General features: G+C 42.2%; 2 protein-coding genes and 2 long non-coding RNA genes across 7 annotated transcripts; 2 read left to right on the forward strand and 2 right to left on the reverse strand.

The window, feature by feature from the left end:
* Window positions 1-6169: 6169 nt before the first annotated feature.
* Window positions 6170-99480, reverse strand: LOC137452518 (uncharacterized). 2 transcript variants are annotated; one of them, XR_010990105.1, is made up of 4 exons: window positions 99365-99480; window positions 95083-95198; window positions 94370-94562; window positions 6170-6783 (listed from the first exon to the last, which is right to left on the reverse strand). It is a non-coding gene; the product is annotated as an uncharacterized lncRNA (long non-coding RNA). The 2 variants fall into 2 exon arrangements; XR_010990104.1 differs by lacking the exon at window positions 6170-6783 and adding an exon at window positions 62064-62701.
* MC4R (melanocortin 4 receptor) lies at window positions 54651-56095 on the forward strand. Its single transcript, XM_068160977.1, has one exon. It carries the CDS (start codon window positions 54842-54844, stop codon window positions 55835-55837), a length of 996 nt encoding a protein of 331 aa, XP_068017078.1. The 5' UTR covers window positions 54651-54841; the 3' UTR covers window positions 55838-56095.
* A 125291-nt stretch (window positions 99481-224771) lies between the features above and the next one.
* CDH20 (cadherin 20) lies at window positions 224772-424122 on the forward strand. Of its 2 annotated transcripts, XM_068160991.1 has the most exons (14): window positions 224772-224844; window positions 244406-244497; window positions 292854-292985; window positions 387372-387737; window positions 394165-394459; window positions 396087-396206; window positions 399641-399808; window positions 401664-401851; window positions 404653-404906; window positions 410094-410230; window positions 412655-412776; window positions 414488-414605; window positions 420581-420832; window positions 422568-424122. In XM_068160991.1, the coding sequence occupies exons 3-14, from the start codon at window positions 292974-292976 to the stop codon at window positions 423065-423067; spliced, it is 2532 nt and encodes an 843-aa protein (XP_068017092.1). In that variant the 5' UTR covers window positions 224772-224844; window positions 244406-244497; window positions 292854-292973; the 3' UTR covers window positions 423068-424122. The 2 variants fall into 2 exon arrangements, with proteins under 2 accessions (XP_068017092.1, XP_068017093.1); XM_068160992.1 differs by lacking the exons at window positions 224772-224844; window positions 244406-244497; window positions 292854-292985 and adding an exon at window positions 346053-346745.
* LOC137452520 (uncharacterized) lies at window positions 324001-487368 on the reverse strand. 2 transcript variants are annotated; one of them, XR_010990107.1, is made up of 5 exons: window positions 487315-487368; window positions 351150-351246; window positions 327942-328689; window positions 326443-327417; window positions 324001-325182 (listed from the first exon to the last, which is right to left on the reverse strand). It is a non-coding gene; the product is annotated as an uncharacterized lncRNA (long non-coding RNA). The 2 variants fall into 2 exon arrangements; XR_010990106.1 differs by lacking the exon at window positions 487315-487368 and adding an exon at window positions 485960-486182.
* Window positions 487369-487587: the final 219 nt, after the last annotated feature.

Consider the following 487587-nt stretch of genomic DNA (forward strand, 5'->3'; position numbering starts at 1 on the left):
AATGTCCCAGCTGAAACCATGACACTTGATGAGGAACGTATTGCTTCTGTGAGCTGATAAGAATTCACTGCGTGGGAAGAAGCCTGTGATAATGCAGTAGCTAACGTGTTCTTAAATGGGAGATCAGGAGTCTGCCTAGTGGAACAGGCAATCAGCAAAAATCAGCTATTAATCTTTGAAACTCATATCACTTGAACAATTTTCCATATGCAAAAATGCTCCTTTACCTACCCTGCCAAGGCAGAAGTTAAACCCTTCACTCCTCACAGTGAACACTGGTAAGTTTCTCACCTTGCTTCCTAACCAAGAGCCCAAGCTGGGGGAGAATTTACTGGAGAGGAGCACAGCCAGGCAAAGGAAATCCATTCTGTAATGGATTTTGCTGCACAATAGAGGGTTGGGGTTTTTTTTGCCTTCTGCTTATCCATCAGAGTGCTCTAACAAGAAAGATGTCTCCCTCTAGCTGTATCTGCTTGGGAAGAAAGGTCAGCTTAGTTCAAGACTTGTGATTTGACCACAGCCATTTCTTGTTGCACCTATGCCAGCAGAAAGAGCTGATCTCTTTGCTGCCTTTACTGCAGGTAAGTCTGCACCCTGCCTTTGCACTGCCAACCCAGACTTTGTCTTGCCAACCTCATTTCCTAGTCTGCCTTGAGAACTCTCTTATGGCTGCAGCTTCACCTGTGACCAACCCTGAGTGTCAGCCTGGTTCCATCCCCTCTTAAGCTTGCCTTCCTGGGATGTGGTAGGGCTGTGCCTCACAAGAGAAGAAAGAGGAGGCTACAGTCCTGCTGGCTTTTGGGCACCTGCCGTCTCACCTGGCCTTTGCCCCTGACATCTACCTGTTAGAGTTGTTTGTGTGAGCCTGTCCTAACCCATCAAAGCAAAACCAAGGAGAACTTGTTCAGATGGGAGGTCTCTGGTGATTTTGTTCTTCCTGACTGGGCTACTTTAAGGGAACAATGAGCTCAACCTGTGGAGACCTGTGGTCTCTCAGGTGGGGAAACTGGTGAATTGCTGCTGACACGCTGGATTCAAAGCTATGTTCACTGTCACATCTTGCTTAGAAGATGATGTATCTACAGCATCATCCCTGAACTGGTAGAAAGTGTCTTCTTAACTGCTGTCTAACCCAGGGAACACAAAGTCAGATGGGTAGGGGTGTTTCCCAGGTATCAAAGCTCTTGTAAGCACAACCAAAGCCGCTTCACTGAGAGGCACTTGATGCTCTCAAGATTTAGACTTCAGCTCTAGACATTTCATTGCATCTCCCCTCAGGTTTCCTGATTGGGCATTATTTTTATTGTGTCTAAGATTCCAGCTAGAATACAGAACTCATAAAATGCAGCTGTGGCTAGTTTGTTTTAAAACTGCAGGCACTGATAGCTTTGCTAAGCAAAATACAGACACTGGCACATCAAGCCATGGGGTTCAAACTTCCCTATATCCCAAGGAAGAATTTCCATTCCTGACTCCAAAAATAATTATGTGCAAAGGGTTGATAACTTTGGTCATTGTATTGCCTACCTTTGAGCATTAAAATGAAGTTACCTTTTTGCTGACACCTTACTACACCAATTAAGACTTCATAGTTTCATAGTTTCATAGTTTCATTCAGGGTTGGAAGGTTCCACAAGGATCATCTAGTTCCAACCCCCCTGCCATGGGCAGGGACACCCCACACTACATCAGGCTGGACAGAGCCTCATCCAGCCTGCTCTTAAACACCCCCAGGGACGGGGCCTCGACCCCCTCCCTGGACAACCCATTCCAGGGTTTCACCACTCTCATGGTGAAGAACTTCCTCCTCACATCTAGCCTGAATCTCCCCACCTCCAGCTTCATTCCATTCCCCCTAGTCCTATCACTACCTGAGATCCTGAGAAGTCCTTCCCCAGCCTTCCTGTAGGCCCCTTTCAGATACTGGAAGGCCACAATTAGGTCTCCTCGGAGCCTTCTCTTCTGCAGACTGAATAGCCCCAACTCCTTCAGTCTGCCCTCATAGGAGAGGTGCTCCAGCCCTCTGATCATCCTTGTGGCCCTTCTCTGGACACGTTCCAGCACCTCCACATCCCTCTTGTAATAGGGGCTCCAGAACTGGACACAGTACTCCAGGTGGGGTCTCACCAGGGCTGAGTAGAGGGGGAGGATCACCTCCCTCGACCTGCTAGCCACACTTCTCCTGATGCAGCCCAGGATCTGATTGGCTTTGCGGGCTGCAAGTGCACATTGAGAGCTCCTGTTGAGCTTTTTGTCCACCAGCACCCCCAAGTCTCTCTCTTCAGGGCTACTTTCCAGCCAGTCACTGCCCAGCCTGTATTTGTGCCTGGGATTGCCTCGACCCAGATGCAGGACCCTGCACTTGCTCTTATTGAACTTCATGAGGTTGGCTTGTGCCCACCTCTCCAGCCTGTCAAGGTCCCTCTGGATGGCCTCCCTTCCCTCCAGCGTGTCTGCTGCACCACACAGCTTGGTGTCATCAGCAAACTTGCTGAGTGTGCACTCAATGCCACTCTCCATGTCCCCCACAAAGATGTTGAATAAGACAGGTCCCAGGACTGATCCCTGAGGGACTCCGCTTGTCACTGGCCTCCACTGGGACATGGAGCCATTGACAGCCACTCTTTGGGTGCGGCCATCAAGCCAGTTCCTTATCCATCTAGTGGTCCACCCATCAAACCCATGTGTCACCAGTTTGGAGACCAGGATGTGGTGCGGGACAGTGTCGAAGGCTTTGCTCAGGTCCAGGTAAATGACATCAGTTGCTCGCCCCTCATCTATTAATTTTGTCACCTGCTCATAGAAGGCCACCAGGTTGGTCAGGCAGGATTTGCCCTTGGCAAAGCCATGCTGACTGTTCCCAATCACCTCTTCACTATTCTTTTGAGCGAGTAGTGACTCCAGGAGGATCTGCTCCATGATCTTTCCAGGCACAGAGGTGAGACTGACTGGCCTGTAGTTCCCTGGTTCCTCCTTCTTGCCCTTTTTGAAGATGGGGGCAATGTTTCCCCTTTTCCAGTCTGTGGGGACTTCACCAGATTGCCATGACTTTTGAAATATAATAGAGAGGGGTTTAGCAACCTCCTCTGCCAGTTCTCTCAGCACCCGTGGGTGTATCCCGTCGGGTCCCATGGACTTGAACACTTTCAGGTTCTTCAGATGATCACGAACCTGATCTGCACTTACAATGGGCAGTTCTTCCTCCCCGTCCCTGGCATTGTCTTCCATAACATCAGGAGTGTGGCTAGAGGCCCTTGCAGTGAAGACTGAGGTAAAGAAGTTATTAAGTACCTCAGCCTTTTCCTCATCACTTGTGACCATGTCACCATTTTCCTTTCTGAGGGGGCCCACACCTTCCCTAGTCTTCTTCTTCCCATTAATATACCTGTAAAAGTTTGTGATCTGCAGATCTGAACATAGGCATCCTTTCCTGATACTGTGCATGTCTCAGAGGCTCTCAAATGGACAGAGTGCTTATTCACACTGATGAAAACAAGAGATGAGAATTGTGTCTATATCTTCAAAAAAGTGCATGTGAAGGGATCTGTACAAACATTCTGCATGCTGCAGCAGTTTGTGATGTGTCATTTACTGGTGCAGAACAAACCCAACTTTTTTCATTTGTTCTTCTTTTCACAATAGAGATGTAACAGTGCTCCAGCATCAACTCTAAGAAAAGTGTCAAGAATATTTTTTCAAAGGTGAGACTCATACCACAATGTTCTATTTTCTATTTAATTTTGAGTATCTAGCACTTTATTGTGTTTTACAGTCTCAAGTAATTTGCATTATTTCTTATTCTACCACTGACTTTCCATCCAAGTTTCATAGTAAAATTCAAGCAAGAATGAAGTATTTATCCAGATAAAAAGCAGGCATTGAAAATAAGTCTGTTCAGTTATCCCAAATCACAGAATCACAGAATCCATCTGATTGGACCTCAAAGATTGTCTAGTTCCATCCTCGACCTAGCACTGAAGGGTCGATACTAAACTGTGTTGCTAAGCACCAGGTTCACATGGCACTTGAACACCCCCAGGCACAGTAACTCCAGTGCCACCATACGCAGACTATTCCAATTTTTGAGAACCATTACTGTGAAGAACTATTTCCTAATATCCAGTCTAAACCTCCCTTGCTGCAGCTTTAAGCATGTGCTCTAGTCTGGTCACTTGTCATCAAAGAGAAGAGGCTGGCCTTCTCCTTGCTCTGGCCTTCCTTCAGGTAGCTGTAGAGAGTGATAAGGTCTCCTCTCAGCCTCCTCTTCTCTAGACTGAACAACCCCAGCTCCCTCAGACACTCCTTGTAAGTCATGTGCTCCAGGCCCTTCACCAGCCTCTTTGCCTTTCTCTGGACATGATCCAGTACCTCTATATCTTTCCTATAGTGAGGGACCAAAACTGAATGCAATACCTGTGGTGTGGCCTCACCCGTGCTGAGTACAGGGGGATGATCACCTCCCTGTTCCTGCTGGCCACAGTGTTTCTAATACAACCCAGGATGCCAATGGCTCTCTTGGCCACCTGGGCACACTGCTGACTCATATTCAACCATCAATTAATACCCCAGGTCCCTCCCCAAGTTGCAGCAATACTGCACTCTGTCATAGGTGTAACTACTTTGTATAGATATTCTTCAGTAAAGATCAGAAGGGAGTAAAGTCAAATAATTTTCAACTGTCTGCAGACCTGCATGCAGTTTCATAGTGGTCACATCTGCAACACATAAGCTATCAATAGAGCTACCTCAGGTGAGATAAAATATAACCAAGCTGTACTGAAGAAATGTCAGCCAGATTTTTGGTAACTCTGTTCACACAGAGTTGGAAGCTTCTGTATTTCATTTTTTTTGACATACAACTTATGTAACTAAAGTAAAAACAAATTAGTTTTTCTTAATATTCATCATGTGTTGTTTTCAGCTGCTGTACACAAAGAACACTTACAAACATACTAGCCTTCTTAGCTTTTTCTAAAGTGTCCTTAACTCTTCAGGAAGTAAACAAGATTATTTTCTTTAGACTTCAGTGGATGAGGTATTTCTGGTCTATCTACAAGGGGATAAACAATGCGACAGAGCTCACCTTCAGCACATTGGTGTAAATGTTGAGTGCATTGCTGTAGCAACAACCCAAAATGAAGAATCCATTAGTTTCTCTCACTGGCATCTCTTAAATTACTCACTGTTTTGGAAGAGAAGGAGATGAATTTTGTTGTTCTTGTTTAGCAGCAGGTTCAAAACAATTGACCCTCCTTTGTATGATCCAAAATAGGCTCAGGCATGCTAGTGCTACCAGACTTCAAACTCAGACACATGCGAAAGCAATTGAGAACCCTGTGAGTCTGCTGAGTCACCACCTAATCCCAGAGAAACCTAAGGCCTCTTAAAGGCTGTATTTTTTAAAGACCTGAACAGATGAAGATTTACAGCCTCGCAGAAAAGGTTATAGTTTCCCCATTGGCAGTGCCCAGGAGGATGTGGGAGCTCTGGGTCGCAGGAATTATTTATGCTCTGCTGTGGGGAGTTGATGACTGCTCTCCAGGGAGCTCATCACCTCAAATTAAATACTTAAGGTGATTTGACTAGTAGAATCAACAGTTTTCTAGTCTAGCATATTCCCTTGGTGTGACATTTGGGGATCTCCACCAAAATGAAACTGAAAACTATGAGAGCTGCTGATTAATCTTTCACATATTTTTCTTCTGTTTAAAATGTCTATAAGCAAGAAGGCATCTAATGTGGAAAGGGAAAAGACGTGGGTCAGAACTGTTACTCTAGAAAGAAATGAGACCTCTTCAGCTCAGAATGAGCATTAAAAGTCAATACATCTCATTGACTTGTGTCCTACCTCTGCTCTTGTATCAGGAACTCAGATGCCAGATTCTTGAACAAATCTTGACTTTGCAGCTAGATGCCTTTGCTAGGTGAAGGTGTTGCCTGCCTTAACCATCCCCAACTTCAAGGTGAAATCTAAATCAGTAGAGGTAATAGCTAGACCAAAATTTTCCTGTTTCCATCCTCGTTAAACTGTCTTTTAAAACTCCATGCCAAAACTTTTTTAGTAGTACCTGATTGGGTTCGAAACAGGACATCAGCTTTTGACAGAAATATTATTCCAGTTTCAATTTAATGTAGAAACACTGACTCCAAAATTATGACAGCAGCAGAAAAGCACAAATCCATGTTTGACTAAGCCTTGGATAGTTGCAGGCCGCTAAGTGCAAGACTGCCAAGAGTTATGTGAACTGTTGCAAGCATATGTGGTGTCTGCAGTTAATTTGTAAGGAGGATATAGCAGGGAACAAGGTTTTCTATTTCAAAATATGAGGCTTCATACTTCAGAGGGCACCATATTCTAGAAGCATTTTCTTTACTACTTCTCAGCATCTTCCCCAGATATGTGCTGGTTTTAATAATAGCTACTTTATCCCTCACTGAAGCCACCATCAATACCAGTTTAAAGTAAAAAAGGAAACAGTGTTTTAGGATTCATTGAATTAGAGGTCTATCTGCTTCAAAGTGCTGACATTAGTAAGGGTTGTTAATACAAGAGCGAAGGATGCTTCCCACTGTCCTCAGCCAGCTCACCATACTTACAGGAGCTGCCTTGCTTGCTCAGCCATTAATCCATGATAGAAGCAGTCCTGAAATGAATGTGTAGGCCCAACAGCTCATGTCTTTGCCTCATGTTATCTGCTCCTCCTTGCTCCTCCTCCTCCTCCTTGCTCTGCGGTGCAGAATACTGCAGTTTCTTTCTAGATTCAGAAGAACTACTATGATACCCTGGATGAGGAGAAAAAAGTTGTTCAGCTGTCCATTTGTTTCAACATCACTCTGTAACACAAATGCTATACATTTTTATACTACCCTAGGTAATCACCTCATACTGGGAGTGGGGGGACAAATTGTGTTTTCATTTGGCAGCTTCCACAGATAGGTCCAGATAATACATTTACTCAGTGTGACTGTTTTATCTGTAGTAATGCAAGAGGAAGAATCTTGGTATGCTGATGTTTTATAGAGACCATACCCTGCATTTGTAAGGGCTTTAGAATAAGGACACGCTGATTTTTCAGAAGTGTAACTGCAGTGTGGCTAGACATTTTCAAGCTGGCTTTTGTCTTGCTAAAATGAGTTAACAGTAAATCTTTCAGCATCTGGTACTCAAATCTGCCAGCAGCCCCTCTCTGCTGGTTGCCTTATTCAGAACTCTGTGTCACCGTGGTTTAATACATGAACTTGCTGCATAAAGTAACCACCCAGACTTGCTTCTGGGAATGTCTATTTTTGCTCTCAACAGCACCTTTTAGCTAAGGTAAAGATACTCTCTGGGTCGTGGTGGACACAGAGTGTGCAATAAAGTGCCCTGGTATCTTCAATCAGAATTATTTCTAACAGCTGAATTCCATGCAGATGTCTCATTTACTGTTTTACAGCTTTTCTAGGTTCGTGACTGGTGAAGGAGTCCCAATGGATTATAGAAATCAGAGAACAGGATGACCTATCTTGTTTCAAGTATATTCAAACTATAATTACCCAGCTGAACCTCTTTGGAGAGAGGAGATTTATTTTGTTTCAGATTTGTTTGCTTTTTAAAGACTGACATGGATGCATAAATTACAAATTGGTTTGACAGTACTGGTTCACTTCAGGGCTGAGATGACTGTGAGCATTACAAAAAATCACTGATTTATAAGGCTGCTGATAGCTTTTATTATTGTTGTTGTGTGGCTAATATTGGTCATCTTGTTTGCAGTGGGTTGGGATTGCATTGCAGCCACTGCTGCAAACCTGAACTGGAATTTACAGTATCACAGTATCAGTATCACAGTATCACTAAGGTTGGAAGAGACCTCAAAGACCATCGAGTCCAACCTGTCACCACAGACCTCATGACTAGACCATGGCATCAAGTGCCACGTCCAATCCCCTCTTGAACGCCTCCAGGGATGGTGACTCCACCACCTCCCTGGGCAGCACATTCCAATGATAAATGACTCTCTCGGTGAAGAACTTTCTCCTCACCTTGAGCCTAAACTTCCCCTGGCGCAGCTTGAGACTGTGTCCCCTTGTTCTGGTGCTGGTTACTAGAGAGAAGAGACCAACCCCTTCCTGGCTACAACCACCTTTCAGGTAGTTGTAGAGAGCAATGAGGTCAGCCCTGAGCCTCCTCTTCTCCAGGCTAAACAATCCCAGCTCCCTTAGCCTCTCCTCATAGGGCTTGTGTTCAAGACCTCTCAGCAGCCTCATTGTCCGTCTCTGGACACGTTCAAGTGTCTTGGGAGGCCTTGCAATATGTCTTGAAGAACTTCTCTCAAATGTCCTCTCTTCAGATAGTTCAGTATCATTCTCCTAAGCAGCCAGCTCTCTTGCAGATAGGGCATCACATTGCTGTCCTGTATTTAGGAAAGATGAGCCCTCCATAGGTTACATACAAATATACCAATGTGTCGTATCATCACTCTGTGCATCATACACAGAGGGCCATCCATGACCTGCCTTCCTATTTTTCTGCACTGTTGTAAACAAACTACTTTAGCAGCTTTTGTTGTTCTTCCTTTATTCCTTCTAGTCTGCAAGTAAATCCCTGAGTACAAGCAGCCAATAAAGTAATCCGGAGGCATAGGCTCTTATTGACCATCTTGACCTACACATCTGCCTTACAGGAATGCAGTTAATTTGCACTAAGTGCTTCTCAGTGTTATAATGCCCACTAGCATTTTGTCTGTCACGGGTAGAATCCCAGCTTCTCCAAGTTTAGAGAAGTTCTATTTCTCTATCATCCTGTTAATTAGCTCTGCAGGTCATTAATAAAAATGTCAAAGCTGGCTATCTACCATAGCAGACAACTCCTGCACTTCACACTATTGGAGTCATCTGCCCTCAGTTTCTCATGCTTTTAAATAGATTTTTGTCCACATATAGCATATTTTTTCATAGTAAAATAACAATTTTGTCCAAACTTAACTGAATTCTTTCAAGATACTCTTTTAAACCTAGGTGTTTGAACTTTTGAGATGTCTGATATTGCCATTGTTGTTCCTTTAACTTACTAATTTTGATATCAAGGAGCCAATGGATTGTTTTGTGAAAGCTACCTTTAAAACTAATGAGTTCTATCAAGTTCCATCTCAGCATGTTTTACTCAGCCATAGTGGTTCAAAGATTGGAGTTTGCCTGTAAAATAAGTTTTCCTTGTATATATTTTACTTATTTTCTTTTTGTAGCACATCCCTCAGTGTGCCATGAAAATTCGCTGTTCAAAGTAAATTGAGGGACCTAGAAGTGTATGAGGAAATAAAAAACTTATGAAGGAGCTGGTATGGTTTACCCTGGAGAAGAGAAGACTCTGGGGAGACCTAATAATGACCTTCCAGTACCTGAAGGGGACCTACAAGAAGGCTGGAGAGGGACTGTTTACAAACACCTGGTATGATAGGACAATGGTTTTAAATTAGAGAAGTGTAGATTTAGGTTGGATGTTAGGAGGAAGTTCTTTACCATGAGGGTTGCCCAGGGAGGTAGTTGTGCCACTGTCCTTGGAGCTATTCAAGGTCAGGCTCAATGGGACTCTGGTAACCTGATCTAATGGAGGATGTTCCTTCTCACTGCAGGGGGGTTAGACTAGATGACCTTTAGAGGTCCCTTCTGACCCAAACCATTCTATATATAGATAAATAATTACTCTACTTATGGTTGGTTCTTGGCAATTTTCCTTCCAGCATGACATTCTGCAAATGTTGAGTGCCTATCAATATTAACAAAAGATAATGCTTAAGTTAGCTGTAGAAGAAAAAGGTGATATTTCACAGATACTGAAGGATGTGGTGTTAGTTGAAAGGCAAAACTAATTTGTTGGGATCTTGTCCCAGTGTAACACTCTTACAGAAGAATCAAGTCTCCCAAACAGGGTAGTCAATCACTGTCCAGTAATGATAGGAACTCTAGCAATTTTCCTCGTAGCATCTTTCTCAGCTAGGTCGAAGGGTCTCCCTGAAGTACTGTTCTGCTAAGTTTTAATCCAGCTGGCAGTTGCCCCATATAACCAACTCAGCGCATGCATAATTAATCACTGTTGCTCTACCTTAACCTTTAAATTAAAAACAACTAAAATAGCATATCTATAAACTGTCCTTTGTGATAATTTCTGCAGGAACAGTTTCCACTGACTGTTTACAAATGTCAAATCTATGTACAATTTCATCAACATTTCAGTAGAAACCATGTAGGGGAGACATTGAGACACTCTACCTGGGTTGTTAATCAACACATTTAAACATAGAACCTGGACTAAGTGCAATAGGAGCAGCTAAGGGGAGTATCTGGTAATGTCTGAAATTTCCAAGTGGGATGCCCTATAACAGTTGGTCAGATATGCGATTGTGAAGGTTCAGTCTATGACCTATTCTGGAGTTAGTCCATTGCCTTGAGTCAATTTAGTATTTCAAGTATGTAGAGAAGCGGTTGAGGAGTCACTGAACCATCCAGGAAAACAAAAAGGGATGAAGTGTATTGGGCCTGCATACAGTCACAGCTGTGATATTCATACTCAGCTACATTCCAAGTACAACTAAGGAACAAAACTGATTTTCATACTCAGTATATCTTTTAAGTCATTTAGTCTGAGAAATATCCTGAGGAGAGGGAAAGGCATAAAATTGCCTACTGTATTTGAACAGCAGCATTCTTAACAAACAGATTTGCTACTCTAGAAAATCCTAAAATGTTAGTGTAGGAAGAGAACTAAACAACTGAAGGATGGCAAAAAAAGGAATTCAAGAAGCTGTAAATGAGTCACTAGGCCTTTTAACTTCAGGTCAATGACTGTAATCCAGGCTAGCTCTGTAATGATAAGCAAGTAATTATTCTTTGGCACCTTTGGGGAGCCTGGGGTGATATGAATTAAAGATCTGTGCTAAAACCTAATGAAAATGACTACATGTTTCAAAACCCAAATGCAATCAATTTAAACAAAAAACTGAGAATACCTATTGTGCAAAATTGATTTTATGGAGAGAAAACAACAAAGCTGGTACATCCTGGTCCTGTCAGAAACCCAGGAGTTTCTATCACTGTCTGATATAATGCATTCTGTAGATCCCTACCCCCTCTTAATTCTTGTGACATAGACCTTTACCCAGAATGACTTGGTTCAAAACCTTTAAAAATGTAGCAGGCATGACAAACGACTTCACAAGCACTGAGTGTACCTACTTGCCAGATCAGACCTGGCTTTAGCACTTTTAATCATTAACAGAACCACAGAAGCACAACTGCTGAATGTGCCTTTTATACATCCCACTTTTTTTTTTGTTTTCTTCCCCTTAGTCTTCAGAGATTTTCTTCCAACAGAGGCTATCCCACCAGATTCTGATCAATAGCACTGAGTCTGGAGGGGATCCCTAAGATGAGGCTGGATGAGGCTTTGAGTAACTTGGTCCAGAAGGAGATGTCCCTGCCCATGGCAGGGGGTTGGGACTAGACAATCTTTAAGGCCCTTTCCAAACCAAGCCATTCTATCATTCTATGTTTTACATACCCTTTGTGCTTTAATTAAAGATGTCACTTTCCTCTCCTGTTTTCATAGAAAAATTGAGAAAAACCTGATAGTAATAAAATCCTGTTACAGAAATCAATGAACTGTGAAGACTCGATGATCTTTGAGGTCTCTTCCAACCTTAGTGGTACTGTGCTACTGTGATAATTTGCTGCATTTTAAAATCAGTGATTTAGACAAGAAATATTTAATGATATTTTAAAAGTCAAAGTGATGTGGGGTAGGGGAAGAATGGAAAATGGATGCTTTTGATATTTCTCATGTACTGTGTCTTTATAGCTTTACAGCAAATGGAAATAAAGTTTTGAAGAAAATATGTTCCTTTATCATTTGTCAGGGTAGTAATAACACTTTGAAATATTGTGCAGGGGTAGAAGAATAATTTTAGGCCTGAACGTACTCATTATTCTTGAAGCATGAGAGAGATTTCCTCCTCTCTGACAAGAAAGTAAGTCATAACTACCTGCCTAAAACATGAAGGCAAATTGCCACTCTGATTCTGCAAGTTAAATTTATTATCGTGCAAGAGAAAAGCAGACCTAAGGTAATCCACCTATGACAACCTGCTCCTTAGTGTATATCCTCTTTACTAGTTTTACTAACCGCTATCCCATCTACTACAGTTAAAATCTGGTTTTATATGTTAGCAGAGCATGTAGCTAAGAATTTTCTGTATATCATTTGCAGCTCCCATCAACTAAGCAAGGTTGCATCATGAGCCCCTGAAATCACTGCACTGGAAAGTTTCTAAGTGGATTGAGTGAAATCACTGAGCTAGAAAACCCAACATCTTGTCCCTTGTAATCTTGTTGGAGAGATGTGGTTTTGGGTTGGTTTTGTTGGTTTGGATTTTTTCATAAATTCTTTTAAAAGGTCTTTTCATGTAAATCATTTAGTTTGAACTCCTGCAGTTCAGTCCAATTTGAGGGGAACCATTTCAGTCTTCTAAGGTGCAGATCCCAGTAGACAATACAAAACTCAAAGATGTGGAGTTAAATCTATTGCAGTGGACAAATATTGTTAGATGAATGGCTAATGAAGAGGAAAATGGAGCTACATTAATTGTAACTTGTCAGGAAGCCATCTAGTGCCTTAATAGTTACATTATTGGGATGTCTTAGCTGAAATGAAAGAAAGCAGTCATTTTCTTAAGGCTGCATAGTGTTGTAGTTTTGCATCCAGAGATCTAAATTGATAGGATGTGCCTGATTTCAGTTACTTGTCCTAAAGGATACCTTCTAGCCAAAAGGAAAAAAAAAAGGCATTTAAATATATCCCAGTTGGCAGAGGAGAAATAAGGAGGAAAGAGAGAGAAAGGGAAGAGAAAATGTATTCTCTAAGCACAGCTCCTCAGGAAGACTAGAAAAGGCTGAAAATTTTGTTAGACATAGTGAGTAGGACGGGATTAGAAGCTCTGAAGAGCTTTCCACCAACTCCCTTGTCCTATGGGCATGTTTGGGCAGTAACTCATTATAAGCTGTCTCTTTCCAAAAAAATAAATAAATTGCTTTCTCCTCACTCACAGGGCTATTGCCTTTGCAAAAGATGATGAAACTTACGAATGCAGCAATATTTTGCAGTGGAAATTGGTACCTTAAGCTTCAGTCTCTTTGATTACATTGCCCAGAGCCCATATTTAAGTCATGGGAGGACAGGAATCTAATTGAAAATGCTTAAACATATACACTCACCTGTTGAAGTGTCTTAGGTTGTGTATGAATTCCTCAGTAGATAGTTCTGCAGAAACTTTGCATTTTGCTCTCCAGGCAGATGCCCTCCCTTCCCTTTGTGAACATATTCAGCACCTAGCATAACCTAGCATAACTTTAGATACCTAGCATAACTTTAGATACTTGTGGGCCACAAAAAAAACTGAAAAACTCCAACACTTTGCAGGGACTGCAAAAATCTAAGGAATTCTGAATAGAAAGTAAGAAGAGGAGCAGCAGAATAATACCTGACTCTCCTCCAACATCCTGCCTAGAAAGCAGCAAAGAAACCTGCAGATCAACATCCTTCAGCTCATCTCATCACAGAGTCCTTCTGAATTGGTGGCTTAAATCTTTTAAGGAGCTGTAGTTGTGGTCTGGGCCACTGGGTCTTCCTCAAGCTGAAGATGATGGCAAAACTTTCTGTGACAGAAAGTTACCTCTCCCTAGTCAGTTCTGTGTTCACCAGAGTTGGCATACCATTTAATGCTTGAGTACAAGAGAAAATAGTTCCAGACAGAGATAGAAAACAAACACATGGATATGTGTATTTAAATCAAATTAGACTTTAAATTAAAGGCTTTGCTCAGTTGATATGAGTTCAGCAAGAATCTTCTTTTCCTCCTAAAATTACTTCAAGTTACCATGGAAAGGATGTCCCTTTAGTGGAGAATTATGGCAGTAGCATCATTTGCCTCTGAGTAGCTACTTATTGTATTGAGAAAAATAAATGCAAGAACATATCCTGGGCCTTCAGTAAACCAGCTGGGGCAATCTAGCTTGATCAGAACTAATAAAACACTAGCTATTTCTTGTCTTCCTCTCCCCAGTTCACTTTCTATTTTATAATTAATCAATTTCTTGCTTACCTGTATCTGTAAATTAGAAGCAGTGCACTAAACAGAGGAGGTAAAGAAAAGAATAATCACTCCTAATCTAGTCACAGCTGCACCCAAATTATAGAACAATCATGCAGATGAGTTCCACAACAGATAGACAGAGATTAATGGTTAGGCTTGTAGCAGTCCACAACCATGTATGCACAATGAAAGCTCATCAGCATCTTAAAAAAGGTGCAAGTTTCAATTTATGTAATTGACATTTTTTAAACTCTAGGCTTTTCCCAGTACTATTTTCCCCCTTTTCCCCTTGATTATCTTAAACATAAAAAGACTTTAAAAAGACTTTATATATCATGTTCTGAAAGTGTTTTTAAATGATCGTTGCATCTATTTTTTACTCCCAGAGGCCAGGGAGCACAGAATCAGTGACTTGAGTCTCCTAGGTAGTCTAGGTAGTATTAAGGAGGAGAACTGGTTTTACTACATTTGCCTTTTAAGTGCACAGATGCCTACATAATGACTAAGAATTGTCTCTCATCATTCTGAATAGAAATTAGCATGAAAGGTTGCTTTGTGCAGTTTTAAAAGACAAAAAGTTAACCTGAAGGATCAGATTCTAATTGATCATTTTCTAGCTGACGTTGTAATTTTCATTGTTGATCAGTTCTACTAGCAAGCAAAATAGGGATGTGATAATTTTTATTCTCATGTATTGATATAGGGACTCTCTGAATTGCTTCTATTCTGTATAAATGAAATGTATTCTCTGTGAAGTCTGACAGACTGTCAGTTGTGGTAGTTTTAGGCTATGCTTTTAAAATATTTCACAGATCTTGAGCAGAAAAGTAGTAAAATGTAAATAAATCACTATTGGGTGTAAAAAGTAAAATAAAGATAATTCTAAACAATACCATTGGAGAGATAAGGAACTTAAACCAGTTGTACCAAAACAATTCTTCTCTTCTCTTCTTGCTTCTTAGCTCTGGAGAGATACTAACTTGCTTCTGCTTGACCTTGGCTGTATTGTTTGGGTTAAGTCTAACAGCAACTTTCTCTGCTCTTTTCCCTTTTGTACAGAGGAGTCTGGGTACGCAGGGAAGAAGCAGCTAGTAGCTTCCCCTGGTCCTTGACCAGGAGGGTTCTTGGACTGTTTATTAATTGTAAATATCTGTAAATATTGTAAATACTGTGCATTTTGTACATATTCATGGCTTTCTGTAGTAGATTGTAATTTTTCCTATAAATACAGCTTTCATTTGCTTCCAACTGGGCTAGTCTGGCAAAGTTAATGTTAGGGGGCAAATTTCCACCCACAAGACCATGATGTAAGGTTTTACATTTATATTTTTATTTATATTTAGTCAATTTTGACTCACTGTAATGATCCTTCCCTAGTAACCTCTATCAGTCTTTATCATATTCTCTTTCATTTTTCCTGTCACATTTCAAACTTCATGATATGTGCTCTGATCTTGGTATTTGACCTCCCAAAAGCATTAATGCTAATAGGAGTTGCATTGACATCTCAGCACTGCAAAAGCAGAGAGGAACAATTTCTATTAGGCTATTAATACAATGTCATAAGTACCATCAATGTTCTGTTAAGTGCAGTCACTAATAACCTTTTTAAACATTTATTCTTTCTCCTTGTGCTGGTGCTTTATATGTTCATAGCATTAAGATTTAACTCTGATCTTCTACTAGGCATTTTCTGTACTGCTGTTGTAGAGGTGCATGCAAGAATCAGTCCTCAAGAGAATTATGCCTGTCCCTTACTCACAACTTTATTCTTAACTACTAAGTCTTTTCCCAGTGCATTGCAAAAAGTCTGCCTTTGAATTTCATTGATAGAGGAATACTCTCACCTAGCTGTTCTCTCACTGCACATAAATCATCCCCATCAAACCTCAATCACTGTAACTTCCATCTTTTTCTTCCATTTTTGGTATTTCCCTCACAGTTCACAGATCTTTATGAGAACTTGTTTCACCCTCACTTTGCTTCTGAAATGTCATCAACGAAACCTCCATGGAACTCCAGAGCTGAGTTGAAAGTTTTAAGAGACAGGAATGTGAATATTGACTTAAGATGTTGTCTCAGTCTGGAGAGGGAAAGAGACTCGGTTCTTTTTGGACATTCCCATGCTATGAAATTAGAAGCACAAGCAAGGCCAAAATATTGATAGCGAGGCTATTTGTTAACAGAATAAAGTGGATGGAACAGAAGAAGGGAGAGAGAGGGAAAAAATGGAGAGAGAGAGAGCAGGAAAGGCATTATATTACCACCCTCCCACCCCCCCCACCCTCCCCGCCCCCAACAGTTTGGGTCCCAGGAAGGGTGCTGCTACTTTGGCTTGGAGGAGATGTCATCCTTATTGGCTTGTGCTGTCTTCCCTGGAGGATCCCAAAGTCCGAGTCCAAGTCCTTCTCTGAGCAGCCTCCAACATGTGGTGTCTTTTCGCCATGAGTTGCAGCAGGCAGAACTCAGGACATGGAGATAGAGTTCCTCCTGGTCTGCTGCCTCCAGGCTACATGGTGATGTATTTTCTCCTGTGTCTGTCCCTTTCTCTCCTTGTATTTTCTTCTGAGCGGGTATTGCTCAGGTCTTTTATACAGTTTTTCAGTCACAGGTTTTTTTAGGTATGTGTCCACATATTGTCCCCAGGGCACGCTAGGTGGTGAATCCGTTGTTCTTTTCATCTTCCTCCCTTTCCAGGGCAGCTGATGGGTAGAGATGATCTTGTCTGTACACATTCCAGTGAGTCCTTATCCAGTGGTGTCTGCCTATTACATATTGCTGTTGTCTGGGAGCAAAGGTGATTTTATCTTTGTCAATTCACATCAAGGTAGACAAGATTTATCTCTTACAGATGTCAGTGAGGATTTCCTTCAGAGTTCCCATTGAATTTTGAATAGCATGGCAGATGTAGCTGGTGCTTGTGCCTTGAATTTGGGAATTTAACTGTATGAAACAAAACTGATGGAGCAAATCATGTTTAATGCCATCATTTGACACATACAGGACAACTGGGAAGTCAGGTTCAGTCAGCCTGGGTTCAAGAAAGACAGGTCCTTCTTGACTAACATTATCTCCTTCTATAACAAGGTGACTCATCTAGTGGATGAAGGTAAAGCTGTGGATGTTTTCAAGCTAAACTTTAGTAAAGACCTTGTCACTGTCTTCAGTAGTATTCTCCTGGAGAAACTGCTATGGCTTGGATAGGTGGACACTTTGCAGGATAAAATCCTGAGTGGCTGGCTGGGCCCAAAAACTTGTTGCAAATGGAGTTAAATTCAGTTGGTGGCCAGTCTCAAGTGGTGTTCCCCATGGCTCAGTATTTGGTCCAGTTCTCTTTAATATCTTTATCAATAATCTGGATGAGGGGATTGAAAGCACCTTCAGTAAGGTTGCAAACCATACCAAGTTAAGTGGATGTGCCAATTTGCTTGAAGGCAGGACCTAGGGATATTGCTCAACAGCTGGCTGAGTATGAGTGAGCATTGTGTCCAAGTGGCAAAGCAAGCAAAGAGCATCCTGGCTTGTATCAGAAATAGTGCAGCCAGCAGCTCCAGGGAAGTGATTGTTCCTCTGTACTTGGCACTGATGAGTCCACACCTCAAATACTCTGTTCAGTTTTGGGCCCCTCACTACAAGAAGGACACTGAGATGCTGGAACATGTGCAAACAAGGGCAGTGAAGCTGGTGAAATGGTCTTGAGTACAAGTCTTATGAGGAGCAGCCAAGGGAAGTGGCATTGTTTAATCTAGAAAAAAAGAGCTCGGGAAAGACCTCCTCTCTCACTACAGCCTCAAAGCGGGTTTTAGTGAGGTGGGGTTCAGTCCCTTCTCCTATGTAACAAGTAGTAAGACAGGAGGAAACAGCCTGAAGTTGTGCTGGAGGAGGTTTAGATTGAGTATTGGGCGGCGGGGAGGGGGGGGGGGGGTGCGGAATCACTGAAAGGGTTGTGAGCCTGGAGCAGGCTGCCTAGGGAAGGGGTGAGTCACCATCCCTGGAAGTATTTAAAAGATGTGTAGATGTGGTACTGAGGGACATGGTTTAGTGGTGCCTTGGTAGTGTTAGGTTAACAGCTGGACTTAATCTGAAAGATCTCTTCCAACCAAAATCATTCTATGATTCTAAGACAAGTAAGAAAGAGATTCTCATACCAAACCATTGTGGGACTGAAATTCATTGTTCCTATTATTCTAAGCAGAACCTATTACCTTGCTGGAATGGCTAAATGGCATTTAGGCTTTGAACACCTTCTCAGAATTTTTTTAAAAAAAAAGTTTTTAAAATGTCAGTGAAAAATAGATGTGTTTGTTTCCTCTCCACCTCTTTGTGCTCAGTAGTTAGATTGCTTTCAGTACTTGAGGCTTTGTTGCACAGGCCAAATGAGAAAACAACAACTATTTATTATAGCTGTGGCGTGGTGTTTTCCTGTTCTAGAAAAGTGCAGACTGTTTTGAATGGATAGAATGAGGCAAAGGCTCTCAGCATGGTAATTAGGCTGAATTCAAGTTGTTTTTTAAAAACCTTACTCCAAATCTGCATTGAAAGTTCATGAATTAAGAAATATGGAGGGTTATAATATTAATGATATTTTAACAAGCAAAATTAAGGTAACTTTATTGCAATGCTTTGACCCTGCAGTGTAGCTCTGCCCATCTTTATGTAATCCTGTCAAAATTGAAAGGTTCATCTTAAGGCTTGTCTAATGCTTGTTTCCCGTTACAACTTCCTTCACAAGTCATAACTTTGTCTGTGAGCTGAACCCTCTTTAAATAGGGGTATGGGATCAAGTATTGATTTCTGAGAAAACAGACTTTGAGAGAATGTAGAATAAATTGAAACCAATTTAGGTGCAATAATGATTGAAAGATTCACAGTGATAATTAAAATGTCTTTCTTTCTTGAGGCTACAGTCCAAGAAGCCTTCTAGCAAAACAAAAGGACAACAAAAATCAATGTGATTAAGAAGGGAGATAATGAGTAAGCTGAAAAATCTTTCACACCCATTCCCCCTCTCCCCCTCCCCCCCGGCCAAGTTTTTCAGTGATATAGATGAATATGTCTTCAAAGCTAATTATAAGGACTGGTGCACAACAGGAAACATTACTTCAAATTTTCACAAAATAAGTATGTGGTGATATAGACATCAACATATGAAATGCCTGAGACATGAGTTTGCAGGTCAAGACCAGAGAGTCAGGTCTTCTAAAACCACATACCTCCTTGTGGTGGGTTAACACCTTTTTCTGAAAACAAAAGAAGAAAGCAGGGTGGAGGGCTTGCAGGTACTTTACACTCCCTGAAGGGTGTCTCCCGCCTGGGAAAGCTGAGTCTGTTCCACTCCCCCCTCCCTGCCCAGCAAGGGTATAAAAAGCAGGACCTCATAGCTGTTGGATCTCCTTTTTGGCTCCTGCCTCTGCTGGATGAGAGCTACCGCAGCTGCTCTCCTGATCCTCAGCCACATGGCCGGACCTGATCCTTCTCCCTGCTGCCTCTGCGCCTCCTCAGAGACAGACTGGTTTTGTATTATTCTTTTTCTATCCCCCTCCCATCCATTCTTGTTCCTTGCCCTTGTGAACCTTTTTCCCTGTTATTGCTATATATATATATATATAAGAAAAAAAATTATTTGCCTCTCTACTTCCAAGCTGACTCCAGATTGTTGCTTAGTGGATTTGCTCCTTACCTTTTTTTTCCCCTCCTCTCCCTGTTTGGAGGGAGGAGGTGGGGGGGAAGTGGGGAAGAGATTCTCAGCCTTTTCCCCATTTGAGCTTTTAACTCTCAGTTAAGGCTCAAACCACTACACTCCTAAACTCCAAACACATTTCCCTCTCCATTAACAAACCCTGTACTCCTGAGAAGAGAGTTATTTCTGAACTTAGCTTCAAAACTGAGATGTTTAGCTTGAGCTCAGCATAGCATTATTGTATTTGTTCATGGAGTTTCTAACACAGCAGCTTACACTGTTTGGAACAGAAATAGAGTGAGCTGTGTCTTAACTTGTCTAGGAAGAGTGTGGCAGGGCAGATTACTGACCTTTAATGAGTCAACAGCTTGTGTCTTCACAAGAATATCCCACCAAACCTTTCTTTTGTAGGATGTTATCTGCTTTCTGTTCAGAAATACTTAAGGTGTTATCATGATGATGTTGCTTTTAAGTAACGTATTTTGCAGCCTGACACTTGAAATTCTGCTGTGACTGCACATCATGTGCTTTGCTTGATGTCTTCCCATTGGATTATTTTTTTACTGAGTTCCCAGTATGGCAGGTCATGAAAAGTCTGTTTTAAACTTATTCTCTACAAGAGAAGCAACATATTTCTCTAATAGTTACAAAGAGGACAAGTGGGAGTAAGCAGTACTGAAGCTAACTGGTTCAAACAAATGAGACAAATATTTCACCAGTTTTAGGTCATGCTGTCTGGAGGGCAGAGGAGGAAGTATATTTGAGAAGAGCTATCACAGTGCCAGGTAAAAGAACACCACAAGGAGGAAAACCAATAAAAGTTAAAGCCTGGCCATAGCTGCCTGGGGAGGAGGTGGAGTCATTGTCCCTGGCAGTGTTCAGACGGGGCTTGGATGTGGCACTTGGAGCCATGGTTTGGTTGTCAAGAAGTGTTAGGTGTTGGGTGATAGGTTGGACTTAATGATCTCTGAGGTCTTTTCCAACCTGGTTAATTCTATCATTCATTCTAAATAACATCAGACCTTTGGCAGAGAACTTCAACAGTGTAGTTGAGCCTTGTTGTGTTGGCTGTCTATGCTTAGCGAAACCTGGGTAGATGGTATTTCCACAGTCGTTCCTGGTTCCTTACATGCCTGAGGCTGCTGTTCTCTGGTGGTGTCTGGAATCAGCATGTCAGCAAGACTGGCACAACCCTTTTGCTTAATCGTACATTTTCCTGAAGATATGACAGCATGAGCTGGTCTGTTCTCACCAATGCAGGGTGGTGGCTCCCTCTTGTGTGTTTCTAGCTTTTGTGGTTTCAACCTACTTCCATTTTTTTCTAAAGCAAAATGATAAAACATGGGACTTGTCTTTACAAACAGTTTGAAGAGCAATCTGGAAACAGCAATGTGTCTAGTGCTTCCAGCAATCTTGGCACATGTATGGTAAGAGGATCCTGAGTTCAGCAGGGTCTCTGTCATGCTATATTGCTGCAAAACTGGTAGGACTCACCCACTCACAGTGCTCTTTGGCTTAGAGAGGTTACACTTTCTGGATCTGTTCCTGACACTGAACTTGATGGAAAGGTTTCTGGCTCCAATTCTGAACTTAAAAGTCCAGGTCATTAAGGATTCAAAGGGATTCTTCTGTGCTATGTATAGCCATATTATCAACTTGTTATATGGTTCTATTTGTCTGTGTATGACAGATGTACTAAAATATGTGGGCTGCATAAGAAAATTCCCAAAGTGTATGTTCCAAATCTATGGCTGATCAAAATGATTAATGATTCATTCTGTGCAACACAGCAGCAACCTTTATCCTGCAACTGCTGAAAAAGATGAATCCATTACTTTAATTTGTATATAGCACTGTTCAAAGGTATACTTAATTCACTGACAAATGCACACAATGATATTTTAAAAACACCTTTGCCTAATTAAATGTGATTAAGAGAACAATAGTTACATTTTATTGTAAAAGATAGAAATCTTTAATATATTACAGTACAAAATGGTGCTTCACAGCATTTTGTAGTCAGGACAACTTATCTCAGTATTTGTAGGTAGTTACTTGCAGTAACAGAATCTCACACTGTGAGGTGCTAGCAGCTATATTCACCTACATTTCCCTTCCCATCCTCTTTTATGAAGCTGAACTGAGCAGAAAGAACCACTGGTCCCCAAAACAGTCCAGTTTAATGTTGTGCCTGACTTCATAATTCTTTCTGGTTAGTGGCACCACAGCCAGTACTGAGTTCAGATGTGTGAAGAACAGAGCCTTCACTTCTGGTCCATAGGCTACTCCTCTCATATTTACTTCTTTTTGATTGAGATTCAAATGCAGTAAACATAATGTTTCAAATTGTACACTTTGCATTGGTTAACAGACTTATTCAATGTGTCTCTGATGACATTCACAGTTAATTGCTTCTCTGTCTACTTTCTGCTTAGAATGAGTATTAGAAATACACCCCAGCTCCCTTCTGGTAGCAGTGATGCTGTAAGTGGATTCACACTTCCTGCCCTAGGTCTAAGGACGTTTGATGAACTAAAAGCATTGCTCAGCAGTGACAACCCTGACCTTCTGTCAAGCCTCTGCACTACAGCACACTATGAAGCTGTCTGAGTAGTGCATTCTTATGGTGGGCACGATTTGGTTCTCTTTTTTTTGTGTGCAGGGTTGGGATTTATTTCTTAATACAGAGACAAACTTTCATCTCCTTTGCTTTCAGGTGCTTGTTTTCAAATTATTTTCTTGCTTTGTGAAAAAGAGAAAAAAGGAAATAATGAGCCATTAAGCAGTTATGATTTTTGTCTCTGTTGTAAGTGAAGGCAGAAGAACGGACTAAACCAGATAGTTACCTGTTGTCTGCCTTTTGCCTGAATGCTTTTGTCTCATACTGGTGGTGGAGTCAGAGCAGGGAGGAGACGGGAGTATTTTAAAATTACTGTTGACAACATGAACCAGACATGATCCAGCTGAGAGAATGACTCAGAAAGCATCATCCTCATTTCCTGGTGCTCCTGCTACATTTGCCATAGGACAAATTCCCACAAAGTATTTATTATATAAGGTTCAGCCCTTTGATGGAATAGATCAGTTCAAAGAGGCAAGTTGAACCTATTTCCTTTTTCTGAGAGAAGAGATTCCAGACCCCACATTTGCTTTCTCAGAGATGCCTGTATACAAGCAAGCCTCTCTTCTTTCTCTGTAGGATAGTGCTGGAGGCAGGAACTGACATATCCTTTGATTTCTGTGCAATATTTTATGGGTCTGGACTTAAATGGCTGTGGAGAACAGAGTGGTCTTATGCATGAGTGGTAGTAAGTCTTGTTTTATGATATAACAATGTCTGAACATCCCACAACAAATATAAACACTGATACGGTTCTTTCTTATGACCCCCAAACTGTCTACTATGGCAGAGACTGTAGCCTTATTATGTCAGAAGTTCAGGGGGAACTGCAAACTACAAAGGCACCTCTCACTTATTTCTGTAGTAGGCATGAAGAAATGTTGCAGGCTGTTTTTGTACCCTTGATTTCCCCACTGAAGTGGATGTAGAAGAGAGTAGAACAGACAGAATGACAGCTCTGCTAGCTCAGTGTACAGTATAAGAAAAGTCTCTTTTATTTCAAGTACTCATCTCACTCAAGAAACAATTGTTCTAGGCCTTGTGCAAAAAATGAATCAATGATGAGCTTCACTTCATAAAGTCCATATAGTCAAAATAGGGAGCACTAGAAAAACACCAGAGGGAAGTAAAAATCAGATTCTTTGCATGATAGATTTGTCTAGGCAGGAGCTTTAAGTAGAGTCTATGTCTCAAAAGCCCTAGTCCTGCTCTTGTGCAAGAAAATGAAGGCTCTGCTCTTGCTGTTTAATGCAGTACTTGGGCTTAGACTCAATTTGAATGTGAACTCTAGACAACTCTAGCAGTCCTTTAAAATGTTGATATCCACTTTTAAAAGGTTTACTACTTTATTTTTGTAATTATTTATTCTGAAATGTAAATCCTCAAGATCAATGGGAACATAAATTAGCAAAAATTTTAAATAATGAGAAACCCTAATCTCCAGAGGAAGAAAAAGGCATTTCAAGAGGAAGGACAAAGAAGCAAAGCCACTCAGGAGTCATTTGGTATTGCTTTTTATGGCATCCTCAGTGAAAACAGAAAATATTAAAGCATTGTATTACTGTGCATCAAATTATTTCCTTTTGTTTCATCTGTCACAATGTGAATTTTATAAAAAGCACAGGCAATCTCTACAATTCATATTTATTGGAACATAATTAATCTCTGACATTTAGGCAAGGGGGAATTAGTTTAGTTGCCTTTTGATAATGCCTGATTTTCTGACAGAAATGAAATTTAATGCAGGGTCCTGCAGAAAATAGATAACAGAATGATGCACAAACTGAACATCAGCTTGTAGCATTTCAGTTGTGTTTTGATTTGCGTTAGAAATGTCATAATCTTCTGTGGCAGTTTCAGGCTATGCCTTTAAAAGTTAGCTGCAGATTTTCGAGTGGAAGAGTGGAGAAATATGAACAATTCACAGTTGGGTGTAAAAAGGGAAACAAAAGATTATTCTAAACGAATTTCATTGGGCAGATGTGTGAGATGTACCCCTAGCATCATACATCCCACATCATTCCTTTCTCTTTTCTCTGGCTGCCTGGCTGCTTCGCTGGAGAGAATCTTACCTACTGACCTCGCAGATAAGAACACTAATGGTTAACAATGCTTTGAACTAACAGTATTCTCTAATGTCTGTCTCTTTTCTTTTAATTATAGAGGAAAGGGGGAGGGGGAAGGAGAGCAGAGCAGTTCCCCCTGCTCCTTTTTGGGATCCCAGAAGGGGGTTCAGGGGCATTTCCATGCTGTTTTCTGATGGTAAATCTCTGTATAATATTGTAAATACTGTATATTTGTACATATTCATTGCATTCCATTGTAGAGTGTAATTATTGCTTGTAAATATAGCTTCCATTTGCTTTCCCAACTGAGTGAGCCATGCTTTTGTCTATGTGGTGGTAAATTTCAAACCACCACCGAGGAGGTGGTGGAGTCACCATCACTGGAGGTGTTCAGGAGGAGACTTGATAGGGTGCTAGGTTGCATGGTTTAGTTGATTAGGTGGTGTTGAATGATAGGTTGGACACGATGATCTTGAAGGTCTCTTCCAACCTGGTCTGGTCTATTCTATTCTGTTCTATTCTATTCTATTCTATTCTATTCTATTCTATTCTATTCTATTCCATTCCGTTCCGTTCCGTTCCGTTCCGTTCCATTCCATTCCATTCATTACTTTTCTGATTTAAACCAGGAAGCTAAATAATGGAAGGAAACTGGAAACCATCTTAGAAAATGTGTGTTTCAAGGCCTCATAGAATTGGATAACTTAAGAGTTCTCTAGGGTAATCAATAACAGATTATTACCATTTGTCTTTTTCTTCCATAAACCATAATAATCTTAACACAGTAAGAATGGGGCAAAAGTGACAATAGAAGCTCAGTCTTATGAACTATCACCCAGTTTGTTATCTAAATTCTAGAAGAGATCTATAAAAAAATGTTAGCTTTTGTTATTTAAACCACTGCCAGGGCTTTTTTTCCAGACTTTTCCCTCATTCTTTGTATTTTTGTTAATTAAAAAAATAGTTTGTCATTTTGGGGTATATATTTCATTTTCTCAGCAGCTGTACCAGAATAAGCTGTATATATTTCTCTTTGGACCCTTCAGCAACAATTATTCTGCAAATAAATAAGCCTTCACAATATTCCCCTGTAACATCTGAAAGTGAGCTAAAGCACTTTGTATCATGACATTTGAATTCCTTTTTCTTTCTAACAGAACAAAAGCTGAACTCATGAAATCTTCCTCTTCTCATTTTTTGTTCACCTTTTAACACTGCAAAAATAGAAGTTTTTAAAATATGCCAGTCTGTACCAGCTAATGAGAGCTGAAAATGAGCATGACCCAATGGAATTATGGCTGTATATCAATCAAAAAGTGCTCCTTCTTACTGATTACCCTGGAAGCTTTTTAACATATTCCAAGCAATTCAGGTACACTGCACTGTCTTTGTGGAAAAAAAAATGGTGGAGTGTCTCTGAAACGGCTTAGTACAGACATGAAATGGAATTGCCTTGTGCCTGGCATGAGTATCGTTAGAGTACAGTCCTGTTCTATGGTTTTGGGTTGTCTTGCCTGCTGAAGGGTCACAAGATCCCATTACAGGCATGCAGAATTCTTCCATGTTCTGTAGTCTGTCTAACTGACCTGTAACTCCAGAATGGCTTTTCATGCTAACTTCTAGTGAACAACATTCATTCTCTGTTTCAGAATATGAGATTACTCCATCAAGTTCTGAAATGGATTAAAAAAATATGTTCAGAAATACTTCTAGGCAAGACTGTGACACAGTCTAGTCTAAGGCACAGAAAACTTGCTAAGCAGTACTCCTTACAACTTTTTGAAAATCTAGTTACTGATGCAGTTGAGAATTTGAGGCTATTTACTTTACTTGCATCATCCAACCTGTTTTGGGGGGACCATGTGGCTCAGTTGGTAGCGCGTTAAGCCTTTCAATGGGAAGGTCGTGAGTTCCAGCCTGCAGGCAGCAGGAGTGTTCACTGGGCGCACAGTCCTCCCTTTTGCCCTCTACAACTACCTGAAAGGTGGTTGTAGCCGGGAAGGGGTTGGTCTCTTCTCCCAGGCAACCAGCACCAGAACAAGGTGACACAGTCTCAAGCTGTGCCAGGGGAGGTTTAGACTCGAGGTGAGGAGGAAGTTCTTCACCGAGCGAGTCATTCGTCATTGGAACAGGCTGCCCAGGGAGGTGGTGGAGTCACCGTCCCTGGAGGCGTTCAAGAGGGGATTGGACGTGGCACTTGGTGCCATGGTCTAGTCATGGGGTCTGTGTTGATGGGTTGGACTCGATGATCCTCGAGGTCTCTTCCAACCTAATTTATACTGTGATACTGTGATACTGTGAACACAACCTTTGTGTAAGGCAGACAATCGGTGGACCATCTGGGTAAATTGAGTCAAATGGAGAACAAACAACACTATCCTTACTTAGGGATAGAGAAATGAGACATTTTCTCACATGCCACAGCTGGCTTATTTCTACAGCAGTAATGACTAAACTCATCACAGAGAGATCAGAACTGAAAACCCATACAAATCCCATAAGTGTGATGATCATAAGCAGCAACAGCAGCATGAAGACAGGCAAGATGAAAATACAACTTCCATTAATGTCACACCCATCTTGTGATTAGGAAGATTTTGTATTAAACTGCAAATAGATTTTGATGGAAAATATTACCAAAATAAATCTAATTATATTATTTTTTTCTTGTTCTAATATGTCAAGTCTGTTTTGAGCTCTCCCAGGCAAACAGCACCAGAACAAGAGGACACAGTCTCAAACTGCGCCAGGGGAAGTTTGGGCTGGAGGTGAGGAGAAAATTCTTCACAGAGTTGTTAGCCGTTGGAATGTGCTGCCCAGAGAGGTGGTGGAGTCACCATTCCTGGAAGTGTTCAAAAAGGGATTGGATGTGGCACTTGAAGCCATGGTTTAGTAGTCATGAGGTCTTGGGTGACGGGTTGGACTTGATGATCTTTGAGGTCTTTTCCAACCTTATTGATTCTATGATTCTTTGGAGGGGAAGAATGAAACAGAGATTTATGACTGATGACTAAGTGAAATAAGTGGACATTGTTTTAAGGCACAGAATAGTAATGAAGGAAACACAGTAAGCTCAATGCTTAGTAAAAACATATCCTGTACAAATTAGCACTAGAACTCTTCTAGGAGAAATAGTGTATTTCAATTCACTGGCTATTTTAGGAAGGGATATTTTATAATACAATTTTAAAACTGAGCACTCCTGAAACTTCTATTTCACAGGAGACAAGTGTTGTATCTTAGAAAAAAAAAAATTAAATCCTATAGGTTCTCATTCTACATGTCACTTCTTTTAGAAACTCCTAGGAAATCAATTGAGAAATAATCGATGTGTCACTGAACTTCTAACATGCTTTTAGTAGAGACTCTTCCACTTATGTGTTAAGACAGCTAACCTCACAGTAGCCCACCCACCTTACCCTCTGGGGCAATGGGAAGGAAAATCCTGAGGAAGATCCTGTGCAATAGTAAGCATTGGCCCTGCCCCAGCACACTGCAGTGATTTGTGTATCTCAGGAATTGCCAGGCTGACAATATAGTTTTTTCAAATACTTGACTAAATGATTAGGATTTTACAATTGTTCAGGAGTGAAATTCCAAAACATTGGTGATAACCTGTCTTAGGCCCTTGTCCATGCACTCACACACCCTGCCACTCAGAACCATCCAGCCTCAGGGCAGATCTCTGGGTGATATTCTTGGGAAAGAATCATGTAACCTTAATCTCCAGCAACAGTAGGGAAGTGATTGTTCCCTTGTAGTCAGCATTAGTGAGGGCACACCTCGAGTATTGTGTTCAGTTTTGGGCACCTCAATACAAGAGAGACATCCAGGTGCTGGAGCAAGTGCAGGGGAGGTCAACAAAGCTGGTGAAGGGCCTGGAGAATACATCTTATGAAGAGCAACTGAAGGAGCCAGGGCTGGTTAGTTTGAAGAAGGGGAAGCTGAGGAGTGACCTCATTGCTCTCTATGACTACCTGAAAGGACATTGTGGAGAGGTCTCTTCTCACAGGTAATTAGGAGGGAGGGAACAACCTCAAGATGCAACAGGGTAGGTATAAACTGGACATTAAGAAAAAAAAACTCACAGAAAAAGTGGTCAGGCATTGGAATCCACAACTTCCCTGGGCAACGTGTCCCAGTGTCTCACCACCCTCACTGTAAAGAATTTCTTCCTAATATCTAATTTGAATCTACCCTTCTTGAGCTTAAATCCATTTGATGTTGTTATATCTGCAAACTAGATAGAATTTGCTCTGTGTTTATCTGCTGTAGTGAAGTGCTCATGGACTCATGCCAGTGCCTGAAGATACCAAAGAAGCTGGAGTACCTCATGAGTTAGAATAGTGCTTCTGATTCAAAGCTCCAGTTACTTCAAAAGTGTCTATACATCTTTGTGGATCTTTTTCTTATTCACCTTGTGTTAAAAATTGGTTTGGGGAATAACTCTTGAACCCTTTGGGGATATTATGGTGCCATGCAATTGTTTGGCTAAGCTCTGTCCACATGCATTCATATGAAGAAAAGTGAAGCATTTAAGTGGATGTGGTGGTATGCTGATGTATTATTTGGAATGTTGCTGAGCTGGTAAATACTTGTTACCTGCAATGGGAATTCCAGCATGCTGTCCAAATTTTGCATGCATAAATAAGTTAGTGTTTTCAAAGCCATTCAGTGTGTGTTGTTGTTGAAAAATCCCCATAAAATGTAATAGTATGGGTACCCCAAAGTTAATTCTTAGACTCTCAGTTACTGTTCTTGAGGCTGAGAAAATCTTGACATTCATATTCTAGTCTGGTCTCTTTGATATCTCTGTGACAGATACTCCACTCAAAAATTCCTTTTGTGAGATAAATATTTTAATTCCTGAAAAAGTTCTCCCTTTTCAAAAGACACTCAGAAGTGATGCTATGACTCAGTACAAGTCCATTTCCCATAGCACTCTGTCAGGACATGCTATTATCAATAACATTTTACAGTTAAAATTTTGAGCTTTCTTAGCTTCAGCATTTGAATGGCAGGTCCCAGACGCTTGTTATACCTCCTAGTCTGGCTCTGTGACTTACAGCCTCTCTGCACAGTTATGTAAGTGTCTTCTCATATGCCAGTAGTTATGTTCAGTGATCTGTAACCTCTTGCCCCTCCTTGCTTATAAACATGATGTGAGCTCCTTCTGTGTTTCAGTGAAAGAAAAGCTGGGGGTTTTGTTTCCAGAGTGGGAGCAATTCCTGCAGTGAATTCTTGCTTACCGATTCCTCTCTATTTTTCAGGGTTGCCAAACGCCATCTGGTGTGACTGGATGCAGTTTGAAGGTAGCTGGCTCATTCCTGTCAAGTGTGGAGGCAGCACACTGGCCCAAGAGACTCACAGGGAGGATATGATCTCTGAAGTAGTGAGGGAGGAATCATGAGAAGACAACTCACACAAATGCTGGTGGGATATCTCTGGCAAGTACAGAGAAGTTTTCTGAAATCAGTGTTTCTGGAAAGTCATTGCAGCAAGCTCAAATTTAGGCTGACAAGAGTTATGGCATGTTAGAAAGTACTGACAAGATGCTGCTTCAATTTCCTTTTTGCCCTAGAGTGCAGGACTGACAGATGCTGAGGATCCACATACAGAATTTCTTCTCAGCATACTTAAATTAGGCAAAGATTAGAAAACAACAAAAAGATTGCTTAAAAGCAGCACCAGAGCTTAATAAAATAAGCATAAATGTATTTTACAAATAATATATTAACTTACTATTATTGGGCAAGCAGATGAGAATTACAAGCTAGTCCCACTCACAGCAAGGTATGAGTGCAGCCTACAAAATTACTGTCTACAAAATCCTAGTTTAACTGCCACCCAGGCCTGAAGGTGCCTTAGTTCTTAGCTTAAAAACACCACATGCAGCTCAGGACTGTGAATGCCATCGTTGAGAATGACACATTTAATTCTGAAGCTTTAAAAGGTTAGCATTGCAAAGCTCAATACTATTTCTTGATTCTTGTGGTGGGTTGAAATTTTCCCCCAACATTAACTTTGCCAGACCAGCTCAGTTGGAAGCAAATGGAAGCTGTATTTAAAGGCAAAACTACACTCTACAATGGAATGCAATGAATATGTACAGAATATACAGTATTTATAATATTATACAGATATTTACAATTAACAAACAACACGAAAATGCCCCTGGTCAGAGACTAAGGAAGCTGTCCCTCTGCTTTGGTTTTTCTTTTTACACCCAATAGTGATTTATTTATATTTTTTCTACTTTTCTTCTCAAAATCTGTAACAAATTTTAAAGGCACAGCCTAAACCCACCACACTTCTCTATTCCTTTTTGTTGGGACCTTAATGCCAAGCATATAACATTTGTACCAGAGTAATTCTAGTGATGTTGGTGGAACTTGGCTGCTTTACAGAAGCTGAAGGTCTGTTGCAGCATGTCAAACAGGCAACCACAGTGGAGTGATCAAAGCTGCAAATAGAGAGCATCTTGGGAGAGCATCAGTTGGCTGATATGCAGTGAGAGTAGAAAATATGCAAGCACAAAGCCTCAGATTTTGCACCATGAAGAGATGAGGTACTCCAGAGAAGGCACTCAGATAAACAGTAGCTAAGACATTTGTCCCAGTATTCAAAATTCATTATAGTTGGTTTTGTTGGGTTTTAAAATGAATTATGGAACTGTGTTTTATTATATAAAGAATTGATATTCTTTCACACCTTGAACTCACATCTTAATAACTCTACCTGCAGCTGCTCCCTGAAATCAAAATATACTTTATCTTTAGGACTTTGAATATTGCATAGTTCCAAGATTATGTTCTTGTTTAGCTCCCTGAATTCTGACTCTAGAAGGAAGAATTTGCCCCACTGGGAGGAGATACATGAGGTTTGTAGCAAGGGTGCATGTTCTTCTATCTGTATGTGTTAATACCTGTATGAACTCCTCTGTTAGCAGAACTGTGATACATAATATTATCCTTTCCTCTGCAAGGTTCTTATAAGTTAATGTCATTTTTACTGAAGGGACATTGTCCCCTTTGGCTGTTGCTCTGAACTTTAATTAAATGCAGAAACAGTCCAAAAGACAAGAGTTGTTAGAGAGAACAGAAATAGCTGCTAAAGTCTGTAAAACCTACATTTCTCAAAGCTATTTTGGTCCTTTCTGGTGATCCTCTGTTGTATTACTAGGCTCAGGTTCTGAAATGGAACATACAGCAGCAAGATCCAGCTTTTTTATTGAAATCACTTGTATATGCTCATCTCTTAGCTGACATGTATGCTATCTTTCCTGGACCTGCATAACTGTGGTTATAGTCAGGTGGCCCAAATTCCCCATGCGTCTCCACATCTAGTGTTTTTTCTTGGTTTGAAAGCTCTGCCTTTCTTTTTAGAAAGCAGAATTTAGGCTCTCTTCATGATAGCTTTTCAGTACCTAGAGTTTTAAGGTATGCCATTCTGCAAGTTTGGACAAATGCATGTAGGGTTTGAATAGGTTCTAATCTGTCATGGTATAAAAAGCAAAATGCATTATCTGTTTTACACTTGCACCTAGTCATTTGGTCTGGTACATTATAAAGCCTTCAGATATTGCAAATATGCAACAGCAAGAAGCCAGCTCTTAGATCTCCATGGAAAACTTCCCTGTTGTCATTTTCTTACTTGGACTGAAAGCTCTGTAGCACTAAGTTAATATCCCTGCCTTTTCACTCCCAAATAGAAAATTCCCTTCTCTGTTTTTGCTTGATTTTGTCCTGCTGATATTATGTATTACTGAAGAAGATGTTAAGATCTGTGCCTCTTGAAGATCATGAAGCTCTTAAGATAGTGGTGCTCCTAGCTGCACTGTAAATTTTTTTGCTAAAGGCTTGCATAGATGGTAGGTCTGCACAGGAGCAATAATCATAAATCCTGGACAGCTGTTGATTAGTCAGGTTTAAAATGTGCATTAATAATACAAACCATGAAATAACTGTGAAGCATTTCTAGAATTTATTTTGGCTCTGTTTCAGATTCCTGAAAAATTACATTGTGTGTTTCCTTGCTTGCACGTGGGCAAACCTGACTGGGAAACATATTTTTGTGCTGCAGCTGCTGCTGTGGGCTACAGCTTATATCTCTAGGTGCCAAGATGCAGCTAGAATGAAAATAAGCTTTCATTAGTGCTCCAGCTCTATCTAGAGAATAGTTTTTATATTGCAGGTATAGCTTTGATTACTGCCAGTATGTAGGAGCATAACTAATGGAAGTTTGTGATTCAATGACTCTTGTGATGCCAAACCAGCGTGTTTTTGATGGATACTGGAACAGGAGTTATTTGATGCTGAATATGGTGAATGTAAAATATTTATTATTTCCTCCTGCTGATTTTCTCTTGTTCACTGCTTTTGTCAAAAAAAAAAAAAAAAAGTTTGAAAGATCTATCTTATTCACTCTTTTAGTATATTTTTGCCTTTGCCAGAGGCAGTATGAGAAGCTGGCAGGTTCTCCTTCAGTGCACATATGTCTATTGTCTTCACGTTACTTCAAGTTTGCATGATGTCTATAGATTACAGTTATGAGTATCTTTATCTCTGTATCAAAATTGCAATGGAGTTGCTTCTACAACAGTATGGTATTCCATATGAAATACTGAATCTGCTTACCAATCTGTGTGCATGTGTGTTTCTGCATGTGTGTACAGGAGGTATTGGAAAAGCTTACCTTGCATTCTTAGAGCTTACCCCAGAATTTATTTTGAAGAGATCTTAGAAATCATAAAACTTGGACAAATCTTTAACCACAGTGACAGTAAGAAGGAACTGATTCTGTAATAGTATACTTGACAGAGCAGAGAGAGAGTAAACTGCTTCTCTTATGGGAGTGACTGCAATAATTCTGAAATTGTGCCCAAAAGCATCTAGTTCACATCTGCTAAACACTCTGAAACTGCTCAGTGGGAACTAAAGCAAAACACTAGCCTGGCATCACTTTATGCAAATGCTAAAAAGCTATTTGGATCTTTTTTTTTTTCTTAAAAAAAAAGAAAGCTTTTTTCTCATAAAGGGAGTAAAGATACCTCTCAGTCTCAAACTCTTAATAGCTGTTTCAGATGGTAAGATGTTCTCATTAATAAGCATATTTCCTTTAGAAAGGAAATATAAACCATAACATAATATAAACCATAATATAAACCATAATATAATCCATAATATAATATAATATAATATAATATAATATAATATAATATAATATAATGTAATATAATATAACCCTTTATAAAGGAAATATGGAAAGGAAATACAAAGGAAATATTTCCTTTATAAAGGAAATAAGCTTTCTGCTTTTTCCTTAGGCAAGCATTAAACCCACATTATATAATAAGAACTGCAGGTACATAAAAGTTAAATAGCAAACATCAAAAAGTCAAAGTGCTTTTGTGTTAAAACTGAGAGTGGAAATTTTTCTCTTCCTGAGTTTAGTGGAAAAATTACTGTCTACTTAGTGAGGAAGAGAATTAGGCCTCCTGTTATTTTGCTGATGAATAATCAAGCTGTGCGGCCCTACATAACTGACTCTGCCATAAATATGGATTGGAAAGAGGGTGGTGATGTCCATCTAACTCTGTAGTATGTCAACCAATGGGAGTACAAGGGTAGTAACTTAATCTGATTTAGTTCAGTGTTCAAAACAAACTGAAAAATTAGTGCATCTGAGAGCTTCTTATTCACCCTTGCGAGGGTAGTTGGAGAGAGGAAGTGAACAACTCATCTGTGCTGATTAGCACAGAAAATCTGTTGCAGAGGAGCTATGCAGAAAAATCTTTTCAACAAAATAAATATGGTGGCCAGAACTTAACAGTCCCCTTGCTTACTTTAGCAGAGCCCTTATCTGGGAAATGCAGACATCTGCAGCATGATGGTACCTAAAACATTTTTTTGTTGTCCAGAGTATGTTGGGAAGGTTGAATGTCGTACACATGTTGACAGGAGAACCAGCAGAGCAGTGAGAGAAGCTGTTGTTGTGAGGAGGAGCATGCTACAAGGAAGTGGACTTTTCCCCTCTTTCTAATGTAACACAGTATGATTTCTTCCCCATTGTTTTTACTGCAGCATCCTCTGGCAAAATACAGATTTAAAGACTGATGCTAGGGAGTAGTCAGCTGGCATTTGACTTCAAAGCAATGTTTATTGACATCAGGAACAGAGGAATAGGAAGAAAAGCATTGTCACAGGGTTTGTCATTCAGTGAAGACCCAGCTGTATCCTCTTCACACTTGGCAACATTATTTGTGCAGCACTATTCTTTGAACACTGAACACTTATCAGCAGTACCCATGATCAATTAACAAATTTGTTTGGAAAGACGCTTTCCAGAGCAAAGATGATCCTTACTTCACTCATTCCAAGTGACAACACAGACCAATCTCTTCTGTAACTAGTAACATTTACATGGAAGCAAGTCTCTGCAATTATTCTTGGTTGTGCTTAATCCTCTTATGGGTTTCCTATGTTAAGTAGGTAGACTTCAGGTATCTGCAAATTATGAAGAATATAGGTGTGAACAAGAACACACTAGTTGAAAGCTGGGACAGAGGAGTTTTGAGAAAGCCTGGATGAAAAAATTAATCTGACTTCTTTAGATGGCATGGTATAACTCCCAGAAAAGGGTTGTATACCTGCTGCAATGAATCAACAAGTTATACAAGAACTTATAACTCTAACTTCAGATCAGAAAAAAAAAAATCCACATTTTTTTTCTTGCAGTTAGAGCAAAACTCTCTGCTACAGAAAGTCCCTGGAACACAGCAGTATTTGCAAAGAAAACAACTGGCTATCCATTTTAAGTATGACTCATCCAGATCTAGCATATGTAAATCCTATAGTACAGGGTAAAGTTGCCACTGTAAAAAGTGTCTTTTCTTCTGATATGAGAGCTCCTGACATGCTAAAGGTGCAGAAATCAATGTTATGCAAGTTACTGCTGCCAGCGACTGTGCCAACAGCTACAGTTTTGCAGAAAAATATTTTCAATTGCTGCCTCTGTGGGACTTGGAAAGAGACACTTGGGAACATACTTTGAGAATGTGTTTGTGTTTCTGTTGGCATGTAGGAATATATTATACATGAATGAAAAGTACAAAAGTCAGAAGCACGTCTCTGTTTTCTTGTCTCTCTGAAAGTGCATAGGAAGTGAGTAATTAAAAAGCTTTGAAAACTACTGAATCCTGCAGCTGCAAAAAGAGCTGTCCAAATGTCTCCTGATTAATTTTTAATGAATGGCCACCCTTTATGGTGGCATTATGCAGAGAATTCACCATACAAACAAATAAGAAACATAAGCTTCTTAGGTGAACATTTCATATTGCTTTGGATAGTGTAATATACTGTAACAGCATTAGCAAAATGAGCTCCGAGAGCTAAGCATCAGCTATGCAGCAGCATAATCCAAATTCCATTAACCTTACTGACTCATAGTTGAAAAGAGATGCAGACCAAGTGGAGAAAGTCCAGAAAACAGCTATGAGACTGACCAGAAGTTCAGAAGACAGACCCATGAAGAAAATTGAATGAATTAACTAAAGAAGAAAAGCTAATGAGGGGTATAAATCCAGTAGGTAAACAAAATACATATTAGGCATTAGCACAGGGATAAAACCAGGTGTTTCTCAAGTCCAAGGTGAAGGAAAAACAACAATGGCCATAAATTACAGCAGTAAAGATTCAGGAAATCCATCCTGAGAATAGTATTAATGCATAAGAATAATCAGTCACTGCAGGTCAGAGAGTTGTCTGCCGGGGATGATATAGATGCATGGGGAGGGAGAGTTGAAGATGCCTGAGGGTCCCTTCCTATACCATGGCTCCTCAGAGGAGTAAATTCTGGGTTTATGTGTATAACCTAGAATAAACCAGTGAAGAGTATCAACACCTCCTACATTAAGATATCAAAACATAGAGGAGGTATTCCATGATTCTATCATCTAAGTTTGTTCAGTGCAATAACTCTCCATCAAGAACAATCAGTATTTGATACCGAGAGAAAAGTCCAAAGATATCTTGAATCTTCCGGGCAAGGGCTAGTTTCTCCTCAAGCAGTTAAATCTATGGACTGTTTTGGTTTTTATCCCAATCACTTGCTTCAGCCTATGAACAACTGGGACAATTTGCATAACTGCACCTTCACAGTGATGAGTGAGTACCACCAGGCAACATTTTCTGTGAGAGAACTGCATTTGAACTCGATAGCCGAGCCATCATAAAGGTATTGTCAGTCATCATTAATTGATCAGCTTCCAATAGAACAGAGTACCTTGCAGTAGGATATAATCATGAAGTCTGCTTCTTGAAGTCATTCAATCTATAGTAAACAGAAAGAACACCTGAAGTCTAAATCTTTGCCTCTGGCAAAAAGACAGCAGACAAAAGTTTTTCCAACTACTAAAAGGTCATAGGAGGTGCCTGCAGAGAGGGAAACCCTAGGCTCCAGATAGAGAGGTAAATTGTCTGTGAGGGTAAGGTGACAGCCAATACTTCTGCAACTCTTTATTGCTAGGTTAATGGGTTCTGTGCTGCAGAGGCAACACTGCAGATCTGAGGCAGTCGCTTCCTTATTGAGAAAGTCGACTATGCTAAGCAATAACAATAGTGGCCATGCTCAAATATTTCTAATTCTTTTGGGGCTAAGGCATTTGACTTTCCCCCTCACCACCGCACTCTACCTCCATTCCTGAGCTGGGCATATTTATTTGTCTGGGGTGGAATTCAGCAAACAGCTTAATCCTGAAAAAAACCCCACTGATTCTTTTCCTTTCAAGAATGCATTTTTAGACTGAACAGCTCACTATCTAACTCTCCTTCCTGAGCCATAAAGAGCTATAGTCAACAAAAAAACCTGGGATCTTTCTGTTGCTGCATGCACAGCTTGTTGCTTTACCTGGGGGTACAGATGCCGTACCCAGGTCAGTGGATCTACTGCTACTGTCTAATGAAACACAACCACAGCAAATGAGTTTTCTTTCTTCCAGAGATCCTATCCAAGTTAACCAGTTTGGCCCATTTCAGAAATTTCTGCTGAATGCCCCCAGATGTATATTTGACACAAAAACTTTGTATATTCAAACATGCCAGTTGAAGAAATACTGACATGAAGGTACATGATAGTACTTCTCACCCTTTTTCCTGATCAGCTCGAAGCAATGCAATGAATGATTTTGTTGATTGTTTTGCCTGACTCAAAACACTGCAAGTGAAGAAGAAACCTTTTTAGTTTTTAATTTATTTCCCTCTTGTAGAATAAAATCTGCTAAATTTTCATGTGAAAATTTTGAAATGGAAATATATTTAAATGTTTGGGTTTTTTGGCTACAAAATATTGTTGAATGGAAGTATTTGTGGTACTTAATCAGTATTATAGATAATTTTGGCCAGTTTGAGATAGAATTTTTAAGTGACTAAAATATTTTATCAGACAATATTCATTGTTCCTGAATAATTTCATATACTTTTCCATATTCTCTAAATTTGGAGCAGAATGGTAGAAAGGTAGGGATTTGAAGGGACCTCTGGAGTTCATCCAATCCAACCCCAAGAGCTTATAAAAAATGTTATTAGATCAGTACATGAATAAGTTAAGAAAAGTCTTACCTTGAGAGGCAGAAGCTAAACTTATCACAAAGCTTCTACATTGTGATTAATATTAAAAATTACAACTCAAAAATGTCCAACAGCCTGGTCTGAATTAAGATGTTCTGTTATTCTTCTGCTGCCTGAGACAGATTTCAGGAATTTCTGGTGTAAATACAATAGCAGGTAATTTTTTAAATTAGAGTTTGTGGAGAGGGAGGATTTTCTCATTGTTGCAGCCATGGTTGAGATTGTGCTTATTCTCTGAGGCCCAAGAGAATCAGTGGTCTCCTACAGTGCATTAAGAAGAATATGACCAGCTATTTGAGGGACATTCTACTGTCCCTGTTCCCTAGTGAGGCCTCATCTGGAATACTGAGTCTAGTTCTAGGCTCTCCAGTTCAAGAGAGACAAGGAATTACTGGAGAGAGTCCAATGGAATGCTACGATGATGATTAAGGGAATAGAGCATGTCTCCTATGAGGAAAGTCTGAGAGACCTGGGGATGTTTAGCTTGGAGAAGAGAAGGCTGAGAAGTAAACTGATCAGTGCTTACAAGTACCTTAGGGGCAGGTGTCAACAAGATGGGGCTAGTGTCTTTTCATTGGTGGCCAATGGTAGGATAAGGGGCAGTGGATACAAACTGCAGCACAGGAAGGTGTACCTTGACATGAGGAGAAACTTTACTGTGAGAGTCACAGAGCACTGGAGCAGCCTGCCCAGAGAGGTTGTGGATTCTCCTCTGGAGACTTTCAAAACCTGCCTGACTGTGTTCCTGTGCAGTTTGACCTAGGTGAACCTGCTTTGGCAGGGTGGTTGGGCCCAATCTTCAGAGGTCCTTTCCAGCCCCTACTATTTTGTGATTCTGTGTGTGCCTCTCCAACTTTATGCCACGAGATTACATATCACAGGGTGTGTTTCTGAAATTCTAGTTCATAGGGAATCTTTGCATAGTAGCTAAATTTTGGGTGTTCAGCTCAAATGATTAATCATACAATATTTATAGCAAGTTAGGCTTGCTCATTCTTGAAAAATTTCTTGGGACACAATTTCAGTCCACTTATTTTGGATTGCTTTAAAGAGTGCAATGCTACATCGGACAAAAGTTTATCATGTGCACTGCAAATGATTGCTTTTGTAAAGAAAAGGAAGAATAATAGTATTTTTTAACTAAGGGTGAATTAGTGGTTTCTCAGATATTTGGAAAACTGATCAGGAACATACACTTCAAAGTTTCCTTTCTCTCTCCTTTTCATTTTGTACATCCTAGCTTAAATGAAAGATGGCAGTCAAAAGGAGACTTTGAATAACTAATTTGTAACCAAGAGTTCTAAAGACAGGATTTTAATGAATTAGTAAAAAATTTGCCATCAGTTTCAAGAGAGCTTCAACAGCTGAGGAATGACTGATTGTTCATACATTTACAATGCAATTGCTATTTGCCAGATGGGCTGTAGCAATATAGTCAACAAAAGACACTGTGTTTCTAAAAATGGTATCATTGAAGAGTTTCAGAGTGTAAATATTTTCTACTCTTTTCTTCTTCTATTTTTTTTTTTTGCTTTGCATTACCTACAGTAAGTTTGCCAAGAGCTTGAGAAGAACTTAGGGAACTGAATTGGTATTTCAGAAAATGAGCTGATTCAAATGAAAGTTTAAAAGTAAAACTTCTAAGAGTTTCTGCCAGAGCAGGACTAGGTAGTCTGTATGAAATAACCTAAGAGAGAATGTACGGCTCTTACATGGAAAAGAAATTCTCATGTCTCTATCTGTTATCTGGAAGATAATAAACCTGACCACCACTTTAATTTCCAAACAGCAAATGGATGAAATTCAGACATGAAAAAGTAAGGTATACTTACTGCCTGAATCCAAAGAAACAGTCTGCAAGATAACCCCCAGTGATGATAAGACACTTACTATACAAACATAGAAAAGGGGATAACTCTTTAGGCTAGGAAAAATGAAAATAAGTTGGTAAAAAAGCCCTGAGTTTGACAGAAAGATTCATGAGAGCTTGGAGCTCTCTAAAAGCATGTGCAGCTTTTCCCATGTTCCAAAATGTAGCTTATTGATTACATCTGCCATTTATTTCAGTAGTGTTGGCTAGGAAGCCCTGTTTTGAATAGAAAATGCCATTTGATGGAGCTAACAAAAGACAATACAGAGTTAAGCCTCCTGTGAAGTTTGACCTTTGTTTTAAAAGGCTTTTTTAAAATTTATTTTTTATTTTTGGTTTATGTGCTGGGAAGTGCTCTGAATTAATGGAAATAATGGTAACTGCACCATACTGAGTATTTTATGAGACTGGATGCACTAGAAGTTTGTAGTTTAAATGGAGATTGAGGAGGAAAGGCAAAGATGACTTTCCTGTGTTTAACCCAGACTCTGAGATACCAATTGTTCTCTGAAGAAGAGAGAAATTGTATTTTGCACAGTGTCTGGGACAATGAGGTGTCATGCTCATTTGATTCCTTCATGTAAATATATCAAATGCTTGGTATCAAATCCAGTGATTAAAAATAGTTATTCTATAAATATCAGAGGGCTGGATGTCAAGATGAAGGTTCTAGTCTCTTTTTGGTAGTGTCCAGTGATAGGACAAGGAACAATGGGTACAAGCTAGAACATGGGAGGTTCCACCTCAAGATGGGTAGACACTTCTTTACAGTGAGGGTGGTAGAGCACTGGAACACACTGCCCAGAGAGGTTGTAGAGTTTCCTTCTCTGGACACTCACAAAATGTGCCTGGATGTGTTCCTGTGTGGCCTGCCCTATGTGATACTGCTTTGGCATGGGGCTTGGACTCGATCTCTGGAGGTTTCTTCCAACCCGTAACATTCTGTGATTCTGCAATAGAAAGCAGTGGGAGCACATCCTCATTTCCAACAGACCTATAATGCTTCATCCTGCTTTCTCTTTCCTGCTTTTTGGTTGTAATGTAATTACATGTCTTCCATGATCCTAGCACAGAAAAGTGCTCTTCTCTGGCCCAGAGTGCTTTGAATCACTTTAATGAAGAAAATCCTTTGCCTGACTTTTAATGATCTTGCTATTTGTGTGTACTAGGTGAGGTGGAAAAGGAGCTGATGGTCTTCACAAGGATCTTACTATACTTCAGTGTAGAAAAACCTTTTCATACTACTATTTACCCAGAGAGATAAGACCTATTTTAAAATAAAAGTACTCTAGGACTAGGCAGTGCTTCCTTTTCCTGTTAGATGAGAGCCACACAAAAACTTTTAGCCTTCCCATCAGTAGCATCTCAGCTGAAGCTAGGACTGGTTTCCTTCCCTCTCTGATTTTCCTTGCTTCTGAGAAGTTGCAAAGGTCCCAGTACATCCGTTCATGATAGAGAATTATGCTTATAACTGAGTTAATCTGTCACTGAGCATGTGATAATGCATGTAGATTTAGTAACACAAATAAGTAGTTCACTCCTGTAAACTGTATTTTATTATTCTCCTGTTTTGACAATAATTTTCTAGACTTAAAAAGAAAGAAAACCTCCTCATAAGCAGAGAAATTGTTTTCTTGTTTGACTTCTTTTAAAGGAGTTCTGAGTTTCATTTAAGAGAGAAAGATGAAAGAGTACTTTTTAGGAAAACATGAAGTATGTGATCTGAGTTTGAAGGCAGCTAGAAAAAGCACTCAGAGTTCTTAAGATGCCAAGGACATTCTGTTTAAATCCAGCCATTATAGGAAATCTTCAGGTTTCTTAATAACAAAAAAAGACCTCTAGGTCAGATAGTTCTACCTGGGATGAAGTTATCTCAAATGTTAATGTTGAGCTTTTAAAAGCTTCCCAGAGTAATGAAAAATCACTTTGATGGTTTTTTTTACAAGTTTGATTTTTTGGTTCCTTTAGTTTGGTTTGTTTTTTTCCCCATTTTTCTCTGATGTTCTTTTCCTGACCAATATCTGAAGAATCTTTATTATTTTCTCCCTATGGGTATTTTTTCATTATTTGCAGCACAATATCTTAAGGTGTAGCACTCTGGATAATCAATATATATTTCTTCAGACTAACAGTTCCTCGAAGGGTCTTAGCTTGATTTCTGCCTTCCTTTACTGCAGAGGAAATACAGCATGCAATTAAATTGTCTTTGTTTTCCTTGCATCTCATGTTTACAATTCTCTACCTCATTTCTGCACATTATTATACAAGGAAGAATTCTCGTCTCTGTTGCTCGCAGTGGCACAGTAAAATTTGCTCTGGAGTAGAGGGCTAACTGAATGAGGCTGTGCACCAGCTATTTGACATCCTAGTTCCACACCTGCAGAGTCTTCCTTTCTCATTGACTCTTCTTATTCAAGACTCATCCATATGGCACATCAGGATTCTTTGGTACTTTATTTTCTCTGTTCTCCCAGAAAATTTTGGCTATAGCAATGGATGATTTCCACACCTCCTTACTGCTACTTTTCTCACCACTTCTTCCCAGCTTGTCTATGAAAAGTCCAAGCAAACTGGATCTCATGGACCAGAGAAGATATCCCTGGGCTATCTTTCTGTCTTGTAGATGGACACCATATTTGGCAGCTTCAGGTCAACTGAAACGTCCCTGGTTAGCTAGGACTGCTGGTAAATGATTGAAAGTGGCTTGATGAGCACTTCTGCCAACTCCCTCAGTATCCCATTTGGCCCCATAGAATTTTGTGTCTAAGTTGTGCAGCAGGTCACTAATAATTTTGCCTTGCATTGTAGGGGCTATATTCTGCTACCTAACCCTGTCCCACAGCTCAGGAGGCTGAGTACCTGGAGCAGTCAACGTGGTTTTACCAAGGGGAAGTCATGTCTGACCAATTTGATAGCCTTTTATGAGGATATAACATGTGGATAGATGATGGTAGAGCAGTGAATGTGGTTTATCTTGATTTCAGTAAAGCATTTGACACTGTCTCCCACAGCATCCTTGCAGCTAAACTGAGGCAGTGTGGTCTGGATGATCAGGTAGTGAGGCGGATTGAGAACCAGTTGAAGGAAAGAAGTCAGAGAGATGTGGTCAGTGGGATGGAGTCTAGATGGAGGCCTCTATCTAGTGGAGTCACTTAGGGGTCAGTACTGGGACCACTACTATTTAATATATTCATCAATGACCTGGATGAGGGAACAGAGGGCACTGTCAGCGAGTTTGCTGAGGACACAAAAGCGGGTGGAGTGACTGACACACCAGAGGGTTGTGCTGCCATTCAGTGTGACTTAAGCTGGAGAGTTGGGTAGGGAGAAATTGAATGCAATTCAACAAGGGCAAGGGTAGAGTCTTGCATCTGAGAAAGAACAACCCCGGGTATCAGTATAGATTGGGGACTGATCTGTTGGAGGGCAGTGAAGGGCAACAGGTAGAAGCTGAGGCATGGGAAGTTCCATGGAAACATGAGGAAAAGTTCAGGCTGTTCAGGGGAGTTGTGGAGTCTCCCTCTCTGGAGATACTAAAAACCCACCTGGATGTGTTCCTGCATGATCTACTCTAGGTGCTCCTGCTCTGGCAGGGGGGTTGGACTAGATGATCTTTTGAGGTCCCTTCCAGCCCCTAACATTCTGTGATTCAGTGAAAAACTGATCACACTATAAAAGACTGAGGCAAAGCAGGCATTAAGTGCCTCAGTTTTTTCCTTAGCCTTTCTCAGTGTTTTGCCCCCACATCCAGAAAAGGATGGAGATTTTCCTTAACCCTCCTTTCACTAATGTATTTATAGAAACATTTTTTATTGTTTAAATTATATTACTAATTCATATATTACTAATAAACTTTAAAGGATTTCAGGTCTAACTTGGGCCCTCTGGGAATTTTCTTGATCAATTCTCAAAGATGATGTACTTTCACCCACAGTTCTCTAGACAAAGGGCCTCTGAGCCCTTATCAACCTTTAATTAGTTTCCAGTGTTTACACTTCTGTTGAAGAAAACTGAGGTTGATTTCTCAGCCATCCTGCTCTGCATCAAATCAGGACAACGTGAATCACATGTTGTTTTTCTATCATGACTTCCTTGTCTCTCTACAGTTCATTTTTTGAATAACCTTAGAATATGGAGTTTTGAGCACTGTAAATGCAAGAATTACTCAATTTAATTTATTACACTGCTTTTATATAGCCATTCACCCTTTCCTTTTCATGAAAGCCTTCCTTGACAGAAAATTATCAACCTCTGACACAGGCAGACATAAAATCTGTACCCCAGCAGCACAGAGGAAAAAGATTTATAGTGCATACTTCCTCATCTTGAAAAGAAATGGAAAGGGACTTTTCCTGAGTTTAATAAAAATAACTCTTTGGTGAGAACTAGAAGTTCCAAATAATGCCCTGGCACAGATCATCTCTGATATTCAGAAAAGGAATGGGATTTTCTGTAGTTATTTCCTGTGGGTCAGCTTTATTATTAATACAGTCTTCTAATTCAGACTTGTCAAGGTATCAGAGATTTTTGAAAGGGTACCAGCAGTTGTCATAAGATGAAATAGGGTATTCTGGTTGGTTGTCAAGAAACCAAATCACTGCATACACATACAGCTCTTCAGAAGTCTAGACATGTTTTATTTTCCCCTTTCTTAGAGAAATCTGTAATGATTTTGAATTTCACTCTCAGATTTGATCTTTAATCTACAACCTTATATTCGCATCACTTCTGGCATAGTCACTTATTTGTCATAAACTTGGTAAATCTATTTTGTCTTGTACCAGATTATGACTCCAGTATTTCTAGTTCATAGATTCATAGAATGATTTGGGTGGCAAGGGACCTTGAAAACCATCTGATTAAAACATCCCTGGCATTGCCAGGGACACCCTCCACTAGACCAGACTGCTCAAGGCCTCAACCAGCCTGGCCTTGTACAGCTCCAGGAAGGAGGCATCAGCAACCTCCCTGGGCAACCTGTTCCAGTGTCCCACCACCCATATTATAAAGAATTTCTTTCTAATATCCAGTCTAAATCTACCCTCCTCAAGCTTCAATCCATTCACTCTCCTCCCATCACTACAAGCCCTTATAAATAGTAATTTAATTCCTATGGTGGAAAACAGTTCAAAAGGAAGTTAAGCACTCCCTGCTGAACTGGCAGGCTCTGTCCAGGATTTATCCCCTATCTCTACTGAAAACAAGAGTGCTTTGAGGGGCAATGAAAATAAAGAGAAGGCATTCAAGTCCACTGTGCAGCTACACAATTGGAGACTACCTCTGTTAACTGTGCTTATACTGCTTTTGAGCTTTCTTGAGGAACAGCTCTTACCTGTTGTACATAGAATTACACGGGCACAGGGCAACACAGAGTACAACTACAACATATGAAACTGAGATAGAAGTAAGTATTTTTATGTATGTCTCTGTGTGTGCAGAACATTCAGGAAGGGTTAAAGTACTCTGGCTTTCAGTAACTGTGTATATGTAAACCCCTCCAGATATAAATTAACACATCTTGAGCAGTGGCTACTAAGCACACAAATCTCTCTGTAAAGATACTAAAGACATTATGTCATGGTAGCAGCAGTAGACTAATAATCTGTGAACTTCTTATATGCACAAAATGCATAATCCAAGAATCAAGGTATTAGTGAAACAATACAAGGAATTTTTATATATAACCAGAGACATTTATCACAAACCAGCTGGATCACAGAATCACAGAGTGTTAGGGGTTGGAGGGGACCTTGAAAGATCATGCAGTCCAACCCCCCTGACAGGGCAGGATCACCTAGAGTAGGTCACACAGGAATGTGTCCAGGTAGGTTATGAATGTCTCCAGAAGGAACACTCTGCAACATAGCCTGTTCCAGTGCTCCATCACCCTCACAGTGAAAAGGTTTTTCCTTATGTCCCTATGCAAACATAGGTCTTGTAACTATAAACCAGAGGGGGTGTAAATTCCCAATACCAAATTACTAAATAGCAGATTGTTTGGAGTTTATTTTGGTGCACATAGTCTGTACTTCCTTAGTATATTTTTTTCCTGCATCACTTTGCTATCTCTATGCTTTCTGTAGGATTAATATTCCCTCCTATTTTATCAGACATGTTCAGATCTAATTTCACGTCAATGTCCCCAACACCTGCATCATGAAAGGAGTTTTGCCTCGAGAACTCTGCAAGCATAAGCTTTTTAGGGCATGTTCCATTCTCTGCTATAGAATGGCACACACACTGGAGCCAAATCTCTGACCACAGCTGCTGCTATCTTCCTTAATTCAGATAATAAATAATTCTGATAGACAGAGGTGCCTATTCAAGGGGAGGTTCAGGCTGGAGGTCAGGAGGAAGTTTTACACAGAGAGAGTGATTGCCCATTGGAATGGGCTGCCTGGGGAGGTGGTGGAGTCGCCATCGCTGGAGGTGTTCAGGAGGAGACTTGACAGGGTGCTTGGTAGCATGTTTTAGTTGGTTGGGTGGTGTTGGATGATAGGTTGGACACGATGATCTTGAAGGTCTCTTCCAACCTGGTCTGGTCTATTCTATTCTATTCTATTCTATTCTATTCTATTCTATTCTATTCTATTCTATTCTATTCTATTCTATTCTATTCTATTCTATTTCAAACCTGCTTAGCTTTTTGTACATGTAGCACCAGTTCACCTTAAAGTATGAGTTGAAGAAGTGACCAGATGATTTTTCCATTTGATTAACAACAATCACATTCAGAAGTGAGTGCACTGGAAGAGAAAATTTAAGCCAGTTAGTAACTTCCTGTCTCATTAACTGTATGGTATATCCTACCTTGATGACTCTTCTGAAAAACTCAGTTGAAGTGATTTGGTATCATCCAAAACTGCTCTTTATGCTGCAGTGGAACTTTGTCCATTTTTCCGCCTTGGTTCTCTATTTCTCATTCAACTACAATGAGACATACCATTTTTCAGGCTTTCACAGTTAGACAGCTGGACTGACTAGATCATTTTTCTGCTAGAATGAAATGCTACTGCAAGTCTCACACAGCAAAGCGCTGAATATCATTATAGTAAAAAACTGCGTACGATAAACTGGGAAAGTGAAGAGTACTCTAAACATGATATAAAAGGATCTCATTATCTGCAGTGAGGGTAGCACTGAAGACTGCTCTATTCAGTACCATATATGCAGTGAAGAAGAGCATGTAATTATTAGAAGACTTTCCTCTGCTCTATTTGTATGCAAAGATCACAAATGAAGGAAAAGGAGAGGTTAACATCTTTTTTTTTTTTTTTTTGCATATATCAAACCAAGGAAGTCACAAATTCAAGATTATTGCATGGTACTGTATGTCTTTTGGAGAGGAATATCAACATTATGGGGACTGTGGAGTAATTTGAACAAAGTGCTTAAGATGAGTCTAAACAGAGAAGACCCTATATCTACAAGTAACTAGAAGAAAATAGATTACTTGGGAGGTATGGAATGGGGGAGGAAAAACTAGGACAAGGATAGAGATTTCTGCATTGACTGCAAATTAATAATCTCCCTGATCACAACAAAGATTGCTTAAAATAGAAATGAGATCAAATTTAAATGGCTGCACGCTTCAAGCCTCTGTGCTTCTCATGCCATTGTAATGGAAAACATTCTGCTTCTGCATATTTACAGCATCTTCAAGTAAGTGCATTGGTTACGAGCAGAATACAGAGACATGAGGAAAAGAGGGCTGCAGCGATCCCTGCTCTCAACACTGAAGTTATTTGACTTAAAAAGTGCTTTCACCTCAAGTGAGAAAAATTCAAAATAAATTTCAAAGATTACAAGGCAATTAATATCCCAGAATAAAAGGCTAGATGAAAATGTGTTAGACCAGTTTTCCACTGATCAGTGTTTTCATTTGTCCATCACAGGTAAGCTGAAAACTGTCTGGACTGATCATGTTAAAAAGTAGTGATCAGTGTACCGAACAGTCCAGCTGATAGCTGGGAACAAATAGAATATTCTGGGGTCTTTACTGGGAATCATTGTTTCATATTTCCATCACTAACAGGGGTGTTAACACAGAATGCATCATCCACAGCTTTGCAGATGAATAATAGGCTGAGGGGGTGAATGGTGGACATACTGAACAGCACAGATTTGATGATCCAGCGAGATGATGGGAGACATGAGTAGTGGGCCAGCAGAAAGTTTATGAAGGTGAACAAGAAATACAAAGCTTTTTGCCTGGAGGGGAATAGCATTGACAGACTGAGTAGCAGCTTTGCTGAAGAGGACAGATAAAGATTTATGCTGAATGTCAACCTGAATGTGAGCCAAAAGTGCACTTATCATTGCAAATGGGGCAGAGCAGGCACTCAGCTGTGTTAGGAGAAGCACAGCTGATGGGCATGGATGTGGCTGCACCCAGAGCAGTGTTCAAATTTGGGCCCCTGCAGTTCAAGAGGGATTTGAAGAAACTGAAGCTGATTTCATCAAAGGGCTGTCATGACTGGCAGGAATTTAGGTTACATACCCAAGCCACAATCTGTGACTGCTGCTTCTTGTTATATTTGCTGGCACTACCAAGAGGAGCTTGGCCTATAACCTTTGTTCCACCCCTTTCATTAGCCATCAGATTAGATCCATATGCTATTAGATCACCCCCTAACCTCCTCTTCAACAACCTTTACCAGTCAGCTCCCTCTGTCTTTCCTGTAGTACATGTAGTTGGGGAAGGTTCAGACTAAGAAAAACATTTTAACTAGAAGAGCAATGCAGAACAGACAATGTTCTCCAGATAGGCTGTGGTAGCTCCATTCTTGGAAGTTTTTAACACTTGCTAGACAAAGCTACAGTTAAGCTAATCTTACATTGATGGGAATCCAATTCAAAGCAGAAGATGGATGAGATGGCTTCTAGAAATCAAAACCAACTCTTTATAGAAGCATGACTACAAATTTATTTGTGACTATCTAAGACCCTTTGTTATGGTTTGAAGGTGGAACTTTGGTCTAGTTCCTAACTGCAAAAACAAGAATAGGAACTTTCTGGACATCTTTGAGTAAAAAGGTAAATAAATTACCATTGGATGCTAAATAATAACATCTGATTAGCCTACATCACTCCATTGGCTTCGCTAATAAGGATGAAAGCTGCATAAACATTTCTGTCTCTTTTCACTTCTTTGCTCTATCTTCTACTGGCTGGTGCTTTGGCCTTGGCTTTACTGACTTTGGCTGCATTCCTTGTTTTGGTTGAGCAACAGCGTGCTATTCTAACTGCTTTCTCTCTCTTTTCCTTCTACAGGGGAGAGGGAGGGGGAGCTATTTGGTTTTCCCTGTCCAGAGGGGTCTGGGAACAACTCAAGGGGATCATTGTGTTGTTTCTAAATTGTAAATATATGTATGTATATACATATATATATATACACACATATTCATAGCATTGTATATTTTGTAAGTATTGCTTGCTTTGTAAATGCAGCTTCATTCTGCTTTCAACCAACTGAGATAGTCTGGGGATTTATTCTGGGGGTAGTTCTCCAAAATTGGTTGGGACACAGTCTCAACCCATCACACCCTCTAAGTATTCATTACTTCTATGAAGACGTTTGCACAAAACCAGAGAGTAATAATTTATTTGGTCTACAGTTGGGTTTGGGGTTTTCTTCTGTGAAGCAGCATTACACATAGACATCTCAAGTTCCATATAGCACTACTAATGACCTACCTGGTGGATTTTCTTTGCTGTCTACAACAGATATCGCCTTTACTTCATCCAAAACCAATGCCAGTTCTCTGCATTCTTATATATCTTAGCAGAGCATCTGAAGTGTTGCATTCAGTGGTGGATAAGTCTGGTGAAAGATTAATGAATTTGATAAAATATGAATCCCCTTGTGTTCTAGCTGTCTCAGAGATTAGAGGAGCTAGGGCTGGACTTATCTCTTCATAGGTTACTTATCTTTTACTAGATACACTAATTATTGCTGTGACTATAGGCCTGACACCAGACACAAACAGCCTGCCTGCTATAGGTCTGGCTGCATTCTAAAGCAGCAGTCAGGTGCTTGAATTGTAGCATTTATTCATATGCAATGTGGACAGATTCTTTAAGATTTCCAATGAGAAACAAAACTGCAGAATAGTTCTATAGCTATAAAGTATGCTTGCAATCACAAACTTGTTCTCCAAGAGAAGCAATTGGTGTAGTGGAGGTTGCAAATCTTACCAAAAGTCATCCCTTCAGGGGGGCAGGACACCCACTCACCTGCCCCTGCTGTTTGGTGTCGAATTCTCATTCCTCAGGTACAAAGCAGGGTAATATTTGTACCTCATTATCTACTATCATGCAGAGTGTGGGGGTGGGACTGTAGACAAGTCATTGTTCTGTTCTACTACAGGGCCTCCCTGCTGCCCCACCTTGCCCCGTGTTCCTTGTTCCTCCCCAGAGCCATGGCAACATAGACCACTGAACCACCATCCAGCCTGTGTCTGCTCTGGTCCTTGTGTTTATCAACTATATTGGTTTGTGTTTTTCCACTGTGGGGTTTGGGGTTTTTTTGCTTTCAATAGGTAGTCAGGTCTGCATTGATATCTCTCCCAGTCTAAATACAGGACCAAACAAGTATCTCTATATTGCTCATTGCTAATTTACTGTAGATGAAACTATCAAATAAATGCTTCTTCCAATGATATTTGTGACTAGGATGGAAAACTATGTTGCATTATTTGAACCATTTTTTGTGAGTATTTTGAGTGTTAAATGGAATTTGCCTTTGCCACGTATAAAGATATGATGCAGGTTGTCATGCTTTGGGCCCAGCTGGAAGATGAGCCCCATGAAGCTGCTCACATAACTGCTCTCCCTAGCCTCTCCCTCTGGTAGGATGGGAAGAAGAAATTAGGAGCAAAATGTAAAACATGGACTGAGATAAGGAGAGTTTGCTGCAAACATCAAAGGAACAACAGGAGGAATAATAATAACAGTGAGAGAAGGAAGAGAATTGGGGAAGAGGAGGGGAAAGTAAAATTTTTGGCTTAAGATCAAGACAGTTAATAGGACAGAAAAAGAAGGAAAAATAATCATAAAGGTAAAAGAATTAGAATATTCAAAACAAGGGATGCACAATGCAATTGCTCACCAACCAATGACCATCCAGTTCTTGAACCAAGTTTATATGACGTCATACAGTATGGAATATCCCTTTGGCCAGGTTGGGTCAGTGTCCTGTCTGTGTCTGCTCCCAGCTTCTTGTACCCCTCAGCCTACTTGCTGATGGGATGGTGTGTGAAGCTGAAAATTCCTTGACTTAGTGTAAACATTGCTTAGTAATAACCAGAACATCAATGTGTTATCATCTTAAACTGCACACACAGCTCTATACCACCTACTAGGATGAAAATTAACTCTATCCCAGTCAAAAAAAAAAAGAACAGGTTTTGAATTAATTGAAACACTGGATCTATGTACATGTATCAAAACCTTAATTCAATTATGCTTGTTCATGTAAATATAGCAGTGCCCTTTGCACTTACCTGGAACATTTGCACAAATTTGAGGGACTGATTAAGTGTTAATAATCTGCTTCTTTGTCTCCTCTTTCTACCCAACTTCTCACAACACGTTCTCTGTTTCCACTGAGAGCTGTTGAAGTGGTAAATATCTCTGTGCTTGACCAACATGGATGTGGGATTCAAAGAAATTGCAGACCCTGCCTTTGAGCAGAGAATTGCCTCTGCTAACTCCCTCTACTTTTCTTTTTCTCCCACAGTGGACCTATACAGCCTGTTCATGACTGTGCTCTTGTATCTCCATTGGGATTTTATCTGCTTATTATTGATTCCAGTGAATGCTTTCTTCTGACTTTCAAAAGTACCTGTCAGAGGATAATTCAGCTCTTCAAAATGCTGAGAGGTGGAGATGACTGCAGCCCTACCTGGAAGGTGGCTATCAGAGAGTAGGTGGAAAGAGAGCACAGGACATGGGGGAATTGTGTAGCAGGATGTGATTCCTCATCATGTTAAATGGAGAGGCTGGTATAAAAATTTCATTGGTGTTTTATTTCTCTTAAGAGCCTCAGCTCATATTAGTATATCACCATTACCAGTTTATAGCTCTCTGCAGCCGTGGCTGGTTTTCCATGGTGCTTTTGAAAGAAATATTAGCTCAGCTTTGATTTTCAAAATTTAAGCAACAGTCCAGACAATTTATATTAGGCAGTGCTCCTGTTATCTATGACTTCAAACAAATGAAATACTGACATCTTTTCAGGTATTATGGTTTTGGTTTTGTTAAGTGGGAGCCAGAGGAACGTATCCATCTTCTACTGTAGAAGTATTTAGATGTGCATACATCTTCTGTCACCTAAAAAGATACTCATATAACTTGCTTTATCTTCTAATTAGAGCAGGCAGATAGTAGATCACCTCTTCAGTGCTTCATCTGAGTTATTAAGCTACCATAAGTCTTTTCTTTGTTCTTGTCAGCCTCTCCAACTGTAGCTCCACCTAAGTAGGTGAAGGGAAGAGATCCTTGTGCCATGAGTACTTCCAGCATGGAGTGGGGTGATAAAGGAAGGGATGCTGACTAGCTTCTTCCCTGGGGTAACTTGATCCTGTATTTCTGGCTGTAGGTGTAGAAAAATCCCTTGTCTGAAGAGATGCTGCCCTCCCACACCAGTCTTGATATCAGTTTTCTCACTGCTCTCTCACTGTAGCTGTGTCCTTGAGGGTTAGGTATGCAAGTCCTGTCTGTGGCAGGAGTTAGTGTACACTGGCCCAGGGATCAGTAACTAGGTAATAAATTCTTTTGAATCCTGGCTTTCACTGTATCTTGATAAGAAAATAAATCTCACCCTCTCAGCAGCAAACTATTCTTTCATTGTAAGGATACTGCTGGTGAGTGATGTTTTCCAGACTGGTAAATGTGTGTTTCCTGTGCTGCAGGTTATTTGGTTTGTCTTGGGTGTTTATGTTTCAGCTTTATGAAGCAATCTGTCTAGGGAGAGGCCCAGAAATAGTTGGCAGAGGCTTTTATTCTGATATAGGTCTTTATAACCATAGATCTATAGCAAATCCAAATGTGAAAGTAAAATTGTGCTTCACCCTGTGGCAGGGATATTGAACACAGACAGCTGTGCTTCCACTCTCCTACTGTATCCCTGTATCTCTTTACAGCTGTGTGTTTTAAAACTAGCTAATGCATAAAAGATGAAAAAGTTTGAGATGCTGGAGAAAGAGACTCTTGTGTCAGATACAAACAATTCCATAGCCTTTCCAGTAGTTGACTGGAAATGTTAATTCAGCCACCTTCCTTTCAAACATTAATCTCAGGTATAGTGAATTACTTCCCTGTAGCTTCAAGAGCTTTAAAATCCACTTGTATTTTAGGCTTTGCTTAGCATATTTGTTATGAATATTGAAATTACAATATTGGCTTGAAGAGGAAACAGAAAAATTACTTCTGTCCCTGTCTCTTCATATTCATTTGGCATTCCTTTCCTCTTTCTTCCCAAGCGCTTTCCCTGGCAGACTGCACACAAGCTGACATACAGCTTATGCCAGGTAAGCCCAGGAACATCCTTCCAGATGGGTGTTTAGAAGATTTATTGATGCTTTTGTGTCATTACTATTGCATGAGCCAATACAGTACTATTATATTGTATTTTCCTTCATCTTTTCTAAATACTGCCTTTTTCTGCCCAACATTCTAGTTCCTGATGGTACCAGGGCTCCTGCAATCAATGCTATCATCTTTTCCTTCATGAAAATAAGATAAAGAAGGCTATTACCTGGGGGGAAAAAACCCCCACACTATTTTCTTTAGGAAAATTTATTAAGCCCTTTGTGATTTTGGCTCCTTGTTCTGGGTGGTTGTTTTTATTTTTTTGTCCTTAGATAGTCTCAATTATTTGCAAACTATAAGAAGCTTAGAGAGTATGATGCAACCTTGCAAGAACACATCTTGCAAATGGACAAATAAAGCATAGAAAAGTTAGCAATGCAAGGGAGATCAGGGAGAAAGAATTGAGATGTAATCTCTTACTTCCTTTTCTTTTTCCTATTTTGCCACATATACAAGTCAGAGCAACTTTATGCCACAGAAGGGGCAAAAGTAAATCACAGTAAATCAATCTGGAAAAAAGAAAAGCCATCAGTTCAGCTGCAGGAATTCTGTGAGCCTGCTAGTACAGTTCTGAAAGGTTGCTGGTTAAAAATCAATATTAAAATACTATTCTGAGAAGTTAAAGAAAGGAAACAAATCTGTGGTAGCCCATCTGCTTTCCCGTAGCTACTGGTAGCTTCTGCTGCATCTGCAATGTTTCAGAGAGGCTCAGAAACAGCAGTCCCCCGACTTTCTGCAGCTCCTGAGCCCCATTGGCTGGAAGGCAAAGCAGAGGCGGAGAGTGCCCTGAATATTTTTCTCCTCCACACACCATAAAGCAGGCAGCCAGCATGCATTGTCTGACAGCCAGACCAGTGCTTGCAGTTTGAAATTAGTTTCTGCTCTGCATCGGTCCCTTGGGCATTTAATGTTTGCCTCTCTTAATGGAACAAAAACGCCTTGCAGCATATGTGAACTAAACAGGAGCTGACCATAGGGGAGAATCTGATGCAAATTTACAGATTGTTTGGACTCTGTGACCTAGACCACCAAGGTAAATGTGATGATGATCAGAAACTGCATCTGTGAAAGAGTAAACCAGTATTTCTGAGTTTGAAACCTTATTTTGTAACAGCAGTGTAAGTGTTCTGAACTGCTGCCTGCCTCGGTGCTGGTGTATTTTTCTTTTCTTCCCAAGCCGAAAAGCAAAAGAAGGTTTTCAAAGGAATGCAAAAAGGAAAGGCGTTTTAAAAGCAGGAAGCTGAAAGGGCATCTCCATAAGATGAATTTCACCCAGCACCGTGGGACACTCCAGCCTCTCCATTTCTGGAACCACAGCTATGGACTGCACAGAGGTGCCAGCGAGCCCAGTGCAAAGGGCCACTCCTCAGGAGGCTGCTATGAGCAACTCTTTGTATCCCCCGAAGTGTTTGTGACTTTGGGCATCATCAGCTTGCTGGAGAACATCTTGGTCATTGTGGCAATAGCCAAGAACAAGAACCTCCATTCACCCATGTACTTCTTCATCTGTAGCTTGGCAGTGGCTGATATGCTAGTGAGTGTATCTAATGGATCAGAAACAATTGTCATCACGCTGCTAAATAATACAGACACAGATGCACAGAGCTTTACCATAAACATTGACAATGTCATTGACTCAGTGATTTGCAGTTCCTTGCTTGCATCAATTTGCAGTCTGCTTTCAATAGCAGTGGACAGGTATTTTACTATCTTTTATGCCCTCCAGTACCATAATATCATGACGGTGAAGCGTGTAGGGGTCATCATCACATGCATTTGGGCTGCTTGCACAGTCTCAGGCATTTTATTTATCATTTACTCTGACAGTAGTGTTGTCATCATCTGTCTCATTAGCATGTTCTTCACTATGCTCATTCTCATGGCATCCCTCTATGTCCATATGTTTATGATGGCACGGATGCACATCAAAAAGATTGCTGTTCTTCCTGGGACTGGCCCTATTCGCCAAGGGGCCAACATGAAAGGGGCCATCACTCTCACCATTTTGATTGGAGTTTTTGTTGTGTGCTGGGCTCCTTTTTTCCTGCATCTGATTTTCTACATCTCCTGCCCCTACAACCCTTACTGCGTGTGTTTCATGTCCCACTTTAATTTCTACCTCATCCTCATCATGTGCAATTCCATCATCGATCCGCTTATCTATGCATTCCGGAGTCAGGAGCTCAGGAAAACGTTCAAGGAGATTATCTGCTGCTGCAGCCTGCGAGGGCTTTGTGATCTGCCTGGCAAATATTAAACAGCGTGGATGTGTTGCTGTATACACAACGTGCAGTACAAACTTCCGAGTCTTCAGATCCTCTTTCTCTTGGCTTAAATCTTTAAAACTGAGCAATTTTTTTCTGAGTCCCCTGCCTCTCATCCTTGTTTCCCATTCCTGTACAATTCATATTTCTGTCTAATGTTTGTGTTATCTACTTTGTAATTTATTTGGCTGGAAAGAGAAGGAGCACTTCATTTGTAAGTAAGCAAATAAATGTAATGATGAATGTGAACTACCAACAAACATGAGCAGCTCTGTGTTCCAACTGCTGACAAAATAAATTAAATTGCCAGACTTACAGTACATGTTGTCTGATACTGTTCCTTGTTCTGTTCAAATAATTATAGCTATCAATTAAATTATATACTGCTTAAAACAGAGCATATGCTTTTCTCTTGCTGGATTAGAGGTTCTCTGGAATTAGCAGATTTTCCATAAAGGTTACTGCAACCAATGATTTGTATTCATAATTTTGAACTCTTCCCCTTCCACTCCACAAGCAGCAGCAATTCTGTTCCTTGTTACAGTTTTAGCTTACAACAAGAAGATTTTTCAAATGCCTGCTATGCAGACAATCAGTGCATGGGTTTCTGGTTTGTGGTGGTTTGGTTTTTTTCAAGAGGATAACTAATGTATGTCTGAAATTATCTTTTTGTAAAGTTGAAATTGCTCCCTGGAGCATCACTTAGTCCTGGATGTGCTAGGCTGGCATCTAGGTAGACTAGCACCCTTCATTCAGCCATGAAGCATGTACAGTATTAACATTGAGAGTGCCAGCACCAAGGTGCTGAGGAATTTACATGTAAAGATGAAAAGGGAATTTCAGTGTAAGCATTCAGTCCTTCCTTTTCTAAAGTGCTCAGGGTAACAAGTACTCTGTGCTTCAGAAGAAAACCTTGTTAGAAACAAGGTGCCCTCTGTTCTCAAGTGTGTTTTCAGAAGATGGAATTCACTTCCAGGATCCTTGCAGAAATGTCAAGGCATGTGTTGATTTGGCCTGAATAGCTCAGATGATACTGTGGAGTATATGATTTTTGCTGGGACAATCCTATCCCATGGAATGGGTGCTGGCTGACAAGGCTGTAAATCCATGTTCTGTATCTGGCAGTCCTGTGTGTTACTGCTGCTTGAAATCAGTTCACCTTTTCAGGCATCTATTTGATGTGTTCTTAGTTTCATGCTAAAGCACCACTCCTTCTCCACAGAATATAATAGGGACTTCAGTTGTCTCATTTTAGCTCCTTTTCTACATATTTACACTGGAGGCATTTCCAGTGTAAATATGAGTACACAGGATTCCATGAAGATGTCCCTTAACACCTCAACAATATCAGCTTTTATGTAAAGGCACAGAAAATCTAATTTACTTATTCCCAGAAAATATTAAAAGCATAGTGGAAACTGGTAGAAGACCTAGACAATTCTGCTTCTAAAAGCTAAAATTAAATGTAAAGAACAATTTAGGTTTTAATCCTGGATGCCTGCCAAGGTGATTAGTGAATTACCTGGATGAGCAGTTCTATTAATTTTCTTGCAAATGTCTTGTTACCTCCAGCTGCTTGTTCCTTCATTAAAGACAGGCATACAATGAAAAGCTATTCATGACAGCCTAATGTTTGCTACCTGGCTCTCCAGACAGGAACTTATCTTTCAGCTGTAGGTACCTTTTCAGGATACTATAAAACTGTGACAATATTTGGATCTTTGTCAAAGAGCATGAAGGACTTAAAGTGGTTCTCAGTATTTTTAAATTCAGTTTATCTACAAGGAGAGTAAGAAAGTCATTCAACTTTGTGCATCAAAGTCCCTTCATAGACCCGCAGCAGAGAAATCTGCTCTCTCACAGCCCTGCTCTTTCACTTGTGCCACTCCATCCACCTCACTGCTTGCAACAGATCCTTGTTACCTTCTGTCAGCTTTAGTAAATAATATTGCCACATCATAATGGTTACAAGTGTGGAAGAAGTTGAAATGTATCTACTACATCAATTCTACTTATTTTCTTCAGGAGGAAACAATAAAAATTTCAATAATACATCCCTACCTGGTTCCACTAGGTAGAGAATAAAAAATGCCAAAGCAGGAAGATTAAAGCTTAAGGAAGAAATAAATTAATGCATACATACATACATACATACATAAAGTATTTAAACTAACAGACTAACCCCAAAACTGATGGACTTTATGAAAGACCTTTCCCTCTCCCACAAGACATGATGCTAGCTATGCAAAAATATTCTGGCAATAATGCAAGAAATTGCTGATGCCACTTTGAACAAGACACAAGTCTCACTTGATCTCTGCTTTGCCTCACTTTCTTCAGCTGTTTTAGGGCTGTAAATTATCACAGGATCACAGAATTGTTTTGGTTGGAAAAGACCTCTAAGATCATTAAGTCCAACCATCAGTTCCAGACCACCATGGCCATTTTAGGCTAGATGTTAGGAAGAAGTTCTTCACAGAAAGAGTGATTTGCCATTGGAATGGGCTGTTCAGGGAGGTGGTGGAGTCACCATCACTGGAGGTGTTTAGGAAGAGACTGGATGGGGTGCTTAGTGCCATGGTTTGGTTGATTAGATGGTGTTGGATGATAGGTTGGACTTGACGATCTCAAAGGTCTTTTCCAACCTGGTTAATTCTATTCTATTCTATTCTATTAAACCATGACCCAAAGTGCCATGTCCACATGTCTCAAGTCTGTACTTGACACCTGCCAGAAAGCAAAAGCAGCAAGAACCACTGAAGCTACATCGATACTTCCATTTTTACTCAGTAATTCTGAGAATCCTGTTGGAAAAGTTGAGTAAGCACAAGGGCAAGTCCTTTGCCATGACCACCAGGAGCCCACCTAGCCAATTCATTCAAGCACAACCTCAACTACAGGCAACAACTCAGATTATAGTATTGGACTCCAGAATTTCCCTTTGCAGTTCACAGATACAGAGATGGTCCAGTGGAAAGTGGCAAAAGAACAAGATAGTACCTCAGGTTCTCTGAACATTACTTTGAAAGTCTTTCTTCCCTTAGGCTATAAAAATACCAGACAACTAATTTAAACATATCTGCATTCTGAAGAGGCTGTGTTTCTGTAAACGACTTCCTGAACTCCCAGTTGATTCTTCAAATTAACAGTCTCACTTCTTTTTGCAACCCAAGGCTAAGAGAAATAGTCATTGATTTCCATCAATGGTCTTCTTGTAGTTTCCAAAAATGGTGTGCATCTCTTTTGCAGTTATTTGGATTAAGACTATTTAAGACAGCTGTGACCCCATTAAGCTCTAAATTTAATTTAGAAATCTAATTTTAAAAAATAGCTCAATCCAGAATTTTAGCCACTCTGAGCCTGCTTAGCAGTTCTACTGTGTTTATTTAATAAAGCTAAATGTATATGCATGCTTTTAAGAATGGAGGTTTTAATTAAAGATGACTTTTTCATTTCATGGTATTATCTTTTAAAGTGTAATTTATTAAAATTGCTGGCAAACCTCCTACATAGATAATTTTCCTATTTCCAGAAAGTCTGCTCCATCTGAGTAGCTAAATCAGTTCCTGTTTGCCTATAGCTCTAGCAGCTTTTCAACAGACAGCCATAGAAATTAGCTTTTAAAAGACAAATATGTTCATCTAGCTTGCTGGAGAGTGGAGACTGCAGGGTTATTAGAGCTTTGTTCTTCTAGTTGAAAATCATCTGAGGAAACAAGACTTGTCTCTTTAAATATCTGGAACATTAATCACTTCAGCACTCAGCATTTTAGTTGCATTATTTAATCGTGGCACTATCCCCTATGAAAAGGAAGTAGTTTGGTCTCTGCTTTACAGGTGTAAGGATTTACATTTTCAATTCTGCTGGAGAAAAGGGACTCATGGATTTGCCTAGCCTAGAAGGCAGTCTTTGCTTAAGCTGGGATTGGGTGCTAGTGTTCTCCACCTGTTCCCTATAACCAGCCGTAACCTAACATACAAAACTTTTGAAGCAAAAGCCTCTCCTGAGCCCTCAGGGAAGTCTCAGCTGGGGAGCCTGGAGCACCTCATCTCCTCCTCCTCCTGCTTCTTTTCCCTTGTGGCTGTCAGGTCTGGGTCTCATCCTGTTTCCCTCAGCCCTGGCTGCAGGGCAATGTTTTGTCCTTTCTTACCCAGGCATTCCCAGACATGACTGCCTGTGGCTGAGTGGCTCAGCTGTGCCCTGCGGTGAGGCTGTGAGAGCTGGCTGGACCTGCACCAGGTACAACATGGTAGGCAACAACATTGTAAGGAGCATTTCAGGCGCAGTCTCATTGCTCTGTACATTTTAATTAAGTTCTATAGAAAACTTCTTACCTAATTATGTGCCTCTTTCATATTCACAGCTTCAGAGTGTCTCTTGGGGTTTTTTTCCCTGCAATGAACTGATCAGCCAAAAATGTTTTTCTCTTGGGCTCTTTCCCGCTGGAGAGATCTCACTGTAGAGCTTCAACACCTGTTATTAGCTTCTGAATTAATTACTTTGAACATTGTTGAATCTCATCTTCTTTATATTATTTTAATACTCAGAGTGATTCCCTTTCCCTAACTGATTTTCAGATAGTCCTTTTGTGGAACTATCAGCCAGCCTTTTATCATTGTGATCTGACCCTGGGACATTCTTCTTGATCCAGACCTGCAGGACCCACAGATCAGGCTGCAGCATTTGCTGGGCAAGAAAGCAGGAATGCATTGTAAATCTTGCATGTGCCATGCCTCAATAAAAAGTAATGTATATAGGTTTCCAGGTAGCAAAAAGAAAACTGAAAATCATGTAGATGTTCAATTTGCCAGACCTTAGTATTTGTTAAAAGAGCATATAGCTTACTAGAGCTTCGTTCTTTGTGAATCACAATGAGTAAACTGAGTGAGGGTGAGTAAACAGCAGTCCAAATATGTTTGGAGCCAGTATCAGCAGAGCATAAACAAACCACTTTACTTATGCAATAATCTACAGCAACCACCTTGAAGTACAGAGAAATTAAAGCAGATTATACATAAAATATGTACTATAAAAATCCCTGGAGATAACATCTCTGAGCAGTTCTGAGATTTCTCATGCTAACACAGGTCATGCAGTGTTCAGCCTTCACCCAATCATTAAACTTGATTTTCCCCTTGAAAAAGCAGATAAAACAAAGTATCTGAATAATAATAATTAAAAAAATAAAAAGCAAAATAGGATTTCTACTGTAGAGGTAATTGCTTTCCACAGCTGCCCCCTCTCTGTAGGTGTTCAAGGCGCCAGGGGAGGTTTAGGTTGGATGTTAGGAAGAAGTTCTATACAGAAAGAGTGATTGCCTATTGGAATGGGCTGCCCAAGGAGGTGGTGGAGTCGCCGTCATTGGAGGTGTTCAGAAGGAGACTTGATGGGGTGCTTGGTGCCATGGGTTAGCTGTTTAGGTGGTGTGGGATTGGTTGATGGGCTGGACGGAATGATCTTGTCTAGTTAAAGGTGTCCTTGCCCTGGCAAGGGATTTGGAACTAGATGATCTTTAAGGTCCTTCCAACCCAAATCATTCTATGATTCTATGATAGCTGACAAACCTGTAGATACAGTTTCATATGCCACAGACAAAGCAGTAATTTATTGAGTTTGCAGTTTAGGGCAGCAGTTAATTCCTCTTTTAGTTCTACCTCTAAAACTCAAATCAAATAATAACTACAAGATTTTAAAACAAAAAACCTGACTTGGGAATGAAAACATGTAAGGATCCTTTCCTGCCCACCCCCCAGTCACCTTTCTCTTCTATTTTGATTTTTTCCCCTCCCTCTCTTCCTCTCCCCTCCCCCCCTCCCCCCCCCAATTCCCCAATATCCAAAGGAGCAGGCTGGTTTTTTTAATGTGATCCTTCCAGAAGAAAGACTGTGTGGTTCCTTCTGAAAATGTGCTCCTTTTGGCAATTTTAGCAGGCATCTCTAAGTGACTGAGAGGAACTGCAGAACTGCAGTTGGGTGATTTAGGCAAGGAATGATTTTTACAGCTTCCTATCCCATGAAGTATAATACAGAGAGTATTTGTCTCTGAAATTGGGTAGGTTTAGCAGCTGCTAAACCAGTCCAAATAACTTAATATGAGCTTCTGAGGTTTCATTTATTGTTGCTATAAGAAACACAGAGAAAAAATTAGCTCCAAAGTGAATACTAAGATTCACTTCAGCCTGAAGCTAGTAAGAATTTCAAATTCTGAAAGGGTGAGTGCATAAATACCTTAAACAATTAAGGCAGTATGAGCAGGAAGTATTTAATTTCTTGTATTAGAAACAGAGATTCAGTTTAGAGGAATTTACTTAAGAGTTTATTTGCTTAAAATGTTGTGATATTTGACAGGCACTAACTTTGACAGGTAAAGAACAATAGAACCTCTCACTTCAGGAAAGATATTGAGGTGCTAGAGTGGGACCGGAGGAGAGCAATGAGACTGGTGAAGGGAATGGAGGGAAAGTCTGATGAGGAGAGGCTGAGGGAGCTGGAATTGTTTAGCTTGGAGAAGAGGAGACTCAGGGGGACCTTATCCCACTCTACAACTACCTGAAGGGAAGCTTTAGTAAGGTAGGGGCTGGGCTCTTCTCCCAGGCAACTTGTGACAAGAGGGCATGGCCTGAAGCTGTGCCAGGGGAGGCTTAGGTAGGATGTTAGGAAGCAGTTCCTCATGGAAAGGGCAATTAGACACTGGAATGGACTGCCCAGGGAGGTGGTAGAGTTGTGGTCCCTGGAGGTGTTCAAGGAAAGATTGGATGAGGCACTTAGTGATGTAGTCTGGTCAGTGTGGTGGTGTTAGGTCATAGGCTGGACTTGATGATATCAGAAGTCTCTTCCAGCCTCAATAATTCTGTGATTCTGTAAAACAAGCAGAAAATCAGATTTTCTAGCTATAGATACTGCAATTATTGCTTCTAAGGAGAACCTGGCCTCTAACTATACTAAAAATGTACTTTACTAAAATCTGCCCTCAAAATGATTTTTAAGAGAAAGACTGTAATGCCACTTGATTCAGGAAGCAGTAGCTTTGTATTTTTTCTTTTTTAAGATGTCATTTGCACTACTTTTGCTGCTTAATTCTCTTAACTGTCATTAGCATCCATGTTTTCTTCACCTGACATGCATTTTACTCTAAAACTTTCACAATGTACTCCCAGTTCCTAGCCACAAGAAGTGCAAAAGTAGGAAATAATTTAAGCTCTCAGTGTGTCCTTTATTTCTCAGATTTTGGCCAGAAAATCAATGCAGCTTAGAACTTTTGCTACAACATCCTTACAGAACTGCGCTGTTAACTAGAACAAGTCTGTAATAGATAACTTTAAGTATATTGCATAAATCTTGGCTTGTCCCAAAAGCATCACCAATTTAACCCTGCTCTCATCCATCTGGGGGTATTGAAGTCTTTGGCAATTTTCAAGCATTTCTGTGTTTTTTTTGGTTTCCCCAGTCCCAGAAATGGGAGAGCTCTGCAAAATTATCCTAACAAGACAGCAAATCCCTGAAGTGATTCCACAGAATCATAATGACCTCTTTTCAAGTTGTTTAGTGCTCCTTGAATCCCATTTTCTTTGCTGTAAAACAAAACTTAAAACAGTTTAACTGCTCTTCATGTCTATTGAGAATGCTGCTATTTGGTTTGATTTAAAGAGGAAGTCCTTGTTACAATAACTCCTAAATCCTAGAGCCATACTGGATCCTGCTGCAATAAGTGGTTTATAAAAGCATAGTAGACATCATCTACTACATTTAGTCCAGAGTTTCTAGACTAAATAATACCTAGATCATTTGGTGAAAGATTCTATATAAATGCAAAGTATCTAGTATTACAGTTGCTGAAACAGTAGAAGCTGAATTTCCTTAGTATGTGATATAATTTTGCTTCTGAATAACAGCAGCAGGTTCAACTCAATCCATGACAGCTGTATATTGTTACTGCCTCAAAAATTCTTCCTCTATGTTTTTCTGCCATTTTCCTGTGTATCCCCTCAGAGGTTTCCTTGTCTGGGAGGAGCTGAACATGCTGGAAAGCATGGTGGGATAGGCAGGAGTGAAACATTGCAGCTAGGAAAACATAAGGTTTGGGACTGTCACAGGAAGAGAAATGATTTGATATAACTCAGATGTGATGGAAAGAGGGGTGGGTTGATTTTTATTTATTTGAATCTATTTCCCTAAAGGTGCAAACTGTTGCAGCTCAGGAAGGTACAGAAAGTTGCTGGAAACAAGAGCAAGTCTGGGGAAAAGCAGGAGGTACTTCACAATTTCTTTAATGTACCTTGTGTAGAAGAGCTGTATCTTCTCTATGCCAAAAGTTCATTGTCTGAGAGTGTGATAAAGGGAACACTATCTCCAGAGGCTGAAAGCTTCTTTAGTGTTTCCATGAGCTTCCACAAAGAAAGTGCAGATAGCATCACTTCAAAGCTGTGACTAGCTTTTCACAGAAGGCTGCCCACCTTGGTCTACTTGCACTGCAAGTGTCTAAGGGTGGGGAGAAATTTTCAGTTCCTTTTTTATCACAGTATCACTGTATAACTTAGGTTGGAAAGGACCTCGAGGATCATCGAGTCCAACCTATCAACACAGACCTCATGACTAGACCATGGCACCAAGTGCCACGTCCAATCCCCTCTTGAACGCCTCCAGGGACGGTGACTCCACCACCTCCCTGGGCAGCACATTCCAATGGTGAACGACTCGCTCGGTGAAGAACTTTCTCCTCACCTCGAGTCTAAACCTCCCCTGGCGCAGCTTGAGACTGTGTCCCCTTGTTCTGGTGCTGGTTGCCTGGGAGAAGAGACCAACCCCTTCCTGACTACAACCACCCTTCAGGTAGTTGTAGAGGGCAATGAGGTCAGCCCTGAGCCTCCTCTTCTCCAGGCTAAACAATCCCAGCTCCCTCAGCCTCTCCTCATAGGGCTTGTGTTCAAGGCCTCTCCCCAGCCTTGTTGCCCTTCTCTGGACACGTTCAAGTGTTTCGATGTCCTTCTTAAACTGAGGGGCTCAGAACTGGACACAGTACTCAAGGTGCAGCATCACCAAAGCAGAGTACAGGGGCACTATGACCTCCCTGCTCCTGCTGGCCACACTATTCCTAATGCAGGCCAGGATGCCATTGGCCCTCTTGGCCACCTGGGCACACTGTTGGCTCATATTCAGGCAGCTGTTGATCAGCACCCCCAGGTCCCTCTCTGTTTGGGAGCTCTCCAGCCACTCTGACCCCAACCTGTAGCTCTGCATGGGATTGCCGTAGCCAAAGTGCAGCACTCGGCACTTGGACTTGTTGAATGCCATCCCATTATGAACTCTTGGGCTTTAGTAAATATAATCAGTATTTTTCTCTGTCAAATTCCATCAATGCATTTTTGTTGCTCTACTTTTACTGCCTCTTGTGATCTGTGGTTTATCTGTCTGCAGAGGGACCTTGCCAGGCTGGACAGATGGGCAGAGTCTAAGGGCATGAGATTGAACACATCTTAAGTGCTGGGTTCTACACATTGGCCACAATATCCCCATGCAGTGCTACAGGCTGGGGTCCGAGTGGCTGGAGAGCAGCCAGGCAGAAAGGGACCTGGTGGTACTGGTCAATAGTGGGCTGAATGTGAGCCAGCAGTGTGCCCAATGGCATCCTGGCCTGCATCAGAAGTAGTGTGGCCAGCAGGAGCAGGGAAGCCATTCTGCCCCTGTACTCAGCACTGATTAGGCCACACCTTGAGTCCTGTGTCCAGTACCGGGCCCCTCAGTTTAGGAAAGACGTTGACTTGCTGGAAGGTGTCCAGAGAAGTGCAACAAAGCTGGGGAGGGGTTTGGAGCACAAGCCCTGTGAGGGGAGGCTGAGGGAGCTGGGGTTGCTTAGCCTGGAGGAGACTCAGAGGAGACCTCATTGCCCTCTACAACATCCTGAAGGGAGGTTGTAGCCAGGTGGGGGTTGGTCTCTTCTCCCAGGCACCCAGCACCAGAACAAGAGGACACAGTCTCAAGCTGTGCCAGGGGAGGTTTAGGCTGGATGTTAGGAAGAAGTTCTTCATAGAAAGAGAGATTGGCCATTGGAATGGGCTGCCTGGGGAAGTGGTGGTGTCACTATCACTGGAGGTGTTTAAGAAGAGACTGGATGGGGCACTTGGTGCCATGGTTGAGTTGATTAGATGGTGTTGGGTGTCGGATGATAGGTTGGACTTGATGATCTCAAATGTCTTTTCCAACCTGGTCTATTCTAGTCTAGTCTAAAGTTTATTCTTGCCAAAAAAAAGAAAGCATATTTTTCAAAGGAGAGTTTCCTATCAGGTTAGAAAAAAAAAACATTAACCAGAATTTCACAATTCAAAACTGAATCTTCAGACAGCACCAATGAATATGAGGTGTCACAAATACAGATCCTTTTTGGCCAAGGGGGAGATTCTTTCAAATAGTTTTGATAGTATTCAGATTTTAAACACATAAATTGTCACATCTTGAACATATTTTCTATTAGGAAATCCTGTGTTACATGAATGTTGGGATGTAAGTTAGAGCCACTTCTAGAAATGTCTAGATTTCTCATGGATGGACTAAATTCCTGCTTGATTTGAATATGCTGGCTTTACAAGGGTTAATTTATCTCAGTATTTCTATATTGGAAAAAAGTGCTTTCTTTTTTAACTGGTAATAATTCTGAGATAACAGAAAATCCATACTGAGGGAAAATGAATTGTTTATAACTATGACAAGATATAAATAAAGGAAATATGACAAAATTTCCTAGAGTGGGCAAAAGCTTTGCAGTGCAAATGTAACAGTAATTTGAGGTATTGTTCAGCATGCTTTTAATGTGTAAGTATCATGGAAGCAAGCTTGGTAGAAACAGGTAATTTGTGAGTATGTACAAGAAGGAATATTGTGTGCAAGGTGTTGGTGAAGAGTACTGCAAGGGAAAGGGCTCTTTTGTTTTTCTTATTTTTCCATCAACTCTGAAGTCTCTTGGCTTTGCTAGGTAATTAGACATTATTGCAAGTATAGCTGCTTAGACTTGTTTCTGAAGGAGGTGGAAACAACTGCCTATGCAGAGAAGGCATGGCCTGGCTTAACTGTGGTAAAATAGGCTCTAAGATCTACTGCTTTTAAATGAGGTGTCTACAGCACCAATAAAATTAAGACAAATATGTCCAGAATGACCTTTTGGTGACATACTAGGGAATGACAAGCAACTCCTGTTCTAGACAAGTGTCTCCTGTATGTAAATTTGTACTTACTACAAACTGAGTATTCTGACATGTTTAAATGAAATAGAAATAAGGATTCAAAAGCTTCAAATTATACCCTGAAAGTGGATATAACCCTAGGCAAATGAAATTCTGTCTCAAATATTCTTTTATGTCAGTCTCAAGTAGGAAAGCTTATGTGTGTTATTAGACCTTAGAACCTGATAGCAAAGTCTGTCTCCATGTAACTGAGATGCTTGAGTGCTAATTAATTTTCTAGCTTGCTACAGGTTCACTAATTTACTGAAGAGGTTTGGCAACATCTTTATACTTAGGACAAAATCAGAAACATAGGAATTGGGTATTGGCCATAAGGCTTGCACAAAAAAGGAATCAAGGTGGAGTAATGGCATTTGAAGTGATCTTAAGCATGTTCCAGAAGTTCATTTTAGTCTTCCTAATCCAATCTCAGAATTTCATCAAAGCCTTCTTGTGTTTTTTTCCCTTTTCTCTTTTTTCCTGATTATGTTGCAATCTCATCAGATCCTTCTACCTAGAGCTAATCCTATTATTTTCCCTACCCTCCTCTTTGATTAATGCTTTCCTGCCTGCCACTTCCAAATATCTTTATATTCTACCACTCAGTTATTGCTACTGTTTCTCAAATCTACAGACTGTGTGACAGAACAGGTGCTCTAAGTTTCATCCATACTCTATGAAGCTTCCTTGCATATGAAAATGTACTGCTTTGTACACTAAGGAGACATTCATTTCTGAAAAGAGAACAGCATGCAGCAAAGTGACTGGCAATATGATGACTTGGATGTCAAGCAAAGATCTGGCTGGAAAGCCTGGGAAAGGAAAAGAAGTTTGAAGAAGAAACTGAATTATCTGCTGAATACATTGGAAAGCATTTTAAAGATCAAAAGATCAAGATGCAGGCCAGGAGGCTGTCAGCCTTCTTAGCCATCTGAGCATACTGCTGGCTCATGTTCAGCCAGCTATCAAACAGCACCCCCAGGTCCTTTTCTGTCAGGCAGCTTTCCAGCCACTCTTCTCCAAGCCTGTAGCATTGCCTGGGGTTGTTGTGACCTAACTGCAGGACCTGGCACTTGGCCCAGTTAAATCTTGTACAATTGACCTTGACCCATTGATTCCACCTGTCCAGATCCTTTTGCAGTGCCCTTCTACCCCCAGGCAGATCAACACTCCCACCCAACTTAGTATTATCTGCAAACTTACTGAGGGTGCACTTGATTCCCTCATCCAGATCATTTACAAAGATACAAAAAGAGAACTGGCCCCAATACTGAGCCCTGGGGAACACCACTTGTGACCAGCTGCCAACTGGATTTAACTCCATTCACCACCACTCTTTGGGCCCAACCACCCAGCCAGTTTTTAACCCATCCAAGCCAGGTGCAGCCAGTTTCTCCAGGAGGATGCTATGGAAGACAGTGTCAAAGGCTTTACTGAAATCCAAGTAGACAACATCCACAGCCTTTCCCTCATCCACTAAGTGGGTATTGTTGTAGAAAGAGACATCAAGCAGGACCTGCCCTTCATGAACCCACACTGACTGGGCCCGATCACCTGGTTGCTGCATAATGGCACTCAAGATGATCTACTCCATGACCTTCCCTTGTATTGAGGTCAGACTGACAGATATGTAGTTCCCTCAGTCCTTCCAGCTGTTTCTGTGTAAATGGGAGTCATATTTGCCAACCTCCAGTCAGCTGGGACCTCCCCAGCTAGCCAGGACTGCTGGTAAATGATGGAAAGTGGCTTAGTGAGCACTTCTGTCAGCTCTGTTGGTACCCCTGGGTATGTGCCACCTGGCCCCATAGACTTGTGTCAGGGGGCTGGGTATCCAGCCAAAAACTGGTCTTACTACCAAAGACTAAGGCAAAGAAAGTATTGAGTACCTCAGCCTTTTCCTCATCCTTGACCGCTCCTCCCCACATCCAACAAAAGACAGATTCCCCTTAGTCATCTTTTTGACACTAAAGTATCTGTAGAAGGATTTCCTGTGGTCTTCAACAGCTGAAGCCAAATTAATTTCCAGATAGGCTTTAGCCCTTCTATTATCCTCCCTGCATAGCCTTACAACAACCTTGTAGTCCTCCCAAGTGTCCTGCCCCTTCTTCAGTGGCCTTTTTCCCTGTTTTTCCATGCCAATTCATCTTTTAGCACATGGGGCCGGCCTGTTCATGCACCTTTCAGACTTCCCTCTTGAACAATGTCCAGCCTTCTGGGACTTCTTGGCCTTTCAGGCATGTCTCCCAAGGGATTCTGTCAACTGGTCTCCAAAAGGGGCCAACATCTGCCCAACAGAAGTCCAAGGTGGCATTTCTGTTGAACCCCCCTTTTCACTTCTGCAGCAATAAAGAACTCTGTTGTTTCATGATTGCTATACCAAAGATGGCCTCCAACCCTTACACCACTTACAAGTCCTTCTCTGTTCACAAACAGAAGGTCCAGCAGGGTGCCTTCCCTAACTGAGTCCCTTACCAGCTGTGTCAGAAAGCTATCCTCTACACACTGTAGGAACCTTCGGGACTGGTCTCTGCTGTGTTCTTCTTCCATCGGACATCAGGGAAGCTGAAGTCCCCCCCAGAAAAAATGGTCAGTGATCATGAGACTTCTCCCAGATACCTAAAGAATATTTTACCTGTCTCTTGATCCTGGGTAGGTGGTCCACACAAGACTCCCCCCAGGACATCTGCCTTTTTGGATTTCCTCTTGGTTTTTGCCCATAAACATTCAACCCTATCATCACCATCATTAACCATAATACAGTCAAAATATTCCCTGACATAAAGGGACACCACACCACCTCTCTTTCCTTGCCTATCCCTTTGGAAGAGTTTGTAGCCATTGACTGTGGCACTCCAGTTGTGTGAGACATCCCATCATGTTCCTGTGGTGGTCACTAGATCATAGTTTTCCTGATACACAATGACTTCCAGCTCCTATCTGCTTTCCATGCTGTGTGCTTTAGTGTAGATACACTACAGCTGGTCTAAAGGTCTTGCCAATTTTTGAAGGGAAAAGTCCTAATTCCTGCCTGGCTGTTCTCAGGTGCTCCCATGGTTGCTAATTTATCAGTGACCCCAGCATCATTGCTGCTGGGTGTGTCTCTATTCCCTCCCTCCTCTGATAGGGTAGACTGACAGGCCTCAGTAGCACACCATCCTTCAAACATTGGTGGGGTGCCCTCAGGCCTATTTCTAACAAGCTGGAGTTTGTGCCCTACTCCCTTCCAGTTTAGTTTAAAACTTTTTCCATGAGCCCTGATAGCCCTGGGCTAGGATTCAGATCTGTTTACCCAGAGCTGAGGCCTCTGGCCTCTGAAACAAAAGTCATAAATTCTGTCAGAGAGTTATGTGAAGGAGCAAGAATTGAGATATACTTACTGCAGGATATTTGGGATGTTTTTTTACACGGCCTGTGCCTCCCAGTGAGCTGTGTATGGTGCTGAGAAATGTGACTTTTGGGTCTGGGATTTTGCACAGCAGTCCAGGTACACTAAAGTAGGGTGATGCAGTCCCTGAGGGCTGAAAGCCAAGGAATTTAATTAGCTGCAGAGGACAGCCTGAGCATCAGCTTTCAAATGAGCCAAATTGAATTGAGGATATTACATATGCAGTGAAGGAGCAGAAGAATCAGACTAGAAACTGTACAGAGCAAAGAGTGGGAGTGAAACAATTCTGCAATTATTGTATTCTTACTTTTTTTTGGTCCTTGGCTTTGGAGTTCAGACATATAACAGGTGAATCAGAAGGTCAGTCTCTTGTACTTGTATCAGAAATAGTGTGGCAAGCAGGACTAGAGAAGTGATTCTCCCTCTTTAATAGCAGAAGTACCTTTTGAGGCTGCACCTTGAATACTGGGTTCAGTTTTGGGCCCCTTACTACAAGAATAACATGGAGATGTTGAAGCACATCCAAAGAAATGCAGGAAACTATGTGAAAGGTCGAGAGAACAAGTCTTATGAGAAACAGCTGATACAACTGGGGATGTTTAGTCTGGCAAAAAGGAGGCCCAGGGATGACTTTATTGCTTTCTACAACTACCTCAAAAGAGGCTGTAGTGAGGTGAGTGTCACTCTCTTTTTCCAAGTATCAGCTAACAGGGTGAAGGTAAATGGCCTCAAGTTGTGCTGGGAGAGGCTTAGGTTGGAAAATTACTTCACCAAAAGGGTTGTGAGGCACTAGAATGGGCTGCCAAGTAGCATGGTTAAGTCATCATCCATGGAGATATTTAAAAGAGGTATTTATAAGGTGTGGTTCTTAGGGACATGGTTCAGTGGTGGACTCAACAATCTTAAATGTCTTTTCCAATATAAACAATTCTGTTTAACTTTTATTCTGCAACATCTTTCTGAACATCATTGCCACTTGATAAACAAGAGTCTGTGTCACTGAAAACTTGTAGTGGTGCGATGCTTTAGGCCACACGCACCAACAATAAAGCACAACTAACCCAGTCGGAGAAGCGAATGAATGCTGTACTTTACAAGCAAAACTGCACTCCACAATGGAATGCAATGAATATGTACAAAATATACAGTATTTACAATATTATACAAGAATTTACAGGAAAGAACACAAACACAGATCCTCCCAAGGAGAATTCCCCCTCAGGTTCCCCCCAGACCTCTCTCCCCCTCCTCCCCTTTCCCCTAGTAGTTAATTAGGTGAAAAAGGAGAAAGAGAGAGAAAAGGCTATTAAGGGAAATTCGTTAGCTCAAAGCAGTTGTTAAGAAAGTTAGTTTTCTTATCTTATCAGTTTCATTCCAAGGTGAGTTGCATGCTCTCTGGCTAAGAAGCGAAAAGTCAAACAGCCTGAAGCTGGAGTGAGAGAAAGAATGCTAGAGATATTTGCTATGGTACATCTCACATCTGACCAATTAAATTAATTTAGAATCAATCTTTGTTTTCCTTTTTACACCCAAACGTTCAGCTAGAGAATTCTGCAGCTATCCTTTTCTTAAAGGCACAGCCTAAACTGCCACAAAACTGTAGTCTCTGTCCCACTGAATGTGTTTGTGTCCCCAACAGCATGTTGGTAAACAGGGAAACCAGAATTTTTGTGCCTTTTCTCACCATTGACTTAGCTTCATGTAGATTTCGGCTAAATACGAAATGGGAAGGTGGGATTAATTATTTCCTGGTAAAAAAGGGAAAGCTCTGTTTTCCAGACAGGTATCATGTAGTTCACACCAATGCATTAGACCTGAGGGGAAAACAGAATAAAGAGAGAAGCAGCAAAGCATGATAGTCAAATAGTAGAGTATCTCTGTATCCTGGGAATGGGACAGTGCTGTTTGAAAATGTCAACCATAATGCACAGGCACAGAAATACATGTAAGGCTATGTTGTATGGGGTTGAAACAATACCTTGGCAAAGCTCCATTTGGCACAAAATACAGCAGCTGGTTGGTAGCTATAATCAGGTCCCAGTGGAAAGTTTTGTGCTGGCACCTCTCTGGACACAAAGGTATCACAAGGTATTTGCTGTGACATGCCCTGTGACTATTAAGAACTTACTCTGAAGGTTGTAACTAGGACTTTTGGGAGCATTGAGTCTTACTGCAATAACCTGAGGTAAGGATACAAGTGTATCACAGAGCAGTGTAGGAGACATTAATTTCAGAGGAATTTTATCTTGACTCCAGAACATCTTCCAGTAGAAGATTAAGAGTAATAATTGAACTAAGTACTTACAGAACTAAATGTAAAAGGAGGCTAATTTAATTTTCTTGTTTGCTTCTACAGTCATGAAAAGAGATCTCTAAATTAATCAAGCTATGTTTCCTGGTGACTAGAAAGCAAGAAAAACACTCAGAAGCTATTGCAAGTACAGGAGGTTTTATGAACGTAAAGAGGGCTGAAAATGCTTATGATACAGACCACAGGAGAGTAACATGAGGACAGGCAAATGGCTGTGGAGAGGCTCTGCCAACAAAGGTTGAAAGTACTTCATGGATACAAGTAGGAATCATGAGCACCCTTAAGAGATTTTTGTTACTGTGTGGATTTTTGGTGGTGGGTTTTTTATCTCTCCTTTACTTGAAATCATTATATTGAACTATTCATGTAGTCCCTGGACTTCCAAAATCAAAGAATCATAGAATGTTTTTGGTTGGAAGAACCTTTAAGGGCCATACAGTCCAACCTCCAAGTTCTGCTGTAAATCATGGCTGAAAAGAGGTGCATTGAGGCTTTGCCTTCAATTTCTATATGATACTTCATGTACACTCGTGCTTCCTGCTTTTCTGGAATGCTGCAGATTAGGCTCATTGATAGTATTTCTGGTCCTATGGTGCATGTCTCTCTTCAACTTGGGGCAGAAGTGACTATTAGATTAAAACCTTTGATAGCTCCACTCATACTGCTTGCTAATGCATTCACTGTCTCTTCTGCATCATCTTTCTCAGACATACACTTACCTTCTGGGAAGTGGGATATTCTAGTATGTGGGGTGAGAGGATGGGTTTTCTTTTACCTCAGATGTTTCACAGGACCATTCCTGTGCCCAGTGCTAGTAATGCTCCACAGTTTTGCTCATCCACTGGCATGCCTCTTCTTTAACAGGGCAGGAAGTTTGGTGTTCTTCTCTTTCTATCAGTAGGTAAGTCTTAGTTTCTGCAGAAGCTGTTGCTATGTAAATGGACTTTATGGTAATGGAATACTAATGGTTTCTTTAAGTATTTTTTCCCTAGAAACCTTGCCCATTTGCATGGATGTGGGGAAGAATGTGTAAAGGATCAAGAATCAAAAAACCCAAAAGATGTACAGCATGGTGGTTCCCAGGAGTATTTTGTATGCTCAATTATTGAATGTGCCAGCTCTTACCTCTGCACTGAGATGCAAAATTAACATGGGAAAATGAAACCTCTTGGCAGAGTTCTTGAGCTGCTTTCTCATCTAGAAGGGGAACAGGTAGGAAATCGGCTCTGATATGTAAAGTCATTATGATTCATGAGCTTTACATTACAGTAAACCAATTTTGTAGCTGTAGACTGAGAAATTGCTTTGGATATCATTTTGGTCTCTAATTTATCAATAGATCAAGTCTGTGATTCTGTTCTGTGGTCTTTTTATTTTCTGCTGGTAAAAGGGTGGATAATAATAAACCCAGACTGCTTCCCTGAGTATTTTCAAAACATAGTAGTGTCCTTGAGGACCCAATAAAGAGGCTTTATAGCCCAGTTTCCTACACATCTCCCAGCATTGCACAGGAGTGGAAAGGAGATGTGACCAAGATGATCAAGGTTTGTTTGGACCATTGAGATTTATTGCTAGGCAGAGCTTCTGCAAATTAGAGCCACCAGGAAGCCTGACTAGACAGAATTATGAGTGAGATGGATTTTCTTTGGACCATCTCCCTTTCTGATGGATATCTAAAGAATCTTTTCAATCTAGGCCAAAATGGTCATAATTGTCCCTTCCTGTTTCAGCCCAGTCCAGCACTAGGAATAGGTCTCAAATAGAAGCTGTGAAAACTGAACCCAAAAATAATCAAGGTGAGGTGATGATATTTCACAGACAAAGCAAATATGAAAATGATGCACAATGGATTAAACATCTAAGGGTGAATACAGCATTAGTATTTCTTGTCACTGTCTCTCCCTAAACATCTGTTGCTTCTGAGGTGGTAAAAGGAACCTTGTGGTATAGAAGAAATATCCTGATAGAATCCACTTGTTATGGAAGAACCACTGGTCCTGGGCAAAAGCATATGTGATGCTGGCATTCACCTGGATTGCTTTGTATAATGAGAGGTGGGTGTATTTCAAAGTGATGAACATCCTGAGATAGCTCATAATGGAAGAGCAGAGAGATTATGATTAAGCTGTTTGCTGTTGCCTTTCTCTGAATGAGGCAAGTTGTTTGGCTGGTCCTGGTTGCAATAAAAAAGAACAAACCTCTACATCCCTCTAGAGCTTCCACTTCTCCTGTATTATAGTTCCAAGTACCATGTGTCATTCTGACTCATTTTTTCTTGTATAGGAAATTGCAGTTGCTGCTTTCAAAATCTCCCTTTCCAGTCTGTCTGTCTGTCTCTTTCATTTGATCATCTGTGCTGTCCCAGAGCACTGCTGCTCTGACCCTACATCCTGACCCCATGGGCATCTGTGTGCCTGCTGACTGCAAATCTCTGCTCTGAACTCTGCCTACAACTGCAGGGCCCTGCTTATCTCAGCCTTGCCTACCTACAGTGCTCCTCTCACTGTGAGAAATATTGGGTTTGTTTCCTTTTATTGGGCCCTATGGCAGGGGTGATAACAGGTACAGGAGTTCAGAACTGACAAAATGGTTCAAAGTACAAAGGACAGCAGTGTCTTCCAGTGACTGTGAATTCTGTCTGTCCTTGAATGTGTTCAACTGACTCTTATGAGTTGTGCGCTGTAACCTTATGGCACTTGGACCTCTGTAGCATGCATCTATGTATATATCCTAGCTGCTTGAGCTTTATGATCGTGTATAGCCCATCTCCCTTTCTAGCAGCTAATCATCTTGGTGAAGTAGGAGTATTTGAAGTGGTGTATTTGTTGATATACATGGCTTACCTTCATTGGGCAGGTATACTGCAACCTTTCTTTGGTTTAGATTGGATCTTAGGAAGAAGTTCTTCAGTACAAGGGTGGTGAGACTCTGGAACAGATTGCCCAGGGAGGTTCTGAAGGTGTTCAAGGCCAGGTTTGATGAGGCCTTCAGTGACCAAATCTAGTTGACAGGCATCCTTGCCTGTGGCAGGGAGGCTGGAGCAGATGACTTCTGAGGTTCCTTACAACCTAAGCTATTCTATGAAGTCTGCTGTTGGGAAGTGCATTCAGGAAGGATCACTAAAGTTGATTAGGTGTATGGAACCCAGCCAGAGACAACAAAACACTCCAACCTACAATAAATTCTGTAAGTATTTTAGTGTAAAAGAATGCCAGATTTGGATAAATAAATAATTTAAAACAGCAATAATATTACCATTTTATTTAAAAAAAAAAATGTTTAAATGTGAAAATGAGACATTCATATTTCATGAGAAATGGATCAGTTCCAAGTGTGCTTAAACTAAAGCATTCTTTGTACAAGCATGGAACAACCTGTGGGTTTAGCATAGGCTTCAGCATTTTGAATTTATGTCTCTGTATTTTGTTCAATTTGCATTTTCTCAAGGTAAGTTCTATATTTATAAGCTCAGCTTGGCCTCCCAAATGGAAAACTGGTACAGAAATCTTCTTCTCTAGGTTTGTTCTGGTTTTGCTGGGACAGAATCCTAGTTAAGCCATGATATGCAGGCCATTAGCAATTTGGAGTCAGACAGGGCAGCTGACCTGAGTTGGCTCATAGATGTATCCCATACCATAGCCATCATACTCCTTATAAAGGGGGTCTCCTGTTTGGGCTCCTGATCCTGCCTGGGCTCCTTCTCTTGCTTCTTTTCATCCCTGGAGGGGCTCACTCCCCAGTCTGCTCCCGAGGATTGCCTTCCCACTTATTGTGACCACCATACATTTGCTAGACTGAGTATATCTTTGTGTATTTGCTTGGTATTGGTATTCATTTGGTATTTTCATTTTAGCTCACAGGTCTCATCTTCTTTTCCTGATCCTCCTTCTTGGCTGGGGAGGGGCCATTAGGTGGTAGAACAACTGCTGTAGTTTAGCCCCAGATATGGGCTAAACATAGACAAAGTTTTACATAAAAAAAGGACTTCTTTATTGTAATGAGAATTCAAAGCAAAGGAAATTTACAAAATATTTCTTTTTAGAGGTGTTCTTTTTTTAATTTAAGGAGAAAATAAATTTTGAAAGAGTTTAGAAATCAGTATGGTCCCCCCAAATCACCTGCTTCCTACAGAACAGCACAGACAAGTGATTAAGGTTTTGGGGTTCGTCTCACACAGTGCAAGCAGGGCAGGCTGGCTGCCTGCTCATGTGCACCATCAGGTACTTTCTGCATGCAGCCTAACCCTGCTTTTGAAAAGCCTGACCTTTCTGTGTTGCTTCATCTGATTGTTGTATGGTCCCTTGAGCAAAGAATCACACAATGCCTTGTCCTAGTGGAAGGTCAGGATCTAATAGCAGTTTCTGGGAAATGTTTGTGCCTGTGACTCTAAGAGCACCATTTATGTTTCTGTCTGTTTACTCTGGTGAAAAAGAGCTTAATGCCATGTCATCTGTGGGCTTTCTATGCACTTGCTTCCACAGGCCTTTGTTTTCTGTGATACAAACCTGTTTACTTAGTGATGGGCTTTGATGTTGAGGAAAAATTAGTCGGTGTGTGTCGTATTATAGTTTCCTATAGTTTACTTTGAAATAAACACAGGGCAATATTTGTTTTCTCCCTCTGCATTAGCAAGCCTACTTAGATTATTTGATCCATATAAGAACCTTTTAAGAGTCTCTTTTATTCTCCATCATGCTCATTTATCAGGTCCATGAAATTTCACCCTGTCATCAGTAAATATGATGAATCCAGCTGCTTAGTATCCAAAGAAATGGAACAATTCTTTCCACTGTGCAACACAGAAGGAAAACAAATGCTTTAGACTGTAGGTGGTCTTTTTAAATTTCCTCCCAGCAGACATTGTGAAGTGGGATTTCACACAAAGACAAAGGAGAAGGAAGCAGCACAGCACCTAGATAGCAAGGTGTCTATTCAGCTTGCTGCTGTGAAAATTTCTCCCAAACCTCTTATTGCTCCAGTGATCCTTAGCCCATATGAGGCATCTTACTAAGAGCAGGGAGAGGTCCTGTTTGGACAAATAGAGCAAACTGGGAGAATCACAGAGTCCCAGTTTGGAAGGAACCCCAAGGATCATCTAGACCAACCCTTCTAGGTGCTACTATAGTTTAAATGAGATGGCCCAGCACCCTGTCAAGCTGAGTCTTTAAACTGACCAGTGTAGGGGAATCCACTACTTCCCTTGGGAGAGGATTCCAATGTCTAGCTGTTCTCATGGTGAAAAATTTTCTTCTGAAGTCTAATTGGAGTATCTCTAGCAGTAACTTTACCATTACCCCTTGACTTTTCCATGTGACTCCTTGTAATAAGGGAATATCCAACCTCTTGGAAGCTGCCCTTTATGTACTGGAATACAGTACTAAGGTCTCTCCAAAGCCTTCTCTTCTCAAGGCTGAACAAGCTGAGTTCTCTCAGCCTTATATGACAGGGCTTCCAGTCCTCTGATTGTTCTTGTGGCCCTTCTCTGGACACTTTCCAGCCTGTTTACATCTTTTTTGTACAGCAGAGACCAAAACTGCACACAGTACTCAAGGGGTGGTCTGACAAGGGTTAAGTAGAGTAGGAGAAATAATGGGGAGGCTATAAGGAGGAAATGTAAATCTTGGGGATTGTTTGTTAAGCCACAGGCTTATTTAATTTGGGACAGGCAAGGAGGAATTAATCTGTATGTCAGATTGCAAGGTTTTTGGAGAAGTTAATCATTTCGAAGTCCAGTCCTCATAGGCCTAAGTGGGAGATGCAATTATGGTATCATGGAATTGAAGGAAAGAAGAATAAGAAGTTTGCCAGCTACTACCCAAATCTGTGTTTTAAAGTAAGAAAGATCAGACTAGCAGTAAATTAATGTTACAAACCAAACAGCACCTCTGAAAATGTTCTTCGTGTCTGCTATTATTGCTAAGTCAGAGACCAGCTCTAGTGGGAGTTGTGCTGAACTAATGAGCTGCTTTGCAGTCACTCACTGCTGACTGCCCCCTGCCTCTGCTCTGTGTGACCCCAATGATGAACTCCGAGCCTCTGCACAATGCAGAACAGAATAGTAATCAGATGGTCATCTCATGCCCTGGGGCTTTCCTTTCCCAGTACATTCTTGGTTGCGTTGTTAGTCTCCAGCCTTGATAGGCAAAATGCTTGACTCACTTCTTAATGCCTTCACCCTTTCTTGAACTTTGAAAAGATGTCTTATTCTTCTGTAATATTGGTCTGCTTGGCTTAAAAAATACATCCTGTGGCACACAGGTAGCACTCAGCACTGGTTAGGCCATACCTTGAGTACTGTGTCCAGTTCTGGGCCCCTCAATTTAAGAAGGACATTGAGACACTTGAATGTGTCCAGAGAAGGGCAATAGGGCTGGTGAGATATCTCGAGCACAGGCCCTATGAGGAGAGGCTAAGGGAGCTGGGGTTGTTTAGCCTGAAGAAGAGGAGGCTCAGGGGAGACCTTATTGCTGTCTACAACTACCCGAAGAGAGGTTGTAGACAGGTGGAGGTTGGTCTCTTCTCCTAGGCAACCAGCGACAGAACAAGAGGACACAGTCTCAAGCTGCACCAGGGGAAGTTTAGGCTCAAGGTGAGGAGAAAGTTCTTCACAGAAAGAGTGGTTGGCCATTGGAATGTGCTGCTCAGGGAGGTGGTGGAGTCACCATCCCTGGAAGTGTTCAAGAGGGGATTGGATGTGGCACTTTGAAGCTATGATTTAGTTAGTCATGAGGTATTGGGTGATAGGTTGGACTTGATGATCTCTGAGGTCTTTTCCAACCTTACTGATTCTATGATTTGATACATATTTTGACCCATTTGAGTCTGGAGTATTTTATTATTTATCTACTTAGATTTTCCAACCCTACACAGTTGCAACAGTGTTAGAACGTACTCAAATCACATTCTGTTCTCATTGCTTCCTGGTTTCAGATTTCAGCATTTCAAATGTTAAATTTCTTACTTTATGTGAATGTTCATAAAATGTTTCTGTTGCCATGCACAATTTCATGACTAATGGCTTGTCTGAACTAAATCCTAGTTTCCAAGACTACTTGTCATATTGGAGCTCTGTAATAAAACAGCAAATGTGAGCCCTCATCTATGCTGTTTGAACTGCCACAAGAATTTCTGTCACTTGATAAAGCTTGGCATAAGAATTTTATGTCACTTTCAGTACTTCAGTGGCTGTTTCTCTCAGAGATGAGGTTTCTGTAAAATCAAAAGTGGTGCCATTAGGTTCAGTCCCCTCATTTCCTTCAGCCATGCACATATCTTACTCTGCAGGCTTACCATATAACAAGATTTTTTGATTCCCTTGGTGAACTTGTGACTCTGTTCATGTCTTATAATCATCATAGTTTGAGTAGTATTTTTACTTCTGACTGAACAAATTCTACTTTGGTTCATATTACTTGAAACTCCACACAGTTTTTCTCTTCTAACAGCATTTCCACCTTCATCATTGTAGTGCCTGTTCAAGCATTAATTGTTCATCATTTAGCTGAGTCTGGTAAGCAAAAGAAAGGATCATATACTCTACATGAATGTCATAAACACCAGCTGTGTTCAGCTATTTGTATTGAGGAATTTTGATGTCATTTAACCAATAACCTCTCAGAGAATCCTTCACTCTGCATCTCAGATAAGATTTTGGTCAGGTCTTAGCAGATGTCTGTATTCTGGGAACTGCAACAGCATGTCATAAATGGAAGGGTATTTTTTCAGGACAGTCTAACTGCAGCCTGTTTGTTTGCTTGTTTCAAAATGGAGTCTAATAGCTAGCAATAATGCCTGGCTTCTCAGCTTGAATAGGCATTGAAGTTTCAGATCTTCTATGTTTCTCTGGTGAACCTTTAAGTGCCACCTGCAGCACATGAAAATAAAGCTTGTTTCCCTTTGCTATCAGTCTCTGTGAGAGGATATACAAATCCAGCCTTATCCACTCTAGAAATGATTCTGGGTTTGGAACCGCTACAATCCTGTATTTCTTCTCCAAACAGTACATCCCTGTTTTGATTCATTCTGAATTTGTTTTCCTGATCTCAGATACTAATTTTATTGGAGAATGTATTTCCAACAAAATCAGTCACATTTGTTCTCTGTTACTTGAATGATTTGTGGAATGCTGGCTGATGTTACAGTACCTTCCCATGGGTTTTCAATGCTCTGCTTCATTTTAAATCTTTGCAGGAGCCTCGCAGTCAGCTTACAGAGCAACAGACTGTACCTCCACACCAGTACTGTTGCTTTGCTATGCAACATATCACAACTAAAGTGCTCACAGCTTCTATTGGTTTACTTGGGTAAGAGTTCCCTGAGATTATGAGCATATTTTGATTGATGGCATGGTTGTTTCCACTACTATCTCTGTGTGAAGATTCAAGTCATTCTGGAGGAGTGTCTTCCTGGAAAGGCCTGTTATCATGATACCCTGGTCTGATTGAATCATCTTTACAGAAGAAAAAGGAGGTTTTCATCCCTGTCAGATATGAGAAACTTCTTTTCAGACTTTGTTTTCTACCCAAGAGTTTGTCTCCTTACTGTAATAAACTGCAGTAGAAATATCCTTTTATAAATAAACCAAACAGTTGCATTTCAAGCTAAGGATATAAAAGGTATGTGGTTAGATCAAAAGTGATGAAATACAGAATACATTTCACTGGAAGAGACCTCAAAGATAATCCTTGACTGAGCACTGAAAGGTCAACATTAAACCACATCCTTAAGTGACAGGTCCACATGCTTCTTGAACATGCCCATGGATGGCAACTCCACCACTGCCCTGGGCAGACCATTCCAATGTCTGAGAACCCTTTCAGTGAAGAAACATTTTCTAACATCCAGCTTAAACCTCCCCTGGTGCAACTTGAAACCATTTCCTCTAGTCCTGTCACTTGTCATCAAGGAGAAGAGGCTGCCCCCCTCCTTGTTCCAACCTCCCTTTCGGTAGTTGTTAGAGTGATGAGGTCTCTCCCTGCAACTTCCTACTCTCCAGGCTGAACAACCCCAGCTCCCTTAGCCACTCCTTGTAGGTCATTTACTCCAGGCCCCTTGCGAGCCTTGTTGCCCTTTTCTAGACAAACTCCAGCCTCTCAATGTCCTTCCAGAAGTGAACACAATACTGAAAGTGTGGCCTCACCAGTGCTGAGTACAGAGGGATAATCACCTGCCTGTTCCTGCTGACCACAGTGTTTGTTTCTAAGTCAGGACGCCACTGGCTTTCCTGCCCACCTTGGCACACTGCTGACTCATATTCAGCCAGCTATCAACCAACACCCCCAGGTCCCTCTCCAAGTTTCAGCTTTCCAACTGCATATCCCCAAGTCCACAGCTTGCCACGCGGCATGTGCTGATACCAAAGAATTGCGATTAATATGTAAGAGTGTTGAGGTACTGAGTAGGAAGCAATAGACTGGGATGATGATTGCCTCATGAGGGAAGAACTCAAATCAGCAGTGGAAAAAAAAACAACCACAAACCCAGAAAATTCTGTATTTGTGAACTAAACTTCTTTATAAGCTATGAGAAGTGCATCTAAAAGCATTTAAGGTGGAACATATCTCACAACACATTGGTCAACTAGAACAGACTTGAAAAATGCCAGGATAGTCCCAAAATGTGTGGAAGGAAGTATTTCTAATAGAAGAAAGGTTACTGACATCATCACAAACAGTTCTGCTGCCGCGTCATTTGTATATAACTGTCTTGTCAGTTATGAGAATGGCACCTGGAAATGTCAGTGGAGTGATGAGCCCCATTTTTTAGGGGAAGCTAGGATTCTTCGGCTTAGCTAGCTTTGGCTGAGAGGGAATTCAATTGTGGTCTATAAATAGGATTAAACATCAGGTCTTAATTGAAGGACAATGTCACCACAGGAACCAATTACTGTAAATAGGGCATCAATAGATTAAGACTGTAAAACAGAAACATCATGGTTTAAACTGTCTGAGGCAGAAGAAGAAAACAAAAAGGCCACAACACAAAACCCCCACAGTTAACCTCACAATGCAACTCATTTAGTTGATGACAAGGTGCACATAAAGCAGTGCAAAGATGTTACAGAATATCACTCAGTGACTCAGGGCTCCTTCAGTTCCTGTGCTCCTAAACATAATGAAAGATATTTTTACCTGACGATAACACACACTAGACCTAACTCATACTGCTGACAGCTATCAAATTATGAAGATATGAGATGTTGCTCTCAGCAGCCAGAACAAAACATAGAATGGCTAAAAGCTGACTGTGCAGGATGAGGTCATAATTTACCCTGCAGTTGTAGGAAGCTCTTACAGCTGGTGGGATCTCTGCGACTGATAGCAAGTCTTAGCAAATGGAACCCTGCCACATCCTTGGAGGTCGAGGCAGAGGCACAGCTGCTGCACTGCATGTTCCTGTGCTTTCAGCACTGCGTGCAGCCTCCCATCCCTCACTTCCCATGCTGCTTCCCTCCAGCTGGAAGAGCTGTGCCCATGGTCATAAGCAAAAGTAGTTAAAACACCTGAGACTGACTAAATAGTTAAGAAGAACAAAGAACTATCACAGAGCATTTCACTTAAGTTATTTCAAAACCATCACACAGTTTATAAAACACCCACTAAAATTTGTCTGGAGACTGTGAATTCCACCTCTCTTTTGCATGCTGTCTTTAATTTCAGAGTGTTAATGTCTGCTTAATTTTACTTTTTCCATATGATCAGAAATGTTAATGGAACTACACTCTTGTGGTATGCAGTCAACTCTATGCAGTGAAGAAGACTGGTAAAGAAATAAAAGCTACATCAAAGTTTGGAGAAAATAAAATCTCAGGTTCCTATCAACATAAGAATGCACCTGAGAAAAAATAACAAATATTTTAGACTAATAGTGCTTCAGACTTACGTAGGCATTAGTGGGTCCTGCTAATCAATGTTTTTAACCATTTGGTATAGTAATTAAAAGAGACACTGGGAGAATTTTACCTTGAGAATATAAGGTTAACTTTAGGATGGTTAGATTATTTTCCACTTAATTCAAAGATAAACTATGAAGATCAAGTTCCTAAAGCAAAGTTGGTGGGATGGTAATGGCAACAGATTATGAAGCAATGAGAATGTACAAGAAACAATTTGTTGCTCATATCCTGGTTTTGGTTTTGAATCTGGGATTCTATTTTAACATGTAGCATTTTTAAAATCTCAAGCTTTTTTTATGCATGCTGAAATCTCCATGGCAGAAATCGTATCTCTATTTTTGGGCCACTTGAAGAATCCTACAGCTGTGGCTGCAATCTCCAACATCAGCTGTCACTCAGAAAGGTTCAAATTGTGTCAAACTGATCCAGTGTGGCTTAGTTGAATACCTATTTATTTCCTAATTTATTTCTTTAAAATATTCTTTTATGTCTTTAGCTTCATTAACATGATCACTCTCGCAAGAGTTTAAGTCTTGCTTTTATTACAAGTGTTAACACTGATGGCCTAGTCACTTACTGAAGTGCTATCTTTAGTGCACCTCTTCTCTATTTGTGGAGGTCTGTAAGTCACTGTTATGGAAGATGTGTCAAGTTCTTGAGTGCTGTCATTTCTTACTTCAGTATTTTTAATTGTGCATCTCCCCATTCTCTAGAACCTCTCATTACAAGGAAAGTCTCACTAGAGCAGCCTCTCTTTTCTGCCTCTGTCTATTTACACACCAAAGTGCTATCAGTTCTGAGTTGTTCTATAACCTTTTTTCTTCTATGGATTTTTTTCCCCCCAGGTGTTGAGTTTCATTCCTTCACAACTTCAAAATGTCTATTTCTCCGCCTTTGTGACTGCTCCCCAGCCTTGAAAAAAAAACCCAACAAAACATAAAACACCAAAACACACAAGCAACACAACAATTTTCTTTTGATCTTGCAAATTTGTTTTTGTGGCCTCTAGTACCTCTGTTGGAATGAATCTACCAAAATGCTAATTTGAATAAATCATAGTATCCATAGGAACTACTGGTTTGCTAACTTCTGCAAGACACTTAGAATATTTTGAAATATTTTGTAAGCTAGAAACAGGGTTGGGTTGGTTTTTTTGGGGGGGAGGGGGAAGAGGGGGAAGTGTTTGGCTTTATTTTTTCTTAAAATGGATTTTCAATGTTTACCTAAATGTTCATATTACTTTTTCAATATTGGAAGTTCAGATATATTTCAGATACTTCTTCAAAGTATCATAAATCACTTTGTGTTGCTTTAGCTTAAAGCAAACCATAATTGTGAAAACTTCCTTCACAAGCCTGAAGCTAGGTTGATATTTCATCAGGGAATTATCTGAGTATCATGCCATACCAATATGTTCAGTAAATAAGGATAGTCATGCTTTATTTATGTTTTCTCTCTCATCCCTGTTGCTGTAGGAAAACAACTTACTTATATAAGTGGGTTTAGATGGATTTATTTGTTTGGTCTGTCATGGGTATTTGGTTTTGGTGTTGGGTTGTTTTTTTCTCATTTCGGGGAAGACATTTTTTTGTGACTCATCTTGATTCTACCATTCTGTAGTTGAACATAGATGACATTCTTACCCTCCATTTTGTATGTGAGTGGTGGTGAGGATGCTGATTTAATTATTCCTCATCCACCTTTGGAAGTCTGGCTCAGCCTTAAATATCTTCAATTATCATGAGCCTGCAATTCTACTTGGCAGCTCCATTTCTTTACAGTGAGTAAAGTTCCTTTTCTAATCTTTAACTTCAGTATTCCCTGCAGGAGGGCAGGCTTTGTCCTGCCTGCAGTGACTAATTACAAAGGTCTGTAGCTAACCAGCTTTTTATATACTTGTGCATTAATATGTCTGCCTTGTCTGCAGACTGAATGTTCCCAGTTTTAGCAAATTTTGATCACATTTGATTCTATTTTCTGCTTTCTCTTTTATTTAGATGCAAGTGGTACTCAGAATAAACATCCTTTCAAATATGGCATTTGACCATGCAGCACAGAGGAAAATAATTCCAGTTGCAAAAGCTAGTTGAATATCTGTAATTTCCACCTCAAAAGTATTTTCAGTGTTCTCAAAGATTGTTATTTTTCCTCAAACTGATGGAAGAAATTAAAATACTGAATGCATAGGTGGAATGGAAACTTCTAGAGAACATATGATTTCAGAGAGTGAAAAGCTGGCCCCAGAATGTCTCAAGTGGATTTAGTGAAGTAAAAGGAAACTCTTCTTTGTGCCTGGGTTTGGCAGAATGTTCCCTAGCTATGCAAAAACTGTCCAATGGGCCTGTGTTGTAAAAGCCACAACTCAAGTGCTTTAAGTCACTCTCCCATTTCTGAATTGTATCTGCCAGCCAGACTATATCACTTTCACTAACTAAAATTTCTTGGTGAGTTTTAATAACAGATTAATATCTAAAAGATATTGATATTGCCAGCAAAGAATGTCAAGCCATAAGTGTCCCTGCCTTTGCTTCACCACAGGCAAGACCAGCAATAACAAACATGTCCTGCTGGGAAGTCAAGAAGTCAACATGCAAAGACTAGAAGTTATGCTTATCACCTTCTCTTGGCTACAAGGAACTACTGATACATGTACACACGCACATATATATGTGTATGTATGTGTGTGTGCATATATACATGTGTAGGCACTTACATGTACGCAATTATTTGTTCTTCGATGTTAGGGGAAGTCTGACTCAAAGAAAATTTCAAATACATCTTGAGTTGTCCCACATCTTTAAGGAAAATGATTCGCACAGCAGATGTAGGGGGGCAATCAGTGTTGAAGGGCCTGAGATTAGGATGGCATGGTGAGGATGTCCCCCCTGGCTGAGCTTTTGCTACAGTGGAAAGTGCAGCCATCCTCTGTTTTCCTCTTCTTCATGTACCATGTAACTGAGCACCTGTAAATGTCTGTGTGTGATACATCAAATTTATTCAGGAGAAAAATTCAGATGTTTGCCTAAAGAAGGCTGTTTCTAACATCTAGGATATTCTGGATATTCTCTTTTTCACCATCTCTTTTCATCATCAGAAAGGTCATTGTAAGGAGGAGCTTCCTCAGCACGAGTTACTTTCTCCTCTGGAGGTTTGGCACAGTTGATGCCTTCAGGCCAACTTGAGATCACCTCCACTAGACCAGGTCTTTCAAGATTTCCTATTCAAGCTCTCTGTGTTATCAGAGCCATCCACTTAGACCAGGTTGAGTCTGTGGCATGATGTGGTGTGGAGCCTTTGCCTTTGAACATCCAATTCAAAACTGGTAACCTGGGAGCTAAGAGAAGTTGTGATTCAGTTCCAATCACTTCAGAAGATGCTTTTACTCCTTCGTAGGCAGCTAAGATTTCTTTCTCTGTTGGAGTATAATTAGTCTCTGAACCTCTGTAACCTCGACTCCAGAAACCAAGAGGTCGTCCACGTGTCTCACCTGGAGCTTTTTGCCACAAGCACCAGGTTGGACCATTGTCACTTGCAGCCGTGTACAAAATGTTCTTAATGTCTGGACCATCTCGGACAGGTCCCAGACCCATTGCTTGAATCACCTCTTGCTTTATCTGGTCAAAGGCTGCTTGCTGCTCAGGTCCCCAGTGGAAATGGTTTCTCTTTCGAGTCACATCATACAGAGGTTTCACAATCTGACTGTATCCAGGAATGTGTAGTCTCCAAAATCCCACTATCCCCAAGAAACGTAGGGTCTCTTGCTTGTTTGTGGGACTTGCCATGGTAGAGACTCTATTTACCACATCCACTGGAATGTGTCGGCGTCCATCCTGCCACTTCACTCCCAGAAATTGAATCTCTGTGGTAGGTCCTTTCACCTTGTCTCGCTTGATGGCAAAACCTGCATTCAGAAGAATGTCAATGATTTTGTTACCTTTCTTGAAGACTTCTTCAGCAGTTTTACCCCAGACGATGATATCATCGATGAACTGGATGTGTTCTGGAGCACCGCCTTTCTCCAGAGCATCGTGGATCACTGCATGACAGATGCTTGAGCTGTGGATCCAGCCCATTGGCAGTCTGTTGAAAGTGTACTGGATTCCTCTCCAGGTGAAAGCAAACTGAGGCCTGCATTCCTCTGCTATGGGAATAGAGAAAAATGCATTAGCAATGTCTATGGTAGCATACCATTTGGCCTCTTTGGATTCCAGCTCATACTGTAGTTCCATCATGTCTGGTACTGCTGCACTCATAGGTGGTGTCACTTCATTTAGGGCTCGGTAGTCTACTGTCAGACGCCAGTCTCCATTCTGCTTCCGCACAGGCCACACTGGACTGTTGAAAGGTGAATGAGTTTTGCTGACGACTTTCTGACTCTCCAACTGACGAATCAGATTCTGAATGGGCAACAAAGAGTCACGGTTGGTTCTGTATTGCCTGTGATGCACAGTCTGAGAAGCAACCGGCAATTTAATGTCCTGTATCTTATGTTGTCCCACAACTGCAGATTCATCAGAAAGTTCAGGTCTGGCAGATAGCTTCATTTTTTGTCCATCAATTTCTATTGAAGCTACTCCAAAAGCCCATTTGTAACCTCTAGGGTCTTTGAAACGCCCTTCTCTCAGAAAATCAATTCCCAAAATACAAGGTGCATCAGGTCCGGTCACAACTGTATGCTTCCTCCATTGTTTACCAGTTAAACTTATATTAACCTCAACCTTACTTAACTCTTGAGATCCACCAGTGACTCCCAGAATAGTTATAGACTCTGATCCCTGATAATTTGATGGTATTATGGTGCACTGAGCTCCTGTGTCAACCAAGGCCCTGTACTTCCGAAATTGTGAAGTGCCAGGCCACTGGATGTACACATCCCAATAGATTCTATTATCTCTGTTATCCCTCTCCTCCCCCTGGCGGGAGGCAGGGCACCCCTAGTTATGGGGAACATGCGCACATGTGCATTGCACATAGTTTGCAGGGTTATAACTTTGCATATTATAACTGGAGCCACTGTTGGAGCTACTATGGTTGTTCTGGGGAACTGTGGAAGTAACAGCTACCCTTCTGGTATTGCTACCTCGGGTTCTGCCACTTTGCAATTCCCTCAGTCTCCTGAAAAGATTAGAAGTTGGTTGGCCATCCCAGCGGTTCATGTTCTCACCAAACTGATCACGCAGAGTTATCCAAATAGTTCTACGTGATTGCCTTGGTGGTCTGTTTTGGAATGACCTGTTTTGGAATGTCCTGTTTTGGAATGACCTCCTTGGAGGACGTGTATTCCTCACAGATGAGACTTGTACCCATCTGGAGGGAGAATTGAAATTATCCCTTTGTGCCAATTGGGATATGGAATTTCTAAATTCATCTTTTAACTCTCTTATGCAATTCTGTATATCACCAGACATAGTTTTAATGGCTGAAACCAAAGAACCACGTGTCATGCTATCCTCCAATTGTCTCATTTGATCACTGAATTGGCCAACCGTAGGAGAAGCTCCACCATAACTTCTTGACACAATTCTGCTTGCCAGAATGTTTGCATAATTAGAAGGAGCAAGTTTGATGATCTTTTTAGCAAGACCAATACCCACAGGAATGTCATCAGGATTCAGAGTTTCATGTTCACCATAGAGTAGCTCTCTAACAGCAAATTCTCTCAAGCGCTTAATTCCCTCATCTATGGTAGTCCAGGGTTTAGGATTCCAGGGAAGATCATCTCGGGAAGGGTATCTCAGGGCAACCGCTATTAAAAGGCGTATCCACAGATTAACCTTACCGAGAGCTTCGCCTAGATGGCTATCTATTCCATTGTCCCTTGAGAGAGTTCCTAACTGAGCTGCTGACTTGTCTCCAACTGTTAGAGCTGAAGCACCTGTATCATAACACCTACTAAGCCAAGCTAGAACTGGCTCCTTATCTGCCCTGGTGAAATCTTTATGGACATTTCGCAATTCCTCCCGTGGTGACGAACAGTCTGTAATATCATCTTCATCTTCATCTCCCTGAATTCTTTGCCCATAAAATCCTGCTGTCATTCTCCTAAGGATCTCTTTAAGCTGAGAACCACCTTTGCCAGCTGCCTTCCTAACTTCATCTCTATCCTGCTTTGATCTCACTAGGTTAGCTAGATCTTTAAAACAAACCTTCTCTTCCCCCTGAGCAGGATCTTTTAGAGTAGAGGGCCCCTCACCAGGATCAGTCTCCTCCTCTTCTTCTCCATCTTTGCCCTTTCCAGCTCTAGTCTTTAAAGGAGCCACCTTAACTGGAGCTGTGTTTGAATTTACAGCCACCTTAATAGAAGCTGACAGGTCCTGAGATAAATCAGCTGCTGGGGCAGTGACTTCCGGTCCCACTGAGGGAGTGGGTGGAAGTGATGTTGCTCCGTTAATGGCCGACGGAGAAGAAGAAGAAGGAGAAAGAGTAGGTGCCATGTTGATACCAGCCGATGCCCTTGGCTGCTTGCCAGAATCAGCAAAGTCATTTAGAGCTGCCTTACCAATTAACTTTTTAGCCTTCTTTTTAACTGACACGGGTTCTCCACAGTCCTCGTCACTAGATGACTCTGGGACTGATCGAGAGCCACGGCGTTTTCTTTTTGATCTAGTTTTAATAACAAAACACGCCCTGGACACCTTTTTCTCTCGCCGTAAAGAGAACAGTAAATATGCAATTACCATCACTAACAACAGATTTATACACATCAAATAAATCACTTTTGGATCCCAAGCATCACCTAAAGTTACTGTCTCCTCAGGCGGAATCTTAAAACCCTTTATCTCAATTGGGAGAGTGGTGGATGTAACATTCCTGTATCTCACTGGCCATAATAAATTAATACATTTTCCATACCATAATTTAACTCTATACATAACCCACATATAAATTGTCCGCACCAAATATTTACCCAGGTAATCCAAAATCAAACCCAAACAATATCTGTAAACCAGAGCCCCAAAAATTGAAAAGAATAATCGCTCCACAAACCACAATACCTTCATGTTTGCTAATTCAGCTGGAAAACACTAAATCAATCAAATAATAAATTAAACTAATTATCTGCCGCACGTTGGGTACGCCAATAAAAAAAATGTCGTGGGATGGAAGGGGTAAGGCCAAGAAGCCTCCTCCCTTCCCCCTTGTAAAGTAAAAGGAAAAAAAAATTGAAGGGAAAGGGAAAAAAAAAACTCGCAAGCTGAATTAGCAAAGCAGTGGAGCTATATTTACAAAGCAATGTAGGATTTGCAGGGGGAATATTTACAAATTTACAATATCTACAATATATACAAAGATATACAACAGAGTAACACAGAAATGAGAGTAAACCCCTCGGCAGAGAGGGGGTTCCCCACCTCCTCTTTCCCCCCTTTCCCCAGATTAGGTTAGAAGAGAGAGAGAGCGAAAGAAAGAAGTTAAAAGCAGTTTTGTGTTAATTGGAAAAGAGTTAATATACAGGCCTGGTATCTTGTTCTCAAGGCCGAGGCCTTGGCAGAAAGCCCAGCACAGAGTTAGCTGCAGAGCTGCTGCACCATGGAAAGGTGGAAGCAAGACTGATAGAAAAGTCCTGAAAATGCTCAGTTCACTCCCAGTTCTGAAGGTGCTTCCTCCCACTCGTCCAATGAAATTAGTTTAGACTATTCCTTCCGTTTACCAACTTCCGTCCACCATATTCTCTTTCTTAAGGGGGCAACGTCAACCGGCCACAGCCACCATCCCAGCAGAAAAAACACCCAAGATCCCAGAACTCAGAAGCAGCATCCTGAACTAGAAGCCTCCTGTGTTACAATCTGAACTTCAAGCCCCATAATACTTTGCTCCAGCCAGTGCATTCATTTTTTGAAGCTGGCATGACTGCAGCATGGTATGAATAACAGCAGCAGGTTCAACTTGATCCATGACAGCAGGGCATTGGAACCTGCTCTTAGTTCAGCGTGTAGCAACATAAGTGGGCCGTACAAACAGAAAGAAAATTAGTGAAGTCTGAGCTGTATGGAGCATTTCTAACCCCCACAAAAAGAAACAACAGGTTTCTTGACATCCTGAGGCCCCTTGCATTCCAAACTGACATTTGATTACTCTTGGGTTCAACACAACTTGCTTAACTAATTGGCTTTCAAAAGAAGGCATCTCATCTAATGTGAAAATACTTAGAGATGCCAGTTTGAACAGTCATTTAAGCAAATTAGTCAGCCAGTTTCACTGAAACTTCACTTTAAAGTGAAGTTTCGCTTGAAATCCATTTATTCTTTGTGTTCCTTTTCCATTTAAAAAAGTTAGTATTCTAAATTCTTTTGCATTTTCTTATTGCAGAATTAGATTCTAAATACTTAAAATAACTATTTGATTTTTCTTTGTTAAACTTTAGGAGTGCAATCTATTAATCTTTATCTGTAAGAACTCTTTACCACCACTCAGAGCACTTTATCTATAATGTCTGCATCTTTCTCAGTTGCCTACATAGTTAAAATGGCAGTAAGAAAATACTTAATAAGGAAATTGCATTTACACCAATTTTAAAAGGCTTTTGAAGAGAAAGGTAGTTAAAACACTAAAAGCATGTTTGTATTCCAATATGTTGTGACACAAATGGGACAATACAAGACAAGTAAATCTCAGGCTTCATGACATTTTTTTATTGATGCTTTTCTGCAATTTCAGTCTTTCTTCTTATTATGTGGATGTAAATGGAAAGAATGCACTATTGTGTCCCATTTCCTTATCTCAATCAAAACTAGCTGTTCAAATACTTTGGAGAAAATTGTTTGCCGGTGCCTTTTTTTCTAACACAGAATCCAGTGAAAGTGGTTTTCAAGTCTGTACTAGTCTATCCATGATATGAAAGTAATAGAAGCTTTTGTAATGTTTCTGAAGAAAAGAAACTGGCATCGTGTTCCATTCACAGGAAGTCTGTAGTGTCTGCTTCGTGTCCTGAATTGTATCATTTGTCAGACAAATGCTCTAATGAAACATACTGGATAGCACAGCTTTATAGATCTAGAGACCGAGAGCCAGAAAATAGAGGTTGACAGCATTGTATGCTCTTCATTCAGTTCCAGTTGAAAGAAGACAAGCTTGCAAGAAGGGAGACCTGAGGTGGAGCTAAAGCCCCTTGCTGATGAACAAGCACCCTTTCAGAAAGAAGCTGGTGGTACAGCTGGCTTCCCAATGGTTTGCATCTCCAGCAACAAGCTGAAGAATGAGTAAGCCAGACCAGGAGTTGCAGTGCGCCCTCACAAAGGAGCATGCACCCTTGCAGTGACCTGGAGGGGCATCCCAGTGGTGAAATAAGGCCTGAAGCAATTTTGATGTTTTAAGGAAATTTCCCGCCCCCTGAATCCCTGACCTTATCAGGGTCTTTGACATTGCAGAGAATGTGGCAGTGCTTTCTGGCAGATTTCACTTCATAAACCACAGGAGTTAATTATGTTGTAAATAATTCTCCCTAACACTGGAAATATATTGTGAACATTCACATGTGAAAAGAACATCTATCTCCTGCTCTACTTGATCCTGCACTTCAAACCTTCCTAGGTACTGACAACTACAATCAGATGCTTTCTCTTTGAAGAGTATGGAAGTTTGAGAGCTAACTGGCCTGTGCTACTGAAAATCTAAGTATGCTTTATCTTGACAGAGCTGACAGCAGATTGAAGCCTTTGGCAGAGTGTTTAATTTCTGCTGCTGTTTCCTACTGAGTAGAGTACCTGCCTGCCTGATGGCTGTAAAGAGAGTGGCCAGCCAAAGTGTTTTCACTGTCTTCTGTGACTGCTCCTTGTAAACCAAATAGCCTCATACATGGCAAGTTCGATTCCTCCTTATTTGTGCATATGAGTCTAGTAGGGTTTTTACTGTAGCCAGGAAGTAAAATTTGTAGGGTAAGAAGATGATTTCTCTAGTGATATGGCAGGGGAAAAAAAAGGAAATTCTTTTGGGTGCTGTTCTGATTTAGACCCTGCTGGCAGCTGAGCCCTATGGAGCTGCTCACTGCACTGCACTCTTTCTGAGTACATCAAATTACATACTACTGCAGCCTGTGCTTGAATTGGCTCTCCCAGAGCTGCTTCCCTGGCCAATGGGATAGAAGACCACTGTCCTTAGAGAAATCTGGGGAGAGACATTTTCAGGAAAGCATCCAGATAGAGGATCCTGAAGCTAGCTACAGACTGAGACAAAAAGCTGGTCCCAGGATGGCATTGTGACCACTGCTGCAGAAGCTTCCAACAACTTGCTTCCTCCTTCAGGTAGGGACCTGCTTGGGTTACTGCCATCTGTTGTTTGGAAACCTAGGCTCACAAGGAGCATGCTGTTGAAGAAGTTTGAATCAGCATACTACCAGCACACTAACCTCTGCTATCCCTCTCCCTACCAAACCATCTCCACACAGAATTGCTAGGAAGAAGATAAGTTTTGAGTGACCAAGCCATCCTTAAGTGAACTAACTGGTGTCTGTAGCTAGTGATATTAAGCTGTTGCTATCACTTTTGAAGTCTGGACCATCTATTTTCTATGCATGAGTTGTCTGCTCTTCCCTCCTCTTACCTTGGCGTTCCTGCACTGTTTTTTTCCCTTTGATAGCTCTCCTCTTTCTTTTATCCAAACCACCTTCTGCACCCAGAATAAAAATCACTGGAGGGTTTAGTCCAGGGAATTATATTTACTTTGCTTGCCAATTCAGATAAGGCATATACAGTTAAGAGTGTGAGAGCGACTGGAAAGTGCTTACCAGAGGATCATTTCCAAATGACTTCTGAGCTGCCCTCAAGTGAAGGGAAACAGAAGTATCTCATTTTACAGCTGTAGAAATTCCTGTGCCATCCTTGGGCTTGGAACACTCCTGGGGTTACTGGCATATGAAATCTGTGTACTTTGGCAAGTGAACTGCAGATATTGGGAGAAACAGCAGCAGATGCAGCTACCTGTAGTGAGAAGCAAAAAGTTCAGATGGGATCTTATTTGCTCTTTGCCCCACATACTCTTTCTCTTCTGCAGGAAGTTGTGGGCTTTGGGTCTGGGGGGTTGTGGTGGGTTTTTTTGGTGGCTTTTCTTTGTTTATTTGCCTTCCCCCCTGCCGCCCCCCCCCCCCCCCCCCTTTTTTTTTTTTATTTTTTTTTTGTTCTCTTCCATTTAGATAGGACACTGATTGCATACTCTTTCTTCTATTGCTGAGGTGGCCAAGGGCTGAGCAAACTGTACTACTGTACTTTTCTGTTATAGTTTGTAAAATACTAAATGTTTCAGACAGCTAATAATAAACTTTAAAAATCTCCTATCTCAATAGAGTCAGTAGAAAATGTCGCTAAGTTTTGGGCTGACTGCCTTGCCTATGTGCTACAGCCTATGTCTTACAAAGGCTGTTTGAATAGAAAGATTCCAAGCAATGGTAAAGCTCTTACCACAATCTGTTCTCAAATTATCCACCCTCAGAGTTGGACTTACCTTTTACAGTAGCAAATGTTCTAGCTTCAGCATTGTGGCAATTGATTTGTCTGCTATATGGGCACCCTCTGAAGTGCAGTGTTTCTCCTCCTCCTTCTACTTGTGTTTTCAGGGAGCTGGAAACACAAGTAGAAAATGGGAAAGCTTCCTCAGAACAAAGAAATGTGCTTCAAATTAAGTCTATGAGTGGTTTTGTTACCATAGCAATATAATGCCACAGCAAAACTTTCTAAAGGCATTGTTCCAGGCAACTTACCTTCTTGGTTTCTCATTGGCATTGAATGACACATCCACAATACTTTTCTTTGTCAAATTCCAGAGTGCAGAAGTTAGGAAGAAGGGAAATTTCACCTGTGTGGTATCTTTTGGTGTTTCTATTAGTAGCTTAAAAGATTTTGTACCAATCATAGCTGTATGTATGCTTTGATTTCATTCTGTAAGTATAGCTGGCAAAAAATAAGTAAAAATGTACTGAAATAAAGTAGAAGGGGATAAAACTATCAGAGGAAACTGTTCATATCACAGAATAATAGAATGTTAGGGGTTGGAAAGGACTGCTGGAGATCTAGTCCAAACTCCATGCCAAAACAGGATCACCTAGGGCAGGCCATGCAGGAACACATCCAGGCAGGCTTTGAAAGTCTTCTGAGAAGGAGACTCCACAACTTCTCTAAGCAGCCTGTTCCAGTGCTCCATCATCCTCACTGTAAAGAAGTTTCTCCTTATGTTGGGGTGGAATCTCCTGTTCCAGCTTGTACCCATTGTTCCTTGTCCTATCACTGGGCACCACTGAAAAGAGATCATCACCTTCAACCTAGCACCCACCCCTCAGATATTTAAAGATATTAATAAGATGCCCTCTTAGCCTTCTCTTCTCAAGACTAAACAGCCCTAGTTCTCTCAGTTCATTAGCCTCCCTCCAGTAGACCCCTGTCTTTCTTGAACTGGGGAGCCCCACAGTGGACAAAGTATTCAGGTGTGGCCTCACCAAGGCAGAGCAGAGGTGGGGGAGAACCTGCTTGATGCATCCCAGGATGCCATGGCTCTCTTGGCCTCAAGGGCCCATTGCTGTCCCATGGATAACTTGCTGTCCACTAGGACTCCAAGGTCTTTCTCCATGGGGATGCTTTCCAGCAGGACGACCCCTGTTTGCACTGGTGCCTGGTATTATTCATCCCCGGATGCAGGACTCTACACTTGTCTTTATTGGACTTCATGAGGTTTGCCTTCTCGTAGCTCTTCGGCCTGTCCAAATCTCATTGGATGGCAGCACAGCCTGACAGGTTGTCAGCCACTCCTCCCAGTTTCATATCATCAGTGAACTTGCTGAGAGTACACTCTATCCTCTCATCCAGGTCACTGATCACAGAATCACAATGATCAATATCACAGATACAAGTGCTAGGGAACTGGGATATAATTGCAGACTATATGAAATGCAATTAGATCAATCAGAAGGTGCTAATGAAATTCAATGGAAAGTTAAAGTGGTGGCAAGGTCCATCACTTCAAGCAAAATAGGACTTTAGGAACATCACTGCAAGCCTGGTTATTCACCAAAACCAAGGTCAAAAGACAATGATAAGCTAGAAGGTCAGGGAGAGATTGACAGTCTGGGAGGACTTGTTGAAAAGGGGAGAGAATGTCAAGCAAGGCTGGCTGTTATCCCAGATCAGATAGATAAAGCAGACCTATTTCACTGTAGAGGCAAAGACAAGCTGGTGACATGGTTCAGGTCACTGTCTCTCCAGCACAGGTCAGGCTGAGCTCTAGAAGAGTATACTGGTTGATTTGCTGTTGGAGATATGTCTGTGTTATTAATCGATGAAAAAAGGCAGTCTTCTAAATGACTCAATTTATATCAAAGAAAGAACAGCAGGATAACAGCTCTTAAAGCCTTTGGCTGAACTTCAGAGCACCTTATGCTACTCTGACCCTTGTTTGCTGGTTCGATGAGAGTGCCTAGGTGTTAGTGAGTCAGCTTAATGCAATTAAAGTTATCTGTAAACCTCAGTCTGTTGAACTACGGTTCCTCAGTAACAAACAATTACTGAATTGTGATCTGTACAGACATTTGTGTTCTTCCAGTACACTGAAAACTTATCCTTTGCCTTGATAGACAAACCTCAATTTCCTGATGTTACCTCTTATCATTTCAGCTGTCCCCTATAAACTAATAATCAACTAGTTCTCTGGAACTGACTCATGTTTAACCTTCCCTTTTTTTCTAGCAAACAGACATCAAAAGTGCCTTCAGCAATGACCTTTACATAGTTTCATAGCTTCATAGTTTTTCAGGGCTGGAAGGGACCACAAGGATCATCTAGTTCCAACCCCCCTGCCATGGGCAGGGACACCCCACACTACATCAGGCTGGACAGAGCCTCATCCAGCCTGCTCTTAAACACCCCCAGGGACGGGGCCTCGACCACCTCCCTGGACAACCCATTCCAGGGTCTCACCACTCTCATGGTGAAGAACCTCCTCCTCACATCTAGCCTGAATCTCCCCACCTCCAGCTTCAGTCCATTCCCCCTAGTCCTATCACTACCTGAGATCCTGAGAAGTCCTTCCCCAGCCTTCCTGTAGGCCCCCTTCAGATACTGAAAGGCCACAATTAGGTCACCTCGGAGCCTTCTCTTCTGCAGACTGAACAGCCCCAACTCCTTCAGTCTGTCCTCATAGGAGAGGTGCTCCAGCCCTCCGATCATCCTCGTGGCCCTTCACTGGACACGTTCCAGCACCTCCACATCCCTCTTGTAATAGGGGCTCCAGAACTGGACACAGTACTCCAGGTGGGGTCTCACCAGGGCTGAGTAGAGGGGGGAGGATCACCTCCCTCGACCTGCTAGCCACACTTCTCCTGATGCAGCCCAGGATCTGATTGGTTTTGTGGGCTGCAAGTGCACATTGAGAGCTCATGTTGAGCTTTTTGTCCACCAGCACCCCCAAGTCTCTCTCCTCAGGGCTACTTTCCAGCCAGTCACTGCCCAGCCTGTATTTGTGCCTGGGATTGCCTCGACCCAGATGCAGGACCCTGCACTTGCTCTTATTGAACTTCATGAGGTTGGCTTGTGCCCACCTCTCCAGCCTGTCAAGGTCCCTCTGGATGGCCTCCCTTCCCTCCAGCGTGTCTGCTGCACCACACAGCTTGGTGTCATCAGCAAACTTGCTGAGGGTGCACTCAATGCCACTGTCCATGTCACTGACAAAGATGTTGAATAAGACAGGTCCCAGGACTGATCCCTGAGGGACTCCGCTTGTCACTGGCCTCCACTGGGACATGGAGCCATGGACAGCCACTCTTTGGGTGCGGCCATCAAGCCAGTTCCTTATCCATCTAGTGGTCCACCCATCAAACCCATGTGTCACCAGTTTGGAGACCAGGATGTGGTGTGGGACAGTGTCAAAGGCTTTGCTCAGGTCCAGGTAAATGACATCAGTTGCTCGCCCCTCATCTATTAATTTTGTCACCTGCTCATAGAAGGCAACCAGGTTGGTCAGGCAGGATTTGCCCTTGGCAAAGCCATGCTGACTGTTCCCAATCACCTCTTCACTATTCTTTTGAGCGAGTAGTGACTCCAGGAGGATCTGCTCCATGATCTTTCCAGGCACAGAGGTGAGACTGACTGGCCTGTAGTTCCCTGGTTCCTCCTTCTTACCCTTTTTGAAGATGGGGCAATGTTTCCCCTTTTCCAGTCTGTGGGGACTTCACCAGATTGCCATGAATTTTGAAATACAATAGAGAGGGGTTTAGCAACCTCATCTGCCAGTTCTCTCAGCACCCGTGGGTGTATCCCGTCGAGTCCCATGGACTTGAACACTTTCAGGTTCTTCAGATGATCATGAACCTGATCTGCACTTACAATGGGCAGTTCTTCCTCCCCGTCCCTGGCATTGTCTTCCATAACATCAGGAATGTGGCTAGAGGCCCTTGCAGTGAAGACTGAGGTAAAGAAGTTATTAAGTACCTCAGCCTTTTCCTCATCACTTGTGACCATGTCACCATTTTCCTTTCTGAGGGGGCCCACACCTTCCCTAGTCTTCTTCTTCCCATTCACATACCTGTAGAAGTTCTTAGTGTTCCCTTTAATCTCCCTGGCTAGATTCAATTCAAACTCTGCTTTGGCTTTCCTAACCAGGACTCTTTCTGCTTGGGCAGCTTCCTTATATTCCCCCTATTCTACCTGTCCTTCTCTCCACTTCCTGTAGAGTTTCCTTTTAAGTAATAGTGTATCCAGTAGCTCCTTGCCCATCCAGGCAGGCCTCCTAGCATTCTCACCTGCTTTTCTCTTTGTTGGTATACAGAGCTCCTGGACACAGAGGAGGTGGTCCTTGAATACTGACCAGCTGTCCTGGGTCCCTCTTCCCTCCAGGGCTTTGTCCCACGACACTTTGGCTAGCAGATCCCTGAAGCGATCAAAATCTGCACGCCTAAAGTCTAGGGTCGTGAGCTTGGAATACTTCCTCCTGATTGCCCTGAGGATGTTAAATTCAACTGCTTCATGGTCACTGCAGCCAAGGCCGTCTATGAGCCTCACATTGCTTACCAGCCCTTCCCTGTTGGTGAGAACAAGGTCCAGCATAGGGAACAAGGTCCAGCATAGAGAACAAGGTCCAGCATAGCACAGAAATTTGCTTTGCTTTTTCTTTCACAGAGCAGAGCATGCTGTCGGAATCAATCAAAGAATCATTTTTTTAACACCTTAAAATAATTATTTTAGGTTTAGAGATTACATTTGCACTAACTTAGGCACTGTATTTGTATTATGACTGTGCTGGGCTTCAATCAACTAAACTGAATCTCTTTGGATTCTATTGCCTTTTTTTTTTCTCTCACAGTGTGGTTTGCAAAAGATTGCTATCATTGAGGCATGTGGGATGCAGGGAGCTGGACAAAGAGGCAAAGTTCATGTCCCACAGAGCTTTTCATCTAAATTACCACATTCAGTGTGGCGTACAAATAAATGAGTATAAAATGCTCTGTGCTTGAAGTATGGGCCTGCTGGCCAGTGCAAAACAGAGTAACTCCTCTGTTCTTAGATTAAATTAGGCAGGAGGTAGGCAACCTCTCTTCCCGTTTCTTTTCAGAAAAGTGTGAAGTCAATGGTTGTGGAAGTCCCTCAATCCCTCAGTGGATTTCTGTAGCTCATTTTCCTTACCATCAGCCAGGGCTCTTTGTTCTTCTTTATATTGACAACAGTACAGATGAGAAACTGCCACTTAAAAAAGGTTTTTGCTGTGTTTTTCATCTAACATTCATCTACAAATTCTTTAAAAACAAACCAAACAAAAGTAACCTATAAATGCTGGCATGTCTTCCTGGCAAAAATCTCTACCAAGGGAGCAGCTCAACAAATAGCACACTTGCATGATAATTTATTCAGCCAGAATGTCCTGAGATCTCTCATCACTGTGCTATAGGCTCCTATGAAATGAGCTGTGGACACTATAGTGCAGTCTTTACCTTTCTCTTTTGAGAAATTTTCAATAGGATAAGATAAAATTTGTAAAACATTATATAGAATAGAATAGAATAGAATAGAATAGAATAGAATAGAATAGAATAGAATAGAATAGAATTAATCAGGTTGGAAGAGACCTTTGAGATCATCAAGGTCCAACCTGTCATCCAACACCACCTAATCAACTAAACCATGGCACCAAGCACCCCATCAAGTCTCTTCTTAAACACCTCCAGTGATGGTGACTCCACCATCTCCCTGGGCAGCCCATTCCAATGGCAAATAACTCTTTCTATGAAGAACTTCTTCCTAGCATCCAGCCTAAACCTCCCCTGGCACAGCTTGAGACTGTGTCCTCTTGTTCTGGTGCTGGTTGCCTGGGAGAAGAGACCAAAAGGCAGCATAAGATGAAATTCAGGGTATGTGAACACTGTTTTTTAAAAAAAAAATCAAAACTGGCAAACAACTTATGCACAAGACCAAATCTTTTGTTCTTAAACAAAAATCAACAAAAATGAATATTTTAACAGTGTAAGTGTTGGATTTTCAGTCTTGTCAGTCTAAGCACGGTTCCTACCTGACTGTCATAAAGCCAACCCAAAGATAATTGGGAAGAGAGGGAAGGGTACATTTTCAAATGAGTTTTTAACTTGCTACCTAGTTTTTAGCATTTAAAGTATGCCAGCTATACATTTCAAATGCTTCTTCACAGCAATGTTATTTGGGCAAGGAGGTGAAGAAGAAAAGGCAACCTATTCCTGCTCCCTCTCCTTCCCCTCCAGGAAAAAAAGCTTCCAAGAACTAGATACTGGGAGAGTGTATGAAGAATACTGTCACCTGACACAGGTGACCCTAGAGCAAGGGATGTATTTAGGTGTGCTTAAAGTCATAGGACATAGAGGGTGCTATTGCACTGAATACCTAACTGATCTTTGTACAGTTCTGAAATCATTGTCCATATATTTTTATGGAAAAAAAGCTTCTAACAACTGCACACGTGCCTGGACTTACACAGTATTTATTTCTTCTGTATTGTAAACTACTACAAGTAGAAACAAAGGAAAGGCTTTTGCTAGCACAAGCCAGTTGGCTCCCTTTGTATGACTTGACTGGGATACTGATATAGAAAAAATAAGTTCTAAATCTGAGGAAGACAGTATAAAAGTAGTAACTTCTTTATCAAAAGGCTCAAACTAAATTTAAACTCCTGATAACTCAGGACAAAATATGTATTAGAGAATATTTTTAAAATATTTCATCCCTATTAGTTATCCATCCATGACTACCTTCCCTTGCCACCTTTTCCTGCTTTGAGGGTGGCAGTAATATTGACTCCTGCCAGAGTGATGGAAAATACCAAACTCTGCTTCATGGTTAAAAAAATGAGACCAACAAAATGTCTCTGTACTACACTGTTACAACAAGAGCTGATTTTACCATTACCATGATGCTTAAAACTTGTATCTGGGTTTGGGCAGTGAAGTGAATGTTTTACTTGTGAACTTATAAAATAGAAACTGAACTGCTATGAAGATCTTGAAGCTGCCAACATTTCATCTTTGCTTTTATAAAACTGAAAGTGAGTTATGATTTTTTTTAAATAGTATTTAGTTTTTAGCAAATGACAGCAAATATCCCAAGTTTCATCTGTAGGACTCAGTAAAAATATATGGACAATGATTTTGGAGCTGTACAAAGGTGTGGGAGTTCAGAGCTGTACAAATATCAGTTAGATATTCAGTGCAATAGCACCCTCTATGTCCTATGACTTTAAGCACAGCTAAATACATCCCTTGCTCTAAGGTCACCTGTGTCAGGCTACAGTATTATTCATACACTTTCCCAGTATCTAGTGGCCTTTGAGACTGACCTCCAATGGCACACATGGGTTAAAAGCAAATTCTAAACATAAAAGTAACTACAGGCACGGAGAACAGAGTAAAAAGGAACATGAGTTCACTACTGGCAACCTGTTATATTATCTTTCTTTGTTTTAAAAAAGCAATTATTCAGGCAAAGGAATCAAGACAAGGTAATTTATGCTAGAGTTGGGTCCAGAGGAGGTCCACAAAGATGATCAGAGGGCTGGAGCACCACTCCTATGAAGACAGGGTGAAAGAATTTTGGCCATTCAGCATGGAGAAGAGAATGCTCTGGGGTGACCTTATAGTTACATTTCACTATCTCAAGGGGACCTACATGAAAGCTGGGGAAGGACTGTTTAGAAGGGCTTGTAGTGATAAGATGAGGGGCAATGGTTTGACACTGGAGCAGGGTAGATTTATATTGGACTATGGAGGAATTCTTAACAATGAGAGTGGTAAAATATTGGAACAGGTTACTCAGGGATGTCATTGAGGCCCTGTCCTGGGAGACATTCAAGATCAGCGTCGATGTGGCCCTTCGCAGTCTGATGTAGTTGGTGGTGTTCCTGCTGACTGCAGCGGGGTTGGACAAGACAGTCTTTGAAGGTCTCTTTCAACCCAATGCAATCTGTGAATCTATGCTGACTTCAGTAAAAGATCTAGGATGAGGTTTTGTGAAGTTAATAATTCAGAGGAGAAGGTACTAATTTAGAAGAGATGTGAAGCAGTACAGGCACTTGGAAAAAAGGTTAAAGGAGACACAACAGTTGCTTTTGCTGAAATGAAAATAGGATGTTAGAGGACAGTTAATTGAAGAATTAACTGTGTCTAGTAGTCATTTGCAAGATAAGGACACAGCACATGGAGGGTAAGGCAGATGTAGCTCTAGTCTACATGAGACTTTCTTCTGCTGAAAGGAGTATTAAAGTACTTTGCCCTCGTACAAACCAGCACTAAAATCTACTCTGGCACACAATGTATAATTATTGTCACTTACCTTTTAAAATAACAGTGCAAAATCAGACTTGAACAATGAAAGAAAATTTATCATAGGAAAAGAGGAAAAATAGCAAACTTGTTTTCTCAGAGGGGAACAAAGGCATCCTCAGGGCTTGGTTAGAATATAAAATTTAAATCTTCTTATTTAAATAAATTATCCTACTTGTCACAAGCTCTTGGGGGTTTAAATTATTTTTTTTTTTTTAACCAGAGAACACTTTCTTTTGACTTTACTCTGAACTGCTCTGAATAAGAATCTTCACAATTTACCACAAAGTGATTAGGGGGAAACCAATTTCATTGTTATTGCTCCTTACCAAAGTTAGCGTTTCATTTACTCTGTAGTTTGTTTGGGGTTTTTTAGTAAGGAGAGTAAAAAGCAGAAAAAATGGCAGAAAAGGAATGGAACCAGAGGTATTCTGAAGTGATCCAGTTTTACAAAAAATACTTGCCTGTATTTTCATTCTGGAAGGCACAACTAAATAAGATACTAGGTTTAAAGTTCTACTATTCTAGCCTTGATATTATTTCACAGATATATGGGTTTACATTGGTATAAGTGTATTGACAGGAAAATGTGCAAGTGTAGTGTTTTACACTTGTTGATTTGCAGTCACATCAGGACTTGTCCCAACTTAATTATTTCAACATACAAAATTTCTCTGTTTATACTGCATTTTGATGATGGTGCTCTCTCTGTGTGTATGAAAAATGCAGTGGCTGTACATTTAAAACGTTTTTCCCCAGTTTTCAAAAAGGGATGCATTTGCTCTTGAAGTAGAAGACTTCAGAAAGATTTTATCATTTCACTCAGAGCTGGATAGCGATGCTGACACTATCTCCACTGCTGCAGGGTTGCTCCCTTCCCAGTGAGGTCAGAAATACAGCAGCTTTGAAGATATCCTTATTATTCAGAAGAACTGTTGGCAAACCCTATGGTGAAGGACTTTGGTAATACAGTATTTGCTTGCCTATTTGATATAGATAGAGATGATTTTCCTGGTCTTCATTATCATAGTAGTATCATAGTATTAGTCAGGGTTGGAAGGGACCACAAGGATCATCTAGTTCCAACCCCCCTGCCATGGGCAGGGACACCCCACACTAGATCAGGCTGGACAGAGCCTCATCCAGCCTGGGCTTAAACACCTCCAGGGATGGCGCCCCAACCACCTCCCTGGACAACCCATTCCAGGGCTTCACCACTCTCATGGTGAAGAATTTCCTCCTCACACCTAGCCTGAATTTCCCCTACCTCCAGCTTCATTCCATTTCCCCTAGTCCTATCACTACCTGAGAGCCTGAGAAGTCCCTCCCCAGCCATCTTGTAGGCCCCCTTCAGATACTGGAAGGCCACAATTAGGTCACCTGGGAGCCTTCTCTTCTCCAGACTGAACAGCCCCATTAATTCCTGTATTATTTCTGAATGCTATCTGCTTTTTTAAAACTGTTTTTTAAAGCTGATTTTATACACATTATGTGTTTTGAATCCAAGCTTCACAGTTTGCTCATTTTGCTAGTCATGCTGTAAGTCTGAGGAGTGTACTTTCAACTGGATCTTTATAGTCTTTTTAGGAGTATTTGTAGGGCAAGTTCACAAGGTGGCGCTGTATGGTTTTCTCTGCCAGAGGTGGATATGAGACTCCCATGAGATTTTAAACTTCATTAGACCAGCTTCTGCCTCTGAGGCTGTTCTCTGCCTTCCTGTATTTTCCTGATGTTACCAGGATTTGTTTTGATTTGTCTTTTTCTTGGAGCAGAAGCCTCTGGGAATTGTTTGTTGGTACACATCTATGGAGAAAAGGGTCAACTCCAATACCCTCCAAAGTGATGTATATGAAAAACTGGACTGGGCTTGTTATGGTATACATCCAGAAAGCTACTTTGACTTCTCCTCTTTAGGCATTCTCCAAAATATGTGCTTAGTAATTGCTTATTAGTGAAAAGGGGAAGCATTATATTGAAAAATGTCCTGTGTGGTTGAATGGCTTTAGGGTTGAATTTTTACATGGAAGGGAAAAAAAAAAAAGTGGACAATTTTTTAGGCTAAAACCCTGTAAGCTAAATACATTCAGTTAAGGAAGCAAAGAATTTGGAAGCTCTAACCCCTCATGTCACAGGGAAAAAAAGAGCAAACAATTTAATACCCTGCAACACAATTTTGAGAAAATTTTCCTTTTTCTCTCCTCTTGGTTAATTTTTAACTGTTTCATTCTATGGGGTTCTTTCCCAGTTAATTTCAGCCCACTTAAACATTTTATAATTTTGTCACCACTGCCCCTATGTCTTCCAGCTCAGCTGATTTGTGGTGGGTTCAGCTAGGATAGGGTTAAGGTTTTGGGCTGTGGTTTGTTGTGGTTGGGTTTTTTTTTAACCTTCATAAGAAACTGGAAGGGGCCACAGCTGGGACAGCTAGCTGGGACAGCCAATGGGTATTTGACACCATACTGCAGCCATGACCACTATATATGGGAAGGGCTGCGCAGGGCAAAGGGCAAAGGAGCAGGCTATTGTGGCATGGTGGAGTCAGCAGGGTAGGATCAGGTGCAGCATTGTTTTCACTTGCTTTATATACTCTTTGATTAGTGTTGTCAGAAAATGTTTACAAATTTCAACTAGCTTGAGCAGCTAGTGCCATCTCAGACATCAAACCACATCCTTATTGCCTGTAACTAACAGAGTATTTATGTCCTTATCACTGAAACTTCTCCATCTTTCCTTAACTAACAAAACATCCCTCTAAACCAGTGAAAACCAATTAATATGGTCCAGGACTGACAATCTAACTTGTGACCATATCAGGGAAAGGAATTTAAAAGTTCAAAGTTCGAGCTTGAAAGACCATCAGAGATCCTGGGGACCACACCTTCTAGCCCCAAGTAAGCCGCTCACCCTCTGAGCATGCATACTGAGTGCAAGAGAAGCTGAACCAAAGGTTAGTAGGTGTTGATATGTGTAACTTCTACATTCACTGTATAAGTGCCCTCCACAAATCTCAGGCAGTATGCTAGATTTGTGGGAATGCCCCTAGCAACCAAACTTGCATAACTTTGTGATACAGAAATGCCCATTTGCTAATGCAAAACTCACAGAGTTTGATTCCAAATTTTGGTGACAGTACTGCTATTCTTCCTGATACTTTCTATCTCTTTGTCCTGTTCTGTTAAGCTATCCTTACCTCAGCTCACAGCATCTTCCCTTTTTCTCCTGACTTTTGTTCCCATCCCACCAAGGGGTCAGGAAGGGGCAGCTGTGTGAGCTGAGTTGTGTGGGGCTCAGCTCACAGCTGATCCTGAGCTGTGGCAGTCCTTTAGATGCTGAACTGGATCTCTGAGCTGGATTGATGAAAAGTTTTCTTCCTCACAGTGCGCAGATTGGGTTGCCAGAGGTTGGGAGCTAATGCAAGTGGAGCTGCTGAAGGCCAGGCTGGGTGAGGCCCTGCACAACTAAGTCTAGTTGAGAGGCATCCCTGCCTCATCCCTGCCCACGGAAGGGAGGTTGGTGCAGATACTGCTAGGCACCTTCCAGTCTAAGCCATTCTGTGATTCCATGATACACCGTGCCACAGGTCCTGCTCTGCAATAGAGTGGGGAGGAGGTTTAGGGATGTTAACCACCTTCTCCTCAGGAACTCGCTGGCCACTGGTCTACCCATGGGAGGTGGAGAGTGAGAGCCTGGGCATCACTTCTCCTTTCGTCACCCTTTTTTCACTTATTGGAGCTATTTTGTATCCCGACGTACTTGCTTTTCCTTTCCCGTTCTCCTGCGCCACAAGGTGCAGGGGAAAAGCCACCCGGTGCTGGTGTGCTGCTCAGCCACCCGATGGGGTCACTCCACACACTTTGCGCAGCAGCCCCTGGCCGCTTGCCTATGCACTGGGCTGCGGCCCGGCTCCCCCCTCCCACTACAGACAGCTGGAGCCCGCCGCGCGCCTTCGCCTCGCGGAGGCACCTGCCCCGCCAACACGTGTGGGCTGCGCTCGCGTCGCTGCTAACGGTCCCCCCGCGCGCCTAACGGTCCCCCCGCGCGCCTAACGGCCCCGCCGATCGTACGGCGGCAGACCTCCCGGCGGGCGGCGCCGGGAGGATCGACTGCGCTGCTGCTGTCACGGTCATCTCTCGGGACTCGCGGGCCGCCCCTGAAGCTGCGCGGGGGGCAAACGGACTTCATGGAGAAGTAGGGAGGGAAGGGGTCGCACCCCTCCTCTCCTCCCCTCCCGGCGAAGCAGAAGCCCGTAACGCCTTCAGCGACCCGCGCTCAGCTCGGATTCTCCACAAGCGAGAAGCTGTGAGAGGACACTGCCAAGGCAGGCATCTGAATCACCCAATGGAGGGTTCGCTTCCGTAGTGACGTCATGCCAGCTCTGCGGGAAGGACTGGCCGGGACAAGCGCGGCTGCTTTGAGCAGCGCACGGTGCCGTGGTGCTGGTGGCGACGGGACCCGATCAGGAGGATGAGCCAGGGCCAGGCCGTCTGGGTCAGTGCTGCATTTTCTCTCACTCGCTTTATATGCCATTTAATTATTGGTGTTATTGTTCTTCCTGGTAGAGTTCATCTCATTGTGCTGTTCCATGAAACTCTTCCTATCTCAGCCCACAGGGATTTGCCTTTTTGTGCTGATTTTCCATCCTGTCCCAGCTGAGGGGGTGGGCATAGGGGCAGATGTGTGTGAGTGGCTCTGTGGTTCTCAGTTGCCAGATGGGCCCAAACCATGACATGTCATTGAGTCCATCATCAGTGAATTTACGGATGACACCAAGCTGGGGGCAGGAGTTCATCTGCTGGAGGGTAGAGAGGCTCTGCAGAGGGACCTCGACAGGCTGGACAGATGGGCAGAGTCCAATGGCATGAGATTGAACACATCCAAGTGCCAGGTTCTGCACATTGGCCACAACAACCCCATGCAGAGCTACAGGCTGGGGTCAGAGTGGCTGGAGAGCAGCCAGGCAGAGAGGGACCTGGGGGTGCTGGTTGATGGTAGGATGAACATGAGCCTGCAGTGTGCCCAGGCGGTCAGGAGGGCCAATGGCATCCTGGCCTGCATCAGGAACAGTGTGGCCAGCAGGAGCAGGAAGGTCATTCTGCCCCTGTACTCTGCACTGGTTAGGCCACACCTTGAGTACTGATTCCAGTTCTGGGCCCCTCAGTTTAGGAAGGATGTTGACTTGCTGGAGCGTGTCCAGAGAAGGGCAACAAAGTTGGTGAGGGGCTTGGAACACAAGCCCTATGAGGAGAGACTGAGGGAGCTGGGGCTGCTTAGCCTGGAGAAGAGGAGACTCAGGGGTGACCTTCTTGCTGTCTACAACTACCTGAAGGGGGGTTGTAAACAGGCAGAGGTTGGTTTCTTCTCCCAGGCAGCCAGTACCAGAACAAGAGGACACAGTCTCAGGCTGCACCAGAGGAGGTTTAGGCTGGAGGTCAGGAGGAAGTTCTACACAGAGAGAGTGATTGCCCATTGGAATGGGCTGCCTGGGGAGGTGGTGGAGTCACCATCGCTGGAGGTGTTCAGGAGGAGACTTGACAGGGTGCTTGGTTGCATGGTTTAGTTGGTTGGGTGGTGTTGGATGATAGGTTGGACACGATGATCTTGAAGGTCTCTTCCAACCCGGTCTGTTCTATTCTATTCTGTTCTGTTCTGTTCTATTCGCTGAGAACTGCTTTTGAAGCAAGCCATTCTAGTGTTGCCAGATCCATGAACATACTCTGTTCGTTAAGAAAAGGGAGAACTCGTATATGTTTTCAGATAGAGAACATTAAAACAGAACATTTAAATAGAATTAATATAGTATTAATATGCATTTAGTACATCATGTCCTATTTTACACTTTTGTTTTATGAGGTTACAACTGCAGTAGCCAAACAGCATGGTAGGGAAATTGCACTTCTTAAACATTAAGAAAAAAAGAAGGCATTTCAAAATACAAAAGTAAAGGGAAGCAGACAAAGATACACAGAGCACTGTTTACTAAAGCAGTAGTGATTGACAAATACCTCCCCAGTCTAGAGATGCTGTATGGCTCACTTTTAGAATCATGTGGGAAGAACTTTTGCATTGACAGCTCTGCTTGCCAGCAGAATGAAAAAAGTTCTTTGATCTAAATTGAGTCTTCTTTTTGGAAATCTTCCATGTATAAAATTTGTTTGGTTGTTGTTGCTTTTGTTTTTTGTCCTGATTTCAGTTTTCCTCAAGGATACCTAAAGGAAGAAGAGCTCCTGATTTTATCTATTTCTCAAAACAACAAAACCTCTTCCAGCAATGTATACATTTCTATGTTGATACCAACAGAGTATCAGTCCAGGCTGGATCCTTATTTGGGATGGATTGGTTAGAATAAATTGTGGATGTGTTTGAAGTTGATCATATAAGTGCATGCTCCCATGGATATGGATTTTTTTCAAGGTGAGGGTTGTGTTGCTTTGTGAGACGTGATCTGTAATAACTGTGTAGTACCTAGGCTTAGGTGCATCTTTTACATTCCTGAACACTCTGGCTTATGAAGATGGAGGGATATGTGTGGGAGAGAGGATGATGCCACTTCATATGCAGTCATTCAGAAACTTGTTCTCATTGTTTTGTGCTGGATGGCATCTGTGTTCTCCAACAGGTACGCCTATTCAGCAGCACTGGACACAAATGTGCCTGCAGAATACCTCTTTTTCTGACAGGTTCCCCAGCATGATTACAGTCATGTGGAGTGCCTTCATCTGTTGGCTGCTGTGGTTCTGTCTCTTGTCTTTAGGAGAAAATGCAAGCTTAACTCTGAGAAACCTTCCCAATGAGTTTCAGTTTCCCCTCCATTTTTAGAGAATGCCACTTCTTGAAATTGCGTGAGACACTTGTTCATTCAGTCTACCCTAGAGGGATAGCTCTGCAAGGAAAAAGAAGTGATGGAAGAGTTCATTTTTGAGGTCATCTCTAAGCACAAGGAGGAAAAAAAGATTACCAGCAACAGTCAGCATGGATTCACGAAGGGGAAATCGTGCCTGACCAATCTGATAGCCTTCTCTCATTGTGGTGGATAGGTGAGGGGAGAGCAGTGGATGTTTTTACCTTGACTTTCACGAGGCTTTTGACACTGTCTCCCATAACATTCTCATAGGTAAGCTTAGGAAGTGTGGGTTAGGTGAGTGGACATTGAGACGGATTGAAAACTGGCTGAATGGCAGAGCACAGAAGGTTGTGCTCAGTAGTGCAGGGTCTAGGTGGAGGCCTGTGGCTAGTGGTGTTCCTCAGGGGTTAGTAGGGTCCAGTCTTGGTCAGCTAATTCATCAATGATATGGATGAAGGAACAGAGTGTAGTCTCAGCAAGTTTGCTGGTGATACAAAACTGGAAGGAGTGATTGATGCACCAGAACGCTGTGCTGCCATTCAGCAAGACCTGGACAGGCTGGAGAGATGGGCAGAGGTGAACCTCATGAAGTTCAACAAGGGCGAGTGTAGAGTCCTTCATCTGCAGAGGAATAACACTGTGAGTCAGTACAGGTTAGGGATTTACCTTCTGTGAAGCAGCTCTATAGAGGATGACTTAGGAGTGCTGGTGAACAAGAAGTTCACCATTAGCCAGCAATGTGCCCAAGAAGGCCAGTGGTATTCTGGAATGTGGCCAGCAGGCTAAGGGAGGTTCTCCCCTACTTCTACTTTACCCCAGTGAGGCTACACCTGGATTGTTGTGTGCAGTTCTGGGCTGAACAGTTCAAGAGGGAATTACTGGAGAGAGTCCAGTGGAGGATCATGAAGTTGGTAAGGGGACTGGAGTATCTCTTACAAGGAGAAGCTGAGAAACCTAAGGCTCTTTAGCCTGGAAAAGAAAAGAGTAAGAGGGGATCTTATAAATGCGTATAAATATCTAAAGGGTGGAGGTCATGAGGATGGGGCTGGACTCTTTTCAGTGATTACAGGACAAGGGGCAGAAGGTATGAAGTAAAACACAGGAGGTTTCACTTGAATTTAAGGAAAAACTTTATTACCTTGAGGGTTATGGAACACTGAACAGGCTGCCCTGAGACGTTGTGGAGTCTCCTTCTCTGGGGATTTTCAGGGCCTGCCTGGATGTGTTCCTGTGCAACCTGACCTAGTTGTACCTGTTAGGAGAAGATTTGGACTAGATGATGTCCAGAGGTCTCTTCCAACTCGTACCATTGTGTGATCCTGTAATAAGGTAAGACCATGGTGAATCAGCTTGTACTCTCTTCTGGAGGCATTGCAGTTCTGTGCTGATCCTTCTTTGGGCCACTAGTCAGATACGTGAGTTTGTCGTGAATTATTAGAATAATTAAGTAAAGAAGTCATCTTCGCTTTGGGCTACAGTAAATAACTGTTGATTTAATGTTATCACTCAATGAAGATAAGAGTTCCTAAAGTACTCTTCCGGGCTTAAAAGTTCAGAGGCAGTATCCTTGTAAAAATGAATACTCTTCAAGCAAACTACAGGTTACACTTACAAAATGAAATCTGAAATGTTAATTTATTGTAGTTATAAGAACTTGGGGGCATAAAAGACTTATTTTAAATGTTGAATAATTTTTCCTAAATGTGAATGATACAAGTACCACAGAAAAATACACAGTTTTTCCTTGCAGGAATGCTTGATTTATTAGTTGTTTTGTGTCTTTCTGGATGGTGTTGTTGCGGGGGTTTTATTATTATAAAACTGATTAGTGCCTTTGATTTGTTGTTTCCAGCTGCTTGTAGGTATGTGCTGATTGAATTGGCCTCATTCATCCACCAAAGAGAAAAATGCTGTGTATTGATCTGATGTGCATGTCATTTATAAGCAGTACTAGTTTTTGGGATTGCTGTATTAGCAGTGTTGCTCTCCAATGGACCTTGAGAAGATGCACTCTATGTCACACTTAGTTTAATTACACGCCAATTATTGATTTGCAGAATTGTGTGAAAGAATAGTTCAGTGCAAGCAGCTCTGTAGTGTTTTCACTTCTCTGTATGATCTTTAGGATCCTTAGGATCTGGGACAAGTTAGGCTGTACCCCAGGGACACCCTGGGAATAAAGAGGTTATGCCCCTGGGTGGAGTGTCTGCAGTGCCTCATCCTCTGCCACCACCAGCAAGGAGTCAGGACAGCTGCTTTCCCTTTGGAGAAGTGGGCAATTAATGAATAGGGAGTCTTAAACCAAGACTGCTTTTGCTTCTAGAACATGCTTGCTTGGTCATTTTCAAGTAACACAAGGCAGGATCTGAATAAGCAGCCTTGCCTGTGTCCTCTTTGTCCCGCAAAGGAGCTCTTTCATGTTATAACTTTCCTGTTGGCAATAAGGAGTAGAGGGAGGAGTGGACAGGGTTTGGGCAGTAACTTAGGCCTGCCATGTCCTTGTGCAGAGAGTGCTGGGGCAGTGGTGTAATGAGAGGAGCAGATGCTGTATGTGTTGCGGGGGAGATAAGACCACACTCCCAGGAGGTGAAGCTCGTGGATAGGCATTGAGTTAGGAGGCCCTTGTCTGAATGAGAGTTGAAGATCTGGTGAGGCAGAAGCCTGAACCACTGCAAGCATAAAGGAGTTCATTCCTTGGTGCCTAGTGAAAAGACAATGTACATGAAGTACAGTAACTTTTGCAGAGCCAGAGAAGGTATCTAAGCAAGGATGTGATCCAGCAGGTTAATTGTAGATCCTTACAGGGCATTGCTGGTAGCTAATCTAAAAAGGAAGATCAAGGGCAAAAAGTAATTCTGTGAGATCACTGTGTTTGACAAAGATGAAGATCCAATGTCTTAAAAATTCCTCTGCAGTCCATTTGTTTTAGCAAATGGAAGGGGGGTGGATGGGGGTGTGTGGATGGGTGTAAGGACAGACAAAGGGCACATCTACTAATTTTCAAGCTTTGGGTGGGCTGTATATTTCTAAGGAGTCATTGTCTGCCCTCTTACTGTCCTTGATCTTTGTAAAGAGGGAACAGGGACAAGAGTTTCAGAAGCTGTAAAAGTTTTGTCTTTTGTTTACACTTGTTGAGAACATGGAGTGCTCAAAGGAGTTTTTAAAAGGCAAACCTCACTTTTACAGCTACCAAAATTGTTGTGACAGACTCTGTTATGGTCCTTCTCTTTTTCTGAGGAAATTGAAAGTGAGTAGCCACTTTAAAACCTTTCTTCTGTCCTTCTCCCAGACTCCCTGCAACATGTTAAATGGAATGCTAGTTTGGGCCTCAAGAATGATGTCTGTTCTGGTGAGTGTTCAGGGCTAAGTGCTGAATTCTCCAAGTTGCTTCTGTACAAGTGAATTCAGAGTGAAGAAAGCTCTTTGATGTTCTTTCGCATTTGTCTTTCACATATGCAGGTATGCTGCTATTTTAAAGATAGTAGGATCTCCTAAACTGTGAAGAAAGGGGCTTATATTTGAAGTGAATGAAAAAGAGGCTTCATCTGACTTTGAACTGGCATTGTGCTTCCTTTTATGCCTATTTTCCTTGTTCTTTAGTTGTGTTAAAGAGAACAGCCTTGCCAACTTCGCAGTCTTCCCATGCTCTGGGGAATTCAAAGTATCTGCTGCCTGGCATTTTACTTAGATGTATAAAGAAAGTGCTATGTAGCACCCAACACAGCAGTGTAGGACCAGGTGGGCTCTTGATTGGCCTGCTCTAGGCCAGCACATAAACTAGATGAAAGAGGGGCTATAAATGCAGTGAAAATTAACTTTACAGAGGAAAATGGAGTAGGTTTTTTGGGAGGTTCTGTTCTGGTTCCTGGAATTTTTGTCAAATTTGAAAAAATGATCACAGGATGTTAGAGGTTAGAAAGGACCTCAAGAGATCAAGTCCAACCCCCCTGCCAGTGTGTAGCTCACGCAGGATTGTATCCAGATGGGTCTTGAAAGTCTCCAGAGAAAGAGGCTCTGAAACCTCCCTGGGGAGCCTGTTCCAGTGCTCTGTGACCCTCAAGGTGAAGAAGTTCCTCCTAATGTTCAGGTGGAACATCCTGTGCTGTCGTTTATATCCATTGCCCCTTGTCCTGTCACAGGCTACAACTGCGATGAGCCTGTCCCCTGGTCTTGACACCCAGCCCTCAGTTTTTAACATTTATTAAGAGAGAATTAGTTATATTCCTAATGTAACTTCAGCTGCTGCTAATCTATACAATCATTTAGCCCATAAATTTGTAATTGCTATATATCAAAATCAAACATTTTATCATCCAGGCATCAAAAATCCAACACTCTAGGACTTCTAGGTCTTTTTCCACAGTTGTTTAACTTCGTGCTAGCCACGCTTAAAATTAAAACCCATATTCATGATTTTAATGCAGTATTTCTTAAAGAGTGGTTGGCTTTTGATATTCATTTCTCAATAATTTAAAACTAAACGTAAAGTTCAGAAAGACTTGGCTTTGTTGTAATACCAAATTTACATTAGAAGGAATAGCAGTGTAAAGTTAATGAAAGCAAAGGCCAATGGTTAGAGTTTAGTAATTCCTAATGGTTTTAATTTTAGACAATCTAATTAAAGGCAAACATTTCACCTTTAGATTTGTATACTTATTTCCTGCCAAAATTAATATGGAAATTAGGTAGTGCTCGCTGAGGGATGAAATTTTAAGAGGAAAGAAGTCTATAAGAACTGCATGTGTGAAATCCATAGGCTTGAAAAAAACATGGGCAGCTTCTGCCAGACAGCATGTTTTTTTTACTACAAATACAACAGGGAGCATGTAAGTTTCTTCCTCTTTTTACTTTTTATTGTGTGTCCCATCCCCCCGTCCCCCCCCTATATTTTTGAATCGTCTTAAAGCAGTTCCCTTCCAGGGCAGCTCTGGCAGGAAATCTGCCAAATCATTCAAAAAAGGCATTTGTATGTAGGTGGCTACTGATGCCAGCAGAGAACATGATGACAAAATAAATAATTGGATGCATATCTGAAGATGCTTACCTCATTGGTTTTTGCATCACAACACAGAACCTCTTACTGTGGTAAAACCACCACAAAAAGAAGGCTGCCAACTCCCTAATCAATAAATTGAAATTGTGAGGTTTTGGTTCTCTTTCATCAGCTTTTGTTCAGAAAATAAGCCCAAGCCTACCACAGTGCATATCAGCAAGACCTACCTGCAAATACTGTTCTAAAGCAACATCTCCTGATGCCCTTGCCCCTCAAGCTTCATCTAGATACCAATACTACCTTTTTCAGTACATGATTTAGTAACATAAGGAAAATTTCATGGAGCTAGGTAGCAAGGACACTTGGGTGAAATAAGCCTTGTCACTTAATTCAGGAATTATTTGAAGGCTCTTAAGTATTACTAAAATGCTGCCTGGCCCAGAGATGCCAGCGTTTCAGTCTTTCATCCACAGTGAAGTGGTATGGCTATAGCTTTTGCTGCAGAAATCTCTTCACAGACAACTTAGGTTTTTTTTTCATCCTGAACTTGAAATGTTTCTGCTGAGAATTCAAATCTTTTATTTTCAGAACACTGTGGTGCCTCTCTGAAACTGTACTTTGCCTTTTTCATCTCCCTGAAGTCCTCTCTAGGATAGGTACTACTCATAAATACACTTCTGATACTGCACACAAGGGAAGATGAGGCAGAAGAGTAGTATCTTCTGAGAGCTGGACTTCAGAAAAACAGCCTGAACATGGAAGAGGGCAGGAGCTTAGGCAAACTGAGATACTTCTCTAAAACAAAACAAAAACTTTTTAGTTTTAGGTAAAAGTTAGATTTGCAGTAATATATGTACTTTCTTTGAAACTTGCAGTGGAACACCACCCCCATCACGCCCTTTTCTAGTGATCTGTAGTCCTCCATCATAATGGAGAAGAGAGAAAGAAAACCAAACCTGCATATGAGAATCAGTTTGTTACTATCGGCCATTCAAGAACATAAGCATACCTAATAAACATTATAATATTGGCATATAAATATCTCTACAGGATAGATACAGAAGAAACAGAGAAAATCTGGAGAAGGAGGTTGTGGAGGAGCAAGTTAGAGATCAATTAAATAAACTGTATATCCACAAGTCTGTGGGTCCTGATGGGATGCACCCATGAGTGCTGAGCAAGCTGGCTGAAGCCATTGCTGGGCCACTCTTCTTCATCTTTGGAAGGTCTTGGAAAACATGTAAGGTGCCGGAGGACTGGAGAAAAGCCAGTGTTGCTCTAGTCTTCAAAAAGGGCAAGGAAGGAGACCCAGGAAATGAACTTACATTTCTTGTATGTACAAACATGCTTAAAGCTCCCTAAAACTCTTTGTTCTTTAAGAACTATTATTCACTGAATAAATCAGTAGTGGTTCTTGGAACTGAGGCAGATAATGTAATAACAGTGAAGTGCGATAAATGGTAGGACATGCCATGCCTATCAAGAATGTTTTGTTATGCTTAGCTTCCTCTGATGGATTGTGCCTTTGGTTGTGTTTCCTATCAGGAATCACATTGTATAAAATGAACTCTCTCTTGAACAAAACCCACTGTTCATATAAACAGGGTTTAGTTTTACAGGTTGTTTTCTGTAGTCTTTATTCTTGTCTTACCATATTTGGTTTAAGTAAAAAGTGCCTGTTGTGCCTAAGGAAGAAAAATGGAGTAAAATGTATTGGACTCTCCTAAAAATATTCCACAATCTCATTGCTTATTTGTGTCCTGGTGGTGGTTCTCTTCAGTGTGGGTCAACGTGGCAAAATGTGTATTGGGCAGAGAATGGGACTGGATGTTCTTGCACCTTCTGTGGAAAGAGCAATGCATTTCATAATGATTCCAGGAAACATGGGGGAGAAAATCAAGGTGGAGTAAGATGAAATCCTCTATTAACTCATCTTTCCCAGGCTCTCCTATCTGTAATATGTTGGTCTTGTTGGGGCAGTCATAGCCCAGGAGCTTGTGATGGAGTAGGAGGCCTTTGCTCATGTCAGAGTGCCTCTTTGAAATGCAGGTGGGAGTGCAAAAGACCTATCTTTGATTTTTGCCCAATGGAATTTGGTTGTGCTGAAACAGATGGTGATTTGTCTGTTATTCAATTGTTTTTTATGTTGCTGATGCACCTCCATATGTCTGGAAGTCCCTTACTGTAGTGGGGTAGGATAGCTTCCCTGTGTCTGTAGTGCCTCTCTTGTTTGTTTAGCTATTATGAAAATTTCTTGGGGTTTGCAACCCTCTGATAAGGAAATGAATAATAATCTGACTAGTCATAGAGCTGTAATGTTAAAGTATGACTCCTGACAGCACTAGTCACATCAAATACTAATCAAATAATTCCCAGAATGAAATACTTTCATTAATCCATTGTCAAATTATTTTAAATTCAGGGGCTTACTGTCCTTCCATGTTTTGAATTTACACACTTCTTCAGACAGAATTTTTTCTTGCTTCAGTAAAGTCCACATGACACTTGAAACACTGACGTCAAAATAAGGCATTGTTCTCATGACAAATTCTTTAATTCTTTCTTCAGTTAGGCACATCCTTGTCAAACATTTTGATCTGTGCTGAACAACATACTAGCTTATATAGTAAAGCCAGGTATAGAGGAGAAGGAGAATGGGGCTCTGGTCTTTCTTCCCCCTTGTTGGTTTCTTGTTCCCCGCCCCCCCCCCCCACCCCTTTTTGTTTTTTTTTAACCTTGTTATTTGTTGTGTTTTTTTCCCCCCTTCATGTGTGTTGATTTCTCGTGTGTTTTTTCTTTTCCCCACCCTTTTCCTTAGTCTGTTAACAACACTAATTTTCATCTTTTATACAGATTACTCTGTATAAAATCATGGGTGATAAAGAATGACAATGGTTAGCTACCAGCTGCAAGGTGCAAATCCTTTTTCTTAGAATGGTTTTCTCCATCCCAGGAAACAGGAAAAGAGATATTAACTACCTCCCTGAAGAAACCAAAGGACTTGTCAAAGACTTGTGATAACTAATCTTTGAACTTTTTGAGGTACCTAAATACAGGAGAAGATTCCTACTTTGCATTAGCTGACCATGGTATTAATTATTCTAAGGCTGGAAATGAGCTGTCATTGGTGCACACTAGAAGAAGCACAGAGGATTTCACAACTCTCACCTTAGAAATTATTTTTGTTAACTGCTTCATAAAGCCTGGAATTAATTGTATGATGCTTCCTCAACTGAGATGTTTTGAGGCTTTTTTTCACTGTTTTGACAAGCATCTGAACAAAGTAATTCTTGTGAGCTGTTGTGACCCCTACCTTCTCGTTTGGGCTGATATTTACTTTATTGAGTTCTGAGTTCTGAAAAAAATAGCAATCCCTATTTCATCAACAAAGGAAGTAGAACAGAAAGTCACAGTTTGAGAGACCTTGAGGTGCAGCTTCCTTCCATACAGTCGAGCTGAAATTTTGAAGCTGTGTTTGGCTGTCCAGTTGTTTTAGTGTTTTTGCTGCTTTCTGCTACATCACATCATAGTAGAAAATGTTGCATCTCTTGGAATACTTCACTTCTGCTGTGTTCTGTGATATATTGTTTGTGTTTTGCTTTCATCTGCAATTTATGTTGGCAGTACTGGCCAAGTCTTGTAACTTGTCTTGCATGTCTGTGTTCCAGCATAAGAAGGCTGAGACTTCCCTCCATGATTATTCAAATTATGCTTTTTTTTTCATCAGCCAGTCCCTGCTCTATGTACTATGCAGATGAGCAAAGGTATGCCACTTTAAAGCTACTAAATGCTTACTGCACAGGGATTAGAGAGATTGCCTTTGTTTTTACATAGCATTAGAAACACCTTGGACTTTCATCTTGAGTTTCATATCCACTTTTGGATATTTCAAGAATGATGTGGGCAACCTGGAGGCAAGACATCGAAGGTCTGAGAATAGCTAGAAATCTTGAACATAACTTACTAAAAAAATATTTAACTAATTTCAGTTCTTTAGGTAAAAGAAAACTGGAAAGAGGCACCATGGTGAGCCTGAAATAAGTAAAAAGCTTCTGCAAAAATTGAGTATATTCCTTTCGTATTCATAGTGGATAGGACAAAAATAGGCTTATACTAAGTCAAGGAGGTTTTGGGTTCAAAATCAATAGGCAGCTTCCTCATAGTGGTGGCAACTGAGTGCTAGAACAGCTTCATTCACAAAGAAACAGAATCGTTGGACATTTAAGGTTTTAAAAACCAAATTAGCTATTTTTGTCCTATTAATTATGTAACTATACTTGATCTTGCCCAGGGGCATGCAGATGCATTTGATGTCGTCTTGGGTTTCCTCTAGCCATGTGTTGTGTGTGCATTTAGTAGGAGCAAGCAAAGAAGGGAGGAATGGCCAGACTGCTGGAACTGAAGGGAAGCTTTCCTGGCTGGACTTCAGTCACCAAAAAAGACCTGGATTTCTGACTGTCACACACAAATCAGAACAAAGAATGTGCAGACCTAGAAATTATTTGGAAATTATCTGTAAAAATGAAATTTTCCCAACCCACTGTACATATAAAATGATGTGTGATTAGATCAAATTTTGTATCCTTCAGCAATTACTGGAAGAATTGCTATAAAACAAAGCACAGAAGGCTATCTTGCAGTTTTCCAATATGCAGACTAATTGACCTAAAATGAATGTTCTCGTTTCTAATTTTTATTGTAGTGACATTGGAAGCAAATTGAATCCAATTCATTTTACAAGGGAGTGAGATTGAATTAGATAATTTCTAAAGGTTTTTTCCTCCTATTAAAGTATTTTCCCATTGTGATGGTTTAATATCTGCAGGGTTTGTAGAATATCTACATAGTTTTGCCCTAAATATCTGCATAATTTTACCCTAAATTAGTCTTTTTGCTGAGCCTTGAGTGTTTCACATACATTTAGATAAAAAGGAGTCTAATAAATGAGGAAGTAGATAGGAGAGTCACACCTGCATCTGAAATCTGTGCATCTCAGTTACTGCTTTAGTGCAATAACCAAAAATTGTAAAAGCAATGGACTACAATGGCAAAAGATTTGTGCTGTATCCTATCTGCTACAACCTTGCTGTGACAAAGTAGAAAACGGAGTAGAAAAATTGTCCATTTAAGAGCCAAAAAGAGACTACTGCAGCAAGTGGTGGTGATTAGCACCTCGTTTTTCTTGTGCCATTGAAAAAGAATCTTAGGCATTAGAAGGGACATCCAGAGATTGAATCTTATTTAGAATAAACTTATTTAGAATAAACCAAACCAGGTTGGAAGAGACCTTCAAGATCATCGCGTCCAACCTATCAACCAATCCAACTCACCTAAACAACTAACCCATGGCACCAAGCACCCCATCAAGTCTCCTCCTGAACACCTCCAATGACGGCGACTCCACCACCTCCCCAGGCAGCCCATTCCAATGGGCAATCACTCTTTCTGTATAGAACTTCTTCCTAACATCCAACCTAAACCTCCCCTGGTGCAGCCTGAGACTGTGTCCTCTTGTTCTGGTACTGGCTGCCTGGGAGAAGAGACCATCATCCGCCTGTCTACAACCTCCCCTCAGGTAGTTGTAGCGAGTGATAAGGTCACCCCTGAGTCTCCTCTTCTCCAGGCTAAGCAATCCCAGCTCCCTCAGTCTTTCCTCATAGGGCTTGTCCTCCAAACCCCTCACCAACTTCATTGCCCTTCTCTGGACAACTAACCCCCTTGCCAAAACAGGATCACCTAGGTCAGGTCTTTCTGGGCAGCATGCTGTGACTTTTCTTTCTACTCTACACCAGGAATGATACTGCTGAGTGATTCCCTTCTCTGAAAAGGAGGAAGCTTTTCAGTTTCTGCTCTGTTCCTGCCAGTTTTTCACTATGCTCTGTTAGGGAGACCCCAGTATATTGTGATCAATACTTCAGGAATCCAGGCAGTTCCAGAAGTTTTTGTTTCTATTTGCTAAGCCTCATGGACATGAATTTTCAAATGAGCCTTGTGCTCTAGTGCTATAAATGTGATACATGTTCATTAATTGACAGATAGCTATTGGCAGATAAACCAATCTCTCTGCTTGAGAAAACTGTGTATGGTGTTCTTTAGCTTTTTGATCCTGAAACAGAAGCAAAGACATGATGGCATTTTAAGAAGATTACTTTCATCAAGTGTTAAATGAATATCAGAATAAGCACATTGGAACTTGTGCCTGTGCTTTGATGGCTTGGAGTTATGACTAGAAAACTATTAATGAACTACATTTCTTTCTGTGGTTTACTTTTTGTTTTCTTACTACATTTTTCTTGACATGCTTTCGTTCTGAAATGCAGGTTAATAGGCTTTATGGTGACAGGCCGATGACTGATGTATTCACTGCCAAGGAGAAAAATAGCATTATGCTTCCGACAGAGCCTGCAACAGACTAGTTCCAGAGAGAGCTACTCTCCTTCTCTTCAATGAGTCCTACTGAGATGTGAGAGTTGAGTAGGTCAATCTGAGGGGGACAAGAGTTTCTAAAAATGTGTCCTAAGAATATCTGTAAATCCCAGAAATTTCTTCAAGATCCTCTATTTCTGGTTTTAAAAAAGGTTTTGAATCAGTGGGGTTTTTAATTAGTCAAGGTTTATGCCCTTTAGTTAGTCACTGCCCAGCAGACTGACCACTAGTTTTCAGTCTGTCCTGATTTTCAATGGATTGAGGGGTTTTTTTCTGCTTCTAGCCACCTTTCCTTTTGTTTCATGTTGTGTCGTTATTTTTTTTAACTGGTATTTTTTCTTTGAGTTTGGTGCTTATTCATATTCTGTCCTTGAAAAGTATCATAGTATCATAGTATCAGTCAGGGTTGGAAGGGACCACAAGGATCATCTAGTTCCAAACCCCCTGCCATGGGCAGGGACACCCCACACTAGATCAGGCTGGCCTGAGCCTCATCCAGCCTGGGCTTAAACACCTTCAGGGACAGGGTCCCAACCACCTCCCTGGACAACCTATTCCAGGGTTTCACCACTCTCATGGTGGAGAACCTCTTCCTCACATCCAGCCTGAATCTCCCCACCTCCAGCTTCATTCCATTTCCCCTAGTCCTATCACTACCTGAGATCCTGACAAGTCCCTCCCCAGCCATCTTGTAGGCCCCCTTCAGATACTGGAAGGCCACAATTAGGTCACCTCGGAGCCTTCTCTTCTCCAGACTGAACAGCCCCAGCTCTTTCAGTCTGTCCTCACAGGAGAGGTGCTCCAGCCCTCTGATCATCTTCGTGGCCCTTCTCTGGACATGTTCCAGCATGTCCATATCCCTCTTGTAATAGGGGCTCCAGAACTGGACACAGTACTCCAGGTGGGGTCTCACCAGAGCCGAGTAGAGGGGGAGGATCACCTCCCTCGACCTGCTGGCCACACTTCTCCTGATGCAGCCCAGGATCTGATTGGTTTTGTGGGCTGCCAGTGCACATTGAGAGCTCATGTTGAGCTTTTTGTCCACCAGCACCCCCAAGTCTCTCTCCTCAGGGCTGCTTTCCAGCCAGTCACTGCCCAGCCTGTATTTGTGCCTGGGATTGCCTTGACCCAGATGCAGGACCCTGCACTTGCTCTTGTTGAACTTCATGAGGTTGGCTTGTGCCCACCTCTCCAGCCTGTCAAGGTCCCTCTGGATGGCCTCCCTTCCCTCCAGCATGTCTGCTGCACCACACAGCTTGGTGTCATCAGCAAACTTGCTGAGGGGGCACTCAATGCCTCTGTCCATGTCACTGACAAAGATGTTGAACAAGACGGGTCCCAGGCACTTCCCATACTCTGAAGTCTGAAACTCTTTACAGTTTCAGTCAGCAGTGTTTAGTACACTAGAATGCTCAAGACAAAATTAGCCATTCAAAAAAACTACCCAATGAGCCCTGTCATCATCATAGTGGATTTTATAAGTGTAAGTCATTAAGATGTGAGAAGAGCTGCCAAACCATTACATTATTACTCGAATTAGCATCCAAGTAGATTTAATTTGCTCCTAAATGCCAACTGTAAAACAAAAAGTGGATTCCTTCTACTCTCTGCCCATAGCTAGGATCATTAATCTCAGCAGGGTAGGACTAAAGAAGGGCCTATTCAAAGGAATCACACATGCTGTTAAAAACATCAGACAGATTTTGTCTGCTCACTGGGAGTCTTAATTCTTTTTTTTTGGCCATTTATGTGAAATGTTACAGTGCAACTTTTGAGCAAATTAATTCAGGTCTTCTTTAATTCAGTGTCTCAAATCCAAAATGTGGGTTGCTTTTGTTTTGTTTTGTTTTTTAACAAAAGCCTGCACTTTCAGTAATACTGTAAATTTGCAGTATTCTTTTCTTCTCAGATAAATTAATCTAGCAATAAAATTCTAGTCCAACTTAAAATGCACATTTAAAAAAAAAAAAAACAAAGCTAATTGCAGAGTATGTGCTCTGACTGAGATGACTAGAGACCGAGTGCTGCACTTTGGCTACGGCAATCCCATGCAGAGCTACAGGCTGGGGTCGCAGTGGCTGCAGAGCTCCCAAACAGAGAGGGACCTGGGGGTGCTGATCGACAGCCGCCTGAATATGAGCCAGCAGTGTGCCCAGGTGGCCAAGAGGGCCAGTGGTATCCTGGCCTGCATTAGGAATAGTGTGGCCAGCAGGAGCAGGGAAGTCATTGTGCCCCTGTACTCTGCTTTGGTTAGGCCGCACCTTGAGTCCTGTGTCCAGTTCTGGGCCCCTCAGTTTAAGAAGGACATCGAAACACTTGAAGGTGTCCAGAGAAGGGCAACAAGGCTGGGGAGAGGCCTTGAACACAAGCCCTATGAGGAGAGGCTGAGGGAGCTGGGATTGTTTAGCCTGGAGAAGAGGAGGCTCAGGGGTGACCTCATTGCCCTCTACAACTACATGAAAGGTGGTTGTGGCCAGGAAAGGGTTGGTCTCTTCTCCCAGGCAACCAGCACCAGAACAAGGGGACACAGTCTCAAGCTGCACCAGGGGAGGTTTAGACTTGAGGTGAGGAGGAAGTTCTTCACCGAGCGAGTCATTTGTCATTGGAATGTCATTGTCATTGTCATTGGGAGGTGGTGGAGTCACCGTCCCTGGAGGCGTTCAAGAGGAGATTGGACGTGGTACTTGGTGCTGTGGTCTAGTCATGGGGTCTGTGTTGATAGGTTGGACTCGATGATGCTCGAGGTCATTTCCAACCTTAGTTATACTGTGATACTGTGATACATGCTCAAGCACCAGAAGTAGTCATAAAACTAGATTTTTATCTCAGATTTTAAAAGTAAGTGAGAGCTTTCGGTACTTTTGAGGACATTGGTAGCCTGGGGGCCTTTCAGGCGGTGGGATGTCTCACAACCAGGAGGGTAGTGAGACACTGGAACAGGTTGCCCAAGGGATGTAGTAGGAGCCCCATCCCTGGAGATTTTTAAGGCCAGGCTGGATGTGGCTCTGAGCAACCTAATCTGGTGTGAAGTATTCCTGCCTATGGCAGGGGGTTTGGAACTATGTGATCTTTGAGGTCCCTTCCAACCCTGACAATTCTGTGATTCTATGTAGGCATCCTAGTTGCTGAAATAATTCTGAAAACCCGCCTATTGCCACTAGTTAAAAAAAACAATCAACCAACCCCCCTAAAAAAGTCACTTTAATGAGATAGTGAGCATTACTTGGAATTTTAATTTAGGCATACAGTTCTCACTGGTATGGCAAATGTATTTAAGGAACAGTTTCTAGTCAGTGGTTTAATTTTGCTGGCTTCTTCATCAATAACATAGTTCAGTGCTTCACACTGTAGATCTAACTATCTGATAGTAATTAAACTGTTTCACACAGCAGTCTGTAAGATGTTACAATGCTACTCTCAGAGGCTGAAACAAGGCAGTTCTACACCAAAATGGTAACTGACATAAAGAATTAACAGAGGCAGAGAGTTTTTCTCTTGTATTTCTCATATCTCCAGAAAGACCTTGGATTACCAAATGAAAATTTTTACTGAGCTTGTTTGACTTCATTGAATCTGCTTTTATAGATATGTTGTCTAAATACTCAAACAATCAATGAAGTTAGATTCTCTGACCTTAAACTTCTTTTGCTTTCTTTCATTTTTTCTAAAATTATCCTGAAAAGAAAATATGCAGCACTCTGTGCTCCCAAGTCTATTTCGGTATGTGCAGATGTCATTTTACTGCCTGTAGCAATTGCTTCTGCCAGAGATCCATCTCATTCAGGGCATGACTGAGCCATTAAAGTGGTTTTTCTGACAACCCTAATTTCTTCCAGAGCCCTCATATTTGAGAGATTACATGTGATACCTTGCATTACATCTCTATCTACTTTGTGGGACAATGGAAGGGAGATGAAGAACCCTTTCTTGTTCTGTGTATCCATCAAGAAGGGCCAGTTGGATGAGCCAGGGAATTATAGGCCTGTCAGCCTGACCTCAGTGCCAGGCAAGATCATGGAACAGGTCATCCTGAGTGCATTAACACAGCACTTAGAGGATGGCCAAGGGATCAGGCTCAGCCAACATGGATTTAGGAAGGGCAGGTCCTGCCTGACCAACCTGATCTCCTTCTACGAGCAGGTGACCCGTCTGGTGGATGTGGGGAGGCCTGTGGATGTAGTTTACCTGGACTTCAGCAAGGCCTTTGACACCGTCCCCCATAGCAAACTCCTGGCCAAGCTGTCAGCCCATGGCTTGGACAGCAGCACTCTGAGCTGGGTTAGGAACTGGCTGGATGGCCGAACCCAGAGAGTGGTGGTGAATGGTGTCACATCCAGCTGGTGGCCAGTCAGTAGTGGAGTCCCCCAAGGATCAGTGCTGGGCCCCATCCTCTTTAACATCTTTATTGATGATCTGGATGAGGGCATTGAGTCTATCATCAGTAAATTTGCTGATGACACCAAGCTGGGGACAGGAGTTGATCTGATAGAGGGTAGAGAGGCTTTGCAGAGAGACCTCGACAGGCTGGACAGATGGGCAGAGTCCAACGGCATGAGATTGAACACATCCAAGTGCCAGGTTCTGCACATTGGCCACAACAACCCCATGCAGTGCTACAGGCTGGGGTCAGAGTGGCTGGAGAGCAGCCAGGCAGAGAGGGACCTGGGGGTGCTGGTTGATGGTAGGATGAACATGAGCCTGCAGTGTGCCCAGGTGGCCAGGAGGGCCAATGGCATCCTGGCCTGCATTAAGAACAGTGTGGCCAGCAGGAGCAGGAAGGTCATTCTGCCCCTGTACACTGCACTGGTTAGGCCACACCTTGAGTACTGATTCCAGTTCTGGGCCCCTCAGTTTAGGAAGGATGTTGACTTGCTGGAACGAGTCCAGAGAAGGGCAAGGAAGTTAGTGAGGGGCCTGGAACACAAGCCCTATGAGGAGAGACTGAGGGAGCTGGGGCTGCTTAGCCTGGAGAGGAGGAGACTCAGGGGTGACCTTCTTGCTCTCTACAACTACCTGAAGGGAGGTTGTAAACAGGCAGAGGTTGGTCTCTTCTCCCAGGCACCCAGCACCAGAACAAGAGGACACAGTCTCAGGCTGCGCTAGGGGAAGTTCAGGCTGGAGGTCAGGAGGAAGTTTTACACAGAGAGAGTGATTGCCCATTGGAATGGACTGCCTGGGGAGGTGGTGGAGTCACCGTCACTGGAGGTGTTCAGGAGGAGACTTGACAGGGTGCTTGGTTACATGGGTTAGTTGATTAGGTGGTGTTGGGTGATAGGTTGGACGCGATGATCTTGAAGGTCTCTTCCAACCTGGTTTATTCTATTCTATTCTATTCTATGCTATGCTATGCTATGCTATGCTATGCTATGCTATGCTATGCTATGCTATCCTTTGCACCCAAAGAAATCTGGGCAATGCAATGGTGGAATAGAACTGAAGCTAACCTCCAGCAGATGTTATGGTACTCAACGTACTTGTGAGTTTTCCATGGTATTTCCCACTCCACCATCCCACAATGCTCCTGAGAGGCAGGCTGAGGTGGTACTTTGCATGGAGCTGGAGCTTGGACCACAACAGCATATGGTCATATGGAGAAGTCCTAAGGACCATTTTTGCCTTTGCTATAGACAGAAAAGATAAAAGAGGTGATAGATGGCTTTCGTGCTATGTGCAACTAATTTCTGAGTGCTTTGCATCAGCATATTGAAGCGTGGCACTGAGCCTGACTTCATTTACCAAGCTTAATGCAAGCACAGACTTGGGGTATTGTCTTTGCCTTATGTGGCTTACAAACAAAATATGTAGTAAAAAGGGTTGAATGCAAAATCAGCATCAGTCTTTGGGTAATCAAGGAGGAAAATCTGTGTCTTCTTGTCCTCTAGCTCAGTGTGCCAGGCATGAGAGCTCCGTATGCCCCTATGGTCTCAAGGTGCTGTAGCTGCTGCAGGACCTGTGGCTCAGCTTCCCATAGCACTTGCTGTCTAAGACAGCCTAACTTCATACTGGAAAATGTACAGGACCTCAGTGTTTCAGTGGATTCAATTTTCACTGCAAACTGCTTACAGCCATTAGCCTCCGGAGCTGAATTTTTTTCCCCTACAGAAGTTTGATGTCAGTTTTCTGGATTAATTTTAATGATGACCTCTACATCTGTGTGCACCTAAGCAGATATCCTCAAATGCTACACATCAAAACCCAAGTCAGAACATAAAGGTTAGCCAGATAAAGCTGAGCTATTGGATAAGAAGTCAGATTTAGAAGAAGGTCAACAGTATTATTTGAATGTCATCCGAGTTAAGGAGGACATAATGAGAGCTCCAGTGTAGTGATATTCCTGCACCTTTCAACTGTTGTAAAATATACATGCTTCATACAGGGAGAGCGACCCTATTATTTCAGTAATAATCAGATTAAATTTCACAGGTCCTCATTTGCCCTAGTTCTGCATAAAACTGGATCAAATTGTTCATCCTCAGATGATGCTGGAAAACTTCAGGACAGTAACACTGTTCCTCATTGCACCCTTCCTTGTCTTCTGCAGAACCAGGTTGTGAATTAAGACTTCATCTGCGTCGGACAATGCTGTCAATAGATTTTAACTCTTGGCCTTCCTGGGAACTTACTGGTGTCCTATTCATAGATGTTACAATGACAGGTTTCATAGGGAGCTAAGAATGTATTAGAATACAGTTTGCTTTTCTCATGAGCTTAAGGAGCAGTAAGTATAAACATACATTAATTTATGTTTGGAAAAGAGGAGGCTGAGGGGAGGCCTCATTGCTCTTTACAACTACCTGAAAGGAGGTTGGAGTGAGGTGGGTGTTGGTCTATTCTCCCCAGTAGCAGATAATAGAATTAGAGGAAATCGCCTGAAATTCTGCTAGGGGAGGCTTAGATTGGATGTTAGGAAAAAAAATCATTACTGAAAGAGTGATCAGGCATTGGAATAGGCTGCCCAGGGAGGAGGCGGGGTCACCATCCCTGGAGTTAAGAGACATATGGACATGGCACGTGGTTTAATGGCCATGGCGGTCATAGGTTGATTGTTGGACTCAATGATCTTAGAGGTCTTTTCCAACTGAAACAATTCTATGATTCTATGAATCTCTATACATATATAAATACAAAAACCTAGGGGCAATAATGAGCACTATTGGCAATAATTGTTTGTTATTATTCCCTATGTTTTAGGTCAGTGCATGAGTATTTATGAAAGGCTTGAGACCTTCTTTGCTTTGTTCTAAGGCACAAAAGTGATCTGCATTTTGAATGAGCTAGAAGACAAAAAAAAGATAAAGGAGCAGAAGTAAACAGTGGTAGTACTAGCATGTGCACATCTCCCCTGTACACCCATTTCTTTTCCAAATACCTTCACTACTGTGTATAACAGGTGCAGGAACCTTTCTAATAGCTTCAAAAACCCCAAGACAAGGGAATATTTTTGGAATAGCATTTAGGCCATGCTCTTTTAAAACTATTTGTGAGTGTCACTTAAGTTGCATGGCCACAACAGTGCATAGTAAATAGGAGGCTGAAAGGATTCACAGAGTACTTGGTGCCAAGATGCTCTTTTCTTTTTTGCATGAATATTCTGTTTCACACTAACTTTCTTTTTTTTTAAGTGTTTGCATTTTATTTCTATAACTCAGGCTACATCTAGCCTTTAAATGGTTTTAAAATAAATATTGTTCTGGGATTGCCTGCAAATGGCTGTATCAAACCGGTTTCCTAGCAGCTAAATTGCTTTTAATTAATGCATTTGAGCTGTGTCTGCTGACAGTACTGCCTTTGCCATTTAAAGGAATGTGCATTTTGTTGGGAAAACATTCTCCTTGCTGTTTATTACTCAACAGTGATTTATGAAGGATGTGTCTGTGACAAATATACAGCTCTAGATTACAGCTGTCACACTGTGCATGCTCAATTTAGGAGTTTTGGTAAATTGGCAGTGCTTTTTAAATAATTTTATTTATTTTTAGTCCAATCCTCTGGCAAATAAAACTGAAGAGGTTAAGCTTCTTTGACTGCGTTCCATTTGGGGTGATTCCTTACAGAGCTGACAAAGTGTTGCAATACTGGCCAGTTTCTTTCATTAAAAAGAAAGGCTGGTTGCAGGAATGCTGGTTGCTGGTTGCAGGTCACTCGTGCACTTCCTGCAAGGTCCCACATGATGGCAGACACAGTTCGCTTTAACAAACTTAATCCGTCTGCAGGTGGGAGAAAACCTGGCAGTTTTAAATCTGGAAATACCATCCTAACTAACTATGCGACTATAAAGCATGCAGGGTCGCTGGCTCTCTGCGTCTTCTGGATGCTGCAGCTTCTCCTTGCAGGTGTGTAATGCCAATGCTAACTTTCTTGGGGTAAATTTGCTTTTAAAATGAAATGTTAGCATTGCCTTCTGTACAGCATCCAATGATCCTTTATTCATGTTAAAGTTTCAAATCCTTAGCTATTCTCTTCCAATTTGTTTTGTTGCTCTGTAAATAATGAATCCAAGCAAACTAGAAAAGACGTGAGAATACAAACTTCTTCTGTAAGTCTATAGCAGAGGAAGAAAAAATGTACATCTAGTCTTCTAAAAGCTGGGATGTAGGGGAGGCATTGAATGTAGTCTCAAAAGACTTCACATAATAGGAGCTGGCATTGATTCACTCCTTTGCAGTGTCAGTGTATCCTGATACTATGGCATAAAGCAGATCTGGCAACTTGCTAATCCTGCATGCTGAATTTTGTGGATCTTTCTGCAGCCATCCTTCAATGGTAAAGATTGTAAGGCTTGAGAATACATAGATTAATTTTCTTTCTAAGCAGTGGGAAAAGGAGGAATGATGTACAGAAAAAGTCACTAAGTAAAACTAGAGCTTCTTAGAGACTTTCTTTTGGCTTTATCATCTTAGACCTGGTTTCCACAACTGTGTTGATGAGGACAGTTTGAGAATAGGCTGTGAAATATATGACATGTCTTGTGCTATACAAACTGGCAATAAAAACATTCTGAAATTTTCTGCATCTCTCAATGGAGGAGACCTCATTGCTCTCTACAGCAGCCTGAAAGAGGTTGTAGTGAGGTGGAGATCTGTCTCTTCTCCCTAGTATCAGGTGACAGAATGAGAGGGAATGGCTTGAAATTGTGCCAGGGGAGGTATAGGTTGGATATTAGGACAAATTTCTTTAGGAAAGAATGGGCAGGCATTAGAGTAGGTTGCCCAGGGAGGCAGTGGGGAAACCATCCTTGAAGGTGTTCAAGAAATGTGTGGACATGGCACTTTGGCATGTGGCTTGATGGCCATGGTGGTGTTAGGTTGATGGTTGGACTCGGTGATCATAGAGGTCTTTTCCAACCAAACCAGTTCTATGATTTTATTTCCTCTCTGATGTCTTAACTTAGGGAATAAGCAATGGGCCTCCATTAGAGAGGTGGGACATATTTCTATCCATCTAAATTTGCTAATAAAATGATTTAAAAAACACAAATCAAACCAACCAACCGAAAGTACTGAAACAGTTAAACTGTTCTGATTTTGAAATATGTTTGCATTGCATTTTTTTCCCAGTATTAATGTGCTGGAATGCCTAGACAAGAGGTTGCAGGAAATAAAGTACTCTTTTTATGCAAGAAACCATAGGAAAATAATCTATTTCCTTTTGAAACTGAGATACTGGGACATATCAATTGAGGGGGAGGGGGGTGGGTAGTTGATTTGCTGTTGTATTTTAAATCACTGTATAGTCTAGAGACTCATTAAAAGTAATCTTTCCCCATCACCAATTCTGTCAACTCTATTAAGAATGTTTTGGCAGCAAATACCTGATCAACTCTACTTAATTAACACCATGAGTCAGTGTAAGTTTCCCCTGTACTTATGATGCTCACAGAGCCTGTAAAAGCGTGGTTATTTCTGGCACCTCTCTGAGTGGGACATGTGTTACCCTCAGAGCACCCTGTTCTGCTGAACACTTTTCTCCCAAGAAGGAATTATAGTTCGCATGGACTTGTATGCCAGCTTTGATTTGTTTGGCTGGCAGGCTGACCTATAGCCTCTGTCTACTTCATAGAGACACTTGATAGATGTGGAAATCTGTGCTCTCAGACAGAGTGAGCAGCTGACAAGGATAAGTGTGTTTTACCAACTGTGTCTTAATGAACATTGGGCAGCTGAGCCACAGCTGGGTGGGATCAAGCAAACATTTTGTATGAAAAGTGATTTTGAACTTCTTGCACTAAGTTAAGAATATCCAGAATATCCTATAGATAATAGAATATCCTCTATTTAGAGTCTTTTTTTCACCTTCTCAGAGAATGTCTTTGGAGATAACATAGTCTTGCTGTGCCAAATGGAGTTATTCAGGATGAAAGGGGGAGACTGAGGCACTTCCTCATTTTGCCCAATCTAAGGCTCAACAAAAAGCTTACTCCTTGAACTGTCATAGAGTTAGGTTTCCCTCCTGTAAGGAGAGGGAGGGAACAACCCTGTGACTTTCTGCACTGGACAGCAGGCTGTCCCATTTACTCTGAGAAGTGACAACACTGTCTTTGCTTAAGCAAAACCTTTCTTCATCAAAAACCTTGAGATACATTTTTTCTCTCTTATGTGCAGTCACACAGGAGGTAACTGTACTGTTCCTTCCCTGGTTGTGGGAAAATCTAAACAACAATATTGATGTTAATTCTTCTAACTATTTGAGAGGCACTAAAACAGCACACTGGTTTTCTGAATTAATACCTGGATAGCATATATAATTCATTTTAGTATTTCTGTGAAGTATGGTTAGCAAAACTGAAATGTGCAAACAAAATACAGTTAAGCAGAGAGCATGGGGGATAAAAAAAGGCTGGCTCAAAGCTTGATGCAAGCTGTCTCCTCTAGCTAAAGTCATGTGGGAATCAATAAGCTTCCAGCTGCCCAACCCAACGGACTGCACCCTGCTTCCAGGTCAGCTGTCAGCCTGACCCCCAAGAGAGGCTAAGCATGTGTCCTAGGCCCTAGCATGATCCAGAAGGACTGAAAAACTCAAAGGAAATAATGCAAAAATTCAACAAAAGCAGAGCAAACAGTTTTGTCTGATAAGTATGGAGCAAATTTCCGCCTTCAAAAGAGCCCATTCAAACCACATCTCAATCCTGAAGTGCCCTTGCAAAGATGTACTACTAGGAGCATGCTTCAAATCTTACCCTTTTCCCACTGATGTCTTAGCATCTCTACACTGAAAATAAGGCTTTCAGGGTACACCACTCCATCCTGAGGGAAATTCCAAGGAATAGGTTGGAATAACTCTCAGTAAATTGCAATCCACCTGATAGTGTGGAAATTGATTATGACAAATGAAGTGTTCCGAGACACTATCTGGGCTCTGGATACTGAGAGTGAAAAATAACCTAGGATGTATTTCTGCTTAATTAGCCTAAAAAGTATCAAGTAATTTTAAAGAGGAAAGGTTGTTTTAGACTACAACTGCACATAATTCTCTGCAAATTTTAATGCTTGTTTTACAAAGACTAGACAATGGTAACTTTCTTCTAAACTGGTGTACATGATATTCTGGCCATTTGCCCTAGCAGGAATCTGACCCCACACCCAAATGAGAGCTGAGGATCTTCAAAATGCCTCCCTCAAGGGAAAGAGGGCCAGGTATGCAGGCCAGGAGGGCTCCAGAGTGCTCTGCAGTCAAGTACCTGGTCTAAATCACTGGCAGATCAATTGCTGGTTCCTGTACTGTAGCTGATCTTCTTAATACTAATGTGGCATCTAAGTGTTACCTCGTGGAAAGACTACCACTGGGATAAGCCAGTAAAATTTTGCTTTAATGTGATTTTATAGTGTATAATGACTGTGCAGCATTCAAGGCTGCAGATAATGTGTTTAAATGAAATACGTTTACCCACTTGCAGGGATTAGTAGGAAGCTAAGGCAATGCACAGATTGGTGTATAGCTCAAAGGTAGTTTGGGCTCTTTAAAGAGGAAGATACTTGAAAGGTCTCATCTTTCATTTTGACACCTTGAAGAGGAAATTTGAGAAATGTATGTGAAGAGGCAGAGGAGGGAAAGGAAAGGGAGAAGTCAGTAAGACACGTAAAAACCTTTATTTAGAATAGAATAGAATAGAATTAACCAGGTTGGAACAGACCTCAGAGATCATCGAGTCAAACCTATCATCCAACACTATCTAATCAAACAAACCATGGCACCAAGCACCCCATCAAGTCTCTTCTTAAACACCTCCAGTGATGGTGACTCCACCACCTCCCTGGACAGCCCATTCCAATTGCCAATCACTCTCTCTATGAAGGACATCTTCCTAACATCCAGCCTAAACCTCCCCTGGCACAGTTGAGACTGTGTCCTCTTGTTCTGGTGCTGGTTGCCTGGGAGAAGAGACCAACCCCCACCTGGCTACAACCTCCCTTCAGGTAGTTGTAGACAGCAATAAGGTCTCCCTTGAGCCTGCTCTTTTCCAAGCTAAACAATCCCAATTCACGTGGTGCAGTGGTTCAGTTCAGAGGGGGGAGAAAAAGAAGTTAAAAGATTTAAAATAGATTAAGGGAGAAGAAAAGGGCTGAATAAAAATTGGAAACTGGTATGCTTTTGATTGGTTTCATGTTCACTGTTATTTACATGTTTCTGACAGTACTTTTTGTGTGGCTATTTTCTTTATTGTAGGCATTGATCTGTGCCTCAGACAAAGCTGCTGGCTTTTGTGTAGTGAAAGAAAAAGTGGATAAAACCAAGACAGAACATAATGCATGTATAAAATGGCCTTGTTCTGTGTAACAAACAGAAGTTTGAGCACATTAACTGCCTGGTTATTGTTAAGTGCTGTGTGGCTATCGTGTAGAGGCAGGCATATCCAAGTGCATTCACATTTCAAAAAGATAGTTTGAAGGCAGACAAAAATTTAATAGCACCTGCCATTTTCTGTGTACTTTCATGTGTAGGTATAGAACTGAGATTGCAGTTTTGAAAGCCTGGTACATCTGGGATCATCGAGGAATGTGCAGTTTAGGTATTTATATATAATCAAACTGCCTATTCTCCATGCAAGGCAATTTAAAATAGTTTTTAAAAAAGAATACCTGTGTTACTATTCTGATATGAAGATCAGCAGTTTGAAAACTGGCAAAAGTTTTTACTCACAGCAGGAATACATGGAAAATAATAGGTAGATAATATGTAAAATACCTAGCTCCTGATTATTTGAAAGTGCTAATTCAGAAAGAGAAGTAAAACTATTTCTACCCTAACACTTACTTTTACAATGCATTTACTCTGTAAATGAACTGAAATTCCACTCATTTCACTCAGTAACTGGTTTCACAGCTCCAGTATGAATGACAGGTATTTCATGAAATACCTAATGCAGGCATTTCTTGCAATGACCAGGGAGAGCGGCCAAACAGCATGAGAGAATACTTCCTGTACCGATCATTCCGAGTGATCGGAACTCGATCATTTCATGGAACAACAGGTTACACATGGTAAGATGCATATTTAGGCCCATTCCTTTGCAGTTTGCATCTCCAGATGCATCCACCACAGGTTACAGTTGCTTAAGGGCAGACCACTGAGCCTTGTCTCCATTTCATGGTCCTGTTCCCAGCCAGTAGCAGAACAAGAGGACACAGTCTCAGGCTGCGCCAGGGGAGGTTTAGGTTGGATGTTAGGAAGAAGTTCTACACAGAGAGAGTGATTGCCCATTGGAATGGGCTGCCCAAGGAGGTGGTGGAGTTGCTGTTATTGGAGGTTTTCAGGAGGAGACTTGATGGGGTGCTTGGTGCCATGGGTTAGTTGTTTAGGTGGGTTGGATTGGTTGATGGGTTGGACGCAATGATCTTGAAGGTCTCTTCCAGCCTGGTTTATTGTATTCTTAGACCTTTCAACAGCACATGGGGAGAAAGGGAAACTGCTCCATCTGCCTCCTACTCCAAGTAAATCAAGTGGTTAGTTTTCAGCTGGATTAGCTCCCTCATCCAACTCAGCTGTTCAAACTGAAGTGTCAGGCAAGGGGAGAGGGGATGCAAACAAGGGGAAGAGGAAGCATTTCGGTAAGGTCAGGCTTTTGCTTCTGTGAAAAGGTGAGCAATCTCTTCTAGTGGAAGGTGTCCCTGCCCATGGCAGGGGGATTGGAACTAGATGATCTTTAAGGTCCTTTCTAACCCAAATTATTCCATGAATCTATGAAAACAATTGTCTGGATGAGTAGACCTTTAGATGGATTTCAGGTTACTTAAGGAACTAACTCAGAAGGTATCTTGGGAAACAGCCCTTAAAAACAAAGGGGTCCAGGAGGGCTGAACCTACTTCAAGAAAGAAATTTTGAATGTGCAGGAACAGTCTGTGCCAATGTGCCGGAAGATGAGCCGCCAGGGTAGATGGCTGGCCTGGATGGGCAATGAACTGAGCGAATTAAGGGAAAAAAGAGGGTGTATCTTCTTTGGAAGGAAGGAGAGGTTACCCATGAAATGTTTAAGGATGTTGCTAGGTCATGTAGGGAAAAAGTTAGAGAGGCAAAAGCCCATTTAGAGCTTAGACTGGCCACTGCTGTGAAGGACAATAGAAATTGCTTTTACAATTATATTAATGGCAAGAGGAGAGGCAAGGACAACCTCCACTCCTTAGTGGACATGGAGGGGAATATTGTAACTAAAGATGAGGAAAAGGCAGAGGTACTTAACACCTTCTTTGCCTCAAATTTTAATAGCAAGATAGGTTGTCTTCCAGACAACTGGCCTCCTGAGCTGGCAGATGGAGCCAGGGAGCAGTATAGTTCCCCTGTAATCCAGGAGGAAGCAGTTAGAGACCTGCTTAGCCACTTGGATCCCCACAAGTCCATGGGACCGGATGGGATACATCCTAGGGTGCTGAGAGGGCTGCTAGATGAGCTGGCCAAGCTGCTCTCCATCATTTTTCAACAGTCCTGGCTTGCTGGAGAGGTCCCAGCTGACTGGAAGCTGGCTGGAAGGAGGAACCAGGGAATTCCAGGTCTGTCAGCCTGACTCAGTGCCAGGCAAGATTATGGAACAAGTCATCTTGAGTGCAATCACACATCACATATAGGATGGCCAAAGGATCCGGCCCAGCCAGGATGGATTTAGGAAGGGCAGGTCCTGCCTGACCAACCTGATCTCCTTCTGTGAACAGGTGACCTGCCTGGCAGATGTGGGGAAGGCTGTGGATGTAGTCTACCTGGACTTCAGCAAGGTCTTTGACATTGTCTCACACAGAAAACTCCTGGCCAAGCTGTCAGCCTGTGGTTTGGACAGCAGCACTCTGCACTGGGTTAGGAACTGGCTGGAGAGCCGGGCCCAGAGAGTGGTGTTGAATGGTGCCACACGCAGCTGGCAGCCAGGCACTAGTGCTGTCCCCCAAGGATCAGTGCTGGGCCCCATGCTCTTTAATATCTTTATCAATGATCTGGATGAGGGTATTGAGTCCATCATCAGTAATTTTGCAGATGACACCAAGCTGGGGGCAGGTGTTGATCTGTTAGAGGGTAGGAGAGCTCTGCAGAGGGACCTTGACAGGCTGGACAGATGGGCAGAATCCAACAGCATGAGATTTAACACATCCAAGTGCTGGGTTCTCCACAACAACCCCATGCAGAGCTACAGGCTGGGGTCAGAGTGGCTGGAGAGCGGCCAGGCAGAAAGGGACCTGGGGGTACTGGTTGGCAGTAGGCTGAACAGGAGCCAGCAGTGTGCCCAGGTGGCCAAGAAGGCCAATGGCATCCTGGCCTGTATCAGGAATAGTGTGGCCAGCAGAAGAAGGGCAATCATTGTGCCCCTGTGCTCAGCAGTGGTTAGGCTACACCTTGAGTCCTGTGTCCAGTTCTGGGCTCCTCAGTTTAGGAAAGGTGTTGAGTTGCTGGAAGGTGTCCAGAGAAGGGCAACAACGCTGCTGAGGGGTTTGGAGCACAAGCTGTGCCAGGGGAGGTTTAGCCTGGATGTTAGGAAGAAGTTCTTCCCAGAAAGAGAGATTGGCCATTGGAATGTGCTCCCCAGGGAGGTAGTAGAGTCACCATCACTGGAACTGTTTAAAATAAGCCTGGATGAGCTTCTTAGTGCCATGGTTTAGTTGATCAGATGGTGTTGGGTGATAGGTTGGACTCGCTGATCTCATAGGTCTTTTCCAACCTGATTAATTCCATTCCATTCCATTCCAGTTTTTTATGGCTTGGTCATCTGATTGAAAAAACTCACAGATCAGACCTTTTGAGCTCTTGTAGGAACAAATGTCCAAACTGATAGTAGAAGAAATATCTGGTACAGGAGAGGATGCTTGGAAAAAACAGTGTTGCTGTTCTCTGATGGCTTAGGTGTTGTTTGCTCATTCCACCATGCAATAGCCAACAAATGCCACTTACCACTTTATTATTTTTCTCCATCTCTTCATTATATAAAAACATCAGCGCTTTAGTCTTTAATTAGCATAATCTGCATTCAAAGTTCAGCCTGGGCAGAGACACAAGGCTATTGATTAGTTGTCCTTCCCACCAGACTCAAAAATCACTTCTGTGCTACGCTTATTAATATCCCTTCATAGCTATGGCATTGAAATCTATTGCCGCGATCGACCTTTGTTTCCAGGCAGTCGTAGTCATTGACCTATGTAGATAAATTAGTGAATTTTGCAGTTGCTTGCTCAGATTCTTACATCAATACTTGACCTACTGAACAGTTTTTCCTTTTTAATTCCCTTTTGCCTACCAACCACGTAAAGACTGTGCACACAGATTTAAACAAATATATAAATGAGAAGCAGGTCACAAATCACTTTGCTGTTCTCTGCTTGCACAGGGACACATGGTACCTTTCTTATTTCTGCCTTTTGGTGTCAGCAAAACATCCATTTTGCTAACCTGAGAGAGCAGCAATAGTCTTTCAAATAATAGTACTTCAGATAAGGAATTTGTTATCTTGTGGCTACAAAAGGTATCTCTCAAGTTTTGTAGATCCCAGTAAAATCTTCCTGAGTGATCATAACCTGAGTGACTGCAACTTTGTTGTGTTGATTTGAATCTAAACATGCCAATGTTTAGATGTGGAAATGCTAGATTTTCTCTGTTCTACCAAAGACCTATAGATCTCTAAATATGGGCTAAGAATCTGATATTTCCTATAGATTTTGAGTGTTCAGAAACAACATCTTAATTTGACCTGGTAATAATAATTTAAATAACTTTTTCTGATATGAAAAATCAAATAGTTTTTTTTAGGTTGACTTCCAATTTTCTTTGTTTCATAAAAAAATTAAGCTGCCAAAAGGAGGTGAATAGCAAAAGTGGCATGTCAGTTTGTTTGTGTCCTTTGTGTATTTGAAAAGGGCATGATTTTTATGCAGCTTCAAAATGGTTTTCTCCTGTTTCAAGAGACAAAGAGGGGGTCTTACCAAGCAGGTAGCTTGGTTGTTACTGTGAGGAGCAACACAGAAGTTCAGGGATTCAATTTCAGTGCAAGTCCTGTGCCATTGAGATGGAATATCTCTGGAGATTCACTATCACGATTTTGCCTCATGGGATTATTATTAAATTACATGATGTAGGGGGTTATTCATATTATTTTGCAGTTCACATCAAAATAATACATTAAGGCTAAAAGATCTGTTTTTGCCAGACATGCGTGGCAGACTGTGACTACACCATTTGCCTTTCCTTTACACCTAGCTCCTCACCCCCATCCATCCTGGCTGTATTTACATGAAAGTTTTGAAGCTGAGTCTCTGTCAGGCAGTGAGGGTACTATTCAATTTTAATGGCCCTGATCATCCTCACCTGGGACCTCCACCCACCTCTGCATTTGAGCCTAGGAGCCTTATTCCAGTTTAGCCAGGGACCAGCAGTCCTGGTGTAAACTACAGAATCACAGAATGATAGTGGTTGGAAGGGACCTCTGGAGATCATTTAGTCCAACCCTCCTGTTAAAGCAGGTTCACCTAGAGCAAGTTTTACAGGAATGTGTCCAGATGGGTTTTGATTATCTCCAGAGGATACTCCTTAACATCTCTGGGCAACCTGTTCCAGTGCACTGTCACTCTCAAAGTAAGTTTTTCTGTAAGGTCTAGGTGTGTTCTACTAACAGAGATCTACTACAGATCTTTAGATGAAAATGTACCACCAAGCCCACCATGAATCCCAAGTCCACTCTGTTGGACAGTTTAGAGGAGCCTGTGTGTGCTGATGCTTTTCTAAGGTCTCCATGCTGGGACCTAGCAAAAGAATTCTGTGCAGATATATCCAGAAACAACCCTGTGGTATGTTCCTTCTCCTGCCTAACACTAGGAGCTTCCTGTGGAAATGTCCTACACTGCCATCTGGGGGGGTGCAATATTTTTCTTTAAATGTTTCATGAGGTAAAGGAAGGATGTATGTGATACTTCTTGTAGAATTAGGATGTTGAACTCAGAGGAGAGATGATATATCCTGTTGGTCTGCTGACTACCAGGGCTGTGGCACTTTCTAAAGCTGTCCCACTGGAACTCGGAGAGTCATCTCCTTCATGGTGACTAACCAAGTCAAAAACTACTCAGCCTGTTTCCACCCTGTATTCTAACTTAGTCCCTGCTACCATATCAGCTGTACGTGCAGCTGTGCCATGTTAGAGACATCCTGGGCTTTTCTGCTGCATTTCTAGTCTTCATCTCTTCTCTGAATGTGTGGCTAATGAGTTGTTGGTGTAGTCATCACACTCCACAAAACAGTGCTTGCAGATCCTATCTCTGGCCCTCGAGTAGTAAGAGTGACATGCTAGTGGGATGCAAGGCAGACCTGCATCTCAGAAGGTGACCTGAGAAATAGGTCAGCAGATATGGGGCTGCGTAAGACAACAACCATTCTCCTAAATGCAGATAGGGAGTCCTGAAATTTCATAAAAGGGTGGCAAAGTCAGGGGCCTGGCACAACCAACTGTGGGTGCAAAATTATGGGATATCTCTCATCCCAAGACCCCACTCGACATTAATCTTCTGAGCCCAAAACTTCAGCAACAAGGACTTCCAGAGGGTCATTCTCTCTGTGTTTTTCCTTGGAAAAAAAAGAACACTTTGGATGCCAGGCTTTGATTCATTGAAGGTTGCTGTAGCCATGGGATTAAGGCCACCCTGCTGCCTCTGTAGCACCTTGTATCCAATATAGTCCCAACTCAGAGTAAGCAGGTGGGAACGTTTCCATGATGCAGAGAACATCATCAGTGTTGTGGTTCTGAATTGGTTTTTCTTTATTCTAAACAAGTGAAAGACTTCAAATTATTTCATCTATTATCATATACAAAAGATAGAGAACAGTGTTTGTAAATCAGGACTATTCCTACCTCACCTTTGAGATTATTCCTCTAAGTTTGGAAGCTGGATATTCAACAGACACTAGCTAGCTGGAAACCTGCTCACTTAGTTGAGCAATTAAGCAGAGTAAAAATTAGAAATATAAAACTAATCTGAATATCGAGTGAAGTATTGATCCAGTTAAAGCAATTCAGATAAGAAGACAAAGACTAATAGGATATTTTTTTATGTAGTCATGTTTATCATTACACAAACCCATAACATCATGATATAAAATCTTAAAGATTAAAATTAGTGTTTCCTTTTTGAGGTTTGTGTTAGTGGAACTGTACAGGAGAATAAACAGTACTTGCAGAAGTCAAGACAACGATGAGTAAAATATTGTCTTATTTTGTTAGAATTTATTCTTAGTGCTTCAAACTACAGTATTTTGTCACTTTATTTGCAAAATCAATGGAAACTTGCACAGTGAGCTATAATAGACTCTGTTATGTCTTTGGAGGATAAACCCCTCTGCTCATTCCCTTGTTATCCTTATCTGCGGTCCCCTATCCCTTTCATCTCCCACAATGCTCAGTGTTAGAGGCAATTATATCAAAAGGTTAATTTCTTCCACTTTGGAATGAACATCAACTAACACAATACTTCTGGAGTTTTGTCATGCAAAATATCTTAGCTATTGTTTTATGGATCACTTGCAGATTGCGCACCTGTGTAAGTCACAGCTCAAGGCATGCTAATCCCTTAATTAGATCATGAAATGCTGTTATTCTTGAGTGACTCGTGTAGTTAAGTAACATAGCCTTTTACAAGACAGCATAATGCAGCTTTTTTCCTCTTTGGCAAAACCAAGTTTGTGGGCATTTGTGGTAGGAAATAATCATGCTTATATGAAGGAAATGCAGTATGGTCACAGGCACAGTACAAGTTTATTTTATACTTCAAATACAGAGGAAATAGATCTACTATTTGCTTGGCCTAGCAGCTAAGGAATTTTGGTTGGATATAAGCAAACTTTGCTATCTTTTCAAATGTCCTGTTGAAAAAACAAACAAACCAAAACAACAACAGAATACAGAATTAACCAGGTTGGAAAAGTCCTTCGAGATCATTGAGTCCAACCTATCACCCAACACCATCTAATCAGCTAAACCATGGTACTAAGTGCCATCTCAAGACACCACAAGTGAGCTTGACCTTCATTTGTGCTTCATCTGAAAGACTATTTCTAGTAGTTGAGTACATCTATGTGCAAGATATTCATAGAGTCATAGAATGGTTGAGGTTAGAAGGGACCTTAAAGGTCATATAGTTCCCACCCCCCTCACCATGGGCAGGGATACCTTCTACTAGACCCGGTTGCTCAAGGCCTCATCCAACCTGAAAGCCTTGAAAGCCTCCAGGGAGGGGCCATCCACAACCACCCTGGGCATCCTGTACTGGTGTCTTGTGACCCTTACTGTAAAGAATTTCTTCCTAATATCCAGTTTAAATCTACTCTCCTCAAGCTTAAAGCCATTCCCTCTCATCCTATCCCCACAAGCAGGTCTGAAAGGCAGAGCAAAAGAGAACCAGTTTAGAGGAGAGAGCATTTCCTACAGGTTGACCACAGTGCTAATTGCATTTGTCTGTACTAGGTTTTCTTTGGAGATTTCTGTAAAAGAAATAAACAAAAATCATTCTCACCAGTAACTTAATATAATTTGAGAGGGTTTTATCACAAAGAATATAAAGTACAGGTGGGGGTTCTAATCATAGTAAGCACTGTGTAATTAGTGTTCCAAGTAAATGTTTCCACTCATCACAATGACTAAATAACTCGTTGAGTAAAATTCTTAATTTACAGAACTAAAATCCAATAAGAACTTCATTTCCCTTTGTCTGATAATATTCTGGTTTTATAGCCACATTTCATTGGCCACCTGCCACTGTCTAAAGGACAGGAGGTAATTAAAACCAGATAATGCACCATTGTTATACTTTTTACAAGACAGATGCAGTTGGGTGCTATTATCATACCTGGTAAAATTTTGTGGGAAATATTATTGTGTCTCTGGCGCCCATAAATTTAATTGGAAATGCGAATCACTTGAAATTTGAATCTGTGCATCATAATACAATTTACTTAATTTAATGGTACTGCAAAGTTTTAACAAAATATGTTACACTGTGTGCAGAAAGCAAATCCTCCATTGCCTCTAACAGTTCTGCGCAAGCATTTGCTTTCACAGAAATGTTTTCACAGTGGCAAAATAATCTGCTGTACAAAGTACCACTGTAAGTATACTGCAAATTAATATTAAATAGTAGTTATCACTATTCAGACTTCCATATTGTGTTTCACATGGATGAGTGGTCCATACAGTACCGTAATAAATCATAAATTACTGCAATTAATGAAATTGTTTCCATGTAACTACTGAGGGAGCTGGGATTGCTTAGCCTGGAGAAGAGGACACTTGGGGTGACCTTATTACTCTCTACAACTACCTGATATGAGAGTGCCTGACTGGTTTTGCCCAAACATTAAGTTAGAAAAATGTGAACTGTTTCCTTCACGTCATCCATCAGGATACATCTCTGTGGTTCAGTGTAGGCAGTTGTTAGTTAGTAGTTAATTTCCAGACCTGCGCAGGCTCACACTCTACCAGTTTGGAGCATAGACAACACTCGTGTGACACTGATGCTCTCAGTGGACATAGCCTCCAAAGGGAGTGATAGTTCAGATGTCAAAGCATGAAACAAATTGCCACTTGTCAGAGCATGTAGGCACCATCCCAAAGGTGTGTAAATCATGGAGATGCACTTAGTGCCATATGGCAGAACTCCAGTTGGGAACAAAACAAGATTTCAGACAACTCATGCCCAGAATTTGATTTTTCTTACATTCCTGGCATGTATCCTTTTTGTTCTCAAACCCTTCCTTTTCAAGAGAATGAAATTCCCAATGCAGTTTCACTGTTGTTTATTAGCCTTCCAGGAGCCAGTCTTCCCTCAGTTCTATAGAAGAGCAAGTCAGAAAAGCAGAAATGCCACCATGTGGTTTTAAGGACTGATGAACTCCAAATGCTCAGGTGTGTTAGCTGATGAAAAACTGAAACATGTTTTCTCTGAGCATCTGTAGGGCAGTATTTGAATGTCATCTTCCTGTGGTCTATCCACAGTCAGGATAAGGGGCTAATTTCAAGGAATAGTCTGCAGTAAATAATTTGCTTTTCTGTAGAAGTTTTTCTTCTCCATTTTTCTCCTAGTCTCTGCTCAGCACTTCTGGGAAAGGCTGTCGTCCCAGAGGACTTTGTCAGTTGCCATAGGCTGCAGTTAAGGAATAAAATTCAGTCACAAGTCTCCAGTGTAATGAAGAAAGGGAAAGCATTAATTAAAAATGGAGCAACCTAATACAACCCTATGAGCAGACCCTGGCAGTGCAGAGCTAATTCTTCTGATTCATTTCTCCTTCATATTTGGGCATTTATGCTGAGTCAGACAGATGAAACTATGCCTAGAGCAACATTCTTTAACTGCTTTTTCTTTTCTTTCTTTTTTTGTAATGTGGTGAACAGCTGTCCTCTATCTCCCATTGCATTTAAAACAGCACAAGTCTCGTGATGGCATTTCTGTCTCTTTTCCTAAAGAAATGGATTGCACTCTATTGATATTTAACAACAGCTCTTTCATGGGAGATGATAATTGGCTAAACAGAGGTGTCTTTAGGGTATTTGATGGCTTTAAAATAGTACATTTCAGACTGGTTCTGCTTGCCTTTTTTAAATAATAGCTTTCAGGCATTAGACCACTGGGACATGTTCTGACCCAATATTGTGATCCTTAGTGTCCATAAAACAAGAAAGTGGCCAACAGTTTATATTCTGAGGAGATATGCAGGAAAAAGTTACAGACAGCTTAGAAACAACTTGTACATCAGAAATTCTCTACTAACATTTGACATTTTTAATGGCTGGGTATGTATGTGTGTCCTGTGGTGTAAATGCCTGTTTCTCCTTATTAGAGGTGTTAATACAATCTTGTAAGACCATATATAGCTTTTAAAATGTGCCAAATCTTTGTCTCAGTGATTATTGTTTTTAAGCAATGAGTTCTCTGCTTAAGAGATCAAATTGCTGCCTTGTTTTCAGTTTCACTGTCAGATTCTTCTGTTCAAGAGAAGGTTTACCTGTCTTAACTTCAAGTAATTAGTCATCACATACTACTTTGTTACCTTTGTTCCTTTTAAATAAGGTATCTTTGTTGTCCTCTGACAAAAGTTTTTTTCAAGCCTTTGCAACCCATGTCCCTACTTCTAAAGTACTTTTGCTCAAAAATTTTCTTGAAATAGTGGGCCATGACTGTGCGCAGAACAGCAGGGTTTCTGTTCATAGTTCATTGTACATGATGTCTGGGTTTTCTTCCAGAATCACCACCATTCGTTCAGAAGTCAACAATGTGCACAAATAGTTCAAATTGCTTTGTCACTGTTTGTGTTTGTGGCAGTTTTAGGCTATGCTTTTAAAAGTTAGCTGCAGATTTTCAAGCAGAAGAGTGAAGGAATACAAACAAATCCCCAGTTGGGTGTAAAAAGGAAAACAAGAGATTATTCTAAACAAATTTCATTGGCCAGATGTGAGGTGTATCCCTAGCAATATCTCACATTCCACTACATTCCTTTTTCCTCTTCTGGCTGTTGAGGCTGCTTTCTGCTCTGCTCAGCTTGGATGACCTTATCAGATAACCCTGAGATAAGCGCACTAACAGAGCTCTCTAACATCTCTTTTCTTCTAATTAAACAGAGGAAAGGGGGGAAGGAAGGTTAGGGTGGAAGCGGGGCAGTTTTCCCCCATTCAGGGGGGTTTCCATGTTGTTTTCTCCCTGTGACTACCTGTATAATATTGTAAATACTGTATATTTGTACATATTCATTACAGTATTACCTGCCATTTTGTGTTGTCGTCCTCTCAGTCCACCCAGCTTTATTGCATCCTGCTGGAGTGCCATACAGCCCTTCTAGTCTAAATTATCCTATGTAACTGTGGGTTCTGCATTTTTTTGACAAATTGCAACACATTCTTAGGTTTCTTCATATTATCCATGAGACATCTACCTCACCATGTATCTTTGGGGCAGCCACTGACAACTTTTGACATGTTATAATATGACCATTATCCCCCCCCTCTTTAATTTGTCTTGCAGCCATTTGCTATCCAGTGATGGGGCTTGTGTTTTGTGTTTTCTACTGTACCTGTAAGCCTTAGAGTTATTAATTCCTTTGATGCCTCCCTGTGTGACAGCTAATTTTCTCTTGTCATATTAGCTATATATACCAGGCCACCTGTAGCTGTTCCGTGACTCCTTCAAGGCTTGGCCTCTTTCCCAAGACAAATCCTTTCCTCAGATTCATGGATCCCACTAGATAGATCACGAGGCATGCGGAGTCATGTAAAAAAGTTATCAGAAGCTGCCCATCCTAGTAAGGAAAGAATTCCATCCAGAGCATCCCAAAATCCACTGAACAAAGTGGTGTTACCTGAGGCAGCCTCATCATTTAAGGGAATGTAATAACATTGCAATTGTACTACCACGCAAATAGGGATGTCTCAGATCCAAACTCCCTCTGTGTAAGGGCCATTCATAATTCATTGCTGGCTAGTCTAACAGTAGTGGTCATTATGATGAAGCAGTTTGTGGAAAACTGGAATCATAGGAAGCTGTAGTGACTTGAAAAATATTAATGAGTTAGTATCACACAAAGCATAAATGATCTTACACACCTCTGGCTCTAAAACACTGCCTGTGCCTATCCTTGGATTTAGTGGCATTGGTGGCTGTGTGCGTCTTAAAGCTTACTTCTAATTCAGGCTGACAAGGGTGATGGAAAGCACTCACCAGAGAGCAGAGTCTGGTTCTTGAACTGTAGTTATTGCTTAGCATATACTTAATTAATACTTAGCGTTCCTTGAATGACAATGAGTTTTTAGCACTTACAAGCATCTACTGCTCAGCAGCATTCTGGATCAAGGTTGTTCTGTCTTACAGCCCAAGGATTCTTTTCTTCTTCGTTATGGAAGCAATTTTTGACCAGTTTTGCTTTCATGCTCTATCTTTAGCAGAGCACTGAGATACAAATAGTGAAAAAAACCCAAGATCTCCAAAACCTCTGTCTGGAAATGTTGCTTCCCTACCTTCATCCTTCCCCACTCGAATGAAAAATAAAAATAAGGTGACATTCATTTTTATAGATGTAAGTATTTGCAAATTTCTGTATTTGTGAAACTTTAACTTTAGGCCTAAGTTGACCTGACATGTCTTTTTAAGGAGCTTGCCCAAGGCCATGTAGTGGCTCTGTGTCAGACAGGATTAGACCTCAGGAACTGTTGCCTTTCAGTCCATTAGACCAAGCTGACTCTCATACTGCCATCAGAGCTCTTCAGGCCAGATCAGTCTGCTTGGTTTCTACATGGGCTTTATCTTTCAAAACATGCATATCCTAACTGTCTGAGAAACTAAAATAATAGTTTTGTGTACCAATAAGGGGAAACAGTTTTGTGTGTGTGTAACAGAATTAAATGATACACATGCTGTACATTTTAGGAAAACACAAACAAAACCAACCAACCAAAAAAGCCCCACCCAAACCAAACAAAACCAACAAAAAAACTATAAACCAACAAAAAAACAACAGAGGCCAGATTGCTGGTCCACTCTTGGTACTCATCACTTCGTCTTTGCATTTGGACAGGATTGCCTTTTGCCATTTGGTCAACTCCAGAAATGATGTTGTTGGCATTCACAGTAGGAAGAAATATGCACAAACTCAGGATAAAAGATTGTGAACTCAATTACAGCATTAAAGTTATTTCTTCTTGATCACTTCAGGCATCCTTGGACCGTAGAACTTGTTATGCAGGCATGATATTCTGTGCATTTACAGTGTTTCAGGGGCTGTGCAAACCAGATGATGCTTGTGTTCTTGACAACATCAGGGTCCTTAAGAGCCATGGAAATCTGTTTCCTGCCAGAGCCCAGCTCCAAAATTTGGCTTCTTCCTCTTCCTTCTCTGCTTACTCTGGCTTCTCCTATGCTGCGGGAGAGGGCATACCACATTTGGTCAGCCTGCTCCAGGACTCATTAACTGATTGCCTGGCATGTTTTGTGCAGGTTGCAAGAGTGGTTTGGCTGCTGTGGTATAGTTGGCAGCACACCATCTACCCAAAGCCCTATGCTAGCAGAAGTACCAGAGGCCATACGTCCTTATGCCGTGTTGGGGCTGTACATCCATCTCAGTCCAAGCACAGGCTTCCCTTGCTTTCAAGGAATGAGGTTTGGAGGTCATCCCGCACAGAGAGATTCATGGTGGTGATGGCATGGCAAACTGTAAGATCAGTATTTTTTCAACAGTAGTTGTGGGGAATATTCTCATTTGGAGTATGAGAATAGGACATTTAGAAGAGGAGAAGTTTTGAGACCACTGACTGAAGGCCTGACACTAAGGGAATTAACCAAGCAAGATAGATTCCTCTGGATCTGCTGGGAAACTGCTGTGTGTTGCAATTTTTCAAGGCCCTTTAAAACCCTCACTGTACAGTGCTGGACTAAGTATAAGACCATTGTGGCTCCTTTTGTGCTGTTACAGGAACTTTGCCAGCCTTCAGATTTTCTCCCACAGTAGCTGTGGGAGAACTTCTTGCCATCTGTAGGTAATAACAGTAATGTCTTGTACTGTTACAGTGCTTTTCATCTGTGCATATCAAAAAGGCTTTCTAAACTAGTTGACACTGCTGCAGTGAGAAATGCACTTCTGACTTGGGTGGTTTGGGTGGCTTTTATTAATCTATGAGCTCTGAAAAGTCTGTCAGTCTCCTTGTGCTTACAAGGCCAAGGTAATGATAGACAAAAAGATGAGCTCATTTGGAGCCTGTAGACTAGGACAGGTTAAGTATGGAGGAATACTTTAAAGTAGTGCCATTTCTATATGTTTTTGACTGTGTTCTTAAAAATCCTTTATTGGCCTAAAATCTGAGTAGCCATATAAAAGCAAACATACATCTAGGAATAGCCAAAAGCAGTGCTTGTTATTGGGGAAAGAGTATAAAAAGTCTTGATGTTGACTCAAGGGAAAATGAAAACTAACCAAATTAGTCTCACAGCAAATACAAAACCCTTGATGGCCTGTGGTGGTATTTCCATCTTGAAAGCTGAGATTACTTCTGGGGATTTTATCATCCTACTAATGGATTTGAAGGAGGGGAAAAAGTACTTTCTGGCAAAAAATATTCCTTTCTTAAATGAGTTGGTCATTTATATTTCTGTCTGAGAAACTTGGTGAAATCCCTTTGTTCACTTCAAATGAAATTGCCATTTTCCCATCAACGTATGAGTTAGGGTGCTGCTTGTACCCAGCAGCTGAGTTCAATACATCATCTCACTGCAATTCAACCTAAGCCAGCCTTTTCAGAAGGAAAAAAAAAAGCCTTTGTCTACCCATAATCACTTCACAGAGCCCAGACCAGGTAACTGAAGTGTCCAGTCTGTGCTACCAGGAGTGCAACCAGGGCTTATACCCCTGTGGCATAGCTTTTTCCTTTCACAATGAATTCTTGAGGCATAGACCATGAGGCTTCATCATCATGAGTGTGAGTAGAATAGAATAGACCAGGTTGGAAAAGATCTTTGAGATCATTATGTCCAGCCAATCACCCAACACCATCTCATCAACTAAACCATGGCACCAAGTGCCCCATCCAGTCTCCTCTTAAACACCTCCAGTGATGGTGACTCCACCACCACTCTGGGCAGCTCATTCCTATGGCCAATCACTCTTTCTGTGAAGAACTTCCTCCTGACATCCAGCCTAAGCCTCCCCGGCACAGGTTGAGACTGTGTCCTCTTGTTCTGTTGGTGGTCGCCAGGGAGAAGAGACCACCCCGCACCTGGTGACAACCTCCCTTCAAGGAGTTGTAGACAGCAATAAGGTTTCCCCTGGGCCTCCTCCAGGCTAAGCAACCCCAGCTCCCTCAGCCTCTCCTTATAGGGCTTGTGCTCAAACCCCTCCCCAGCTTTGTTGCCCTTCTCTGGACACGTTCCAGCAACTAAACATCTTTCCTAAACTTGCTAAGGTGGGTATTCGAAATTCCTTGATGTCTTTGTTTTGCAATGAGCTCTACATAGGCAAGAGCTCTTCTACCCAAATAGAAAATTTCCTTGCTTTCAGGTCAAGCAATACAGTTCACAGTGGAACTGCAGTCCCACTTTGTATGCTTTGTGCAGATGCTGACCATACTGGAATGCAGGCACTGGCCAATTCTGTACTGAACATTGTAAAGACCAACACCTTTACACGGGTAGCTCAGAAATTAAGGCCTGCCAGAATAACCACCTGTCCAAGTATAATTGTCTGTCAAACTCAGTTTAATTCTTTGGCCAGAGTTTTGTTTGTTTGTTTGTTGTTGTGTTTTAAAGACAGCACAAGGCCAACAGTGGCCATAGTTTAGGATGCTGTCATTATATTATTGTGTTTAGGAGATAGTTCAAGCCACCAAAGCAAAGAACTGTGAACATGAATAGAAAGCAGTGTTAGAATCCAGTCACGCTCAACAGTGAAATATCCTGGAAAAAACACAGGGCTCCTTGAGTCAGTAGACTTCCTGCGCTTTTAAGCATGCAAAGAATAGCATTGACTTCAGTGGGATGGTTTGAAACCTTAACACTGGTGATATGCTGGGGAGTCCAAGTATGTGATCACCTCACTTTGCCTGTACCAACACTGCTTAATATTGAAAGAAAACAGTGGATGCTGCCTAGCTATTGTGTTCCTCTAGGGAGAAGGAGTTACAAGTCCCATCTTAAAATGAGTACAAAATAATCCACTGTATATTTACTCTGTGAACCTGTCACAAGAACTTCTTTAACAACATAATAAACACCAAGAACTGCAGCTGAAGTGAACATGCATCATAGCTGAAGTGAGTATATAATTATCAATTCATCGTTAATTGTTATCATAGCCCTAGGACTTGAACCATTTCAGAGACACAGATGACAGGTAAGGTAAATGCAGGATAAAATGCATGTGTTGTGCATTTCTCAAATGCACAATTTCTGAAGTGTTGAATGTGTGTTCAGTGAGTAATGCATGGATGAATCTTCCTTTAAAATACTCTCCACAGAACTGGTAGGTGTTTCTGACTGATCCTGCTGGGGCTGGAAACTTTCTTGTGCGTTCTGGTAGTTGTTCATGTCACAATGGCAGATTTTGGCATTGACCCACAGACCTCACTTGGGTGCCCATGCTAACTGGGGACTTTTGAGCAAGGGAGGGCATGGGCAAAGTCTTAGTGTTGTTTCTCTGGAGCAAGGAAAAGGCTTTAAGGAGCTCTTTTACCCTTTTTCTGTGCTCAGCTGAAGTTGTTCCAAGCTGCTCACATTACTTTGAAACCTAGAGAGCAGAGAATGGGTATCAATCTCAGAAGAGCGGAGCCAGGCAGCCACCCTCACCATCTGGTGCCAACTTCAGAAGAAAGCTGGCTGAATTTCTTTTGAGCTCTTCCTTTTGTCTCCTTTCCTCCTCTTTATTATTAATTGCAGTCTTCAGTATCCTACTGATGACAAGAAGAGGAAGGTTATAAGGGGAAGAAATGCTCTACATAGAGAGGTTTCTGTTTATTGTCTGTGCATCCAGATACCTTTAACACACGTACAGTGCATGTACAGTTATGGCAATAAGTACAACATAGCTCCCTTCTCATGAAATCTCTAAAGACAATCTCAACAATATGTACATCAGAAAGATCACACCTGTGACTCCACGAATTTCCTCATGGCTGCATGTTGCATCATCCTAAGTGTTGGTTGGCTTTTATTTCTTTAATTTAGAAACTAAAGGAAATGCTTATCATTTGGGTATCATCTGATAAACCAGGCTACCATTGGGCAAACTAGTCCCATATTAACTCTGCAAACAGACATTGATGCTCTTGAAGAATTACATATCTTGCTGGCTGATGAATATTTAGGTTACTTGGTTTCTTTTCTGTGAATTTATTTTGGAAGAAAAGAAAAGCCATAAAGGGAATAAATATTTCCCTACTCAGAATTTTTCTGTTACCCATTCTAGATGCACAAAGAAGTTGGGAAAGGATTCTGATTTTTATTTTTGTCCACGAACAAGCCTCAGGTATTGTAAGGGTCCTCAGCATCACCTCTTACTCAGCTGAGGAGTTTGGGAGGTTGGAGAACACAGCTGGATTGCTTTGTCTGCTTGAGTATGAGGGCCTGGAAACTGATAGTGTGGGAGGAAATTTCCTGAGAAACTGACAGGATAGACGAAGCAGTGAGGTCCTAAGAAGATGTACGAGAAATTCAGGCTTATATGCAGTGGATCCCAGAGTTGCACTAGTGGTTAGAGGTGGTTTACAAGTTATGTGGATGCCTGTTAACAGCAGCCTGTTGCTGCTGTTTGGGGGTGGGAAATTTAAAAATAAACTTTCAGAGACAGCACATTTGAGGTCAAATAATTACGTGCCAATCACCTTCTGAAGGAACTGCAAAATTTCCACAGTGGTGTCTTTGCTGAGCTATTCTAGATATTAAAAATAAAAAAGGAAAGAAAAGAAAATCATCCACATACATACCCACAAGCCATGATTTTGCTTAATGAGAGCAGTGTTTGCAGTAGAAATGCACTCTCAGCCACCCTTCCGAGTTCTGCCATCATTTAGTGTAAATGGTTTCATAACAGCTTGGAACAAAACCAATTTCAAGTCAGAAATGTGTTATTCAGAACAAATCCACGGAGAAGTCAAATGACTATCATACGTGAATCACTTTGAATTTAGCTGAATACAGGATATAATCACCTCCATTTATTGTGATTATGAACATTTCTTTGTGTGAAAAAGGTTTGGGTTTTTTTTCAGTTGTTATTCTGTTTCTGGTGGATGGAGATTGAGGTATATTCCAACAAAGTGGAAAAAAAAAATACATCTTTACAGCCCTATCTCCACAGCTAATGTCATTAATTGTATTAAGTGGTGGAGTCGCCATCACTGGAGGTGTTCAGGAGGAGATTTGACAGGGTGCTTGGTTGCATGGTTTAGTTGGTTGGGTGGTGTTGGATGATAGGTTGGACGCGATGATCTTGAAGGTCTCTTCCATCCCAGTCTGGTCTGGTCTATTCTATTCATAGCTCAGTACAATTATGCTTTGTATTTCTGTAGTTTGTGTTTAAGGCAAATGCCAAAGACCAGATAAAGGGACATTAGCACAGATAAATTACCGGGCCCCCCTTTCTCCGAGTGGTTTTGGCCATCGCATTTTCAGCCTGTGTTACATCTAATTTTTAAACAAGGAGCACAGTTTTGGATTAGTGACTGAATAACCCTCTCTAGCTAAGGTTTGCCTTAGGAAAAAGGGACAGAAGTAAATCTGGCTTTTCACTGCCTCATTGTTTGATAGTCCTGCCTTCACACAGTTGATGCCTAAAGGCTCTGTTTCCAGGTGTAAGAAAACTTTCAGTGTTCACTGCTTTTCACCAATTACATTATTTGAAAGATTAGAGGAAATGAGAAGGTTTGAATAAAACAACCCTTAAACATTAATGTAGAAAAGTGGCTCACTCCTTCACACCAGACTCAATCACTATTTTCAAATCAGAGGAGAACTCACAATGTGTTTTTTCTGGCAGTGCAGCCCAACACTTGGAGGAGAGGGAAACACTGTCTGTTGCAGATGAACATTGAGACAATACAGCATGTGAGCATCTGGCTGTTTCATACTACCAGTTTTAGCAAACTCCTTAGTCCTAGGGTCTGCAGATTTACCACCCCAGGGGTTTCTCATGGCATGTTAGAAGTTGGACAGTACTTCCCCTTGGATAAACACTTGATGTTTGAAAACTAGAAATATCTCTGTTTTTCTAAAGGCTGCTGTGCTGACTTGGTTTAGGACTGCTCAGAGGCTCCACATCTACACTATGAGCTTTTTTTTGCTGGGAATACAAAGATGAGCTGCCATGGGGTGTGGCAGTTAAAATGGTTTTGTTACCTTGACAGGAAGACTCTCAGAATAGGATATCAGATACACCAAAGCTGTCTATGAATGTATGCAGCTGTACTCTTCAGAAGCTTTAAGAAATCAGCTCTTTCCAAGGAACTTTGTTGGATTTCATGCTTATTTAATCACACAGACAGTCATTAACATTTTAAACATCTCTGTCAACCAGGAACAGCCAGGAAACCCTGATTTCCAGATTGCCTGTGGGTAGCAGAGAGACGAGCTTATCGGTGATTGCCATTTTTCTGGATACGTTTTTCTCACTTTCCGTCAGAGGAAACATGATCAGAAATCTCTTCTGCCAAAATGTGTCCTCACATCTGCCTCTATCCAGAGTATCTCACTTCAGACACGTGGATTACAAATGAACTAACGCCATGTGGCCTGGGTAGTTTAGGAAATGAGAGTGAGGAGACGGGCTGGTGTGCTGTGGTATCCACAGGCTCTGCTTTATCCATTCTGATTTCTGTCAGCCAGCATAAAGGTTACCAGCCAGCTCCTGGGGTCTTCATTAATGTCTCCTGCAATGGGCAGAGGGAGGTGGTGAGGAACTTAAAGAGCAAATGCTGGCTTTTATTTTTGCTACAGAAGATGCAGGTTCGTAGACTGGCACCAGCCACTTGGAGACAGATGCAGACCAGCACACACGTATAGACAGACTATTTTGCTGGGTTGTTTTGAAGTACCATTCACTCTCTGCCATTCTGTGATTCTCCTTGAAAAGCCCTTCCTTAGTGCACTGTGTCCACCTAGAAGCATTCTGCAAACTAGCCAGCAGTTCTCTGCAAAAAAACAAATCCAGACCATGCTATTGCCTTCCTGAAGGTCTGTCTTATATAATCATAGCAGAGACTGTGTAGGGCTGAGGAGGCAGGAGGAGAGGGGATATAGAGGACAGCAGCCTCGGCCCTAGCTGCTTGCCAAACTTTGTCTGGGATGGCTCCCACAGGTTCTACCCATGCAGGCCCAGGTTTTCAGCCGCATGTTGTCAGGGGTAGAGTTTCACTTGCATCTGCTTCCCTCTGGCCATTTTTCTGCTGCCCCCATGCTATGTCCAGATGTCTGTTTATTGTGAGATAAGAAGCAAGGGCCTTTGGACTGCAAGCTTGACTTCTAGACCACAAGGTCCAGCCCAGATGAACAACACCCCTTCTCTAATGGGGTCTGGTGCAGTGCTTCTGCTCCTTTCAAGTTGTCTCCACTTCATTGCCAAGTGGGCAGTAGCTTTTGACAGTGCACACCAAACTTTCCCCTTGAACTGAGCTCCTGTCAAGCTCATAGTCAGGATTTCTGCATTCAACTAGCTCTCAAGCAGTACAGTTATCACTTGGACCTTTTTTGATAAATGGCATTAATTCACAGGAATATAGTAATGAAATAATTTGCATTCTTTCCTGTTGATGGAGGAAAGGGGCTGAGCCACAACTATTGCAGCCTACACAGGGATGTCTCTCACATGCTGTTTTCATTAAATTACCTCTCGTAGAAGCTGGAGGTGGGCCCAGATAGGGCTGCTGCAAAGTGCAGGAGAATCTCCTGCCCATGAAAGTTTATCCAGACTTTTATGTAAGAAAACCTAAAAGTTAGCCACCTTCTCAAATCTCTTCTACTATCCGTTTTAACATTTTGCGTTTGTTAATGAGTGAATTATGCAGTCTAATTCAGCATATCACATCACTTAGTGATGCACACTCTTCACCAACAGAGTGACATTATGTAGTGATACTACTTTTCAAGCTTTGAGTCTAGATCAAATAACAAATTACTGAATCAGCCAGGTTGGAAGAGACCTCCAAGATCATCAAGTCCAGCTGATCACTTATACCTAACTAATCAACTAGACCATTGCACTAAGTGCCTTATCCAGGCTTTTCTTAAACACCTCCAGGGATGTCAACCCCATCCCCTCCCTGGGCAGCCCATTCCAATGGCCAATCACTCTTTCTGTGAAGAACTTTTAAGATCAAGCCTAGACTTCCCCCAACACAGCTTGAGACTGTGTCCTCTTGTTCTGTTGCTGGTTGACTGGCAGAAGAGACCAACCCCCACCTGGCTACAACCTTCCTTCAGGTAGTTGTAGACAGCAATAAGGTCTCCCCTGAGCCTCGTCTTCTCCAGGCTAAACAACCTCAGCACCCTCAGCCTCTCCTCATAGGGCTTGTGCTCCAGACCCCTCACCAACTTTATTCACCCTTTTATTGCTGTTCTTAAAACATATAGTAGCTTTCTTCACACATTGGAAACCAACTCAATTTTTTTTGCTTTGCTTTGCTTTGGTTTAGTTTGATAGGAAGTATACATATAATTGTATGTCTCCCTTTTGTCTGTCATTTTTCCTGGAACCTAAATAGAAAAGAATTGCACCTCATGAAAGAGATTTTGCATGTTGCTTAAAAGTAAAATCTGTTTCCAAACAGAAATATATTAAGGGAAATTGACTGCTCTGAATAGGTTAGAAATAGACTTTCATAACCTCAATTATAATAGTTTGATAATATTTGTGATATTAGAAACTGAATTAGCTAAGTAGAGATGTATTTGAAAACAAGTCTAAAACATACAATTAATTCTGGAAGAGTGAACTCTAAACCTGTTCTGTTAATTAAAAACGTGCTTGTTGTTTCATGATTTGTTATATTCCGTGTCAATAAATCACATTGATAGGAGAAAAGGGAGGGCTGTAACATCTGCATCCAACTCAGAACTCTTTCAAAAGAGTCACAACTTCTTTTCTGTTGGTTGCATACAATGTAATGTAATAAGAAATACAGAAATGTACTTGCGGAGTCTGTAGGGTTTTCAGTTAGAAGAGTAAAAATAGGAGATCAGTCTGTACAGCTTCACAAAGGATGGCAGTAAGGTCTTATGTAGACTGTATGTGGAAGGTGTTCAAGTTTTGTTCATCTACAGCCCACATGATGGGATTAGGATAGTTTCATTTCCATTATCCATGCTGTGCTTGACACTTTACAAATGAAAGTTTGTTTCTGCCACCAAAGGATTTACATGTAGGTCAAGACTTTACTGACCATTAAGTGAGCTTATGTGAATGGTAGCTGCAGGTACAAGGAGTGTCATTACAAAGCAGCAGATGGGAACACCTGACATCAGTCTCTGGCCCAAATTGGGCCTAGGTGGAAGAAAGCTCAACTGCCCTGTGTTTGGTTGTTTCTACTGCATACCCAGCTGCTTTGCTCTGAACTATAGCAACTAGAGCAAGTTTGTGAATCTGGCGCATTACTTTGAAGTGCTTTGCTTAATACCCTCATTTTAGGGTTTTGGGTTTTTTGGGTTTGAGTTCTTGGTTTGGTTGGTTTGGTTTTGGGGTTTGTGGGGTGTTTTGTTGTGGTTTTGTTGCCGGTTTTGTTTGTTTTATGACTAATTAATCCTATTTGATTTGTCAGTTTTCATAGTGTGTTTCACTTTTGTAGTATTTGCCATGGATATGAGTGAGTATGAACATGAACAAGAGTCTGTCTTTCATTCAGTTTCTAATGATAAGTATGGCTTTTCAGAGTAAGGAATTATTTATGTCTCCATTTTGATCAACAAAAGAATTGAATTTCTGAATGGGCTCTCCTTCAATTTGAAACAGTGTTTGCTGATTGGCACTATTAGGAATTGATCTGAAATAAATGAAAAGTTATTTTAGATTATTATTCTCATCAGATTTACCTCTAGTGTCTAAGCATCAATTTTACTGCAAAGAGTAAACCTCAAAGCCTTTAGCTGATTAATGTCCCATTCCCAATTTGCATGCATGGATAGTATCTACCCAAAGGTCAGAATAGAGGAGTGAGGTGAGCTGTGTTAGTACCTCTTCCTGCGCCATGGGTTTGGCAATGAGAAGGAAAAAAGCATGTGAATATTTATGTCCATGGGAAGGGATTTAAAAGGTCATTTTCAGCTCCATGTTGTGTATGTTTCTTTTAATCAGTTGTGATAACAAACATACACAGCAGCAAAAATAAAGGCTTCTCTACTGCTTATTCAGCATTTATGAAATTTAGCTCTTCACAAAAGACTTCTGATTTGTGGTAGCACTTTCTAGTTCTGTGTTTTCTGAGGCAGAGAAAGTCCACACATGGCAAGGGCATCCACAGGGAGTTTGGGATTAGTAGGAATGAGAAAGCAAAATGGTCAAGAAGTGGAAAAATTGAGGTAAATTGACCTTAAGAATTTGGTATTTAAATCACTAATTAGTAAAGGAGGTCATTGTGCAGTTGAAACAATTTAGTATTAATTATGTAAGTCCATTTCTTGGAAATGATGGATGCAGAGAGCCAACAGTTTTACAAATTACTTCAGAAGAACGAACCATGGAGCAATTTCTATAGTTACTAGCTGCTTCTGGGGGGGAAAAATGGGAGGGAGGAAAAAGCAGTCCATACAGAAAATGTTCCATGGATGATGCTGCTCCACTTCCCATGTGGAGGACATTCATTTCCACAGTGTAATGAGTCCCTCTTGCTCTGCAAGTTTTCCCGTGCTGCCTCTCTGCTCATTTCTCAATGATTTTATGATGCCTCTTGGACACATCAGAGAAACATGAAGGCATCCTGGCATCCCGTCTCTGCACCATTGCCTTAGACCACTAGAGAATGTGGCACCATGTCTGAGCAGAAACATCCAAGTGGAAGCTTAGAGCTGAACAGGATTGATGATTTCCTTGTACTGCTTGATTTTTAGGAGTGTGTTAGGTTGTTTAAAACTTAGATCTAGGTCTTGCAAACACTTGCATGTGGTGAGAATCACACCATCAGATCATGGGGTCAAGTTCACTGCAGTTTTAAAAATGCCCGAGCTTTTTGTTTCCTTTCAGAAGATTTGTACCTAAGAACTATGGATAGAAAAGAGGCTTATATGATGTTTAAACCAATGAGAGGTCTGTCTAACAGCTGAGCACATTTCAGCTTGTGGGTAGTAAGGTATTAGGACAGCTTGAGAGATCACTTACTTGCATCCTACATAAGAAAATTGGAAAGAGAATTGTGAAACTACTGTTTGTCCTGAAATGCTATATTGAATTCTCTCATCTTTCAGTATCTTTCACTCAGTCCATACGGTGCTGGAAATGCTATGTGTTTTGTCTTTGTTTTGCACTGGGACTAGTCCAAGACCCCTGCACTTGGAAAGTCAGGCTGGGTGTGACTTGCAGACAGCCTGGGACTGTGACACTGGGATTCCTGCCACAGCAAGGGAGCCATGGAAAGGCACCTGTCAGAGAGTGAGCCTCCCAGAATGTCAGTTGCTGTCTCTGCATTGCTTCTCAGGCAGTGATTGGCAGGACAGGCCAGATATTTTTTGGGTTCCTTGACCCTACCTCAACATCTGGGATACACCCCTGTAGTCTACCTGGACATGAGCAAAGCCTGGTCTCATCTCATCATCATCCTTTTGTCAGTGAAGATGCATTTGCTTAAATTTTTAAAGAGCTTCGAGCTAGCCCTGTCTGGTACACATGTATTTTGCATATTTACAGCATATATTACAGAATCACCAAGGTTGGAAGAGACCTCAAAGATCATCAAGTCCAACCTGTCACCACAGAATCCATGACTAAACCATGGCACCAAGTGCCATGTCCAATCCCCTCTCGGAACACCTCCAGGGATGGTGACTCCACCACCTCCCTGGGCAGCACATTCCAATGGTGAATGACTCTCTCAGTGAAGAACTTTCTCCTCACCTCGAGCCTAAACTTCCCCTGGCACAGCTTGAGACTGTGTCCTCTTTTTCTGTTGCTGGTTGCTTGAGAGAAGAGACCAGCTCCCTCCTGGCTACAACCCCCCTTCAGGTAGTTGTAGAAAGCAATAAGGTCTCCCCTGAGCCTCCTCTTCTCCAGGCTAAACAATCCCAGCTCCCTCAGCCTCTCCTCATAGGGCTTGTGCTCAAGGCCTCTATATTGTTTCATTCCTTATGAGTAGTGACATCTCCAGGTGTACTGTATCCAAGACCAATAAATGTCATTAAATACTTTATGTATGTTGTAGCTAAGAGATTGGGAGTGTTTGAGTAAGTCTTAGATAAGTATATAGAGTTGACTAACGTTCATTTTAAACTATGGTTGTGAAGGCCAGATCTCAAAGGTAGTTTAGTTACCTGTTTATCTGAAACATCTGCATTTTTACTCTCTTAGATTTAGTAAAATAGAAAACATTAAGGTATATCAAATTTTCTTCCCTTTAGAGTATTAATAAATGACCCTTTTCTGTTTGCTTAAAAGTCTTGAGTTTTTGATCACTTTCTTTCTCTTACTTTTTTTTTAATCTGTAGAATTCTTTACATTATTCCCACTTGGGTTTTCTTTTCTATTTACCCTGAACCAAACTTCAGGTTTTGATAAATGATGTTTCAGTGCCCATTTAGATACTGTGAGACTGAAAAGTAAGTCCTAAAGACATTTTTTTAAATAGAGGATTATGACAGTAGTTTAATCAGAAATTTTATTGGGGGGCAGAGGGGGGAGCAAAGAGAAACAAGTAAAAATTGCTTACGCAACATTTAAAATCTGTGTGAGAGAAAGCATGAAAGAGAACTGCAAATGATCACTTTGTGCATATCCATGGAAGTTGTTAATATCCTTGATAACCAATCCCAATATAGTAGGGAGATTTCTAGCTTGCCTTGATCTATTTCCCACTTACATGCTTCAGGTCTATTTTACCTCTCCCTTAGGCATGTGATGTGATTGTTACATTTCAGCACAACTTTCATCTGCAGTATTGACATTCTTTCCACTGCAGCAACTACTAACCCATGTACAGAAAAGGTCTCTATAACCATTCCTTCCAGATCTTAAAAATACTGTATATTGCTTTGGCATTTTCTCTTTGTATCCACCCAGTCTCCAAGCAATGACTTAAGTCTTTTTTTACCTGCAGTGAGTATTCACTACTTTTCCTTTAAGCAATTCTAGCATTGCAAGTGGAATGCATTGGTGTTCGTTTCCCAGCCCAGCTACATCCAGGGATGTGAAAGCACTTTCTTTCCTCACAGATCTGCCTGTGAGCATCTAATGAAATAAAATTATAAATTCTATCTTGTTCAAACAGCCTTGCAGTCTTGTACAAAAATTAGCACCTGATCCTTCCCAAATGAAAGGATACAGGAAATAAAGTGAAAATAATTTGAGATGTAAAGTTTGGTAGAAATACTCATTAGTGAAGTCTCAAACATATGCCTCTGTCTCAGCATCATGCATCTTCATCTCAGAGCTTCTCCAAAGTTTGACATCCGTACCACTTGCATGCAATCTCACATATCTTCAACGCCTGTTGAAAGAAAAGAAGCCATTCCCCGTTGTTAAAGACACAGTCCACAGTATGATTCATTAGTTCATCATTGCAGCAAATACTAGGAGCCACATCAGCTTTATGGCTACCATAAAGTGTGCCACCTAACACAGAAACAGAGCACCTTGCAGTACCTGCTAATACTGAAGTGATAATTGCACCATTGCACTGTTTTATGAGGCAGTAATCCAGTTCCTGAGCAGATAAACTACATGGCTGAAGGCTGAGCAGTTTATTTTGATGAGGGAACTATATTATTGCTGAGTAAAACAGCATGGTGGTACTACTGCCATTTTCCTGTGCTTGAGGTAGGGATTTTTTTTTTGCTTTATGGTGTGGCTTATGGGATTTTTTAAGTCTTTCATGTGTCTTTACCCAACTACCAAAACTAAATTAAAATCTCTAAGGATCTGGCTTTCATCTCATTGTGTGTTTGAACTGGCTCACAAGGAAAAGATACTTGCAGCAAACGTAAGCAATGGAAATGTGTTTGAATGTTTGTGTAGGTAGGCAGGATTAAGAAATATGACATGTAAAGCAATGCACTGCTGGAGTGAACTCCTTTTTCCTTGCTTTTAGTTTAGCTAATTTTAAGTAGCACCAGCTAAGGCTTAGCATGGGATCAGCCAGTGCAGATGTGCGCAGTCTGACCGGAGAGGTTACTCACCACTCTGCATGGCTTGGTGAGTACCTGAGGCTGGTACAGCTCAGGGGGTTCTATGTATCAACTGCAGGAGGTCATAATGACTGTGCTTATTTGGAGGTGGGTATTCGTAATTTCTGACAGTGCTGAGGCCTGGGCAAAGCCCCCACAGGCTGCTTAACTGCTTGTCATGTCGCAGGGGCAAAATGCAGCTCCCCCAGAGGTTTCTCATCCCTGCCACAGCAGTGTGTGCTTGTGTACGAAAGTGTTTGTGTGCATATTTATCCTCTCACAAGCAACAACTTTGTGTATTTTCTTGTTTCAGTGGTTGTGTTCTTAAGTAGTTCTTGATGACTTTATCATCTTTCTTAAGCTTCTGGTTTTGTTGCATGAAGCTTCCATGCTGAGATGTACAAAATCAGTAAATAACAAGACTATATTTTATCTCCTTTTCCTGAAGCCTTCATTCTTCTTGACATAAGCTGGGAATGTTGAAACAAAGAATTATTTCCAAATCAAATGATAAACAGTGCCTTTTGATAGGTTTTGCTTATATAGGAGATTCTGAAGCTAAACCAAAAATATGTCTCTCTTTTCCTCATAATGTCTTCCCTTAGTCTTACTAGGAAAAAAAAAAAGAACTATTACAGTGTCTTTTGCCAATTTGCAGGTAGAGTATACTGCAGGTGGGTAGGCATTTACCCTCAGAGATAAAACTGAGTCAGGGAGCAAGAGTCCATATTGGCCTTAGAAGGAATGATCATTCTTGTGGCACTGAATGTTTTAATGCCAGCTGTTTGTCAGTCAAGCAGCAGATGTATTTTTACTGCACTCTGGCCTCACAGTTAAAACAAAACAATGCCGTGATACAAGAGGCTGTCCAAGTCAGAAGAGTTACTAAATGTATTTCTTTTCACCTGAACTTTTCTCCACACAGAACACATTATATGGTCACTGTAATAAAATAAAATAATTTAAAATAATTTTTAAAAAAATGGTTGCCAATATGTATTACTGAGAGAGAATAGGAAATCATGTGGAGAGGATGATCTCCAAGTGAGGGGCAGTCTACAATATTGTTTGCAAGGAGCAGGAAGAGACCAAAATTACAGATCTCCTTCTGTATCACCTGCAGAAATCCCAGATGACACCCTGAGGATTATAGCAGCCACCATGGGTTCCCCTTTGTCCGCTGCCCTTCTAGAGGGCTGGTCAGGGCTGGAGATGGGTCTGTGTCTGCTTTGTGGTCAGCTCTGGCAGCACAGGTATTTGCTGCCCCTTTTGCAGGCATCATTGCAAAGTCTGCAGTCGGGCTGAGGTCCATATTTTTCTGTACACCCGAACTCAGAAGTGCCTCTTACATCAGGATGCACAGCTTGAGATAAGTTAGGAGGACTGGCTCTCAGAAGGTGCTGAATACATCTTTCCTTTTGCCTTCTTTCCCTGCCAATTGCTAAACCATTTTTAAAGCCTGTGGTTGTTCTATAGGCATTTCTGAAACACCATTCCTCTTATCTCTGAGCTTCAGGTAGAAATGTAATGCAGCACATAATTGCACAAGTGTCTCAGTAATAGTGCAAATTCAAATTAAATCATGGGATATTTCACACTGTGCACATAACTCCTGACTGCATAGTTTAGCAGCATGATTTTTAAGATGTAGCACTACAGTAGACACTAAATACAAGAAAAAATAAAAGTATGGTCTTTGCAATAGTATGAGATTTTATTTTTTTTTCTTCCAGGAATGACACCAATATATAGCAAAACAATCTACTTAATTCAGTTTAATTCTTCCTGGCAATAATGTCTACAAACATAGTACAAGGAAGACAACCAAAGAAGCCCTTGGCCAGCTAAGTTAGATTCAGATTTATAGAATATTTACCCCCTTGGACCCAAAAAGGAGAAGAATATTCATTGTTCTCTGAGCCCTTTCCCCTATGGTCTGCTCATATCCTCTTTCTTTCAGGGGGTGACACTGAGAAGTGCTTTCTTCACAGGTCCAGTAGTATCTCCTATTTTAAGGGCAAAGCATAGTCACTGAGTCTGTAAGGATTCAGTGCTTTGCAGTGTGTGCAGCAAGAATGTCTTGTTGCTCATATTCTGCCCATGCTGGGAGCAATGACCCAAAACCAGACCATGGCCAGCTAGCTCCTGGCACCTAACTACATGATCAGCTTGACTCTACTGGCTTCTTACAACTATGTGTCATGCTATATTCTTTTAGCCAAAGAAGTAATAGGGCGGAGGGGAAACAAAACCAAAAAACACTCCCACAGTGTTTATCCTCCAGTATCTTTTGCTTTCCCTCTTCCCTAGTTTTCCACACATGATGGTGGTGGAACACTGGAACACACTGCCTGGGGTGGTAGTTGAAGCCCTATCTCTGGAGATATTCAATGTCAGGCTTGACAAGGCTCTGAGCAACTTGGTCTAGTGAAGGATGTCCCTGCTGACTTCAGGGGAATTGGACTAGATGACCTTTAGAGGTCCCTTCCAACCCAAACCATTCTGTGATTCTATGAAAGAGGGGAATAAAAGAACAAATCTCCATTGTGCCATCTCACTCTTCAAAAATTCTTTGGCTCAGAAGCAGATTGTTATTGATTCTGTCCTAACTGATTTGGACAATGACAAATTTGTGTTTCAGAGCACAGGAATGTTCAGGCATCAACAGACTGGTCATTTGTTTACATTTATTTTTTCATGTGACATACTCTCCTTTCATCTCAGATGATGCTCTTCCTACATGTGCTGTTTACAGTAGCACTTTTGGCACTGACATTTCGATGCTAAGAAAAGCTAAAGGCAGGGAGTTCACCTTAGAAGCACCCTTCAGGCTCTTGGCAGGATGTAGTGAGATGCCAGTTGTTCCCGGTCATTTTGTCTGAATGATATACTGGAGCATTCAACCAAGTAGACTACATTCAACATTATTTCTTTATGGTACATACACAATATTTTGTGTCAAGTGCAATGAAAGAGTTCAGCCAATCATGCATTGTCTATTATGATTTTTTTTCCAGCATCTTCTAAGCCAATGGTTATTCAAAGTGCAAGATATTTTTGAAAGCTGCCTGCTGCATGTGGTACTCTTGCCTTCTTTTACCCACCCTACCTTTAACAAATAGTATAAGAACAAAAGTTGAAACTTATTCAAACTTGTGTTACTTATCAGAAAAGTCAGGTGAGAGGATACTCTTTTTTTCTTTCCTAAATCTCCTTGTTATATTGTTTCTTCCAGCATTTCATCCACTAAAGTAACATTGTGTGTTGTGGCAGTAGTGTATTATGAAAAGCAGTGATGGTCCATCTATGCTACAGTTGAAGCTTGAGGGCCCCATACTCCATCCCAGGCAGGCAAGGTATAGTCCAACTAGCTTTAGCACAGGCAGAGTGAAGCCGGGGCATACGAGCCCTGCCTCACACTTGCCACTGGCGTACTTACAGTGTGTTTCACTGATGCTCTGAATAGCCACTGATTGAGTCGCTGTACCTTGTCACTGGCATTTGAACGAAATAAACTGACAATAATTTGGACAGGACCACACATGCTGCAGTTGCACCTGTAACTACTTATACAAAGGAAAGAGAGAGGCAGGTACTTGCACAGTCTAATTTTAGACATCCAGCTCAAGTAATGGAGATAATTTAGTCACCGAGCTGAGACTTTCCTCTGGGTCTTCTATGTAGCCCATGGGGAGAAATTCCTCTTGAAAGGTGCTTCTGAGCGGGAAGATCTCATAGCCATCAGGCTGGTGTCATAGCAGATGCATAGCATTCCCAAGTGATGTGAGTATCTCCCAGAAGTAGGCTTTGGAAGAGGAAGACATCCCCCTTTTCATCAGCAGGAGCATCTTTGGAGGCTAAAAGGGTACTCTTAAGGATTCCACCATCACATCAGAAACATATAAGGAGATTATAGACCTCCAACATCTTTACGTTATAGGTAGAAGTTCCCTTGTTTGTCATTAGTATTACTGCCTTAAATAAGGCCATTTGTTTTCCAGTAGTTGGATTTTTTGAGCAGGGATATCTTTTTTCTGTTTCACACAAAGAAGGTGCATGTCTGTAAAGAAAGCAATCAGAGGACAGGCCTGGTTTTGTGCTTTCTGCCTTGTTAATATTTTTTTTTTCCACTGGAAACTGCATAATTTGTTTCCTTCTTGTATTGTCATTCATTTTGTCATCTTCCGATGGAGACTGAGATTGCCACTTTTTCCATACTGGTTAATCAGGATACTTCAGAAGAGTCATCTTGCCTGCCTTCTTTCTGCCAGTGCTATGTTTGTCCAGAGCTGTCTTAAAGGACTTTCCATTTCAGTGGCCCACTGACATGCATGAAGTCTGAATCATGGGTGGGTGGTGTTTTAAACTATGTGAAAGAAGAAAAGAATACCTGCAGCATTTGTCCTGCTGCCTTTCCATTAATGAGCATAGAATTCATACTCTGGGTTCTGTAAACTTCATTTAGGTATGTCAGCAAGAGCCAGAATATCAAAGGCGTGAAACTAATTAAGAAGGCTCAATGCCAGTTACTTTTCATCTTCAAACTGCTACTTACACTTAATTCCCAACAAATACTGAAAGGTCATCAGCATTTTTTTTTTCCTTCTGAATAGATTGTTTAGATTTCTTCTTGATGCTCTTAGCACTGCACAATGCAGTACAGAAGAAAAGCCCAATATACTACAAGTCAAACAGTTCATGTCTCATACTAAAAGGAATTCAGACAGTATTCATAGCACTCCCTCTGTTTTCTATGGAAATGTAATAAGTTTTGTTTGTCAGAGACAGCAGCAGCTGCCCAGGAAGCCTTTCCTGGCTTTGGCATCTTTGTTTGGGCTAGTTTTGCTGTGAGGATTTGTATCAGGCATGTCCTGAAGAACAGTGAATTGGTGCATTCCTGTGTGCCTGCATGCCCTTGAACTGATGCTGCATCACAAATTCTGAAGCATCTCTCCCACTGGTAATAGGTGTGCCTTGTACCCATCGTATTCATCTCAGGGCTCTGGTGCTTCAAAGAAGATGCCAGGCTAATTCTCATAAATATTCCTTAGTTTATTAATGCTGAAAGGTGTCCCTCTCATCTTTTTCTATTTCAAAGTACTATTCTGAGGAAAAAAGAGTTGCAGTCTTGGATTTAAGAAAATCACATTAAAAATCAAATGTTTTTACCTGTGTTACTATGAAAACCTGAGATGCTTAGATAATTACAAGAAACAATTTAAAAATCTAGGGGTTTGATTTTACTTATTTTTCTGTGCTTTATGTTGGCCAATCAAGATTGATGAATTTACTACATAGAATTCTCTATGATTTCTAGCTCCAAGTTTCATATCCTGGCAGAGCTTGAATTTTAAGTGCTACAGGCAAGGGTGCAGCATATTTGTTTATTCACTTTAATCACCACAGAAATAATTTAAAAATCTGCACTGAGATGTTGTGTGTATAAGCTAGAAAAATTACTGAATAGTTGGAAGTAGGAGGAGGTCTTTGTTTCCACTCTTTGTTTAAGCTATTTTGCCTGGACATTTCTCAGCCAAGGTTCAAGGATTCACAGTGTAGGTCCAGTCTCAAATAAAGTCCTCAGTCCCTTTTACATCACTTTCTGGCTGCTGATTTGCAGTGCATCTCGCTGCTTTCCTCTTTTTGTAACCTACTGCCATTCTGGTGACCTTTTCGTTTCTTCCCCAGCTTTCCCAGAAGTGAGCCACAGGCCAAAAAAAATGGGGAAAATGAAAATGGAAACAGAGTTGGCACTCACATTTTTATCCAGCACATTTTTTGTGTTCATAGGGGAAATCTTTATAACCTTGTCCAAAATTTTGACATATTTTTAAACAAATGTTGACAGGAGTGGGCAAACTTCAGCAAGTTTTTACTCTAGAGCTCATCTCTGTACTAAGACATCTACTGTTATGATATATTCTAAGGAGGCATTTTCTGGGTTGCAGTAGGATTTTAGACAGTCTGATAACTCAGCCATCATTCTACCAGTCAAATCTGAGGGAAGTGTGGGTATGCTCCTAAGGTTGATTTCTAATAACCTAATAAAGACTAGCTGTGGGCAATGTCATTTGACAGCAGAACGGCAATATTTGCTTTACAGAGCAGTGCTGCTATTCGACAGGGTGGAGTGAGTCATGGCTATTGAATGCATGAAGTAAAATAAGAGCTTTTAGATAGCTGCAGCACTGAAAGGGGAAAAACTGTACATCTTGGGGTGCTGTAGCACAGATACACTGGACCTGTAACTCACAGACAGGAAGTCCCCAGAATGTTGTGCCAGGTTATTTTCATTAAGACTGGAGAAATCTAACGAATGTAGGGTAAGTAGAGCTTCTTTGTCAGTGACAGAGATGCTCTCACCTCTAAGTGGGGATTTCAACAATGTAGGGGTGGCATAAGCTAGAGGTGAAATCTGGGCTCTGTTCAAGATTTGAAGGGTGTGGGATTTTTGCCTTTGACTTCAATGAAGCCAAGATTTTGTGCCAGAAAATGAGTGAATCTAATGCTGTAAAATGTATCAGTCGCATAGCCAAAGAATAGATTTAGCTGACGCAGAGTTTGTCATATAGTAATGCTGGAGCATCTGTCACAGTACCTAGAGATGAGAAAGTACTAGTAACAACAGAAATTGAATCTGTGTCCCTTTCATGATAAATGTTACCTGAGTTAGCTGTATGTGTGATTTTTACCGAAAATCTGAAACTGAAAATACATAATGCAGTTGGTTTTCTTTTGGCACTTGGTGAAAAGTGCAGGGATAACTGCTGTGCTTGGAATCTACTGATGAGTTTTGTAATTTTTTCTTCTTTTTACATGATTAACAAAGATTTTAAGGCTCAGGAGGAATGGCTCAGGCTGGTATCCCTGCACAGTAATACAAAAAGGATTTTAAAAAAAAAACCTGTGAAGGACAGTGTAAATTGCTTTGGTGGCTTTGACAAAATAACAGCTGTAGTGACTGACAGTTCTCCAGCTGTGTGTGAGGGAGTCAACAGTTTTATTGGTTTACTTAAAAAGAAATACGGAGTGAACTTCCTACCTTTTCAATGAATGAGGTACTGAAAAGCCTCATGTGGGAAGGTATTAGCACTGGCAAATGTCATGGAAGTTGTTAAAGTGATTAACCTTGTTAGAGCGAGGAATGGAGCTTTCAACAGCTATCATTCTGTTTCTGACACACAAGTTGCTGAGAATGGAGTTTGGGGGTTGGCTTCTTCAAGTTCAAGTATAAAAGGAGGTATTTTGAGAAATGAGAGATACTTTGTCTGCTGAGAATTAAATGTTAGTTTTTATGGTGAAGACTTCTGGAGGCAATAAACTGCCACCAGACTTTGTCAGCACAAATTGTGCAATATTACTGGTTTGTGTGATTTGCCATTTGCTTACAAAGTCATTCTTACCTCAGGTCTCTTTTTAATTGCAATATTAAAATTACTGGAAAATACAATGGGCAGAAGAGATTGTCATCTTCCCAGTTATCAGATACATTTCTGCTAGAGCAACAGATGAAAAATGCAATATCCATAGAAACTGTTAATGCAATTTGTTTGTTTGTTTTTTTTTGCTACAGCTTGGGTAAAATACTAGCATCATGCTTTTCCATATATCCACACACACTGGCACGTAAGTCTGAAACAGGAACACTGTAAACCACACACAGACAAAATTTTTACTGGATTCAGCAATACTTGCAGTCAGTTGTGAGTGAGGAAAACATGGTGAGATACCCAACAACATACTTGTTTCCACGCTATGACATTTAAATAGGCAGCCACTGTGGGATACGGAGTTACGTGCTCCAGCATGGAGAAGGCTGTAATAAGGCATCACTTTTAGCCATAGGGATGGAGTAACAGTACAGAGTTGCATAATCAACCCCTTATTGTCCACCCCTGTAAATGAGTTACATCCTGAAGGTAGAATAAAAATGGCAGCAAACATGGAACTGCTTCCCAAATGTTCCTCCAAAATTAAAGGAGTTTGCTTAAAAAAAAAAAAAAACCAAACAAACCCTTGTTCATCTTCAACAGAAGCAGCAGGTGAAAGAACCTTCTGTGAATTTTAACCTCAAAAAAGTGAAGTAAAAAGCAAAAATAAACTTACTTCTATTGTTTTACCTCAGGTCCCCAGCCACCACTGGCAGAGTGGGTGTAGATAACATAATAAAGCAGGAAACTATTGAAGTAATATTGTCACTGGGGTCCTTCTTATCAAGTTGGAAATAAATATTTCTGTGTTTTATTTGTGGCATGTTTTTTTCTATCAGCATTTAGAAAGGCTAACCATCCTTTCAAATGTTTAGTTATAATGAGCCATTGTGGGAAGAAATGGGGAAATGAAACCAAGCCAATGTCTTCCCGTTTTAATCCAATTTCTGTCAGTGGTCTTGATCTTTTGTCATCTGAAGAGTATTATTTTGGTTGCAGGCAGTGTTAGAAAAAAGATCATTTGGCTTTTCAGTATAGGTGATTTCTGTTTTAAAGGAATTCCCTCTACCTGGAGGAAATGTTATAAATAAGACCAGACAAGTGATTGTGCCTTTCTCAAGAATTACTGGTGCTATAAATTTTAGCTAATCCCAGACCCAAAGAATTGACACTCTAAAGCTCCAGGCCTTTAAACACATGAATAACTCTATTGAAAGCAATGGCACTTTGTCTGTACTTAAAGCTAAGTACCTGCGTAAGTCTTTACAAGATCAGGTCTAAGGCAGAAATGTATTACCCTGGTAGCTCAAAAACCTAATTTTCGACCTATAATGCTGGTATTATTTGACCCTGATGTCACACGTGGGTTGTCCTACCTGTTTACTGTAACACCCTGAAGAAGCAGAATCCAACTTTCATGTCTTGCCTCTATGATAGTATGGAAGAGGGTAGGTGTATGATATTTAAGTCAACCCTTGTTTTGTTCACACAAAAAGGGCACCATATTCATCTTCTTATCGCCAAAACAGGTAGATTTGTGTCTATTGAGTGTTATGGTTGCTCTCTTAATTCCAGAAAGCTGGTATTTTGTCACCTCTCCCTCTGCTAAAGGCAGCAGTTTATAATTGCAAGCAAACCATTCACCAGCTTCTAAGCTTTGTTATTCTGATGTAGTATATACTAAAAAAGGCTGAGAAGTACTGTAGACATACTGGGAGTGTCAAGGAGTAGTAGCACTTCTGAGGAAAGCAGGGAAACTCAGCAGTCTGGGACTCTTCGTGTTTGCCGGAAGTGCTTCAAGAAGGTTTGGCTTCTACTTATTTTTTCATATTTTACTATATCTTTCTTTCATGAGTGTGTTTTCTGCTCAATGGGATTGTACTCTAGATATTTTGTAATTATTAACATGTGCTGTCTTTTAACTAAAAAGTATGTGTGGAAGAGCATGTAAAAGAGAAAATGGTCAGTGTTGTTAAGGCGCAGACAGCAGCTGAGTCCTGTGAGGCCACTTGCAAACTGCCCCCACACCTTCCCATCCCCCGACCTGATGCTGGAGGACAGACACATTGTGTCAGAAACATCTGTGCCTGCCCAGGCCAGCTGCCCTTACATAGTCGGCATGTTGTCAGCATGGAGTACCCCGGGTCTAGCCAAGCCCGGGCCAGGCAGGTAAAGAGTATTAGGGCTACTGAAGTCTTCCAGTCTTGAAGAAGAGTTGAGTGGGCAGAAGGAGACTTTTCTAGAACAGGATATATATGACATTGACTATCTATTTCATGGAGGGGTGCTGCATTTCAGTGTCTGGTTTGGGTATATGATGGAAGGCATCCTAATATTGTTGTGTGAAAGAGATGTGCCTGACAAATCTGGGACTTATTTTGTGCTAGTGGTTCATCTAGCAAACCTCTGATGTTTCCATGTGAATGAGGGACAGCTAGAGTCATGTTACCTGTCACACATGAATAAATTAGACCTGTTCCACATAAAATTCCAGTTAAAGTATTGAGTGAGGTAGTACAGCCTTACAGAGCCAGATGGAACTGATAACCTTTCTCTGCTTGGTCTTTTGTGAGTATGAACTGGAGCAGTAGCTGATTGTTGGTTGAGCAACATGTAGAAACTCTCCTTTTTTTAGTGACTCTAAATGTTTTATTCAGTCAAATTATGACTGATATATCTTAAATAATGTGGTGCTATATTATTTCAGCAGTTGGTGGTATTACCTCTCTTCAAGTTGTCAGGGCATTAATTTCTAACTCAATATGCTTTGCTTGTGAATGCATTTGTAGATGATCTCCACGACCTTGGTTAGTAGCATCTGCATTTTTCCAATAAGAGTGAGGTTGGCACCCAGGACCGTCTAACACTTTCAAAATCCTTGAGCAGCAAAAGAGCTGGTGGGAAATGTGGATGTAGATTGCTGTGTCTAAGCCTGATAGTTTTGGTGTGTGGATGACAAAGCAGTTAGAATAAACAACTGCAGGAAGGTTATTAGAATAAACCAAACCAGGTTGGAAGAGACCTTCAAGATCATCGTGTCCAACCCATCAACCAATCCAACCCACCCAAACAGCTAACCCATGGCACCAAGCACCCCATCAAGTCTCCTTCTGAACACCTTCAATAACGGCGACTCCACCACCTCCCCGGGCAACCCATTCCATAGCGCAATCACTCTTTCTGTATAGAACTTCTTCCTAACATCCAACCTGAACCTCCCCTGGCGCAGCCTGAGACTGTGTCCTCTTGTTCTGGTACTGGGTGCCTGGGAGAAGAGACCGTCATCAGCCTGTCTACAACCTCCCTTCAGGTAGTTGTAGAGAGTGATAAGGTCACCCCTGAGTCGCCTCTTCTCCAGGCTAAGCAGCCCCAGCTCCCTCAGCCTCTCCTCATAGGGCTTGTGTTCCAAACCCCTCACCAACTTTGTTGCTCTTCTCTGGACTCGTTCCAGCAAGTCAACATCCTTCCTAAACTGAGGGGCCCAGAACTGGAATCAGTACTCGAGGTGTGGCCTAACCAGTGCAGTGTACAGGGGCAGAATGACCTCCCTGCTCCTGCTGGCCACACTGTTCCTGATGCAGGCCAGGATGCCATTGGCCCTCTTGGCTGCCTGGGCACACTGCAGGCTCATGTTAAACCTACCATCAACCAGTACCCCCAGGTCCCTCTTTGCCTGGCTGCTCTCTAGCCACTCTGACCCCAGCCTGTAGCACTGCATGGGGTTGTTGTGGCCAATGTGCAGAACCTGGCACTTGGATGTGTTAAATCTCATGCCGTTGGATTCTGCCCATCTGTCCAGCCTGTCGAGGTCCCTCTGCAGAGCCTCTCTACCCTCCAGCAGATCAACTGTTGCTCCCAGCTTGGTGTCGTCAGCAAATTTACTGATGATGGACTCAATGCCCTCATCCAGATCATCAATAAAGATGTTAAAGAGCACAGGGCCCAGCACTGATCCTTGGGGCACACCACTAGTGACTGGCTGCCAGCTGGATGTGGCACCATTCACCACCACTCTCTGGGCTCGGCCATCCAGCCAGTTCCTAACCCATCGCAGTGTGCTCCCGTCCAAGCCATGGGCTGACAGCTTGGCCAGCAGTTTGCTATGGGGGACGGTGTCAAAGGCCTTGCTGAGGTCCAGGGAGACTACATCAACAGGCCTCCCCACATCCACCAGGTGGGTCACCTGATCATAGAAGGAGATCAGGTTGGTCAGGCAGGACCTGCCCTTCCTAAATCCATGCTGGCTAGGCCTGATCCCTTGGCCATCCTGTAAGTGCTGTGTTATTGCACTCAGGATGACCTGTTCCATGATCTTGCCTGGCACTGAGGTCAGGCTGACAGGCCTGTAATTCCCTGGCTCATCCAACCGGCCCTTCTTATGGATGGGCACCACGTTGGCCAGCTTCCAGTCCTCTGGGACCTCGCCAGTGAGCCAGGACTGCTGGAAAATTATGGAGAGTGGCTTGGCCAGCTCATCTGCCAGCTCTCTCAGCACCCTAGGATGAATCCCATCTGGTCCCATGGACTTGTGGGGATCCAAGCTGCTAAGGAGAGTTCCAACCACCGCCTCATGGAACATAGGGAAACTGTGCAGCTCCCTGGCTCCTTCTGCTAGCTCTGCAGGCCAGCTGTCAGGAAGACGTTCTGTCCTTCTAGTAAAAATTGAGGCAAAGAAGGTGTTACGTATCTCTGCCTTTTCCTCATCCTTTGTTACAATGTTCCCCTCCGTGTCCACCAAGGAGTGGAGGTTTTCCTTCCCCTTCCTCTTACTATTAATGTATTTATAGAAGCACTTTTTGTTGTCCTTCACAGTAGAGGCCAGTTTAAGCTCCAAGTGTGCTTTTGCCTCCCTAATTCTCTTCCTACAAGACCTAGCAACATCCTTAAACATTCTGTGGGTTGCCTCCCCTCTCTTCCAAAGGTGATACACCCTCTTTTTTTCCCTCAGTTCCATTAAAAGTTCATGAACCATCCAGGCTGGCCGTCTGCCCCGGCGGCTCATCTTCCAGCACATTGGCACAGCCTGTCCCTGAGCCTTCAACAATTCTTCCTTGAAGTAGGTCCAGCTCTCCTGGACCCCTTTGTTTTTAAGGGCTTTATCCCAAGGAACCCTCTGAATTAGTTCCTTGAGTAACCCGAAGTCTGCCCTCCGGAAGTCCAGAGTGGAGGTCTTCTTGCCGCCCCTCTTGGCTTGACCAAAAACCGAGAATTCAATTATCTCCTGGTCACTGGACCCCAAACACCCTCCAACCACCACATCGCCCACCAGTCCTTCCCTGTTGGTGAAGAGGAGGTCAAGCATAGCCTTGCCCCTGGTAGGCTCTCGCAGCACCTGGGATAAGAAGCTGTCCTCCATGCATTTTAAGAACCTTCTAGACTGTCTCCTCTCTGCCGTGTTGAGTTCCCAGCAGATGTCAGGCAGGTTGAAGTTGCCCATGAGAACAAGGTCCGGAGATCTTGAGACAGCGCTAAGCTGCCTGTAGAATGCTTCGTCAACATCTTCCTCCTGGTTGGGTGGTCTATAACAGACTCCAACCAGGGTGTCTGCCCTGCTGGTCTTCCCTCTAACTCTTATCCACAAGTATTCAAACCGATCGTCCCTAATCTTCATCTCAATGGCATCTAGTGCCTTCCTGATGTAAAGGACCACCCCTCCACCCCTTCTTCCTCGCCTGTCTCTCCTGAAGAGCTTGTAACCGTCAATTGCAGAGCTCCAGTCATGTGAGTCTTCCCACCACGTCTCTGTGATGGTAGCTATATCATAATTTTCCTGCTGCATCAAGGCTTCCAGCTCCTCCTGTTTGTTACCCATGCTTCGTGCATTAGTGTACATGCACTTCAGCTGGGCTGCTGGTTTCACCTCCGACTCTAGCTTGTCGCCCCCATACTCTTGTCTGAGAGGACTATTTTCAGCCCCTTCCCCCTTCAAAACTAGTTTAAAGCCCTGTCGATGAGACCCGCCAATTCCCTACCCAGGATCTTTTTATCTTTGGGGGACAGTCCGTTCTCATATACAGTGATCTTTCCCCTTCTCTGGGACAGATGTACTCTATCTCTTGCCAGCTGGCCTGGTGCAGTGGAAAGTTTCCCAATATCAAAAAACCCAAAATTCTTTTGACTGCACCAGCCTCTAAGCCACTTGTTAACTATAGCTGCTGACCTGTTCCTTACTGTATTCCCTCCTGCAGTTAAGGGTATTGATGAAAAAATTATTTGTGCCCCTGACCCCTCAACCAGGTCTCCCAGGGCCCTGAAGTCATCTTTGATAGCCCTGGGAGTTCTGGTTGCAACATCATCATTCCCTAACTGCATAACTAGTAAGGGGTAGTATTCAGAAGGCTGTACCAGTTTAGGCAGCCTACTGGTAACATCATTAACTTGGGCTCCTGGCAGACAGAGTTCCCTATGAGATGGGTCAGGCCGACATATAGGGCCCTCCATTCCCCTCAGAAGGGAATCACCAATAACAACTACCCTCCTCTTTTTATTGAGGGAACAGGTCCTGATGCCAGCAGAAGACTGTTTGACCTTAGGCTGCTTTGCCTTAGGCTGTTTAATCTTAGGCTGCTTAGCCTTAGGGAGAACCCCAGATGGTGTGTCCTCCGGCATCAGGACCACCTCACCCTCAATTTCCAGTGCTCCATATCTGTTTTCTAAGGTCACTTTCAGAAAGTAGTGGTTAATGGCTCAATGTCCAGATGGAGATCACTGATGAGTGCTGTCCCTCAGGGGTCTGTATTGGGACCAGTACTGTTTAATACCCTCATCAATGGCATAGTGAGATTAAGCATGTCCTCTGCATGTTTGAAGATAAACCCAGCGCGTGGCTGAAGAGAGAGGAGGCAGCTTGAGGAGCGCAGCTCTGGGAGTTTGGCTTTTGGCTTTGATTCCCTTGCTTTTCAGGCAGTAAGGGGTTGGTGGCTCGGGACTTCCCGAAGAGAGGAGGAGGGGCAGCGGGCTCGGATTGCATACCTGCCGGAGGGCAGTGACGTAGCTGGGGGAGGGGTTGCCACGGAGACCGCGCGCAAACCAAACAGAACCCAGCGCGTGGCTGAAGAGAGAGGAGGCAGCTTGAGGAGCGCAGCTCAGCTCAGCTCAGCTCAGCCTGCTCACTGACGGGGGGGGAAAAAAAAAAAAAAAAAAAAAGCCGTGTGGAGAGGGTGGTTACTACAAGATGGTGACCACTAGAGCAAAGGCTAGCAGAAGGACAGTGGGCACCCAAACAGAGACCACACACAAGGATGCAGATGTTCAGGTAGGTGGCTGCAGTGAGTGCTGGAGCCTGGCACTCGACATGGAGGCTGGAGGGAGCAGCTCCTGTTTCAGGTGTGAGCAGGTCAGTGATCTGATGAGCATGGTGGTCAAACTAAAAGAAGAGGTGGAAAGGCTAAAAGCTAGAAGAGATGGCGAGCAGAAAATTGACGATTCCCATAATGTAATCTCTTCTAAACCAGAACAGAGGGTAACACTTAGGGGAACAGGGAGTTTGATACCTTCCCAGAAGCAAGATTCTCAACCTCCCTGTAGTAACCCACATGAGCAGGGCCAATGGGAACAGGTCTCTGCCCGATGGAAGAAATGCAAACAAAGGAAGTCTGCTCCTGTGAGCAGCACGCTGCCTCCAGTGCAGCTACAGAACAGGTATGAGGCTCTGCAGGAGGAACAGGTCATTGGTAAGGTTGAGGACTCAAGAAGGTCAGAAGCTGCACCAATGACAGGTTGCCTCAGGCCAGCCATCAAAACTTACCCAGAAAAGAAACCTCGCAGGGTCATCGTCATAGGAGACTCCCTACTGAAGGGAACAGAGGGCCCAATATGCAGACCAGACCCATTTCACAGAGCGGTCAGCTGCCTCCCTGGTGCCCAAGTAAAAGACGTTGTAGATAGAATTCCCAACCTCGTGAGTCCTTCGGACTACTACCCACTGCTGGTCTTTCAGGTGGGCAGTGACGATGTAACAATGAGAGGCTCACAATCTATTAAAAAAGACTTCAGAACCTTAGGGCAAATGCTAAAGGGATCAGGGGCTTAAGTCGTGTTCTCTGCCATCCCTCTAACGTCAGCAATGGATGAGGACACACTGAGGAAGGGCCGACAGATCAATTCATGGCTCAGGGGCTGGTGCCATCGACAGGGCTTTGGGTTCCACAATCATGGACTGGTTTTCAAGGCACCTGAGCTGAAAACAACTCATGGGACACACTTGTCCCAGAGGGGGATAAGAATCCTGGGGCAGGAATTGGCAGGGCTCATTGATAGGGCTTTAAACTAGATTTGAAGGGGGAAGGGGTTAATAGTCTCCTGCTGGCTGGTGACAAACAGAGGGGCAGCTCACCAGCAGTAGAGAGAAGGAGAGCTGGTAAGGGCTCTCAACTTGCTACCCTGAGGCAAGCCACGAATGATCCACCAGGACATTCTGTGGAAACCGAGGGGAATTGGCACAAGAGGAGGACAGGGCCAGCCCAGCTGAAGTGCTTCTATGCGAATGCGCGCAGCTTGGGCAACAAACAGGATGAGTTAAGGGCCACTGTGCTGCTGGGATGCCACGACATAGTGGCTGTTACTGAAACTTGGTGGGATGAATCCCATGACTAGGATGTAGAGATAGATGGGTATAAACTCTTTAGGAAGGATAGGCAGGGAAGGAGAGGAGGAGGTGTTGCCCTCTATGTCAATAGCCAGTTGGAATCAGTGGAGCTCCAACTGGGGAGGGATGATAAGCTAGTTGAGAGTGTATGGGTCAAAATTAAAGGCAGGACAGGGGAAGAAGATATTACTGTGGGGGTCTCCTACAGGCCACCTGACCAGCAGATCCAAGCAGATGAGGCCCTCCATAGGCAAATAGAAGCGGCTTCCAGGTCACAAGCCCTGGTCCTCATGGGTGATTTCAACCACCTGGATATCTGCTGGAGGGACAACACAGCAAGGCACCAGCAATCCAGGATGTTCCTGGACTGCATAGAAGACAACTTCCTCCTCCAAATGGTGGAGGAACCAACAAGAAATGGTGCTATGCTGGACCTTGTTCTCACCAACAGGGAAGGGCTGGTAAGCAATGTGAGGCTCATAGACGGCCTTGGCTGCAGTGACCATGAAGCAGTTGAATTTAACATCCTCAGGGCAATCAGGAGGAAGTATTCCAAGCTCACGACCCTAGACTTTAGGCGTGCAGATTTTGATCGCTTCAGGGATCTGCTAGCCAAAGTGTCATGGGACAAAGCCCTGGAGGGAAGAGGGACCCAGGACAGCTGGTCAGTATTCAAGGACCACCTCCTCTGTGTCCAGGAGCTCTGTGTACCAACAAAGAGAAAAGCAGGTAAGAATGCTAGGAGGCCTGCCTGGATGGGCAAGAAGCTACTGGACACACTATTACTTAAAAGGAAACTCTACAGGAAGTGGAGGGAAGGACAGGTAGAACAGGGGGAATATAAGGAAGCTGCCCGAGCAGCAAGAGTCCTGGTCAGGAAAGCCAAAGCAGAGTTTGAGTTGAATCTAGCCAGGGAGATTAAAGGGAATACTAAGAACTTTTACAGGTATATTAATGGGAAGAAGAAGACTAGGGAAGGTGTGGGCCCCCTCAGAAAGGAAAATGGTGACATGGTCACATGTGATGAGGAAAAGGCTGAGGTACTTAATAACTTCTTTACCTCAGTCTTCACTGCAAGGGCCTCTAGCCATACTCCTGATGTTATGGAAGTCAAAGCCAGGGACAGGGAGGAAGAACTGCCCATTGTAAGTGCAGATCAGGTTCGTGATCATCTGAAGAACCTGAAAGTGTTCAAGTCCATGGGACCCGACGGGTTACACCCACGGGTACTGAGAGAACTGGCAGATGAGGTTGCTAAACCCCTCTCTATTATATTTCAAAAGTCATGGCAATCTGGTGAAGTCCCCACAGACTGGAAAAGGGGAAACATTGCCCCCATCTTCAAAAAGGGCAAGAAGGAGGAACCAGGGAACTACAGGCCAGTCAGTCTCACCTCTGTACCTGGAAAGATCATGGAGCAGATCCTCCTGGAGTCACTACTCGCTCAAAAGAATAGTGAAGAGGTGATTTGGAACAGTCAGCATGGCTTTGCCAAGGGCAAATCCTGCCTGACCAACCTGGTGGCCTTCTATGAGCAGGTGACAAAATTAACAGATGAGGGGCGAGCAACTGATGTCATTTACCTGGACCTGAGCAAAGCCTTCGACACTGTCCCACACCACATCCTGGTCTCCAAACTGGTGACACATGGGTTTGATGGGTGGACCACTAGATGGATAAGGAACTGGCTTGATGGCCGCACCCAAAGAGTGGCTGTCAATGGCTCCATGTCCCAGTGGAGGCCAGTGACAAGCGGAGTCCCTCAGGGATCAGTCCTGGGACCTGTCTTGTTCAACATCTTTGTGGGGGACATGGACAGTGGCATTGAGTGCACCCTCAGCAAGTTTGCTGATGACACCAAGCTGTGTGGTGCAGCAGACACGCTGGAGGGAAGGGAGGCCATCCAGAGGGACCTTGACAGGCTGGAGAGGTGGGCACAAGCCAACCTCATGAAGTTCAATAAGAGCAAGTGCAGGGTCCTGCATCTGGGTCGAGGCAATCCCAGGCACAAATCCAGGCTGGGCAGTGACTGGCTGGAAAGTAGCCCTGAGGAGAGAGACTTGGGGGTGCTGGTGGACAAGAAGCTCAACATGAGCTCTCAGTGTGCACTTGCAGCCCGCAAAGCCAATCAGATCCTGGGCTCCATCAGGAGAAGTGTGGCTAGCAGGTCGAGGGAGGTGATCCTCCCCCTCTACTCAGCCCTGGTGAGACCCCACCTGGAGTACTGTGTCCAGTTCTGGAGCCCCTATTACAAGAGGGATATGGAGGTGCTGGAACGTGTCCAGAGAAGGGCCACAAGAGGGCTGGAGCACCTCTCCTATGAGGACAGACTGAAGGAGTTGGGGCTGTTCAGTCTGCAGAAGAGAAGGCTCCGAGGTGACCTAATTGTGGCCTTCCAGTATCTGAAAGGGGCCTACAGGAAGGCTGGGGAAGGACTTCTCAGGATCTCAGGTAGTGATAGGACTAGGGGGAATGGAATGAAGCTGGAGGTGGGGAGATTCAGGCTAGATGTGAGGAGGAGGTTCTTCACCATGAGAGTGGTGAAGCCCTGGAATGTGTTGTCCAGGGAGGTGGTCGAGGCCCCGTCCCTGGGGGTGTTTAAGAGCAGGCTGGATGAGGCTCTGTCCAGCCTGATGTAGTGTGGGGTGTCCCTGCCCATGGCAGGGGGGTTGGAACTAGATGATCCTTGTGGTCCCTTCCAACCCTGAATGAAACTATGAAACTATAATAAATTGAGCACCACTTGACAGACTGGGTGCCATCCAGAGGGCCCTGGACAAGCTCAAGGTGTAAGCCCATGTGAACCTCCTGAGGTTAAACAAGGCCAATTGCAAAGTCCTGTATCTGGGTTGGTGCAGCCCCTAATGTCAATACAGGCTGGGGGATGAATGTATTGAGAGCAGCTATGAGGAGAAGAACTTGAGGGTACTGTTGGATGAGAAGCTGGTCATGACCTGACAGTGTGCACTTGCAGCCCAGAAGGCCAGCTATACCCTGGGCTGCATCAAAAGATGTCCAGCAGGTCAAGGTAGGTGATTCTGCACCTCAACTCTGGCCTGGTGAGATCTCACCTGGAATACTATGTCCAGCTCTGAGTCCTCAGCACAGGAAAGACATGAACCTGTTGGAATGGATCCAGAGGAGGACTACAAAAACAATCAGACGGATGGAACCCCTCTTTTATGAGGAAAGGCTGAGAGAGTTGGGTTGCTCAGCCTGGAGAAGGCTCTGGGGAAGACGTCATTTTGGCATTTCAGTACTTAAAGTGGGCTTAAAAGAACAGGACAGTCTTTTTAATAGGTCTGATGTGATAGGACAGGGGGTAGTGGCTTTAAACTAAAACACTAAGGATGGTAAAATGTTGGAACAGGTTGCCCAGAGGGGTGGTGGATGCCCCATGCCTGGAAAGTTTCTAGGTCAGGTTGTATGTGGCTCTTGCAATATGGTCTGCTTGAAGATGTCCCTGCTTATTGCAGGGCAGTTGGTCTAGACCTCTAAAGGTCTCTTCCAACCCAAACTATTCTGTGACTTGGAGGAGAAAATCCTTTCTGCAAAGATGAACACAGTCATTGTCGGACTGAAGAAGGAGCCAGGGTAGTAGACAGGGGGTTTTGAGTAGCAGGGTTTCTTGAAAACAGTGACTTGGGGTAGGGGAATCTGAGGATAAGCTGTAACAGGGAATTCACTATCTACAACTTGAGTTGATGTTTTGACCTGGCCAGACTCAGGAGTCTGTTGCAGAGGCATGCTGATTGCATGAGCTCAGAAGAAAAATTCCAGATTAACTGGTGAGTTTAGCTACTTCGAAACACCTGGTTTGTGCCTTGTGAGTGGGCTGAATCTTCCACAAGTCCTGAGCCTTCAGCCTCTGAAAACTAGGATTCAGTTTTTAGTGTATTAATTTGGCTCTTCGTTTTGTGGGCTGTTTTTCCTTTTTTTTTTTTTTCCTTTTCAATAAATAAAAAAAACCCCATGCTTTTGAAACCTTAGCCTTTAATCTTAGTAAGTTCTAAACCATCTATGTGAAAAGAGGAGATAAACTATTATGGCCTTATTTGAGAATTTACAGGACTTTAACTTCTTGCTGGCTGACTCAGAGCATTTGCCGTGAAATACAGGGACTGGTAGAGAGCTTTCTCATGGAGCAGCTGTCGTGTTCCTGTCTGGAGTGAGCAAACTGTGTGTGCAGGGGGACATATTCTTTGTGCATTAGAATATCTGAATTTATGACTGCTGATGCTTTCAATCTTTTTGCATGTCCCTTCTGTGCATACACTTGAATTATTTGATTTGTTAGTAGTGCTGTACATAAGCTGTGAATTTCAGAACTAGAAGTGCTTGCTTAGAGCGGCGTAAATCAGTACACAGCAACATAATTTGTGGCTTGCCTATTACTCATTACATTTTCCTTTTTCTTGATTTCATCCTGGCCTCCCTTTGTTTTCATCCATCCAGAGCCTCCCTGTGATCACTCAGACTAAAAACTTAAGTACTGTATTTTAATATTTCTCTATTCTCTGGGAAGAGATGATGGGGAAAAGTACAGCAGCAGGGAGCATAAATGCAAATATTTGGTTAGAATTGTAAATGGTTGTGGTAAAACTAGCTCCTATGTGCAGAATTCCTACAATCCTAAAGCCTGGAAAACAGTGATAATGGACACAGAGAAGTACATGTGCTAGCAGAGCTGTTAGTGTATGGGTTAATCATTTGGGACCTATAAATCCATCTGTAGTCACTGTCTGGCAACTCAGAAGGATGTGGAATTGCTTAGCTGCTGCACTTGTCCGTTTACAAATTTCTACATAAGCAATGGACATCCTGCTGCTAAAGCAGGCAGAAAGTCTGGGGGAAGATCAGGGTCAGCCCCTTCTTGAAGGCAAGGTTGTCAAGGGGGTTATTTTGCCTCTATAGTTTTGCTTCAAAGATCCACCTGCAGAGTCAGGAACCTTTCTGAGCCCCTTATGATCCCTTCTGTGGTAGGTTCCTCCTTGTCTGATCCAAAAGAAATGTCATCTTCATCCTTCTCCCTCTTCAGCAAATCAGTATTTTCTAATGATGGAATAATCCAGGTGCCATCAAGTATCTGTTTGGTGCTGAATGAAAAGCAGCAGCATTAAAATGGATGTTTAAGGTAAACTCTAACAGGGTGTATCATAACTGGGATGGGTAAGACACAGATTTGAATTACTTGAATCTCCTTCTACTGTCATTTATCCAGAAACATAGAGGTTGTCTGTTGAAAGATATAAATTCATATTATTTGGGGGGTATCATACTTTCAAAGGCTGTAGAGGAAGGCACAGGGGCTTTGCTGAGCAGATTTAGGACTTGCAAACATCTGTTCCCTATGATTCTCACATCCATAATGTACTCAGTGGATTTGGTACAATGCTCTGGTTTCCATGTCTCCAAGCAGAGCTCCCAGATCTCTGGAAATCCTGGAAGTGATAGCTATCAGGCTTTTGCCAGTTTGATGACTGGTCCAGGTAGTCACAGTGAAGTTGCTGTCTTCAAAAATCCTGTGACCTTTGAGGTGGAAACATCCATATTACACTCTGGAGGATATTTTGCTACTCTTTCTGGAATGCAGCCACATATTTTTCACTGAATTGCTGGTAGGCAAAGCTAAACCCTGAAGCTGCGACTTGGCATGACTCTTGCAGCTGACAGATAGAAATGCTACACTGTCAAGTTTATAGTTGTGAGTGACACTTCAGTGTTGAGGGAGGCAAAATTTGTATTTCACCTCAACAACTTTCCACTGTTTCCATATGAATGACACCAACATGATCTTCTGAAGATGCAAAAAGTGTTAACAGTTACCACAATGAACTGGGGCTTGTCTATTTTCTGCCCACTCTGCATTGTGTCCCTGTGTTTCACTTTGGGTGACAGGTTTGCTGCCATTTTATTTTAACTTTTTTTAGAATAAAACCTAGGTTGGGTCAAATTATTATAATCCTGGTTCTGTGGACTCAATTCACATTCTGCATTAAGAGAAAAATAATAATATCAATCTTCACACAAAGGGACTTGATGCTGTGTGCTGTCTTTGCTTCACTCACTCTCTAGCTGTGTGAAAGGAATTAATGAGGCACAGATCACAAGCTGATATTTGTAGTTGTTCAAGAGCTTTATTCTTTTGCTTAACTAAGGACTGTTAAGTCTTTGTTAATTTCTTAAAATTAAAGCTGCACTTAAAAGTATTTTCTCATTAATCTGCAAAAAACCATAAAATGTAATATTTTCACCATGACTATAGTAAAATGGCCGTGAAACTTATCAGCTTTGTCTCAGACAATATACAGTGCTGTAGTAATGGATGTTATCCTTCTTAAATACTTTCATTTTCTATTTAATTTGCATGCATCTATTATTATACCAATTTGGTGTATCAGTAAATTGCTTGCCTTTTTTTTTTTTTTTTTTTTATGGGAATGACACACACCATAGCTGGGGCCCTCTGTATCCTATGACCTAAAAGTCATTCTGCCAGAGATGCTTAGCTGTTTTCTAACTGCCTCATTTTTAAGGGTGAATGACCTTTATAAAAGGTGCTGAAATGACAGTGCTGAAGAATGGAGCCCTATTAATCTTTCAAGGCAACTTTAGCATAGGCAAGAGATAGCAGAGGTGCAGCAAGCTCATGGAACACTGTGATGGTGAAATGTGCACATGTATTACTGGCAAAATGTGGAAGAGGCAAATGTCAGCTGATTCACCTATGGGTTTAGTCAAAACCTTTAGTACATAAAGGATTTTCCAGAGCAGCAGCAGACAGACCTAAGTGGGGGTGAAAGGTTTTGACTGCTGTTCCCAAGTGAGTGATGCATCTGGTCCTCACAGCTTTTTTCAAGCTGAAATGCTCTTAATTCACTGGGTTTAAGATGAAAAATCAGATCCACCCACAGGTGCCCAATCAGTTTGAGGTTTTGGTGGGTGGAGAATTGCATCTTTCTTTCAACACTGCCAACATGGCAGAAACATTGCTGTTCTGAAAGGACCATGCTAGCTGGTCTCTTCTCCTGAGTAACTAGTGGTAGGGCAAGAGGAAATGGGCTTAAAGTGTGGCAGAGGAAATTTAGATTGGGTATTGGAGAAAATTTCTTTACTGAAAGAGTGGTGAGGCATTGTTACAGGCTGCCTAGGGAGCTGATGGAGTCACCATCTCTGGTGGTGTTCAGGAAGTGTGTAGATGTGGTGCTTCAGTGTAGTTGGTAATTGGGTTACAGTTGGACTTAATGATCTTAAAGGTTTTTTCCAACCTTAATGATTCTATGGTTCTATGATTTTCAGTTTGAGGTCTGTGTCTCCTGGGAAGAAAGTGCATAGTGTAGGCATCATTAAGCTCAGGCTCTGAACTATTCAGCGGGAAACTGAAAGTGCTGAAAGAAGTTGTGTGTACTTGCAGCCCAGAAGGCCAACCACATCCAGGGCTGCATCAAAAGAAGTATGGCCAGCAGATCAAGAGAGGTGACTAGTATAAACCTTTATTAGAATAAACCAAACCAGGTTGGAAGAGACCTTCAAGATCATCGTGTCCAACCCATCAACCAATCCAACCCACCCAAACAGCTAACCCATGGCACCAAGTACCCCATCAAGTCTCCTTCTGAACACCTTCAATGACGGCGACTCCACCGCCTCCCTGGGCAACCCATTCCATAGCGCAATCACTCTTTCTGTATAGAACTTCTTCCTAACATCCAACCTGAACCTCCCCTGGCACAGCCTGAGACTGTGTCTTCTTGTTCTGGTACTGGGTGCCTGGGAGAAGAGACCATCATCCACCTGTCTACAACCTCCCTTCAGGTAGTTGTAGAGAGTGATAAGGTCACCCCTGAGTCTCCTCTTCTCCAGGCTGAGCAACCCCAGCTCCCTCAGCCTCTCCTCATAGGGCTTGTGTTCTAAACCCCTCACCAACTTTGTTGCTCTTCTCTGGACTCGTTCCAGCAGGTCAACCTCCTTCCTAAACTGAGGGGCCCAGAACTGGACACAGTACTCGAGGTGTGGCCTAACCAGTGCAGTGTACAGGGGCAGAATGACCTCCCTGCTCCTGCTGGCCACACTGTTCCTGATGCAGGCCAGGATGCCATTGGCCCTCTTGGCTGCCTGGGCACACTGCAGGCTCATGTTCAGCCTACCATCGACCAGTACCCCCAGGTCCCTCTCTGCCTGGCTGCTCTCCAGCCAGTCTGACCCCAGCCTGTAGCACTGCATGGGGTTGTTGTGGCCAATGTGCAGAACCCGGCACTTGGATGTGTTCAATCTCATGCTGTTGGATTCTGCCCATGTGTCCAGCCTGTCGAGGTCCCTCTGCAGAGCCTCTCTACCCTCCAGCAGATCAACTGTTGCCCCCAGCTTGGTGTCGTCAGCAAATTTACTGATGATGGACTCAATGCCCTCATCCAGATCATGAATAAAGATGTTAAAGAGCACAGGGCCCAGCACTGATCCTTGGGGCACACCACTAGTGACTGGCTGCCAGCTGGATGTGGCACCATTCACCACCACTCTCTGGGCTTGGCCCTCCAGCCAGTTCCTAACCCATCGCAGTGTGCTCCCATCCAAGCCATGGGCAGACAGCTTGGCCAGCAGTTTGCTATGGGGGACGGTGTCAAAGGCCTTGCTGAGGTCCAGGTAGACTACATCCACAGGCCTCCCCACATCCACCAGGTGGGTCACCTGATCATAGAAGGAGATCAGGTTGGTCAGGCAGGACCTGCCCTTCCTAAATCCATGCTGGCTAGGCCTGATCCCTTGGCCATCCTGTAAGTGCTGTGTGATTGCACTCAGGATGACCTGTTCCATGATCTTGCCTGGCACTGAGGTCAGGCTGACAGGCCTATAATTCCCTGGCTCATCCAACCGGCCCTTCTTATGGATGGGCAACACGTTGGCCAGCTTCCAGTCCTCTGGAACCTCGCCAGTGAGCCAGGACTGCTGGAAAATTATGGAGAGTGGCTTGGCCAGCTCATCTGCCAGCTCTCTCAGCACCCTAGGATGAATCCCATCTGGTCCCATGGACTTGTGGGGATCCAAGCTGCTAAGGAGAGTTCCAACCACCTCCTCATGGAACATAGGGAAACTGTGCAGCTCCCTGGCTCCTTCTGCCAGCTCTGCAGGCCAGCTGTCAGGAAGACGTTCTGTCCTTCTAGTAAAAATTGAGGCAAAGAAGGTGTTAAGTATCTCTGCCTTTTCCTCATCCTTTATTACAATGTTCCCCTCCGTGTCCACCAAGGAGTGGAGGTTGTCCTTTCCCTTCCTCTTACTATTAATGTATTTATAGAAGGACTTTTTGTTGTCCTTCACAGTAGAGGCCAGTTTAAGCTCCAAGTGTGCTTTTGCCTCCCTAATTCTCTTCCTACAAGACCTAGCAAGATCCTTAAACATTCTGTGGGTTGCCTCCCCTCTCTTCCAAAGGTGATACACCCTCTTTTTTTCCCTCAGTTCCATTAAAAGTTCATGAACCATCCAGGCTGGCCGTCTGCCCCGGCGGCTCATCTTCCGGCACATTGGCACAGCCTGTCCCTGAGCCTTCAACAATTCTTCCTTGAAGTAGGTCCAGCTCTCCTGGACCCCTTTGTTTTTAAGGGCTTTATCCCAAGGAACCCTCTGAATTAGTTCCTTGAGTAACCCAAAGTCTGCCCTCCGGAAGTCCAGAGTGGAGGTCTTCTTGCTGCCCCTCTTGGCTTGACCAAAAACTGAGAATTCAATTATCTCGTGGTCACTGGATCCCAAACACCCTCCAACCACTACATCACCCACCAGCCCTTCCCTGTTGGTGAAGAGGAGGTCAAGCATAGCCTTGCCCCTGGTAGGCTTTTGCAGCACCTGGGATAAGAAGCTGTCCTCCATGCATTTTAAGAACCTTCTAGACTGTCTCCTCTCTGCTGTGTTGAGATCCCAGCAGATGTCAGGCAGGTTGAAGTCGCCCATGAGAACAAGGTCCGGAGATCTTGAGACAGCCCTAAGCTGCCTATAGAGTGCTTCGTCAACATCTTCCTCCTGGTTGGGTGGTCTATAACAGACTCCAACCAGGGTGTCTGCCCTGCTGATCTTCCCTCTAATTCTTATCCACAAGCATTCAACCCGATCGTCCCTAATCTTCATCTCAATGGCATCTAGTGCCTTCCTGATGTACAGGGCCACCCCTCCACCCCTTCTTCCTTGCCTGTCTCTCCTGAAGAGCTTGTAACCGTCAATTGCAGCGCTCCACTCATGTGAGTCGTCCCACCATGTCTCTGTGATGGCAACTACATCATAATTTTCCTGCTGCATCAAGGCTTCCAGCTCCTCCTGTTTGTTACCCATGCTTCGTGCATTAGTGTACATGCACTTCAGCTGGGCTGCTGGTTTCACCTCCGACTCCAGCTTGTCGCCCCCAGACTCTTGTCTGAGAGGACTATTTTCAGCCCCTTCCCCCTTCGAAACTAGTTTAAAGCCCTGTCGATGAGACCTGCCAATTCCCTTCCCAGGATGTTTTTACCTTTGGGGGACAGTCCGTTCTCATATACAGTGATCTTTCCCCTTCTCTGGGACAGATGTACTCTATCTCTTGCCAGCTGGCCTGGTGCAGTAGAAAGTTTCCCAATATCAAAAAAACCAAAATTCTTTTGACTGCACCAGCCTCTAAGCCACTTGTTAACTATAGCTGCTGACCTGTTCCTTACTGTATTCCCTCCTGCAGTTAAGGGTATTGATGAAAAAATTATTTGTGCCCCTGACCCCTCAACCAGGTCTCTCAGGGCCCTGAAGTCATCTTTGATAGCCCTGGGAGTTCTGGTTGCAACATCACCATTCCCTAACTGCATAACTAGTAAAGGGTAGTATTCAGAGGGCTGCACCAGTTTAGGCAGCCTACTGGTAACATCATTAACTTGGGCTCCTGGCAGACAACAGAGTTCCCTATGAGATGGGTCAGGCCGACATATAGGGCCCTCCATTCCCCTCAGAAGGGAATCACCAATAACAATTACCCTCCTCTTTTTTTTGAGGGAACAGGTCCTGATACCAGTTTAACCTTAGGCTGCTTTGCCTTAGGCTGTTTAACCTTAGGCTGCTTAGCCTTAGGGAGAACCCCAGATGGTGTGTCCTCCGGCATCAGGACCACCTCACCCTCAGTCTCCAGTGCTCCATATCTGTTTTCCAAGAGCAGCGGGGAAGGTGAGGGGAGGCAAGGAGGTTTATCTTTGCGTCTTCTGAGAGGAACCTGCGTCCATTCCCCTCTGCTTTTTGAATAACCAGCCTCTGCTGGGGGAGCCTGCAGAGCCTGCTTACTCTGATTCAACTCTTTCCTCTTCTGATTCACCTCTTTCCTCCTATGGTCCATCTCCTTCCTCCTCTGGTTCATCTCTTTCCTACATTTCCTTACATTTCTAAGGCTAGCAAACTTACCCCCCTTCAGTCTGGCCACCATATTAAGCAGATAGTCAACCTGCTGACACCTTATACAAGAGTTGCCCCCACTACCCTGCATCTCAAGTGCCAGGCTCCAGCATTCTCTACAGCCATTCTGCTCCTCTGCTCTGGTGAGACCTCACCTGGAGTACTGTGTCCAGGTCTGGAGCCCTCAGTGCAGGAAGGTCATGGCCCTGATGGAGCAGGTGCAGAGCAGGGTCATGAAAATGATCAGGGGATTGGAGCACCTCTGCTACAAAGACCAGCCTGAGGGAGCTGTGACGGTTCAGCCTGCAGAAGAGAGCTAGTAGTGGCCTTCCAGTACCTAAAGGGAGCCTACAAGAAGGATGTTGAGAGACTGTTTACAAAGGCCTGTAGCAAGAGGATGTGGGGCAATGGCTTCAAACTAGAGAAGAGCAGATTTAGATTGGATGTTAGGAATGAGCTCTTTACTGTGAGGATGGAACGCTGGAGTTGAGTAGTTGAGGCCCCATCCCTAGAGATATCCAAGGTGAGGTTTGACAAAGCTCTGGACAACCTGATCTAGTTAAGGACTAGGGCCTTGGATTAGATGACCTTTGGAAGTCCCTTCCAACACAGATTATTCTAAGATTTTATGATCATGAAGGTCTCTGATCTTTGGAAGGAGTTCACATTGCTGGCCATGTTGTTCTCTCATCCTGTCTCTTCCCACTGTTTAAATGAAGTTGCACTGAAGTGTACTAAAGCCTAGTCCTTTATGATATCTTTTAATTTTTTTTTCTACTGCTTGAGTCACCTCACTAGACTTAGACTGTTGGAAATTGCCTGTTTTCTGTCTGGACAATGGAGACTTGGATGGATATCAACCTTGACAAGCAAATGTTTGTGTTTTTCTGACATGAGAGAAATCATTCCAAAAGGGTGGAGAAAATAAGTGCTGTGATTTCGAGTTATAAAAGGCATATTAACTGAATGGGAAATTCAAGAAGAAATGGTTTTCTTCCTCCTTTTTTAGTTCTTACATCTTGCTGACTGAGGAAGTGAAAAATTCATTTGGTGATAAAGCTTTCTGTTGAAAATCTCTGGTCACCGAAGTTGTGTGGATTTAAAGCAACTGTAGGACTCACACACTACGGGAAGTGTACTGTGCCTGCTGCCACTGACTTGCACCCAGCCAGGTTTAGCCAGTGGACAAATTATGCAGACAGGAAGACCTGGGGTGACTTTGATGCACTCTCTCCCAAAAGTCCTTCACTTTACACATAGATATACACCTAGTTTTATGCAGGTATTTATTTAAATGAACTGCTATACACACACCCCCATTTTAAAATGAGAATTATTGTACCATTACTTTTTGCACTCCTCCAAAGGAATTTTGATATGTAGAGTACATTTTGTCTGCTTCCAGCCATTTTTCTGCTGAGTACTAGTACTGCTGTGTACCTTTGTCTCATGTGTTAAGAGACCAGTTTTCATTCCTACAAAGGCAAGGCCTACTGGTTTCATGTGTGCATGTAGGTGGATATGCAGTGAAGAATTCAATTGTATGGGGAAGCTTGGAGCATTTGGTAACGTTGAAATTGCTGTAAGAGGAGCTCTCGTGCTTAGCCTGATTATGCTTCCTACTCTTCTATTCATTTGCTTGTTTACATATTTTATTCTACCTCTAGTTGAAACAGCAAGATAGGAAGTACCTTAAGGGAGAAGGAAAGATACTCCTTTGGTTTATGTTTCATTGTTCTGCAGGGGGAACTTGAAAATAGAAAGTAGAACAGAATCCATGTGCTGAAAGCCTACAAAGCTGTGTTAGATTTTTGTTGTTCATTTCCATCTAAAAGAGGAGGCTGAAAATGATTAATTAAAACCAGAGGAGAACTGTGACAAATGTATAGTGTCTCAAGTACTCTCAGAAATAGATTTGGCATTCTCTGCTGAAAAAGATATTATTTTGTTTGTGAAAGCTAATGAATTTGTCTTAAGCTTTTTTTGACAGTTTTTGGCTGACAGTATATGTGCAACGCCTAAACTGCAAAAGTCATATCTACTAATGACTTAGCTGCTCCCTAAAGACTAAAGGCAGAGAATTGGGGCAAGTCTAGGCCAGATGACATTTTGATGCATCATCTGTACTAAGGTGCCCATCTTCTCAAAGGAAAAAAAAAAGTTGGAAAATTTGTTTTGTTCTGGTGCTTAATGCTTGGAACAGATATATGGCTGATGTGGTTCTCAAATTCTGTGTGTTAAATATAGTGTCAGACCTGCTCCATTTATGATTAAATATTTCTGTACGGTAGGTAATTTTACTGTTCTTCTGACAGTTGTTCTTCATCTGCTCCTTTGTCTTCTTTCTTTACATAATCAAAGACAACCACTGCTGCATTTCTAAATGTGCTGAACAACTATTCTTCATTTTTTCTGCATAATTCCGAGCCAAAATCCATCATTATAAAACTTCCACCAGAAAGCTAAATACCAAGTCTTCTGAATTTCCCAGAGGAAAATATTTTTATTCTGAACTAATCCTTATTTTTCACACAGCTCTTGAATATATTACACAAATTGAAGATGTGTACTCAAACTCGTCAAAAAAAAAAGAGAGAAATCCTAAGAAACAGCAATTTCAGTAGCCCAATTATTTCTAAATATCCTTTGGCTGTGAAGTAAAATGTCTGGTTTATTTCCTTCAGCCTTGGTTGCAGTGAGATTAAACAACAAATGTTGAATTGAGCTGTAGACTAGTGCTGGAAGTAGTGTCTCTCTACTGGGAAACTCAGGATTTTAAAAAAATATTAAGGTCCTCACAGAGAGAGGAGGAATATTGCCTCCATTTTCTCCTTCTTCCCCTTGTCCCCAGCTTCACTAATTACAGGGTAATCAAAGCACCTATTTGGAGGGCAGGAAACAGCAAAGCATTTAAACCAAGTAGATCATATGGATTTTTGTGGGAAGTAAACTCCTCTGTTGCCAGTCTCGCCCCACCCCTTCCTATTGTCATCTATCTTCCACAGGTAGCTCAGTTACTCAAGTCAGAAAACCTTCCTATTCTGTTTTAACAATAGAATCATAGAGTATCTCAAATTGTAAGGGACTCATAAGGATTACAAAGTTCAACTCCCTACTTCTTGCAGAACTACCTAAAACTGAACTATATGATTAAGAACACTGTCCAGATACTCTTTGACAGGGTTGTTGCCACCTTCTCAGTGAAGAACCTTTTTCTAATACCCAGTCTGAACTTCCCCTGATACAGCTTCATTGCATTTCCTTGTGTTCTCTTACTGGTGACCAGAGAGAAATCCGCAACTCCCTTTCTGCTGCCCTGACAAAGTTGCAGACTGTAATGAGGTCAGCCCTCAATCTTCTCCAAGCTGAATAAACCAAGTGATCTCAGCTGCTCCTCACAAGTCCTACCCTCAAGGCCTTTCACTGTTCTTCTGAACACACTCTAATAGTTTGATACCTTTTCTAATTATATTGAGGTACCCAAACATGCATGCAGTACTTGAGGGGAGGCTGCACCAGTGCAGTGTAGTGTGGTGCCATTGCCTCCCTTGACTGGCTAGCTATGCCATGCTTGATGCACCCCAAGACACAGTTTGGTTGCCAGTTGTTCACCCAGTATGTTACGGACTTATCTAGGTGTATGCTGGCCATTTTGTCCAGAAAGATAACTGTGAGAAACAGTATCAAAAGCTCTGCTCAAATACAACCTCACCCCCACCCCCATCTACTAGCTTCCCTTGGTTGATTAGATGGGTGACCTTGTCATAAAAAACAGGATTTTTCACTCATGAACTTGTGATGGTTATGACTTTTGAAGTTAATTTCTTTTGTATAAAGAGAACCCTAGTGTTTCATAAGACTCTGAGTTGCAGAGAAGCTGGTGAAGGGTCTAGAGAATAAGTTTTATGAGGAGCGGTTGAGGGAACTGGGATTGTTTAGTCTGGAGAAGAGGAGGCTGAGTGAAGACTTTATTGCTCTCTACAACTACCTGAAAGGAGGCTGGAGTGAGGTGAGGGTTGGCTGCTTCTCCCTAGTATCAGGTAACAGAATGAGAGGAAGTGGCCTGAGATTGTGCCAGGGGAGGTTTAGGTTGGGTATCAAGAAAAGGCATTGGAACAGGCCTCCTGGGAAGGTGGTGGAGTCACCATCCCTGGAGGTGTCAAGATGTGTGTGAACATGGCACTTGATGGTCTTAGGATGACAGTCAGACTTGATGATCTTAGAGGTGTTTTCCAACCAAAACAATTCTTTGATTCTATGATTTATTGAATAGGTTCTGCTTGTGGGTTTTAGGTGCTTTGACTTGAGCCCTTAGTTTTGCAGGGTAGACGCAAGGTCACATGAGATGTACCTTCAGAGGCACTGAGAGAAGTTTATCACAGACTTACCTGTGAAGTCTCTTTGCTTTCTTTTTAGAGGATTAGACACTTGATAAACCACTTGGAAGAAATATTTAATACTGATTTGCTGCTGGGAGTAAGGAATGTAAGGAATCTAGCATGGATGTTCAGCACTTTTGTGGAATTTCTGAAACCAGAGGCTAAGAATTTTTTGTTTAGTTGAATAATATAAACATTACTGTACAGTAACAAAACCAAACCTATTCCTATCAATACAGCTCTTGCATAGGGGATATAGTTAGGTTTTTGTACAATGTTCATTAGTCAACAAAAGTCTTAACTAACTTCATTTTTCTCATTTTTCTTCATATAAGTATATATATACTTCTCTCTCTTTTCAATCTTCTATTTTATTCACTAGCAATAAAATTCTTCACAATGATAGTTATTGTAATGTGAGTTAACAAATATGTTCTCTGTAGGCACACCCCAGAGTGTCATAACCTCAGCTGAGGTTTTGTGGTACACGATGGCCTGAGTCGTGATGTTTCATTATGGCTGAAGCTGAAAGTTATGGTTTGCTTTAAGACCTTTGTTACTTGGGGCAGTGATTGAATGTGCTCAGCGTTAGCCTTTCTCACAGTGTTTTCCCTCAAATGATTTCTCTATTTGGACTAGTGCATACATTGAAGAGACAATGATTTCCATCACTTTCACAAAATATTCCATAAGGGCACATCAATGACTCTGTTTTTGTGGGCTGACTTTAGGGACTTACTCTACATGTCTCTGCACTGAAATTAAATTGACTAAAATTTTTTTTTTAAGGTGTTGTTGTTTTTTTTTAATTATTCTTAAAGTGCCTTGGTTGAAGTAAGCAAGAACTTGGATGCTATCTGGACAGTCATAAAATCATAGAATCATCACAGTATCACAGTATCACCAAGGTTGGAAGAGACCTCAAAGATCATCGAGTCCAACCTGTCACCACAGACCTCATGACTAGACCATGGCACCAAGTGCCACATCCAGTCCCCTCTTGAACACCTCCAGGGACAGTGACTCCACCACCTCCCTGGGCAGCACATTCCAGTGGTGAATGACTCTCTCAGTGAAGAACTTTCTCCTCACCTCACGCCTACTAGAGTAGGTCTGTGATGACAAGTTGGACTCGATGATCTTTGAGGTCTCTTCCAACCTTAGGAATACTGAATAAACTTCCCCTGGTGCAGCTTGAGACTGTGTCCTCTTGTTCTGGTGCGGGTTGCTAGAGAGACGAGACCAACCCCTTCCTGGCTACAACCGCCTTTCAGGTAGTTGTAAAGAGCAGTGATGTCACCCCTGAGCCTCCTCTTCTCCAGGCTAAACAATCCCACCTCCCTCAGCCTCTCCTCATAGGGCTTGTGCTCGAAGCCTCTCCCCAGCCTTGTTGCCTTTCTCTGGACACGTTCAAGTGTCTTGATGTCCTTCCTAAACTGAGGGGCCCAAAATTGGACACAGTACTCAAGGTGTGGCCTCACCAATGCAGAGTAGAGGGGCACAATGTGAGCTGGTAAAATTCAGTTAGTGATAGAGAGGCTTGGAGAATGTTACTACCCTATTTTACAATGTCCCATTTGGACACCTCAAGGGATTTTTGCAGCCAAGTCCTAGACAAATTACCTGTTTTATTTTGCATTGAATAAGTCCACTGGATCCTGCTCATGTATTGATCCCTAACTGTTAATTCATGTTGAGCATTAAATTTTTTTTTTGCCCTTTACACTTCACATTCATTTAGGGGGAAGGAAAAAAAAGGTAAATCAAACCACAAAAAAACCAACAAAATAGAGCAACTGAAATAATCTTTCTATCAAGGTCACATAATAATACCCCTTAGGCTGTGACTTTAACAGTATGAGGCCTCTCTATTTTTTTCTACAATTCTTCAGTTACAGGATCATGCCTGAGAAATGCCTGAACATCTGTAGCATGAAATTCTGACAAGAGAGGTTTTATAACCCCAAACCAGAAAATTTCACCTCTTTCTGATGAGAAAACAGACGTTTTCCTCTTTCACTTTCAAACAAAGCATTCATGTGCCCCTGCCTTGCCCTGTGTTCCATTACTGAATACTTGCTCTGAACCCTACTTGCAGGGTGTCTGGGTAAATCGAGTCTTTAGGGAAGCAAACTTTTTTAAGGACTATACTACTGTTCATTTGCAAGTTGCAAACATAATGTAATATCCAGAAGTATTAGATTGTTTTCTTTTATATACAAGCTCAAAAAAATGGAGCATGTCCATTAAGTCTTTGATGTTTGTGCTACAAAGGCAGTTCTTGGTATAACTTAGTCATGCTTTTAATACATGAACTCTTCATCCTGTTGAGAGAGGCTTTAGCAGAAAAAAGGCTGATACATTCAATGCTCAGCTGAGTCATTTAATGCATGTTGTCAAAAGTTTGTCAGTATTGATTTACTTGCCCTAAAAGCTCTATACAAAAATGATCAGATACAAAATATTAGATAGGTGGCCAAAAAAAAAAGAGGCAATATGCAGCTTCCCATTTCTTTTTTGCTACAAGAATTGTCTGGGAAAGATCTGGAATATCAGATACAATAGCTGCTCTAGATGGTAAGTAAGAGGATAAATCAGGCATGTTTTATTTAAATCACATTTACCTCATGCATCACAGCCTGAACTACAGAAGGTTCAGTCCTAAACAGTCACCATTTTGAAAAGAAGAGGAAGGGGAAGATGTTGCAAGCAGTCAGATTCTTTAGGCAGCTCTTGGCAGCAGACAAAAAGCGTGCAGATGTGTAGAAGTCCAATTATACAGAAGCCTTCCAGTTCTTCATTTCTCCTTTCTGCAGTTTTCTTTCACAAAACCCAAGTGGCAAAGCTCCACCCATAATCTTTCTGTTCTTGAGGAGCCCGTTTCACTCAGTTACCAATCACTTTTCAAGCCATACTGACTTATCAGCATTAGCTTAAAATTAAAGTTGCAGAAATGAACTTTCACAGGAAGATGGGCAAAAGGTGCACTCCTTCTCTCTGACTACAGAGCTTGCACTCTGAGCTCATACCGGAAGATATTAGAGGGCATCTTCTTTACCAGACTCAGTCCCAGACCCATATACACACTGTCTTAGGAGTAATCACAGAATCATAGAGTTGCTACTGTCAGAAAAGATGTTTAAAATGATTGTTACCTAAGACCACCATGGGTATTAAACCATGCCCCAAAGTGCCATGTCTTTTTAACATCTCCAAGGACAGTGACTCCACCACCTCCCTAGGCAGGCTGTCCCAAGGCCTGACCACCCTTTCAGTGAGAAATTTTTCTTAATATCCAACCTAAACTTGCCCTGGTGCAATTTCAGGCCATTTCCTCTCATTCTCTCGCCTGATACTAGGGAGAAGCAACCAACTCCCACCTCACTCCAGCCTCCCTTCAGGCAGTTGTAGAGAGCAACGAGGTACCCCCTATTTGTTGGTTGTTTTCTTTTTTTTGCTAGAATGAAGAATATCCACTCTACCAGAGGATGATCTCTGATATTTTGCAGTTGCTTTCTCTATTCTTCTTGTTGCTTTAGCCTGTTAAATTAATTTCTGATATCCTTCAATTCTTGTTGATCTCTTTTTTCCAGCTTTTTTTCTTCTGCTGCCAAATAGCACAACCTCATGTGCTCTGGCACTTGTTGCTGTTTTTTAAGGTGAGCCATTGCATTTTCTTGTTCAAGCTTTTTTAACCTTGCCAGTTCTTTCAAAGCCCTTGTCCATTGTCATTTGTAGTATGATTGAAGTCACCTCAGTGGTACATTGTAAGTTAAAATATCCACCACCTTGTATATTTAACTTAAGTCTGTCACTTTACAGACAAACAAAGCTGTTTCTGCTGGTGAGGTATCTGACAACTCAGGAATAGAGACAAACCCCTTGGTGACCAGTAATCTCATAGTCAGCATGGGCAGTTACACATCCAGCATTGAAAGCAAAGTGATGTTGTTTCCAGTTTCTCTTGCATGTTCCCATAAATACTGTTTTTTGTGGTTTTGCAAATAGATTGTTGTTTGGTGTGTTGTATGTTCTGGTCTGTGTGACCATCTGTGCAAATCAATGACCTTGGGTTTACAGGTGACTTACACCATTTTTCCTTGTATAGAATTACAACTTAGTGAATCTCATACTTGTTTAAGAGAACCTAAAAATAGGCCATCTGAATTCTCCATTATTATACCATACATGTCCCTCAGATACTGGAAAAATTGAGACATATTAGTTAAATACAGCAGACAAAATAATAAGCACATCAATCAGTGACTGGAAACAGTGTCCAAAATGTTTTTTATGGTAAGTTTTCATCACATATGCATTATTCTAGTGATTGACACGTTGCAAAGACATTCTAGAGAAAAATTATGTGGAAGAAGACTGAAAAAGACTGCAGTCTTCTTGGTGGTAAAATGTGGTTTGATTTAAAAATCATATAATTGTTATAGAAAGAGCCATATTAATCAAATGTGTCAAAGTTGACAAGATTTTTATCAGGCATTCTAGTCCTCTATAGTCTCCCAAATACCATGCAATGAGTATATACAATAAAGTCAATTTCCAGGCTGTTACAGTAAGAATAATTATATGTTTTCCTTTCTCTTTCATTATTGGGACAATTTTACCCTATTTATCTGAATGGCATTGGTATGAACAGGGAAAAGTGCATGAATAGAGAGAAACCATCCACTGTGCCTGTAAGCTTTTATGTAGTACATCGCCCTTAGCATAGCCACCATTCTTACAAACTTGTTACAAATATGCAGTCCAGAATAATTTCCTCCCTAGATCAATGAATCAACTGTGTGGAAGAGTCCCTGCCTTTTTTTTCCCCCTCTTTTTTCCCTCTTTCTTTTTTTTTTTTTTTTCCCGCTTTTCTTTTTTTCTCTTTCCTTTTTTTTTTTTCCCCTCTGTCCTTGTTTTTTTTCCCTCTGGTACTGACATACACAGCAAACAACTTTCATGGAAATGCCTACAGGTAATACAGAAAAAGAAAACAAAAACACCAACTCAGAGAATCCTTTCCCACTTCCCCACCCTGCTTCTCACAGGCACATACACACACACCCCAAGCTGAATGGGCAGTTGATAAGATTGAAGGATGGGATGGGTGCCATCCAGAGGGGACCAGGACAGGCTGGAGCAGTGGTCTGAGGAGAATCTCATAAGGTTCAGTAAAACAAAGTGCGAGGTCCTGCAGCTAGGTTGGGGCAACCCTCAGTATCAATGCCGGCTATGGGGATGATGAAAATGAGAGCAGTCCTGCAGAAAAGGACTTGGGGTACTGGTGGGTAAAAAGCTGGATGACAGCCAACAAAGGGCACTTGCAGCCTGGAAAGTCAGTCACATCGTGGACTGCATCAAAGGAAATGTGGCCAGCAGGTTGAGAGAGGTGATTCTGCCACTCTAGTCTGCTCTGGTGAGACATCAGGTAGATTTAGGTTGGACAAAAGAAGTTCTTTGCAATGACTGGTGAAATACTGGAACAGGTTGCCCAGGGATGTGGTTGAGACCCTGACCCTGGAGACATTCAAAATTAGACTCAGTGTGGCCCTGGGCAGCCTCATCTAGTTGGAGGTATCCCTGCTGACTGTAGGAGAGTTGGGCAAGATGGCCTTTGAGGGTCCCTTCCAGACCAATGCAACCTGTGACTCTGGAAGTAAGCACAGACTGACTGTTGCTGCTGTGTCAGTAATTTCTATGTGTTAATTAGTAATTGTGCACATGGCTAGTTCTCATGTTCAGTTTTTCATAACTGAAGCTATATGTATGCTGCAGTTCTTGAAGGAATGTCTCTGGGGGCCGGTTAAGGATCCGTGTCAGTAAGCATTGACAGGGAAGGCAGTAACTTAAGGAAGATTCAGGTACTGCCTAAAGACTGAGTTAACTGAAGAGGAAGGGAGCCTGAGGACTTTATGTATCAGCAGCAGTTTCTAATAGCAAAGTGAATTAATTTTGCAGAGCAACTTGACAGTAAAATGTACTGCTCTTTTTTTTCCTAAAGATTGCCTTCTAAAGGCTATCTTGTAGACAGCACTTTCCACTAACTCACAAAACACTAGTATTATTGAGGAGGAGGTGGAGAAGTAAGAAGTGAAACTTGTGGCAAATAGGGCCTGTATCAGTGTGACACCCAACTCTTCTTGGAGTTTAACTTTTAAATGAAGGCTTGTGTGCCAGTTCCTTAATGCTAAATATGGACCCAGAGGAAATGACTTCCCAGAGAACATGCTAGGCTCTTTGGACAGACTGCACACAAGCCATCCATGTGCTGATGGCTCAAGGCAATTGCTGGTCTGCATGCTATGAGGGGTGTCCTGTGTCTTCTGCTGAGCAGCAGGCCTATAGGACTTTCTGACTCAAACAGAGGAACAGCAGGAAAAAGTGACAGCAAAACACTGGGGTTTGCTTTGCTTAATTATAGTGGATGAGAGAGCTTTAAATGCCAAGTAAACATGCTTAAGATATGTATGAAAAAGCAAAAGGAATTTTTCCCAAGAAGGTGAGTAATTCTCCTTAGGCCTGTAGCATGGAAACATATTTTGCAAGGGCTGTCTCATTTTATAGAATGAACATTTCAGAATGGCTGCTATGCCTCTCCTCAGAGTAAACTCTAAACCACATAAGCAAGCAGCAGCAATCTGTGCAGGGCCAGCAGGAAAAGGTAGCCTTCACTTTTCTTCTACTTTTACATTTCCTAAAGCTGTTCAGAACTGGGAAAACAAAACCTCAGTGATACTTTCATTGGTGGTTAAAAGTAAAGTTTATTGCTATGGACAAAAAAGAAAGAAGTACTTTACAGCCTGGCATGGAGACTGCTGTGCAGCTGTTTCTGGTGCAGGTTATAAACAGAGTTGCTCACAACAAATCAGTCTAACTTTGGATGAAGTTAGTGTCAGATTTTTCCTTTCTCTCTGTAGTCTGGAGACAGAGCATTTTAAGATCTAGTCCAGGAAGCTATGATTTATACTGCTGTATGTGCAGGAAGAGGAGGAACTATGTAAATGAAAAGTGTATTTGAGTTACCTGCTTTTCTTCCAGGGAAAACAGGTTGAATGGATGACAGAATTCCAAAATCCAGCTTTGTGGATGTATTTTGAGACATCCATTCCAGCTTGATTAAAACTATGCTGAATAGCTATTTTGCCCTTCAAAGAATAGCTCCAAATGGGACTAGACCCCATTTTTCAAGGCTGAGCAACCCCAGCACTCTCAGCCTTTCTTCATAGAAGCAGTCCAGCCCTCTGATCATCTTAGTGGCTCTCCTGTGGACTTGCTCCAGCAGGTCCATGTCTGTCTTGGACTGGGGGCCCCAGAGCTGGACATGGTACTGCAGGTGAGGTCTCAGCAGAGCAGAGTGGCAGAATCTCAACCTTCTGGCCACACTTGTTTTGATGCAACCCAGGATGTGATTTGCCTTCTGGGCTGTAAGGGGCTGTAAGTGCACATTGCTGGCTCATTTCCAGCTTTTTATCCACCGGTACCCTTAAGTCCTTTTCCATAGGGCTGCTCGACGTCATATCAGGATTGTCCCAGGACCTTGCACTAGGCCTTGTTGAGCCTCATAAGGTTTCATAAAACATATGAGAATGTGTTCCCTGTTTGTGCCACAGTAATGCCAAACAACAGAAGTGACTTATGTAACAGTGTTTAAATATAGGTTCTTCTGCAGTGGAAGAAAGACAACATCCAAATTTTCATCTATTTGTATTAAACCTAGTTCAGGTAGAAACTTGAACATTCAGGCTAATCCTTTTCATTTTGAATGATACCATGAACCCTCACCATCTGCTTAGAGAATTTGGTGTTGTTTTGTTTTGGTCTCTGAATCTGTTCTTTTTCTTTCTTGTCTTACAATTTGCATCCCTATGGAAAGAATGCAGGTACTGGAGGATCTTTTTTTTTCCTTTTCTGTCAACAAACTGTGTAAACTTTTCTTCTAAGGCCCACATCTGAAACATGCAACCTACCCCAGATTTCTAGAGGTGTGAGCACAGCAAAGTTAGCAAGTCATTGAGGTAGCAAAGTGTTCCATCCCCAAATATGATCACAACATTGCAGTCTTGTTGCAAATAATTGTTTATAAGATGGGAGTTCTGCATTAGCATATGACATCTGCAGATTTCTTTAAAATGCCTCATTTCTGCCTCCAAAGTGGGGAAATCAGAAAGTAGTTCTTCTAGATTACAATCTTTCTATTCTAATGACATTTTCAATTTGAAGTGGAATTAGGGTGTGATCCGCATAGATGATTCTCCTCAATGTAAATGAATTGTAGTACAGGTGATTCCATACATGTGTGACTAATTAGTTAGGATGTCTTGGTTAGCTGGAAATGAGGTTTGATGCAGTTCTGACTTCAAACACATTCCCCCCCTATCCCTGTATACTAACTCCAAACATCTGACACCAGCAATTAAATGTTTTCATTATTCCTTGCTGGGCTGTTTTTCAGTCCTCCCTTCCCCATGGTTTACTTGATTAGATAGTGTTGGGTGATAGGTTGGATTTGATGATCCCAAAGGTCTTTTCCAACCTGGTTAATTCCATTCCATTCCATTCCGTGCTTGGAAACACAGAGGTTAAGGATCTATGAGCCGATTGCAGCATCTCAGTTATTTCCAATCCTGCCCAGTTTCCAAAACTTGTCTTCTAATTACTGGTGGATTGCTTTAGAAGCAGAAGCTCTAGTTTTCTGAGTAACTGGCACAGAACGGGCTAGGTCTGGGAAGGCTAAAACTTTTGCGAAAGTCATTGTAAGCTTCAGTGAAGTGCCCTAAATCCAAACCCACATTAGGAAATTTGGGTCAGAACTACTCAAAGTATCATTTATTCATGCTGAGAAATAGATAATAAAATCTGCTGCATTATCCTGGCTGCTTTCTACAAAGGCCTTGAATTCAGAATGCTATTATGGGAGTGTATGCCTCCTCTGTCCTTAATTAACCCTGAAGCCTCATCCTGCTATTAACAGAAATAAACAAGAGCAAACTTACCCTGCTGACAATAACAAGTCTTGCTGCTATTACTCCACTCATGTTCTGATTTGGTGTTTCCACTTGGTGTTCTCTGGAAAAGGGTGAGCACTTCTTGCTTGTGACTTTGGTAGTCTGTTGATTCCAGTTGAGTTACAGCCCTCATTTGTAGGCTATTGATCTTTCTGACTGAGAAATTTTGTCCCAGGTGTAAGTTGAAAATAACATCAATGATTCTGTGAAATCAAGGCCTGAAATAAAACTCCATCTTCTCAATCAGAGAGCAGCATCATTTCAGTTAAACATCTCTGAAGAACTAAGAAAAACTGTTTAAGGTTGCAGATGTCTTTTAATTGTGCTTTCTGATCTCCTGGGAGAATTCCAGCTGGACAGGAGCCTAGTGAGAAAGCTCAAGCAACTGATCACTTTAACAACATTTTAACTAAATAGAGCATCTGAAGATCTAATTTCATTGCATTGCTCCCCCTACAAATGCTTGTGTTTAAGATGTCAAGGCTGTGCCTAGACTATAAAGGGAGAGAGTTCTGAGATAAAACAAGCATTTTGGCAAAGAAAAACCAAATAGTCATTTATCTTTTAGACTGGGATCATTTGCCATGCTCCTGCTGCTATGAGTAACATTCTTCACACCAGGTCTTCTGAGGAGATTATCCACAGGGAGAGGAAAGTAGTTCCCACAATGCCAAAAAGTCAAAACATACATCAAAACAACCCTCTCTGAGGACTGTGAGGATGCATTTCTTGGGAATTCTGTGATTATGAGATTGAAGTTGAAGGGGAGAGGGGGATTTAGATGATAAATTATTTTTAAATAGAAAATCCCCTTTCTTGGAGGCATACTTATGGGATGCAATATGCCACTCATGTTAATGTTTACTTTTTTAATCACAAAAGAAGCCCCCTGCTTGTAGGCAGAAATTTTCAAATCTTAGGTAAGCTGCTGAATCTGTTCTGTGTAACAGCTTGCTGCCAGGGCTGCTGCTGCTGGAACTGGTGCTCAGGGAGCTCTTGGAACGTGTGGCACCATCTTTCTGTGCTTCCCTATTTGCCCATTCTGCCTCGTGCTGGCCGGCTAACTGGAGTATCAGAAATCTACTTGTGGTGTGCACAACCTCAGGCATAACTTTGTCAAAGATTTCGTGTTGTCTTGGAAATATTTTACTTCTGTACATCTCTGTAAGCATGTTTCAGCAGGCAAAGTGGATTCCAGCACTTCAGGAGATACTTGATCTAGCTCACCAGTTTTCTGCTTGTGCTGCTCTTGTGAAGAGGTTATTGGCAGGGCTGTATTTACTATTCAGGTACTCAGAATTGTACTGAAATTTTAGTCAAGCAAATTAATCCATTTTTGTGGTTGCTCCCTCTGTGAACTCAAAAAAGCTGAGAGTCATTTGCCATAATTCAAAGGTCATAAAAAAAAGCTTATAGTCTGTATGAATAAGACCTATTATATAGGAAGGGTTAATAAGGCTTGCTGCTCAGCACAGAAATCAGCAATCTGAGGTTTACAGCACTGAGCTTAAGATACAGCTCCATATCATGTATTGCAGTGTGATTTCTTGAGTATCTCTCACTTTTATTCTCCTGTAGACTGCTTCTTGTAGCAAACATCTTGATAGGCAGGAGCACCTAAGCATTATTTACTCAGTAACAGACCTCATTACTTTGATTTGCATGTATAAATCATGACTATTGCTCTTCTTTCCATAAGGATTTCTTAAATCAAGCTTTCAGCTGTGTCTGGTGCCAGCTGACTTCAGCATGAAGCTTACCTCAGTCCCATTCACTGAGGAGCTGGCCCCATGTGCTTTCTGTGATTATAACAGCTTGATGAGCTGGAGTAGCTTCAGTTAATTCTTACTTACAAATTATGCATCCATGCTGCAAAAAAGGGCATGTGTCTAAGAGTTCCTTTAATCAGCTGTATATTAAGAATAAGAAGTGATTTCTGCAAAGAGTGTAGTGATGACCCTTAACTCCATGTTGTTAGTGTGAGGATTACTAGTGCCAGGATGTGCCAGTGATCTGTTTTAAATGTGTCTCTGAACATGAGATTCCTTCGTGTGTATTACTCTTTCAAGAAACAGAAATAGCATTATCCAAAAGGGACTTAATGCTGCAATGACTCCATCCAAAAACTCCTTTCTTAACTTGCAGCTACTTTGAAGTAATTTGTTTTCCAATCCAAGTGCTCTACTACAATTTCCTTTGCAGCACTGCACATTTCCACTCTGCTCTATACTCAAGATCTTATTGCACTTACCACAATATATTTGCATTGTCTTCTTGTAGCAGTGCTGTGTTGACTTACCCAAGCCCTGAGTGAGCTGAAGGGACTTTGTGATATGACTGTGAATATCAATAATGTTCAGATTCATGCAGATGCTGGCTTTGTCTCAGGCAGTGCAAAAAGGTGCCTCCCACCTGCTTTGTGGAATGATGTTTACTTATTGATGCTGACTTGTCTGCAAGACTCAGCTGTTCCATGGTGCCAGCTCTAAAGCTGATGCATGCTCTGTTCTTCTGTTTAAAGAAATGGTCATTAACAATACTTAAGATTCATAGTGCTCTACTGTAAATGTTGATAGGTCTAGAGGTAATTTTCACTTCCTATTAATATGAGGCATAAACCTGATGAGTTCATTAACTGGATTTATGCAGTTTGGTGGTGGATGACAAAAAAAAAAAAAAGCTTTAGTTAACACCTTTTTTCCTGGGTACAGAGCAGGCTGAGCTTTTGATTTGCATATTTGAAGTTTCAAGTCACTGCATATATATATATATATATATATATATATGAAGTTTGCCTGTGTGTGGATTCTGTGCTCTTAATGAATATTAATTATGTTATTCTCTGTATATTTGGATTGACTTTGTGAAAGGCAAAGACCTTATTCTGAGTTTTGGCAGTAGATGCCAGATGCTTGTTAGAATAATCATGAGAAGCTTCAGGTCCCAATTCTGGTGCCTCAAGGTATTCAAAAGCCAAATGTTGCATGGAGGGCAGAAAGATACAGACTGATTATGCAGTGGTTTTGTACTTCAGTAGCCCAGGCCCACAAAGTGCCCCAGGGAGCTAATGGCCTCTTGGGCAGCCCCAGCAAGTGCACAACCTGCAGGTCCAGTAAAGGGGTCATTTTTTATCAGGTACTTTTGAGACCACAACGGAAGAACTCTGCCCAGTTTTGGGCCCCTAGGTGGTTTTGTTCACCATTAAAGACAAAACCACAGGGGAATCTAATTTCAATCTTCTGCTGCCAGAAGGAACATTATAGAGAAAACCAAGGGCCAAGCCATACTTCCCTCACAGGGCCACAGCAAAAGAACAAGAAGCAATGTTCAGAATTTATATCACTGATAACTTCAACGGGATAAAAAAAATCCTGCTGAAGATGGTCAGGTGTCCAGATAAGTCATGGGATCTCCTTCTTGGAGATCTTAATAATTCAAATGCCAAAGGCCATGGGGAACCTGGCCTAGTTTGAAAATCAGCCCTAGCTTGAGCAAAGAGTTGGACTAGAGACTTCTGAATGTTCTTTGCAACCTCAGTTTTCTATGATTTTGTGAGTGTCCAATTTTTAAGCAAGTTTTTGGATTTTTAAAGTTTTCTCTCTCCTGGACGTGCGCAGGGTAATATATATGGGACTGGGATAATACACCTGGAAAATGTCAGAATTTCATCTAGCAGCAGGAGTGATGCACCAGCAACAATAAGCTGAAGATCATAAGAGTGATCTCAGCTCAGGGTAGTCAAGGATTGTAGAAAAGGGTCTTGCCTTTCAGCTACAGGTTTTCTTCCTGCAGCACCATGTTCTCTGAGCCTGGCTTTGATTTGCAATTCCTGAGGCAGTTCACCAGCTTTTTGAGTTGTCCTTGTTGTGTGTATCCAATGTGTAAAGATAAAGGCCCAGAATTTGAAATGAAATTTACTGATTTATGTTATCTTGAAGTCTTTTTCTCTACAAACCTAATGCTGTTAGTAGGACAAGGAGACAAGAAGCAGTCAATAACTGACGGCCATTTTATGTGGCCTAATCAGTGGATTGTATTGGAAGAATATGTACTTGGCATGAAAACAAAACAGCAATTGGAGAATTTTGTATTTGGAAAATTCCAATCCTTCTATCTCAACCAATGCATTTTTGCAGCTATGATTTTCAGTATCAAGGGAATAGAATTAGGAATAGAATAGAATAGAATTAGGAATAGAATAGAATAGAATTAGGAATAGAATAGAATAAGGAATAGAATAGAATTAGGAATAGACCAGACCGGGTTGGAAGAGACCTTCAAGATCATCGTGTCCAACCTATCATCCAACACCACCTAATCAACTAAACCATGCAACCAAGCACCCTATCAAGTCTCCTCCTGAACACCTCCAGTGATGGTGAAAAATGTGTAAAGAATTGAGGCTTGCTCAGAAAACATCAGTATGGAAAACACAAAGATTATTGCTGGTTTATTTTAGAAGTGAATACAAGATTGTAGAATTTAAAGGATTTGGAGTAGGGGGAAACTTAGTAAATAATTTCTAAACCATTTTGGAAAAGGAGAGACTAAAATTTTTCTTTTTTTTTTTTTTTCAGTTAAAAAGTTTTTTTTTTCAGTACAAATTGCCAATGTTGAAAGCTTTCCCCTCGTTATTTGGTTTTTGGGAAAAAAAAAATTAACAATAAGTTTTCAATCACATCCTGCCTGCAAGCTCTCTCAAGAACACAAATCTTGTGCCATTTAATAAAGCACTAATAAGCAATCAATCGAAATAAAACGTTTATTTACCTATAGCATCCGACAACAGAATTCACTTGGGTAAAATTTCCGTGGGATTTATCCCCTGAGCTTCAATAAATATTGCTGCAGCTGTGTGCTTTAGGCCACTGAACAGAAAAGAGAGATGCTAATTGCATCTTTTAACATGGCCAATGCACACAGAGTACTAGATTACAGTAATCAAAGAACATGCATCTTTTTTTCTTTAAAAAAAAAAAAGGGAAAGAAATTATACCTACCAAAAAATGCTTGTGTAGGGCATTGTGCACCAGGTATTTTTCTTCTCAAAGACCCTGTCATCTTTTATACAAGTTGTCACACTGTCAGTTCGAAGATTTGATTAATGTACAGGAAAACGAGGGAAAATAAGAGGCAGAAAGAAACTCTGCACCCAGGTAGTGGCTTTTGGAAGATTTTTAAGTCACAGATGCAGTGAGTGAGCATTTCAGAGGGGGATGAATACTAATATGACTCTATATAGAATCATAGATTCAACAAGGTTGGAAAAGACCTCAGAGATCATCAAGTCCAACCTGTCACCACAGACCTCATGACTAACTAAACCATGGCTCCAGGTGCCACATCCAATTCCCTCCTGAACACCTCCAGGGATGGGGACTCCACCACCTCCCTGGGCAGCACATTTCCATGGCTAACAACTCTCTCTGGGAAGAACTTTCTCCTCCTTGTTTACATCCAGAATATGTAGTTAAAGCAGGACTGATCAGACTTATTTTTCAGGTGCTAGCTGTCTCAGGCAGTGGATTTGATACAATTGTGGCTTTGGCCATTACAATAGCCATTTAATCATAGAATGGTTTGGAAGGGACCATAAAAGTCATCCATCTCTAACCCCCAGGCCATGGGCTAGGGACAGCTTCTACTATACCAGGTTGCTCAAGACTTTGTCCAGCCTGACCTGTTTCAGTGTCTCAGCACCCTTACTGTAAAGAATTACTTCCTAATATCTAGTCTAAATCTAACCTCTTTAAGCTTCAATCCATTTCCTCTTGTAAAAAGTCCCTTGTCAGCTTTCCTGTAGGCCCCCTTCAGATACTGGAAGGCTGCTCTAAGGTCTCCTTGCAGCCTTCTCTTCATACTGAGCAGCCCCAACTACCTCAGCCTGTCCCCATAGGGGAGGTATTCCAGCCCACACTGATTATCTTTGTGGTCTTCCTCTGGACCAAATGAAATGTTTCGATGTCCTCCTATGCTGGGCACACCAGAATTGGATGCAGTACTCCAGGTGGTGTCTCACCAAAGCAGAACAGAAGTTGATAGCCCAAAACACTTCTACTCCTTTGATCTCTTTCCTTGCCTGCTTCTAATTCTTTCTTTTAGTCATGTCTAGATAAGATAGTAGTGTCTGAAAGATGGAGGAACAGATTAAATTACTTGGCAGAATGACCAATGTTTGGCAATGAAATATACATCATTGTATATTCTAACTTTCTTGCTTTTCCATAGTGCAGCTCTAGCTTTTAACGCCTGCTAGGCCTTTTCCCTGATTTTTCCCTGGTTTGGCAAAATTTTGTTTTAAGAAATTAAGCATTCTGACTAATCATCTTTGCTTCCTTCCTCCCTTTCACTTCAAAGGAAAATTACACTCACAAAAATACAACAAATAGTTTATTTCTTCTTTGTCTCTTTAACATGGAAATTGTGTTTAAAATAAATTTGCCAACTGATGGTTAAATCTTCAGTGGAGAAAAAATGGCTTGGCTGATGGAACTTTGTACATATGCATCATGAAGCGTGATCATAGATTTTGTGATCTGGAAGGAAGGAGTTAGGGAGATCACACATTTTGCAAAGCATGTTTCCTAGAAATGTTTATAGCACAGGGATTTGTGTACATGTTCTTGCAAGGTTATAAAATACAAACTTTAGAAGCTTGATTCTGCTGTTATTTGTGGTGCTGCACCACTGCTGACATCTTGGGGGAAAACCAGATGCATGCTGACATGGATAAGAACAGAATTTGTTCCTATGTCTGTTCCCAAACCTCTTTCCATCAATTCTCACAGCTAAGCTCCATGTTGTCTGTTAGCAAGTATTTTGTCCACTTAAATCTCAAATTTTCAGGAACTCTTCCTCTGTAATGCAATGAAGCACTCACTTGAGCCGAAAACTCTAAACACAAAAGGTGGTATTCAATTTTTCTAACTTTTGCCGTCTAAAAGTTAGATCACAGAATCACAGAATGTTAGGGTCTGGAAGGGACCTTGAGAGACCATCTAGTCTAACCCCTCTGCCAGAGCAGGATCACCTGTACCAGGTCACACAGGAACTCATCCAGGTGGGTCTGAATATCTCTAGAGAGGGTGAGTCCACAACCTACCTGGGCAGCCTGTTCAAGTGTTCTGTTACCCTCACAGTGAAGTAATTCCTGTTTCCATGGAACTTCCTATGCCTCAACTTCTACCCATTGCCCCTTGTCCTGTCTCTGAGCAATGCCAAGAAGAGCCTGGCTCCATCCTCTTGGCACTTGCCCTTTACATACTTATAAACATTAATGAGGCCACCCCCTTAGTCTCCTCCCAGCTAAAGAGCTCCAGCTCCCTCAGTCTTTACTCATAAGGAAGATGTTCCACTCCCTTAATCATTTGTGTGGCTCTACGCTGGACTCTTTCAAGCAGTTTCCTGAGGTCCTTCTTGAACTGAGAGGCCCAGAACTGGACACAATATTCTAGATGTGGCCTCACCAGGGCAGAGTGGAGAGGGAGGACAGCCTCTCTTGACCTACTGACTGCACCCCTTCTCATACAACGCAGGATACCTTTGGCTGCCTTGGCCACAAGAGAGCACACATGACAAGTCACTGAGACTTTCTCTGTGATGAAACATACTGAGTGGCTTCCATACAAAGAACTGCTTAGTACCTCAGGATTCTTCAGCCTGGCCAGTAAGACAGTTGGTTCAGCCTGGGACAGCTGGTTGATGTGAGAGTAAATCTCTGTAAAATCACAGAAAGGGTGACTACTCTTCTACTGACTACAGGTCAGTATCTTCCAGCACATGACGTAGGGGCATCAAATGAAAACAAGTGCCTGGTTCAAAACAGAAATTATTCTTTTTGACATGTGAGATGAGCTGGACAACTCTTTACCACAGTAGTCATGGTAATGAAAAGTCAGTATGGGTTTGAGAAGTGCTTAAGTTTATGCATATGTATAAAACTATATTTTTCTCAGGTAAATTTTAGCTGCAAGTTTGTGAGGCTGAAGTAGGATTTCAGTAGAGTGTTTTTATACTCTCGAGTGTTTTCCTTTGGGCAGTGTGGCAAAAACAGTGGGGCTGGAGGGACCATCAGTCTGATGTTGTATGCCTGTGCTTATATTCTTGACAGGGTTGTGGCCTGTCCTTTTTAACCAGCAGTCACATGGCTATGTTACAGTCGTCTTGTTACAAAGACACTGAGTCCCAGCCATCAGATAAAGTAGATGGCATGTGAGCAAATAGGCAATTGAATTTTTCTCTCTAGACCACCTCTGAGATATTTAACCTATTTACTTAGAAAAAAGTATTCATCCACACTTTATATACATGCCTATATGATATAGTAAAGAACAGAAATGTATTTCCAAGGACTGGATGAGGGCTGATGATAGTAAGTTGATATAGGTGAAATTTGCAACACAAGAGATATGAATTTTGGGGGCAGTTAAGTAAACAATGAAGTTGGTAACTTACTAACATATTGGATCCTCAATTACATTTTAAAATGAAGATTGGACATTTTTTAAAAGGGCTGCATTGCTACTTAGGTGAAAATTAAATATTTGATTTATGGGGGTTTCTAAGACAGCTTCCTTTTGTGACGGCACAGAGCTGTTTTGACTTCGGTCAGATGTTTTTGGCTTTAAAAGTCAATGAAACAAATGCTAGGAGGTAAAATTAATTTCTGTTCTCTGGAAGGCAGTAGAGGCACAGGAAGATCAAGTGATGCATCCATGTTTGCGTTGGGATGGAGACCAGGCTTCCTGCGAGTCAGCTTAGTGCTTTGATGGCTAGAATGTGCTGTGCACGCTCTTGTGGAGAGCTTACAATTCTATCAGTAGCTCTACAATGAAGGCTTGAATGAGAAAACTAATATCCAACTCCTCAGTACAAAGTAAACCTAACGTCCGCAGTGCAGCTGCACAGAATTTATACCAGTCAAAGAGCTAGTTTACAAAAATCTGTCAAGGACAGTGGCAAAAAAGAAGGTGTAATTCTAAATCTTGTAATTGTTTCCTGTGTTAATTTGGAAAAAGGGAATGTACACAAGTATTCTAGCACTGAGCTGGGACAGATTGTGTTAGCTAATCTCCCATCTGTAAAACATGCTTTGTTTGGATTATCTACAGGCTGCACATTTCTCAGTGAATTTGTTTTCTTTGGGTAATGAGAATAATGAGAATATATTCAAGGAAATTAATTTGCAAACAGATACGGTTGCTGCTGGATGAATGGATTCTTTCTTGGCACTTGAGGTGTAATGCTGTTGGTATCTGGAGTGCTGGCATGTATTAGAGTCTTTGGATTGCTTGCCAGAAATCTTCCTAAAGTGTTCTCAGCAAATGTGTGTGGCAACTTGGCAGTTTAGAGAGTAGACAGGAAGCTTCTGCCTGCCTCTTCAGAGCTTAACTAGTTTGAGTTAGAGGAGCAGGGAGAACAAACACACAAGGGTATGTTTCTTTTAAAGCAACTGCAGGTGGTAGCATATATGTGACTGCCAGCAGTGATTTGTCCCCATCACGCTTTTCCCATTTCAAGTCTTTCCGTGGTCCTACTGTGTTAATGCTCAGTAGAGCTGGTTATGACCCAATTGGTTTTATTTGACAGCATTGGCTCTGGTATGTTTTGTTTCATGCTTATACTCTAGGCAAACTGGAGGCTGTACATCCCTCACAATCTGGAGCTGAACACAAACAGTTGCCAGGTGTTTTGCTGCCTGAAGGAAGAAGTGAAAATCCACCTCTGAATCCCAGAGATTCAGATAGTTGCAACTTATCCATATCATCAAAATAAAGATCAGAAGCAAAATGAAAAAGCGGGGAAAGGACAGTCCATTACAATCATAGCAAGTATGGTGATAATACAAAGAAACAGGTTAAAAAACATCTTTGAAAAATGAAGAATTGGATACATTTATGAGTAGAAAAGTCACTCTTTACCAACCTGATTCCTCAAAGATTCTTTATCTTGTTTTTTTAAGCTCCAGCTGTTCTTTTTACTGACCTATCTTTTGGTCATTGCTTTACTGGTGGTGGAGGGGGAAAGATTGGGAAAAAAAAAAAAAAAAAATCTATGAATGGCCTCACACCCCACAGCTACACCTCCAGTTTCCACATTTATGCCCCTGCCCGTGGGATGTGCCCATCTCCAGGCCATGGCTGCTGCTCACAGCTTTAGAATAAACCTTTATTAGAATAAACCAAACCAGGTTGGAAGAGACCTTCAAGATCATCGTGTCCAACCCATCAACCAATCCAACCCACCCAAACAGCTAACCCATGGCACCAAGCACCCCATCAAGTCTCCTTCTGAACACCTTCAATGACAGCGACTCCACCACCTCCCCGGGCAACCCATTCCATAGCGCAATCACTCTTTCTGTATAGAACTTCTTCCTAACATCCAACCTGAACCTCCCCTGGCGCAGCCTGAGACTGTGTCCTCTTGTTCTGGTACTGGGTGCCTGGGAGAAGAGACCGTCATCAGCCTGTCTACAACCTCCCTTCAGGTAGTTGTAGAGAGTGATAAGGTCACCCCTGAGTCTCCTCTTCTCCAGGCTGAGCAACCCCAGCTCCCTCAGCCTCTCCTCATAGGGCTTGTGTTCCAAACCCCTCACCAACTTTGTTGCTCTTCTCTGGACTCGTTCCAGCAAGTCAACCTCCTTCCTAAACTGAGGGGCCCAGAACTGGACACAGTACTCGAGGTGTGGCCTAACCAGTGCAGTGTACAGGGGCAGGATGACCTCCCTGCTCCTGCTGGCCACACTGTTCCTGATGCAGGCCAGGATGCCATTGGCCCTCTTGGCTGCCTGGGCACACTGCAGGCTCATGTTCAGCCTACCATCGACCAGTACCCCCAGGTCCCTCTCTGTCTGGCTACTCTCCAGCCACTCCGACCCCAGCCTGTAGCACTGCATGGGGTTGTTGTGGCCAATGTGCAGAACCCGGCACTTGGATGTGTTCAATCTCATGCCGTTGGATTCTGCCCATCTGTCCAGCCTGTCGAGGTCCCTCTGCAGAGCCTCTCTACCCTCCAGCAGATCAACTCTTGCCCCCAGCTTGGTGTCGTCATCAAATTTACTGATGATAGACTCAATGCCCTCATCCAGATCATGAATAAAGATGTTAAAGAGCACAGGGCCCAGCACTGATCCTTGGGGCACACCACTAGTGACTGGCTGCCAGCTGGATGTGGCACCATTCACCACCACTCTCTGGGCTCGGCCCTCCAGCCAGTTCCTAACCCATCGCAGTGTACTCCTGTCCAAGCCATGGGCAGACAGCTTGGCCAGCAGTTTGCTATGGGGGACAGTGTCAAAGGCCTTGCTGAGGTCCAGGTAGACTACATCAACAGGCCTCCCCACATCCACCAGGTGGGTCACCTGATCATAGAAGGAGATCAGGTTGGTCAGGCAGGACCTGCCCTTCCTAAATCCATGCTGGCTAGGCCTGATCCCTTGGCCATCCTGTAAGTGCTGTGTTATTGCACTCAGGATGACCTGTTCCATGATCTTGCCTGGCACTGAGGTCAGGCTGACAGGCCTATAATTCCCTGGCTCATCCAACCGGCCCTTCTTATGGATGGGCACCACGTTGGCCAGCTTCCAGTCCTCTGGGACCTCGCCAGTGAGCCAGGACTGCTGGAAAATTATGGAGAGTGGCTTGGCCAGCTCATCTGCCAGCTCTCTCAGCACCCTAGGATGAATCCCATCTGGTCCCATGGACTTGTGGGGATCCAAGCTGCTAAGGAGAGTTCCAACCACCTCCTCATGGAACATAGGGAAACTGTGCAGCTCCCTGGCTCCTTCTGCCAGCTCTGCAGGCCAGCTGTCAGGAAGACGTTCTGTCCTTCTAGTAAAAATTGAGGCAAAGAAGGTGTTAGGTATCTCTGCCTTTTCCTTATCCTTTGTTACAATGTTCCCCTCCGTATCCACCAAGGAGTGGAGGTTGTCCTTTCCCTTCCTCTTACTATTAATGTATTTATAGAAGGACTTTTTGTTGTCCTTCACAGTAGAGGCCAGTTTAAGCTCCAAGTGTGCTTTTGCCTCCCTAATTCTCTTCCTACAAGACCTAGCAACATCCTTAAACATTCTGTGGGTTGCCTCCCCTCTCTTCCAAAGGTGATACACCCTCTTTTTTTCCCTCAGTTCCATTAAAAGTTCATGAACCATCCAGGCTGGCCGTCTGCCCCGGCGGCTCATCTTCCAGCACATTGGCACAGCCTGTCCCTGAGCCTTCAACAATTCTTCCTTGAAGTAGGTCCAGCTCTCCTGGACCCCTTTGTTTTTAAGGGCTTTATCCCAAGGAACCCTCTGAATTAGTTCCTTGAGTAACCCAAAGTCTGCCCTCCGGAAGTCCAGAGTGGAGGTCTTCTTGCCGCCCCTCTTGGCTTGACCAAAAACCGAGAATTCAATTATCTCGTGGTCACTGGACCCCAAACACCCTCCAACCACCACATCGCCCACCAGTCCTTCCCTGTTGGTGAAGAGGAGGTCAAGCATAGCCTTGCCCCTGGTAGGCTCTCGCAGCACCTGGGATAAGAAGCTGTCCTCCATGCATTGTAAGAACCTCCTAGACTGTCTCCTCTCTGCTGTGTTGAGTTCCCAGCAGATGTCAGGCAGATTGAAGTCGCCCATGAGAACAAGGTCCGGAGATCTTGAGACAGCCCTAAGCTGCCTGTAGAATGCTTCGTCAACATCTTCCTCCTGGTTGGGTGGTCTATAACAGACTCCAACCAGGGTGTCTGCCCTGCTGGTCTTCCCTCTAATTCTTATCCACAAGCATTCAACCCGATCGTCCCTAATCTTCATCTCAATGGCATCTAGTGCCTTCCTGATGTACAGGGCCACCCCTCCACCCCTTCTTCCTTGCCTGTCTCTCCTGAAGAGCCCATAGCCATCAATTGCAGCACTCCACTCATGTGAGTCGTCCCACCATGTCTCTGTGATGGCAACTACATCATAATTTTCCTGCTGCATCAAGGCTTCCAGCTCCTCCTGTTTGTTACCCATGCTTCGTGCATTAGTGTACATGCACTTCAGCTGGGCTGCTGGTTTCACCTCCGACTCTAGCTTGTTGCCCCCAGACTCTTGTCTGAGAGGACTATTTTCAGCCCCTTCCCCCTTCGAAACTAGTTTAAAGCCCTGTCGAGGAGACCTGCCAATTCCCTTCCCAGGATGTTTTTACCTTTGGGGGACAGTCCGTTCTCATATACAGTGATCTTTCCCCTTCTCTGGGACAGATGTACTCTATCTCTTGCCAGCTGGCCTGGTGCAGTAGAAAGTTTCCCAATATCAAAAAAACCAAAATTCTTTTGACTGCACCAGCCTCTAAGCCACTTGTTAACTGACAGCTGCTGACCTGTTCCTTACTGTATTCCCTCCTGCAGTTAAGGGTATTGATGAAAAAATTATTTGTGCCCCTGACCCCTCAACCAGGTCTCTCAGGGCCCTGAAGTCGTCTTTGATAGCCCTGGGAGTTCTGGTTGCAACATCATCATTCCCTAACTGCATAACTAGTAAAGGGTAGTAGTCAGAGGGCTGCACCAGTTTAGGCAGCCTACTGGTAACATCATTAACTTGGGCTCCTGGCAGACAACAGAAGTTCATTCCTAGTTTTAGCTCTGTGGAAATGGTGTACCTAATGCAAAACAAACACCATCAAGATCCTCGCTTCTGTCAGAAAGCTCTTATTTAGGACCAGGCTTTTAATAGAAGTAGGACTGAGATGTTTATTGTAGAGTAATGGCCTGGCAGCAGGCTTGAGGGCAGGGTTCCACCTGCCTAGCTGAAGTGCCTTAAAAATTCGTCTAGTATAAGTTAGTTATAAGTTAGTATAAGTTAGCTCTCTCTGTGGTTGTTTCAGGAAGAAAGGCATCTCCAAAAGTTATTTCTTCCCACCTTAAGAGAAATGTCTCTTAGCAAATTGACTAATTTCTAGAAAGTGCCTCTGTCTGTCCTCTGGCAAAAATGGGAGGCATGAAAAGCAGATTAAGCTAAATTGCTAGTCACTAGATGTCTAAGATTAGGTGAGATGAATCCTATAATTAGCCAGAAGTATAGAGCATAACTCCATTTATATCTCCTTAGGCTTTTTTATTCCTCTTGAGTAGATAGCGGCAAAATTAGGAGTGAGTAAAGACTTCTGAAATAGACATATTTTGTACAGGAGAAAAATAAAGATCTTGGAGTCTGTTTCTCAGCTGGGTCATACAGTGATGTGGCAGACACCATGGAGAGGTCCTGCATGGTCTTTGTGTTCTGCAGAGGCACCAGGAAGAACTGTCAAGTAAGACAGATCCCACTGTGCTAGAGTGTAAAAGCCTGAGGTGTGGATACTAGCTGGAGACACTATGGAAATCTGAAAAGAACCCTTATTAAAACAGATTCCTCAGAATCCAAAGATGAGAAATCCTCTCTAGTAGGATCTAAGAGAGCTAGGATATAGCCTAAATTAATCTTTTGTGTGTGTGTGTGTATACACACACACGCCTACATAAATATGCTTTGTTTCTCTATAGTAAAGGTAAAGAATAAACATTCATCTTAAGAAAAAATATTTTACCTACAAACATTTTATTCTGTTTAGTTAGATAAAATGACCTTACCATCTGGGCTGGGGCAAATATTTCAACTTGTATAAATCACCATACATCTATGAAAGTCATTCTTGTGCCTTCCCCCTTCATTTTTCACAGTTCTTTAGTCTTATACCAGTACTGCAAAAGATGGAATGACATCTCATGTCCTTGAGAGATTTAAAGCCTTATGCTTAGCTATATCTAAAGAAAAATATATTCCAGGGGACCCAATTACGGTATCTTTATCCCTGCAATACAATTAAAGCATGACTCCATTTTTACACTGTGGAAGGGACCTAAATTCTGCCTTCAACCATGCTAAAGCCTCTTTATTCAAGGTTATAGCATGGTTTGGGAATATGATTGAGGCTTTTTACACAGTAGAAAGGATTGTCCTTTAACTGTATTCAGGTCGTGTTTGAAGCTGCCCACAACAGTCTGTGACCTTCATTGGAGCACAGTGGCGGGGTAGAAATCCCCTTTGACAAAACTGTTTTGTAATGTCATGGTTTAATTGCAAGGGTCACTTTGTTTGCCACTAAACTTGAAGGCTGGTGGGGAGCCAGTGATGTTGTGCTGTATGTGAAGTGGCAAATGAGTATAGCTCCTTGAACTGAGTTTATTATAAAGGTCCTGTTGTGCAATGTGAGTGACATGATTCAGGGACAAGTAAAAAGTTTGTAAATGCGTATCTTATTAAATAGCAGTCAAAAAAGAAAGGATTGGCCAGTCTGAGCTCCTCTACAGACAAAGTGGATGTGGATTAGACAGTCAAGACAGAGCTGAACTATCTAGTAAGATACATAGTAAGAGAGAATTTACTCTCTAGCAGACCTGTAGAAATATATTCATACTACCATGTTTGAGAGCAAAACAATATGGATTTTGTGATGTTAAAAGCTTTAATGAAGCTATACTAGTTGATTATTTTTTTTAATTGGTCAAAAGTGAAGAATCCTTTTAAAGTGTGGCAGAAAATGAAGGAATGTTTTGAATCATTTCCTATTATAAAAAGCTTTTTTCATCTTTTGCTTCATTTCCATTAGAATACTTCTGAGTGTGTTTTAAGTGCTGTAATAAAGGAGACTGAGAGGAATATATTTCCAATAAGTAAAACCTTTAATTTCATCTGAATACAGTCAAGCTCTTTTATTTACCCAAAAAAATGAATGTAAATTGTGAAAGTCCCAATTACATGCTTAAGCAAGTGATTTCAATTTAGGAAACATTATTTCAATAAACTGAAAATTTATTACAGTTCATATTTGCTACAGTTAAGTACAGTAGCCAGTAGCTATAGCTCTCACTTGAAGCATTCTTAGCCATCTTGACTGCTCTGTCAGATTTCATACTTAATGTGATGAGAACTTTGGTCAGTTTGTGTTTCTGACGAAGGCAGGCCCTACAGAAGCAGAATTGCTTTCCTGTAAAACCAATGTCACAGAAAATTGATTCGTTTACTTGCAACTGTGACCTCTCTAGCTTGCTGGCAGATTTCTTAGGGCTTTCCTAGCACAAGTAGCCAAAGATTCAGGTGTATCAGGAGATAACTTAGAATTCCCTGTGCCTTTCCACCTCAGTGCTGGCACATATATTTATGCACATTTGTACGTCACAAGTACACACACAAAAATCTCATTTAATTGAATGTGGAAGAGGAAAGTCTAATGATTTTCAGCCCCTTCCACACACAACATATGTCCTGCTGTAACTTTACTTTTAAGCAAAGAATAAGCAAAACTCAATCTACATTGCTGGGATCATCTTAATGGTATCTGACAACCTGCCAAAAGGCAAGGAAGAGGAACAGGACAACAGACTGCAAAAGTGCACAATAACTAGTGCTGATCTGCCAAAAAATATGCTCAGCCCTTCTGGGAAAAGGTTTGGATTAGCACAAAAGTGATGCTGTTGTGCTTTCCATGAGTTGTCTCCAGAGAGATGGTTGGATTTGCATGTGATGAGAAATAGCCTTGGATTATCCTGCTCAAGAAGGAAAAATGGATAGAAGGTTAGGCTGAAGTATTGAAAATTCATATGGTCTCTGTAAAAATTAATCAGTCCTGCCTCTTCATTCTTTCCCCTACCATGAGTACATTTTACTGAGCTGCAGTTCTGCAAATATAGGAGGGCAAACATAGTCTAGTTGAGTATTTAGCTGCATGTGACAGTCACCAAATATTACAATCAGGAAAGCTTGTCATATTAAATAATGGGGAAAGAGTTTTAGCAGAGCAACTTCATGAATGTTATAGTAAATATTTATGCCAGTGCAAGCAAAATTGGTATGAATAGTAACTCAGAGTGCCAGGCTGAGCAAAAATCAGTCTGCTAAACAAAGAAGCCCTCAGCCTGGTTAGCCTCAGCCTTGAAAAGTGAGTAGTCCCTGGCTATGCTGGTCACAGTAGCTCACTGCGTTGCCTTGGCTTTGCACTCACTGTTAGCAGCCAAGAAAAGCCAAGAGGCTGCTCTGGTGATCGCAGAGGTGTCTACTTTGCCCAGCTCCCACTATTCCATGAGAAAACATGAAGCAGATAAAAAGAGATTTGTGTACTGGCAGAGCTTTCGCCATGGTGGATGCATATACTCCTGCTCCCAGGAAGGAAAATGTTGAACAGGGCTGGCTAAACCTATTAAAGCTATTTATTTCCTCTTTAGAATGAGTCAGGAATGTGGAAATAGGGAAGAGATTAAGGGCTGGTGGGTTTTCTTACCTTTTTTTTTTTTGGTAAGCACTAGAAACAGGAATGGAGCTATTTACAATCGAAATAAATGTGCAGCTGTGTATAGTAGTAATAGACAAGAGACTATAAAGGGTGATGAGCTGGGGAAGGTGATGGAGGAAGAGATCTTGGAGTATTGTAAGTAGAGATGCTTTGGGAGCCCTAACAGAGCCATTGGAATAAGGAAGAGGAATTGTAGTGGAAAGGAGAGACATGGAAAGGTAATGAGAATCTGGGAAGCAGGAAGGTAGTTAAACCTAGTCAGTGCAGCAAGAAGTAGAACAGAAAGTGAGAAGAGGAAATGAGGTTGAAAAACTGTCTCTGATGCATTAACAAGGAGAGCACATAAGAAACTGAGAGGATGTAACTGAGGAAAGCAAGGTGATTACATGTATTTCTGATACAGCTGAATGACAAATGGAAATAATTTGGCTTTTATGTTTATATATGCATGTTAAATAAGATAAAGCATTCCTTGTCTGAAATATTTCCTTCATGGTCAGGGTTCTTCCCCCATATGGTTATAGATGATGACAAGGAAAACTATGTAGAATTATGCTTCGTGAATGACTCCATCCCTTTACCTCTCCCTCCTATTACACATTTCATTTCTGAGGCTAGCTCTGGCAGATTTGCACAACCATTTCTGGTTCACTATGTGTGCCAGTGCAAACCACTGCACACTATATAGGGATGACTGGCTCTGGTGGCCTCCTGTAAGGGTTTCTTCTCTCTCCATTTCCTCAATATGTACATTAGATCACTGCTAGATGTCTAGAAATGGTATGCAATTGAGTATGGACAGATGGTTCCTGCTTGGAGCTATCAGCAACTTTGAGGCTCTTAACAAAATGCAGGGAGATTGGAGAAAAAAATCGTAGCCAAATTCAGGTCACCTTTCATTGTGGTTCTGCTCTTCAGAGTTAAAACATCAAATACATACTATTGTATCAAAAGTCTTGAAATATCTCTGCTCCAGTTACCTTTGAATCATTAGCTGTCTGCTAATGACAATATCCTAACTTGATAACCTCATTTCTCTTCCCTTTCTTTAGTCTTCTTTTTTTTTTCTTTTTTTAATATGGGCATATACATTTATATGATTTATTCATAAGTAATAACATCTTCTTAACAGAAGAAATCTGAACTGATATGCCAAATGTTTCTCACAGTCACACCCCAATGCAAATTATTTTACAGATATGAAATTATGGTAAGGAATGTTAGTGTTGCAAAGTCATTCACTCAGAATTGAGGAGGTACCAGAAATCGCATTACCCTCAGCTTTAATCTCGTGATTAATGCTGTCTTCAACTACCTAAAGGGTGCTTGTAGCCAGGAGGGGGTTGGTCTCTTCTCCCAGGCAACCAGCACCAGAACAAGAGGACACAGTCTCAAGCTGTGCCAGGGGAAGTTTAGGCTCGAGGTGAGGAGAAAGTTCTTCACTGAGAGAGTCGTTTGCCATTGGAATGTGCTGCCCAGGGAGGTGGTGGAGTCACCATCCCTAGAGGTGTTCAAGAGGGGATTGGACGTGGCACTTGGTGCCATGGTTTACTCATGAGGTCTGTGGTGACAAGTTGGTCTTGATGATCTTTGAGGTCTCTTCCAACCTTGGTGATTCTGTGTGATTTAACTGCCATGATCCTCTCACAGCATTATCACTAAGTGGAGCTTTTACGGACTCCTGCTCTGGACTGCACTGTGTCCTGAACATGAGTTTGAACTCCATAGTGGAATTGTCTCTTAACTTCCAGAATTTTCTTGTGTTTCTTGTGAGAAATCAGAGATATGAGCTGAATGAAACAAAGAAAGATGAGATAATCTGGTGACTAAGGGAGAGGAATGGTACCTAAGGATTTTAATATATTCCCACTTTTACCCAGAGTCCCAGCCTAATATTTGCTCCAGATTTTTTTTCTTTTGAGATGTTGCTGTTTTAAATTTTAGTTCTGAAATCTTACCAGTAAGAAGAGCTGGTTAAGAACTCTTTGGTTAAGTAGGAGTTAGGATGCACACCACTGCATGTGTTTTGCTTTGATCTCATTGAAACTCATTCTCCTACTTAGGAAATACTACTCTGTACTCACAGAAGTGAGTGATTATTTATGAAACACTAAAAAAAACCACACTAAAAAAAAAGCCATAGCAAAGCTGACATAGAAAAAGGCCTAAAGAATTCATTGTTCAATTAAAATTGGGATCTCGTTAAGTGCAAGTTGCTCATTCATAATTTTCAGAGCAGAAGTGCAGCATCTGCGGAATCAGTGTTCAACATTTTTCGGTTGTTTCTCAGGGAAAATCTAAACAGTATAGCCCTTCAGCTTTACCCTGCATAATGTGGAATATTGTCTAAAGGAATTGTAATTTGGGGCTGAATATGATCCTGTGCTAATAAATTAAGCAGCTGCCAGGGATGTTTCCTGCCACTAAAATTCTATTGTCTGCATCATAAAACCGTAAAAAATCTTTCTTGGCATGACTTTGGCCTGAGTCAATTAGCACTTCTCCCAATTACGTGGCCAAGGACTGTCCCTGGTAGCAGCATGCTTGAACCCCACTGTGTCTGTTGGTCTCAGTAACGGACAGTAACCTTGGCCCAGTTAGTTTTCAAGCATGAGAACAAGGGTCCCAGGCCAGATTACAACTCCAAAAATAGTGCTCATTTTCCCTCTTATCTAAGCATGCTGTTGCATTATGAAATACAATGAAATGCGGTTATATAGAGTATACAGTGGAAAATGCCACTTATTCAGAGGGCATGCAACTTGAACATGATTCTCGTAACACAGCAAACCACTGCAAACTAATACATAATCACAGACTGTCAGGTTGGAAGGGCCCCCAGGGATCATTTGGTCCAACCTTTCTAGGTGATAGTGTAGTTTAAATGAGATAGCCCATCATCCTGTCAATCTGAGTCTTAAAACTGACCAATTGTCCTGGGTTAACACAGCCCACTCTCAGGAGCCTGTTTCCCCCCACACTGACAGGACGGAGAGTAACACAAAAATAAACTCTTTGTTGAGATGAAGAGTTTTACTGGAATTAATGCAGTGTACAAATTACCTTAGCCTATTTCACAGAAAAGCACAGCAGAAGCAGCAGCAGAAGCCAGCGATAAAACAGTTCCCCCTATCTAAGCCCACAGCCAGCCCCCAAAACCTGGAAACTGGAAGCAGCAACCAGAACCAGAAGCCTCTCATGCTACAGCCTGAACTTCAAGTCCCCTGATACTTAGCTCCAGCCAGCACTTAAATTCTGAAGCGGACGTGACAGCAGCGTGGTATTGAGTATCAGCAGCAGATTGAACTCAACCCATGACACCAGTGTAGGGGAATCCACTACTTCTCTTGGGGATTATATTATGTTTTAATGTAGGTCATTTTTTTCTGAAGACTGAGGAAAAAGTGTGTCAAGACCATTTTGTGTAAATAGGGCCTGCTGAAGCATTTTGCTACAAATAAACTTTGATATCTTCACTTGGATAGGATGTTTTCACAGCTGCCCCTACTCCTCAGGCTCATGATCCCCTTCACCCATGTTTTGTGCTCATCCTTGCGGTTCTCACTGGTGGTGGCTATCCTTGTTGGTAGATCTTTCCTCATCACTGAGCCCTCAGAATGCCAATTATATCTGTATTCATCATGGTCTCTTCCTCCATTGTCAAATTCATGTTTCTCAGCAGACCTTTCCCTGCAAACTGGTGGAGTTTTGGAAGAAGCTTGTACAAGCTCTTATCAAGCTCATCTGCCCTTTGTGGTATCAAATACTGTAATGGCAAGATGATACTGGGCTGTAGCTAGGCATGACCAGCTGCTATCAAAACATTGCAGGGTCATCTGCCATGACCAAGTATGTCAGGAAAAGAAGTTGTTCCTCACTAGATCTGTACTGCCAGCCCCTTCCCTGGTTCTGTCAGCTCACCTGGTGCAAGCAAAAGTAGGAGCTTCCTGAGTGAGGCAAATATTAGATGTCCTTTCCTGTCCTTATCTTTCAGATGCTATGGATAGAAACAAAGCAAATTATGAGGCATGAGTAAGGCTTTGTTTACTTTGTGCTGTCCAGCCCAGATCTAGAAGTTTGCCAGTGCTCTAGAGCATGATAATCTTTCCTTCTTTTTTTGCTTTCTCTACACAGCTCAGACACAGACTGTAGGCATTGAGACATATACAGGAAGCATTCATGAGTTGTTTTTATTCTCTTCTATAGGAGAAATACCATGGGGATATACAGAGCCTTGGCCAAATCAATTCTTTCAGTACTCTCTTTCAGTATTCCTAAGGTTGGAAGAGACCTCAAAGATCATCGGGTCCAACCTGTCATCACTACAGACCTCATGACTAGAGTAGGGAGGACACTACTGCCCACTGCAGGCTTGAATTCCATTCTTGGGAAGAAGATAGATCTTTGCCTCTGTGTGAATAGGACTAATTTTTTCAATTGCTGTTTCCAAACACATGAGACTTTATTTATTTTTTTTAATATATTTTTTTTTCTTGAAATTAGAGCTTGTTCTGTCATTCTGACATGAAAACCTGTGAATGTTGCACACTCCTGTGAACCCTGCACAGTGCCCTGACATCTTGTGCTCACTTCTCTAGGTACACTCACACATTGCAGTACAGCATCAGAGCCTGTGCCTGGATGCGCACTCCAGTGCACCCACTGTAACCAGGCCAGCCCACCTTCATCTCATCCATCGTCCAGCTGAGCTTTGACATATGTGGCCACACAGCAGGAGGGAGATCTCAGCTTAGAAAGGGTGCCACCAAGAGTGGCCTTATGGTCGAAGACTCTCTCCCACTGAAGTCAGTCTCCAGCTGCAATCAGCTGCTGTTCTGCCAGGTAACTGGACTTGGCAGGCATGTCTCTTGCACACATTACTGTCTCACAGGTAGAGTATGAGGAACTTCAAAGGTTTGAAGTTAATTATCTTCACACTGGAGAAAATGCAAGGTGCTACTGTCTCAGGCCTGAACTACAAAATAAACTTTTCCATTAGCATCAAAAAGAAACTCTGCTCCACTGTGACTGCATGCTGCCATCAGCCAAGTGGCATGAGCTGAACTCACAATTAGTAGGTCTCCATTAGTAATTTACTATAGAACATTATTCATTAAAATGATCCTTTTTGTCCCCAGAGAAAGAAAAGCTAACTTCCTCCTGCATTTCCTCAGTTGTTAATTTTCATAAGGAATTCCATGCCTTTGTGAAGGCCAGCCTGAACTTTTCTCAAAGCACTGAGCCATAGTTGGAAGTTGCCTGGTCTGCATGGTGCAAAGTCCTTGATTCTGGGACAAAGAACAGTCCTGCACATTAGCAAAGCAGCTGGTACAGCCTCTGGTATATTTATGAAAAATGTGTAGTTTTATGAGTGTGTGTAATATCATAGATATCAGCAACTTAGGCTGATTTATGAATATTAGAGTATTAATAACTCTGCTTTTTCTAGTCTGTATCCTGGGGCTTGTATGAATAAGGCTGTGGAAAGAATAGACACCTTTTTCTGGTGGTATACTTAGGTTTTCAACTATCAGAGCCTTCTTGGGTTATTCTCTTTCCATCTTCATATAATGAAATACACCAGAAGATAGTTGGTCTGTCAGAAAGCCACCAGCCAAATTGAGGTCACTTGGCCATGCACTCAAATCAAGAAGTTTCACAATGAAGTAATTTTTTCTTGCACTCCCTTATTTCAGCTCAGCTGTATGCAGGGACTTTGAGATGATCTTTCATCAGCTGGGAATGCTTCAGAGAGGGCTTTGGAAACCTTTCCTAACCCCTAGAATGCTTCTCCAGCTGTTTGCTCCCTTCTGGAAAGCTGCAACCATCTCCCACCTGTAATTCTCTTGGACTTCTGCTGATCTTGACATGGGGGCCAGTCAATTTACTCTGATCATTTGGTGACTTGTGTCTATCTGGTGCTGCTCCTGAAGGGTTTTGAATGTCAGTCTTCATGTTCATGTTTTTGTTTAAGGGTTTGTTCATTTGGGAATGTCGTCACTGTAGTTACTTGAACTCTTTGAAAGCCCATGCTTTTTAATAACTTTAGATATACTGTTTTAAGGTATTGCTTTCAATTGCTGCACTTTGTTGTGTCTGCCTCTTACTGGCAACACAACCTCAGTGAGACTTGTGGCCTGGGATCTCTCTCAGCAGAGAATGCGTGGAGGAATCACAGAATTACAGAATGTTTTGGGTTGGAAGGGACCTCAAAGATAACCCAGTGCCAACTTCCCTGCCATGGGCAGGGACACCTTCCTCTGAACCAGACCTCATCCAACCTGGCCTTGAACACCTCAGAGGGAGGGGACATCCTCCCTTGTTCCACCACCCTCACTGTAAAGATTCTCTTCCTAATATCCAGGCACACATGAATTAGAATAAACCTTTATTTAGAATAAACCAAACCAGGTTGGAAGAGACCTTCAAGATCATCGTGTCCAACCCATCAACCAATCCAACCCACCCAAACAGCTAACCCATGGCACCAAGCACCCCATCAAGTCTCCTCCTGAACACCTCCAATGACGGCGATTCCACCACCTCCCCGGGCAACCCATTCCATAGCGCAATCACTCTTTCTGTATAGAACTTCTTCCTAATATCCAACCTGAACCTCCCCTGGCACAGCCTGAGACTGTGTCCTCTTGTTCTGGTACTGGGTGCCTGGGAGAAGAGACCATCATCCGCCTGTCTACAACCTCCCTTCAGGTAGTTGTAGAGAGTGATAAGGTCACCCCTGAATCTCCTCTTCTCCAGGCTGAGCAACCCCAGCTCCCTCAGCCTCTCCTCATAGGGCTTGTGTTCCAAACCCCTCACCAACTTTGTTGCTCTTCTCTGGACTCGTTCCAGCAAGTCAACGAGTCCAGAGAAGAGCATCAACAAACCCCAAGTTGCTGTTCTGAATCCCTGTAAATACTCATTGTGATCATATATTATCACCTGCTCTGTGCTTTCAAAGGGTGTGAAAGTATTTTAAAGCATTCATCAATTAAGTCTCAAAGTACCTCATTGAGGTACTGTAAATTAGGTGATAAAGGCATCTATTTACTGAACACTGATATGCACCTTCTTCAGATATTAAATAACACATCACAGCTATTCAACAATGCACATTTCAATCCCCAAATGATGGACTGTAGCCACAAATGAGGAAATCAACTCCTGCAGCATTCACTAGTTCATTTAGCAACAGCCTCAGCCAAGAGGTTTTTTTTTAACTGAAGTCTGGAAGAGAAAGGAGCTGCTAAATACAGGAATCCCCATGTGTAAGCATGTGAAATGTGTGGGAAACAGCCTCAGACTGTGCAGGAATATGAAATATATGGACAAAATAACTGTATTTCTTCCTGTCTTGTCTCTGGTGCATGACTAGACACCAGATCTACTCATCAATTGGGTTACCTGAATTCTCCTCTCTGAAAACTGCCTTCCTTTTTAAATACTAAGACTGTAATGATGGAAAAGCTGTTACCTTGGATTACATTGTTCCTTCTTTAATTGTTTTCTCTAAATTCAGCAGTAAGCTAAATTTCAACCTAAAACTTACAAATAGGAGTATATACAATGTACAATGTATATATACATACATACACAATGTATATATACACATGGAAGAAAGGGGAGGCAACCCGTGAAAAATTTAAGGATGTTGCTAGGTCTTGCAGGAAGAAAATTAGGGAGGCAAAAGCGCATTTGGAGCTTAGTCTGGCCTCTGCTGTGAAGGACAACAAAAAGTCCTTCTATAAATACATTAATAGTAAGAGGAAGGGCAGAGACAACCTCCACTCCTTGGTGGACACGGAGGGGAACGTTGTGATAAGGGATGAGGAAAAGGCAGAGATACTTAACACCTTCTTTGCCTCAATTTTTACTAGCAGGACAGAATGTCTTCCAGACAGCTGGCCTGCAGAGCTGGCAGAAGGAGCCAGGGAGCAGCATAGTTTCATAGTTTATAGTTTCATAGTTTCATTCAGGGTTGGAAGGGACCACAAGGATCATCTAGTTCCAACCCCCCTGCCATGGGCAGGGACACCCCACACTAGATCAGGCTGGACAGAGCCTCATCCAGCCTGCTCTTAAACACCCCCAGGGACGGGGCCTCGACCACCTCCCTGGACAACCCATTCCAGGGTTTCACCACTCTCATGGTGAAGAACCTCCTCCTCACATCCAGCCTGAATCTCCCCACCTCCAGCTTCATTCCATTCCCCCTAGTCCTATCACTACCTGAGATCCTGAGAAGTCCTTCCCCTGCCTTCCTGTAGGCCCCCTTCAGATACTGGAAGGCGACAATTAGGTCACCTCGGAGCCTTCTCTTCTGCAGACTGTACAGCCCCAACTCCTTCAGTCTGTCCTCATAGGAGAGGTGCTCCAGCCCTCTGATCATCCTCGTGGCCCTTCTCTGGACACGTTCCAGCACCTCCACATCCCTCTTGTAATAGGGGCTCCAGAACTGGACACAGTACTCCAGGTGGGGTCTCACCAGGGCTGAGTAGAGGGGGAGGATCACCTCCCTCGACCTGCTAGCCACACTTCTCCTGATGCAGCCCAGGATCTGATTGGCTTTGCGGGCTGCAAGTGCACACTGAGAGCTCATGTTGAGCTTTTTGTCCACCAGCACCCCCAAGTCTCTCTCCTCAGGGCTATCCTCCAGCCAGTCACTGCCCAGCCTGTATTTGTGCCTGGGATTGCCTCGACCCAGATGCAGGACCCTGCACTTGCTCTTATTGAACTTCATGAGGTTGGCCTGTGCCCACCTCTCCAGCCTGTCAAGGTCCCTCTGGATGGCCTCCCTTCCCTCCAGCGTGTCTGCTGCACCACACAGCTTGGTGTCATCAGCAAACTTGCTGAGGGTGCACTCAATGCCACTGTCCATGTCCCCCACAAAGATGTTGAATAAGATAGGTCCCAGGACTGATCCCTGAGGGACTCCACTTGTCACTGGCCTCCACTGGGACATGGAGCCATTGACAGCCACTCTTTGGGTGCGGCCATCAAGCCAGTTCCTTATCCATCTAGTGGTCCACCAATCAAACCCATGTGTCACCAGTTTGGAGACCAGGATGTGGTGCGGGACAGTGTCGAAGGCTTTGCTCAGGTCCAGGTAAACGACATCAGTTGCTCGCCCCTCATCTATTAATTTTGTCACCTGCTCATAGAAGGCCACCAGGTTGGTCAGACAGGATTTGCCCTTGGCAAAGCCATGCTGACTGTTCCCAATCACCTCTTCACTATTCTTTTGAGCGAGTAGTGACTCCAGGAGGATCTGTTCCATGATCTTTCCAGGCACAGAGGTGAGACTGACTGGCCTGTAGTTCCCTGGTTCCTCCTTCTTGCCCTTTTTGAAGATGGGGGCAATGTTTCCCCTTTTCCAGTCTGTGGGGACTTCACCAGACTGCCAGGACTTTTGAAATATAATAGAGAGGGGTTTAGCAACCTCATCTGCCAGTTCTCTCAGCACCCGTGGGTGTAACCCGTCGGGTCCCATGGACTTGAACACTTTCAGGTTCTTCAGATGATCACGAACCTGATCTGCACTTACAATGGGCAGTTCTTCCTCCCTGTCCCTGGCTTTGACTTCCATAACATCAGGAGTGTGGCTAGAGGCCCTTGCAGTGAAGACTGAGGTAAAGAAGTTATTAAGTACCTCAGCCTTTTCCTCATCACAGGTGACCATGTCACCATTTTCTTTTCTGAGGGGGCCCACACCTTCCCTAGTCTTCTTCTTCCCATTAATATACCTGTAAAAGTTCTTAGTATTCCCTTTAATCTCCCTGGCTAGATTCAACTCAAACTCTGCTTTGGCTTTCCTGACCAGGACTCTTGCTGCTCGGGCAGCTTCCTTGTATTCCCCCTGTTCTACCTGTCCTTCCCTCCACTTCCTGTAGAGTTTCCTTTTAAGTAAGTAATAGTTTTCCACTGTTCCAAAATGGGGTAGTTGGTGATCTGCTCAGCCGCCTGGATCCCCACAAGTCCATGGGACCAGATGGGATCCATCCTAGGGTGCTGAAAGAGCTGTCAGAGGAGCTGGCCAAGCCGCTCTCCATCATTTTTCAGCAGTCCTGGCTCACTGGCGAGGTTCCAGAGGACTGGAAGCTGGCCAACGTGGTGCCCATCCATAAGAAGGGCCGGTTGGATGAGCCAGGGAATTACAGGCCTGTCAGCCTGACCTCAGTGCCAGGCAAGATCATGGAACAGGTCATCCTGAGTGCAATAACACAACACTTACAGGATGGCCAAGGGATCAGGCTCAGCCAGCATGGATTTAGGAAGGGCAGGTCCTGCCTGACCAACCTGATCTCCTTCTATGATCAGGTGACCCGCCTGGTGGATATGGGGAGGCCTGTGGATGTAGTTTACCTGGACCTCAGCAAGGCCTTTGACACCGTCCGCCATAGCAAACTCCTGGCCAAGCTGTCAGCCCATGGCTTGGACAGCAGCACTCTGAGCTGGGTTAGGAACTGGCTGGATGGCCGAACCCAGAGACTGGTGGTGAATGGTGCCACATCCAGCTGGCAGCCAGTCAGTAGCGGAGTCCCCCAGGGATCAGTGCTGGGCCCCATGCTCTTTAACGTCTTTATTGATGATCTGGATGAGGGCATTGAGTCTATCATCAGTAAATTTGCTGATGACACCAAGCTGGGGACAGGAGTTGATCTGCTAGAGGGTAGAGAGGCTTTGCAGAGAGACCTCGACAGGCTGGACAGATGGGCAGAGTCCAACGGCATGAGATTTAACGCATCCAAGTGCCGGGTTCTGCACATTGGCCACAACAACCCCATGCAGTGCTACAGGCTGGGGTCAGAGTGGCTGGAGAGCAGCCAGGCAGAGAGGGACCTGGGGGTGCTGGTTGATGGTAGGATGAACATGAGCCTGCAGTGTGCCCAGGCAGCCAAGAGGGCCAATGGCATCCTGGCCTGCATTAAGAACAGTGTGGCCAGCAGGAGCAGGGAGGTCATTCTGCCCCTGTACACTGCACTGGTTAGGCCACACCTCGAGTACTGTGTCCAGTTCTGGGCCCCTCAGTTTAGGAAGGATGTTGACTTGCTGGAACGAGTCCAGAGAAGGGCAACGAAGTTAGTGAGGGGCTTGGAACACAAGCCCTATGAGGAGAGACTGAGGGAGCTGGGGCTGCTTAGCCTGGAGAGGAGGAGACTCAGGGGTGACCTTATTGCTCTCTACAACTACCTGAAGGGGGGTTGTAAACAGGCAGAGGTTGGTCTCTTCTCCCAGGCAACCAGCACCAGAACAAGAGGACACAGTCTCAGGCTGCGCCAGGGGAAGTTCAGGCTGGAGGTCAGGAGGAAGTTTTACACGGAGAGAGTGATTGCCCATTGGAATGGGCTGCCTGGGGAGGTGGTGGAGTCGCTGTCACTGGAGGTGTTCAGGAGGAGACTTGACAGGGTGCTTGGTTACATGGGTTAGTTGATTGGGTGGTGTTGGGTGATAGGTTGGACGCGATGATCTTGAAGGTCTCTTCCAACCTGGTTTATTCTATTCTATTATTCTATTCTATATATAATACAGAGAGATGCATATATATGCACAGATATATTTGATGCATATTTATATGGATGGTTTGGTAAATAATTTGATCTGGAAGGGAGATGTATTTCCCTAATGCACACTGAATGAATTATTCAGGTATTTGAATTTGGCATTGTAATCTCTTTTCTTGAGGCTGACAGAAGTCAAGGGAAAACAGGACAAGGAGGGTACCAGCAGTTTTATTTATGGAGCAAGAAGCAAAATCTTGTTGCTTTTAAACCGTCATTGTGGGACGAGCAGAAAGTTCACAGTTCAGAAAATGTCAAAATGTAGGAGTCTGGCAGACAGAGCTGGTAAGATCTTTTGCTGCAGTGACAAGGTATTGTAGGGCTCCAGTTTCCCATTGTTTGGAGACAAAATGTGCAACAGCACACCCTTCTACAGAAACTCTGAACTTCAAGAGAAGCTAGACATGGTCTTCTCAGGACTTTCAAACTGTGCAGAAAGCACAATGACTAAACTTTTATGTTGTGGCACAGAAGGACCATCTTAGTTACTTAACCCAAGAAACCCAGGTCCCTGCAACTATTTAGATGAGCTGGCATAAAATCAGGCAGATTTCTGACAGAAATCCTTTTTGTAGCTCATTGACAGCTCATTAAATGGTATTTCTGAGACACATTTCTGTTTCAAAGAATTGACAACTTCTGACACAGGCATGTCTTTTGGAAAATTCCAAACTACATTCCCATTTTCTTCTTGGCAATTATGATAATATGACAACTTCCTGGTTTAGAGCCCTTATCATCTTTGCACCAGAGGAAATGAGGAGTAACATTGAAGTAATTGAATTTAAATTGGTAGAAAATTTTTATAGAGGGGAAGTGGGGCTCTGCTCTCACTTTAGGCTCCTGGATGAATGTCCACATGGTATTTTTTCTAACATTTAGAATTATTGGCAAGTGTGGTATTTAGAAAAAAGGCTAATTTAGAGATTAGAGTTTATGTTCTGTGACCTTGGAGTCTGATTACAACAGTTCTTCTTGATTCTCTGCTGACTGATCAACAGGGGTTGTTTTTTATGCACGATGCAATTGCTGCCATGGATTTTTAGCTAGGTCTTGTTCAGTTTACTGCTGTACAGCTGCTTCAAAAGTTATTTTAATTGCATGTGTGGCTAGCCACCTTCCTCTGCATCTTCACAACGTGACTGAATTTATCTTAATACCCTGAATACGAAGGAAGGAAGCTCTATTATTTCTATATCTCAGGTGACAAAAGAAAAATACACTCTTTCTTAGGTGATACATCACTCACTGGTGCTGATAGCAATCAGGGTATTGACTACTGAGCACTGAAGAGCTCTTGCTTGTCACTGTCAGAGCTTCCTTGTTTTGTATTACTGAAATGCTTAGTGAAGCAGAGTCTGGCTCCTCAGCCCAGTGCTTATGCCATGCACATCAGTGTGGAAAGCCAGAGTGTTGGGCTTCTGTGCCGTGGAAAGTGGGGAAACACTCCCACAAGAAGTTCATGTGCAGATACCTGGAGCATGCAGAGGACTAGACCATTATAGTCCCATGACTTGTGCATTCATCTTGGAAGTCAGTGACTTCAAATTGAGCCTGTAGCCTGAACCACAAAGAACCACTGATTTGTTTGGCACCTAAGTGTATTCAAGTTACTGGCTGTTCTTAAAAAAACAAGCAAACAAAAAATGGCACTCATTGACAAGAAATTCTATATTTGGCCTGAAAAATCAGTCTTCTCAACAGTTAAAATCATTAACTGTTTTTTAAAGTGTTTTAATATTTTTTTAAATTACAACATTCTAAAAGAATAAATTTACAACTTTTTTTTTTAAATCAGAAATTTCCCAGGTGATTCTGATCCACTCAAAACACAGACATCCAGGAGGCATAAGGTCTGAACAATCCTCTCCCAAAATCAAAGCTAACATCCAATTGTTTCTCAGGCTCTCTTACATTTTCTTCCAGGGTTGAAATTTTATGATTTCTTTCAGCTCTAGGTTAAGGGGTTTGTACCAAATACCAGCCTCAAATGGATAGGCCTGTGGCTGTTTGACCACTGTGCAGAACATCAAGGTAGAAAAACTGATGCAGCAAATCCTCCTAAAGATTTTGAAAAAAATTGATTTGAACACCCCCCCCCGCCCAGTTCTGTTGCAGGGTTGAGGTGCAATGTAGTGCAATAGAGAAGAGCACAGTAGAAGAAAGAAGATTCTCTGGTCCACCCAGAATGGATACGTGCAATAATGTTGCTAAACAATTTATTCACTGTTAAGTCTTTGTATTCCAACCTAAGATTTCTTACTGACTGATGCCAAACCCTAGAGATAAGATTTCCTCCCTCCTTTCATTTTTCACTGGGAAGAGCTGATAATCTGGTGCTTTACAGAAACCTTTCTGGGTCCCTAACCTTGGACAGCTTCTGTGCTCTACTGTCGATTCCTCTGAGCTTTTTTCCTGCTATGCATGAATGCTGTAATATTACAGCAAGACCTGCAGACAGGAACAGAGGCAACTGGAACCTATTAGACCATGAACTTCATTTTCTGAGGACCTGCAGCTCCTGTTCAAGTTGTGTATGTTGGCAGTTTCTGAAAATGAGATGCACCTTCCCCCCACTTTTTATAAGAAATTTTAACAAAAGCCTCTTGGGCTGAAATATTGTTGCAGGAAGGCTGATAGTTAATAAACCTTGTCAGCCCTGCCTCGTGCTTCTAATCACATTTTACAGTGTGTTTTGGTTTAGTTTTTAATCTCATCTGTTCTCTCTCTTTGCCTGTGTTTTTAGCTTTATGACTGAAAGCCCTTGATGGGCAATGCACACACATGCATCACTTGCAGAAAGGTAAAATGTGCTTCTACCACTGTTTTTTTTCATTTACTATACATACTACATTTTTTTCCAGAAAGGCTTTACTTTAAAGAATTGCTCTGTCTTCACAAGTGGAAACCAAAGCTCATTTGTCATAGATACACTAATATTTCCAAAAGCAGATTGTTTCTTTTAATAAAGAACGGGTGCACCCTATTTTGTCTTAACCACTGCTGAGGACACAGCCAGCAGTGAGTCCTGAAAAGCTGAAGGGTTGCTTTTGGTGGTTTAGAAACCCCACTAGCAGAAATCAATATAGCTGCAATCACTCCAGTGATGTTGATTATCATCAGATGAAAATCAGGAGCCCGTTTCCCTTCTTTTAACCCTGGGAAATCTTCCTTGTATTAATCAAAGTTAATAATACAACGAAGTAACCAGTGTGTGTTTATATATACACTTCAGATAATAGTTTTACTTGGCTTCTATTTATAAGCACAATAAATAAAACGCTTGTAAGTAACAAAGCTGCAGATACAATCAGCATTGCATATGCTGCAGCAATAGATTCTCTAAATAGAAAACATGATGGTGAAGCACCTGTAAACAACTTATTTAATAGAAAATAGTGAGATCTGTGAAAGCTAGATAACTTCTTGATCATGCAATGCATTCATGAGTGCATAAGATCACTGCCAGTGCTTGAGTTCTGGACAGCTTGGTGGAATTCCTTGCAATGCCTGCATGAAAGATGTTTCTTTAGCTTCAGCTGCAGCAGATTTTGTTTTTCCCTTTTGTTAGCCTGTGGCAAGTCAAGCAAAATAACAACTACTGCAAATATTTGCATCATTAATATTATATTTGGACATCTATAATCAAACCCATGGCTTTATAGAGGGAATAGCAAATATGTTCAGCAGTTTAGTGTAAGTGCCGCAAATCCATAGCCTGCTAGTTTTTTTGGTCCTGCCTAAGTGCTCTGAGTCCAGTGAGTGCTCACAGCCACTGTGCAATGTGACAGGATGAGTTTTGCTCTCTGCCTTTATTCAAGAACCACCATGCAGTTGGATTTAAAAGGTCACACTAAAGTGAAAGGGTCAGGCTAAATGCACATGTGAATTACCCTTTCCCTGAACACAGGCTTAAGCCAATAAGAAGTTTGCCTAGATGTACATTCTTTGGTGTCTCTAAAAATCAAGCTATTCATCTGTCTCTGAGAAAACCAGCTGTTGATCTTCTAATCAGTTGAATAAACAGTTCATACAGATGTATGAGGTGTAAAGGACAAAACTCTGAGCAGCGAAGTCAACACAGCTTGGGTGGAAAATGTAGGGAAAGTCAAGGGCTATTGTGGAATAGTTGCAAAGCAGTTTGCTAGAGCACGAAGCAAAAAAATGGTCTATTTTTTCATATTCACTGTTGAATGTACACAGAAACATTAAAAGATCTGGTGGCTTCAATCTGCTCTAACCTTTTTACCTCTGTGGAGTGATCTACTAACTCACTCTTAGCTCTACAAGTTACGAGTTAGCACTTTGCTCACTCATGAAGATGAATAGAAACATCTGTCCAGCTTTCAGCCATCTTGCACTCTCTATGTGAATAAACAAGCTATGTTATTCAATTAATAAGATTTGGCTTCACTTTGGTTACAGGAAGGGAGGTGTTTTTCTCTCCTTTTATTAGTAAATGAGAATTGGTAGCTGCATGAGTGTTAATGATGAGCTACTAAATGCCTACCCACATCCTGTTTGTGTGCTGATGCAAATGAGCTGATGGAAAATTCTGTATTGTAGATTATAACCTTTTTTTTTTTTTAATTGAGAAAAGTAGAAGTCTGTTTTTCATACAGGAAGGGAAACTAAATCTTGATTGCTCTTTGGCAGCGGGTAGACAGCAGAAGCTTTATCGTCTGAAAAATAATAGTGGTAAACCATTAAATACAGTGTTTAGTATAGTATCAGTAAACTCCACAAAAGTGGTCATATCAGCATTTAATGACTGATTTGATGTCACATTAGCACATTAACACACTCAGAGTTTGCTTGGGGTCGTTAAATGTGTGCTATTAGTTGTCAGTAATAACCAGTTTTACATGCATTATTTGCTAATATATACCTTGTGTATATCATATGCAGCTGAGCATAACAACAGTGGAAAACAGATCACCCAATTCTATCCATTTTTCACACTTCATAAATTGAATTTTAACACTGTAGTGATTCTGGTGCATACTGGAATTAGGAAAGACAATCAGTCTTTCTGTATTTAAAATGCCTCTCTGTTCCTGGAGTTTGAAACAAAGGCTTATGTTCTAAATATATTGCTGGTGAAGAAATAGTCCTTTCCACCCTAACATACTCCCACTGTCAGTCTTGCCCCAAAATACTTCACTGAAGAAGTAAAAATGTGGCTGTTTTGACTTTAAGCTATGAAGTCCTGTCATCTCAGAGAAAACTCACTTTTCTGTGTTGCTGTCCCATAAGTGGAGTCATTCACCCAGTGTGCATTACACCGCTGCACACAGAACCAAGGTGCTCTGATTTTATTGTATATTTGCAAATATGGGCACACAAGGTGGTAATTCACCTAAGTGAGAACTGAATCACACAAATCTACCATCATTTATACATCTCAGGTTAGTAAATCCTTCCCATTTAATACATATTGGTCACTTTTCTCTTCCTCTATTGGTTAGTCCATTCCTTGCTTTGATTTAAAGGTATGATACTCAAAAAAAATAAAAATGAAGATGCATGCCCAAGAGGGGCAGTCACCTTCAAGGAAGTGGCTATCTTAAAAGGGGAGGTGTGTCAGTTGGATGTTAATCAAATTATGATGACCATAGTTCACACTAAGTTCATCTATAGTTAGTCTATAACCACTAAAAATGCTTACTTGGCCAAATTTATATGCTCTGCTTAGCAAGATGAATATTCATCCTCTTTTGAGGCTTTTCTCATCTCCCTGTCTCTCTAGACCTATGGTCTTTCAGCAATCATTCATTTATTACTTTGTAAGACCTATGGTCTTTCTGTGATCATTCATTCCTTCCCATTCTTCACATCATCAAACATGTTCTTCTTGCATAGAAATTAATGACTCTGCAAGTCCAGCTCAGAGTCAAAGCAGGTAATATGATGTAACACTATTGAGCACCTCAATGCCACCCTAGCACAGTGAGTGAGTGAGGCTGAGATAGAGTGCTCAGGGCAGTGAGAGGCAGGCTGGAGAAGTGAGAAGCTCCCTGAGGGCTCAAGTGGCTTCTGCAGCTGCTCATCACATCTGGAGTCTGGCTAGTTCCTTGAGGTCCCATCTTCATCCACCCTCAGCTTGTGTTCCACAGGAGAAAGTCACTCTTGCAATAAGGGAAGGATCTTCTATGTACATCTAGGGAGGCAGAGGCAAAGGGGAGGCTCCTCTTGATGGACTGTGTTTTAATCCTCCTTTTTGAAGGAGAGACTCTTGTTTTGCAAGTGCTTATGCTGGATGAAGCCTTGATGGTTCATCGCAGCAGGTTTTCCCCAAGGCCACGTTACTGCATATTCTCCCTCCCTTGATGTCTACTTGCACAGCTTGTTCCAGTTTCAGAGACATGACTGATTCTGCTGAGGGTACCAGTGCATAAAATTGAAGTGCCAGAAGGACCAATAACATCTCTAGGAAGAGAATGGACTTTTTAAAGTGCAATCAGAATGATTCCTTCACTTAACAAGTTACCATGATACTTCTGCTCAACTTTTGCACAAATATCAGGTCATGAGGCTTGAAGCAGTCTAGCAGAAAAGACTGTTTTCAGCTATTGAAGCTTTAATATTACAACAGTTGTAAGAAATAAATGTAAATGTCCACAGCGTTTATGTACTTAGAGTCTACAGCTGCAAAACATTATCTCTCTTAAATGCATAAGGTTTTAAACTGTCCCCATTCAGTGCAGTGGCAAATCTTTCTCTGATGTCAGTGGCTTAATATCAGGTGCCATGTGTCAATACTGCTGCAGTAGCTGGCATGACTTCAGGATTGTTAAAAATGCCATGCAAGAGTTTTATTGTAACTTGTCAAGAGAAGAGACAGCTCCTGGCATTCACAGTGTGCTGTACTCCTCCCATCAAAATCACATTGTCTCTGTTGCACTGCATCCTAAGCTGGTTTAAGGTTTTTCAGAGGTGTGGGGAAGATCAGTTTTGCTGCTGTGAAGTATGAAGAGAGCTGGGGTTCAGCTGCTGTTTCCATAAGAAGTGAGGGTGAGGGAATGGAAATGGTTTGGAGACCGGAGGTAGGAATGAGACTTATTGCTCCCACTGTGAGGGGAGAATGTGTTTCTGTGATGAGCTGCCCCATGGCCACCAGCAGCCTTGATTGTCACAGCAGGACAAGCCTGATTTTCAGTGTGGTAATGACCACTCTCACCAAGAGCATTTACTGTTCTGGGCAATTTTCTGCTCAGACCAGTCTGCAAGCTGATCCTGTATCATATAGGCATATGTGCATTTTTGCATATGCATATATGCCAAGACTGGCATCTCACCTTTGCAGTTGTCTCCCCACATCCAAACGTATCTAGAACTTTAGGTATTTGATTATCATATAGCTCCTTGATGCACAGCTGCAGTTACACTGCTCCCTGTGTCGAACTTTCAGAACAGGCATGGAGAAGTTGGAGAGGTTAAAGAAAGCAACCCCATGGAAGAAATACATTGCTTAATAAGGAACTCAATGAACAAAGTGGAACCTACTTTCCCATGGTGTCAGATCTCATGGTTAGGTTCCTCAGCGTCTAGTAAGGCATGGATGCCAGTTGAAGATGTCCCTTTAATAGAAGGAGCCATGTTCCAATCAAAGGTTTCTGCCTTGTTGAATTCCAGTGTTGCCTTAAAGGGGGCATTGTCTTGCAACTTCCTCTTCCTTCTGCTAATAGGATCATTCTTCTCCATCCACCTATTTTCATGTAACTTGCAGGAGCTTATTGAGAGCAGTTTCAACTTGATTTGCCAGATCAAGTGGTTTCAGAAACTACTGGGGAGACCAAGACAGGACATGCACTTAGGTAAATGCCTAACCTCTGCTTCCATGAGGAGCCAAGTAGAGCAACACTCTTACAATAATAATGATATTATTTTCCAAAACAAAAGTATAAACTAATATAAATCAGAATGAAACAAACATGCAGAACACCATGTAACACCAACCATAGAATCATTTAGCTTGGAAAAGACCTTCAAGTCCAACCAGTAATCCTACTCTGCCATATCCCCAAGCACCACATGCAGACAGCTTTTAAACATATCCAGGGATGATGACTCAACCACCTCCCTGGGCAGCCTGTTTCAGCGCTCTGCCACCCTCAAAGTAAAGAAGCTCCTTCTCAAGTTTAGGTGGAACTTTCTGTGTTCAGGTTTATGCCCATTACCTCTTGTCCTGTCACTGGGCACTACTGAGACGAGTCTGGTCCCATCTTCCTGACACCCAACCCTTAATTAAGAAGATATTTCCCCCAAGCATCCTCATCTCTAAGCTGAACAGACCCAGCTCTCCCAGTCTTTCCTCATATGATAGGTGTTCCCTGTGGTCATGCACTGGACTCTCTCCAGTAGCTCTTTGTCCCTCTGGAGCTGCATTGCCCAGAACTGGACACAGTACTCCAGTTGAGGCCTCACTAGTACAGAATAGAGAAGGAGAACCTCCTTCATCCTAGTGGCCACACTCCTCTTAATGCATCCTAGAATGCCATTGGCCTTCTTGTCCATGAAGGCACAGTGCTGGCTCATCATCATCCTGTTGTTTGCCAGGACTCCCAGATAATGGTGAGCATCTCACTTGAGGGTCATGAGAGGAACCAGTATTGAGTTTTACGGTGTGCCTTTCCAGTGCGGTAACAAGTACTGTGTCACACTGTGTCCCAAGTACTGATATAGGCTGGGCAGCAACTGGCTTGAGAGCAGCCCTGAAGAAGAGGACTTGGAGGTGCTCATGGATGAGAAGCTCAACATGAGCCCCCAGTGTGCACTTGCAGCCCAGAAAGCCAGTCACATCCTGGGGCTGCATCAAGAGAAGCATAGCCAGCAGGTTGAAGGAGGTGATTCTCCCCCTCTACTCCTCTCTGGTGAGACTCCACACGGAGTACTGCATCCAGTTCTACAGCCCCTATTACAGGAAGCATCTGGACATGCTGGAGCGTGTCCAGAGAAGGACCACACAGGTGATTAGAGTGGTTGAGCTCCTCTTCTATGAGGACAGACTAAGAGAGTTGGGGTTACTCAGTCTGGAGAAGAGAAGGCTTCGAGGAGGCCATATTGTGGCCTTCCAGTATCCGAAGGGAGCCTACAAGAAAGTTGGTGAGGGGCTTTTTAGGGTGTCAGGGAGTGATAGGACTAGGGGGAATGGAACAAAAATAGAAATGTGTAGAGTCAGATTGGATGTTAGGAAGAAGTTCTTCACCATGAGGATGGTGAGACACTAGTATAGGTTGCCCAGGGAGGTGGTGGAAACCTCATCCCTGGAGGTTTTTAAGGACAGGCTGGATGTGGCTCTGAGCAATCTGATCTAGTGTGAGGTGTCTCTGCCCATGGCAGGGGGGTTGGAACTAGATGATCCTTGAGGTGCCCTCCAACCCTGACAATTCTATGATTCTATGATTGGAAGCTGCATAGTTAATGGGTTAAATGCTTAGCCGTGTTCTTTTCTGTGACCAGTCAATGTATTTTATCTTTAGTGGCCTGTGCTGTGTTAGCAAGAGTGTTTCAATTAAGTTAATTTGGGTGTAAGTGGTTTTCACTCATACTTGTGCAGTCTGGCTAATACCTCCATGAGTTGGTCTATGATTAATGTTGTCAAATATATCCTACCATCAGCGCATACCAAGTTCTCATAAAGTACTGACATATATTTGTCAGCAGATTCAAGTATTTTTTGTGCATATAGGCAAAATTTGGATCTCCTCAAGGTCATATTCATATTTCGTAAAAGGAGTGTCAAAAGATGAAAATGTCAATTGCATATCACTTATTAGGAAGAAAAAAGAGCTGGAATATATGATGACCTTCAGTAACAAGACTGTAGATGAAGTAAACTTCCCAGGATATGAAAGAAATCTTCTCTACTAGTGATCAGAACACACTTCTCCAAAACGTTAACACATGTTGCTCTGGCAAGGCAGAGTATCAATCCAATCACAGAAAGTAACTATGAGAGTAGTTACCCTTGTTTATCAAATGTACACTGAAGTAGAATAGAGTATCCCATCTCTGCTACTAACTTGTTGCTTGTTCTTTCTCAAGTCGTTAATTCTGTTTGCATATGGCATATCGCTGCTGCTTCAGGGTCTCTGTCAGTGTACAGGGAGCTCTCTGTAACCTCCAGGAGTCTGTCTCAGACAATGGGTTTGCACAACACTCAGCACAGTGGGATCCCATAATCATAGAAACATAGAACGGTCTGAGTTGGAAGGGACCTCTGAAGGTCATCTAGTCCACCCCCCTCTGCAATAAGCAGGGACATCCACAACTAGATCACAGAATCAACCAGGTTGGAAGAGACCTCAGGATCGTCAAGTCCAACTGATGACCCAACCCTATCAAATCAACTAGACCATGTCACTAAATGTCCTAATCCAGTCTTTTCTTAAACACTTCCAGGGATGTTGACCCCACCACCTTCCTGGGCAGCACATTCCGATAGGCAATCACTCTCTGCGAGGAACTTTTTTCTAAGATCAAGCCTAAACTTCCCCTTGCACAGCTTGAGACTGTGTCCTCTTGTTCTGTTGCTGGTTGTCTGGGAGAAGAGACTAACCCACTAACAACCACCCTTTAGGTAGTTACAGAGAGCAATAAGGTCTCCTCTGAGCCTCCTCTTCTCCAGGCTAAACAACCCCAGCTCCCACCCCTCACTAGCATTGTTGTCCTTCTCTGGACACATTCAAGCAACTCTGCATCTTTCTTGAATTGAGGGGCCCAGACCTGGACACAGTACTCAAGGCTGCCCAGAGCCTTGTTGAGCCTCACTTTGAACATCTCCAGGGATGGGGCCCCAACCACCTCCATGGGCAACCTGTTCCAGTGTTCCACCACTCTCACAGTAAAGAACCTGTTCCTAACATCCAATCTAAATCTGCTCTTTTCTAGTTTGAAGCCTTTGCCCCAGTCCTCTCAATACAGGCCTTTGTAAACAGTCTCTCCCTCCATCCTTTTTGTAGGCCTCTTTCAGGTACTGGAAGGCAGCTATTAAGTCTCCCTGGAGCCTCCTCTTATGTAGGCTGAACAATCCCAGCCTGTCCTCATAGCAGAGGTGGTCCAACCCCTGATCATTTTCTTGGCCCTCCTCTGGACCCTCTCCATCAGATCCATGTCCTTCCTATATTGAGGTCTCCAGACCTGGATGCAGTACTCCAGGTGAGGTCTCACCAGAGCAGAGCAAAGTGGCAGAATAATCTCTACTGGCAATGCATCTTTTGATGCAGTCGAGGATGTGATTTGCCTTGTGGGCTGCCAGTGCACACTGTCTGCTCGTATCCAGCTTCTTGTTCATCAGCACTCCCAAGTCCTTTTCCACAGGGCTGCTTTCTATCACCTCACCCCCTAGTCTGTGAGGATTATTCCAGCCCAGGTGCAGAACCCTGCACTGGCTCTTGTTGAACCTCATCAGGTTCACCTGGGCCCACCTCTCCAGGTTGTTCAGGTCCCTCTGGTGTATTGACAACACCACTCAGCTTAGTGTCATCTGCAGACTTGCTGATGATGCACTCAATCCCACTCTCTATATTATTGATAAAAGAATTAAACTTGTTTGCTTATGTTTATACTTACTCATAAAATGGCAATATTTTATTTCTATTGCTGTTTGAATATACATGTTAAATAAACTATAAATCATCTTCTTGTTTTAGACACCCACAATAAGAGCCATACTGGGAAATAGGAGCATGCTAAGAGTGTGAGGAATATAACCGGTTTGTTTTGAATAGACTTCAATGTGTGTAAACAACCAAAGATACAGTAATGCTGGAGTTTGCTTCATTGACTTGGAACACAAACACAGTCAAAGTTTACATTAGTAAAATTTTGCCCAGGAATGTTTCTGAGCACTGGAAAACAAGGATATGTACTCTTGATTTGTTAGGACATCACCTTATTTGCTTTTGCCCCATATCCAGTCTTCCCAAATAACACCCAGCCATGTTTTGGGAGCTGGAATTTACCACAAGTTCTTCCTTCTTCATGCGTTTGGTGGAAATTCAATTAATCTCTGCCCTGAACACTTCTTCTGCTCTATTCCATTTCCCCACTACAATGAGTCTGTGTAACCCCTGACTAAAATGTAGTGCAGGAGATGTAGTCAAGCCAGAGAGACCAATGCATTCATGAGAACAGGACTGCATGAATTAGAATTACAATTTGCACAAAACTCTGACAGCTCAGAGGAGCAGAGTTAAGTTGTCACTCCCTGCAAATGCTGACTTCCTTGACATATTTAAATGAAAGAAAATTTGCAGAGTTCCTCACTTCCACTTGTAGGTTTTATTTTGACTTGTCATTGTAATTCAGGGTGGAAACAGTATTCAGCATTGGGATGGCAGGCAGGAAGAGCTCATAATTCAGCCTCCCTACTGCCTGGTGTTACCCGACACGGAGCTAGAGCAGCTTCAGCTTGAGCAACAAGTATCCCAGAGTGCTATTAACCAAGCCCTTTCCCACTTAACTGAATGTCTAAAAGTGATCATTCAGTGGTTCTGTTTATATACTTGACGTTACTTTATGTTTGCTCTCAAAGAGGCTTTATAAAAAGACTAATGGTGAATTCTAAATATGTATTATCTTTAGTCAAAGCATGTGGCATGTGTTACAAGTTAGGACTGTTGACATATTCCAGCCTGCTTCAGCAGGTGTTGCCAGAGCTGTGCAAATTTTGGCAGACAGGTTGTTGAGCCAAGTATTTGCTTCTAGACTTTACTATCTTTCTTCTCATTTGTGCTGAGGTTTTTTGCTTGGTTTGTGTTTGTTTGTTTGTTTTTGAAGGAGCAGTGTTTGTTGCTTCTTCCATCAGACAAATTTCTCTCTTTCTCTTTTTTTTCCCCCAGGAAGAAGCTTTAGTGGATTTTCTTCAGAAACTTGAATCACAGAATGCCAGATTGGAAGGGACCCCATGGATCATCTGGTCCAACCTTTTTAGGTAATACTATAGTTTAAATGAGATTGTCTAGGACCCTGTGGTCACCCAGCTGGGTCATAAAATTGCCCAATGTAGGGGAATCCACTACTTCCCATGGGAGATTATTCCAATGTCTAACTGTTCTCGTGGTGAACAATTTTCCTTCTGGAGTCCATTGGGCATCTCCTCAGGAGTAACTTGTATCCATTAGCCCTTGTCTTTTACATGTGACTCCCACTAAAAAGGGAGTCTCCATCCTCCTGGTAGCCAGCATTTATGTACTGGTACATGGTAATAAGGTCTCTCCTAAGCCTTCTCTTCTCAAGGCTGAACAAACCTAGTTCTCTCAGCCTTTCCTCATATGGCATGTCTGCCAGTCTTCTGATCATTCTCTTAGATCATTCTCTTAGCCCTTCTTTGGACACTTTCCAGCCTGTTGGCATCTTTTTTGTACATCGAGGACCAAAACTGCACCCAGTGCACCAGGCATGGTCTGAGAAGCACTGAGTGGGCTTATTTATCTCTGCTGGTGATGCCCTTGTAGATGCAACCCAGCATCTTGTTGGCTTTCTTTGCTGCTGCAGCACAACTGTTCACTCATGTTGAGCTGAGTGTATCCACTTATATTGGTCGTCAGTGTAAATGTCTTACTCAGTAATATGCAAATGCACACACTTAGTCATGCTTTCAGTGGATGTGTGTTTAAATTATTTATTTTCAAGCACCTCAATAGTAATTTAAAAACACAGACCAGCCCAGTCTATCAGAAAAACTGATTAAGTAACCTGTATAGTACACTTCAGGTATTAAAAACTAAGTCACACTCAATCCTAGCCTCTTAAAAGAAGTTACGTCACTCATTTTCCTGAAAAGAACATCTATCTCATCCATGTCAAAAACAAAATGTTTGCTGTTGTGTTTTGAAATCTGAATAAAAGCCTTTTTCTTCAGTGGAGCCAGATAAACAACTCACAGAACAGGCTCTAGGATGGTATTGATGAAGTTAATGGGTTTTCAATAGATCATCAGAGATTACCCTCTGGAGTGCACTAGGAGAATTACTAAAATTACATGACTGTCAGCATTTTTGAGCTGAAAATGCACTGTATCTAGATGCAGTGAAATAATTTTAGATAGTACATTGTGTATCAATACAGTGCCACAATGGGCTCAGGAGGGGAAAAACCCCACTAGTTATAATACCCTGTAGGATATCCTTTTATGTTTGGATCTGAGGAACATCAAATTTGGTCTTTTGAAAGTATTATAATGTTTTTATTTATGAAACTTCTCTCTCATAGTAATAGCTAATCTGTATCTGGGCATAGATGTGACTGACAGTTTCAGAGTTTGCATGAAGCCACAGTAATGATTAGTCACCATAAAGTTTGGCAGTGTTTTGTCCTCTGGGAATTCTCTCTGAAGGTTCACAAGAAAGGAACTGCTGATGGGAAAGCCTTAAGTAAAAAAAGGAAATATCAAAAAGCTGATGTAAGTGGTGTGATGTAGGAGACAAGAAAAAAAAAGCACAATCAGAAACACTGGCATCCAGCATTGTTAATGGTAACAGGAATTGAAAGCCACAAATTAATTAAGTATTGAGTACTTAGAATTTCCATTCAGAAAAAACATTGATTTTGTGCTCTGTTCCTTACTGATGGTAATTTTGTAGAGAAGATAGCAAAGGACTACTGCATATGCCCTTTTTTCTACTCCTGCTCTCATGGGCAGGTTTATCCAAATAAATCTGGGATGTATTTGCCTACCATGATAGTCAAGGCTGTGCTGATAGAACACCTTGGGGTGAGGCAGGATGGGAACTGAGCCTGGGCAAGTAGGGAAGAGGCAGACATTGGAACACAGCTGAGTATCAGTGACAGAACTTGCTGAAGGGGAAAATTAAGCACTGGTCTGGGAACAAACTATAATTTTAAGAGCCTCTTCTACCACATCTAACTTATCACCACTGACAGATCTGCACATAACAGGCACAGTGCTTATTCTGTACCTTTTCTAGGATGGATGTGCAATTTTGAAATTAAGATATTAAAATCTCTCCCTGTGTCTTCATGGAATAGGGAAAGCATGGGTTTGCACTGAACTAGATATTCTGCAGAAAGTCCTACAAAGGACAAAGCAAAACAGTGGAGATATAAGTTCATACTCCATCACTGCTATCTACATGCCATGAGAAGGAAACTGTTTAGGGTTGGGTTACTGCTTTGAGAATGGTTGGGGAATTCTTAACATTATAATGTGGTTATGAAAGGTGGGGTAAATTAAACAAGAAGGGGGGAAAGAGGTAGAGGAATTCATATAGTAGGTGTTGCTCTTAAGATTAAATTAAGTCTCAATTGTTATACATTTTCAAAAGCAAAGTTGGGTTTTTCTGAGATTTTAATTTATATCTGTTGCAAACATTTTGTTTTCACCCCTTAAAATCTGCCATTTCACAGCATACTGCATTGCATAATTTATTAGGGCCAATGGCATCCTGGCCTGCATCAGGAACAGTGTGGCCAGCAGGAGCAGGGAGGTCATTCTGCCCCTGTACACTGCACTGGTTAGGCTGCACCTCGAGTACTGTGTCCAGTTCTGGGCCCCTCAGTTTAGGAAGGATGTTGACTTGCTGGAGCGTGTCCAGAGAAGGGCAACAATGTTGGTGAGGGGTTTGGAACACAAGCCCTGTGAGGAGAGACTGAGGGAGCTGGGGTTACTTAGCCTGGAGAAGAGGAAGCTCAGGGGAGACCTTCTTGCTCTCTACAACTACCTGAAGGGAGATTATAGCCAGGTGGGGGCTGGTCTCTTCTCCCAGGCAGCCAGTACCAGAACAAGAGGACACAGTCTCAAGCTGCACCAGGGGAGGTTTAGGCTGGAGGTTAGGAAGAAATTTTACACAGAGAGAGTGATTGTCCATTGGAACGGGCTGCCTGGGGAGGTGGTGGAGTCACCATCATTGTAGGTGTTTAGGAGGAGACTTGATAGGGTGCTTGGTTGCATGGTTTAGTTGATTAGGTGGTGTTGGATGATAGGTTGGACGTGATGATCTCGAAGGTCTCTTCCAACCTGATCTGGTCTATTCTATTCTATTCTATTCTATTCTATTCTATTCTATTCTATTCTATTCTATTCTATTCTATTCTATTCTATTCTATCCTCTTTCTTTTTTTGAGATCTAAAGCTATTCTATGATTCTGTGAAATTCTACTAGAGAAGCTATGGTAGCATCATGTGCCTCATGCTGGGCTAGATTCTGATGCTCTGCTTCATGTCAGTAATAGTTCACATGTACTTAGTCCACACAAAAAAGGTCTCATCAAATAATGAGATTAGAATCCAGCTTAAGGTGAGCCCTTCATCCTTCCTTGCATAGAAGGCACCATCCCTTGGTATTGTGTTCCAGCAAAATTCATATGAACCGTTATTCTCCAGTCCAGCTCGTTAGCTAGATAATTAAGAGATTGAAAACATAGGTTTGTTATATATGAGGACACTAGGGACAGCTCAGTTCCCAATGTTTTTCTCAACCAGTTTCACTATGTGGGCTTCAGTGACTGAAACAGTGTGTTGCAGGAAGGACATCAAGATTTTAAAGTCTTGCAGTATCATACTTAATTTGCAGTGCTTTTCTTTCGCTGTCAGTGCTGTTAAGATGACATTGCACAGTGATTTAGTTGAGAACAAAATGTTTCCAGGCCTTTCCCATGGAATTTTTTTTAATGTAAGGAGTCCTAAAAGTTCAATCATAATTTTTTATATATAAATACAGCTACTTCATGTTGAATAGGAAGATCTGTACAGGGTTCTGGTACTTGGATTTCTTCTGTTTTTAGAGAAGAAAATATATCTGTAATTAAGCTTACACCACAAAGGACTTTCATATTGAATGTTACTTTTGACATGATTGATTCCTGTATTGACTCTAGGAAATGGAAACCAGTAAGTAGAATCTGACATAAAAGAAATATTTGGGCTGTACAGTAATGTCATTTACTACAGTAAGAGCTAAACTGGAATCCAAGTTGCCACCAGCTTCTTTTACATATGTAAATGGTTGGTTTTTTTTCCTCAGGGTCAGAGTTGCATTGTATTTGAGGAGTGCAAATAAATACAGCCAGTAGTTCACCTGTCACTGCAATGGGGATGGCTTGGAGGGAATTAGTACATAATTAGGATACCTGGCACAGAATATTGGCCTGGAAAACATTAGCATATAATGTGGCAGAAAAGCTAAAGCTTCCCTCTGGTCTTTCACATGGAATAAACATGAGAATAACCTGCAGGTAAGTGGATTTCTCTGCCAACCTGAAATAAATACTGGCTCTGCTGCTGTGGCTGTTCCTCACTGCTCCAAATGACCAGCGATACTGATGGTGGTGTTCATCTGTGTTGAGCAGCAGCATTGCTCTGTGTCAGATGCACTGTAGGTCATAAAGCTGCAAAGCGCTGGTGGTGATGTTCCAAGTGAATTTTTACCTACTGTATAATTTCATAAAACAATAAACACCAATCTCCTGCATTCATCCTGTAGCACAGTTAATTTGCAGAGCACCAGGTGAAAAATCACTGCAAGTTGCTCACCTAATAATAATAATGGTCAGCCAGAATTGCTAATAAATCAGGCTTAGACACTCTAAGACATTCTATCTGGATTATTTATTTTTTCATTACAGGACTTGATTTTGCAATTTATTATTTCTGTTATTATTTACATTCTACTGATACACATGTTTTGCTCTGTTGCAACCCAAACTCAGCAGAAGTCACACATCCTTGCCCCAGAGATCCCACACCAGCTATCACAACCCAATCCATGCTTTGTTTAGTGGCAAATCCTTCAGAGGAATGGCAGCTCCAGGCATACTCTCCCAGCCTGTTTTTACAAGCACCTCGCATGAGGACCACAACACAGGTGCAGAAGTCTGGAGGAGTAGGTCCAAATACTGCATTGTGTCTGGGAACAAAAGGCCAACACCAGTGGGGCAGGAGACTAGCAGAGTGGCAGCGGCTGGGATCAAGTAGGTGTTGTTCAGCTGAGAAAATCACAGCAAGATGTAGAGTGAAGTGCCAGTCATTTCAGTATCTCTGAATTCATAATCTGTGGAATGAAATGTTAACATGTGACATTTGGCTGCAGGAAAAGATGAAAAGAGGCTATTTTCAAATTCCCCAAATGACATGAGTTCTGCAATTAGAAGTAAAGGAACTTCAAAGCCTCCCAAAAATGCTACAATAAGTGTTGTGTAATGTCTGCAGGGGAGAAAAGCAGTAAAGCTGTCATGAGACACGGACCTTACTTTGACTTCCATTTTGTTTCTGGGCTGAGCAGTTGTCCATACAGAATAGAATAGAATAGAATAGAATAGAATAGAATAGAATAGAATAGAATAGAATAGAATAGAATAGAATAGAATAGAATAGAATAGAATAGAATAGAATAGAATAGAATAGACCAGACCAGACCAGACCAGACCAGACCAGACCAGACTGGAAGAGACCTTCAAGATCATCGTGTCCAACCCATCAACCAATCCAACCCACCTAAACAGCTAAATTATGGCACCAAGCACCCCATCAAGTCTCCTCCTGAACACCTCCAATGATGGTGACTCCACCACCTCCTCGGGCAGCCCATTCCAATGGGCAATCACTCTCTCTGTATAGAACTTCTATGTTATAGAAGATAAGGACCTGTACAGCTTGCCTCAGTCTTGGACGCCACAGAGAACTTCCCTTTCTCTTCCTCTGTCTATCACTGTTGGAAGTAAAATTAGCACAGCTACTTTAACCAACAGGCCAAGGTTTAGAAAGAAAGCTGTGACAGACTGTGGAGGGCATAATCCCTCCACAGAGTGAAATGTCTATGGAGATTCACTCCTCCAACCCTGATCTGACAGTACTCCAAATCAATGATTTTCCAAATGTGCTGAAGCTCCTGTATTTTTTTCTGGGCTTTCTGTGCAGATGGAGTGAATGGAAATAATTGAGTTGTGAGGGAAGGCTTTTGTTTTGGTGCACCAAGAGGCTTGTAATAAGAACATTAGCACGCTTATTAAAATGTCTTGTATGTTCATGCCCTGAGTTTTAGACAGGGGTATTGCTTTTTCATTTTTTTTAGAAGAAACCTAAACAAAAAGCTAATAGCCAATTTCTGAGCATGGCTGACTAGATGGGAATTTGCTAACATTAATATATTCTCATTAGAGACATTCTGTTGTGCTCTGGTCAGCAGAGAAGACATTTGGCCACAGGTAACAGTCAATTTAAAACTAGGACCAGCTCCAGTAGCCAAGGTTGCTGTTTCCCACTGCACAACCAGCAGTTTCTGCTAAGAAACCTGCCTTCACCAATCCCCAGTGAACCACCAGAGCCAAAAGGTAGTATATTAGTCACCATGGCCTATTTGCTTCCCTGCTGGTATTGGGGGTGTGACTAGCAGTCTCCCAGCCCCACTGACTATTTTCTGTAATTTTAGCACCCTAATATTTTTGTGGCCTTCAGCAGAACCATCTGGAACCTGTCCCCAGGGAAGGGGAAAACCAAAGTACTTTCTTTCATGTTCATCTTATCCTTGTGTCACACCACTGTGTGCAGTGGACTCCCACCTTAGTATAACACCTATGTGCAGACCTACCAGTGAACAACAGATTGCAGCTTTCTCATTTGGAGCTTGCAGCTCAACTGCTTTCTACAGCCTTTATCTTTGTAGATTAATTATGTGACTGGAATGTCTCCACAGCCACCACATGAGAAAAAATGCATTAACACTCAGCACCAACCTGCCTCATAGCAAAGCAGAGGGCCCTACCACTTATTAATGGATTTCCCAAGGACTGAACATACAATGCTGAGCTTCCAGGGACTGTGGCCCTGTGATCCAGATGATACACTGCAGCCTTGCAACAGGCAGGAGCCAGTAATTTGGTACATTCTCTCCATGAGGGAGACGGCTGCAAAGATCCAAATCTTGAAGGCATTGTGGCTTTTCCACAGTTAGCAGAGACTACATAAACCCTGAGCCAAAGCCTCCTATTTTATTTGGAGCAGGAGGCTGAAATCCAAATGGCAAAATGTTACAGATTAAGCAACTGTAAACACAGGGATGACATGAACAGTAAAATTGATAGCAGGACTTCATATGAGTGTTGCTGCCTTGTGAAACAACAGCAGAAAAAGCTCCATATACATACATATTTCTAATTAAACCACCTAGAACAGAAAGAAGAAAGTCTGGGTAGCTTGAACCACAGAAAGACATTTTGGCATTTGAATATTCTCCTAGCTGGGCTGCTGCTGCTGGGGGCTTTGCAACACTTTCCTCGATGGAGGGAGGAGGGCAACCATCATCAGTGATTGGGGTATGTGTGCTCCCTTTGGAGTGCCCCTTCCCCAGCTCTCCTGTAGAGCAGTCCATGCAGTGATTCCTTTACCTACCTATAGCCTGATTCAAGAGAAAGCACCCTGCCATCTCTTTAAGACAGTACTTAAGTATCTGTTTAAAGTTTACAAGTAGTTTCTACATAGACTGGAAACTCTTGACAGTTTTGTGTACAAGTAATTACACAAGAGCTTTATGCTTTGCATGGCCTTTAAGCACTTCCATAATCAAATGCATAGATTTTTTTTACTGTAAGAGTAGAAAATTTGCCCAGTGAAAATGTAATAACAATGAACCTCATGTACTGCATAAATTGGAGATATATCCCTTCATGTCAAAGTACAAATCAGAGCATTGAGGCAAAGTGCAAAGACTAGTGAAAAATCTGAGCAATTATGTTCAGATACAGATGGACAGCAGTTTAATGATATTATTTACAGGAAGTTTTTCTCCTCCCATCGAGAAAAGAAACATAACTCCATCAAGGAAACCATAAATATTTTGGTGTTACATCTAGCAATTCATGACAGAGCTGGAATATTCTAACAGTTTCAGGTTGTTTGCTTTACTTTCTTAGGGACAAAATAGTTTTTCCTGAGTTGGCTATGTTAGGTAGGTGTTTTGGAAAGTCACTGAGAGGGCAAAGGTTATGTTGCCTTTCACTTGCTTTACAGTTTGCTGAGGAGTTTGATCAAAATGGCCCCCTTTCTGTCTAGTGACTCTATTCAGTATTGAAGTATAAAAACAACAAAACAAAACAAAAAAAGAGGGAAAACTTAGAGAAGTTCTGCAAACTGCAGGGTGAAGAATTTCCCTGAGATAATCACAGATATCTGCAGAAAATCCTTTCAGATGTTTATTACCCTTTTTGTGAAGGGATTGCAATGCTTCTGTGCACTGTGCATTTCTGTGTAACACTTCATTTGGTGTGTCTTGAGTGCCTCAGCTGCCATTACTCACCAGGCTTCATTTACCTCAGAGGAGCTAAGCCAGTTTACATCAAACAAGGATCTGGCACACAATTCTCAGAGCTGGTTAAGAAATGCATAGCCCTTTTCTGTGGGGTTAGTAGAAGCAGTAAACTTCCATAAGGATGTAACATTATATACATCTGTTGGCAAACTACCACATCAATATTTAAGTAACTGTTGGCATAGAACACTAATAGAATAAAAAAAAAAAAACCAAACCACACAAAACCAAATAAACAAGCAAACAAACAACAACAAAAAACCCAAACAAAATAAACAAAAACACACACACAAAACCCCAACAAAATCCCAAACAAGCAAACAAAAACCAGCAAACCCCCAAACAAACAAAAAAACCCAGCAAAAACCCAAACACAACAAAAATTATACAGGCACAGACATACACAAAGATGCAAAAACCAGAGATATAAAATACATAAAATGTGGGCATAGAGAAATATAGGTGAAATACCCCTTCTAGGAATATGATGGACATTAGGCTGTAAACAAAAAATGTTGCAGGTGTAGGCAATCTGTGCCCTTGCCTTTCCTAACTTTTGCTATCAGGGAATTAACTCTGTCGTTTAATATATGAGGTTTTATGATAAGTCTTTTTCTTCTTTCTGTTGCTGAGTTGTGAAAGCTAGCAAGGTAAAAAACAGAGCCAAGTGTTGATGAGGAGAACTTACTTAAAAAAGGAAGCAGATTAACATTTCAAACATGTTAAATGAAAGGGAAACAAAGCCACAAAGATCTCTCAGTAAATCCACAGCTAGTGTTAAGCTGCAGATTGTCATTGAGGTGCATGATGCCTTCTTCTAGTTCAAAGAGAAATTAATTCAGCAAGGCTCTGTAGTTTGATGTCATGGAGGTCAGACTGGATGAACACTGTGGTACCCTGTGGGTTTATATATAGACTGTAAAAAGTGGCCAAGCTTGTGTCCTTTAAGTAGCATCATGTATTCCCACCACTGAAAAAGAATCCTGGGCTAAATGGGCCATTGATCAGAGCCAGTAAAATGTTCCTTATCCTTTTATAATCCTATCTATAAATCTCCACCCCCTGAAAGCAGGAGAAGTTCCAGTCTATGCTTGTGTAATGAAATATTTATCAATCTCCCTACCTTGACTATATCCTTCCTCTTGTATTCTGCTTCTTCCTTTACCTGTATTTATTTGTTCTGTTCTTTGGTGAAGTTGTAAGTTCCCCAAGGAACAGCATATCTTCCACATGCTTCCCGCAGTGTGACTAATACACTTCAGAGCAATACAAAAAAGAGAGCAATAAAGATTCTGCATTCTCTAGGGCCACCTATTTTACTTCCCATATTGCAGAATTCCTTAATTCTGAGTCAAGGAAACCTTTGGTAATATGTACTTGTCAGAAGAAGTAATCACAGCGTAACCATCACAGTTGTGCTAGGTAGGTGGTTTGGTAGATTGATTCCTGTAGCTTCAATAGGCTGGGGCCTCAAAATCACTTTCCTCTTCAGGAGACAGATTCATAAGGTGCTGCCTCTATTTGGTGGAAAACATGATAATCAACAGGTTTTGTCTATATTAAAGTCAATATGGCTTTCAAGTGATCCAAGCCTACTTGGCAGACAGTCTACATGCAATAGCCAGCTGGACAAACTCCAGCCTAGACCACTGACAGGAAACACACAAAACATTGCAAGTGGGGCTCTCTTAATGGCATTATTGGTACTCATATGCCATTAACAGAGGCTGAAGAGGTGTAATGTATAGAAGTAATGGAGCAGTTCTGTTTAGTGGCCCATGTAAGCCCTAGTTTGTCTGGACTATTAGAAAAATGGAAATCATGATTAAAAAATTGGAACCTTTCTTACAAAGCTTTTTCTGGAAATATCTCAAAACCTGCCTTGCTTGTGTAGGCAGTACTCTGGCAGGAGTGTGTTGCTGTTAGAACTTGCACTGCAGAGCAACTGGAGTTGCCTCTGAGAACCACCCCAGCAGGGAACTCTGCAACCACAGAGCAAGAAAGGGCAGCAACTTGCGTGTATGGGAGATGCAAGCATGCCAGGCAATGTAGTGCCCAAGAACTTGGCTGTAAAGCTGGAGCAGGTGAAGACAGTGCTAGCTGTTGGGTGAGCAGGGAGTGACATTTCATTGCTGTTTCTATTCCAGTCTTACTATATCTGGGACATTACACATCCATAAGCACAGTCACATCCTGCACATCTGCGCCACACAGGTAATTTAATAGTGACAATATGCAGGTCTTTTACTTAGACATGACTTGAAAACTCTAGCAATTACCTGAGATTAGTTTTTTGGATCGGGTTCTTCCTTTTGAGATGTTACTCTCCTGTTTCCCACTCTCTTTAGAATAAACCTTTATTAGAATAAACCAAACCAGGTTGGAAGAGACCTTCAAGATCATCGTGTCCAACCCATCGACCAATCCAACCCACCCAAACAGCTAACCCATGGCACCAAGCACCCCATCAAGTCTCCTTCTGAACACCTTCAATGACGGCGACTCCACCACCTCCCCGGGCAACCCATTCCATAGCGCAATCACTCTTTCTGTATAGAACTTCTTCCTAACATCCAACCTGAACCTCCCCTGGCACAGCCTGAGACTGTGTCCTCTTGTTCTGGTACTGGGTGCCTGGGAGAAGAGACCATCATCCGCCTGTCTACAACCTCCCTTCAGGTAGTTGTAGAGAGTGATAAGGTCACCCCTGAGTCTCCTCTTCTCCAGGCTGAGCAACCCCAGCTCCCTCAGCCTCTCCTCATAGGGCTTGTGTTCCAAACCCCTCACCAACTTTGTTGCTCTTCTCTGGACTCGTTCCAGCAAGTCAACATCCTTCCTAAACTGAGGGGCCCAGAACTGGACACAGTACTCGAGGTGCGGCCTAACCAGTGCAGTATAGAGGGGCAGAATGACCTCCCTGCTCCTGCTGGCCACACTGTTCCTGATGCAGGCCAGGATGCCATTGGCCCTCTTGGCTGCCTGGGCACACTGCAGGCTCATGTTCAGCCTACCATCGACCAGTACCCCCAGGTCCCTCTCTGCCTGGCTGCTCTCCAGCCAGTCTGACCCCAGCCTGTAGCACTGCATGGGGTTGTTGTGGCCAATGTGCAGAACCTGGCACTTGGATGTGTTAAATCTCATGCCGTTGGATTCTGCCCATCTGTCCAGCCTGTCGAGGTCCCTCTGCAGAGCCTCTCTACCCTCCAGCAGATCAACTCTTGCCCCCAGCTTGGTGTCGTCAGCAAATTTACTGATGATGGACTCAATGCCCTCATCCAGATCATCAATAAAGATGTTAAAGAGCACAGGGCCCAGCACTGATCCTTGGGGCACACCACTAGTGACTAGCCACCAGCTGGATGTGGCACCATTCACCACCACTCTCTGGGCTTGGCCCTCCAGCCAGTTCCTAACCCATCGCAGTGTGCTCCCGTCCAAGCCATAGGCTGACAGCTTGGCCAGCAGTTTGCTATGGGGGACGGTGTCAAAGGCCTTGCTGAGGTCCAGGTAGACTACATCAACAGGCCTCCCCACATCCACCAGGCGGGTCACCTGATCATAGAAGGAGATCAGGTTGGTCAGGCAGGACCTGCCCTTCCTAAATCCATGCTGGCTAGGCCTGATCCCTTGTCCATCCTGTAAGTGCTGTGTTATTGCACTCAGGACAACCTGTTCCATGATCTTGCCTGGCACTGAGGTCAGGCTGACAGGCCTATAATTCCCCGGCTCATCCAACCGGCCCTTCTTATGGATGGGCACCACGTTGGCCAGCTTCCAGTCCTCTGGGACCTCGCCAGTGAGCCAGGACTGCTGGAAAATTATGGAGAGTGGCTTGGCCAGCTCGTCTGCCAGCTCTCTCAGCACCCTAGGATGAATCCCATCTGGTCCCATGGACTTGTGGGGATCCAAGCTGCTAAGGAGAGTTCCAACCACCTCCTCATGGAACATAGGGAAACTGTGCAGCTCCCTGGCTCCTTCTGCCAGCTCTGCAGGCCAGCTGTCAGGAAGACGTTCTGTCCTTCTAGTAAAAATTGAGGCAAAGAAGGTGTTAAGTATCTCTGCCTTTTCCTCATCCTTTGTTACAATGTTCCCCTCCGTATCCACCAAGGAGTGGAGGTTGTCCTTTCCCTTCCTCTTACTATTAATGTATTTATAGAAGCACTTTTTGTTGTCCTTCACAGTAGAGGCCAGTTTAAGCTCCAAGTGTGCTTTTGCCTCCCTAATTCTCTTCCTACAAGACCTAGCAACATCCTTAAACATTCTGTGGGTTGCCTCCCCTCTCTTCCAAAGGTGATACACCCTCTTTTTTTCTCTCAGTTCCATTAAAAATTCTTTAACCATCCAGGCTGGCCGTCTGCCCCAGCGGCTCATCTTCCGGCACATTGGCACAGCCTGTCCCTGAGCCTTCAACAATTCTTCCTTGAAGTAGGTCCAGCTCTCCTGGACCCCTTTGTTTTTAAGGGCTTTATCCCAAGGAACCCTCTGAATTAGTTCCTTGAGTAACCCGAAGTCTGCCCTCCGGAAGTCCAGAGTGGAGGTCTTCTTGCCGCCCCTCTTGGCTTGACCAAAAACCGAGAATTCAATTATCTCGCGGTCACTGGACCCCAAACACCCTCCAACCACCACATCGCCCACCAGTCCTTCCCTGTTGGTGAAGAGGAGGTCAAGCATAGCCTTGCCCCTGGTAGGCTCTCGCAGCACCTGGGATACCTCGTGATACAATACAAGGCTGGTAGAATCAGCAGGCAGCTTCACATCACAGTCCAGCATAACAGCTCAGAAGACCAAGGTTTTCTTAATGAAGTTTGGGCTGAGCAGTTAGTTAGTGAAGGGGTGCTGGTCTTCATCAGTACACATCGATGCAGCAGGAGGGCCTCTAGCAAAGAGACTTTGGGTAATAAACTTGCAAACCCCTTCAGCTCAATTTGCCCGAGTTCATCTGCCAGAATCCCAAACACCATTTGCTTTCTGCAGTGTCTAATATTTGCTGAACTAAGTCAACTATTTGCAGTAGAGTTCTGCAAGCCAAAGTTTCCCCTGAAGTTTTAAAAACTGATAATCCAATATTAGATAGGATAAAATTAAATGAAGGAAATACAGTCTCATGCTTCAGGGCATGTGCCAACTTACAGTCAAAACAGGTAGGTAGGAAGCAAGCTGAGCTGTGAGCATGTTAAGCCATAAATATTGCATACCTTCTTCTGAAACACCCAGTACTGGGTGTTGTCTTAGACAGGAGACCACATGAGAGAGATTAAGTCTGATCTGATAGACGTTTTTCTCATTGGCTTGAAGTTAAACTAGATATTTGTGCTATTTCTTGACTTCTTACAGGTTATGTAGAGTCTCACAGGCAATTGCACCATGATAAAAACGCAGCATGAGAAATAATCATCCAAGCAGTTTCAAGAAAGAGCCATGTAGTGAGATGCTGGCAAATTACTGTCTATTTGAATGATCCCACAGTAAATGTATTTGGCACTTGCAGTTATTGCAATGCTAACCCATGTCCCTGGGTAATTAGAATGTGCCCAAAAAGGTGCTGTACGAAATCATTCTGATCCTCATTCATCATGAATGCCCAAATAGCCTTGTGTGTGAAAGTACCGTCAAAGGAAGCACAGCCAGCAGGTCAAGTGAGTTAATTCCTCCCCTCTACTCCACTCATGGAGACTCTTCCTGGAGTTCAGCTTTGGAGCCCCCAACACAAAAAGAATGTAGAACTGTTACGGCAGGTCCGGTGAAGGGCCACAAAGGTGATCAGAGAGCTGGAGCAATTCTCCTATGAAGACAGGTTGAGAAGGCTGCAGGGAGACCTTATAGCAGCATTCCAGTATTTGAAGGGAGCCTACAGAGAGAAACTTTCTGCAAAGGCATGTAGAGACAGGATGAGGGGTAATCACTTCAGATTGGAAGAAATACCCAGCTCAGCTCCAAGTCAGTTCAAAACTCATATAACTGTCTTAACAAGACAGTGGAACTAAATTTAGTCACTAGGGTAGAACTCAACAGTAGATAAATATATGGCTTCCAGATGGAAATAGCTCACTTCTGCTATGCCTGAAGCAAACACAAAGTTAGTCTGCACCTGTGTGATTTTACTCTCTCAGAACAATAAGGAAATAATGTCCCAAGATTATATGTGATGAAGTATAGATGTCAGTTTAGTCTTGCAAGTGCAACCAGTCACTGATTTGGGAAGAGATGAAAAATTACAATAAGGTTGTCATTCCCAACCAGCCCCTGCAGGAAATTGTTGCCCACTTAGAGCATTTCTCTGTACCAACAGCTGATCTGGAATTTGCCACATGAGGAGGTGGGGATCTTCCCTGGCAGAAATTGCCATGCGTGCAAAAGGGCAGTTGGAAGTGTCACCAGTCAATGGAGGAAGGGTACTGGCAATAGTCAAGATATAACAAAGCAGGGAGTTTCTAGATAACATCAACTTGTGCTTTTGGAAGGTCTTACTCCTTTTCATCTTATTTCTTATGTTGTGCTAAACATCTAAACTGTTTCTGTGGTTATTCTCTCAGAGATAGGGACTATGAAAAAGAACAGCAAGACTTTAATAAAGAGCGGTAATAAACCAGTTACTAAGTCCTAAATTAAAGTTAAGTTTGTACTGGCTACTGGAATTAGAAAAGTAGTCAATTGGGGTTTTTTTTCCAAGTGTTACCAGACCAAAGGAAATAGAAAAACTGAAAAAGAAAGTAAATAAAGGCAAGTCCAAAATAAGTTCCAGAGACTCAATTTTTCCCATGTCAGAGAAAACAAGCCCATCCAAAAGAGAATCAAACCAATTTCATGGCTTTAATAAGCAATCTTCCTTTAAAAGCAGCACAGAACCAATGCAGCAACATGAGGAGTTTATTATTACATTATAATATACTTGTTAAAATCTGCAGTCTTCCTTGACACCAAAAGTCATATTTATGAAAGATTTTACTCACACTCTCTTTTTACCTAACCCACATTTCTCTCTTCGGCTTTGAGAGACATGGAGAAAATGCGTTACAAGTAACACCTAACATCTAGGTTCAGATTAGATTCTTTTTGTCTCCAAATACAAAGTTTTAGCTCTTACAATCTGTTCTCACTCCCCTCAAGAGCTGTGCTTCATTATTCATTTGGAAAAGAAAAAAATATATTGAATGATTTTTGTCCAGTAGCTCTCCTGAAGGTTAAACACAATGAAGCTTTTTCTTTTTAATTTGAGCAAATATTTCCTCTGGTGAATTTCTACCAAATGTCCCAAAGTGGCAATATTCATAACTGAAAACTCCAATAATGTTTGTAAATCAAATTAAAATGATTTGGTTTAATCTAGTAAAATGTTTAGGTTGGATTTGACCTTTTTGAAGTACTTTCTAATTTTGGCTGTACTTTGACATAAATTATCTTAAATTACCATAAATTACCTTAAATGTTAAATTGAGGACATTTTGAACCAAAAAGGAGAAGGCTTCATTAAGACAGTGTCGAAACAGGTATTACAGTAAAAGACCAGATCACTCATTCATTTACTTACTTGCTTTGGCTCTGAGAAACTGGGACTGAGTTGACAAACTGTTTCATTGAAAAGCCCCTGTACTGAAAGGCTTTAGGTGAGGTAACTAATGTATAAATGAGTTGAAGTTCTAATTCAGATACTTATTGACCTGTTCATAGTTGCTCAAGAACTCTAAAATATAAGTTTCATGTACCTGGCTGTGTAAAAATCCTAACGCTAGGAAGACATCCCAGTATTGAGAAAAACCCTAACACAGAACTTTTCTAGTTCCTCTGTCTTATGTGTCCCACTATGAATCTGTCAGTTTGATCTAAGGGAAAAGAACAACAACAAATAATTACAATGTTTTAGACATTTACTTTATTAATTTCATTAATACCTGTTGAAACTTATGTCTTCACATTACTATTACTGTCATTTTCTTCCATTATTTCCATAATCAAGTAGATTCTAAACTCTTGGCAGTTATTATCTTATGCTTATATAGACATCAGTCACTCTACCAGTGTGTCTACTCATATGGCAGAAAAATATCTTACAAATCCTTTGTAGGATTGAGACCTCAGCCTATAAATAAGTAGTGGTTATGTAGTGTAAGTAAGTGTCCTAGGCTGTATAGCACTCAGTAAAATGAAGTTGTCTTTTGGGAAACATCTGAGACTTCAGCAAATCAATTCATAAAATAAGATCACTAAGAAAGTGACCTCAAAGAGAAAAAAAAAAAAAAAAGTAATTTCTAGTACTTGAGAAAGATTGGGTTAGTTTCTTTGGTGAAGTTTTATTACTGAGTCTCATTCAGACACTCCAGACGGATCGTGCCTAAAATTTCATCCTGGTTTTGTTTCTGTCAAAGTCCACACTCCTGAAGGACAGTCCAGGAATACTTGAGAACAGTTTTTATTTGTATGTGTAGGGTATTTGTAACAGTCTTCAGGACTCTGGAGGAATCTTGTAGCTGCCTTCCAATACCTGAAGGGAGCCTACAAGAAAGCTGGAAAGAGACTTACCATAAAGGTGTCAAGAGACAGGACTAGGGGGAATGGTTTTAAGCTGAAGGAGTGTAGCTTTAGTCTAGATTTTAGGAAGTTCTTCAGTACAAGGATGGTTAGACTGGAGAGGCTGTGGATGGCCCCTGCCCAGAGGTGTTTAAGGCCAGGATGGATGAGGCCTTGGGCAGCCAACTCTAGTTGAGAGTCATCCCTGCCCATGACAGAGGGGTTGGAGCAGATGATCTCCGAGGTCCTTTCCAATCTAAGCCATTCTTAGATTCTATTATGTATAATCTTATTCTTGTAGTATTCTTTTCACCACTTAACTACCCAACATACTGATTGTTTCTTTTACTTATTCCACATCTTTCTATTTAGAGCCTGCCTCACAAAAAGTATTTTGGTAGCTAATTCCCATAAGAGTAATATTTAACCTGTTGATTTCAGTTGAGGAATTTGCCCTTTATAGCCACAGACAGGGAAGAGAATTAATTATGTGCATTAGCATTTTCTACAGTTCAGACTGCCTACCATTCAGGACAGTAAAAAATTTTGTTCTCCAACATGTTAGAGCATTTCTGAACACATTGAAACATGTACTTCCTGTAGTCAATGATCTGAAGTGTATGTGTATAATTAATAGTGTCAGAAACAGGGAAAGACATATGGTTAATCTTTTATTCCTATAGAAATCAAAGCTTTCATATTTCATTTCAGAAAGAAGATACCAGACCAAAAGAATGCCCTCTGCTTATTGCCTTATTCATGTCAGGAGACATGAATAATATTATTGATGTGCAAACACAAAGGGCTGGAGGCTTATAACTCTGTTTCTGTGTGATTAAAGACTTGCAGGAGGTACTTGGTGCCAATAGGCACAGGATGTTTATGATATAATAGAACAGAAATGACAACTGACCTTTACTGGAGTCATAACTGAGCCAGCAAGAACTTTGGGGGTCAATTTCCCTGCAAGTGGTTCTTTAGTCTCCCCATGCTTTTGGATTCTTTGCTTCATATTACTGTGCCATAGTCAAGAGTGTACATTTTAGTCACTGACAGTTCTAGACTCCCATGAGAAACTTGACTTTTTTTTCCTACCAATAATTCTTCTTCTGATGAGGATGTTCTTCCTCTACTCCTGCCCTTCCTTTCCCTCAGATACCAGCGCTATGCAAGTGAGCATGTGTAGGGCAGGCTGTCCTACCATCTCTTTCCTTGTTCCCAGAGTATTCTTAAACTTCAAAAAAGCATGGAAGTGGCAAATTTGGAAGCCTTGGATATTTGAGTTTTTTGTTGATGAATTTTTCATTCACTCCTCAGCACAGACACTGAAGTAGGCCTGTTGACATCTAGCAGAATACTGTCTGTGAATCATTCAAGTGGCTCCTGAACTGGTAGCAGCAGCCTGTTGTAGCCTGGGAGCAACCCAGATACCACTGGGTCTTCAATCACATAAAACCACTTAAAGTGGCCTCCAGAAGGCCAGAATGGGAGAAATCCCAAATAAATCAATTGGCTGCAATTTCCAACATATAAGTGCACTTGTCCACTTTCTAAGCTTAAGCAGATGGCAGGGTATATTCAACAAGCAATAATTTGGTTATCTAGAGGTGCTGTGATAAAGGTGATGATAGAACACAAACCCAGTCTCTTTATTTTTCCTTTGACACTGTTTTCATTTGTCCTTGCTCCTTTGCTCTTCACAAATTGCACAAAACAGGAATAGTGATGCTCATTGGTAAAGTATTTCATGAATTAATGGTACTGAGTATTGCCCTAATTTAACAAGGGGACAGGGCAAGATATGTCAGCTATGATAGAGCACAGTAATTGTGCCACAGGCACCTTTAAACTCCCCTGGCTTTAGTCTGCACTGTACTCCCAACCTCAAAAATGTAGCACAATTACTTTGGAGTCATCCACATTTTATTTTAGACAATTCCATTGCTCAGTGCATAAACAGCTGTATCAAATGAGAAATCCTGGCATAGTTGCCCTACTGGAGTAATTTCACCTTCCTCTTAGATAAATGTATTAAAACATCAGTAAAATTACCCTTGTTTCTATGCCCTTAACCATCTTTCTTTTTTGCCTCTTTTGATTTTCTTGCTGTGGTAAGGCCAATTTCAAAAACCTTCCACTTCTGAAGCCCAATCTGAAGTACTCCATAGGTTATCTTGATAAAGCTGCTGGGTCACTGTTTGGTCATTTCACTTGTTCCAAGAAGCAAAAGACTCATAAATCTTTGGTGACATAATCACCATCTTATATCATGTGATGGCCATGGGTTGGACCCCACTTAATTGCCTTTGCACTTCACCACTGGTCATTGCAGAGGAAGATAAAGGATTTATTTGAAACAATAAAATAAAAATCCCCAAATTAAATCTTTTAAATTCCATTCCTGCTAGACTGCAAAGGCAGCAACATTCCATGAGATGAATAGCAGAAGACAGTGTAACAAATTAATACAAATGAAGTCATTCCTGAGTGACTCCATCTGCTTTGGAAATGAGGCTCGGACTTTCCAAAACGTGGCCATGATCCAGATAATTAGGCCTGACTCCAAATGAAGCCACACAGGTAACATATAGCTTCATTAACTCTCCTTGGGAAGGCACAGATCCAAAACCTAACCTTAATAGAGCAGCATATGATCCATTGACAATCTGTTTGATATTAAAAGATGAACTTTGTTTTCACTATGTTACATGAGGATTAGGCCAGTAACACATGCAGAGCAAAATGTTGGGGACTGGACATGTGCTCCTGTCTTGCATTATACACCAGTTACTACATCCAGACAACTTGAATCGTGGGGTTTTTTTTGTTTACAAAGTTTAATCAAAATACATTCATAATCTACAAACCCTAAGCAAGGCACATAAGGTGTCTGCAAGTGTCTTTCCTCTGTAATCAACAGGAGGATTATTAGGTAATAACAAATGTTATTCATCTTCATAATGGCTAAATGACAGCCTGCTTAAAAATAACAAACGACTGCTCTTCATCGACTATTACAGGGTGACTATGACCTTCACGTACTTTAAGCAAACAAGTCCTCTTTTCAAAGACTTCTCCAGTTCGTTAATTGATAATGATGAGATGCTTTATCTTTGCTGAGAAGAAGGAAAAAAAAAGGTCTAGTTATACCATTTATTTTAGGTTGGTGGCATTTTATATAGCTCTCTCTTGTCAGAAAAGATGCTGAGATAAAATACCGATTTTTTTTCGTCAATAATAAATTAATGCATAATTAAATTGGTTAGTGAGGTGCATAATGAACTCCTGTGAGATGTTTTCCCGTAATGTTTATCAGTCTTCTGTGTTTCATTTTTTTGCTGTGGATGTGCTGCTTTTATGCAACAGAACTGAAGAAAGTTGGGCTGAAAGAAACATCAAAAAGTTCCATCATACATCTGTCCGTCCTGAGAAAAAACCAACAATGCCTCAGCCATCCCTGGCATCAGTCTCTCTTACTGCTTCTCAAAACCCTCCAGTGTTGACAATGCCTCCTCCAGGAAAATCAGTTCCAATCCTCACTGCTAGAAATATTTTCATAACATCTAATGTGAATCTCCCTTGTTGCTATTTAAGCCCATGTGTCTTGCAGAGTGGGCCCTGGAGTTTTCAGACTGAAGTGCTTCAACAGATTTAATCTTACCTTCTTAACCAAATGTCTTAGAACCTGAAAAGCATCAAGCATGTATGACAACTTACATACATCAGCAGTCAGACTGATGAGGATGGAAGCCTAAACAACTGCTGCCTAATACAGTAAACATAGTCATTCTTCCAAACAGGATTTTCATACAAAGACTTTTTTTTGGCACTTAGGTAGTTTTGTCAGTTTAGGCTGCTCTGATCTCTTTAAGTTATGGTTTATAGAAGTTCTGGCTTTTTACAAATGCTGACAGCCAGAAAGGTATCTGTGCCTCCTGCTAAGATAATGCACAGTAGTTATGCCTTCTAGTGAGGCTCTTTTGTGAATACTGCCTGCAGACAAAGCAAAATCCAGAGTAACTACCATACTTGCTTCTGCAGTTTGGAAGATATTGCTGCATTTGCCATGTCACAGCCATATTTGACTCATTTGCCCTACAATTTACACTCACAGGATTTTAGATGAGAATAGAGTAGAGTAGAGTAGAGTAGAGTAGAGTAGAATAGAATAGAATAGAATAGAATAGAATAGAATAGAATAGAATAGAATAGAATAGAATAGAATAGAATAGAATAGAATAGAATAGAATAGAATTAACCAAGTTGGAAAAGACCTTTGAGATCATCAAGTCTAACTCGTCACCCAACACCATCTGATCAACTAAACCATGGCACCAAGTGGAAAGAATCAAAGATTTAGTGGAAAGAATAGAATAGGTGACGCCACCATCTCCCTGGGCAGCCCATTCCAAGGGCAAATCACTCTTTCCGTGAAGAACTTCTTCCTGACATTCAGCCTAAACCTCCCCTGGTGCAGCTTGAAACTCTGTCCTCTTGTTCTGTTGGTGGTTGCCTGGGAGAAGAGACCAACCCCCACCTGGCTACAACCTCCCTTCAGGTAGTTGTAGACAGCAATAAGGTCTCCCCTGAGACTCCTCTTCTCTAGGCTAAGCACCCACAGCTCTCTTGGCCTCTCCTCATAGGGCTTGTGCTCCAAACCCCTCACCAGCTTTCTCCTACGTCTTGTTTGTCTCACAGCATGATAATGTAATTTGCCAGATATACTCAAAACAGAGAAAAAATAGTACACTAACATTGGTGGAGATCATTTTACTGACAGTCATTTAGAGTCAGGAGTGCTGTGCATTAGAAGGAACCTTTTAATTACACTCCATAAAAGGCAATCCAATATTGAAACTAGTGCTATATTGGTTTTGCTTCCTCTCATATTAATTGTAGCAAAGCAAAATCATAGAATCATGGAATGGTCTGGGTTGGAAGGGACCTTCAAAGGTCATCTAGTCCAATGTAGTCAGCAGGGGCATCCTCAACTAGTTCAGGCTGCCCAGAGCCCTGTCAAGCCTCACTTTGAATATCTCCAGGGATGGGGCCCCAACTCCCTCAGCCTGTCCTTGTAGCAGGGGGTACAACCCCCTGATCATTCTCATGGCCCTTCTCTGGATCCACTCCATCAGGTTCATGTCTTTCCTATACTGAGGGGTCCAGACCTGGATGCAGTACTCCAGGTGAGGTCTCACCAGGGTAGAGTGGCAGAATCACCTCTTTGGATCAGATGGCAAAACATCTTTTGAAGCAGCCCAGGATGTGATTTGCCTTCTGGGCTGCAAGTTCACACTGACAGTTCATGTCCAGCTTCTTGTCCATCAGAAACCTGAGGTCCTTTTCTACAGGGCTGCTTTCTATCACCCATCCTCTTGTCTGTATTGATAGCAAGGATTGTTCTGGCCCAGGTGCAGAACCCTGCACTTCCTCCTGTTGAACATCATGAGGCATTGTGTTCAAATTTTTGTTGTTCATTTTAAGACAAAACAGTGATCCAGATCATCCCAACTCAGTTTGATTTCCCCTAGTATCTGGCTTTTCCTGCAGGTCAGCGTGTAATTATTTATCACTGACTTCCCTTTAGTCAGGCACAAAATGCAGGTGTTTTTTGTGTTTGTTTGTTGTTTTTTAACATGCTCATTGCATTTTCTCCATAAACCAGCTATGAATTGAATAAATAGTCAGTAAGAAAAGTAAATTGTATATTTTTCCTTTTCCTGGACTGCAAGTATGTCAAAATGCAAACCTGTGTTACAGATGTGCTCACACACACATCAAACCAGAATGTTTCTTACATACATTACTAATTTAGTCTGATCATCTTCCCTTTTGATAGATACAAGAAGAATTAACTGAAGGCCATTCATTAGATGTTATTAGTAACTTGCTGATTATCTGGTTCAAGCTAACTAGGCATGGCAAAGGCAGACAGATGGTTTGATGTTCTCAGACAACACACGGTCAAAAGCTATCTACTGTTTGCTATAAAAGGAACATACCAGTTGTGCCTTCAGCCTTTAAGAGATGATTTATTAAAGTTATCAGCTTTATCTCCTATAATAACAGCACTTTTCTGTTTGTGCCAAATTTGAGAAAATCAGGAGACTAAGCAAGGTGAAAGGGAGTATTATCTGAAAAGATTTTCCCTTCTGGGCTTTCTTCTCCCCACTCGCCCTCCTTTTCAGGAATATTTGCCATCAAACTATTTGTGTTTTCTCAGTTGGTTGCTTGTGTCATGATTTTATACCCATTTGTATCCTAGGTGAAATTACAGAGCTATCAGTGTGGTTTTAATGTGAAAGCTCTGCCTTTCTTGTTAGAATGGTGATTTACAGTGGCAGGTAATATTGCACAGGAGCCTGTTTTCCTCACCTTTCTCCAAGGCAGAATTTCAGTCATTTGTACATAAACTGATAACAGTATATATGCAGTGCTAATCACCTTTCCACATGTTATTTATGAGATGCAAGATGACTTTAGGACAAAGACTGCAGCAATGTTACTAACTACACACAAGCACACCAGGCTTCATTTCCTCATTTGTACAGAGGGTGCCGTATTTTGAAGAGCTGTAACAGCAGCTGAGGTTTACATCCCCAGTGATCAGACAGGCTCTGGATTATGTCCCTCTGTATTTGCTTCTTCTGTGCCCAACAAAAATGGGCTCTGTCTCAGGTGAGACATTCAGTGAGCTACTGGCAGAATAACCTAATATAGTGTGATTAGCAACAGGAAACTGGTATTAAGGCTTGAAAAGGCAAATAAAAGGCTGCAACACTATGGATGGTCAAAACATGGGGACTGCCTGGTCAGTGCATATGGGTACTGGTGAGGCAGTTTCCTTGGGGCTCTTTCCAGCAGGTCACAGACATGTACAAGATGCCTGTGTGACCTTACCATGGCTGCAAGCTGAGCAGTGATGCACCCGATGTGCCTGACCAGGGAAGTGAAGGAGCAAGACAGTTTCAGGAAATGAGGGAGACTCAGCTTTGCCTGCCAGCTCTCCAGGGAGGAGATGTGCAGTACTTGGAGGGGAGTGAGCGGAGCACATTAATACTGAAACACAGCAGGTGGGAGGCAGGAGGAACCAATGCTGTCTGTCTCTCTCTGACTCGAGTTTACTTCAGCTGCTTTGTTTTGCATAAGGCTGATGACAGTCACACTTGAGCTCTCAACAGACCAGTAATTCTGCTTGCAGATACTCCCCTTCAGTTTCCTGCTCCAACTATTTATTTATTTTCTGGTATTTGCAGCTGGCTAGGGAGCCGACAGTTTTCTGTCCAGAAGAGGCTGTATTTTTGGTAAAGGTTGCAGTGTCTTTTGTAATTTGAAATCAATGATTCACTAGAAAGTGAGGGAATGGCACTACATAAATTAGTTAGCTATCAATATTATGCTTGTTGCTTAATAATGTAATTAAAAGAAGTTGTCTGCAAAGATTTACCTTCAGTGTCTAGGTAATTGTTTACAACAGAAGATTTCAAGAGGACTCAAACTTTTCCAAAGTCAGCTGAGTACATTTCAGCATTTTTGTAAGGCCTGCAGGGATGTTACTTTTCCTTTATTTTAGAGGCTGGGATTGATCCAATATTTTGCATTAGGTAACAGATATTTTAAGGCAGACAGGTTTGAGTTATTTCAGTGGCTAAATTGCAAATGATATTTGGACCAAGAGAGAAAAAACATCACTCTAAGTACAACTCAGTCACAAAAATTTGAGCAAAGTTTGATATGGACTTCCTAAATGAAAAGCCATAGATATACTATTTATGCAAATATCATCATAGAATCATGAATCGCAGTTCTTATTAAAAGTACTTGAATGAGCCTAGAAAGCTGATTAAAAGATTCTTAGTCTCAGTGAACCAAATCTTGTTTATTATAGGTATTCTTGTTTCAGTCCTTCGGGAGCATTTCTGAAAGGAGCCCTACAGAAACATGTCTGTGTATTACTTATCTTTGGTCAGCATCTACAAGAGCTGTAGATTTTACCTCCAGAGACATGTGGCATTTAAAAATAAAAAGGCAAGAAAAGGCAGAATATGCCAGTCCTTACCGATGCCTATGCACACAACACAAATTGCAGGAGTCAGACATTTGTATCTTAGCAGCCTTCCTGGAGCTAATCAGCTCAAGAGAACTATATTATATAGAAGCTGTTTAAAGATAGATCTATTGAAAAGTATTTTTCAAATGAGCAAAAAAATATGACAATAAATTTCAAATATGCCTTCTTTATTATGCTGCCTTATGAAGCAGACTTTTAAATGCATCTTTTTTATGCAGGCACAGTAAGATATGGGAGCAAATGTCTGATCTAAATGTCTGATTTACCAATGCAGCTCTGGTTTGCATCTGCAAATCAGACAGATACCTACTATCCTTATTTATGCCTACCATTTCAGAGCAATTCAGAAAACAGGGCCCATCTGCGAGTTTTCTTTACAGTTTTTCCTGTGCCTTTCCATAAATATGGGGCTAGTGCAAGAAGCTGAAATCTAATGATAGCATCAGTTCCAAGAGGTAAAAGGTAGAGATTATTGTTGTATTAACGCATGCTGAGTGGCAGCCCAAAATGCCCAACGGATCTTTCAAAAGCTTTTAGAAAGTTGGATTTCAGGGTATTGTCCAAAAACCAACGCCGCTGCCACCACCACTCCCATTCCCCCTGTCACCACCACCCCCAAGGAAGGAAGGAAGAAAAAGAGAAATTTGGTTTGTCCATTATCTATGATTTGTCTAAGGAGGGGTTCCTCACATTGCAGACAATCTGTGCTCCCATATCTATGATACCTAGTTGTCTGCACCCAGCAGGCTAGGTCTAGAAGCAGTGTTAGGTCGACTAAGTGGAGTAACCTGCTTAAGTTATTGCTAGCCTAAAGATCTCTATCCTTCATGGCAGAAGCATGACTATCCTTTCTGTCTTTCCTGTTACTTCACTGTATACCTCCGAAACCTCACTTCACTAAAACTGACTGCAGTTTTGCTTTATCCAAGTGAATGCATGTGCATTTGCCCTCCCACATTAGCCTGGATAGGGAAGAGTTACCTCAGATACATTCAGATGCCACAGAAAAAGCCCCGGATGCTGGCCATTATTTGGGCAAATGAAAGAGTATTTCCTCCAGTGCAAAGTCAAAACACTGCATTGTAAAATCTTTATGAAATTACTTGTCTTTTAGTTCTGGAAAATAAACACTATGATAGTGAAATAATAGTTACCAATTTTTCACTTCAATCTCACAGCAGAACAACAACTTTAGGAGTCCATAATCAAAACCAAATGATACACAAAAGCGACATGTTCTCACTTGGCTTTGTGCTTCTCCTCCAAGGAAATAGCCTCATTGATGTCTTTCTCCCCTCCTTCCCTTCACCACTGCAAACAGTGTTTTCTGATTTTCTGACCAAAATGTTGTAGTCCTCTGTGATCTTCCTCCAGCAAGCCTGAGATCTCTGCCTAATACACAGGAAATGTAGTGGTAGAAGTGCTGCACCAGTTCCAGCCATACCCAGCCTGTTCAGTCATGCACAGAAGAGTAATTATGGAAAAGCACTCAGACCTGTCTCAAGGCTCCTGGCAATAACAGGATGAACCTCCCTGTGTGTACATCATACATCTTGGCCATCCTTCACCTTTCAAAATAGGGCTTTGGAAAATGGCTTCATCTCATTTCTTCCTCTTAAACAGCCTCCATGACCACAGAGCTACATATAGTTTAGAACCTTTTTTTTTTCTGCAGCGTGACCCAGAAGATCCCAATTAAGATGCTCTAGTCAGAAACAAAGTCAGTAGAAGTTCTCCTCAGCTCAAGTGAGGCAATGACCTTTGATTCTTGCAGTCAAAGGTCAGCTTTTGCTGATGACTGTGTAACCCTTTCTGTTGAGTAATGAGAAGACTCCTGATAGGATAGGGCAGGTGGTCAAAGAGGATGTAAGAAGGAAGCCCATGACTATGTAAAATTCCACAGGAGTCAACAAGGCAGCAAACAGGAGCAAATGTTTGTGAATATGGAGCTAATGCATGAAGCACTTTGCTCATCTCTGTTAATGCAGGCCTGCACAGAGTTCCACAATGGATCCAAGAGGCAGTTGACTTCATTTTCTGGTACCATTTACAAGTTAAATAGTAAGGAAAAAATGTGGGCAATAGCTGATCTATTATGTCATTATGTGTAACAAGGTTTTGCCTCCTGTCTAGTCAGTGGTTGTGTCACACAAGCTCAAGCCAGAAGAGAAAGTCATCCCAGGGAACCCTGAATGAGATACTGGAACTGATGCTGTGGTGTTTCACATGACTAAAATAAGAAGTTAGGCATTCAGGTACTTTTAAAAATTACTTTTAAAGACAACATTCTGAAGTTCAGCAATGAGCTGGGGAAAAAGACAAAGCTAAATAAATTCAAATGGAGCTCCTTTTTTCTTTAAAGTACTTCTTTAATATTAAATCAATTATTTAAATGTAACTGTGGACAACAAATGGATAAAGACAGATCAGATGGACTGAAAATTAAAAGTGCAATTTAAATATTCAGAGAGTTTTTCATCTCCATGCTAGTTAGTCAGAAACTTTTTACTGCAACCTATCCTGTGGAAAAAATGGCATTTATCAGAACAAAACAATCTCTGTGGGAATATGTCAATTATGACAAAAGGAGGGAGGGAGGGCCTGTAAATTAACCCTTTTAGTGATATCAAAACATTTTATTTTGAAGTGTTTCTAAACATTATCAGTGTGGTGTTTCTTTTAATGGTAGTAATTGTATAAGGCTGGTTTAAAAACTATTGTAATAAAACATGCAAGCACTCTAAAATGGGCCTTTGCAGCCTCCCTAAAAGCATTTGTAAAATTTCAGTTTATTTCACTTCCTTTGTCTTCAAAATTACATTTTGGAAAATTATGTTATGATTTAGGGCCAAAATGTCTCACTTCATAGTGCATGAAGGAATGAAGTTTCAAATTTCACAGGGCTTTACTTATCTTTTGCGCCAGTATGGTTTTTAGGTGGGTTCAAACCTGACATTAAAGGAGACTAATGTGTGGGGTTTTCTCACTGAAAGGTCCATTGTTCAAATGGAAACGTCTTCACTTACTCTCATTTTCCCACTGATTCTCCATGCTTGTATTATCCCCACTCCATCTGCCCCTTGTAATCTAAATCAGAGCACAAAAGTAATTTAGGGTTTTAAGCAGAACACAGAAGGCTGGTTATGGTTTTGGTTTGGGTTTTTGTTTGGGTTTTCATTTGATTGTGGGGGGTTTTGTTTGGTTTGGGGTTCTAATCTATTTCTTTATGGTGGTGTCTTTAATGCAGATGATGTTTATGCTTATAAAGCAAGAGTACAAAAGGTGTTGGTGGTAACTGCCAGTCCCTGCAGGAGAGGCAAAAGACCAGTAGTGTGGGGTAGGCAGGAGCAAAAGCAATGAGGAAGAAGGGAAACAGGCAACTCTTCTGCCAGCCTGAATACCACACAAAACATGCATGTAGTGATCTGGTCTTTACTTCCTTTGACCAACTCTTTTAAAACAAGATATTCCTATTTGGTACATACAGGTACTAACAGAGTCATTTCATCTGCTGTAGTGATTCATCTTTTCACCAAAGGTAAAAGTGAAGTTGCTTAAACATATCTAAGCTTCCATTATTTCTAACATGTCTGTATACACTGTTTACACATAAAATACACCCCTATAATACACATGGTGTCAATATCATGGTTTAAAAGAGTCAAACTGTGTCATTTTACAGATGATTGAATAGACACTTAAGTGGGTTGGGATTTGGTATGAGGACTCTCATCTCAGAGGTCAAGGGTTTAAATGTACTCCAAATCAACACTAAATGAGAGTTACTACTTTTGGGTGGTCTATGAAAAATGAATGGTGGTTCTAGTCTAAGATGTCTGTGACATCAAAAAAATCCTCTCATTACATTTGGCATTCTTCACACAAGCCTCAGCGTAGAAGCCAAAGACAGACTGGGCACAGAGGTGGAATTAATCTCTTATGAAAGGACTATAGTCAGTTCTTCCAAAACAGATAAAGCAGATTATTCAGGCAGTTTAAGGAATATTGAAGTATTAGTGCTTGGAGTTTGCTGCTTCTCGTGAATAAAGAGAGGGCAAAATTTTCTATGTTTTTGATCCAGCATCTTTTTGCAAGCCTGAAACTCAGTTTTGTGGAGGAAAATACGTAAGAGACTTATTTGTGCTACTAAGTTAAGATTGTGTCAGTGTCTTCTCATAAACCCCACCAAGACATAAAAATTTAATCTCGGCTAAAAGTTGGCAGAGACATTCTCAGCCCTGAAGTATGTTTTAAACCACATTAAAAAAATATGTTTGGCCACTTTTAAGTTAAAATACTCAAGGCTAAATAAAAATAATGAAAAGTCCTTTCATCTAAATGTGGAACGCAAAAAGGAGATTGACTGTCAAATACTGTATGGTTTAAAAAATATTCCTGTGTCTGTACATCAGATGAGGAAGCTTTGGCAAGTCTTTCTGCCTAAGTCTGGGGATACTTGAGAGGTTTTTCTTGCTTGAACTGTTTGGAATATGCTATCAGCAGGTCCTGGAGACAGACCACAGAGAGCTTTAAAACATGTGAGTGATAACGTTTTGAAATCACTGCAGAACTTTACTGCCATGGAGGAAGAATATGTAGATTTGGCTTACTCCCAATGGGAAGATGAGCTGCATAGTTTTGTGCAGCTTGAAGGTGTTGAATTTGCCTAGTGGGAAGACCAGTTAAAAGAGAATTACAGCAGTTTTAGCAGAGAAAATAAGAGTATACTGCACATCAGCACTCTCATTTCTCAAGCATACACTGTGAACCTTGATTCTTGTTGCATTTCTCAACGGAAAAAGAAAGATAACTGATGGTTTAAAGAAAAAAGAAGTCTTCTTAGTTGCAATAAAAATGCAGTGTTTTTTTAAATTCACCTCCCCCTCCCCCCCTTTCCATCCTTCAAGATATCACAAGTCTGTAAAAGGCTGATCTTGGCATCAAAAAGCTTATCAGATAAACATTTTTAAATGAGTCGTCAAGAGCTGCATCCCAAATCCACCAGGACTAACTCTATGCTCCAGACCCTGTGATGCTTCTCATTTGCAGAGGCACTTTGTTGCTGTACCTTGATGTTGGAAGAATGGGACCTGATGTGACCTGTGCTAGGAAGGAAACCTATGTATGCAGACAGCTGCTGTTTCCTCTTAACCAGTCCCAGCTTAGACAACTAGAAATGCACAAAGTCAGAGCTTGATGTATACAGCATCTCAGCTACAGTTTAGGTTTTGCTTAGATCAAGTTGACATCAGGCACAAAACAGTTTTGAGTCATATGACCCAGGATAAAAAAAATCTCAGCAAAACCTTTAAACAGTAAAAACACTCTGTAGTTGTCCCCATTAAAAATGGTTCTATTTTCTGTGTATTAAATGGAAAAAATAAATAGCTAAACCTACACAAAGCCCTTCAGGGAGCAATGACACATTTCTAGGAAATGTACAGGATTAGCTAATGTATATTTTCTATTTCTAAATTACATGGAGCTAAACTGTAGATAAAAATAAGTCTAGGAATATGGGGTGTTGACAGGGGAGTTAGTACAGAAATACCAATACTCACTTGCACTTTCCAGATATCACATAGTCTTAAATAACAACTGATATCCCAAAATAAAAGATTTAATTGAATGTCTGTAGTGAATCACATAATCTTTAGACAAGCTACCTAAGTGGTCAGTAAAAGGAAGAAGGGTACTTCATCCTGATTTAGCTCCTAGCTCAAGCACTACTTGTAGAGGCCCCTTTCCTGGTAACTGCACAGCGAGATGCACTTGATTGTGCTGGTGCCTGTGGCAGTGGGGGGGGGGCTGGCTGATCACTGAAAGAAGGGCTGGTGTGGAAGAGAGAAACAATGTCTCTTAGCTCCCTAAACAAACAGAGGGTTTACAGAGATGAACAGCTTTTTTATATCACATAATTAAGCCATATGTACATATTTACCTGTGTATTTTAATTACATGTATGTAAAATAGATGTGCAAACTGCATGCCTTATATATTATGTGTAGAGGGAAATGTTTGGCAATCTCTTTACCATGTGCACCCACAAAGGTGCTGGCAGCAGCAACAGCAGCAGAATCAGCTCCAGTGGCCCCACTGCAGGGCACAGTTGAGGCCTTTAGCCACGGGCAGGAGCCTCAGGGAAAGCCTGGGTAAGAAAGGGCAAAAAGGCAGCCAGGCAGCCAGGGCTGAAGGAAACTGGGCAGGAAAAAAGTCCTGCCAGCCCTGACAGGAGGGCAGGCATAGAAGAGGTGCTCCAGGCCTCTGATATCTTTGTGGCCATACTCTGCATCTGCTGCTGCAGGTCTGTGTCCCTCTTGTGTTGGAAGTCTCATAGCTGAACACAGTACACCAGAGCAGAGTGGCAGAATCGCCTCTCTCAGTCTGCTGGCAACACTTCTTTTGATGTGGCCCAAGATGCAATTTGCCTCCTGTTTGGTTATTGTTGGATCCTGTGATCACAGGATCACAGGATGGTAGGGGTTGGAAGGGACCTATGGAGATCTTCAATCTTAAAGTCTTTTCCAACAAGGCGATTCCATGATTCTGTTTTGACCCACAAGCTCTTCTATTTTATTTTTTCCTCCTGTTCTGTTTAAGAGGGAGAGTGAGAGAGCAGGGTGGGCATCAGGCAGCCAGCCAAGTTCAACCCAACGTGATCTCACAGAAGCAAATTAATTACCAGGGTCCTAGTGTGTACTTTGTTGAGTGTAAAATTAAAAACTAGTTACTCTCTCAAATTACTTATGAGAATTTTGTTATGGTACAATACCCAGCATATATGGGCTGGAGAAGAATCAGCTGCAGAACGTCAACAGCTTCCTGAAAAGTGAATTCTTCTCAAACCTGCTGAATACATGGGAAAAACCACAAAGGCTTTTTGACTGTCACAGAGGTACTGCTCTGAGGGGGCAGTTTTCTCAACCCAGAGTGAGAGGTATCAGCTGCAGACTTGATCTTGTCCCTGTGTGAGTATCCACAAGAAGGTGAGTACAAAAAAGCAGTTCTTGCCTGGCAGGCTGCAGAATCCAGTGTTCATCCATTGTACATCTGACAAGGTGAGAACTCTACCAGGAAGTGCTGGCTATGTTTCTTTTATTTGTAGAATACAAGCATTTACCAACATTCATTGTTCTGGTTTTGCAGTGTCCTGATGCACGCACAGCATGCACACACAGCATGCACACACATGCATCTCTCTCCTCTCCAATTGTTCTTCTACACTGTTAAACTGTGAAGAGCTTCCATATGCCAGATTCCTGCTCTTTTAAGACGTCAAGGATAAAGCCAGAACTGTAGTGTAATTGAGTCATAGTCCTCTTTGATCTAGGGAATGCATAGCTTTTGAATTTATCTCCACCCAAGGAAAGCTTTTCTCTATTTTACTTCTTTCTTTTTTTTTTTTTTTAAGCTAGGTCTGATATGTTTCTTAGTCTAACTGAGGGCAGCAGTATGCTTGCTAAGATAACAGACCCTGTGTACCTTCTGCTCACTGTAATTTATACTTTTTCACTGGGAAAGATCTGACTGCTTCTAAGAAACTGAAAAAAAACCCACCTATTATCTCCTAATGCTAAATAAGTCAACTGCCTAATGAAGCTTTGGGGTTTTTTATAAAAGTCTTGCTATAGCAAGATGTTTAACTGAATCAGTCAGGGTTAACTTGCTGTCAGTTACATTTGCTCAAGTGAAATTCTACCCCCAAAAAATACCAGAAAAATCACCACTCTAAAATCTGGACTGCTCTCAGGCCTGCCTCCATCTTGTTTCTGAGACACCTCCCAGAGGAACCCTCTCTCATTACATTTATTATTTCCTCTTGCAGCTAATAAAGGGACAAGAAGGAGGAAGAAGCAGTTTCAGAGAACAGCTCACATCCTCCTCTCTTTCCCCATACAGGGAGTGGGAGGAGACAAAATTTCTCCTGAAGGTGTTTCAAACTAGCTGGATGAATCCAGTAAGCCTGAGCCAGGAACTCATAAACTCTTGCTGTTATAATGAGCAACCTAAACAGCAAAGGCTGGAGTAAATCATCCCCAAGCAGTTTGAGCACTAAGCGAGCTCTGAGAATTCCACAGTTCAAGAATTAAAAGTCAATCAAAATATATGTTGTGGTGAGTGGAAGAAGAGTAAGAAGTGAAAATGAGAGTCATGAGATTTCTTGGAATTGTAGAAAATAAGAAAGTGAGATGGCTTTTGACTGTTATCTGCAAACAGCATCCACAGGTGCATTAAGAAGGGAGACAGTCAGAAGGTAACTGGTTTTGACAGTGGCTAGTCTATAGGCATAACATTTTGTTCTGCTGAAAACAAGAATGCCTGAGCTGTTAGGAACAGATGCCAGAATCTCTGGAGAATTACATGTATGCAAAGTGACAGTTAAGGCAAAACACTCCCCCTTACTGATACGAGTTGGGGCCTCAGGGCCACCACTACTTTGCAAAAAGAAACTGTACCTACCCGTGTCAATAAATACTGGCTGTGAATTGCCATGGTATCACCAGAGGTAGGGGTTATCTGCAGCTGCCTGAAATTGTCAACCCAGACAGCAGTGTCACCTTCTCAGAAAGGAGAGAGGCGGGGGTTGCCTGAAGTCAGCCAGCTCCCTCTGAGGAGTCCTTAGCGAGGCAGTGAGCCCAGCAGGTTGGCAGAGGAGACTTCTAGCACACAGATGTCAGAGTCATATCATATGGTTTACTGCCTCCCTAGGCAAGCAACATTGAGGTTCAAGGCAAAGTCTGTGAATCTAAGCAACAGTAAAGCACACTGAGCCCCTGGTGTAGGTCTTAGTCTGGCTGCAGTTGTGTAGAGCTGGGTGTTACAAATGTTACATCCTCTCTCTTTCCAGAAGGTGCACATCCAGACACCAGAGCTGAGTGTAGACAGCCACTTGAGACCTGTACTAAAATTTGCATGGGATCCTTTCAATTGTTTTCAGCATTAAAATTAATCATCTAAGGCCTTATAGTATGAATTCTCTGGCTTTAAGATTTCTTTTGATACCTTATGTGGACAAACAATTGGTCTCTAAGGTGCTTCTACATAAGCTTTAGTTGAGATGAGGAATGAGTTTGTTAAACTAATTTCTTGGTTGTCACCCTTAGTCACCTGTTTCATGTTTGTATTAAAAATATGCTAAGTTCTGGATGAAAATAAACTAGACTCAGTGCACACTGGTATCCTCCAAACACTAATAGTCATTCACTTTACAGGATCGGATTAGACCTGTTCCAAAGTAAACCCTTCCAAATGAGTAGTGTTTACATCAAATACTCTGTCCGCTGCTTCACTCTACAGACCCCCTCTTACCATGCAGCACTATTCGCTAATGTAGACCTAGCCTAAGAGGACATTAAAATATTCCAGGTCACATTAAACTGTCTCACACAAGTGGCATACATATGGCTATTGAAGGGCATAATAATGTAGTATGATAAATTCTCCAGAGCTATGTAAATTCTGGCATTTAATTTTCTGGTAGTTTATTTCAAAACAATCTGGATGTGGACAATATCAACATAGTTGTAGCGATGTTTGTTAGTAGTAATAATAATAATATGAAAACTTTGCCTCTTGAAATTTGGTAAACACTGATTTAGACTCCTCTGCTTCATATTTTTGTATAATCTTTAAAGGAGTTCCTCTAAATAATGTTAATATGAAGCACTTCCCAGAGGGCTTTATCCTGCTCTCAGAAGTGTATAATGAGACATCCCTGTGGTGTTCCCTGTGAGCTTGTGGCCATCATGAAAGCTGAGGTACCCACCACCTACTGCTTGCTGCAGGAGTAGGCAAAGGCTGCACTCCTCAGAAACAGGCAGCTAAATCTCAATTACTTTGATGACAGTCAACTGTAACATCTGCTGGTGTCCTCAGCTCAGTTCTCCCACATTTTCAGTCCTCTCTATACCAAATTCATGGAGAATTTCTATGAGTGGAAACATAATGTTCTTCCACAGGTTCTTGTGAGCTCAACGACTCAGTCTCTTTCACACACCTCTACCATCTACCAAACCACATTCAGGTCCCACAAACCTCGAGGTTCACAAAACTCTATGCAAAGAATGGAAGTTATTGTGCTGTTCATTTTGCACTAACCTGCTAAGGGTAACTGGTCTAAATATAGAAAAGCCTTCCTTTCAGTTGGTAGGCTTTTGAATCTGTGATGTTTGGGATGAAATCAATTAAAACCAACATAGACAGGAAGGCTGGAGAGAGGCAATGGGAGGCTTATACTGTGGAAGTGACATGACCATTAGAATACAATAAATTACCCTTGCCTTTTACATGTTCACATCAGCACGTGGGGAAAAAAAGGCAAGAGACTACAGGTAGGTTACAATGGAAGTGTAAGGCACTTATCTTTAAGGAAGGTATAATAATACTCTGTTTTCCTGCATTTTGCATGTCTCCTTCTCCTTATGATTTTCTCTGTCTTGTAAGCCCGTTTGTTATTTGTGAATAGGGAAATATTCCCTGGAAAGTACGCCTGGGAAACATCAAGTGGTGCTTGTTAAATTTAAGAAGGGAAAAAAGCAACCAAATATCAAATACATTTTTTATAAGCTTTTGAAAACTCCCTTTTTCTTAGCTGTGCAAAAGCAAAAAGAATATTTTGCAATGTCTGTTGAGGATCAGATCCTACAAATTGGCATCTACCTGAAACTGATCTCTACAAAAGAATACACAGTATGCTGCTTTCTCTTCTAAAGGAAAGGCGCAGTAACACACACTTTAATTTGCAAAAATTTCTAGAAGTAGAGAAGGAAAGAGGCTGATGTATAAGCTGGTGTGATTTATTATTGTTTGTCATGAGGAAGGGAAAGAAACTTTTCTACTTCCAAAGTCACAGAAGGTTCTTAGTAGACTCCGTGTAGCCGATCAGGTGATGGGAGTAATTCCCTATTGCAGGGATGAAAAAGTGTCCCCCCTCTGACACCATCCCCCACAGCAAACTCCTGGCCAAGCTGTCAGCTCATGGCTTGGACAGCAGCACTCTACGGTGGGTTAAGGAACTGGCTGGAGGGTTGTGCCCAGAGAGTGGTGGTGAATGGTGCCACATCCAGCTGGCAGCCAGTCACCAGTGATGTGCCCCAAGGATCACTGTTGGGCCCCATCCTGATCAATGTCTTTGTTGATGATCTGGATGAGGGGATTGAGTCCATCATCAGTAAATTTGCAGATGACACCAAGCTGGGAGCAGGTGTTGGTCTGTTAGAGGGTAGGAGAGCTCTGCAGAGGGACCTTGACAGGCTGGACAGATGGGCAAAGTCCAACAGCATGAGATTTAACACATTTAAGTGCCAAGTTCTACACTTCGTCCACAAAAACCCCATGCAGTGCTACAGGCTGGGGTCAGAGTGGCTGGAGAGCAGCCAGGCAGAAAGGGACCTGGGGGGACTGGTTGATAGTAGGCTGAACATGAGCCAGCAGTGTGCCCCGGTGGCCAAGAAGGCCAATGGCATCCTGGCCTGCATCAGGAATAGTGTGGCCAGTAGGAGCAGGGAAGTCATTCTGCCCCTGTACTCAGCACTGGTTAGGCCACACCTTGAGTCCTGTGTCTAGTTCTGGGCCCGTCAGTTAGGAAAGAATGGGCTGCCCAGGAAGATGGTGGAGTCACCACCACTGGAAGTGTTTAACAAGAGACTGGATGAGGCACTTGGTACCATGGTTTAGTTGATTGGATAGTATTGGGTGATAGGTTGGACTTGATGTTCTTGAAGGTCTTTTCCAACCTGGTTAATTCAATGCTATGCTATGCTATGCTATGCTATGCTATGCTATGCTATGCTATGCTATGCTATGCTATGCTATAGTTGCCATCACAGAAAGTTTTTCACAGAGAGAGTAACTGGCCACTGGAATGTGCTGCCCAGGGAGGTGGTGGAGTCCCTGTCCCTGGAGGTGTTCAAAAAAGGACTGGATGTGGCACTTGGAGCCATGGTTTAGTTGTCAGGTGGTGTTAGGTATTAGGTAATAGGTTGGACTTGATGATCTCTGAGGTCTTTTCCAACCTGGTTGATTCTGTGGTTCTATGATTTACAGTGTATATATTCAGTAACAAAAAAAATGCACCATCTCTAGCAGCCACAAAAGCAATATTTCTGCTGCCTCCACAGCATCATCACTGTCTAGAAATATTGCAACATCTCTTTGTTAAGAGAAATTTTCCTGTTACAGTGACTTGGTAAGAATTGTGTGACATCAGCTGGCACCTTTGTTATTGTGCTGAAAGAGTTCCAGTTACCTAAACAGCACTCCAAAACTCTAAAACCATAGTAAGTATTTACAGGTTTGAGTAAGGAAATATGGCTCTGAAAAACATTTTGACTCTCTCAAAGCTGGGAGAACTCAGACAGTTCTGTCTCCCTTTCTCCAGTTAAAAAGTGCCATGGGAGATGAATGGGCTCACATCCCTTCCTGTGCTACTGAAGGAAAACTGTTGCATCAACACAGCCATGGCTTGGAAATAGCATCAACTGAAAAAACTGTCAAGATACTACAGAACAAGGCTTTGAGATATGTGATCAGGCTATGGTCAGACAGCATAAAAAGATGTTGACACTCTGCTTAGATACTTCTGCAGCAGGCATCCAAACCCCAGCTGCGTTAGTCACATGTGTGTCCTGCTCTCCACGGGTCACTGTTGGATTTGTAGCAGCGAAGGCAGGGTACACAACATTGCACAATGCCTTAGCCATCACAGATCACACTTCTGCATTATTAGCAGAAGTCAAAGGGGAAAGCAGATTTGTATTAACATGCTGGAGAGTGACATGGGACAGCTGAGATGGGGGCACTTTTTTGCTGCCCTTTGCAGTCTTCTGTCCCAGGCAGCTACCTGCACTGTCTCTTTGGATAGCAATAAGCCTGACAAGAAGTGCAGAAAAAGGCTCTGGAAAAGAAACTAACAATTCTGAACCATAAGCCAGCTGGCTTGTTTGTGTATCTGGTTTTTGTTGTTGTTTTTTTGGGGTTGTTTTGCTTTGTTTCTGTGAAGGAGGTGAGATTCATAAATAGTATTATTAGAAACACACATGATGCGGGATAAAAGGCTTTACATTTTACATTCTAGTCTCTTCTGTACATATGTCTACTATTTCTACTACCTATTTTTACTGGTTGTCTTCTACACCAGAACTGTTACTGATAGCATCATGTAACCTTCCATTTCAGTAGTGTGTCCAAGACAACCCTACTTCTGTATCTGCAATATGGAGTCACTTTAGGTACATGTAGGTAGTCTAACCATTCCTGGTAATTACAGAGCTGTTGCACATGTGAAGATCAGTTCTGCACTCCTGGAGCAACACAGCTCCCCCTTAGCCCTCCACTATGCAACTGTTTTTAGAGCTACACACACTGACAGGGAAATATGAACATAAATGATGAAAAAGCAAAAATGAAGGGGCTGTGGGATCTACGCTGTCTGAACAAATACAAGAGCCTCCAAGTTTCAAATGAAATCGAGTGACACAGTCTTGTGAAAAATACCATCAGGGAGAGAGAGAAATATATTAGGATGCTTGTAGGTCATTGTTAATTAAAAAAGCATCTGATTATCATTAACATAAATTGTCACTGAAGGAAATGGACCCTTCATTGCAAGAGACAAACTGGCTGAGTTAGCTTAAATTGTCTGGAGTACATGTACCATGTGATGGAACCAATGAAGGAACTGGAAGCAAATTATAAATTTGCATGTAGGTAACTCATTCAGAAAGCAGTTACACTGATGTTGAACTTCAGTGTGTTGATGATTTGAAATAAAGCCAATACAGGTAAAAGTTAGCAACAAATTTACTTGCTGAAAGCAACATCCCTGTCTTTCCAAACGGTAATAAATGAAAAAGAGCAATGTGAAAAGTCAGAAATGTGTGGTATTTAAAGGTACTCCTCAAGAAAATAAAATCCTAGCACCTAGATTAAGTTGCTGCTCCCCACTTGCCAGACAGTTCTTTGCTTTAACATGCTATGATAGTTTGATCTAGTAATTCTTTCCTACAGACAACTCCACCTAGTTAGAATTTGGCTCGGAGGCATTTGGTCTTTCTCTTGCTCCAGAATTCATTCTGCTTTGCCCTTGAATTGCCACTGGCTATACCAAGAATAGCCCTATGACTGACACACTCTCAAAGCACTTGGAAAACTGTATCTGTTTGAAACTCCACACTGTTGAGAATGTTAGAAATTAAAATGTCTTTTGTTTCCTTATTGTGGGGAATAAAGAAACTTGAAAAATTGTCTGAGAGAAGCAAAAACACTAAATGGAGCAATGTGAGCTGTAAATGCCACTCAAATCTTTCATACTTCGTGATACACTTGATTTTTACAGTATTGACAACTGGAAGAGATCTGTCTTGATATTAATCTTTTACATCATTTTTAATTTGCTCTTACTATGTCTACAGGCTGTTTTGCAACTGGAGTTTGGGATTTACTTTAATAAGATACCTTACTAAGTAACATAGAATCTTGAAAAGATCTCTTAAGATCATGGAGTCCAAACCATGATCAACTACTGTGCATTTTCTTACAGTCTCTTCATTTTATCTAGTAAGAGTGGTGCAACTTAGCAGCTAGTAGGTTGGTGAAATTTGTCATCAGAGTACATTGCATTAGAGTGGTAGTACCAGAAAGATGGTGGTTTATAAATACTTGTCTCAAGCAATGTAGCTCAGTGATTCCACAAAGTTTTTTGTGTCATCAAAAATCAATAAAAGCTAACAAGACATTCCCACACTGATATATGAGATAAGCAGGTCAAGACAGGTTCCCCTCCTCTTGTGCTCTGCCCTGGTGAGACTACACTTGGAATACTGTGTCCTGTTTTGGGCTCCCCAATTCAAAAGAGACAGGGATATGACACAGAGAGAGTCCAACAGAGAGCTATGAGGATGATTAAAGGTCTTGAACATCTCTCCTATGAAGAAAGATTGAGAGAACTGAGGCTGTTTAGTCTGGAGGAGAGAAGGCTGAGAGGGGATCTTATCAATGTCTGTAAATATCTGAGGGGCAGGTGTCAAGATGAAGATGCCAGGCTCTTTTTGGTGGTGCCCAGTAATAGGACAAGGAACCAGGGGTATATGCTGGAACAGAGGAAGATCCACCTCAACATGAGAAGAAAGTTCTTCACTGTGAGGGTGACAGGGCACTGGAACAGGCTGCCCAGAGAGATTGTGGAGTCTCCTTCTCTGGAGACTTTCAAAACCCACTTGGATACATTACTGTGTGGCCTGCCTTAACTGATTCTGGTCTGGCCAGGGGGGTTGGACTAGAAGATCTCTAGAGGTCCTTTCCAACTCCGAACATTCTATGATTGTGTGATAATATCTGCTATTTGTAATACCAACTGCAGGTAGCAAACTTGCAGAAATCAGTATCATTCTCTTGATTCTGTTTGAGCTAAAGGCGTTTACATGAAGCATGGCTTTGTCCCATCTCACATAAATGTATTTCTCAAAGTACCATATCCCTTCTCTAAAGCAGCGAGATCAGTTTCTGTGGATACAGTGCTGTATTATTAAACATTAATGAAACCATTTGCATTATGATAAATTAATAGCTTCTAGAGTTTAGTAAAGGATGATGTCTATTCTACAGATATTTAAAAAGTAAATGTCTGATTTCATTTATAAGTCATAGGGCAATTTTTAATCTTTTCTCCTTCAATTTTCTTTCTGAATAGTCTTCCATTTTCAAAACAAACACAAGTCTTACCTCCAAATGTGCACTGCTGTTTCACACTGGGGACTACTTCAGCATTTCTGAAACTGTTCTGAAATCGTCTCCTCTTTGTTGCTTCTGAAAATGTCTTACTGAATTTGAAAGCAGGCTGAATCTCTGAAAACTCTTTCAGTTTTATGGTTTTTCATCTAGGCTCTGACTATGGCAACCAGTAAGGTGTTTCCTGAACATGTCTCTTTTCTCCTGTTAGATTTATGTCTAGCAGGTACCCTGCCTATGCAACAAGTGGCTGAGGTCTTCTCTTCAGCTCCTGGACCTAAAGGTGCTATCAATGGTGAAACTCTCAGTGACACTGACAGTTTGTCATGGTCTGTTTACTTTATAACCTTAAACTTGGAGTCCATGGTAAGGAGGTGGTCAGACCTGGAAACTGATGATGTGTATCACTTCCAGCAAACAGACTATGACTGGAATTACAGTCTAAGGACATACTATCTTTGACAGAATGGCCCTGGTCTGGACTTGGTCCTAAAGAAAGCATCCAAGATGCAAGTTTGCTGATCCACAGTTACTATTTTGAATCATTTGAACATTAACTGCATACTTCTCATATTAAACTCACTGCTTTGTGCTCTATCTGATTACAGTGACTTTAAAAGTACTTGCTCTTCAAACAGTTCTCTATATACTTAGCTGAAAACCCCAGACCCTTCCAAGGTATCCTAAAATTGTAAAAGTAGTGTCTATCTGGATTTAAAGAAGGAATTTTGTTTGTTATAGTTCTCCAACGCCTTGATCCCTGAGTTAAAGAAGAAAAACTAATCTAGTTTTGCTGCAGATATCCAATGATACCAAAGTATGAACGTATAGAAAAGGCTCATGTGCATACAGATCCTTTGGGGAAAATTTTTGTTGACATCGACATTTTTAGCTTGAGTAACGCCCACAGGATTTGGTCTAATAGGTGTCTTGAGGTTTTCTGCCTGAATTGTGCTGTGATGACACCCACAGTGACAGTGATAGTGGATCAGAAGATCATTATTTTTTAAGCCTGTAAATGCAGCTCACACATGGGCATACTGGAAAGCCCACTTCTTGCATGGGGCAGGTACATTTGCATATGCAAACCAAAGCTTCAGTTGCCTTTGAGCACATAAATTAGTCTTTTATGTATCTGCTTGTGAACACATGCCTCAGAATTACCTAGCGTGCCCTGAACACAGATTCCAGAGAAAGAAATGTCTTAAAAGGAAAATACAGGAGAGACTTTCTGATGACTTTGCCCTTATCCTATCCATTCTAGGAAAACTGAGGACGTATTTCATTTATGAAAAACTACTTCAACCATCTTAGCAATCAAGTTAGAGGCACCTCAACAGAAGCAGACTGCCTTTGTCATTTTTCATGCATTTCTATATTTTATGTTCTTGGAGAGTTGTCTTTCAAATCACTAAACAGTTGAACAGACTGTCACTAGAAAATGCTTTGGAACTTTTATGAGCATCCTTTACTGTAAATATTCATTTACAGTGAAGCTATTTTAGTACCAGAGCTTAAGAAACAGTGTCATGAAGATTCTTAGCTACAATAATCTATATTTCTTGGGGGTTTAGTAATATACCATGTCATGATGGCATATTTTAGTCAGAATTAATAAACACATAAATATGTTGATTTGCAATACTATTTTGCCTTGTTTGCCTCTTCTGTGTATCCATAAAATCTTTGAAAACATTAGGCTTTGGCACTTTCTTTTAGGAAAAAAACATATTTATGGTAAAAAACACTTTTCTCTCTTTTTCCCCATTGGGATCTCAATGGATTTCTAACTAATATGCAAATACCTGGTTTCCTGCTTAACTTGTCCCCCTCCTTCAAGACAGGAATAGCATGCCAGAAGACCATAAAATTAACTGTGGTTAAATACATTGCCCCAGGCTTGCATGAACAGCTCTGGTCTGTCTTTGGGCTGTACGTATGCCAACTAAAACTGTGCTCTGGCATGGCGTTTTTCAAACCATTGCCTAAATTTTGCTTTAGGAGGGCATATGGTCTGTTCCTGGAGGTGGCCCAACCCTGCAGCCCAGGATACTTCAATGGGATTCAGCAGCTTCGCCTCTCTCTGCATCACACCTGCCTCTGAGCTAGTGAGGATGAATGAGCTCATCCACTTCCCAGTTCAGAGGGGTGAACTCAAGGCCCAAGGCAATAAGTGGGTCCTGTGGCTTTCCTCACTGCAACCTTCCTCTTTTTGTTAGGCTTGAGATGGTAACTGAAATTTATTAGCCTAAACTGGGCTGGGACTGATGAGATTTACAATGATATATAGAAGAAATGCCGAGTTGGAGAAAAGGGATGAAAAATTGAAATGATAAATTTGTATTGGTAGCTTGTTGAGGTAATTGAAATGCCTTTTTATGTTGTACTGTGATGGCTTCAAATAAAATATAGGTGCAATTTGTCTAGATCATGCCTGTAGCACATTAAAAAACAGGTTTCTCCCTTCTCGTGCTAAGAGCACGTTCAAGTTTTTGCCTGTCAGTGGGGATTTTGAAGGGGTGAGATGAGACTAAAACTTCTTCTTATTGATACAGCTGACAGTTTGACAATGTTTGCACTACACTGCTTACAGTAGTAGGTCACTAAGCATTCTTCAAACCACCCAGGGGGATTTCTGCAGAGAAGTCCAATACACCCAGTTTTGTCTCCCATGCCCTGTTCCCTGCTCAGAGAAAACAGTCCAGCTCTAGTGCGAGCTTTGACCTTAGAGCCACCATTGAAGCTCCAGGGGCACCAAGGGATGCCTGCACTCTTCACCGACATGTATACACACTGTGAAAATAGTAGGTTTTGGCTGTACAGGGCGTGCAAATTATTTTGTCCAGGATATCCCTGAGCTCTGTGCCTCTGGCCCTCAGCAGCACAAAGTCTGGAAGCAACATGGGTGAAAGACCAGGCAAAGAGCACAGTTAATGAGATCTAAACTGCAATGGAATTACTTGAGCTTATGTAGGTTTCAAGAGGAAAAAGGTGCTGTGTTTCTTGAAAAAATGGGTTTCTGAAGCTCAAGACAAGCACCCATTGAAAATCCTAAATCTTACATGACACAGGCCAAGAGAGAGAGGACTCTGACTTATCGTGTATATTCCCTGTTTAGACTAAAGTCCACTCAGAAAACGCAGACTCCAAGCCATTCCCTGAAACAGCACTGTTCTCAAAGAAGAGACAAATAGAAATCTGGCAGATCACCTGCTAACTTGTTTTGTTACCTGTAGAAGAAAGACAGGAGTGACAGGGTATACCTACTGCAAGTTCAAGGGATGTAGCTGCTTTCTAGCAGACTATTTCTAGCACAGCTTAATACCCTCTGCCTGAAAACTGCTTTCTGTAAGCTTTGTCAGTACTTGTACCCTCCAATTTGATTGCTTCAGGTGGTTAGAAGATTTTGTCAGACACTATTAATAATGCAGAGGAGTAACCAGGTTCCCAGCAAGTTATTTTCTAATTACATAAGCAACAGCATTGTAATAGTCACAGTGATCTAAGGCTGTAACAGAAGGTAAGTTTGTGAGGAGAAGTAACATCTTTTATAAAGCCAACTTGAGTACCTAGGGGGAAAAAAAACAGACCACCATTTGCTCTGGGAAGGGCTTGTGTGCCAATCCATCTTTCCATTCTCATCAGTTGATCTAATAAAAAGTATTACCTGTGTCTACAAACCTTGCCTTGCAAATATATGTGACCTGAATCAATAAACAGATCGTCTTTGCACAATAGATAATCATATGATAATTCACTGCCAGAGGGTTTATGTCAGTAGTGACATGTAAACTACACGTAAGATCATTTTAGATATGACCATATTAGATGTATTTTCTAAAGTACTTTGGTTTGGGAAAAAAAAAAAACACAAACCACAACACAGAAGTAATATTATCCCATTGAATGGAACTTGTAATGTGCTTGTGCAGTGGAATTCATTTTTCTCTGTCACTGTAGTATCATTCTCTCTTCCTCCATAATGCCCTTCATTCTTTGCTTTGTGCTAAGGGTATTTATTGACTTTGCAGAATCGCTGTAGCAAGCTGTAAATGATGTATTCAAAGAAAAATCACTGCCCAGTTCCCATAGAGAGAACATGAACAGTGCTGGGCAATCAGAGTTATGCTGCATTTTGTATTGTGCCATTCAGTGCAATCAGGAAAAGGTGCCCAAGCACAGAAATCACTGACTTAAATTCTGACAAAAAGCATCTGTTCCTTTTAATATTTGTATAGCAAGATCTGGCTTTCCTTCTTCACCTTACTATTTTTCCATTAACCCCAGTCATCATGCATGGGGAGAAAACAATCCTTCATTACCTACAGTTGTCTCACTGCAGACAGGGGTGTAGCTAACAATTTGACAACTTCTTGTATACCAGCTAGCATACTACCCATGATTTGTCCGTAGCACACACATCACATCCTGTGGTAAAAATAACACAGCAAACAATTCACTCCTTTTTGACGGCCTGGTGCAGTTAGAGGTATTCAGAACTGGTTTACTAAAGAGATGGAAGACCAGAAAATCTGCTTATGATCATTCCATAAAAAATATTGTTGGGAAAAAAAGTAAACTTGTAGTAATACACCTGCATGTATTTTGCATTTGGAAATTCCACTTGCCATGTGATAAAATGAGCAAACAAATGGTGCTATCAGGGAGAGGCCAGGACAAGGCCAAGGTGCCATGGCAATTCCTTGACAGCTCTCTCTGAGACTCATGGTGCCCTTTGTCTAGGATGAAATTTGCAGACATGGGTATGACTCTGTGAACTTTTTTGCCCATGTCTTGAAACCAAATCAGGTTTCACACTAAACTGATAAAGTCTAGAGCTTTAAAGCTGACTCCTACTTTTGGTATTCTCTGGCACTGCTGTAGAGTTTTAAAGTCTCAGTGTGAAGGAAAAGCTAATGCATCTGTCAGCAGGAGAAAAGGCAGTGCTTTCCCCAATGGTTCCAGACCACAAATTACTCTCCTGAAGATACTGATGGAGCAGACCATGGTGATGGTCTTTCTGGCAGAAACGGAAGTCCATGTTCAACTAAAACGATGAACTGAGAATTAGGTTTAAGAAGGGATGGGAGAGACAAAGTCTTTTTTTTTTTAAACAGCATGAGATAGTCCAAAACAAGTCTGTGCTGTGAAATGGCCAGAAGGTTTGAATAGATGTTTGAATAAGGTTTTCTTTAACTAAGGTAGAAGGAAAGGTGACTAAGCATTGTCAGATTGACCTTCCTCTACCCTACCTAAGCATGAAGAAGGTAAGTCACTGTACTAAGTGACTAAGCAAGGCAAAACAGCAAAGTCAGAGAACAAAGACATAGTTCTGAGGGAGAAGACCTTTGCGAAGTTTATCTGACAGTGGTAAGTTCAGGTAACCCCCTGAAAATGATGAACGCTCAGGCCCAGCCCTGAGCTAGGCCTAGGAACTCATCAAAGATTACCTGTAAGAAAAGGAGAGTGGAGGCAAAAGAAAGGTAGTATCTTGGAGCCTGTTAAGTGATGTGTTCCATGGTATGTGACAGAACAGGCGCATGCATATATGCATGTCCTTGCTTCTGCTGTGCTGTTGTCATTTTAAGTTCTCCACTGGATTTCACGTGTACACATGGTTATTAAACAGGCCACATACTGTTCAGGAGTTTTTCTTTTGCAGCATGTCATATAGATTCATAGAATAGTTTGGCTTGGAAGGGACCTTGAAGATCATCTAGTTCCACCTGCCCTGCCATGGGTAGGGACACCCCCCACTAGACCAGGTTGCTCAAGGCCTCACCCAGTCTGGCCTTGAACACCTCCAGGGAGGCTTCATCCACAACCTCCATGGGCAACCTATTCGAGTGTCTCACCACCCTTACTGTAAAGAATTTCTTCCTAATCTCCAGTCTAAATCTCCCCTCCTCAAGCTTCAATCCATTCCCTCTTGTCTAATCACTAGCAGTCCTTGTAAAAAGTCTATTCCCAAATTTCTTGTAGGCCTCTTTTGGGTACTGGAAGGCCATGATAAGGTCTTCCTGGAGCCTTCTCTTCTGCAGATCTCATAGCCTGGCCTGGCCAGCCCCACTCTCATAGCCTGTCCCGCCCCACTCTCATAGCCTGTCCCAAAAAGGGAGGTGCTGCAGCCCTCCAGTCATCTTTGTGGCCTTCCTCTGGACCCGCTCCAGCAATTTTATGTCTTGTGTTGGGAGCACCAGAACTGGACACAGTACTCCAGGTGTTGTTTCACAAGAGCAGAGGAAAGGGGGAGAATCATCTCCCTTATCATGCTGGTCACACTTCTTTTGATGCAGCCCAGGACATGGTTGGCCGCCTGGGCTGCCAGTGACCACTGCTAGCTCATGTTGAGTTTTTCATAGACTGACATCTCCAAGTTCTTTTCAAGACTGCTCTCAAGCCACTCCTTGCTCAGCCTGTATGTATTCGAGGGATTGCCCCAACTCAGGTGCAGGACCTTGCACTTGGCCTTGCTGAACTTCATGAGCTTGACTGGGGCCCACCTCTCAAGCCTGTCCAAGTCCCTCAGGATGGCATCCCTACTCTCTTAGATACCAAGTAGAGCTCATATTCTTGCTTGTGAATGTGACAACTTTAAAGTTATTCTTATTACTGGTTTAGTAACATTTTACAACGGTGGATGTGGTTTTTTGACTGAACATACTCCTTTTCCTTCTCGTTATATATGCATTGTCTTTATATGTCATTTCTTCAGCAACATGTGGTTTTATTTCATTGCTTTGGAAACTTCTTGCTTTTGGCTGACAGCCTCATTTAATTGTTTGGGGTACAGAATATTTTTCAGTTAATACTCACCTTTTCTGTTTCTCAGATAGATTCTGTAGTACCCTTAAAATTTGCTGCATTCTGAAAAGCCATTATTTTATTGCACTAAAAACCTGATAGTGTAGGTCATGATTAACTGCAAAAGCAAATCTGTGGTTAAATGAACACCCAGTATTTGCAAAAGCCACAAAGATGCTACAAAATCTACACCATACCAATTCTTCTAACACTTCCCGGTGCAAATATCTGGTTTTAGTACTTATAAAGATTGGGTGTTTCATGTCAGCCACCTGTAAAGTGAAACCACAAGAAAGCCCACATCTGCAAAATCTTAAACCCTTGTTTTTTGTTCGAAGAATCATGAACAGGGCTGGATAGAGTGAGGCAGAAGATAGAAACATCAAAGCTGCTGTATGACATGAAATGACAATACAAAAGTGGAAAGTAGTTGTTTTTCAGCTTTCTTCTCTCTTGTTCCTTCACCTCTGTCATTTAGGTAACTTCTAACTCACTCCTTCTTTCAGTCCTGCAAGACAGAAATCCATATGAACATTGAGCAGTATCTATATATAATGCTGCTTCCAAGCTCTCCTTGTAGGAGAACAGTGTAAATAGCTTGCAGCATACAAAATGCTCTTGTTCAAACAGTGATAGCAAAATGTTTCTTTCGTATCTCAGAAAGCCACTAGATTTTAAACCCACTCAGCATGCTGAATTCTTTAGTATTTTTTTACTCTGTTTTGCATAGGTTTAGCATATGTACAATATGGCAGCAGGGAGAACACCAAGTATTGGAGACTCAGTCTTTTCATGTAAGGACATGTAATCACAACTGTCCTTCATAAAATGTTTCATATTCAAGAACTGATTTTTATGTAAAGTTTGAGAGTTAGTTTTTTTACTTTAAAATTGTAAATTTTGAAACATTGTTTTTTATAGGAAGGAGGTGAGATACATCTTCACCCACCTGTTCTGGACATTGTAAATGCATTCTGCATGTGAATGTTAGAAACCTTCTCTCATTTGTCCTGAAGAAAGCCTGGTAGCTGAAAACATGTAATGCTGAGACAGGTGAGTTGACACACACATTGTTTGCAATGTACTCTCACAGGAGAGTACTCTTCAAACTGCAGGATTCATCTCTGTACTGGGGGGGAGCACGAGCCAGTGAAAATTTAAGTTCCTCTTATTTTACTGTACATCACACAACAGCTCTTGGAAAAGAGAAGTCATGGGCATATTACTGAAACACATCCCAGTGAAGGAAGACAACACATGAGGCAGAAATTAGTGTATGCAGCCACATCTGCTTTAGTAAACACAGTATCTGGATAACCCATTCAGATGTATGTGTTAAACAAAGGAGCTTGTGTATTAAATGTGCAGATTTTTTCTAGTGCTCAGTCTTTACATCATAGAATTCTCTTGGGTTTTCTGTGTCATATTTGAGTGCTGCATTATCTACTATATATTAATCCTAAATTATAACCTTAAACAATAGGGAGTATCTGCATTTTATTTTCATGGTGCTGTGATAGATGCAATAATCAAAGAGCATTCACTACAGCTGCCATTCCATTAAAGCTCTCATAGATAATTATTTTTTTCTCTTACTGCAGCCTAACTTGGGGGATGGGGGTGGAGGGAAACTCACAGACTACACTCAAACTGAGAGGCAAACTTTTCAAGCAGCATCTGTTTAGCCTTTTAATTTATAATCAGACATATTACGAATATACAATATTGAAGCAGAGACATAGAGATGTGTGCATATGCTGCAAGAAGCAAGTATTGTGAATAAAATCCTAGTCTGGAAAAAAATTACACATTGATTCAATAACCAGCTCAACTCCAGCAAGAGGTCATTGCTCTTGTAATCATTCTCCCGGTAGTAATGGTGTACTGGTAACTTTCCAGCATGTTATTACATGTATTCTGTCCTATTATTGAGGAAAAGTGGCACTGAGTGGTGTATTTTGCCTAAGCATTATCAGAGTCTCTGATGCTGACCAGCAGTGCTGACAAGAGCCATTTCTGCCTCCTTAGACCGTTGCACTAAAAATGTTCAATCAGCCTGAGGATGACCCCAAGATGAACATGCAATGGATGAAACTGGGAGAACATCCTTATTGCTTCCCAACACGTCAAAGAATTTATCATAGCTCTAATTTATCCTTTCTTTTGGGCACTTTGCTGGCATACAAACTTCCAACGCCTTCTCTCCAGAGATCTGAATGCCTTTTTTCTTGTGTAATGCTGAAGTGACTATTATGATCAAGATGAAAAATGCAGGGCCAGAGAATAGCCAGTTCTGCAAACAATCAAAATATCCAAATCTTAACTGTATAATCTGAATCTTCCCCTCAGGATGTGATTGTTGAGGGACTGGCACTGTCCCAAGGATTTGATAATGAGATTTTGAGTCTTCTACTGCCAGTCACTGGTTTGGCCACAGACTGCTGGGGCACAGGTCTGTTCTGAGCTTAGTGGAGTTGCTTGGAATTTACCAATGTAACTGAGATAGGTAACGGGCTCTGCTCTGGCAGTGAAAAGAAGTTATTACTACGGGGAGCTATTACAGAGGTAATAAACTCCTTGTACCCAGGTGGACAAGATTCCCTATCTCTTCCATACATACATGTCATCAACATCAGTACAAGTTTGCTACCTTCCCACACCGCAGAAAACTGAAGGCTAGCCCAGAGCTGATAAAATAAATATCTACCCTTCTAGTTACTTAAGACTGAGGCAAATTGCTAGGCAGAGAGGATGTCTTGTCCTGCTGTTGCCTTTGTGGCTGTCGTTCTGTGGGTAGGGAGTATTTCAGCAAGTCTGGCAGCTTTTATGAACACTAAAATGTTCTTTAGAAGTGAATGTAAAACCCCCTTACTATTTGGTTTTCCAAAGACTTACACAAACCCTCCAGCAAACTGTACTGTTTACCCTCATGAAAGTACCTCTGACATTAGTCTCAGGATGTTTATTAACTAAAATTGAGCCTTCTGAAGAAATTCAGCTTTCATCTCCTTGTTAAACAAAGCAATGCTTCATCTCCCCAGCGTTACTTTTGGTCTACCTCAGCAGCCCATTTTCTCACAGTCCGTGTGGTGCGTTTTGAAGCCCTCCTGAAAGGTAGCAGCCCTCCAGAGGGGAGACTGGGGGCTGCTTTTCCCACAGCCGATGAGCTGCGAGGACCCGGCCTGGAGCTGTTTCCCTGAAAAAGGGAGGGGGGCGAAGAGCGGTGGAGGAGGACGCAGGTCTCCGGCACCAATCGCCTTTCGTAGCTCCCCGCGGTAGCGTTAGAACCGCCGCGATCTACACGGGCAGCGGAGCAAGGGGCAGTGGCGGTCACTTTCAGCAGGGGCAACTTTAGGCATCGGGGAGCCCGCGACGGCTCCTGCCTCCTCCTCCCGCGGCGCAGCACCGGCGCCCGGGTCGTCGCCGCGCAGCCCCCTGCAGCGCAGCGCCCCCTCCGAACCGTCCCCCGCCCTGAGCCAGCAGTGAGCGGCACAGCTGCGCCAAGGCGCCCTGTGCGGCCCCGGCGGAAGGAGCGGCGAGGGCGCGGTGATTTGAGAAGCGCACCCGGCGGAGGAGGCAAGTGCTGTCGCCAGCAAGGCAGCCGGGAGCTTCCTGCGCACTGCAAGGTAATCCAGTTTAGCTTCGGGAATTTTTTTTCTTCTGCCTTTTCCTTTTCCCCTGTTTTTCCCTCTGCCTTTTTTTTCTCTTGTATTTTTCTTTATCACTTTTTATTCTCTAATTTTATTGTTTCTTCGCCTTTTACGTTTATTTTTAATATTTATTTTACTATTTTCTTTAATTCTCTTTTATTTAATTCGTTCTGGGTTTTTTTCCCCCTTCGTTTTTTCCGTGGCCCCTGTAACTGCCCAGCCGCAATCAGAGGTTGAGGAGGAGAAGGTGGGGGACGGAGCAAGCCCACTTCGGGTCGCTCTGGAGTTTGCCTGGGACATTCTTCCCCCCCTGCAGGTGCACTGCCGTGGTGGGCAGGGCAGGGCCGAGCCGGCCGGGGAGTGTCCCCGCGGCGCGGCTCGCCGTCGGGCCCCGGGAGGATGTCGGAAAGACAGAGAGGGGTAGAAGGAGCCGCCTGTGGCACGGAGCGGTTACCTTCAACTTTCCTGGGGCGGAAACCACGGGGAGCCGCTGCGGGGGGTCTCCATAGAAAGCAGAGAACCTGTAGAAAAAGGTGTGTGGGTGTCTGTGTAGGAGAGAGGTGCTACAGTGCAGGAGCTGAACCTCTCGTCCGCCTTTAGCCCCCTCGCTTCTCGCCTCGCTGGGGCAAGCGAGGAAGGAGCGCCCCCCTTCCGCCCCGGGGGCGCCGGGGCTGGGCGAGCGCTGCGGGAGCGGAGCGGAGGGGGTGCGAGGGGGACACAAATGGTAAAAGATACGGAAGGAAGAGATCCAGTAGCTGGGACATAAATCAGACAGAATATATGGAGAGTTGATGAGAATAGGTCTTTTCACCCTTTAAAAAAAAAAAAAATAGCCACTTTGGAAGAGAAAAAGGAGGCCGATTATTGGCATCCAGCTCTGAAACCCAGGCAGCTGATGCAGAGGGGAGCCAAAGGGAGCAGTTCTTCTTGGTTTAAAAACAGCAAGACAGTCTCTGCCAAAGATTGCTGTAAACACTGAATAAAGATTTCATTGTGGCTTGGTGTGACTGGAATAATTAGGCAGTTAATTGTTCATTCTGATCTTAGCAGTAATCAGTAGTGCACACTAGGAAAAATAGGGAAGGGGGGGAATAGCATAAGAAAGTGATAAGGTAATATGAAATGTATCACTTATTTCTTTTGTGAGGCTTGGAGCATGTGAATTTTGGTCTATTTAGATAGAGAATACCTTTGTAAAGATGGGGTGTAATTGTGCTTTTACTGCTGCTATGTCAACATCATTTCGGGATGGACAAAGTCAAATTATGAGACTTAAAGAAATCCTATTTTATGGTAATAGAATCTGAAGATGCCTGGAGAATGAACATCTTAACTAGATTGACTAATACCAATTAATGTGTTTTACTTATGTGTGCACTTTATTGCCAACTCAGCAGGGATGAAAGCTAATGGTGCCAGCTTTTGTGCTGCTCTAAGACATTTTTCAAGCAGGCACACAAGGTTTTAATGGTAAACTATTTTGAGTTTTTAACACTGTGACTGTGTCCCCGTTCAACTCAAGTTCCTTGCAGCACTGACTCTTTCATGGTAATCTAATTAAATGATCTCTTGTTAAATGTGTTAACTATTCCCTGTGACACAGCGGGAAAATACAACCTGTGTGTATTTGTACTGGAGGTGGTTATAAGTTGTTGAGCAAGACGCATTTACCAGCAATAGAGTATGACTTACTGATATTAACTGCAAGGTGGCACCGTAGGCAAAAATTTCTTTCATTCCTATATAAGCACGTTTTTCCATACATACATGTGTGATAAAGAAGCATAACGGGATTAGTTATCAGAGAGGATGGAAGGGTGTTACATTTAAAAGAAAGAAAATTTGCAAAGCAGTCCATAGTGATTTGATCAAAGTAAAAAAACATCCTTGGCAACATCCATGTAGCTTGCCTATCCATAAATAAACAAATAAATATGCTGCAATTGGGCAAGGTTTAAAAAAGAAATTCAATTAGATATCATTTTCTGTCACTGCAACCAGAGAAAGGTAGGAACTATCCATTACCGGGGGGGGGTGGGGGGGGGAGGAAGAGCTCTCATTCAATCTGAAAAGTAAAGCAATTTGTAAGATTTTCTTGAAGCTGCATTTGTGGAAGGTTTTGACCTGCACTTTGTGAGATTTTTGTGGAAAGACAAGTAGAGAAAACAAAAGGCATGTTGTCTCTCTAACAGTATGAAACTAATATAAAACACTGCAGACTTCACTCAGGTCACAGAGTTTAGAAGAGCAAGAACAGAATGGAGATTCCAGAGTTTTGTCCAGAGTGATGGTAAAAACAACCTGTAATGACTGGGTATATAAGGGCCAGTGTTCATTTTACAAGCACTTTTATTAAGCTGTTGAATGTGCCCTGTCCTACCACAGTGATAGTCAGTATTCTGTCTACCAATAGTATACCTGGTTTAATTGCACCATGTACTGAAAGGACATCTTCAAGGCATTTTCTTTCTGGTAGTACAGTCTAGAGGGGGATGTTGCTAATCTACTCTAAGAAACCAAAGAATGTTCTGCTGATTTTACAGAGATGAAAAAAAGAGTAGCAATCAAGTGATTATGTTAGAGACACTGCTCAAGTTTCTGCTTGCAGTTCTGACAGAACTTTTCCACAAGTCTTCATAGAGTACCCTTTACACAAATACCACATTAAACTCTAGAAAATACATCACGTGGCCTCTCACTTCTACAATGAAATGCCTCAAAACCTACTTTGGGCATCACAGAAAGTTTGGGAAGAGGTCTTTCTAGCCTTGCTACTACATGTTTAGCAAAATGCACAGAGGATTATACACTTTTGTTCAAGGAAAACATTCACCATGAAATGGTAGTTAAATCCTGAATGGTACCTTTTACTTAAAAGTGGTTTGAAATGCACAGTACATCTTCATAATAAAATTGCACTGTCACAGACGTAATTACTATTCATGACAAGTAGTCTCACAAACAGATTCCATCCCTGTAAGTATTGAATCTCAGTCAGGCCAATTATGACTAAATTACTGCATGTTCTCTGCTGTATCAACTAATTAAAGGGTAATTAATAAAATGATAATTTCATTCCATGGCAATGTCTACATCTGGTTGTCATAGCAAAGATTGTTTGACATATGGTTAAATGGTCAGATACTACATTGTATGAATGCAACATTTGCCTGGAACACCTGGCAAGCCAGAGGAATTTTAACCCTTAAGACATAAATTTCAAGAATCTCTGTCAATGTGCTATTAGACTGCTTTATTCATTCTCTCCACCTAGTCTTCTGATGTATGTAAAGAAAATTTAGTTCTCCAAGTTATTTTAAGTATCTCTCTTGAGGTGGGAGAACAGTGAGAAGACTTGAGATACTGGATTGGAAATGAAGGGTAAAAAAATAATGACATGTCATTGTGAGAAATAAAATAGGTGGGTTTAAATTAATTTCTGAGAGGAGACCTTCCATTGGTTCTCATATTACTAGGAACCTTCCCCTTTAAAGAAAATCAGGCTGGAGTTAGCGTGGAGACAACATAAGCCTTTTTTTTCCTAGATACAATTGTATGCTGGGATTAAGACTGTGGTTGTGGTCATTGTGGTCACAACAGCATGGAAGAATCTGCATTGCAGCCTTCCCTCATTGTACTTGTCATATGTAGATAAAACAAAACATAGCTCCTCTAGGATAGTAACCATGAAATTCACACATGCCAAGGAAATTGAATTATTTTTAAACAAGTCAGCAGATGATAGGAATAAGCAGCTCTACTGTCAGTATCTGATGTACAAGATAATACGTGCTTATACTCTGAAATACCAGTGGCTGAAAATTTCAGGACAGTCCATACATATGATTTCATAACATAGCTTAAGGAAATAGATCCTAAGCCCAAACACTGTCTTGACAAATTGCAACCACTGATGTTTCAAAGTATGCAAAAGTCTGTATTTCTGTTCTTTAAAAAAACTAAACTGTAAGTAGGGATACTTAATGTGGGTTAAATAACAGTTTCTTCTCTGTACTTGATCAAGCTGTCCCTCATAAAACTAAGAACAAGAAATGAAGTTACAGGCATAATGTTTTCTTTCTCTGTAGGGAAAAAGAAAAAGCTTTAAAAGGGGAAAATAGGGTAGTGCTTTTTCACAAATGCAGCAAAATAAAAAGGATGCAGTAAACTGCAGGAAGACATGAAAGTCTGTCTTTTCCCATGCAAACGATCCTCATTGAACAGTGTCCCCACTGAATAGTCAGGGTCACTCATCACCTCATACCGTCAGGTGCAGAGTGTGGCCAGTGATGGTTATAAAGCACTGTTTGTCTGTCTCTCTGAGAGCCTGAGTCCAGCTTTTAGAGAATTTCCAAGTGCATGGATCCATCTCATTTTCATTCTACTCAAGTAACTCATTAACACCTGGAAAATCTTTTATAGCATTTAACTGCATCATATGGACTGTCCGGCACATGTTTTCTTAATAGGGCTTTAACTGTGGCATTGTCAAAGAGCCCTTATGTCACAGCTGGGAACATGAATCTGTCATGTCAGTACTGTACCTTGTTCTAGACAGTAATAGTGTATGAGTGTGTTTTATGAAGGAGCTGAACATGCCCATATACTGTGTTAGCAGGGAAGAATGTGAAGCTTGTTCTCCTGAATAAAGATACAGACTGGTGGTAGTAGAGTACTTTGTACCATTTTAACACTGCTGCCTCTAAGGCATTGCACTTAAAGAAAGGGAAGTTTGAGGCAAGCAAGACAAGTCTTAGTATTTTAGTGGTGTAATGCTGCTAGTTAATGATATGTCATCACTTACATTTCATTGGGGAAAAAAATAATTGCCAGAGGTTTCTAATTCAGAAACCAACTTAACTAGAAGTTGATATGAAAGTCTTTACCCTGGGAGTATTTGTTTTTTAAACAAGCTTGATTTAAATATATTTAGCACTATAAGAAGGGGAAGAGAAGTAAATGTTTCCTAATTTCATATGCTTTTTGTACCCATTAAATCACTGTAAAACCCATTTTTAAATAGTTTTGTAGCTCTGTAATCAGAATGCCTTGGGTAATTAAAAAATGGATAAAACTGTGAAAACTGACTGCAGTGCATGCATAAGACCTGCTTTGCTTTCACAGGAATTTTTAACATGGTTACATACATTTCATCTGAAAGTTAAACCCTTAAAATTCACTATCCACAACACTAGTGAGCATGTCATGATGGTATTCCAAAAGATAGAGACTGCCTTTGAAAAGTGCTTGCAGACTGGAGAAACTGCAACTGTTGTGAAGGAGTTGACTCAGGTCCTCATTTAAAGAGTGAATGGATGAAAGGAGCATTTTATGCAGTTGCAAGGGGTTCCAATTTTTAAATTACTTGTTTTGCTTTGAAAAGCATTAGTTCAGATGCTAAGAAATAAATGGATTTCAGATACTTGTGAAGGTATGCTGCGAAATGAATTTTGTATGTTAGAAATGTTTGTCTCTCTTGTTTTTGCAATAGCTATTCAAACGCCTGAACCTGCAGATACAGATATCCCAAACTGTAACCGGTACAAGCTTAAGCTGGAATCAGTGAAACACCAAGGTGTTCAGATTGTAGGGCTACCTTCTGAATTCCTCCCTCGATTTTCTTCTTTCTGCCTTTTGTGTCATCTGTTTTTTCTAGCAGTGACAGCACTGAGGTGCTCTTACAGGCCTGTGCCATTAGTTCAAGTCCACGTCCTCGCTGAAGGAACAGAGCTGGTTAGGGCTGCCGTGGGGCCTCTAGGGAGGACATGTTGATTTGTTTCTCCATAGGGCCTTTCTGTAAATTATTTCCCCTTTTCAGAAGGACTGAAGCCCTGCATGCTGCTATGTAGGTATCCAGTGGAGCCAAAACTCACTGAACTGTGTAGAGTTTGCCCTGCTGGACTACGCAGCACTCAGCCATGTAACACAACAGGTCTCAAGTTGGGAGCACACCAGGGCTGAATTCTTCTACATGATCCCTGTTAGCCTACCACAGAAGTAAATCAAAGGTTAAAAAGTAATCTATGAAATTGTGTTGGGTTGAGCCTGACTGGGCAACAGGTGCCCACCAAAGCAACTCTAACGATGCTCCCCCTCTTTAGCTGGACAAAGGAGAAAAAATACACGAAAGTCTCATGGATTGAGTTAAGGGTGGGGAGAGATCACTCCCTAATTATTGTCATGGGCAAAATCAGTTTCATGTTTACCAAACAAAATCAGAGCAGGATGATGAGAAAAAAAACCCTAAATTTTAAAACACCTTCTTTGCACCCTTTTCTTCTGCCAGGGCTTGACTTTACTCCCTATTTTTCTAACTTCTCCCCACCAGTGGTGCAGGGGAACTGGCCTTTCCCCCAACCCTACGACAGGAACAGAGAATGCAGGTTGCAGTCAGTTCATCACACATCACCTTCCTCCTCCGGGGGAAGACTCCTTCTCCTCTTACCCTGCTCCACTGTAGGGTCCTTCCCATTGGTCAACAGGGCCTGCCAGGAGCCTGGTTCTGTTCAGGCTTCCCATGGGGTCACAGCCTCCTTTGGTATTGGGTTTTCCATGGCCTGCAGGTGCATATTTGCTTCACCATCAACTTCCATGGGCTGCAGGAGTCATCTTACTTCACATGATCTTTACCCCAGGCCACAAGGGAAACATCTGGAGCACCTTCTGCCCTTTGGTATCTGCAGAGGCTTTTTTCTCACACATATTCTCACTTCCCTTTCCTGGCTGCAGCTGCACCATTTTTTTTCCCTTCGTAACTAAGTTATTTCAGAGGCACTGTCAACCACACTGATGGTGTTGGCCTTGACCAGCAGGAGGTCCATCTTGGAGCCAGCTGACTTAAGGAAGCTTCAAGTAGCTTTTCACAGAAGGCCCTGTAGCCTCCCCACTGCCAAAACCTTGCCATGCAAACCAAATACAGTAATTAAACTTTCTACATGCCTAGGTATTCTGAGGCACAGGTCAGAGCCTTTGCAATGTGTAACAAAACAAGTTAAGGATTGAATGAAAAGCTTAGTAATATATTTCCTTGCTAGTATGAATTTGATTTAGAACTGCAATTGTGATGTAACATAATTAGCAGTAACAGATCACTAGGAGGCAAATTCCTTTAGAATGCAGGTACCTCATTGGATTATTACAGACAGAGAACCTTCTGTGTGCTTAGCCCATTGCTGAAATTAGTTTTTTGTTTGAATTTTGAAGAGAGGTGTGTTAACAGGCAAAGTTCTGCTGGCTCTCAGTGAGAATTAGAAGATTGGCTTCTGGAAAGGGGAGCTTCCAAACTGAAAAGATGCATTGCCCTGCAAGAAGAAATGTCAAGTTTTGCCCCCAAGCATCCTCCAATCCATGCATAGTCTGGAGGGCATTAGCTATTCAAGATCATACTATGCATCTCTTGGCTTGCAGGTATAATATACTAAGGGTTTACAGCAAAAATGTGGGTTTTCTTAAGGAACTGAGTGAGGAAATAAGAAGGAAGTAGACATGCCTCGTGGTGGATATGTGAAGGGCAGACAAATGCCTCCTCAGGGAATTTTGGGAAGAGTGTGTGTCAGTAGCTGGAAACTCAGTTTCTTTCAGTGTCGGAGGAGGACTGCACGCATCAACTAACTACCAAATCTCCTAAGTGGAACCACTGCAGTTGCCTGGTTTTGGCTTGTGCTTCCCATATGAATTTGTCCTAGTCTGCATCTCCTTAAGGAAGTGACATGGAGATGGGCAGGAACCATGTAAGCAATTAGGGGTGCCTGCTCCTCATGAATGTCTCTCTAAAGCATGGGGGAGGGAGCACAGGGTGCTAAATTTATTCTGATAGTAAGTCTAAACATCCTCTTTTCTGAGAACCTCTTGGACGCCCAGGGGAGATCCCATCAAATGACTAGTGCATGTCTTTGATAATGACAAGAGAACAAGCTACCAGGCCTATTGATGCAGTCATTTATCAGACTAGTGCCTGAGGCCTCCAGCACTGCACACCTTAAATCCCCGTGACCCTCCTCAGGAGGAAGAGCCGTGAGGCGCCCTAGTAGAAGAAGGTCCAAACTAAGCACTTGCAGGTGAGGAGGCATATAGGCATGGTGCTGTAAGAAAGAGCTGAAATCAGCCTTCAAGCATATGACGAGAGGATCTGTCAACCCAGCCTTCAAGAGGACAGAGAGCATGTTGAGAGAAAGAGATGATAAGAGCAACAAAACCTTGCAGAGACTGAGCAGAGGAAGAAGCTGTGGGAGGGCAAGAAAACAGGATTTGTATAGTGTGGCAGAGAGAGGTGAAAAGTGTCTTCATAAAATAAAAGAAACGAGAAAGGACAAGTCTGATCAGTGGCAGCTATAGAATTTGGCTCTGGCTTGGAGAGGGACTAATACAAAAATAAATAAGTGTTTCACAGGCTTGTGAATGAGCATGGCAGAAAGCAGAACAATTAGTGGTAACAGAGATTGGAGCAACAGCGTCTGAATCCCACAAATCTCAGATGAGTACAGGGTATCAGATGTCTAGATTTGCATGTGGACTTTCAGGTTATAGCTCATCAATATGCATCTGGCAGCAATGTGTTATATAGAACCATTATATAGAAATGATGGATTGAATCATAACCTCTGTAATACATGTTTTGAAAAGGTTAATCCTCATTGTGGTGAGTTCAGGAGCATTTGCTAAGGGCTCTGTGTTAAATATGCTGTGTTTGAGAAACTCCTGTTTTAGGTGGGCTAATTGTGCTGACTTGTCTTCATGGTACATCTCAACACAAAATCGGGGACTAAGGAACTGGCTGCTAGATTCAAATATGTAGAAGAGATAATGAAAGGAAAAAGAAGGAAGAGCAGCTCAACACTGAGCTCTCAGTCTTCTGCTTGATTTCCTTTCCTGCTGTCCCATATAATGCTTCTGGCTTGCTGTCATGCTGCTCTTAGTCAATGGAAGGAGGTCCCGTGAAAGCTCATTTGTGTTACAATGACTGCTAAATATCTGACCGTTAAGAAGGCAATGAATGAACCACAGCTAACAATGGTAATGGCCAGTGTAGCTATTAACTGCTCTGTATTATTTCCTATCTTCATTCCACTAATTTGTTTCTCATCCTTGGCAGAAGGTATTCCATTGCATTATTTCTATGATTCCTTGTAGAATTAGTTATAATCTAGGTGGTTATGCAGAATAAATATATATAATGATGTGTGACTGGCAGGTGTTTATTTTTGACAAGAAATTCCTAGCCTCAAAAAGTGCATTTCGATTTAAATCTGTTTCCATTTTAGTCCTCTTGCCAGTCAGCCCTTTGACTATAAGGTCCTTGTTCAGTTGAAATGTCAGTAATTATAGTATCAAAAAATAACAGGGTGTTCTATCTCTTTTTCATGTGTCAATTTAGTCAAACATCAGTAAAATTCTTATAGATAAGCATTTGAAATAGTTCTTTATGCAACTTGTTGGGTCTTGTTGGTTTCTTTTTTAAGATGAGTGCTTCAGTGTTAATGCCCTTGCAGTGGCCAAAAGGAGATTGTCCCAGCAGTGCATGGCTAAGATTTCTGAAGCTATTGTAGGCTCTGCATACATAAGTTCCCATTACTTTTAATGATCACTGAGCATCCAAATTCCTTTTGTAGTTACAGCTCCCAACCAAAGAGTTGGTGAACCAGTTCTGGTTTTATTTGAGACGTTACCTTCTTTTCTCCAGAACTTATTTATTGAAGAAGCAATTGTGAAATGTCATAACATATTTGGCTTACTAGCTGTAAATACCCAATCTATCAACAATTACATGCATTTAAAAGTGTTTTGAAGTCCCTTGCTCTTCCTTTAGTCCCTTTAGGAACTATCAAAAAGGAACTGAGCCACTTAACTTATGATTTAAAATATCTTATGCAGGATGATTGTTTTGTTGGAAGACCTTCTGCATCACAGGGCCTGGAAGAATTAGAAGGAAGTCTGTTTTCTCTGTTAATGATTGGTGTTGTCTCTGACTAAAGAGAGATCTTGGATTCTGTATGCTCACAGGCTATTCAGACACAACTGAAATCACTGTTTTGAGGAACTTCTTCCTATGATAATTTACTCATCAGAGCACCATTTCACAGTATCAGTCTGTTAGTTGAAGAGTCTTTGCATGACATAGTGAAGTAGGATACAAATTAGAGCAATATTTTATACAGAGCTTTTTCTTTCCTGATTTGTTTTACTGCGGAGACCTCTCAGAAAACATCCCCCCGCTGCATAACTCCATTGCTGATTGTAACTTCAGTAAGAGTCACACAGTGCTCCCTTAATGTCAGCAATCTCCAGAAGGCTAAAAGCACAGGGGAACATAATGCTGCATAATCTGAATGTTCCGCATTAGAAAAATTTCCTATCAATATAAAAAGGTAGAAAGTTGGTTTTTATAAAAGCTCAGTTTGACATGAAAGTATTTAGAACAGAGATAGTTATCAGCAAACTGCAAAAGAGGATCCATTTGGAAGTTCTGGCCATATTGGCCAATAAACAATTTATGGAGTGAACACAAACAAACCGTTAGAATATTTTAGGACTGTAGCTTCTGACAAGTATACTTTATTTATGACTTTGCAGTACAGTCTTCTCCAATCATGTTTACAGGAAGTAAAAAATAAGGGAAAGGGGGAAGAAGCAGCATTCCCAGTGTTTTATCCTCTTGTCCTTTGCCGTGTGGGGGGTGTTGTCAAGATTAGTAAGATAGCTTCAGTATTCCTGTCTCGAAAAACCCATGGGTGTGGTATGTTAAATGTTTAAGGAGAGGAAAGAACGGTGCTGCTCTGAAACATGTACAGTACTCGTGCCAATAAATGAAAGCACAGCTAAGTGAGGCTGGGTGAAAAAGGAGGCAGAGATGGGGTGAGAGAAGGGTACAGACTTAGCACAACTTCTGCCACTTTAGACCCCTTACTGGACGTGGCACTGGGTGCCATGGTCTAGTCATGAGGTCTGTGGTAATGGGTTGGACTTGATGATCTTTGAGGTCTCTTCCAACCTTGGTGATACTGTGGTACTGTGATACTGTGACAAAGCCAGCAGTTCACAGTCTGATGGGATTATAGATCTAGATATGGGAAATGTTTGAGTGTGGCTCCAGATCTGATACAACAGGGATTTTGTTGCTTTTGTCCAGACAGTAGATCTTGGTGCTTGAAGAAGAACATAGGGTATAGGTTTCTGAGACCAAAGCACCAAGCAAAGAAAAAACTTCTATGAGTAGTAATAATTTGTGTTTTAGAGGTGCCTGTAGGTGCTAGATACGACACAGACCCCTGTCCTGTACAAACACCTAGGACATAGGGCACTGAATTGCACTGCGCTGAAGTGCTTGCAATCCAAATATCAGAGCAGGGAGGCCACAAATCTGTTTTGCCGAAGCTTAGGTTTCAAAATCATCACATTTAGATGATTTAGAAAATGTTCAAACAAAAGAGCTGTCAGAGCATTCACATTCAGGAATCAATAGACCAAGATTTTGATTTGCATTTCTCAGAAAGGCATGAGAAAGAGCCCTGATGTTAAAAATCTTTCCCTGAAAAATGCTGAAGTTCATATGTTTCTGGTAAAAAAAAAGGAGAATGTCTAGAAGATTTAGATGGTGCTAGTGGCCTGAAGACAGAAGACAGAGTGAAGGTAGGACAAGCCCATAGAAACAGCATGGGCCATCAAGGAGCAAGATTCAGGGAGGGGGAGAATTCACTGGCATAAGCCCCGTGCTTCCTAATCCCATACCACCAATTTGTCATCCCAGTTCATCAGACGTTTTCTTCTTTACAGCCTAGACCAGAGTTTCTGAGCCATGGGTTGCAAGCCCTGGGGTCAGGAAGACAGCAGCACTCTTTGCTTTTGATATTCACCATTAATGCCATGTGTGCAAAGCATTAAGGGGTGCCAGCCTGAACCCCACTGTAACAGGCATCTCTTTTGATATTTTGGGATTAAGCCATTGAACCATCCTGTCGGCAAGGAGGGTTCCCTTTCTGGGTAGACCCTCTGCAGCTTCTGTTACAACTACCTGGAGCAGCAGTTCTTCCACCGCAGGAGATACACTGGTGTGGAATACCTGGAATAGAAATAAACATTTTAGGAAGGCCTTAAAAATATCTTTCTGCTTTAAATGATGTTGTGGTTAACTACATGAGTGTGCCACTAACAAAGCTATCAAGCTTGATAAATGGTTCTCTATTAATATCCCAATTTTACTGATGAGCAGCTTTTGGAGTTCAGAGGCAGAAAAAATCTGCTTAAAAGATGGCTTTTACATGAAGCTAACTGCATAGAAGCTTTTCAGAAATACTAGGTCAGTTAGTGTTCAGAAGTTGGGTGTCTGTTCATCTTTAGTTACAACAAAATTAATTTTTCTGGGCTTGGGGAAAAAAGAGTACTTTGATTTTTACCAGTTACATTTTTATTGTGGAATCCTACTTCTAATAATGTTTTTAAAATTTAGAACATTCCACAAAGGAAGGGATATCGTTTCAAGGATGAAGGCTGGTGTAAAATAATTTCAACCAAATTGATTGTGCTCTAGGCACTATGTTTATAGGACTTCTGTAAAATACTGGGGGTTTAATGCTAATATTTCAACCATAGAGAAAAAAATACTGCTTTTGAGTTCTCTTCTGGACATACACATAAAACAACTATTTACACTGGTGCAGCAATGAAAACTGTCTGATTTAAATGGGGAGAGATCTTTCCCCATAGGGCACATTCTAGTTTTAATTACACCCTCTCTGTCTCAGAGATCCAGGATTTACTATGTCAAGATAGATTGGTGCCTGGGAAAATGACCCATGTCAGTATTTCAGAGAAAGATGTAAAAAATTTTTACAACATGGCATGTCTCTGTTAGTCTGCTCTTTTAGATACTAATGCAAGCTCACTGGTTTCTGTGGGCGTACCCTGGTGAAATTAGAATGAGGTTCCCTCAAAGAGGATCTGAGTTTTGTTCATAGTAAGCAACTGATTTTTTATTGCTTCTGGTCTCTTAATTATTTCTTTTAGATTAATTTATTGTTACTGCATTAGAGTGATGACCCACTCTTTTGGCTTGATCAGTCTATCCATCATTTTGAATAGAATAGAATAAACCAGGTTGGAAGAGACCTTCAAGATCATTGTGTCCAACCTATCACCCAACACCACCTAATCAACTAAACCATGCAACCAAGCACCCTATCAAGTCTCCTGAACACCTCCAGTGATGGTGACTCCACCACCTCCTCAGGCAGCCAATTCCAATGGGCAATCACTCTCTCTGTGTAAAACTTCCTCCTGACCTCCAGCCTAAACCTCCCATGGCGCAGCCTGAGACTGTGTCCTCTTGTTCTGGTGCTGGTTGCCTGGGAGAAGAGACCAACCTCTGCCTGTCTACAACCTCCCTTAAGGTAGTTGTAGAGGGCAATAAGGTCACCCCTGAGTCTCCTCTTCTCCAGGCTAAGCAGCCCCAGCTCCCTCAGCCTCTCCTCATAGGGCTTGTGTTCCAAGCCCCTCACCAACTTTGTTGCCCTTCTCTGGACACTCTCCATGTGCAAATTCTTGATGAGGTCTCCACCTTATTAAGAGATTTATGGAAAAGTGTTTATTTCCAGTGTGCTTCTTGATTCCCAGGTATAAAAATCAATGTTACTATGAAGAAAAAATATGAAAAGGTTTGCTTATAAAGAGTACTTTTAAAACTTGCTGTTGTAAGGAGAGATAAATCTAAAACACTTTTCAAAGTCTTTCTTTATCTACACATCACACTGAGACTCTAGCTTGATACTGGTGTTCTTCCCTAGTATTCTGCCTTGATAGTCTGTCTCACTCAAAGGATTCAAAAAGCAAGCTGTAATAAAACAACTAGGTTTGATCACAGAAGTGTCAAATTAAGTGTTTTCCTGTTGTTCATTAAATTTGAGAATACTCAAAGGGAAAGTAGACCTTTTGGTAAAATGCTCCACAGAGGAAAAATCTGGTATATGTATTTTGTATTGGGGACGAAATTTACCGTAGTGTGAAGCATCTTGAGAACAGCAGCACTATGAAACTGCCCTGTCTGGTGTAGCTCTAAGCCTGACTGAAGAGAAGGATTCATGGACAAATGGGTCAAGAATATCCTGGCTGTTTAGGTGGAGTCAAGGAGCAATACCACCACATCTTCCCTGCCCTCCACCACTAACTATTTTACTTCTGAAACGTCAAGCTGAACCCATTTCATGACACAGAAGTTACGATTTTTGCCTTTTCAAACTGACTTTTTAAAAAATTATGGAGAAGGAAAGTGCAATATTTTGTCTTTTTAGCCTGACATAGAAGTGACAAATACTGCAATTTCTTGAAAGATGTAACTTTTGCTTTTCAGTATGATATAAATATTGGATGATCATAGAAAATATTCTACTGTAAATCTCTTGTAAAAGGAGCAATAATAGGTACTGCTACATTTCTTTTTTCAAATGATCCTTAGCTGGTCTAGGCTTTCTAAGTTGGCAGGAGGTTGCAGCCATCACTCTATGCATATGTGCAAGACTGGAGAAATCCTAGTCATCTGAACCTCATGCAGCTAATGTGTGGGTGCTGTTTTTCTGGTGAAGACACAAATTAGATGCTTACACTGCATTTCTGCCTTATACCCACCTTCTTTTCATAGCCTTCAGTTTCCCTGTATTGCAAATGACCCTAAAATGGGCTTGCTATTGTGTGGTTTTAGCCTGAGCTTGTCCATAGTACTGAAGTGTAGAAGTACTGTTTTGTGCAACCTGTAGAAGGACAAAGACACAGAGCTAAAAAATTGGTCTCTGCCCTCCTTTGCGTACTTCTTTCCTGATCTATTCTGAAGGCGTGCAATAGGCTTAAACATTTCCTGACCACCACTGCATCACTAACAGTGCATTTGTGCACTTCAATGTTTCAAAACTTAGATTGGTGTCATCTTTTCCATGCTTCCCTAGTGACTGTTCAGAGATAGCCTCTAGATGACATTAGCAGAGAAGAGAACAAGACAATGTGGTGGGTTGAAATTTCCCCCCAGCATTAACTTTTTGCCAGTCCAACTCAGTTAGAAGCAAATGAAGCTGTACTTACAAGCAAAAACTACACTCTACAATGGAATGCAATGAATGTATACCAAATATACAGTGTTTACAATTAGCAAACAACACAAGCTCACCCCAGTCAAAAAGACCAGGGAAGCCTTGTCCCATGGTCTAGTCATGAGGTCTGTGGTGACAGGTTGGACTCGATCTTTGAGGTCTCTTCCAACCTTGGTGATTCTGTGATACTGTGAAAAGAGAGAGGAGCAGAGAGAGAAGCAGTGGGTTAGACTTATCCAGGGCCAGCCAGAAGCACGTTATCTTTCCCGAGTGAAGCAAAACAGCCAGAGATCAGAAGAGAAGAGAAAAAGGAATGGAGAGAATTGTTATGGTACAGCTTGTCTTACTCATAGTTTCATAGTTACATTCAGGGTTGGAAGGGACCACAAGGATCATCTAGTTCCAACCCCCCTGCCATGGGCAGGGACACCCCACACTAGATCAGGCTGGACAGAGCCTCATCCAGCCTGCTCTTAAACACCCCCAGGGACAGGGCCTCGACCACCTCCCTGGACAACCCATTCCAGGGTCTCACCACTCTCATGGTGAAGAGCCTCCTCCTCACATCTAGCCTGAATCTCCCCACCTCCAGCTTCATTACATTCCCCCTAGTCCTATAACTGCCTGAGATCCTGAGAAGTCCTTCCCCAGCCTTCCTGTAGGCCCCCTTCAGATACTGGAAGGCCACAATTAGGTCACCTCGGAGCCTTCTCTTCTGCAGACTGAACAGCCCTAACTCCTTCAGTCTGCCCTCATAGGAGAGGTGCTCCAGCCCTCTGATCATCCTTGTGGCCCTTCTCTGGACACCTTCCAGCACCTCCACATCCCTCTTGTAATAGGGGCTCCAGAACTGGACACAGTACTCCAGGTGGGGTCTCACCAGAGCTGAGTAGAGGGGGAGGATCACCTCCCTCGACCTGCTAGCCACACTTCTCCTGATGCAGCCCAGGATCTGATTGGCTTTGCGGGCTGCAAGTGCACACTGAGAGCTCATGTTGAGCTTTTTGTCCACCAGCACCCCCAAGTCTCTCTCCTCAGGGCTACTTTCCAGCCAGTCACTGCCCAGCCTGTATTTGTGCCTGGGATTGCCTTGACCCAGATGCAGGACCCTGCACTTGCTCTTATTGAACTTCATGAGGTTGGCTTGTGCCCACCTCTCCAGCCTGTCAAGGTCCCTCTGGATGGCCTCCCTTCCCTCCAGCGTGTCTGCTGCACCACACAGCTTGGTGTCATCAGCAAACTTGCTGAGGGTGCACTCAATGCCACTGTCCATGTCACTGACAAAGATGTTGAATAAGACAGGTCCCAGGATTGATCCCTGAGGGACTCCGCTTGTCACTGGCCTCCACTGGGACATAGAGCCATTGACAGCCACTCTTTGGGTGCAGCCATCAAGCCAGTTCCTTATCCATCTAGTGGTCCACCCATCAAACCCATGTGTCACCACTTTGGAGACCAGGATGTGGTGCGGGACAGTGTCGAAGGCTTTGCTCAGGTCCAGGTAAACGACATCAGTTGCTCGCCCCTCATCTATTAATTTTGTCACCTGCTCATAGAAGGTCACCAGGTTGGTCAGGCAGGATTTGCCCTTGGCAAAGCCATGCTGACTGTTCCCAATCACCTCTTCACTATTCTTTTGAGCGAGTAGTGACTCCAGGAGGATCTGCTCCATGATCTTTCCAGGCACAGAGGTGAGACTGACTGGCCTGTAGTTCCTTGGTTCCTCCTTCTTACCCTGTTTGAAGATGGGGGCAATGTTTCCCCTTTTCCAGTCTGTGGGGACTTCACCAGATTGCCATGACTTTTGAAATATAATAGAGAGGGGTTTAGCAACCTCATCTGCCAGTTCTCTCAGCACCCATGGGTGTATCCCATCGGGTCCCATGGACTTGAACACTTTCAGGTTCTTCAGATGATCACGAACCTGATCTGCACTTACAGATGAATTTGTTTAGAATAATCTTTTGTTTTCTTTTTTACACCCAATAGTGATTCGTGTATGGTTTTCTACTTTTCTGCTCAAAATCTGCATCTAAATTTTAAAGGCATGGCCTAAAGCCACCAGAGACAATAATTGATAAGGCTTTTGCTTTGTATTGTCCCAGCTTGTAATATACCAAAGCAATAGGCTCTTTTGAACTGTTGTATCGTGTGTAGGCACGTGCTCAAAGATGGACTTGAACCACTTTCACACAAGAAAGAGTTGTAATTCTAGTGTATTGTCATCTCCAGCTCCCTTAGACAGTCAGTGAGATTTGTATCTTTCTAGCAGCCAATGGGAAGTTGCACCTTTTGGGAAGCTAGGTTAAGACCTCCCTCAGAAACAAATTACCATCTCAGCCCCCAACACCTTTACAAGCAAGAGAATTATCTCCCCCCCTCCCCCCCCAACATATGGCATTGTGTAGATTTAAAAGAGCAAAAACAAGTCCTGCCAAAACAAAACACTACAGTACATACCCAGTTCTCCCTAGGGGGTAGGATGAGAGGGAGAATGACCCACACGTGGCAGATGTTGGTCATTTAGTGCTTTACAGGAGGGCACTCAGATGCTACAGTGATGTATGACCCCATGGGAAGCAGAGTAAGACAGCACCCATGTCCCTCTCCTCAGCAGCATGAGAAATGGGGCTGATGTATGCGGTGTAAGCAGTCAGTGTAAAAACATGACCAAACCCAAGCGCTAACATTAAGCATCCCTAATGTTTCCACTCTTTGGAAGATTTAAGCAGGAGAAGGCCCCATACTGGGTTTCTTTTTGGGCATGAGTTCTACTCCTCTGTGCATGTGTGTGTGTGCAGGCATCACCCAGTCTAACACAGGCAGTGTACACTGCAAAAGTTCAAAGCCTTTGGATTCCTCTTCATTGCCTGGGTTTTTGGTTTTTTTTATGGGCTGTCTCTGATCTTTGCTTTTCATCCCTGCATTTATTTGGAAGCATTCCTTCTCCCATTTCCTGTGTGGCAGGTTGCATGCAGATTCATTTTCTGGTATTCAGTGACCATGCACATTGCTTTGTACATAGTATACATCTTCATGGGCCGTAATGAAACCCAGACTTGAAGGAGTAACTAGATAAGCAGGTCTCTCTCCAGCTGTCATGTCTAGTTGTGGCAGCAAACCGGTGTTTCATTGTAAAAGATGTTAATTTCAGTGTGAGCTGTGGCTGTGTTGAGAGGAGCATAAAAGGAATTCTTGATTATCTATATCAGTACCGTTGTCCCTGGGGACAGGCTCTGAATCTTCAGATCACATATGGCAAGAGTGCTGTGATAAAATATGCATCAATAAAACTTTGCAATTTATGATAATAAAGGAGTGGAAAGTTTTACACGCTGAGATAATTATTCCTGACTGGTATTTTTCCTTCCTTTCGTTCTTCAGTGTGCCTTTATTTTTAAGCTTTTCCTGCATGTTGTAGCAATGATTGCATCACTGAAACTAGGGGTTCACAAACTGGGGAATTCACCTTGTTCCTACATTGCTTGACCTTCTGTAGACACTACTCTCTGGCTGAAGCACAAAGAATTTGCCCTCTTTGTGAAGGCTCTGTTAGACTACAGCTCTTCACTCTTCCTCTTCTGTGCATGCACACAGACTACATCCAGCGTGAATTTCAGAGTAGCTTCCAAAAAGGATCAAATTATATTCCTCTGATCTTTCTTTGCATATCTCATTACTGTAATTGACGAGAGATGCATACATTTGCATCAAGGTAGCACTCACCCATATTGTGTGTCACCTGTATGGTTTAAAATGTATTTCATCTAAATGGAGTGGGTTTTATTCTTTTGAAGTAGGAAAAAATAATGATATGTTTACACTCCTAGGAAGTAAACAGTGGACTATTAAACAAAACCAATATATTATCTATGACCTTTCCCCCCCGAGCCCCAGCTCATTATATGTTTGGTGGCCATAGCATGAGAGACCTGTCTTCTGCATTGGCACACTTGATAGCAATTAATCATACAGTTTGAAACATGTGGCCTGACAGTACAAACCACTTGTGTGCTTAGATTCTGGCTGACTTCAAAGGGACTTCCACATGTTGTGTTTACAGACAGCTCTCCTTTACTGAACAGCCTCACTGACATGTTTGAACAGCATCTAGCGCAGTGGGATCTCAGGCTTTACTGGGACATCTAAGCCCTGCTGTAACACAAATAGTCATTAGTACCATCTGGCTCGCGTTTTCGTGTCTTTTTTTCTTTCCTCTGTATTTTACTTTAGTTGGCCTAACAGAAATGAACCAGCCGCTTTTATCCCTTTTCAGGGTAATTTCGCCACAATTAAGAATAAGCTGGGAACCTGCTTAAGGGAAACAGTCTGGCCATCAAGCTATCTCAAGAATATTTTCTTTACTTGTACTCCCTTGACTAAATTGTGAGCTCCTTCACAACGGCAGCAAAGTGCTTCTCTTGAAGCACATGTTTATTTCCTGTCGACTTCAGTAGTCCTTAATCACCTGCCTGTGGTTCAGCATGTGCTGAAGGGCTTTGCATGTTTGGGGGTCAAGCCCCGCCCTCAGGAGATCCTTACCTATCCACTCCTGTGTGTTCAGCCTTTCTACAGGTTTCTGCCGGTGTTTGAATTTCATCCGAGGCAGTGTGCTTTAGAACAGTTGTGTAAGCACTTAAGTGAAGTTGGACGTCTTGGAAAGTTCTGCTGAATCTGGGCGTAACAGATTAAAAGAACCCAAACTTGTAGCAAAAGGAACAGATCAAATTGTAATGGGAAGGTTACTTCTAAGTACTTTCCTTTTTGCTCCAGCTGCAGTTGAAAAGATAAAATGTTACACTACTTAGTTCCACTTTAAGAGTGATGAGAGATTTAGGCTACAGAAAGAATCATTTCTAATTACACAGGTGTAAGGAGGAGTGGACAATAAGGCCAGCAGTGAAAACAAAAAGGGTCTTGTGTATTTTTTTTTTCTACCTCTGCAATTGTGTGAACTAACAGGAAATTACAGACTATTAGAAAGTTGATTGAATTTTGTTTCTTAACTTTGCTATTTTTCATTAGGGTGATCCTAAAAGCAGGTGGCTTTCAATTAGTTTTGTTGACAGTGCTGGCTAATGTTGTAATGATCCTTGTGAGGGGGAAAGAAAAGAGATTTATTGCAGTAGGGATAAGCTAGGCCAGGCAAAAAGACAGAGTACATAACCACTAATTAACTCAAGTAGTCATTAGGAAAAAAAAAAAGGGAAGAAGAAGAAAAAGAGGAAGGAAAAGCAACATGCAACCTGAAAGGATTGTAAAGCATTTCTGCACTGCAGATCAGACCCTTGAGCTTTCATTACATTGTGCATATCATATTAGATGGTATATATGAGCCAGTTGCATATAAATCACATTCTCTCAATGTTGCAAGTCCTTGTCACAGAGCATATTTAATTTAACATTGTAATATTTATTTTCCAAAGTTGTAAGTAGGCCAAAACATACCCAGTGAAATGAGCATTCTCCACGGCACAGTGCCTGACCTACACTCCAACAGGAAATTAACCCTAATTCATCTTCATAGTGACCCTATGCCAAATAGCTATTTCACATGTTCCATTTCTGCCCTTCACTGACTTTGTAAAGTGAAGCTGTAGCAATTTTGCCTAATTCAGTTTGGATTCTTAATTGCATCTGTGCCATTCATTTGTTTCCACTTAAAACCATTGTGTTGCGCTTGGGTGACTTGTAAGCAAGCTTTGCTTGGTCTTAGTATCCTTTAGGGACAGGCTTAAGCCAGAAGGCATGTATGTCTGTTGAAACCATGTCAAATGGGAACTGCTATCTCAGATTCGAACTAGAAGGCTTTGTTTTCTGACACAAAGGGTCAAAGTCTGCCTAGTTATTTCCATGTGTCCCTTCCTTTCCCTCAGTCCCATCAGGATTATTTGAAATTCATTATGGATGAGCGTCTGTGTGCATATGCACAGTACTCTGCAAAACGGAGGCACTTTATTGTTCACAGCTCCTCTACAAGTGATTTGGGTTTGGACATACCTCTCACAACCATTTGCACATCTCTCAGACCAGCCAGATTTCAGTCAGTCTGCTAACACAGCTGTTTCCAGGCACCATGTGGAGGAACCTGAGGAGCTTCAAGCATTTTTATTGTCTAATTTATTTTTTAAATTATTATCACTAAGAATTAGTAGCAATTGGTCAAGAACATGTGTGCTTATTTTGCCTTTTATTTAAGCAGTTAATGCTATGTTTCATACCTCTTCACAATGCAGGTGGTTCTTCTGCTTCTCCCAGCATTAACAGAGATTGATTTCTGTAATGTTTTCTATGTTTGTAGAACCAGGCATATTTGGACTGCAACAGGATGCAAAGTGAGACGGCTAAAGCAAGGATGCTGAGATGAGGCAGTCTGAGTCTTGCTCACTGAACTCCTGCCAGGCACAGATGAAAATGTTTCATGACAAAGTCTATCAAATAGCATTTATCTCGTGAATGCAAATTATTCCATAGTTACAGTATGGGAGGAAAAGGTGAAATTGATTTAAATTAAAATCATTTGGAAAAAAAAAAAGCCCTGGATGACCTGGTTTTGACATTACAGACACAGAAGCAAAGCTTAGCTGTCATTTCCTTAACTCTAGCACAGCTCTGGTTACAACGAGAAATTGGACCATATGGGAGCATATGGAAAAACCAGAAGGTTAATACTGATGGGAAAGTGCTTCCTACAGGTGGCATTATAATTAACCTTGTGAGTCCTGAGCACACACGTCAGCCAGGCCTGCATGTGTGCCACAGCCCTGTGTGAGACAGGAGCACAGTTCCCATGCCAGGACCCCCAGGAGCCATGTGGACACCCCAGGGGTTCAGGACTGCTCCTAGGTTTTGGGAGGCTGTCACAACGCTTCCAGACTCTTCTCATCAAAGAGTTAATGTCAGCAGCACTCCACATTCCTCCTGCACCTGATGGCCAAGGTAGAGGGGTGATCATTCAGAGCAGGGCATGGGACTCCTCAAAGCTGAGACTGTGCTGTCAGGTAGCACCGTGCTCTCTTGCAAACCCTCTTGAAAGAGTGATTGGGAAGCTGCTTTCTTCCACAGCTCTCCACTCCCCCTCATCCTGGCTCAATCCCAAAACACAGGGTCTCACCAGCTGGGAGAGGAGGGGGAAGCTGTGCCACAGTCTGCTCGGCCTTGCTTCTTGTTGCCTGGACTGCTACTAAAGGGCTGGTAGGACCCAGTTTATTATAGAGTTTTGACACCTTCCCCTTCATGTTTGAGGCAAAATCTGGGTGTCTGCATAAGACACAGCCCTCTGACCACCTCTCCTCCAGCCCCGTGGACAGCTGAAATAATTATGTGTCCTTAGCAAAGGGAAGGTAAATAAAAATGAGGAGTAGCAATATACCCAGAGGGGCATCTGTCTGGGAAATTGGTGTATCTATTGGGGGAATGAATAGTGCAGACGCATTTTGGGGTTGTAAGCTGAAGAGGGAAGATAGGGAAAGGTGGGATCAATCTTGGGCAAACAGCTGAATTCATGTTTTTCCCTACAGCCATGCTGAACACGTTTGACCAAGAATTACCAGGGAGGCTGCAGAAATGTGAATAACTGGATAAACACACCTTAAATAACAAAACCCAGCACAATCAAAATCACTTGAAGCTTTTGCACAGCTTTCATAAATGCAATTTGCAGACACAGTGCAGTGTTTTAAAATGAATTATGCTTGCAGAGTCACAAGCTGTGATTTATCTTTAAGCATCCTCACGCAGTGTGGTTTATTAAATTTCAACCTGGGCTCTCAACTGTTCAGTTAATGTAGATAATTAATTTGATTATCATTTGATCAGGCTGTTTTATAACTGACTGAAACAGCCCCATATTGTTGCTACAAATATTTTGGTTAGCTTGTGTGAAGAAACCATAAAATTCTTTTTTGTTTTGTCTCCTTGCTAGTTTGGTTTTGTATTATTTTTGTCCTCAGTATCTTTCTTGCTGGAAGTGTGTTGTTCCACACTATACAGTGTGGGATTACAAATACTTGCCTTAAATGGTTTTTTGAGCACACAGTCAGTATTTGTTCCTAGCTATGTATGCATCTTCTCAGCACATTAGCTGATCTTTTCTCCTTTACTTTTTCTTCAAGCAGAAAATAAAGGAGGAGGAAAAGCACAGGCATCCTGTGTATTACATAGCAGTTCTTAATGGCTAGAGTGTATTAAATCTGTTTGGCTACAGCACACAGGATGAAAAGTGTTACACATTAGATTCTATTACACATACTCTTCTATTACATATAGTACATACACTGGAATTAGAGCAGTACCTAAATATTGTAGCAGTTGTTCTCATCCTATTTTATTGACAAAGTGGAGTGTTTTTACTAGCATCCATGAGATGTACTCTGCTGTAAAACTTCCACTGGGCTCTCAAGATGCAGGTGATTTTATGCGGTGTCATCTCATCAAGCACTGTAGGCAGGCTGCACACTGTGTATTGCAGAGGACACCTAGTCCAGTCTCTTAATGGAACGTGCTTGCTGCACTTCTGACTGGCAAAAGGACCTTGGTAAGAAGAGGGAGTAACTGTGGTAGGGCCAGGTGATAAGCTGGGCAAGTTTTGGGATCCATGACTTTGATTCAGCTATATCACCTATCTAATGAAGGACTTGTTGCATGACACCAGTACTTGTCTCTCTTACTATAGGCTGCACCAGCACTGAAGTGCCTCTGTAGAACTGGTACATGGATGTCAGGGTTAGAAAGGCAGGGCAGCAAAAAAAGAAAAAAGGCTTTTCCAAGTGGTGTGACCTTTTTTCCTTCCCAGAGCAATTGCAGACTTTGAATCTAGGGTGTTTGATTCTTATTATTTTTCCCCCAGGACAGGAACTTAACCTTCTAATAATAGCTTAGTATGAATTGTTGATTCACTCATAAGAAAGATCTCTCAAACTGTGTTCAGTCTTGCTTCAAGCCTTCAGGAGTATTTCTTCCTGGTTTATGAAGTGCATTGTAGTGGAGATGCTGGCAAACCAAATTATTTCATGAAAGTGACTGGTAAACTGCAAGGAAAAGGGAGTCCTTTCTCATCTGGCTACATGAGATGGTTAGATTCATTAACTTACTCTTTGTACCAGCACAGATAACCTGTTACTGTTCAGATCAATGGGAAATGTTTGCTGCAGAAGGGTAACAGTGGGAGTTGGTAGCAACTGATGTTTCTTCTTGGTGCCCTTTGCCTCTTCCCAGCTCTGAACTGGGAATGTCCTGAAAAGGTTATTGTGATAGTGGAAGTGCAGAGATGTCTCTTCTGACAGGAGACTGCAGGCTTCAAACATGAAATACTTCCTTATAAAAGTAGAGCTGAAAATTAGCAAATGTGTCTTAAGCATCAGGTCTGATGCTCTACTGAGTTTAATCAGAATTTTAGCACTGAATTCCATTGAAATAGGCTCAGTAACACGTTTAGGAAAAGGCAGACTCTATCAGTACATGCTGGAGAAAGACAAGGTACCCTGAGGTAGCCATCTCCCAAGGAGTGCTAGGTATTGGGATGACACTCCACAGAAAGATGTAGGAAGACTCAGCCCCTGTAACAGAGAGCTTCAAACTGTAAAGCACCAGATCTAGGTCCCTGTGGAAAGCTTTTAAAAATAATTATGAGTGGCTTTTTTAGCTTTTCTTTATATTTGACTTGGCCAACAAGTAGTCACAGATCCTGTTGTCATTTCTTTATGGCACCAGGTGGATGAGGTGCATTCCTTTTCCCAAAAGCTCCATATCCTACATAGCAGAGTAGACAAAATGCAGGGTGTTTTTCTCTCCACCTTTTTTTACACCATCAACAGTAAATATTATTTAAACTGCCATTAAAGTGTTGTACACTGTATTATTTTCTTTGTAATAAATCCATAGAAGCTGTTCTTGTAAGTCTATGGATCAGTTTAAAATAACACTGTGTTTGAATTGCTGCAGAGGGCACATTCTTCTCTCTTCACTTAGTTTTCCATTGCAGTGCTGTATTACTGTTGTTATTTAATTCAGACAGCATTCAGACTGCTGTGGGTGCTAGAGGAACAAAAAAAGCAAGGCTGATGTTCCTGTGGCTTGAGGACCTGAGTAGATGCTATGTTCAGATAAGGTGTAATGGCAAGAGAGGAGTTCAGTCAAAAATTGTTTGAGGTGATGGAATTGTAATATTGGTAACATAGTTCTTAATAGCACAATGGCTTTTCTCTTGAAGGTAGGCACCTGAGAATAAAGATTACTGTTACTTGCCCATTAACCTCAGTGTTATTAGGTGCCAATGAGCAATTGGAATTGAGCCTCCAAGAGTTCTATGACTGTAAACAAGGAGATATCATAGGAAGGCATTTCTTGTACAGGCCATGAAGACAGCTTTAGGGGACCAGAACATGCTCAGCCTCAGGCTGGCAGAAAAATAAACACAGTCCTGATGAAGAAAGTGGGAAGTTACATAGGAAAGCAGAACAATTTAGGATCTCTACAGCAAAGGATGACTCTTGATCCAAACGGACCTTCAGCATTGGTGCTTTGGCCTGGCGAAATACTGTTAACTGCCACCAAAATGTTTGATTTTGGGGATGAACTGAACCTCCTACATTACAGGGATGGCATTTAACAAGTCCAAGTGCCGAGTGCTGCACTTTGGCTACGGCAATCCCATGCAGAGCTACAGGCTGGGGTCGCAGTGGCTGGAGAGCTCCCAGAGAGGGACCTGGGGGTGCTGATCGACAGCTGCCTGAATATGAGCCAGCAGTGTGCCCAGGTGGCCAAGAAGGCCAATGGCATCCTGGCCTGCATTAGGAATAGTGTGGCCAGCAGGAGCAGGGAGGTCATAGTGCCCCTGTACTCTGCTTTGGTTAGGCCGCACCTTGAGTACTGTGTCCAGTTCTGGGCCCCTCAGTTTAAGAAGGACATTGAAACACTTGAGCGTGTCCAGAGAAGGGCAACAAGGCTGGGGAGAGGCCTTGAACACAAGCCCTATGAGGAGAGGCTGAGGGAGCTGGGATTGTTTAGCCTGGAGAAGAGGAGGCTCAGGGGTGACCTCATTGCCCTCTACAACTACCTGAGGGGTGGTTGTGGCCAGGAAGGGGTTGGCCTCTTCTCCCAGGCAACCAGCACCAGAACAAGGGGACACAGTCTCAAGCTGCGCCAGGGGAGGTTTAGACTCAAGGTGAGGAGAAAGTTCTTCACCGAGCGAGTCGTTCGTCATTGGAATGTGCTGCCCAGGGAGGTAGGTGGTGGAGTCACTGTCCCTGGAGGCGTTCAAGAGGAGATTGGACGTGGTACTTGGTGCCATGGTCTAGTCATGGGGTCTGTGTTGATAGGTTGGACTCAATGATCCTCGAGGTCTCTTCCAACCTTAGTTATACTGTGATACTGTGATACAGGCAGATTTTCAAGAAATATAGAAGATGTGGCTACTTGTCCTGGTAGCTGAAGCCAGCCTATATACACTCTGCTTATTATTGCAGAATGAATAGGCATGCACATGTATCTTGCTAGTCTACTTTGAACTATATTGAAAGACAGATGTTTTATTAATCTAATTCTGGTTAGACTACTTTGAACAAAGTTGTAAAGGAAATATTAAAATATTTTTGCTGAGATGATAATAATTTATCTAAGTAACATTAGTAAAGTGAGAGATAATGGTGACAAATTACCAGGGAATATTTTAGGCAGTACAGATCAGGCTTACAGGAATACTGAATGAAGTCACTAGGGACTGCAAAGGTAAAATAAATTCCTGACTCTTAGATGCTGAGGTCTATCCCCATAGTGAGTTGTAAGAACTCATCAGAGATTTGTTTCATATGACTTCCAGGTGAGAAGCAAGCAAGGAAACAGTTGTCATCATTAAATACAAGAAGTTTCTCCAGGATCAGTGCAAGCCAAAAGTTCTGTAGATTTGCTTTTTATACCCCTGGCTGTCCCTTGTCTGGAGTTAGCCTTATTTCCTCTGTTCTGATTCCTATAGTTTGAGCCACCCTGACAACATCTCAGGTTTGCCTCCCTTTGTCCCCTGAGTGTCCACACTAAAGTCTGGACTCTTCCAAGGCCCCAGAAATGTGCTCCATAGCAAGGTCCAAGCCACTCACGTGCTAGTTGGCCAGCAACATCTGCAACCTGCCCAGCATGGGCCAGCCCCCAAAATGCAATTAACTGGGTAGAATTTGCTACATAGGTTTCCTTTCTGTGCTTTTCATCTCATGTTGGGATTTTATATAATATGTAGGGCCCTGATGATTTCCAGTGCTGTCTGCTCTGAATTAAGCCAAATGAAACTGATTGAAATAATTGTAATAAGCCAGCAGGTTTCAAACTAACCATGGCCAGCCTGCATAGACAGAGAGCCCTGTCTTAAGACATGGGCTATGAGTGTGTGAACTCCCAGAGCCCCCAACTTTGAAGGGACCCCAGAGATAGATCAGTCAGTGCTAGGCTTGTGCTTGGTAATAGAGATGATCCTGTATTACGCAGTCCTGTATAGATGATCCAGTCTCAGATGGGAAAGCCTTTTGAACGGGCAGGTATTCTCTGTGTTTTTGTGGCAATGAGACACTCAGCACCCCAGGCTTTTGCACATCCAGAAACAGACTGCTGTTTCCTTGCAGATAAGTCACACGTGGGCTGTAATCATGGTGTACTGGACAGTGTTTGCAGGGAGGCTATGCCTCCCATGGGCAGCATGCCTGCCCAGATCCTTCTGCACAGGCACCAGAGAGTTGCAGTTCTCATGTAAGATGTATTTACTCAGAATTGCCAAGGTCCCCAGTCCACGTTGTCCTTCAGCATTCATATGGTGGCTCTGCCACAGATAGAGGGATGTCAGAGTTTTGTCACTTCTTTATGAGGCTGTGCTTGAAATGGTGCAGTCACTGAAGGAGATTATATTCTCAGAAGGGTGAGAGAGCAGAGAGATACTGACAAAACATGAAAAACTGTGGAGGAATACTCTTTTTTTTGTTGTTGTTTGTTAAAAATGAATGTGATGCAACTTTTTCAGATGCAGTAAAACTGAGCCATAAGCCTGACCCTGTTTTTCAGTAGCACCCCATCCTCTGGCAATGCCTCTATTCTGTGAAGGGCATGCTTAAGAAAAGATTCACGTTTCTGCCTGGGTGAATTTAATGGTGCTGAAGTCCATCCCACTGCAGGACAGCAGTTAAGTACCTGCTTAACTTTCAGAAAGTCCATAAGTACCTGCTGTAATCCACTCCTGAAGCAGATGAGCATCTCAAGTATAAAGACATCTTTGTAGAAATGAAAGTGCACTGAACCATATTTAGGAGGTTTAATTGTTATGCAGTTAACAGGGTAATACACCTTTATTGAAGAGATTATTAATAGCCATTGGATAACAATATAACAAATGCTTACCTGCAATTAACTTCTGTGTTGATTAGGGTTATGCTATACATTGGTGCTGCTGGAAAAGCTTTTGTACTTAAATGCATGTGTTGCCAAGGCTTGAACAGTCCTGTGGTCTGTTATCACTCCTCCAAAGCCTGGCAAAACAGTCAACAAGGCAGCAAAACTTCTCAAATGGGCTTATTTAATTATGAAAAACTGTGAAGGAGGTGTGTGGAGAGAAGGAGAGAAGACATTCTTGCTAACACTTGCAGTAATTAGTTGGTTGGCCTGTAGATGAAACCCAGTCCTTGACTTGGATTCAGTGCTTGGATTCAATTGCTTTTATGCTCTAGAAGGGATACAAGCCACAAAATGCCCAAAATCCCAAATCAGCAAAATAAAATTTCAGGCTTCTCACCTTAGCCTGCCCTTTTTACTTTCCTTCTTTTTAGGAACTTGCCTTACCCTTCAAACAAACATCCACAGTCTGTCTCTAGAAATCATAGGGCTGAGTGATTGACTTCTTGGAGTCCAAAAAATGAATGCGCCCTTACTTCAGTGGGATGGGGCTCACAGTAATAACCTGATGAACAAAGCTTTCCCATTTATGTACTTAAGTCAAAGAGTAGAGTATTCAGGTGATCTAATTACTTACCCAGACTGAAGTAAACGAGTAGAAAAAGAAGGCCATGGGTCAGATTTGGAATCTCTGTTACAGTGCTGAAAACTTCAGGGTAATTAGTAATGCTACTTGATATTGAAATTTGGTTCTGTGTCCACTTAGCATATTAGTCCAAGCCTCTGAATCTGTAATCAGCAACCTACAGCAACCTACAAACTGTGTTTCTACTCTTGTGATTAATCATAACACTCCATATTATTATTAATGCAAATGGTTACCATAAAATATTTCTTCATTAGTTCTGTCTGGTTGACATTTTATTTTTCCTCTTTCCTACAGGAAAAAAAAAATTAACCAGGAATACAAGTAGGAATGTGTTTAATCAGTTCTATTAACTTGATTTGTCTAATCAGTCTTTTGTTCCACAGTCTCCTTTAAGTTTTATCAGAGAAGCATCTTCTGCACCATTACTTCTTCAAGCACTGTTGTATGAGCTGTATGTCCTCCTCTGGTGACTGTGCAACGTACATATCAGTGGGGGCAGTGCCATGTAAGGCCTTGACCTGTAAATGGGATGACTGAGTTAGTTGGACAGTGCTTGCATTTGAATTGCAGCCAACACTATTAGGCAACCCCAACCTGAGCTACATCCTCCCTTTGTAATGCTTCCATCTGGCATCATTAGGCAGTACCTCTCTGCAAAATGCCCCAGTGTTACAAACCCAGCGTGTGATGGGCAGGAGCAGCCAGTTGGAATGACAAAGTATTGTCCTTCTTCCCCTTCCTTATGGATGGGCTGCCAGGGCAGATAGATGGATTTTGCTAGAGATGGGTGCAATGCTGATACAGGGATGAGCACTAAACCATAAGCTAGATGTTTTCTAGAACAGTATTGTAAATTCACATTAAAATGATACATGAAATCATCATATTGTAGCATCTATACTTGCAGAGTACGAACTCCATCCAGCAAACTTCCCTGCTTCCTTCCCTCTCTGCACTTGTCTCTCTTCTCTTTTTTTCTCTCCTCTTGCCTTCCTCTTGCCCTTCCCTCTGGTTCTATTTTCCTTTTTATCCCCATAAGCCAAACCCAAGTGTTCAGTACATCTGTATGGGTAACTAAATAATTTTAGAGATTGCTAGAAATCATAACGCCTTTTACCTAACAGCAAGAGGCCAAACAGACTACAAAAAGGTCATAGAATTGTGGAAGCCTTTGTGTGATGTGGGTTTTTTAATTAGTAAAGAGTTAAGTGGTGAAATTATTAGCCAAACTACCTTCTCAGTCACTGTGAGGAGGAAAGATGCTGACAGCACCACAGAGATGAGCATAACCACCTTCTAGCATCAGTTTCTAAATAAAACCCAAGACTCCCTTGCTAGCTTCTCAGTGATCGTGGTCAAGTCAGGCTTCTCATCAGTCCAGAAGTGAAAGTTCAAAATTAAAAGGACATGCCTTGTTCTCTGTGATTTGGAGTGTCTGGTACAAGAGGATGAAAGCAGAAACAGAATCACACAGAATTACAGAATGTTAGGGGCTGGAAGGGACCTCAAAAATCATCCAGTCCAACCCCCCTGCCAGAGCAGGATCACCTATACCAGATCACACAGGAACGCATCTAGGCAGATGTTGAGTATCTCCAGAGACAGAGACTCCACAAACCCCCTGGGCAGCCTGTTCCAGTGTTCCATCACCCTCACTGTGAAGTAATTTTTCCTCATGTTTCCATGGAACTTCCCATGCCTCAACTTCCACCCATTGCCCCTTGTCCTGTCATTGGGCATCACCAAGAAGAGTCTGGCGCCAGCCTCTTGACACTCACCTTTTACAGGATTTACTTGATGCCCTCTCATGCCACAGCTTGGGAAGATTGCTCTGGAGAGTATTCAGTAAATCTTCAGACCAGTTCTGGGGCAGCAGGCAAGGACTAGGAAGCATTTTATTCATATGTATGCAAAGTCATTTTATTGTTGCTCTTCTGGGCAGGGTTTGAAGAAGACAAGGTGTTACTTGAATACCAACAACCAGCATTTTATTTCCAGGAATTGAAGCTCTCTTACAGCTCAAACAGCTTCCTGTCTCTTCCCACTACAGTTTCTAAGCAGGACAAAATCCAATCTCTGTTAATATGTGGAATAACTTAGGGAAGAATTATGTTTGGAGCCTATGCAGTACCTTGAAAGCTGACAGGTAAGTTTTGTTGCCATTAGACTGAGTTAATGCCAGGTTGCTTAACATTGGTGGTTGTTATTGGTTCATTTCCTTGCATTTTGGTTCCTTCAGTCCTCTCATTAGTTAAGTCAGGTCTTTCTTGCTAGGAAAATGGGGTTGAGGCTTTTTTTCTGAGAAAAACATGCCCTAAAGTATAATCTTTACCCATCACAGTAGTAACCATATTTTATTAATACCAGTGACATACTGCAGAATCACAGAATATAAGGGGTTGAAAGGGACCTTGAAAGATCATCTATTCCAACCCCCTGCCAAAGTAGGATCACCTAGAGGAGGTCACCCAGGAACATGCCCAGGCAGGTTTTGAATGTCTCCATAGAAGGAGACTTCATAACCTCCCTGAGCAGCGTGCTCCAGTGTTCTGTCACAATCGCAGTCAAAAAGTTTTTCCTGAGAAGTTTTTAACTAGAAGCTTGGTGCAGAAATGCTAAAAAATGTACTTACTTAAGCAACTGAGAGTGAAGAGAGAACCAGAAGTAAGCAGTAACATTTGCAGCCAAGGTAAATTAGCCCTTGTGGTACCTGAACAGGACCTGCTGTACATCAGTGCTGTTGTGATCTGATGCTGAGGGGCAGAGACACAACAGTGGTAAATCTTTGATTAGGAATGGCCAAAACCTCTGGGAGTAGTGAAACAATCAGCATTAATCAGCTTTCCTCTCAAAACACCTTTACTTTTCAACTCCAGAAAAAAGTTCTTAAGTTTAAAGTGTTCTGCTAGGCCTCATGGTAAACTTTATTGCAGACGACCAGCTAAACTGAGCAGAGATGAGCCTGCCTCCACGCTCTGTGCTTTCTTGTTTCCTGCCTTTTTTTGCTTTTTTTATCCCTTCAGTAGCTTTAAGCTTATTAATTCCTGTCTTGAGGCTTCATCTTTTCCATCTCCTTCCCTTTGACTCTAGCTTTTTCTTTTTGCTTGGCTTCAGGCCTGACTAGTTTGTTCTTTTAATGTTTTCTTTAACACTTTTTTCCTGAAGGCAGCTTCTCCACACACTCAGGGGTGCAGTGAAAATTGAGGGTGGTGATTTCACAGTGTTTGCTACTCTTTCTATCCCAAGTCCCCCATCATTGCTGCTTCCTGTTCCTCACCTTCCCAGACTGTGCTCAGTGTTCTGCTATTTTCTTGTGCCATCCTACAGCAGGTGGTCCCAACATCCTTGGTGGAAAGACTTGTAAGCAGTCCTCCTGACAACTGCAACAGGAGAGGAGATTGACATTGCTCTAGGAAGCCTTGATACTACATAAATCAGCAAAGGGAAAGATTCCTTGTTTGTGGCCAGGGTGAGGGGGAAAGGAATTAGGAGATCCATTAACACCAATGCTTATGAAAAAGGGAGTTCTGCTCCTTTAATACTTCACTTTAACATTGCTATGGAAAGGGCCAAAATAATGTTTTGGTTTTCTTCTCACCACTTATGCAGAGACAGTCCCCTCTCCCATGTTTTCTCTGTGGGATCTATCCCTCCTTGGTGTCACAGCTTTTACACTTTGGCTTTCAGCCCTGTTTCCCCATAGAAGACACCTGTAACAGGAGATGATACTGTGTTGTTATTGCCTTATCTTTGTTTGACCTGCTTGGTTTGTTTCTTGTTTCCTCTCTGATTTATGGCTTTTCTTTTTGCAACCATGCTTTTAGTGTGTTTTCACTCTTCTGTCATCTTTTACACTTGCAGCAGCCAGGAAGCAGCCTGCAGTTTAGGGTGAAGTACAAGTCCTCTTCTTCCATATACGAGATGTAGGTAGTTTGGAGATCACCTCATCCATGTTACATACAGGAGATAGGAGCTTGGAGAAACAGTGCAGCTTTGCTAGCCATAAGGGCTCTGTTAATAATAACCTGAAAATAACACAGAAAAGAAGCAGATTTCAGAGCAAGACTATCTACAGCTTTGTACTTCTGTATAGCACAGGATATCAAAACTAAAATCAGTTTTGAGTGTTTTTACTTTACAGTACCTTTGTAGCAATTTAAATGTCTGCCCAAAGGTGAGAGCATGAGAAAGACATACAAGATCCCTCTGAGGAGGTCCACCTGGTTACAGCTGTTCTCTACACTCTGCACTTTCAGATTTCCCCCATGAAGCTCCAGGTATCTCAGCTGGCCCACCTTTTCCAATCCCTGTGAATGTGCTACCACTGCCCTTGGTACTTGCCACATACTCTCTTGTCAGGTGATCACAGATGGTCTCACTAATTTCCATGCTGCAGTGAGCATCAGAAGGGAAAATCATCTGTTCTTGGTGTAGGAGTTAGCTTCTTAATTTTGCCTCTCATTTAGCAGAAAAGGCTGTCTGCTTCTGCTTTTTTCCTGTCTCTCTTGCTTTCACTTTTCAGAGCGCCCTTTATTACAAGAGTGACTTGTATCAGCAATGCAATTCTTCCAGCAAACTCTGCTAATTTCAGGAGTCTGTTGGTGCTGTTTCATTCTTGTCGTGTCAGACACAGTAATCCAGTTGGCATTCATGATTAGATTAGGAAAGACATGAAATACCTGCATTTGCAAAATTAGTGTGGATATTTACCAGTTGGCAGCTTGTTCTTTTACTTCCTTCCCATCTCACTGCTGGAAGCCCTTAATCCACTACTCAGATGTATAAGTTGATGCCTTGATATGAATCAAGAAAATATCTTTCTGCATTGTTAATTTCTGTGGCATGATTTCACCTCATGTTGTCTTCATAGACATGTGCCATAGCATAACCTGATGAAATGCAACCTGTGCTGTAATAAGCAACAGGGAGTCAGCACATTGATGATTCCTCCCAGCAGCAGCAGCCTGTCTTTAGACAGCCATGCAGAAGGGGAAAAGAAAAGGCAGATTAAAAAGGCCAGTTGGTTCACCTGCCTTCTTCTATGGAAGGGTGCACAAAATCACCACTATATGGTGAGATGTGTGTTGGTAAAAGCCTGATGCACTCTAAGGAAAATAATTATCAGAGACCACTTTTCTTTTGTTCACTCCTTTTAACATGTGTGCAGGACTTGCAGGCAGTTAACAGAGAGCAAAAGGCAACATCCAAGCCTACAGCTCACCAGAGCAGTGTGTGTTAATTGGGTGGTGGAGACAACTCTTTGGAGGCTGAGAAGCCTCCTAAAGCCAGCACTCAAACTCCACCTTCATTTCAAGTGACTCTTTTCCCTTTTTACATAAACAGGGTTCCCTGAACCTTGTTCCCTGTGTGTCATCCCCCTGATGAAATCTTAAAGATAAAAATTCTTCTAAGTGCACAAGTTGGTAATTTTTACTATTCAAATGCAGATACCTCTCATCTTCCCAGCACTTAAATGAGCTGTGCCTGGCCATGAGACTAGTTTATACTGGGAACTAATTCCTGCAGTTTTATTTCTTGCTCCCACTTCCTCCACACATGATCTCTCCTTCTTTCAGGCCCTAAAACTCTCCTAGCTCAAATTCAGATCTCTTTCAGCATGCTCTTCCCTGTCTAGACAAGAGTCCAAAAGCAAGGTCAAGAAATACAAGTGTGCCTCACATCCAGACCTCAGTTTTGTTTGCAGTAGGCCAGGAATGAATAGATAAGGCACAGAGCATTAGCCAGGGACTGCTGAGGTGTTCTTCAGTGCCAGCAAGGGACATGTATTGCTAAGGCATTAATCCCTTGTGAGGAAACACTGATGGTAACACCTTTATGTTTAATCTGCTGGGGTGCTGCTCTGTGCCCCATGACGTATTATGACAACAGAGTTACAAACCTCTGTGCTCTTCTGCCAAGGAAATGTTTTTCCAAATATGCTGGAAGCTGCTAACTAGCTGTTTGTGCAGCTTAGTCAATTCTAGGTAATTTTCTTCTTAGAGAAATGGAAAGAGAGTAGGGGAAAACAAGAAAGAAAAAATAATCTCCAGTTGGCCAGAGATTAGCCATTAGGAAAAGCATCAGAGGAGGCATCAGGGGATGCTCTTCCCTCTCCTGCTTCTCCTGTGTCTTGCTCCTTCTACTGCTCCTGGATCAGCTGCCAGAGAGATGTGCTTCCAGCCTGCCTGTGGCTGGATGGGTGCAGGAGCAGGCAGGCAGCCTGGCACAGTGGCGTCAGGAAAGGAGAACATAATGGGGAACAGGCTTTTCCCAGCTGAGGAATCATCCAGCCAGATCAGGGCAATTGGCTGGTATTTCCAACAGCAAAAAACCACAGTGCCTCGTGCAGCCAGGAAGCTAGACATTAGAATGTCAGCAACTGTGTTGCCTCCTTGGTGTATGCTGGCAGGGAGTAGAAAATGGCTGTTTTCTTCTTCACAGTGCCCTTGGCAATAGATGAGAACTGGGCAGGAGCTGATAAAAGGTGTGGAGATAAGGACTGTATCATTCAGGCCATTGCAAGTCACCTTCTGTGTTAAAGGGTGTGGGGCTCACCGTGATTTGGGTGAGACAGGGTGCTGACAGAATGGGCTTGAACACATGAGGTTGTCCCTTGCTCACAGAGCTCAGCTGCAGCTGCCATTGGCACAGGCAGTGACTATGTCTTACCACCCAAATACATCTTCCCTCCAGCAGACACCACTTAACTCTGAACTTTCAGAAATGCTTTGGGTCCCCCTGCCAAGGGCATCCTTGTGTAAGGTGCCACCCTGCTATTGCCCAGTCATCCAGATTAGAAAGATTTGGAGGAGTTCAGCCCAGACTGAGAGTGAGGGAATGCTGAACGTTAGGCAAAAGCAAAAATAAAAGCCTTTATCAATTTCCATGTAGCCATGTTGACATACGAATGCTTAATGACAGTTTATTTAAAGTGCCTCTCTTACCCATTACATTGCTAAAGACCAAGCCCTGTGGTATTCATGAAGAAGAATTCCTGAATTCCTCAACAGTTAACTTCAGAAATGCAGCAATATGCTGAATGATTATTACTGAACTGGGGGGGGGGGGGGGGGCAAAGAAAAGATAAAAAATCAGAAGAATATTTTATGCTGTTATTTTCATTCCAAGTTGATTTCATTACTTTGGCAGATGGGCTAACAACTGTAACCCTATACTGCTATCATAAACTGCATCTCTGAAGGTCTAATCCCTCTCAGCATTTTGCCCACACCACCACAAAAGTGTACACTTGGTTGCCTAAAAATGCTTGCAAAAGCTAAGCTAGGAGGAAAGCAAGGTGCAGTGGGATTACTAGGCATGAAGTTAAGAGTTAAACTGTGCTTTTGTAATGTATTTGTGGTGTGCTGGATTATTCATGCTCCTACTCCACAACTTGAAATTGAGGGTGGTAAAAACAAGATGTTCAAAACCAATCTAGATGATTCTCAGGGGCTGCTGTGTAAATGTGATAAGTATCACCAGTGAGAATAAAGCAAACAGCAGGAAAAAAAGTAAGCAGCCTGGTCTTTGGTGAATTCACTCTGAGTCTTATGTGTCAGGAACCATTGTGCTTATCATCTGAAATCTGACTCCCAGCCTTATCCTGGCTCTCCATCAGCCCTTGGACTGCAGTGAGCAAACTTCTTCTGAAGGATTTTCAGTTTGTAGCCAGCACAGGCAACGTGTCTCTGTCAAGAACAGTAATGCGTGTCGACAAGTGCACATTAATTTTAGATTATTCATCCTGACAAGGCTGTTGATTTGGAGGTTTGCTGCAACTATTGGTTTAAGCAGGCACAGAAGGAAGCTGGAGGCATGAGCGAAACCCAAAAGGGGAGTTCTGGGAGGGGAGCTAATATCCTGATGAAAAGTCTTCCTAAATTTGTCTAGAGCTCAGCTTTGAGCTTGGAATGCTGAAGCGAAATAGAGATGTGTTTCAAGGTCTAGCAGCATGGGAGATGTAACCATAGCAATTTAACCTATTCAGGCTGAGATAGGAAGAAGCAGGATCGAGTTCCTTCTGTCCTTTTACAGAGGAAATGCTTCATGTATGATAAGGGATGAAGCAAAGGTTGTCAATGAATGAATAAAGGAAATGAAATAAAATCCATGTGGCAGGAGGCTGTCCTGTGCTCCAGAGGTGCTGGGAAGGTGTGCCACTCAGTGAGTCCTCACAGCCAGAGCTCATAAAAATGCTGTGTTAGATTTTACACCCAACAAATTTGATGGTCACACCCCACCCCCTACCCCTCCCAACTTGAAAGAAGAAACAGTTTTGCTTTTCATCATCAAGATGAGCTCTGTGAGGGACTTCTCTCACAGAAGCGTATGGAGAGCTACAGTTCTCTGGTGTATAGATCAGAGGGGCCTTCATCTCAGAAGGAAATAATAGAGTATGCTGGGGGAATTTTCTTCAGCATGTGCAAAGCATCCACATTTGCTATTTGCTGTGAACAATAGGTGTAACTGTTTCACTGCCCACCAGACTCCCTGGCACCCCTGTGCACCCAGGGCTATGGAACACTTCATTGAGTTGCCATCATGTCAAGTGATGCAGATGCATTTGTAAGACGTTAGGAGTAACTTTATTAATCATCTGTTTTCATCGATCTTGAGTCATTTAAACAAAAAGACTAGCAAGCAGTTCATAGAATTATGGAGCTCCTGTTCATGCTACTTAAGATCTGAGTTGTCACCCTGATACCAGTAGAACTGAGTGAGTAAACTCCAGTGAGCATCTTCAAGGAATATGTAACATGTCACAGAGTAAAACTGTCTGCCAACCTCATGAACAAGAGAAGAATGTATATAAGAAATTGGGTGGGAGAAATCTATTCAGGTTCCATTATTTGCTTTTTAAAAGATGCAGGGAAATAAAAATACAGGTGAGTGTGATAGCATTGATGTGCCTTGCTCTTACGGTGAGGAATTCCAGAGCTGTGGGGCAGGAGTCTGATTCTGTACCTCCTCCCATCAGTCATCACTGTTTGCTTTACTCCAAAGATCTTTTAGTGTGCATTGCACAGCTACAGGCACAATATTCTTTATCGTTTGACAACCACAGTTTAATGGTCTTCAAATTCACATGGACATTTGTGGTAGTTTCAGGCTATGCCTAGAAAATTTTCCACAGATCTTGAACAGAAAGTAGTAGAATGTAAATAAATCACCATTGGGTGTAAAAAGGAAAATAATGGTAAGATCTAAACAATCCCATTGGACAGACTACCAAGAAGATGGGGCTGTGTATACTAACTTTCTGTCTTTTGGCTTCCTCCACTCTGACTGATGCTTCTGCTGGCTCTTTGCTGACATAGGCTGCAGTGCTTTGTTTTGGCGAAATACTAACAAAACAACTCTGCTCTTTCCTCTACTGTGTACAAGAGGATAGGGAGCAGGGAAAGGGAAGCTATTAGCTCCCCTGGTGTTTGTCCAGGGGGGTTCTTCTGCTGTTTATAAATTGTAAATATTGTATACCTTGTGTATATTCATTGCATTACATTTTAGATTGTAGTTCTGCTTGTAAATATAGCTTCATTTGCCTCCAACTGAGCTGGTCTGTCAGTTTAATGTTGGGGAGAATTTTCAACCCACCACAACGTTATTTCTTGTCCTGCATGAAGTTTTCTATTATTAAAATAGTATTGTAGTAAAATATAACATAGCTGAGATTTCCACACCAAAGGTACAAAGAACTAAAACTGCTATCCTCTTTGAAGTTTCAACAACAAGCAGACTCCATTCCAGAGGTCTGTTTGATGTTGTCTTTAAAGGAATGATTTAGCCCCTGGATGGTTAGTATTCACAGTAATAGTTATTTTGGTGAATATGGAACTGTGCATTCCAGATGTGCTAGACTTTGGACCCAGGTTTCATTCTTTCTTACAGAAGTGCCATCTTCCTGTACTGGGGTTGGCAGGGAGAGATGTTGAGGTGGTGTGCTACTGAGGTTAGTAAATGTCAGCATTGTGAAGCCTAGCAGAAATGACAACCAGGTCTCAAGTGACTGATCCTTCTGTAATTTTCATTGTGAGTAGCAAACTTACAACAGTGACAGTTTTGTCCCTTTGGCTAACGCTGACAGGGCATTTTCCCAGAGATTGTGTTGCTGCCTGTTCAACATACTCCTCACCTGCACTATTGAAGCTCTGCTTTTCTCTGCAGCAGGGACAGTGCCAATGACTGTGGAAGAAAGCGGTTAATAAACCTTGATGTAGAGCTAGCTTGTTGAAAGGTGCATCTAAGTTTACACTTGGAAGCATTGGTGTCTATCAGTCACATGCAGCTGAGTGCTTAGTAAGGGCAAGGACTGTTTACAGTCTTGTGGACTTCCATAACAAGACAGAGAGCAAGGTGGGTGCAGCTTTTGCAACAGAGATGAGCATTCCAAGTGAGTAATTGACTGAATAACATGAAACCTGGGAATACTTAGTCTTCTGAATGCAGGTGAAAAATGCAGGCTGAGTTAGTGAACCTGCTCTAATCTGGGAAACCTCATGCTACGCTTACCAGCCACTTGCAGCTGGCCTGACTTCTTAACCTTAAGAAACCGATTATGGCAGCATGCAATTTTTGTTCTCCTGAGCATGTTTGCACCATTGCCTTAACTTTATTTTCCTTTTACATGCAGAACTTTGTTGCTTTCCTTTCTTTCCTCTTCTGTCTGCCCCAATGTGCATCCTGTGTGCACAGGTACAGGCAAGGGATGGCCAGGACTGTGCTGTGACCTGCAGTTTATTCTCTTAGAAAGGGGGCTTGAAGGACAGGCAGTTTGCCCTCAGAGTGCAGCAGATTGTGGAGAGGGTTATGTGTGGCATGTTTGATTATATGAAGAAAGTTTTAAGTCCCAATCAATGACAGCTAACTAATTTCAAAAAGTTATGGCTTGTGAGTGCAGTGGCATTACAGGGTGGCAGTGTAAGATTTGTGAGCCCTTCTCTTGCCCTTGAGGAAAGCTAAAAGGAAAAAAACAGACTCAAGCTGCAGGTACAAGAGGATTTTGTACGATGGCCTTGAAATCAGATAAACTTTGAATAATATCTGAGTAAGAAATTCTTCACCCATCACCATTCTGTGCTCTCAGGTGCCTTACTAAGTCTTTTACACACCAGTGCTTACAGGGTTTTTTTGTTTCCTTTAGCCATAGCTGTTTCACTAAGATTAAATAACAAACTCCAGGATTTTCTAAGATTTGGGTGTGTTGCAATTTCAGTGGTCATCCGTAATCTTTTTTCCCTAGCACAGCTCCTCTTCTCATCAGCTTAATATTTAAACTGGATTCATTTTTAATGCCTTAATATGCAAACACATTTATGTCAAAATTGATTCAATATTTAAACTAGTTCAGTTTCAAACACATTTTATGCTTCAGCTGCTTCAAGTTGTAGATTATTTCAAACGTGGAATTGATTCCAAAATTAAGCAGGTTTAAATGCTCCATCAATTTATTTTAAACTATATGTATCTTTGAGAGACCTGTATTGAGAAACGAGGGGTTTTTTTGACTAGTGCTTTTGCAGTTCATGGTACATCAGCAGTTTGAAAGTATCTGCACATAATGGCAGTTCAAAACATGCGTAAAATTTAACCAAGTCTGCTGTAGCATTTAGAAAATGCCAGATGTGAACCCTGTGCTGACTATAGCTTGTAGACAAGCTAACCTCCGAAACCTATTTTTGTCTAGCTTCAAAAACGTTTGTTGAAAATTAGGGTAAAAATCTATCTGCCTGTCTATATAAATACATAAAATAATGCTCTTGCATTTCCACATACTAACTGTGAATCCAGGTTGGATTTGTGGAACACTTTAGACAGACAGAAATGGGATGTGGTGGTGTGTTAGCTAAAAGGGAAGGAGATTTGATATCACCACCAAAGCCCATTGAGAGAATCTCAGCCATCTCAGTGAAATCTGGCCTCTATATGAGAACCTGCGTACTCTGACCCCACCTGGAGTACTGCCTCCAGTTCTGGAGCCCCTATTACAAGAGGGATATGGATGTGCTTGGATGTGTCCAGAGAAGGGCCACGAGGATGATCAGAGGGCTGGAGCACCTCTCCCTTGAGGACAGACTGAAAGAATTGGGGCTGTTCAGTCTGCAGAAGAGAAGGCTCCCAGGTGACCTAATTGTGGCCTTCCAGTATCTGAAAGGGGCCTACAAGAAGGCTGGGGAGGGACTTGTCAGGATCTCAGGTAGTGATAGGACTAGGGGGAATGGAATGAAGCTGGAGGTGGGGAGATTCAGGCTGGATGTGAGGAGGAAGTTCTTCACCATGAGAGTGGTGAAACCCTGGAATGGGTTGTCCAGGGAGGTGGTTGAGGCCCCGTCCCTGGAGGTGTTTAAGACCAGGCTGGATGAGGCTCTGGCCAGCCTGATCTAGTGTGGGGTGTCCCTGCCTATGGCAGGGGGGTTGGAACTATGTGATCCTTGTGGTCCCTTCCAACCCTGATTGATTCTATGATACTATGAAAAAGAGTACTGGGGATTTTAGGAAGCAGCATCTTTACTCTGCATGCTAGCACTATTGTTCCACTATGTAAACCAGATAAATATTATTTGGAATAGAAATTGCTTAATTGTTTATGCAAAGTGGCATAAAATAAACATGAGCAATTAAAGGTAACACACAACCAAATTTCTTATGACCTTCTGCCTTTGGAAGTCCAACCTGAAATCCTTTCTTTCACTGTTTCAAAGCAGAGATATAAAGTCTGTTTTCCTACTTCTTTAAGTACATGTAGAATGCTTCAAAGTGTATTATTAGAGCTTTAATTTTTATTGATAGCTTTTATTGTTTCTAAAAAGCTTAAGCAACACTTAAATCTCTCTTCAGTGAAAAGAACAGGAGGAGGAAGGGTGAAGTGGGATATTTTAATTGATTTTTGTCCATTTCAGTGAGAAGGAGTGTAAAAGTAAATATGGCATGAAGTAGCTCTCATTTTCTTTTGGCTGTTAAGAAAAACCTTCTCAGGAAGAGTTAATGCTTTGTAGCTGCTTTTTTAATGTAATGGATGAAAAACAAAATCTCCATTTTTTTTCAGCTGGCATGACTTTGTAGACTTGTGAGAGATGAAAATTACTGAATTGCTGCAGAAACCTTTGTGATTTGATGCACAAGTGTTGGTTTTATGGTAGATGGGGAAATACTTAATTTTTTTTAATCAGGTTTGTCTGAATGTCCAGAGGTATTCTGCTTCTGTTGTTATTGATCTGGTGTTTTTAATGAATATTAAAAGGGAAAAGGTTAGTTTGTCAGACAACTGCAGGGAAGTTTGTTGATGCTTTTTAGGAAGACTTCCCCTTGCAGCAGTCATTTTCTGTCCTTCAGAGAGTGCTAATTTTGCACATGCTTTTAATATATTGCAAGCCAATGCAAAAAAAAATTAAAAAGCTCAGTTCAATTACTTCTCAGGTTGGTTATAATGTGTGAAAGCAGAAAATAGTTAGAACTTGGGCTAATTTTCAAGTTAAAACTTCTGGCTAATTTTCAAGATTCCTCTAATTTAATAATAGTTATGTTCTTCAAAGTGAAATGTTGGGTAACATCAGTTAATGATGTAGATGAGCTCTTTTTTTTGTTCTCTTAAAATTTCTGGGTTGTGAACATACGAATGGTGGCTGGAGCACGCATATTGGCTGCTTCCATTTCAGAACCATGTAATGCACACAGAAGTATTGTCACCACAATAGCATCACGTTAAAAACTGACAAGCTATACACACCTGCCAACATCATCTATAAAAGCAAAAGTATGTTGTTGTAGGGTTGGAAGGGTAAGGCCAAAAAGCCTCCTCCCTCCCCCTTGCAAAGTAAAGGGAAGGAAAAATTGAAGGGAAAGGGGAAAAAAACCTCACAGCTGAATTAGCAAAGCAATGGGATGCTGTATATTTACAAAGCAGGGACACGCAGGGAAATATATACGAATTTACAATATTTACAATATATACAAAGATATACAACAAAGTAGTACAGAAATGAGAGTTCCCCCCTCTGCTGAGGGGGTTCCCCACCTCCGCTCTCCGCTCTCCCCTCTCTCCCCCTTTCCCCAGAGCGGGTTAGAAAGAGACAGAAAAGAGAGAGAAAGAGAAAAAAGTTAGAAGCAGTTATGTGTTAATTGGAAAGCAGTTAATACAGGCCTTGCAGTTTTATCAGTTTTCAAGGTCAAGCCTTGGCCGAAAGCCTAGCACAGAGAGAGCACCTGCTCGGCGGAGGAGCGGAAGAAAGACTGAAGATAAAAGTACCGGAATGCCCAGGATACCCTCCTGCACTCCCAGTTCAGAAGGTGCTTCCTCCCACTCTACCAATGAAATTAGTTTAGATCCGTCTTTTTCGTTTACCAACTTCCGACCACCATATTGCCTTTCTTAAAGGCGCAGCCTCAACCGGTCACAGTATGTTTTACATTTACACAGTTTTCTAGATTTGCATAAAATCAGGTTTACAATGTCAGACATTTTGTTTAAAGTTACACTTCATCAAAAACATAGGTAGCAGAAGATGATTGTGTATGAGCTTAGGGGGGCAGAGAACACACTACACACAGACACACATACATGTGCACACACACTCCTGCTGAAAGAGTGAGTTCCGGAGTTACATTTGCATCTTTCTACCAGTTTGTAGCAGGGGGCTTGGAACTAGATGATCCTTGTGGTCCCTTCTAACCCTGACTGATTCTATTCTATGATTCTACCTCGTGCTGCAGAAGCTTTCCAGCTTGTTTCCAGAAGCAATACTGTTCTTGGATTAGTAGCTGCCCTTTCCATGCAACTCCTTGCTAATAGATACAACAGTGTAGCCCCTGGATGCTGCTGGGCCATCCCCACACTGCACTATCCTGCATCCCAGGTTTCCTTGGTGTCATGTGCAGGAGAGGGTCACCTAATCCAAGGTTCGGGCATGGCCTTATTTTTTACTTTCAGTTCCCCTTTTGGAGGCTGATAAGGAACAAGGTCTGTAGTGTCAAAGGTAGGCCTCCCAGGTATAGTGAGTGTGAGAGGTTGGACTCGATGGTCTTTGAGGTCTCTTCCAACCTTAGTGATACTGATACTGATGCTGAAGAGCAGAGCATGATCCAAGAATGAGTGGGTGGACTGGGCTTTTATAGACAGGCAGAACAGACAACCATTGGAAGGTCTGCTTGGGACCTAATGAGGAGGCCTGAGTGTAATACCCAAACTCTGCTTTGCTGAAGAGGAGAATTTACTGATGGGAAAACATAGTTAAGATGCAGTCTGAAAGGAGACCAGAAAAGCTATCTGCATGCAAGCACTGCGAGAAATTAGAAAATGGAAACATTGCTAACAAATCACTGTCTGATTTTATGTAAAATACTCTCTGTACCTCCTGGCATGAAGGGAAAAACAACTGAATTCTGTGTTGGTTTCAATGGGTTAACAGATCTAGAGGCTCAATGGTGTTAACATGACCTTGTCACTGGAGAACATTAGACAATTAAATACATTCATGGTTTTGACAGAGAATTTTCAGTCTGCTTAATACCATGGTAAACAACTAGCTTAAAAATCTATCATCCTTTATTAAAGATGCAGAATAAGAAGAGAAAAAGAAAATGCATCTGACATATAAACAGTGAAGTAACTTTTTTTTTAGCAATACACCACATTTCCTTTGACTTTAGCTGTAGAGAGACCATTTGGCAACCATTTGGCTGGTATTAGAGCTGATAGTAAATGTTCTTGTTAAAGAAACGACAAAATGTCATCTGAGCTAGATTGGCACTGTTTTGACACATCTTGGTTCCCTGAAGACAAGACAAAAAAGGGCAAAACATGCACCAAAGAAAGATCATGAAGGACAGAAAAAAATTGGCTTTGATCTCTGAATCTGGCTCTTGCAATGGTGCTTCAAGAGAACAACTCACACACTCTAAGCCCTTTCAAGAGCTGACATTTTGGACTGACATTGGGCTGACTTGCTGGTAGCTCCCTTTTCAATGGCATGCGCAGTGTAGCAACAAAAGCTGTCACCTTAGCCAAGCACATCAAATTCAAACACAAATCCCACAAATGCTGCAAAATCATCCAAATAACACAAAAAGCAAAAAGAGAGTATAAAAAACAAACAAACAGATATGGACTGAGATGGAATAGAGCATAAAAAGAAGAGAGAGAACTGGGAATTCATTCATTACACAATAGATCTTTGCTAGAAGCTGTCCTGTGGCAAGAAGTGCTGATGTCCTCTAGAGCCCTCTGATGCTTCCTTGGCCAAATCTTACCATTTTTCAGGATCAGGGAAAGTAAGGTCTTACAGTGTCAAGGTGAATCCTCTGATGAGGGGAGGCATCCTCATTACACACACTATTATCTGCTTACTTGTATTCTTGCCTTAGTGTCTAATTATATTTCCTTCCAATCAGATTTACAAATACTGCCCTCCCAAAGGATGTGGTAGGTTGAGTAGCACATTCACTCAATTTTGTTAGCTTATCTCCCAGCACACCATTTTTTTTCCATTGATTTCTGGTCAACAGAATGATCAAACATGCATACAGCCACCATAGTCTAAACCAACAGAGGTTTAGAAGGAGCAAGTCAGTGGATACCTGAATCTGTTCTAAACTGTAGTTTGATACATGAATTATCAAGTAAATAAAACATATACTTGCATATTCCCAGTACTCTGAGGCTGGAAGCTCTGAGTCAGCTTACTCTCCACAGGTTATCTGCATTGATGTAAGATCCAGAAGGCAGATCAGTTGCAAGAGTGTGTCTCTATTTCTCAAAGAAAGCTGCTGTGACGCAGAAGATTTAAAAGAATTAAATTAGACTGAGATGAGCATGGGAAATGTTAGCAGCCATCTGTCCTAACTTGCAATATATATTTATGAAATGCACAATGCATTAGGTGATCTGGGCTGCTATTTCATTAACTACACCTTTTGAAAGGAGATTTTTCTTTGTCTTTTAAATAGCTCTTGTAAGAATAAAGAATATCATTACATCAAAGGAAATATTCATATAACCCAAAAGATCTGACATAAGCCCTCAGATGACAGGCAACCTGTAGACAATATTAGAATTCTGTGCCTATCTCTAGCCATAATGCAAATCAGTAAAAGGTTCCAACAAAATGTCATCTTTTATGCTACAATTCTGTGGCAAAAGGACCTGAAGGCAGATAAAGTGAGTACATCCAGCTGATCACTTTTCACAACAGTAGAGTTGTCATTGAAATACTCTTTACATGCCATGATATGTTACCTCATAAAGCAGGGTTTGATACCTCTTGGAGACACATACATGCAAAAAGAAACCTTGAAATTCACTTCTTCCCCTCAAAGATGGCCTTGGGATGTTCTGTCCTGTGGAAACCCTCTTCATCTCCCTGACGTTATCAAACCCTTCTGCCACTACTGCCTCTGCTGATGGGGGCAGTTTGGTACTTCTTACATTGCCAGTCAGCTCCTCTAGCAAGGGTGTGAAGGTGGCACTGAGATGCAGTCACGTCATCTCAGTCTCTGTCTTGTGTTAAGAGTCAGGACTGTGCTCACATTAGCAATTTGCTTCAGAGCAGAAGCTCAGCATAGAAGCAAATGTACAAATTAGCACCACACACCACGTACAGGTTGAAAAATCTAGAGAGTTCCTAAGAAGGGGCACAGACAAGAAATACAAAGCTCCTAGTCATATAGTGGACAAGCAGAACAAATCATACAGTATTTTGTTTTGTTATGCTTATTTATATATTAACTTTCAAATCCATGAGAAAAAATAGAAACCTTGAATTCCTCTTTTTGTTTCTTTTAAAATGAAAGAACATATGACAGCTGCAATAAAAATTCTAATAAGCTAATAGCAAGTTGTCAGGATTTTTTCTAACCATCACATTTTATGGGTTTGAGAATTAATTAATGAAGAAGGATCAGTGGAGACAAAGAGATCAATATGCCTTGCATGCACTGTTCCCTAAGCAAGTTCTGAACAAACTCTTAGAACTGTCTGTAATTCTTCCAGTTTAGCACTGTATTTTGAAAGCTATGGAAAATCACAGCCATGCAAAAGATGTTCTAAAAACAAGCATGAGCATAAAATTCCCCCTTCTCTTCCAAAATAAAAACAATACAATACAATACACTTGCTTCCCTTGCTTCCATTGGAAAAAGGAGATCTGCATATGTTGTTTAGCCCAGCAGGATGATTCAGAGACTAATGATGAAAATTACTACAGACACAGAAAGGCTTCCATATGAAGAGAGTGAAAATCTAGAAGCTGTTTAGACTGGAGATTAAACTATTAACATGGGGCATAAAAGAAGCATACTGAGTAGTGAATACTATAGAGGAAGCAATTTAGAAACTCCTAATTACCTTTTCTCTATAACATACAACTAACTACTGAAAGGAGATATATTTTTACCTAAAAACATAGTTAAATGTGATATTCATTCCACTAATTATCACTGTGACTAAGACTCTCTTAGAAAATGCTACAAGGTAGAAATGTGCATGTATATTGAGACTGTTGTTATTGTGGGTCAGTTTAAAAATTGATCACAAAGCCATATTCCTCCTAGAGGAAACCAAAGACTAACTTATTTTTCATGTCCAGTTAGTTTGGCTATTGTTGTTACAGGTTTTTTCATACTCTCTGAAACTTGTTCCCAGCCACTGGCAGAGGCAGGAGCCTGAGAGGGAGGGGTGTTAGTGCTCTTCACTGGCTTAGCAGCATTTTTGCATCTCTCTAATGGACCTAAAGCAGGGCTGCAGGATCCAGAGGCCACCCCTTGTATGAATACAGGATTGATTATACCTCCAGTTTAGCCTGATTTCAAAAGTTTGGGAATAAGAGTTAAAAGAGCCTTCCAATGCAACCTGCTGCAATGTCCAATGAGCCTTTGTCCTTGCAGTGTCTCCCTCATGTCTGACTTGATTATTCCTCACTGGCAAGGGGGCTTTCTGTATCAGCTGTCTTCTGTGGGCTCCAAGAGTGGGTTGTGACTTTCTTCTTCACAAGCTGCTTTTATGTGTTTGATGACTGTTAATGATATTGCCTCCATACTTCTTTCTTCTGCGGGCTAATTAACTGCAGGGTTTCCTCTGAAGTCATGTTTTCCAGACCTCTAAATTTTGCCTCAGTGCTTCCCTTTGCCCTCTCTCCAGATGAGTCACACGCTAGTTGAAATGCAGTGCCCAAATCTGGATGCAGCCACACGTGAAGCCACCTCAGTGCTGAGTATAATGAGAAGGGCTGTTTTACCAGATGTTTTGCTTTTTCTCTGTTCATTCATCCCACTATGGCATTCTCTTTTCTTGTAGCTGCAAAGCATTTTGAGGTCTGTTTGGTGTGTGGTCCATTACAATCTCCAAGCTTTTGCCCTAGAACTGCAAGTTGCAGATCATTTTCCCTGGACATAGGCAGCTCATCAACCTTTCCCCCTCTGAGATTACATCCAGTGTAAAGTAAGAAATAGGGTACTCATTTTGAGTCAGTAATATACTAATGAACAGGAAAATACAAAGAGGATAATGGGTCACTTGAAGAGCTCTTGTTCATTAGTTTCTGAGTATAATTTAGCTTTCATTATTTATTACAACAGCAAATCATCTACATGCAACATCCCATGCCTAAGTCTGAATTTTCTCTGAGAAGCTCACAACATTTAGCAGTATTGAAGAACTTGGTTGTGTGTTGGTTTACAAAACGAAACTCTTTAGCAGTTTTCATAGAAGTCATCAATAGTCTTGTAGAAATATGTGATCTGACTAGCTAACTTCCTTCAGGAGTTGATAATTATTGATATTCTAGAAAAGATAAACTACAGAAATGCACCAAATCATTAAGTAACTGCTTTGACCCAAATATTAGCAATGGTTTTGTCACTGATACTACAGTGATCTATAGAACAAAAAATGTAAATTCTCAGTTATTTCAGTCTCTGATGAGACTAAAAAAACATTCAAAATGTAATGAGCAAACTTATCAAGAAAATAATTTGATAATTACTTGATTAATATCTTTATCTGAAATTTCCAGATGCTACAACTTCTATATAATTAGCAAATGTGATTATTTTTACTAATGTTATAGATATTAAAAATAAGATATTCACATGGACGATATACCTAAATTGCAGCTTTTCTTCCTAAGTCACACAATTGTGTAAGCTGTAAAGAGTGCAAGGTTTTCTTAGGTAGATAACACGGGCAAAAATTCTGGTGCAGCCACTGATGTATTGACATTGAACTGCCTATATAAATAACTCCTGTTTGCCTTTTTTGCATGGAAGTTTTTATACCAATGTGCCAGCAGGAGGGCAGAGGTTCATACACCCTTTTCTATGTGGTTAAAGCTTTCCAACCCCAGTGAAGGAGACAAGGCCAAAGACTACCCACATACTTTTCATTGCTCATCAGCCTGGTTATTGGCTCCCAGGACCCCTTCAGAACTCGAGCTGCACGTCTTGCCTCCGTGTCTTTGATGGTCCATTCTGATAGTTTTCTGACTCTAGCCTGGAAGGAAGAGTAGGATCTCTTTTCTCCTTCCTCCAGTTTCCTGCCACGGGTGCCGGTGAAACGGGTGGTTATCTGTTTCTTGGCCAAGAAAAGACAGAAAGGCAACGTCTCAGCCTGGATTAGTTTATTCATCCCAGAAGACAAGAGGAGTTCTGATTTCGCCGAAGCCGCTAATGCAAAGAGCTCGAAGATCAGAGGACTGGTACGGCACAGCGGAGACCAGAACTGCCGCGCGGGGAGAGAGGGAGCCCCAGCGCCGCCGCTCAGAGCGGAAAGACTGAGCTCCAGCGCAGACTAGGGCAAAGAGTGACGGGGGCAGTTTGAACGTGGCGTAGCCGCCATTCCAGCGAAGCCACCGAGCAAAGGGTTTCAGAGCAGAGGCTGCCGCTGGGTTACTCCTAAACCGGCAAATCTGCGGCAAATTCACGACGGCAAAGCCGCAGGCGCGGCGTGCCCGAGCAGCAGCTGTGAGTCAGCGTGGGCGGGGCGCAGGGATACGGCGGCAGTTTGAACCGCCGCTCAGTCGCCATTTTAGCGAAATCGCCCAGGCGAAGGTCTTCAGAGCAGAGGAAGCTTCCCAGGGTGGTAAAAGCGCAGGGAGCCTCAGGGTGTTCTGGGCACCCTCACCTCAGAGCAGGAAGATTATGAGCGCCTGGCCAGAGTCGGCTCTGCCTCGCCGTGAGTAGGGACAGAAGACGGCCCCAGTTTAACCCTTCCTTAGCCGCCATTTTAGCGAAGTCGCCGAGGCGAGGACTGCAGAGTGGAGGAACGCTCGCAAAGCTGAAAGAGAGCGAAGACAAAAGCGTATGGAGAGCCAGAGTGTTTCCATCCCCCCACCTCAGCACGGGGAGAGCGTGAGTTCCTGGCCAGAGGTGGCTCTGACTCCCCACGGGCGGGAACAAGAGACATGGCAGCAGCTTAAGCTGCGGCGTGGCTGCCATTTTGGCCAAGTCGCTGAGGCGAAGGGCTCCAGGGAGGAGGAACGTTCCCAAAGCAGAGAAGAAGCAAAGAGGGCAAAGGCGTAGGAGAAGCCGGGATGTTCCCAGCCCCTCCCCTGAGAGTGGGAAGAGTGCAAACTTCTGGCTAGAGGCAGCTCTGATGTACCGTGGATGGGCACGAGAGCGAGGGTGGCAGTTTAAAAGGCGGCGTGGCCATCGAGACAAGGGACTGACGGCAGAGCCCAGAGTCTTGCTGGGGCACCCTTCGAAGGCTGCAAACCCACGAAATTAGAAGCGCAAGGAGGGGGTGTCCCGCCTTCCCCGAGCAGGAAGAGAGCTCTTTGACAAGCCTCAGCTGTGAGTCGGGGGGACGGGGATAAGGGCGGTGGCCGTCAGCACCCTCACATGCAAGGGGCGCCCCCAGAGAGCCTGCGGGACCCTGAGTGCGGCGCAGCGGAAGGCTCTGGCCTGGCAGGTTGCCCAGGGAAGCAGAGCAACATTCTCCCAGAGGAGGACCGAGCTGTGGCTTTCACTTGGCCGAAGGAATGTGGTAACCCAGGTGGTGCTTGCACACAAGTATTCAGCTGTTCAGGTCTTCGGCTGCAGGATGTTTCTGAGTTGGTACAGAAGGCAGCAGAGACAGCCCCCATGTGTGGTGTGACAGGTAGGCAGAAAGGGACCTAAGGAATGAAGGGTGAATGCAAATAGGTCTCTGTTTCGGGGGCCAGGTGAATCCCCTCCCTGCCTCTCTTGCATTTCCAGTTGCTCTTGTGCAACAGAAATGGGGAGTTCTGGAACTTGAGGGCAGGCAGATAAGAGTGTAAATGACAGTCTATGCAGGGAGCTGCATTGAGTGAGCAAATGGGTCAGTCAGCATCACACATTATTTGTACCTCTGCTAAGAAAAAGGGGGATGATTCTTGTAGGTGGTTTGCTTCTGAGGGAAGCAGTGGATCCAGTTCGATGACCAGAGCCATTCCGTAGGTAAGTCTTCAGCCTCCCTAGTGCCTTGGTTAGAGATCTTACTAGGAGACTGCCATGTCTGCCACAACACTCTATTACTGCTATTGGTTATGCAGATTTGCAGTACTGAGATTGCAGAGGGAAGTCTGAAGGTGATCAAAAGGTACATTTTCCTCAATCCCTTCAGCGAGGGATACTGAAGGGAACAGGAAACCACACCTGATTAACACATGGCTCAGAGGCTGGTGCCATTGGTGCATCTCTGGGTTTGTTTTTTTTTATCATGGAGAGGTTTATATGGCACCAGGCTTGCTGGTGACAGAGTCCACCTATCTCAAAGGGAAGAATTCTTGCTTATGAATTGTTAGGGTTCACTGAGAGAGTTTTATATTAGGTTCCAAGAGAGAAGGGCATAAAACCAGACTCACTAGAGAAGATCCTAGGGGTGGCGTAGCAGTGTTAAATCTACACCAATACAGCATGGGCAACAAACAGGAGGAACTGCATGGTGCAGCAAAATAGCTGTGACTTGGTTACCATCACAGAGATATGGTGGGATGACTGTCATTGCTGGAGTGCTGCAGTAGATGGCTATAAGGTGTTCATAAGGTCAAGTATGAAAGGAGAGGCAATGAGATGGCTCTGTATGTTAGGGAGTCTTTTGGTTGTATACAGTCACAACAGTCCTAGGCAGCATTACAGGTTTGAGGCTGATTGGCTGGAAAACTGTCCAGCAGAAAAGGACTTGAAGATGCTGACTGACAGCTGTCTGAACATGAGTTAGCAGTGTGCTCAGAGCATCCTGTACCAGCAATAGTGTGGCCAGCAGGAGCAGAGAAGTGATTATGTGTACTTGGCACTGGCAAGGTGTCACCTTGAATACTCTGTTCAGATTTGGACCCCTCACTACAAGAAGAACATTGAGTTGCTGGAGCCTGTTGGTAGAAGGGTACATAGCTGATGAAGGATATGGTGAAGAGCATCTAAGGGAGTTAGGATTGCTTAGTCTGGAAAAGAGGTGGCCAAGGGGAGCCCTTACTGGTCTCTACAACTATCTGAAAAGAGATTGAGAAGCGGAGGTCAATCTCTTCTTCCAAGTAACTAGCAATAGGATGAGAGGAAATGGCCTGAAATTGTCCTATGGGAGGTTTAGATTGGGTATGGGGAGACTGAAAGAGTGGTGAAGCAATTGGAACTGGCTGCCCAGGGAGATGAAGTCACCATTCCTGAGGGTGTTCCAAAAAAATGTGTAGGTATGGCCTTTTGGGACATGGTTCAGTGGGCATGGTGGGTTTGGGTTGACAGCTGGACTTGATGGTCCAGAGGTCTTTTCCAGCATTGATTCTGTTATTCTGGAGAGCCAAAGAGAAGCTGTACTTTTTCACCTGCTTTAACATCAGCACGTAACATACCCATCCTTAGTCTAGCCCAGGTTCAGGTTTTAAATTTGGGGAAATTTTGTATTGGGTTTCAGAACTTGAGCCTGTACTTGGCATGGTTTGTTGCTGCTGTCATTCATAGCTAGGGATTGCGCTGAGCAGTGGGGCAGAGGGGGTATCATTAGGCAGATGTTCCTTTTTCTGCTTTATCTTTAGTTTCTGCTAATCTAGTGGCATTGATCTGCTGCTATTAATAAAACCAAGTTTCTACCTCATCTGCAGACTCCTAATACCCTTGCAAACACAACAGTGCTGTTTGCTGTATTTTCTATGAAAGTCTTTTCCCTCTCCATTTTCCCAGTCATGTACAGATGAAGCTGTTAGCATACCAAAGCTATCTGATCGCAATCAGGACCTTGCAACTTGTTTTTACTTAATGGATCTTAAAGCACAGGGAAGTGTTACTTATTCCAAGTAAGTCAAAACAAGAGACCTGAGCATAGACATTCTTTCTAATCATTCAATCCCTTCATTGTTTATTTAAAGTTCAAAATTGAACTAACTTTTGCTTTCCTCTGTATCTAAAGCAGTGCAACTTACAAAATAGAAATCCCTGCAAAACCAATCCTGGCATAGTACTTAGTCAGTTGTTAGGCCTTCACTTAAAATCCATGATTCACTGACCTATACAGGCCTTAGGAGGTAACACATCCTGGCTGTTAAAGAACTCTAGACAGAGGAAAGATTGGCGTGTGTCAGCATTAAAATGCCAGCTCTGGATAAATAGCATAGATGTCTGTGGTCTCTGGTCTTTTGTTAAGCAAGTTGCTTACCACCTTTGGGTGTACTAATCACAGCATCTGTAGAAATATGGATGATGCCCTTACTCCATTTTCTGCTTTCACATAAGGAAAGTAGCAAATGTTAGTCATAAGCAACTTAGAGGAGTAGTTTCTTTCCAAAGATCTCCATGGTCATGTTTTGTTCTTCTGCAGGCTGTGTATGAGCCTCTGAATGCATGGGAATGGACACAAGTTCCTCACAGAGGACTTGACCTTGGTTACTCCCAAAAGCATCATGGGAAGAACTGAGCAACATATTTTAATCTGCAGTTCCCTTTAAAATCCTTCCTGACTTGTCTATGAGAAAAAGGCCTGTGAACTCTTGAAGTGAAGATCTGAAATTATCATTCTGAGAGGCTAATGGTCCTCTGTCAGGAATTCCTCTTACACTGGGAGAAAAGATCTAATAAGGTATTCAGCAGCCCAAAGGCAGAGGAGGAGAGGGATTTTTTTATATATATATATATATGTAACTTTACTCTGAAAAATTACCACATAAAAAGCATTTTCTTGCTCAGGGGGGTCTAACTTGAGTTTCTTCTGCTGCATTTCACCATATTTTGCCCTACAGACTCAATGCAGATAGGCAGTCAGAAGCTGAGACTTCTGTTCAATCATATGCATCATCCTTGGAAATGTTTACAGAGAGCTAATTAGTTGCAACCTACCTAATTGCAGGGAGACCAATAGAACTGCACAAGGTTCAACAGTGGCACAGTTTGGCCAATTAGCCATTCATGCTTGGTAGCTGTGTAAAAGGTATTGCTGGTATGGATCTACATATGGTCTGCAGTCAGGAAGCAAATGTGCCACTTCACTCTCAAGCTGAATGTATTTATGCAGAAAATCCACATGAAAGAATAGATACCCATGATGTGATTTTTTGCTGTGGTGTACCTTCCTAGGATAACATTGCGTTTTAACACTCCTGATTCCCCTGTGGGACACATCTTGGAGGTCTTCTCATATACTTACTTTCTTTTTCATGGAGGTATGTCTACCATAGTATGCATAGGCTTAATGCTAAATTTATTAGGTTAGGTTTCCCCAGGAAATCTGCAGGTTCTACACAAAGGTATGAAAATGTGCCTATTCCATGAGGAGACATTAATGTCAGGCCCGCCTCAACACCTCTCTGCCGCTAATGTCTCGATTACAGGCAAGCAATATTAAGCCTTAGCTGCGATGCAACCTTTGAGCTGCTTTAAGTTCCTCACTTTAGCAATTCAGTGTAATACTAAAATGTGCACTCTCTGGTAACCAACACCACTAATAAGGGCAGATCTGTAAAGCAAAGGCAACTTACGAATGGCAATAATTGAGTCCCTCTGCTTCCCAAAAACATGAGCTACCGAATGTCCAGAGATGGCAAAGACACTGCAGGAGGCAGAAGAGGGAGGCAATAAAGCATCTGGGCAAAAGCAAAGATATCTTTTTCAGAGCTGCCATTTCAGGCCAAAGCTGAGGAGCAGAAGTTGCCCTTACCAACTTCTGTCCTTGTGGCAGGATGCATGGCAGAATAGTCCCTGGCATCTGCCCATTTTGCACTCTTGGGCCGTGACAAACACAGCCCCCAAACACTTCACCTTGATTGTCAGGAAAAAGGCTGGTAAAAAGACCTAGACCAACAGGGAGGCAGGCAGTGAGCAGAAAGAAGAATGGTGGGGAAGAAAAGAGGGAAAGCGGGGAAAATAAAGACCAAGGGTCTGGTCACTGGCTACTGCAGATCTGTTTCCCATTTTGCTAGTGCCTACTTGTATTTGTGCTCTATGAAACTCATTGGTAGCTCTGTCCCTTCCCGGATACACCAGAGCTGAACAACTCTGTGAGACTGCAGAAAAAAAAATATGTTCCCCATCACTACTTTGCTTAAAAAAAACATACCTACTTCAGTCTTGTGATAGTCATCCCTTCCTCAGCTGGCTCCTTTGAGTTTTTGTCTTATCCACTTCTGTTTCCCTTTCTTCTTTTGTGTGGTATTCTAGAGAGACCACAGAAAGGAAAGGCAGTAAATACAGTGTGTTCAACCATTGCCAAAAGCTGGAGTAACTTCACAGAGGGATGTAGGATTTACTGTGTAATCCCAAACATGTGAAAATGCAACAGGTCACTGTGGGTCTCAGATCACAAGATGCATTGCTAGAAGCTGGTTTGGGTTTTCTCTCCTGGTAGTGTGTTTTTTTGGGTTTTTTTAAATCTGTATTATGGGTTTTTTTAAATCTTTATTATATTACTGTTAATTTAAAACTAACTAAACCTGCAAAAACAACAAACCTCCCAGAAAAATGGAATGTCATGTCTTAATAATTTAGTGTGGTGAATAGGAAGCCATTTCATTGCTCAGGACCAATCTATAATAGTCTTAAATGACCTTTCTTTAACATGTGTTGCTGCTGCAAATTGCATGCCTCAGTTTACTTACTGAAGAACACAAGCCAACACAAAGCAGATTCAGACACATCTAACAAAAACAGTCTCATCATAATTAAACAGCAAATAAAGCTATTTAGTCTTTATGCTGTCAAGTTCAACTCAATCACTTTTTTTTTTTCTCCTTTCACTCCTTAAGTGCATAGTTCATGGTAAATCCTGTTTTTAGTGCATCAAATGGAGAGATGTCTTCTTTCCTTAGCACCTGAAACACGAGCCTTCTGAGCCTTAATGCATCTTTGTTGGACTTAAAGCCAGACATTCACGGCTTCTGATAAAGGCAGATATTTCAATACTGAGGTTGTTTAGGGTTGGCAAGACCATGGACTAGCTTTGTGCATGATGTCAGCGCTGTTAGGCTGTGGGTGGCTCTTTCTGTGCATCCTCGTGTGATTGTACCAACAGGACCTTCCATTTAGCTTGCAGAGATAAACCAGACTCCTAACAAACAGCTTTTGGAGCTTGAGCAAAGGAAAGAAAAGTCAAAATGTGGAAGAAAAAAAAAATATTAATTACTTTGTGATCTGGTCAAAGCAGCAGTAGTGAGTAGAGCATGAAGGTTGGAATGGTGGGGGGTAGGGGAGAGGGACATGTCTTCTAGTCCTTTGTATCAATAGCAGGTACAGAGAGCATTGAAAGGGAGTACACATGACATTGGGAGCCCTTTGCTGTAGGACATGCTGTGCCCCAGATGTACTGATGCCGTGGGTTAGGCTGCTCCTTGCTTGCAATGACAGGGACATATTGTACCATTTCTATTGAACAGAGCAGTCTGAATAGTGAGAAGAGAGGGGGAGGTTTTGTTCATTTGTTTTAAGCAACAACCATACAAATCAACTGAATAGCATATTCACTGGATTTTTCTCTGCTTGTAGCTGATTTGCAATACATGTATTCATGCTGAGAGCTACCTTATTCTGTGAGTTACTCATAAAGTACTTTCTTAATATGCACCATTGGCAGATTTGGTCCTGGTTGAGTAGCTGTGTTAGGAACAGTCTAGACTGATGCTTTTTTTCCACTTCTGACTTTCTGATGAATATGGCCTGTGACTTATAGACAGGTTTTGGTCTCTTGCCTCAGACCTTCCAAAGTGATCTTCCTCCCCAGATCCAGCTATCATGACACTGACTTCCGTGGGACTGTTCATTAACTTCATTCCTGCTCACTGCAAGCCAAAGAGTCAGAGTGCACAGCAGGCAGCAAATACTGATTATTTTAGAGGTGATTTGTCTGAGTGATGTTTCTCTTCTGCCCAGATTCAAAGGGATTTGCAGCATAGTTGTGAGAGTTTGTGAATCCCCTTCACAAGTACTGGTGAATCATTTTTTTTGCTCTTCCAGATGAGCATGTCATGAAAAGAGGAGATAAGAATTAATCCTGTGGCATACATTGAAGCAAGTAGTATCTACCAACATATTCATTAGACACAGAAGGTATCAGATCAAGTGAATTTGGGAAAATACTGAGGGCACAAATACAGGAAAGAACCTCATGGTGTTCATTATAAGGCCTTAGGCCTTGTGCTTCTCATGTTCTTTGCAACAGCTGTTTAGACCTTGGGAAAAAATCTGCTTTCCCTCCTTCTAACCTACTTACTTGCTTCTCACAAGAATAAGCCAATTGCAGTATTAGGCAAGTTACAGCAGGCCTAAGAAAGAGTGTCCTTAGGACTTCGAACAGGACCCCATCAAGAGCCTTCTTATGCTTCCCAGGGAGAATAAAACCTAACAAAACAGCAGAGTGTTTATAGACTGGCAGAGTTAATTGTTTTATTCTTTTTTTAAATGATACAAAATGTGCTTTCTGTATTGTGTAAGGAGGCAGCAATGGCTGGCATCTTCCTTTGTCAACTTTTCAGTATTCTGTAATTTAATCTTACTCTATATTAATACAGAATTTCAGTAACTCTGTAGGAAACAGGCTTGTCTTGGAAGCAGGTTACCTGTATTCCTGTTTTGCTTGTTGAGTCTGTCGTGTTCATCTATAAAAATCAAACATCCTTTGGGCGTAATGTGGAAATACGTACCTTAGTATTGCACCTAAAACCAAGACTTCCTGTCACTGCTTCTGGAAATAGGTTCCCTAATGCTTCTGTGGTTGTGTCATCTCTATTTTTCTGCTTGTTGCATGAGAAAGGCAATGAAGTTGGTGAAGGGCCTGGAGAAACATGTCTTGCAAAGAGCAGCTGAGGGAACTGGGATTGTTAGTCCAGGAAAGAGGAGGCTGAGGGGAGACCTCATTGCTCTCTCTGTAACTACCTGAGAGGAGGTAGTAGTGAGGTGGGTGTTGGTCTTACCTCCCTAGTACCAGGTGATAGAGAGAAAATGGCTTCAGATTGCTCCAGGGGAGGTTTAGATTGGGTATCAGAGAAAATTTCTTTACGGAAAGAGTGTTGTTAGAACAGGCTGCCCAGAGAGGTGGTTGTAGTGGCTTAGATGGTTTAATCCGCCCACACAAAGCACAGCTAAACTCAGCTGGAGAAGCAAATGAAAACTAAATTGTCATAGTGGTGGAGTCACCATCCCTGGGAAGTGTTTAAAAAAATGTGTAGACATGGCACTTCAGGACATGGATTAATGGCCATGGTGGTGTTAGGTTGACAGTTGGAGATGATGCTTAGATGTATTTTCTAACAATCAATTTTGCTATGATAAATACTATTGTCGCTTGGGGTGTCTCCCCTTGCGTTCAAGGGGAGATTGGACGTGGCACTTGGTGCCATGGTCTAGTCATGGGGTCTGCGGTGTCAGGTTGGACTCGATGATCCTCGAGGTCCTTTCCAACCTAAGTGATACTGTGATACTGTTTTTCAACAGAGTATTTCAACTCTCAGTAAAGCAGAGAACATGTAATTGCTACTTAGGTTTATTTTCTTGGTTCCCCTACATGACTTTGTGTAAGGACTCTCAAAGCAGTGGAACCATTTCCTTCTACAACAGGTCTTAGAGAATTGCCTGATAGTATGCAGCCATGAACAAACTGCAAAAACAGTTAAGATTCAGACTCCTTCAGTCTTCTGAGGATGCTACGTCTGAATCTCACAAAACATAGTTTGAGCCTCAGCTTCATAATGATCTGAGGTTGATTTTCCCTGAAAAGATGAATGTTGGTATTTGTTAGCAGTTGTCATCACCACTGTTTTAAGCTTCACCAATAGGCTGAAAGAATATGGCATAAAATGCTTTTAAATTCAATTTCATATCCTGTACAGGTCTGTGTGGGCATTGTTGAGTTGGTTTCCATTCCCTAAACATATTTTCATTCTGTCTATCATGCTGAAAATTCAAAATAGAAAAGAAATCCTGACGTGGGATCTGTCTTTTGAATGAAGTTTAGTTCTATGTAGGCTTAACTTTCCTGCAAGATAATAATAATAATGCAAAAGAGTTTGATGACATTTGTATAAGTGGGTCTATCACCTTAGTGATTTCCTGCAAAAGCGCACAGATAGAATTAATCTCATATCCCTCTCCTATATTGGCAGGATATTTCTTGCTCTGTAGATGTTTCCTTGAATGTCTGTTAGGGCAAAAAAGCCAAAACACAGGTACAAAAAAAAAGGGGGGAGGGGAGGAGGAGGGGATGCCGAACAACTACCAAAACAACTGAAATCCATGGTGTTTTAAACTGCTTTATAGCTTTAAGGGTCTCTCCTTTTGCTTGTTACACAGTCTCCTTTTCTCCAGTTTTCATCTCCTTTCTGCCCGTTTTTCTGTTACAGTAAGCTATATGCCAAATGAAATAAAAGCAGTTATTTGCAAATATTTAGATGCAGATGATAAAGCCAGCAGCACCAAATGAGAATTTTCATAAGTAGGTTTGTTTGAAGCCTGCTTATTGCTATTTGCAGCTGTTTGAGATGATGTTCCTGTGCCTAGAACAGTTGCAGTGGAGTGAGAGGGTCTTGTAAGAAGTGGAGTGCCCTGTATTCCCAGCTACATTGGAGGAGTCCACACCCATGGCTACAGAGGGTGCTTGGCAGCTGGTGAGGTAGAGCCTCCAAGCAGTAGCACTGAAAGCAGCAAATTATTTCAGTTCCCCCCCCCCCCCCCCATCTGATTCTCTAACTCAGTGAATCATTAATATGGTTTAGAATGGAAATGAAAATGCCACAAAAGAGCATCTCATTGCAGAATGTCTGTAAAGATATATAAAAGGATCTTTTCATGACTAATTATTCAAACCATTTCATATAACTGTCATCATTAAAAGGTCACTAACTTTTACCACACAAGGATTGCTGAAGATGCAGTGTTGGCACCATATTCTAAAACTAGGGGAAATAGTCTAGTGTCACTCATGGTCATCTGTGATACTGTCTGGTTTTATCTTCCCTTAACTCATCTTTATTCTGTTAGTAGAGAGAATCAAGGTGACCGCTGTGACTGGCAGTGTACAACCTCATAACAAACAGCAGTTCTTTCCCTGAAGATCTTTCAGTCACAAAACAATAGACAGACCAGATCTCAGGCACATCATCTTTTTACTACAAATAATTGCAGTTGCAACCTACAATGTTCTTGCTATGTTTCATTTCAGATTTTAATTGCATACTATCGTTCTCATTCCAAATTGAGATCCCAGTGCATATTTTAAACTGTCTGTAAATACACATTAAAAAGATGACATCTATTACACAGCCATGCAAGCAGCATATATGTGGCACATGGAAGAAGCAGATATTCTTGAAGAGCTTGTTCTCAACCCATATGCAAGTTTCTGTGAAAAACAAGTCCTTTGGGTATATTGCACATAATCTGCTTCCTTATAAACTGTAACATCTTCTCTGTCAAATAGGGTTGAAATTGCTTAAATGGAATCCAGTTTTATTAGATGAGGTCTGACAGGCAGAAAGAAACTACTGTACACCTATTTCTTTGGGAAATCCAGCTAAAACTCCTTTATTGTTAAGGCTGAAGTGGTATTACTCCCAGCAATGTGACATGCAGATATATTTTAAGGCTGCAAAAAATGGCAGCCTACACAGCTGCTGTCTATCAGAGGCTGCTGTCCTGCTGGCTGGCTAAGTTCTGAGCATCTTTGCACCCTTTGAACATCTGCAGAGCCTAGGGAGGTTATATATGAGAACAGTGGGTGCCAGTAAATATTACACGTCATCCTTAGTCAGACGCCAGCACCACTGTTGCACTGTATGTCAAAGCAAAAGAAAGGAACATTTATGTCTTTACTGAAGAGATGCTGAAGGTTTGGGAGGCTGAAGGTATGAAATAGCTGCGTAAAAACCTTATCTTGCTTGAAGCAAGAATTCAAGAGACGTTCTGGGAGTCTGCCTTAGTAAGAGGGTAGGCAGGGTAAGCAGCCCTAGAGGATGGAGGATTATTACAAAACCTTGTTTCCTTGATCAAAGAGAGAAATTTTCCATATGAGACACAACTTTGTGTTTGCACAAACCAGAGTAGTCTGTGTCTAGCGTTTGCCAAAGAGCTTGAGAAACCTGATGTTCTTTTACCTTTCCTTATTCCTTCTCTTTATCCAGCCCACCTCCCCAACAGCAAAGGAAAACAAAATGGAAGTAAAAAAAAAAATGCCTTGGAAGTTTTAATTTATGATGGAAAACCTGGAGGATGGTGCTAGTTTCAACTGAAACTTACATCCACAAATACATGGTCTGCTATAGGAAAATTATGTTTTCCACTTACATTCACTGGAAAGTAAAACACCCTAGCATGCATACTAACGTTTTTAAAACAAAGTTGTCTGCTAGGTGCCATCACAACCATTTCACAGCCTGAAACATGGTTAGTGAATACATGTCTGAATGCTGAGGCCCCTAAATGATGTCCACGATTACTAAACCATTTCTCTATCTGCAAACAACTTTTGCTGTGTTCTTCTATTACTTGTGCTCAAGTTTCAGTAGCATTGGAAATGTTTGGGGTTTTGGGTACTCTAGTCTACGTTTCAAGAGATAACAGAAGTTAATGCAGTGTTCATTATTAGTGATTATTTCTTACTGGGAATGCTTGTTCAATGGGCCTTTCTCCTGCACCAGTAATAGGTGGCAGATTGGTGCTGATTTAATGATGTGTAGCATCTGAACTCCTGATGAGATAGGAATTCACAGGAAGTGCCAGGGAGGTGTCTTTTGAGAAGCTAACATGGGCTGCATATTTCATGTAGTGCTGGCGAGAGCAGGCAGCTTTTGTAGTCATCAAATTCCAGATGATGTATGTACTATGATCTTCCTGTGTAACAAAAATCCTGTCATCTGTTGACATAAAAGACATAAGAGCTCTGCAACCCTGCATAGTTTGTCTGTCTGGACAGATGAGACAGATCTAACTAATTGAGCATCAACTGGTTTTCTTCATGTTTATGTAGTGCTACATCCAAAAACATGAAAAGATTTTGAACTTGCTATACTCGTACTTGAAGTGATTACTTGTTTTCCAGTCACTGTTACTGAAAAGGCCAGCAAGGTAAATACTAGGTATGTACAGGGTACTATAGATAAAGCTTCCCAGCTGGCTGCCAACAGCAGCTTCCTGCTCTGCCTTTCCTGCCTCACATTTGGAACTACCCTTTCCTTTTTGATACAAAGACATTGCAATAGCTAAAAATACATACCCATATACATCTAGGTACACATACACATGTGTATACACACACAGATTTCCATCTATCAATAGGATTGCATCCAGCACCCTTTCTCACCTCACTGCTCACAGTCCACTGTTTTACTTCAGACTTTTGGCTTGGTCAGGCTTGCCAGGAAGAAAAATTCCAGCATTAATACTTCTTTATTGAGTGGAAAACTCCTAGCTGCCTCATGTTGGCAACTGAGAACAGGCAGTTGTTTAGAATGCTGCCATTATCACTGGAGAAGACTCCTTTTTTACAGAAGATTCCTTTGGATAAGGCATTGGTTGGATGATTGCATGCAAAGGGTAGTGGTCAACAGTTCAATGTCCAGATGGAGGTGGGTGACAGGCGTGTCCCTTAGGGGTTGGACCTGGGACCAGTACTGTCCAATATCTTCATCATCTTCATCAATGATACTGATAATGAGATTGAGTGCAGCCTCAGCAAGTTTGCAGATGATGCCAAGCTGAGCTGATAAAACTGAGAGACCGGATGTCATCCAGAGGGACCTAGACAGGCTAGAGAAATGGGCTGTGGAGAACGTTGTGAGGTTCAATAAGGCAAAGTGTAAGGTCCTGCACCTAGGTTGGGGTAATCCTTGGTATCAGTACAGGCTTGGGGATGATACTGATAGCAGCCCTGCAGAAGAGGATTTGGGGTGCTTGTGGATGAGAAGTTGGACATGAACCAGCAATGTCCATTTGCAGCCCAGGTGGCCAGTCATGTCCTGGGCTGCATCGAGAAGTGTGGCCAGCAGATTGAGAGAGGTGATTCTATCACTCTGCTCTGGTGAGACCTCACCCGGACTACTGCATCCGGGTTGAAGGTCCCCAACATGAGAAGGATGTGGGCCTGCTGGAGTGGATTCAGAGGAGGGCCACAAAGATGGTCAGAGGGCTGGAGCACTTTTTCTGTGAAAACAGGCTGAAAGAATTGGGGCTGTTCAGCCTGGAAAAGAGAGAGCTCTGAGGAGGTCTTACAGCAGCATTTCAGAAAGTATCTGAAGGGGACCTACGGGAAGGTTGAGGAGGGACTGTTTTGAAGGGTTTATGGTGATAAGACAAGGGGCAATGATGTTAAACTAGAGCAGGGTAGATTTAGGTTACACATAATGAAGAAGTTCTTTTCACCAATACATTCATAACAGCTTAGTGCAAGTGCTTTTTTATTTCTATCCCTATTTTAAATGACTGCAGTTTGTATTGAATTTACCTGAGATTCACAACAGCATTTCTGACTTGCTATCTGATTTTCAGTACTTGGTTTCTTTAAAGCTTTATTTGTTAATGCATTTTTGTCTAACTATAGAATGATCACTCCTAAGTGCATAGTTTGCATTGAGCAGAGCCATTAAGTGTTGCTACTGGTAGTTGATTGTTTCACACAGTCACACAGAGATATTTGTAGTTAGACCCAAACCAGCCTTATAGGGCAAAAATATATTTAGCTGCAGGAATTGCCAGTCGCTATTTTTGTTGACGTCAGTAGTTAATCAGGCAGGACAGCCTCCAGGGTAGTAGTGAAGCCAGTGTGTTAAGCAGTTCTGTGCTCAGCGGAGATCTCAGTAGCCTTGCTGTGCACATGGTGATGTGCTTTAGCGGCTCTCTTTGAATTGTGCTCTAGCTGATGCAAAAACTTCATGGTGTGCTATAAGCTACCACAATGCATGGTTTTGAATTGTGTTGCATCCTTCTTTAAAACTCATCCCTAGGTGAGGAAGGAATTTTATTTTTAAAAAAATTGTCTTGATCCTGCCTCTTTGGGGAAATTTGAGTTCTATGCCAAATTTACATGAAAAACTACAGCTCTTTAGCATGTTTATGGCTCAGTGGGGTACACTACAATTTAAGGAAAACATTAATATGTGTAATACTACTAGTAATGAATAATTAACATACTGTCATATCACCTTTCATCTTTATGGGTTTTATATGTGCAAGAATTATTTCATTTTTCCCCAGACCACATGTGGAACAAAACAGCAGCAGTGAAAGGGGATATATACTCTCAAAGAGTCCAGGGTAGAAACTGACGATGACTGCTACATGCAGATCAATCAACAGAGGGAATTTAGTTAGACAGAAGGTGTTAGCAGGAATCAAGCATTTAGTGATGGAGCTTTGCACAGTGCCTTACACATGTAATTTACTGAGCTGAAATTTGGAAGGACACAGAAGACTTGACTGTCCTTGTTGAAAGGGCTGCTGCATCATCTTTTAATAGCTTCACGTAAATAAGAGCTTATTTTAATGTCCAGCTCAGAAGAAATCATGTGTCATCTGCAGAACTGGCAAGAAGTATCTGTGGCAAGTGGGCATTCTTCAGGGATTTCCTACTCATTACATTTCACAGACCCTCCCTAGCTTTTAAAAGCCCTGCGAATCATAATGCAGAGTGACATGCGTGCTTAATAGCTGCTGCTGGATACATCTGGGAAGGGGCTTTTTCTGTTTGGGCAGTGTAAGTTTGCTGAATCAGGAAAAAAAACCATAAGTGTTTGAGGAGAAAATCTGAGTAACGGTAGTGGCCTTCGGAGAGCTCTGTGCTCTGATCATGAAGTTAGTAGCCGCAAGTGCTGACAACACTGTGACATTTCTGCCTTTGTACGTTAAAAAGCAAAATAGGCAGTCATCAACAGACAGGAGAGGGGATTAGGTTGTCCTATCAAGGAAAAGGTAAGTTTCTTTGGATGTGCTCAAAAATAATTTTGAGCTGCAGAGGGGAAAAAGGTTTTGAATTGGTTTGCAATCAAGGCCAGACCAAAGTGCTGATAAATTACGTAGTTGCATGAAACAACTGACTGAGACAAGCAGCGCAGAGCAGCAAGAGGTTTCCCATCCTACTGCCTACAGTTTTTGACGTGAGAGACTGTGCAAGAAATTACCTGGGCCATCAGTTACAGAGGGAAAGTGATAAGGGGTGAGGCAGGCACTGGCTTCACTTCACTCCCCCTTGTTTTGTCTGGCATGGTGGCCAGTGGTGCCTGGTTGCAGGGGCACCCTGTACCTCCTCTCAGGACTGCCAGGATGGAGGAAAGCCCCTAGCCAGGGAGCTCTCTAATAGGATTGACCGCTTCCAAGGACAGCTGCCCACCCCACCAGCACAAAACTTCTTTTGGCTACTGCTGCATTCACTATGAATTCAGCAGGGCTTTTCTAAGCCCTTAATGGCAGCCACAGTGAGACAAAAAAGGACTAACAGATACCTAGCACAGCACTAATTAAGGCCAATGCCATTCTAGCCCATTTTATAGACGTGATACCCACTTTACTGACTTCTCCTAAGTAAGAAAGGTTTGTAGACTAAAAATAACTGAAATTTATCATATTTTCTATGCAAGAATCTAGGTTTTATTGATTTTGCTCTGATTTTGAGTGGGAAAAAGAGAAGCTGAGTTCTGTCCAGTCTCTAAAAATACCCCTTTCGAATGCAAGCATTTGTCCATTGGATGATGACTTGCCCATACCTGCCCAAATCAAAAAAGAGTTGTTAGTTTATGAAAATGTACAGGACTAAAATACAAGTCTCTGAAGTGCGTTGTTCTGAAAAGTTTAATTCTTAGGCTTACAACTATAAAAAAGTCAATTCAGAATGGATTTGCCATTCCAGTTGTGCTGACTGTTCACAATTTTTAGAACTGAAGATCACCCTGTAAAATATGTACTTCACTAATTTTTTTTTTTCCTTGAGTACCTAATGGAAAATGAACCTATTATGAAATCTGCATAGCTTCCTCCAGAGACATTTAAAAATGATCCAAAGTTATACCATCTCTTTAGGTAATTGGTTCAGATACGGGCTGTTTAAGAAACACAAGTGCTTATTTAAGATTTGCAAGTTGCAGAAGTTAGTAAGGTCAAAGGGCTGCTCTCAGAATTGACCTTATGAATTGAAAATGTGACTTTGGATTTTACTTTCTTGCAATTTACCTGTTTTTGCCCCAGTGTTTTCACCTGTGTTTTTGGGGTTTGTGTCTGATGCCTTCCAATATCTCAAGGGGGCCTACAAGAAACTGGTGAAGGAGTTTTTAGGGTGTTGGGTAGTGATAGGACATGGGGGAATGGATCCAAGCTAGAGGAGGATAGATTAGATTAGACATCAGGAAGAAATTCGTCATCATAAGGGTGATGAGACACTGTAACAGGTTGCCTAGGGAGGTGGCAGAGGCCTCATCCCTGGAGCTTTTTAAGATCAGGCTGGATGTGGCTCTGAGCATCCTGATCTATTGGAGGGTGTCCCTGCCTGTGGTAGAGGGGTTGGAACTAGATGATCCTTGGACTCACTTTCAGCCTTGACAATTCTGTGATTCTATGTTAAAATGCGCCCAGCTATAGAAAAGATGAAACAAGATTCTGGTAATGTATTGTGATAGGCAAACATTTGTGGCAGGTTCTACACCAAATACTCTACATCTGTGCATTGGTGTAGCTTCACCTCCTGTTCAGTGCGCAGTTTGGTGCTCTACAAGGACACAAAAATATTAGAATGTGTCCAGAGGAGGACAACAAATACAGTGAATAGACTAGAGAATGTGACTTATAAGGAGTGGTTGAGGATACTGGGTGTGGTGGGTTGGAAGGGTAAGGCCAAGAAGCCTCTTCCCTCCCCCCTGTAAAGTAAAAGGGAAAAAAAATTGAAGGGAAAGGAAAAAAAACTCACAAGCTGAATTAGCAAAGCAGTGGAGCTTTATATTTACAAAGCAATGAAGGATATGCAGGGGAATATATACAAATTTACAATATTTACAATATATACAAAGATATACAACAGAGTAACACAGAAATGAGAGTAACCCCCCTCGGCAGAGGGGGTTCCCCACCTCCGCTCTCCCCTCTCTCCCCCCCTTTTCCCCAGAGTAGGTCAGAAAAAGAGAGAAAGAAGAAAGAAAGAAGTTAGAAGCAGTTTCGTGTTAATTGGAAAGGAGTCAATACAGGCCTTCTATCTTATCGGTTTCAAGGCCGAAGTCTTGGCGGAAAGCCCAGCACAGAGAGAGCTGCTACCCAGAGAAGAGGCGGAAGCAAGACTGACAGAGAAGTGCTGGAATGCCCAGTTCACTCCCAGTTCAGAAGGTGCTTCCTCCCACTTTACCAATGAAATTAGTTTAGATAATTCTTTCCATTTACCAACTTCCGTCCACCATATTCCCTTTCTTAAGGGGACAGCGTCAACCGGCCACAGTCCACCCCTTCTAAACAATTTCATTGGCTGTTCATACTGTCCATCCAATCCAAAACGATATTTACAGTTCGTAAGTAAAGTTCATAGTCCATCCCGGCTATGCTCAGATGTAGATGATTCAAAAGTCCAAGAAAATCAGAAAATGAGAAAAATGGAAAACAGTTCATTTCTTCGCCAACGAAGCGAAGAAAAGGGAAACAGGGATTCTCAGGGTCTCTTAGTTGACTCAGGGATCTCAGGGTTTGTGCACCGTAGATTCCTCGTTGATTCTTCCTTTGGACGCGATGTAGCTGTACAACAGTTTGAAATTAACCTCTTTCAGCTAAAGTTAAATTTCTTTGTGGAATACACTGAATTTCACCATTCTCTTTCATTACCCAATAAGTGTGACCCGGACCTTCAGCTGAAACCACCCCTCGGACAGGCTTAGCCTCTCCTGAGGGTGAAAATACCCAAACAGTTTTACCTAACAGATTCTTTTCTCTAACAACAGGAACTCTATCACCTTCTACTTTCCGTAGCAAATCTGAATGTGCAGGTCCAGCTCGGTTCACTGAACCTCTACTATTTACCAGCCAGGTTGCTTGTGCTAAATGCTTTTCCCAGTTTTTCAAAGATCCACCTCCCATGGCTTTGAGAGTGGTCTTCAACAAACCATTGTAGCGTTCAATCTTCCCTGAAGCTGGTGCATAGTAGGGAATGTGGAATATCCACTCAATACCATGCTCTTTTGCCCAGTTCTTTACAAGGTTGTTCTTGAAATGAGTTCCGTTGTCTGACTCGATCCTCTCCGGAGTTCCGTGTCTCCACAGGATCTGTCTCTCCAGACCGAGAATGGTGTTGCGTGCAGTTGCATGTGGAACTGGATAAGTTTCCAACCACCCAGTGTTTGCCTCTACCATAGTAAGCACGTATTGCTTACCAGAACGAGAACGTGGTAGAGTGATGTAGTCAATCTGCCAAGCTTCACCATACTTGTATGGTGACAGATGGTCCAAGTACCACAAGGGCTTAAGTCGTTTTGCCTGCTTAATAGCAGCACAAATGTCACAGTCATGGATGACTTGCGTGATAGCATCCATGGAAATGTCTATGGATCTGTCACGAGCCCATTGGTATGTTGCATCTCTGCCTTGATGTCCTGACGAATCGTGAGCCCACCGAGCTAAGAATATCTCACCTCGGTGTTTCCAGTCAAGATCAAGATTAGAGTCCATGTCTACTTGAGAAACTCTTGCAGCTAGATCTGCCTGATGGTTGTGTTGCTGTTCCTCAGTAGCTTTGCTCTTAGGAATGTGAGCATCGATGTGTCTCACTTTCACTGGAATTCTCTCGATTCGATCAGCAATGTCCTGCCACAGGTTGGCTGCCCAAATGGGTTTTCCTTTTCTCTGCCAACCGCTCTTCTTCCAGTTCTTTAGCCAACCCCATAGAGCATTGGCTACCATCCATGAGTTGGTGTAGAGATAAAGCTTTGGCCATCTCTCACGTTCAGCTACGTCGAGAGCTAGCTGCACAGCTTTTACCTCTGCAAACTGACTGGATTCTCCTTCTCCATCTTTCGCCTCTGCAACTCGGCGTGTTGGACTCCACACTGCAGACTTCCACCTTCGCTTGTTTCCAACAAGACGACAGGAACCGTCTGTGAACAAAGCATATTTCTTTTCATCATCAGAAAGGTCATTGTAAGGAGGAGCTTCCTCAGCACGAGTTACTTTCTCCTCTGGAGGCTTAGCACAGTTGATACCTTCAGGCCAACTTGAGATCACCTCCACTAGACCAGGTCTTTCAAGATTTCCCATTCGAGCTCTCTGTGTTATCAGAGCCATCCACTTAGACCATGTTGAGTCTGTGGCATGATGTGGTGTGGATCCTTTGCCTTTGAACATCCAATTCAAAACTGGTAGTCTGGGAGCTAAGAGAAGTTGTGATTCAGTTCCAATCACTTCAGAAGATGCCTTTACTCCTTCATAGGCAGCTAAAATTTCTTTCTCTGTTGGAGTATAATTAGCCTCTGAACCTCTGTAACCTCGACTCCAGAAACCAAGAGGTCATCCACGTGTCTCACCTGGAGCTTTTTGCCACAAGCACCAGGTTGGACCATTGTCACTTGCAGCCGTGTACAAAATGTTCTTAATGTCTGGACCATCTCGGACAGGTCCCAGACCCATCGCTTGAACTACCTCTTGCTTTATCTGGTCAAAGGCTGCTTGTTGCTCAGGTCCCCAGTGGAAATGGTTCCTCTTTCAAGTCACATCATACAGAGGTTTCACAGTCTGACTGTATCCAGGAATGTGTAGTCTCCAAAATCCCACTATCCCCAAGAAACGTAGGGTCTCTTGCTTGTTTGTGGGATTTGCCATGGTAGAGACTCTATTTACCACATCCACTAGAATGTGTCGGCGTCCATCCTGCCATCGCACTCCCAGAAACTGAATCTCTGTGGTAGGTCCTTTCACCTTGTCTCGTTTGATGGCAAAACCTGCATTCAGAAGAATGTCAATGATTTTGTTACCTTTCTCGAAGACTTCCTCAGCAGTTTTACCCCAGACGATGATGTCATCGATGAACTGGATGTGTTCTGGAGCACCACCCTTCTCCAGAGCATCGTGGATCACTGCATGACAGATGCTTGAGCTGTGGATCCAGCCCATTGGCAGCCTGTTGAAAGTGTACTGGATTCCTCTCCAGGTGAAAGCAAACTGAGGCCTGCATTCTTCTGCTATGGGAATAGAGAAAAATGCATTAGCAATGTCTATGGTAGCATACCATTTGGCCTCTTTGGATTCCAGCTCATACTGTAGCTCCATCATGTCTGGTACTGCTGCACTCATAGGTGGTGTCACTTCATTCAGGGCTTGGTAGTCTACCGTCAGACGCCAGTCTCCATTCTGCTTCCGCACAGGCCACACTGGACTGTTGAAAGGTGAATGAGTTTTGCTGACGACTTTCTGACTCTCCAACTGACGAATCAGGTTCTGAATGGGCAACAAAGAGTCACGGTTGGTTCTGTATTGCCTGTGATCCACAGTCTGAGAAGCAACCGGCAATTTAATGTCCTGTATCTTCTGTTGTCCCACAACTGCAGATTCATCAGAAAGCTCAGGTCTGGCAGATAGCCTCAATTTTTGTCCATCAATTTCTATAGAAGCTACTCCAAAAGCCCATTTGTAACCTCTAGGGTCTTTGAAACGCCCTTCTCTCAGTAAATCAATTCCCAAAATACAAGGTGCATCAGGTCCGGTCACAACTGTATGCTTCCTCCATTGTTTACCAGTCAAACTTATATTAACCTCTACCTTACTTAACTCTTGAGATCCACCAGTGACTCCCAGAATAGTTATGGACTCTAATCCCTGATAATTTGATGGCATTATGGTGCACTGAGCTCCTGTGTCAACCAAGGCCCTGTACTTCCGAAATTGTGAAGTGCCAGGCCACTGGATGTACACATCCCAATAGATTCTATTATCTCTCTTATCCCTCTCCTCCCCCTGGCGGGAGGCAGGGCACCCCTAGTTATGGGGAACATGCGCACATGTGCATTGCACATAGTTTGCAGGGTTATAACTTTGTATGTTATAACTGGAGCCACTGTTGGAGCCATAAGAGTCGTTCTGGGGAACTGTGGAAGTAACAGCTACCCTTCTGGTATTGCTACCTTGGGTTCTGCCACTTTGCAATTCCCTCAGCCTCCTGAAAAGATGAGAAGTTGGTTGGCCATCCCAGCGGTTCATGTTCTCACCAAACTGATCACGCAGAGTTATCCAAATAGTTCTACATGATTGCCTTGGTGGTCTGTTTTGGAATGACCTGTTTTGGAATGACCTGTTTTGGAATGACCTCCTTGGAGGACGTGTATTCCTCACAGATGAAACTTGTATCCACCTGGAGGAAGAATTGAAATTATCCCTTTGTGCCAATTGGGATATGGGATTTCTAAATTCATCTTTTAACTCTCTCATGCAATTCTCAATTTTTCCAGACAGAGTTTCAATGGCTGAAACCAAAAACCATGTGTCATGCTATCCTCCAATTGTCTCATTTGATCACTGAATTGGCCAACGGTAGGAGAAGCTCCACCATAATTTCTTGACACAATTCTGCTTGCCAGAATGTTTGCATAATTAGAAGGAGCAAGTTTGATGATCTTTTTAGCAAGACCAATACCCACAGGAATGTCATCAGGATTCAGAGTTTCATGTTCACCATAGAGTAGCTCTCTAACAGCAAATTCTCTCAAGCGCTTAATTCCCTCATCTATGGTAGTCCAGGGTTTAGGATTCCAGGGAAGATCATCTCGGGAAGGGTATCTCAGGGCAACCGCTATTAAAAGGCGTATCCACAGATTAACCTTACCGAGAGCCCTTCCTAGATGTCTATCTATTGCATTATCCCTCGAGAGAGTTCCTAACTGAGCTGCTGACTTGTCTCCAACTGTTAGAGCCGGAGCACCTGTATCATAACACCTACTAAGCCAAGCTAGAACTGGCTCCTTATCTGCCCTGGTGAAATCTTTACGGACATTACGCAATTCCTCGCAGGGAGAAGAACATTCTGAAATATCATCTTCCTCCTCGTCTCCCTGAATTCTTTGTCCATATAATCCTGCTGTCATTCTCCTAAGGATCTCTTTAAGCTGAGAACCACCTTTGCCAGCTGCTTTCCTAGCTTCATCTGTATCCTGCTTTGATCTCACTAGGTTAGCTAGATCTTTAAAACAAACCTTCTCTTCCTCCTGAGCAGGATCTTTTAGAGTAGAGGGCCCCTCACCAGGATCAGTCTCCAGCTCTTCTTCTCCATCTTGGGCCTTTCCACTTCTAGTCTTTAAAGGAGCCACCTTAACTGGAGCTGTGTTTGAATTTACAGCCACCTTAATAGAAGCTGACAGGTCCTGAGATAAATCAGCTGCTGGGGCAGTGACTTCCGGTCCCACCGAGGGGGTGGGCGGAAGTGACGTTGCTCTGTTAATGGCCGACGGAGAAGAAGGAGAAGGAGTAGGAGAAGGAGTAGGCGCCATGTTGATACCAGCCGATGCCCTTGGCTGCTTGCCAAAATCAGCAAAGTCATTTAGAGCTGCTTTACCAATTAACTTTTTAGTCTTCTTTTTAGCTGACACAGATTCTGCACATTCCTCATCACTAGATGACTCTGGGACTGATCTAGAGCCACGACATTTTCTTTTTGATCTAGTTTTAACAACAAAACAAGCTTTGGATATCTTTCTCTCTTGCCACAGAGAGAACAGTAAATATGCAATTACCATCACCAGCAACAGATTTATACACATCACATAAATCACCTTTGGATCCCAGGCATCACCTAAAGTTACTCTCTCCTCAGGCGGAATCTTAAAACCCTTTATCTCAATTGGGAGAGTGGTGGAGGTAACATTCCTGTATCTCACTGGCCATAATAAATTAATACATTTTCCATACCATAGTCTAACTCTATACATAACCCACATATAAATTGTCCGCACCAAATATTTACCCAGGTAATCCAAAATCAAACCCAAACAATATCTGTAAACCAGAGCCCCAAAAATTGAAAAGAATAATCGCTCCACAAACCACAATACCTTCATGCTTGCTAATTCAGCTAGAAAAGACTAAATCAATCAAGTAATAAATTAAACTGATTATCTGCCTCACGTTGGGCGCCAAGAAAAAAAAATGTGGTGGGTTGGAAGGGTAAGGCCAAGAAGCCTCTTCCCTCCCCCCTGTAAAGTAAAAGGGAAAAAAAATTGAAGGGAAAGGAAAAAAAACTCACAAGCTGAATTAGCAAAGCAGTGGAGCTTTATATTTACAAAGCAATGAAGGATATGCAGGGGAATATATACAAATTTACAATATTTACAATATATACAAAGATATACAACAGAGTAACACAGAAATGAGAGTAACCCCCCTCGGCAGAGGGGGTTCCCCACCTCCGCTCTCCCCTCTCTCCCCCCCTTTTCCCCAGAGTAGGTCAGAAAAAGAGAGAAAGAAGAAAGAAAGAAGTTAGAAGCAGTTTCGTGTTAATTGGAAAGGAGTCAATACAGGCCTTCTATCTTACCGGTTTCAAGGCCGAAGTCTTGGCGGAAAGCCCAGCACAGAGAGAGCTGCTACCCAAAGAAGAGGCGGAAGCAAGACTGACAGAGAAGTGCTGGAATGCCCAGTTCACTCCCAGTTCAGAAGGTGCTTCCTCCCACTTTACCAATGAAATTAGTTTAGATAATTCTTTCCGTTTACCAACTTCCGTCCACCATATTCCCTTTCTTAAGGGGACTGCGTCAACCGGCCACACTGGGTTTCTTCAGCTTAGATGAGCCTGTGAGGGCAATCTCATTGCTGTCTACAACTTGCTCATGATGGGGAGCAGAGAGTGAAGTGATGATAGTTTCTTTCTGCTATCCTATGACAGGATGCCAGGGTGACCTTACTGCTATCAGTTCCAGTAACCTGAAGTTACATCCTTTGATCTTCATTAATGATTGTACCACAGCTTCCTTCTTTCTTTTCTAACACGAAGCAGGAACATTAGAAATTAAGAGGAAAAGTGAAGGAAAACTGATCACACTGAGTACTACTAGTCGTTTCTCACTATGGGGTGGAAGAGGCTGACTAAGGCAGAGTGGTAGTTGAGAAGATAGTTTACAGTGAATGCTGGCTTTTTAGCGTTTGACAATAGTATGTTGAAAGATGTTTGACGTATTCTTGTGCGATAGCAGTAACCATGTTGGTCAAGTGAAGGTCCTAATATTTCTCATTGGCATTCAGCAGCCTCAAGAATTAAGGATCTCTTTCAAATCTGATGGTTCACGTTTCTGTCTGTCATACGCTGTCAAAGAATTAATTTCCTTTGCATTGTTTCAAGTCTGTCTTTGCCTGGAGAAAGCACTTTGAACTCACTTTATCTTATCTGCAAAGCAAGATGACAGCTCTTTGCTATATGAAATGTGTGTCTGATAACTATGTTATCTTTTAATACACCCTTTTCAGCCCTAGACTGCCAATTGCTCACCACAGATACTGGGTCTCCCCACTGCTGTCACGGGTTAAAACTGTGCTTGGTGGTGCTTGCCCATAGACTACAGACTATACATTAGTGAGGGATTAGGAGAGGGAAGGAGCTATTTATGTCTGTGTGGAATATCTGAAACTTGTACACTTTATTTTGCAAAATACTCAGTGTTTGTCCTTTTTACATACTGTAGTGCACTTCTCTTTGGGCTGCCCAGTCCACTCCAGTACAATCAGAAATACTTCTTTATTAATCTCGATCTGTGACAATGGTGACTAGTAGATGCAGTGCTCTTAACCTCCCAAGCCATTTTTTGTTGTTTGTCACATCAGCACGATGGGCCAAGGCCGTGTTGCACAACACCTTGCTCCTCAAAGAGGTGTCCTGCTGCTGCTGTCTACAGCATGACTTCACACTAGCTGTATCCAATCTATTTCTATGCTGCATTGTCGACAGTTAAAATTAGTCTTGTTCCTCCATTTTCAAGCTGAAAAGAGAGAGGAACAGATAAGCCTCAGTTTAATTTGTTCTGGCATTTATTGAAAATCTCCCACAGAGAGAGGAGCCCTTGCCTATCGGTGCGGAATGACATACAGCCATACGGGCCCAGACAAAAGGAGACCCTGTTTTTCTGCAAGTCTATTCAGGCATGTATAGACATATTGGCTGAGGTACCAGCCCATTCGCATCTTAATGAAGAAAAAGGAGAGATGAGGACCCAAAAGAAAAAAAAAATAGTAACTATAAAGTGAGAACTGGCATTGAAGGCTTGAAAACAAACTGTGGGCTGGTTAAGAAAGGGGGAGGAAACTCTTGACTATCTAGTCCACCAGTTAAGTACACTGCTGCTGTATGTGCTTTAGGAGTATCAAAATAATTCTGTTATTACAGAGAAAGGCTACTGTAAGATTGATTTGGACATGCAAATTGAAGATAAGTGTATTTTGGAGCTGGGGTGCAACCTAAGGTGCTTTTTTTCTCTTCTTCCGCTCTTCTCCATTTCTGCAAATGTAAGGATAAAACACCTCTGAGAAGCATTTTAAAATACAGTTTTCTACAAAATGAGTGTGTAAATTTATTTAAAAATCCAAAGTGCTAGTCAAAAGGTGAAAGAAATGTGTTACATGATTATGGAGGAAGAAAGAGGTTAAGAAATAGCTGAAATGGCAGTTCCTTTTAAATTGTCATGTGGATGCTTTTAAAATGCAATGACAATGGTAGCTATTCTTTGAGGCTTTTTCCTTTTGCTCTGCTCCTGAGCTAGGAGGAAAACTGTTTGTAGAGCAAATCGCTTTCAATTCCAGGTAATTTTTTTTTTCCCCGCCTCTGTATTAATTTTCTCAATTTACCCCTTTAACAGCACTTAATAATTCTTATGGCCACCTAACTCGTCTCCACTGAAAACAGCCGACAGGAATAAATGTCAAAGCTTGGTCATTGGTGTCCCAGAAATGATTTGTCATTATGTTAATAACCTGCTTGTCATTATGTTAATAACCTGTTTTTAAAGAAACTGTCTGGACTGATCCAAAGCTCACTGCATTGATTGAAAATGCTTTTGCTAGCTTTGCTGGATTTGGAGCTGATGCATTGTTTATAGGGATTATAACCTCTGCTGTGGTGGTTGTCTGCAACAATTTAATAATGTACAAAGCTAACAAAAATCAGCTTTCTTTTGTTAATGGTGATTTCTGTGTGGGATGATTAGAGAATAGTTTTTCTGACTGACCAACGCTTTAGCTAGATGAGGTTTAAAAAAAAAAGTTTAAAAACAAAAACTATGCCACCAGATAGTTAGAAAATGGGTGTATAATGCCAGGGAAATTAGTTCGTATTGCAATTAGTGGCCATTGTGTTGAGCATTAATAGCCTGAGGGAAACATAATAAACCAGTGCCTAACTGTTTGTAACAGCAGATTTCTCAGGGATTATTACTTAATTAATAATTTGAAAGGGTGGTTCTACTGAGATGAAGCATTCATTTCTATGGCATATCTAAGCAATACCAGATCAAAAGAACATTAGCCTGCTAACATTTCTTTTGGTCCTCTGGTTTCATTTGTTAATGTTTGCGTTCCTATTTGCCTATAGAAAATACTTCTTTTGCATTTGAGCTGATTTTTTTTTTTTTTTTTTTTTTTTTTTTTTTTTTTGTGGGTCTGTGTAACAGTCACTTGTTCCCCCTAGGATGTGTGCACATTGTGTTCTCATCAGATGGTGCCTTGCAGATGATGATTTTAATTAGAAATGCTAACCCGATCAGGAAAGTACCTCCCACACCCACGCTTTCCACCCCCTCCACACCAGAATGGGGCAACTGTTTCCCCAACATATGCGTTACTCATTCCCAGCCACCTCAACGTGAAATGTTTGCTATTGTTCCCACCATCCACCCGTGTAGCTTATGATCTCCTGGCATCCTTTCTCATGAATGGCATCTGTATCCCTCACCTTGTGGATTACTGGTCCCATTCATATACTGGTGCATCAGTTGAAAGAAGCTAGGTCATCAGGCAGAATATTCTCACTGGCTTGGGATCATGTCTTTTCTTTTTTCCTGCAAGTTGCCACATCTTATAATACAAAAGAAAGTTTCCTTAGAGTGGGTTGTGTTAAAAACAGAAGAGAGCTGCTGAAGTGCCTGTTGCACATATTGCCCAGAAGTACAGAAGAGAAAGGCAGAATGTAAACAGAGCTGCTGTCACAAATGACAGAACAGAGACATGCAAGCATAGTCAAAGGTATGTCATAAAGCTACTATTTATTTTTCTCAGCAGCATCAAGTATGTTTTCTCTTTTGCTTCTTGCTGAATACAGTGGATTGCCTAAAACCAGGCAAGATTTAGAAAGCAAATTTTTGTGCAAGAAACAAATATGCTGTGCTCTCTAAGATGTGGACAAGCTGTCTGAAACAGTGCTTCAGAAATACTAGGCAGCTGTCAGATGTGGTCATTGGTATCCATATAAAAGGCTCAGGAATAATTCCATTATTTGCCTCTCAGAGTCTGCTCAAGGAGGTTGCAAGTTTAAATTCAGGCATTACTTGAGAAGGATGGTGACATGGATGTCTTATTCCTAAACAAATTGTAAAACTCTTCTAATTGAAAAGCTGATCTGTAAAATAGGCATTGTGCATGTGCATTTCTATTTGTGCTTTCAGAAAATACCTGTTCAAAGAGCTAATCCTCATGTCTGGACTGTAGTTGGAAGCTTGTATTTGGAAAGTAGATTAGAATATCACTTATGCAGAGCTCAGACTTCTACAGTGGATCAAGATTGATTACACTGACAAAGAATTTCACTTTTATTTCATTGGAGTTTAAAAATGTCTGTAGTTCACACAACATCAAAGGTGTCCTCTCTAAACATCTATGTAGTGCTCCATCTTAATGCATATCTTATGTACAGTATAATCAATTTGAGGTGCTGTTGCATCAGAAACAGTACATGTTTTGAAATGTGCCTAGTGGGAAAACAGAGTGAGGAATATATAACAATATATATATGTGTTTCTTCAGAGAGGACAATTGGTAAGAGTGGATGAAGCTCATGCTAATTAATAATGTTGGACAGGCGCTGAAGCTTTTCTCAAACTGCTGAATGAACGTTAAACCAGGAATCAGAAGTTTTATTGTCCTTGACATTTTTTTCCAATTCACTGCTCATATTTTTCTAGTTTATTCCTTTTTTCTTCATAGCAAAATGACTAGGAATTATTACTACAGAGTCCACCATCTAAAATTAATGATGCAGGGGAAATTACCATGCAGGAAAAAACTCCCTCTATTTTTTAAATGAAAGCTGCATAGACAGGTGAATCCCTGTTGCAACCTTCCCCAAGTGAAGCAGTCTGACTCCTGTGCACAGGGAAATTCTTACTTTCCTCCTTTGTCTCTGAAACAGCAAAAGGAGCCGTGATTATTTTGCTGCTCCATCAGGACCATGCCTCTAGCTTCCCACTTAGTGGGATGTCACTGTTTAGAGCTGCAACCCTTGGGACAGCTCCTGGAAGAAAAGGCTTTCTTCGGCTAAATTTCAAGTGTACAAACTCCCCAGGGTGCACAGGGCAGCCACAAGAGGGTATTTCATCTCCATTTCAAAATGGCTGGAGAAGGGTGTAACCCCAGCACCCGCTGATTGCCCACAGCCTATTGTAGGTACTTCTCAAAGCTGGGATTCCAGGTAATGTCTCTGCCAGCTGGGGCGAGTGAGAGGTGCAAGCCAGCAGTGAGGGTGTGATGAACAAACTGGAGGACAAGAAAAAGACCTTCATCCCGCCTTGGCTGGCAGTGCCTGAGGCTGCCTCTGTGCACAATCGTGACAGCCTAGCTCTCCACATCTCTGTGTCACTCCAGCAGCCTGCAGTGCTTTTGTTTTATGAGTTTTGCAAGATAGCACTTCCCTATTTAAGTCCTCCTGAAAATGCAACTATTTGCTGGACCTTCCTGAAGTCATATTCACTGGTTTATTACTGTGCCTTCAATACTGAGCTAGAAATTAGCAGCAACTGATTTTAATCGTCTGATAATTTCCTCAGTGCATCTTAAACTATGGACTTAAAAGTGGCTCATAACCCTCCTGCCTCTGAGCTGTTCAGATCCTTATGGATGTGAGCATTATGTGTGTTGGGTTTGCCCTTCCTTTTATTACCAAATTATGCATATTCATGAGCATGACATATCTTGTAGGGAAAATGGATCCTGTGCTTTCCATATGTGTTATATTATATTGCATTATAATATAGTCACTTTGTAGTGTATTATATTACATTATTTTACTTCACATGTATGAAATATTAAGAAACTAAGTCCCCTTATATTATGCAAGTGAAGATCATTCTGACATCAAAAAATAGAAAATTTCATTTAAGCTGTATTTTTCTTATTATCATGTGATTGGCAGGAAATAATGGCAGGAAATATATTTCTTGAATGACAGATATTCTAGTGGCTGGAGAAGAGGTGATAGATTTTTGACAGGTAGTACTATGAATTTATATTGCACTTCCATCCCAAGGAATGTCACAGTAATATAAATAGTATCTGAATAAAATTTTAGTTTCTTCACACATATTTTGTGCCTGCAGTCACTCATTATTGTTAATGAGACGATTAATAGGCTAATGGGCACAAATGATACAGGCATTTAACTTTGCCATCTGAATGCCAAAGCTACATTTCTACCTACAAAGTATATAGTCAGGTGTTGTAATTCTTTTGTGTGTCTTTTATGTGCCTCTGTAGAACTGCAGGTCATATCTTCATGGTTCCGTTCACTGAACGCTCTTTCTGCAGTCCACTGGAACGTGCAAATGAGCAAAGCAAGTAAAGTTTGCCCTATGCAAAATATCTCCACATCTAGAGACTTGGCCAGAAGCTGTTTGGGGAAAATTTGGTCTTACACACATCAAAACTCTTCACATTGAAACTTGGCAAATTCAAGATCAAATACAATAATGTAGAGCACTGCTGTAAGACTGCATAGGCCAAAAGAGAAAGAATAGATGCTAGCTTTAAGTGGATTTAAATGAACAGAAAATTGAGTTTGTAGGACATGAAAAAGAACATTTCTACTCTTACAGTAGGTGTTGGCCATTTTTAAAAGGCAGAAATAGATGGTTTCTTTGATATCTTAAGTAATGCAAAGAGGAATGTCTTACTATGCCCCCTAATGCTTTATAGCAAGCTATGATGGAGTAACCAGGCTTCAAACTTTGTTGTATTGAAAATGTATCATACTTAATGGGAAGGGTCAGTTAATTGGTCTTGCTTGAGTATATAGACTGTGAAACTACTCTGAGGCAGAAATCAATGGGAAAAGGGTGTAGGTAGTCCTATTTTCTCAAAGAGGGATCTGAAAAGTAATGGGGAGTAAAGGTCTGTTATAAAAGATGCAGCGAGTTTGGCCTCATTAGCACTTTTGTATGATAACTTAGACTTTAATAAAGTATTAATTATCACATGCAGAAATAGAACACCCTTTTGAATCAATGGAAGATTGTATGATGGTCATTTTCTGAAGTAAGGTGACAGTTCTGTGTGGTTAGAGAGATTACAGAGTAGTTTGCACCACAGAAGTCCTTATGGAGGGATTAAGGGAACAACCTCCTGCTTGAAGGGATATTCTAAAAAAATGCCATTTATACAAGGTGCTGGGTCTGATTTTGTTTGTCATGAAGTTAGCGGTTATAGAAGTGGAGACCCATGTGAGCAATCAAAGTGCAGCTGGGCTGAGTGCTTTATTCCTGATTAAGCCCCAGAGTATGGCAATCGCAACAGGCAGCCAGCACCAGAACAAGAGGACATAGTCTCAAGCTGTGCCAGGGAGGTTTAGGCTGGATGTTAGGAAGAAATTCTTCACAGAGAGAGTGATTGGCCATTGGAATGGGCTGCCCAGGGAGGTGGTGGAGTCGCTGTCACTGGAGGTGTTTAAGAAGAGACTGGATTGGGTGCTTGGTGCCATGGTTTAATTGATTTTAGATTGTGTTCGATGATAGGTTGGACTGAATGATCTCGAAGGTCTTTTCCAACCTGGTCTGTTCTGTTCTATATCTTCTATCTTCTCTCTCCTGGAAAGTTAAAATTCTTACAATGATCAAGAAAAGCATGAGGGTGTTCCTCATGGGTTTTTTCCTAATTGAGAGTCATTGATTGTTATAGGGTTTGTTTGGTATGTTCACAGAAGCTTAAAAATACTGTCCATGCTTGATAAGGTTTCTCTCTTGCAGTCAGTAAACTGACTGGTTTATTTTAGTAGTTACTCAATGGCAGCAATTTACAGCACTTGTGGACTCAGTCTAACAGTAGAGGAGGGGAAGAGGTGAAAACATCCAGGAAGATTAGACATAAAGACAGTACAACTTTCTGGTTTACATTATAAGATAGGGGTTTTTTTATGCATTTCAGGATTATAGAAGTGGAGAACTTTCCCAAATTTCTTCTGTCATTTGCTTCTGATACAAGATCAGAGGTCACCTAAAGAACTTCCAATAAACTATTCTCTAGCATTTCCCTAAAAGCAGTTTCTCTCAGTCATCTGTTCCAATATTTCACTGACCTTGTCCTTACAGGTTCCATTTGCTTATAACCTAAATTCCTCTTGCTTCACATTAGATTTACTGCCCCTTCATTTGTCCCTGGAAACTTAAGAAAAAAAGTGGATCCCCACTCTTCTTATTATACCTTGGCCACAATAACCCCATGCAGTGCTATAGGCTGGTGTCGGAGTGGCTGGAGAGTGGCCAGGCAGAAAGGGATCTGAGGGTACTGGTTGATAGTAGGCTGAACATGAGCCAGCAGTGTGCCCAGGTGGCCAAGAATGTCAATGGCATCCTGGCCTGTATCAGGAATAGTGTGGCCAGCAGGAACAGGGAAGTCATTGTGCCCCTGTACTCAGCACTGGTTAGGCCACACCTTGAGTCCTGTGCCCAGTTCGGGGGGGCTCAGTTTAGCAAAGATGTTGTGTTGCTGGAACATGTCCAGAGAAGGGCAACAAACCTGGGGAGGGGTTTGGAGCACAAGCCCTATGAGGAGAGGCTGAGGGAGCTGGGGTTCCTTAGCTTGGATAAGAGGAGGCTCAGGGGAGACCTTATTGCTGTCTACAACTACCTGAAGGGAGGTTGTAGCCAGGTTGGTCTCTTCTCCCAGGCAGCCAGCACCAGAACAAGAGGACACAGTCTCAGGCTGCACCAGGGGAGGTTTAGGCTGGATGTTAGGAAGGAGTTCTTCATGGAAAGAGTGATTGGCCATTGGAATGTGCTGCCCAGGGAGGTGGTGGAGTCACCATCACTGGAGATGTTTAGGAAGAGACTGGGTGGGGTGCTTGGTGCCATGGTTTAGTTGATTAGATGGTGTTGGGTGATGGGTTGGACTTGATGATCTCAAAGGTCTTTTCCAACCTGGTCTCATCCTCCTCTTGTCCTCTTTTGTCTTCCCTCTCCCTCTCCGTCTCCCTCATTCAGTCTACTTTTATGCCCTCCTTAAAATCCTGTTTTTTTGAGACTTAGCAAATGTCATTTGTTAAACCTTTTCAGAAGTTTCATTTTTCTACACCTCTGCTCAAATTTCTTGTTGTCTTCCTGGCAGCAATTTGGTAATCTGTTCTTACTGCCTTTAAACTACGATGCACTGCCTTTTCTATGCTGAGAATGCCAGTGAAGGTACTTCACGTATATGGCATGATTAACTTGCCCATCATCCTGTTGACGCAGCACAGAGTGGTCTTTGCAACAGCTTGTGTATCAAAGTGTTGGCTTCTCTTCAGTACGTGGTCAGCTCCTTTCCTATAATGCCGACTCTTAGGCCATTATTGACCTCTCTGTGCCCGGGCATTCAATTCTGCCATTGCATGGCTTGTGCTTCCTAATCCTTACTGGATTTTTGGTATTGATTTCCTACCATTTCTCAAATTTATCAAGAGTTTGAATTCTAGAGCAATCTTCCCACGTACCTGTAATGTCTTCTAGCCTGATGTCATCCTCACATTTTGTAACTGCTATCATAAGTATTGCGTATATACTGGTCATGAAGCAAAATCCTGCAGTGCCACTTGATGTTGACTGGCGATTTGACACTGATGTACTGCTAGTGGTACTTTCAGCTGTTTTGCAGTCATTCTTACTCTTATTTCACCTGCACCCTACTGTCCTATTGTTGCCTTTGACGATGAGTACTGTAAAACATTTTACAAAGGTCAGGATGTATTGCATTTTACTCACCTAGCATCTGCTAGGCCAGTCATCTTACTAAAGAGAGGAAAATCAGGCTGGTTTGCTGTCAGTTTGCCCTTCACAATTCCATGTTGGCTATTCCTTGCCACCTCATTGTCCCCCAGATGCTGAGAAACTGGTTGTTCCAGTAACTGTCCACATACTCTAAAATTGCTAATGTTTGGGTTATTGCTTTAGCTGGTTTCTAAGGTACATCGTGGTAAATTCTGTTCTGGCTAATGAATATATTTAAAAAATATATGTTATATGGCTTCAGAGAAAACAATGTATTATCCAAATACTCCATCAATTTTCACTGGGTGCTAGGTCAGGCTTTGGCTGAGATCAGAATAAGTTGATGAAGTGCACCTGTGGATCACTAAGAAGGCTTTCATCAGTGGAATGGTCTCTGGAATTTATACATACATACAGGGTTTTGGAAATTCCTAAAAGTCTCACCTGTGAAAACCTGCAAAGCCAAGAACTTGCCAGCAAGGCAAAGCCTAAGAAATCTTTTATATTCTAGTAAACCATTGACCAATGTCTTAACCATTAAGACATTCAGGGCAGAGGAACTGCTTCATCTAAGATAGTCACCTTCTGAACTGGGAGGAACTGGAAAAGCTGCAAAGATGTTCCTGAAGTTGCTTATGAACAAAATGGAAAACAGAATCCGTTTCAGGAAGTGTATTGTTAGTGCATGTCGTGTTTATAGGGCAATTAGATAATACCTGACATACACTCCCTGTAGAGACTGCAACAATTGAGTCTGAAGACCAAAATCTAGAGACTGACATGCAAAGCATCTGGGGTTGTTTTTCAGGCTTTGTGAACCTTATCTTTGCTATACCAGAACACTTCTGGGATAAATGAAGTATGTACATCTATATTCCCTCTTTATTCTTTCAGCTTGAAAGTGTCCTATGAAGCTCTCATAGTTTGCATTTCTAGAAACTTGTTAAAGCAAGGTGACGAGAACAAGATAGAGAGTTGAGATAGAAAAGGAGGCTGCGAGACTTTCCCTTTTTGTTGCTGGTTTGATTTTTGTAGTCAGCAGCTTGAAAAAAATGCAGGCTTCAGAGGGTTATCACAGTTTACATGAACATCTCGTCATAATTTTGAGTCATTTGTACAAGGGTTTTTTTGACAGCATGGAAAAAGTAGTCAGAAGACTAAGAACTAAAAGGAATTTTTCCTTAACAGTGAAATCTTAATTAGTATGATTTTTCATATATATTATGTAATTTTTTTCAAATCCTTGATTAAGGGGTTTGTTTTATCTGACATTTATTTCCAATGTATTTGCAACACCTCACTTAGTTCCAGCTGGGGCTGACTTCAGCCAGCAAGGAGCTTTTGAATCCCTGTTGTACTTCAGTTCTGCTCTTCTACAACAGTATTTACAGTACTTAATGCAGAGTAAAATCCAGGGATCAGATCCTCCCCTGGTGTACGTTATGAGCATCATTTTATTTGGAAATGTTTAGTTGTGATTGTATGTGAGTGTTTCATTCTTTTTGATCTATTTGTGCATCTATAACCACAGAGCTGGGATTTATATGATGGGACTCCCTCTGTCATTCTGTGGGATTTCTCGTTCTGCAGACACTCTGCAGCTTTGAAGGACTTCAGATCTTGAGAAAAATTAGTTCACTGATGTGTCCCAGGAGAGATTTTTTGACTGGTCTGGAGATGTAGTTTTATGACAAAGGATTGCATTCTGAGTTAATGTTTATGCACCATATGGTATGTTGTCAAGTTCCATTGTATTTATGAAGATCTCAGTACAATCAAGTAACAATAAAAATACATGCTGAGGCCCAGACTGTTTTCAAGAAAAGTAAAAAGTGCCCCTAGATTTTTCCCTTTAATTTAAACTTACCCAGTAAATATAAGTAATAATGGCAGTAGGACTGGCCTGTGTCAGAGATAAAACACATGAAGTTCTGGAATTAGTACAAAAACATTTAGAGATATATGCAAGCATTATGATTTCTAAAATGAGTCAAATATAGCATGAATTGCTTAAGAGATTTTCCATCCTGGCTCACTGGAGCCTCCATCCCTGGAAGGTGATGTTAGGCGCCTCTTGCAGGTGGTCTGCCTTGTGAAGAATACAGTTCACACTTTCTTACCACTGCCACTCCTCTGGGGTTATTTTAAAGGCATTTTATGACAAAGCTGTGAGCAACTGAGGGTATGGGAAACCTAAGGAGTAGTCTGTGAAAACAGAATAATGAATAATCCATTTAATGGAGGGTAAAAAACTGCGGTACTCATATCTCCCCTTTGTGGGTGAAACTTTCACATGAAATTCAAGGAACAAAGTAAATAGGTCACTTGGAGAATTCACTCAAATTTAATTTCTTCCTCCTGTCATAATTACTGAGCTGTTGAGGGATTTTGGCAAAATAGTGGGGGGGGAAACTAGTCAATTGTGTCATTAAATAGAGAAATAATGCTAGTGCAGTGTATGTGCTAAAAAGAAACATTTCCATATATGGAGATATATTTTGTGTATTTGTGTGCAGAGAAACTGGAGGAGGGAGTTGAAGAATCACTACCTCTGTTTTCCTCACTTTCTCAGTGTAGTAGTCTCCTGCAAATGAATTACCTTCACATAGGCAATGTGCCTACATGGGACACACTAAATTCTATAGGATTCCAGGACTTGAATGGTGGATTAACACAGCAAAATCTGTTGGAAGGACCAGGAATAAAACATACAAGCAAGTAATTAATTTTATGAATACAAATATTCTGCTGACTTTCTGGGAGAGCATTTGCTTAACATGATGAATATTAAGTGTGTGTACAAACCTTTTCAAGTCTGAGCTTTTTGACTATAAAATCTTTAGCATTTATGTAAATATTTATTGAATACAATACATTTCAATCCCAGTGGAACTCTCTTCATGCTCATATGGTTGTCCACTATTAATGTTTTTATCCTTTTTTTGGAAGTGCTGCTCTCTTCAGAATTGGGAAGATAAATGGGTCACTTGCAAGAAATGTTAGAAGTTGGTTGTTGCAGATATTTCCTTTTCTTTTTCATCTTTGCTTAGAATTAGATATTCAATTAAGAATAGTTTAATTACAGTACAAATATATGCTAGGGAGGGTTTTTTTTTTAATTGGAGCATGAAGAGTAGCTCATATTTGGAATATGCCTACTTTTATTCAGAATGTGGACTAAAAGAGAAATCTCTACTTGCATTAGTGGAAAGTGCATTATTGTGACTCTTTTGTGTAGAACAATTAGGTAGTTCCTTTGTACCATGTCTAGGCTACGAGTTGCACAAAGTTCAGTCAGATCTTCATGGTTCTTTAGGAAGCTAAAATCCATATTTGTAACTGTTGAATGACAAGAATAAGGATTTTCAACGGTGTTTTCAAGGCAAGAACAGAGGAAGTACCCTAACCAACTGAGCTGATAAATATTATCACAAAAGCAGGGGCAAGAAGGGCATTCACTTTGAGTCAAGTATTTAAACTGCACAGGTGCAGCTAAGCCTGTTACAAAGGAGTACTCTACTGTGGGTAACAAACTGGATACTGTGGGTGACCCTGCTTTAGCAGAGAGGTTGGACTGGATGATCTCCAGAGGTCTTCTCCAACCCCCACTCTGGTGGGAGTCTGAAACATTCAACCTGTTCTTGAAAAGATAAAATACCCACTGCATAAATCCCACAGGTTTTGGTCATACAGTTTTCTTGGGCTCAGTATTTTATGTGTGAGCAAGGAAAACAGCATTTCTCTACCTTGACTGTTTTCAAAGACATTTGCACATCTTAGTAGTAGTATCATAGTAGTATCAGTCAGGGTTGGAAGGGACCACAAGGATCATCTAGTTCCACCCCCCCTGCTATAGGCAGGGACACCCCACACTAGATCAGGCTGGACAGAGCCTCATCCAGCCTGGTCTTAAACACCCCCAGGGACGGAGCCTCAACCACCTCCCCATCCCCATGCTGAGCCATGAAACAGGTTTCTATAACATATTTCATGTGTCAGACAAAGGCTCAATAAATTCCATCCTTGCAGATGTCCTTAAGAACCCATTTTGAAGGGCTCCAAGAAACAACTTTTTTTAAGACTTCATTAAAGGTGCAGTTCCACCTCACTCAGTCATGCCAGCAATCACCTTCCTTTATAACTGGAACAACTATCTCCTTGCAAGGAACTACCCCAGCCTGAGGCAGAAAAACAGACTCCACCTCAAAGCCTGTCTGCAGTAAAACCCACTGTGGTTCCCTTAAACCTAGAGATCCCACCAAGCTAGCAAACTCTAGTAGTCTTAAGTGACCTTATACTCATTCATCACACTTGGCTGATGAAGCCATCTGTCGGGGTCTGCTGAAAGTTTTGGCTTGTGCTACCATACAATTCAAACCCTAAACATACATAAGTGCTTTTTACACTGCTGAGAAACGCTTGACCAGTAAGCCTTGCCAAATCTAGAGGCCAGAAGTACACACCTGGAGTTAGTGAAGCTGCAGGAAAAGAGCTGCATAGAGTTCAGGGGTTAGGGCAGAAGTTAACAAAGGTCTTTCTCATTCTACTAATATAATCTGAGGACCTGAGGAAAAAAGAATCTCTCATTCTCCTTCAGCCTCAGAGATACAGGAACCATTCTTAATTAAACATTGTTATTAATAGTAGTAATTTGCCTTTAGGCAAGAAGCAAAATGTGCTGAGTTTGAGGCTGCTTGCTCAGTTTTGGAAAGGCATGTGTCCTGGTTTTGCTGGGAGAGAATCATAGGACAGCCATAGCCTGCAGGCCATTAGCAGCCAGGACATCTGACTCGAGTTAGCTACAGGTCTATCCTATACCATGAACATCACATTCAGTATAAAGGGGGAAGTTTGCTGAGGAGAGAGGGGTGTAGGACTTTGTTTCTGAGTTTCCTGCTCAGGTTCTTCTTGACCCTGCTCTTCTGTGTGCTCTTGGTGACTGCCTTCCTGTATAGCGACTGTTGTACCTTTGTTGGGCAGAATATAACTTTGTATACTTTATTTTGCCATTGCTATCAATTTTACTGTTTCATTAAGTCTGCTTTCATGTCAACCCATGGATCTTCTCTCCTTTTCCTGATTACTTATTTCTGCTTGGGAGGGTTCAGGCTATCAGACTAACTGCTATAGGTTAGCCACAGATGGGCTAAATGTAGACAGTGTGCAACACCAAAACTCTGGTATTAACAACAACAATAAAAAGTCAGTGTCATCTCATCACTGCTGCTTTCTTCCATTCCTACAATAATATATGACCATGTCACCATGGACTAGCATTAAATGGAGGAATTACTGCTACTCAGGGAAGGAACATCCTTTTATGAGACTTGACTTTACATAATGGCAGGTTTCCTGATAGTTGCCATACCCCAGAATGAGATTGCACAGGGAATAGGAAATGCTTTTAGTGATGCTGCTTCTGGGGGTCACTGAGTTGTACACTATTTTCAATAAAAGTTCCTCACAGAACTGCACTGCCATGTCAAGTGACATTCAAATGACAAAAGTTTAGAGAGCCTGAAGCATTTATGTCCCTTCTCTTGAGCTTTATTTCATTGCCTCTACTTGTTTTGCTTTCTGCTGATATAATGCACATGTGCAGAAAAAGCATTCTGATGATCAGATTTCTCTTGCTTTTGCACCATTACAACTGTTCTGGTAACTCTGCAAGTCTTTTTAACCATGATACTTCCTTGCCTGAGTGCCATTGATCCTTCGTGTCTGAATTTAATGCAAAAGATACCTGGCAGCATTACCTTTGAATTTGTGGCTTGGAAATTCACCTACAAAACAGTTCTCGTTCCATCATCTGATACCACCTGTTTTTCTTACATGAACTTACATGAAGTAGCCAATTTCTATCGTAGATGGAATTTCTTACAGTCAAAACTCAAGCAGGATCTTAGCCACTGGATCACAGCCTGCCTCCACTTTCTCTTCTTGTTGCATAGCAGAGGCAGTGCTGGGTTCCCTCAAATCATGTTGCAGGATGATGAGAGGCCCGTCCCCACATTTACTTGTCAGCAAAACATGGATTGTCAGTAACATTCCTTGACTTTGCCTGTACTGCTTAGATAAATCCCCATTCTTTGGTTTTGTAGACAGTAAGCTCTAGCATATTACATAGCCAGTGTCTAAACAACCAGCAGGTCTCTACATTCACAGAATCACAGAAGGTTAGGGTTTGGAAAGGACCTCGAATGATCGTCTAATCCAACACTCCTGTCAGAGTAGGATCACCTAGAATAGGTCACACAGGAACACATCCAGGTGGGTTTTGAGTATCTGCAGTGAAGGAGACTCCACAACCTCTATGGGCATCCTGTTCCAGTGTCCTGTCACCCTCACAGTGAAAAGGTTTTTCCCTATGTTCATGTGGAACCTCCTATGCTCCAGCTTGCACCCACTGCCCCTTGTCCTATCGCTGGAACATCTCTGAGAAGGCCCTGGCTCCATCCTCCTGACACTGCCTTTCAAATATTTATAAACATGAATGAGGTCACCCCGTGGTCTCCCCTCCTCCAAGCTGAAAAACCCTAGCTCCCACAGCCTTTTCGTCATAAGGGAAATGTTCATTCCCTTATTCATCTTTGTAGCTCTACACTGGACTCTTTCAGGCAGTTCCCTGTCCTTCTTCACTGGAGGGGCTCAGAGAGATTTACCATGTTCGATGCTTAGAGTTTGTCCTATCTTTGTTGAGCCTTAGCTTGTAAACCTTTCAATTTAAAGGATCAGTTAGTTGTTTGCTACAACTGTACAGACTAGCAGCACTGTGTAGCAATATTCCTGTTTGGCTTTGTCATGGAAATACTGTTTTATGTAGAAATTAGTCTGCAATAGCTATGTTGTCTTGTCTTCACCTGTGGACAGGTGGTCTAGACTTAACCTGCCTTTTTCAGATTTCAAATTACTTGTGGATGAAATTCTGAATTTCCATTTCAGGAGAGAGAATTCTTAGTGCACCCAGTCCTCCAGCTGCACCAGGTTGGTTGCTGGAAAATTTTAAAATACCCTCGTCTGTCAAAAACATTGCATTGTCTCAGTCTTCACTTCCAAACAGTATCCCTTTTTTTTTATGATTTTGAAATATTTTAAAGATTTCAGTTAGAAATATTTGAGACACATCTGCTACATTTGATTGCCACAAGATAAAATAATTAATTAAGCCTTACAGCTTAGCACAGAACAGCAGTAAAATGAAGTGTGAATTACTTGCTTAAGCCCCAGAGCCCCATACACCTTCCCTAATGAGTCTGTCCTGAAAAGAAAGAGTCCTTAAAAAGAACAGCAAAAAGGGGTCTCACAGAGGATGTATGGAGTGCTTTGACAGACTAACTTGAGTGCAGCACCACATCATTAAACTCAGAAAAATGGTAAAGGTTTGTTACAATCCCTAGCCTGCAGTGAGGTCACCAGCTAAACTGACTTCAAGACAACAAAAGATCCTAGGCTGGTGAGAAAGTGTTCTCTGATGGAGGTCAGCATTTCTCTGTCTAAACCTGTATTTCAGACTTGTCAAGGAGATGTGTTAGCTTGACTTGCTTGGACATAGCACACAACAGTATGTGACTACCAGCACTGTGAAACCTTTTGTGGGTTATAAAATTATTAACTGACCATTCAAATACTAGAGATGTTGCATTTGTAACAGCAATCAGCTCCTTAGAGAGGAGGCAGCAGAGTGTGAAAGCAGTGGGGAGGTTGAAAGAACAATTAAAAATAACTTGGAGCTACTAGAAATTATATTCAAGGTTTGCAATATAGGAATAATCAGTAATTGTAGATGTGTGTGTGTAATGACGACGATAACATTTCCAAACAGAAAGATGGTTACCATAAAGTGTTCACCAGCTATTATAATTTCCAGAGTAAACGGTTTTAAAATGTTCTCTAAGGACTTCTGGTCATAAATCTTTCTAAAGAGTATGCACTTAACTCATGTCAGTCATAAAGCAACAGTACAGCTAAAACAGAAAAGCAGAGAACTCTGATGCTTCTTGCATCTGAGGCTTCAGTTCTGTAACTTCCATGGTAATAGCATTCCTAGTTTTGGAAGGTATGCATCCTGATAGTGTATTTTTATGTAGAAGATTAAATATTTTAGAGTATATTTGCCTATTGAGAAAACCCCATCCTTCTATGAATTTCCTTTAACTTTACAGGAGAGTGCCATTCTCAGAACCAGGATTCCTCTTGGACATTTAAAGGAGTACAGACAGGACCTACTTTATTCTCAAGGCACCGAAGAATTCTGTTTTGACTTTTTGGTCTCCTCCAGTATGCAGATGTGGACTTCAGGTAGAATGAGCAATGCAAAGAACTTGTTTGGACTTGGCGTCTCCTTGTATTTTTGGGGACTGATGGATCTTGCTACAACTGTGCTGTCAGGCAGTGCCAGGCCCCTCACTGAAAGGCAAGAAGACAACCTGTCAGACAAGCTGCATCAGCGTATGAAGCGGAGCTGGGTGTGGAACCAGTTCTTCGTTCTGGAGGAGTACACGGGAACTGACCCCCTCTACGTTGGGAAGGTAAGACCCACATCAGGAGGATATCTGGCAGAGTGTATAGATCTGTATATCTGTAGACTGTGGTGAAATATGAGAAGTTTCCCCAAGTGCCTCTGCCTTCTGTGTGGCATGAATTTATTCATATTAATTTCACTTCTGTTCCCAAGAGCTTTCGATCAGTGTCACCTTCATTTGGGAAGAATTTCTGTTTCAAGGGGCTGTCCATATATTTGCTTATTTCAAAGAGATCTGCTGCATCAATCATCATCTGTAATTGAGGTAGTATTAGAAAATCTGCAGTGATCTTTCCAGGAACTCCTACAATGTCAAGGCAAAGCAAGGTTATATTGCTATAGGAGGATTAGGAAAGAAAGGGATAGTTTGTGATTGTACTTCTGTCTGTGATCCAGTCATCTGGAAGCTGAAATTCGCAATCAAATAACCAATTTCTCTTGAAAACTGACATTTTGATGTTTGCTTTCTGCAAATCTCTAGGACCAGAGTGCCTTCTTTCTCATGATAGGCTGGCTACAGGTTAATTCTGTGGACTGCAGAGAAGTTACTCCAGATTTAAAAGGGTAGAGAGACAGTTCATTAAATCCACCCATGAAGGGTCATATTTTTGGATCACTTATACCCTGAGAGCCTACACATCAGTACATATGTGTGTAAAATATATCCCTAAGCTCACCCCATCTACTTGGCAGTATTTTGCATTCACTTTTCTATAGCTCTTGGGGAACAAGCTGATGGAAATCAGACCAGTAACCTCTGCCATCACAACCTACCTCTCTCTAACCATCCTCTTCTTTCTGTTTTCTAAGTGGTTTTAAACACTCAGAATACTTTAAAGTATGGTTTAGGGTCAGCACCAAGTTTGCTTCTAGTCTACACCAAGGTGACAGAAGTGGGGAGGGAGAGAGTTAGTATGCCTAAGTGTTTATTTGAACAATATGATTAAATTTTACACATCTAGAATATCAGATGCCGTTATGATGAGCACAGACTACATAGAGGAAGATATGAAAAATTAAGAACTATGAAAATGTGTCAGAAAATCAATTATTTCATATTTCATTACTTGTTTGTATGTTACCAAGGCTTCTTTCTTTCCTTCCAAGTTAAAGGACTGAGCTATCTGTAGGGGAAAAAAAATCACATATTTAGAGGCCCATTCTGGACTTGTATTTATCATTCTGCAACCCCATAGAGCTAAACTATGCCCTTAGTCACACTAGCATAAATCAAAATGAATCCATGGGTTTCACAAGACCTCCTCCTCATTTATCCCTGTGTAACTGTCAGCAAGATGCGCTCTCCTTCCTCCCACAGCAATGGCATTAGTAGTGATTGCTGCCAAATGAGACCTCATTAGTCTTCATTCATCTCTGCACCTAGCTTTCCAGCTCTTGATATCTCTATTGATTAAAGAAATTAATACTGGTTTTCATGCAATTCCCATCTTTGGAACAAGGACCAGACATATTATTTCACATACATAGTTTCATCTGAAACCACTCCAGATTTGAACTGTGAGCTGAATTTTAGGTTAAACAAGTAGTGGAAGAAACCAAACTCTTTTGGTGTCATTAGCACAAAAACTTGGCACGGTTGGCAGCGCTCTGCCACTGTAGAGATGACTCTTCATAGTCTGCATCCACCGCACAAAAGCCCAAGTTCCTGTGTGTGAGGTCTCTCCAGGATTGTCTATGCTGTGGCTGTACAAGCACAGGGATGTGCAAGGACTGATTAGCTCCCACAGTTAATAGAGCCCCATTCACTGCTGAGCTGACATGACTGGATCTCTCTGGAGGCCTTCAGTGCTCCATGCAGACCAGATACCAAGGAACTCTGTGCCAAAATGGGCTTCCGGGGGTCACACATGTAATTTTCGCCTATTCCCTGAATTGTGTGCAGCCAGCCATGTGGTGGGATGAAGGCAGTGAGGGCTGCCATGGCAGAAAAGCTTCCTCTCATCTCATACAATCAAAGGCATAGGCTCTCAGAAGACACTGTAGCCAACCACAATTCATCACCCTGCTTGTGTTCATGCTTGCTGTGTCTTAAGGATCCTTAGGAAAGGGGCCAGAAGAAATAGACTGTGGGGTGAATTAATTTTTCTGCCAGGTCAGAAATTTTTCAGCCCAAGTCATCCCAGGCTGACTCAGATTTAACTCTAGAAGGCTTGCACAGAGCAAGATGGAGGTGCAAAAGGACTCCTAGCCTACTGGTCACTGCTAGTACCAACCCTACAAACAGTTTTGGATCTCAATGCCAGGCCAGGGAGAGCCTCTTCTAACTGATCCTGCCATGACACTCTGAAACATCCTGCTATCCAAGCTTCAGATTTGTTCATCTGCCCACATCAGGAGAAAGAGTGCATAGCATAGATCCAGTTGTATTTACTTTTCCTCCTAAAGACTTCCCATAAGAGATAGGTTCTTCTGATGCTCTTACATAGCTGTTTCTGGGTAGCTATGTATAACTAGAACAACCCAAAAAGTACCTGGTCTTGAACTTGGTCCAGGCTGATAAGATTTTCAAGGCTGCTATGAAAAATTTACTTTCCTGTGTAACTGTAAGGCAAGGTGCAAAGTATCTTTTGGAAAGGGAGATGAAAAGATTCTTCCTCAGGTGAAGTCTGCAGCATTTTCCAGTGCTCATGATCCTTATTTGAAGTACTCAAGCCTCAGGGAGTTCCTGGTCCTGTCACAGATAAATATGAGGCTTCAACTTCCCTAGAGGTAGCCATTATTGGCTAGGGAAGCTGAAACCACTTGCTACAGTAGGTATTTTCCACACTCACCCAGAAGCTTAAACTGCATCAGTAATTGAACTAGGGACGGACTTCACCACTTTGCCATGTCAGACATTCCCTAATCTTGTTTCAAAGGAGTAATTTGAACCATAACAGCTGAATGAATGAATGAAATGCATCCCTCCTACAGACTAACCCTGCAGATCAACCAAGCTTGCTCACACATCCTTGCAAAAATCACCTGCAGGTGCTACCTCCCTGGAGGTGGAAAAGGGAGAGTGTGTCAAGAAGGGAGTCACAGCCCAGTTAGCAGAGCTGTGAGTCTTTCCCTGAGCTGCCCTTGGCAGCACCACCCTCTTCTACATGCCCATTCTGGAAAAATGTGTCATTGAGATGCAGATATAGCCTCCTTAACCTGTTGTACTAAGCTTATCAAAAGAAGCTATCCAGGTTGACCAAGTGAACAATTTTTCAGGACTTATCAGCTTTACTCCTCCCATATTCCATTCCTTAATCTGGAGGAGAAAGTACAAAAGAATTCCTACTTCTGTGTCAGCCACATGGCAGCGCAATTTATTGCACCACCCGTAAAACAGAGATTACTTACAACTGGAGTACCTTACCAAAAGAGTGACTTACACATATGTCTCATCCTGGTATTGGGGTTGGTGTGAACAATGGTGTGAACCTAAGCCTTTCAGACACCAAATTCTTTCAGATTTATTGCAGTATGGCAGTATTATGTTTTTCACACTCTTTTTGGCTTTGTGTAGAAAAAAGGTTACAAAAAGAAATGCAAAACCAGTGTTTCTTACTGCCTAGTCTTGCTTGAGACCCAATGGTTTTAACAAGTCACAGTTAGACAGAGATCCTCTTGTACTCCCAAATTTTTATTAGTGTGCCGTGTTCATTCCCTGTTTACTGCCTACACAACTGCATTCATACCCAACAGGGCCTTGGCCAGACGGAGTAATTTAAGCCATGAGTTAGATTCAGTATTTTTTGCTAAGTATTTTGAACTTTCTTGAACACCTCCTGCTATTTTAAAAGATGCTTCCTTCCCCCCCATCCCCTCCTTTTTCCCTCCCATTGCCCCCTTCTTCCCCTTTCCACGCACTTTTCCCCTCTCTTCTCCCCCAGTCCCCCTTTTTTTTTGTTTATTCCTTTCCCTTTTTTCTTGTTCCTTCTTTTTCTTTTCTTCCTCTCCCCCATTTTTTTTCTCATTCTTCCCCCCTTTTTCTTGTTGTGTTTCCCTCTTCGTTTTTCGTCCTTTTTTCTTATTTAATGAACATTTGTTGATGGTCCAATCCATCTGGCCCAGCTCTAATTTCCCAACCAGGTCTAACATCTGTACCTGTCTCAGCAGCACTAATGCACTGGTGCACTAAAACAACTGCCCCAAATGTAGCTTAGTGGGTCTGAATCTATTCAGAAAGCTCTGATGCCTTCTGGAGGCACCCTCTTTGCTAGCTCCTACAGTGATAGTCCTGACTTGTGGGTATTTAGGGTAAACAACAACAACCACTGTTGTAGGATTTTTTTTCAAATTAATCACAAGAGAAGTGTTTCCTGAAGGTATGCCAGTTTGTAGTCCTGGTGCCTACATGTGAATTAATACACAGCAGTAATCTAAATTTAACTCTTTGCCACTGACAATTTTTTTTCTGGTTTTGCTCTTCATCCGTTTAGGAGAGCTGCCAGCATTCATCTCCAAAGGACTGATGTCTCTCAGATGCAGCAGTCACTGGAGACTAAGGCAAAGAGATGAAATAAATTATCAATGATCTGACAAGGCAGTTGTCACAGTCTGCACCTTCAGTTCTTGCAGCTACCTTGTAGTGCTGCAAGACCTTGAGCAGTGTCGAGCACTCATTAAGAGTTGGTGGGCCACCCATATGTATACCTGGCTGCAGGATGGGATGTGCCATAGAAACTACATAGATCCCACCTCAGCTGAAATCAGTCTTACCCTAAAGTTGGGAGTAGATCCAGATTTTTCATTAGTCAAGTGCTACACTTTGAGAGGCTAGTAAGGAAAACAGCCTCCAGAGAACAAGTGTCTTCCAACCAGACCCTTTACTGGAGGAAATGGTAATTCAGCTCCCAACTCCATGGGGCCTGAAACAGCTGAAGAGCTGGTCCACCAGCATTAGAAATGCTTAGGTCAGATAAGACAATTCATTCACATCCCAATAAAACTTCTTCCTATAAGTTCTTCTGTAGCTTTCACTGTTGTTTTTTTTAATAGCTCAGAGATTGTATTTCTTCTTTCTTTCTTGAGAGAATAGTGGGTAATGATTTGTATTTGATTTCTGCTTTTCCACAATAATGATCCATTTCTGTTTGGATTCTTTCTTCAAATCCTACCAATTCTGTGTTCACACACTCAGTTTATTCCTGCAAGATTTTTCTCTCCAATACAAACATTTACCTATGTTTGGCCACATCCTCCACAATTATTCCTGTGTGTCCTTTGAGCTCACCAAAGCATTAAACACACACCTAATTCTGACCACATTTCTTGAGATAATTAGCTCACATGTGCATTTAAAAATGTGCTTAACTGAATCCAGCCCATTTTACACTTTAAAAAAATATTTATTCATCTCTGAAAATGATAATCACACTGGGAAACAGCATTCACGCCTGAATTATTCTTGAAAATCCTATTTTGATTATCACACCTCAAGTCTACTGCCTTCCTGTATTTAGAGAGTGAACAAATACCATCTCTGGGCATGGGTCTTCAGGCTCCGTTCCTCAAAATCACTGAAGTATGAGGATACTCTGTGATGTGGGCATACTCACGTATTCATAGTGTGAGTGAAATTAAATGATTTGTTTGTCTTTTCATAGTCATTCCAGTATTTCAGGTGTTTAACATAATGATAGCCCCCAGGATGATTTGTTTCTGGTTTAAATTATAATTAGCACTGCATTTACTTCTGTTGCATTCACAGCTATCTGTGGCTGCTCAGAACTAATTAGCAGTCATGCAATAAATTCATTTGCTAATTTCCTAGAAAATCTGAAACTCCTCTCATCTCTATAGCCTGACATGGACACAGTCTAATGTTTCTTGCTGCTTACCTGACCTGCTGTTCAACAATAATCCTTTCCTGAAGATGAAGATCTGGCTGAATTTTTATTGTTAACATTTTCACTGGAAAAAAAAAATTACTTGGTTTCTAAATCGTAAGTGTTACTTAGTAGCTCTTCCATCCTGCTTTCCCCTTGCTCCCAGACAGGTTTACCTTTGCCTGTTAATGTACCCCTGGAATATCTGACTCATCTTAAGCCACGTGACAAAGCGCTCTGTGGCTTTGCTAACCTCACTTTATTCCAAGCCTGGCAAATGAGTCCTTCTCAATGGCTTTTGCAACCAGGCAAAAGATAACTACTAAGTGAGATTTCAAAAAGGCACAGACCCTTTTTCTTTCAGGGTGTCTCTTCCTTTTCTTCTGGCACAGCTGTGAGTGCAGAAATGGGAAGCTAGGAGAAGGTTTTTAATTGCAACTGTGTGATGCAAACTTTACTGAGTATTTGCCTCTTTCAGCAAAACAAATTCATTTAAACCAGCTTGTAAGTCCCAACAGTGAGACCAAAATGCTCAGGATGCTCAGATGCTTAGTACTTTTCAGCAGCTGCTGGGCAGCTCACAGTCTAATTGAATCCTGGTCCTTCCCACAGCTCCATTCTGACATGGACAGAGGAGATGGTTCAATCAAATACATCCTCTCAGGAGAAGGTGCTGGTATTGTGTTTACAATTGATGATACAACAGGGGACATTCATGCCATTCAGCGACTGGACCGGGAAGAAAGGTCACAGTACACCCTTAGAGCACAGGCTCTGGACAGGCGAACAGGCCGGCCCATGGAACCAGAGTCAGAGTTCATCATCAAAATCCAAGACATCAATGACAATGAACCAAAGTTCCTCGATGGACCTTATGTAGCTTCTGTTCCAGAAATGTCACCTGTGGGTAAGGCAGATTTTGTGAAGTCTCTTCACTCCTATAGGCAAATTTGAAACAGTCACCAAAACATAAATGTCCTAACTCCTCAAACTCAGATATTGCTCCTTGGCAAGGAGCAGCAGGACAAAAGAGCTTCCCCCAGTGTGCTTATTGCCATGGAGGAGAGATAGCAGGCTTTACACCCCCGTAAGCTGGGCCCTTCTGAAAGAAAACATGCAAAGTGAAGGAAGAGAGCTAAGAAAAGATGTAATTCAAACATGCCATCCTCAGACAACTTGCAGTAACATAGTGCCCCTTCTCCCTTGCCATCAGATGGTAGATGGCTATTACCATCCATAGGAGTAACACAATTTTAGGAACCTGTTCTAGATCATACAGAGAGCTGAGGTCTGGCAGCCCTTGAAATTGTGGAGATGTGACAACAATTTTTAGCAGCTTTGATACTTCTAATCTCTGTGAGCCTGCACTAAACATGGTTCAGTGGACTTCAGGCTCTGGTACTGTTTGCTCTCCACTTTTAGAGAATGGGATCATGTCAAAGACAGGTTTGTTATTACAGTGCAGAAAACAAACAGCAGTCTTCCTACATACGTAGGTCAGGAGAAACCATTTCCATATAACAAATAGTCACATAAAGTACTGTTTTTCTGGACTTTTTTCTTTCTTTTGGAGTCACATTATTTTTTGCCTCTGTGACATCATTATAGACATAATACCATATAAATCTGATGTTACAGATAGGCTTCAGCTTCTCATTCTTCAGTATTACGTAGGCATACAGCTAGAGATAACAGCAAATATAAAAGTTCCATTCAGAAATAATGTTTCTTAATGGTAATGGCTAGCAGGAATTCAGATTTATTTTCTAGTATGTATCTAGTAACACTGGCTTTGTTTATAACATAAAACATTATGTAGAAGGATGGATACATTCATAAAGGCATTGTCTGACATCTTAAGGAGTCAAAACTCATACATGTATTTCCAAAAGTTATGCTTTACTTTCTCCTTGGTTTTGATAATTTACATAACCTGCAAGCCACTATTAGCTTCAAAAGAGGTAGAGACCTTGAAAATCAACTGGGGGAAAAAACGGCATCTGTGCAGGTTCCAAAGGACAATTCAGTAGACTATAATCTTTAAGCCATGCAATGTAAACTGCAGTCCTGCAGAGATACTATCTCAGAGAGATACCCCTTGTTCACTATTCCATCCTGTAGTCAACACACAGCATCCATGGGCCCCCTACAAGAGTTCATGACTTGTGTCAGCATAGCTATAGATCCTGTTTGAGTTGCCTTTAAATAACGTTTAATATCAAGAACGGGGGAAAAAGAAGCTAACAGTATGTAACTACCAGCTCTCTGTTAACCATGGCAAAGTACTGTTAGATCAGCAATTCTGTAACTGTGGTCCATGGAGTACTTGATTTTACAGATGCATGATGAATTTATGCCTAGTAATTTCCTTAGTGCTAATGAGATACAAGTATGAGCAATAAGTGCAAGCACCATGAGCATCAAATGAAGTTGTGTGGGAAAACTTGTTACGCATTTCAATTAATTTTGAACTGTGTGCTTTTCATGTCAGTTCTTTATCCTACAAGGTCTTACCTGATGTTTTTTTTTGCCAGGTACCTCTGTTATCCAGGTAACAGCAACAGATGCTGATGACCCAACTTACGGAAACAGCGCAAGAGTAGTGTACAGTATTCTCCAGGGGCAGCCGTATTTCTCTGTGGACTCTCGAACAGGTGTGTTATTGCATCAGGGAATGAGGGAGTGTGAAAACCAAAAGAAAAACTTCCAAGCAGGAAGAACTGTGACTGTGTCCAGAGAAACATGTTTCTGTGGCTTGGAGCCAAAATATGGTGGCACTCTGCAAGGGCTAAATCAAGGGTATGGTAACAAGCTCTAGAAGGACATGCTCTCTGCAGTGATACATTCATCTAAATGACAATACTCTGCAGCTTGAGAACTGGATGGGTTTGACGCTGTAAATATTCTTGTTGGCTTCTATCACTTCAACCAGCTCTTCAGCCAGATCTAATTGCTAACAAGGCTTAGTGGAGAAACACAATCTGAGAGCCAACCAGGACTGGAAACTGCAAGCTAAAGAATGCAGTTATCACCAGTAGTTTTACCTAAGGATGTTCTTGTTAATAACCTTAAATTTATCTGTAGGACATCCACACTGTTCTGCTTGCTTTCTCTCTCTCTTTATCTGTGTATATCCAAGGTTTATATCCAAAAGAGGAATCTGACAGGTTTTGACAGTTTCCAAAGGATATCTATAGTGTTAAGGTTAGAAACTCATGAAACAATACTCACTGCTGAGCCCTGGGGACAAAACCAAAAAAACACTGTATAATCTACTTCTGAGAGCAGCTCATGCAGTAGGTGCTCTAGCTAAAAACAAACTTCTATATGGCATGTTATTTCCTCAGTCTTTACAATATCAATAAAACAGTAATGTTTATTTTGTGATGGGTTAACTAGCACAGGAAAGTAAGGGTATAATCAGAGATTTGCTAAGTACTAAATGATTTCTAACAAAGCAAGGCCATAATATTCAGGGTCAGCTCCAGTACAAATTCAACTGCTAGAGTGCAATGTAAATGTAAGGTAGGGCCCTAAGTCCAAAATCGTCTACATGATTTGTATTTAACCCAGAAAACGTTTTTCTTCACTTAGCTAATTTCCCAGTCCCTTAGACCAGTATCTCTGGACATGTCTAGAGCTGCCTCAGCCATTTCCCCATCACAGGCACAGGACTCTTAACGAGCTTCTCCAGTGCAAACCTACCTGCACTATTTGGTAACCCACAAAATGCAGTTGTAGGTCTCACGTTCTCCTGAAACAGCTAGAACATAAACAGTCACCAGCTCCTCTATCTTGATGGGTATTGATTAAAGCACCCAATACTGGGTAACCCATTTCAATACACTCCTGCTAGAAGCATTTGGGATTCTTACTCTTCACCTCCCAACACAATGTCTGAAGCGTACTTCTGTTCCTGTTTGATCACTGGCCTCATAGGTGCTGAACAAATGCATGTGTGAAAGTACAATTTCAAAGAAAAGCTGGAAGCTTCCTTCTCCCTTTTTCCAGAATACTTTTTCAGCCCACTTAAAATCATATTCCCCTAGACTAGATGGTAAAAACTGTGGATTTAAATCCTCTCTGGCAGAGTAGACAAAGGCCCCTGAGTCTCCTGCTTCCCAAGAAAGCATCCAGCTGTTAGAATAAAGAGAGGACATCTCTTCTGCTCTTTATTACTTTTTTGAAGAGAGCAAACTGCAGTTTGGTGAAAGAAATGGTACCAGCACTTTTATGTTGGGAGACCTGAGGATCAGAGCTTTCCTTGTAGCCCTGTGGAAGGTTTCAAGATTCATCGCCATCCTCAACATCTCCTTGCTGACCAGTTGCGTGCAGAAGCAGCATTTCAGTCTCCTTACTCAGCACGGCAACTCCTCTGGGTCCCATTTGGAGAAGTATGAACCCTGACCTGACTCTGAGTCTTGGTGCCCTGGACTAACCCTCCCCTAGAGCCCAGAGGCCCCAAATGTGAGTGTGGCAGAGCCGGCTTTTAGACACTGATGATTTTTGGTTTTTTAGATCTATAGTAAGGACAAGCCAAAGGTGGAAATTCCCTGCAAAGTGTTCATATATGGAGAAAATACTTCCCAAAATACTAAGCATTTTCCTATCTTCTTCATATCCATGGGAGTTGAGAAGCTACACCACTTCAGGGGAGTCAAACTGCAGGATGAGACTCCTAGGGTCTCCACGCAGCAAGATTAAAATAGTGCACTGTGAATTGTTCTGTGGTCGCTATTTCTTCCCTTCTAACTGCAGTGATAATTGCCAATGCAATCTCTTTTAACTGCTGTTTTATTAAACCCATACATTGTCTTTCTGCTAAAAAGAAAGACTAAAGGCAGATCACTCAAGTTAATAGTGTCCTGATGTGCAAGTACTGCATGGTGAGCCATGCAGCTGGGATGGTGCCTGAGGCTGATAGATTTGCCCACATACAGGAGGGCACCCCAAATGCGTTAATGTCTAGCAAGGTCCGCTAGTGCCCTGGCAAGGTCCCCTAGCAGTCTGTCCGCTGGGCTGCATCACTGGGCACCACTTCACACTGGCTCAGGGAATTTCTTAGGGCTTAACAGCCTGCTGGGCAGGTGTACTGCAAAGGAGAAAGCTCCCAGCATGCTGCGGGCAGGGAGGTGCTGAAGGGGTGCAAGAAATGGGTCACAATGGAAGGAGTGGAGGTTTGGCAACTCTGAAACATAGGCCCACACACCTCAGTCCTGGCAGACATGGGGAAGGGCAGGATTCTTAGGAGGAGCAGCCGAGTGAAAAGGAGCGAGTTCACCAAGAGACCTGACACACACGGCAACAGATGCCTGGCAGGCTTTGGTTAGGGGAGACCAACGTCGCAGGTGGAGACCGGAGGCTTGTTGATGAGAGCAGCCGTAGCTGGCTGCAGCACCTAGCCCCGCAGCAGCCAGGGCAGAGGGAGCTGCTTTCGTGGCTGGCCAACTCCTCGAAACCTGCATAAGAGAAGTACTGCTGCCACCACATGTCCTGTTGCAGTAGTGTTACACTCTGCAGGATGAGGAAAGCAGGTTGACCATCCCACACTACCTGTCACCCCTTGTGGGATGAGAGCAACCCACCCGAACCAGTGGTATCTCCTTGTAGCCTGCAATGTGAGTCCTGAAGGACCTGAGCGAAGCCTGTGAGCTTATGTCAGGTTACATCCAAGACTGTGTGTAGGAAAACGCTCAGAAAACTCATGCTGACCTATCTTTAACTAGTCATATCCCTTTTGCCTTTTACACAGTTATCCTGAGCAGGGCCTTAAATCAGTATAGTGCACTCTGTTCCCACAATGCTTTTCCAGCTCCCTTGGAAAGCAACATTTTAATTCTGCAGAGACATCCTATCCCCGAGCCAATTTTATTTTAACTGGGCTGCTTTAAAATTCACACCTTCTGTTAACCTAGATTTAATTTGGGTGAGTTTTACTCTACCAGGAACGGTGAGACTGAATGCACTGTCCAGTCTCATTCTTGGCATAGAGAATATGATGCAGGAGCAAGAGCACTCCACCTTGTTTGTGTACTCTTTAACTGTTGTTTCTTTTGTTCTCGCAACCCTTTCATCCCCTCAATCTCAGGCTTAATTAGAACAGCTCTAATGAACATGGACCGAGAAGCAAAAGAATATTACGAAGTGATTATCCAGGCCAAAGATATGGGTGGACAGCTGGGAGGATTAGCTGGAACAACCACAGTGAACATCACCCTCTCTGACGTCAATGACAATCCACCCAGATTTCCACAGAGTGAGTACCCACTGTGCCAGGAGGGGCAAAAAGGAATGGCTGAGTTGTATGGCTACTGCTTGCTCTTATTTTAGCCATTTTCAAATTCAAGATAGTGATAATTAGAGATGGGCAGAATTTCAGATCAGTGAAGGACTGTCCTTCAGAAAAATGTCAAAACAGAGAATTCAACACCTTGTTTCTCAGAAAAGGTTCCTGACCTCCCAAATCATTAAAACCACTTTTTAAGTGTGGGAAATTAATTTACAGAAAAAGGAGGAGATCCTTTTTGTTTCTTACTGCTCACAGCCATTACCTTCAGCTGCTAATTACTGCCCTGATTTTCTTTTCATCTTATCTCCAAAACAATGTCTGTCAAATCAGAGACATGTGGTAGTGCTGCAAATTGAAAAATAATTCATTCAGATTCCAGTTAGGCCACTGCAGGGGAGTGTCTGGTAGCTCTGCTACGAGTGTAGAGTGCACTGTCACATAGGCAGCTCTCCAGGAGAGATTCATCTAAGCCTTGGCAATATACACTTACACTCTAAGATGTGTAATAGCCACAGTTAATGGAGTGCAAAACTATGCAACTCCACTCTTACTAGAAATGTTTCTTTCTATTACAAAAGTGAATCTCAAAGTAAAATTTGCAACATTTTGCCCATTTCAGTATTTTTTTTTCAATAGTTTGGGTTGGTTTTTTTACATAATTCTCTGTACTGTTAAAACTGTGAAAGAAACTCCTCAGGTTTGATTAAGCTGAATCATTTGAGGGATATACATTTTGTTACAAAGAAATTTGATTCTTTGGGTGGTGTAGATCAGTCTCGAGCCATTTTGGTTTTGTCGTTTTTCTCATCTATATGAGAAATGAAAGCTCTTGCAGTTCCTTTTGTTACTATTTCTCTTCTCTTTCTGCTTCTGCATGTTGCACTGCTAAATCAATGTATCCTGCTAAGATCAGCAAGAATTGTCAGCTTCCACTTTTCATCTTCCATTACAGCAACTTGTTGAAGGCGCTTTTGCCAGTTCCGTTTAGAAAGTGGCAGGAATTGCAACTGTTCAATATCAAACTCTTGATTAAGAAAAATGATAACAGAGCAAGCCCCATCCTTGGTATTATTCTGCCTTATAAAGATCAATAATTGGTGAAACAAACCAGAGACTGTAGCAAGGATGGTTTGAACATAAATTATAAGGACAGAGAAGTATTTTAGATACATTTATATTTCTGAAATGCAGTTTTAAAATAACAGCACGCTCTTTCCCCAGGCTTGCTGCTAAGCAAATTAGTGATGCACCAAATGTGCTCAACATGGAGTTTGTAGGAAGAGGTAGTATATTCTAATAAAATAACTGGTAAATTTGGAAGAAACAGACAAGCTTCTGAGCTCTCAAAGCCTTGTTCAGGGCTGAAAAGAAGTTTGTATTGACATGAGAAAGGATTTATGGTGCTCAAAATGTGTGTTTTTTCCTGCTGTACAAGCTGATCTAATAAAAGATGCCTGTCCTGTTAAATCTGTTTCATATCCTGCTTTCTATCATGGCTGCAACAGCACTGGTGTTTAACTGCCCTATTTTTCTAGTCAAAGTTTCCATTTTCAGGTACACTGCTGGTGTGAAAAGAACCTGTTGAACAAAGCAGTTGATGTGACAAACACCTAAATAAAACTTTCTCAGGCAATTCAGTCAGGCTGTGGCTTCTCAGAGGAAATCGGTGCTGTTGCAGCTTTGGGAAAGGTACTAAAGACTGCCTGCTGGCTATGCAGCATTGTGGCCTGCCCTGATCTATTCTTTGCATTGCTGTGCAGTTTTCAGTTCCTTTTGACAAACAGTTTTTTGCTCCCCTGTCCCTCTCTGCTGCCTGTGCTAGAGCATTATCAGATGAGTGTGCTGGAGTCCGCTCCCATCAGCTCCACTGTGGGCCGTGTGGTTGCTAAAGACCTGGATGAAGGCATTAATGCAGAAATGAAATACAGCCTTGTGGATGGAGATGGACTGGATGTCTTTGATATTAACACTGATCCTAATTACCAAGTTGGCATCATAACTGTGAGAAAGGTAGTAAAGTTTCCTTTTTGTAGTAATTTCTATGGCTAACAGTCCTGGTTACCTTTCATGTGTGCAATGTTCTCTTATGCCAGTACTAATTTGACTCCATTATGTGACAGTAGCCCCTTTGCTGCTATAAACCAACATTTCTTTAACATTCATTGCTAAATTATGAAAGCAGACTGTATTCCTAGGAGCAAGTTTTAAAAAGCAGAGACAGCATTAGCATAAACATGTCTCTTCCCACTGAAGCAATGTTCTGATTCACTATTTATCTATTTAAATATTCTCTGTAGCTTAATTATCCTACAATGCAAGAAATTAGATCAATATTTGCATTTGAACTGTACACATTTTTCACTCAGGTGTCCCACAAATAATAATAAAGAATGCCTTGGAATTATTTATAAACCAATGAAACCCAGGCAGTTGGTTTTTTTAATTGCTGCTTGAAGATCCATAAATGCTAATTAGGCTAGAAAAAGCTGTCTCTAAAATGGCAGCTGTGAAACTGCTACTACTCTTTACTGCAGGCTACACAGAAAGGGTACACAGGCCGCACAGTATTTTGCTTACGCTCTCTGCTTAGGCTATTTATTCTACAGTCTTACATAAATGCTAGAAGTTCAGCTCTATTTCTAGGTTATGAAACTGTAACTGTATTTCTGCCTAAGCATATCTGGTGCACTAATAAGGCAGTATAGTCTCCATTTAAATAGCCTGGGACTAAAGTGTGCACTACCAACACTCGTGAAAGATTTGACCCTGCAGGCCCCTATGTCCTGCAGCAAAGCATTTAAGCATGTATTTGTGGTCACCTTTCTCCAGCTCTTGTTTTGGCACACTAGTCCCTAAAGTTAAGCATATTTGCTGGTGTGAAATAGATGTTGAATACAAACTCTACTGTAATTTATTGGTGAAAGAAAAATAGTTTCTTTGGTGGAAATTTGCCAACGTGCCTGACTTTTCTCATTCTGGGTAGTTTTACTAGATGTTCACATATGGCATCATTCATACCAGATATATACTGGCATCAAATACATACTCCCCAGTCCACCTACTGTACATAAAGTTTGTAAAATTCTATATATGCCTGTAACTTTTTGTAAGATTACCAATAGCCAAACATTAGGTAAATGGCCCTCTGGATCCACTCAAGGGAGAAAAAAAAATCAAGTGTTGTTGATAGAAAAGGATGTCAGTATGGGGAGGTGGGGAGCAAGAGAATTTCTAAACCTAGAATGAAATTTTCTTTGAAAGAAAGCAGTATTTTTCCTTTCATTTTTGCAGATAGATTTCCCAAACAAAATAACTAACACTTCCATAATGGGTATAAAAAAAGACCATTTACAGTTACAGATGTGTGGTCTTGTAGCCCTTCACCACAGCCTGCTAGTGAGCACTAGCTGAGTACCTCCTTAAAATTTACAGCTTCTTCAAAGTTCCCTGCCTGTGAGGCCAACACCCTGGTGACAGCATCCCCCTTCTCCCAGCCTTTGCATTCACACTGCCTTCAGGAGCAAGTCATGGGTTACCCAGCTATGACAAAGGCCAGCACCTGGGAGAGGGAGATCCCCCTGCTGCCCTCTGGCCCAACCACTCCCTTGCCAATCACTTTCTGAGTGTGGCACTTGCTAAATCCCACTTGCATGACACACCTCTCAATGCCTGTGTTAGCACTGGGGAAGGAATATGAGAAAAGGTTTCCATGAGGTGTCTCTCCTCTCAGTTGTTTTTTTTGCCACATGCTTAGTTTGCAGAATGTAGCGTGCTTGTCCTCCCCATGGAATCAGTGCTGGAAAGAGGTTTAAATGCACCCCAGAAGACAAATCTGATAGAGAGGGGCAACAATGTCACAGCATGGGCAGATAAGAGGATCAAGAGGGAAAGCAGTGGCTGCTGATGAAGCAGTCTAAAGCAGACTGAGAGTATCTGAACTCAGGAGCATGCTTGTTTCATTTTCTCTTTTTTTCTAACTAGATGATTAAATCTTTTCTTAAAGCAGTTGATTTTTATAGTTAAGTATTTCTGTGATTTATCTGCTTTCTACAGAGAGCTTTTTAGAGTACATGCAATGGTTCTCTCAGTTTTCTGTACACAAGAAACTATGAGTGCATGTTTATGCAGCTTTGCATTGCACATTCCTTCCTAGATGAACAATATTGGTCATGTAAATGTATCTTATTGCTATTTTTATAATGCATAAATATGCAACTGGTAGACCATAATGATTGTGCAGTAATGGGTAGTATGTTTGTAGATGTAGCTAAAGCTTGCTGACAAGTGCTATGCCTGCAGTACTCACTGATTTACCAGGTAGAACTCAGGGCAGCATGAACAAGTTTCAGATCAACTGTTTGTACCTGCTGCCACAAGTTGCACAGGACCCATTTGAGGGAGTGACATGCCCTGTTCCTGTCTGCCTGTCTTTTCCTCAGAGTGGCACAAAATATGCTGCGTGAACCACAATGCAATGGTGGTGTGGCTGCTTTTATTTCCATGTCAGCAAGAATGAAAGAATATTTACTCTGAAGTGATCTGCAAATATTTCTCCTGGCTTTTTCAGATCAACTGTCAAATTAAAAAAAAACAAACAAACCTGTAGACAGTGCCATTTCTAATACTACTCTCAGTGCTTTGTCTCCATCTGCAAATATTTACTGTTGTTACCCTTATGATTTAAAAGACATAATTGTTGTGGGTAAAAAAGCACTGGTTTATATTAGAGGGCATCTTCTGAAAATTAAAATCCTGTGTTCTAAATCATATGGCTCAGTGTGCCTAATACTAGATTATTATTTTTTTCTCAGCCTTTAAGTTTTGAGAGCAAGAAAAGTTACACCTTGAAAGTAGAGGGGGCCAACCCCCACCTGGAAATGCGGTTCCTGAACCTGGGTCCCTTCCGTGACACCACCACTGTCCACATCAGCGTGGAGGATGTGGATGAACCTCCTGTGTTTGAGCCCAGCTTCTATTTTGTGGAAGTGCCTGAGGATGTGGAGATTGGAACCACTATACAGAAAATTTCTGCTAAGGATCCAGATGTGACCAACAACTCCATCAGGTCTGTCTTTTCTTTGTGTGTCCCCTCAAGAGCACTTTCCTAGTACATCTATTTGGTGGGGTGGTGATGAGACTGAAGCAGCACTGGTGGGAAGGACACTCTTTAGCTAGTAACAGTTAGTGATTTTAGTCAAACTAGACCTCACACACTTAGTGGGCTCACCTACAACTGTCAAAACAATACAGGAACTCAATCTTGCCCTTTCTGTAGTATGGAAAACAGCTGCATCTAGCATGAACTGCTCAGGTATGTCCTGATAGTGTACATTAAAAACAAACTCCAGACTCTCTTGCTTTTACTGGCACAAAACCCAACAGCATCACTGAGACTCTGCTGCTGTACTGAGCAGAAGTTAATCAACTAATTTCTCTTTTCTTCCCTTTCTGTTTCAAACCTGCCTGTGTTAAGGGCTCAAATACAGAGCTACTTTTGGAGTAGACTTGAATGTATGCTAATAAATATTCATGAACCACTATATTGTATAGTGACTGGTCTAAGCTTCAGAGCTAGATATTCCCATAAGGGGTTAAGAAAGGTGTATTTACAGCCATGGGGAATTCCTAACTGCAGCTTCAGCAAGGAGTCAAAGGAACAGGATTGCGTGACCACAGCACTCTTCTATAGAAGCTGCCCAAGTCAGCCCACTTTGTCCAAGACAACTGTTTTTCTCTGAGGCCAGCCTACATCCTAATTTTCACAACTTGCAGAAGCTCCAAGTGACTTCAAGTTAATAATCCCAGAGGGTCAGCTGCTTCTCTCATCTGAGAGATGCTTTGGGTACCGAGCTGCTGTTTGCCTAACCTTGTGTCAGTCGAGCTTCTGAACTGTCCGTTTTGGAACAGTCTTGGGAAATACCGGAGGGAGTCAAAGCGTCAAGTGTTTGGAGACTTTAAAGGAAGTGAAATCTGTCTGAGCAACAATTTGAGCTTCAGAGAGGAGATCTGAACAGACACAATGTCCATTCTTCTTAATAATATTGCTTTCTGTGTTGCTACTCATTTTTTTTTCCTCTCTGCCACCTTAATATACCTACCTTTTCTACCTGCATTGTGAGGTTATCATAATTCTCATGACATTCTGTTCTTCAAACTAAATGTTGTACTGTCTGCAACACAATTTCATTACCCTAAACTTTTACTCGCATCCTATTCTGCCAATTATCCAAACACTGCAGTGTAAACATCTTTCTGCTAATCTGCTTAAAATAGTGTAAGAACAATTCTGCAAAGTATCAGAGATTAGAAGTATCCATTATTATTTCTAATGCGGGCTTTCTTAGTTTCCTTCAGAGCTCTGCAGTGAATACCCTTGATGAAACAGCAGTCTATAAAGCACAGAATGCATCACCAAAACATTATTTTTGAAAACCCAGTTACAAATATTGTAACTCTGCTCCTTCCCAACATTCATCTTCTTTGTCTTCCTATGTTACTTCCTTCTTCCCTCCTTTCTTCCTCCCCTCCACCTTGTGCATACAAAGAAATGATTGGGGTAGAGGAAACAGGGCAAAAATAGAATAAACACCATTTGCAATGCTATCTAAAAATTCAAATGTTAGGAATTAGTTCTCTGTGCCTCTTACGTAGTGTCCTCCATTCATGACAACTCTGTACAGTACCAGTCTGGCATGTTTTATGCTTGTTCTAAATTCACTTTGCACAGAGTAAGCCAAGATAGAAAAAAAAATCCCAGAAGATGAAATCCAGCTTAAATGACAACTGTGATCTGATCCCTCTTTTTGCCGTTTTTTCAAGTATGGAACATCCAGGGCACATTTTGGAAAGGCTCACTAAGAACAGGGGACCTCTCAAATCCTCGTTTTCCCACACTGTGAAATCCTGATTGCTGGAAATACGCCATGATTGTTGTTAAGCAATTGGAAGATAGCCTAGAGAGTACTGTGGAAATGAGTTTGAAAGAATAGGTATTAACAGGAGAACTTAATGGAGGATTGAAACAAAGACTCCACCTGTGCCTCTTGATGCTGGTGATAAATAGCTACACCACTAATCACAAAGCCATATTCAGTTTCAGATACTCCCTGGCCTTAAACTGTCAGAAATTCTTTTTATAGTCCTCATACAAGAATAATTATTATAGCAAAATCTAGCAACACTCATTTCCTATATACATCTCAGAAATCTCTTCATTTAAGAGGAGATAGAAAGGACTGGGAAGGAAAGGGAAGCCAACCCTCTTTGATTTTGCTAAGTGTGAAAGAAGTTCCCAACAACATAGCTCAATAGTATATTATATCCCAATTTAATAAGTCCCTAAATATAGGGTGGGCTGGCATGCTTGTTCTAGTGAATGTATTTGTGCTGAAATGAGGAAGTTCAGAAGAACAAACCCTGTTCAGCATTCATTATGACTAATGCTTTCAATTTCCATCAACTTCAGAGAAAGAACCAACAAAAATGAGAGTAAGCCTGGGCTCTGTTCTAGGCTGTGGCATTTATGGCTTTTGTCAAATGATCTCTTACCATGTTAATATAACCAGCAAGGAAGGCAACTCATACAAACCACTCTTAAGAGCAAGGTGTGATGCATATGAAGGAGTTTGAGTATTTTATACACCCTGTGAAACAGTCCTTCTGATTGTATATAGCCATGCCAGCTGTTAATCTGCCACCTCCTTGCTGAAGTTTCTGGTCTGCAGGTACCACAACACAGCGCAGCTGACAGGTGTGAGAATCACAAAATGGCTTCTTGACCACAATTCTTTGAGAGAGCCATGTAGGCAATTCCTTACTCAACATGTGTTCCACCCATCAAATCTGTGTCCTTCCAATTTAGAGACCAGGATGTTGTATAAGCAGTGTTGAACACTTTGCACAAGTCCAGTTGGTCTTCTCTTATCCACTGGTACTGTGACCCCATCATAAAAAGCCACCAAATTTGTCAGGTAGGATTCCCCCGTGGTGAAGCCATGTTGGTTGCCACCCACCTCCACCTGATTTTCTATCTGCCCTAGCAGAGCCTTCAGGATAATGCTGGATGACAGGAAGATTTATGCATCAAAGCAAGGCATAGCTCAGCACAAGAACATCTGCTTTACAGAAAATATCTCTCTGGGTTGTGATTTCTTTTTCTAAGCAAATTAACTATGCTCCATTATCTTGCCAGGCACTGACATGAGACTGACTGGCCTGTAATTCCTTAGAAAGGGAACTTCACCACACTACCCTGACTTTTCAAATACAATGGAAAGTGGCTTTCCAACTTCATCTATTAGTTCCTTCCTTCCCTGATGCTACACAGCCTTTTTGTCATCTCCTGCATCTCAGCTATGTTCTGCAGGAACTCCTCCACCTGGGCACACCTTTTGCAGGAAGGTTCACCACCTATCCCTGCACTTGCTGCAGCCTATGGTCTGCATGGCACCCTCTGCCTTCAGCAGCTTCATTGGATGGCTACATCAGTCACCAGTGGAATGGATGACACTGACTGCCCAGCCAGAGCTGCAGCCTTTACTCTGCGATGAGTCCATTCTGTCTCGGGGTTAGGTAGGATGTGCACCCTGTTCTCATACAGATCATCACTTTATGGTAACTTTGCATCACATAGCAGGTCACTGCGGAGCCACTCTTTCAGAGAAGTGACCTCCCTGCGCGCCCTTTTGCGCCAACTGCCACACCACGCAGAGAGCTGCTGGTTCCCTTCAGGTCTCTCTGCTCGCTTTTGAGCTTCCCGGGCTCCACGAACGCGGTCTGCCTGGGGCTAGTGCACAGCCACAGAACTTACCTCTGGTTTGCGCTGTGCAGACTGAGCACTTTCCTCACGTGCTCCCAGGTGACGCCCACTCACTGATGGATTGCTGGCGCGTTGGCGTTGTGTTGAGCTGCTAAATCCACGAGCTGCCGGCCCTTTATGCCGCAAATCCCATCCCTACTGTGAGTTTACTTGTCATTGGAGCTGGTCTCAACGAGTGACCGTTGGCACAGTAACGGCCCATTTAGCTCGACGGCCGACGGTGCTCACCCCGCCCATGAGCTGCGGGCTCACAGCAGAGGCAATCCGCTTCAGAAAGTCCCATAAACCAGCCGAGCCGTCTGCTGGCCTTGTTAGCCGCTATTCCCAGTGTGGGCTTACCTGCACCAAAGTTGGTCTCCTTGGCCAGTGACCGCTGGTCCGCTGACGCTTCGTTTAACTCTCCTCATGGTGGTGCTGGCTCTGCAGCCTGCCCACGAGCTACCGATGCCTGGTTCAGGCCAGTCGTTTTTCCCAGTTTCAAAATGCTTCCCAAAAAACCTTTTGACGTTCCTTTTTGCCTCAAATGGTGTACCCAATGCTGCCTTACCTGCACTCGCGCCGGTCTCCTCAGCCAGTGAGTGCTGGCGGTTAACGCCTGGTTTTGCTCTGCCGCTGGTGATGCTGTCTCTGCCTGTGCCGCCTCTGCAGCCCATCCGCGAGCTGCCGGCCCCCAGCACAGACCAGCCGCATTCCCAGCTTCAAAAAGCTTGGAAAAGAGCTCCTTGCTGACCTTTTCCACCGCATTTCCATTCCCCATTGTGGGCTTACCTGCCACTGAAGCTAGCCTCCTCGACAAGAAGCATTAAACTGGCATGGCATTGGTCAGGCAGGTTCAGTAATTACGGTGAATGTACCTCACAGTGGAGGATACATGAAACCCAGTCATCATTCCTCTCGCATTGACATGGCTCAATCAGTAGGATGGTCCAGGATGCAGGGGGAGTTTATTCCCCTGAAGCAGGAGAAAATACAAACCCCCAAGGATGGAAATGGTTCCTCCTCATCAGCCTAGGTATAGAGACTCAGAGAATGACCTGATGTAATTTTCATTCCATCTGTATTGTGCCCAAAGAGAAAGCATAGTTAATTTGCTTAGAAAAAGAAGTTACAATCCTGAGAGAGTTTTTACTGTGAAGCAGATACTCCTTTGCTGAGCTATGCCTTGCTTTGAGGCTGCTGCCTCTAAATCTTCCTGCCATCCAGCATCATCCAAGCAGTACTCTCCATTAAATGCCATTAGCCACACGAAGTCCGAGTTTCCCAAGCATCTCACTCTGTTTCTATGCAAGTCAATGGAGCACCTAACTAGGTTGTAGAAGATTGTGGATCTGTGTATGGCAATGTGTATGACAGTACTCCTCATGCTGGGGTACTTCATTGGCTACAGCAGTTTTCACAAGGGTTATGTAATGTTTTTAATATGTACTCTTTCAGATACTCGATTGACAGGAGCAGTGATCCAGGGCGGTTCTTTTATGTCGACATTACATCAGGAGCACTGATGACTGCAAGACCTCTTGACCGGGAGGATGTTTCTTGGCACAATATCACTGTGCTGGCCATGGAGCTGAGTAAGGAGAATGCAGGCAGTGCATAGATTTTTAAAGAGATACAATAGGCAAAGCAGGCTGAGAGACCTGAATTCAGCAATTCACATGGTCTTATGCACTGAGTGGGAAGCTGTATTTAACTGAATTACTCTTGTGACATCAGCAAGCAAATACTGCATTTTATTTATTTTTTACGCTCCTTTTCACATGCTAGTGGGAGCAGTATAGGCTAGCAATTAAATGCAGAGTGCTACTTTTTCAGTTAGTTAGTATTCTAGGGATTTATTCAAAACTTTTCCTGATGTGTTTCTACAAGAGCGTTCTCTCTTCAGTAAGCCTAGGCAGCTAAAGCAGGTGCTGCAAAGGCTGCACATCTGTCAGAGCTACCAGTCCTACCTGGGAGACCAAGTGGTGCAGGGACTGGTAAGCAGCAGTGATCCTACACTGCTAGGTCACTAGTTGAAAACTGCTGTGGTTCAGCAGCAAGTAAATGTCACAACCATCAGCTTGTTGTATAAATAACTTGGGCCAGAGTGCTCTGGGATCTTCTAGTATGCCGAACTTGATCTGCTTTTGGATATTACAATGGATATTACAATTCATCCATGCTGGGTATTTACTAAGGCTATGAGAACAAGGAAATGCTGATCAGTGTCAGTGTGTCAGTATGAAAAAATTAGCTGAATTTGTAGTGGATGTGAGCTTTTTAAAGAAGTTTGGGATATATAAGCAAATAATAGAAAAGGTTCACCCAATCTTCCCTGACATCAATCCACATAGCTTTTGCTCAGGATCTCAATTCATCTGCTGAGGGGCAGCAGCTTTTCAGAAGTTTGCTGCCAATAGCTGAGCCATTCTTCTATCTGAGAGATATGAAGCAGTTTGAGAGGAAAGAAGTTTTGAGAGGCTTGTCCAAAACAGAATCAGCCTACTGGAAATTAGCAGAGGAATACTTCCTAAGAGTCAGAGTGATGCCACCAGAGATCTGCAGGCTGTTCCAGTACACAAGGCCTTCCTGCCCCGCTTATAAGCACTGAAAGGTATCGGTGACATGATATGGTCTCACCCCATCAATAGTTCAGCCTCCAATGGCCACTACACTTCCATGTAAATTCACATATACTTGTGAGGTTGTAAAAGCACTCAGTGGTGAGAGCAGTATGAAGGCATGTCTGTCTTTACTCATTCTCTGTCAATCTTCTGTCAGTTTTCCTCTGTACACGTGCATCATAGTATTTTTTTAGTGAACAGTTTCAAAAAGATTGTAGTTGTGCACTCCTGAATAAAGCTCCTAGGATTAAAAATGAGATGAATATTACTAAGAGTGTAAATGCATTCATCTGCCACACTGACGGTGTGTTAGCAAGGACATGTGGGAAGAAGGAGGATGAAGTTCTAAATTAGGGAGAAATAATAGTTTAAGAGTATTATCTCAATGATGCAACATGACACATTATGGATACAGAACACTGAACATGTCAGAAAATTCCAGAGGGTAGGAAAGTTCTCTATATGAACATATAATTTCTTTCTATGAAGAGAGAGGTATGTGGATCACAAAGTGATATGGCTGAAGTGATGACAATATTAACTTATAAGATCTTTCTGCATTTTTGCACTTTTTCTAACCTCTTAATAATGACTTTTTTTTCCTTTCTGCTTAGGGTTTTATTTTGCATTAAATAAGGAAAAAATATTTTGGGACAGGAAAATAAAGTAAGAAAAACAAGTATTTTGTGGTCATTTAGTTTGGAAATTGTCTATGTGCAATGATGTATGGATTTACTGGCAAAGAAAGCTAATGAACCAGTGGGACAGAAATATCACAAATTATGTCATGCAGAATGTAACATTTTCATTGCAATTTTAAGCTTCAGTGAAAAGCTTTTCTCTATAATTTCATGAATTATTACATTTTTAACCTCCCTGTACAAAGTATAAAAGATGGCACTATTCTTGAGTTCAAGGAGCATAAATTCTGAGTGAAAACATACCTGAACTGCAGAACTACCACTTTCAACAAGCTCTAAATAACACACCTATGCTTAGATGTCTCTTCCTCATTCCTGCCCCCAATACCAAGGATCAGCAAACAGCATTGCCCAGTCAAAAGGCAATTAAAAAAAAGGGGGGGGGGGGGGGGACATTGTCTAAAACTTTTGTTATAGAAATAGTTCCATTAGTTCCATTGGTCTGAACCAGGTATAAGTCTTTCATGAAATTTGTTTGAAAAAGATGTGATTGCATGGGAAGCCAGGGTAGACAAGCGAGCAGCATTTGCAGTTTCACTCCTACAGTCAAAACAACCCACACCTGACTGCAATTCCCGATGGGAAAATGTCATTTAACATGAGTCAGTAGAAAAGAAGCTGCTTTAACTCTTGAGCAGAGTGAGGAGCAGCCCCTTCCCTTACACTGCTTTTATGTTATGCTTCCTCCTTCCAGACAACCCCTCACAGGTGGGCAGCGTGGCTGTGACTGTGAAAGTCCTGGATGTGAATGACAATGCACCGGAGTTTGCAAGGTTTTATGAAGGTTTTGTTTGTGAAAACGCCAAAGCAGGGCAGGTAAGAAATGCTACTAATGGCAGGGGCTGGGGAGAGGATGCTGTCCTACACAGTGTGCCAGAAAGGGGGGGAGCATTGGAAAGAGGCCTCAGCTAACCACTTTTCATCTGCAGTCTAGCAGCAGTTGTCTGTGCTGCTTTCCAAAGGCAAGCACATCACACCAGGATTAGGGTGTTTTTTTCTTGCACAGTATTTTCTGGGCTCACTGTGCAGTACGCTCCATGGCTGAAATAAAGCCTTCCCTTGGACAGGTGCCAGCAGGCAAAATCACAGAATCACAAACTCTTGGTGTGTCCTTTAACAGCAGCAAAGAAGTATTAGGAGAAGCACCATGGAGTCAGCCCAGCCCACATATGGTAGATAAGGCTTACTGTTAAAAGACCCTACTTGTAAGAGCCTTAAGCACCCCTGGACTTAAAATAGCTGGACATACATCAACTTCAAAGGGATGCCAAACTGAATCTGTTCTCCTGTGAGCTGGAGATGACAGAGAGCCACAGACAACACAAGACTTACCACTCCGTACACTAAAGCAGCAGCTCCAAACAAGCAGTGAAGTCTCTCCTCTCCCAAAACCCCATCAAAGCCCTTGAACAAGATCTGCTAGCGTTAGATGGCTAAATCTTTCCCTTCCTAGAGCTAGTGCAAGGTGTAATGCTAATTGCTTGTGGGGAGGTGACTAGGTGGCTTCACCACCCAGGGTCTGTGGTGGGAACTTGTGTCTCCTAACGACCATAGTTTAACTGCATAGACACACCACTCATGATTTATGAAGGAAAAATTATGCTTGTAATATCACTGTGTGTTCGCTGAAGCTTCTCGCAGCTTGCTGTGAGGCAGAATGAAATAGCTACTTGCTGCTGGGAGAATTGTCTTTGCAACTGTCATATACAGGATAATTTCATCTCTCTTGATTTAGAGAGATCCTTAGTAATAGAGGGAAAAGATAGCATTACTTAGTCTTTTATTCCTGGTTTTGAAGGGTGAGTGTCCTGAAACTTTCTGAGAAATATATAATTTCTTCCTTAATGGAGAAAGCCAAATTCTGTTCCCACATTTGTAAAAGTTTAGAAATCAGTTTTAAGGTGGTTAATAAGACAGGTTAATAACCTGTCATTTACCTCTGAGTGCAAAAATAACTTTTGAATGCAAGAATCCAGGTGAAGATTTATTCCTTGTCTAAAAAGATGTTCACATGTTTACTCAGAGTTATAGCTCAGCATGCTTTAAGCTGTTAGACCTACTTTACTAAGCCTTTGTAGGTGAGGTGACAAATCTCTTTCTGGATTTAGCATTGTCTTAGTTTATTTCCAGGGTGTCATTTATTTCATATGCAGAGTGTCTGCATGGTTATCTTTTCTCTGTCTCTTTTACACTGGGAAGAATTTAATTTGATTTCAAGTTACGAGTGATAAAACAATCAATCTGAAATCCTTTTCTACCTGCAAAATTAAGCTGAAACTAAGTATGGGGTTTCTTCAAAGCTCTCCATAAAAGAAAAATGTCTGTTATTTGAAGTAAACTGTCTCCTCCTTTATTTAAAAAGTGATTTGCACAAATCATAGCAAAATAAACGAAGCCTGTAGGGTTTTGAATCTCTTATCTATTGTACCTCTGCAAGATAGCTTTATTTAAATACTTCAGTTGCTTACATTTATATATCATAAATATTTTGTCTCACTTATTTCTTCTTTGTTCTCATATTCTGTAGCTGATCCAGACAGTGAGTGCCATTGACAGGGATGACCCACAGGAGGGTCAGCACTTCTACTACAGCCTGGCTCCAGAGGCAGCCAACAACCCTAACTTTACTCTAAGGGATAATCAAGGTAATCAGAGTGGACACATACAGTTAACTACTCCAATTTCTAATGCCTGAGTTGGACTTGAGAGGCTGTGATTTACAGCCTGTGATAAGACTGGCATTTCAAATAATACCAAGTGACACCTGCTCCTTAAAGGCAGTGATAAGATGACATAGTACTTAATATACACTTGAAGATTACATCATGTGTTCTTCTTTATTCTCTAGCAACAGGCCCCTTTTTCTTCTTTAAGCAAATATGCCAGTATTTTATATAAATTCAGGTCTTGTGGTCAGCCTGCAGGCACCCTGGATTACCAGAGTGAAAATCACATTCATTCAAAACAAGATGCTTAAAGGTAGGATAGTAATAGAACTAGGAGACAAAACCGAAAGGAATCCTATTGCTCTTTTTTTTTATACTCTTCATGTTTTCTCCCAGGCACTGAAAGGGAAAATTCTTGTACTGTTCTAGTCTTTTTCCCCAAGCACTTCTTTTTCTTGCTCTTTGCACATGGTTGTTTCCCAAAGAAAGCAAGGGAGGGAGGAAATGCAAAGCCTTAGGGGAGAAACTTGGCATGCAGCTAAAATCTATGTAAGCTACACTAAGTAGAAACTGATAGACCAGTGGGAAGACTGATGGCAACACACTGGCATTTGTGTATTCTAATGAGTGGAATTTGCTTCTTTTGAGGAAGGTTTGGTGGTTTTGGAGCCTGCAGGAAGGCACCAATGGGGCAGGCCTTCATATAACTGCTGCTGATAGAGAATCTTCATGGGCAGTAAGGAAATGGTTATGAGGTCAGGGCAACATCAGCCTTCATCAGGAAAGAGGGACAACATTTATTGACTTGATGCAGAGCTTTAAAAGTCAGTATGAAGGGGGCTGGATTTCAGTAGGGATTTAGTGTGTGAAGTACCACAAATCACCAAGTGATCCTAGAATAAATGGGAAGAATGACTGCCTATCCACTATACTGTGGCCAGTCTCCAAGCAGAGTGCCTGTCTCTGCTCCCACATATGCCTACTTGTCACACTTAACCTCTGTAAGCCCTGAAGGCATATGAAAGAGCAACATAGAGGCTAATACAGAAGACCCTGCCTTTACTGATTGTTGGAAAATGTGCTACTTGCAGTCAGATGCCCTCCTCCACAGCATGCTAATAATGCTTTTTCATCCCCAAAGCAATCTTTTTTCTATAGTGCCCCTGAAACCTCCACACAGAGTTTCTTGCTTTTTTATCCCTTTCTCTTTCCCATTCTCTGCTTTGCATTTTTGAATATATATTGCCAAAATAAGTGAACAAATAAAATATAACTATTGCCAAAACATTTGGCAGACTAAGCTCATTTAATCCTCAAGGCATTGTTCTAAAAACAGAAACTTAGAAAATTCCCAGCATCAGATGCACTTTTTCTGTCCAAGGCCCTATTTGTGATAATTTATAGTGACAGCAGCGACTGAATGGCTGTGCTTCTTACTCTCTGCAAAATACCAGTTTTCCAGAGAGGGAGATCACAGGAAGCTTTGGGTACTAGTGGTTACAAATTTGAAACAAAAGTGTTAAGTACCAAACCACAAACTATTTGAAAAATACACATTAAGGACTAATTTACTACCTCAACAATTTGGAATGCCATTTTAGTAACAATAATGTCTATTTTCATCTAGGGACCACTCAGGACTATATAAATTATATGACAGTCACAGGAAGGGTAGCTGTACTATATGTTATGGGGTGGCAAGACAACAAACAGAACCCACCTTGCTAGTCACAACCTGTGCATGTAAACACGAGACAGCAACGCTTCCCAGACTGTGGGAAGGCGCTGTTTAATCTTAACAGCAATTGTGTGTGATTACTTGGTTGTCCAATACAGCAGTTACAGAAACCGCAAGACATGCAGCCTTCCTGGCAACAATTAAAACCTCAATTTATACTAAGCAACAGATAGATCACAGTTTGCATTCTGATGAGCTGTTTTACATATTTTTTTGGCCCCTGTCATTTTAGTCTCTGAGAACTTCTTCAGTCTATTCATTCTCCACATATCTCTGGCAGACAGAGGAATCCTATTGTTCTACACTTTATAGACAGGCATCCAGGGCAAGGAGAAATTAAGCTGTTTACATGCCTGGTTCCCTTTGAGTTCAGTAAAATCAGTGGGAGATAGACATGGAAGTATCTGCAAAAATCTGGATCTAAATAACATCCTGAGGATATATGTGATGAAGCAGGGAATTATGCTAGAAAGAAAGAAAGAAATGGTCTGCCATTTCTTTGGTTACTGATGTAGGGCATTGACAAGCTGTCTTCCCCTGTTTCTAAATTCAGGTGAGATAAATCTGGAAATGCAATAAGCTTATTTCATTCTTCATTCCATTCTTAAAACAAGCTTCTTTTGCCAACTTTTTTTCCAGCATAAACTCTGAGCTCATCATCTATTGACCTTTAAATGCTGTCTTCCCTCTTTGGGTACTAGGGACTGATGAAGAGAATATCTGTTTTGATGGATGCAGGCATCAGTACTGTATGACTCCCAGGCTTGCCACTGGAAGCCTCTGGCAGTCTTCCCTATTGCATTTAAATACATCCCAGGAAATAACTATTGTTTCCTTCCCTAAAAATGTGGACTACCTCATGTTTTGGCAGAACACAAAAGCAGTGAGCTGAAAATCCCCAAGAGAAAACAATGAGCCTTTCCTCAAGCCATCAGTGTCTGTAATGCCTGCTTCCCTGTGCTTTTTCTCTCACTCCTGGTAAAATATTTCTTTGTATTATTCTGAACTATTTGATATAATTACTAGTTTTAAAAAACTAACATGTTCTGGGCTAATCATCCCCAGTTCCCAATACTGAAAGAAACCAAGCCTTTCTTGTTAGAAATGGTTAGTGCTGATCTCAGGGTTTGGACCTACAGACTGGTTAATTCCTCTGACCTCTCCAGGGGAGGTAAAATTCCAGTGAGGCAAAAAACAGCAGGAAGGAGATGCTCCATGACTTGTTCTCATAACCACGTGAAGACACCATCCTGCAGGCCCATGCGTAGTATAGTTTTTACCTCCTGATATCACACAGGCACAGGACCCACTATGCTGCAATCTTAGGTATCTCTGCTCAGTGCTGTAGCTACCATCCAGCCCTCTGCAAGGCAAAGAGGTTTGTAAGCTGTGATGCAAAAATACTGTGCATTCTTACCATGCTTATTTGGGTGTTGGGTTTTTTTAAATATAATGGGGCTTTTGTGCCCACATAAGTCCTCTTCTCTTTCCTGATGGCTTTTGATGAGTCACACCACCTAGCTGCTGCAGTTGCAGAGTAACAGAGTGATTCTTTAGGGATGATTTGGATGCATGGCCTAGTACACAGCTGAGAGTGACCACGAGAATTTCATCACCAAGACCAACATACTTAAGATCTGGGTAATATGATCAGCCTGGCACAGGAAAGAAAAAAGAGAAAAGAAAAAAACCCACCTCTCTTTATACACATGGTCTTCCAATACTTGGTTATAGAAACTTGAATTTTGGTTAAAAACACTTGAGATGTCTCACTAGCTAATCTTGCAGAGTTTCAGTCAGGTTCACTGTCTTTGACTTCTTTTACAGGCAAAGTATAATTAGCTGAGAATAATGAAGTCTTTTGCCTTCACAAAGAGCAGTGTTACATGAAATTAAGGTTTGCTGTCATGTGAACAGAATTTATGACTTCTGCTGTAAGTCAATTTGAAGAAAGTGAGTCTTTCATCCAGGAAAGAGAAATGCAACCAAACTGCAGTGTTGAGATGACTTAGACATTTCCATTGACACAGCATAAATGCAGGCACTTTGCCATTTTCTGCCCTTTGGGCTGTTTTTTGTCATGCTAAAATGGGCCCAGTGATGAAAAGATGTTGTGTGAATAGCTAGGGATGCACACACTAGAGGGTACATAAACAGTCCAAGACAGAAAGCACTTGCATGTGCCCCAGGAGAAAGGAAGGGAACCTTTGCAGGAAGCGAGTGCCCCTATCTGTAGTACACTCCTTACCCAGGAGTCATGGGAACCAAGGGTGCTGCTCTGCTGGGTTTTGGGACTTATTTCTGAAAATTCTCTGTCTACACCTGCTGCACATACTCAGAGCTGTACAGCATATGAAAAGGTGGTAAAATCAGTAAACACTGATGTATGATTTAATGAGACATTACAATTTCACTGTGTTTTCACATACAAATATGCATACACACTTCAAAATGTTGTGCTTTCAGAATAAAAGTGAAATGTCATTGACATTCAAGACAAAAACTATCAAAGATTCCATTAAAAACATGCTACAAATTTATACTTATCTTATGAACTATGGAGCTCAACGTCTCAATACTTATGTGCACAAGTACTGATGCCATAAGAGTTGCAGCACAAAGTACAGAATTTGGAGCATAATTTCAGTCTAGCAGGCAAGTCTAGCAAGTATAGCTTGGTGTTGCATATATTCCATGGGTGCCTCTATAGAAAGCTATCACATAATTTCTGAGTCTGCACTGCAGAAAATCATCCAAGATTTCAGGTTTAGTGATGAATTGGCAGGAAATGATAATGAAATTGATATTTTGGGGGTTTTTCACAGTCTACTTGAGATCAAAAGGTTTCTTGCCTTTCCCAGATAGCAGCCTCACTGTGCCAATCCACCTGGGAACAGCTGATTGGCATTCTGCATTCCCAAGCATAGCAAATGAGCATTGGTAACAACCTAGAGATGCAGATGGGCATATTGTGACCTCTTCTGAACCAAAGGGACAGGAAACAAAACTCAGCAGTATAAGAAACTGCATGAGGCTCAGCTCCTAAAACCCCCACAACATTGCTGCACAAGGTTAGGGCTAACAGGTCTGCCAGAGACAAGTACCACCTGTGTTTCCCATTTATCTTTGCTGAGCCAAGAGTTGCAGACACATTTGTTAAGAAGGGCCAATTTTCCGTTATGTTCCTTTAAAATCCCTAGTGGCCCAGATCACACTGGAAACACCCAGTCTTGTACTCTTCCAAAGTCTCAGAGGACAAAATGCTTGAAATGCAGTATGGACAAAATCATCACTGATCTCCAAAGATTTTCCTTGCACTCTTAAGATGACAATTGAGAAGAACAAATTCCTTAATCCAGTTTGTTTCTGATTAAGAAACTTGCTGCACAGTCTGAGAAATTTGAGGGAGGGGATAGACAAATTTAAATGCCACTGAAATTCTGACATTTTAAAAGCCATGCTGATTATGAAGGGGAAAGCAACAAAGGCAGGAATTTCCCTTGAAATTACCAACAGCAACTGGCTGTTAGGTCACTACTACTATTATGTTCACCGGCATAATTTTGATACCTTTTAGTTCATATAAAAATAAGTGGTCACACTAAATGAAGCAGAATGGTCAAGTCAAAGCAGAGTAAGTCTGACAATGATGACACAAAGCATTCCAACCTTTCTCCATGGCAACAGTGACAACTAATTTGCAAGTATTTCACTGAAAAATGTGTAGTTGCAGATTTTCATTGTGATATCATGCTGTCATCTTGTTGCTTCAAGCAGACGACCATGCTATATTTCATAAAAACAGTACCTTAATTTATCCACAAGAGTTATACACCAGCATCTTCAAAATGGTGACAGCATTTAAGAGTCAGGTCTAGAAAAGCTGCTAAACATGAATAGACAGCGAGAACCAGTTTCCTTCCACTGTTTGTTTCTGGTTTTCCATCTGAATGCTGTTTTTGCTAAATCTGAAGGCTACAAGTTTGCTCTGGGCACTTGACATCAGAATGGGTAAAGGCACCTCCCAGGGTGTGTATGCCTTGCAGGTTTAGAGGAACAGCCTGAGAAGATACTGGAATACAGTATCTCAGGGAAGCAGAGGCAAAATGCTGATTAGTGACAAACTAATAAAAAGAAAAAGCAAGACAAATGGATATGGATATTCTCTGCTGAATCTATTTACTCTGCATCCTCTCAATTTATTTTCTACCCTTAGATAATACGGCATGGATTCTGACAAGGCGCTCTGGCTTCAGACAACATGAGCAGAACACCTTTTACCTTCCCATTCTCATCAGTGACAATGGCCGCCCTGTGCTAAGTACCACAGGCACGCTGACCGTGCACGTGTGCAGCTGTGATGATGATGGCATGGTGATGTCCTGCAATGCAGAGGCCTATGTCCTCCCCATCAGCCTGAGCAGAGGGGCACTCATCGCAATCCTCGCCTGCATCTTTGTCCTGCTAGGTAAACCCTTGGCTTCTTCTTGGGAGGGAGGGGACAAACCCTTTGGTTCTTCCTAGGGGGTTGCTGAGCCACCATAGTCGAAGGACACAAATCATAGAATCATAGAAAGGGACCTCCAAAATTCATCTAGGCCAACCCCCTCTGCAGTAAGCAGGTGTATCCTCAGCTAGATAGGCTGCCCAGAGCCCTGTCAAGCCTCACCTTGAAGTGCACGCATACAAACATCTACGGACACAGTCTCAGGCTGTGCCAGGAGAGGTTTAGGCTGCATGTTAGGAAGAAGTTCTTCACAGAAAGAGTGATTGGCCATTGGAATGGGCTACCCAGGAAGGTGGTAGAGTCGCCATCACTGGAAGTGTTTAAGAAGAGACTGGCTGAGGCACTTAGCACCATGGTTTAGTTGATTAGATGGTGTTGGGTGATAGGTTGGAGTAGATGATCTCGAAGGCCTTTTCCAACCTGGTTAATTCTATTCTATATATGTAGCCATACACATACTTAAAAGGCCAAATCAAGGACCAGATGGCATAGTCAGCACCATACTGCTTTACTCTCTGGGTTATAGAAATAAAGGAAAACTATGGTCTGCAAGTATTTCTGCCAGATGCTTAAAGTGCTAGGGTGTCTGGTATGACTGCGTTCCTGGAAAGGGTATGCCAGGAGGAAGCACTGAGAGCTGTGGCTGAGGAAAGATTACTTTCTCATCCTCAGCAGTTTCTGATTACGTGCTCCCAAAGGAAACACACATAGTAAGCCCAGTTCCACTTCTTGTCTTTTGGCAGGACATATCTCCATCTCTCTCTCTTTTCCTTGAGACACTACATTTAAATAGTGCCTTTGCTGCAGGTGTTCTGTCTCTGCAAATTTCATCATTTCCTTGCCCAGCTGTTGTTATCAACTTCAGTTCCCTCATTCACTCTCTCAAGTCATGGGATATTAGTTCAAAACACACATTCCCTGGGATTTCAGAGGACCCAGCTTGAGAAGCAGTAGAGAATACAGGAAAAGTTCTTTAGAAGTGCCTCAATTCTGGCTCCTCAAAGGACCCTAGATATCCCCATTCAAAACTTCAGCATTCAGAACCTTTGCTGAGTTCTAGCCCTGGAACTACAGCCACCAGGTGATGGCACATTTACACCAGTAAAAGACTCTGGTGCTTGCATCACCACTTCTTCCCACACTAAGAACCATGGAGAGGAGGAGAAGTACCAGCATGTAGCAAGGCAGGAGCCTCGAAGATAAAGAAAAAAGTGCTTTGGAGCAGACCAAGGGGCTAGCTCTGTGTTTTGCTGTATAGGCATATGTATTCCCAATCCATGTTACGTGCAGCACCTGGCACAAGAGCTAGCCCCAAACAGGCAGCAAACCCCAGCTACACAACAGGAAAAAATATCTCTGGAGCTCAGTGCCACTGCAGAGAAGTTACTGGTATTTAGCTAGCTGAAAAGTAGCTCAAGTATCACTACAGTGCATTGCAAGCACCACTGGATATTCATCTTATCACTAAGAGTTAAGAATTAAGGTGAGAAAAGGGACAGACAGCAGCACCTCAGGCTGCTAACTTTTACTGAAAGGCGGGAGTTTTCTACGCCTCTCCACCTGCAAATACCACAGCTCTTTAAATCCAAGGAACCAGCTAGGATCACCAAGGGGAAAATAGGGTAGCAAAGAGTCTGAAGCCTTTACAAGATCTGACCCATGGCTGATGGCCCCATGTCTTGGTTGCCTCCTGCAGTGCTAGTGCTCCTCATCCTCTCTATGCGGCGCCAGCGGAAGCAGCCATACATCATTGACGAGGAAGAGAACATCCATGAGAACATTGTCAGGTATGATGATGAGGGCGGCGGGGAGGAGGACACGGAGGCCTTTGATATCGCTGCCATGTGGAACCCAAGAGAGGCCCAGCTGGTGGTGAAAAACCGGCAGGACATGCTCCCTGAAATAGAGAGCCTCTCCCGGTATGTGCCTCAGGCATGTGTCATGGACAACAATGTCCACAACTATGTGCTTGCCAAGCTGTATGAAGCTGACATGGACCTGTGGGCACCTCCCTTTGACTCCCTCCAGACATATATGTTTGAGGGGAATGGCTCTGTGGCAGAGTCACTCAGCTCTCTACAGTCAGTGACAACAGACTCAGACCAGAGCTACGACTACCTGACGGACTGGGGGCCACGCTTCAAAAAGCTCGCTGAGATGTATGGTGCCACAGACAGCAGTGGGGCTCTGTGGTAATGGATGAGAGATGGCAAAGGGGTTCCCATGCAAAACAGTGTCCAGTTAGGTTCATTCTCATCAGATGCTTCCATGGACATGGATGTGAGGCCTCCTGAAATATAGCAATACGGTGCTTGGATGAGAATGAGAAGAAGGGTGTGAATGAAGGTCTCTCTGGATCAGCTTTACTCAGATAAATAATGCTTTTGAAAAAGTGAGAAGCAGAAGGAAGCAAGTTTTTTCCTGGTTTTTAAAACAAAATTGGAAAGCTCTACACCTGGGATATAATGACATTACTCTCTCTCTCTCTTCCTTGTACACAGCAAGGTGCATGTACAGGTACACTGAGCTCTGTATGTCTGGGTTCAAAAACCTGTAAACACCAACCACAATCTTCAACTCACTGAGAAAATGCCACCACAGAAAAGTTCCTTACCAGTTATTTTTTCCCCTATTAAAGAGGAAACAAAATTGCTTGCTAACAAGAGGAAAAAAAAAAATCCCACAAAGCTGAAAATTGAAACTGGAATCTCAAAGGGCTCTTTGTAAACTAAACCTCCTCTGTCTGTTGCTAACAGAGTCCTTTTTTAATCTTTTAGACTCAAGGCTGAGGGTTTTCTTCCACCTGGCTAGGGAAGAGGCTTTGAATTTCTGCTGTAGTTTAATGGCTGATCTATGAGTCATTGGCATTAACACTAATCCATCTCCTATCAAGTTTATGTAAATTCTCAGCTTTTTAAAAACACAACTCTGCTAAACTGCTCAGAACAAAACCAGAAAATCTGCCTCTTTTGCACTGTAGATGTCTCTTCCATGTGCCAAATGTGAAGATTAGATTCTACCAATGAAAGCCAAATGAATTTTAAAACAAGAAAAAGCTATATTTGATAGCTACATGGGTTAGATGGGCTTTCCTAATCTGTGTGAGGTCAATCCAAGGGATGTTTACATACTGTAGATAACCTACTTGAAAAAATGCAGTATTATAGACCAATAAATGGATGTAAGAAAATTACATGTATAAGTTTTGTATATTTGTTAATTTTGGTAATAAATATGATGTACTGCATACAGTACAGTACCTTAGCACCTCTTTTAATAAAAGTTAAACAGAAGAGAAAGTCTGATGGCAGTTTATTGACTACTTTGCCCACAGCAGCTAGTGCGTATCTGTGGCATGCCTTGAACAGCAAGGAGAATGGTTCATCAGCATCGTGTCATGCTTCTTTTATCATTGTTCTCTTGGAGATTGTCCTTAGCAGTGAATCAGTAAAAGTGCATCCCACTAGACTTTTCTATTCTAACCATGCTGAGGTCAAAATAACCCCATCTCAGCTGGTGTTTTTTTAAACATGGCTGGGGCATCGAGAAGCTTGGAAGCCACTGAGAGCCCTGACAAAATCCCATGCCTCTGTCTCTGTGTGACAGACTAACATCTGATAGTCATTTACAGTCATTCTTACTCTGCAGTTTTCAGCCTGGATCTTGTTTGCAAGTGGAAATAGGAAGGACCAGGGAAATTACACTAACAAATTTCATAGAAGGTGGTGAAAGGCTTCTGAGAGCAGAACAGTTTGCAGTGGCTTTCGAGGGTCTCTTTCTAGCTAAGGACTCTCCATCTCAAATTTCTAGAAAAGAGATGTGCAAACTATAATCACACACTTACCACACTTTCACCATGCACAAGCTGTGTTCAGTTCCTGTTGCAGATGCGCACAAAACACTGCTACCTCTACTTTGCCTAATCTTTGGCTGTGCCAGTGTAAGACAGGAGTCATGTTTCTACAGACTCATACAAAGTCATGCAGCCAGGGGAAAAAAAAAGGGGGGGCGGGCAGGGGGGGCAGGTCTGTCCTAGTGCCTTCTCAAACATTTGCTCATCTGGTATGAAGTTCTGTGCCTTCACAAACATAAGATTCCTACTGTGAGAGTCCTCTGATGACTACCCACTATTCATCTTTCAGGTGGGAAGTGATGAGGTAGCCACAAGAAGCCACAAGGCAATATGGGACAACTGGTGAATGGATCAGGAACACAAGTTGTGTTCTCCATCACCCTAGTTGCAGGGAATGATTAAAGCAGAACCAGCAAGAGACAACAAATCAATGTGTGGCTTCATGAGTGCTGTCACCAGCAGGACTTCAGCTTCTTCAAAAAGACAGGTTACTTTACAAGACACTGGGCCTGCTGGTGACAGGTAGGGAGGACCTATCTCAAAGGGAAAAAAGGATCCTGGAGCAAGAGCTAGCAGTGCTCATTGATAGGGCTTTCCCCTATCTTCCCTTTTACTCAGCCATAAGCTCTCTGTCACTTCTTCTTCTATCCCCAGGGGGAGATCCATGGACTCCAGTTGGTCTTTGACGTAGAGGGCCCGCTATCTCTACACTGCTTTGGTTGTCACATCTAGGCACTGAGTAGCAGCATTCTTTAAAGCTGTCTGTCAAGAGCCCAGATCTCTTTCAGAGCAAAATACACTCAAGAATGTACAAAAAGAGTTAGCATCAATCTTTGTGGCATAAAGTTTCTTGCAATGTTGCATTTCACTTGCTGCTTCATTGCCCATTTATCCAGATTTATTATGTCCCGCTTAATTTTGTAATTTCTCTTCCAGCTTTTACTGCTCTTAATCATTTTATGTCACTGTCACATTTGCTTCCTACAATTCCCTTTTAGACCATTCATTAAAATCAACAGATCCTTGTTAGACTCAAAAGTTACAGCCTGTGCATGGCTTTTGCTTGGTGCAACTGTCATACAGCACAAATGAGAACCTGCCTTATTGCTTGCTGCCTGACCACAGCTCCCAGCAGCCATCAAACCAGAGGACAGATGAGTCCCAGAAATCTTCCCTTCATGTGCACTGTATCTTACCTGTCCTGGCCATTTATAAGAGAAATCAGGCAAGTAAAAGGGACACAAAATGATGCCTGACAGCTTCTAGAAAAGTTCTGGCCTGGACAAATTCTACATTGAGATTCAGTTGGCTTTACCTTTGAGCTGCCAGGGGCTTACTCCTTAGGTGCTCTCAGCTGTGATCACTTTGGTTTGTGTTAGCTTAGCTGTCAGGCTGAACCTAGAAGTGGCTGTAGCTTCTCAGAAGAGAAGATGGACTCAACAAGTGAGGACAGTGTACAAGGAAATCCATACTTCTGCAAGTTAAATATGCTGCTGCTTTCCTTCCTCCTGTCTGTCAGGATGTGAGGCAGCCCACTGCAGCCTATTCAAGAAAGCCCTTAATACATTCTCTTCACATGCAGCTGGTGTAAACATGGCATGAGTCTGTCCAAGGCATAATTTGTGCCTGCTGCAGCGCTCAGAAGATGAGGAGCTGCTTTTCACTCAGTGGAGTTCTGTCTCTCTGAGGGACATCTCTCTGCATGTGCCATCAGAGTCCTTCAAAATAGTCACTGCTACAAAACAGCTGTATCAGCTAAGGGATTCTCTCTCATGCATACAGGTCAGTGATCTACCTCTCAGTTGGACTGTAAGGCAGCCATAATCTGTACCAGTGCATCCTCTTAGAACAGAGGAAAAATAGCAGGGATGGCAGTGAATCTGATGGAATCAGTGGAGTCAGAGCTACAACCCAAGGAAAGCCATAGGAGCTGGGAAGTCTCACAGACAAACCAAGGCTTTATTTCAGTTTTGCCTTCCTCCATTAATGTTCTAAAGATCCTGCCCCCACTCACAGAAAAGATGTTTTACTGTTGGCCTCAGAGGTGACAAACAGGCCACCTGCATCACTGGCTCTGAGCAGAAGCAGCAGGGCAATGCTGACAATGTATTTCCCAAGAGACATTACAGTAATAACAGAGAGGAAGTGGAAGAGAGTCACTTTACAATGACTTTTAAAAAAATCATGTGGTACATTGTCTGAATACCATTTTCAGCCCTCATTTGTTATTAAGCCCACCATTAAAGAACAAATATGGGGGATTATGAATTTTCAAACTAGCATATTAAACCAGTCCCACAGTGACAGGTCCTATAATTTTTTCTCTAAAGCATGTGACCTACAACATTTAATACTAGAGGCAGAAGTGCTTGCCGTGCCATATAATAACAACAAATTGGGGGTTGAGACTTTATTCTTCTTATGTGGGAAGGTGATGGTTCCCAAACTCATCATGGGACTTGGTAAGCTGAACTCCTACTGAAAAGCTTATTATTTCCCGACATTCATCCTGCCAAGCAAATGTGGGTAAGTCAGAGTACAAAAGGGTCCTCAGCACTACAGTACCATGGGGAATGCCGAATACATTTTGCCTGTCTAGAAAAAGAACAATCTGGAACATGTGATTTGGATGCTGGTTGAAGCACGCAGAAGGCCTGAAGCAGCATGAAGTGCCCTATTCCTCCCAGCACAAAATAATGCCCTTGGGCTCCACTCACACTAGTTCTTCATGGAAAGGCCATGCTCCCCAGGTGGGAAGGACAACGGATTGAAAAGATTCTCTTGAAAACAGTAATGAAGATAACTCTTGGCCAAGGGAATCTGTCCTCCCTCTTGCTCCCACTTTCTTTGATGTTACTCTTACAGGTATGTCAAAACCACTCCACACTTCTTGTTCTCCTTTTACAATGAGAAGGTATCTGTGATCTGCTCTGATTGCTGCAGAGCATCAGAGTCACTGTTGGTCCCCAATAGGTTTCTAAGTGTCCCGGATTGCCTTAATGTGGCTATCAGGACACACAAGAATCCCCCTTTTCTTTCAGCAGATATGTTGGCCCTGGATAGCCCAGAATGTAGTTCAAAACAGGAACATTTTTACAACTTCATAAACTTTTCCTGAAGCGGTCAAAGGGAGACAATCTGTCCATGAAGGCCATTTCCCTTTAAAGAACCTCAAATACTCTACAAGGTCATAGATGAAAAAGGTTGGGGGGGGTGGGGAGGAAGGGGGGGAATACAAAGCAATCAAGTGACTTTTTAATGGTAACAGAGCCCCCTCCTGCATATGAGCTCTTCCAACCTTGGAGCATCCCTTCAGTTTAGAAAACTGTTTGCTCTCAGCTTGAAACCACATTCTCAATAACAAACAAAAAAAACCCACCTATGTTGAGGTACATACTTTCAGCAGCCTCGATGTTGTGTCTATGGACCATGGTCTCACTAGATGTCCACTACAAGTAAGGGAAAAGAAACATTCCACCTATAAACTATACATTCTTGTCCTGAGATTGCACTGTTTTGCAAGCCTTAGTTAAGAAAGACACTCATACCTTGTACAGAATAGTCATAGGGTTTTTACAGACAAGTAAATGAAAGCACAGAGAAGTTACAAAACTGACAAAGATTTTAGAGGAAATCATTGTAGAAATTGTAACCTGTCCAGTCTGTTGATCTATGCAGATGCGCTCTTCATAAATTATGCCTATGGCATAGGTGGCAGGTAGGCAATACCACTCAGATGCAAAGTTATTTACTGATAATATAAACCTCCCTGGAATATAGTCCCACAACTAAAAGTTAGCTCTTCTACTAATCCAAAGCAGCTTCATTTCATGAGTCCTGTATATTTGAAACTCTCTATACCGTTTGGCCACTTGTCCAAACACTAAATAAATCGAAAGTCAATCTTGCTTTGGAATGCAAAACAAAAAAGTAGCATAAAAACGTGTGACAGCTCTTATTAAATACTATCTCGAGAGGATCACAAGGAGCAAGGCAGCAGCAATTAAGTTCTGTGCCTAGACTGAGACAGATCTAAACGGGGCGTCAATATGCGAAGTCACCCGCCGAGGATACCAGCTCCGGTGCAGGTAAGCCCGCGCTGGGGAAGGCAGTTGCGGCATTAAGGGCCAACAAAAGGGTCTTTTGGGGGTCTTTTTGAAGCTGGGAAAAGCGGCTGGCCTAACCCGGGAATGCGCAGCTCGCCTTGAAGCGGGGCGAGCAGAGCCTGCGCCAGCGGCGGCAGAGCTGTGCGGTGCATCACCGGTCACTCGCTGAGCCCTCCTCCTGTGGCTGGTAACCTTCAATGGGCCTGCAAAAGGCTTCTGATTTTCCTACGGGGGAGGGGGCGGGCAGGGGGGCCGGATTTTGAAGCTGGGAAAGTGACTGTCCTAAGTCGGAGACCTGCAGCTTGCGGGCGGGCTGCTGAGGCGTTACAGACGAAGCCAGCACCAGGGGGCAGAACTAAAGCGAGGCGTCAACGGGCACCCGCCGAGACCACGCCCTCCCCCCTCACAAACCTTCCGTGAGCAAACAAGCAACGACTGTGCTCATCTGAGAGCAGTAGGTGAAGGTGCTCAGTCCGCGCAGAGCGAAGCAGCGGTTAAATTCCATGACTCTGCGCTAGCCTGAGGCGGACAGGGGAGGGGGATCCTGGAGAGAGGCAGCCTCGAGCACAGAGAGGCCTGACAGGAGCTGCTACTTCGTCTTGTCAACATGCAAGATCTTGAGACATGAGTCTCCTTGCACGCAATGCTCCTTCCTGATCTTCCTATGCAAGTCTTGGAAGGTTCTCTTATATCCAAATTTGAATCACAGGTATGGGATATGCTTGAGGGTACAGATGTGCTACAAGAGGGATCTAGACAGACTGCATTGATGGGCTACGAGTAACGGCACAAGTTTCAATAAGGCTACACTTTGATGGTAACCTGTCAGCACTAGAGGCTTGGGGAGGATTGGATGGAAAGCTAGAGAGAGTAGAGAGTAGAGTAGAGAGGCACCTGGGGTGCTAACTGCTTTCTGGCTGAACATGAGCCAACAGTCTGCCCAGGTGACCAAGACAGCCAATGGCATGCTGGCCTGTATATGCAATAGTGTAACCAGCAAGAATAGGGATGTGATCTTACCCCTGTACTCATCTCTGGTGAAGCCACATCTTGAATATGGCATTCAGTTTTGGACCACTTACTGCAAGAAGGACATTGAGGTGCTAGAGCATACCCAAAGAAGGGAAATTAAGTTGGTGAAGGATCTAGACAATAACCCTATGAGAAGTGGTTGAGAGAGCTGGGGTTATTTAGTCTGGAAGAAGGAGGCTCAGAGGAGACCTTATTGATGAAAGGAGGCTGTAGAGAGGTGGTGGTCTATTCAACCAAGTAACTGTGGCATATCCCCACAAGTAACAAGTGATGTCAAGAGGAAATGGCCTCAATTTGCATCAAGGGAAGTTTAGATTGGATATTAAAAATAATTTCTTCACTGAAAAGCTTATCAGACATTGGAAGGGCTTGCCCAGTGAGGTACTTGAGTCCCCATCCCTGAAGGTATTTAAGAGTTGTGTAGATGTAGTGCTTAGGGATATGGTTTAATCAAGGTCTTGTCAGTGTTAGGCTAACAATTGGACTCGATGATCTTAAATGTCTTCTCCAATCTAGGCAATTCTGTGACTGTAAATCTTACCATCCAGACATAAATATGAATGGTTTTCCTAAACTATTAGTGAACAACCACAACATAAATGATGCATAATTTTGATAAATTAGAGATGATGTTAGTATTTCAGAAACATCACTCACATCTCAGGACAGTGAGACCTCTAACCTTTCATTGTCCCTGAAAAATTTCTGCCATCTCATGGATGTGCTTGATAAATGAACAGCATATTCAGAGGTGTGCTAAACTGTTGGCTTAGAAACAAGACCACATAAACCAAGGCTCAGTGTGTTCCCAGCCCTGACTTCATTTGCACGTTAGTGTAAAAAAAACACAATTTCAGTAAGGGAAATGGCTCCATCCCACAGAGTTTGATTGAACTTGTCTGGTGAAGAAGGGAAGGCTGAAATTTTTCCCCAGTGATCCCTTTATTGTATTTTTATCCCATCAACACTTTGGTGAACAGCCATAGTGCTGTATAAGTTACATATAACCAAACATGCTTTCCCAGCTCATCACTATCAACAGCAAGGCACTATGAGACTTGGCGTATGGTTTTGACTCTTGATGCTGCATGTGAGTATGATGAATTTTTACAGTCCTTCTGTGTTGTGACTTTCTGACTGGCACACACAGGGATAATTCTTTGCTATGCACTCTAAGTAATATAACAACATGAAGAGTTTTAGTATTCATTTAAGCAGACTGAAAAGCATTTTAGGGCCCCAGGCACTTGCTAGAAAGGATATAAAGCTGCATATTTCTTTTCCAAAAGCACATACCCTTCTAGGTCCAGGAAAAGAGAAAAATGATGATTCACAGGTAGCAGGTGTTAGCAGCATCTCTTAACACACTACTGGAAGGCCCTCAGAGACTGTAGCGACGCAGGCTCCCTTAAAGCCTACCTAAAATAAACTTAAGCAAAATGCTGTAGCAAGCCAGATCCTAATGCATTCTCTTTGTCTCATTTTATCAGCTGTAGTCACAATATTTTGCTTCTTGTCAGACTTTTCTCTCTAGAAATACCAATGCACAAAGTAAATACGTATTACTGAAGCAGCACAGCATCCCTGGTGTGCATAGTGACTATTGCTGAAGAACATCAGCTGAGACAGTGCAGTCCAGCATAATTTGAAAGTAATAATACAGCAAATATGGGTTTTCCAGAAAAATGTGGAACACATCTAAAAATTAAATGTTTAACTTTTTATACAGAAAAATAGAGACAGCAAAGGATTTCCCAGCAAGAAAATTGTATTAGCTTAGATCACCCTTCTCCAGAAGGGAAAAATTGGCTGCCTGGAAGAATGTTTCTCTCTTCCCAGGCCATTGGCTGCTGGCCACACAGGAAGTGTTCACACACGCCAGAGGTGCCCAGGGAACTGCTGAGTACATCCTGACTTCTGATTACATATCTCCAGCAGGGCCAAAGAGAGGTTTCATTGAGACACTAGAGCAAGAGACAATAGTGATGAGTAAAATCTCCAAGGAACCCAAATCACCAGATTGGTATCTGTAGTGCTACACACACTCCTTCACAAAGGCATACAGCCCAGAAGGAAGGGGAGTGACACCTGCCCCTGCCAGCACAAACTGACATGTGGCAAAACCAAATTGGCCAGCCTCTCCTTTAAGTAAAAGACATTTATATTGAAGACAATTTGAGAACACAGCACTGGTTCTGTATGCAGTTGTTGAAAAGACTTCCTTCAAACCTGTAGCAAGTTTTTCTATTGGTTTCAGAACCCTGTCCACAAACAGATAATGGTCTCCTCCCCCTTAGCCACTCTGCCTGTAAGGCCCAGGGAGTATCTTGCATTTTTTGTTTGGACAATGGCTATTGCAATGTATCAGAATTACAAGACAAATTATGCTATTTAGAGATACTTTTGCTGCCAGCCTCTGCCTGCAGCTCCTTGTCCTGTCTCTGCAAGTAAATACTGTGATAGCATCTGGAGGCAAAACACAGCTGTAATGAAATATCTGATCAGCTTGCAGCCATTAAACAAATAGAATGCCAGCTCTTTCCTTTTGTTTAAAATATCATTATTAGAAACAAGTCATCTCTCTTGCTGTCTTTGCGCTTCAGTGCACTTGTTAGGCATTTAATTCTGACCTCGTTTTGGCTGGAAAGTTTTGCAGAGATCCTACAGACAGCACCACCATGCACATTACTTCCCCTGCTAATCAATATATTGTTAAAGCTGGAATGTCTTCCTTCTTTGAAAATGAGGCAGTGGATGAGAAGCCACAGTATGATCAGGCTGTAATGCTGCAACTTATTGAGTGCCAACTGCACCACTGCACACGCTGGCCCTTCTGTCTCTAGGTCCCCTCATCTATTTTGACTTCCCTGGTGCTTCATATAGCTAATAAAGTCCACTCTGACCCTACAGCAGCTCCAACAGCATCAGTCTGAAAACAGGAAACGCTTTGCTTTCCCTGCAGTGAGCAACTGGGGTTGACACACTGCAGCAGTGTCGGTAGAGCCTGGTGATGTTTTCATGGTGTTTGGATGAGCTGAGTGTACAACTGAAGTCTTTCATAGATGGAAGCTCCTGCATTCAGGGCTCATTTGTTTTTAACTGTGCTCAGGATCTCCCTCAGTGCTAAGCTTCTTTGAGCATGGCTGATAAGTGGATTGGCCATGTTGTGCCGAGGATGGGCAGGACAAAGTTTACAGTGAAAAATAACTACTTTGCATTCGTGATAGTCCTGACAAGGGGTAATTAATTCCTGAGGCTTGCGCTGGAGTAGGTGAGCAGGTGAGGGTTATATCAGTTCCAAGCACATTGTAGTTATGTTTTTAAGAAAAAATTGCATTTTATTTCTAAGAAGTTGACACAAACAGAGCTGCCACTCCTGAAAACCTTGCCTTTATAAATAATAGAAAAGCTGTGCTGCCTGTCTAGGAGGCTGATTTTTAAATGAAAATACACAAATTGCTTGAATTTTGTGAAGAAATCCCCAAAGCCAGCAACACTTCAGGGGTCAGGTTTTTATTATAGAAGAGTTAATCCCTTGAGAAAAAAGGAAGGGCACATGGAAAGAGGAATAAGACAAGCACAGGCTCATCCCCCACATTGTGGTGCTGTTGCATTCTGAGAGGTGATGGTTTTCAAGGGCATAGTGCCAGGAAGCCCAGGCTGAGTCAGCATCACCTCCAGATGGCTGCATGACATCACATCCCACTGCACTAACAGGACAGAAACTGGCACTGTTTGTTGGACCAATGTTCTGCTGTCCAGCCTTCATGACAAGTCCTGAGGCACAATTGTAGTATATGCCATAATGAGACACATTTCAGTTACGACTCTTACTTGTTCTGCAAATGAGCAAAGTGTCCAGAACATAGGACAGACCTACATGAATAACCTCCTGAGAGATGTATCAGACATAACACACTCCAGTAACTATCAACATCTTTGTCACACAGCATAAAAGCTTGCAAAGAATTACATAGGGTCTATAGATTTCACTGTCACTAGCAACTTAGCAGCAGCACATCTGTGCTACAGCAGCACAGATATTTTTGGGATGAAGTCCCTGCTAATATAGTGTCCTTGCTTTCTTATCTGTGTCTGAAATCTGTAAAGCCTTTCTGCTTTAAAATGTGTTAAGATCCTGTCCACATCAACATAGTAACATTTGCTTATTTGCTTGTTTAATTTCATGAACATGCAGTCTACCTTTAAAAATCAGCCACCAAATAGTAAGTGATATAAGGGGGGGGGGGGGGGGAGGGAGGAAGTATAATCCTGAGTGAGAAAACATTTCCATTTCTGAAACATCATGCAGGATGTCTTATCTTCCCAGCCCAGCAGCCTGTGGGAAAAAGGTAAGCAGCTGTGTATAGCACAAGACAACAGACTGCCCAAGGAGTGAGCAAGCTCACAAACTTGGAAAACAAATATGCAGTGTGAAAAGAAGCAGATAACAGCCGAGGGGCTGTTTCCTCAGTGTGGAAACAGAGGACAAGCCAGAGAAGCCTCTTCAGTATAAAAAGAGGTCGATGGTTTTGTTGGGGTTTTTTTGCTTGTTTTTTGTTTGTTTTGTTTTTACACTATGCCTTAAGGGAGCTGGAGTAGTGTTCAAGATACCGAGACTGTGGCTTCACCTCTGCAGCTCCAGACACTGGCTGGTTCTGGTGACATGGTGATGGTGAAAGTTCTAGCTCTCACTGAAATCAGTGTACTGATTTCAAAGGAGTACACTTGGGCTTTAAATTTTAAAAGCTAGAGGACCTTTCTTTGTATATACCTGTTACTGTGTGTGGCAATTTCTTCCCCCAGGACTGTTTTTTAATATCCTTTCACTGCCACTTCATTCAGAATGATTTCCTGAACTATTTCTAAAAAGCAGATATGAAACACTTCAGCAATATAAGGGGGGGGGGGGGGGGGGGGGGGGAATCATGAGAGAGGGACCATTTTACCTTCTGATTTCCGAGAGGCTAACAGAAATCACAAAGGGGTGGAGGGGCACTTTATGAGTGCCGTGGCAGTCCTTTCCGAGCAGCGGCGGTGAGGATGGATGAACACACTTGTAGTGAATCGAGGCGAGGGGGTGGGGGTGGGGGTGTGTGGAGAAGTCCTCGGTAAGTTTCCTCATCGCTCCCGCAGCACAGGCCCCCACATCACAGGCTCCCGCATGCCTAGCTCCAAAGGGCAGCGCGGCGGCAGCTCCGGCTTCCCGGCGGGTCCTGCTGAGACACACTGGCACCTAGCGGCAGTGTTCAGCGAGTGGCAGCTCTTTTAGACGCTAGAACTCGCACTGCACGAGACTAATAACTGTGGCCATCAAAATACCCAAAATTATGCCACTGACCTAGCCTCACAGCTTCCAAGTCAGCCAAGAGTCCTCCACAGGATCTCTCCAAAAGCAGGGAATACAAAGCTGGCATAGCCTTCACCTCACATGGACAGGGGTTTACTGGGAAAAAGAGAGGAACAAGTTTCACTCCCAGGATTCCACAGTCCCTGAAGCCACTCAGCAGCACAAATAGGCCTAAGTGAGCACATCAGAAATGCCCTCAGGTAACACCACGTTAACTACACTACTCACAACTTGATCAAGCCAAAACAATGTTATATTATATTATACTTCATAATTCACTGAGAACCCCACCAGCTTCCACTGGGAAAGACCATCTGACATTTGGCAGATACACTTCAGTTCTCATGGTGGTGTCAAGGCCCAAAATGCAGTACTTCCCACAAACTGAGCAAATGGCTGAGTTCCAGCCAGCTCCAATATACAGGGGTTTGCAACAGACCCTGCAGAGCACCTTGAGAGACAGTGTGATAACTTTCACAAAGACAAGGAGCAAAACCAAGGAAAACTAGCAGACACTCTTCTATTCAGTTGTCCAGTATGGTAGATGTGCTATCATCACATGCCATTAAAACATACAGGGCATGAAGATCAATCCTGCTTTACTCTATAAAGAACAGGTTTATAAATGAATTACAGGGTTCTTTAAATGATTTATAGCTGTTATAACCACTTCACAGATGAGTATTAAGTTTTAAAAGTCCATCAACAGAAGATTTAATAGACAGGCAATCAATCAGCTTGCATGATAACTAATTAACCATATATTAAAACCTTTCTCAGTGCCCTGTTATGCTCTGGTCATGAACATACCCTAAGCACACCCCAAGTACAAGTCAAAAAGCCAGCTGACCTACCCAGTTCCTCAAAGCCATTGATCTTTGTCTTTTAACCTGGACAAAGGAGTGCAGCTAACCTTGCAGCCTGCCCCTGAATGTCATCAGGCTCCTGTTCCTCTAGAGCAGAATAAAATACAGCATCTCCCATTTCACTACCTGGACTTCCACTAGCAAACATTTCTGACAGGACTTTCTAACATGCATACCAGGACACTGATAGTCATCCTTTGCTCTTTAGTATTAATACCTTGCTTCTACCAAAGGCCATTTATGAGGCATGAGGAAATACACTTTTCAGCACTCTTGTAGACAACTCTCTGCTCTCATTTCCCACACATAGTAAGCACAACTCTTTATCCTCAACTAAAATATCTATCACACACTGACTCAGAACCACATGCTTTTGGAAAATATTTTTCCTTCTGCTCCAAATCCTACATTGATCAATAGCTAATCCTGTGTATGGTTGGTCTACCTGTGCTCTAACCATCAAGGGAAGAGACTGGTGCCAATGTTTCTATGAGAAAAGCAAATGTAAGCAATCCCTCAGGCCTGTTTAGATCCACATGAAATGTCTGCACTGCAGCCCTCATCTGGTCAAGGTTACACTGACCTCACCTGCTGAAGGGTCACAGGCTCTGGGAAAGAACATGCTTTCCAATCAGTTTTCCAGATTCAGAAAACATTTACAAACAATTGAAACTATACACATGCAACTAAACACACACACCTCTCCCAGAAAAAAAAATACAATCCCTCCCTTGCACAAGCTTTCAGAGGCACCATGGGTTACAGGGCACTCTGCTCCCATAGAAAAAGTTCACATGTTCATTAGCTGTAATTGGGCTGTACAAACACTTCATTTTTCTCAAAATATTAACCCCTGCTTTATAGCAAAGCTAGGGCAGAACAATACAACAAAGCACTTCTCCCAGTAGAAGCAGCATATTCTCTCTGTTTGCTACATGGCATTGTGGGGTATAAGCATCTTGGCACTTGTATATTCCAAAGGAAACAACAGAGTGATCATTCTTCACTGAAGAATCAACTTCCTCTAGGGTCTTATTGGATGGATCTGGCACCAAGCAAAAAAATCATGGTTGCCATCATGTGCTTTTATGTGTGTGTACAGATCATCACAAAAAGAGGAAAACCAGACCAACCAACCAACCAAACAAAATCCCCACCAACATCCAAAGAAACTAACCTCTGTCCCTGTAATGTATCCGCGCCTAAAGGAAATCACCATCAAGTCATTGTCACAGATTAGAGTGATTCCAGTATTACTTTTACTGCAGCAGATGTGCAGGTCATCTTCCCCATCCAGCTGTGTATTGCTGACAATCCAATTACACAGTCTCACATCACAGGGCTCTACAAAAGTTTATATAAACTAAGAAGGAGGGGTAAAACAGTGCCCACAGATAAGTGAACCAAAGGCACCCAGGTGGCTGGATTCTTTTCATACAGGATGTGTTATCTTCCCAGCCCAGCAGCCTGTGGGAAAGGTAAACAGTGTATCTAGCACTGGAAGACAGCCTGCCCAAGGAGTGAGCAAGCTGACAAACTTGGAAAACAAACAAGCGGTGTGAAAAGGAGCAGGTAAGAGCTGGGAGGCTGTTTCCTCTCAGCGTGGAAGCAGAGGACAAGCCAGGAAAGCCTCTTCAGCAGAAAAAGGAGTCTGAATTTGGGGGAGGGGTGTTTCTTTTTTTTTTTTTTTTTCAGGACATGGAGGCTTCACCTCTGCAGCTTCAGGCACTGGTTGGATCTGGTGACATGGTGATGCTCTTGCTCTCACTGGTATCTGTGTACTGATTATTTTAAAAGAATACACTTGGACCTTAAATTTTAAAGGCTTTAGGAGCTTTCGTGGTATATCCCTGCTACTGTGTACAATTTCTTCCCCCAGAATTTCTTTCAAAAACCTTTAACTGCCACTGAATTCAGAAAAATTTCACCAAGCTAACAAATAACATGTGGGCACTGCACCTCTTTGCCTGTAGCTAGCTTTACCTCAGAATCTATCTATGCTTTCAGCACCACCAAATTATAATTACATCCAATGAAGAACAAAATTACAGACAGCCCTTCCAATGCAATGCAGTGATCTGGTCAGTTGCTGTCTACAACTGCCTGAAGGGAGGTTGTATCCAGCAGGGGGTTGGTCTCTTCTCCCAGGCAACCAGCACCAGAACAAGAGGACACAGTCTCAAGCTGCACCAGGGGAGGTTTAGGCTGGATGATAGGAAGAAGTGCTTCACAGAAAGAGTGATTTGCCATCGGAAGGGGCTGCCCAGGGAGGTGGTAGAGACACCATCACTGGAGGTGTTTAGGAAGAGACTGGATGGGGTGCTTGGTGCCATGGTTTAGTTGATTAGATAGTGTTGGATGATAGTTTGGACTCCATGATCTCAAAGGTCTTTTCCAACCTGGTTAATTCTGTTGTATTCTATTCTTGAATTTGCAGTTTGATACTTTTTGAAGCAAATACTTAGTATAAATTAGTATAAATATAAATTGCTGGAGATAGCAGAAGTTTAGTTGAGCCTCACAAAAGGAGTCTTCCTAGTTAGAGACAACAGATATTATAAGCAAAACTGACACTTTTGACCTTCCTGGTTGTAGTGGGCAGGGATGATCTTAAACATCTTGTGCTTTTTATTTTTGCTTTCACAATCCAAATTGACTAACCATGCAGCAAACCCTCCCAAATCAAGGGACTTGTATCCATTGATTTTGTAAAACCAGAGCCAAGATTTTGTGCCCTACTCTAATAAGCTCCTTTAACTCCTCTGTGTGAAGAGTCTCTCACATAAATTCCCTGTTGTGTTCAGGCTGTATAGACATTCTTTCTAGTCCTTCATTCTTTTATTGAACTTCTATTTCAAGCAGATTCCTTAACGCTAAGGCAGGCATATAATGCCATTACTGCCATATCCTTAATTATTCCTTTTCTCTTTTATACAAATAAGCACTAATTGAGTCATGATCTATTTGCAAATGGGACTTAACCTGCTGTTCTCCTGCTTGCTCAGGCACTGAAAATAAAAATAAATAATAATAATGGCACTGGTAATTAAATGAGGCCTAGCAGTACAGCTTGCTTCTCAGTCCATGACGGTAAAAGTTCAACTGACAAGTACAGTGTATAAATGAATGCTAAGCGAACCAGAACTAAACACCAAGCAGACATACAAGAAATGAATGATCAGAAAAGAAACTAACTCCACATATGAATTTGAACAAATTGGCAAAACATACATGAGCTTTAACTTCAAGAAAAAAAGGAGAAAAAAGAATCATTAGTAGCCATATGGGCAGATGGACATGCATACACATTTCAGTTGAGCATATCAGGGAGCACCAGCCTACAGAAGAATGCTTTTTACCTAGAACAGTTTTGAAAACTTGTAGCCAGATATTCACCAGACACCACAGCATTGCCTGGCAAAAAAAGAAACCAAGAGAAATTAAGAGACACAAGATGCAGAGCTGCAGTTAAGTCTGATGAAAGCTCATCTGAAAAAAAGTGCTACTTCCCTGTCTAGTCTTGGTGGTGTGAAACATTTGTAGTCTGAGGGGAACATCAGGTTGCACAAAGGCTGCTCCTTATGAGACAGCAGAGAGAGAATGCATGCATGCAAAAGAATACTTCTAACTGGGGAAGACACACAAGGAAGTAAGCAAAAAGTGAGGAGGGGAAAAACCCACCTCTTTCAGCTGTCTTACTGGGTAAACTAAACTCCTAGGTGATGCAGATGGTGAACATGGCAGCTCTCCATGAGCTGGAGAACAGGCATGGTGTAAACTCAGTAATTTTTGCTCTCATTCTTGTTTTCTTTGCTATTCCCCTGCAACTCTTTCCTGCCTTTCCCTTTACTCTCACATTACTCATGGGTCAGAAAGAAAGCCTTTGTGCAGCCAGTTTAGTACCTCTGAATCTCCATCAGTTACAATCACAGCAATGGATTCCAGTGGATGAAGAGGCTGCCTCATATCTGAAAGTTTAATGAGTTCTATTCCTGTTAATATTATACTTCCATTAAAATTCATGGTAATCTTCCCATTAATTTAATATATAAATTAAATCTAGTTTTCTAAAGCATTACATAATCAGTGACTTAAGTAGGTCATCCTACATAATGCAACCTATTGTATCCTGTATATCTTGGTCATGACCCTACCACAATTTATAATTGGGATTCACAAGTTAGGGAGGAAGAATGGGGATAATTTTCATAGTTTATGTTCAGAGAGTGGTGAAAAATTAAGGTGATCCTGATGACAAAAATAGCTCTTATATAGAGGGAATAGTGTGCCTGTGAACTAAGAGAGCTTTGCTTCACTCAGTAGCGGAGATAAACAGGCAGAAAAAAGTCCTCTCTTTTTGCTCAAAGACTGATCAGCATGCTGTGGCAGTTTAGGCTGGGTGCCTCCTACTGTTGCTGCCACATAAGATACACCTTTGGTGCCCTGGGTGTCCAGCCCAGTGGGTGGACACAAGAAGCTGCATATTTCATTCTCATAATGTCCTGCTCCCTATATATCTATCAGCAAGGTCTCACACTTCCTCTTTCTTCCCTCGCTGCTCCCATGGGAGATGCTCCGTATCTGGTAATGGGAGGCCTCTTAGGCCTGGCTAGGCCTAATGCCAAGAGGAGAAGTGGGAAGGGCAATCTCAGATCTGGCCATCTGAGATTAGCCTAACAGTTTGGGGGAAGAAGGAGCCCTGGGGGTTTTGGGTGTACCCTCAGGCAGGAAGAAGGGGAGTGCTGGGAGGTTTCTGGGTATGCTACAAGGGACTTTGTATGCTTTGGGATCTCTTTTTGTCACTGTGCTTATAGCTTCTGTAAAGCACTCACTGCTTCTTCCATTTCAACTTTCCATCACTTCTGCAATCCATTTGTGCGAGTCTCATCATTTTTCTGCCCCAGTGGGAGGCAAGGGAGGATCTGCCTTCCAACCCACCACACATGCTGAAAGGCAATCATGTCCTACAGGTAAGCAGAATAAGAAACTAAGAATATTCCAAAGCATCTAAGGTGGCTCACAGTGCAAAAATATCCTAGGTGAAAACATGGGAAGTTTACCAGGATGTTTTTTGAAGAACTAGGGTATCAGAGAAGATACATCATATACATAAAAATTGTTCAGCCAGTACAGCACATGACTACCAAATTTTGTGAGAAAACAGCAGAAGCAATAAAGGAAACAAAATAAAGAAGGCACAGAGTCCACAAGTCCCAAGAAATAACATGGCAGTCACGGAAAAGCTGGGCTTTTGTGCAACCTCAGCAACTAAAAGCTTTAAAGAGTTATCATTGCCAAAAGCTTAACTTGAAATAAAGATTGCAAACATATTTCAATGCTTGATATCAAAGGTACATTTGAAGTGAAGCTTTTTTTGAATAAACCTTTATTAGAATAAACCAAACCAGGTTGGAAGAGACCTTCAAGATCATCGTGTCCAACCCATCAACCAATCCAACCCACCCAAACAACTAACCCATGGCACCAAGCACTCCATCAAGTCTCCTTCTGAACACCTTCAACACCTTGAAAGCAGCATGTTCCAGTCTCAGCATTTCACCAGGATGTAGACTGTCCTGCAAGTACTGGTACAGGAAAGGCTGGTAGTGCCTTACCAGCAGATACATCATGCTGCAGCTGGCCAGCTGACGAATGGCAAGTCAAATCATGAGAGGTGCTTTATTGAAGGGGGCCCAGTAAAAATGCATAATTTATTACCCAAGCACAGTAATTTGTTAGTTAGCAAAGCCTTGCTGTCCTGACAATATGCCCTGATCAGAACATCAGTATGACAACTTATTGGTGCAAGCAGTCATTGCAGAACCTCTTTGTTTAATAGTTAATCTATGACAAGCCTCAAAGGCCTACCTTACACAAAGCACAGCAAAGTCTAAAGCACAGGGCTGTGTTTCTTTTGCTCTCATGCTGATTCATCTGCCCACTCCTGCAGTTTAACACAACACAGGGACTCCTTGAGAATTTAAAGCTAGCCTCGGATCTCATTTTTGACGCTACACGAGTTAGTTGAAACAAATAAAACAGTGTGAAAAGCATTGTTTTCCTGCTCCAACGTGTTTGCACTGTGGTACAAGTGCATTTCCTACTGCTATGCATACCCCAGTTTCCACATATTAAAAAGATTCCCATGAAGCTGCTCACAATTTACAGGGAGGAATTCATGCTTTAGCTGCACAAGTAAAAGCTGCAGACACTAGCTGGCAATTCTCTGAATTCATTAGTGCTTCCTCAGGAAAAAAAAAAAAAAGTCCTGTATGTAAACCTGCAAATTCTAACTGCTAGTATTTTGTTCCAGGGAAAGCTAAATTATATTAAAATCTCAGGGGATGTCCAAATAATTTGCAAAACTTGGGATTATCTGAGCTCCAAGGAAAAACAGTATTGTAAAGCCAATGTAAACAAGGTTTTACAACTCAGATATTTCCAAGGTCAGGGAATAGTAGTAAACACAGTGTGCCCACTGTTCCCTGGTGTAGCTGGAAAAACAAAGGAAATGCAATCTCTGGCTCTGCTTTTGGTGTAGAGGAATTCAGGGACCACGTAACACTGAGCACACCACTTGCTGTAGTGCCACAAGGAACTCTGGTGCTAGAATGACTTATGGTCCTTGACAGAATTAGAATAACAACACTTTATGGACATAAAAATTAGACAAGATCCCTCTCTCAATATAAGTATTTGAAAACAAGATTGTCCAAACACAAATGCACTGCCCTCCACTGCACACACAACTGCTTTAAAAAGCAATTATTATTCACAGACAGGAACCTGAACAGTTTGGGAAGAAAAGAATCAGGACAGTTGTTGAAGAACTAAATTTATTATCTTGTTAGGAAAAGAGAGAATGAGATCATATAAACATAGCACATATATATTTCATTATCCAAATTAACTTCCAAGAACTATCAAGCACTTGTTATTGTAAACCACAGTCTTAAGTAGCCACTGATGAGTACACCGGTAGTTAATACAGCTCTTCTTTTAACTGTCTGGACAAGTTTTTAATGACTCAAGATACTATGTTCAATTTCATATGATCTTTTTTAAGCCAAATTTAGGAAAATAAAGGATGATATATTTTTACTTCGAAGTTCTAATGTGTGATTCAAGCAGAGATTAAAAGCACCTGCTCCTCATGTGCCACTATGAGATACTCACTTTGCAAACTTGTTAAAAAATACTGCTTCTGTGCCTCACAGCTCTGCTTGGAAAACTGGGTCCCATATCCCATCCTTTAGGTGTCTTTTCAAATACAATTTACTCAGAGCACATACAGTTGCTGCTTGTATGTGAGTCACATCATGCATTCTCTGACTTGATCACTTTATCACAGGTCTATCTTCCCTGATTTGGTTCTACAGCATTTTTTAGTCCAGATGAAAGAGTTCTGTGAAAAGATCTTTTGACTCTACTATGAAAGATTTAGAAACTTCATCATTTTTCCAAGGACAACAATTTAGACAACTCATTCTCACATGTGCAAAGAGAGCCTGAAGCCACATGACACTGCCAATAACGTGTATGTTGTTTTCCTTTTAAAGCACTAGCTTAAATCCTGTTCAGCTTGAGAGGAGGATGGCTCAGTCCTGAATTCGTTTCTGGCAGTAAGGACTATGTGCAGAAACAGACTGGAAACTCCAGAATCCAGAACAAGATTTGCCTCAAGTAAATTGGTATGATCACTAATAATGCCAGTGGGACCAAGCATGGAAGGGGACAGGGTAAGCCTGTGCTTCTCCATGACACCTGACAATCAGGTTATTAGCAAGGGCAAGAAAGCACAGGCTTTCTGATGTAAGAATTAATTGTAGGTATGTGCTTTGAATGCTGCAGAAAGTCACTGTGGCTACAGATGCCTGATCCTCAGGCATGACAACTCTAAAACACTTTCCCTTCTCACTGTTCCCCAGTCAACTGCATCTACATTGTGCATTCTCTGATTCATGTTATCCTCTGTGTATTCCACTATTTCCATCACACAGCTGCTCTCAATAATTAATAAGAAATAGCACTGTAATGCTTAGCTAAACTAAGCTCTTTGCAAGTTGCTCATCAGCCCTGTTTACTTTCATTTAGTGTCATTAATACATCAGAAATACTTCTGCTGTAAAGAGATAGAACAAGAAAACAAAGGCAGCACCTGGGCTTCCTTGTCCTGAATTTGCCCTGAAGCAAGGCACCATTTCTGCTGTGCATTACAGGCTGTACCACCACGTGCTGGTTAAGAGCTCTGCTCTACCTGCACTCAAGGGAAGTAGCAAAGCTGCAAAAACAAGATCAGCATTTTTTAAGCATAACTTGGATCATCACTTCTGGGTTTGTTTCCAAGGGAAATAGCTACAAGGCAGTGAACAGCACAATCATTCAGGGAACAAGGAGAGTACAGTACCTGAAAAATGCATGTTCAGTAACAGTTAAAGTAACCTTACTGGATGTACTGATTAAGTCAGTCCTGTGTCCCATCAAGCTCAGCTGGCTCCAGTCAAAAGGAAAAGAAAGTATCTAACACAACGATAGATATAAAACCTAAATAATGAAATCTATCCAAAAATAACTTCTTTGCTAATCAGAAAGCATCGGTTTCCCACTGGTACACAGCAAGACGAGGCAAAGTGTGCAAGTGAAAGATGAATGGCAAGAGTTGTGCAATTCTTTTTAAGTATTTGTTTTCAATTTTAACTGCTGTGGCAATGATATTTGATGATGCAGGTCCCGGGAACCTCAGCACACAGAGGGACATATCTGGAATGGAATGGAAAAGACCTTCAAGATCATCGAGTCCAACCTATCATCCAAGACTATCTCATCAACTAAACCATGGCACTACATGACTCATCCAGTCTCTTCTTAAACACCTCCAGGGATGGTGACTCCACCACCTCCCTGGGCAGCACATTCCAATGGCCAATCACTCTTTCCATGAAGAACTCCTTCCTAACATCCAGCCTAAACCTCCCTGGCACAACTTGAGACTGTGTCCTCTTGTTCTGGTGCTGGATGCCTGGAAGAAGAGACCAACCCCCACCTGGCTACAACCTCCCTTCAGGTAGTTGTAGACAGCAATGAAGTCTGCCCTGAGCCTACTCTTCTCCAGGCTAAGCAACCCCAGCTCCCTCAGCCTCTCCTCATAGGGCTTGTGCTCCAAGCCCCTCACCAGCCTCGTTGCCCTTCTCTGGCCTTGACTCCTGATACAGCCTCCTTGCCATCTCACTTATCCTCTCCATCAACTCAAACCTGTTGCCTTATTATTACAATTATGTTATCATCATATAAATTATATTCTTCAGCCTCCTTTCCATCTCACTTATCCTCTCCATCAACTCAAACCTGTTGCCTTATTATTACAATTATGTTACCATCATATAAATTATATTCTTCACTTGACTACTTCTCTATCTTGCTAAGAAAAAAATTAACTATTCACTTTTTCAATGAAAAATTGAGCTCATTTGTTGACCATTTTGCTAAATTACTAAAAATTATTCTAATTCCTTGTGAGAAAAAGTTCACCCAGTTTCCAGCTGGTTCCTCCTCATGTTTTACCTACACTACAGTTTTCTCAATGTTGGGAATCAGTTTTTAAACACAAGTTTAATTTGGCTGATTGGCTCTTAAGGCTATGTGCAAATAGCACTGCTCTAAATATCCTTTTTTTCTAATCAAAAATGAGGGGAGATTCACAGGGGAGAATCCCCTGCACAGAAGCAATTAATAAAAGACAAACATTATGGTTGATTTTTATTGACTTCAAGAGCAGCTGGTAGATGCTTATCTTTCTGACAGTCAGAAAATCCCTGAAAAATAAGATGTAAAGAATGAACTTCAGGAATTCACTTACTAAGCTTTAACCAAGGGAGTGTGTTAAGAGAACATAAAACATTCCCAGAATGATGTCCATCTTTGAAGTTATAACCTAACCCCACTGCAGCCTGTGCAAAACAGTATTTGCCTATTCCAGATTCATTTCTTTCCTCGGTCAGGGGGCAAACTCAAGCCACTTTATTTCTTACATTACTACTTGTATTGCTGCTGCATGTGGCAAACTGGTTCTTGGGCAGATGTCACAGGGCTGAAATGACCTTAACAGGAAGTTTCAATTGCAATTTAGCTCTAATGAGGGCTAAGATATGCCAGCTACTCTGATTTCAAATCTTCAGAAACAAAATGATCATGCAGTATATTGAATGCTGCTAATCATTTCCATTCCAGTGATTAATTAAAAGTTTAAGACATAAAGACTCATTAAGAGGTATTGAAAAGAAATAAATAAATTGAATCCCACTGCAGCTTTTTTCTTTCCTAACAGCACAGTCTTGTCTTAGGCTGCTTTCTCTAAGGAAGAGAGTACATGTCTGTTCAACTATAATTCACATGAGGCTTTTAAGAATGCTTTCTCCTTCACTTTAACTCCTCAGACACCACCTCATGGTGAACAAGTGCATGAGAACATGAAATATAGAATCATAGGAAGGGACCTTTTAAGGTCATCTAGTCCAACCCCCTGCAGCACACAGAGCCATCCCACTAGATCAGGCTGCTCCAAGTCCCATCATGTCTGACCTTGAATGTCTCCAGGAATGGAGTCTCCACCACCTCCCTGGGCAACCTGTTCCAGTGTTCCATCACCCTCACAGTAAAGAGCTTCTTCCTAATGTCTAATCTACCCTTCTTTAGTTTAAAACCACTGTCTCTTGCCCTATTTCTACATGCCTCTATAAATAGTACCTCTCCAGCTTTCTCATAGGACCCCTTCAGTTACTGGGAGACCACTCTAAGGTCTCTCTCTTGTGCCTTCTCTTCTCCCAGCTGAACAACCCCAACTCTCAGCCTGTCTTCAAAGGAGAAGTGCTCCAGCGCTCTGATTGCTTTTGTGGCCCTCCTCTGGACCTTCTCCATCAGGTCTATATCCTTCTTGTGTTGAGGGCCCCAGAGCTATACACAGTGCTCCAGATGAAGTCTCACCAGAGCACCAGGGACTTTTTTTTATGCAGACCAGGATGTGATTTACCTTTAGGGAATGCAGGAAATATAGGAAGGGCCATAACTTCCTGCAGAAAAGGGAACACTAGGGAACACTAAAAAGGAAGAAAGCACCTGAAGAGATTAGCATTCACAACTGAGCAGCATTTCCAGCAGTTACTCAGTGGGAGATTACCCGGTTGCTTACTGCCTCTTTTAGTTTCCATTGGTTGTACAAAGTTGAGGAATTTAACTCTCCTAATGAGATCAGAAAGTTATTTTGAATAAATAAGAAAAGGTAGACACTCAGACAAGTCAACACTCATTTAGCATGGATTACTGTAGCCCTACAGTACTACAAGGAAGTTCAGGTTCCAGTTGACAGACCATCAATGGGATGGAAAGATGCTGTGAAGCCATTTATCAAGGTCTAAGCATCAAAGTAGTGCCTGAACCCAGAAGGGTCCAAAATCACATCTTTTGTCTCACTCTACTGGGAAGCATATGCAGCCCTAATTGTACCACACGTCAGTGGGAGATGATGATGCCAGAGCCAGTGTGAAGGTCAGTCTGTGAATGATTGTTAAAGTTCTATCCAACCACACACACAATTGGTAGATCAAAACAAGTCCTGTGAGGCACCTCTCCCTGCTCTAAAAGTAAGGAAAATGTTATTTAATTACACGTACTAAGACAACATGGATCTGTTCATCAACCACTGGGATCCTGGTCTGTATTTAGGAAATGGTATTTGTAAGGCAGTACTATACTTGATGTCAGTTCCCAGAGGATAGTCTGTGCCATCTCTGTTGCTCTAGTGGAAGTGAACAGCTGCTTTCTAGAGCTCACAAAGCCCTGGTGCAAAATAAATCATGTTCTCTCCACTTAACTTTAAAGAACAATGACAGCAGGGCAGGGATTATATGCAGGAGAGAAGCAAAAGCAAGGAATTGTTTTATATAATTTTGCTTTTGTATTGCCTGTGAAGTTATCATTAAAACTACAAAACTGAAAACTAGAAGCACCATCATTAGTGCAAGGAAGTAACTGTACAAACATCACCTCCCTCTTATCCTGCCTGGCTATAGACATTCTTCTCTATTCCACAAAGTGTTTACTAAAACAAAGGGAAATAAAAGTGACTCTGCAAAACAAAACATATTCCATATAAAAGAAGTAATTTGAGAGCAAACAATATACAGATATGCTTCACTTCCTGTAAGGGCTGAGAGCAAGAGTTTCCATTTCACTCTTGTTTTCAGCAGGTTTATAAATCTCTTCAGACTTCATGTACTGAAGACTGAAATCCAGTTTACAAAGTACAAAAGACAGCTGTTTAATCTGAGTAGGTCACAAAACTAATGTCAGGGTTACCTCACATCATTTTAATTTCTTGCTACTTAGGACCACATTTTCAAAAGTCTGAGACAAGTCTTTACATTATTCCGTTAAGAAAGCTGGAGAGGGCAGCTCCTTGGTCTTTCTATTCTCCTTCCTATTTGTCCTACACATTTTTAAGATTTTGTTGGAGTCCTCTTTTTGAGCACAGATTCATAGTACAAAGAGGTTGTGAGATCCAAGCTAACACACACTGGGAAAGATGGAGAGAGCAAGCATGATTTCTTGTACTCTCATTTACAGAGGGGTGGGTGAGGCGATCGGTCCCTCTGCAGAGGAAAGAGTAGGGCACAAGGTAGGGTCAGTTGAGAAGTCAGGAACCCAGCTGCGATGCGTGTACACCAATGCACGCAGCCTGGGCAACAAGCAAGAGGAGTTGGAGGTCCTAATCCATCAGGGCGACTATGATGTAGTCGCCATCTCAGAAACTTGGTGGGACAGCACCCACGACTGGAGTGCTACAATGGGGGGTTACAGGCTCTTTAGGAGAGACAGGCGAGGGAGAAGAGGAGGAAGGGTGGCTCTGTATATTAGAGAGTCAACCTCTGCCACACAACTTGAGGTGGAAGATGAGGTAGTTGAGAGCCTGTGGGTCAAAATCAGAGGACAGCCTAACAAGTCTGACATCCTGATTGGAATCTGTTACAGACCACCCAACCAGGATGAGGAGGCTGATGAGTTGTTCTACAAGCAACTGGAGGCTGTCTCAAGATCATCAGATCTTGTCCTTGTTGGCGACTTCAACCTCCCAGATATCTGCTGGGAACTTAATTCAGCAGGGAGGAGGCAGTCCAGAAGATTCCTGGAGCAAATGGAGGACTGCTTCCTGACACAGCTGTTAAGCGAGCCTACCAGGGGACAGGCTCTGCTTGACCTGCTGTTCTCCAATAGGGAAGGGCTGGTGGGAGACGTGATCATGGGAGGCTGCCTAGGGTGCAGTGACCACGAGATAGTGAAGTTTTCAATATGCAGGGAGATAGGGAGGAGCACCAACAGAACCTTCACCTTGGACTTCCGAAGGGCGAACTTCAGCCTATTTAAGAAACTTGTCTGCAAAGTCCCCTGGGTACCAGCCCTCATGAACCAAGGGGTTCAGGAGGGTTGGACCTACTTCAAACAGGAGCTCTTGAAGGCACAGGAACTGGCGGTTCCCACGTGCCGGAAGGCAAGCTGGCGGGGAAGGCGACCGGCCTGGATGAGCAAGCAGCTCCTGGAGGATTTAAGGGGGAAGAAGAGGCTGTATCACCTTTGGAAGGAGGGGAAGGCTTCTCGAGGTATGTTCAAGGAAGCTGTTAGATTATGTAGGAATAAAATTAGGGAGGCTAAGGCCCAGCTGGAACTGAAGCTGGCCACCACAGTCAAAGACAATAAAAAGCATTTTTATAAATATATTAATAATAAGAAGAAGGGCAGGAGGAACCTGCACTCCATGGTGGACCTGGAGGGGAACATGCTGACTGAAGACGAGGAGAAAGCTGAGGTCCTGAACACCTTCTTTGCCTCAATTTTTAACAGCAAGGCAGGAGTTCAGGACGAGTGGCCTCCGGAGCTGGGCAATGGGGTCGGAGAGCAGTGTAATGCCCCGGAAATCCATGAGGAATTAGTTCGGGACCTGCTGAGCCACTTGGATATTTGCAAGTCCATGGGACCAGATGGGATCCATCCTAGGGTGCTGAGAGAGCTGGCAGATGTGCTAGCTAGGCCACTCTCCATCATTTTCCTCCAGTCCTGGCTCACAGGTGAGGTCCCAGATGACTGGAAACTGGCCAACGTGGTCCCCATCCACGAGAAGGGTCGGATGGAGGAACCTGGAAACTACAGGCCGGTCAGCCTGACCTCAGTGCCAGGGAAAGTGATGGAGCAGATTATCCTGGCGGCAATAACTGCGCACCTGAAGGATGGCCAAGGGCTCAGGTCCAGCCAACATGGATTTAGGAAGGGCAGATCCTGTCTCTCCAACCTGATCTCTTTCTATGATCAGGTGACCCGTCTGGTGGATGTGGGGAGGCCTGTGGATGTGGTCTACCTGGACTTCAGCAAGGCCTTTGACACCGTCCCCCACAGCAAACTGCTGACTAAGCTGTCAGCCCGTGGATTGGACCATTACACTCTGTGCTGGGTTAGGAACTGGCTGGAGGGCCGGGCCCAGAGAGTGGTAGTGAACGGTGCCACATCCAGCTGGAGGCCAGTCACCAGTGGTGTCCCCCAGGGATCAGTGCTGGGCCCTGTCCTCTTCAACATATTCGTTGATGATCTGGATGAAGGGGTAGAGTCAGTCATCAGCAAGTTTGCAGATGACACAAAGTTAGGGGCAGATGTCAGTCAGTTAGAGGGTAGAAAGGCTCTGCAGAGGGACCTCGACCGACTGGACAGATGGGCAGAGTCCAATGGGATGGCATTCAACAAGTCCAAGTGCCGAGTGCTGCACTTTGGCTACGGCAATCCCATGCAGAGCTACAGGCTGGGGTCGGAGTGGCTGGAGAGCTCCCACACAGAGAGGGACCTGGGGGTGCTGATCGACAGCTGCCTGACCATGAGCCAGCAGTGTGCCCAGGTGGCCAGGAGGGCCAATAGCATCCTGGCCTGCATTAGGAATAGTGTGGCCAGCAGGAGCAGGGAGGTCATAGTGCCCCTGTACTCTGCTTTGGTTAGGCTGCACCTTGAGTACTGTGTCCAGTTCTGGGCCCCTCAGTTTAAGAAGGACATCGAAACACTTGAACATGTCCAGAGAAGGGCAACAAGGCTGGGGAGAGGCCTTGAACACAAGCCCTATGAGGAGAGACTGAGGGAGCTGGGATTGTTTAGCCTGGAGAAGAGGAGGCTCAGGGGTGACCTCATTGCCCTCTACAACTACCTGAAAGGTGGTTGTAGCCAGGAAGGGGTTGGTCTCTTCTCCCAGGCAACCAGCACCAGAACAAGGGGACACAGTCTCAAGCTGTGCCAGGGGAGGTTTAGACTCGAGGTGAGGAGGAAGTTCTTCACCAAGCGAGTCATTCGTCATTGCAACGGGTTGCCCAGGGAGGTGGTGGAGTCATCGACCCTGGAGGCGTTCAAGGGGAGATTGGACGTGGCACTTGGTGCCATAGTCTAGTCATGGGGTCTGTGTTGATAGGTTGGACTCGATGATCCTCGAGGTCCTTTCCAACCTAAGTGATACTGTGATACAGGGGAAAAGTGTGTAGTATATTTTAGTGTTTATACCACCTGTCTACCTTCTCAACCATCACTGAATGCTTCAGCTCACACAAGCTTATGGCTATGGTGCTGCCCTTTACATTCAGTTTTACTGATGGACAGCATGTCTGATAGAAATCCACTTGGTGCCTGAACCTCACCTACAATTTAGCAGCATGCTGCTGTATCTCCATATGCAATTACGGTTTAATGGAGTGAACCTCTCATCTCTCATTTCCTAACTAGAAAGAAGACGAAGTAAACAGTAGCTTCTACACACCCATTCTGCTCTCTGTGTCTGCATTTATGCACACACACACAGACACACTGAACTCACATGCACAAGCCATAGATTACATGTATTCACAAACACATCAGTTTAATGTCCTCTCTTCTTTAATCAATTATCCATGATAATCCATTGCATTCCCTCAGGTACTTAGTCATCAAAGCCACTTTAAACCTCTTCTTGAAGATCAAATGGCTCTTTAATCCATTTATTTACAGTTTACTGAGTTATAGAAAATTAATCAGGATCATAAGTTAGCTACTGCAGCAAGCCTCTTCTAAAGCCTGCTATCATTACAAACAGTAATTCTCAGAGAGCCAACAGGATGTGGGAAGAAAGGAACAAATCTCCTGATGTCTGATCCTCCCATCAGCTTCCGTCAGTGACTGCCTCTCTCTGATCCTTGTTTGATCAAACTGTATTCCATCAAATTCATTTATGTGAATTAGCACTACTAAGGTAACAGAAGAGCTAATTAGTCTTAAACTTTGTAGTTAAGTTCTTCATATAGTGTCTTCTGGTGTCTAACAGTCTGAGCTGGGGGTTTGCTTCTTAAGTTTGTTGGGTACAACACTGCATATGTGTGCGAAAGTGTGCGAATTACACAAGAGACCACATTTCTTTGAACTCTGTCAAAGTTTCTCTTAGTTGTTTCATGTCTTCATCCAAATACTCCCTTTCTCACACACAGTTCTGTACACTAGGCAGCTTGCCAATGAATGTTTATTGATATTATCAATACTGAACCACTATAATCATTCATGGACTAGATGGGGTTACAGTGATTTGCGTATGCATACCAGTTCTTCTCTACAGCAACAGAGAAAATCAATCAGCAAAAGTGACACACAGTAAGCACCTGAATGAATTTTGTAAAACCCTATAATATTATTAATAATTACATCTACATGCTCCTGCAAACACAAATACAAGTCCTGAAATACTGTCACTGCTTTTAGAAATTGCAGGAGCAAGGGGAAGCAGTTGCAACACTGTTTTAAGACAAGGAAGTGAAAAAAGTGCCATTGCAGACAGGTTCTGCTGGAGGTGTTGAAGTAATCAAAATTTTGTTTCACCAAACAGAACTCACCAGCTTAGGAGATGAACCAACTTCCTCACAAATTCAGTGGCACATGTTACCCAAGGCTTTAGTTCTGCTTCTCCTCCAAAGAAGATATTACCATGACCCACATTTTTCCAAATTCATACCTTGCAAGAAAATAGACATACTAAATCTTTAGTGATAATGTAATCAATCCTCACAAGGAGCTAGCACACAAACCTCTTCTTCATCACAAAACATTTAGATGTACGATTCAACTGTATTCAGAAAACATTCACATGACTTTTTTTCCTTTCCTTTTTGTACAGTCTCTCCAAACCTCTTCACTTCCCATTAATTCTCTGGTTAAGTGATAATCTCAGACTAGAATGCTGTCATAAGAGTCCCTTCCTGCCATATACTTTACTTTTATTATGCAAAATAATCAAGGAACTAGAATCTTTCTGAAAGACAATGTTTATCCAACAGTGGTATTGCTGAAAAGATGGAGCCTGGCTGCTCCCAAGGACAAAGGGTTTCCATATTACAGCTAATTCCCAGCCAGGTCACATGCTAAAATACGCTCTGTTTTTTTTCTGTTTGTTTCCTGTTGTGTTGGGTTTTTAAATTAGACACTTTCGTAAATAAGCTGAGTCCTTATACACTGAAATTCTGTGTATTAAAAATGTTATTGACAAATAAATGCTACTTAAGCAACTAGACTGCTTGCTATTCATTTAGTAGAATTACTGAACAAAGGCACTTGGACCAAATCAATAGGAGGATATCAGAAGGAGAATATTGAAAGAGATCCTCCTAATTTAATGTGACAACTTCTTCTGGCTCTCCTCCAAGAAAACTTATCCCAACTTGTATTCCTTTACAATCACATATTAGTAAGCATCAATTATTAAGTGTGGGCATCTAATTCTTCTTCCTCCTATTTCTAGCAGTGTGATGCTAGGGAGGTGCTACCAAAATGTGGCATCAGCATCAGAAAGTCTAATTCTGCTTTTCCTTGCACTGAGGTAAATTTTCAGTAGTAACTCCACATAAAAAGCTGCGTAAGGGAAAAGAAAGTCAAGCCTAGTCAATATAACTTCAATATCTTGCCATTTTTTCCTGATTTTTTTCTTTTATAATCATGTTAATCATCTCTACAGTTATCAGGTAAGGCAGTCAGGTAAAGATATAGCGGAGCTCTTGTGAAAAACCTCAAGCCACTGTCATAGTTTCCTTGATTGTATTAATCTTCAGACACAGAGTTTGTAGGGTATTCTTTCTATGCTGGTCTCAGCACACCAGGGACTTGCTCCTGGAGAACATCTGCAGTTTCTTCTCCCACTCTCCCTGTTTCCAGATTTCATCCCTAAATTGTACAGTCTAAAGTCAAAGGTGTGTAGCAATAATGACAAACATTTTGGGCAGAAAGCTAGGCAGGCCCTCAAACTCTTCATAAATGCACAATATATAAAAACAAGATGGAGATCTTATGAATTGGAGGACAACTTTAAACATGTAATTAGATGTGTATTTCCCCAAAATGTGCAATGCCAAGTATGATGTTCAGATCATGCTCATTAACTTTCTCACTTTCATATCCTAAAGAATCTCAACACAGGGTGTCATAAAGCTGTCATTAGTGGACTGTGTAAGCATTGCCAGCAGAGCATCAAACACATCTGCTATGTGTAGTTCAGTCTTCATTGCTGCCTAAGGAGAGAGCTCTGCTGCATTTCCTAGCCAGGTGCAGGAAGGAAAATGATGTAGAATTTTCCAAGCACTGAAGTTCTTACCAAAATATGGAGATGTGATTTTTCAGGCTCCTTGATGTAATGTATTGCTGCACAGGATAAAATTATTTAGGCTTATAAATACCTCTCTCTCCTTCCAAACAACTATGAGGAATCTGAACCAAATCATACATTTTTCAGTAACCAAAAGGTGGCAGTGTTTCAGAGCATTACAGGTTCTCTCTCCATAGTTCTATCTAGTTCACGTTGTCCTCATAATGGTTAAAAATCCTCTGAATTGTGATTCTGCAGTTGAACGATAGGGGAGTAAACCGTGACTCTACATTGTTTCTTTACAACAGGGTGACCCACAAAATCCCAGTAACCAATTGCAAAAGCAAGTAATGTGTTCTGAATATTCAAGACTAGCAAGCCAAAGCTACAACCACAGGATCACAGGATGTTAGGGGTTGGAAGGGATCTCTGCAGATCATCGAGTTCAACCCCCCTGCCAGAGCAGGGCCACAGAATTTAGCGCAGGTCGCACAGGAATGCATCCAGATGGGTCTTGAAAGCCTCCAGAGAAGGAGGCTCCACAACCCCTCTGGGAAGCCTATTCCAGTGCTCTGTGACCCTCACAGTGAAGAAGTTCCTCCTCATGTTGAGGTGGAACCTCCTGTGCTACAGTTTACATTCATTACCCCTTGTCCTACCATGGGGTACAATGGAGAAGAGCCTGTTCCCTCCCTCTTGACACCCAGCCCTCAGATATTTATAAACATTTATTAAATCCCCTCTCCAGACTAAAAAGCCCCAGGTCTTTCAGCCTCTCCTCACAGGACACGTTCTCCAGTTAACCAAATTTACACATATGCTTGTAGGACTGACATGTCTGCACTTGTGTGTCACAGTACAGTTTCAGAACAAAGGCTATTTTTAAAAAGGTTTTCTTCAACAAGATGTAGAAAAGGAGCTGTAGAGAGCTACACTTCACATCAGAAAGGCTGTAGGAACTCACCCTGTTGCATCTTAAACATAGGGAAGGAAAATGATGCATGTCTGTGAAAGAGCTGCAATTTGCTTTCATTTGTGCAAATCACCTGAGGATATAGCAGCTGCACCTGTGTAGTTTCTATCAGCATCATTATAACATGAAGATGAGACATCATTATGAAAACACTGCCATGCTCCATCCCTTAATAAATAAAACTGAATTTCACTTTCAGCATCTGTAGTCTTCCTACATTTATGGAGAAGTTTGTATCCCTCAAATGACTGCAGAGACATGAGTGTTCATTAAGCCTATTTTAATTGTCCTGTCAGAGGCAGATTTCAAAGTTTTGGGAACTCGCAGTGTATAAGCATGCTGTGCTACCTGTAACACCTCTCCTATGAGGACAGGCTGAGAGGCCTGAGGTTGTTCATTCTGGAGAAGAGAAAGCTCCAGGGAGACCTAACAGTGGCCTTCCAGTACCTAAAGGGGGCCTACAAGAAAGCTGGAGAGGGACTATTTACAAAAGCCTGTAGTGATAGGATGAGTGGCAATGGTTTGCAATTAGAGAAGAGTAGATTTAGATTTGACATTAGGAACAAGTTTTTTTACCATGAGGATGGTGGAATGGTGGAACAGGATGCCCAGGCAGGAAGGCGAGGCCCCATTCCTGAAGATACTCTAAGTTGGACTTGACAAGGCTTTGAGCAGCCTGATCTAGTGGAGACCCTGCTCACTGCAGAGGGGGTTGGACTAGATGACCTTTGGTGGTCCCTTCCAACCCAAACCATTCTAGGATTCTAAGATTCTCCTATACATGTAACAGCACATCAGACAGGTCATGAATAACGCAGGCCTACACAAAGGGACTGTGGAAGTCTCACAGAGGCATTTCTCACCTTCCTGTGCAATTGCATCATTCTGTTTCTAGCTTCAGAAGGAAGCAGAGCATCTGCTTTCTGCTTGCATTCATTTCACAGATTCTGTTTGAAATCAATTTTCACTGATAAATCATTCAAATTTCCTTTGCTTTTCGTTGCTTTTATAAGGGTGGATACTTTAGACATATTTTCTGGATGCATTCCTGATACAGAGCTAAACCCTCTCAGAAGTCCCTGAATCTCCCACCATAGCTTTGCAAGAGCCATTTAGGTTTTGGTTTTTTTCTCCTGTATTTTCTGCAGTTTCAAAGCTCTCATTATTCTATTTAATCATCATTTTTGCAGATTTTACCCTGTCTTCATTAACACTCTTCATTCTACAGCCACCAGCTCATGCATACAATGTACCTCTTAAAGGTGCTAATTGCTGTTTCCTGAAATGCCTGCAATTTCCCACATCCAACAAGGTTTCTATAGGCAGCAGTTTCTAGTTGGAATCCTCCTTTGATGTAACCTTCCCAGTTTGTTTTTTTTTCTGTTTCTTTTACAGAATAAAACTGGTCTAGTGATGAGCCAGGGGGTTGCAGTGAAACAAAGCATGTCTGTAAGACCCAAGGTCATCTGTTACTGACATAGGGAAGACTTAACAGTAAGGAGGTAAGAAACTGGAGGAAGAGAAAAAAGATCTCATTGCTTAAAGATGCTGAAAGTCAACCTGAAGAACAGTACCATATCTCTACCTCTGCTGTTAGATTTCCTTTGGATACTATTGGCTTTAATCTTTATGTCTTTGTAACCAGTAGAAAGTGGGTATCATCTCTGTTACTTCAAAGATATTGTTAACTATTTAGTATTTAAAAACCATAAGCAGCTTAAAAAACCTTGAGATGAAATTAAGAAGTCCATGTTTATGGGAGAGTATAAAAGGCCTTATCAAGGAAAACTGTAAAAAACATTCTAAAAGACACTTAGTGAATGAACACCAGGTGTCTCGTATGCTGGGTGAGATAGGAGGCCTGTGGAAAACCCATGACCAAATAGTAAACAAAAAGCATATTGTGTGGAAGGGAAGCAAATTAAGGTTTTGGCTCAGCACAAACTCCAGCATTTCTTTGTTTCTGGGTACTTGGCTTTGCATCTTTAATATTACCTTTTAAATCCTGTCATGCCATTTAGCTACCCTGTCATCTATCAGAGATTATGGATGCTTTTATCCCAGATATGTTCTTGTGCTCACAGAAAATGAGTCTCCACTCTTCAGTGAGGAATACAAAGCATTGGTAAATAAAAATAGGCATCAATAATTCTTTTTTTTTTTCCCCATCTGCAACAAAGCCACAGCCAGGGCTCTTTAAGATTAAAGTTTAGCAGAAGTTAAAATTCTGTTGGAGGACAAGAAAATTAAAAGAAAAAAATATCACCTGCTTCAAAGTGGATTATATTCCAGGGATGGCTGTGCTGCTCATTAGTTCTGCAACAGTACAATGCTACAAGAGAATTTTCTCTTCAGTTATATTGTTCTCACCTACTCCCTCTCAAGATGGCAAAATCACCTTTGAATGCCTGAGGACTGATAGATAAATAAATGAAGCTCTTAGCAGCTGCCTGAGAGAGAAAGGAACTGTGAAAAGATTAGATGAACTGGAAGGGCTTCCTTCCAGCTACCCACAAATGCCATCCAGAGAAGGGTGGAAGAAAATATTGCTGACCTCTCAGGCTCATCTTTGCTGGACCTCACTGCCCTAAAAGAAACATTTTAACTTGATCAACCTGAAAGAACATTGGGAAGGAGAAAAGCCCTAATAATGTGTTACCAACAAATGATAAAAAGCCTGAAATGAAATTATTTGTAAAAGCAGAGGCATGGGGAATACAGACAGTCCCATCTGGTTTTCAGAGCAGTCTAGCCCCTAACTGGGGGCAGCGACTCTCCACTAGTTTCTTTAGAGCTCACCCAACTTCCTCCCAGAGAATCACAAACATCAGAACCTGTTACTCATCTTTTCAAGCCAGTAGAAAAATCTGCAAAGATTTTCTGATTTACAGTATCCAGATTAAATGCAAAAACATTAAAAAAAATTACTTACTCCAAATCATAGTCATAGAATCATGGGTCCATCTATCATTTCCTATCTTGTCTTTCATTGACTGTCTGCTGATTGAAAGTAATGATTAACATCTCTCTGCTTTCACTTCCACATGGTCTATTGCTTTGTTTATTATTACTACTAAATTGCCTCTATCTTATAATTGGCTTTTGTTGTATTTTGCCTTCTGCTCTGTCCATTGAGAAGGGGAGTGATAGAGCGGCTTTAGTGGGCATTTGGCCCCCAGCCAGGGCCAAACCACCTCACCTCATCACCAGATACTTCTAAAACATGCTTTTGAGTTAATCTCATTGAAGAGAGAGAGAGGGGGGAAAAAAAAAAAGTTAGTCCAAAGAAAACATAAATCTTAGAAAATCAAAAGTGAACTGCTGCCTCTGTATCAAGAATTTTGGATTGAACATGAAGTGTTCACATTTCAATTCTTCCTCTACTGCTTGGATGATATTTTAAAATCTATAATATCACATTAAGATCACTGAAAACAGAAAGACAGGAAAATCAATTTTTATGGGGGGAACAGCAGCTAGTGACCGTGCCTTCATTCCATCCTGGGGACCACGACCTAACTTTGCTATAATAAATGTTCCCACTTTACATCTTCCTCTATCAGTGTTCACATGACAGGACATTTCTCATGTATCTGCCATGCCACAATACCTATAATCACACTCAACACACTATCTATTGCGTAGAGTGCTTTATATAGCACATGCACCACCTCATAAAGTATTGGAAGACAGAATAAAACAACTATGAATTGTTTAGCATTTCTTTTCTGTAGCACCTCCCAGGTAAAGCACATGAAAAAAAGCCATGGTGGAAATTACTTTGGTCATTGTTTCCTTCATGTTTCACAGCAGGAAAAGAAAGAAGAACAACAAAAAAGAATCAATTTTCCTGTTTATCCTACCCTCTCCCTTGGCAATCTGTTGTACTTCCATACTATCACATGCAACGTTTCCAGGATTTCTCCTTATGCCAACTGCTTGCTGAGCATATTTACCTGGCACTAAAGAGGGTCATTCAGGTCAGAGTCATAAAACTGTTACGGTTGAAAGAGACCTTTGAGATCATCAAGTCCAACTGCTCACCTAGAGTTTGCAATCCCATCACTACTAAAGCACTACTGCTGCCCAGTGCAGCCTGTTTCAATGCCTTCTCTGGAGACTTTCCTAACCCACTTGGATGCATTCCTGTGCGCACTACCTTAGGCAATCCTGCTTTTGGCAGGGAGGCTGGACTCAATCTCTGGAGGTGCCTTCCAACCTCTAACACTCTGTGATTCTAATAACCCTTTCTGTGAAGAAATTTTTCCTAATATCCAACCTGAACCTCCACTGGTACAACCTGAGACTGTTTCCTCTTGTCCTGTCACGTGCACATGAGACTTGGAGACCAACCCCGTTGCTCCAACCTGCCTCTCTGCACTTTCAGGGTGTGTTCACTTCATCCAGAAATTTTCAGCTTCTGCTTCCTCTCAAGAAAAGAATATTCACCCATACACACCCTCATTTCAGATCCCAAAACACTACCAGTATTTTTCAGAGGTACACACACAGTGAGAGTTCAAATGCCACAGAGCATTTATTTTCTTTCCTGGCAAAAACTCTTCTCATTTTCACATTCATCAGAGCCTTCTTTCTTTTTTCTCATCTTCCACATCTATGCATCCTCTCTGATGCTCCTGTCCACTCCACCAAATCATGATACAACCCTGAACAGCAATAGAAATACACTGCTAGGATGGCATCTCTCCATGAAGCTGTTTTTCCACTACCGCATGTCTACCCTCCTGCTAAATATGCTTCCCATTAGCGTCACTGCAAGCTCTGCTGCAAAGTCCACAGCTCACAAGTTCTCCACCAGTCTGGGGAGGTTCTGGTAATTTTACCCTATAATTTTTACAGTTTGTTGTGGGTGCAGATTTATTCCACTCATGTCTTTTAATAAAAATGGACTGGTTTTCCAGTATTTTTCACTCTTGTTCTACAGTCCAAAGTACAACTCTCAGTTAAGTCTAAGACACCACAGATACACACTGCTAGATCTTAAAAGTCAGAAGACTCCAATGAGCCCTTGTGACTGCCAGGCTGTGGGAAAGAAAGATGATGCCATTTCTCAGTTGAGTACATGACATCTGATTGAGCTCTAGGTAGGAAATATACCTGTGAGATTATGCTTATTACTTTAATGCACTGAATGAAGTACATAAAGAATAACCCTAATGTTTTCTTTCAGGATTTTCTTTGCAAACTAGCTATTTATAGCTGTGGTAAGTGCACCATTTGCTAATAGTCCTTATGTATCTGCACTCTTGGAATACAGTTTGTACTCAGTTACTTTCTCATTGCAACTTTTCAGTACCACTTAGATTCTCATCTTAAAAACAAGAATAAACCCCGATCAGAAAGCTGAATGGGCTCCTTTTGAGGTCATCTAGGTAGAACAGCATTATTTTAGCAGCCAGCCAGATGTTGTACTAAAATCATCAACTTCTGCTTTTTGCCATACTAATCCCACACTCATTTGAAGCTTAAATACCCAGAAAATGCTAAGAAAGAGGAAAAGTAGCACTAATTGTTAAGTAAATATTAAAGAACAAATCTCAAAGACTCCTTCCATTTAATGTCAGAATAAGCTTTTCTGGAGGATGAAGAGCATGCCAATAGCTATTGATTTCCATGGACCTGCAGTTCTCCTGCAGTGTTTAAAGTCATGTATGAGTGTTTGGGAAATTCCTTAGCAAATCTTCATTCCTTATTTCAGCTGTGCAGCCATTCAGCAAGATCTAACAGAATAAAGACCTGGGCAAAGAGGAACCTAAGGGGCTTCAAAAAGAGTAAGTGTAGAATCCTGCAACTGGGGAGGAACACCACCATGCACTACTACAGAAAGTAGCTCCATGGAGAAGGAGCTGTTTAGTCGGGGGGCTGGGGGTAGGGGGGGAGGAGACTGAGAGGACATCTTATTCACGTTCACAAATATCTTAAGGGTGGGTGTCAAAAAGAGGCCAGTCTTTTGAATGGTGTCCTGTGATAGGATGAGGGGTAACAGATACAAACTGGAAAACAGGAAGTTCCACTGCAACAGGAAGAAAAACTTCTTTACTGTAATAAGGGTGATGGAGCACTGCAACAGGCTGCCCAGAGATTGTGGAGCCTCTTTCTCAGGGTTTTATTGTTTGTTTGTTTTATGTTGTTTGTTGTTTTTACATTTCTCCTTGCTCTGTGTTTTTCAAAACAACAGAGATGTGGAAAGCTCACTACAGGGAATTTTCCAACTTCCTGAATTTTATTTCTCCCTTAAATTTTGTTTTTCTGAAAGTGGTTTGGTGATCAGTGTCCTCATTCTCTTTCTAGATAGTATGAAAGTAAGCACATCTACAGTGACTGACTGGAATATCATAAATAATCCTGACACCACCCACTAAAGAAGTATGAGCACAAAATATCAATTAGCTGTTTTATAAAGACAGCACTGGCCCTCCTGGCACTGAATGTGGGAAAACAGTATGTGATCATGTAATCAAAGCCTAGATTACAAAGCTCATGCATAAGGGGATTGAGTTAAGCCTGCACATGCAAGTGTCTTAGTTGTATCACTTCTAAGCTCAACTGGCATTTCCTGAACACTTGATTTTGCAATCTGAATAGCATTAATTTAGGGCTTGTAACTAATCATGACTTGTATGAGACGCCCAGAATCACCTGCCTATCGTGGTTGGAAGACAGATGTTTCAATAGCCTTTTTTTTTCTCCACATATTTTCATCTGAGTAACAAATAAAGCAGATCCTGAGTTAGTTCTGAAGGTCACAGGGCTTGGAGTTAATAACATGCTGGATAGCAGTCTGCATTTTCTTCTAATTTACACAGCAGCACATACCTACCCATCACATTGCCCAACACCAGAAAGTGTAGGTTTCTTCCTTTGATGCAGCTTTACATTCTCCATGAATTCTTATCTTGAACACAGTGACTGACCACTAAGACAGATCACTGCATTTTTTTACTTCTGTACCTCTCCATTCAGTGTGGAGTGATCTTTGTCACCATTCACCAGTGTGGATCCACCAGACATGAGGTTGCATTAGTGGAAGAATAATTTTATTTTGGTGTTAACACTTTTACGTGTCAGTGTTCCCATTTTTTTTTTGGTATTTTCTTTTCTCTTTCTCTTCCCCTTTCTCCCCTAAATCCTTGTATCTAAGTATCTGAATGTTAACATCAGGAAAGACAGGCAAGTCAAAAATAATGGCCAAACAATCACTGTTGCACAAGACTGACTATAGGCCCCAACCAGAGCCTAAAGTAGTAATGCATAATTGGCCTTACAAGACTTCTTGGATTGCAAAGTAAAAGCCAATGTGACTAGAGGGATTTTCTTAAAGAAGATTATCTTCCAGCTCTTCATGTTAACATCCTCAGACAGTTAAAAACAGGGGAAATGAAATTACAGTAATCTTTGGAACATCCTAAGAGGTATGTTAACAAGTACAAAGACATGCATAAAATGTAACCTGGTATATTTCAAACATTAAGTGTCTGGAATTACTATAAAGAACCATAGCAACAACAGGCAATTAATTCACACTTATTCAGATTACCATAGAAACTGGACCAAACACAGCAGAAATTATCTGTAATTTCTCACTCCAAATATTCAAGCACAGTCTGTAATTTCCATAGTAATTACTGCTTATAATAGCCACAAAAATATTATAAAATCTCTGCAAAACACTATGAAATCTTGACATAATGAAAGCCAAACATAATTTGCATGGATTTTGCCTGTATTATAATACATCACATGGGAGCCAAAAAACATCTTCCAGCAGGGTTCTGCAGGAGAACTTAACATTCTTCTGTCAGATGAAAAGAAAAAAGCACTTATATTATGACAAACCACAACAAAACTGCCGAGACAGAGTAAAGCTGCAGTGTGCACAACACAGACACTGTGAAGCACCACCTTGATTTTTTCTAGAAGTTTCCTTCATCTCAGATTTGAGGCACTGTGTCTTACTGTTGAAGGTTGTTGTAGATTTTTTCCAGACCATCAACTGTTAAGGAAAGCTAAAGAGACCTCAAATCCTGATAAAATCCTGAAAGACAGGATGCTTTAGCAGGTACCTCAGCAACAAGACTGTGAAGGTTACAGAAGCTCAGGAAGATCTCCTTTAACTCTTTACAGTTCAAAGCCGTTTCAAATCCCTAAATACTGAAAATGCTACCGAAAACATTGTTGATCCTACTATAGGAAATACCTGATTACATCCAGTATGACTAATCCCATATGAAACATACTTGGGTACTATTTACATGAGATTTTCAATTAAAGTATTGCCAGCAAAACCATTACAACATTAACAGTGTTGATTAGTTTGAATTATAAGTGTGGAGAATTACTGATTCAGAGTTTTGAAGGCATCAGACAGGCAGGACCAGAGGAGAAGTGAATGCAAATTGACTCAAAAAGCTGTGACATGAAAGAACAACCCAGAAAAGAAATTATCTTTTTCCTCTTGACTTTACAGGGAAAGGGTAGATACTCTTTTCATCCTAAAATTAATCTCTGAACATTTCTCCTCACCACCACCATCAGTGCACAAGTCCATTACTTATTTTGCACAACACATGACATACTTCAAAGCACATGGAAGTCAATGGGAACATTCCCATTAACTCCAGTTGCCCTTGAATCAATTCTTCAAAGCAGTTTCACATCAGTTGAGCTTCAGATCTTTTGACTGAGTTACTCCTAATTTACACTGGCAGTAGGTATTTCTAACCATGAATGTGAAAAACCTTGTATGTATTTTTTCAATGAACAGATAATGAAAAGACCATTAAATATTTCCCATCTGTGGAAAAAAAATCAGAAAGACAATCACCTTGTGCTAAACACTCTCAAAACACACTATGAAAGACATTTCTCTCTTAAAAATATGTCCAACTTGAAAGGAAAAGGTCAGAATATACTAGTGTTAATGTGTTGCAAGGCAAAGAGTTAACAATAATTAGTGTAAGTAAATGAAATATTCAGAACTTGGATCCCTGTCTTGGATAAATATCCACTTTCAATATTACATAATTCCTCAGAATTCTCAAACCTTATCAAACAGCAAGTAAAACGTACAAAGAAAGTCTTGTATACAATATTTTCCTATGCCAGTGGCCTTGGAGTGTCTGACCAGTTCACAGAATTAAAGGATACAAAGTACAAAGAGTCTATATCAAACTCTATTGAACAAACTTTTGTTCTTATTTGTTTAGCAATCCTGGTAGACAATTCTGTGTAAACAACCATATTGACTGATGTCATTAGACAGCAAGTATCCTCAATTACAGATGATGTACCAAACAAGTTCATGTTAGTCACTTGGCACGGCTCTGTCATTATAACAAAAATTAGATGTTGTGAGGATATTGTAAATCATTTGTCACTGACTTTTGAAAGGCACTAGTAGTTGGCTGAAATTGTTCAAGAGTGATAAAGCACTGTACTTTCCATTGTACCTCAATGAGTTTGGGATTTTCTTTTTCATCTTTAGCTTTGGTACAGGTGCTGCTTCAGTACAAGAGAGAATGCAATGGTCTCTTTTGCATTGAGGTCTGTGAAACTGTGCTTTGAATAGCACTAAATAGGGGAAATACCCTTTGCCAGAGGATTTAAGAAAAGTTGGTAATAGCAGGGCTCAATAAATTTGCTGTTGGGTGAAAGTATGACTGCTACAGTGAACAGACTCTTTTGCCTCTTCTTGTTCCATCTCTTTCTGCTCCATTATATTTTTCAGGAAGCTCAATACTATCATGAAGGTACAAGTTTTTGTGGGTTGCAAATGCCCCACTATTTAAGGTAAAATATGGGCTTGGTGAAAGTCATAACATGAATTTAGCTGTGCTCCTGAACTTCCACAACCAGTTGAGCACATCACAACCCATAAGATAAACTGCTCATGAAAACGCAGCGTAGTTCAGTAGTTAATTTATAATTCAAGACCTTTGCAAGTAAGATCCAGAGATATTATTTCAGTGTAGTACAAATTCATGTGATTTCATACACCAGTGTTTCCACTGAAGCTGTTATACTGGAGTATTCATAGTTTCACAGTTTCATTCAGGGTTGGAAGGGAGCACAAGGATCATCTAGTTCCAACCCCCCTGCCATGGGCAGGGACACCCCACACTAGATCAGGCTGGACAGAGCCTCATCCAGCCTGCTCTTAAACACCCCCAGGGACGGGGCCTCGACCACCTCCCTGGACAACACATTCCAGGGTTTCACCACTCTCATGGGGAAGAACCTCCTCCTCACATCTAGCCTGAATCTCCTCACCTCCAGCTTCATTCCATTCCCCCTAGTCCTATCACTACCTGAGATCCTGAGAAGTCCTTCCCCAGCCTTCCTGTAGGCCCCCTTCAGATACTGGAAGGCCACAATGAGGTCACCTCAGAGCCTTCTCTTCTGCAGACTGAACAGCCCCAACTCCTTCAGTCTGCCCTCATAGGAGAGATGCTCCAGCCCTCTGATCATCCTTGTGGCCCTTCTCTGGACACGTTCCAGCACCTCCACATCCCTCTTGTAATAGGGGCTCCAGAACTGGACACAGTACTCCAGGTGGGTTCTCACCAGGGCTGAGTAGAGGGGGAGGATCACCTCCCTCGACCTGCTAGCCACACTTCTCCTGATGCAGCCCAGGATCTGATTGGCTTTGCAGGCTGCAAGTGCACACTGAGAGCTCATGTTGAGCTTTTTGTCCACCAGCACCCCCAAGTCTCTCTCCTCAGGGCTACTTTCCAGCCAGTCACTGCACAGCCTGGATTTGTGCCTGGGATTGCCTCGACCCAGATGCAGGACCCTGCACTTGCTCTTATTGAACTTCATGAGGTTGGCTTGTGCCCACCTCTCCAGCCTGTCAAGGTCCCTCTGGATGGCCTACCTTCCCTCCAGCGTGTCTGCTGCACCACACAGCTTGGTGTCATCAGCAAACTTGCTGAGGGCTGTGGCCGGTTGACGTTGCCCCCTTAAGAAAGGGAATATGGTGGACGGAAGTTGGTAAACGGAAGGAATAGTCTAAACTAATTTCATTGGACAAGTGGGAGGAAGCACCCTCTGAGCTGGGACTATACTGGACATTTCCAGCACTTCTCAGTCAGTCTTGCTTCCGCCTTTCTACGGTGCGGCCGCTTTCTGTCTCTGTGCTGGGCTTTCTGCCAAGGCTCCGGCCTTGAGAAAAAAAACTGATAAGGCCTGTATGCTAACTCCCTTCCAATTAACACGAACTGCTTCTAACTTTTTTTTCCTCTCTTTCCTTTCTCTTTCTATCCCATTCTGGGGAAAGGGGGGGAGAGAGGGGAGAGCGGAGGTGGGGGACCCCTCTCTGCCGAGAGGGGTTACTCTCATTTCTGTGTTACTCTGTTGTATATCTTTGTATATATTGTAGATATTGTAAATTTGTAAATATCTCCCTGCAAACCCTACATCGCTTTGTAAATATAGCTCCACTGCTTTGCTAATTCAGCTTGCGAGTTTTTTTTCCTTTCCCTTCAATTTTTTTTTCCCTTTTACTTTACAAAGGGGGAAGGGAGGAGGCTTCTTGGCCTTGCCCTTCCACCCACCACATTTTTTTTTTATTGGCGTACCCAACGTGCGGCAGATAATTAGTTTAATTTATTATTTGATTGATTTAGTGTTTTCTAGCTGAATTAGCAAACATGAAGGTATTGTGGTTTGTGGAGCGATTGTTCTTTTCAATTTTTGGGGCTCTGGTTTACAGGTATTGTTTGGGTTTGATTTTGGATTACCTGGGTAAATATTTGGTGCGGACAATTTATATGTGGGTTATGTATAGAGTTAAATTATGGTACGGAAAATGTATTAATTTCCTATGGCCAGTGAGATACAGGAATGTTACCTCCACCACTCTCCCAATTGAGATAAAGGGTTTTAAGATTCCACCTGAGGAGACAGTAACTTTAGGTGATGCCTGGGATCCAAAAGTGATTTATGTGATGTGTATAAATCTGTTGCTGGTGATGGTAATTGCATATTTACTGTTCTCTCTGCGGCGAGAGAGAAAGTTATCCAGAGCTTGTTTTGTTATTAAAACTAGATCAAAAAGAAAACGCCGTGGCTCTCGATCAGTCCCAGAGTCATCTAGTGACGAGGACTGTGGAGAACCCGTGTCAGTTACAAAGAAGGCTAAAAAGTTAATTGGTAAGGCAGCTCTAAATGACTTTGCTGATTCTGGCAAGCAGCCAAGGGCATCGGCTGGTATCAACATGGCACCTACTCCTACTCCTCCTCCTCCTTCTTCTTCTCCGTCGGCCATTAATGCAGCAACGTCACTTCCACCCACTCCCTCAGTGGGACCGGAAGTCACTGCCCCAGCAGCTGATTTATCTCAGGACCTGTCAGCTTCCATTAAGGTGGCTGTAAATTCAAACACAGCTCCAGTTAAGGTGGCTCCTTTAAAGACTAGAAGTGGAAAGGCCCAAGATGGAGAAGAAGAGGTGGAGACTGATCCTGGTGAGGGGCCCTCTACTCTAAAAGATCCTGCTCAGGAGGAAGAGAAGGTTTGTTTTAAAGATCTAGCTAACCTAGTGAGATCAAAGCAGGATAGAGATGAAGCTAGGAAAGCAGCTGGCAAAGGTGGTTCTCAGCTTAAAGAGATCCTTAGGAGAATGACAGCAGGATTTTACGGGCAAAGAATTCAGGGAGATGAAGATCAAGATGATATTACAGACTGTTCGTCACCACGGGAGGAATTGAGAAATGTCCGTAAAGATTTCACCAGGGCAGATAAGGAGCCAGTTCTAGCTTGGCTTAGTAGGTGTTATGATACAGGTGCTTCAGCTCTAACTGTTGGAGACAAGTCAGCAGCTCAGTTAGGAACTCTCTCAAGGGACAATGGAATAGATAGACATCTAGGCGAAGCTCTCGGTAAGGTTAATCTGTGGATACGCCTTTTAATGGCGGTTGTCCTGAGATACCCTTCCCGAGATGATCTTCCATGGAATCCTAAACCCTGGACTACCATAGATGAGGGAATTAAGCGCTTGAGAGAATTTGCTGTTAGAGAGCTACTCTATGGTGAACATGAAACTCTGAATCCTGATGACATTCCTGTGGGTATTGGTCTTGCTAAAAAGATCATCAAACTTGCTCCTTCTAATTATGCAAACATTCTGGCAAGCAGAATTGTGTCAAGAAGTTATGGTGGAGCTTCTCCTACGGTTGGCCAATTCAGTGATCAAATGAGACAGTTGGAGGATAGCATGACACGTGGTTCTTTGGTTTCAGCCATTGAAACTCTGTCTGGAAAAATTGAGAATTGCATGAGAGAGTTAAAAGATGAATTTAGAAATTCCATATCCCAATTGGCACAAAGGGATAATTTCAATTCTTCCTCCAGGTGGATACAAGTTTCATCTGTGAGGAATACACGTCCTCCAAGGAGGACATTCCAAAACAGGTCATTCCAAAACAGACCACCAAGGCAATCACGTAGAACTATTTGGATAACTCTGCGTGATCAGTTTGGTGAGAACATGAACCGCTGGGATGGCCAACCAACTTCTAATCTTTTCAGGAGACTGAGGGAATTGCAAAGTGGCAGAACCCGAGGTAGCAATACCAGAAGGGTAGCTGTTACTTCCACAGTTCCCCAGAACGACTCTTATGGCTCCAACAGTGGCTCCAGTTATAACACGCAAAGTTATAACCCTGCACAATATGTGCAATGCACATGTGCGCATGTTCCCCATAACTAGGGGTGCCCTGCCTCCCGCCAGGGGGAGGAGAGGGATAACAGAGATAATAGAATCTATTGGGATGTGTACATCCAGTGGCCTGGCACTTCACAATTTCGGAAGTACAGGGCCTTGGTTGACACAGGAGCTCAGTGCACCATAATACCATCAAATTATCAAGGATCAGAGTCTATAACTATTCTGGGAGTCACTGGTGGATCTCAAGAGTTAAGTAAGGTCGAGGTTAATATAAGTCTAACTGGTAAACAATGGAGGAAGCATACAGTTGTGACCGGACCTGACGCACCTTGTATTTTGGGAATTGATTTTCTGAGAGAAGGGCGTTTCAAAGACCCTAGAGGTTACAAATGGGCTTTTGGAGTAGCTTCTATAGAAATTGATGGACAAAAATTGAAGCTGTCTGCCAGACCTGAGCTTTCTGATGAATCTGCAGTTGTGGGACAACATAAGATACAGGACATTAAATTGCCGGTTGCTTCTCAGACTGTGCATCACAGACAATACAGAACCAACCGTGACTCTTTGTTGCCCATTCAGAATCTGATTCGTCAGTTGGAAAGTCAGAAAGTCGTCAGCAAAACTCATTCACCTTTCAACAGTCCAGTGTGGCCTGTGCGGAAGCAGAATGGAGACTGGCGTCTGACAGTAGACTACCGAGCCCTAAATGAAGTAACACCACCTATGAGTGCAGCAGTACCAGACATGATGGAGCTACAGTATGAGCTGGAATCCAAAGAGGCCAAATGGTATGCTACCATAGACATTGCTAATGCATTTTTCTCTATTCCCATAGCAGAGGAATGCAGGCCTCAGTTTGCTTTCACCTGGAGAGGAATCCAGTACACTTTCAACAGGCTGCCAATGGGCTGGATCCACAGCTCAAGCATCTGTCATGCAGTGATCCACAATGCTCTGGAGAAAGGCGGTGCTCCAGAACACATCCAGTTCATCGATGACATCATCGTCTGGGGTAAAACTGCGGAGGAAGTCTTTGAGAAAGGTAACAAAATCATTGACATTCTTCTGAATGCAGGTTTTGCCATCAAACGAGACAAGGTGAAAGGACCTACCACAGAGATTCAATTTCTGGGAGTGAAGTGGCAGGATGGACGCCAACACATTCCAGTGGATGTGGTAAATAGAGTCTCTACCATGGCAAGTCCCACCAACAAGCAAGAGACCCTACGTTTCTTGGGGATAGTGGGATTTTGGAGACTGCACATTCCTGGATACAGTCAGATTGTGAAACCTCTGTATGATGTGACTCGAAAGAGAAACCATTTCCACTGGGGACCTGAACAACAAGCAGCCTTTGACCAGATAAAGCAAGAGGTGATTCAAGCAATGGGTCTGGGACCTGTCCGAGATGGTCCAGACATTAAGAACATCTTGTACACAGCTGCAAGTGACAATGGTCCAACCTGGTGCTTGTGGCAAAAAGCTCCAGGTGAGACACGTGGACGACCTCTCGGTTTCTGGAGTCGAGGTTACAGAGGTTCAGAGGCTAACTATACTCCAACAGAGAAAGAAATTTTAGCTGCCTATGAAGGAGTAAAAGCATCTTCTGAAGTGATTGGAACTGAATCACAACTTCTTCTAGCTCCCAGATTACCAGTTTTGAATTGGATGTTCAAAGGCAAAGGCTCCACACCACATCATGCCACAGACTCAACCTGGTCTAAGTGGATGGCTCTGATAACACAGAGAGCTCGAATGGGAAATCTTGAAAGACCTGGTCTAGTGGAGGTGATCTCAAGTTGGCCTGAAGGTATCAACTGTGCTAAACCTCCAGAGGAGAAGGTAACTCGTGCTGAGGAAGCTCCTCCTTACAATGACCTTTCTGATGATGAAAAGAAATATGCTTTGTTCACAGACGGTTCCTGTCGTCTTGTTGGAAACAAGCGAAGGTGGAAGTCTGCAGTGTGGAGTCCAACACGCCGAGTTGCAGAAGCGAAAGATGGAGAAGGAGAATCCAGTCAGTTTGCAGAGGTAAAAGCTGTCCAGCTAGCTCTCAACGTGGCTGAACGTGAGAGATGGCCAAAGCTTTATCTCTACACCGACTCATGGATGGTAGCCAATGCTCTATGGGGTTGGCTAAAGAACTGGAAGAAGAGTGGTTGGCAGAGGAAAGGAAAACCCATTTGGGCAGCCAACCTATGGCAGGACATTGCTGATCGAATCGAGAGAATTCCAGTGAAAGTGAGACACATCGATGCTCACATTCCTAAGAGCAAAGCTACTGAGGAACAGCAACACAACCATCAGGCAGATCTAGCTGCAAGAGTTTCTCAAGTAGACATGGACTCTAATCTTGATCTCGACTGGAAACACCGAGGTGAGATATTCTTAGCTCGGTGGGCTCACGATTCGTCAGGACATCAAGGCAGAGATGCAACATACCAATGGGCTCGTGACAGATCCATAGACATTTCCATGGATGCTATCACGCAAGTCATCCATGACTGTGACATTTGTGCTGCTATTAAGCAGGCAAAACGACTTAAGCCCTTGTGGTATGGTGACAGATGGTCCAAGTACAAGTATGGTGAAGCTTGGCAGATTGACTACATCACTCTACCACGTTCTCGTTCTGGTAAGCAATACGTGCTTACTATGGTAGAGGCAAACACTGGATGGTTGGAAACTTATCCAGTTCCACATGCAACTGCACGCAACACCATTCTTGGTCTGGAGAGACAGATCCTGTGGAGACACGGAACTCCAGAGAGGATTGAGTCAGACAAAGGAACTCATTTCAAGAACAACCTTGTAAAGAGCTGGGCAAAAGAGCACGGTATTGAGTGGATATTCCATATTCCCTACTATGCACCAGCTTCAGGGAAGATTGAACGCTACAACGGTTTGTTGAAGACCACTCTCAAAGCCATGGGAGGTGGATCTTTAAAAAACTGGGAAAAACATTTAGCACAAGCAACCTGGCTGGTAAATAGTAGAGGTTCAGTGAACCGAGCTGGACCTGCACATTCAGATTTGCTACGGAAAGTAGAAGGTGATAGAGTTCCTGTTGTTAGAGAAAAGAATCTGTTAGGTAAAACTGTTTGGGTATTTTCGCCCTCAGGAGAGGCTAAACCTGTCCGAGGGGTGGTTTCAGCTGAAGGTCCGGGTCACACTTATTGGGTAATGCAAGAGAATGGTGAAATTCAGTGTATTCCACAAAGAAATTTAACTTTAGCTGAAAGAGGTTAATTTCAAACTGTTGTACAGCTACATCGCGCCCAAAGGAAGAATCAACGAGGAGTCTACGATGCACGAACCCTGAGATCCCTGAGAGCCCTGAGTCAACTAAGAGACCCTGAGAATCCTTGTTTCCCTTTTCTTCGCTTTGTCAGTGAAGAAATGAACTGTTTTCCATTTTTCTCATTTTCTGATTTTCTTGGACTTTTGAATCATCTACATCTGAGCATAGCCGGAATGGACTATGAACTTTACTCACGAACTGTAAATATCGTTTTGGATTGGATGGACAGTATGAACAGCCAATGAAATTGTTTAGAAGGGGTGGACTGTGGCCGGTTGACGTTGCCCCCTTAAGAAAGGGAATATGGTGGACGGAAGTTGGTAAACGGAAGGAATAGTCTAAACTAATTTCATTGGACGAGTGGGAGGAAGCACCCTCTGAGCTGGGACTATACTGGACATTTCCAGCACTTCTCAGTCAGTCTTGCTTCCGCCTTTCTACGGTGCGGCCGCTTTCTGTCTCTGTGCTGGGCTTTCTGCCAAGGCTCCGGCCTTGAGAAAAAAAACTGATAAGGCTTGTATGCTAACTCCCTTCCAATTAACACGAACTGCTTCTAACTTTTTTTTCCTCTCTTTCCTTTCTCTTTCTATCCCATTCTGGGGAAAGGGGGGGAGAGAGGGGAGAGCGGAGGTGGGGGACCCCTCTCTGCCGAGAGGGGTTACTCTCATTTCTGTGTTACTCTGTTGTATATCTTTGTATATATTGTAGATATTGTAAATTTGTAAATATCTCCCTGCAAACCCTACATCGCTTTGTAAATATAGCTCCACTGCTTTGCTAATTCAGCTTGCGAGTTTTTTTTCCTTTCCCTTCAATTTTTTTTTCCCTTTTACTTTACAAAGGGGGAAGGGAGGAGGCTTCTTGGCCTTGCCCTTCCACCCACCACAAGGGCGCACTCAATGCCACTGTCCATGTCACTGACAAAGGTGTTGAATAAGACAGGTCCCAGGACTGATCCCTGAGGGACTACGCTTGTCACTGGCCTCCACTGGGACATGGAGCCATTGACAGCCACTCTTTGGGTGCGGCCATCAAGCCAGTTCCTTATCCATCTAGTGGTCCACCCATCAAACCCATGTGTCACCAGTTTGGAGACCAGGATGTGGTGCGGGACAGTGTCGAAGGCTTTGCTCAGGTCCAGGTAAATGACATCAGTTGCTCGCCCCTCATCTATTAATTTTGTCGCCTGCTCATAGAAGGCCACCAGGTTGGTCAGGCAGGATTTGCCCTTGGCAAAGCCATGCTGACTGTTCCCAATCACCTCTTCACTATTCTTTTGGGCGAGTAGTGACTCCAGGAGGATCTGCTCCATGATCTTTCCAGGCACAGAGGTGAGACTGACTGGTCTGTAGTTCCCTGGTTCCTCCTTCTTACCCTTTTTGAAGATGGGGGCAATGTTTCCCCTTTTCCAGTCTGTGGGGACTTCACCAGATTGCCATGACTTTTGAAATATAATAGAGAGGGGTTCAGCAACCTCATCTGCCAGTTCTCTCAGCACCCATGGGTGTATCCCGTCGGGTCCCATGGACTTGAACACTTTCAGGTTCTTCAGGTGATCACGAACCCGATCTGCACTTACAATGGGCAGTTCTTCCTCCCTGTCCCTGGCTTTGACTTCCATAACATCAGGAGTGTGGCTAGAGGCCCTTGCAGTGAAGACTGAGGTAAAGAAGTTATTAAGTACCTCAGCCTTTTCCTCATCACTTGTGACCATGTCACCATTTTCCTTTCTGAGGGGGCCCACACCTTCCCTAGTCTTCTTCTTCCCATTAATATACCTGTAATAATATTGATAGTTTCAGTTTGAGGTGTTGATGAATAACTACTCACATGGTTCACATTACATATGCAAATTGATTAAGTATTTTGCTGAGTCACACCGGGTGGTGAATGAAGCTGATGTTTAAAACCATCATTAATATCATCTCCAGAAGAGGGCAGTGCTGACTTTAACTAGGAGGACAAGAGCCCTCTGAAAGTCTTGACATGCAAAAGGCAGTAAATTCAGGAAATTTCTCAAACCACAAACTCCCAGATAAGAATATTGCAAAGATGTATAAAAACTACTATACTACATAGGAACAGCCTAAGAACTGCAAGACGACTGTTTACTTTGTCAAATAAAAGAAATGAGTTGAGAGAGTGATAGAGAAGTAAATTCCACACAAGGGTAAATAACAAAATTAAAGGTCAGTCTGCTCTTGCAGTTCCTCTGACTTTCTTAACCACCTGACCTCGTTGAGCAGAAGCAATGAGATTGTGAATAACTGTATGTGCTCCGGGAAAAGGCAACTAGAGAAAGGAGGTACTTGTCCACATGTGAGGCTAGGGTAATGGTTTTACACTCTGGGTGGCCCAGGCTGTTGTTGGCTTCCTTTCATGCGAGCACCTCTCAAATAATGCATGGTCCTGTGGGTAACACACACTCAGAAAACACCTGAAGAGAATGGAGCCATTCAAGCCCCAATGAGAGCCAAAACTCATGAGATATAGAAAGGAAGATAGGAGGCTACTGCCAAGGATTTAAACAGAGCTTCATTATGTATCAGCAAGAAGTAGGCGCCAGCAAAGCAGAGGGCAATCAGAAGATAGCTTTGTCTCTGACAAGTTCCATTCCTGACAGGCTTTGGACTCTGATAATTTGGCATTTTGCAGAGCTTTTAGTTATTTCAGGTGCAGGAGGTTATGAAATACAATTACAGGAGCTGGTGTAGGCCTGCACACCAGATAAAAACCTGGCAGAGATACTTTCAAGCAACAGGCAGGGAAACTGTAAGTTTTGTACATACTTTAATGCAAAGAACAGGAGCACTTTTCAGGTTGTCCTTGTGCCTCAGAACCAAGTACAGGGAAAACCATTTCTGGAGGAGTTGCAAAACCACAGGAACTCAATGCAGAGCAAATCTGAGTTTACAAAACATAGATGAAGGTGTTACACTGAGAACATGACAGAAATTAACAAGATACTACTGAAACTGAAAGGCCACATAAAGCATGATGTCAGGTTCCCTGGGCACCAGGAATGTTGGGTGTTTCCCTGAGTATGTCCTTGCTGAGCCTAGCAGCCCATCCCACCATCCTGGCCCAGAGCAGAACAGCTAGGAGGAACCAGGACAGCCTCGTACACCTCCCCAGAGCTGAGTCAAGGCTAGTTTGGGACACATGGGCCTGCAATTGGAGGATGAGGGTCAGGTCCCATGATGCATTAGATAGAACAAGTCCTGACAGCATCCTCCTGGCACTGACACTCAGTGAAAACAGGAAAATTCAAGAAAATGAGAAGATTTATGACACATGAAGCTACTGCCCTCAGAGTTCACAGAAAGCACAACCTAAGACAAGGATCAGAACTTGGGGAAGGGTGGGGGGGGGTGGAAATTAACTACAAGAAATCTAAAACCAGCCTGATCTTCTATGAAAAAACTTTGAAAGTAATTAATTAGTTAAAACAGCAGCCTGTCATTAAGATGGTGGTAATGGGGGTCAATTAGTATTTCCTTTTAGCTCTGACATTAACAGGAAAACAAGTACAGTCTTATATGAGTATTACTACACTTTCCATTTCCAGCTTCAAGAAACAGGCAGGACTAGAAGCAAGTGAGCCTATGAAATTCCATGCTACAAAGTACTGTGGACTGCCACATAGTACTACTCTTCAGATCATCTCAGCAGGAGCAAAAGCCACTAGGAATCTGTTGCCTACCACTAAATGATTGATCCCTAAGCCAAAAAACAAAAGTTATTTTCCCCCCACAGCTGTACTGCTTACTAACTCTGAGGAGGTTTTGAGTTTTGCCCCTTATAAACCACTACATAGCTAAAAGGCTTTTCTGTGTTCAAGATTATTGCCTTTTAAAAACCAGTAATTCAGTACAAATTCCCAGAAGAAGATGATCTAGGTATTTTTCTACTCTCTCAAGTCAACAGTGTTCAGGAGCAGGCCTGTGACTAGCACTTGCAGGGCATTTTCTTTGAAAGAAACAAGAACTTTCATTTCCACAGAGTATAGATCAGTGTCATATACAGGAAAACAAGTAAAGGGGAGAGAGAGAGAAAAGAGGATTTATGAAGGAACAGTATAGAGATTTACTGTCTTCAGTCTGTCAATGAGGCGGTAATAGCACTGCCTCCATCCCAGATTCCCCTGGCAACATTCATTTGGTTTGTAATTACACTTGCCTTTAAAATTATTTTTCATCCTTTGCTGCTGTGGGAAAAATCCACATAAGCAACATGGGAATCATCTAAAAATACATCAGGGAAAGAGTGAAATTATTCCATGTAAAAGCACTTTTATATTTAAAAGGGAATGTAATAAAACAATTGCAATCTCTTGGATAATTTGTAACATTAATAGGCCCAGAGTCAGAAGTGTGGAAATTTATTTATTTTTCCCAACCTGGCACCACACATTAGGGTATCTGACAGACTGAATTATCTCCTTAATCCACCTATGAAACATTGCTTTCATGAAAGTGATCTATTACCTAATGAGAATATTAAGAGTACTGGAATCAGACTCTAAGGGTGAAATTCATCTGGATACAGAGGGGAGTACAGGACATTGGAACAAAGCTACAGCCAAAAGCAGGCTTTTCTAAATTAGCTCTTGAAAAGCAGTGCCTATGCTTCATCTGGACTTCCAGCTTTCTAGAACTGGGAGTAGGTATGTGCTGTGAATTTACACAGCAATATATATTTCTGCTACTAAAGCCAGTAAGTAGACAATCAGTGATAATGCAAGCAGGCTTTATACCTTACAATTGGAGGCTGACTGACAGAGGAAGGACGTTGCTGGATAATTCACAAGGGCGTGATTATTGCAAGACTTTCAGTAGATTTATCAAGTGACAGACCCTGATGGGAAAAAACAGTGGGTGTGAAGGAATATATTGAATACAGTGAAGAAAAGGCAATGCAGCACAACATTCACCAGGATGACTCCAATTTCATTTTAGCAACAGGTGGACATAAAAATCTCAACCAGAGCACATAGCTTTGTGTAACAACCAGTCAGCTATTAAGTGCTAGTCTACAATGACCTAACATTAACGACAATTAAGTTGCTGTGCTAAATAACTGCTGCTGATTAAATGCCACCATGCAGGTGCTATGCTGATTTACATCCATCATGGAAAGACTGTGGCTGAATGCAGATGTGGATGGCATTTACAAATTAGCAGCTGAACTTCAGTAGTCAAGAACTGGATAGCTTTCATCACAGAGAATATACATAGATCAGATGACCCTTTAAAAGCATGTCCTTTTATTGAGGAGGAAAACCCCACACCAGTGAAGATAAATGGCTGATGCAGGGTCAAGCAACATCTCGTTACTTCTTCCATCTTTTTTATCCCTGGCACCAGTACCATCAGCACCTAGCACTAGGAAGGACATAGCAACTAAAGTTATAAGAGAGAAGGCCCCTAGGGAAAACTCAAAACTGCAGAAGGTTTCCACTAGTATTTGTTCTTCCCACAACCCTTCACAGTGAGAATGTAACCTGTGGTTAGTATTGCAAATATATCCACATAGCTTGCATTAAGGTATACTACATAGTTTGCCTGCTAGAGACAAGTCAGATCTTGAGACTGGTGAAGTCCCTACAGACAATGCATGTGACTGCTGCAGAGCTGAAGAGAGAACACAAAGAAAGCAAAAGGCTCTGGTTTAAACCTCCTCTCTAATGTGGTAGTGGAATCCATGGCAGCTCTTACTATGTTTAAAATTGGCATATCTCAATTCACTTGTAATACACAAAGGAGGCCAACACAAGCTTTCATGTGTGAATTTCCTACAGCTGACAGGAGGGAAGATTTCTCAATGAATTATCTTTCTGGGCTTGCCCTGCTCCTTACAGTCTTCTGAGAGTCTGCTGCTGGCCACAGCCAGAGCTGGGGATGCTGACTCATGTGGACTTTTTGTCTGATCTAGCATGGCCACTTCTGATATACCAGAAGAATAATGACTGTCTCACCTGCTCTCTACAGAGCACTGCCTGAGGAGGTATGGTCCTTCTGAGAGACTCAGCATTTAACCCAGGTAACAATAAGCTTCATGAAACTGTGACAGCAACTGTGACAGCACTATACCCTGCTTGACCGACTAGGTCTTTTTAATTTACTTTTTTTTTTCATCCTGGCTTTGCTGCTGCTACAGTGTGCCAGAAAGAGTAAAACAGATTAAAAGCCAATTTAAAGGACACCAGAAAAATCAGTCAAAAGTCACGCCTCCCCTTATAGTCAGATGCTCTATAGTTAATTTAAAAAGTTTGAGTGCAGCAACTCACATCAGAGCACTGGTTGAGGATCACCAGCACAATGAAGCAGAAAAGCACTCTTGTGCCTCTATAATCAGTTTCTTCCATCATTGCCTCATGGTTGATAAAAAACCTAAACGCCAAGATTTTAGAAGAAAAGACTTGATCTGACAGTGCAGAGGAGAAAATATCTTAAATTCCACACAGAGCATAAACAACAACGTGCTGAGGTAACAGTTATGCCCTACGCATCAGCATCACAACTACCCCAAGGGTGAAAGCCACTAGAGCAGAAAATATATTGCAGAGGCCCTAAAGTTTTGTTTCTTGAGGATATCTATAATGCTATAGTCGGTATTCCTGTACTGACAAGAACAATAAAGGTCATTAGGCTACCCCAGTCTTGTCAGTGAGAGAAAAACAAAGAGCAGCATGAACTACACAGATAGATTTATGTCTCCATCCAAGAGGCAACCGTAGGAAAACTGCTTGGACAGCTGGCCCAGCAGTGAGAAAAGAACTGACCTTCAAAGATAACAATCCAATTATCATTTAGTATTTTTTCCTTAATCCTGAATCAGAGTCATCTGCATTTTCTCAAGTAGCTGTGTTCATTCTATGGTTTTAGCTATATTTTTCTTGTTAATTTCATCTTCCAGCTCATTTAAAATAATTTCTAATGGGTAAGAAGACCAAATGTAAACAGGTAAGCATTTTCACAATCTACATACCTGATTCACTTCCAACTCTCAGCTAGAGCTTGTAGAGAATAAAGAGTCTGCATCGATCAACCACAACATCTTTAATATTGATATATTACTGAGTTTATCCTCATATGTTGCTGTAACACAAACTGTTCATGATGAAGAAAACAAGCAGAGCCCTATTATTTACCAGGTGTCAAAATGATGTCTGAAGCTTTACACACAAATAAAGACAGTCCCTGCCTTTGAGATTTTGATCTAATCTAGAAGCGACACTGCCAGCAGTCCCAGTTTCACACAGACAGCATCACTGCATATATAAACCAGTGGTATACATATGTGGAGAGCCCAAAGGTTATTTTAATATCATATAGGCCTAATGTTTCCAAATTAGCATTTCCACATGCACATTTTCAGATATCAGTCCACACACTGCACTGGAAAACCCATATAAATACTGGAAGTTATTTATCATGGAACCACTGAACTGTCAAGATTGAAACAGATCTTTGAGATCCAACCACTTGCCTAGAGCTCACAATCCCACTACTGCTAACACAGTACCACTAAACCACATCCCTAAGCACCACATCCATGCATCTTTTAAATACCTCCAGGAATGGTGATTCCATCACTTCTCTGGGCAGCCTGCTCCAATGCTTGATAACCCCTGTGAAGAAATGCTTCCTAATATACAACCTGAACCTTCCCTGACACAACTTGAGCCTGTTTCCTCTTGTCCTGTCACTTGTTGCATGTTAGAAGACACTATGCCCTACCTCATTCCAATCAAGGAAGTTGTAGAATCACAGAATCAACCAGGCTGGAAAAGACCTCAGAGATTATCAAGTCCAACCTCTTACCCAATACCTCCTGACAACTAAACCAGGGCTCCAAGTAACACATGCAGTCCTTTTTTGAACACTTCCCTGGGCAGCACATTCCAATGGCCAATTAGTTCTTCCCAGAAAGAGTTTCTCCTCACCTCCAGCCTAAACTTCTCCTGGCACAGCTTGAGACTGTGTCCTCTTGCTGTGCCAGAAGGCAATGAAGTCTCCCCCTCTCCAAACTAAACAACTCCAGTTCCCTAAGCTATTCCTCGTAAGGCTTGCGTTCAAGGCCCTCCACCAGCTTGCTTGCTTGTTGGACGCGTCCCAGCACTTTGACGTCTTCTTGTATTGAGGGGTCCAAAACTGAATACGATACTTGATGCGTGGCTTCACCAATGCAAGTAGGGAGGGACAATCACATCCCTAAACCTGCTTACCACACTATTCTCAACGCAAGCCAGGATGCCATTGGCCTTCTTGGCCAGCTGAGCACACTGCTGGCTCCTATTCAGCCAGCCATCAATCAACACTCCTAGGTTCCTTCTCCAACAAGAAGCTCTCCAGCCACTCATCCCCTATCCTGTAGTGATGCATGAGAAAACACTGCATGCACTATGAACTCCAGTGTTGTCTCTGTGCTTGACACATATACATTAAAAAAAAAAAACATTAACAGCTTTTTAATTGAAAGAATTAAGCCCCTTGTGTTGGTCCACTGTATTACCTATTTTTACAGTAAGCCATCAGTACCAATAATAATGCTGTTCTTCACGGGTTATGTTTTCTAAGTGACATTCACTGACCTTGCCATAAAAAGACAGAATGGCTTCTTAAATTCACAGGGATTAACCCATGGTACTGAATGCACCATCAACTTTCTGTACAGCCTTAAACTGTTGTTAAGCAGCCTCTGAATGCCACTGGATTAATGTGATCAAGAATGCAACCTGAGGCTGGGCAATACTTAGGGTTGAGAAACTTAAGTATCAGTGATGTACAAGAATGATGTTCAGATATTGGCTACCAAAATTATCAAAGAGGAAGCCTTGCATTACAAGAGGACACTAAGATTGCCTTGTTCTGCCTAGAAAAGGAGAAAGCGAAAAAACACTGGCAGGTGTCAGAGTTTTTTTCTATGAAACATTACGAGCATGAAGTAACAAAGGAACCATTCAAGCCAAAGAGGCAGAGGATAAAGACAAGCAATGCATAAACTTAGCCTGCAAATTAGGCCTGGCAATTAAATTTAATTTGCAACCAGCCTTCTAATGGGAGACAGAAGAGAGCAGGAAGATCTGACTGCTTTTGAATGGAGATTGATTAGTCTGTGGAAAAGACTGTGTGATGTGTTTGCACCCTAAGAGTAGGACTTGACAATCTTGGACAGGAGGGATTCTCCTTTGACTCTGAACAGTTTAACCTGCAGGGAGTGCTGTGTTATGATACAGAGCTAAGACCAAAAGCCACGTCTAACAGCAATGATGACTTGTGATCCAGCATACACTTGGCCATGCACAAAGGCTTTAATCCAGCCTTGCACTTCCTTCCACTTGTATAATGTTCAGAAGAGCTAATGGAGTGGCTAGAAGGTAGGAGAATGCCACTGTGAATGTCAAGTTCCAGAGGTAGTTTCATGGGACTAGGCTGACCCTTATGCCAGGGGCTTTTCTACTCTAATTTCTGTTTCTTGTCACAACCAATTGAACAGAACACCTTGCTTACAGGGTGTCTCCTGCTAAATCTCCCTTTCTTGGGCCATTATGAATGGATTCAGGAACACACACCTCAGCAGTTTCTCTCTGCAGTTAGAGCAGAGGGCTGTGCAGATTAAGTGTTCGCAATACATCAAAATCTACAGAAAAGATGTACAATAACATGGGCCTGTTCCCTGCAACTCAGTGCAGACAGGAACAGTAAAGTGAGAAAAAGTTGCTCTCCTCCTCACACAGGAAAACAAAGGCCTAGATGTGTACCATAGATTTTTAAATGCCCTCAAAATAAGAAGCTTGCCACTGTGTACAAATGGGGCCCAGAGACATTCCACAAGATATGGAGAAAAGTGTCTCTACTTATAATGTTCAAGAAAACAAGATTTTTAGCCAGAGCAAAGCAAGGCTGAACTGTTGAGTTCACTGGGGTGAAGTGGATCTCTTTTCATCCGTGAAGGCTGAACAAATGGGAAAGGTGACTTCTGGATTTGCACTTAGAAGAGGGTGAGCTGTTACACTTCCCCAATCACTGTTTGAAGGTGAAACCTGTGGGTTATATGTGTTATGACACTTACCTGTTGTATATTGGATCTCAATCTCAGAACAACATGTGTCTATATTACCTGGCTTCACAAAAATAGCCACAGAAGTTGTTGCTGCTTTCTCTGGATCTTTGGTATATAGATGATGTAGTAACAAAGATTAGTATATCTCATTAGCTGGAGCTGGTATTGTCCCTCCAGGTACTCCAGTCAGATACTGCTGTGTCACCCTTGTCTTGGTATGAGTAAACAGAGTGCTTGTCATGTCATGAATGACACCCCACAAAGCAGGCTTGTCTCACAGCCTTTGTTCAGCATTTGTGCACCGAGCCACGGGACCATAATCTGTAATGTAATGTTATTTTACCCCCAGGCTGCCCAAAGAGGTTGTGGAGTCTCCTCTGGAGACTTCCCAAATTCACCTGGATGTGATCCTGTGCAACCTGCCCTAGGTGATCCTACTTCGGCAGGGGGGGGTTGGACAGTGGTCATTGGTACATGCAAGTAAGAAGTTTTATCCAAGATATTACTGGGCAGCTACCTATTACAACTCAGCCCTGCTAAGAATGGGTGGGTATCAGTGCAGGCTGTCACAGAGCTCAGCAAATATCAGTGCACTCATCCATTAAAACAGATGAGAAACAGGCAACTATGACAAAATACTAGTGGGGAAAACAAAACAAAACCAAAACAAAATTGATTCTCCTGCACCACTACAAGAAAGATCAGATCAAAAGCAGTGTAATTTTGGTTTGTAAGCAGTGAAGTCCAGGAAGAGAAAGGCAGACTACTACTACTCAACTGCTTTGCTAGGGTATGTTTTCAGGTAATGGAAGGGGACATGGGACCTTGTGGCTTGTGGACTTTAGGGGAAATAGACACAGACAGCAGGACAGGGCACAATTCAGTGGAACACTCACACTTCAAGGAGAAAATGTCATATTGCAGTTGGGATGAGGTCCTGGATTGGATTGTGAAGAAGATCCAAGGATCAGTATTTGCTGAAACAGCAAAACTAGTAATATGAAATGAAGGGCTACTTAGACTTACTCACTACATTAAGTGATGCAGCAATAGTGATGGGCACATCACCTACCTCTTGTCTGCAAGAGAAAGAACAATACATAGACAACAGAACCCTGCACTGGGGCAGTGATACTTAGCAGATTCATAGCTTTAACTGTGGGTTCACAGAGCATGAAGTGGGTGAGAAGTAAGGCAGACATTCTCCACCTCTTCTGACCAGTTATTTGGTCTTTGAGCTTGCTTCTCCAAAGGCACTGCTCTGGCTCATGAAGAAGGCTGGGATATAGCTCACTGGAGAAGCCAACATTTGTACTTCCCACAAAGTATAGGAATTGCTGCAGGCTTCCCCTTACCCCTTCTTCACTTCTTGGTTTTACTTCAGCATAAAAGGTTCAGTCAAGCCGCTCCTACCTTAGCACAATGACCATTCACAAACTTGTAAACAGGAGCAAGTTTCTGCTTAGCAAATATATCTCACTCTTAAAAGGCTACTGGGTAAGCTTCCTAGCAGACACTTAAAATGAGAAAGGAGGAAACAGGCTATATACCCCAATGCAGTGGTTGTTCCTTCTGTGGAACGGGATATTCGGCAGAAATAGCTGCCCAGCAGAAAGGAGAGTCTTCAAAAACCCACCTGTTAAGAAATAGGCACTTGTCTAGATTTAAAGAGTATGAACAGCTTGTAGTTGGTTAAATACAGAGACCCATGCATATCCAAAGAGTGGTCACAAACAAATGTTATACCCCTAAAGTACTTTGACAAGGCCTTGAGAGGAGTTATTTGGATATAGGCAAGATGCAAAAAAAGTGATCTCCTGATACGCAACAAGTCCAGATGAGTCAGGAAAGCTATAGGTCACACAAAGGCAGCAGTGAAAGCATCCAGGGATGGCTCTGGTGAAGGCAGAACTCAGCAAAAGCCCTGCAGGGAACTGTGAGAACCAGATAGCAGATCATGGCCTTCCATATATTCCCAAGCAAACTCAAAGCACTCTCAATCCATGAACTAACCACTAAAATAGAAATATTTATTTCCCCCCCCTCTGGTATTCCTTAGATGTCTCTGAATTTTCCTGATGAGAGAGTGACCATCCTTTCAAAACAAATTACAGTAGATTTCACTTGTATGAAAACAAAAGCACCAGCAAGACTCCGGCTGTTTTTTGGACTTCCCATAATCAATGTATGAAAACATGTAAGAAAAAAAAAATAATAGCTCTGTTTTCTTCAATACTTTTAGGCAGACTGTTGTTTTGGAGAGAGTTGGAGGAACACCATGATTCAATACTGGTAGTGTCATGGCATATAAATACAGTTCTCACTGAGAGCATAACAATTGCTTTGTTTTGATGTGCACAGCTAAGCAAGAAGTCATCACCAAAATAAACCCAATTCAAACATTCCAGATATGTTTTTGTTTCTTTTCTTTTTTGCTCTTAGCTAATATTCACTGCTGATACAAGACAGTATAATTGTGCTGAATTCCATGGCATGCAATCTGCATAGAGATTAATATAACTATAAATATATGTTATGATATCTTTTTAGTTGTTTTAAACTCTGATTATCTACTTTTGTCTTTTTTTGTTTGTTTACAGTTGGGATGAAAAGTGAGAAGTAGAGGAGCTCCCTGAGCTCCATCACTAAGCAGAGCTCTCACAGGTGTGCTCACCACTGCCACCCCTTAGGTGTAAGAGCAGGACACACCCTGCAGCCCGATGCCTGGGTGGCAGTGTGTACCTAACAAGAGTTCCATCTGTGAAGCTGTATCAGAGATGGTGGGAACCTGCCTCAGGGTCGCCAGGGTGTTCCATTACCAGGACCCTCCTATGCAAACTAGAGTAAAAACTGCCACCCCCTATGACACGGTCTATTCACCAGGCCAGGAAGCCTGCCCTTGCTCTGGTGTTCACAAGTGACACCCTGGGAAACGACCTGGTCGCTGCACTCCCGAGGCACTTTTAGAAGGGGATGGGGCCACTGACCACTGGCACATTGACGCCCTGTTTAATTCTGCCATCAGTGGTGCTGCCTCAGCAGCACGCCCACAAGCTGCCACCTCCTAATACAAACCACCTACTTTCCCACTTTAAAAAAATCAAACAAACCAAAAAACAAACCCCACCAACAAAAACGCTTTGAGCGCCCCTTTTTGCCTCAAACCCCTACCCCAGAGTGTATTTACCTGTCACTGCAGCTGCTCTCCTCGACGAGTAACAGGTGGAGCACTGACGCCCCTGAAGATCGGCTGCCACTAATGCGCTAACGCCTGGTTCAGCTGTGCTATGACTACTGCTGGCTGCGCCCGCGCCGCCTCAGCAGCCTGCCCACGAGGTACGGGTCCCCTGCTCAGGCCAGCCACTTTTACCAGCTTCAAAAAGCTGGCAAAGGAGTTCCTCCCTGCCAGCAGTTTTTGCCGCAAATCGCTTCCCCAGTGCGCGTTTACCTGCCTCTGGATCTGCACTCCTCGGTAGTGACCTTTGCGTCGTTGACGCCTGGTTCAGCTGTGCCGTCACTGCTGCTAGCTGAGCTCGCGCCTCCTCAGCAAGCCTGCCCATGCGCTGACCCAGCCCGACTCCGGCCAGCCGCTTTTACCAGCTTCAAAAAGCCGGCAAAGCAGCTCCTTGCCGGCCCTTTCCCCCTCAAATTCCTTCCCCAGTGCGCGTTTACTTGCCGCTGGAGCTGCACTCCTCGTCTAGTAGCAGGTGGAGCGTTAATGCCTCGTTTAACACCTGCCGCCGGTGGTGCTGGTTCCACCCGAGCCGCCTCAGCAGCCTGCCCACGAGCTGCCGGTTCCCGGCTCAGGCCGGCCGCTTTTACCAGCTTCAAAAAAACGGCAAAACAGCTCCTTGCCGGCCATTTCTTCCTCAAATCCCTTCCCCAGTGCACGTTTTACTGCCGCTGGAGCTGCCCTCCACGGCTAGTAACCCTTGGTGCTCTGACGCCTGGTTCAGCTGTGCCGTCACTAGTGCTGGCTGCGCCCAAGCCATGACCCTCGCCGGCTCAGGCCAGCCGCTTTTACCAGCTTCACAGCGCCACCAAAACAGCTCCTTGCCGAGCCCATTTGCCCCCAAATCCCTTCCCCAGTGCGCGTTTACCTGCCGCTGGAGCTGCACTCCTCGTCTAGTGACAGGGGGAGCGTTAACGCCTCGTTTAGATCTGCCGCCGCTAGTGCTGGCTGCGTCCGAGCCGCCTCAGCAGCCACGAGCCGCCGGTTCCCGGCTCAGGCCAGCCGCTTTTACCAGCTTCAAAAAGCCGGCAAAACAGCTCCTTGCCGGCCCTTTGCCCCTCAAATTCCTTCCCCAGTGCGCGTACCTGCCGCTGGAGCTTCACTCCTTGTCTAGTAACAGGTGGAGCGTTAATGCCTCATTTAACACCTGCCGCCGGTGGTGCTGGCTCCACCCGAGCCGCCTCAGCAGCCTGCCCACGAGCTGCCGGTTCCCGGGTCAGGCCGGCCGCTTTTACCAGCTTCAAAAAGCCGGCAAAACAGCTCCTTGCCGGCCATTTCTTCCTCAAATTCCTTCCCCAGTGCGCGTTTACCTGCCGCTGGAGCTGCACTCCTCGTCTCTTGACAGGGGGAGCATTAACGCCTCGTTTAGATCTGCCGCCGCTAGTGCTGGCTGCGCCCGAGCCGCCCCAGCAGCCTGCCCACGAGCCGCCCCAGCAGCCTGCCCACGGGCCGCCCCAGCAGCCTGCCCACGGGCCGCCCCAGCAGCCTGCCCACGGGCCGCCCCAGCAGCCTGCCCACGGGCCGCCCCAGCAGCCTGCCCACGAGCCGCCGGTTCCCGGCTCAGGCCGGCCGCTTTTACCAGC

Source organism: Melanerpes formicivorus, unplaced genomic scaffold (assembly GCF_026170545.1).
Source record: "Melanerpes formicivorus ecotype bairdi unplaced genomic scaffold, bMelFor1.0.p_v2 SCAF_55, whole genome shotgun sequence".
NCBI lineage: Eukaryota > Metazoa > Chordata > Aves > Piciformes > Picidae > Melanerpes > Melanerpes formicivorus.

Coding starts and splice junctions, on each gene's coding strand:
- MC4R (XM_068160977.1), top strand. CDS start 54,842: ATGAATTTCACCCAGCACCGTGGGACACTCCAGCCTCTCCATTTCTGG.
- CDH20 (XM_068160991.1), top strand. Junction 410,231..412,654: donor TGTGCTGGCCATGGAGCTGA/GTAAGGAGAATG, acceptor TCCTCCTTCCAG/ACAACCCCTCACAGGTGGGC. Junction 420,833..422,567: donor CTGCATCTTTGTCCTGCTAG/GTAAACCCTTGG, acceptor TGCCTCCTGCAG/TGCTAGTGCTCCTCATCCTC.